At 48.5% G+C, this 574,036-nt stretch overlaps 6 protein-coding genes, 4 long non-coding RNA genes and 1 other non-coding gene across 47 annotated transcripts; 2 read left to right on the top strand and 9 right to left on the bottom strand.

The window, feature by feature from the left end:
• Positions 1 to 88,586: 88,586 nt before the first annotated feature.
• Positions 88,587 to 88,692, bottom strand: LOC111774851 (U6 spliceosomal RNA). Its single transcript, XR_002810153.2, has one exon. It is a non-coding gene; the product is annotated as a U6 spliceosomal RNA (small nuclear RNA).
• Positions 88,693 to 102,847: 14,155 nt separating this feature from the next.
• Positions 102,848 to 118,236, bottom strand: LOC138925339 (uncharacterized). Of its 4 annotated transcripts, XR_011441352.1 has the most exons (6): positions 118,112 to 118,236; positions 113,878 to 113,969; positions 106,019 to 106,091; positions 105,083 to 105,180; positions 103,229 to 104,209; positions 102,848 to 103,114 (listed from the first exon to the last, which is right to left on the bottom strand). It is a non-coding gene; the product is annotated as an uncharacterized lncRNA (long non-coding RNA). The 4 variants fall into 4 exon arrangements; XR_011441351.1 differs by lacking the exon at positions 102,848 to 103,114 and having other exon boundaries at positions 103,198 to 104,209; XR_011441354.1 differs by lacking the exon at positions 102,848 to 103,114 and having other exon boundaries at positions 103,447 to 103,580.
• A 16,701-nt stretch (positions 118,237 to 134,937) lies between these two features.
• SPRING1 (SREBF pathway regulator in golgi 1) lies at positions 134,938 to 230,905 on the bottom strand. Of its 5 annotated transcripts, XM_070275116.1 has the most exons (6): positions 230,637 to 230,884; positions 222,594 to 222,750; positions 218,930 to 219,081; positions 218,434 to 218,547; positions 138,967 to 139,179; positions 134,938 to 136,219 (listed from the first exon to the last, which is right to left on the bottom strand). In XM_070275116.1, the coding sequence occupies exons 1-6, from the start codon at positions 230,745 to 230,747 to the stop codon at positions 136,208 to 136,210; spliced, it is 759 nt and encodes a 252-aa protein (XP_070131217.1). In that variant the 5' UTR covers positions 230,748 to 230,884; the 3' UTR covers positions 134,938 to 136,207.
• Positions 188,826 to 191,805, bottom strand: LOC138925340 (uncharacterized). The gene is made up of 2 exons (XR_011441355.1): positions 191,717 to 191,805; positions 188,826 to 190,805 (listed from the first exon to the last, which is right to left on the bottom strand). It is a non-coding gene; the product is annotated as an uncharacterized lncRNA (long non-coding RNA).
• A 131-nt stretch (positions 230,906 to 231,036) lies between the features above and the next one.
• Positions 231,037 to 302,884, top strand: RNFT2 (ring finger protein, transmembrane 2). Of its 9 annotated transcripts, XM_070275407.1 has the most exons (13): positions 231,129 to 231,216; positions 232,101 to 232,139; positions 232,855 to 233,032; positions 233,550 to 233,608; positions 238,085 to 238,563; positions 240,528 to 240,604; positions 243,664 to 243,764; positions 247,377 to 247,530; positions 285,566 to 285,715; positions 287,003 to 287,068; positions 287,188 to 287,289; positions 302,116 to 302,173; positions 302,656 to 302,884. In XM_070275407.1, exons 3-13 carry the CDS (start codon positions 233,009 to 233,011, stop codon positions 302,838 to 302,840), a joined length of 1,455 nt encoding a protein of 484 aa, XP_070131508.1. In that variant the 5' UTR covers positions 231,129 to 231,216; positions 232,101 to 232,139; positions 232,855 to 233,008; the 3' UTR covers positions 302,841 to 302,884. The 9 variants fall into 9 exon arrangements, with proteins under 9 accessions (XP_070131512.1, XP_070131513.1, XP_070131507.1 ...); XM_070275412.1 differs by lacking the exons at positions 302,116 to 302,173; positions 302,656 to 302,884 and adding an exon at positions 293,465 to 296,396 and having other exon boundaries at positions 231,041 to 231,216; XM_070275406.1 differs by lacking the exon at positions 232,101 to 232,139 and having other exon boundaries at positions 231,055 to 231,216.
• Positions 269,396 to 272,932, bottom strand: LOC111774639 (uncharacterized). Its single transcript, XR_002809709.2, has 3 exons — positions 272,259 to 272,932; positions 271,403 to 271,572; positions 269,396 to 271,137 (listed from the first exon to the last, which is right to left on the bottom strand). It is a non-coding gene; the product is annotated as an uncharacterized lncRNA (long non-coding RNA).
• On the bottom strand, positions 297,986 to 317,924 carry HRK (harakiri, BCL2 interacting protein). 2 transcript variants are annotated; one of them, XM_023647085.2, is made up of 2 exons: positions 317,454 to 317,924; positions 297,986 to 302,828 (listed from the first exon to the last, which is right to left on the bottom strand). In XM_023647085.2, exon 1 carries the CDS (start codon positions 317,783 to 317,785, stop codon positions 317,510 to 317,512), a length of 276 nt encoding a protein of 91 aa, XP_023502853.1. In that variant the 5' UTR covers positions 317,786 to 317,924; the 3' UTR covers positions 297,986 to 302,828; positions 317,454 to 317,509. The 2 variants fall into 2 exon arrangements, 1 of the variants encoding a protein (XP_023502853.1); XR_011441337.1 differs by lacking the exon at positions 317,454 to 317,924 and adding an exon at positions 316,787 to 316,942 and having other exon boundaries at positions 302,585 to 302,828.
• A 19,950-nt stretch (positions 317,925 to 337,874) lies between these two features.
• Positions 337,875 to 451,072, top strand: FBXW8 (F-box and WD repeat domain containing 8). Its single transcript, XM_023647074.2, has 11 exons — positions 337,875 to 338,275; positions 352,512 to 352,616; positions 367,355 to 367,519; positions 371,380 to 371,468; positions 384,548 to 384,705; positions 407,809 to 408,005; positions 410,873 to 411,079; positions 429,701 to 429,828; positions 444,358 to 444,531; positions 447,221 to 447,331; positions 447,977 to 451,072. The coding sequence occupies exons 1-11, from the start codon at positions 337,967 to 337,969 to the stop codon at positions 448,119 to 448,121; spliced, it is 1,788 nt and encodes a 595-aa protein (XP_023502842.1). The 5' UTR covers positions 337,875 to 337,966; the 3' UTR covers positions 448,122 to 451,072.
• Positions 443,511 to 447,305, bottom strand: LOC111774638 (uncharacterized). The gene is made up of 3 exons (XR_011441350.1): positions 447,188 to 447,305; positions 446,493 to 446,589; positions 443,511 to 446,119 (listed from the first exon to the last, which is right to left on the bottom strand). It is a non-coding gene; the product is annotated as an uncharacterized lncRNA (long non-coding RNA).
• A 4,770-nt stretch (positions 451,073 to 455,842) lies between the features above and the next one.
• On the bottom strand, positions 455,843 to 501,893 carry TESC (tescalcin). 7 transcript variants are annotated; one of them, XR_011441349.1, is made up of 8 exons: positions 501,293 to 501,695; positions 482,361 to 482,430; positions 469,066 to 469,146; positions 464,016 to 464,155; positions 462,571 to 462,637; positions 462,368 to 462,475; positions 458,340 to 458,461; positions 455,843 to 456,122 (listed from the first exon to the last, which is right to left on the bottom strand). XR_011441349.1 is itself a non-coding variant. In XM_023647077.2 (8 exons), exons 1-8 carry the CDS (start codon positions 501,678 to 501,680, stop codon positions 456,045 to 456,047), a joined length of 975 nt encoding a protein of 324 aa, XP_023502845.2. In that variant the 5' UTR covers positions 501,681 to 501,893; the 3' UTR covers positions 455,843 to 456,044. The 7 variants fall into 7 exon arrangements, 5 of the variants coding, with proteins under 5 accessions (XP_023502845.2, XP_023502846.2, XP_023502848.2 ...); XR_002809705.2 differs by having other exon boundaries at positions 458,340 to 458,387; XM_023647077.2 differs by having other exon boundaries at positions 458,340 to 458,387; positions 462,576 to 462,637; positions 501,293 to 501,893.
• Positions 501,894 to 533,246: 31,353 nt separating this feature from the next.
• On the bottom strand, positions 533,247 to 573,789 carry FBXO21 (F-box protein 21). Of its 15 annotated transcripts, none has more exons than XM_070275427.1 (13): positions 573,453 to 573,784; positions 572,487 to 572,622; positions 570,516 to 570,610; positions 563,609 to 563,730; positions 560,954 to 561,100; positions 560,540 to 560,676; positions 559,440 to 559,576; positions 558,438 to 558,518; positions 555,424 to 555,603; positions 554,184 to 554,316; positions 547,924 to 548,114; positions 545,507 to 545,664; positions 533,247 to 537,439 (listed from the first exon to the last, which is right to left on the bottom strand). In XM_070275427.1, exons 1-13 carry the CDS (start codon positions 573,689 to 573,691, stop codon positions 537,252 to 537,254), a joined length of 1,944 nt encoding a protein of 647 aa, XP_070131528.1. In that variant the 5' UTR covers positions 573,692 to 573,784; the 3' UTR covers positions 533,247 to 537,251. The 15 variants fall into 15 exon arrangements, with proteins under 15 accessions (XP_070131528.1, XP_023502833.1, XP_023502836.1 ...); XM_023647065.2 differs by having other exon boundaries at positions 533,247 to 537,537; positions 547,924 to 548,135; positions 573,453 to 573,758; XM_023647068.2 differs by having other exon boundaries at positions 547,924 to 548,135; positions 573,453 to 573,758.
• Between the last annotated feature and the right edge of the window lie 247 nt (positions 573,790 to 574,036).

Here is a 574,036-nt window from a genome sequence, read left to right as displayed (position 1 = left end):
ATTGAAGACCTAGTTGATGCCACAGCTCGAGTCCAAAGGCCACCTCTTGGCAGAAATCCTTCTTCCTCAGGGGAAGTCAGTCTTTTTCCATTAATGCCTTCAACTGATTGGACGAGGCCCATCCATCTTATGAAGAGTAATCTGCCTTACCCAAAGTCTATTGATTTAAATTTTAATCTCACCTAAAAAATACCTTCACAGAAACATCCAGAATAACGTTTGACCAAATATCTGGGTACCATGGCCCAGCCAAGTTGATATAACCACTTATCAGAGGATCACAGGCTTACAGAAGAAATAGATGATCGTGGGAATGTTGACACAGTCTCCACTTAAAAGGCTCTGGATCTGCCACTGGAGGAAGACAGATTTACTGACAGAAATGAGGGAAGTCATTGTGATGAAAAGGATGATGACTGTCCAGAGTAAGTGAGGCCAGCAGGAACTCTCGGAGATAGATTTCATGACACTGAGAGCACAAAGGAGAAAATACTGGACACAGATCCAGTCTTCGAAAGGAGTATGACAATTTGCCAAGGCTTATAAAAGATGCTCCCTCTGTAATATCAGTTAAACAGTGAGAAGAAGGCGGCAGGCACTGTTCAAACTACACTTGATGATTTTATGCAAAGAAATACGACACTTCAATTCTCAAGGTTGCTAATGTTCTAAATTAAGCCATACTAAATACATGTTAGTTTTACTATTTTTAAAATTTCTTTAAACATTCATAACCAACAGTAAGAGAGTTTTCAGTGTTTTGATGGAAAATTTTAAAGGTCACAAAATAATCTTATTTTATTCCATTGATTGTTAAGATGGGTTTGCACAATTCCAGCCCTCAAGGTCATTCTTACAGTCCACAGAGCAAGGACTGGCTGCCTTATTGGTATCGTCAGCCTTATTCTCATCATTATCATCATCACCATCATCACCTCCACCAGGCAGGTCTGGTAAACGCCCGGGATGCCAGGCCAGGGGTCAAACTCAGGATGCCAGGTCAGGCGCCAAGCTCATTTTGACACCTTTTTCTGACTCTGGACGCGGGGCTCCTTGCAAAATCCAATGCCGAGGCCCTGCCCTGCTCTGGCCAGCCCTGTCATCCCTCTGCAGGGGCTGCAGAGCTCCCTACAGCCCCAGGAAGTTCCTAAGTTGGAGAGCTCGGTTAACAGACCAATAAAAATAACTCAGGGGTGATAAACAGCCGCCTGTCTCCAGGGCGAGCCACTCTTGTGCAACCTGCCTTGATTTTGCAAGCCCCACATGGCACTGGGAAGTTATGTGGACGTGGACCGAGATGGACGCTCCGGCTGACACCTCAGGTTGGGGTCCCCTCTGGCCACAATGTCTGGGGATGAGTGACTGTGGCTGTGACATGGGGTGGTTCATTCACAACAGAAGACATGCTGAAATAGCACAGCCAATTGACTGATTGATTGATTTCTCTTTACTTTTTATTTTGGGCAGGGTCTGTAAGTAATCGATGGTCTTAGAAACTCAGAGTAAACATGGGCCAAACGAAAAAATCAAACCCACCTGTAATCCAGCAAACAGAGTCCTGCTGTTGCCTACATCCTTTCAGAGTTTCCTAGAAGCTTGTCCTAAGAGTGTATGGTGCAGAGCTTCAGGCCACAGACTCTGGAGCCAGCCCACCAGCTTGCTTCTCTTGCACAATTTCCCCATCAGTAAGTTGGAGCTCACAACAGTAGCCGCTTTGTAAGTTTTTGCACGGATAAAGGTTTCCCTTCTTCTCCCCTGTGAAAGAGGTCAAGAGGAAGACCTTTGTGGTTGAGCCTTTGCGCGTATTCTTAAGTGTCCCTTTAGGATAAATTCTTGGGAGTGCAACAATAGCATCAAAGAAGATGCACATTTTTGATGGTTTCGTTCATCCCTTTCCAAGTCGGAAAACCGATTAAAATGGGCTACCTGGGACCTCCGTTGAAGTAGGAATTGGCATCATGGCCAATGGTGTCTCTCCTCTCAGAAAGGAGAGGTCCAGAAGGGTTATGCCTCCCTCCCCAGGCTCACAATAATTGTCATAATTAGAAGGTCAGCCCCCACGAGGGCAGGGATGGTGTCTGTCTGTTCAATGCTGTGTCCTTGCTGCCTCCCCCAATGACTGAATCAACTTAGAAGAAGAACCAGAACTTTCTGGAACCAACTGGAGTCCTAAGGTCTGTCTACACAGTTATGTTAACCAGTGTATTGTCGACACCAACCCAGATTCTTTTCCCTTGCAGGCTTCATTAAATTCCGTAATGAATAAAATATCAGCCAACCCAGTTCAAAGAGAAAAGGAGGATTCAAGAAACCCCCCAGAAGGAGAAAGTTGGAACAAAGCAAGCCAGCTCGGAGAGGCGAAAACAAATAAATGCATCATTTGTATTGTCGTTTGACCGACGCGTCTTGAATCATTTATGGCGAGCCCTGCCTCCCTCTCGTAATATGGAAATCAGGAACATGTTGCTTTCAGTCCTGATTATGGATGATTCCAAGGAATGCTCGCAGGTGAGGGAGACAGTTGGTGGTGGTGGCACAGCCACTAAGGTGCGTGGTGATTTCTGGGTTTCAGTGGGTGACCACTGTGGGCTTCCTGTGGTGTGGTGGCCTCTGACACGTGGTCAGAGAAGGAAGCGTCACTTGTCCTTATAGAAATGATCACCTAGTCATCAAATATTTATGGAGCACCCACCATGCACCAGGCACTATGTTAAATGCCAGGGCTGTAAAGGATTGGTCATTCCCCTCGCTGGGATAAAATGCTGCATGAACACCTGCTGTGCGCTGGGCACTGTGTTGGATGCCATGTCAACAGAAAATCAACAGAAGAGTCTGGAGAGGGAGACAGGTGCAGAAGCAAGTAGCCACCTCTTCCATCGGGAGAGGACTTACTGTTTTTAAATAACGTTCCTGAGCATCAACTACTCCAGTTCTCCCAGAAGCCTTAGAGGCCACAGGGTTAAGGAATCTTCTAGACTCAGACTGACCCACCTTCGGCTTCTGGCTATACCACTTACTGGGGAAAGTGATTCACCCTTCCCAGCCTCCTTTTCTTCATCTTTAAAAGGGAGATGAAGATAAAACATAAGACGCCTTGTTAGTATAAGTACATCCCAACTATCGAATGGGATATACTTATACTAAACATTATTGTTCATTGTTCCTCTGAAATTCCAAATAACAAAAGACACTCTTTCCACCTTCATCACTCTGGAGCTATTTCAGGAACTGGGGACAGAAACCAAATATTCTAATAAAAGATACTCTTATGGCTCTTACCACTTAGGAAATTACAAGAGTTTTAGGAGCTTTGTGCCAGGAATAGGACGCAGGACAAAGACCAAATATAGATTTCTTATTATTTCACAATATCACAACTTCCCTTTGCTGAGTCGTGGTGTTCTCTCTTGGGATCATATTAAGCCACTTCCTAGGGAGGGTTGTCATAGGATTAGCAATAATGTGTGAACAGGGCCGGGCACAGTGTCTGATACTCATCATAAAGATGTTAGTAGTAGTAATTAATTATTCATAGTAACTCAGAGGGAGATGTTTTCACACACACACAGAGTCTTCATTCAGCTCACTGCAACAAGCATTTCTCTGGTGCTTAAGGTGCGTCAGGCCCTGTGCAAGGTGCTAGGAATGAATGAGACACAATTCTTGCCCTTAAGAAGCTCACAGTTTCGGGGGAGCCCCAGGAGAAAGGCTCATTGTCACAGGAAGAGTTACGTGCAGTGGTAGAGATAGACTCAGGTTGTCATGGGAGCCTGGGGTGAGGGGCATCGATTCAGGCTAGGCACGTGCCTCCCAGTGATTAAGGACCAGCTCTCACACACGGGATTCGGGCACACGTCATTTATGGGGGATGTGGGTTTTGAGGGACACGCTCTCATGGGAAGGGAGTGAGGGAGGCAGGACAGAGCCTCAGAGGGCACGGAGTAAGATGGTGATGTTGGAGCCTTGGCCTGGTCCCTTGGGGGCTCTGGAGCGTGAGCTGCACCACCCTCCACTGAGGCAAGCTGGCAGGTCCTTTACATCCTTGTCTGTCCGTCACTGGCTGAGGGCTGCTCTGGGAGTGAGGACAGACCAGGCGAGGCAGCCCCCACGTGGCTGAGGACGCTTCTCCAGAGCAGGCTGCAGCCGTGAGCTGTAAGCAGTCAATGCTCCCAAAGCAAATGCTCCCGCATGGGCCCCATAAAAGGGTTCTAGGTGAGGCATGGACAGTATTCTCGAACAACTTCTCAATCTCTATCCCAAAACCTTCACATCAGGTGGATTCCCAGGCCCACCAATGTTGCAGGTAGAGAAATCAAGTTTGCAGCCAAAAATCACAAACTGTCAGCCGAAAACGAAAAGACCCTTCAAGATCGCCAGTCCACCTCTCTGATTTTGCTGACAACACCTGGAGAGATTCAGTCATTTGCCTAAGGCTGAGGTCACGAACTCGAATGCTGCAGGAGCCAGCCAGGAGAAACAGATGCCATCTAAGACTATAAGGATTGGTGGGGACTGTGGCAAACTAGAGAAAAGGGACTCCTCTAATGGGGCAGCAGCAGCCGCCTGTATCTCACAGCCATGAGGGAATGAGGACAGAGTGTGGTCCGTGCCTCTGAAATTCTCCAGGGAAGCTGGAAATCAGGGTGTGTGTTTCATGTGAAATCTATCCGTTTTGAAATGTTGGCAACTAACTGGAAATTCTTAAGAACGCTGTATGGGCCAAGGAAAATATGTCAGCAGGCCAGCCTGGGCCCTGGGGTCACTAGTGCGCAATCTCTGGCCCAGGGCCCTGCAGCACGTCGGAAGCGTAGCCAGGGTCCTGGGCCAAGGGGCCTTCTATCAGGCCAGTAACAGGACAGAGGAGGACGGAGGCGAGGGCCCTGGAGGAGGGAAATGGGAGTGGAAAGTGCGGCGGACCACCAGTGGTTCCCACCCGGAGTCTCCAGTGTGTGCTGGATAGGGAAAGCCACGGCTCACGGTTATTTTAATTGAGGTGAAATTCACATAATGTAAAATTAACCATTTTCAAGTGTACAACTGGGTGGCATTTAGCACATTCATAATGCTGTGCAACCACCACCTCTGTCTAATTCCAAAACATTTTCATCACCCCAAAAGGAAACTGTTCAGCAGTGACTCCCCATTGCCCCTGCCTCCAGCCCCTGGCCCCTGCTAATCTGCTTCCTGTCTCTATGGATTTGCCTATTCTGCACACTTCATATAAATGGAACGGTACAGCAGGTGACTTTTTGTGTCTGGCTTCTTTCAGCATCGTGCCTTCAAGTTTCATCCATGTTGTAGCATGAGTCAGTAGTTCATTCCTTTTCATGGCTGAATAATATTCCACTGTCTGGATAGACCACATTTTGTTTATGTGTCTGTTGATGGATAGCTGAGGGTTTCCACCTGTCCGTGACGGTGAATAGTCTCCAGGCTCACTCTTTAAGAGGAAGTAAATCCACCCTGGTGTTTGGGGACATGGGGCCGACTGACCCATTATGTACAGCAGGCACAGTGCCTACGGCCCGTGAAAATGTTTTATTTTTCTTTTAAATAGGAAGAAAAACGACTTTTAGGGTCAAAGATAATGTTTGAATTTTTCATTTGGCCTGGATTCTATTTGCCTTTATACCAGGGCCGCCCTAAAGTATAACTACGGAGGAAGTGGCCCACGAAGGACAAAGGGCCCAGGGCACACACAATGGCTCTGTAGGGGCACAGAAAAAGTCCTGGGGCTCCTGGCTCCCCCACTTACTGGCCTCATGAACGTAAGCGCAGGGCCAGGTCTTTGCCCTGCTCAGTGTTGCCTGCCCCGCTGCCAGAACAGGGCCTGGCACATACTAGGCGCTCAGTAAATAGTTTTTGAAAGAATTAACTGTCTGAGAGGAGTCACTGAGCTGCTCTGGGCCTCGATGTCCTCATCTGAGACGTGGGAAAAATAGTCTTTATCTCTCAGGGTGGTCGGGAGCCTCAGAAAGCTTTGCCCAGTGCCCAGAACGGAACGGAGAAGTCTTCAAGAAGCTACTTCCTCCTCTTTGTTTTTCGACAGGGTGGGGGCAGGGCGAAGCTGGTGGCCGACTTACCAGAAGCAAATTTCCTACAAACCCAAGATGCATTTAGAGACTCAGCACCTCAGGGATTTCAACATCTTGGCTGAGGATCCCAGGGTCTGGAGAGAGGGACTGACAAGCAGGCAAACCCACCAAGAATATGACAAGGAAAACGACACCAGAGAGAAACAAGGACCACCAGGGAAGGGCCAGTGGGCGAGAGGGGGTGTGTGTCTGTGAGAGTGTGTGAGCATTGTGTGTACCTGTGTCTGAGTTTGCACGAGTGTCCATGTGCAGATGTGCATGTCTATGTGTGTGTGGGTATGTGAATGTCTGTAAATGTGTTGTGTGTGTGTGTGAGAATTGTATGTGAGGGTGTGTGAGCACACGTGTGTGAGTGTCTGTGCAAGGGAGCGGAGAGGGTAGAGGCCGTGGAAGGGCGTGGGGGAGGGGGTGGAGGCAGAGCAGCCCCGTGGCCTCAGATCCTCAGATCTGAGATTCCACTCTATCTTGAGTTGGCCGCACATTCCAGCTGGATGCTAGGGCCGGGCGGCGGGGTGGGGTCTGAAAGGGGGGAAATGACCGTATCTGGGTTTTGTCTGGATGAGAGGAAATTCTTTGCCCAAAGCAACAGTCCCCCTGGGGTGTGCCCTCCTCTGTGGGTGACTGGGAACTCTAGCGAGCCCAGCCATCCTCTTCAAACCCAATTTGCATTAGAAATCAATGTGGGTTTCTCTTTTTTTTTTCTTCTTGAGGCCCTGAGATGCCAAGACCCTCGAGCAAGTAATAATGATGCTTTTCAGACCAGGACTTCAAACCGCTTAGATGTGATTAGTCTCCTTTTAAACACAAGAAAACTGGGGTGACTTGAAGGAATTCCACTGACAGGTCAAAGAGAGGCTGGTGCCTCCCCGCCAAGGTGACCCCAGGGGTCACGGAAACCACGGCCCCACGCTGGGTCCCACTTACCTGGGGGCCACCACACAAGGAGGCCCTGCTGGTTTCTGGACAGAAGTAAATTGAGTCTCTTGTTGATGTCTGGAGGACACACCCCTGCAGGCCAAGGAGGCAGGCTACTGCTAGAACATTCCGGAAGACCCTTCTGAAGTCAGCTCTGTCTGCAAGCAGCAGAGTGTCAGGGAACAAGAGGCAGCTTATTGGTCAGGAATGGACTGAGTCCTGCAAGAGTGACTTCAGTTTCCTTGTCATTAAATGGGGCTAGTGTCCTTCTGCACAGGGGCACTGTCTGAGGACTAAATAGATGTGGAAACATTTAGCACTGTGTATGGCACAGACCCAGGAAGCGGCAGTCGCTGGAGCTGTAACAGCGTCTTCATTGTCATCTCCCCACGAAAAGCCTATCTCCCCAGCTGTGGAGATCCTGAGGCTCCCAAATCTCACAGAGCTGAGAGGACTAGGGAGACTCATGCCACACTCCCGGACCCTCCAGGCCAGCGCTGCCGAGGAGTCACATCAACTCTGCAAAAGCAGCGACAAGATTTCCTGGTAGGAGGTCGCTGTCCTCTGGCTTCCTGGGGAACTTTGGTGCCAGGGGCTGAAGAGATTCTAAGAAACCCAGTCTCAAGAATGTTTGGCTTCAAGATGGAACTTTTTTCGATGTACGCTCTGCAAGATCTGGACTAAGGCTGTGTGTCCACAGTCCCAAAATAGATGACTGGCTTGGAGCGAGTAGGTTTCCTGAAAAGAGACTAGTTTTGGAGGGAATTCCAGAGTTCCACAGACCCATATTCAAATCCCACCTCCACTACGTCTCAGCTATGTGGATCTGTAGGAATACACTCTCTTGGACAGACAAATATCGGACCAGAGGCACACAGTAAGAGGTCCAAAATGGCGGCTCAGTTGGTCAAATCAATTCAACCAACGAATGGGCTTGTTTGAGACAATCAAAATAATTCTCCATAGTGAGTTGGGGGTTTCTTCAGTCCACAAACGTTTACAAAGACCCTGTTAAGTGACAGATCCTGGGAACTCCAAGGGAAATGAAACAGGGCCACTCTGTCATGAGGAAAGAAGGATACAACCCAGGAGGGTAACAAAGTCTGATCGCCACGCCTCTCCTGAGAGACACTCTCTCAAGCAGAGGGTGACACGCTCCTCTCAGGTGCTTCCCTGGCAGATGGGCCTCCTGGGAGGGTGGACCCAACCACAGAGTCTTGAGGGAACTGCTGTGGTGGTCCCCAGAGACACAGGGTGACAGCAGTGAGCTTTCCGATGCTAAACAGAAAAAACAGAAGAAAAACGTTGCTGGGAGGCTGTCCCCAGACACAGAACTGTGTTTTGGACTCCTGAAGTACGGCCCAGTCCCTCAGGAGCCCCAAGAACACATGGTGTGGCCTGGCCTCTCTGAGGTAGAGTGACTCTCCCAGCATCCCACAAAATTGACCTCACGGCCACCGGGCCTCCTGCTACCAGTCAAGAAGCCCTCCGAGTGTCAATGACTGACAGAAAGGGGTCATTTTTTTCCCATTTTTTCCATGACCCCTGTCAGTCAGTAACACTCTGAGGCCCACAATCTTGGTTGAGGACAAGTTCCTGAGGAAAAGGAAGAGGGAAGAGAAGGACTGGTCCTTTTGGCCTTGGGTCTTTGGGCCAACTGAGAGCTCAGTTTGGTTTCTCTCTGGTCCCACAGCTTTCCCGGCTTGGTCCTGGCAGAGAGGAGATGAGCATGGATGAAGTCAGGACAATGGAGGACGGGGTGTGTGGAAGCATCCTCCCCTTCCTCTCCCAGGCCCCCCGGCGTGATAGTCCGTCTTCCCAAAGCACCTGTATTTGGTACTTCCGGGGGCTGCTGTAACAAAGGCCTGCCATTTGGGTGCTTTATAACAACATAGATTTGTTATTTCACAGTTGTGAAAGCCGGAAGTCTGAAATCGAGGTGTCGCTAGGGCGGCGCTCCCCCACAGTCTCTGGGGGAGGACCTTGCTTGTCTCTTCCAGCTTCTGGCGGTTGCCTGCAGCCCTCGGTGCTCCTCCGCCTGGAGCCGCTCCTCCGCCTGGAGCCGCACCACTCCCACCTTGGCGCCCCTTCCCATCACCATCCTCCCTGTGGTCCCTGCGTCCAGATCTCCCTCTCATAAGGACACCAGATTAGAGGAGAACACGTCCTACCCCAGTACGAGCTCATCTTAACTAATTACAAATGCAAAAGCCTGTTTCCAATTGAGGGCACGTTCCTAGGCGCAGGGTGGACATGAACTTAGGGGACACCGTTCAGTCCTGTTCCATACCCACGCACAGGAATCATCACGTCCTGGGTTCAGATCCTGGCATTGTCACTTCCAGGTTGTGGAGTTCGGGTTTACTTAATCCAGCCGGGCATCTGTTTCCTAATCAAAAAATGGGGGTATAGTGCACGCCCAGCAGGGCTGTTCTAAGGATCTGAACTAATGTATGTAGAACACGTAGTAGGTCTCACAAAACGGAAGAGGTCTGATCTTTACTCCTGTAGGAATCTGTCTCGGATCTGCCCACCCCCCGTAGCTGCTGTAAAGCTCTGGCTCCAGGTGTTTCCACCTCGATACACCCCAGTGCCCCCTGCACCTCCCGGGTGCCATAGCCGCCAGCTTCCCTCGTGCACCTGCCTGTCTTCTTGGCAGTGGCCAGAGAGGGAATTCCTCACAAGAGGCGAGCACGTGTCCGGGGAAGCCAAGGGGACAGAGTGGTGTGATTCCAGCAGGGGGACATCCACAGGATTCCTTCCACGGTCCCCAAGGTCCGGGCTCCCAGGCCGGGCGGGCAGGAGTGAGGACGTGTCTTCAGACAGGAAGCCTCGCTCCCAGAACGTGGTATCTGGCTGGAGCGGCACTCAAACAGCTGTGGAGGCATTATAAATCTCTCTCCCGGAGCCGAGGCCCAGAGGCTCTCCACGTGTCCCGCTAACGGTAAATCTGTCAGCGCCCACAGCGCGGGCCCTGGACTCGGCGAGCAGCAAGGGGCGACTGTCTGCCTCCCTCAAGCCTGGTAATTGCACCTGCAATCTCTCCCCTCCCATCCTGGAAGGCTGCCTCTTGCTTCCTCGAGAACATCAACGGGCTTTAACTGCAGAGCAGACCGTGCTTCAAATGCAGTCTGATTGCCTCCGAACCCAAGGTCCGACCTGCAGACTTTCAGCCCGGGGGTCCTCTCTCTTGCAGGACACGCGGCGATACGGTCGAATCCAGGCCGGGCAGTGCCCCTTGGGTGTGGCGGAGGTTTACGTGGTTTTCTTATGATTTGTTTTTTGGTGCAGTCTGTCCTTAAATCTTCACCTTCAAAAAAGTGATCATTAGTCTTCTTTTGATTTAGGGGATGTGAAATCAGAAGTTCAGGCCCCCGATTTATCACCTTGTAGATGTGTGACATTGAACAATCCCTTCATCTCTTTTAGATTCCTCAGTGTAGACAGATGATTGTAAACCCTTATCTGCTGGATACGAGGATGAAAGAGATGTTCTATGGCTATTAATCAGAAGTTGAGATGGAAACAACCAGTGGTGTTGCCGATAAATCAACTCTTCAAAAACGAAAAGCTCTGATTTGTAGCACTCGCCATTTTCCGTGGTGTAAACGCTCACATCACGGTTGATTTGGAGCTATTGACATGACGTCCCTGAAGGAGGAGGCAGGTAGAGGGGTGAACAATGCGTTCTCCTGAGCCAAGATGAGCCAGCTCCAGCACAGGCCGGATGACAACAGACGCCAACTCTGGCTAATTTTACCGGGAAAGAAATGTACCCAAAGGACATGGGGGAGCTTGCAGAATTTCCAGCTGGCAAATGAGACTTGGAGTTCATGCAGCCAGGAGTTACACCCCAGAAATCATCGAGCATTGAAGAGGCTGCTGCTGTCCCCTCTGGCACAGACAGTAACGTGCTCCATCATCACCAGCAATTCTGGACACTGGTCGATGCCTACAAGCTGCAGCCACTGGTATCTCTGAAAACACCATGGCGCTGCTGTTGCTACGTCCTCACCTGCGCGCAGAAGGCTCGCAAAAGGCGTGGTTTTGCTCCCTCCCACCATTAGCTTTCCTTTAATCTAGGAAGGTACATCTGATGGGCAGACCTGAGTCACTTATCTGTGCCCTCGCTACAAGAGAAGCCGGGGAAGTGAGGGTATTCGTTTCTTGTGCTGCTGTAACAAACTACACCAACCGGGTGGTTCAAAACAACAAAGATGGATTCTCTCACGGTTCTGGAGGCTGGAAGTCCAAAATCAAGGTGTCGGCAGGGCTGGACTTCCTCTGGAGCCTCTGGGGAAGAATGCTTCCTTGCGTCTTCTGGCTTCTGGTGGCTGTCAGCATTCCTTGTGGCTGCATCCTCTCACTCTGGGCCTGTGTCTTCGCATGGCCTCCCCGTCTCCTCTCTGTGTGTCTCTTCTCAGTCTGTCTCATATAAGGACACTGGCTATTGGATTTAGGACCCACTTGGATAATCCAGGAAGATCTCATCTGAGATTCTTAAGTTAATTACGTGTGCAAAGACCCTTTTACCAAATAAGGTCATGTTTACGGGTTCTGGGGTTTTGGACATAGACATACATTTTGGGGCCACCATTCAACCCACTGTAGGAAGTATCTGCATGTTTAGGTTCTGGAGTAGACAGTGAGCTCCACCCCATTAGATCGGAGATTCCTCAATTATAAGAAGGGGGTTTGGAGACCGAGCAGTCACAAAAATGTCCAATGTCTTCTAGAACCGGGGCCATAGATTTTTTCTGTAGAATCAGAGGGTAAATATTTGTGGCTTTGAGAGTCATATGGTCACACCCGCTCAACTCTGCCCATTGTCACCAGAAATAGCCGTAGGCATCCCGTAAACAAGGAGGGGTGTGTTCCAATGAAACTTTATTTACAAAAACAGCTATCAGTCCAGATTTGGCCCAAGAGCCATAGCCCACTGACCCCGGTTCCAGAGCGTGAAGAAGGCCAGCAGGAGGTGAGGCGCCCCGTATGCGCCGGTTGAATCTTTACTCCTCAGCATCTTTGAAATGTATTGAACACGGAAGACCAAGCCAGGGCGGGAATTAATAAAAAATGAAAACATCACTGATGCTCTGTGATCCATGCTCTTGAATAAACTACATAAGGGTGGAAAATTGTGGTGTTTAACCGAAAAAACAAATTGAGTTTGTGAGATGCGTTTTACCTATTTTAGAGCCAGAGTTTTGCTCCCCGGCTTCATGCCTAGTGACAGTGCCCTTGAGCCAGCAGAGACCCGGGCGCCCACGGTCACCAGGGGACCAGAGAGGCGTGTGGAGGGATGTCCACTAATTAATTCCTCGGAGGAGAGACGCAGGCAGAAGCCCAGCGGGTCCCACTGGTAATGGGGAGGAACAGTCACCTGCCTCCATGGGGGGCGGATCACTCGAAACCCAGATTTCTGCTCCCCGGATTGTGGAACAGCACAGGGAACAGCATCCAACAGGCAAAAAGGCAACGCCGTGTTTGTAGTAAAAAACACATTGGCTTTGGAGGCTGACAGATCCGGGGCCGAGTCTCAGCTCCCCAAGGACCCGATAAAGTAGCAGCCTCGATTTCCCCCGCGGTGAAGTGGGGAGAGTCAGCTCCACCCCACCGCACGGTGACGAGGGCTAAAAACCAGCCACGGCCCAGCACGCACTGCGGGAGCCGGCATCTGCCGAGTCCTCGGCCCCAGGGCAGCTTCTCCTGACTTTCCTCGGGTTGGCAGGTCCTGCTCCTGGGAGAGGGGCCTTGATTTCTGGACGGAGCCCAGAGTTAGATGGAGCCAGGTCTGAGGAAAGAGGTAGGAGACAAAGCTGGCTGGGCTCACTTCTGGTGAGAAAAGACCCGTGATTGCAAAACGATGGGCAGGGCTTCTTGGCGTGACCTGGCACCTGGCTCTGATGGAAATCCCTGGAGACGAACTCCAGAAGGGCTTTGAGCCTTCGTGGCTTCACTGGAGTAAGTGACTGAGCCCTCGAGGGGCGGCCACGGCGGGGGAAACACTTGTTTGGAAGGGCAACTTCTGTGGTGTTTGCAGTGTCTGGATGTTATAGTCATATCTTGCAGGATATCCTCGTCCATTCATTCATTCAACATTTATTGAGCATTAGGCACTGGCTGTGGAGCTGATCTTGACTTTATCTCTACCCTCAGGTTTGTAGCCATAAACAGATATTATTGCAATTCTAATGCAGGAACAACTAGACCTTGCCACCGTGGTCTATGCAAATGGTGCCTCTAGTGTTGTGCAGTGCGCAGCCTGTACAATGGTCTGTGGCAGCCTTGCTTTATGGGAGAAAACATAAGGATGTGAGTTATCCTTGTAGGGTCAGGAAGAGATTTGATCTGAATCATTAAGGAAGTGAAGGAGTTTTCAAGGCAAAGGGGGTGGGGAAAGGGAATACGAGACTCAGAAACAGTATGCATCAAAGCACGGAGGAGAAGTGCAAGGTACGTTCCGTGAATGCCGAGACATCTGGCGGATTTGGGGAGGAGGCATGCAGGCTGGGGGCAACGAGGCTGAGGGGACTGATTTCCTGAGCATGAGTCAAGATCTCCCACGGGCTCCTCCGGGAGTCAGAGAGGCCCCTGAATGTCAGGCATTCCATTCCTCTGAGTTGGCCTCACAGCCTCCGCCTGAGAGAAAGATGTGAGAAAGAACACCGGTCTCGGCACTGCACAGGATCCTGGCTCTGCAGCCCGCAGGATGCATGTTCTCCAGCTAATCACTTAACCTCTCTGAGCAGGAGTTTCCTAATCTGCATAATGGAGGTCACAGTAATGCCTACTGCTGGGGGTTGGAAGATTTGGCAGGACGCAAAGTCAGAGACACAGGAGGTCTGGTAAAGGTTCTTTTCTTTCCTCTCCAAGCTCTGGTCTCGGTCAACCTTTGTGCAGGGGACACAGACCAACAGTTAGGGTGTGACAGCCCCAGCCCTCTGTAGGTTGGGCAAGCAGACGATTATTCTCATTTCTGAAAGTCTCTCTGGGTAGTTGGTCCAAGTCTCCACCTTTCTCTGTTGCATTAGCATCAGTGAGAACTTTCTGTGTTTGGTGTCGCCCTTGCTCCTCAGGGGTCTTTAAAATGCAAACCTGGCCATTGGAGTCCCCAATGCCGAGAGGTAAACGGCTTTATCAGCGTGTTCCATCTGCCCTGGGCAGAAGCGGGGCACACGGGGGCTGCAGGTGTGCTGGGAGGGAGGGGCTGGGGGCTCACCCCCGCCCCCCGGAGAGACGGGGAAGCTCCCGGGATTGGAACGAGGAGGAGGAAGGAAAGCTCCCCGAGGGCCGATTGCACGGGGTGTCGTGTGGGGTCCAGCGAGGACATCCCACACTCACTGGGTCTGCTCTGTGCGAGGGGCTGGACTCGGAGACACAGGCCCTGCCCGGGGACTCGGATCCAATGTAAACAGATGAGCCAGGCCCAGAGGGGCGCGGCGGTGCTGTCTGTCATCGCAACCTCCTAGGGAGCGTTTCCCTGTGCCAAGAGCCTTCTTACCTGCAAGCTCCAGCTTGAGGTGGCTGTTAGAAACGACTTTTTGCAGATGAAGAAACTGAGGCTCAGAGGGGGAAAGCGTGCCTTCCCCAGCGTCTGAAAGTGGCAGAGACTCCCAAACCCTCAGCTGCTACATTCTTGGTCAGAACGGGCAGGTCAGCCCGCGTGTCTGAGCCCAAACGAAGGGCTGTTCCCTCGGTCGCCTTTCACTGCAGCGTGTGGGACACACCTGCAACCTCGGGCCCTGCAGGACCTGTTCAACGGACTCCGTCTTATCAACAGATCACGAAGAGTGGCTTTCAGGAACTGAGACCCCTTGTCCAGTTCAGGCCAGCTGAGACCACCAACCAGTCAACTGGGCCTGCGCAAATGCCCGGTAAGGGACCTATTTGACGTCAAGGAGAGAAAAACTCCACCCTCAGATCACGGGAAAGCTGCCGTTTTGTGAACATGCATCCTTTGCAGAGCCCCGAGGCTTGACCAGGCTCGCACAGCTCAGCTAGCTCACCTCTCCCACCTCCACTCATCCGTCTCCACCCTCCACATCCCCCGCCCTTCATCCCGTAAGTTGTGCCCCGAGCCCTGGGTCAGGGAGACAGATCTGAGGGCACATGCCCCCGTCTCCTTGCTGATGGATAAATAAACTACATTTCTTTTCCCCAAAGCGGATGCCGTAATGAATTGACTTGCGTCGGACAAGAGAACCCCAATTTCGTGTGGTGACAGAGCCGAGTGCCTCTGAGCCCCTGTTGTCTCATTCACGAAGATGGCTGCGCCAGAGACCTCTGGGGCCCCATCGCAACCACAGAATTCAGGACGCCCGACCTACGGCAGTGTCTCTTTTTCTATGCGCGTGTGGGTCTAAGATGGGAGAGGGGCAAGGTGAAATGAGGGAATTGCAAATTCGAAAAATAGCGCGATATAAAAACATGTGCGAAATAAAGCTTTCCTTTCCGTGCAGAAAGTGGAATAATGCGAATGTCCTCAGTTTCAAAAAAGACATCGAGAACTGCATCATTTCAGCGCCAAGTGGTCCGAGGAAAATGCAAACCGAAGTGCGCTAATGATACGTGTTAGTGACGTGCTAATAGACAAAGAGTCACGCTCAGCGCCCCTTTCAGAGGTACGCTTGGATTATTCGAGATTTTAATTATGTAAAGATCTTCAAGAATACATTCCCTTTAAAACCATGACCTCCCTTATGACTGTGCACGGGTATAAAAATATGTAACCCATATACATTATGGGTGTCCATATGGCTGCTTCTGCGGACTCAGTTGCGTGCAAAGGACTATGGTCTAGCTTCAAATAGTAATTAAGTTCTTACTGCCTGTGGTGAATGCATCCGTGCCCTCCTTCCTGGTCTCTCCCCCCGGTTCCAAACTCCGAAACTCCCAGACTGCATTTCCTCTCTCTTTATCCCAGCTCCTAGCCACACAGATGAAATAAGTTCCTCTGCGAGGTCCTCCCCGCCTTTCTCACCTGTCTCATGGCTTGTCTGTGCTGAGTGGGGATTCTGCTGAATCTGTTGGATCTCCTGGGGCTGGGGATTGAGACCGGGCCTGGCAAACACTCTTGGAGGAGAAAGGGAAGGAGATCAGAAACACCAGCATTAGCAGACTGTAGAGTTTCAGTCCATGATTACCCCTGGATCTTAGCTCTTTGCCCCTCTTCCCTGGGCCCTGCCAGACCTTGTTGATAGCCACTCCCAGCTAGGGTAGTTCCCAACACACCCACTGCCCACCCTAGGCTGCCCCCTCTGCCTGGCCTGCCCATTTCCTGCTTTAGGAGTCAGCTCCTCCATTCTCCCTTCTCTGTCCCTCCCCTGGAGCCCCCAGGCACCCTAGCCACTCCTTCCTCTGGATTCCACCCTCCGCACACCTGTGTCCTTGACAATGACCCACAACAGTTTGTATACAAGTCAGTTTTATCTCTAGACAGTGAGCTCCCAGAGAGCAAGGACCAACTCATTTTCATCCCTCTACCCTCAGCTCTGAGCCCCGTGTAGACAGCGGGTGCTCAGTAAATCTCACTACATAGTAGACGCCTAAGAAAGGCTCTTGGAATCAATCGCACAGAATTGAAAAGGAGAGGGAAAATGAAACACTCCAGGCATGGGGACTGATAGTCACGGGGAAAGGCGCAGCAAAGGCTGACGGCCCAGTTCCTCCTTTGTAGCTGTCTTATACGTTCCGGGTGAGCATGCAGGCCCCTGTGGGGGCTACTGTCCCCAGCTGGTGCAGATTGTTCCCAAAGGTGGCTCAGAAAATCACTCCCGTCTCACATGCTCTTTTGCAATGGATGTTGCCCCTGCTGCCATCCAGGGGAGGGTTACTCACCCTGTGCTTGAATCTGGGCTGGCCCTGCACCTTGCTTTGAAAACAGAACGAGTGAAAGTGAGGCTGGTCAACTTCGAGGCTTCAGCCCTAAGAGCTCTGGCAGCTTCTGTTTTCATAATGTAGGTAACCCCAAGCCAGCCTGCTGGAAAGGCCACACGGATGAAAACCAAGCGCCTCGGCTGACAGCCAACACCCACTACCAGTCCTGTGAACGAGGGCATCTGGGATCCAGCCACAGTCAGGCTCCCGGCAGAAGGCAGCCACGTAAAGAATCCGGCTGACACCGCGAGGAGCTGAAGAACCCTCCAGCCGGGCCCTGCCTGAATTCCTGACCCGCAGAATCAGGAGCAATGAAATAGTCGTTATCTGAAGCCACTGTGTTTTGGAGTGGTTTGTTACGCAGCTGAAGATAACCGATACGTCAACATTTTTCTGTATGAACAAAAAAATGGGGGAAGGAATGTGTGTGGCTTCTGAGCTGGGAGTGAGAGAGGATGTGACTAGGATTCTAGCTTGTTTGTTTTTCTGTTTGTTTTTAACTTAAAGTATCGCAGCTTCCCTTCACCGAGTGATCAAAGTTAGCATCACCAGAGTGGAGCAAATCGATAGCATGTCCCATCTGACAAGATGCCTTGAGAAGAAGGCAGCACCTTTCCGCGATGATCCAGCTGAAAAGGTAGGATCTGAATATAATCACGAAGAAACGTCTGACAAAGCCAGACTGCGAGACATTCTGGGAAATAACTGACCTGTTCTCTCAAAAAATGTTGATGTCATGAAAGACAGAGAAAGTCTGAGGAACTCTTCTAGATTAAAGGAAGCCATGGAGACAGACAACTGAATGCCGCGTGTGATCCAGATTTTCCTTTAGTCATGGAGGACACTGTAGGGACAAAAAATGGCGAGATCTGAATAAAGTTTGTAGATTGCATGGTAATGCTGCATCGGTGTTAATCCCCCGATTCTGATAATTATATTGTAAGATAGTCTATTGCAAAAGAATGCCACTTGTTTTTAGGAAATATGCGCTGAAGTATTTAGAGGTAAAGAGGTGTTATGCCTGCGACTTACTGTGAAATGGTTCTGAAAAAAACATACACATCTTTCTCTTCTTTATATCTATGTATAGAGAGAGAAAAAGACAGGAATAAAGCAGATGTGGCGAGGTGTTAACATTTGGGGAAGCTGGGGGAGGGGTAGCTGGGAATTCTTGGTACTACTCTTGCAAATTTGCTGTTAAGTCTGAAATTATATTAAAACAAATGTAATTCTTTTTTTTTTTACAGAAAGAAGCACATGGCGGTGTGTGCCTGGTCGCCCCCAGAGAGGAGAGAGCCACCCGCTGCCGGGCAGGACTTCCCCCGGACATGCCTGACTCAGAGCTGATTTTGCCCCTTTCTCATCTCCCTCTGGCCGCATGCATGCGACCGGGAGCCACTGGCCGGTCTGGGCTGCCTGTCCCGTGTCCCACAGGCAGCCTGGCATCTGGAAAGGATCCACGGCCACGGCTGGACTCACCCCCTCCACCCTCGCTCGCTCCCAGCCTTCGGGGTTTTTCACAGCGAGAATCCGTGGACTCCAGGCAGGAGACTGTCGGGAAAAGGCCCCCTCGGGAGAGCTCTGGAGCACTTTGCCAAGGCCTAGTGACAACGCCGTCTTCCTCATTCATCTGAATTTGGGAGATTCCTGTTCAGAGGCCACAAAGCACAGGGCACCGGAGGGGAGGGGCTGGCGTAGCCCCCTTAGGAAGCGTTGCTGGGAGCACAGACCTGGGGGGTTTTGCTGTTCTATCTGCCTGGACCAGCGGCGAGGGTGAGAGAGGAGAGGGCGTCCACGTCCACGGAGCCAGCCACCCGAGGCTTCCAGGCTGAGCAGCGCCAACCGTGCATGTTTCTGGGTAGAGCTGCAGGAGGGGAGCAGGCTGGGTGGGAAAGAGTCAAGACTTTGGAATCCGAGAGACCCAGCAGAGTGGTCTCTGACTTGCCACTTCCTGGCTGTGTGACACTGGCCTGGAGACCTCGCCGAGCTCTGAGCTTAAGGCCCCCATGCACAGTGGAAATGGTCAACCATCCCTGAGAGGTGAACGGAGCGTTGTGGAAGGGCTGGCATGAAGCAGGTTCGCCCACAAAATCAATGCTTCAATTCCACGTTTCCTGGGCACTGACCGGGAGCCGGGCACAGGGGGTTCCTAGGGGGTGGCCCCAGAGAGTGGACACGAAGCCTTCCGCTCGGTGCTCCTTCTCTCTGGTCTTCTCCCTCTCCTGTGACATCGTGACCGAAGCCCAGGTGTGAGCATCTGGGTTTGAATCTGCGCCTCACTTCCGAGTCACTAAGCTTAAGTTACCCAATCTGTGTGTGCCTCAGTTTCCCCACCTGGAAAAGGGTCTAGTAAGAGCATCCACCTCTTAGATTGCTGTGGAGATCAGCTGAATCCATCCACGCAAATTAAATAACAACAATGAGTGCTTATGTAGCAGTTACTATGTGCCAGACACGGCCAACACTCTTCGTTAGTACTACCCCCATTGCACAGATGGGAACTCTGAGGCTCAGAGAGACTGCATAATTTGCCCAAGGTCACAGAGAGAAGACCCAGGAGTCTGTGTTCCCAACCCCGGAGCTCTGCGGCCACTGGCATGCAGGGGGTGCTCCATTCATGTTTGTTGTTACTGACGCTCACAGCCACGGCCAGCTTCACAGGTGTTTGACTTGTGTGGTTGCGCAGGGCCTGGCGCTTAGAAGGGTAACGCTTTGAACGATCTGCTGTCCCTGTCTTTAAATTCTCAATTCTACCGAGGGGACCCATATTCTCATTCTGTTCTGGGCCCTGAAATTTCATAGCTGGTCTTGCTCAGAATCTTAAAGGGGCCAATCACCTGCTTGTCTTCCTCCCTCCCTCCCTGGGCTGCGAGCTCCTTGGGATTTCAGATAACAGCTCCCTTATCTCTCCATCCGCCCCCTAGTCCCTGCCCAGCAGGTAGCCGGTGTTCACATTCTGGCCGGAAAGGACAGAGGTGGCCAGAGCCACAGCTGTTGTCCCAGCCTCCACTTTCCCTTGACACCCCAAGAATACCTTCCAGCCCAGGGAGCCTCAGAAAGCGCCGGAGAAGGAACCTCTCCAGAAGTGTGCAGAGACTCTGGCCAATGGCCACCCAAACCAGGTCTTTCCAGAACGGCAGGGAGAGAGAGGGGTGGCAGGGAGAGAGAGGGGTAGCCCGGAGACACTGCGTCTTGGGGAATCCCAGCCAGGCCCCAAAGACCCTCCTAAGCAGTTAATTAGGACACTGGCTCTGTAAATGGTGGCAGGGAGACCCGGCGTAACGTGTAATTATGCTGGTTGGAGCTGGAGCAGGGCGGATTCTCTCTAGCCTGCGATGCTGGAGGTAATGCGGATCCCAAAGTGTGGCTGTGGTCAGGGCTCAAAGGCAAACAAGAGCCTCCCTAAGGACAGGCATCATTCAATCTAAAGGTTCAAGGCGGCAGGTATGATGGTTGGAAGAGTTTTCTCCCCTTTGCACAGGGAGCAGGTAGTTCGGGGGAGGGGGAGGAGGAAGAAACATTCGTCAGCACCCACAGTGCGTCACAGTCTGCAAGACGATGTTATCAGAAGGGGCTCGGGCAGGCGGGAGGTGGGCGCCGCATTTCTGAGACTGCAGTCGGATGCTGAGGTAAGCCCCTGTCTGCCACTGGGGCTTAGACACAGAGCTGGGTCTTCTGGACTGACAGGAAAGCCCCTTAAAGCCAGAGAGCAGAAGTGGCAACGTGGGGCCCCCCCAGAAATAATTCTAGAAAGATCAGCTCCAGGCTGCACCAGGTCTAAAGGGCCTGGTGATGGTTTCAGCATTGCAAGCTGCCTCCGGGTGGCATGTGGGTGCGTTGGGGGGAAATGGGTGTGTATGGGTCCCTTGGAGCCCACGCAGCTTGCCATGGACACCTCTGCCTGAGTGTCACCAAGGGGGACAGCGTTTTGCCAGCTCTGCCAGAGTGAGCTGGCAGAGGGCAACAGCAACAAAATGAGGGGCCACTGAGTCACCGGGAGGGGGGAGCGGGGAGGAGCAGGGCCAGCTTGGGAGAAAGGTCACATGGCTTCTCCCACCCACAAAGGGACTGAGAAGTACAATGATATTATGCTTGGAAGGCGAGAGACCCAGAAATATTTGGCAGACAGCGCTGATGACTACCACATATAACTGACTGTAAATAATATATTTAATTTCTAATGATGCTCATCTGTTATTTAGGCTGCAAGTTACAGACAACACAACTTAGACAGGTTCCAGTGGCCTGAAACAACAAAAAAGTCATTATTTCACGTAATAAGAAATCTGAAGAAGGGCTCCCTCCAGGCCTATAGGCCATGGCTACATCGTATCATCAACGTCGCTGGTTCTTCCCATATCAGGTCTGACATCCTCGGTTGACTTTGTCTCAGGCTCAGGATTCCCAGCGTCACATTCAGACAGAACGATGACCATCCAGCATCTTCTTAGGAGCAAGGAGGGCTTTCCCAGAAGCCCCAGCAGACTTTCTCCCATGTCTCCTCGGCTGTCACTGGCTCACGGGACCTCCAGTGAACCAATCCCGGGCAAGGGAAATGGAGGTCCCATCCCTGGCGTCATCATTTGGGTAGAATAGATAGGCACTGGGGACATGGGAGGGGTGGGGTCAGCCACAGTGATCCCAGAGCTCCCTGCCTTCTTCTTCACCTCCCGCATGTTCAGGAAAGTAGGCCCCGGCAAGGGATCTCCCCCCAAACCTCCAGGCCAGTCCGCCCTACTCCCGACTTCCTCTCTAATCGTGGCTTCCAGCACCTGAGCATCATCGCCTTCGATTTGCCCTTGGCCTCCCCAGCATCTACCCGACCAGTGACCCTGCACGTCCATTCCAGTCAGCCAGCCCAGCTCAGAGCCGGGCCAGAGAACTTTCCATTCTGCTCCTGATCATGTGTCCACCCGCATCAGCCTTTCCCAGCTGCCCGCAGGGCCGAGGCCTCTCAGAACAGCTCCTGTTCAGTCAGACATATCCGACTGATCAGCAGTTCTGGGCCTGGGGCTGGCCGGGCAAGGGCCTTTCGGATCCCCTGTCTGCCCAGGCGCGTCAGCTGTTCCCAGCCTGCCACCCCCCACCCCCACCCGGCAACGTGGCCGGGCCTGGCCCCATGAGCGGAGAAAGCCAGAGGGGGCCGTGCCAGGAGCACGCGGGCTCTCCTGCTCAGGAGGCTGACGCCTGAGATGGGACATGGGCGGGAGAAATGGACGATGGTGGTGAGGGTTTGAGAGGAGCAAGAGGGAGGAATGACAGAGAAGGAAGAAAAGAAAAAAGAGAGAGAGAGAGAGAGTGTACACAAGGACACTCTGAGACAGCAAAGGGCCCTCCTCTCCTTCCTGTCTGCATCCCCAGCACCTGATATAGTGCCTGGTACAAACGGGGAGAGGCGGTTGAACTGGCCTGAAAAATTGGGGAGATAGAGGAGATCCCAAGAGGGAGCAGGAAGATGAAGGGAGGAGGGGAAGGAAGAAGAAAGAGAGACAGAGAAGAGAGCAAAATGACAGGGCAGGAGGGGTGCATGTGACTCCATCTTGTCTGTCTTGACATCTCGTCATTAGCACAGCCCCTGATACACTGCAGTGGCTCCGTAAGTGTTTGTCTTTCTGACCTAAAGGAAGAGGAGGAAAGGAGACAGACATGGAGAGGAGAGAAGACAGAAGGAAGAGAAAGAGAGAGATCAGGGATGATGAGACAGAGAAAGAGAGAGAAGTGAAAGGGAGGGGAGGGGAGAAAAGGCATGGGGTGGGGGCAGAGAAGAGGCAGGACCGACCCGCAAAGGAAGTGGGAGCAAAGAAGTTAGCCAAGCGATGGGAGCTGGAGCGGCTCATCCTTTGATGAAAATGCACATTAGCAAACGTGCTGGGATCTGACAAGTGCCAACAGGCCCATCGCAGAGTTAAAAAGTGCTACATCTGTCAGGGTTTCAATTTTTAAGTCAGCACTTTCTTTCTCCTCCTCATGCTGGGGTTCTGCAACTGTGGATTTCCCCTCGTGTCTCCCACAAGCACTCGGGCTTGTCATGGAGCCGTCAGACCTCCAGGGAGCCTGGGAGGGCAGGGCGGGCATGTCAGGAGCGTCCATGGGGCCGGGGGGAGCGGGCGCGTAACTGCCTCCCAGACAGCAGCTGTGACAGGGGTATCCTGTGGAGGCGACACGGGAATGCAGGTGAGGTTTTCAGTCGATGCTGGGAGGCCCCAAGGCAGCGAGCCTCCGGACTGGGATGAATAGCGTCCCCCCCAAATTCATGTCCATCTGGAACCTCAGAGTGTGGCCTTATTTGGCAGTAGGGTCTTTGGAGATGTAACTAGTTAAGGATCTCGAGATGAAATCATCCTGGATTTAGGGTGGGTGCTAAATTCAATGGCTGGTGTCTTATAAGAGGAGAGAACACAGAGATGAACAGAGAGAGGGCCAGGTGACCATGGAGGCAGAGAGCACAGTGATGTAGCTACAAGCCAAGGGACAAGGATTGTCTGGAGCCACCAGAAGCCAGGAGGGACGCCTGGAACAGATTCTCCCCTAAGGTCTCTAGAAGGAGCCAACCCTACAGGCACACTGATCTTAGACTTCTGGCCTCCAAAACTTGGAGAGAATCATTTCTGTTGTTTTAAACCAACCGGTTCGTGGTAATTTGTTACGGCAGCCGCAGGTTAATATGAGCTCCTGGCCTTGGGGGACCCATTTTGGCTGTTCTTGGGTCTGATGCGAAGACGGCAGGGCTGGCAATAAGGGAGGGTTCCACGCCCTCGACCCTGATCCTGTCGAATCTCCAGAGCCAGAGTGGCTGGTTCTCTTGCCACCTGGCAGTCGTGTTATTCTATTCTCTCCAGAACGCGGGTCCCTGGACCAGCCTGGAGGATAGGGCCGTGGGGGGGCTTTCATCCAGCCTCGCACTCAGGGGCTAAAGGCAAGGCGGGGGCTCAGGAGACCGCCAGACCCCACAGGACCTGGACCCCGGGGTTGGATAGGGGCTACCCCTGGGGGCTCCTTCAGTGTAGTCTATGACCCCTGACAGTCCCGGGTTCAAATCCTGTGACTTCCCAGGTGTGCAAGCTTCCCTTGGTCTGGCCCGTCCCTCTGGTCTTTGACAGCCTCAACCGTAAAATGAGAAAGGAAATCCCTCCCTCGTGAAGTCATCGGAGAATTAAAGAAAAAATGTACGTGGAGAACTTAGACAAGGCGTCAGTGAATGACGATGATGGAGACGAACATCCTTCCAAGCCCGTTTCCGTCCAGCCCTGGATGGTCATGACAGGCCGTAAAGAAAGATGGTGTCTGCCCTCTAGCAAAATGGGAAGACCGGATGCAAATGTGTGAAATTATTAGGAAGCCATAAAATCCACAACAATAGTGAGTGACTAGGATTAGCGCTGCCCGACTAGTAGGGTGTCACGGAGGGCATACGTAGGGTAGGTGACCAGCTCGTCCCCATTTGCCTGGGACTTGCCTGGGTTAAGCATTGGAAGTCTCGATTCCTGGGTGAAGTGGGCCAGTTGGCCAGCCTACATGGAAGAGGCAACTTCAGCTAGGCCTCAAAGGAATCATTTATTCATCCATCCAATCATCCATCTACTCATTCATTCATTCATTCGCCAAACATTTATTGAGAGCTCACCACAGGCCAGGGTCTTAGGCACTGGAGACACAGGACACAGCCCCTGCCTGCATAGCGCTCGCATGCATGCTTGCATGCATTCATCCGCTCATTCAGGAAAGCATCTATTGAGCACCCACTGTGTGCCAGGCGCTCGGAGGTGCAGTGAAGGCAGACAGATGACATCGTTTCTGGTCTCAAGATGCCCACATCCAGTAGGGGAGAGAAGATGGCGGGAAATTCCCTCCGGTGCAGGAAGGGCTGCTGTAGCATCCAGTAGGCAGAGAGACCTCAGGGAGGGAGAAGGACTCCCAATCCCACCTTAGGGAGGGGGAATCTTCTGGAAAGAGGTGGCACTGAGCTGACTCTGAAGGGAGAGCTGGGAGGAGTCAGTCAGAGAAACAAGGAAGGGTTTTGAGGCAAAAGCGTCGGCCTGAACGCAGGCAGCCCGGGAAGGTGCCCATGGGAAATGCAAGTCTGGCGCTTTGGTGCAGAGAACACAGCCGCAGCAGGGGGCAGTCCAGAGGAAGCGAGGTGGGACAGGGCGGGGGAGGGAGGGAGGGAGGAGCCGGTGGGACCTGTGGAAGGGACAGGACTGAAGGGACGGCCCAGTATGGACCCTGGCTGGCGGTCAGGACCGAGGGCCTGCGGAAGGAGTGGAGGACGGAGGGACATGCTCGGCTTCAGGACCGACAGGAGAAGAAAGAAAAGTCAGGACACACCGGACCCCATCCTGAGCTTGGGCCCTGGCTTTGGGGACTGCATGGTGGCACTGAGTCTTCCTCGGTGTTTGGGTCAAAGATGCACATCGTCCCTGCTTGTCCTATGATTGTTTCTGTCCAACGAATAAACACTTAGGGAGCATCTTGGAACCGGGCCCCTTTGCTGAGAAAACAAAACTGAATATTGTGAGGGAGAGAGACCTGGGGGTCTCACCTAAGGGCTGCAGGGGGTGTGAGTGGCCAGGGAAGGTCTCCCTGAGCCGACTCCCAGTGATCTGGAAGGGCTAGACCTGGGAAGATGCAAGGAGAGGAAGAGTGTTCCAGGCAGAGGGAACAGCCTGTGTAAATGCTCAGAGGCAGGATCAAGCAGCTTATATGTAAGGACCGGAAAAGCCAGGTAGGATGGGGTGGCAGATCGGGGGACCTGGGAGGCGCTGCAGGTACAGAAGTGAGCCGGGGTCGGATCAAGCCTGGCAGAGGTGAGAGGTGAGCAGAAATGGGCTCATTCTCGTTTGACACCAGCCCCAGAGAAACAAGCTGCCCATGGCGACACAGCTTGTTAGCCTCAGAGCTGGGGTGAGGACTCAAGTCCCCGCCTGTCTGATTTCCTCTCCATCAGACCCTGCTTCCCCTTCTGGGGAGGTGAAGACAGAGACTCTGCAGGCGTCGGAGACTTTTCAAGGTTCTGCTGCCGCCTCGAGAGGCTTGGCTTGTCTGGGCTGTGGGGCACTGCCCCCAGAGCTCGGAGCCAGCCCGCGCCCTGTTCCAGTCTTTACGTCTGCCCCTTAATTTCCAGGCCCTTCAATTTCCTGATCTCAGAGAATTTTACAGACATAGCGTGCGTGGCTGGCTGTAATCACCGTCTGTTGAATAAATGACCCCTTCTGTCTTGACTTGCAGGTAGTTAAACCTCATGCGGAGAGAAAAGGTGAAATACTCAGGGCAGGAGGGGGGTTGCTCTGCCGGTGACCTGCAGGCTGTCTTCGCTCTTGGGGGCTTCAATTTGTCATCGACAGAACATGACTAACAATGTTTATTTAACTCCTTCAGTGTTTGGAACCGCTTGAGCAAAAATAGTTGGTGTAAGAAATGCTTCTGGAGTTCTGTTGTTGGGTCCCCCTGGTCCAGCATCCCGATTTTCCTCCAGGGAGCCACCTCTCCCCCTGCCACTCCCATGCACAGTCTCCAGGGGCATCCTTCAGCTCCAGCGACCATGTGACTCCAGACTGGCCAATCCGAACACTGCATTCCCCTGGCGACAGGGATTGGCTCAGAGATGGGCATGTGGCCCAGGCAGAACCAATGGAACACGATAATTTTTGCAACAGCCTTCAGAAAAGGCGACTCACTATTTTCTGCTGGTTTCAAACCTGGGACAACGTGACAGGAGCTGCTGGTAGCCATTTTGTGGAGACTGAGAATTTAAGCAATAGAGAGTTCTGGTGATGCTTGCACCCCTAGATCCAACAGTGCCTGAAGCCCACATATCCCCTAGACTTTTCAGTCATGTGTGCCAATGAATTCCCCATTTTGCCTAAACCACCTTGAGTTGGGTTACTGCCTACTTGGAATCTAAAGTTCCTGATATGTTCATCAATCAGACTAGGGGTCAGCAAACCAGGGCTTGTGGACCAGATCCAATCTACCACCTGTTGCTTCCCGTTTCTTTAAGAACTTTATTGAGATGTAATTAATATACATTAAGTCACTCATTTATGCTTTTGCGAATGTATATAGTCATGCAACCAGCGCCAAAATCAAATTTTGGAACACTTCTATCCACACCCCAAATTTCCCTCATACCCTTTTTTTTTTTTTGCTTTATCAGTAAACAAATTTTTAAAATAACAGCTTTATTGGATATGATTGATATACCCTAAAATTCACTCACTTAAAGTGTACAATTCAAAGGTTTTTAGTGTAGTCACAGATATGTGCAACCATCACCACAGTCAGTTTTAGAATATTTCCATCACTTCAATAAAAGCCCATATCCTTTAGCCATCACTGCCCCATCCCTTCATTCTCCCCACTCCCGTCCTAAGCAACCGCCAGTCTACTTTCCGTCTCTGTGGATTTGCCTGTTCTGGACACACCAAATAGAGGGGATCACGCAGTGTGCAATCTTCGTGTCTGGTATCTTTCACTTAGCATAATTTCAAGGTTCATCCGTGTAGAAGCATGTTTCAGCACTACATGCCTTTTGACAGCCAAATAATATGCCACTGGATGGACAAACCACATTTTGTTCATCAGTCGACGGACATTTGGGTTGTTAGCACTTTTTTTTTTAATAAGTTTTTTTCTTTGCTGGGAAAGATTCACCCCGAGCTAACATCTGTTGCCAGTCTTCCTCTTTTTTTTTTCTTCTCCCCAAAGCCCCAGGGCATGGCTGTGTATCCTACTTGTAAGTCCTTCTAGTAATCTTCTGTGTGAGCCACCGCCACAGCCCGGCCACCGCTGAGAGACGGGTGGTGTGGATCCGTGACTGGGAACAGAACCTGGGCCGCCAAAGTGGTAAGAGCATCGACCTTTGACCACGAGGCCGTCAGGCTGCCTCTGCTTCCACTTTTTGACTATTGTGAACAATGCTGTTATGAACATCCATGTACACGTTTTTGTGTGGAGGTGTGTTTTCAGTTCTCTTGGGTGCATACCTAGTTATCGTCTGACCTTTCAACGATAGCCATCCTAGTGGTGCTGCCTAGAGATGCCGCCACCCGTTGTTGTCAATAAAGTTTTATTGGAACACAGTCATGAACATTTGTCACTTACAGATTGTGTGGCTGTTTTTATGCTACAATGGCAGAGTTGAGACAAAGATGACACACCTTGCAAAGCCTAAAATACATACTCTCTTGCCCTTAATGGAAAAAGTTTACCAACCCGGATTAAGAGGGATCCTCTCAATTCTCATAAAAGGAAACTAAGACCCAGAGACATTATATCTCTACCTAGGAGCACACAGCCAGGACTGGAATCTTTGTGGGCCTAGTTGCTACATCTATAAAATGGGATACGATAGCACAAGAGGTAGGGAGAATTAGATAAAGTGAGGTCAGTAAAGTGCTTAGCCCAGGGGTAGCTGTTCATTCAGTGTGACACTGTCACAGAATCTGGATGCCTGATGCCCAGTCTGCTGGTCCACCCACCCCCTAACTCCCAAGACGGATGGTTTCCTATCAGCCAGCTAGACCCAGCTGAGTTCCTCATGTGTGAACCGAGCCTTCCGTACCCTGACCAGAGAAGCCTGAGATGTGCACTGTCCATAAACATCAGGTTCACGTGTCTGGTGACATCCCTCAGCACATAGGATGGAGTCCTCTCTTCCCTTCCACGTCCTCTCCTCTCTCCGGGTCCTGGGGGTCCCTGGCGTGCCATCACTCTTGCCAGCCGGTAAGCCGGCTCTGGCAGCAGTGCGGGCTTCATTCCTTCCCAGCTCCGAGTCAGAGGGCCAGTACGATTTGGGCAGCCCTCCTCTGTCCTTGTCACCACTCCTTCCTCCTCCCCTGCCTGCAGCCAGGCTCCACAGGACCGGCCAGGCCTCGTTGGTTGAGAACACGAGTTTGGTTTGAAGTCAGGCAGGCCAGGTCGAGGTCTGGCCCTAGGACCTGGGCACATTAACCTCTCTGGGCCTCCATTTCCTCGTCTGCAAGTGGGGACAGCTGTGTCTACCTCTCAGAGCTGCCCTGAGCGTTAAGTGAGCTAAACATATGAGCGGTCCGAAGCACATGCCTGGCAGGGTTTAATAAACGTGTTCTTGGAAAAGGAAGGGTAGAAAAGAGGGACTATGTTGCAGCCGTGCAAAGTGCTTTATGAGTACTCTTCCCATTTTACAACGGGGATGGCAGCTCAGAGATGTGAAGTGAGCTCCCCAAGGTCGCCCAGCAGTGAGGGGCAAAGCCCTGCACCTAACTTCCTGTGTCATCTCAGGCCAGGCCCTTCCCCTCTCCAGGCCTCTGCGTCCCCATCTGTCCCCATTGTTGGGTGGATGATCTAGAAGGTCTCATCCTGTTCTTTGTCCGTGTCCCCGCTCCCTTGAGGTCCACCTCCTGGGAGGGGTAGGGATAGCTTACCCCCTGCCCCTCATCTGGGCTCCTGACAGGCTGGCAATGCCCAAGTCTGTCCCACAGGCTTCCTTGTCTCATTTCTGCAGCTTCAGAGCATCATCTGCTTCCTGCACGACTGACTCAGCCACGGCGAGCGGGCCTGGGGTCCCCCAGGTGTCTCTACTTCTGGCTAATTTGCTTCGCAAGCATCCCCCCGACAGTCTGCAGAGCTCCCCGTGAGCTGGAAGTGGGGGTGTGCTGGCATTGCTGCGGCAGCATCCAGAAAGCAGCTTTACTCATCCTGGACTCACGGAAGTGACTCGTCTTTACCAGCCCTCTCATTTGAGTCAGCTGTCCAGAACCCCATAAAACACGTGGGAAGAGACCCCCCGTGGGAACTTAGATCTCCACAGTCACTCTGCCTGGATCGGTTTCCCTGCTCACTTCCTGCCCTTCACTTCCTGTTCCCACCCTTCATGGCCAACGCTTCCGTCAGGTCTAGTCTAAGATGTCACCTCCTCAGAGAGGCGCTCCTGGATTGCTCATCTAAGTCACCTCCTCCCTCCACTCTTCTCATCTCCATTTCCTGTCTGCCTCCTTCAGCACACTTAGCCCCAATTACGATTTTACACATTCCTGTGGATGCATTTGGGTCTTTGTGGAGCATTGCAGGTTCGGGGGTGGGGGGTGGCGGGGGAGAGACTGCGTCTGTGCTTCTCATCGATCTGTAGCCCAGCTCTGTGAGTGCCTAGCACATAGTATGTGCTCAGCACACTTTTGGTGAATGAATGAGAAGCTTGTTTGGACCCGTGTGGGAAGCCTGGGGAAGCTGCTCTTGGCAGTGAGAAGGCACCGAGCCGGAGGGTCCTCCTGTAGGGAGCTGACTTCATTCCTCTTGTTCCTGTCCCCAACCTTGTCCCCAGGCTCGGGGGCTACACAGAGCAAACTCTGTGTATAACTATTTTCGCAGCTTTTCAGACTTCCGAACAAGCTGCCTTCCGAAGAAGACACATTACACAGAGCCTTTCTTCCCCTCCTGCTCAGCCAGCCAGTGTCCCAAGGAACAGCCCTTTGTTTATGATAATAAAGCAGCCACCATGGCAACGCATTGTGATGTCATGGGAGTGTGAGGTCATAAATCCTTCCCGAGGAAGAAGGGGACAGAGTGGACACAACGGATTCCGGCCTGCAGGGGACCGTCGCTGGATATGTTTTTCTTATCCCAGGTGGCTCGTTTCTTTTCCTTTTTTCCCTTTTTTCCCCTCTCACTCTCTCTTTTCGTCCCTGAAAAGAGGAAAATGAAAATAAATAAATAAAAGTTTTAAAAGACTCCGAGTGGAAAGATTTGCCCCAGGAATTTCCTGTTGGCCGATGTCCAGTTAGCAGGGAATGCCAGCAATAATGTGAACAATGCTCGCTCGGCCCAGACCTGCAAGGAGAAAACTTGCCCAATTCGCCAGTTTCGTGGCGAAAATATGGCAAAGCCTTGGAGAGTTAGGGCTCTGGACCACGGGGTTCGTGAGGAAATATTTCTCTTGCTCACTCTCTCTGTCCTCCCTTCTGCTGAGTCCTTCTCCCTGTTGCTCTCTCTCAATCCGTTTCTCTCTTTGCTAATCTCAATCTGTCTGGCCTCTTACTCTGGTTTTCTCTTTCTGTTTCTCCACTGCTCTCAATTTGTCTCCTTCCATTCAGGTTTCAATCTTTCTTTCTTGGTCTGAACTCTCTCTCTCTGTTTTTCTTTCTCGGTGGTTCTTTCTCCTGCTGAGTCTGTCTCTCCCAGTCTCTGTCTTGCTGGCTTCACTGTTTTTGACTCACTGTCTCTCTCTCACTTTCCTCTCTTCCTTCCCCTGTGCTCATGTTACTGAAACAAATCCACATTTCTGACTCGGAGGACTGCAGGGCAGGCCTGCCCCCTGGACTTTGTGATCTGCCAGCTGAGAGGCGAGGAGTCCCCGTTTCCAGGCTGGGGGTCCAAGTGGCAAGGGGCTCATGGATGCAGGACATCCGCACCCACTCCAGGAACACGTTGGGCCTATGATTCGGGAGCTGTCATGCAGCTGCAGAGAGGCCTGCAAACCTTTTGGCAACATAAACCGAGCTGGCCCATTCTGTGCCACGCCCCTCCCTCCAATGCAGATCAGGAAGGGAGGATGTCCACTTGGGGGGAGCGCGAGGGGGGGACGGGGGGGGGGGCAGGGAGGGTCTTTGGCCACCCCAGGCCCATTGTCCTGCCCAGAGCCTCCTTCTGACATCCCATATTGTGTTCTGCATCAGCCCCCATATTGAGCCTAAAAACGCAGGTTATTGCACCTCAGATCTATTGACACGTGGGCCGGGTAACTCTGTGTGGGGGCTGTCCTATGGATGTTTAACAGCATCCCTGGCCTCTACCCACTAGATGCCAGTAGCACCCCCCACATTGTGACAACCAAAAATGTGTCCAGACATGACCAAATGGCCCCTGGGGGGACATCACCCCTGGTTGAGAACAACTGCTCTAAATTCTCTCCGCTCGTTTTTGCTCTATCCAAATTCCTCACTCTCATTTGCCCCCTTGCCGATATCCATGGCTCCCTAGTATTAATATTATTACTATTAATATCATAGCAACATTTCTATGGGCCTTTCGATGTGCCAGGCACGGGGCTGGGGGCTCTGTCTGTAGATGAACTAGGTTCCTGGCACCTTCTCGTAGGGCTGCGGGAGGTCCATCAGGATAAAGCCACGCCCACTTAGCCCGGCGCTCAGCCGGCTGTTACTGCTCCTGTTGCTATTGCCGTGGGTCTTGGTCTGCACACCCCGTCCAGTCTCTGGGCTTTTGCACCTGCCCTGCACCCTGCTTGCACCGACCTCACCCGTTCTCCACTCCCCAGCCTCCATCTCCAGGACCTGTTCCCATCTGACTGGGTCTCCGCAGACTCCTTAGGGCCGGGCGCGCCCTCGGGCTGCCCCCCTGGAGGCCCCTCTCTCTACTTGAGCAGATCCTGCGGTGACCCCCCGGGCTGTCTGGGAGCTGGGCGGTGGGGCAGGGGGACGGCCGCCTCATCTCTGTGTTCCGGCGACTGATAGGGTTGGGGCTTGGTGACCGCTCAAGGTTCTGATGAGAGCAGGGCAAGGACCTTGGGTGGGAAGCCTACGACCCGGGCAGAAAGAAGCGGAGGGGCCCGCCCTGGAGAGCTGGGATCTGCCTGCCCACCTCCAATTCCCCTCACCCCATCTTGGTCCAAAGGGTCCGGCCATCCTCTCTTAAGGCGCCAGGGTTGGCCACGTGACCTAGGTCTGACCAATCAGAGGAAACCACACCGCTAGCCACAGTAATTGGTTCATGGATGGACGCTTGACTCCACTTGGTCCGACGACACTTTTTGGAACCAAGTGGATTTAAAGGAAAACCCAAGGCTCCTGGCAGCCTTGATGGCTCCAGGAAGAGAATCAAAATTAAGAGAGGCGGGACTGAGAGGCCGGATGTCACCATTTGAGGCCCGCGGGCAGGCGGTGCCTGAAGTTTCCACCTTGAGCTCCCCACTTCTGGGGCCAATAATTTGCCTATTTCATTGAAGCTATCTGTCCCTTTCTGCTATGCCCCCTGACTCCCAAACCATGCCCTCTGCCCCGCAGTGGCTCCTACCTTGCTCCTCCCAGTCCATCTGGCTAGCGAGCCCTCCATCCTTCTGCTCTCAGACACAAGAGCTCCAGAGCCCACACGGAACACCCGGAGGTCCCCTCAGCTCTGCTCGCTCTTTGCCGCGCTCCCTCAGCAAACTCAAGGTGAGAGCTAGAGAGGGAACTGAAAACACATCCACGGGGCCCCGGGGAGGAAGCGGGGCTGCTGAGTGGCTCTCACCTTGGGGTCCGTGGGCTCAGCGTCAGATGGAGACACGTCAGCCTCCCACAGAACAACGGAAGGCCCAGCCCGGGGCCAGCTCGTGGAGCCACACCTGCAACGGGTTGCACAGGGGCCGGACTGCCACCACAGCCCCCCTGTCTCTGTGCACAGCTCTGCCCCCACTCCACCCCGGAGCTCCGTCAAAGGCAACTCACTGAAGAGTGAGCTGTGGAGGATGGGGGCATGGCCCCAAAATCACTAATGGGACCCAAGTGCACCTTCTAGAATGAGGTACAGATGGGCAAATAAGTGCATGCATGTGCATGCAAACGCTGTGTGCGCACCCACGTGCGGCGCATGCTGCATGTCGCATTTTCATACTAACAGCATGGTTTGGGTGCATTAAGCACATGCACACGTACACACGCACACACACACACACCCCTTGTGTTAAACACTTTCAAGCCCCGCTCCACACAGGATTCTGAAATCCTAAATCGGGGACGAACGTGGGGCATGGCGCTGTTAGGCAGTACGTGTTGGCAAAAGCCAAGACAGAGACAGGTCTTCGCGGTCCCCACGGTGTCCTCCATGGCGTCCATATGTAACGGTCCCCCAGTCTCTGGGGTTCTGGGAAGCACCCCACAAGCCAGCTACTTCTCCACCATTTTCCACCCTCATGCCCAGATGGTACTCGCCTATACTCGCCGTATAACCCCCCTCGAGGCTACGAGCCGTGGAATAAATTTCAAGCCATGCTATAAACTGTGCTTTTGGATGTCATTGAGCGCGCCCGTGCCAATGACATCACTGTTTCCATAGCAACTAATATAATTAACATGAGAGAAAGTGCAAGGAGAAAGAGAAGGGAAAGAGGGAAAGCACCGAGTCCAACCCCAGACAGAGGGAATTACCCGGGGTGGGGCGGGGGACGGGGGGCCTATAAAACGTTTTACTGCCACTTGTTAGAAAGGCCGGACAGAACTCTGCTCACGGCTGCGGGGCGAATGAGATCATTTGCAAACTGTATCTTTTGCAAAATACAGAAAGGGCTTTGTCGCCTTCACAGTTTATGGAGTTGAAACAGAGGCGCGTGCTCCAGGTGAGGCAGGACGCCTCCACCTCCCTCTCTGTTCAAGGTTCTTGTTAAGCTGGGGTCGACTGGACCCGGGAGCCAGAGAGACCTAAGCACACGTGGGTTTGGCCCTCCGGGCGTTCACATCCCCTAACAGGCGGGGTGGACACACTGAAACATACACAGGCTTGAAGCCCAGATGGGCAGATCGATGGGGCAAACCCTCAGACTTGGCGGCTGTGCATGGTGACGACACCTCACATCCAGGTTGGGCAGCGCAGCACTGAGGAGGCCCATGAGCGTCATCTTGATTAAGCTTCATCCAAGGTACCACGTGTTTTGCTCCCATTAAATAGATGAGCACACTGAGGCTCAGAGAGGAAAGAGAACTTACCCGAGTTAGTGAGCTGAGCCATGCACCCAGCTCTGTCCAACTCCTCGCACGGCGTTCTCTCCACCATCTCAGGAGTGTCTTGCCCATTCCACCGTGGTTGGCCAACTTTGGGATGAACTGGAAGAAATCCCTAGTCCAACCCCGGCTTTCATGCTGTGTGTGGAGTAAGTTAAGTCATTCTTCCTCACGATGCCTCAGTTTCTCCAGGTTTCCACTACTTGATGACGTCGAGTTGGAATGACCTAGAAGAGCTGTGCCATCCGGGTCCATGGCGGGCTTCAGGTCAGAGTCAGCTGGGCCTGCGAGAGCGCCTCACTCAAGGCCCTCACTCTCGGTCCCGGGGAGACGTGGGGTTCCTCAGAGAGACTCAGGGCGCAGTGTGGGGTGGGGACAGTAGGAGCAGTGAGGGCGGCCTGGCTATATAATTGGTGGTTCCCAGGGCAAAGTGAAAATGTGGGGCTCTTATTCAAAGAGAGGAACATGCTGTTAAAGTCCCGAAATATAAGAAGCTTTTCCCTTTCTTCTGCTCTTTCTCTCTCTCGCCCTGTCCAAGTGTTTTTATTTGCTATGTAATATTGCTCTCTCTCAGGCACGGTGATACTTGAGGGCCAAGTACAGACCCTCACAGGTGCCCCAGGCCCTGCCCATGACTTGGCATGCATGCACGCATGGCTCCCTGCCTGCTGGTTCCCTGTCCCGCCAGCCCCTGGACCAAGATACCGTGCCCTGGGCGAGGGTGGGGAAATGGAGCCAGACATCTTCCCTTCCCACAGGCCTGCCACCCCGATTCACGGTGGATGGGTGACCCCCAAGAGTATTGCAAACTCTGTGCCAGAGCGTGCTTGGTTCCTGGATTGGGGTGGGCAAGAGGCTGGCCCCCTCTGAGTTGCCTGCTGAATGTACCATGGCACTGCCCGTCTGGGGTGTAGATGGCCACCACCATGCCCCTGAGATGCTGCAGGACTTGCACACCAGCCCCAATGCTCCCTGCACCTCCTGAGGCCCCTGCCAGGGACAGAAGGCGGCAGCAGTCACCGGGCCGGGTGGGGATCAGATAGAGAGAATCCATCCTGGGGATGTGGGAGGCAGCAGGAGCAAGACCCCCTGTGAGCCGAGGCTCTGAGCCCCCTGAGCATGCTGCATCGTCCCACCAACTTGCATTTACAAAACAAACCCGAGGATAACATTGTTAAGAATTTCAGGATGGGGACGTCTGACTTCATCTCTCTGAGCCTTAGTTTCCTCGGATGGGGCGAGAGTAACAGTTCCACCATCACAGGATTGAAGTAGCCATCAAAGCGGGAACTTCAAGTGAAAAGTCGAGGCGTGGAGCCCGGCCAAGCTAGTGATGCTACCACCCGGGTGGGGACCCATCCGTGGACATGAGCTGGCCCAGCCTTTCCATCCACGTCGGGGCAACCCTGGGAAAGAGCGTCATTTCTGAACATATCCACATCCAGAAACGGCTTGATTTACACGATTACCTATTGAGTAAAGGCGACTCTTACTTGGAAATGCCAGAGTTTACACCCGGTTACACTGGGTGTAAATTGCACCGCTGTATCATTGGACATCAAAAAAGACAATGGGGTTGCAATCTGTCTATGATGGAGCCACAATCAAAGAGAAATGTGGGTGAATCCAGTCCCAGGAGATCCAGAATTGAAATAAATGCTTTCACTAGATTTCGTAAAAGTTTCTCAAAAGGGGGTTCCTCCCCTCCCCTCCCCATCTATGAGCTATCGGTAGGACTGTTGCTCACCGCCCACGGCTGCTGTGAGGACTATATGAGACAGCGCGTGGAGAGAGCAGAGGCCAGTGGCCTGGCACAAGGCAGGCCCTCGGCAGATGTGGACCATTATTTACTGGGCTGCACCTAGCAGCGAGGCCAGGACTTGCCGTTTATTAAATCTCAGACTGTGCAACCATCCTCTAAGCCAGATCTTATCATCTCCTCTTCACAGGAGAGGAAACAGAGGCTCAGAGAGTCCAAGAAGCTTGCCCAAGGTCACACAGGGTGTGCTAAGAGCATGCACACAAGCCCGTGGCCGGGGACCGGGTACAGCTGAGGTGCAGCGAGGGACGGACTCAGTTCAGCCATTCTTTATGGAGAGCCTCGTATGTTCCAAGAACAGACCTAGTCCCTGCTCTTGGAGAGGCCCCGCCCCCAGGAAGAGTGTTAATACGCACCCAGGACCCCTCTCAGGCACCTGTGGGGCTAAGAGCCGAATGCAGGAAGTGGAGCCCTAGCCCAACAACTGAGCCCTTCGGAGCTGGTACACGAGAGTGTGCCCTGAGCCAGGGTGGCCCCTGCGAGTCTCCTCAGTCACAGGGTCAGCAGTGAGGTGACCAACTTGGCCCATTTGCCTGGGACTTTCCCAGTTTTAGCGCTGAATTCCCTGAGTCCCGGGAAATTCCTTAGTCTCGGCCAAACCAGGACGGTTGGTGACCCTACAGGCAGGCAGGATACGATGATTACAGTGGCATGATTGTCACCAGCATTTAGTAAGTGCTCGCTGCACGCTGGGCATATATAGGCCATTTCATCCTCACAACCAGCCAAGGAGGTAAGTTCTGTTATTACCCCCATTTTACAGGTGAAGAGACTGAGGCTCAAAGAGGAGAGATGACTGTCAAGGTCAAATAGGGGGCAGGTGGAGGCTGGACTCTGCCGTGTCCTTCCAGAGGCCGGGCATCCTTCCCGAATTTCCGCAGTGGCGCTGTACCGGCTAGCAGCAGCTCAGTGAGCAGAAAGGGGACTCACACGCAGATTTATCTTTCTCCAGAGACTGAACTCTTAACCACAGCCCTCTAACTAACCGGATTATTCTGCAATAGGGAGCAACTCTACCTTCGGCATTTTCGATATGCTTGGAGCAATGGGTTGAAACACTTACTAAATCACATGCTTGGAGCTGCCCAGGGAAGGGGAGCAATTCAAATCCAGGCAATCATTTTCCTTTGCATGCACAGTACAAGGTCTGCTGTTTGGGGCATTTTGTGCGAGGTGTGCAAACACTGCCAACCGTGAATATTAATGTGGAGAATCATGGCTGGGCCCATTATCGGCAGGGCTGGGCTCAGGCTGACTCACAGGTGGCCTTCTGAAGGATGCATCTGAAGGATGCAAAAGGCACAGCTCACCCTTGGCCGTCCCTCCCGCTGGCCTGCCGTGGCCTGAACTTCCCATGTTTGACCTTAATGGGCTCAAAGGCAGCGTGGGGCCGTCTTCTGCAGGCTGCTGTGAAAATGCTTGTTTCCCAGGAAAGACTCCGGCACCGACCTGGCGGGCAGCTGGGATTGTTTTAAAAAGCAGTCCCGCCCACATTCCAAATTCAGAACCAGAGGCTGGCAAGCTCGGCTCGCTCGGCCAGAGCATCGTACTTCCCTTGCCCTCCGCCGGAAAGCACTTTGTGCAATTATAGAGCCCCAGAGGACCAGACGGGGCCGTTACTCCATTTATGTCTGTTGGTGCTGCATTCCTTGATCACGTGTCTCAACTTCCCTGCCCCCCTCCCCAGACGGTAAGGTTGGGGAGGTTCTGACACAGAGCATCTGCTTCGTGAACATTCAAGTCAACGAGAAGAGTAATGCCCGTCCATTTCTGCAGCAGCTCTTCTTATCCCTTTCATTACCTTTCCCCGCTGCCCTGGGTCAGATCGCTGGCCCCTGGGAGACCTGGGTGACAAGGTGGGAGCACACTTCACTAGGGCCCACGGGGGAGGGGCCAGGGAGGGATCTTTAGGGGAGGGGCGCAGAAAGTGGGGGTGGGGGGATCCCCATTCAATCCTGGCCAGGCCCACGATTTCTCCCAGGGCTGCCTTGATGGACCACCGTAACATGGTCACAGTATGTAACATACCTTCCTTAATTAAATGAGGGGATTAAAAAATGCTGCATGGAAAGTGTTAGCATAGTTAGTAACTCCTTGTTATTGTTGTTTTCTCTAATAATTTATGCCCGAGTGTGTCCCTTCCTCTCCAGTGCTCACCAGCACGCACAAACACTTACCAAGCCCCCACCCCTATTAGGTACCAGATGCAGTGGGTGACACCCAGCTGTGGAAGGGAACTTACTGACAGCTCACCTGGTACCAGGCACTTTACTCGTGTTGTTTTGCTTAATCTCCCCAAGAACTCTAACAGGAAGACAGGGTTACCCTTATTTTATAAATTCAGAGACTGAGGTGCAGAGGTGTTAAGTTTCTTCTCGAAAGGGCAGAGCTGTGAGACCAGAGCCCATGGGCGTTCCTCTGTGGCATGAAGCCCCTCGTGCAGAAACGCAGCCCCTGCCTTCGAGAAGCTATGGGCTATGGTGGAGGGAATAAATGAATGCATGGAAGAAAAGAAACACAAGTCGGAGTCAATGGCCCCCAACGAGCATCTGTGTGGGCAGTGTGAGCCCAGGGAGGCAGGCTTCACTGTGGGCAGGAAGCGTCCAGGAGGAACCTCCAAGGGGACGTGGGAGGATCTGGGTGGGAGCGAGTGGACAGAGCACAAGGAAAAAGCTGGGAGAATGCAGGTGCCAGTTAAGCTTGAGAGCAAGAGGTGAGAGGGGGGGAGATTTTTTTTTAAAGATTGGCACCTGAGCTAACAACCGTTGCCAATATTTTTTTTTTTTCTGCTGTATCTCCCCAAATTCCCCCGGTGCATAGCCGTATATCTCAGTTGCAGGTCCTTCAGTTGTGGCATGTGGGACGCCGCCTCAACGTGGCCTGATGAGCGGTGCCATGTTCGCGCCCAGGATCCGAACCGGCGAAACCCTGGGCCACTGCAGCGGAGCCTGAACTTAACCACTTGGCCATGGGGCCAGCCCCTGAGAGGGGAGATTTTGAGGGAGGACTGATTGCAAAGCACTTACTAACTGACCGAGCCAGCTCAGGCTTTGTTCTGCAGGCAATGGGAAATCCTTGCTGGTTTTCAAAGAAGAAAGTGATAAGAAAGTAGTGTCTTGGGAAAGTGCATCCAGTTGTACATCATCATAATAATTACAAATATTTCTACTCCTGCCCTTCATTCATGCATTTCTTTCTTTGTCAGCCAGGCACTGTGCTAAGCCCGTTAATGCCTGATTTTATTGTCCAAATGACACTTTGTAGGAGGGTTTATAATCGCTTTCATTTCCCAGTGTCCATTCCTCCATTTCCAGATGTTGGCAGAGGGCGAATGTGTTTTGCAGGTGGGATGGATGTGAATTTCGGAGGGCCAGAGGATGGACGGTGGCGGGTTGAATAGCGTCCTCCCAAAATTCATGTCCACTCGCAACCTCAGAATGTGACCTTATTGGAAATAGGATCTTTGCAGGTGTAGTTTGTTAAGGATCTCAAGATGAAATTACCCTGTGTTTAGGAGGGGTCCTAAGTCCCATGACTGATGTTCTTATAAGAAGAGGAGAAGACATAGAGATGGAAAGACAGGCAGGCAATGTGACCGTGGAGGCAGAGATTGGAGCCATGTGACTACCAGCCAAGGAACACCAAAGATTGCTGGGAACCTGAAGCTAGGAGAGAGGGGTGGAACAGGTTCTCCCTTGGAGCCTCTGTAAGGAGCTCGTCCTCCGGACGCCTTGATCTTGGGTTTCTGGCCTCCAGAACTACGAGAGAACACATTTCTGTTGCTTTAAGCCCCCTGATTTGTGGCAATTTGTTACAGCAGCCCCAGGAAACTAATACATATTTTGGACACTGAGAGAAGTGGCAGAGTTGGGACTCTGACGCCAGGGGCCCATCTTTTCTCTGCTTTGGTCTGACAGAGCCAAATAGGGGACAGGGGACTGGATCTCAGTTAGAAAGCCTGCTGTGTTTGAGAGCTGCAAACAAGACTCGATCCCCAGGAACCTGTGCTCAGGGCTCAACGCACAGTAGGAGCGCTCGATGTGCCTGCAGGCATGGGAGCTGTCCGCCCTACTAGGTGCTGATCTATGAATGGGGGTGGGAACACCATGCAGATGGATTGAGTGCCAGCAGGGAAGTGAGAGATAGCAAAGGGATCTGGGTCAAGGTTTTGCGGCCAGGAGAAAAATAGAGACTACCCCTCTTCTCTCTCCTTCAGCCATCAGATGGATCGGCTAATTTGGAGGTGATGACCTCTATCACATGTTTCGGAAGAATTTAAACATGCCTCTTTCCCAGCCCGGAGAACCAAGATAACTCTAAGTGCCAGCCTATTAAAATCGGATTCCCATATCCTCATCACTCGCCAAAAAATCCACACAACTCTCACAGCAAAACATCCTCAATAGTGCCTGTAACTCTGAGGGCCAGAAAGCATATTTGTCTTGTCTTTTTTTTTTAAATTTTCATCCCTCTCAGCATAGAGGAGAGATAGCAGATATTTTTCAGATAGGCTGATTTTTTTTTAATCAAAAGGAAATTAAAGAACAGGGAACGATGTACATTTCTTATGGGGAGAGCGGGAGTCTTATGCCTTTGCCTGTCTTAAAATAGCCTGATGGAACGCAATATTTGCATTCTGTTCGGGGTCAGCTGCTCTGGGGACTGCGGACCAGCCCTGCCTGGATAAGGAGCGAGGGGCTGAGTTCTGAGATTTACTGCATTAATGCTTCTCCAGTTTCTGTGGAGTAGCCACTGGAGAGAGGCTTGGCTGCGGATGTAGTGGAAGAAACACATGCAGAAATGCAGTATCAATAACTAAATATAACTCACATCTGAAATGTCTTTCACTGCACCCAGAGTGCCTTCCAAATATATTATCTCATTAAATCCATACAGAAGTGGAGGGAAGTGGGGTCCTCTCTCCCTCCTCTTATGAGAGAATGGAAATTCAAAGGCCAGGTCTCGTGATGGTATGTGGCATATCATTTCATCTGCACTGCAGTCTTCCACACGGGCATCACAGAGGACCAAGATTCCATGGAGGTGCCCTGGGGGCAAACAGCAAAATGGGCTTAGGCAATGCCCGCTGGTATAACAAACTGACCCCCAAATATCTATGACTTAACACAACAGACATTTATTTCTCACTATGTGAAATCCCAAATGGGTGTGCTGATTGGCAGATGGGTTTTTACATGATCAACTGGGGACCCCAGTCCCTTCCGGCTTTTGACTCAGCTCACCTTTCTATCTCAGCATCTGCTGCATTCAGCCCACAGATGGGGCAAGGTCTTATGGGTCAGGCCTGGATACGCCCCCTGTCACTTTCACCCACATTCATTGGATAGAGCTCGGTCACATGGCTACACCGATTTGCAAAGGAGTCTGGGAATTGTAGTCTAGCTCTGTTGCAGGAGGAAGAGGAATGGGTGTGGTGAAGAGCCAGCCAGTCTGTTTCATGGGATCCTCCACTCCCACTTCCTGCGCCAAGCAGGGCATCTCCGATTTTATCTATTTCAGGTATTGTATTGTATGTAAGATTTAGTTTGAAAAAAAGACCTCAGGACTTAAAAAATATGTCAAAGCTCTACATCAGAGGTCCTCACATGGGGCTGGTTATCTGAACCATGAGAGTAGGTTGTGAAAAACATAATTCCCGGGCTGCTCCTTTGGTGATTCTGATTCTGTAACTATGGAGTCCGCTGTATCGTACGTATGGCCAGTGTGCACGCTGAGCTCCTTCACTTGCCTTTGCAAATTTATGAAGAGACTGGTGAAGGATGGAGATGGCAGATGATCACAGTGAATGAAAGACAAGGATAGCAAAAAATGCTGGACGGGACCTGGAGGAACAGGAGCTCTTCCACAACAGCTATCTGGGAAAGTTGAAGACAGACACAGTCTGCAACCCAGCAATTCCGCTCCAAATTTATGTCCCAGGGAAACTCTTACTCCATGTGCACACATAGACACGTGTGACAATGCATCATTGTTATGATCGCCAAAACCTGGAAAAGACCCAAATGTCCACTGACAGTAGAAGGGCTGGGCTGCTGCACATTCATACAATGGAGGACAACCCAGCAGTGGAAACAAATGAACTACAGCTGTAGACAAGAGTGTGTGTGAATCTCCCGAACACTTTGTTGGCACAAAGAAGCAAGAGAAAACAGAATTTATGAGCACGAGTCCATTTATATAAAGTTCTAAGTCAGGCAAAGAAAAAGAAATCGTTTAGGAATGTAAACATATGTGGCAAAACAATTAAAAATACTAAGTTAAAGAGTCAGAACGGTGGTTCCCTCTGGGAGAGACGCCAGGAGCCCCTGAGACACTAGCTGTGTTCTATTTCTTTGCCTAGGTGGTTGATATCTGAGTGTTTATAATGCATAATTATTTTTATACTGACATATATGTTTCATGCCCTTTTCTATATGTAGGTGGTCTCTCTCAGTAAAAGAACGTGGTGGGACGGAAGGGGGCACCTGTCCACATGGCTCAGGCAGTATAGCACAGGATCAAGAGAACACCCGTTGGAATCAGATGGTCTCAAGTTGAAACCCCAGCTCAGTCCCTACCAGCTATGTGTGCTTGGACCAATGGTCTAGCCTTTGAGTCTTTTGGTTTCCTCGTCTCTATAATGGAGATGAAAAGCCCACCTCGCAGGAGAAAATACACTAAGCGTTTAGTCTTCTCATTGGAAAAAATGTAAAATCTGTTTAGCACAGGAACCAACACATAGTAGGTGCTCAATAAACTGTAGCCTGTCTAGGCAAACAAACACCTAATACGTGTGCGCCAACAGATGGCTGGATCCGAGGCAGCAAATGCCAAAGACGCTATGATCATATCATTGCACCAGCCTCACGTCTGTCTCCATCTGTTTGTCCCGCCTTCCCCCATTCACTTCCTTCTGGTTAAGGCCACTTGACTGTATTTTTCAGAGCCCAGTGAGCTGCCATAGATGATTGTGGAAGGAGGTGTGTAGACACACAGACGCTAGACATCCATGTCGCCATGTTGCCTTGATGTGGGTGACATTTGGCTCCTTTCACACCAGCAACGCCAGCCTGGCGTGATCTCAAGGAGCATCTCAGGGACTCCTCACAACCTTAGTCCTGGCCTGCTTGCCGCTCCTGGGCATCAGCACTCCTTGTTTTCCTGGCTCCATCTTCATTCCTTCCTTAGGATCCTTCTTAGTTCAACCCAACACTGTCCCCAAGGTCACACTCCCACCGACTCCAGTGCCAGACAAAATCCTACGCCACTTTGAGAGTGGTTGGAAAATACTGACATCCAGAATAACGAACCTGTCTGACCTGACATGGGCTGGGGTGTCCTTAAGGTCTGTGGGCCTTCAAGTTCATAGACACGGGGCATTTGTTGAAAGGGGAGAGGAATCCCCAGTAGCTGTCTTGCTCTCCTGATCACCACACCACTCTCTAGTGATGGCCTCTATGTCCTTTGAGACAGCAGAGATCACTTAAATATCTCAAACACAGAATTTTCAGAAGGGCCTCAGTGGATGTTCAGGGCTATTACATGAAAGCAGGATTCTGTGGTCAAACAAGTTTTGGCGATATCTGGTTAATCACAATAGAAAAAAAAAATGCCTTTACTGCAGGACTTCTCAGGGCCTGTAACATGCTAATGTACCTAAGAAACTCCAGTGGAGGACCAGAAATGAAGTATTTCCCAAACTTACCATAGAGTTTCTTATGAGACTAGTGTTCCCCCAGCACACATTTTGGGAAATTTCCACTGTAGCTGGAATTTCAAATTGACAGCATAGGAAAAAGAACTCCTGCTTTCAGTGAGCCCACTGGACAAGTCCGTGCTGAGGGAAGGTGAGTCAGGCCCTGGTCTTTCTTTGCCTCATTCTACCCAGCAGCAAAATGGGTACAGAGCCATTAACACTGAGGCTGTCAAGAGAGTGATTACATTTTGTTGTGTGACCCTGGAAGGAGACATTGTTATTATCATCAAGGGTACATAATAGTGGGCAGCTTCACAGCATCATATAATTTCTGGATGACAAAAAAGTTGCCCAATAAATCATCTAATTGGTTCCTTTGGTTGGAACAGGAAGGTCACGGCTGATCTAATCGCACCCTTGGCTCTGCAGGCGCATCTTGCTCCAAGGAAATCAAAGGGCCTCGCTCTTATTAGGGCCAAGAGTCTTTCTGGGGGTGAGGGAAGAGGCCAACGGGTGGCTTCCTCAACTCTAAAAGAAAATTCTTTCTTTTGGGTTACAAGAGAAGCATCATTCCCAGATGTTAAATAGCAACCCTACCAGCAGAGACAGTTAACCCGACTGGAAATTACTCCGGTCCTCAGGATCTTGGGTCCGGATGGCTCTTTAAGAAGCCATCAGCTCGGCGCCCTGCCTCAAGGCCCTGCTGCTTCCACGCCAGCAAAGACCGACCCCTCCACGCCGCCCGTGGCCCCATAGCCCGACCTCTGCCCCCGGCAGACGCACAGAGCAGGAGCCGGAGGCTGCACTTGGTTTACTTTTCACCTACTTGATTTGGAATCACGAAGGCAGAAATGTCAATCAATAAACAAGAGCTGATTCCAGACATTTTCTTTGACCGCTGGTGCACACTTTCTATCGAAAAGCGCTACAGTTTGGGGTCAAATGGGTTCCACCACTTACTAGCCGTGTCACGTGGGGCAAGTTATTTAAACCTGTGTGAGCCTCAGGGTCTCCTCTGTGAAACGGGGCAGTCACAGTACCTACCTCACAGTGTCATGGTGACAATGTAGGGAGACGGCCCGAGGCCATGGGAAGCATTCAAAAATGGCGGTTGTCACTCTTGGCCTCACAAAGTCTGGGCAGGAGGGAGATTCCGTGATGGAAAGACCTTTGTGACCACTGCAGGGCTCTTCAGGGGACAGTGGTGTTCAGTTTAAGAGAGAGGTTAGGTTCTCACGCCAGCCTGTAAGGCAAAAATGGATGGAGTCCAATTACCCTTGAAAATCTCCTGCCCATCAAGTAGGGTCTACATGGTATCATGTAGAGACCGCTCAGGTTTGAGAGCCACTGACTCAGACCATAGCGGGGAATAAAAGGAATGTTTGTCTACAGCTGCCCAAGGGCTCAAACTATCCTGTCTCTAAGGGAGAGGGTCTCAACTGGGGGCAATTTTCCCCTCCCAGGGGACATTGGCAATGTCTGGTTATGGACACTGTCATGAACTGCTGGTGGGAATGTAGACCTGCCAGCCAACTGTCCTTTGGCAACAAGGAGCAACAGCCTTAAAATAAGCACATCTGTTGACCAGCAATTCCACTGCTCAGAATTCATCCCAAGGAAACAAGAAAGTGTTCAATGTGTCACTTAGTTATAATGATATTCACCATTGCGTTGGCAAAAACAGCAAAAGATAGGACTGACTTGAAAGCCCAAGAATAAGGAATTAATTGAAAAGTGTGGTACTGACATAGGATAGAGCCATTAAGAGCGATGCACAAGTGTGTATGCTGACATAGAAAGAGGTCCTTGATGCTCTGTGGAGAAGAAAGGCAGATCACAACCAAGCAGTGTAATACACTTGAAAAGTGTATATGTCTGCACATGTGTAGAAAGAAAGTGATGCCAATAAACACATGAAAAGATGCCTCCCTTCACAGTAATCAGGGAAACGCAGATTAAGATGACATGCCGTGTTTACCCATAAAATTGACCAAAAAGAAAAAATTAAAGACTGATCGTTTCCAGTGTTGGCAAGCCCAGGGGGATCAGATTTTCTCGCGCACTAGAAAGAAAAGTCTAATTTGGTACAGCCTTTTTGGGGAGGAATTTGACAACGTCTATCAAACTTGCAATCACGTGACTCGGCAGTTGCATTTCTATGAATCTTTCCCACAAAAATACTTACACGAGCGGGGCAAAGATGTACACTTTGTATTAGTGATAAATTGGAAGCAACCTAAGTGCTGTTGGGAGGGGAGTGGGTCCATAAATTGCAGTTGGTTGATGCAATGGAATGTTATCCAGTTGTCAAAGAGAATAAGGCAAGTCGAAATGAGTGGGTACAGAAAGCTTTCCAAGACATATTGTGAGGTGAAAAAAAGAAAATCAAAGGAACATACACATTGCATGATCCTCTCTCTGTTTTTTTTAAAATGTGACATACGCATCTGTCCATAGCTTCGTGTCTACAAATGCACGGACAGAGGTTGACCAGGCTCACACGGAACAGTCCACAGCAGTGGAGACAGATGGGGGAGAAGGACAAAAAGGGATTTCCTCTTTTATATTCCGCCTCGTTTTGAATAATTTGCATGCATTCGTATAATACTTGGCTGAATTTTGAAAAACAAACAAAGAAGAACTATAGAAAGATGTTAACACTGGGTCTTTCTGGGTAGAGGGGTTATGGGTGATTTTGTTGGTTTCTTGTGGTTAGTCAAGATTTTTCTACAACGAACGCGCGTTGCCTGTGCAATTTTAAATGTTTTTTTATTGTAAGAAGAGTGATACTGATCGAATGTCTTACAAATGCGTTTTAATAGAAAGAGCTACAGCAAAGTATAGGACGCAGCTTCCTACCCTCAGGGATTCTGCGATCTGGTTGGGATTCTCTCTCTGACACACACGCATACACACACACACACACACACACACACACACACACACGACAAGACTGGGCACAGGCAGTAAGTGCTTCTAGAGGTCAAAAGATGATGGGAACTGCATGCGGTGAGGTGGCAGGGAAGGCGTCCTGGGGCCTCTGGCAGTTAAATACCGCCTTGTAGAAACAGGAGGTTTTTAACAGACAAGAAACCCTTCAGTAATTGAAATTCTATTATCTGTGCTGGTGGCATCCTGCTCCGGAGATTAACGATCCTTGTTATCAGTTAATTCTTCCTGGGTTCCAGCTAGACATGGGCTACTACAACTTAAATGGCTTTCTTTTGCTACCATCCTTCGTAGACCCGGAGACCTTTCTGAGCATCTCAACAGGAAGAATAAGTCGTGTATCCCATCCATCTCCTCGGTTAAGACCACAAACAAAGGAAACTCTCCCAGATGTAAAAACACAGTCCCATCCACCACCACCACCACTGGCTGGTCCTCGATGGTTAGTAAAGAAATGAGCTCCCTGAATCCTTTACCTCCTCCTGCTGTCCGAAGTGTGTTTCATCATGAGCAAACTGCTCTCGCATCACCTCCATCCTCCAGATAACCCTGGACAGGTACCATTATACAGACGGGAAAACTGAGACTTTCAGAGTCAGCCAAGTCTGCGGGCCGCAGAGATGCAGTCTGAGGCCAGAAGACAGGGCGTTTTATTTGCATCCTCACTGCCTTGAACCGATGAGGCTCAAGGATGTGTGTGAGGGTCTCTGAGCTAATGAGCTTCCGCCCCGCCGAGTGGCGACTACAGGCCCCTACACCTCCCCAGGGCCAGACAAACGGGCTTTTAGTCTCTACCAATCAGATCAGAGTGTGTCTACACCGGCACACAATTTTCATCCCCAACAAAAGCTAAGAGCAAATGCAAGTACTGGGGTTAAAGGCTGCCCCTAAGGGCTCACAGATAGATTGGGGAGACGGACCCTGAAACACACAACTTCAGCACCACGTGGGAAGCCTGTGCTGGAGAAGGAGCTGCCAAAGTGGGAGAGGTCAAGAGAGGCTCCCTGAAGGAAGCAACGTGCAAGCTGAGGCTTGAAGAACACACAGAAGTTTGCTGGCCAAGGGAAGAGGAAGAAAGCGATGCCAGGAATATGGACCAAAACAGGACATAATAACACCAGCCAGCATTGATTACGTGCTAGCCATGTAGCTGTTTTTCACGGATCACCTCATTTGACGATCACCCAATCCTATAAGACAGGCACCATTTTATCTTCATTGGAAGTGACTTTCCCGGTGCTGTGCAGCTCCTGGGGGCAAAGGAGTGGCTCTAGGACTGTCTGACCTGAGAGCTGGTGGTCCTGACACTTCTGTCCACTCCCACAGAGAAGTGGTTTTCAACTGGGGGTGATTCGGCCCCCAGGGACATTTGGCAACGTCTGGAGACATCTTCGTTTGTTGCACCTGGGGGAGGGGTGCTAGTGGCATACAGGAGGAGGCCAGGGATGCTGCTCAACCTCCCACAGTGCCCAGGGAGCCCTCCATCACAAAGAAGGATCCAGCCCTGAGCGTCAACAGTGCCGAGGCTGAGAAGCTGCACAGGGCAGGCAGGCTGTCCGATGTCTGCTGGACGCATAGTGGGTAGCTGGGGAGGACAAGCAGATGAAGCCGCGGGGTGGGCTGGGCTGGGCAAGGTCAAAGTGTGCCCTGGGTTGTAGCTTGGGGCCGGTGGCCTGGAGGCAGGAAGGGTTTGAAGCAGGGGCAGATTTGTGCCTTAGGACAATCACCCTCGGACTGCAGGGGAGGACATCTCAGAGGAGAGAGGGAGAGCCGTGGGGCAGGTCAGCCACCAGCCAGGGTCCAGGTGAGACGGTGGGCAGAGACGGAGGGGAAGTGGCAGAGGAGACAGAAAACAGCTCCTCTGAGCAGCGGATGGGTTGACACGGCGTGTCCCACTATGAAGGACGGTACATTAAACCCTCTAAATGAGAGTAGCGACCTGATTAGAGATGGAGCCTGGGGCCTCCCCCTCGGGAGGCGCACAGATTAACGCGTTTATTGAAGCAGCCACAGCGGCAGCAGCACTGTGGGAGAAAGCGTCCTGCCCGGCGCTCACACCTGGCCCCTGGGTGCTGACGCTGTCACCTGCCCTTAGTCTCCTGAGAACCTTCCGAGGGTGGGCCCAAGCTCCCCCTACCCCACGGGCCCCCATTCACTTGTCCTGCTCTCCCCATCCCGTCCGCTTGGCCAACCTCCTCGGGAGGAGTGAGGCTGGAGCTGGCTGGCGCTGCTGTAAGCCTGCGCAGACCCAGGCCGCCCCTCCGAGTCAGGGGCTCTCTCTGGGGCCAGTTCTGGGGGAAGAAGTGGGATTTCTTTGTGCTGGGGTTCCAGATGGGGTTGTTTGGCTGAGCTTCATCTTTTGGCCGAATTCTGAAGACAGGACATCCTGGAAATGGATCCCCGAGGACTCCCCACCCTGAGTTAGGCCATTGGCTGCTTCCTTCAAAAAGGCTTGAGTATCTGAGCCCTGGAGCAGTGGATGGTGCTGCTGGGGTGTGTGTGTGTGTGTGTGTGTGTGTATAAGTATAAAGATTTCCAGGCATTATGACAGCCTCATTGTATCTGAAATCATGAGCTCATGTCAGCCCCCTGCTCAAAAGCCTTGGAAAGCTCCCAGACTTACAAGATGAAATCATGGCCCTCCCAGGCCCCCCTTGATCCCACCCTGTCCAGCACTCTGACCTCATCAATGAATTTTCTCCTAAAATGTACCAGAACAGTCACTTGAACAACCCCCAAATGCGCCCTGTTACTTCTCTACCCAAACCTTTCCTCAGGTGAGCCCTGGCGCTCCTCCCCCAGCCCCCACCCCTGCCCTCTTCCTTATAGTAAACATGCTACTTTTCATTTCCTTCCCACCCCCTCTCTAAGGCTTCCTCAATACCTTTGTTCCAACCCCTTCTTCGGTTACCTCCCGCAACAGACACAAGCTTTGGGACGTGCATTTCTACTCAATGGTTGTCGCTGGAGACAAGTGTCTCAATAGATGGGTGAGGGGTGAGGGACATCATAGGCAATGGTTTTTAAATTTTTTTTTTAATTCTCCCATCTCCAACATTCCCTCCTCCATCCCTAAGCAACCACTAATGCACTTTCTCCCTCCATAGATTGCCCTATTCTGGACTTTCATGTGAACAGATGATACAATACACTATCTTTTGTGACTGGTTTCTTTCACTGAGCATCATGTTTTCGAGCTTCATCTGTGTGGTCATATGAATTGGTACTTCATTCCTTTTTATGGCCAAATAATACGCCATCGTATGGATCAACCACATTTTGCTTATCCATCCATCCACTGATGGACGCTTGGGTTGTTTCCACCTTTTGGCTATTGAGAATAATGCAGCAATGAACAGTTGGGTGAAAATTTTTATGTGGACATATATTTTCATTTCTATTAGAGTTGTCACCGTCTTAATTGCTTTCTTTCGCTCCCGGCCATGTTTCATTTATTTGGAAATTTCAAATAACATTAGAACATGAAATACTTGAGCACATGCAGAGAAGGCACAGATTCAACCAAGCCTGAAGAAATATTGCTCTGGGTAATACAATGTCCTCCTGGCTGGACAGTCCCCCTCTCGAAAGGCAGTGATCATGTCTCGTATTTCTTTTGGATCCAAGGAATTGCTCAATGAGCTTTTGATGAGGGATGGGAATGACTCACTCCAGATTCTACAAACTTCACCACATCAAGCGCTTTCACATGCCTGGGTTCACTTATCCTGCAAGCTGTAGGAAACCGTAGAATGCAAATCCTCATGGCCACTTGACCGATGAGGAAGCGAAGTGACAGAATGACTGCCGCAGCTCTGCGCCTTGAAGGAGTGCTGGAAGAGCTGGAGGTGTGGCGATTCGCTTTTTATGCTGCTGGCCTCCCCTGTGGGGATTAGATGCTGGGGGCTCTGCTTGAAAGAGGAAAATCTGGATGGTCCCGACAGATACCCAACCAGGTGTTACTCATTTTACAGAAGCATCCTTTACCGTACAGAAGAACTGGAGATCCCGCTCCTCGCCAGGTCCCCGGGGGCCTTGCTCTGTGGTGCAGTGGGCTGCAGAGCGCGTCCTCTTACACGGCAGCTGGGCTTCTAAAGGAGTTGTAAGTCAAAGTTCTGTAAATTGGATCATATTTTAGAGGATAGATAAGAGAATACGACTGTGAAACCTTGGGAAGAATCTGTGCACGAGGTGATAATCAGACCCAGATTTATGATTTCTGTAAAGACAAAAATCAGAGATAAATGTCAACAGTGCCTGGGATCCTGTGATGATTAATTAAGAGCCTCCAAGCGTAATAGGCGCTGTCCTAGCTTTAAAGATGTTCTCTCATTTAAATCTTGCAAAAAAAAAAAAAAGCTTTTGAGTTAGGTGTTGTTTTTCTCCAGTTTAGGAGTTGGGGAAACTGAGGCTCCAGATATTAAGTAACCTGCCCAAGGGCACAGAGCTCAGAGCTGCGGCTGGGACTCCAACTGGGCTTCCTTTTCTGGAAGCTCCACTCTTTACAGGAGACAGGACGGTATTGACTCTGAGGTCAGACGGCCTGGCTGGAATGCTGCTTTATCCCTTCCTCATTGGGCATCTGTTTCCTAGGCAGCAAAACCCTCCCTCAACCGTTTGCTGTGGAGTTTACATGAGATCATTTACTTAAAGCACCTGGCACACGGCTAGGGCTCAACAGATGTTAGCAATCATCATGCTGAACCGCCCCTGCAATGGAATTGTCAATACCAAGAACAGCATTTATTAAGCACCTACGGTATACAGTGTAGCCCAATGCCCCCGTGAGCATTAGACACTAGTGTGGTAATCGGATGGGCTGAGTTCCATAGCTGTCCTGCCACTTGCTCATGTGTGACTTTGGAAAAACTGTTTCCTCTCTCTGAGCATCATTTTGGTAAAAAAAAAAAAGAGGAAGGGGGCATTACAGATAGTATCCACCCCCAAATGTAATCGTGAGGATTAAATGGGCTACGTAATGGCTTTAAACGAGGTCTCAAAAGGAAAAAATAAGAGCTAGGTAAAGTGCCTTAAGCTAGGACTCACTCAGATGGTAGCTATTCTTCTTATTCTGCGCTAGGAGCTTTACACAGGCTGTTTCAAGTGGTCCACGATCCTAGAACGAGGTGTTACAGAGGAGAAGGCTGGGACCAGGGAGGTTAATGACCCTCCAGGTCCTTGAGCATCCAGTTAGAGCTGGGATTGGCGCTCATCTGACATTGCGCATGCCCTGCAGGTCATCTCTCTAATAGCCTTTCCTCACAGCTCCCTCCTGACTCTGTTTGGGCGTACACCATTGCCTGTATGGGGAATGAAGCCCGTCCCTAGACCCAGGGCGGGTATGTGGCAATTTGGGTCTTCTGGGAAGCAGATGCCAAGACAACATGAGATGTACAAGAGATTTGTCAGGAAGACGCCTGTGGAGGATAAAGGAAGAGAGCAGGAGGAGGCTGGGAGAGCCTTCCGGTTGCAATGCTGGTCTGATGCCCAGGAAAGGAGAGGGGGACGGAAGGAGGATTGGATGGGAGGGGCCTCAGATTGCAACACAGCTCTGAGAAAGTCTCGGCCAGGCTGATGTGGAGTTAGAGTCCCACGTGGGGCAGAAATTGCCCGGCTCTAGGATCCGCCCCATACACAGTCTGGGAGCAGCCCAGGGAGAGCAGCGTGTCTGCGTGAACCTGGCAGTAGATCTGAAGGTACAGCACCTCTGGGTTGTCCGATAACTACCCTCACTGCAGTAGGTTCTCTTGAAGGGAGATCTGAGTGGCACAGCTCCATGGCCCCGCAGGTGCATGGCGTTAGTCCAGGTCCGTTGAAGAGGTTCCGCTCCCAGAGCCTGGCTTGGGCAGGACGATGTGGCGTGCCTGGACCAATAGGACATATGGGGAAGTCTACTGGTGCACTTGCCAGAAAAGTGTTTTTTTCCCTTCTATTCAGTGCAGTGATGTAGGGGCGATGTCTAGAACTGTGACAGACAGCCCCTTAGAGATCAGGAAGGGACAAACTTGAAGACAAAAGCCAATGGACTCAAGAAGGCAGAGCGGGGAGATGGAAAGAGCATGGGTCCTTGATGACCTCAGGGTGTCACTGAGTTAACCACCCTGGAATCTCCTCCCTCAAGAAACTTGTTATGTGAGATAATAAATCCTGTATCATTTAAGTTATCTCTTGCCATGTAACAAATTATCCCAACGTGTAGCAGCTTCAAACCACAAACCTTTATGATCCCACACAGTTTCGAGAGTCAGGAATCTACAGGCAGCCTGGCTGGGAGGTTCTGACGGAGGGTCTTTCACAAGGTTGCAGTCAAGACGCTGACCAGGACTGTGGCCATCTGAAGGTTTGACTGGGGCTGGAAGATCCTTCTCAAGATGCTTCGCTCACGTGGCTGTTGGCAGGAAGCCTCAGCTCCGCACCATGTGGGCATCTCCACAGGACAGCTTGAGTGTCCTTGCAACATGGCGGCCAGCTTTCTGCAGGATGAACAATCAAAAGAGAAAAAGGAAGAAGCCACAATGTTTTCTATGACCTACTCTCTAAAATCACACAGTCACTTCTGCCTTTTTCTATTCACTCATAACAAGCCACTTAGACCAGTTCACACCCAGTGGGAGAGAAATCAGCTCCACCTTTAAAGAGAAGACTACCAAAAAATTTTTGGATTTAAAACCACTACAGTTACTTGTAGTTGGGTCTTCTTTACTTATAAAGATCCCAAAGCCAATTTTCTCTACCACACAACACTGCCAGCTTAGGCAGGGGAAATTGTACCCTGGGGAGGTGAGCCTGATCCCAAACCCTAGGCAGAGTTTCCAACTCAGAAACTCTCGTCCCATAAGGTTGTCACAGAGTGGGCCTGCTTAAATGTTTATACTTTTTTATACCTGTATAAACATGTCCTAACTAAAAATAAATGGAAGCACGATAATTTATTAGGAAATATTTAAAATATGCAACAAAGGATAAAGAATAATTCAACAGCTCCCATGAACCACCACATGTTTAAGAAATAAAACAATACCCACGTGATGGAAGCTCCATATGCCCACATACTCTGATCACATTGTTTTCCTCACCCACAGTGGGAACCACTACCCATATTTTAGTGGTTTTCATTCCCATGACTTTCTTTATACTTTAACTGCACAAAGAGTAGACCTATGTAATCGAAGGGATTACTTTGCATATTTCTAAAGCTTATAGAAACGGCGTCATACTGAACAGATTCTCCCACAGCTTGCTTTTTGTTGTTGTTTGTTGTTGAGGAAGATTTGCCCTGAGCTAACATCTGTGCCAATCTTCCTCTATTTCATATGTGGGTCGCCACCACAGCACGGCTGACAAGTGGTGTAGGTCCACGCCCAGGAACCAAACCAGGGCTGCCGAAGCAGAGCACGCCGAACTTAACCACTAGGCCACGGGGCTGGCCCCTGCAACTTGCTTTTTTCTCTACCTTATGTCTGTAAGATTCAACCACGTGAGGGTGTGAAGAAATTGAAACCCTCACACACTGCTGGTAGGAATGTAAAATGGTGCAGCCACTTTGGAAGACGGTCTGGCAGTTTTTCAAAAAGTTTAACGTAGAATTGCCATATGACCCAGCAATTCCACTCCTAGCTCTATACTCAAGATTACTAAAACACACAAAAACTTGTACGTGAATGTGCATAGCAGCTTTCTTCATAATAGTCAAAAAGTGGAAATAACTCAAATGTCCATCAACTGATGAATGGAAAATAAAACATGGTCTCTCTGTACAATGAAATATTATTGAACCATAAAAAGGAATGAAGTGCTGATCCATGCTACAACATAGATCAACCTTGAACACATGACAGTCAGTGAAAGAAGCCAGACATAAAAGGCCACGTATTATATGATTCCATTTATATGAAACGTCCAGAATAGGAAAATCCAGAAAGACAGAAAGTAGATTAGAAGTTGCCTGGGGCTAGTAGCGGGGAGGAATGGGGAGTGACAGCTAATGGTTTCTTTTGGGATGAAGAAAATATTCTGGAATTAGATAGCGATGACGATTGCACAACTTTGTGAACATCCTGAAAACCACTGCATTGTTCACTTTAAAGGGTGGATTTTATGATGTGTGAATTATATCTCAATAACAAAAGAGTCACCCGTGTTAACACAGAGTCCTGGTCATTCTTTTTCTCTACTGTATAGTAATCCACTAGTATGAATACTCTATGGCCATCATTCTCCCGTTAATGAACATTGGTGTGGTTTCTCACTTTGTTGCTCTGACGAGCAGACCTGCCACAAGCATTCCCTGCATATTTCTTTGTGCACAAGTGAGGGTTTCTTGGAGGTATAGACCAAGGAGTGTGGTTGCTGGGGTGTAGCATGCACTCGTGTTCAACTTCACACTACCACGCTCTAAAACTCCTCTGTGAGTCTGGGGAAAGGAGGCGAGGAAGCCAGTTATGCCTCCACCCTTGGCCCCTGCAAACCACCAGAGGTCTCGGAAAATAGGGCAATCGAAATGGAAAACAAATAGCACAAAGCAGGTGGTAAGCGGCTTCCCCCGCCGCTGTTCGGAGACCTGCTGGATGGGCAGCAGGGCCTCCCCCCCCCAGAAAATATTAACAGCATTTAATGAATATTCACAAGGATTCATTAAACATTTCCCCGTGTGGCTGAACAAAACAGTGTTCAAACCCCCAAGCCATTAACAAAAGAGGAAGAAGAAATATTACAGTGACGATGTGGCAAGCTAAAACGCCACAGGCAAGAAACAGCTGCTTCTTTATTTTAAACTCAACTTCATCTCCTTTATCTTGCTGGTGTTTAAAATGGGCCCAGTATCCTCAGTCTCTCTGACTTCTCTGACTGGGACGGTCCTGATGAATATCACGATGATTACGTTTTTCTACTTCACGTGCACAGAAAGTAGCCTTCCTTGAAGCAATAATATTTAAATGAGACGTTTCGGTAGGAAAACGACTTGTCCACGAGGCGCCTCACTGAGTCCTCGCAGCTACCAGAAGGGCTGGGCCGAGAACCGCCATCATCCATCATTTGACAGACAGACGAACAGACCCAAGTTCCTTAGTGGACGCACCCGGGGTCATTACCGAGACAGACTATCATGTCCTCAGGGCTTCCGTTGTCTTCTGAGGAAAGTTGACCTTGTGACCTCATGCCCTCGCCACCCTGACCCCAGCCAAGCGGACCAGGCAGGAGTCTGACCCAAAAAGCAAGACTGAGAGGTGGTCTTGGGTGAGAGGCCTGCCCGACAGAGGTGCCCTCGGCTGCATGGGGACTAGACAGCCAGTCAGACCTTCTCTCGGGGGCAGTGCAAGGTCGAGAGCTGGAACGGTGGGAGCTTGAGCAGAGCCTGACAGCCCCACAACGCACTGCATGACCTGGTCTCGGAAGTCACACACTGTCACCTAGCCACATTCCATTCCTTAGAAGTGAGTCATTAAGCCTGGTCCACACTCAAAGGGCGAGGAGTCAAGGTCCACAGTTTGAAGGGCACGGGTGACGTCTTTGCTTTCCAATATGGCAGCCATTAGCCACATGGGCTACTGAGTGCTTGAAATACGGCGAGTGTGTCCGAGGGACTGTATTTTTAATTCTATGTAATTCTGCTTAATTTAAAGCTAAAAACTGTTCCTTCAACTCTTGGAAAACTTTTACGTATGTTTGGAACGACTTGAGTCCATGAATCGACTTTCCCCGTAAATTTGATGAAGTCTAAATAATTATCAAGCATTTCCAGTGAAACTTTAGCATCCTAATGGAGATGCTCTTTAATATAAAACACACACTGGATTTCGAAGACTTAGTGTGAGAAAAAAAGAATGTACACTGTCTCCTTAACAGTTTTTGTACTGATCACATGTTGAAAAGATAACATTTCGGATATATTGGGTTAAATAAAATATATTATTAAAATTCATCTGACCCGTTAGTTTTTGCTTTTTGAAAGTGGCTGTTGGGGAATTCTACCTGTGCCTCAGATTATTTCAGGGACTGTATTCCTTACGAGGTGCTATGGATTCTTAGTTCCTACCTTCCTGGAGTTTACAGTCAAAAAGATAGATGTTAAGTAATTAATCCCAAGAATAACGAGTGTTACAAAGCAGAAAACAGGGAGCTGTGCGTCACAGGGCACCTGACCCAGATCGGGCTGTCTCCAAAGCGACCCCACAGGTTCAGAGGGGAGGGGAGAGGGATAAGGCGCGGCCGGGAGCCTGGTGCCAGCTCCCTGGGTTCGGGGCCAGAGGAAGCGGATGTGCCAGGAGCGATCCCACTTTGATGTGCAGGTGGTGAGGCGGCAGGGAGGGGCTGGGCTGCCGTCAGCTGTCAGGTTGGCACTTGCTGGCTCTGCCCACGCACTAGCCAGACTCCAGAGGCCTCCGGGGCTCTCTGGGTGTGGCTGTGCTGGAAAGAACCTGGGCTCCTGGGAAAGCAGAGCAGCGAGCATCGGGTTGGCCCCAGCTCTGACCCAGGGCCTCCTCTGAGACCCGGCCCCCGGGCTCCTTCCTCAGCACAGGCCAAAAGGTAACTTTGACAACGATACTGGGAATGGACTGGAACATCTGGGACTCTAGTCCTTGTTCATGGCCAGTGTGTTGCTCATGGTAGCTTCAGATGACTCAAATTCTGTTGCCACCTACCTGGCCCCCCACCACATCTTTCCTTCCACGGATCTGTCCTTTGTATTATCACCCAAATTCTTAGTGTTCCTAAAACCTTCCAAGCACATTGCTGCCTCAGGGCCTTTGCACTTGCTGTATCCTCTTCCTAGAACACTTCCTCTTGGTATTTACACAGTTGGCGTCTTCTTCTCAAAGGTCACTGCGGTCCCTTACTATCCTTTCTAAAGGTACCTCCATGCCTTGACTTTTTACAGGGACTCTCTGTCTCATTTCCCTACTGGATATCTGTTCATGTCATACTTGTCACTCTCACAAAGTAACTTGTTCATTTATTGTTTTATTTGTCGTCTACCTTCCCAACCAGAAATGAAGCCCCAGGAGAACAGGGACCTTGTCCAGTGCCTCACATCGTTCCTGGCATGTGATAGGTGCTCAAAAAATAGTTGTTGAATGAATTCATTCATCTTCCTAAAACTCAGATCTGAAGACAATTATGGAGCCCTCCTGGGAATGTGGACAAACGTTAGTGATAAAACGCCGAGTTAAAAAACAAATAGAAAATGATACTCTGATATTGTACCTACAAAATGCTTAAGTGCAGAGACACAGAAGGACGTGCACAAGTGGACAATAGCTGTACGTGGGGGGTGTCAGACTCTAGGTGAACTCTATTTTTCAAACTTTTATCTAATATGGTTATATTGTTTTTTAAATAATGGCTTTCTTAAGATATAATTCATACATTATAAAGTTCACCATTTTAAAGCATAAAATTAGGTGATTTTCAGTATATTCTCAAAGTTGTGCATAGAACTAATCCCATAGCATTTGTGTCACCCCCAAAAAGAGACCCTCTACCCATTAACAGTCACTCCCATTTTCCTTTCCCCCCACTCAGCCCCAGCAATAAGTAATCTACTTTCTGTCTTTATGGATTTGCCTATTCTGAACATTTCTTATAAATGAGATGATATAATATGTGGTCTTTTGTGACTGGCTTCTTTCACTTGGCAGGACGTTTTCAAGTTTCCTCCATGTTGTAGCACGGGTCAGTACGTCACTCCTTTTTATGGCTGACTAATATTCCAGTGTGGAATAGCCAGTGTGGACACACCACATTTTGGTTATCTATTCATCAGCTTGTAGATGTTTGGGTTGTCTCCGTTATCTTGTGTTCACCACAGCCAAAATCATAATCGTAATCACAGTCGGGAAGTGGGACCTCCCTGTAGCTCTACAGACACGGGCTTGTCAGTCCCCGGCTCCACAGTCTCTGCGGCTTCCCAGTGCTTACGGGATACCACCCAGCCTCCTTTGCTGACACCCGCAGCCCCTAGGATACTCTTAAACTGCTTCCTCTGAGCCCCTGTGCACTTGGTTCCACACACTGGCCATGCACCTCAGCCACCATTCCTCTGCCAATGCCATGCCCTCCTCCACTCCCCGGGAAGTCAGCTCCCTCTGCAGAATTCAGCTCCGAGGTTACTTCCTTTGTGAAGACTTCCGTCCTCGTGGTCCCCTGCTTACAACTCGCTCCGCTCCCCAAGGACTCACTGTGTCGTTTATCCCTCTGCCCGTTTGCTGGCCCGGCCTGTGAGAGGAATGCGCTCGGGCTCTCGTTCGTCTTGGCCTCCCTGGTACCTACCACAGTCCCTGGCACCCACGGGGTCCTCACCCAGGTCTGACTGAACGTATGAATGGCGCTGTGATCCACTGAACAGGGAGCCCACAATCCCACTGTTTGACAAACAAGACATCAAAACGTCGAGGTGAAGAGACCGGCCTTTGGAGTCAGACGGACTTCGCTCCAATCCTGGCCCAGCTGCCTGCTGGCTCGGTGGCGGCTCAGAGATCATTTCTTCATCTTTAAAATGGGGATAATTTGTCCCACCTGATGGAGCTGTGCGGCTTACGTGCAGGTAAAAACACTTAGCATGGGGCAGTTCACCAATAAGTGCTGTTTCAAGTTGTGGCATCGTAGACATAATATAAAATTTATCACTTTAACCATTTTAAGTGTGCAGTTAGATGGCATTAAGTACATTCACATTATTGTGTCAATAACTGTTTTTATGATACTATTATTATTATTATTAAACCAGAAGCCTTAATGGTGTTTATTTTGCTAGAGACAGGTCATGCTATTCTGAACCAGTCCTGGACTTGAAGTGTCTGCGTCACCTAAATCGTTTCAGCGTCTCAAGAATGCCGGGCGCAGGGGGCGGGGGGGTTATTGTGCTCGTTTATACCGGAGGCTCCGAGAGTCCTAATGACGCGCCCAAGGGCACTCAGCAAGCAAGTGGCAGAGCTGGGCCAGCCCCCGGATCCTGGCCACCACCCCCAATGACCTATCGACAGCCGCCTGCTGGATGATGACGACCCCTCGTAACGAGCCACTCAAACGGCTTCTTTGAGGTTTCAACTTTGGCACTGGGAGGGCTGTAGCCAAGGATGGAAAGATGTGTGCCATTCTGGGACGTGCGAGTGAGGCCAGGGGCGTCGGCATCCTCAGCTGGGACAGCTGAGGCATCCCGTACAGGGCGACAGGGCAGGGGCCGGGCCCTGTCAGGGCCGCTGATGTCTCTATGCGTCAGGGACTGACTCCGCGGTGGCAGGCCCAGCGTGCATCGCCCTGTGACAAATGATGAAGATCTCATTCAGCCTATGAGCTCCACTCGAGGAGCCGAGCCGAGACAATTGGAAAGCCGCGCGCACCCGCCGCCGAAGCCGACCGCCAGCAGATTCTGCTGATTTAAGGCCTTCCGTGCGGATGTGCTGACCCTGGAGAATCTCGCTATTTGGGCTGTTTAATAGAGTCTCGGGCCCCCTCGCTGGGAACCAGAGAACTGGCGTGCGAGGAAGACTGCCTGGTTGCGTCCGCAGCGTCGAGACAGGACAAGTGTCTGACATGCGGTCCATTGCGTTTCGTCTTGAAGACTAATCCTGATTGCTGTCTAACTTCTCACCAGCTCCCCGGGAAACTCTTAAAGGGGCCCACTCGCTGTTCCCTTTGCCACAGGGACAATATTCGCCCTCCCAGTTGGGATCCCTCCTGCTGCCACTATTGCTATATTTTAGCAACTCCCGAGGGCCCGACTAATGCGAGTTAACTGGCTAATTGCAGCTACAACTGACCCCTTGAGTGTGTGAACGAACATGACAAGTGGCTGGTGACATGCCGAAGTCATTCATTTATGTCACCAACCTTACCATTTGACTGGGCACTTCTAAGGAAAAGAGCACACACCATGTGATTCCAGTTCCTGGTGGCTCTGGGAACTATCATGAAATTGGCTAATAGATTGAACAGTCGTGGCACACATGGGGAGAGGTTGCTGGGTAAAACCCTATAACCGTCTGACCCACTGTGCTCCAGGGGCTATGCTCTCGCCACACCAGACAAGCAACATCCCAGTTTCTCATATAAAAAGCATTTCAAAAGGAAAGGGATTGGACAAATATATTGTGGCACATGCATAGAATGGGATGGCACCTGGCACATGCCTTTGCATATGTCGTTCCCTCCATCTAAATGCTTTTCCATCTTTCCCAATCCTGCGGCACACATGTGCTCGGCAGACAGTAGATGTCCACCAGATGAGCGGACTTTTATGGCTTTTTCTTCCTCAGGGGCTCACAAAGTGAGCCAGTCATCCTTCACACCAGGGGTTGGTCTGTGCGGGCAGCTGGGAAGGAGCGGGGTCGATCTTTGTGTATTGGCAAAAAGAGGTCTACAGCACAGAGCCACATGAAGAAAAGTAGGTTACAGGCAGGGTGTCTTCTGACCCAATTTTCTGTAAAAAGAAAACCCCATATTTACATGTTTGTTTATGCATAGAAAAATCTGGAAAAGTACAGAATGCGTTAGCAGTGATGACTTCTAGAGAGTGGGAGGTGATGGAATAAAGAGCGTGAATAGGAATTTTTTGCTCTTTATTTCCTCCTTTCTAAAGTGTTTATTTTTTCTCCATTAGGCATTGTATTAATTTTATAATTAAAAATCTAATAAAGATTTTAAAATGTGCTTGGGGAATAGAATAGCTTGTGCTTCCGCAATCTTTGCCATCGGCCTGTGTCATGGATGTGGCAAGCTGTTGGCGACCATATCAGGTGTGTGCATGTTTTTTTTTTTTTTTTTTAAAGATTTTATTTTTTCCTTTTTCTCCCCAAAGCCCCCCAGTACATAGTTGTATATTTCTCGTTGTGGGTTCTTCCAGTTGTGGTATGTGGGACGCTGCCTCAGCGTGGTCTGACGAGCAGTGCCATGTCCGCGCCCAGGATTCGAACCAACGAAACACTGGGCCGCCTGCATCGGAGCGCGCGAACTTAACCACTCGGCCACGGGGCCAGCCCCAGGTGTGTGTATGTTATTTCTTCCACCACACTGTGCGCTCCGAGATGGCAGGGAGGGGCTCTCATAACAGCGCTGGGAGCAGAAGTCCCGATGCTAACTCACGCCACGGTTTGCTGAGTGCCAATCGTGCGACACGCGCATCTTCTCGTTCATTTCATTGGCTTACACATCTTCAGATTCCCCATAATGCTCTGTGCAGGCTTAAGGGCTCAGTTGGTATTTTTGATGAAAGAGAGCTTTGGGGAAATAGACAACTGGGGCGCCCATGTTCAAATGGGGACACGTTTCTAAGTGAGCAGGACTCTAAAACGCCTCTCCTAACAAACAGAGACAGTAGGTAGCAATGGAGAGGACAAGCTTTAACCGCCCCCCCCCCCCGCCCCCCCGCCCCTTGTCCAGGCCGGAATTCTAAAGGCATGAGTTCTGGAATGCATCAGGTAATTTTTCCCAGAGTGGGTTCTGTGGAACCCCAGGCCTGCACAATACTCTCGGAGAAAGAGTTCCAGGATTGGGAAAGTGCTTCTCATGACCGACCCTCTTGGAGATTCACGTTTGTGAGCACTTTAAAGGCTCTGAAAAGTCCCGCAGTAAAGAAGCACATTTAACTTTGTTCAACTCCAAATTTCCCCAAATCGTTTGATCTCAGAGCCTGTTGTCTCATGAACAATTCTGGACATGTTTCATGTAATACGCTTCCGGAAATGCTGGGCTAGAATGTTCTCAATCAGCTGCCAGCAAGAAATGTTTGATTCTATTTGGAGGGAGATCAAGGTACCACCCCAGGCTTGAAATGGTCAGTTCTGGGCGCTCCCAGTTTCCTCCAATCTGGTCATATCCAAAGACGGCAAAGGCTTCGTTCATGGATGTTAGCAAGCCATTCTACTTCCCAGCTGCTAAGAGGGCACACCTTGCTAACTCTGGCACTTTGTGGAACAGATGTGTGATCGCTGTCCAGCAAGGTGTTCCTAGCTCCATGAAAAGAACGTGAGCTCCGGGGTCAAAGAAACCCGGGTTTGAATACCAGTTCTACCATGGACTTGCTGTGTGGCTTGGGTAAATCACTGTACCTCTCTGAGCCTGTTTCCAAATTTAAAAATGGGGATATGCATGCCTCCCTTGAAGAATTGTTTGAGGAGCAGACATACTGCAGACAGGATGCTGGACAATAGAGAGTCACCGTTGATATTCTCCCGCCGTTACTCACTCCTACCGCCACTCTGCTCATCTGTGGAACTGCTGTCTTGGTTTCTATCCCACAAACACTAAGCCTGCTCTTTGGCACAGGACCTGCGTGGCCTGCAGAGGAAAAGATTTCCAAGGACGCTACAGGGAAACACGGCAGATGTAAGATTCATCGGATATTGTGCAAATCCCAACTGGAAAACCTTGGAAAAGAAATGTCATCTTATAACTTTTTGCATTGTTACAATAAAACCAATGCATCTTGTCTCAGGAGAGTCTTGTAAGTGCTTTTAAAATTGCCCAAACTATGTGCACTGTGGCAGAAACAGATCCAAGCATAACTTCTGGCGTCGCCCAGCCCTGGGTTGGAGCATCAGTGGCCAGGGTGTCCTTGCTGGGCAACTCTTAGTAAGCAGCTAAACCTCTCTGTGCTTCCCATTCTCGTGAGTAAAATGGAGAGAAAGAGGAGTAACAGACTTCACAGGGGTCAGGCCGTAAATCCGTGCAACGTGCCGGCACAGGACCTGGCCCAGCGTCCATGCCCAATATCACTATTATTACTTAAGACTACTATCAATTATGACGCCCTGGGTTCTCGGTTCCTTTTGCTGAGAACTCTTTTCCCTCTCCCTTCCTTCTTTCCCCTGACCCCCTCCCCTACACCCACTTTTCTTTTCCAGCAATACAAAAAAAAAAAAAAAAAAGCCGTGCACGCTGCTCAGCGGCTCCAGCGTTTGCATCGTCCGGGGCTGGAGCTGAGCGCGGCTTCCCAGCGCCCGAGCGATGCGCGTCCCCAGGCTGCGCCCGGGAGCTGCGGGGCGGCGGCGGCCGAGGGGTCCCCGGACGGCCGCGCTGTTCGGCCTCAGCGGGCCCGCCGCGACCGCCGCCTCGTGCGTGCCAATTAGGCCCTAATTTGATTTCTGTTCCATCTGTGCGAACCCCATTAAAACCCAATTCTGCTTATTACCAACAGCTCTCTTGCCACGCAACGCCTCCCTATCCCGGGGTGCCCCCCAACCCCGGGCTCCCCAGACCCCCTTCCCGGCCCGGCTCGGCTCCCCAGCCAAGTCACGGGGCCGTTTCTTAGAAATCATGCGATCCTAGAAAGCTGGAATGGGCGTTGTGGGGAACTCGAGGGGCGGCGAGTCCTGCCTCCCACGCCCTGCAGGAATTCCCTGGAAGATGGGAGATCCTCAGTCCTCGCCTGTGCCTGGGCTGCTCCCAGCACGGGGAGCTCCCTCCCTCCCTCCCTCGAGGAAGCTTGGCTGGGTTCAGGTTCCCCACCCTCGGCTGTGTGATCTTAACCAGCCCTCTTGACCTCTCTGGTCCACAGCATCTACATGTGTAAAACAGGGCAGATGATAACGCTCACCTCCTGGGACTGTTGGGAGGATGCGACAAGATGCCGGAAAAGTGAGCCATCAGTGACACAGAGGAGCCCTCGATTAGAGGCGGCTGTGAGAGGAAGCAGTGCAGGGCCCCATCCAGGGAGAGGGGAGCAAGCCTTTGCATCGGGACAAAATGTCAGGGGGAGCCCCAAATCTCAGCCGTCCCGATTAACAGTTTATGCAATATTTCTGAGAAGTGAAAAGTGATGCTGGAAAATCAGCGATGAACAAATGATGACAGATTTAAATGCAGACAGGACTGCGATTAGGGTGCGGCAGGTGATGTCTTGCAAGCATTAGTATTTTGATGTTTTGTGCATTGTGGCTTTTGGGGCATTAACTTTGAGTTTAATGAATACATTGCGTTAAATACTATTCAGCGTGATCGGTGAGTTTTGGTGCACCTTTAACTTCTGCAGCCCAGGGGAGGGTCCCCCGGCCTCACCCTCCACCCGGCCCCCAGGAACAGTCACAATGAGAACCTCTCGGAGCCTCAGGTTTCTTATCTGCAAAATGAGGCTCAGAATGACTACGCATAGGGATGTTTTGAGAATTAATAAGCAAACAGCATAATTCAAAGCATCTGTTCTAGAATCTGGGCAAGTTCAAGCCCCTCTTAGGCCACCTACTAGCTGAGGGGTCACAGTGTCTCTGTGCCTCTGTGTCCTCATTTGCATGATGGGGGCACTAAGAGTGTTTAGCCCAGAGAGGCTGCTGGGGGTTTCATGTCAGCGATGCTCACAAAGCACCCAGCATGTGCTTGGCACGTGGTAAGAGATCGATTCATGTTGTTGCGATTATTAGATGAAAGAACATGGTTGAACTTGACTGCCCTCGGCACAGCATGAGCCCCCGATAAGTGCGGGTAGTGGGGATTATTTGACTTATGTTTGTAAGGGTCCTGGCACACAGTAGGTACTCAGTTGACTGAAAGTGCCAGAAGGGCAGAGACCACTTCTGACTTGTTCTCCACCATAGCCCCTAAAGGTTCTGCACATAGTGGGTCTGCAAATATATTTACGGGATGAATCAGTGTTTAAGGGAAGCAAGACGGTCCATGCCATTTTTGGTTTCTGGAACCAGTGGGGAGCTTTGTCCTTTCCTGGACCCAACACTCTCACCCCCGTATAATAGGAACAACGCTGATGGCTCTTTCCTCCTGCTCACCCCCAGAGAAGGGGCCTGTCCAGCTGCAGTTCTCAAAAAACACACGACTCCAGAAGATTTCATGTTTGGTCCGTTGGCCTCGTAAAGCTAAAGTAAGAGAATAGACACTCACTCCTTCTGTGGCACCTGCAGCCAATTTCCTGACATATTCTGTGGGCCAGAAGCCCTCCCACCACAAAAATACTCTCGGCGCTGCAGGAACTGTGGAAGCAGCTTTTGGAAGCGTGTTAAGGGTGTCCCAGTGTTAGGCTTGGGGCAGCTGCTTCATGCACTGAGGTGCCTGGCCCCTGTGGGCATTTGAGTTGACAACCTCTGGTCCATCGGGACCCTCCCCTAGCCAGACCCCCAGATCTGGCCCTGCCTGCTCGCCTGCTGGCCCCAGACCCTTGACTTTTGGCAGGGCGCACACACAGTGGGGTTCACAGCCTGGTCTTGGCTTTTGACCTTTCTTTGACCTTCGCAACTTATAGGGGTGGACCTGACCATTCTGTTTACTGGTCTGGGTCCCAGAGCTCTCCCTAGCCCCTTTCCAGTGCCCTTGTGGGAACCAGTGACATCTTTGAGCCAATTTGCAGGCATGACATGAGTGAACTGGTCCATCCTCGCTCATCTTCCTTGTGCTTAAGGCATGCAATTTCAAGATGACTAACCGGCGTTAAATAGCTAGGATGCTCAGGTTCAAAGCCAGCCTCTCACACTCTTGGCACTGAAGTCTAGTCAGTGATGATACACAAAATCTGTGACACTCAGGACAGCAGGGGCATTGACCAATCAGGACAGATCCTGGCTGTAGCGCAGTAGTAGGATGCTGGAGGCCCCCTCTGCTGTACCAGGGCACCATTATCCCTCTAGTTACTGGATCATGGAGAGGTCTCTGGGGTCCTGGGAGGGGAGAGGCTGGCAGAGCCAAGGTGGCAGGTGGTACTTAGGAGTTCGAGTCAGCAGCTACTTACAACAGCAGACTTCCACCATTTTCACAGTGTCGCTGTATCAGGGCATCCCAGTGAACGTCAGCACTGCCTGGAAGCATGGGGCTGGCATTACTGCTCCCCTACTGGATTCTGAGTCCCCCGGAGATGGGGCTGCGTCGTACCCCTCTTCAGAGCCCGGCACAGGGGCGCCCCCAGAGCACACACACGGTCCGTGTTTGTGGAAGAAGGAAGGATCGAGGAGTTCGTGGACATTAAGGAATAAACCTGGGGCCGATGACACCCTTCCCATGAAGGCACCTGGAGCCACTTGACTGCCTGTCGCCTGCTGACTTATCGATTGTCTTTGTTAACAGCTGGAAGTTTGCGGTCAGAGGATCCCACTGCATTTGTTCCAGCGTTTCCCACAAAGAGCTGGCTTGTGTCCTCCTGACTGGGCCTGGGAGGGTCTGCTCTGGCGAATCGTAATACCTGCTACCTGGGTCATCTCGCAACCAACACTTTTCTTCCTTCTCAAAATGATCCCTTTACAGGATATATTCGTTTCCTGGGGCAGTCGTAACAAATGACCACAAACTATGTGGCTTTCAACAATAGAAATGGATTTTCTCACGGTTCTGAAAGTGGAAGTCCAAAATCAAGACGTCGGCAAGGCCACACTCCCTCCGAAGGTTCCGGGGGAGGGTCCCTCCCGGCCTCTCCAGCGGCCCAGGCTCCAGGTGTCTTTGGCTGGTGGCTGCATCACTCCAGTCTCTGCCTCCGTCTTCACATGGGTGTCTCAAATCCTCCTCTGCCTTTCTCTTATAAGGACACTTGGCGTTGGGGTTAGGGATCCAGGATGATCTCGTCTTGAGATTCTCAATTATATCTGCAAAGACCTTATTTCTAGAAAAGGTCACATTCACAGGTTCTGGGGTGACAATAACCCCCACAGGACTGCCATTCAAGTGAAACGAGGTAACATTGGTAGAGCCTATACTGAGAAATATCTGATACAGTGAGGGGTGGCCTGCGAGAGGGGCCGAGATCAACAAGGATGCTTTTTCTGTCCAGGAAGCCCCTGCAGTTGACCAGCTCTGGCCGCTGTCACCTCCCAGCAGCTCCCAGCAGCCCTGGAAAGGAGCCGCTGTCTCCAGGAAGGTCTGGGTGGTGCAAGACACCTTCGCATGCGGCACCTCACATTAAACATGCAGAACGCATACAGGCACCCAGCAGTCCATGTGCGGTGTTCATTTCTGGCTCCAAGAGGATTGCCGTGGAAAAGCAGAGCCTCCTATTTTAGCTTCTCTGCCTCACATTAGCAGCCAGAATCCCTGAAGGGACATTTGCATCTTCAGCCCCTCTCTTGAAAGTTCCTGTCCAGATGCAGCCTGGCAGAGTAGGGAAAGTTGGAATTCCGTGGCAGGAGACCGGGGTGCAAGTCCTAGGGATGTCTTTTAGGCACCATGTAATCTTGGGCAAGCCTCAGATTCCTCATCTGAAAAATGAGGATGATAATAGTAATATTACCGGCTGTCTCAGGACCAATGGTATAAATGACAATTTAAAAAAAATTCCCATGCATGTTCCAAATGTTACATATTGCTGAAGTTGTAGTGTGGAACAGAGTTTGGCTGCCTGAGTTTGAATCCTGACTCTGTTCCTTAAAGCTGTGTGACCTTGACCAAGTTCCCCGACTTTCTCTGCCTCAGTCTCCTCATCTCATAACACATTACTCCTGATTACTCATAACGCATTACAATGGGGTAATTTTATAGAGCTGCTAACAAAGATTTAAATGAGGCGATCAATTTAAAATAAGCATGCAATAAGTCGTCATTGTTATGATTATTTTTACTCCCCATGCATAGAGGAGAAACAGCCCTGATGTTAAAGGGCAGCGAACTCTGAGATATTATGGGGGTGACGGTGCACAGAGAAAGATTCTCTCACCTGGAAAAAGGGAAACCAGGTGTGCATAGGCCAGTGGGTCTCAAATGGGGGTGATGTGGCCTTTCAAGGACATGTGGGCAATATCTGGAGACAGTTTTGGGTGTCACAACGGGGTGGAGGGTGCTACTGGCCAAGGATGCTGTTAAACACCCGAGGATGCACAGGACAGACCCCCATAACAAAGAATGACCTGGTCCTAGTGGTCACTTATGCCTAGGTTGAGGACCCCTGGGATAGACAGACCCCTCTTGCTTCCGTGTGTCCCCCAGGATGGCGCACAGTGGGCACACCCTGCAGAAAGCCCAGGACTGACGGGTGTTCCCATCGGCAGAAGGAAGCCCGCAGGGCAGGCCCGACAATATGAGGTGTTGTCAGCACTCAGCGAAGCCTCCTGGAGGGAAAGACCCCCACCCAGAGGCCCTTCTGCTCCCTGGTCCTGCTGTGGCCAAGCGCAGCCGCTCCGTGGGCTACTCCTCTATGAAACCCTGGAATCTGGACCCAGAAGATGCCCGACTTGGGTAGGAATCTCCCTCATCAGCAACCAGCTGTCTGGGGAACCAGAACTCAGGAGGCACTCGTCTCTGAGAGCACTGTGAAAATCTGCTCTAGGTCACAAATTAATTCCTGGAGTTCCCCAAGCGTGCAACTATTCTCGTACGCCCTTTGGAGAAGAATCACCCGGCAGCAGGGCCTTCCTTGCCGGACGGCAGGCAGGAGCTGAACGCAAACCATTGTCTCTGTGGCACACGGAAGATCAGCTCCAAGTATCCATCCTCCACAGACATGGGTCCAAGCAGCTCGTGCGCTGGAGATCTGCGTGGCCCCGGGGCCCCAGGAGCATGGGGACCACGTGTGGCATGGAGGAAACAGAGTTTTGCATCTCTAGGCATCTGGTTTGTAGCTAAGACCTATTAGTCTTTCGGCAGAGGACACTGCTAGTTGGCTGTGTGGTCTCTGGGATACGTTGTGAGCTCCAGCATCAGCTGGTCCGTGAGAGGTGTTTTCTGCAGATGCAGTGACTCCTGTCTCCCCTCCTCTGTGCTACCCAAATTCGCTGGTTTTGATGGCTGCTGCTGTCTTCCCTCGTCCCTAAGCTTCGGAGATGGCTCTCTGGGTAGCATAAGGCTCCATTTCCTCACCTCTCGAAGAGGCCAGGGGGGACGTGTCATGACACACGCTGGACGTGGAGCCAGGACCCCTGGCTCTACCATCAATATGGTGGGAGCTCACACCTCGCGTCTTAGTTTTATAATGCTGCTGGAACAAACTTCCACAGACTTGGGGGGGCTTAAAACAACAGGAATGGATTCTCTCACAGTTCTGGAGGCGAGAAGTCTGGAATCCAGATGTCAGCAGGGCCACACTCCCACCGAAGGCTCTAGGGGAGGGTCCTTCTCTGACTCTCCCAGCTGCTGGTGGCCGGTGTCCTTGGCTTGTGGCCGCATCTCTCCAACGTCTGCCTCTGCGGTTGCAGGGCCTCCTCCTCTAGTCTGAGTCTCTGATCCTGCACGTCATAAACATACGTGTGCTCGCATTTGGCTATCCAGGACGATCTCCTCCTCTCAAGACCATGAACTGAATCACACCTGCAGAGACCCTTTCCCCAAACCGGACCACACACACAAGTTCCAGCGACTTGATGGAGCTATCTTTGGGACGTACTTTTCAGTCTACCACACTCAATTCTTCTGGTCTTTTCTGGAAATGACAGGTTGAGGAGCCCCGCGTCCCCCTCTGGCCTCCGAAAAGCTGCAGGGGATCCTCAGAGAACAGACTCCATCAGTCCTGAACCGCCAGGTTTACCGCAGCAGCCTCTCCATGGAGCATCTAATTTTCTTCAAAGCCCTTTCGCATCTGCTGTTTTCCTTTGTGCTGCCGACCTCCTAATGAGGCCCAGAGGGGGGCTAACATTAAACCCATTTAATTGATGAAGCAACTGAGGTCTGGAAACTCCCAGATCCCTCTCTCGTTGGGTTATTCAGCTCATTAGAGCCTGGGGAAGGCCTCGGGGTTTCCTGGGTCCCGCTTCTTCCCCCTGTATAGCCTCTCACCACCGTGGGCTTTGTTCTGGAAGCGGAGCAAAGTGGACAAGTCAAAGCCTGCCATGCAGCTCCAAGCCCCCCCAGAATCCCTAACTCATGCTCCTGGGGCGGGGTGTTGGAGGGAACTTCATTTGAACTTGCTGTGGTCCAGGCGGCAGCAGGTCGCAGTGTCTGGCTGCATGCACAGTGCCGGAAACCTCTTCTTCCCTGTGGGGGTCTTCCTGAGCAAGGGAATTGTCTCAAACCGTGGGAAGTGAGGGGCAATTAGGGACATTAGCAGCATTAGAAAGATGTGCTTTCGGGGCTGGCCCCGTGGCCGAGCGGTTGAGTTCGCGCGCTCCGCTGCAGGCGGCCCAGTGTTTCGTTGGTTCGAATCCTGGGTGCGGACATGGCACTGCTCGTCAGACCACGCTGAGGCAGCGTCCCACATGCCACAACTAGATGGACACACAACGAAGAATATACAACTATGTACCGGGGGGCTTTGGGGAGAAAAAGGAAAAAAAATAAAATCTTTAAAAAAAATAAAATAAATAAAAAAAAAAAAAAAAAGAAAGATGTGCTTTGCCTCCACACAAAAAAAGATTTCCCCAGTCTTAGGACGGATCAAATTCAGGGATGGGAGTCTGGGAGGAGTCCTTGTTCCCAGTCCCAACTGCCTGTGGCTTGCAGATCTAGGCAAAGAATTTCCTTTCCGAGACCTCACTCTCCTTGAAATCACATGGCTTTGGTGGGAGGGGGCAGGGGTGAGCAGAACACCCTACCTCTGCTTTTTTAATCTAACTCAGAAATGAGGAGGAAGAGAGAATTGCAGCCAAGTGTTTGGAATTTTTGAGAAGAAAGATGCAGGCTTGACACAAAGTATCATCAACTGTATTACTTGTCAGGAAGAGGTGGAAAACCGGCTAGGAATCGGCTGGATGAGAGGTGAGCGCGCTGCGTTCAGCTCCCTGGAGGGCGTGGTGGGTGGACGGGCTGGAAATGACCATGATTTATTTATTGCTTTTGTTAAGTGCCTGTAATGTGGTGGGTGCCATGCTGGATGTGTATGTAACACAGACACACAGAAACCACCCAGGGTCCACCTGCTACGGGGGGTGGAAGTTAAAAGCTCTCACATCTCTTCTTCCCACAAACAAGAACATCTTCTTTGTGGGCCTGCGTGGTGCCAGCAATCCCCACCATTAGCGGACGCTCCTTGGAGGTGGCCCACAGAAGCCGCGGAGCTGGGTTTAGGCATCTTATCCCCCAGGAGGTGTAAAGTGATCGCGGGCTCACGAACAGCACACACCAATTTAGCTCATTTCTCCCATTCTCGGCCATCGGTGCAGCAGGGACCTGGGGGCCTCCTGTGTGCACGGCGGGGAGCGCTCGTCCCTGGGCTGATGGATGCTGCTGGCAGGGTCTGAGGGAATCGGGGGTCAGCACGACTGGAAGGTGGGGAGGGAAGGGTCAACACAGATGGCCTCCTGTCACCAGTCGGCTAGCGGATTCAGGACAAAACATGACACAGGCAAGCAAACGTTTAACTAGATTTCATTGTGGGGAGCGTCACCAAGGGCCAATAGCAGTTCCAGCGGGCTGGTGCAGTGTCTTTTTACCTCTGGTGGATCACAGGTCTCTGAGAAACTGAGGAGAGGGTTTTGGATCCTCTCCTTTGACAAATGCACTTACCTGTGTATGTGAGCACACACACACACACCCCGCACACCTTGTCTGCAATTTCAGGGGGTCCACAGATCCCCGAAGCCCATCCTAGGACCCCAGTTCGGTACCCCTCCTTAGCAAGTTCAAATACTGTGCATTCACTTCCTTAGTTTGAAAGTTCTCCGCAACCCCGGGAGGAAGATGCGGCATCGCCATCTTCCGCACCCCGTGAAACGGAGACCCAGAGGAAGCACGCAGCTTGCCGCTGGTCACGCAGCTGCAGAGTGTCAGAGCTGGGACCAGGACCCCAGACTGCCCAACTCTAGGAGGCACCATTTCATCCAATTCTTTATTATGGTCCAAGGAATGCCATTGACAGAGAACACAATGAGAGTGGTACCCCCATGGAGTTAGGCAATGCAGCTGTCCTGGTCAACCCATGCCTGGGTCTTCTGAACACCATTTCTTTAGAGCTCATTGGTAGGCATATATGCAAAAAAGGCCAACTGAGTGATAGAGCTAATGAGTCCTGGGGGAGTTCAGATAGGAGTGAAACTGCCGAAGGCTTTGATGCCTAAGCTTCCAAATAGAAGAACATTTCTAAGTCATCCATTCATTCAACAAATTCACATTTGGAGTGCTTTCCATGTAAATTTCAGTCACCCGCCCCAACTCCCTTAAGTAAAATCCTTTCTCCCTCTCCTCACCTCTTGCCACACTCTCTTCCCTATTCATTACACCCCACTAACCTGACTGTCTGCCTTTTCCCACCCCCGGGCCTTTGCACTTGCTGTTCCTGCTGCCTTGGAATATTCTTGCCTTGGCTCTTCTCATGGCTGGCTCAGACTCATCCTTTAGGTCTCAGCTCGAATGTCACTTTCTCAGAGAGATCTTCTTTGACTTTATCTAAGAATATCCCTCCACTGTTCCCCAGCCATCTGTTTCTTTCTTCTTAGCACGTATAACAATCTGTGACGGCTTTATGTCTTTATTTGCTGACATATTTATTATCTCTCTCTCCCTTGACCACGGAAAGCTCCATGAAGGTGGGAGCCATGTTGTCTTCTTGACTATTATATCCCCAGCCCCAAGTACATAATAAGAACTCAGCTGTTGAAGAACGAATGACTGAAAAGGATGTTTGGAAGCAGGAATATGCCTCAGCCACCACTTTACCCTACTTAGTGCAGGAAAATAATCAACATTTGGCTCCAGAGGGTCACGCTAACTTAATCTTGAACTAGTGGAAGCATGCCTCTCCAAGATGGCGGCCTCCGGGGCCAAGCAAGAAACCAAGTTGAAAAGATAAAGGTCCTGTAACTTCAGCTTTGGGAAGCAAGAACAAATGTGGTGCAAGGGGAGGCTCAGGATGCTCCTAACTCAAGAAAGATGAGAGAGCGAGGCTGGCTTTAAAAAAATGTCCTGCCAACCGGATCCATCATCAAAGGAAAGCAGCCTATGGACAGTTTTATGACAGAGTCTGAAGCACAGGAAATGAGCTGCACGAGAGCGTCAGGGGACTTTTAGAAGTTGTATTGCTTTCTTAGGAAAATGCTGCTGGCTTCTGGAACTGCAGTTTAATTAAATTCAGTTGGCTGGATACCTTCAAAGGCTGTTCCAGGTCCGCACCAGCCCTCACAGACACAAGCATCTTCCCAGCAAATGTGTGAGCGGGAGAGGGGGAAGCAATCCCTGGCAGGATACAGCAGGCATGCTCCAATCGCGGGTCATACCATCCGGGGTGCGGTGGAGCAGGAGGCAGGGACAGGAGCATCCTGTCCTTCCTCCACCCACCTATCCTGCCTCCATGAGGGACAACGGAGATGAGACAGTGCTTTCTCGTGGAGCTGGTACTGGGCATCACGGCTATCAGAGAGGCACCCAAAGAGACAGACAGACCTCCATCACTTGATTTCTCAGCCATGAGCTCTGACAAGGACCTTCCCGGGGTGACTCACCTCCACCCCAGGGGCAGAGCCTGCATGGCAGCCTTCTCTGAGTTGATCTCCCAGAGGAGAGAAGTTTGGGGGCTACAGGGGCTGCTGTCAGATTGAACTGACCTCTGCTGCGCACTGACCACGCGCTTACGATGAGCCCAGCAGTGTGCTCAGCACGTGCACACCTTTCATTTCATTTTATTGTGTCGACAATGTCGAGACAAAGATTTCGTTACGCCCTTCTTCCAGAGGAGGAAATCGAGGCACAGAGAGATCCTCATGACTCGCCCAAGATCCCTCAGCCCGTGAGTGGCTGAAGGTATAAACTGAGATGGTTGAGTCCGTGCACTTGATACTCTCTGTGGATGACCTTTAACTATTGATTATCAGGCGCTGTTGATTATCAGGCAATGGATGTAAGAGTTAAAAAAAGAAACACAATCCTTGCCCTCCAAGAGGTCACGCTTCCGTTTACACTCAAGGGTGCATCTCACCTGTTGATGAGTGTATTTCTCGTTCTCTGTTAGGCTGCAAACTTTTCAAGAACAAGAGTGTCCCCTCAGCTCCCAGGGCGTGGGCCGTCTGGAGAGGCCCGGGGACTCCCCTTCAGAACCATGCTTTTCAATGCATAAAGTGAAGCACATAGGATTACGAAGAAAACCAGGGATCCTTGCTCCCGATCTCCAAGCAGGAAAAAGCCAGTTTGTGAGATAGGAACGTCCGAGCTTACTGACGACACCCTAAGTAACGGGATCTAGCCGCTGGTCTATTTACTCCTGTAATGTCCAGGTTGTGAGGGGCACAAATGATATTTTGATATAATCTGCAACAGCTCTTAGTGATATTGAAGTCTCCGTGATTTGTACAAGGGCTGAAGACACAGGAACTGCCGATACCACAGGGGTTTGTCACCTACATTCCTAACAGGAGAAAATGCTGCCTCTCTATTAGAGATTAGTGAAAGGAAAGACATAATTTTTTTCCCCCAGCTAAATTCATGGACCCCTGAATTCTACTTACGCCCCTGCAAGGGGTCTGAGGATGACAGGTTTGGGACCCATCTTAATCAGGCGGCATTTGTCCACAGCACCCAGGGCTGCTGAGGGCCCTAGTGACCCAGCAGGGAAGGACGCCTCCTGGGGTCGCTGTCGTGTCTTGTCTGTGATTGAGTGAAAGACTGTTCAGTTTTTCTACGTCATCAGGGAGGGTACAGTGATGACACGTGGAGATCAGCCAATAATAAAGGGGAGGGCAGAGTGGTCAAGAGCATGGCCCGGAGGGTGGGGGTCATAAGGGATCAGATTCACATTTGGATGGCCCCCACTCACTCACTGTGTGTCCTTGGGCAGGTCAGTAACGGAGCAGGACTCCACTCTCACCCCGGCACCATGGGGCTGAAGACCGCCCTGGCAGGTCGCTGTGAGCACCCAGTGAGACAGGGGATGGAAAGGGCTGGAACAATGCTGGCACATGGAAAAACGTCAAAGACAATAGTTTGAGGGCCATGTTGCACTGTTGTTGTTTCTCCAGTGCCTCCCTCCAAAGCCCGGGGAGGACAGCAGACAACATTGGAATCAGACCTTTCCAGAGACCCCCGCTTCTCCATCTCACTCGGGGTCCCACCAGGAAGCAGCTGTTCACAGCTGGAGAGGCTCCCCTTCTCCCCTCCTGCCCACCACCCGGCCCAGCCCAAGCTGATGAGTTCGGGGCGTGCACCTAACCATTGACTCAATGGCTTTTCTTTTCTTTTCTTTCTTTCTTCCTTCTCTTTTTTTTTTTTTTTTTTTTTTTAATTGTCCACCGAAGCTGCTGAGTGAATCGTTAAGGGAGCGAATTCCAAGAGCGTGATCTTCTCTTGTTTCCCAGGACGCGTTTGGGCCAAGACAAACCCCGGCGATGCCAAGAGCAGTTGCTTGAACAGCGGAGCTCAGCGCTGGCTCCCTGGCCGGCTCGCGGTGCCCCGTTTGAACTTTCTCCTCTCTCCTTCCACACGGTGATTAAAGGAACCACATGGAACTTTCACTTATACCTCCTGCCCCTTCCTTCCCCACGCACCCCCTCGGAAAGGCTCTGAGTCCCTCGGTGTTTCTCAAAGAGCCCAGAGCTCTGGCCTCCTGATTTATGTTCTCTTGGCAACATGAGGCTGAAACGGCCTGGGAAGCCTGAATAACTGGAAAGGGAAATGGAGAAGGGCGGGGCGGGGGGGAGGGTCTGAGTGTGGCTTATGCTTGGCCCTCCCCCCACCAGACAGAGCCACGGCCCCCAGAACCTGTGCGCCAAAGGAAAATCGAACAAAGAGGCTGGCGTTTGAAAGAGAAGTCAGAGTGTTCAGAGAAACTAACATCTGTCCTTTCTGAGAGCCTGACGACTCTTTGTGTTTTCACCCTCCACCGTCCCTTCTCCTGTCCATTTTGGGTTTAACGTGTAACCTGTGGGGAAATAGTGGAAACCCTAATCGCCCAGTCTGGCCCACTGTAGCGGCTCTATAAATGTTATCTGAATTAAGCACTTTTCTAAAGTTGGAAGTTGACTCTTTTTGGTTTGGTTCTGTTACGCGTCTTGCCTGGGCCTGTAGAACGTGAGGTCATATCTCTGTGAGAGCATGGCTTTCATCCCCTGTACAAGGTTGAATCTGTTTCCTGAATTAGGTCCTGAGCCATTTGAGGGCAGGAACTGTTCTTCCTTCCTTCTCTGCCGTCCTTCTTCCTTTCCACAAATATTTATTGAGTACCAACTGTGTGCCATCATCGCCTCCCCTCCACTCCTCCTCTTACACTTAATAAGTCTGTCTCCTAATAGGTGCTTAGTAAGTGTGTATGGATGGATGGGTGGGTGGGTGGATGGATGGATGGATGGTGGATGGATAGATGGATGGATAGATGGATGGCTGGATGGATGCATAGATTATAGATGGATGAATGGATGGATGGATGGATAGATTATAGATGGATGGATGGATAGATGGATAGATGGATGGATGGATGGATGGATGCATAGATTATAGATGGATGGATGGATAGATTATAGATGGATGGATGGATAGATGGATGGATGGATGGTTAGATGGATGGATAGATTATAGATGGACGGATGGATGAAAAGATGAAGTTTTAGGTGAGACTCCAAGAAACAGACCAGGGTCTTTGGTTCTTCTAGATGGTTGTACATCTGGTTAACATCCCAGAATTGAGATCCCAGGCAGCAGAGAGGTGGGTTGGGACCGGTACTAGGAATAGAGACTCCTGGTTGGCAGTCCCAACTTGGCCACCATCTTGCTGTGTGTCAGGGGACAAGTTGCTTAACTCTTTAAGCTGCACTTGTCCTCTCTATAAAATGAAAGCAATCTCCAAATTTCGTTCAGATCTAGAGTTCTGTGATTCTCCAAACTCCTTTACCCCCAAAGCCAATGAAATCAGATCCTTCCATGAAAGAGTTAGGAGACCACAAGATTCACTCCTAGCTCGTTCACTTCTTGGACTGCATCTTCCTGGTCTGACTTGGAACTGCCTGTGTCTTTTCTTGTTCAAGAATCAACAGTGGCTCCCAGTTGCCTGTTGCATTCAGTGTATTCCTCTCCTGGGCTTTCAAAAGACACAAGTCCACCCACAGCCCACAAATCCACCTTATCCTTAGCACTCAGCATTTGGAATCTACCCCTGCCGTCAGGCTGCCTTCCTCTTTCACTCTGATTTGCCTCCAGGCCTTTACTTTGGGGCCCTTCCTATTCCATTTATGACATCTAACTCTTAGGGATTTCAAAAAATTTCGGTTAGAGTCACATTTAAGTTGGTTTTGAATAGATCATCCAAAAACAAGAACTTACTACAGCAAACAAAAAAATTGCTCGTATTTCCACACCCAAAGGCAAAGTCTGTGAACATCTTGGTTTATTTCCCTCCAGTCTTTTTTCTTTTTAAATCTGAGCAGGGTCTTAGGGGAGGAACCACCTGATTTATTTTTCAGTCGCCTGTGGTTGGTTGGCTATGGAGGTTGTCTCTAACCTTACACCTGAGTCTACCCATTGTGAGGAACATCGTGTCCCTAAGTCGTTTTACACGACTTTAATTATTTCCTTGAGTTAAATTCCTAACAGTCGAATCACTGGGATTAAAGGCTTTGGGATAATGGGCGGAGGGGGTGGGGAAGAGGAAGTACGTTGAGATCCGGATCCTTCTATGAGTCCAGGGAGCTCACTGAGTGAGGAAGTGACAATCCTCATCTTTTCCTTTGGGAACTGGCCAGTTAACAGGCATCGCTCCCCATTGCTTCCCTGCCTACGAATGTTCTGGCCCAATCTCGAGCTTCTGAGACCTCTGGGAGGGTCTCTAAAGGCAGTGTGCTAAAGAAAACACTGCCAGTGTGTCTCTAGCTGGGACTGAGAGGTCCAGAGCGAAGTCCTGAGCCTCCCCCCGCTCCCCTCCTCGGCTGACAGAACTTGATGGAACTGTGCACGCGGACACGTATGATTGACTGTGGTATTAAGAAAATATGTATGACACAATGTTTTTTAGCTTTTTCCAGAGACATTTATATCACACAAATGGCATGTTGGTTTCTTTCCCCCTCTCAACCACGAAGAGTGAATAAATCAATTGCCCTAATCAAGCTAATGGAGAGGGCATGGGCTAGAAAGATGGGGGGGGGGGCTCTTTGCCGGAGCCTGCTGCTCCTTGTCGGGGGGCCCTGATGAAGACGCCTCGTATCTCTGGGCCACTGTTTCCCTGTCTTGGGATGGGCATGGTGATATCTGACCGCTAATGACTTCACAGGCTAAAGATCATCGGAAGCATCTGGAGTTCCTTGGAAGAAAGTAGCTGCATGAATTTTTAATCCTCTATTTTCAGCTCTTTGGAGCTGTGTGTAGGAGCAGAGCCATAAACCCAAAAGACTCACCACTACATTCTAGTTTATAAGGTTTTTGTCTCACACAATCCCACAGATCTGACCTTAAGGACGACTCAGAATGTGGGGGAAATGCAGTTTGTTGTGGCCGCTGTTATTACATAAAAATTAATGGCTTGGCAAACACAGGGATCACCCTGTCATGCCGGGGTCATGTTTACACCGAGCAAATATATTTCAAGTTCCTAAACCTTCAGCAGCTCTGCAGGGCAGAAGCGACACAATTCCCACGCAAGCCTGGGAATCCTGTGCCAGAATCACGATGGCTCTTAAGGGAGATATTAGTGAGCAGTAATTCTGCAACCAGAACCCACCAGTCTCCAAATTCCTTACGGACAAGGTAGGTTTTTCAGTTACTTACTAACTTACGGAGGTCTGCTGACTGCACTGAGCAGTGAAAGAAAGAAAAAGGAAATTCACAAGGACGTGGGACCCGAACTTGGATCTCCTTCATTGTTCATCCATCATTCACCAAATATTTGTTGGTAGATCTGAGAATCTACCAGGACTGAGATAAATGCTGGGGATACGGCGGACGACAAAAGCAGAATTGTCCCTTCCTGGGGGGAGCATGTAGTCAAGCAAGAAGATGGACAGAAATCAGTAATCGCACAAGGAAATGTAAATTTACAACTAAGTGGGGAGCTGGGAAAGCAAGACTAGGGGTCGGAGAGGCATCATCACTGGGGGATCTGAGCTAGCCTTGGAGGGAGGGGAGGCGGAAGTCACCGCATATGCAAAGGCCCCTTTTAAGAGGGAGTGGCATATTTGTGGACTTGAAAGCCCAGAGTGGTGAGAGCAAGGGGGAGAGAACTAAATGATGGAGCTAGGCATACCCACCGGGATGGCCGTAAAAAGAAAGAGTGGAAAATAACAAGTGTTGGCAAGGATGTGGAAAAATCAGAAGCCTGTGCTCTGCGATGGGAATGCAAAATGGGGCAGACACTGTGGAAAACAGTTTGTTGGTTCCTCAACAAGTTAGACATAGAACTGCCACACGACCCAGCAATTCCACTCCTAAGTGCGTACCCAAAAGGACTGAAAACACGTGTTCAAACAACGACAACAAAAAACCTGTACACAAACATTCACAGAGGCACTATTCACAAGAGCCAAAAGTGGGAAATAACCCAAATGCTCATCGGTGTATAAGCAAAAGGTATTCTATCATACAATTGAATATCATTCAGCCATAAAAAGGATTGAGGTACCCACACTGCCACAAATGAATGAACACTGAAAACATTATGTTAAGTGAAAGAAGTCATGAAAAACCACGTGTTGTGGGATTCCATTGATATGGAATATCCGGAATAAGCAAATCCGTAGAGACAGAAGGTAGATGGGTGGTTGCCAGAGGCTGGCGGTGGGGTGGAATGGGAAGTGACAGCTAACAGGTAAGGAGTTTCCACTTGGGGTGATGAAAAAGCTCTGGACGACACAGTAGATGGTTGCACGACAGTGTGAATCTACTTAAGTGTCACTGAGCTGCACACTTTAAAATGGTTAAAATGGTAAATTTTATGGTATGTGTATTTTACTATTAAAAAAAAAAAAAGGTGGAGCTAGGGAGGCAGGCGGGGCCAGCTGGTGAAGGGCCTGGACAGTGTTTTCATGCTGAGAGGAATGAACAGACCATCCGGGCTGCCGGTGGGGAATGGATCAGAGCAGGTGACAGTGTCAGGAGGGGCACCAATGCGAGCCACAGTCCAGGAGAGAAATGGCTTGGTCTGGGGGCACAGTGGTGGTGGAGAGAAGCAGGTAGATTTGAGCAATATGTAGGAGAAAAAGCAAGAGGGCTTGGTAAGCGATTGGCTACACCACCTTTCCAAACAGACTGAACTCTGTTTCCCCATAGATATTTGTGTATTTACCATTTATGGGGCTGGGAGAAGAAAGTGTGTGTCCTCAGAGGGCTGCTGGAAAGCACGAGGGAAGAAGACTCCTGGGTTCTATTTTTTATTCTTTTCATACCCAAGCCTCGAGCAAGCAACTTCATTTCTTGTGCCTCAGTTTCCTCCCCTGTCAAATTGGGACCCCAAGACCTACCTCCCAGGTTGTTGCGTGGAGATGGGAAGAGAGAAGCATTTTGGGACAACAGCTCCTGCCCTAGCTATCTCCCGGGATTCTCGGGAGCCCCAGATGAGCTGCTAATCTTCCAAAGACAGCACGCATCACCCGGGGAAGCAGCCCAGGCTGCTGGGCCTGCTGTCACAGCATTGAGAAGGTGGGTGCCTCGAACAGATCCTCCCAAAGCAGTGACTTTACAATAAACTCGAAGGTAATAGATCACAGTTGTTAACACTGTGATCAAAAGGCAGACTCTAGAAAGCAGTGAGGGGTGAAAAGCAAAGTCGCCCGTAACGTTACCGTCTTTCTTCGGTACTCGCCCCGCCCCCTCCAGCAGCGCCCCGCCCCCCACTAAGCCCCACCCCGGCCCCGCCCCCGATGTTAGCGCGGGCCACGCCCCCTCAGCTCCCGGCTCTGCGGGCTAGAGGCTCCCACCTGCGCAAAGCATTTGGTACCCGGGAGAGGATGAGAGGGCGTCGGATGGGTGGGCATGGGAGGGCTGGAAATTGGCAGGGCGAGAACTAGGGAGCCTCTTCTGAGCCGAATCCCTCCCTGTCTCCCTCTTCAGTCAGCCCCTTGTCGAGGGCCTTGGCTTTTGCATAATGTAAGTACTTGTTTAAGGCGCGCGCCGGCTCGAGGGCTCTTCATTTGTCTTTCCGTCCTTCATATGCCAATGTGCTTCCGCCTCGTGCCTGTCTAAGTTGAAGCGCCTGGAGGGGAGGGTGCTTCCCAGCAGCTCCTGTTCGACCCCCAGCCCCGGGCCAAGGGCAGAGAGAGGCGGAGGAGCGAGCGCACCATATGACACGCTTCTGGAACCAGATCTGATGCCAACTTGGATACTGTCCTTTTCTCCAATAAAAGGAACTTTCCCCTTGTTTTTTCAAACACCCTTTAAAATTTTTTATTTAAAGAGACTGGTTCCTAACCATCTGACTGGAGGTATCACAGTGCAGAAGCGAAGCGCAGCCCAGCACACATTCGCAGGAGCGCGCGCGCGCGCGCACACACACTCACACACACACACTCGCTCCTCCCGAGGTTTTCCTGATGTATCTACTCCGGTTACAACTAGACGCGGCCCCTCCCCCACCTCGCCTTTCCCCTTGCTCTCCTCAATCTTGGGAGGAGCATTCTCTGTGTCTTCCCAAGTCCCCGAGGGGGACCTCCTATGTTGGAGTGGGGTGGGGGAGGGTCATATAACGAAGACCAGAAAGAACAAATTAGATAATCAGAAGAATTATAGTAATTGCTTTCACTTTCCCCCAGCCCGCTCTGCAGCTCCTCTCCCCCGCCCCTTCCCTGGCTTTCTGTCTGTCGGGAACTCTAGGTCTTTCCAACCCCCTCCCCTCCCCCAGGCTCCACCTCTCCTCTCCCCTCGCTCGCGCGTTCCTTCTCTTCCTCCGTTTTCTGGTGTGCTGGAACGTTCAGCGAATATGATGAATGATCACCTGTCACGGCTTGTTTATTATAATGCAGGCAATCAATTACACATCCCCAACGCTGGCCGGCCCGCAGGAAATTTATATGCTCAGCACAAACCAATGTGAAAATGGAATCTCATTTGCCAAATGTTTTTCTCCCTGTACAGCACGATGATCACAGTCTGTGTTTGTTTCAACAGTCGTGTACAACTGACAGTGCCATCATTTACTGCCTGGCTCAGGTCACGTTACTCTAAGGCTTTATTTATTGTGTTACGAAGGCCAGCACAGGAAAAGGACAAGGGTGTCTGTCAGGGATGCCACTGTGTTAAGAAGTGGGCGGGCTGGGCTGCATTCCTGGGCAGCGCTGCAGGCTCAGCCCCTGGGCCTGGCCTCCTCAGGCCACCTCCCCCAGCATCCTGCTGCACGGACTTCTAGGCACCCCAGGGAGAGGCAGCTCTGGGGTAGAGAAACTCCACAGGTCCTGGAATCAGATGGACCAGAGTTGCAATTCTGGTTCTGCTACTGTCTAGTTGTTTGTGGCCAAGGCTTCAACCTCCTCATCTGCAAAATGGGAGTCTTCCTCCCCCGGCAGGGATATTGTGATGTCTGGGGTATCAGAGGTGCTGATAAATGTTAGTTCCGGTGACTTCAGATCAGCTCTGGCCAGGCTAAGGCCCACCTATTCAGAGACAGAAAAGAGAGAGTTTCCCCCCTTGGAAGAGATGTGAGTTGGGATTCATGCTCCCTGTGTTAACATCTCCCTCAGTCCTTACTTTCTGAGACTCGCCTGTTTCAAGATCTTTTGTTCCTTTTCCGGGTGAAATTTTGCACTTTTGTTCCCTCTGCACCGACACACGCTGTGACTTTGGGAAAATAAAATGGCCACCTCGCTCTGCTTCCGTTTCTGTCACTGTAAAAACAGGCATAACAATCTTGCTCTTTCTAGCTGGGTGACCTCCAGCAGGCCGGGCCCTTCACCTCTCTAAGACTGGGGTTCCTGCCTTGAGAAGCGAAGAGGATCACTCCTGTCTGCCTGGTCTTGCTGGCAGGATCCAGAATGTCCATGGTGTAAAAAGTGCCACGTACACTGGAAAGGGCAGTTGTCAAACTCCCCAACCTCTTTCCATCAGTTCTGGTTGATCCTCAGGGTTTTGCTGCACAAAACGTTGACCCAAATTTGCAGCCCCCACAGCGCTTGGCATAAGGTCAGTAAATGAGGCACAGGCAGGTTCTCATATGTGTATTCAAGGGTTCTTTATTGTATCGTATATTTATTATCTTACGGAGGTATTTGTTGAATGGCTCGGATGGAAACGGCCAGAGGAAAGGTACCAGGTTAATTTGGGTCACCTCTGTATCCTCAGCATATGGCCTCGCCTTGGCACACCCCAAGTGATCAGTAAATATTTGTGCCTTTAATGGATGAATGAATGAATGGCCACATGAATAAAGTCATTACGAGAACAACCCGGGTCGTGCAGAGCGCGAATGGATGTTTATAGGTATCTTCATTGTTTTTGATCCTCAGAGAATCAGCCTGTTCCACTGATGCCCAGCCTTGTCCGGTTGCCTGGGGTTACGCATCCCCTGTGTACTCAGGGCCAACAGGGAACAGATCACACACCTGTCCACCCCTACTCAGCCCTCGGAACGCATCCCCTGGACAACCCCCCAGGCACTCTCCCATCCGACACTGCCTTGACGTCTCTACATCTCCCTAGACCATGGGCTCCTTACAGACAGGCGGCGCCACCGTACTCATCTCTTCATCCCCAAAATGCCAAGCGCCGTGCCTGCCCCAAACAGATGCTTTTCAGTCAATCGCTAAAGGTTATATTTTCTAAACACAGATGTACAGAATACAACTTAGAATTCCATTCCAACATGCTGGGTCAGGAAAAAAATATGATCCGAGTTCATATTTTAAAAAAGTGAAAAATTCACAGCTGCCTCGTATATTTCAGTCAAGTGCTTTGGACGTGTGGCAGGGCTTTCTCTCCATAAATATAATTATTAGTCGCCATGGTTTTAATAATAACCAGGGGATGGCACCGAGTTGTGCCTCCCCAGCAAGGGGGCTGGGTAAAGCTGGGTATTCCCTCTGCGCACTCGCTTCACTAGTTGACTAACAGACCTTATTCCCCGGCCGAGCCGACCGTCTCCTGCCAACGCCAGCTTCCCAACACGGAGGGGTAGCGAATGCAAGCGCTGTGGGGTCCTGGGGGAGAAGCAGCCTGTGTTGGCTGCTGCTGTGACAGTTGAGGCTCCGAGAGGGGCTGGCAAACAATGAGAAATGAAACATTTGAGTGGTTGCAAAAAAATTCCGTGGGAAATCCCCCCTGGTGGTATTTATGTGCGACGGCTGTGACAAGGGGAGCTCGGGGCTTTCGATTTCAAGGGTTCCTGAGCAGATGACAATAGCGTTCTGAGACGGCAGTCTCCAGGAACAGCTCTTCCGGGCCCCCACAGGCCAGTCCGTCCGTCCAGGCAAGATTTGGCCACGCACTCGAAGTCAGCCGTGAACTGTAATGGCTCGTCGGGAGCGCACCCACAGTTGTAGAGGCCGGGCCTCGGACCTTCTGCTGGAAGACAAATTCATCTGGACGGTTCCCCTAGATTTTCCCTGGCCTCGAGGACCCGGGAGCTTATATGACTGGGGTTTCCCTGCACTCAGCCCCACCTGCAGAACTGGGGGAACCTTAGGCCCCTGCAGACTCTTCCCCCATCTCATTGAAAAATCCAAACTCAAAGCCCCGTATGCACTCCCCATGTTATTTTCCCATTAATGTGTGACCTCCTCCCGCTTTCTCCGTTCCTGTTTATAATGGACATTTGTCTGTTGCTCCCCCAACCCTCATTTATAGAATAAAGTGGACTGATATTACCTATTTTGATTTCCTGAGAACTAATAAATATTCAAAATCCTTAACCACTCTGGCTAATGTCTTGCTGCTGCTGCTGTAATAGAATATATGTGTTTATAGATCCACTTAAAGGTAAGGTTTATAGATTTTTAGAGACACTTAGTAGATGAGAAAAATGAAACTTAAAGGGGTTAAATAACTTGCCCACGTATATTAGTTATCAAGTTTCAGTTGCAAAGTGACAAACTCCTAACTTAAATGGACTCAATCAAAATGTATTGGAGTATTGACTGAGAAGCAAGGGCTGCATTAGCTTCAGGCATGGCTGGATCCAGGTGCTCGATGAAGTCTTCAGGAATTTGCCTCTCTCCATCTCTTTGACCCTGCTTTTCCCTGTATTGGTTTCATTTTCAGATTGGCTCTCTCCACCTCTTTTACATCTTCCTGGAATCAAATCTAGGCTTTCTCCTGGTTGCCGCTGTAAAAATCGCAGGGTTAGGTCTGGTGAGCTCTGATAGTTCAGTTTCCCATTGCTAAACCAATGACTCTGCAAGGGGGATGGCGCAGGCCCCAATCATGTGCTCACTGCCAAAGCCTAGCTAAACCACACGGAGGGAGACTGAGTGGTTCCCCCAAAGCACATCAGGATGCTCTTACCTGAAGGAGGAACGGATACTAGGTGGGCAGACAGACCTGATGCCCTGCACTTGCATGTCACGCTGCCAGTAAGGGGCAGCCAGACCTGAATGCAGGTCTGGCCTCTACCTTCTCCAGGCTGCTGGAGACCACCTTGGGGACCCCGTCCTGTTCTGTCCCACCCTGGGACTCTAGCCCTGCCGCCTGAATTCATTCGAGTCAGCAGTTTTCAACTGTGCATCCTGGGAGCCGCTGGAGGGAGGAAGACAGCGGAGGGGAGCAAGGAGGACGCGTGACAGAGCTCAGTGGCTGTCCCTACAGGACTCCCCACTCCTATGTCAATCACGCAGAAATTCTCGTGTCCGGGTGTATATTCAGTTCCCTTGTACGCTTTTATCTAAACAAACAGCTCCTCATATTTTTGGAGCTTAAAAATCAGTGATTTTCTGCAACCCTTGCCCTCTCACTCATTCATAAACGAGGAACAGTAGCTCAGAAAGAGGCAGGAACTTGGCCAAGGCCACGCAGCAACATGGTGCCGAGCGAGTCTGGGGAATCACACCTCGGATTCCCGCCTCCTTGAAGCTTTGTAGGTGGTTAGGGGTCCAAGGGCAGAGACCACCACGCAGCCCTGCCGTGCATCTCTGATTATTCGCCTAGGATGCAGACCTTAACACTCACGGAGCAGCTTCCCAGAGCAGAAAGAGCAAGACTTTATGCAGCTTTTTTTCTGGTCTGCGGGTGCAGGCGGCCGCTGGGGACTCCTGTAGGTAGAATCCTGCCGGAATGGAGAAGAACAGCCAGATTCCCCTCCTCCCTCCTTGTCCTCGAGCTTACATCACCATTCCAGAAGAACTGACACGAGTAAGCCACGTGCTTCCGTTTAGCATGTTTACAAACAACTGTTCTGCTCTGTCCTCCTGTGTCTGGAAAGCTGGGCTCCGTGCACCAGCCCCGCCGTGTATTTCAAACACACTTTCTGCAGCCCCGGCCACTGTTGATCACCATCGCTAACCTTTCTGAGCACTTACAAATTTCCCGGAACTATTCGCCAAGCGCTTGACAGGTGTTGTCTCACTGACTCTTCCCCAAGGACCCCATACCTACTATTATAATCCTCATTTTACAGGTGGGGGCGAAGTTGCAGAGAGGAATTAATTTCTCCAAGGTCCTCATCCAGTCTTAAACTCAGGCGATCAAACTCGAGACAAGGAGCTTAGTCCTATGGCTACGCTAGATGCTTGATGAGTGTTTTGGACAAGGAGACTGTTGATGGTCACCGCACCTGTACACAGACACACAGAAACTTCTCTGCTTCCTTCGGGCCCTTTCTCCCATCGCCCAGGGGTGGTGCTGAGCCTGAGGACTGTTCTCCTTTTTGCTTCTCTCCCACACTCTCTTGCCGGGTGTCTTCAGCAACCACACACAGGGGATTCCAGGGAAGGAACATCTCTTACGGAGCGGGCGCAGCTCAGAAGGTGCCAGCAGAACACGGGGGAGGTCAGGGGAGGAAAGACACACGGCCGGTTCCTTAGACTACCTCTCAGCCGCTGATTGAATTAGTGCGATTCTTAGCATCTTCAACTTGGAACTCCTCCAGGCTGGCCAGCTGGTGCGTTCGGCCGACTCAGCTCGCCTTAACTCAATTAGCTGAGCCGGCTGAGCCGGGCGGGGCTGCGCTCAACAAGTACTTTCTAAGCACCGAGCTGGCTGCAGGGGGAAAACACAAAGGAAGGCAAGATGCAGACTCAGCCAGCCTCGGCCCGAAGGAGAGGGCTTGCGCTCTGAATGGATCACAGGATGCTGTATTTTCTGCATCCCGCTGTCGCAATTCTTCCCAGATCTGCATTCCCTCTGGGCTATGATCTACTTCCTATTTTTCTTAAAATAAATTGACTTTTCTTGAAGTAAATTAATTTCCTTTGTTAAACTTAAATAAGTTAATTTTCTTATTATTGAGGTGAAATGGACCTAACAAAATCGACCATTTTAAAGTTAATAATTCAGTGGCGTTTAGTCCATTCACGGTGTACCATGTCTGTCTAGTTCCAGAACACTTCCATCACTCCAGCATGAGGACCCGTCCCCAGGCAGCAGTTTCCCCACCTCCCCAGAGACCCTCACAACCACTGACCTGCACCCTGTCTCTGTGGATTTGCCTATTCTGGACGTTTCACGTAAACGGAATCAGACAGGATGTGGCATCTGGCTTCTTTCGCTCAGCACAATGTTTTTAAGCTTCATCCCTGTCGTAGCATGTGTCAGCACTTCATTCCTTTTTATGGCTGAATAATATTCCATTATATGCATAGACCCCATTTTGTTTACCTATCATGCGTTGATGGACATCTGAGCTCTTTTACCTTTTGGCTGTTGTGAATAGTGCTTCTAAATAAGTTAATTTAATTAATGTATTTATTTATTGAGATATAATTGACGTATAACATTGTAAAAATACAGAACGCTTCACAAATTTGCATGTCACCCTTGCACAGGGGCCATTTAATCTTCTCGATATCGTTCCAATTTTCGTATGTGTGCTGCCAAAGCGAGCACTAAATAAGTTTATTTTAAAAGGAAAATTTACAACACTACCATAAATAGAAAACCTGCATTTTTCTAATAGACCATAAAATAGATATGTAACTATTAAGAGTGAAAATTTCACCTGCGTAGCACATAAAACCACCCCATATATTATCACGGACATTAGCAGAAAGCCTGGGCTCCGGATGCGGTCGCCTAGAGTTTGATCCTCACTTAGCCATCCGTGTGACTCTGGACGAAAGTCCTATCCCCTCCCAGCCTCGGTTTCCTCATTTTTAAAGTGATAATACTTAGAATTGCTCCCTCCTGTACCTGTGGTGAGAATTAAAACCACAAGTAACAGTGCTAGTGACTAACAAAGCAAGGATGTGCCCTGTGCCAGAAAGGGGGACCCCTCGAGGCCGTCATCTTGTGTAACCCCCACAACGTCCTATGAGGCAAATGTTATTACCCCCATTTTGCAGATCAGTAAATAGACTAAGAGAAGTGGAGCAGCAGTCGAAGGTCAGACAGCAAAGTCTTGAGCTCTGGGAAAGTGAAATGACAACATAAGAAGTAACCAAGGGTCCACTGGGATGTCAGGGCTGTCCCCGGGCAGAGGTGATTGATTGCAAGATGGCTACCCGGGCCCTTGAGGTCCAGACCCGGCAACTCCCAGCAAACCCGGCCTGGAGGCTCAGTCTTGGATTGCTCCCAGCAGCGTCTCTTTATCAAGTCGCTCTTTCTCAGCTCTGCCAAGACGAGGCTCCCTGAGGGACTGCTCGCGGCCTTCACATCTTTGGTTGACTCACCTCTCACGGTTAATGGGCTTCACCTCCCCTCCCTATACCCCATCATCCCCAAACCCGCCCCTTTGCTCTGCAGTCTCTCCCCTTCCACACTGCATCTGAGCCCTCAAGGCTGTGTTGCAGCCTCTTACTAACGATCGGCTGCTGGCGCAAAAATTAGTGCATCTCAGCTTCTCACGAATCCATTATATCTTCCTCCACTGCGATGGGTGGGATTCACGGTTTCAGTCCGCGTGGAGAGTCCTGTCCCACCCAAGGGTGACATAGCATCAGGGTTGCATGAGTGTCCTGGGGCTGCCACGATGAATCAACACAAATCTGGTGGCTCCAAACGACAGAAATTTATTCTCCCACAGATCTGGGGGCCAGAAGTCCAAAATCAAGGGATCAGCAAGGCCACTCTTCTCCCAAGGTCTCCGGGGGAGGGTCCTTCCTTGCTTCTTCCAGCTTTTGGTGGCTCCCAGTGTTCCTTGGCTTGTGGCTGCGTCACTCCAATCTCTGCTTCTGTCCTCATGTGGGCTTTTCCCTGTGTGCCTCTGTGTGCCTCTTCCATCTCTTATAAGGACACTTGTCGTTGGAATTAGGGCCCACCCTAATCCCGTATGATCATCTCCGTCTTTACCTTAATCACCTCTGCAAAGACTCCATCTCCTAATAAGGTCACATTCGGAGACTCCAAGTGGACATGAGTGTTGGGGAAGCTATCCAACCCCGTACAGAGGTCTTCAAATAGAAGTGCCCGATATGCTGTGTAGCAGGTTTATTGCGTATCTGTGCCCAGGGGGTACAAACATAAAAGGGCTTAATATTCCTACAAAATCCAAAAGTTATCCTCCCAAAGTTATCAGCCATATTCTTACAAATCTCCCTTTCCAGCCCTCGGTGGCACTGTAGACAGATCCTGTAGCTTTCTGGCCAGTTTCCAACATTAAAAGTCCGGTCCAGGTCAGGTCAGCTTAAAACATCACCTTAGTCCCCCCAACCCATCCTCCAACTCTGCTGTGCCCCAGGGCCTGAGCAGCCTGGCCTGGGCCTGGCCCCCATCTGCCCTGCTCCTGCCCTTACGCTTCCGGTTCCCAAAGGGCACCGAATAGGATGCTTCCATGGCCAACCAAATTTGGCCACTGCTGCAGGAAACCAGGTTTAGACTCACTTGATGCGTGGATGGACATGTAAGAGCAGGTGGTTTCCAACCTTTATTCAGCCCAGGAAACTATTTTCCCAGAGAACACCCCATCACCCAGGTGTTCCCCAGAGCACACTTTGGGAAATGCCACACTGTAGAAAATGCTGTAAAATGTAAACTATATCCACAACGATGACGTGTGCATTGCAACAGAAGATGAGTTTTTGAGTAAACACACCGACTCTGGAGCAATTTTGTGATTTATTCGGAAAATTGGCTTCCAGATCAACTGTGGACAAGACCCAACTTGGCGGGAAGATGGCGGTCCCTCAGCAGAGCCCCACGGACAGCTAAGCCAGCCAAGTTTTATTCTGAGAAAGGATCAGAGACTAAAATTGCTCTGATTTCCCTTCGCCCTGCTTCATCAGCAGGGAGGGTGTAACTCTCATATTGAAACGCAAGTACTTTCAAAAGAAATTTACATTCTAGGGCAGTCCTATAATGTACGCAATTATGTTATGTAAATTCAACTATGGGACCCAGCAGAAGAGTGATAATAACAATAATAGTACAATAACGCGAGAAAAGATAGAATAAACAGATGTGAGAGCCAGGCAAGTTTTCACCTGCCAGTCTTCTCCCACCGTGGATCTGGGGTCCACTCAGCTGTCTCTGCTTCCGAGCACCTCTCAGCCCCGAACACGAATCTAGTGCTTAAGGATCTGTTGTTATCATATATTATGGCCTCTAAAAGCTGGCCAACCTCTTCATCTCATGCTCAACTAAACAACTGACGACGTTCTCCAATGCCGTAGGAAACCTGGCTGCACAGGAATGAGCGGGAGAAAGCACACCAGGCTCCAATTTAATGTCTCTTCAAGGGTTTTCGTGGTTAGTTTCTGATCATCGTCCGTATTCTACTGACCGTAGAGTCGCCCTACCACGTCAGATGTGACTGTCCTGTAGTCTCAAAGCTAAATAGCACCTGGTTTTGTGCATATTGTCAAGGCAAATATTTTCTGAAAGCCAGGACCGGCCCCACGGTTGGATTTGGTAGAGGCCATCCAAGTGATCAGACGTGGAAAAAGTCAGTCAACATCGCTCCACGCCCTGTTTCCCATTCTCTCCCCACCCCACCTCTGAAAATCCTAGAGAAAACATTTTTTTAATCTGATTGTGTCACCTGAATGAGGTAACTCTTTAATCCTCAGTAGAGTAGCCAGGATCAGTTTATGCACTTAGCTATCAGTCCACTACGGGTCAGAGGGGGCAGGCGGGGATTCAGAAGGTTTGGCAGGCTGGAGAACATACAGCCCCCCTTGCTCTCTCTCAGCTTCATCCGTCTGTATCAAAACCTCCATAGCCCACGGATAACATCCGGACTCCAGGACCTTTGTCCGCTGGACCAGCCCATTTCACTAGCTGAGCCCCCCCATGGCAGGGTCTGGTTCTCATTCATCTGCAAGTCTGCCCAGCACTAAGCACAGATTTTTTGGGCAGATAAACTGGAGCTCCATGAATGAATGTCAAATGAGCGGAAAAGTAACCCATATAAAACTCAGGTGCCACGTGTGCAAGTCTCAGCACAGACTCGTCTTAAAATTAAAAATTTAGGGACCGGCCCTGTGGCCAAGTGGTTAAGTTTGTGCTCTCCACTTCGGCAGCCCAGGGTTTCGCTGGTTTGGATCCTGGGCGCAGAAATGGCACCGCTCATCAGGCATGCTGAGGCGGCATCCCACATGCCACAACTAGAAGGACCCACAACTAAAAATACACAACTATGTACTGGGGAGATTTGGGAGAAAAAGGAAAAATAAAATCTTTAAAAAAAATAAAATTAAAAAATTAAAAAATTTACCTGGAGAGCAATTTAAAACTTTATCATACTTCTCAAGGAACACACACACACACACACACACACACACACACACAAATCCTATTTACAATAGAAAGCAAGTCTTTTGAAATTTTATGTCTCCCCTCTAGGGCAGCCAGCTCCCAAATCTGTCTCAAATTTCCCCAAAGTCTCCTTCAGATCTATCTTGTCTCATTGCCCCCCAACTCCAGAAACAACTTCCACTCTTTCCTACAAGTTCAGAGCTAAAGGCTCGAGCTCTGGGGCTCCTCTTGCTGGATTCAAATTTAGTTCTGTCGCTCTAACTGGAGCGAGTACCTGGCATATGGTGCGTCCTCCATAAATTCATCTTGTTATTTAATCCTATTGGCTTCTCCAATATTTTTTTTACTTGGCCGACTTTTCCATTAATGCAGTAAGTAATGTGTCTTAGTTTCCCAGGGTTGCCAAAACAAACAGCCACAGCTTCGTGGCTTAAAACAACAGGAAGTTGTTCTCTCACAGTTCTGGAGGCCAGAGGTCCAAAATCAAGGTGCCCGCAGGGCCACGCTCCCTCCAGAGCTCTAAGGAAGATTCCATTTCTTGCCTCTTCCAGCTCCTGCTGGCTGTTAGCATTCCTGGGCTTGTGGCTGCATAACTCTAGTCCTGCCTCTGTCTCCGCGTGGACTTCCCCTGGGTGACCCTCCTTTGTGCGTCTCATAGGAACATTTGTCATTGGATTTAGGGCCCACCCGAATAATCCGGGATGATCTCATTTCAAGATCCTTAACTTAATTACTTACACATGCAAAGATCCTTTTTCTAAATAAGTACATGCATAGGTTCCCGGGATCAGGACATGGACATTCCTTTTTGGGGGGCCACCCTTCAACCCACTACAAAATGACACCAGGTGGCGGGCGGGGAGAAGGCCACACACTCCTATAATTCTTTCCTTTTTCTTTTATCCTTGTCATGATGAATAAATCAAGCCAGCAGCCAGCACCAGGTACTCAGGGACGTGGAAGGAAAGAGGCAGATGGCCGAAAAGCGCTGTCAACTTCTCCTTTTCACTGACGTTCATCAACTCTTGAAACGATGCAAGTTTGCAGCCATGGAATACCTAACCGCAAAAGATGTCGCATCCTGGGGGGTGGATGGGGTACAAGAACAGTGAGTTCGGCCAGAGGGTCCAACCTTCAGGCAGACACATCGTGGTGACGGCCTGGGGACAGCCTTGGGTTTCCCACTGAGAGTGGTCAGCGCCTGCGTCGCTGGCCGGGGGAGGTTCAGGTTAGCTATTTATTGACATCCTTCCTGTGTTAAGATTCCTGCCTCGGTGGCACAGGAGGGATCTGGGAGGCAGTGACTTCACCAGACTCAAATTGCAATCAGCCAGCCTCTTGGCTCGTGTGTTCATCTACCCAGAACTATTTTTGGTGTGTGCTCATAGACGGCACACACCAGAGTATTTGGTATCTGAGATGCAAGCGTTAAAGATGATTAAAGTTAGCTGCTAATGAGTATGCCTAGAATAGAGACACTGTGTGTGTGTGTATGTGTGTGTGTGTGTGATCCATGTGTGTGCTCTGCTGTGTGTCTGCCAAGCAGATGTCTACAAACCTGCCCTCAGGTGACCTCATCAATGTCCTGGATCAGCTAAGATATCCATAAACGGAAGGTGGAAATGGATGAAACTTGGCCTGTCTCAAAGATCTGCCTTACCAGACCCCCTAACTCCCCCATCTATATTCTGCTTGTCCTTCAGAGCTCAGCCCATCCACCCTATCAAGGAGCCCCACTTGACCAGCCTCTGACCTCCTAGACCAGGCATCACAAATCGGTTTCATCTCCAGGACCAACTCAGATCAAGTTGGCGGGGGTTAGCTGGAGCACCTGTTGAGGAGGATGCCGAGAACTGATCTGGGCTGGGATGAATGATGCAGTGTTCGTTTCCTAAACTGCTGTAACAAAGTACCACAATCTGGGTGACTTGAAACCACAGAAATTTATTCTCTCACGGTGCTAGAGGCTGGAAATCTGAAAGTAAGTTGTGGGCAGGACCACATTCCCTCTGAAGCTTCTAGGGGAGGATCCTTCTTTGCCTCTTCCAGCTTCTGATGGCCCTGTCATCCTTTGGCTTGGGGCTGCTCACTCTAATCTCCGCCTCTGTCTTCACTTGGCCATCTTCTGTCTGTGTCTGTGTCTTCATATGCTGTTCTGTGTGTGTGTGTCTGTGTCCAAACCTCCCTCTCCTTATAAGGGCACCAGTCATCAGATTAGGACCCACCTTAAGGAACTCTTCTTAACTTGATTCACAGGCACAGGGTTGGGGTTTCAACAGATGCTTTTGGGTGACACAGTTCAACCCATAACAGATTCCATGAGCAATGAGGGCTGTCTCCCAGGGGTGAACGAAGAGAAAGGGCCACCAATTTGCCAAATCGGCCATTGAGCACTTCCTTGGGGTATCATTTAGTTGGGAAGGAGCGCAAGCTGCCACAGCTACTGATTATCCATCCATCTACCTCTCCCGTCTGTCCCTCTGTGATCTTTCATCTGTTTCTACCCAGCCGTCTTCTTAAGTGGCTCAAAAGTTCCTTGAGAGCAGAGATTATAGCTCTCTGAGTCCCTTTGGGCTGCTGTAACAAAATACCACTGACTAAGTGGCCTAAGGAACTCATTTCTCACGGTTCTGGAGGCTGGAAGTCTGAGATCAGAGTCCCAGCACGGTTGGCTGAGGGCCCGCTTCCTGCTTCATCCGTGGCACCTTCTCACTGTGTCCTCACATGGTGGAAGGACAAGGGAGCTCTCTTAGGCCTCTGGTATAAGGGCACTAATCCCATTCATAAGGGCTCCTCCCTAATGACCTAATCACCCCCCAAAGGCCCCACCTCGTAATTCCTAATTGGGGATTAGAATTTCAACATCTGAATTCTGGGGAGACATGAACATTTAGACCATACTAATAGCTTAAATCTTTTATATTCCCCACTGTCTAACCCAGGACCCAGTTGGAGTAGGCACTTGATAAACACTTGTTCAGTAATCCATTTTGATTGTTTGGACTCTGGAATTAGGTCGGAACAAAGGTCTCTCTCTGCAGCACAACCCCCTAAGGGCCTCCGAGCGGAAACGTGGATGTTCACTAACGGGCTGGACGCCTGGGCTTGCTGGTCTACCCTCTGTCTTCCCCGCCCTTCCCCACATTCCACAGATGTCGTCTACCCAATCCTACGTGTGTATGGGGGTGCCCCCTCTAATAGGATGGCCCTGTAATTGTTCAATGAGATAATGTCAGGCTCATCCATCAAACCTTCCTCTAACAGTTGGGTTTTCCTAATGGAATGCAGTGTCCTAAAGAAGAGAAGCGTCATAATGCGAGGTTTTATGTAGGCTGGTTTCTAGCTGTGAGCTATGGGCCTGAAATGATAGTTAAATCGATGGAGAGGCACTAAGCTTCCTCCTCCGAAGCTGGGTGTCCGTAAAACCCAATTATTGACGCCCCTGAGTGGATGCTGCAGGCCGGCTCTTCCAGCCTTGACTGGGCTCTCTCTCTCTCTGCGGACAGGAGCGGCCCAAGAGGATGGAAATACGATGGCTAGCTGATTGTTTCCACAGTCTGCACGACAGACTGCCTCCCTAACAAGACTCTAGGTCAAGTGCTCTTCTCCACTCTGTGGATCTAGCAGGGAGAAATGAACTCTCGGCGGTATTCCCAATTACGGAGAGAAGCTATTCCTCCCAGGTCTGGCTGTAATGTGTCTGGCAGTGGGCCAAGAGGCCAGAAGTCTGTCTTCTTCCCCAGTCTCTTTCACGGTCTCGGGGCGTGACCTTGGGAGGACTTAACCTCTCAACTCCTTCGCTGCCTCACCTGTAACAATTCACCTTTTATCGCTTCATAGTCCTGCTCTGGGATAAATGAGACGAGCCTCTCCATCCTTTAGTCCCCCGGACAGACAGGAACCAGGTCAATGCAAAGGATAGCCATTTCCTTTGTGTTTGCTGCGTGCGTTACTAATTTGTGGGATTTCTGAATAATGGCAAAAATGCACGGATTTATACAGTTGTTTTGTTTTTTTCAAAGAGCCTTGAGGCATTTCAGGAGTATTGTATTCCTGCTCACCTCTTTTATGGAATGGATATTCTTGTGCCCATTTCTTAGTCAGCAAACTGAGGGAGGTTGGCCTTGAAGCAAGCCCCACTGCTGGGCTGGAACTAATTCCTATTAATCTGGTGTGGCGCTTCACTGCCAATACACAGATTCCCTAGGGGACACTCAGGGGCTATTGGCTCAGTCAATTACTAAGCTGCTTCTCAGTCTTTCTCCCATCCTCCCTCCACTCCAGCTCTGCTGACCTTTACTTCTTTACAAGAACCAAGTACTTTCCAACCTCAAACTATGCGCACCTGTTCCCCTCTGTGTGGGCGGCTCTTCCTGCACACGTTTCCTCTGGCCAATGCCTACCCATCCCTGAGGCCTCAGCTTCAATGTCATCCTTGCAGTGAAGTTGTCCACAACCCCCAGGCTTTGTTGAGTGACCCCTTTCTGTGCTCCCATAAGCACTGCATTTTCCTTTCCAGAGCTTATCACACTTCGATCTAAATGGGTATTCATTTACGTCTGTTTTCCCCTCTAATGATAAGTTCCACGAGGGCAAAGATTGTTTGTCTTGTTCAGTACTGTGACTCCAGAACTAAGCAGGCACCCAGGAAAAATCCATATAATGAGTGGGATGGGTAGAAGATGATGGATGGATGATGGATAGACGGATGAATGAGGAATGGGTGTATTGATAATGGATGGAGGGCGGGACAGATGGGCGGATGGATGGATAGATAGATGGGTGGATAATGGATAGATGGATAGATGATGGATGGATGTATACAAAATGGATGGATGGATGCATGGATGGATGGTTAGATAGATGGATGGATAGTGGATAAATGGATAGATGGATGAATGATGGATGGATGGATGGATGCATGGATGTAGTGTGTTTGTATATGAGAGTGATCCAAATTACCAGTATTTATCATTGAGAGAAAGTTCTAAGTTCCAAATGTTCAGAGAAGTTTATGGATGCAGACCTAGGATACACGTCAGCAGGGCTGTGCTCTCTCTGAGACTCTGGGTAGAATCCTTCTTCGCCTCTTCGTAGCGTCTAATGGTGGCCATCAATTCTTGGCATTCCTTAGAGTGAAGCTTCCTCACTCCATCCCGCCTCCATCATCACACGGCCTGCTCCCTGTGTGTCTCTGTCTTCACATTCTTCTCCCTCTTCTTATAAGGACACCAGTCGTATTGCATTAAGGGCCCACCCTACTCCAATATGACCTCATCTTAACTAATTACACCTGCAACAATCTTGTCCAAACAAGGGCACATTCTGAGGTCCTGCGGGTTAGGACGTCAACACATCTTTTGGGGCGATTCAATTCAGCCTATAACAATCTGTGAAACAGCAACGCCTCTTCCAGTGTGTGTCCCAGAGCCACTCCTGCACAGAGTGATAAGGAGACATGCATGAGGATGTTGGTGGTGGCCAGGTTTGTCACAGCAAGGAGCCAAAGTTGACCTACCTGCCCATGACCAGGGAAACAGATAGACCAAGTATGATGCATGCAGGTGAAGGGATAACACACAGCACACAGAAATAATACACTGGATTTGCATATATCATCATGGCTAGATCTTAAAAACATAACGTGAAATGAAAAAAGTGGGGACTAGACTCAGATTTACAACACAATACCATTGACATAAATTTAAAATACACACCTAAAGAACAACATTATATACGTTTCATAAGCATTGGAAAGTGGGTTGGAAAGATTTATTTTGAATTCACTGGAGTTGCTGCCTGTGGGAGGCAGTGAGAAGTGGTAACAGCGGATGAAGGCAAAAAATAACACAAGAAGGCACAAGACGGGCCTTGAACAGACAAATGCCGGATGCGTGGCATAAACCGGGAAGTGCGATTCTACGAGTGCGTGCACCTGGGGCCCAAATCTTACAAAGAGGGAAGAAATCGTGTAAGGGATTAATTGGTGGCGACTGTGCTGAGGCGGAGCCCGGGTCCTGCAGGTACACACGGCAGGAGCACTCGATCTGCTGGAGAGCATCAGGGAAGATGGTGGGGAAACAGCGCTCGTGCTAAGACCTGGAGAAGAACTGGAGTTGTGCCAGAAAGAGCAGGACAGAAAGTTCCAGGCAGAAGGACCGCGTGTGTCTGAGCCCGAGGAAAACGCAGGCTGGCCTGGGTGCGTCAGCTTGGGGCCAATGGCATAGTCCCCATGCGTTGTTCTGCCCTCCCCGTCACCCAAAAGGAAGGAAAGGGGACAGAGCTGGCTGCGGGGGCGTGTGCCACCCACTCAGATGCCCACAGGGACCAGGTGGCAGAAATGAGTAAATGACGCAGGTGCACTTGAAACAGTCCCACAAAGGATTATGGGGCTTCCTATATTTCAAAAACACAGACTCCCCAAATCTCTCTTTCTTTTCATCAGTTTTGATAGAGACATGGGCGCCGGTCTGATTTCTTCTTTAAGGAAAACAGCGACGGAGTGTGATAAGAAGCTGTAGCTGACTAAGAGTTGGGGGAACAATAGGGAGGGGTGGGGCCTGTGGAGAAGTGGGAAAGGGACAGCCCAGCTAAAGCAGGCAGCTGCCACTTAGCTTCAGACAATGTCTGTCCTTGCCCGAATGTGGTCCCAGAGTTGACAGGTTTTCCTTTTCTCAAGAGAATTTGTTAATCTGGATTTTTATGTGAAATCTTTTCCTGTTACATGTGACAATCTAATTTAACCGTAAGGAGGTCCTGCTGAGTGCCTACTAGGATGGCCGTCATAAAATCAACAGAACAGAAAATAAGCCATGTTGGGGAGGACGTGGAGAAATTGGAACCCTCGTACATTGCTGGTGGGAAAGTAAAATGGCTCAGGGACTGTAGAAAACAGTTTTGTGGTTCCTCAAAAAGTTAAACAGAACTGTCATGTGATCTAGCAATTCCACTCCCAGATACGTGTCCCAAAGGACTGAAGACAGGTGCCCAACACGCACATCTACACACGTGTGCACAGCAGCACTGGCCACAAACAGCCAGAAGGTGGAAACAACCCAAATGTCCATCAGTGGATGAACGGATAAACAGAATGTGGTCTATCCCCACAACGGAATATTATTCAGCCGTGAAAAGGAACGAAGGACTGACACACGCTACCACATGGATAAACCTCGAAAACATGATGCTCAGTGAAAGATGCCAGACACAAAAAGTCACATATAGCGTGATTCCGTTTATATGAAATGTCCATAACAGGCAAATCCATCTCTGTGGATGGAGAAAGCAGATAGAGGGCGCCAAGGGCTGGGGGAGGAGGGAATGGGGATGAGTGAATAATGGGTATGGAGCTTCCTTTTGGGGTGATAAAGATGTTTTGGAACTAGATAGAGATGGTTACACGCTATGAATGTACTGAATATCACTGCATTGTCCACTTTGAAATGGCTAAGTTTATATTATGTGAATTGCACCTCAATTAAAAAAAAGAAAATTAACTCAAATAGTTAAGAAAAAAAACTGTGGGCCAGATGGAACAAGCCCTCAGGCTGAATCTGAGGCCCGGGGTGCCCGTGTCTAAGTCGGTGTGGGGCTTGCACTTAAGATGAGCCCCACAGAGCATCTCGCACAGGGGGTGGGGTTACGATCGCCAGTTTACGGAAGGAAAGGAAGGCTCGAAGAGGTGAAGCGGTGGGGATAAGGGTCCAGTGCAGGAGCTGGGGCTGGGGGCCTGAGTGTGGTCTCCAGACAAACCGACGCCATGCTCCCTGCGCTTGGGGCCGACGACTGTGAAAAGCACAGGAAGGGTGACAGCTATTGAAGCGGGCGGTGGCAGGGGATCTCGTGTGAGCTGGAAGATCAGACAGGAACTGAGCATCGAGATTCCCTCCCTCCCGAGGCCCAGAGAACTCCCCGTGAATTCAAGGCAATTCAGCAAACCCGTGTTGAGCACCTACTATGCACAAGATTGTGCTGCGTGTGAACATAATAAAAGCAGCAAGTGCGAATGCCTAAGGGCGCGCTCTGTGCAAAGCCCTCCACGGGGCCTTCTCTGATGCTCCCGGGAGCTCGGAGGCAGAAGTGGAGCTGGCACACCCTGCACGCAGGTAACTTACACAAATTCAACCACACGCAGTCGGCCGAATCGAAGAGAAAGAAATGCTCGTTGAAAGGACAACGCCACCTGTCACATCCCTCTGTGGACTTGCCACACGGGAAGCACGGAAATGGAATGTGTGGATCCACTCTTCTGGCAGCCTCCAGCCCCAGGACCCTTCCCAGAAGCAGCTGGCTCTGTGCTAAGCATGATTCGAGGGCTGGGTGTCTCAACCTTGACCCCACCGACATTCCGGGCCAGGGAACTATTTGTTATGGGAGCTGTCCTGTGCAGCGGCATCCCGGCCTCCACCCACTGGATGCCAGTAACACCCCCTCCCATGTGTGACAACCAAAAATGTCTCCATTGCTGAATGTCCCCTGGGGGCAAAATCACCCCAGTTGAGAACCACTGCTCTAGAGTTTCAAATGCGTATTTTTGGGTTTCGAGACCCAAGTCAACCACCTCACCTGGTGCTCAACAGCAGAAGAAGTGATGGGTGCAAGGAGGGGGAAGCAGGGGCTGGGCCGTGGCGACTTGCTGAGACTTATGTGGTGCCCTTCCTCCTGGAGGGGGGCGAGTCTAAGGGATTCTCATGGGTACCTTTGCTTTCACGCTGACTTCAGAATCTAGCACCCATATCCGCTGCCCCTCAAAGGTGGCACTGTTATCCCCTTCCACAGGAGGGAAAACAGAGGGTCACAGAGAAGAAGTCATTGGCCCAAGGTCTCAGAGCTAATAAATGACCAAGAAGGGATTTGAGCCCAATCGGTTTCACTCTATAACCCCTTTCTTTTTTCTCCTCTCACTATTTTGCTTGCCTATCTGCAAGCGAGGCCTAAAGGAAATCAGCGTGCCAGAAAGTAGAGACTCCTTACAGACTCTCACTGCTGGAGGCGGCACTCAGCAGTCATCCGCCTGCCTCTTGGTTCTGGATGAGGCCACAGGTAGATTCAGATTCAAAAAGATATTTATTGAGCTGTGGGGATTCTTCTGATTGCAAGAGACCGAAACTGAACTCAGACTAGCTTAAAGCAAAAAGGGAATATATTGGCTCAGATAACTGGGAAGTTTAAGGAGTGATGGGTTCAGGTATGGCTGGATCAAGGGGTCAAATGGTCAGGACACAGTCACCTCATGTTTGTTTTTCTCTCTGTTGGCTTCCTTCTCCTGTTGGCAGATTCTTCCCTCCTTTATACAAAGACAGCCACCAGCAGCACCACATTTAAACCTTGACCTCTTAGAAACCCAGAAGAAAGATTTTCTCTGTCCTAATAGTTCCAATAACATTCCTAAAGTTGGCTCTGATTGTCCCAGCTTGGGTCCCATGCACATCCAGAAACTAATCACTATGGCCAGGGGTGTGTGGGACTGTCCATGATTTGGCCTGGGCTACGTGCTCATCTTCAGAGTTTGAGAGTAAGGTGATCCCCAAATCTTATGGAGAAGAGCAGGAGGAGAGACAGTGGGACGCCGTGGCCAGAAGGGAAGACAACAGGCCCGGGCAGGTGAAACAGTTACCACAGGCCCTCCTGGCACACCAAGAACTGGGCCAGGCATGCTCGGGACACGATGTCCTTTAATCCTCATGACAAGCTTAGAACACTATCTCTGCTTCCCAGGTAAGGAGCCAAGGCTCAGAAGGGCCCAGTGTCACGGCCAGCATCTCACTTCCAGGTGAGGAGCCAGCTCTCCCTCCCCAGAGGCACTCTGCCCTTAGGCGGTGGAGCTAGGACTTGAGCCAGACTCCGGTGACTGGAAGCACAGGGCCGGCCCTCCCTGTCCCACAGGAGCCCCTCCACACTGGCGAGCTGCCTGAAACCTCTTCAGCACTTCGTTCCAGTCTCTTAACTTGCGGACCCCCGTCAGCGAGTTCTTTATTCCCACGAATGGTGCTATTAAACTAATGGCTCAGGGAGCTATCGGCTGGCCTTGGAGCAGCCACACATCCCTCAAGCCTGCCCCATGCTCTGCCTCCCAAAGACGCGCATGAGAAGTTCCAGGAGCTGAGCAAGGCCCGGGTGGAAACGCTTCCCGGCCACCATTTTGTTTCAGGATGGCCAAAAGCACCACGCACCTTGAACCTGAGCTCTTGTGCAACGCCCAGCCCAGAGCTAAAGGTGGCCGGGGTCGGTTACCTCCCAGAAAAGCCCCTTGTGCGGGCCGTGGCAGACCTCCTTGGGCACAGAGCTGAGAAGCCAGGGTTGAAAGAGAGGCCCCTTTCTGTTTGGTCAATAAGCAGCTGTGAAGGATGCGTAGGTTGGAGCTAAATTTATTTGTTCCTTTCTTTCTCGGAACAGCAGCAAGGCGCTCCGGGTGCAGCTGTCTCCCTCTCCCGTGAGCCCTTTGCAGGCACCAGCATGCACAGAGGCCAGCTCTCCAGGACGCCAGGTCCTCTCTGGTTTGCTCCCTTCCCGCTGCGGGCAGGACTTCTAGCGCCCCCCTCGAGGTCAGGGCTGGAATCCAGGGCCAGTGGGTAGAAATTTGGAGCCGCCTCCCAGACCCAGGGCGAAATCATCACCTCTGAAAAACAGGCGAGCTGCAGAACCTAAGCCACCCCGGCCTGGGGAAGGCAACATGGGCCCCACCCTGGAAAACCACAGAAGTCCCGACCGCCTCTGCTTTCACTGCTCAGACCTGTGGGAAACTTGTAAGATACAAGCCGCGCGGGGAAGGGGGGGCCTCCTGGGAGGGGCCTTCCAAACAAAGCCGGTGGGTTTGGCACAGTCCTTTCCGGAATCCATCTGTTTTCGGAAAGCCTAGCTGCGGGCCCACCTCCAGCCAGGCCTCGAGCACGCGGGTCCAAGCGGTTTTTCAGAAGTGCTCTGTGAGACTTTCAAAAGGTGCCCACGGGTGGGGAAGTGAAAGGACGGGGACTGAGGGGGAAACTGCTTCTTGATTTCTAGCCTCGCTTGAGCGGCTTCTTGACGGTTACTGCTCCAGTTCTGCTGAGTCAGAAGCATCTCCCAGCTGCTCACCGGAAACACAGCTGTTAGGCGAAAATAACCACAGAGCCGAGCATTGTGCACCTTCCAGAAAAGAGGGCAGAAAACCTCAAAACAAAAGAGAAAAACACAAAACAATAGAAGAGGCGCTGTTAGAAACCCAGAAGGCGGCTTGCTCCCTTCGCCAAGCCCTGGCTCCCTCCTTGTCATCCACAGCTTGGAGATGGAGCAAATCTGGCAGCTTTTCCACTGTAGCGGAACTGGCACTCCCCACCCCTCAACCCCAATAAACCGTTATGACCGTGTCCTAACCCCGAACCTGTGAATGTGACCTTATTTGGAAAAAGGGTCTTTGCAGATGTAATTAACAGAAGGATCCCAAGAGGAGATCATCCTGGATGACCTGTGCGGGCCCTCAATCCAATGGCAGGTGTCCTTATAAGAGTGAGGGAGGAGGGGGCCGGCCCAGTGGCGCGGCCGTTAAGTTCGCACGTTCTGCTTTGGCGGCCCAGGGTTCACAGGCCCAGATCCCGGGTGCGGACATGGCACTGCTCGGCAAGCCATGCTGTAGGCGTCCCACATATAAAGTAGAGGAAGATGGGCACAGATGTTAGCTCAGGGCCAGTCTTCTTCAGAGAAGAGGATTAGCAGCAGATGTTAGCTCAGGGCTAATCTTCCTCAAAAAAAAAAAAAAGGGAAGGAGGAGATTAGACACAGAAGAGAACATGCAGAGACATACAGAGGCGAAGGCCAGGTGGAGACAGAGATAGAGGTTGAAGATACACAACTGCAAGCAAGGAACACCCAGGATTTGTCATGGCAGCTGCCAGAGACGAGTAGAGCCACCACGGCTTCCATTTGCCATGTCCTCCCCTGGCCACGCACTTCCCCTCGTCCAGAGTGGAAATATTCACAGCATCCTGGTTGCAAGGTGTCTTACTTGGACGTTGAGGTTCCCTTTCCCCCAGGGCTTCATTATTATCAGGAAGCAGGATGGTGCCTGAGGACCCCAGGGACCGGGGAGGAGCTGGGATCCCTCTTCTAGATAAGACTCTGCCACAGCCCAGGTGTGTGCCCTCATCCCCCAGTCACCGTCACTGAGGGAGCTGGGCATGGTGTGTTAGGAAACAGGCTCTGGGTTTGAAAACCAGCTCTGCCACTTACTAGCTTTCCAGATGTGGACTGGGGGGAGGTATTTAACCTCTCTGGGTCTCAGTTTCCTCATCTGTACAATGGGGAGATGACGGGAAAACTAAGTGCTATTACACATGTAGAGATGTTGAAAAGAACAATGATTGCTAATGCATAACAGAGTTTCTAAGGAAGTCAGGGAAGTTCCCAGAGGCCAAAAACAAAAAAAGGAAAGCAAGCCCAGAGCTGAGGGTGAGTATGGGAGTTCTCCACGAGGGGCCTGGGGACAGGAGGCACCTGGTCACACAGGCTGCGAGCTGGGACTGGACAACCGTCACAGAGCTGGAGCTTCTGTGAGTTTGGGGCTTCCAAGAGCTTCCCCCTGACACATTATAAGGAGGAAGTGAGTTCGTACCTGCAAAGCTGTACTTGGACGAGGCCGTACTTGGTTGCTCTTATTGTCCTGTGATTTACTCGAGTCCTAAATGTCCATGGGTTCTGGCAGTTCAGCATCTATGACAGTACAGCATCCAGTTTACCTTTAGGAAACCATCTTTCTTCCACCCCTGTGATCCAAGGAGGGTATACAAGGCAGGCCTGGCCAATCAGAGTCAGGGGTTGGTGCAGAGATGGGCGTGTGACCCAAAGCGGCCAAGCAGCGTGAATAGTCACTGAAACTATTGGGAAAGAGAAATTGCCTTTCTTTGGCTCTACTGTACGAGTGGGCTATGAGCTTGGCGCTGCTGGAGGCTGACTTGGTGCCTCTTCAGGCAAGCCTGCCGGAAGGAGATGCCCAAACCGAGGGAAACAGTCCTGCTCCATACAATATCTTCTGCGATAGTCTCAGGGACTGAAGGAGGTAGGCATCCTATTATTCTCATTTTATGAGAAAAAACTGAGGCTTAGAGACATTTAATCAAGTGCTCAAAATCACACTGCTAATAAGTGGCTGGGCTGTGGTTTGAACGCAGAGCTGGGATCTGACCCACTTAGGCCTGGGAAGGAAAATGGTGATGTGGTTAGCATACCTAGGCTCTGGGTCATACTTTGGGAGAGTCACATAAATTTCAAGGCCTTGAGTGGCTCATCTACAAAATAGAAGAGTAGGTATATTTTTAAACTTTTAAACATTTGTATATGAGTACAAAGGTTACTATGACAATTAACCATGTATTTGCTGTCCATAAATAACATTTTGTCATACTTGCTTCAGAGATGAGATGCTTTCTGAAAAGCCGTACAGTTCCTTGTTTCTACATCTCGATTCTAGATTCTGAAATGCCAAGGCAGTCTGACTCTGGATAACTCGCATTAAGAAACAAGAATACAAAAGTCTTTGATATTTACTCACATATTTATGATTTCCGGCATTCTTCATTCCTCGTGTAGATCTGAGCTTCCACCTGGTATCACGTTTATTCAACCTAAAAGAGAACTTCTTTTAATATTCCTTATAGTGCAAGTCTGCTCATAACAAATTCTACCTTCTTTTTTTTGTCTGAAAAACATTTTTATTTCACTTTCATGTTTTAAAGATATTTTCACTGGACATAGACTCTTGATTGACAGATTTTTTTTTCATTCAACACATTAAGGATGTTATTCCATTGTCTTTGGCTTACATTGGTTTTAAGGGGAAATCACTGGTAATTCTTATTAGTATTCATTTTACGTAACATATCTTTTCATCTTGGCTGCTTTTAAGATTTTTTTCTTTATTGCTCATTTTAGGTAAATTCATTATGATGTACCTTGAGGTTGCTTTCTTTGTGTTTATCCTGCCTGGAATTTGTTAAGTTTCTTGGATCTGTAGATTTACAGTTTTTATTAGTTTTGGAACATCTTCACCTGTCATCATTTCAGGTATTTTTTCCACCCTCCTTTCCTCCTGGGACTCCAATTAAATGTAGGCTGCATCTAATCCTATTGCAGGGGTCCTTGATGCTGGAGTCATGTTTTTTCCTAGTCTTTTTTCTCCTTGTGCTACAATTCGAATAGCTTCTTTTATAATGTTATCATGTGTACTAATTTTTTTCTTCTGCAATCTTTAATATACTGTTAAGCCTATCCAGTGAAATTTTTGTTTTAGATATTGTATTTTTCCTTTCTGGAAGTTTCATTTCATTTTTTTTTTTAATGTCTTCCACTGCTCACTATGTTCATGTTTTCCTTTAAATCTTTGAAAACATTTGCAATAGCTGTTTTAAAGTCCTTATCTGTTAGTTACATCATCTTTGTCATTTTGGGTCTGTTTTCATTGACTGATATTGCTCCTGGTAATGAGACTCATTTCCCTTCTTCTTTAGGTGTCTAGTAATTTTTTATTGGATGCTAGACATTGTTAATGCTATGCAGCTCAATGTCTGAATTTTGTTGCTTTCCTTTGAAGTTCACTTTTGGCAGGTAGTTAAGTTACTTACTGGTCAGTTTGATTTTTTGAGGCTTTTAAAAGTTTTCTTGGGCTGGATCTAGAGGAGCCTTTCTTCTAAGGCTAGTTTAGCCCTACCACTAGGATGTGACCTCACTGGGGACTCTAAGGAGACCCAGTCTACTTGCTAAAACTTGGGTGTCCCCAAGTCCCATGAGAGCTCTGGGAATTATTCAGCTTGTACCTCGCCAGGAGTTGTGCTTTGCCGTCTATGCAACATTTCATCCAATGCCTAGCAATTCAGTATGTAACCAGAAACTCAAGGGGCTCCCTATACAGATTTCTGGCACTGTTTATCCATGTAGCACCTTCTTCTCCGGAACTTTGGCTCACAATTTCCAGCCTCTTCACCCTCCACATATTGATAACCCATGTCTCCTCCACTCAGAGAGGCCACCATTCTCTGCCCAGGCTTCTCCTCCCTGTGCTGCAGCCTGGAAAGCACTTCCAGGAAGAAAGCCAAGGTGATTGTGGGGCACACTTCATTGCCTGCCTTCTTTTAAGGTTCACAGTTCTGACTGCCTGTTGCCCAATGTCTGAAAACAGTTGTTTCATCGATCTTGCCCAGCTCTCCAGTTGTGTGTGGCTGGAAAACAAGTCTGGTACCAGTTACTTTATTATGGCCAGAGGCAGAAGTTGATTCTAACTAATTTAACTGGAAAAAAAGAATGCACTGTAAGGGCTTAGGGGGAATCACAGAATAGAAATAATAGCCAAAGACAGTCCTCAGAAGGGACAGAGGCCAGAGCAGCCCTGGAGACCCAGGGGAACTAAGAGATAGTCTCTTCAGGGCACAGATACCTGGATGAATGAGCTCTTGAAAGAGTTATGGGGCCTTTCAAGACTCAAAGTGCTGGGAGGACGTGTGTGGCTTAGCCACAATTGTGGGCTTACCTCTTGGCCCCAAGAAGGCAAGACACTCTGATTAATGATACTACCACAATGCTATCCAATGGGGGTGTATAGATTGCCAAAACACAACTGGGTTGCTTTTCCCAGAAGAAAAGAGAATGGCTGCTAGGCAGGCAAAAACAACAGACACATTACACAACGTTTACAAGAGAACAAAATCTTTAAGTGGGGTTGGCTGTAAAACTCAGAGCCTTGCGATTTCTTTTGGCTGTTTAACCACTAGACCGCATAGCTGCCTTCTTTCCCCTAACATCCCTGCGTTCCCCTGCAACACAGAAAAAGTTACCTTGTGACAATTCCACTTTATGGGCAGCATACAGACAGTACAAACTTTGCATCAGGCCAGAAACACCGGCTTAGGGCTCACTCAGAACAGATTCTCTGAGTCTGCCAATGTTCTAGGAAGACTTCCAGTGAATAAAACTCACTTACGGGTGAAAGGCAAGCTTGAACCTGTCTCCTGGGAACAGAGCAAGAAACAGAACGTGTCCATTCCCTTTCCTCTGCTCCTAACCACCCAGAGCTGGAAGCGCCTTGCCTGGGAGAGAATGTTTTGTGTTTCAAGAGTGAGTATGAAGTGGCTGCAGGCTAGTTTATCAAGTAGCTTAATTCAACCAAACATATAGACAAATGCACCGACGGGTAAGGGAACTGGATGTTCTTTGCCTGGATTGTTCTGAGGAAATTCCACCGCCCCCACACTGCCTAGAGGCTAATCAGAGACTGTGTGTGTGTGTGTGTAACTTCTACAAGCTCATCACCTGAGGTCCTTAAAATTTCCCCGGACATTACTTTCTTGTATGATCACACCCATTTCAGAGATGGGAAATCTGTGGTCCAGCACGTGGAACTGTGAGTCAGCAATAAAACCAAGAATCCAGTTCACGACTGCAGAGCAAAGCTGTCCTGATGTGGCTGGAGGACAATTTTGAAGGCAAGAGGGAGGGAGGGGTGAGATGAGAGGAGAGAAAGAAAAATGGACAAGTCTTCAAAGGTGCCCAGGGTTTTGGAGATTTAAGGTGTTGAGAGATGCTATTTGTACACAATCAAGATTTAAATCGAAATCACAGTCAAATAAAAGCACTTCACATCCCATAGCCAAGTTTCTCTCCAGCCTTGGTTTTTAGCTGTGTCCATCCTCTGGTTCAACTTAGAAAGAAACCTTTTCACTGTTTGTGGGGCTTTTTCTCTCCCAAGAAAGAAATCTTGGTACTTTCATGCTCATTGAGAAAAGGCCAAAATAAGGTTATAAAATTATTTCCTGGGAGGGTTTTAGTGACGTGTGTCTTGTTGTCTGCTCCATACGGCTCCAAAAAAAGATTACAGGGAGAGAAGATGGAAGCCAAAATACCCAGAGGAAGGATGTCTCCCAGGCCAGCGGGAAAGAGATTTCAGGATTAGAGCAGCCTTCGGGGAAGTGTCTAGAGCCTGCGAGGTCTGTGAAGGGACAAATGATCGTGTTCGCCATTATATTTTGGACACCAAGCACAGTGTCTGATTCACAGCAGGTGTGCAGTAAGTGATTTGTTGAAGGAAAGAATGACCGAGTGAGTGAATGTGAATCTCCAGTCATTTCTACCCCACACATTCGCCAAAACAGACTCTCAGGCTTTTGCACATTTTTTCCATCCTTTGTTTTCCTGGCAATTGTCTTCTCACTCTTGAAGGCAATGGATCCTAACCTTTCGTGGGTCGTGAACCCTTCTGAGAATCTGAGGAGAGCAAGGGACCCTCTTCTCAAAAAGTGCACAGACGTGTACACACAATTTTGCACGTGCTTGCGAGTTGGGGGCGGATGTCCTGAACCTCGCCCGCAGGCCCAGGCTGACAATCTCTCTTCCCCTTTCTTCTTCCCAACGTCCCTCTCACTCTTCCTCACAGAGCGAGTTGCTTCTTCACTGGGTTCCCACAGCAATTTCTTTTTAGTTCAAAACAACATTTATTTTGCTCACACGTCTGTCATTTGGGAGGGCTCGGAGGGGCCCTCCCTGCTCCGCTGGGTGTCAGCTGGGCTGGCGTGAGGCTGGGGCTGGAAAGACCTAGAGAGCTGGGAGATGAAGTAGCTGAGGGACCTCGGGCAGCTGGGCCCGTCTCTGTGTGGTCTCTCCACTCCCTCTCTCTGGCATGTCCAGAGCACTTGAAACATACTTCTCCTGTTACTTAACAGGCAACATTGTAGCGATTACTTATGCCCATCCCCGGGGATTGTGGTAATTGACTTGGTCTGCTTCACCTGCAACCCTGTAAACCCTTCAAGGGACGAGGACCGTGACCTGTTCGTAGTTATTTCCCTAGGGCCCTAGCAGGTACTTCGCACGTAGTAAGCATTTACTATATGCTAGTTGGAATAGGTATGTGGGTTTCTCTTTATTTTATTATTATGCTCTGCTACATTTAAACAAAAAGGATTGGAAGATGGCGCATTTACATACATCAATACAACAAAGTAAACATTTTAAAACAAGGAAATGGGGGCTAAGTGAATATAAAGGTAGGAAAATATGTTGAAATAAAAGATAAGATTGGTACCCAAAATATACACTACAGATTTCTATAGCATTGCTGGCAGTGGCCCACAAACCTGTTTGAGCATCCTGGTAGTAACGGCAAAGAGGGAAATATAATAGGTTGTAAAATTCATGGCGTTAGATATAAGCAAACCAATTGCTTAGGAAAACACAGCTTTTACTTGTAACAGGCTGTATAAAATTACAACTTCCCTGAAATAAAAATGATAGCAAGGTGATACAACGAGTTCTCTATAATGTCCCTCAATGCAGGTTAAAGGAAGGTCAATCCAAGCCAATCCGTAAGTGGCCAAATCAAAGGGATTAAAGGTTGCAATTCTCTGAGAGCCTGGTTTTATCCCAGGAACAATGTAAGACTATTTGGTCCAGCTTTTTCTAAAGGGCGTGTGAGGGAACACCATTCCTGGGGAAGCTCTGACCACAAAGGGCTCTGTGGTCAAGGGAAGGTGAGAAACCCACCCACGTCTTCCTCCTGGAACTTCACAGTGAACACTCGCATTTTAAAGGCTCTGAGAAGTCCTGCAGTAAAGAAACTCAGCATTTCCCAAGCTCCTTTGACTACTGTTGTGCAAGAACCCAGGAACAGTCTCCAAATGGGACGTAGGTTCCACTGCTCCTTCTGTGTAAGAGCTTTTCCTTCTCGTAAGAACAGAAGGGATTAACAGACTATTATTCTTAAGCAAGGTATGCCAATCCTCTTTCCTTTGTCCTTTCTTTAAAGGGCTTAGAAAGGAGACAAAATAATATCTGCAAATCTCCTGCCTAAAGTACCTTTGTTTAAAATCCTTTTTGCTTGCTCTTTTTTATAGATATGACTCCAGAAAAAGAAAAAAAAAAAGATTAGGGAGAAACTTGTCCTTCCAAATTCCAAATAAAGCAGAAGAAAGATGTGGTTGAACGTCCTGGAGAGCCCACAATTTCTGCCCCCGGGAAAATCAAAAGGGGTCAGCCCGAGCCTTTCCCTTGCTGGCCGCCTGTGTCGATGTCAGACACGTCCCCTCGGTTATCCATAACGCTGATCGCTAAATGAGCAATATTTGTTCAGACTAGCAGAAAACTAAAGAGTGGCACCTTCAGCAGATGGCCGGGAGCAGCAAGGGCAATAACTGTCTATTTGTTTTGGCATCGCGGAGGAAAAGAAAGAGAGGGTGTGTGTTACCCTTTGTCCAGTTCCTGTCCCTTGGTAGACTAGCATTTCCATCTCAAAAGAATCAAAGTGTGATCTAGTTCAGAACGGGAAAGCACGCCTCGTTTTGGCAGGCCACAGAACAACCCTAGAGTCTTTTCTTCACAAAGCACTCGTTAACATCCTGCTTAATATTCTATGGAATGCACCGCAGAAAACTGATTAAATGAACGAAGGGATGGCAGAGTCTTAGGTCAGTGATTCTCAAACGAGGTTCCATGGAGAACCAGTGGTTCCCACAGTGTCTCAGGAGCTGTTGAGAGAGGGGAAGAAGCCCTTTGCAGGCAGAGAGCTGAGCCCCTGGACCCAATTCAACCACAGCAGTTTCTCTTTTATCTACCTAAGATTGTGTTTGGGGGGAAAAAAAATCTGTTACTTAAAATTAGAAAATGTTTGAGAACCACTGCTTTAAACAGAGCTCCACCACATTATTTCTCACAGTTGAAATTCTGATAAGAATTGAAAAGCAGACAGTTTTAGTTATATTCATAGCAAGAACCTGGGTGGCAGAAATTTAATTTTTTTTTTATGAAAAGTAGAGCCATGGCAAAACATACAATAAACAAAGAACATATTTGCAGCCACATAATGAATAAAGAGTTAATATTCTTCAGTTATAAAACGGTCCTACAAATTAAGAAGAAAAAGACCCATAACCCAGGAGAAACATGGGCCAAGGCTACAGAATTCACAGAAGCAGAAATGCAAATGGCCAATAAACATATGAAAAGATGCTCAGGCTGGCTTGTCAGGGAAATGCAAATGAGAACAATGAGATACTATTTTTTACCCATCAGATTGGCAAAAATGGAAAATATGTGTAACATCCAGAGCTGGCGAGGGTGTAAAGACTCCATTTCTCTCGAACACCATCGGGGGAGGACCGTACATTATTATAACACTGTGGAAAATCAACTGTTGGTATTTTTGAAAATTAAAACTGTGGCCTGGCACTCCCACTTCTGGGAATATATCCACGAGAAAAGAAAATGCCAGTCTATAAAGACAGAAATACATCAAGAAGTTTACTGCAGCATCAGTTGTAATCGTTAAAAAAAAGGACCTGGAAACAATGTAAATGTACATTAACAGGGAAATGGTTGAACAAATCAAGATATGTTTATATTAAGGAATACAGTGCAGCGATTAAAAATTTTAAAATCAATCTGTGCATATTGACTGGGAGATATGCCCACAACACCTTGTTAAATGGAATAAAAGCAAGCGTGATCCTATTTTTATTGAAAAAAATTAAAAGACCAAAAAAAAAGTCACACCCTGTAAATGGGTTTCTACATGTTTTTATAAATAAAGAAAACAGTAGGGAAACATTTAGACCAATTGTTAACAGCGACTGTATCTGGAGCTGGACTGGAAAGGAGTGGAGAGACTATTAATTTTATTTGAGACATTCCTTTATTATTTGAATTGTTACAAAGGATATGTACTACTTTCGTAATTCAAATGATCAGAATTTTTAAAAGCAGAATTAGGAAAGGAAATGCAAAGCAAATGAAATTACTTTGACAATCAGCAGAAGGCAGGGTGGGGCTGGCCTCCTCGTATGGAATCTTAAAGCACTGAACCCAAGGGGTATCCACCTAATAGAAGGCACCCCAACTACATGTGGGGGCGGGTTGAAGAAGAGCCCTGCGATAGGGCCTACCTTTTCCTTGAAAACCAATTCGGACTCTCCTCTAATACATGACATAGGATGGATTGATGCCCCAAGGTAATATGCTATAGAACAGGGGTCAGCAAATTCTTTCTATTAAGGCTAAATAGTACATATATTAGGATTTATGGGCCATCCGGTTTGTCACAACTACTCAACTCTGTGTTGTTGCACTCCAGCAGTCATAGACGATATGTAAATGAATGAGCATGGCAGTGTCTCAATAAAACTTTATTTATAAAACAGGTAGTGGGCTGGATTTGACCCAGGGACTACTGTGGTATTCTGTTATGTCAGCCTGAGCAGACTAAGACAGGACTATTACAAATAATGCCCCTGTGAACCTTCCTGGCTGTGTCCTTTGGTGCACATATTTATGCATTGCTATGGAGCATATTCCCAGAGTATGTGTGTTACATTCGGCTTTAGTAAATACTGCTAAATAATCTTCCAAAGTAGTTCAACTAATTTCCACTCCTACCTTCAGTGTAGGAGAGTTCCAGCTGCTCCAAGCATTGCCACGTTTGGTATTGACGGGTTTCTTTTCTTGCAATTTTAGCCATTCTTGTATGTCTGTGAAAAAGTTCAAAAATCTTAGTTGTTCAGCTAAAAGTTTTCACATGTATAAAAATTCTCATTGTGGTTTGAATTGCATTTCCTTAATTACTAATGATGTTGACCCTTTTGATAGATTTATTTGTCATTTGGATTTCTCTCCTGTGAAAAGCTTTTTCATATGTTTTCCCCATTTTTCAAAAAATTGGGTCATTGGTCTTTTCCTTATTGACTTACATAAGTTCTTTAAATATTCGGAATATGAGTCTTCTGTTGATACTTTTATTCCAACTATCTTCTCTCACTCTGTGGTTTGCATTTTCATTCTCTTGGTGGAGTTTTTGATGAACGAAAGTTTTTGATTTTAATGAAGTCCAACTAATCAATTGTTTTCTTTAAGGTTCATTGTGTGTGTGTGCATCTTGTTTCAGAAATATTTGCTAAAGAAAAACTGTTTTCTACTCCCAACAGTTCTGACACCAGAAGTGTGGGGTTTTTCCCCCTGCACAAACCAACTTTCCAACTTTCTGGACGCCAACTGAGTGTCCTATAATTTACTTCATTTCTGACACTAACTGCTCGCAGTTAACATCAGACTCCACAGGTTAAGGGCTCAGCCCCACAAGACTGCCCCCACTCAGATGCCTGTTGCAAATAACGGGTCTCCAGGGTCCCCACATTTCTTCTGACTTGGCTAAAGGTCAGGAGTTCCCACACCGTCGGGGAAACATTTACTTCTATTTACCAGTTTATTATAAAAGATACAGATGAACAACCAGATGAAGAGGTCCATAGGGCGAAGTCCGGAAGGGTCCCCAGCACAAGAGCTTCCGTCCTCGTGGAGCCAGGGTGCACCATCCTCCAGAACGTGGATGCATTCACCAACCCAGAAGCTCCCCAAAACCCACAGTTTAGGGATTTTTATGGAGGCTTCATCATGTGGGCATGATGGGTCATTAACTCAGTCTCCAGCCTCTCTCCTCTCCCTAGAGGATGGGAGGTGGGGCTGAAAGTTCCAAGCTTCTAATCATGGCTTGATCTTCCTGGAGACCAGCTCCCATCCTACAGCTGTCCAGGAGCACACCCAGAGTCACCTCATTAGAAAAAAGGATGCTCCCAGGATCCCCTGGGAAATTCTGTGGGATTTAGGAGCTCTGTGTCAGACACTCCCGTCACCCTTGCCACTCAGGAAATTCTAAGCATTGTAGTTCAGGAACTGGAGTCAAAGAGCAAGTATCAGGATAAAGATGTTGCTCACACCCTTCTCACTCAGGATGTTACAAGGGTTTTAGGAGTTCTGTGTCAGAAACCAGGGGGGGAGACCAAATATATCTTTCTTATTGGGCCACTTTGCTATCCTACAGTCATGAAGATGTTCTCTTCTGTTATCTCCTAGCAGCTTTTTGTCTCACTTTGCATATTTGAGTCTCCAACCATCGTAATAATCTCAACCAGGAAGGTTTAAGAGTAGGCATTACCCATCGCAGTATTTTCAGTTCCGCGTGGTCTTCCAGAACCGTGCCAATGGCCATCGAGAAGTGGGGTCTATTTCCCCTTCCCTTCAACCCGGGCTGGCCTCTGTGATTGCTTCAAGAGAATGCAACAGAACTGACAACAAGACTTCCCAGGAGAGGTCAGAGAAAGTGAGGCGGCTTCCACCCGGCTTTCTCCCTTTCTCTCGGGACACCTGCCTTGACCACCACGTGAGAAGTCCAGCTCCCCTGGAGCCACCATGCTGGAGAGACCATGTGGGGAGACCACACTGAGATATACTGTGCACCCAGGGGGTCCAGCGGTTCCTGCCCCCAGCTGTACAAGTTTTCTCAGTCCAGGTGCCAGACGTGAGCATGAAGACACCTTCCAGATTGCCTCTGCCTTAGCCACGTGAGATACCCTGAACCAGGACTGCCCAGCCGAGCTGCTTCTAACTCCCTAGCCTGCAGAAACCATGAAAGATAATCGACGCCTGTTGTGTTAAGCCACTTTGGTTAAGGCTCATTTGTTACGCAGCAATAGATGACTGGAACGGCAAGAAAGCAGGGACCCATCTTCCCAGGCTCTAGTCTGGCACTAGTTTCACTGGCAGAACCAACCCGTGGACTGGGCTGGGCGGGTTTCCACCCCCGTCTTATTTCAGGGCTGTGTTTTCAACCCCCAAAGGCAAAGGAAGCTTTGATTCTCCTTGTCCAAGTCTCGTCTTAATCTGCTTAGTGTCTATGCAAATAGCAGAGCACATTGAGGAAAAGGGAGAGACTCCTGGAGATTAAACAGATGGGAAAAATGAGGTAAGAGAGAGAAGCCCCCTTGGAAGGTCTGGAAGGGCAGTGAAGTCTTGGTGTCCATCCAGGGAGACTAGCTGAGGATCACTTCACGAGCTTGGTCAGAAAGATAAGACCCCAGGGGGGCCTGGAGACCCCTTACCCCATTCAAAGAGGAGCAAGGCCAATTTCACAAAGAGCTGTCCGTGCTCTCGAGTCCCTGTCACTCAGCTTCTGGCTGCGGCCACCTAGCATGTCAAGTTGGAGAAGAAGCCTTCCAGCGGGGCCCAGGGTGGAACCAGGGATCTCTGATCCACACCCAGGGAAACGGCCGGCTCTACTTCCGGGAGGATTAAATGGTCTAGCAAATCAGGGGGCCGATTAATTAAGAGGACTGAACTTTTCACTCTTTCAACGCATGCTTGACATACTAATAACGGCAATAATGCTGACCTCTATCCACAGTCATATTATTTACCTATTTATTCCCTGTCTCTACTTCCACCCCACAGTACAAGCTAGAGGATCTCAGAGATCTGGGTCATGTGGTTCTCACCACCTCCCCTGCACTTAGCCCAGTGGCCAGCACAGAGCAGGGCTCCAGAATTATTTCCTGAATGCATGGATGAATGAATGAATGAATGAATAAACGATAATAGCAACCCTTTATGAGTGCCCACCTGGTGCAGGCTCTGTCCATTATTTCACGTCGTCCTCCAGCTTCCCTTGAAGAAGCAGTGGTTCTCTTGGTTGGACAGGGGTTAGGACATTTGCTCAGAACCCCAGTCACTAGGGGCAGAATCCGATTTCAAACCCAGCGCCTCTGACTCACACACCCGCGCTCTTCGATACCAAGCGTGTTCTTGGCCACCAAGGGGCCTGGGGAGGGACCGCACACTCTTTCTCCTTTCTTGAGATAAGAGCGTTTTCACAAGGGCCTTGGAGACCCGAGACTGGAGCTCCAGGCTGCTATCCTGGCCTGGACCTGGCCCCGGAGCCCTGCGAGGAGCCTCGGGCTCAGGCCCGGGTTCCCATCCCACGTCTGTGGCCTGGGAACTCAGGGGAAAGGGCAATTAAATTAACGGGGTCACGCAAGGAGGAGGAGGGTGGGAAGGGGATGGCCAAATCCAGAAAGGCCAGATTTCCATTTGCATAATAATTTTGTTAGCAACAATGGGCATCTAGGATATCTATTTAAAGGCTGTAATGTTAATTTAATGGGAAAAAAGCTAATACAATTCCCCCAGAATTTTTCAATTAAATTAATGTGATGGGCTTTAATGGATAGGCTAAGTAGAAAGCGTGAATAGGACAAATATTGCATAAATTATACATACATTTATATAGATGCTGCCCGGATATATAATCTCTCTGCTCCAAGGGTCTGACATATGAGAGGGCCTATGCTTAAATCTGGCAACCAGTTATAACTCTATTTCAATTAAAGTGACCCTTTTATCATCCGAAGGAGGGGAGGGCTCCTCACTCTGGAGCTTCCACTCACCCTTTCCCTTCAACAACACGCCAGAAGATTCGGGTCTTAAAGAAACAGAAGACTCACTGAATAGTCGGCCACCGTCACACACACGTGGCCAAGAAGTCAGTGATAGGAGAAATCCACCAAAGCAAAATCCTGTTCCTCTCTCTGCTCCCTAAAGACGTCTCATAGAACAGTAAACAAATGGACTGAGGTTCAAGAATCACTCTCTTTTCTCGAGCAAGCACCCATTGACACGTCTCATCCATCAAGTGTTGGTTGAACGCCTGCTAGATGCCGGACTCTGTCATAAATGCTTCTAGGAATGTTCTCGTGTTCTAGTGTAGAATGTTCTAGAGCGATCCCTGCCTCACAAAAAATCCTAAATACATTCAGTTCAGCTCTTTGTGCTTCCACTTTGTCACCTGTAAAATAAAGATGATGCTTGTGGTAGCCATAAGTCAGCGTCCAAGATGGCTCCCACCAATCTCCACCTGGTGTTCACACCTTCGTGTAGGACCTGCCCACACTGAAGAGGGTAGCCAGCAGGACACTGCAGAAATGGAGGAGTGTGACTGCTAAGGTGAGGTCACAAAAGGCGCTGCAGCCTCCTCTTTGCTCCTGCCGGCTCTCTCTCTCTTAATCCCTCTCAGCTCATTTGCTCTGAAGGAAGCTGACCAGCATGTTGTGAGGACACGCAAGCAGCCCCATGGGGAGGTCCATGTGGGGAGGGACTGAGGCCTCCTGCTATTGGCCAGCATCATCTTGCTGATAGCCAGGTGAGTGAGTCACCTTGGAGCAGATCCTTCTGCCCCAGCCAAGCCTTCAGATGAAACTGTGGCCCCAGCCCACTCTCACCTGCACCCTCACGAGACATCTGGAGTCAGAACCACCTAACTAAGCCATTCTCAGATTCTTGACCCACAGAAACTGGGTGAGATGATAAATGTTTATTGTTGCTTTAAGCTTCTAAGTGTCAGAGTAATTTGTAATACACCCATAAACAGCAGACACAATATTCTCCCTTTCCCGCTGGCCTTAGGTGAAATCACCATGGAGTCAAAGTGGGTTCCCGCTTCAGAGTCCACACTTGCTTCTTGCCCACCTTTGTGCGTCCTGTGCCCTTTTCCTAAGGCCTCACTCTCTGCTCCTTCGCTTAAGCTTTTAGCTGATGCGTAGGCTCAAAGTTTCATGTGACCACTCTCAGAGGTATTGTCATTTTAACTAGAGTATTTTGGAAAATCAAAAAGGATTTCAGACCCAAAGAAATGAAGGTCTCCAGGTGAAATCTCGGGGAAGCAGAGAGGCTGTTAAGTGACCGGAGCTCTCAGGGATCCTCCGGCCACACCTCCTGGGGGCCCATGCTATTTACGGAATTCCAGCAGCCCTAACAGAAAGGGCACACAAGTGCTAACACTGACTCATTTCCAGTTTTTAACATCAATCTTTGTTGCTACGGGCTATTTTCATAGGCTATGATGGCTCACGAATTGCTGATAGAGAAAATAGAAAGCTAAGTAAAGTTTCCACGATTAAGCTCCAAAATGGACCAGCAGTAAGCACCAGTGAAGTCCTGGCCATGCCAGTCCACGGAGGTGGCTGTGAACTCGCAGGGAGCCCCGGGTTTCAGTCCTGGCTCTGCCGCTTACTGGCTGCATGAGCACGAGCGAGACCTCTCTGAGCCTCATTTCTCTTTCATAAAGTGAGGATATTCATGGCTGTCTCACTCAGGTAGGAGGGAGCCTGGCACGTAGGAGGAGCTGAAAGCGTGCTCGCAGCCACTCTTGTAAGGCGCCCCATGGAGACTGTGGCAGAGGCAGCAGGAAATAGACTCTGCTCAGTATCCAGCAAACTATTTAATTGAACCTCACAAGAGCTGATGCCTAAGGGAGGCGGTGGGTCTGCAGCGCTTGGTGCTGAGCGCCCTCTCTAGCAAGTTGGACTCCAGAGGGCCACCCAGCGACCAATAACCCCACTGCCCACCAGCACAGGTGGTCCCTCTGGAGTGTTTCCCAAGAAGGTTTCCCTCTGAGACTGACTGCTGAGTTGGCCCCTTTCCCGGGAGGCGTGAGGGCAACAGCAAGGGGAGCAGGAAGCCAGAGCTCCTTAGGGTCAGGGTGCGATGTTCTCCCAGGTGGAATCAACTCCCATGTGAAGTGGAGGCAGGCTAAGAGCTCAAGTCTCCAACGGAAGCACATTTAGGAAAGTCACAGTGGGGCTGCCTCCAGAGCATTGTACGAAGGATGCTTGGGGTCGTGTCCTGGTTTGTACAAGCCAGGGTGAGAGCTGCCTCTCTCCACAGAGCCGGAAGGATGTGACTTGAGGGTTACCCCAGCCGTCTTCACCACGATGCGGATAAAGTCTGTCTGCAGGAGGAGGGGGGGGCACACAGCTTCTACTTCTTAACCGTTTCCTTCTCTTTCTGAGCAGACACCTGCACCCTTGTCCTCTGCAGTATGGTTCATCACTGTCCTTGATGATAAACAGCAGAATCAGAATGGAATTTACTAGGCAAATGAGGGTTAACACCCCTGTATTGTAAAAGAAAGTGAGGAGGTCTTGTTACAGGAATCAGATAGCCAGACAATGAGAGAATCCGTGAGCTGTGTTTGCCCTTGATAGGAGCTGCTCTTTGTATAGGAGGCTGTGACTAGACGATGATCTTGATAGCATCTGTCAACCCACCGCTCCACCCATGCATCCGTACATCAACTCATCCACTCATCCATTCACCCACCCATGCATCTACCCATCCGTCAATCCATCAATCTATTGATCCATCTATCCATACATCCACACATCCATTGGTCTATCCACCCACCTATCCATGCATCTCTCCATCCATTCATCCATGCATCCATCCACACATGTATGTATCCATCCACCCATCCATGCATCTATCCACCCACCTATCCGTGCATCTCTCCATCCATTCATCCATGCATCCATGCATCCATCCACATATGCATGTATCCATCCACCCATCCATCATCTATCCACCCACCTATCCATGCATCTCTCCATCCATTCATCCATCCACCCATCTACGCATGCATGCATGCATGCATGCATCCATTTATCCATCCATGCATCCAAGCATCCATTCATCCAATCATTCACTCAGCATAATTTTATGGAGTACTCATCCTGGGCCCTATGAGAGATTCCCAATTCAATGGACACTTATAGACAGCCTACTTCTATGCCTGATGTGCTAGATGCTCATTTGCAAAGGGGAATAAGCCAGAGTCCCTCAAGGAGTTTACAGTCTGGTTGGGAGTGGAGGATAGAAAAGTAAACGTTCAGTAGAGTAAGGGGAGTCGTCGAGAAACACAGAGAAGACCAAACCATCCATGGTTGAAAGCAGCCCGCCGCAGTGGAAGTGGGGCTGCCCAGAGCCTTTCAGGCTCCTTGCCCAAGCACCGCCATAAGTGACTGTGTATTTGGTGAGGAGTCAGTGAACGGGGAGGAGAGCTAACTCACCACGGTGGATAACTGTGTTTCATTTGACCAGCACGACTTGGGGGAACCAGTGCTCTCCCCTTCTCAGCCATCATGGTCCAGGTGGGGCTGACTCCACTCACCTGCGCCAGGTCTGGCCAAGCAGAGAATCAAACACTCTTGGCTATAAGAATGAGTTCTGGGATGTGGCCATCAAGCCCTCCTTGGGATGTTGGTGGGACCCTGGGCAGACTCTCCTTCGAATGCTGATGGGCCTGGAGCGGCTAGGACCTAAGCTTCCCACCTCGAAGCTAGTGTGTCTGAGAACGATGCCAACACAAGGGAAGCAGGACCGAGACAGGGAGAGAGGGATGACAGCACTGCTGGAGCTTCAGAACCCAGCTGTGCCTCCCCTGATCCATGAGCCAGGAAATCCCTGGTTTATCTTCCACCGTCTGTGGTGGTTTCTATCACATACAACCTGGAGTCCCCAAGAACACACTTGAGAACACTCAGAAGTAAGACCCACATCCGTAGGAGTAGGAATTGCTTTGCCAGGTAGCTCCTCTTGCATGTTGGGAGAGAAAGTGGTAGAACGGTGGGTGGGGGATGGGTAGATGAGTTCATGGCTGCTGTCTTGATCACCAGTCGGTCGCAGCCTCATATACGAAGAGGGGCTCCTATCAAGGAGAGATGGGGCTCACCGACTCTCTCCTCCAGGAGAGAGGTGACCTAGATTTTAGTTTCAGCCCTGCCTCTAATCTGCTGTGTGCTCTTGGGCTAGTGACTGTCTCCCTCTGGGCCTCAGACCCCTCAAATGCAAAGTGAAGGAACTATATGAGATCCGCATTTCCTGAAACATAACCAGTAGAACAGTAGTCTTCTGAAATGAAATGGAAAAAGTATTTGTAGGTGCGTGTGCTTAGGAGTTGTTAGGAATTGAATTGTGTCCCCCCCCCCGCCCCCCCGCCCGAAAAAAGATATGTTGAAGTCTTAACTCCCAGTACCTCAGAATGTTTCCTTATTTGGAAATAGAGTAATTGAAATGAGCTAAGTTGAGATGAGGTCATACTCGAGGAGGGTGGGCCCCTCATCCCACATGACTGGTGTTCTTATAAGAAGAGGCCACGTGAAGACAGACGCGCAGCCAGAAGACCTTACGGTGATGAAGCAGAGATCAGAGAGGTGCAGCTAAAAGCCACGGACTTCCAGAAGCCAGGAGGAAGCAAGGATGCGCTCTTCCCTAGAGACTTCGGAGTGCGTATAGTCCTGCTGACGCTTAGAGTTCAAGCTCCTGGCCTCTAGAACCGTGAGACGATCGGCGTCTGCTGTTTCAAGCCCCCAGCACATGGTACTTTGTCACGGTAGCCCTAGGAAGCTAATGAAGGAGTCGAGGACATTTGCTAATTCTGGATGCCACATCCCTCAGAGATCCACCGTGCACACTCTTGCATTAGTCTCTAAAAACTCGTCCAGTAAAGACCCATTTAAATGCGTCTAATCCAGCATTTCCACAACCTCTTTGATGGCTCCTACGATCTGATGATCTCTAAGATCGGTTCCAACCGTGACTTCGTGGGCTGCTCTCAACCTAACCATCTCAGAGGAAGAAGCCGCGGCTAGGAAGGGGCCAGGCGGGGCATGTGTACAGGTCTGGTCAAACTTTCGTACTTTTTATATTTTAATTTTTTAAAGAATACAGGCATACAGTTTAAAAATATTCCAACGGTAAAAAAGCTGTATCGTGAAAATGAATCTGACTTCCACACCTCTCCCCCAGGCCTGCACGAGGCACAGCTCGGCACTCTCTGATTTATTCTTCCAGAGACAATTCTATGCATGGAGAAGCACATCCAGAGAGATGCTCCTTGTTTGCACAAATGGTAGTCTACCGTATTCACTGTCCACGGTGCTTTTTCTTTAACCTGAACTTGTCTTAAAGATTTCTGTATCAGCAGATGCAGATCACGGTTCCTCCATCTTGGCTCTATTGACATCCTAGGCTGCAAAATTCTTTGCTGGGTGGGGACCTGTGCTGTGCATTGTAAGGCGTTTAGCAGCATCCCTGGCCTCTACCCACTAGAGGCCATGAGTATTGCCCCTCCCCCCTCAATCGTGACAACCAAAAATGTCTCCAGACATTGCCGAATGCCCTCTAGGGCGTAAAGTTGCCCTGAGTGTGGATTACTGATATAGATCGAGCTAACTCTTCCGCAGGGCTGTCCAGCGTCCCATTGCATAATTTACTTAACCAAGGCCTTATTGGTGGCCACTTAAGTTGTTTCCAGTCTTTGGTTAGTATAAACAATGTTATAATGAATATCCTTGTACATGTGTCTTTGGCACATATACATATTTATCTGTAGGATAAATCTGTAGGACATTGTCTTGTTCACTACTCAGTAAATATGGCTTAAGTAAACATACAAGTGGCAGGAAAAGAACAAGAACTGGGAGCTTCCAATTCCTATCTTTTCCACCAAGCGGGGGAAATTCTGCCTTTGGCTGGAGGAAATGAGGCCAATACAGAGACAGCAACAACACCAAGAGGTGGAGTTCTCCCTGAAGCCCCTTGATTCAGTAGTGCCTGAAGTCAGCCTTTCCTGGATTTGCCCATTCTGTGAGGCAATGTATTCTCTTTGTGGCTTCAGCCTGTTGCAGCTGTGGTTTTGTAACCTACAACGTAAAGAAAACTGGGTATCAACAGCATTTCTCCTCCAAGAAGCCTGTCCTGGCCAAACCCTCTTCAGGGCTCCCACAGACCCTGTGCTGTGTGCTCAGCCAAGTCCTTCCTCTGTGAGAGTCATTGTCCCCTCATCGGTCTCCTCACCCCTGTGTCCACAGCACTTGGCCCAGACTGGATGCTCAAAAGGGTCTGTTGAATGAATGAGTGTGAGTACCATACACCTCGTGGCCTCAACGCCTCTGCTAAGTGGGGGCTCAACAAACCCATGCAAGGAGCCTTCTGGCAGCAAGAGGATCTTCTTAACTTGACTCCAGGAAGCTCTGCCAAAGGAGCAAAACAACATGCGTTCCAGGGCACGGGGCTGCGAGGGGAGGGCGGGGTTCCTGGTGGGGAGGGGCGGTCTTCCAGGAATCTCGCGCGTCCTGAGCCGCCCGCCAGACGTCACTGGGCAAAGGGCCCAACGGCCCCTGAGGTCTCTGACTTGCTTAAACTTTCCACTCACTTCCAGAACAGGTTTGGCTTCACTGGGAACCATCTTGCTTCAGCCAATTACGCCCCACCTGCCACAAACAAAGCAGGCCATTTACGTCGTTAACGTTTATAATGCACTCCCAGCGTCTTGGACAAGAGCCTTGGGGAAAGCACAAACCTTTACAGGACAAGACACTCCTGGAATGGCTTCCAGTCTGTCAAGTGGCCCAAATCCACACCAGTTCACGCAGGAGGAGCCCAAAAGGCCCAGGAGGGAGGAAAGCAATAAGCACGTGTGCACATCTACGTGCCAGGCATGTTCACACTCATCCTATAGTGTTCAGTGAGCACCGACTATGTGCCAGGCACGTTCACATTTATTTCACAGTGTTCCATGAACACCTACTATGTGGCGGGCACCGCTCTAGGCCCAGGGTGTTCAGCAGCGAACAAAGGCTTTCATTCTAGCAGGGGGACACAGGCAGAGACAGAAATGAGTCATTTCAAATAGAAATAAATGTGACTGAGGAAAGAGAACAATGAAGGTAGGATAAAGAGGGACTTGGAGAGCAGCTGCTTGAGGTTGGGAATCACTTACTGGGTCCCACAGCCAGCCGATGTCACTGTCCCCACTCAATGGAAGAGGAGGCTGCAGGTGGGAGAGGACCAGGACATGTCTCAGTCACACAGATGGACAGAGCAAACGATTTTAGGGCGCCTGAGATTTGTTTTAATCAGGTATGGGAAGACAATCGGACCAGAAGTGACCATCATGAAGGAAGAAGGTCGTTATCCTCACAGACGCCTAGAAACAGGCGGCCCGGCCCACCAGGCAGGGCCACATGAGGGACCACTGGGGTCGGGGGCGGGGGGCAGAGGGAGGAGGAGGAAATGTGGGCCAGAGTTTTGTCTGTGGTTCCACAAGAGGGACCGGGTGAGGCAGGGCAAGCAGGCCTAGAATGGGCTGGTTCGAGTAACGTCAGTGAGCTCTTGGCATAGGGACTGTCCCCAGTTGTGTGCCCTGGGGTGTCAGGGCAGGCAGAGAGTGGCCCAGAGTGTGAGAGCTTAGTAAGCTGGAGTATGAGCTCTGGGTGAGTTCGTTTGCCTGTGAGAAGTACACTTCCTGGTGAGTTGTTTACTGCATCTAGGAAATGTCTAACCCCAGGAGGGGCAGTCCCTACAGGAGAGCAAGACTCCAAGACATCAGAGCATCAGAATACAGTCCTGCACCACGTGATGGGGATACGCGTTGAGAAATGTGTCCTTCAGCGAGGTCGTCATTGTGCGAACCTCACAGAGTGTACTTACACACCTAGATGGTACAGCCTACATACACCTAGGCTCTATGATACTAATCTTAGGGGACCACTGTCATGCATATGGTTCGTCGTTGACCGAAACGTCGTTACATGGTGCATGGTTATATAGAAAACAGAAGACATGGTTAATACACAGACTCAGCCTGGGGCTCAAGCCGCCCCCTTGGCTGCCCACATTCACCATAAAGACCAAGATCCTGGCTAAAAAGGACTCTACCCCTGCGGGGAGAAGGCAACAGGTTGGCTTCAGCTACAAATGGAAAGAGCAGCATTACTTTTGTGTCACTTCAGACACTTTCTTGGCATGGGGTCATTAATCCTCATAAGCCTGTGGACAGAAGGGTAAAATGAGGTATAGAGAGGCACTTAAATTGTGAAGTTGATGGGAAGGAAAATGAGTTTGTGTCGGAATCCCCTAGAATTGTTTTATTTTCTTATAAATTCTGCCCCATTTCAATTCAGAGCTTGTTGTCAAGGGCAGGGGGTAGGGAGGTGGTGTCCTTGATTAAAACAACAAAAATACTGTTTTGAAAAATGTAGCTGGCTGGTGCCCATGTTGTTTTAATTTGCTGGGACCAGATTGCCCAGCCCTCGTGGATTTGATCCCAGACAGGCTCGTTTGACTTATTCAGAGAAAAACTCTGTTTTTCCTCTGTTTGTGGCTACAAACCGTACCCCTAACCCTGGCCAAATATGTTGCAATCCTCGCTAATGGTCCCAACAGTTGTTGTCCAGGAATCCCAAGCTCACCTTCTAAATCTCGTCTCCAGATGCTACTCGCACGCCTTCCATGTGCCACTGGCCCCAGGAGGAGACCACAGAGGTGGTCTAGGCTTAGCCTCAGAACAAAACGAGACAAGATACAAGCATGTGGCGGGTACTCCATAATTGTTTGCTGAATGAATGAGTGAACAATTGGATGAATGGATGGATGGATGGATGGATGGATAGATGGATGGATGGATGGATGGATGGATGGATGGACAGATGGTTGGATGGATAGATGGATGGATGGATGGATGGATAGATGGGTGGATGGATGGATGGATAGATGGGTGGATGGATGGATGGATAGATGGATGGATGGATGGATGGATGGATGGATAGATGGGTGGATGGATGGATGGATAGATGGGTGGATGGATGGATGGATAGATGGGTGGATGGATGGATGGACAGATGGTTGGATGGATAGATGGGTGGATGGATGGATGGATAGATGGGTGGATGGATGGATGGATAGATGGATGGATGGATGGATGGATGGATGGATGGATGGATGGACAGATGGTTGGATGGATAGATGGATGGATGGATGGATGGATAGATGGATGGATGGATGGATGGATAGATGGGTGGGTGGATGGATGGATAGATGGATGGATGGATGGATGGATGGATGGATGGACAGATGGTTGGATGGATAGATGGATGGATGGATGGATGGATAGATGGATGGATGGATGGATGGATAGATGGGTGGGTGGATGGATGGATAGATGGATGGATGGATGGATGGATGGATGGATGGACAGATGGTTGGATGGATAGATGGATGGATGGATGGATGGATAGATGGGTGGGTGGATGGACGGATGGGTGGATGAATAGATAAATAGATAGGTCATTTTTTTTAGCCATTCATCCATTGAAAGCTTGAGCTTTGGGCTTGGTTTGAGTTCTACCAGGCTGGTAAAGAGTTTTCTCTGTCTTTCCAAAGAAATGTTCCCCTGCCCATGTTGACTAGAACAGCTCTCTTCTTTTTAAAAGGGTCACCTCTTTCCTCAAGAAACTAAAAATAGAACTACTATAGGACCCAGGAATCCCACTTCTGGATATATATCAAAAAAAAAAAAAAAAGAAATCAGGATCTTGAAGAAATATCTGCACTCCCATGATCATTGCAGCATTATTCACAATAGCCAAGATATGGAAACATCCTAAGTGTCCGGCGACAGATAAATGGCTAAAGAAAATGCAGTACACACACACAATGGAACTTTATTCGGCCACAAGAAAGAAGGAAATCCTGCCGCTTGCAACAACATGAACCCAGAGGACATTGTGCTAAGTGAAATAAGCCAGACACAAAAACACAATACGGTATGATCTCACTTATACGTGGAATCTAGAAATGTCGATCTTGCAGAAGCAGAGAGTGGAATGGTGGTTGCCAGGAGCTGGGGGGTACGAGAAACGGGAAGATGTTTGTCAGAGGGTACAAACTTTGAGCAGAAGGCAAATAAGCTCTGGGAATCTCATGGACAGCTTGGTGACCATAGTTAACAATACTGTATTGTATACTTGAAATTTGCTAAGAGTGTAGATCTTGTGTTCTCACCAGACACACAAAAAAACTGTAACTATGAAAAATAAAAAGATCCACCTCACCTCTTCCATTTTATTCTTTTCTCTTACTTTGTGCCTCAAAACAAGCCCGGCAGCACAGAGCTCACGGGGAGATCACGAAGACAGCCTCTCCTTTAAAAATGGCCATGATCTCACTCCTCCTCCCATCCCAGTGGAAACTGGAGCACGGCTCAGGGAGATCTGCTGTCACAGGATCCTGCTTACGGGCACAAAAGCTGGGAAATTTCGGAGCCAATCTGGGCCAGGGGAGGCCAGGGCTCAGGAGCCGGCCTGAGGCGATTCTTCCAGGCTGCAGAGGAGAGGGCGGCCTGCCCGCCCGCCGGCCTGCCCAGCGGCAAACAGGAAATCCCAGAATTTATAGATGACCCCGTTACAAGGCAAATGTTTTGGAACAAATTGTTCTTCTTTTAAATCCTTGTTTTCCACTAGTTTTTCTTGCTGGGTCCCCCCTCCTTTCCACCTTCCCGCTGTCCTTGTTAAACCGGGGCCACAGCGCCACCTGCCGCCCGGCACTGGCAGTGGGACTCAGCCGGGACCCGGCCCTGGTCCTCTCGCCACCTCCCTGGCCTTACAATGAGTGAGAGAGTGGCTTTCTGGCTCTTGTCCCGAGGGTTTGTGCTTAAGATCACGTACCAACCGCAAGAGAACTGCTCCTGTGGTTATCCTGTGACCTGAAGGCTCATGGCAAACCCTCTCCCTCCCACCCATCCCCTGGGCGAGCCACGGCTGTCTGGCGGAAAAAACAAGTCACTGGGTATCGCCGTCCAGGGCCGGGTCTCTGCTCCTGGCAAACGAGCTGTGCCAGCTTTGGCCAACGATGTCCGGCCAACGATGTCCAGCCAACGAGCCTCAGTTTCTTCTGGAGCCAGCTACAGCTGCTTCGCCCGGCGGTATGGAAAATGTTATTTGCACGTGCCTGGCCGTAGAAGATGCTCCTTTCTCTCCTCTTTGGAGTGCTGCTCATTGGGAAGGAGCAGCTTGGAGAGTCTCAGAGGCGAAGGCAGGACCTCAATAAACGGCATGTTTCTCTCCTTACGAGAGTGAGAGGTCCACGGGGGCCAGCCCGTGGCCAAGTGGTTAAACTTCCACATGCTCCACTTACGCGGTCCAGGTTCGCAGGATCGGATCCTGGGTGCAGACCTACTCCGCTCACCAGCCATGCTGCGAAGGCACCCTCCATACAAAAAATAGAAGAAGATTGGCACAGATGTTAGCTCAGGGCGAATCTTCCTCAGGTAAAGAAAGAGGAGGATTGCCAACGCGTGTTAGCTCAGGGCAAACCATCTTCATCAAAAAAAAAAAAAAAAAAAAAAGAGTGAGAGGTCCAGGAGGGCAGACCACACCAGTGCAGGCGACAGGCCTCTGCCAAGCCCCCATTTAGGAGCTGAGCAACCCTGGGCGGGTTGCTTGTCCCTCTTCAGGCTCAGCTTCCTCGCCTGTCTCTGGGGACAGTCAGCAACCAGACCACAAAGGGCTGCTGTGAGCCCTAAACTGAGGGCACACACAGAACTCAGCAGGGCGTCTCGCAGGTAGAGCAGACCTCTCCAATCCCAGCTACAATCATTATGAGACAAACACGGTGCCTGGCACGTACTAAGTTGAATAAATAGCTGAGGAATGAATGAATGAAAACATCATAGAACAGAGGTCAGAAGCCTCTCATTAGTTACTGTCCAGCTGCCGATGTGCTCTGAGTCATGAAACATCACTGTGCCTGCGCCTCCCCATCCAGAAACCTTTCTTTATTGAATATCAGGCCCTCTGCCCTGGACCTCAGGTTTTCCACCTGTCGGGTGGGCATGCCCTCCGCCTTAGCTGCTGCTCAGACACACGGAGGGGATCCTTCGAGCGAGGTTTGCGAAATGGCTTTGAAAAGTTTGAAGAATCTAGAAAGGAAGGAAGTCTTGATTTTCATTTGGGGTAGTTTCCATGTGGCTGGTGGCTTTGCCCTTATCCCTGGGGCTCTCTGGGACAAATGGGGTGCCTCCTGACTCGAAGTGTTTGCCACATGCTGAGCCCTCACTCACCAGGGGTGTCAGATGAGTTTTATGATACAAAGGCTGGGCTGATGAACTCTTCTGCTACTGACACAAGTTGAACACACTCCAGGAGTGGGTCTGCCGTCTAGGAAAGCTCCTTCTCTAAGCCAGGGAGAGAGAAGAATTCACGGCAGGTCTCCAGTCTGGTGACTGGTTGGAGAGACTCCTGGCAGGAGAGCGGTGGATCAGGCGATCTTGGGAAGCAAGGCTGGGGCCACCTTGAACACCAAGAGAGGAGTTCCAGCCTCGTTCGGTGAGCCCTCGGGAGCCACAGAAGATTTATAAGCAAGAGAGGAACATGCCCAGGAAGAGAATTCAGGCAGCTACACGAGGAATAAATTACTGCAAGGACTACACAGTTCCTTCCATGCCACGTGGCCTAGAATTAAGTGACCAACCGTCCTGGTTTGTGTGGGACGGAGGGAGGTCCTGGAACATGGGACCTTCAGTTATAAAACTGGGGAGGTCCCAGGATGAGTTGGTGACCCTGATTCCGTATGAGTGCCTCCCGGAGCCATGCAATACAGTGATTCTGACTCCTGCCCTGTAAGCCACGCTTTCCTGAACCCCCTCCCCACTCATCTAAGTGAGCTCTCTCCTGTCTCATTCCCTCTCCGTTCTGTTCTGCCAGCAACAACTAGTTTAACAGATTAACACATGGGCATGGACTGCATGCTTATCCCCTCTAGGCGATATTTGTGCATTTAAACAAACGCCTCCTGGAGACAATGTTTTAATCCAATGGAGTGACTAATAGTAAAAAGTTTTCATACAGGCAAGCTGGGAAAGATTTTGGGGGGTAAGTGGGGAATTGCCACCCCCTACACACATCACATCCTGTCGGCAGCTCTCTATTTTACCTTACTCAGAGCCGGCTCGGTCTTTCTGGCTCTCAGCTCACCAGCCTGCCCTGCCAAGCAAGCCTGCAGGAGCCTGGGCTGCTTAAATATTCTGTAAATAATGCTGACTACAGAACTTTATAGATAGACTCACAGAATCACGGCAGTGGAATCACAGAGTGTCAGAGTAGAAACAGATGCTAGACATCACAGAGCCCAGGGTCAGAAAATACACTGCACTCCTCTTGATACCTCCCCCAGCCCTGCCTGTGGCAGACATCACTAATCAATCATGACACTGTCTAGCTGAGTCGTTCCTAGCCTTAGAATCCTTCGAGGCATTCCAGGAAGCAGCTACCAATTATCTTGGATCTACTAATAATAGCTAAGGTTTATTGAATACACTTACTGTATTCCTTTTCCCACATCCTTTTTTTTATTGTTACCACTTTAATCAGCGACTGTTGGCCAGGCTCTTTATATCAGGGTTTCGCAACCTCAGCAGCACTGACATTTGAGCAGGCATTCTTGGTCATGGGGGGACCGTCCTATGCATTGTAGGATGTTGAGTAGCATCCCCGGCCCCTCCCTACTAGATGCCAGTAGCACTGCTCCCCCTCAAGTCGTGACAAACAAAAATGTCGCCAGACATTGTCAAATATCCCCTGGGGTAGGGGAGTGGCTCCGGGGTGAGAACTACTTGTTTACATATTTTCTCTAATCTTTACCACAGTCCTCTAAAGCAGACTCTCGGGATTTTTATTTCACAGATGAAGAGACGGAGGCTGAGAAAGAGCCCAGGACAAGGTGGTGACAAAAGCAGGATGCAGGGCCCAAATTCCCCTTCGAGAGCTCTTCCTCCTCCAGCCGGGAAATTCCATTTGGCTCATTGTCTTTGGCCTCAAACTCCCGGGGGAAGGGACGGAACCTGGGAGGCTGAGGAAAACCAGATGCCTAATCGATGCTCCTGCATTTGACAAGGGCACTGGGGGTGGACGGGCCTGGAGCTGCGCGGCAAACATTTCAGACTCTTTTGCATCCTGAAAATGGCTCTGGGTGTGGAGACAGCCCGGGGAGGAGGCCGTCTGGGACCATATGACGCTTGCCAGTGGCACGAAGGCTGTTAGAGCCATGGTAGCAACATTACTTACCCTCCTCCCTTCTCTCGAACATTGACGAGGCTCCCCCCACTTCACGGGAAGCACACGAAATCTGGCCCCCAGAGAGGTGGGATTGAAAACCTGACAGTTTGGACATACAGCCCGTGGGCAATGTTTCCCTTCTCCGGGGCTTGTGTCTGTGCCAAGAATTCCTAACAAAGGGGGAACAAAATTAATTAATTTAAAAAACCCATAAAAAAGGCTCATGAAACTGACTGGTAAGAAACTGTCCATTTTTCTCCTTGGTGGCGATCAAGATGTCGTGAGTTTCTACACACATATTTTACAGACCTTCCATAAATCTTCTCGTTGTGCTTCTTCCCCCGTAAGTGAGGTCCCCTGGGAAGTCATTGAGTTTCCTCACTCCACGTATTCAAGAGAAAATTGGATGTAACACTTAGAGGAGGCGGCGGTCAGGGAGGGGGCGTCTGAGGAGAGAAGCTAGACTGGGAGTTCAGTGCCAAGGACAGGGACACCCCTTGTCTTGGAAATTCCTGAAATTTCCAAACCGTCTCTCGCTCCGAGCACACAAATAATCTCTTTGTGCTATCTTTTTACTCTATTTCTGTATTTATTTCCGACCGCGAAAGTGATACTCTTTCTGCACAAAATCTGAAAGGATGGAGGAGAGTAGAAAGGAACAAAACAGAAGCAAAAAAAAACCCCACCTTGAAGCCCAAGCTTTCTTGCTTTGTTCTGCAGATTTTCCTGGGCAGTTTGGTGGCACTATGTCTGCAAGGGGGGGGATCCAACCTCAGCATGCGTGACAGTCACCCAGGGAGCTTGTGAAGACTGCAGAATCCCCTGGCTTGCACCCCTGAGAGTGGGAGTTGGCAGGTCGGGGGTGGGTCCCATGAATCTGCGTTTTTAATAGAGCCCTTGGGTGACTCTGATGTGGGCGGTCATTGGACCACACTTGGAGAAATAATGAGTTTCAGGTTTTTCAGACCCTTGGCAAATCAGAGACGTGAAAATCCAGATTTAAAACAAAAATCGGGGAGTAAGGATTTGTTTTCTGGAAGGGCTCAGCTTAAATAGGCATTTCCCTCAGTGCCGTTAACATATGATTCCGTTCACACTCGGTGAATCAGCGACGCAGCCAGGACTTCATCTGCAACTCTCTGGGCCAAGACGGCATACCGCCACCTTTTTACAGAGCAGCGTTGACACCCATCTGCTCAAATAAATTAACGTTTCCATCTCAAATAACTCATTTGGCTGGATCATCAAGGTTACACGCCAACTCAAAGAGAGGGGGGGAGGCAGTGCAGGGGCTGGGGAGGGGGAGGAGAGGGTTTTGCAATGTATAAGTTGCAACATTGTGGCATTTTTATAGCCAAAAAGGGGGGAGAGTGGCTGAACACAGCTACAGTGTAATTCACATGCTCTCCGTTACTATCTCCTTTCATAATTCCTGCCGATGCCTAGGGGGAGGGCAGAGCCAGAGCTAGTTAGCTGGGGGGTGCCTCAATCTGGGGCAGTATTCCCTGTGCAAAGACACTGTGTGGAGTTTGTGTGGGCATGCGCACGCATGTGTGTGCGTGCATGTGTGTGTGTGTGTGTGTGTGTTTGGGCAGACAGTAGCGAGAAGTAGAGATTGTTCTGTAAGATCAAGAAGTTCAAGGGCACAGAGAGTATACAGCGGAAAGGGCAGGCACTTCCTTTTTTTCACTTTTCATTTTCAAATAATTTTAGAGTTAAAGAAAAGGTGAGAAAATATGTGCTTCGCCCAGCTTTCTCTAATGCTCACAGCTTACATAACTATGGTACAAGGACCAAAACCAGGAAAGGAACGTTGGTTCACGATGGTGAACTAAACACAGATCCTATTCCAATTCACTCCTTTTTCCATTAATGTCCTCTTCCTGGAGAACAGCTACTTTCAAGACAGAGAGGTTTGGGGGCTGGCCCTGTGGCCGAGTGGTTAAGTTCGCGCGCTCCGCTGCAGGCGGCCCAGTGTTTCGTTGGTTCGAATCCTGGGCGCGGACATGGCACTGCTCATCAAACCACGCTGAGGCAGCGTCCCACATGCCACAACTAGAAGGACCCACAACGAAGAATATACAACTATGTACCGGGGGGCTTTGGGGAGAAAAAGGAAATAATAAAAATCTTTAAAAAAAAAAAAGACAGAGAGGTTTGGGTGGGAGGCCCACCTCTGTCACTGTGAAGTTGACCATCCATCCCACCTCTTTGAGCCTTGGTTTTTTTCTCTGTAAGATGGGAGACAACCATTCTACCAACAGGGACCTTGTGATGATTACACGCAAAAATGTGTGTCCAGAGCCTGGCACGCAACTAGGCACTGATGCTGGTTTTCTTTTCCCACCCTCTTTCAAAGCAGCGTGCTCCATCTTCAAGGACAAATGAGCATTTGCTAAATTCCTGTTGGACCAGCTTGACTTAATCTCAGCTGCTGGATCAAGTGGCTCTATTTTGGACAAAAAGAAAAGACAGGAGGCAAGGAGATTAATTAGGGAGCTATTGCAACAACCCATGTTGGAGAAATCTGCGTGGTGGCAGCAGAGGGCTGGGGAGACAAACGGTTTAATAAACATTTCAAATGCAGCCTAAAGAGGAGCTGATGACAGATTGGCTGTGCAGAGTGGAAATGGGAGGAGCCAACAATTAGCAGATTACACTTTTGAGTGACGGGTGATCCCTTTAAACTGAGATGAGCAAGAGGGAACCAGCTCAAGGGAGGAGAGAGAAACAATAATAACCCTGACCAGCACTTGTTGAGTGCCTGCTGCCTGCCCGCCAGGCACTGTGCCTAGCACTTTCCAAGCACGATGTCATTGCATTCACCTAATAACCTGAGAAAACTGTGACACAGAGAAATCAAGTCACTTGCCCGCGTAATTTTTTTGGAAGCACTACCGTCCTTCTGGAAGTACTGAAGTTATGGAGTCCAGGACCGGCTACGTAATTTGCAGGGCTCACTGAAAAGATGAGAATGAGAGCCCCTAGGTCAAAGTTTATTAAGAATTTTAAGGCGGTGACAGCAGAAGAGTAAAACAGGAAAGGCCTTCTGAAAACAGGGCCCTGGGTGACGGCACAGGTCTCAGGCCTATGAAGCTGGCCCTCCTGCCCGAAATCTGGGTGAAGACAGGACCACAGAGGGACGTTGAGAAGAGAAGTGAGTTCAGGAAGAGCACTGAGGACAGCCTGCACTGAGAGCCACACCCATTGCAACTAGCAAAAGAAACTCACAAGGAAGGAGTAACCAACAAGTAAGAGAAGAAATAGGGAGACGCTGTCAGAGCCACCGAGAGGGAACAAGTCACAGGCGAGAGGACGAGGAGCAGGAGGAGGAAGGCGCCCTCCGTTTGCAGACTCGGACATCGCTGTCGGCCTTGGGGGCCCCGTCCCTGGAAGTGGAGGAGGCAGAGGGCAGGCTGCACTATGCAGTGGACTTAATGGACGTGAGGGAGCCGCAGAGATGTCCTGGCGTTCTTGTCTCAAGAAGTTCTTCCACTGCCGGGATCAAGTTTGTGTCACGGCGAAAGTGACTTTTAAAAACCCAGACTGCTTAAACACTGCTTCTCCTTTGGGCCCCACGGGCACTAAGAAAGGCTTTCCTCCTTCTGCCTCCCCTCCTCCCACTCCGCCTCACAAATGGTTGGCTGACGCTATTCTTAAATTGTGGCCGAGCACTGGAGCTGAGGGCGCCTCTGAGGATGCTTGTGCAGTGACCACTAAAATCTGCTTCTGGAGACGCAAATGCTGCCGAGGCTTCAGAGTGGTCAGCGGGGCTTGGATCCGGGAACAGGCCACTTTCCTCTGTTTGGACAGTTGCAACAAGGAGGCACAAATCATCATGGACTGTTTATTTATAGATGTTGGCTGGGCTGTTGGTCTCACTCCGAATAAAGATACTAAGAGGAAAAGAGGCAGCTTCGGGCTCATACGGACCCGCCTCACAAAAGCCAACTTGCCTTTGGTTTCACAGCCTTCTGTTTCCAGTGTTATCCTCGCGAATGTTTTTATTCCTCTTTTCCTTCCTCAGCCGTAGAGTCCCAGAGCCCCCAAAGTGTTAGAAGCCCCCCAAACTATTGGCTTTATACCCAAGTATGCAAACCGCCATCGACATTGACACTGAACACCCAGACTCTCCATGGCTGGTTACTTCTTGAGTCTAATGATCTGTGTCTTCAGGAATTTTTATATTTCTAAAGTCGTAGGAGTGGTCCATTCTACAGCAAAAGCTGAATTAAAAAAAAAATTTTAGAGCAATTTTAGGTTCACAGCAAAACTGAGTGGAAACTACAGAGTCCCCATATACCCTTGCCCCCAACACACAGCCTCCCCTACCATCAGCATCCCCCATCGGAGCGGGACTTGTTACAGCTGATGAAGCGACACCAACACGTCACTATCACCCAAGTCCACTGCGCACATTGGGGTTCACTCTTGACATTGTACCTTCATTTTTTTTTTTTTAAAGATTGGCCCTGAGCTAACATCTATTGCCAATCTTCCTCTTTTTTTTTTTCTCTTCTCTCCAAAGCCCCCCAGTATGTAGTTGTCTATTCTAGTTGTAGGTCCTTCTGACTGTGCTATGTGGGATGCCACCTCAGCATGGCTTGATGAGCAGTGTTAGGCCCACGCCCAGGATCCGAACCTGTGAAACCCTGGGCTGCCAAAGCGGAGTGCATGAACTGAACCACTCGGCCACGGGGCCGGCCCCCAGGTGTTATACATCCTATGGGCTTTGACGAATGTATAATGGCATGTATTCACCATTATAGTATCCAACAGGATAGTTTCACTGCCCTAAAAATCCTCGGTGCTCGGCTGATCCCTTCCCATCCTCCTAGCCCCTGGCAACCACTGATTTTTTTCTGTCTCCATAGTTTTGCCTTTTCCAGAATGTCATATAGTTGGAATCATACAGTATGTAGCATTTTCAGAGAAAAGCTTAATTTTTAGTAAACTTTCTATCTAAAAAAAGAAAAAAATGCATGCTTGATGTAGAAACATCCAAGTGCACCAAAGTATATGCGGTTTCCAGTGTGAACGAGTCTGGACAGCGACGCTAGGCTGCAGTAACAAAAAAGCCCTGAAATCTCAGTCGCTCGTAACACATTCATTTCTCACGGACCACGGGGACTCCGCCCACCCCAGCACACGGGCTGCAGAGTCCCTGCAGCCAGGGAAGAGCAAGAGAGTAGAAAACTCTCCTGCTTTTAAATACCTCTGCCCAGAAGGGGCACAGAGACACATGCATCCTATGGCCGGACTAGTCGCTCAGCCCTAATCCAACCATGTGGAGACGAGGAAATGGAAGTGAGCATGACCTGCTCTGCCACAAACTGAAAGTTATCTCTGTGCCCGTCCCACTCTGCAGAGGTGACGGACTCCTGTTAACAGCCGGGCCAGTGTCCTTCTAGGCTGTCCTCTAATATATGCATATTTATGTGCAGTACTCATACCTACTCTATTATACATTCACATGTCAGACATAAAACTTCTTTCACAAAAACGGGCCCATGATCTGCATGCAGTCTCGCAGTACGCTTTTTCACGTGACAGTTTATCTTGGACATCCATTCCAGTAGGGATGAGCTCAAACGTGATTTAACAACAAAACAGTGACATTAAATTACATTCTCTTTGGTGCTCCGAGCTCCTGGGTCACAGGGATGGCATTGCATTGCTGGCACCATTAATTGGGACTCTCCTGTTTACTAGGTGTTAAGCGACTCACCCCTCTTCCACCAACCCCGTGAGGTCAATGTCTTTATTATCTGGCTCCAGTATTCAGATGATGTACCTGTCGCTCAGAGAGGTGAAGAGACATACCGTCTAAGGTCACACAGCTGGGAAGTGGCAGGAGGAGATCTGGGGGACTCCAAAATTTGGGTTTTCTCCTTCTTCTTGCCTATGGTGCATTTTCAAAGCCTCAGTGTCTAGCCCAGGCTTGGTCCATCGTGGGCGCTAAGTAGTTTATTGAATACACAGCTGAGAGGTGCCCGAAGACGGAATGGAACCCCCAAAACTCTATGGGAGTGGCTGGAGGCATCTACAACACTTGCTGCCAATGCCGGTCATTAGACTCTTAACTGCAACTGGTACTTGTATTCGGCTTCTGATGATGCTGCAAGTTCCCGAGGACCTAAACCGGGTGTCTCCTCCTGAGCACATCCCACTCCCAACACACAAAAACTAGCAGAGTGTCGGAGGCACAGCAGGCATGCAATATCAGCTCTCCAAGTCAGGCCTTCCCACGTCTCCTGTCTAGATGATGCCAGCAGCCTCCCAACTGGTCCCCCTGATCCCCTTTGCTCCCCATAGGCTGTTCTCCACGCAGCAGCCAGAGGGACCCTTTGGAAGGTAGGTGAGAGCATCTCACTGTCCCGCTGGGAATCACCAGGCTCCATCTCACTTCCGCTGAAATGCCCAATTCTACCTGGTGCTGTACCCTGAGTCCACCTCCCCTGGCCTCTGCACCTGTCCTCTTGCCCACAGGCATCCTTCACTGCCCCAGGTCTCTGCTCAAAGGTCCCTTCCAGAGGCCTTCCCTGACCCTACCTCTGTCTTCTCTGGCCCAGGGATCCTCAGCCTTGCACCAACTCCTTGTGATGGGAGCTCTCCTCTGCAGGGGAGGAGGTTGAGCGGCATCCCTGGCCCCTCCCTACCAGATGACAGTGGCACCCCCCACACCCAACAGCCACAACCAGAAATGTCTCCAGACATCCCCAAAGGTCCCCTGGGGGCAAAAGCACCCCCCCATTGAGAACTTGTGCCCTAAGCGATTAGCATGTTCAGAGTGAGCTCTCAAGAAAGGTCCCTCAAATCTTTTCCAAGAGGCTAGTATAACCTCTAAAGAGGCATTTCTCTGTGCCTTTCTGGAAGCACCCAGACCACCGACCATGGCAGCCCTAGGAGAGACCACAGCCTGGTCTTCTGTTACACAGACTAGACTTTCTGAGCAGAGATCTGTGAGACTGACTTTCGGGGATGGAGGGGAAGCCCAGGTACTCTCCGTGCTTCCTAACTGGCCGTGGAAGGGGAGGTGGAGACGGGAAGCGGCGGTCGGTTTCACTGCAGCGTCTGGGATTCCTGCCCCGAGTTCTTCCTCAGAAACCGGCGGCGGCTGCGGACAGGGGCGGCTGGGCTGAGGGGCGGGAAGCCGCTGGCCAACTTCACCCTCTCTCTGGGGCTCCTGCAGGGCAAGGGGAGAGGATGTGAAGTTGTCCTTGTAGATATAATTAACAGCATTGTGGACAAGACCACAAGTTCAGAAGGAGCTTACAAAGGAGAAATTCATGCTGCAAATGGTGACACTTAAGCCAAAAGCAATAAAATGCATTCATCTGGGACACTGTCGCCCTGGGGTTTATGGCTTCCACAGGACAATCCAGGCCTGGGCTTCAGACCTCGTCATTCTGCCACACTGTGACCCCGAGGCAGGGCGCGCCATAAACAGACCGGGAGGCTGCTCTGCGTGCCCTTGCTGCGGGCTGGCTGCTCTGGGAAGAACACGCAGCCCTCAACAAGGAAATGCAATAACTATTCTGCTTCTTGGAATGATTTGCAGATTCATGCATTCAAACATTCTTCAGATGCTGACTGGTGGTATATGTCACCACATTCCCGGTGGGATGCGACCTGGTGGTGGAAAACAGACAGCTCACTTAAACGCCAGTTCGGCCACTTACTCACTGTGTGACCTTGGGAAACTTACTTAACTTCTCTGAGCCGAAGTTTACTCACAGGTAAACCAGAGGTAAAAATACGTACCCCTGGGGCAGTGATGATTAAATGAGAGAATACATGTGAAGTGCTTAGCAGGGTAGCATCAGATGGGAAGTAGATACTGGCATTATTATTATTCTACATCCAGAAAAATGTAAATAGCTCTATAATCCTTGGACACAGCGTGCAAAGGGACAGTGGTGGACAATAAGGCTGGTTGGTGGCTAGAGCAGCATCATTTCTGGCTAAGAGTATGTAGAAGTGTAACATTTTAGAGCACAAAGGAGTATTGGTGATTATTCTATTCAATGCTCACTTGACAAGCAAGGAAGCAACTCTGAAGTGGGCGGATATGGGGTGAAGTGACTTGTCCAAGGTCACAGGGAAAGTGAAGGGCAGGCCTGGGCGGCAGCTCCGGCTTCCTGACTCCCGGAGGCGCTTTTCCGTGGCCTTATCTACCACTGATGGGTGGAGGGAAGGGAGGGACCTCCTCCCTCCACGTAAACCAAGTGCGCGGTCACAGAGAGATGTCCCAAAGGTGTGGCTGGTGGAAAACTCAAGTTGACGTATAGCATTTTTAAGGAATGTTTCCATAGAGATGCATAGCAATCCCTTATGCAGACAGAAAACAATGATTCATTCAAACAGGACATGGGGAGCGAGTAGGGGTGGTGGCCTCCTCCCTTGGAGGGATGGACAGCAAGGCCAGGCGGGGCTCCCAGAGACCGGGGTTTAAAAGCCCACGTTCCAGAAGGGGCCTGAAATCTTCTGACAGTCATGTCCGTGGATACCACCCAGCCAGTGCGTAGTCACTGAACACACACTGGGGCCTTCTGGCACGGCCCTGGCTAAGGTGCTGACAGCATGACAGTCCCTCTCTTGAACAGCATTTCTGCCTGTATCAGTTTCCTCTCGCTGCTGTAAGGACCACAAACCTAGTGGCTTAAAATAACACAAGTTTATTATCTTACGTTCTGGAGGTCAGAAGTCTCAAACCAAGGTGTCAGCAGGACTGGTTCCTTCTGGAAGCTTCGGTGGGGGTATGGGAGAGTATTGGTTTCCTTGTCTTTTTTTTTTCTTTAGGAAGATTAGCCCTGAGCTAACATCTGCTGCACAGCATGGCTTGCCAAGCAGTGCCATGTCCGCACCTGGGATCCGAACAGGAGAACCCCGGGCTGCCGAAGTGGAATGTGTACACTTAACCGTTGCGCCACCAGGCCGGCCCCTCCTTGCCTTTTTTGACTTCTGGCGGCCGTCTGCATTCCTTGGCCTGTGCCACCTTCCTTGTGTCCCTCCGACCTCTTGTTTCCATCAGCACATCTCTTACGATGCCCACAGCACAGGCTCAGGCAGTCCTGGTCCTTAACTTCTCTGAGCCCCTATTTCCTCATCAGAAAGATGGAGAGGGGGTGACAGGGAGAGGTCAGATGAAATATATGTAAATTCCGAGCATTGCGCCCGGCACACAGGAAGGACTCGAGAAAGGCTGCAGCTTTTAGAAAAGCAGTGATTACTGTTACCGCCATCGCCATCATCTGACACCCTCCTTTCCATAACAGAGCTTGGGAGACACGAATAGAGAACAGCGACGTCTGCCTGGGGTGTCAGGAGAGACTCTGCAGAAGAGCCTGACCCCTGATCAGATGCCTGTGAAGGAACCTGACCAACAGACAAGGGGAGAAGGGCCGTTCTGGACTGAGGCATCTGCACAGCGAAAGGTCTGGGTGTCAGAAAGCATAAGGGGCGTTTGTAGCATGGCGAGTGCTCAAGTGGCCAGAGCAGTGGCTCAGGGGTCATTGCCAGCAGGTAGGACAGATGGGGATGGGCTGAAAAGTCTTTGGAGTCAGAGGGCTGGGTTCAGGTCTCGCGGCTCCACCAAAGAGCTCAGCCCCTGGGGTGCCTTCTTGATCCTCTCCGCTTCCTCCTTCATGAGGAGTGGGTGGTCAGAGCCCCTCCCTCCCAGGGTGCAGCAGTCAAAGGCCGTTACGACTTGGGAGAGGCTGAAGAGGCCACTTGGAAGGGGCTCCACATCCCTGGCAAAGGACTTTGGATGCCGAAGAACCACTTTCTCCTCTCTTCCATCCTTTCCTCGCTCGACGCGCCCTGTTCTTTTCCCGCGGCCAACAGGAAGTCTGAGCGCTGACCTTCCTAATCTTATGTTCTGTCACCATCCTCCTGCACTTAAAAATAATAGATTTTTTTCACAGGTGGAAAAGATGTTACGAGACCTTTGCTCGTCTATAAAACGTGGGTAATGATAGCATCGACCTCATGTGCTCTGAGGAGTCACGGAGAGAACGGGCAGAAGGTGTTTGCTATCATGTTGTGGGAGGTTAACAGCTTACGCTCCGGAGTCGGCCGGACGGAGCCCGAATACTGGCTGTGTCAGTTACCAGCTCTGTGATTATGGACAAAAGACTTCACCTCTCTCAGCCGCAATTCCTCATCTACCAAATGAGGATGATAATGCCAACCGCAGACGTTCTTTGGGGGAGGTACTAAGAGAATATCTAGGATGTGCTCATTAACTACTATTATTATAATTATTATATTATTATTAGTTATTATGCCCTTTCTACTTACATATGGGGAAGTTAGGCTCAGAGATGGGAGTGCCTTACCCAAGGTCACACAGCAGGTCGGTGGCGATCTAGCACACAGGCTTCTTCCTGCAGGATCAGAGGTCCAGGCGAATTCCTGGCATGAGCTCCAGGGACTGGAACCTGAGGCGGGGCAAACACTTCCCCTTCGTAAGCTGTTTTCCTGTGTGAAGGGCAAGGTGGCACCCCCCCACCGCCGCCTACGAATCCGCCTTGGTGGCCGCCACCTCCCAGGACTGCCCAGCTCTGCCTGCTGAGGAATCAGATGGCACCAGCAGACGGTCTCGCCATGCGACTGGAGCCTGCTTCGCTCCCATCATTTATTTTGGACAGGACACAAGATGGGATATCAAAGGAATCAGCTGCTGGTCAGAGGAAACGGCTAAGGGGCCAGAACTCCTCCTGGGGCTTCCAGGAGCAGAGGAAACAGCCCACGTGGATGGGAACTTGGCTCCCCCATTAATCCAACTTTATTAATTGAGACTTCATTCAAAGAGATACGAGGCAAACTAGTTTCTTGGTATAAAGCTTTTTACTAAAAAAAAAAAAACTTGGTTACATATACTTTTTTTTAACTGAAGGTATTTATAGAATTAAAGTTAAGATTGGACAGTTTCGGGCAACAGTTGAGGCCACTGAAAGGAAAAGATAAGGACTCCTGGCTCCCCACATTCGAATGAGCCCACGGATGACCGTAAACGCATCTACTCAGGGTTTTACTTTTCCATGACGCTCTGGTGAATAATTGAGCTTTTCAGACCTCTCCAGAGCAGATGCTGGTGTGAATAAAGGCTGCCTTCGCTCAAGAGAACATAAACACCCCCAAATGCCCAGCCGACGGGCCCGCAAGATGTCAGCTATTCTTCAGGCCAACAGACACTATTGCAATTAGGACATGATTGTCCCCGATCTGCTTTGACAGCAAGAAAGCTTGAAGAGGAGGTTCCAGGGAGGGTGGCTCTTAGGCTCCACAGACGTGAGCGTTAGCCAGCTTCCATCCTGGGTGTGAGCGGCCAGGTCCCGACACTGACACTTTCCTTGGCAGGGAGGGCACAGTGGAAAGAACGACAACCTCAGTCAGGCTCAGGGGACCTAAGGTCAGGTCTCAGCTGCAGGCCCAAGTCCACCCTCAGTTTCCCCCTCTGTAAAATGGGCATCTCCAGGAGCCTGCTCTCCACGTTTGGGTTTGATTTGGTTTTTATTAGACTCTAATTTTTAGAGCAGTTTGCGTTCACAGCAATATTGAACAGAAAGCACACAGAGTTCCCATTGACCCCCTGCCCCCACACATGCAGCCTCCCCATCCCCCACCAGAGTGGTACCTTTGTTGTAGTTGCTGAACCTGCACTGATGCGTCATTGTCACCCAAAGTCCATAGTTTACCTCAGGGCTCACTCTTGGTGGTGTACATTCTACAGGTTTGGACAAATGTATAATGACATGTATCCATCATCATAGTATCACACAGAATAGTTTCACTGCCTGAAAAATCCTCTGTGCTCCACCTATGCACCCCGCAGCCCAGCCCCTGGCAACCCCTGATCTTTTCACTGTCTCCATAGTGTTGCCTTTTCCAGAATGTCATAGAGGTGGAACCTACCAGAATGTAGTTTCAGATCGGTTTCTTTCACTTAGCAATAGGCATTGAAATTTCCTCCATGCCTTTTCATGGCTTGATCGCTCAGTTCTTTTTAGCACTGGATAATATCCCATTGTCCGGATGTCCACAGTTTATTTATCCATTCTCCTACTGAAGGACATCTTGCTTGCTTCCAGTTTTGGCCATTATGAAGAAAGCTGCTGTAAACAGCTGTGTGCAGGTTTTTGTGTAGAGATAAGTTTTTAACTCTCCAAGTTTTAAAACCAAACCAGCTATGGCTCAGATGAACAGCATCCTTTTAACAGCTTGCCATGTACGGTAAGCCTGGAGGAATCGACTCTGGCATGTAAGTCGTATTGGTCACTAGAACCTGAAAACACGTAGCTGAGAATATCAGGGCAATGGCTGAAGTGGAGACCAGAGGGGCTGGATTGTCTTTCTACCTATGGGAAACAGCAAGCTTTCGTTCAATCAGTTTTTCATAGCAAAATCAAAAGGTTATCGAGGAACCCCCCAACATCAATTACCATTGTTAGGATGACTAACAATAGAATTGCCCTCCGCTTCCACCTGTCTAGGATTCAAAAGTGCCTTTCAAATGCCAGTCCATCCATCATCGCAGTAACCCTGGAAGCGTTCCATTAGGCAAAATCTGTATTATTTTCACCACTACAAAATATGGAGTGCCCTTCTCTTGGTGGAAAAAATAACCGAGCTATGGAGTGAAAAGAATGATGGGGAGAAAATGCTGGGGCGGTGTGAGCTCACGTGGAGTGTGGAGAAGTCCCAGGCGCTGAGCGCTGCTCCCAGGCCTCAGCTGGGGCAGGAAGTGCTGCTTTTGAAAGGGTCGGGGCCGGGAAACACCTTCTGGCGACCTGAGTACCACGGGGCCCCAGGAAACTCTTAGGTTCACTGAGTTTGAGTCTCCTGAAATAATATTATTTATTATTCTTGGCTGAACGGCTCACTTACTGGGCCGCTTGAGGGAGTCATGTAATCTCTCCACTTTTCTCGCTTGTAAAGGGGTTCATTGTATTTGCCCACCTTGTGGACTTGTGGGGTCGCTACAACAATTGATGGTGGAAGGGAAAGGCCCTTTAATCATTTGGTGGGCTGCCTCAGAAACCCTAACTGCATGCAGTGGACAGCTAAATGCCTTATGTGCATGCTTACGGTCCTGGCCAGCCATCACCAACTGATGATCGACTTCACAATCAGCACACTAGTGCCCAGGCTGGGGGCACCTGGGGCAGTGCAAGTCTGGGGTAAACGCATGGGCTTAGGAGTCAAAAAGACCTGGGCTCAAATCCCAGCTCTGCCCCTTGCTGGCTGTGTGACCTTGGGGAGGTAGCCTAACCTCTCTGAGCCTCCATTTCCCACTCCATGAACTGGGAAAACCCGGTCTCTTGGGGTTGCTGTAAGGATTAAATGAAGCACATTGCATAAAGTAGATGCTTGACAAAGGGCAGCAGTTATGAAGGCCTGTCATTTTCCATCAGGTCTTATGAATTTTATGCAGTTCCAAAATGTGTGGCACTTGTATCACTCACGGGAAACCAGAAGAGCGTTATCAGCGGTACACAGAAATGCTTAGATATGTGGAATTAGGAACCAATAGAAGGGGCACATCAAACTTGTGACTTTATGGCTGCTATTGATTAGAATGGGGCTAAGTTTTTAGAAAATGAGTGAACTTAAAAATTATAGTAAGTAGGGGGCTGGCCCAGTGGCGGAGCAGTTAAGTTCACAAGTTCTACTTCAGCAGCCCAGGGTTTGGCAGTTCGGATCCCGGGTACAAACATGGCACTGCTTGGCACGCCATGCTGTAGCAGGTGTCCCACATATAAAGTAGAGGAAGATGGGCACGGATGTTAGCTCAGGGCCAGTCTTCCTCAGCAAAAAGAGGAGGATTGGTGGCAGATGTTAGCTCAGGCTAATCTTCCTCAAAAAACAAAACAAAACAAAAATTATAGTAAGTAAATAATTGTACAGGTGGACATAGAGAGGGGAAAAATTTTTAAGGTGGTGCCTGAAAGACTTAAACCACAAATGGCTGACAGCATAGGAAGAAAAGGGCTGGGCTGGCAGCTGGATCTGATCTTAGGTTTACACCTGTCAGTCATGTGGCTGCCACCAGGCTCCTACATCCCTCTGAGCCTCAGTTTCCCCATGTGTGAAATGGGATAATAATACCTAGGAAGGCGACCATTAACTAAAAAAAATGAGAGCTCCTGGAAAACTGCAAAAGCACTATCCCACACAAGAGGTTTGTTTGTTACCCCTAATGTGTGTTTGACGGGGAAGTAATCTTCACTTAGCTGCCAGCTGATGAGACCATAACAAGGGTGAAGTTCAAAATCAAGGATGGTTCAACCCCCACCCTGCCGTTTGCTGTCCTGCAGCCTTGAGTGAGTTACTGAGAGTCTCTGGGCTTCAGTCTCTGCATCTGTATAAACGGGTTGATAATAACAATACTGTTTGCAGTTCAACTCAAAGGGCCAAAAAGTCCAACAATCTCCCCCAAAACAGACAAAGGATGGGATGAGACAGTGTGGCAGAAGCTCTTCAACATAGAAACATAATCTCAGTCTCACTCATAAGAGAAATGCTAATTAAAACCACACTAAGTATGATTTTTTTCTCATCAAATTTGCAAAGATCAGGAGCCGGCCCAGCGACACAGCGGTTAAGTTCATGTGCTCCACTTCAGAGGCCCAGGGTTCACAGGTTCGGATCCCAGGTGTAGACCTACGCTGTGGCAGGTGCCCCAGATATAGAGTAGAGGACGATGGGCACGGATGTTAGCTCAGGGACAGTCTTCCTCAGCAAAAAGAGGAGGATTGGAGGTGGATGTTAGCTCAGGGCTAATCTTCCCACCAAAAATCTGCAAAGATCAGTTTGATAAAGCTGTACGGGAAGGTAAGGGGAGTAAATATGCCTTTATATTGATGATGGGGAGGAAAATTGCTACAAACTCTCTGGAGGGCAATTTACAGTTTCTCCCGAGTATAAAAGTACATATCCTTTGAGGTAGGTCTGATGTGATCACGGGGGTCCTTGTAAGAGGGCGGCAGGAGATCAGAGAGGAGAAGGCACTGTGCTGACAGAGCAGAGATTAGAGTAATGTTCTTTGAAATGGAGGAAGGGACCATAAGCCAAGGAATACAGGTGGCCACCGGAAGCTGAAAAGGACGAGAACCCACCTTCTTCTAGAGCCTGCAGAAGGAGCCTGGCCTGCCAACACCTTGCTTTTAGCCCAGTGAGATTGATTTCGGACTTCTGGTCTCCAGAACCATGAGAGAACAAATCTGTGTCATCTTAAGGCTCTTAGTTTGTGTCTAAGTGGCCACGGGAAACTAACACACACCCTTCCACTCGGCAATTCCGCTGCTAGGACTTCATCCTGCAGACACACTTGAACGGGCACAAAATGATGACGTACGAGGTTCTTCCTTGACATCCGCAGCTTGGTTATCCTGTCGATGAGCAGGCTCAGGCTGTGACTCCATGTGTCTGTGGGGCTCACGTCAAACCAAGACCTGCCTCACCTTTCCTGTTCCCCCCGAACGAGCAGGATGGTACCTCTCCAGCGCGCCCTCCCTCTGCCGACCCCATATTCAGCATTTAAATTACAGGGAGGTCTCCATCACCGCAGATTTCCAGCTGACACCCCCAGAGTCCAGCGCTGAGGGACTCCCTACTTATCTAATCCTGGGAGGGCCACGGGTGAGCCCAGATGGGGCTCCTCTCCATCAACAAACACGGGACAGACACGGTTCTTTGTCTCCGGCGCTGAGCTAGTCTTTTTCCTGCCGTGTGAGAAATACGCCTGCGTGATGTATTAACGTCTCTCAAAAAGGGAGAAAGAGGAAGGTAAAATGAATGTATTTCCATGACCTCACGGGCGAGGCCCCATGCGGTCCTCAGCACTGCACAGGAGCTATTTTCAAACTAATGTGCATGAGATAAACCTACTCGATTGAAAAATCATCTGTTACGGGAGAGCGATGGGCAAGAAATCAGTGCTGGAGCTCTCGGCGTGCTTGATTGTGGTTATAAACATCCCCGGCTGCATCAGCAGAGATGCTGAGCGTCGACCGTAAACCTTTTGCAGGGACTCAGGAGGCAGGGCTGAGAAGGCAGGCTCACAACCTGGGCCCATTTCGCTTGGAGTGCTCCCAGGCTGCTAAACGCACCCAGCGATCTGCCAGGAGCAGGGGCAAGCAAGAGAAACCTTTCTCCATGCTGCCTCTCTGGCCCCTGCGAGAAAAGGGACGGGATAAGGAGGTGGGGATGGTGGAGCAGGAGCTGAATTCAACAAATGAAAGGGGCAGTAACTCTTGCCAGACCTGACGCTGTGCACCAGGCACACAGAAGTGTCTTCCTATGCTGAAGGAGCTTAGATGGACGTGGGGGCGCATCACGGACTTTAGAGTGAGAGACCTGCGTTCGAATCCTAGCTCTGCCATTTACACTCCTTTGTAGGGCTCTGTGCCAAACTGCGTGGCTTTGTAATCCTCAGTTTCCTCATCTATAAAATGGAGCTAATAATACCAATGCGTGGACTGCACGCTTTAGTGATAATGTATGGCAAGTGCCTGGCATGGAGTGGGCCCTGTGCAAATGGTAGCTGCTATTATTGCTGTAACAGTCTAGCGGAGAAAGAATGCAATGCGAAATCAAACAAGGAGGAAAATCACATCCAATCCCTGGGTTACATGGTTTGGACAGCGAGCGTCAGAAAATTCTCAGGAAGGAAAGTTTCCTGCTAAGACCTCTCACATTCCCTGGTCCATAAAAATCTCTCCCGTGCTTCCAAAGCCAGACAAGTGCTAGATTTCTTCAAGCCTGCCAGATGTGACAGCGATTTGCCCTTCCTTTGCAGCTCCATTGCAATATCCACTCATTTGATGTTTGTAGAAATGAACAGCATCATTCCTTCTCTGACACCCAGGTAACTCGAAAACAGCAGGTGTGTAATAAACGATCAGAGAGTTTGAGCAGAGAGTGAAGGATGCCCCGGGTAGAGAAGCCAAGGAGGTGCTGGTGGACGTGGTGTGTATGTCTGTCAGAGAGGCTGGGCCATTATACATACCTGCCTCCTCTTCAGACACCAGCCACAAGTGGGGTCCCCATGCCACCTGCCCATCTAACCAACTGGCTACAAAACCAAGGGGGTTCCTGTGACCCACTTAGGTTTGGTAATTCCCTAGGACGACTCACAGAACTCAGAAACACTATACTTACGATTATCGTTTTATTGTAAAGGACACACATCAGGACCAGCCAGAGGAAAAGACACACAGGGTGAGGTCTGGGAGGTTTCTGAACATGGAGCTTCTGTGCCCTCTCCCCAGAGACTCTGGATGGGTCACCTCCCAGCACGTTGGTGTGTTCACCAACCAGGAAGCTCCACTGAGCCTCAGTGTGCAGGGTTTTTATTGGGATTTCATTACGTAAGCATGACTGATTGATCATTGGCCATGTCATTGAACTCAGTCTCCAGCCCCCATCCACTCCCCAGAGGTCAGATTGGCTCAAAGTTCCAAAGCTCTCATCGTGTCTCTGGTCTTCCTGATAGACTGGCCCCATCCTAGTCAGATCCTCTCTTAGCATAAACTCAGGTGTGATCCAAGAGGCCCATAAATTAACGAAGACACTCCTATTACACGTGAAATTCCAAGGATTTAGGGTCTCATTTCCAGGAACCAGAGGTAAAGGCCAAATTCTTTATTATGCAACAGATGTAAAGTAGGGGAGGTCAAGAATGTGCTGGAACACCATAAAGATGGACTGAAACCTGTGACCATTCTTATTGCCTCTGGTATTTGTGTCCTGAAGAAGCTGGACCCTTCGTCACAGAGCTGAACACACACACCTGGCCCAGGAGCTGGTGTCGCTGAAGGAGGATCCAGGAGAAGGTGGGACAGCTGCAGGCCTGGCCCCAGCCCCAAGCCAACAAGGTGAGCCAGCAAATAAGCAACACTAAGTGTGAGCTGCCAAGAGCTGCTAATTCACTCCCACCCTCCACATCTCCCACAGGGATCTCTCTTTGGCACCCTCATCAGACGCATACGAGGGAGGGAATTCTGGGAAATGCAGGTGACCCCATCCAAGGTGACACATGACAAAGCCACCGTGTACATGGGCATAGTAGAAGCCCAGACCAAAGCAAGGCCGACCCTAACGATAGTGGAGAAGGAGAGAATTAAGCAGCAGCAGGAAACATGCTTCCAGAACAACCGTACAGCCCATCGCTCTGGGATAACACTGACCACTCCTTTGGTCTTTTTAGAGAACATAGACACCCTGGGAGGAGAAGGCATCAAGACACAGACCACAGGGTCTTGGGGGTTTCCAGCCCTTTCTCTGCTTCTAACTTGTTTTCTCTTCCTTGACTGACTCAAACTCTCAATGCGGCAAAGCAGACTGGCTGCCTATGGTTGGCAGAATCCAGTTGTTTTTTGGACTGTGTTTCTATAGGAGCCAAAGGCAGACCCAGAAGCCATCCAGTTGATGGCTTTGCACCTCCCTCACTGAACCCACCTACCGTGCCCATGAAGGGCTTCGTGGTACCATGGGCTGGAGGCAGCCCGGGAGCCTTGCTTCCTGCAGGCAGCCAGGAATGATGGGGCCTCTCCTGCCACCTCCTTCAGCCTGCCCCTCAGCATCTCACAGCCTGTTATCACTTCTGTCAGAGAGGAGTTGAAACTCAAAGTAGCCCCCTGAACCACCTGGAAGCCCATTTAGAGAAAAGGATGGAAGGGAGCTGGGAGATTGGAGTTAAAATGATGACTCGCGTTATCAGTTCCTTTCAGTTATTCATTCACAACATATATGGGGATTAATAAGATATTCAAGGGAAGTAGATGCAGAAGAATATTCTGGATAACTGGTAAGCTACTAAGGAGCAGGTCGTTAGATCCTATATGTCCTCAGTTTCCCAGGAATTGTTTAATTTCAAAACTCCATCCCATTGCTGGGTGAAATATCTTTATTTTTGCTTTGAGAAACATGGTCAAAACACCTACAGACCAGAAGCCAGCACCTCAGCAGTCATCTTGATTCTTCTCTCCCTCTCCCCCGACATCCCAGTCATTAACAAGGCCTACAGGTGCCACCTCTGTATCGCATCTCAAGCCCACTTGCGGTTCCTTCTCCGCGTCCACAGCACCATGTTGGTCCAAACTCCATCCGCTCCTCCTGCATCATTGTGATGGCTTCCCAATGGCTCCAGGTAGCCTTCCCCTGGTGACATGTTCTTGGATTATGACATATTCTTGGCTGCCTTCTTGGAATAAGGAATTCCTGTCATGGGAGTCCCACCTCGATGTTTTAGAAATTGGAATGCAAACTCCCAGGCCCCTCTGTGGACATGTGACCCAGAACGCACACACTGGCCACCCCCCATGTAGCGAGCCTCCAGGTCTCTGAGAGGTGACATTGGCGCTGGGGCAGGAGCATCGTGGCAGGCTGCACTGCTGGCCTCTGGTGCTCAGCAGCAGCACTGGCCCTGGGGGTTTAAGCATCGGGCCCCTTGACAGGCACTGTTCTGAAGACTGCCCTTGGAAGCTTCATTTCAAGTCTGGTTCTCTTCAGTCCTCCTAGTAACTTTGGAGTGACCTCATATCATTTGATAAATAAATCTCTTTTCAGCTTAAAGCAGCCAGAGTGGATGCTGTTGTTTTCCCTCAGAACTGACTAACATACCTCTCTTCAGTCTGTTCTCCAGTCAGCAGTCAAAATGAGCTTTTAAAAACTGAAATCGAGTCGCACCGCTCGCCTCCTGGGAAGGCCGCCTACCACAGGGATCTCGCCGGACTCTCCCCCCTCCTCCCATCTCACGCTGCCTCTCGCTCTCTCCGCTCCAGTCCCGCTCGCTCTCACACAGCAGGTTCTTCCCCAGCGCCACACTCTGCACCAGCCCTTCCCTCCGCCTGGCGGGTTTTCCCATCAGCCCTTCCCGTACTTGACCCCTGGATGGCACCTTCAATGCCACCTCTTCAAAAAGGCACGCTTGGACCACCCGGGAGCCAAAGAGCATGCCTCCCTCATTACGCTCCATCTTCCCACACTGTTTATTTCCTTCAGACGATGCACCCACGCTGCTTGTTTACTTGTTTATTGCTGTATTGTGTTATTGTTTCCTGTATTACTTGTTGTCTTGTTTAGTGACCATCTCCTGCACTAGAGTATAGACTCTCTGAGGGCAGAGATGGTGTTTTCTCATAAACACAGGGTCCCCAGACCTAATACAACCCCTGCTCCATTGTAAGAAGTCCACCGATCTTAGTTGAATGAATGAATTACCATGACGGTTAGCATTTATCCGGCATCTATGTGCTAGGACTATTTTAAGCACCTCACAACACCCCTATGAGGTGGGTACTAGTATCCTTCCTGTTTTACAGATGAGAAAAATTGAGCACAGAAAGGTTAAGTAATTTGCCCAAAGGCACACAGCTAGTAAATGAGAGAGTGGAGTTTGTACCTAGACAGTCTAACTTGAGAATCGATGGTTTTCAACTAGAGCTGCCCCAAAGGAAGGAAGGAAGCAAGGGAGGGAGGGAGGAAATAAAATAATGAGTGAAAAGTACTATACAAGTCCAGTATTTCTAGAAGCAGGGCCATCTCTAGAGATCCCTTCGGTCCTAGGACTCCATGACTTAATTGCGTAGACGCCGACTGGGGCTGCTGCACACAGGAGCGTGTGCACTCCGGAGCTCTTGGATATTTACAATCCCCCTGCCAGATACGGGTAAATATTATTGCAGCCACATCTCACAAGGGAATTGGGGTTTCAAACGCAGAGTCACCGATCTCTTACTGTGTGCTGAACCACAAGACCTCCTGCGAAACTCAGAGATCCCCAGGGGGAGAAAAGTTCGAGCTTACCCACGTAAACCCTGCAGGAGCAACTGGGCTGGTCAATATGTCTAGACTGGGGCCTGGGAGCCCTCCGAGACATCTCGTGCCACGTCCTGAGCACAGTCAAATTCAGCCTTCCGCCACTGACCCTCTCAGCCACCCCTCAGACCTTTTATGGACTGAATTCTGAACGAGCCAAAGTGCAACAGTAGAAAACAGCAACATGTCATCAGATTGTGTTATGAAGAGTAGAATCTCCATGCCTGGGTCTCTTCTGAGTATCTAGAATGATCACGATGGAGAGAGGGTGGAGACCACAATTACACTCTGCCCAGGCACCTACAGAGAGAACGGATGAGAGATGACATCGACTAGAAGATTTCTGACTTGATGGTTTTAAAGATGAATAAAGGGGTGTGCGTAAAAATATTGAGTGTTTTCCCTGAGAGCTGAGATTCTGAGTGACCTCTGTTTTGCTCCTTATATTTATATTCTCTGTCTATTTACATTGTCTTTATATTCTTCTTCATTTTCTGAGTTTGTTGGTATTCTTTGTTGGTGAGCATGTTCTAATTGTTTTTATAGTCAGAAAAAATAATAACAAACTTGATTTTTGAACAAGTAACCCAAGGCGGGGGGGGGGGGGGGGGGGCGGCGATAGCTAATTCTGGACATCTAGCCATGTGGCAATCTTGCCATTCAGTGAGCTCTATAGAGCCCTGAGGCGAAAAGGCAGGGTGGGGGGATGCAGAGCATTGCCAAAGAGAGTGGAGGGGAGACTGAGGCACATGCCTGGAGATCAAAGGACCCAGGGAACGGAAGGAATTAATCTGGAGGGTTTAGGGCCCAAGTAGGGCACGAGGCTCACCCATTTTTAGCAGCGACAATCCCGTGTCCCGGGACACCCTCAGTCCCAGGCACACGAGGACAGTCAGTCACCCCACCAGGGAGCGGGGGTGGTGATGTCAAGAGACAGCAAAGTTAGAAGCAGCTGTTATGCCCTGTGACTTTGATCTGTCACCTTCGCGAACATTCAGAATCCTTTAATAAAATGGCTTGTCCGAGAGGCCTGGTCTTTCTCATTCCCGAGAGGCCCCGTTCATTTCCTGAGAGATGACTTTATTCTCCATTTGTTTTCACAGTGGTCTCTTTAAAGTCTCAGCTGTTCCAGGGAGAGTAAATAGGTTTTAAAATTAATTATCAATTAAAGGGAGGTTAATTGGCACCAGGCTAGCCATCTATTTCGTCTGTAACTGAGTCCACCCCACCCTCTCTCCAGAACCCAAAGACCCACGCCAGGGCCAGTAAACTCCCACAGTGGAAGCTGCTCATGCGTGACCCAGGGACTAACGAAAATAATTCTCAGTATTTACGCTGTATCTTTCCCCTGTTGGAAGGTGAATTCTGTGGTTATTTTGATTTTCCAGTTCATCAGTATGGGAGCCAGCCTTCCAGGTGGGCTTACCAAATTAAAAAAAAAGTGGCTTGCAAATATTTTATTGGCATAAAGATTTTTCACCAGTCCCCATGCACTTAGGGAAATTGCCATGACAGAGTAAATGAGAGAAGCAAGCCGGTAAAGGAATAGCCCATTTGTCACGGGCGTGTATTTCCCCCCTGAAATTAACATCTCGCACACCTCCTCCTGTCCTGATTTCCTTTAAGCTTGGTCTGATTTCTTCTAAGCTCTTGAAATGTGTTCCTGTGCCTTCCTGGCTCCTATTGGAAGGCACAGGATCCCTTCAGGTGGGGAGAAGGCTGTGGTTTGGGTTAATAATGATCCTTTGCTGAATTCCACGGCTTCATCTGACCTCATCATTAATGAATATTTATAGAAAGCCAATAGGGAGCACTTGCAAATTGAGTTCAGACCAGACAGGTGAGCATTTGCAACAAGACGATTACGTCATCTGGGGTTATGATGGGCATGCACAGGAAAACATGCCAGATTACAACCAGGACCCAAGAGAACGGGGGCCAGCTCTTCTCTGCATTCTGTCGCTGACCCGGAGCGCCTTAAAAATGCAGAAAACAGGACTTGCAAAAGCTGCGCGTCATTTGGGTGTTCCGGGAATATCAACTGATGACTTGAAACAGGGCAAATCTCTTGGGAGTCGGTGTAGTGCGAGATTTGTTAGCGTTTGGCGAAAATGCACTTGGGCACTGCCCTATAAACACAGCCATGCTCCCCGCCACCCTCTTACCTCCCACCCTTCTGGGTTAGGCTCAGAAGGGTCGGACCCACTCACCAGTGCTGCTGGGTGACACGGGGGCTGTCACCGGCCACATAGGCCAAGCATGTTCAACTTCTCGAAGCACCTGAGTGCCTCTCAGCCACCACGTCAGGCACAGGGGGCTGGGATTAGCCCCACTGAGCAGAGGACGATGCTGAGACAGAGGGGAGAGGGACTAAGGGATTGGGGACGGGGACCAGGCACACTGGAGAGGTGGGAGGAAAAGCCAAGGTCATTTCCTGACCCCCGGCTGCAGTTCTGTCTGTGGCTCCCGAAGGGGGGCATCCACTCCACTCTTGTTACTTTCTCTCCCTCCTCCCTTCTGCGTGTCAAGGTCCATTTCTTTTCCTTCCTCTTTTCTTCCTTGTGTCTCTCAGACTGGGATTTCTCAACCACAGCACTGCCGATATTTGGGTATTCTTTGTCGTAGGGGGCTGTGCTGTGCAATCTAGGGTGGCCTCTACCCACTAGATGCTAGTGGCAGCCCCCAACTAAGCTGTAACAAGCAAACATGTCTCCAGACGCTGCCACGTGCTCCCTGGGGGGCAGAAGTTCCCTCGTTGGGAACCACTATCTTAGACTGAAGGCTGTTAGTGCAGCATGCTGGGGACACTGAAGCCTAAGTCCTGCTCCTCATCCTTGACGCCCCTCATCCCTTGACGCCCCTCATCCTTGACGCTCCTCATCCTTGACGCCCCTCATCCTTGACGCCCCTCATCCTTGACGCTCCTCATCCTTGACGCCTCTCATCCTTGACGCCTCTCATCCTTGACGCCCCTCATCCTTGACGCCCCTCATCCTTGACGCCCCTCATCCTTGACGCTCCTCATCCTTGACGCTCCTCATCCTTGATGCTCCTCATCCTTTGATGCTCCTCGTCCTTGACGCCCCTCATCCCTTGATGCTCCTCAAGCCCCGAAGGCTACACATCTGGCTGTCATTTCTAGATCCCACACCATCCTCCGAAGTCTCTCCAGGATGTACCACCTCGTTTCTTCAGTTTCCTCTTCTCCTCAGATGACACCAGTTTATAACTTTCTCCATAAACACAGTGACCATAAAATTTCTCATCCAAACCCAGATCCTTCCGAGAGTGGAAAGGTGCACCATTACTAATTTCACTGGGACAATAGGTGTAAACCGAGACTGTCCTGGGCAAACGGGGACAATGGTCACCATAACACAAGCCTCTTCTTTAAGGGAAGGATGCACTGGTTGTGTGGTTAACGTCTGACAGAGGGACTTCCCAACGTCATGCACACCTTTCCAAGTCTCCAGCTTTGCACACCTGGGTTGTGTTCTCCAGATTATTCTTCAGAGGAACCGCCCCCTGAGGGAGGTACAGGAAATAGACGAGGACTAGAATTTTAATAAAGGAGCTAGGCTAACCCATGTCCACAGCAGCCCTGTTCACAATTGCCCAAAGGTGGAAGCACCCCAGCGTCCATCCACAGGCGAAGGGATAAACAAAACGTGGTCTCTCCATCCAATGGAATATTCTCCAGTCATTAAAAAGGAGAGGAATTCTGACACATGTTGTAACATGGTTGAACCTTGAGGATATTATGCTAAGTGAAACAAGCCCGTCACAAAAGGACGAACACTACACGATTCCACTTTCATGAGGCTCCCAGAGCAGTTAAATTCCTAGTGATGGAAAGTAGAATGGTGGCTAGCAGGGGCTGGGGGAGGGGGAACAGGGAGTCAGAGTTTCGTGGGTATGGGGTTTCAGCTTTGCAAAATGAAAAGAGATCTGTGGAGGGCTGGTGGTGATGGTTGTAGAACAATGAGAAGGTACTTAGTGTCATTAAACCGTACACTGAAAAGTGGTTAAGATGGTAAATTTTATGTATGTATATTTACCACAACTAAAAATAACACTATAAAGTGATTTAAAGAAAAAAGGAACTAGAGCTGTGTTCAACAGGGAAATGCCATGGATGTGGCAAAAGCGCCGGGTTGGGTATCTGGATCCTTGTCTGTGTTATCGTTTTTATTCCCGTCCAGCACAGAGGGAGGAGAGCGCATGGACATAGCTTCGCTTATCCTAAGAGAGAAGTTCTGCTGCCCTAGGCTTGAGGAGCCCCACTTATCAGCAAGAGCCTTGGAGAGCGCTCCCTATTTCTCAATCCTCCTGCTCTCACCCCGGCCCCGGCCCCCATTTTTCTAAACCCCTCGTTGTCATAACCCAAGCAGCTAATAGAAATAGCAACGTCCTGGGGCTGGCCCCGTGGCCGAGTGGTTAAGTTTGCCCGCTCCGCTGCAGGCGGCCCAGTGTTTCGTTGGTTCGAATCCTGGGCGCGGACACGGCACGGCTCATCAAACCACGCTGAGGCAGTGTCCCACATGCCACAACTAGAAGGACCCACAACAAAGAATATACAACTATGTACCGGGGGGCTTTGGGGAGAAAAAGGAAAAAAATAAAATCTTTAAAAAAAAAAAGAAAAAGAAATAGAAACGTCCTCCTTGCGTGTCTCTGTTTAGCGTCCCTGCGGTCTCTTGCTTGCAACGATTTTCTTGAGACACTATTTTTAATTCCCCCATTAGCAGAAAGAGAGACCACAGCTTCCACCACCGGCAACCTCCCAGCTCCGCCCAGCCCAGCCCATTGACTCCTCCAAATGAGAAGAACCAGACCCATGTGTTCGGATCTGCCACTGTGAGTCGTCAGCAGAGGCTCAGCTGTCACCTTCTCAATGGGCTCCATGCAAACCGCCCGCCCCAGCCTGTGCAGGTCAGTGGCCAGACCAGTTCCCCCAGGGCTTTGAGAGGAATTCGCCATAAATGGAGTTAATCTGCACGATCCAGAAGATGAACACAAAAGGGCTCATAGAAGCAGCAGGGTGCAGCACTGGGAAACCTTGTGCTCCAGGATGCTCGCAAGGAAGGGGCCCCGGTCAGTGATTGGAAGTGGCTCTGAAGTGGCCATGAGGCGCAGAGTGCAATGGGTCATGAAGTGTATACACAACGGGTACAGGCTCAGTTAACAGGGTGGAAAGATGGCGGGTTGTCCAGATTTCTTAAGTGCTCTCTACTTACCCTACAGAAGGAGGAATGAGTGAACTGGACAGCTGATGATTCTGAACGAGGCATCTATTGGGGGGGGGGGGGGGGGCGGGGTGCATGTGCTGGTGCGTATGGAAGGGTCTAGAGTCATCTTAAGATTTCGGGCTGGAGCGAGACGGCCCGCTGCTCTCTCTGCTGAGCCCTGAGTCTGTCTCCAACAGCTGGTCAGAGCTGGTGAGTCTGGGGAACAAATATTGGCATAGCTTTTATTTTGAGCAAAGTCAGGCTATTTCATCTTCCCCCAGGCTCCTTGGGAAAATATTTTCCAGGAGCCGAACTATTTCCAGACACAAAACAAAACCTGTTCATCTCGCTGGGAGTTAAACATGGAGGGAGTTTAGCACGTTCCCGTAAATATTCATTAATTCAACAAAATGATCTGACCGCGGACGAGGCACTGTGCTAGATAGCTCTGTGGATATCAAGATAAGAGCGTTTTAAAATAACACGCTTTTAGATAAAAAATACCTTGTATTTAAACACCACTGTATCTTCCCCGATTTAAGACAGAGTGTAGCTAACGGCCCGGGGCAGCAAGCGGGAATAGGACTTTCTTCCCCTGGATGTCAGGAACGGCCTTTCTGTTGCATGTCACTTCTGCTCACTATGTTTCTTGGAGCGGAGGTAAACATGAAGGCCGACGGAGTTTTACAAATATTTGTTCTTTGGTTAATATTAATGTATGTTCGTGTTTACTCGAATTTTCAAGTCGACTCTGAATTGGTACTCGTGGCTGCAAATGAACGAGCAGCCAAACTGGCAAGAGAATGAGCAGTAGGTGCGAGGTTCCCCGTAACTATTGTCAGAGCCCTGAAATGCTGTCCTGGGGTTTCTTTTTGCCGTTTTTCATCTTGACCTCCATTTATAAGCCCCGATATTAAGGATGGAGAGAAGCTGGCCTTTACTAAGCTCTCTTATGTAACTGCTTGCGATTCAGGCCCCGTTTCACGACCTGCCTTAGCCCTGGAGCCGCCTTCGATAGAGGGAATTCTCGTCCCCATTTTACAGGCTGGGGAAACGGGCTCAGAAAGGAAGTCATGCGCCACAGTCAAATGATTTGAGCCCCAGTCTGTCTGGCTCTGAAGCTTTCCATAACTGTGCAAATAAACGAAAAGACACTCTTCCCTTCATGAAGCACGGAAATGGGGAAAATAAATGAAATCAGAGTGAGTTTTCCCCAGTGCCTTATAAAAGTTTCTTTTTCAGATCGTTAATCACTTGATAGAGAATGGGGAAGGGACAGGGAAATTGAGGGCTCAAGTACCCAAAGCCACTGCGGGTGAAGATGAAGCGTCACTTAAATCATAATGCTGACCAGTGAGAAAATACAGCTCCATTTGAAATGTTTGATCAACGCCCAACTTTTAGTAAACTCACTTGTAGCATAAGTTAAAACAGACCAACAACAAGGGCAGAGAAGCAGGGGGTGTGTTGGGAAGAGGAGGGCCTTTGGAATCAGACGATCAGAGATCCGAATGCCTTCTGCTACTTATAAGCTGTGTGACCTTAGGCAAACTGCTTAACCTCTCTGAGTTTCAGTGTCCTCATTTATGAATTGAAGGGACTAACACTCACTTCAGCAGGATTACTGTGAACTTCAAAGAGGATAAAATACACAAAGCATCCATCCCATTGGGGATAATCAATAAATAGTCATTTAATTCTCTTCTTTTTCACTAGATATAAAATTGTTAGAAAAGTGTCTGAGGCTACTTCCAAGGCTAGATTGAGAGTGGTATGATAGACTACGAAGGGATCAGGAAACAGTCCCGCTGGGAAATTTATTTGAGGCAGAAAAAGTGGCTATCTATCTTTATGACCCAAATACATGCATCTATGACCCATCCATATGTACTTGTGACTGAATGTGGAGAAGAGTCCATGTCTGGATTGGTGCCACAAATACGCCAATAGGCATATGTTTACCTTCTCAAGTTAGAGAATTATTCAACACAGTCCTTCCACCCTGTGTTCCTTAGAGCTCTAATCTCATAAATATTTCCTACATGGAAAACCAAATGAGCGTTCAACTTCTATGCCTGAAAATCACAACACGCTCTGGCTCTCCCTAGGAAATTTATAATACACTTTAATGGCAAACCTATTTAATCCTTTTCCACTTAACACTTATTATTCATCTGATAAAACTAATGTCCCACTAATACACACTGGAAAATGCTGTTTTTAGACCACTCAAAACTCACTGCATGTCAAGAGTATTAAAAGAGGGAAATATAGATTTCTTGTCACTTCTGGTTTGACCTCCACCATGGGAACTAGTTCCCACTGGTTTTCTCCTTCAGAATCATTTCAGCTCTCATATGTGCTCACTCTTGAGTCTATCCTACTTAATATAACAAGGGGCAGTTTATTCCCGTTTCAGAACGCGAGAGCCAGACTGTTATACAGGGGAGGGAAATGACACCGCCAAGAAGAAGGAGCGCTTCCTAAATCCTACATCCACCCTAAGGAATAAACCTAAAGACTGTGCTTGCATCAATGTGGCCAGATGCTAATTTTCTGTGCTTAAAATTCCTTAAAAGTTCAACCGTCCATATTTGGCAGATCAAAGTGGGTTTTACTGGTCATCTCAGAAGGGTATTCCTTCCTAAAGAGCCACAAAATCAAACGAGGACAGAAAAGTGCAATTTATCACGTTGTCAGGGTTCAGCAAGGTCCCGGTCCACGTGCTAAAAGCCCTGAAGCCGAGAGGAGCCATCAATTCCACGTTCAACGACAAGCATCAGTATGACAATATCAACGAATTCGCAGAATATCGTTCATACTTTAAACAGTTGTTGGCCACTGTCGGCCGGGAAGCTGAAACTTCTCGCAAGGCTGGTGTATTAACACATTTTGAAGCCACGGTCAGCAAAAGACTCATTTTAGCGTTTGTGTCAAAAGCCTCGTGGGCAGCAGAGTTCTGCGATGGGCCCCCCAAGACTCCCAGCTACTGCTGTGCATACGCCTTTTCCCAGTTATTCAATCAAATAGTAATCGAGGTACTGCTGAGAAGGGATTCTGCAGAAGTGATGAAGGTCCCAAATCAGTTGACCTTAAGAAACAGAGATTTATCCGGGTGGGCCAAACCTAATCACGTGAGCCCTGTAAAGCTCGATCTAAACGTCAGAGACAGAGAAGTCAGAGATTTGGAGGATGAGGCTTTGATATGCCATTGCTGGCTTGCAGAATGGAGGGGGCCATGTGGCAGGGGAGGTGAGCAGCTTCTAGGAGCTGAGACTGGCTCCCAGCTGACAGTCAGCAAGGCAGCAAGGACTACAGTTCTGTAGCCTCTGAAGAAACTGAATTCCACCACCCACAAGAATGATCTTGGAAACAGAATCTCCCCCAGGGCCTGCAGGCAGGAACTCAGCCCAGACGACGCCTTGATTTCAGCCTGGTGATACGCTGAGCAGAGAACCCAGTTCCGTCATGCTGGACCTCCAGCCTACAGAACTGTGAGCTAACACGTGGGTGTTGTTTTAAGCCCCTAAGCTTGGGGTATCTTGTTACAGAGCAATAGAAAACCAATACAAGACCCAACCAACAACTCGAGGGTAGTCTGGAGAGCACACGAGCCAATCCTTAAGTAAGGGCAGAATGCAACTGCTTTTATCTTTCCCTATTGCTTTTCTAGGTTCACCCTCTCTGCTGGCTGTTGGCCATCAGAATTAAAATAAAAAACAGAAATGGCGGAAATGCAAGTCAAAACCACAATGAGATATCACTTCCCACCCCTTAGGAAGACTATGAGAAAAAGAACAATAATAAGTGTTGGTGAGGATGTGGGGAAACGGAAACCCTCGCATGTTGCTGGTGGAATATAAACTGGCGCAGTCACTTTGGAACACAGTCTGGCAGGTCCTCAAAGGGTTAGACACAAAGTTCTCTCTTACCTAGCAATTCCCTCCTAGGTATACAGCCGAGAGAGTTAGAAACATAGGGCCACACAAAACTTGTACAAGAATGTTCACAGCAGCATTATTCGTAATAGCCAAAAAGTAGAAACAACCCAAATATCCATCAATGGATGAATGGGTAAATAAAATGTGACGTATCATTACAATGGAATAGCATTCACCATAAAAAGGTATGAACTGACACATGCTACAATGTGGATGAACCATGAAAACACGCTAAGTGAAAGAAATCAGCCACAGAAGGCCACGTATTGTATGAATCCTTTTATATGAAATGTCCTGAAATAAGTAAATCCATTGAGACAGAAAGTAGATTAGTGATTATCTGTGGATGGGGCAGGGGGAAATAGAGACTAATTGCCAATGGGTATGGGGTTCCTTTTTGGGGTGATGGAAATGTTCTGGAATTAGATAGTGGTAATAAACTGAAATGTACGCTTTATCCCTTTTTTTTTTTTTTTTGGTGAGGCAGATTGGCCCTGAGCTAACATTTGTTGCTAATCCTCCTCTTTTTGTTTGAGGAAGATTGCCACTGAGCTAACATCTGTGCCAATCCTCCTCTATTTTATGTGGGATGCCACCACAGTATGGCTTGACAAGCAGCACTGGGTCTGCGGCCAGGATCCAAACCTGTGAACCCCAGGCCACTGAAGCAGAGGGCACGAAGTTAACCACTTGGCCACCGGTCTGGCCCCTGAAATGTACACTTTAAAAGAGTGAATTTTACGTAATGTGAATTATATTTCAATAAAAATTTAAAAATAAAACCAGAAGTGACAAATAGCTCATAAGTGAAGTTTTTTTCAAATACACCCATTCTCTGTGTTTTATTCCACCCCCAGTTCCAGCTTTTTATTGTGAAAAGTTTCAAATATGGTAAAGTTGAAAGAATGAGTTCCTGAACATCCACCCACATTCAACTATTGCTAACATTTTGTTACACTTCTTTTAATGCCCCTCACTCCCTTCCCATGCATGTACACACATGGTTTGGGGTTTTTTTCCTCAACTGGACCATATGTGCTCATCTTGCCCACACCACATGTGTAAGTTTCTTGAGGGTCAATAACTTCTTTTGCATTTCCCAAGCCATTGAACAATAAACACGGTGGACGGATATACTGTAACCCCTCGCTCGTCTCCAGAAATGCTACTCTCAAGAGAAATAGCCTTCAAACACCTTGTAAGCAAGAGAACTCTCCCTCTGATTGGCATCGTGTCCTGATGAGCTGTGGTTACCCAGAAAACTACCACTTGTGAGGATGTAATGTTGATGCCTGGCGCACAGTGAGTGATCAGTGACTGGTAACATTGGGTCACAAAGAAACCAGGTTATACTACAATAGTAAACAAGTAGCTTAAGCTTGGGTCTCAACAGCAGATCAAAAAGTCTTCTGAATTCAGTAAGTTGATTAATGCAGTAAAATTTATGTCCCAGGCTTATCATCTGATGCAGAGGCAATAGATGGGGTTCCTTGACGGGCAGGGGCTGCCTGGAGGGCCGGGTTGCTGTGATTGATTAGTGATGTCTGCCAGGGCACTGGATGTGGTCTCTTCTGAGCGGACGTGTCTTCCACATCTGATCGAGATTCATGAATCCAGCATGACTGCAAAGTAGGGGCCTCTCCCATCAAAAAACAATTTGATAAAGACGTCTAGGTTCTTACCAAATGCTCCTCGTTGTGCCTGACTTCCTCTTCCTGGTGTCATTTTACCGCTGACCTATGCAACCTCCCACCCACTATTCTCTCCCACCATCCTGTCTCTATTACCAGATGACAGGAACCGCAGAAAGTTAACAGACTAAAACAGCACACGGTGTGACCGCCATCAAATTCTAATGTACCAGTTACGAAGGCTTAGAAGCACGAAGACAGGAATAAGCATCATAAAGAGTAAAACTTCCCTCTGCTTCCTCTCTCAACTTGGAATAATTCAGCATTTCTTGCCATCCTTCCTTAGAAAGTGGCTTCCAGGTACAACTCCTCAAACGGGAGATTTTTCTAAATGTATCTACACCGTAACTTTATTCACTATTTTAAGGGAAGACTCAGCATTTGAAGCCAGGGCGATGATTTCTATAAATATTTTGGCATTTCATTCCTGATGCTCAGCCAACTCTTCTCTTTTCTCTTAGATGCAGACTTTCTTACAAACCCGCTCTAGATAATAATAACCCGTCGCATCTATATAACATAATATTTTTCAAAGAATTTTCAGAAAAATTGTCTAAAGTCATCTGACCTAAATCAGGAAGAGTATATTATGGTGCTCATTTTACAGATGAAAACGCAGATACTGAAGTAGCTGAGAGACTAGCGAACTAGTGATGTCACAGAGGATGGGATGGCCCGGCCAGTATTTCTCCCGTGAACATTGTTTGGGGGCAGCGGGGAGATCCTGGCCCACTTATCAGCTGCATGAGAAATACAGGCAAGATAGCTAACCAGTCTGAGCTTCAATTTTCTCATCTATAAAATCGCAAAAGTAATAGCTACCTTTCAGGCTTGATACGAGAGGTAAAGGTGTGTAGAGGTACACTGAAAAACGGCCCTCCAAAGAGAGATATTTACTCCCTAATTCCCAGGACCTGTGCATATCACCTTCCATGGCAAGAAGTGACTCAGTTAAGGATCTTGAGATGGGAAGATCATCCTGGATTGTCCAGGCAGGCCCTAAATACAACCATGTGTATCTACAACAGGGGGGCAGAGGGACACTCGATACGGAGACACAGAAGAGAGAAAGCGACATTGAGACAGAGGCAGAGAAGGGAGTGATGCAGACGCAAGCCAAGGAATGCCGGCAGCCACTAGAAGCTGGAAGAGGCAAGCAATGCACTTCCCCCTAGAACCTCCAGAGGGAGAGGGGCCCTGCCAACGGCTTCATTTTGAACGCACACATATGCAGCACATATGCAAGCACTCATACCATACAAACACACACCCCCACACAATAAAGGTAATGATGGTGCCTATCTTGTAGGGTCACTGGGAGAATTAAACAAGATGCTGCCTGTCCCGGGTCTGGTACGGTTCCTGGCACATCGTTAGCGCCCAGTAATTGGGAGCTATTATTACAATCGGGAGAAGTCACGGTCTCAAAGTAAGATTCACACTTAAGGGAGCAATCTGGATGCGTTTCCCAGGGCTGCTGTAGCAAAGTGCCACAAACTGAGTGGCTGAAAACAACACAAACTTATGACCTCACAGTCCTGGAGGTCAAAAGTCCAACAGGGGTCAGCAGGGCTGCATTCCCTCACGCACGCCCTTGGCTCGCGGCCCTGCGTCGCTCCCACCTCCTCTCCTGTGGGCACATCTCTGACCTCCCTCTTACAAGGAGCCTCGTGAGGACTTGAGCCCACCTGGACAATCCGTGCTAATCCCGTCTCAAGGTCCTTCACTGAATCCATCTGCAAAGTCCCTTTTGCCGCGTAAGGGAGCCTATTCCCAGGCTCCAGGGGTTTGGACATGCATATTTTGGGGGCCATTATTCTGCCTCCCACAGAAACCCCTCAGTGCTCTGCTTCACCCATCAGAGGGAGGAAAAGTCCTCCAGACGGACTTGCTTTTTCTTAAAAATAATGAAGATAGTGGAAAAAGATGGAAATTTGCATTTAAATACAACAGTTACGCCCAGCAGACACTTTTGACATGTTCAGGAGCCTATGAAATTAGCAGACGTGGAATCCAACAGGCAGATCACCTGCCTCATACGCAGAACACCGGGGGACAGGAAGGGAGGCCTTGGATGATGTTTGTCACTTTCTCTTTTTTTTTTTAAAGATTTTATTTTTTTCCTTTTTCTCCCCAAAGCTCCCCAGTACATAGTTGTATATTCTTCATTGTGGGTCCTTCTAGTTGTGGCATGTGGGACGCTGCCTCAGCGTGGTTTGATGAGCAGTGCCATGTCCGCACCCAGGATTTGAACCAACGAAACACTGGGCCGCCTGCAGTGGAGTGAGCAAACTTAACCCCTCGGCCACGGGGCCAGCCCCTCATTACTTTCTTTTTAAACGTCGGGAGGAGAATGGAGACCCATCACCCAGCAACATTTCTCCTGCTGCCTGTCAGTGGCTCATGTCATCAGTGGGAACATTCAACCCAACACTGTTCTCAACCGTCTGATTTCCATGATGTCACTGTTTCTTTTGATAGGAAAGAGCCCTGCAAACGTTCCCAACAGGATGCGTTTTGGCCCGCTCCCCACTTATTCCTCTGCATCTTCCACTTTCTTTTTTTCTAAGAACCTTCTAAGCCAAACAGTCCCCACTTCCTATACATCTGCAGCCTCTCTGCCCCACAGTGTCTGTCCTTCCTTCCTCTTTCCTACACCCCTTCCTCTCTCATCCTCTGCCTGGAAAAATCTTCTCACTAACACAGATGTTCAAATCTGACATCTGAAGGGGAGGGACAGTGTCTAATGCTCAGAGTATTTACGACTCAGTCTAAGAAAGGAAAGAAGCGGCTGCCGAGGGCGGGACTGAGCTGGGGACGAGAATGGGAAGTGACTACTAATGGCAATGTGGTTCTTGGTGATGGTTGCACAACTTTGTGAATACACTAAAAACCACAGAACTGTACACTTTAAATGGGTAAATTATATCTCAATAAAGCTATTTTTTTTTAAAGATTCAGTCTAATAGGCTCAATAAATAAGAATAGGCATGGTTTCCTTAGTAAGTGTACCTGTTTTCAGGAATTTCCTTTCTTGGTAATTCAAAAGTCTCTATCTTTATTTTAATATAAATAAATCCTAGTGATTTAATACATAATATTAATAAGAATTGTGTTTCACTTCACACCTCCTAGAAATTGAATCCAGCCTCTTTGCTCCCTCCTTTCGGGTCCCATCTCACTGGGAGTGAGCAGCAATGAGTTCCAGGCCCTCGGCTGGGTGCTGGGGATGCAAAGATGATGGTACAGGGTACCCCTCTCAAGGAGTGCTGTGTCTACTAGAGGAGACAGTCGTATTAACACGCTGTGACACTGTGACTTGATAAGAGCTGTGATAGAGATAAGCATAAAGAGCTTCAGGAACACAATAGGGACCAACAGACCTGGAATGCACTTACCTGCCTGTCCCATTGAAGCCAGAAAGCAACCCCTAGTAAAACTGTCCCTGACACCCCACTGCTCCTCACGACGCCCCTGGCCTCACCTGATGGTCACAGCACTGTCCTACGTATCCACTGGTGTCAGCTCCTGGTCCACCCCTTGTCTCTGCCTTGCTGCTCTGCCGAAGCCAGCCTGGGTTGGGTTGGAAAGTGACATACGCTGTGCTAGGGAAGTCTGCCCAGCAAAGGCGACACTTTGGCCCCATCTTGAAGGACGCATAAGAGGTAGCCAGGTGAAGAAGGGGTGGAAGAGAGCGTTCCAAGCTCAGGGCACACCTGTGCAGAGACACGGGGGCTGGAAGCATCTTTAGTCCAATTCCAGGAATTATAAGTAGTTGTGTGTGGCCAGGCCACAAGGAGGTGAGATGCCATGGACAGGGGAACAGAAGGGGCCTCCTAATAAGTGTCATGCTGAGGAGTGAGGACATTATGCTGGGGGTATGCACACTCTTCAGACGTCTATGAGAGACACGAATGTGCACAGTAGCACTACTCACAATGACCAAAAGGTGGAAGCAACTCAAACATCCATGAACAGATAAACAGATAAACAAAATGCGGTGTGTCCCTACAACGGCATATTATGCAGCCACAAAAAGGAAAGAAGTGCTGACACACTGCAGCATGGATGAACCTCGAATATATTACGCTAAGTGAAAGATGCCGCACACAACGGACAAATATTGTATGCTTCCACTTGTAGGAATTATCTTGACTAGGCAAATTCACAGAGATAGAAGGGCATTGGAGAGACCCAGAGGCTGGGGTGGGGGTGACGGGGAGTAATTGCTTACTGGGTACCACGTTTCCTTTGGGGGCGATGAAGATTTGGAAGCAGATTGCCGTGATGGTTGCACAACATCGTGAATGTAATTAGTGCCACTGAATTGTAAAATGGTTAAAATGGCATATTTTATGTATGTATATTTTAGCACAGTTTTTTAAAAAAAATGTTCTTAAGTATGAGAAACACAAATGTTCATAGCAGCATTATTCACAGTCGCCAAAAGATGGAAGCAACCGAAATGTCCATCAACTGATGAACAGATAAACCAATTGTGGTATTTCCATACAATGGAATATTATTCAGTCATAAAAAAGGAATGAAGTTCTGATACACGCGACAATGTGGGTGAGCCTCCAAAACATATGCCACGTGTAAGAAGCCAGACACATACTGGATGATTCCATTTACACGAAACGTCCAGAAGAGGGAAATCCAGAGATAGAACACAAACTGGTGATTGTCAGGGCCTGGGGGAGGGAGGGGGGGAGACGGACTTCTTAACAGGTACAGGGTTTCATTTTGGGACAATGAAAATATTTTGGAATTAGATAGAGGTGATGGTTGCACAATATTGTGAATGTACTAAATACCACTGAATTATATACCTTAAAATAGTTAACTTTAGGTCACGTGAATTTTACCTCAAGTAAAAAAAAAGTATGAGACGAATAGCTTCCTGGTTCCATTAATATCTGTCGCACAATTTGAAGGATTTACATCACAGAGAAGACCCAAAAACCCAAGGTAGGATGTCCATTCCAATGCAATGTGCTCCCAGTTCCTGGGGAGCACCTGGCAGCCACTCTAAAGAGGGCGAGTGTCACACCCCGCCCAGCAACACTGCAGCTGTCAAACTGAAACCAAAGACAAGAGTCGTGAAAAGTAGGCGGGTTCACAGCCATTTCCAAACAGTGGGCCCTGCCTTCCCCCTTGTTCCAGCCACAAAACAGAGCTGACACTTAGAAAGTGTCACCCACGGGGCCAGCCCAGCGGTGCAGCGGTTAAGTTCCCATGTTCCACTTCGGCGGCCCAGGGTTCACCAGTTCGAATCCCAGGTGCAGACACGGCATCGCTTGGCAAGCTATTCTGTGGTAGGCGTCCCAGATATATGGTAGAGGAAGATGGGCACAGATGTTAGCTCAGGGCCAGTCTTTCTCAGCAAAAAGAGGAGGATTGGCAGTAGATGTTAGCTCAGGGCTAATCTTTCTCAAATAAAAAAAAAAAAGAAAGAAACGGTCACCCTCTGATCTGCGTATGAATGAGCGGCTTCCCCTCCCACGGGGCCTGCCAGTTCCCTGTTTATTTTTTATTTATTATTTTTTTGGTGAGGAAGATTGTCCCTAAGCTAACATCTGTGCCAATCTTCCTCTGGTTTTTTTTTTTTTGTTTTTTTTTTTTTTTGGTATGTGGGACGCCACCATGGTGTGTCTTGATGAGCGGTGTGCAGGTCCACACTTAGGATCCAAACCCGGGAACCCCAGGCCGCCAAACAAGAATGCATGAACCCAACCACAATGCCACCAGGCTGGCCCCTGCCGGCTCTCTGTTTAGAAACCGCTACAGGAAGTGCCTCTGGTCCTGGAGAGCTCTGGGCAACCGCCGGAAGCCCTTCTGCAGGACTCCCTTCCACACACTGTTTGTAAATTTCCTCCGGATGATTTCCACCCCTGGTTTTTGGTCTTTCTTCTGAAACCACAATCTTCTTCCTTCTAGTTCAATGAGTTGAAGAGAAACTCAGCAAGAGCTTTAGAAGGTTCTGGGGTGAGAGGGAAGTTAACGTGGCTCTGCCTGCAGGAGAGCTGGCTTGGTTTCTCCCGTTCGTCAAGTCCTTGAGTTTTTATGATAAGCAGGGGCATTAATTTTTCCCTCTGCATGAAAGAGGCCACCCACGGGTCCCAGATGTACAGAAGCAGGAGCAAGGAGAAGCTGGGTCGTGCAGTCTACTCACAAGGCCAGTGGTCTCGGTGCAGAGCAGCCTTTTGAGACGAGGACAATATTAAAAAGAAAGCAAAATAAAGAGAAATTTGGATGACTTTTACATTAAGATTTCCAACTGCCTTATGATAATCGACAGTGACTCTCAGCTGGGGGTGATTCTGCCCCCCAGGGCATTCTTGGCAGTGTGACATTTTTGGTTGTCACACTTGGGGAGGGGGATGCTACTGCCATCTATTAGATAGAGGTCAGGACGCTGTTCAACACCCTACAGGGCACAGGACAGCCCCCCGCACAAAGAATCATGCAGCCGGAATAGCAATAGTGCCAAGGTTGAGAAGCTCAGTTATACTGTATTTATATTAAAAGATCATTTTTATTTTATATTTTGAACTTATGGTGGTCAATCAGAAAAGGGAATTTTACCCAGGAAAACATTTAGATAGGACCTCAAATGTTTATCTAGAGTATTTCCTAATGATAAAATTCCTAAAATAGAAAATTAAATAGCACAGAATCCCAAAAGCTTCCTCATTCTTTTCATTAATCTACAGATTTGTAGGGATTTACAGGGGTTGTTTGAATATGTGCCTCAAATACCCACAGTGGGAACAGCTACTCCAAAGAGGAAGTCCAAACGGAACTCTGGGACTCTGAGCTCTATCCCCAGATGAATAAGGTGGCTTCTGCCCTCAGGCTGCGCACAATGTGATACATTGTCTAATAGTAATGCAAAAACATCATAGGGACAGGCAAAGAGGTGACGTACTTCTCCTGGGGTATTCAGGAGAAATACCCAAGAAGGTGAATTTTGAACTGAGTCCTCCAGCAATTCTTCAAGACAACAAAACGAGGAAGAACGCTTGGGACAAAACAGAGCTTCAACATTACGTGTTGAGTTGCGTCACCCCAAAAAGATATACCGAAGTTGTAATCCCCAGTACCTGAGAATGGCACCTTATTTGGAAATACGATCATTGCAGATGTAATCAGTTGAGACGAGGTCATGCTGCAGTATGTGGGCCTTTAAGCAATATGACTAGTGTCTTTATAAAAAGAGAAGAGACACAGACACACAGGGAGAAGGCCATGTGAAGATGGAAGCAGAAATTGAGGTATGCAGTTGTAAACTAAGAAATGCCAAGGATTGCTGAGGACCACCAGAAGCTGGAAGACGCAAGGAAGGAGGCTCCCCAACAGGTGTCAGAGGGAACCTGGCCCTACCAACACCTTGATTTCAGACTGCTAGCCTCCAGAACTGTGAGAAAATAAATTTCTGTTGTTTGCAGCCGCCCAGTTTGGGTATTTGTTACAGTAGCCCTGGGAATCTAATAAGGCGTACAAGAGGTAAGTAACATAAGATTCCTTTATTTGAACAAACAATTGGATAATTGTTTCAATCAAGGTGGTGGTGAGTAAAGGAAGATTCGATGTTGAAAAGATACCAGAGAACCTGTCACATCTTTCTGAAGGCTCTGGAGGAGATGTGACTTTGGGAGCTGTGAAAAAGGAGGTAAATGATAGAAGTAAGATGACTTGATGAGCTGAGAATTATGCCAAGAATCGCTGTAAATTTTGAGATGAGAAGCAAAATGTCAGGTAACATCAATGCCAATTCTTGACTAAACCATCAACTGAGATCTTTTCAAACCTTGGATATGAGTACTGTGAAGGATAAGAAGAAGTATTTAAGGTATTAAAGTCAGGTTACAATCAGGAAGGAAGAGAGAACTAAAAACGAAGAAAGAGGAGGAGGAGGAGGCAAGGAACAATTAAAAGCAAATAAAAAATACAATTCAATTTACAGTACCAAAAAACATGAAATAAATTTAACGAATGTGTACAAAAGCTGTACAATGGAAACTACAAAACATTGCAGAAATAAATTTTAAAAGACTGAAATAAATGAGATGATATACCATGTTCATAGATGGAAAGAATCAAATTGTTAAGATGTCGGTTTCCCCCCAATAGATCAATAGATTCAACATGACCCTAACCAAAATTCCAGCAGTGTTTAATAGAAACAAGCTGATCCTAAAATTTATGTGGAAATGCAAATGACCTAGAATAGACAAAGCAATTTTTAAAAAAGAAAAAGTTGGAAGACTTACTGACCATGTGGTATTGGTTGAAAAGATAGACGTAGATCAATGGAAAAGAATAGCGAGTTCAGAAATATACTCACAAGTATATGGCCAATTGAGTTTTGATAAAGGCATCAAGGTAATTCAATGAAGAAACAAAAGTTTTACAACAAATGGTGATGGAACAACTGAACATCTACATGGAAAAAATAAACATCAAACCTTACTCCATAACATACACAGAAATGAACTAGAAATGGATCGTAGATATAAATGTGAAAGCCAAAATTATAAAACTTTTCGAAGGAAACATAGAGAAACTCTTTGTGATCTTGGGATAGGCAAAGATTTCTAAGATAGGACACAGGGGTCAGCCCCGTGGCTGAGTGGTTAAGTTCACGCGCTCCGCTGCAGCGGCCCAGGGTTTCGCTGGTTCGGATCCTGGGTGCGGACATGGTACCGCTCATCAGGCCACGTTGAGGCGGCGTCCCACATGCCACAACTAGAAGGACCTGCAACTAAGATATACAACTATGTACCAGTGGGGATTTGGGAAGATAAAGCAGAAAAAAAAAAAAAAGATTGGCAACAGTTGTTAGCTCAGGTGCCAATCTTAAAAAAAAAAAAAAAGATAGGACATAAAAGAAAAAAATTGATGTTACACTCCATCAAAATTTAAAACTTTCCTCTGTGAAAGACAGTTAAGAAAACGAAAACGAAACAACAAGCAACAGATGAGAGAAAATATACATATTTGACAAAGGACTTGTAGCCAGAATCTAAAAAGAACTCTTGTAACTTAATCATAAGACGAACAACCTTATTTTTTTAATGGGCCAAAGATTAGAAAAGACACTCCTGAAAGAAGTTATACAATGACCAATAAACACGTGGCAAAGTGCTCAACACTAGTCATGAGGGAAATGCAAATAATAACCATAATGAGATACCACCACACACTCATTAGAATGGCTAAAATTAAAAAGACTGACAATACCAAGTGTTGGCTAGGTTGTGGAGCAACTCGAACTCATACATTGCTGGTGGGGATGCAAAAATGGTACATCAACTTTGGAAAACGGCCTGGTGGTTTCTTAAAAAGTAAATATATACCTACCATATAACCCAGCTACTCTTAGATATTTACCCAAGAGAAATGAAAACATATGTCCACACAAAGACTTGTACACAGATGTTTATAACAGGTTTATTTATAATATCCAAAAACTGGGAAACAGCCCAAACGTCCATCAACGGGTGAATGGATAAACAAACTATGGAATGCTACTCAGCAGTAACTGATGTATGCAATAATGTGACTGATCTTCAAAAACCAATAAAAGAAGCAAGATACAAGTGTCCATACCGTCTGATTCCATCCTATGAAATTATAAAAATTGTAAAACTAGAGTGACAGAAAGCACATCAGTGGTTGCTTGAGGCCAGAGGTGAAATGGAGACTGAGTTTAAAGAGGCTGGAAGGAATTTTGGGGTGGTGATAGAAATATTCTGTACTTTGATTGAGGTGATGGTTACCTGGGTGTATACATCTGTGAGAACACCGACCTGTACACTTAAAATGGGTGCTGTTCATTGCATGTAAATTATACCTCAATGAAGTTGATTAAAAGAACAATGAAGACAGAGGCAAAGATGTCCTAGATTTTTTTTTTTTTTTTTTTTTGCTTGAGGAAGATTGCCCCTGAGCTAACATCTGTGCCAATCTTCCTCTATTTTTTGTACGTGGGATGCTGCCCCAGCATGGCCTGAAGAGCGGCGTGTAGGTTAGTGTCCAGGATCCAAACCCATGAACCAGGGCTGCTAAAGCAGAGTGTGCGAATCCAACCACTGTGCCACCGGGCTGGCCCCAAGATGTCCTTGATGTTTTTGAAGCCTAAGGAGGCTCGGCTGGGTGGTGGTTTGATTCTGCTCTCCGTCTCAGCGGGTGACAATATCCTAGCGTTTCGTTGACATGCAGCTAGAGACCGGGATTCAGAGTTTTTCTCTGCTGACTTATGCTCGTGTCTTTCCAGCTATCAGTAAATGATGACAGTAAAAGGTTTGAGATCAATTCTCATCTCGTGTGCTCTGCGGCAGGGAACTCTGATTGGGATTCGCAACGTTCTCTCTCTGTCAGCATCTCTTTGAAAACGCAGAGAGAGTGAAAAATTTGTCATTTACTTGAAAGATGGAGGCCAGTTTGGTTAAGCACCAGCCTGAATCCAGAGCCACTTAGCACAGCCTCTGATTGGGAAAAGTTGAGACACTCGGCTCCTCCTTGCCCATCTGCACGGGGTCCAGGTGACCCAGTGTGAGGAATCTGACCTATTAGGAGGTGAAAGTCTCATTCATGTCACAGACTCTTAGGGCCGGACTGAACCATGAGAATCACTGTGTGGTTCACCCCATCCTCAGGCCTAATGCCATCTAAACCATCCTGGACAGGTGGGATGATGGTTCGCCCTACACTTTTGGGGAGGACAAATCTGTGGACAACCAGCTGCTGTGCTGACAGTGGGCGACTGTGTGAGATGCTAAAGGAGTAATGGACAACTAAGGCCCAAGACGTGGACAATCCAAGGGCAGAACAATGTCCTTAAAATGGACTGCATCATTTCTCTTCTCCAAACCCATCAAGGGCCTCCCTTTGCATTTAGGATAAAATCCAGAAAGCCTTAATGCAGATACGGAAACCCCAGGCATAAAGTAATCCCCTAGGGCACTTGCTCATACAGCAGATTCCAGGCTCCTTGTCCAAAGATGCCCATCCTGGAAGTCTGAGATGGACCACAGCACCTGCATTTTCAGCAAGCCCCTGAGATAATCCTGATGCAGGAGACCCACAAATCCCGCTTCAGAAAGTCTGCTCTCCTGCTGGGGGCTCCAGCGCCTCCTGTCATCGTGAGCTGCTTGCTCTCCCCTGGCCCATGATCCAAGGGCACAAGGCTGCCTCCTTTCCTTTGAAGGCACCCAGGCCTTTCCCAATGGCGGGGTCCAGGGGGGCCCCGGTATAGGGTTTAGCCACCCATCTCCATCAGCTCCTCCTGCGTGCATTCTTTGATTTAGACAATTCTCATTTCCTCAAAGTCATGGAAGCTTCAAGACAAGTTATCAATGTGTGTCTTTGAGAGAGAAAATTCTGGAGCCACCAGTGTTCTTTCCTGTTTCAAGATGTTCTGATGGCCTGTGTTTCTCCACCTGGAACATCAGTCTCTGTCCCAGTTCCACCTTGTCCCATCTTTGAGTTCAATGTCTGGCTCCCTCCTAAACTGAAGCCCTCTGAGGGCAGGAGCCTGTCCTTTTTCTTCCTTGCCGTCTGCCATGAGAAGAGCATACTGCATGGCATGTAATTAATACTCAATAAGGATTTGTAGCTTGAACACGACAAAGCAGGTGATTCCAGCAGGACCTCAGAGTAAACAAAGTCTAAGATCTGGGAGGCTACCAGGCTGGCGGGAAGAGGTAGGCTAAGAAAAGTGAGTGGATGAAGAGGGCTTAGGCCAGAAGGGAGCAGTGGCCTGCCCTGATGTTCCCTGGGGGCCAGCGCAAAGGCTTCCCCGTGTGACTTGGGGGGGAAGCCCCTCCTGTACCAGCAGCAGAGAGGGGCTCAGTCTCAATACCAATTAACACTTGCAAATGGCCCCAGGGCTCTTCCCAACCTTTTAAATCCTATGCCAGCTGTCATAGCTCAGTTCTGCTTCTGGGACCATCTACAAAAGTGGGGCCCTGGGCTCCCTTGCTCACCCCACTCCCCAGGGGCAGCAGTAATACCACTGTGAAGTCCCAGGGCCCTTGACCACCTTCACCCCACCTCCCACCCCTCGGAGACCAGATTCAACTCACCTGGAAATCAAAGTCTATGTATCTTTTTTGGGGGGAAAAAAAATTCCTGAAGGAGATGCTCTAAAGAACTTATTTTCCTTGGTTTCGGGGTGGGGGGGTTCTGGGTCATTTTAAGGATTCCTTCTCCATTTTACTAAAAGCCTCATTTGTTTGTTTTCCCAGCAGGTACACTGTGATAACGAACTGGGACCCCTGGACCCCTCCTAGGACTCCTCCTACGGAAGCCTGGCTTCAGGAGGTCATGAACCCCTTGTGTATATTCATGGTCTTTCATCCTGTTTCAAAAGACGGAAAATTGCTGGTGGTCTAGAAGCAGCAGCATCTTTGTAATAACACATTTGTGCTCAAATCCCAGTGCGACACCTAACAAACAAAGTAACTCTGGGCAGACCATTTGCATCATGTGCAAGTTCTGCATAGGGCCATGGAGGGGTCTCACTAGATGGTCCACACGAGAGCCCCTCCCAGCTACAGAGGTCAGAGGGCACAAGCATCCCCTGAGAACCCGGCCGGGGCCCCTAGACAATTACATTCACTATCTCTTTTCACCCTCCTAATCATGGCATGCAGCTCCCATCCTACGGATGAGGAAACTGAGGCCAAGTAGGTTATTGAACATCCCCAATCAATCACTGCAAGAGGCTGAATCGTGGAAGTAGAAAGGAAGAGAAAAAAAAAGAAAAAACCAAAACTCAAATCATGCTTCTTTGTTCGCCTTCTGGAACTCAGACTCCCAACTCTCCGCAGCAAGCATTACGTCGAGTTCTGGAATGTTTTTCAAGACGAAGATAGCTTTTCCATCCTGTCGTGTTTTTCACTCCTCTCTGATTCCCACCTGCTTGTTGCTGTCTGCTGGTGTCACACCTTCTGCACACTCGGAGCTCAGAGTAGAGTCGGGCTGGGTGAAACGGGGGCTCCATCTGCCCGCCTGCTTCTGGGGACTGTCTGAAGGTAACTTTGTGCTGGCACCCTCTGCCAGGAGGCTGAGGAGCCTTCTGCAGTGCCACCCGGCACCCATCCACTCTCGGCAGAATAAGCGGGTACCAAATCCAGCCCCTGGTGCCACTCAGCCAGATGGCAAGGCAAGCCAAACAGAAGTGACCTTGTTAGCAGACTGTGTCTTCCCCGGGAGAAGCTATTTCTGTTGTGGTTGTGAACTGAAGTTGTCTCGGCTGAATTCTCCTTCTCTGCGAGTGCTGTGGAATGTTAATTTGTTCCAAAGTTCAGTATTTTGATTAGAACCAGGAGTGCCAGATTTTGTCAGAAACATTTTGGAATGGGGAAGGCTCGTGCGTGCTCGCTCGCGCTCGCTCCCTCGCACTCTCTCTTGGCCGTTGTACAAAGTAAATGTTGTTGCAGCAGCTGCTCTGGGGGAACAGCCCATCACACATCGGCTCCTCCCTGGATGTGGCCATGACCTCACTGCCACAGAGGCACCTAGTCTGGGGACAGAAGTGGAGCAGTCCTGGTAGGACACACCCTGGGTGTGCACGGAAAGAGCAAAGAGCCCGACACAGCGCCTGGAACATAAAGGTCTTCAGTAAATGAATGGGTGTTGGAAAAAAGCATCAGCTTCTCCAAGGCTTGAGGCCGGCAGAGTGTCTGCAGCCAAGAGGTCATGTTCAAAGGCCGTTCTGGATTCCGAGAACCCTCCATCTCTCTTTATCTTCGGTTCTCTTCCCCGACCCTCTTCACTTCTCTCTTTAACGAGTGATGAGTCCACGTAATGCACAGCTATTTCTGCATTACAAAATCGACACAGCGCAGGTGAAGTGCCCCCGCCTTCCAGCCCCAATGCTAGCCCTCCAGGCCTTCCCGGAGGTCATTGGGAGCAGAGCCCTCGCCACAGCCTCGCCGGTGCCCGACTGTATCAACCCCGCTATTTGTCAGTCTGGTGGGTGAACGACGGTTTGTTTGTTTGTTCTGTAGCAGAGTACAGAGATTAGAAGCATGCACTTTGAACCCAGCTTGGCTGCAATCTGATCCTGGCCCTCTAGTAGGAGGAGGAGGAGTGGCAGCTGTGTGCACGAGTTGCTCAACCCGGCTGAGAGTCAGTCTCGTCGTGTGTTGAACAGGAAGGATTCCGGTGGTGACGTGACGGGGCGCTTGGGAGGTTGAGTGAACTCACACGTGCAGGGCGCCCACATCAGTCTGGCCCAGAAAAGCCTTCCGAGGGTGGGCTGCTGTCGTCACTGCCGCGTTCCCCAGTCACTCGTGATGTCGGACGCACACACACCCGCCCTGCACCCTCCCTTTCAGTTCAGTGGAGACGATTTCCCAGGTTCCACAGGAAGGCTGGGAAAGACCTCGGGAGCAGCGACTTCTGGGCCTCTGTTCCAGCCACGGCGCAGCCCTGCAGCTTCTCATCGGCCTCTTCAGAGTTCCGCCCGAGAGGAAGAGAACTAACGCTCAGAGTGGTGTGGCTTCTCTGCTTTTTGCAGCTGGGACAGCTAAGATCCCAAGGGGGGAGGGACTCCTCCAGAGGCACAGAGGCCACTGAGGCAGAGCAGGACCAGCAGCCTACAAGGCAGCTCTCCCCCTCCCTCTCCAGGGCCAGCCGCAACAGGCTGGTGGTAGTTTCCTAAAGAGCTGGGTTGAGGAGGATTCTGAAGTACAGTAGAGATGCTGATGCGGAAGCGATGCTCAGCCATGAACACACAGGAGTGGTGGTGCCTGCTGTCTCTCCCTCCTCGCTATGCACCTCCCACCCCCTCGACCGACCCCCCACCCACTGCTGGTTTGCCTGCTAGGGAATAATACCTTCACTGAGAGTAAGGGATAGCTGTACCCAGGATGCTCAGGCTTCATTTCTGGGCCTCTTTCTTCCTCCACCTGATCTGAAGGGGCCTTGGTTTGGGGTTCCAAAGGGCCGAGCAACCTGTGAACAGTCTTCTCCAGCAGGAAAAGCTGCATGCCTGGGCCACTCACTCATCCACTTAGTGGCCAGTGTGGAAGCTTGGTGGGCCTCTTGGGTGGGCATTCAGAAATGCAGCAGGTGGGGGCCGACGAGTGGTGTAGTGGTTAAGTTCGCGTGTTTCACTTCAGTGGCCCCACAATTTGAGGGTTTGGATCCTGGGTGTGGACCTACACATCACTCATCAAGCCATGCTGTGGTGGCATCCCACATAGAAGAACTAGAAGGACTTATAACTAGGATATACAACTGTGTACTGGGGCTTTAGGGAGAGAGAAAGAAAAAGAGGAAGATTACCAACAGATGTTAGCTCAGGGCCAATCTTCTTCAGCAAAAAAAAAAAAAAGGAAGAAGAAGAAGACGAAGAAGAAATGCAGCAGCACAGCCCCTGGGCAATAATTGTTTAGGAGCACTAGTGAGCCTGCAGTTAGACTTGGCTCTCCAAGATGCCTATATTTTCTAGGTCTTGGATCAATACTTGGGAGGGGAGGAGCAGAAGTGCATACTACATACACAGAGGCACAGACTGCTGCTGGAGGCTGTGGCTCCTGGCCGGCCTCCCCTTCCCTCTCACTTCCCCTTGCAAAACCAAGGGGACTGTGGGGGGCTCTGCTGTAGTCTGCCATCTGCTGCTGCAAACCTCTGCGTTTGCTGCCTTGCACGTGGATGAGCTGTCTGTCTTTCCATCCTCCCCCTCCCTCCAGCTGCTCCTCCTCCCCTCTGCCCCCAGAAGGCCCTTCAAATGGGCATGCAGACTGCAGGCGGATGTTCAGGACGCTTCCCGGCCTGTCCAGGTATGGGGCAGCCGGCACTTTCTCATCGGTACCCGGGCAGCCAGAGCTGCAAGGCCCTGGATAGCTCACAGGTCTGCCTTGCTTTGAGAAAACCCAAGAGGAACAAGGTCTACATTTGCAAAGCAGATGCCTCTGGGCAAGTCTACACTGCACAGTGACCATTCAACCAACTGAATGATTTCTTTCCTCCGTTGGTTCCAGGTTCTTAACTGGAAGAAAAGGGCGTGTAGAGGATCACCTAGGAGCTTTTTCAACATTCCCCTGGCCAGTCCCCATGTTTCCCACAGACAAACCAGATCCGGGGAGGGGAGTTAGCTGAAAGATGTCCCCAGGGCCCAAGTAATGCTAATGGATCCCCTCGTCCACACTACTGCTGTTAGCCTTGTGCATTTGAGCTTTGGTTTAAAAATCGGTAATTACCTACACAGTGAGGAAAGGACAGTGTCTTCAACAAACAGTGCTGGGAAAACCGGATATCCACATGCAAAAGAAGGAAGTTGGACCCTCACCTTACACCATACACAAAAATTAACTCAAATTAGGTTACAGACTTAAATGTAAGCCCTAAAACTATAAAACTCCTAGAAGAAAACACAGGGGGAAAGCTTTGGGACACTGGGTTTGACAATGATTTCATGGCTGTGACACCAAAAGCACAGGCAACAAGAGCAATCATAGACAAATGGGACCACATCAAACTTAAAAACTTCTGCACATCAAGGGAAATAATAAACAGAGTGAAAAAGCAACCTACAGAGTGGGAGAAAGTATTTGCAAATCATATACTGATAGGGGTCAATGCCTAGAATATCGAAGGAACTCCTACAACTCAACAACCACAGAAAACAAATAACCCAGGTACAAAATGGGCAAAAGACTTGAATAGACAGTTCTCCAAAGAAGATATACAAATGGCCAACAAGCACATGAAAAGATGCTCGACATCGCTAATCACAAGAGAAATGCAAATCAAGACCACAACGAGATATCACCTCACATCCATCCACATACTATCAAAAGATCAGAAAATAGCAAGTATTGGCCAGGATGCGGAGGGGCTGGAACCCTTGTGCGCTGTTGGTGGGAAAGTAAAATAATGCAGTCATTATGGAAAGCAGTAGGGAGGTTCCTCAAAGAATTAAAAATAAAATGACCATATGATCCAGCAGTCCCACTTCTGGGTATATATCCAAGGAAATGCCGTCAGGATCTCGAAGACATACCCAATTCTGTGCATGCCCACCTGACCAAGGCAGGTTTTTGTGGACTGACCTTTTATTCTTGGAGATGACCTAACTAGACATACAGGGGCTGGGATCATTCTATTGAGGCACCAGGCACCATGTCATTATAGTTTATAAATAAGGATACAAGGTGTGCATATTAAGCTCTAAGTCCTGGAAGACTAGCGCTGGGAGATGCTCTGAGAAACAAGGTCAAATGAGTTTGAGAAATTCGGGAATTAAAGAGAACTAAAGAAGTTTTTAAATGTGGGGTATCTCAGAGTCTTCAAATGCCAAAGTGCACGGTCACTCTTGAAATGTGGAGACAATACAGTGGTCCCCCCTTAACCATGGGGGATACGTTCCAAGACCCCCAGCGGATGCCTGAAGCTGAGGATAGTACCAAACCCTATATATACTGTGTTTTTTCCTAGACATACATACCTATGATAAAGTCTAATTTATAAATTAGGCATAGTAAGAGATTAACAAGAATAATTAATAATAAAATAGAACAATTATAACAATATACTGTAACAAAAGTTACTGTAATCTTAGCAACCTCAACATACAATTTTTTCCCTTCCTTATTAGGTCGAGAACTTCCACCTTTTCACTTTACGGAATTACTTTATGGCTCCTCTTTGGCGTATCCAAATTGCCAGCATCACTACTCTTGCACTTTGGGGCCATTATTAAGTAAAATAAGGATGGCTTGAAGGCAAGTACTGCAACATCACAATAGTCAATCTGATTACTGACACGGCTACTCTGTGACCACCAGGTCGGTAGTGTATACAGCATGGATACACTGGACAAAGGGATCATGCACACCCCAGGTGGGACGGAGGGGGTGGCATGAGATTTCATCACACTACTTAGAATGGCACGCAATTTAAAACTTATGAATTGTTTATTTCTGGAATTTTCCATTTAATATTTTCAGACTGCAGTTGACCGTGGGTAACTGAAACCACAGAAAGCAAAACTGTGGATAAGGGGGCACCACTGTAGGTAGCATTCCTACACTCATTTGATGTTGAGACCCTTCTGGATCCCTCCTTTGAGGAGGATTTTGCAGTAAATGCTGACCTTGAAGAACTGTGCTTGGCATAAAAAGAATTCGTCCTGGCTGGTATTGGAGAGAGGTGGAGGCAGGCAGAGGCGCACAGGTACAGAAGTTCCTCCTTTTCATCCATTCCTCCATTTGTTCACTCAGCACACATTGTGAAATGTGCATTAAGAGCCAGAACTTGTGAAAGAAGCTGAAGATATGAAGATGGATGAGGAATGGGCTGCCATCCTAACCTTCACACAGTCCAGGAAAATCTGAATATCGGGGACCCCTGCTCCGATGTCAGAAGCCCTGCTAAACTGACTTAAGTCAAAAAGTGGAAGCTATAGGCTCAGATATTTGAGAAGTCCAGGGAATGGATGAGAAGGTGGAATAAGAAATAATTATAAAGGCCCAAGAAACAGGTGACAAGGGCAGCAGAGGGAGGGTGGAATCCAAGAAATATTTCACCAGTGGAATTACTGGATTTGTCCAATCAACCAATATGAGACCCTAGGATGCTCCCAGGCCCTGCAGGAATCCAGAGGAAATAAACTCAAGACACGGTCCTGAGCCTGCCGGAGTTTATATCTAAATGATCCACCAACTGTCTACCATCTTCTCAACAAGGCGAGTCAACTTTGTCGGAAGCAAATACATCCCAGAATTGAAGGTACCAAAATGAAAATGGTACAGGAACCAGGCACATAGAATGCAGAAAGGGAACAGAAAAGACTGGCCAGCTCCTTCTGAGCCACTGTCACCAGGCGTGCTGCCTTTGGGGCCCACTGAGTGACAGATTAAAACGCTGCACCTTTTTTCTCCCAAGATAACTGGCATAATTCCAGTGTAACAGAGGAAGGAAATGGAACAGAACAAGAACAAGGGTGGGCTGGGAGTAAACAAGCTAAACAGGACATCAATTATGAGATGCAGTAGCCGTCGCCAAGTTGCCTTGTGCCAGAAGGACGAACCGGCACCAAGAGTCAGGTGTGTACGCAGACGTTCAGAAGGATCGAGGACCTCCGCAACGCGCTCTGGGAGCTGTGGCCCTCTAACACGGCCTTCTGCCCCTCTCCCACTCACTTCCTCACCCCTCAAACTAAACAGCCGCCAACACTGATGTGAGCCATGAGCGCAGATGGGGGACTCACATTGTAGAGAGGTCAGAGTCAGGGGTGAAATTCAAGGCTGATGTGTTATTAGTTTCGTACTGGATTGGTGGCTCTTAGGGTCACAAACCCAGACAGACGTCCCCTTTCAGCAGTCTGAGCTGTGCAATTATTATTTGCATTTGTGACAGGGCTGAGGAGATGGAGGATGGCTAGAGAGTGTGTCCTTTCATTTGCAAGCACTAGAAGACTTCTTCCAGGCGGCTCTGGAAACCCAGTCAGGTGAAATGCAACCTAGCATTAGGACACGTTGCAAGAGAGAACTGGGCATGGTTGCTTCCTATACGCACAAGAAGAAAGGAAAGAAGCGAAGGCAGGGGAGGTGGGGAGGAGGGGAGAGGGGGCTGCTGATCCTTCCATAAAGAAAAACAGGAAAGGAAATGATTGGTTTGGATGCCAAACGACTTCCACACTGGGGAAAACTCCCAAAGATCCTGACCCAACCCTGACTCCATCTCCCCCTGGGGCATTTTCAGGATGTCGCCAGGTTCCTTATCAGACATGCTCATCTTTAGACCCGTGCCTGGCTGCGGCCTGAGGGATGGTACTGATGGCGAAAGGCATCCATGATACTTAATATTCTGAAATGTGATTCATGATGGCTTTAACAGAACCTGCGCCTCCCAACCCCACTCAACCCAGACGGGAGCTTGGTTTTTCAAATGATTCCCACCTTCGTGACAAGGAAGCTGACGGTAGAAGGAAAACGTTCCTCATCAACTAGCCAACGGCTGACAAGTCGAAGACCAAAGGTTCCAATTTCTGTACCTCCTGAATCCTTCAAGGCCAGGGGTTGTCAGACTACAGCCCGAGGGCTAAACTCGGCCAATACCTGCAAGCTAAGAATAGTTTTTACATTTTTAAATTGTTTGGGGGAAAAAAAAATCAAAAGAAGAAGAATATTTTGTGACACATGAAAATGATATGAAATTTAAATTCCTGTGTCCATAAATAGTTTTACTGGCCAGCAGCCATGCCAACTCATTACATATCATCTGCGGCTGCTTGTGCGCCTCAATGGTGGAGTGGAGCAGTCGCAACGGAGACCGTATGGTCCCCAAAGCTGAAAATATTTACTATATGGCCTTTCGTAGAAAAAAAATGCATTCCCCAGTGGCCTGCGGGGTTGGCGGCTGGAGTTGAGGTCCTCCACGGGAACTGCTCTCAAAGAGAGCTGCTCACCCTCCCTGCAGCGACCCTTGTCAAGGAGGTGCAAAGGCCCGGCTCCCTGGCCTGCCTTGTGATGTTTCTGAGAGAACATCCCAGGTCCAGGGAGCCCCGGGGACCGCCTGCCATAGCTCCTGCCTCTACCCCAGCCTTCCTGATGGGGGAGGTTCCCAAGAGCACCCCACACAGCGACATGCAGACTCTGTCTCAGAATCTATTTCTTCATCTAGGAGGGGGGCATAATGAACTTTGGAGGCAAATATTGTCTTTTCTTCTCCACCAACCACAGACCAGCAGCCATGTCTCAATTTGTTCTTAACGTGGGTATCACTGATGCCTGGTCAATTCCAAACTTGTTCTCATTCTGTCAATCACATTTGATGGGGGAAATGTGGGGACATTCTGGTCTTCTGGCAGTTTTCCTACTGATATCTTCAGAAGTCATTAAATATCCCTTTTAAAAATGTGTTGATGATTTCCCACTGCTCCAGGATAAAGGTCACAATGATTTTCATGGCCCATGTGGTCTTGCTTTCTCTCCAGCTTTACTTCATCCATGCATCCCTTATTCTCTGAATTACACCTCACTGAGGCTCCTTAACTCTTAGTTCCCCCTACCACAGGGCCTTTGCAGATGCTGTTACCATTGCCTAGACCCCACTTCACACCTGATTCACTGAATTGCCTCCAGTTTATTCTTCAGATTTCAACTCAGTTGTCTCTTCCTCAGGCAGCCCTTTCCAGGGCTGATGTCTCCAGGAGACACAGCAGGCACAATGCCCAGGGCCCACAATACCTTTAGGGGCCCATGGAAAACATTTTTAATTCCTTTTAAAATCAGAAGAAGAATAAAGTGACGATAAGCGCTATTCACAGTTGTCATTTGACATCTATCCCCTAAACTGCAGGCTCGATGAGAGCAGCGACCACGCCAGACTTACTCTGCAAGCACCCTCCCATCTAACACGGAGGATGGCTCGTAGTAGGTGCTCAATAAATATTACTGCAGGCGTGAGTAAGCAGGGCCAAGCCACTGGCACAAGTTATCCTGCTTTTAAAAAGAACATTCACTCAGTCTACTTTTAACCGCTGGCCTCCCCTGCAGGTCCGAGGGGAGCGGGCAGGACGGAAACCAAGAGGAAAGACTCACAATGGACCTGGGGGAATGGACGGTGCCAAACTTCTCCCCTCGGGGAGCAGGGGGAGGCCGGCAGCGAGGGAGCGTAAACAAACATTTCCTTGTCTGGTAGGTCACTCTGTAATTATGTGCAGGTCAAGCACTTGAAGCTCCGGAAGTCAGACGGTATCTGCTTCCAGAGGCCATTAATGCTCAAGGGCCCCGGAGAGAAGAGGGACTTTCATTGAAAGGTCCTGTCCTCTTTGGGCAGGAAGCGTGCATGGCGACAGTGCGGAGGGAACGACCCAGGAAGCAGTAAGCAACAGGCAGGGGCACTGGGCCCAGGGTTCGGAGTGGGGTGGGGGGTGGGGGAGGCACAGAACAAATGTGTAGACTCGGAGAACCGGCCGAGCACAGTGGGAAGCCCTGGGCAGGGTGCTCTGGGCACAGCGCCTGAGAAGGACCTTGACTTTCCGCTCTGGGAGGGAGGCAGCAGGAGGATTGGAGAGCCGTGCCTTTCTCCCCGGACTTTCTGCACCACCACGTGCGCTCTCCGAGGCTGGAGAGTGGGTGGAGCTGGTTAGAGAGGAGAACTGGAGACCAGGACCGGAAAGCAGACGAGGCTGGCGCCGGAGGTGGGACTTGCTCTTGCCACCTGGCTGCCCTCATTCATTTTCACTCCGCAAAGCTGGCGGGGACTTTCGGTTCCCGCTCGTCACTGGGGTGGCAGCGTCCTGGGAGGCATGGGGTTGGAGGGTGAGGAGAGTATAAAGGGGCAGCCTAACTGACAGCCGGAAAGAAAACTTCACCACACACATACACAAAACCCCCAACTGGTAGCAAACAGGATGGACGCGTGGCTGCGTGCCAAGATCCTTTGGGTTCACATCTGACTCGGTGGCACAGCGGCCGGGGCTTCCCTTGGCCAGAACTAGGCAGATTATGGGAAGAGGCACCAGCATTCCTAAAATTCCCGTCCTCGCAGACCTAAAATTAACACGACAGTTTACAGCGCTGGATACAGATCTGGAATACCATATTCGTAAACAATATAATAGAGATATAGTAATCCAGCATCCGAACTGTGGTTATTTTTGCCTGTGGCTACCAACTGCTAATGCATTTAATAGGTCATAATTATCAGTAATTATGTCACTGTCCTATGTATTCAAGGATGATGATGACTGATAACTGTCTCTGTATGTGGCAAAGATCACCAATGAACCATATAATCTTTTTCTTTAAACAGCTTTTTGAGATATCATTCACATACCATACAATTCAATGGTTTTTGGTATATTCATAGCGTTGTGCAACCATCACCACAATCTAATTATAGAATATTTTTGTCTTCCCTAAAAGAAACTCGGTACCAATAGCAGTTAGTCCAAGTTCCCCTTCCCTTTGTCCCCTGGAAACCACTAATCTCCTGTCTGTCTCTATGGCTTTGCTTGTTCTTTATATTTCATATAAATAGAATTATACGATGGGTCTTTGGGACTGGCTGCTTTCACGTGGCATAATGTTTTCACGGTTCACCCATGTTGTAGCTCTTATCAGTACCACACCAATCATCTTCATTGCCAAATATTATTCCTTTGTATGGATATGCCACATTTTATTTATCCACTCATCACTTGATGGACACTTGGATTATTTCCACTTTTTGGCTATTGTGAATAGTGCTGCTGTGAACATTTTTGTATACATTTTTGTGTGGACAGATGTTACAATCACTCTGAAATATACCCAGGAGTAGAATTGCTGGAGCCAGCCCTGACGGTCTCGTGGTTAAGATTTGGTGTTCTCAGCACCGTGGCCCAGATTCATTTCCCAGTCAGGGAACCACACCATCCGTCTGCCAGTTGTCATACTGTGGTGGCTGCGTGTTGCTGTGATGCTGAAAGCTTAGCCACTCTATTTCAAATACCAGCCGGTCCCCCAGGGTGGACAGGTTGCAGCACAGCTTCCAGACTAAGACAGGCTAGGAAGAAGGACCTGGCCTGCTGAGTTATGTGGTAACTCTATGTTTAACTTTTTGAGGAAATGCTAGACTTTTCCACAATGGCTGCCTTATCGTTTTACATTAACACCAGCAATGTAGGAGTGTTCCAATTTCCCCACATCCTCATCAACACTTGTTACTGTCTACCTTTATTATAGCCATCCCAGTGGGTGTGTTCCCATTGTGGATTTCATTTGCATTTCCCTAATGGTTAATATGTTGAGCATCTTTTCATATACGTATTGGCCATTTGCATATCTTCTTTGGAAAACATCTACTCAAATATTTTGCTAATTTTTAAATTGGGTTGTCTTTTGATTAGTGGGTTGTAAACATTTTTTTATACGTTCTGGATACAAATCCCTTATCATATATATGACTCACAAGTATTTCCTCCCATTCCATGTGTTGTCTTCCACTTTCTTGATGGTATCACTTGCAACACAAAGGTTTTTTATTTTGATGAAGTCCAATTTGTTTTTTGTTTTGTCATTTGTGCTTTTAGTGTCATATCTAAGAAACCATTGCCTAATTCAAGGTCACAAAGATTTACTTTTATATTTTCTTCTAAGTATTTTTATGGTTTTAGCTCTTACATTTAGGTCTTTGATCCATTCTGAGTTAATTTTTATGTATGGTGTGAGATGGGAGCCCAAATTCATTTTTTCGCATGTAGCTTTCCCGTTGTCCCAGCGCCATTTGTTGAAAAGACTTTTTTACCCAATTAAATTGTTTTGGCACTCTTGTCAAAAATCAATTGACATAAATTTAAGGGTTTACTTCTGGACCCTCCACTCTATTGCATTGATCCATATGTGTATCCTTATGCCAGTACCACACTGTTGATTACTGTAGCTTTCTGGTAAGTTTCGAAATCAGGAGTCCTCTAACTTTGCTCTTCTTTTGCAAGATTGTTTCAGCTATCTGGGTCCTAGCATTTCCATGTGCATTTTAGGATCAGCTTATCAATTTCTGCAAAAAAAATTATCCAGCTGAGATTTGATAGAGATCAGTTGGACCCCTATGCCACTCCTTACACCAAAATAAATTCCAAGTGGACTAGCGTTCAATTTAAAAATTAAAGCCATAAAAAGACTAAGGAGAGGAAAAAATTAGTCATTGAAAATATATATAATCGTGAAGAGGAAAAGGCAACTAGAAAACCAAAAAGCCATCAAGAAAAGATTAATCTATGCAACTACATAAAAATTAAAATCTTCTAGATGGTGACAAAAATTACTAATGCAAACAATAACCTGGAAAAATATTTGCAACACGTTTCTTTAGTATTCAGAGAGCTCTTACATATCTCTACGGGAAAGACAAAGCCAAAACACAAAATGTACAAAGGACACAGTTCATAAAGAAATATAAATGGCCAAAAAACACATGAAAAAATGTGCTCATAATCATGCAAATTAAAATGAGTCAGTTTTTCAGTGTCTGAAGGGCAAAGATCAAACAGGTTGGTGATGCCCAGGATGGGTGAGGATGGGGGGCCAGCACTCCCATACGTTCTTGAGGGAGGGCAAGCTGGTACAGCTGTCTGGAGTATAATTTAGCAGTATCTACTGAAATTTGAAATATGCATACCCCGGGACAAGTGAGTCCACTTCTAGGAATTTATTGTATAGATACGTTTGCTCAAGCACTCCAAGATGTCCATACAGGATGTTTCAACAGCAGAACCATTTGTACGAGGACATTACACATAACCCAAATAGCCATCAACAGGCAAACGATGAAGCAGCTAAAATTAAGTATCAGCCATGTAAAAGAATTACGAAGTCTATATGTGCTGATCTGGAAAGATCTCCAAGGTATGCTGATATGCAAAAGAAACCAAAAAGCAAGACCCAAACACCCTCACATCATCAGACTCGCTCTGACTAGCATTGGCATTGCCTTTCCTGCCTTATTTCAGTTCCAGCCCAAGGTCAGGGTTAACTTACTAACTGAAGGACCTTAGGTATGTCATTCAATCTCTCTGTGTCTCAGTTTCCTCTCGATGAATGGGGACCACAACAGTGCCCAGTCATAGGATTAAATGCACAGGAAACATTTAGAAGGGTTCGTGGTACCTGGTAAACACTCTCTAAATATTGGAGTTCTAAAAATTATCATCACCCAGCGAACGAGTGGGAAGTAAAACGGTGGACATAGTGTGCTCCATGGCTGTTGTACTTGAAGCCAAAGAGAAATGACATGCGAAAGTATTAGTCTGCATATGCATAAACTATCTTTGCATAAACACAAGAAAATGGTGACATTGGGAGAAAACAGAGAGACTGCGGTCAGCAGCGGGAGAGATTTTTCATTGTAAAACCCTTTTGAATGTTGAACCATGTACATATATTAATCTATCAAAAATAGGTAAAATTAAAAGTTAAAAAAGAGAGTTATACATATATATATATATATCGTCATATGTGAATAGGAAATTTCTGGAAAGCCATTCAAGAAACCGTTAACAGTGGTTACATCTGGGTAGTGGGATGAGTTGGGAGGAGACTTTTACTTTCATTTTTCTTTTTGCATCATTTCATTTTTTTGAACTTATATGCCTATGTGAGCTTTATAGTAAAAAACAAAAAAGTAGATCGAAGCCAAAAAAGACAAAGAAAAGCAAAAGGCTTCCTGTCCACCTCCCTGGCGAGACTGGTCCTCCCTAATAATCTGGTTCTTTCAGCCGAGCAGCTGGTCCTGTGAGGAAGCTGGGTGGGCAGAACTGAATCTGATGGGCAGTCGTGGTTCCGGGCTGCAGTCTGACACAGGGTATTTCTCCCATCCATCTCCCATCGGTCACGGAATCGATATCCACTTAAAAACCTCTGCTGGCTTCCCACTGCCTACAGGAAAAGTCCAAACTCCATCTAACACAGCATGAAAAGTCCTTTGCAGTCTCTCCCCCTCCAGCTCTCCACCTCCATCCTTCTATGCTCGAGTCATACCAAGCAGCATGCCGCTAGGGGAAAGCATGGAGTGGGGCACAGCCCTGGGGGAATATCTCAGTTCTCCACTCGTTAGCTTTCACACTGGCCAAGCAATTCAGTCTCTCCTAGTATCATCTGGCAAACAGGGATCATATCACCTATTCTTTACAGGAGGTCGGCGGATTCAATGAAATGTAAGTTAAAGCAGTCAGCATCCTGTTCAGCACATAATACGGCATATAATTATCAAATGATGCTATTGGATGGCTCTAGCACTTTTTTTGTTTCTTCTTTCGGTCTTGATAGAGGCTCTTCCTTCTGCCCCCTAATCTTCTTCCTCCTGTTCTGCAAACTTCTCATGGAGCCATTCCCATAGCATTGATTCCCTAGTTTCTGGTGACACTCACCACTCTGCTTTATAATTACGTTACCTAAGGGTACAGGCAGTCTCTTATTTGTCACAGTGCAGATCAGGGCAGAGTAGGCGCTCAGTAAATGTTTTTTTGAACAAATACACTTGCTCACCTACCCTAGGTGAGCACAAGCTTTATCATGTCCATCTTCAGAAGGGGATGAGCTGAGAAAAAGAGAATATGCTTCCAATTCAAGGAAGCAGGAGAGGGCTGCAGTTGATTCCCAGAGGCTGGTCTTTTGTCTAAAGGAAAGTCACACAGAACTTTGGCATAGGTTTCATAAAGCTTCGCCATTTCTCACATAGGTGGTTTCCCTGTAATGCGTACCTGTTTGCATACCAGGTAAGCCCTGGGCACAATAACACTGCCTTCTCTTTCAAGTGAAACGTTTATGAAGAATTGGAGAGGCAAGGCGAACCGTTTTGCTTTCCAATTACAGATGCACTGAGGCATCAGCACCTGAGAAATACCAGCCTTGTTCTCTTCCTGTCTGCGACCCCGGGAAAATGTCAGAACAGATGTTTCTAAGTTGTTTATAAAAATAAACAAACCAACAATAAAGGTCTCCCCCACGCCCAAAGTCAGCCTGGAGTGCGGCTTAATGGCTGCAGTGAAAGCCCTTGAAATGAGCTGTCCACGCGGGAAGGGTGCGTCACTGTGTCTGTAACAGCCCACTGGGTGGGGACAGAGGTCCCAGCGCCCCGAGCGGGCACCCTCCACAGCCCTCCACAGAGGGAGGGACACATGGCAGGACTGGGGTCTTTGCAATGACTCTGGGATCTGGGTCCCCGCTGTCAAATCGAGCACTTTGTAGCACCGATTATAAGGCTGGAGAAGGGAGTGAAAGATGGAGGAGCGAAGAAAGGAAGGAGAGGGCGGTGAAGGACAAGAAGGAAGCTGCATTTATTTAGCAGCTCCTACGTGCCTAGTCCTGTGCTGGGGGGATATATGTACATATGATCTCATTTCATCCCGATGTCCATTCTGGGAGATGGGTATTCCCATTTTGCAGATAAGGAAACTGAGTCGGGAGAGGGACGCTCACAGACACGCAGTCAGGAGCACAGCCAGAATTCCACCAGTTCTCTGGGGCTCCAATCCCTGCCCTTTTTGCACTACCCCCAGCAGCAGCCCGGGACAGGGCTGCATCTACCTGTGGGTGCCTGCGAGCTTCAGTCCGGGGTCTTAGTCGTCCCCACCTCTCCTCTCCGAGGAAGGGCCGGTAGTCCTTCAGGCGAGAGCAAAGCTGCTCTAGAGCAGCGGGGAAGGAGGTGGTGCTGCCCCCTAGCGTTGGCGGACCACACGCACCTCCGCGTCTTGCTCAGGACAGCTCTCTCCCCTTAAGCCTGCCCAGATACCCATCTTACCCGGATTTCGACTTCCATTAATAATAACGGAGAGACACTCTGTCATTCACCCTGTGGCCCATGCAGAATTCTAGTGGTGGCACTGGCCCAGCGGTCATAACGCACATAAAGAGGCCTTTGTGGAGGTGTGGGGGGAAGTCCTTGCATGTCCTGGGCGCTCGAAGTTAGTGGAATTAGATTCCAGGGCAGTCTTTCCTTTAAAACACACGTCCATCAATTTTAGTACAGGGGAGGCTCGGATCCGCAACACATCTGTGCTGAAACACGGTGCTCTGGGCAGGCGAATGCTGCCCCCACCACATCTTGAAGGACAGAATAACTCACCCACATAAGCCAGGTGGGAACTCGTTTGCTTGGGGTGGGGTGGGGTGGGGTGGGGTGGGGACTTCCTCTGGCGGGGGCTGGGGGGTTGGGGGGGGGGGGAAGAAAAGCAAAGTTTATGTATAATTGATGCAAGATGTCATTTTTTGGATCAGAGAAAAGATTTTCTGGTCTTTATCCTGCTAAAGAGACTTTCTATAAGTTTCTTTTTACAGTATAAGTGCTCAGTAATCAGAAAAGAATCCAATTCCAGATAAGCCCATGCTTTAAAACAGAATCTTGGCCACCCCCTTTTCTCCCAATAAGGGATGGATCCCAGTTCCGAACACACATTTTGGCTCTGCAAGTTTCTGGAAATTCCCCTGACCCTTGTTCGCCTCAGTTTCTCCTATCTGTAAAATGGAGCCATGGTAGCTAACATTCATAAAGAGATTCAAGGACATTTAAGGCTCTTAAAGAAGCTATCAAATATCCTGGCCTTGGAATTCTCATTACAATAGCTTATTTCACCTTCAAAACCTATAGCATTAATGAGATCTGTCTAATTACATCGCAGAGAAATGGCTTGCATTTATTTCACCTGAATGTGACAGAAACTGGGGTGGTCATCTGTTAAAAATGTTCCTGTGCCCAAGAGATAGACACATAAACTCTCAGTCTTATTGGATTATCAATGAAGGTTTTGTGCATTTTTTTTTAAGGTCTAAATACCACGTGGATGATAAAAGAACAGTTCCTTTTTTGCAATATGCCCGCTGTCATGGGTTTCCAGGCAAGATATTATTTCTGATAAATAGATATGGACAATAGATAATGTCTATATTAATATCACTAAAACGTGGTCCTCTCCTGCAGCTCATCCGAGACGGGATGACTGTGTGTAGAGGCAGATGCCAGACAAGAGTCTTTCTTCTTGTGACAGTTTGAGCTCCCCTGCTGCAATTAACTTTTTCTCCCCCCCCCCCCCCCCCCGCTCCTCCTTCATTTCATGCAGTGTGGTGCAGAGAAAGGGGGCCTGTATTTTCCTCCTGCTGATGGAAGTTGATTAGCAGTCAGGTGGAGTGATGCTCAGGGGACAACACAGCGGATTAATTAAATCACTTCTACTGGCTAAGTGGTGACACTTTGATTTATAGCAGGGCTCACTCAACCAGACAGCGGCTTTTCTTGCATGCCGAAGGAAGACGGGCCAAACCGGCCACTGGTTGGAGGCCGAGGGCTCTGCAAACTTTAAAGATAAGCATCCTAGTCATTAAAGCAGAGGCCCTGCTGGGTTCTTCTCTCCGGGGCAGGGGGACCTGCAGGCTCCAGAGAGGATCGAGCGAGAGAGAGAGAGAGAGAGAGAGAGAGAGAGAGAGAGAGAGAGAGAGAGAGGAGCGGCTAAGGCAGGCTAGCCATCTAGCAAGCAGCCAGGGGATCTGCTTCAGAACATGAAGAACTCCATTACACCCCTGCAGAAAAGCAAGCTTGACACGGTTCAGCACACTTTTCTCCAGGTCTGTTTTTACCACACTGTTCGCTCGCATTGCACCTTGGCTTGCCCTAAAGACATAGCCCTGGGATGGTCCTGTCATATTGACTCAGGGGCATCTGCGACTATTTTCCTTTACAGCATGGGGTCTTCTCCACGAGGAGCCTTCAGACCAAAATGCACGCAATAGTTGTGCTTCTGGTGGTATGGGTTTATGTCATGAGCTGGATGCATCTTGGGGCTGATCCTATTTCAGTCTTTGCTTAGGCTGCTAAGAAGCTCAGAGCCGACCATACAGCCCAAACTGCAGGCCCTCACACACGCTCCTGTGTATGAACTCTTTATGGATTCATGCATAAGTCTCTCCCAACTCTCCTTTACCAGGAAAACTGCCATTTATCTTATCTTGAAATGTTTTTTGGGAAGCTGCCTCCAATTCCCTTAGATACAGTCATATAGGATTGTTGTCAAAACCCTAGACTTTACAGCATATTAAGCCAGCTCTGGTTCTCTGATAACCTTTAGCAGAGTTGGGTGCTTGGTGAGATACAAATCCCTGGGTCCTACTCTAGACTTTCTGAATCAGAATAGCTCAAGACAGGGCCCAGGAATCTTCATTTTTAACAGATTCCCCTAGGTAATCCTGGAACTCAGCAACATTCAATAATTATAGTTTCAGAGTCAGACAGCCCTAAAACCAAATCTCAGTTCCACCTAATAGCAGGTTACCTCAAGCAAGCTCCTTCATCTCCCCAGACGTCCTTTCCTCAACCATAAAATGGCCCTGGTGAGAAATGAATGAGATGCCTGCAAGTAGGTAAACAGCGAACATGGCTGCTGGGCAACCTGTAAGATTCCACAAATGGCAGACAACCCAGATGTCCATCGATGGATGAATGGATAAACAAAACGTGGTGTGTACACGCAAAGGAATATTATTCAGCTCTAAAAAGGAAGTTCTGACTCGCTACGATGTGGACGAAACTTGAGACATTATGCTAAATGACAAAAATCAGACACAAAAGGCTAAATACTGTATGATTCCACTTATATGAGGTCCCTAGAGGAGTCAAATTCATCGAGACAGAAGGTAGAACGGTGGTACCAGGGGCTGGGGTAAAGGGGATTGGGAGTTGGTATTTAATGGGGACAGAGTTTCCGTTTGGGAAGATGGAAAAGGTGTCAAGACGGATGGTGGTGATGGTTGCACAACAATGTGAATGTCCTTAACGCCACCGAACCGCACACTTAAAAACGGTTAAGATGGCAAATTCTATGTTATGTATATTTTACTACAATAAAATAAAATAAAAAATAAAAGCATACCAATACCACCATCACCAACGAACCAAATTTATTTTTGGACTCCCTCAATTTCCCACCTTGCTCCCTCAAATCCTCTACAATCAATTTAGCAACCAAGCATCTGGATGAGGTGCCGGAGGAAGGCGGACAGAGGAGGACTGGGGAAGAAGTGACAGTTTCTTGCCCTCTCATTGTTTTTTCTTAACCCAGGAGTCCAAAAAGTCCCCCAGAAGCCACAGAACGCTTATCCCAACTGCGAAGGAAGCTGAAGCAACATCAAATATTAAAAGGGGAGAGGAACCAGCATAGCTTTCCATATAAATGACTCCGCTAACATATATGAAGATCGCTTTTAGAATTCAAATATAATTATTTTTTAAAAGGCATCCTGTGTGCTGTCTCTCTCCCAACACTGACACTTCTGGGCCCTTGTCATGCTCCAGTGAGGTGCCTGTTGGCAGCCAGCCCAAAGCACTTTGTAACATGCCCTCCACATCCTAAGTGAAAACTGATCAAAGAATTGGCACCGGCAAAGACAAGACTGAAATCAGCTCTCGAAGGGGTGGGGCTGGGCTATTGTCCCACTTTGTGGGAACAGCTGCTTAGCGGGGAATTGGAGCAGCGTGATTATAATATGCATACGGACCGCTCTGTTAACAGAAGCCGGCTCAGAGGACTCCAGGGGCCTCCACCTTGCATTTTGGCAGAGGGCTCTGCGAGGATGCTGTGTCAAACCTTTTTGAAAATGTCTCCTTGACACGGAGGGTGAGTCAGGGTGCCTGTGAATCTCATTACAGCCCCACGCCTCCCTCTGCTGCTCTCTGGCTCCCTTTCCTCAGCTGCTGCCCGGGGGTCATCCTGCCCCCAGTTTTAATCAGGACAGGGGAAATGCACAAAAGGAGCGCTGAGGTCACCTGAGTGGACCTGGGAGGCCAGCTCCTCAAGTCAGATGGGGGAGGAGCATCTGCAGATTCCCCGGGGGGCCAGTGGAGTGAGTTTCACCCAAGTTGTTATGAACGCTAATAGCCATTGAGCAATTAGTCTTCACTGCTCTTGGTGGGGGATGCATTGCAGCTCTTGTGTGGAGAAGGAAACAGGCCGTCCGGGCACTCGAAGCCCCGTGGACACACCTGACCTCTGGATCCCCGGGCCAGGGGAGGGGAGCAAACCCCACACTGGACTTTTCCACGTTTCTCCTTTGACATAACCCTCCCCATGCTAGCATCCTCCTTCAACAGAGGAGGAAACTGCGCATCAGGAAGGCTGAAGCCATTTCGCCAAGGTCTCATGGTTAGCAAGTGGCACGGCCAGGACACACCCCCCGTCTGTCTCCCTCCAAGGCCTTTGTTTTATGGGTTGGTTTTGTTTCTAATTGCACCCGCCCAAAGGAAACGGATATGTTTCTTTCTCTAGGGGGAAAAGTTGCCCTGGCCCAGTTCAGAACACTTCACTGTCCCCTCCTCCTCTGCCTGGTGGCAGCTAAAAGGCCCCCTGGCCTCCGTCACTGCAGTGACTGTGGGTAGAAGCGTGTGAGCCGGGGGAGGAGGGGAGCAGTTTTAAAATGAATATATGCATGTGTCTCTCCTGCTAATCACCGGAATGCATTTTCAGGAGAGGCGAGCAGAGGGATTAGCTGCAGGACTCCCATTAATGTGAACTTTATTTCAGTAATGAGGTGCCAAGGCATGGAACAATCACGGTGGCTAATACGGTGTAATCACAGTGATGAGATCCACATGCTGGGAAGGGAGGGCGAGGGGGTGAGAGTCAGGAGGGGGAGGCCGCGCGCTGGTGGGGACGGGTGACACAGAAGAGGCAGCAGGAGCGAAACTCCTCGACAGGAGAAGGGAGGAGGCAGGTGAAGCCCGCCGCGGGCTGAGCCGGTGACATGAGCGCCAGGTATGGAGGCAACAATAACAGCGGCTCCTCTGTGAGCACTCGCCTTGGCCAGGTCAAGCGAGGAGCACTGCTCATTTCACTGAATCCTCATGACGAAACGGGGAGCTAGGTATCATCCCCATCGGACAGGTCAGTAAACTGAGTTTTAGAAACGGTAAGTAATTTGCCCAAAGTCACACAGCCGGTGGAAAAACCGCAGTTTAAGTCAGATTTGTCCTAATGGCCACACTTTACAGGACTCCACCCCCCCCCCATGAAGAGGGTGGAGAAATGCGCAAACAGCAGGAGCTAAAACAGTTGCGTGGGATGGAGAGAGCAGTGGCTGGGCGGGGTGAGCGCCCCCAGGACACGCCTGTGTGCCTGAGGCTCCCCACGCCAAACCACCCCGGCCATCTGTCCATCTGCATGTCTCAGTGATGCCCGCAGAGGGAGAGGGGACGAAGGAGAGGGAGATGGCGGCCCTCATCCACCAGGTTCTAGGAAGCACCTTAGCCAGAAAGGAACTCCTCAATGCACCCACGGACGAAAGTTAGAATGTCCTCCGAACCTGCAGACCACCCCAATCCCTCAGTCTGCAAGTGCTTGCAGGCCAGGGGCAGTTCCCTCTTAACAGAGTCCCTCCTGGTGTGGTCTGCGGGCTCATCTGGCTCTGCCCCACCCCTCAGCACTTCCGGGGAGGGGCCCCGGAGTGTCCTTTAACAAGACCCCTGGCCTCGGTTTCTGCAAGTCCCTCTATACTTTAAGAACTTGCAGGAGTCCAAGACACAGCGTTTCAACATCCATAACCAGTAAAACACGCTCCGCAGGCCAGTCCTGCCCCAAATCCACAAGCCCACCGCCCCACTGGTTGTTGAGAAATTGAAAGTCATAACGTTCAACACGTTTATTGAGTGCCTACTATGCACCAAGCTCTCCTCTATGCCCTGGAAATACAGGCAGGGGTTACAACTAAGTCTATGCTTTCATAAAGCTTGCATTCATTCCAGTGAAAAGACGGACAGACCAACAGACAGGAAGTCCTATCAGAGGAAAACAAAGCCGGAGGAGGAGAGCAGTGGTTCTCAGACAGGGCGATGCTGCCCCCCAGGGGACCTTTGGGGATGTCTGGAGACATTTTTGGTTGTGGCAATTGGGTGTGGGAGGTGCCACTGTCATCTGGTGGGGAGGGGCCAGGGATGCTGCCCAACTTCCTACAATGCACAGGAGATCTCCCTTCACAAGGAGTTGTCTGGCTCCAAATGTCACTAGTGCGAGGCTGAGGACCCCTGGGCCAGAGAAGACAGAGGTGGGTTCTTCATGGTAGGGTCAAGGGGAGCCTCTGGAGAGGGATATTTGAGCAGAGACTAGAGGAGTGAAGGATGCCTGTGGGCAAGGAGACAGGTGCAGAGGCCAGGGGAGGTGGACTCAGGGCATAGCACCAGGTAGAATTGGGCATTTCAGCGGAAGTGAGATGGAGCCTGGCGATTCCCAGCAGGACAGTGAGATGCTCTCACTCACCTTCCAAAGGGTCCCTCTGGCTGCTGCATGGAGAACAGCCTGTGGGGAGCAAGGAGGATCCGGGGACCAGTTGGGAGGCTGCTGGCATCACCTAGACAGGAGATGTGGGGGCTTGGATGAGAGCAGGAAAGGCGGGATGGCAAGAAGTGGTCTGGTTCAGAACATCCTGTCAAGGTAGAGCCTTTGGGATTTGCTAATGTGTGAGACACAGAGAGGAGTCAAGAGTGAGTCTTGGAGCCCAGTTTCCCTTAGGTCCCTGCTCCAAGTGTGTCCCTGAGAAATGGGACTCCTAGTCCTACCCCTCCCCTCCACCCACTGGTTCTCGACTAGGGGCAACCGTCCCCCCAGTGGACACTTGGCAATGTCTGGGGGCATTTTTGGTTGTCACCACTGGGGTGACACCTGCTACTGGCATCTAGTCGGTAGAGGCCAGGGGGGCTGCTCAACATCCCACAGTGCACAGGACAGTGCCCCGCTTCCCACCACAAACAATGACCCGGACCCCAATGTCAGCAGTGCTGAGCCGAAGAATCCTGCCCTCCCCCTCCCCCCTGCTGCCTCCCCTCACACAGGCGTCTCCCCCACCCCTGGATAATTTAGCGGGGGCTTCATCAGAGCCTGGAGATTCCAAATCAAGGCACGTCGGTGGCTAAGGTCCATATTAACTACATCTCACTTGCTTCTGGCGGTGACACAGATCAGATGCTGCTCCTGTCGCCGCTGCCACCACATGAAACAAGAATGTTGGAGAGCAAATTCATTATCCAGCTGTTAAGAGCGACAGAGCATGCACACGTCTCTCCCGGACTGGCGTACCTGAGAGCCAGCCCGGCTGCATGATTGAGTGGCTGCCAGCCGCCTCCTCTCTGTAACCTTGACATGCCAGGGCAGGGCCTCTGGTGCACGAGCTAAAAATCCAAAAGGCAACATCGGCGGCAACAAATGGATGGGTTAATGTGTTTCGTGGCCCCGTCGCCACCAGGCTCTCATGGAAAAAACCCTCCATTTGTGGGGTTTTAATATCCCAGCTGCTAGGAATCAGATTAGGCAGAAGGAAGAAAATGTGACATCAATGCTGAGATTCGTTCACATTCAATTATGTTTGCTTAAAAACCGGTTTTTGGTCTGCAGGTTATTCTTGCTGGCTTGGACCTCGAGCAACAAATATCACACTTCCAGGTGGTATCTTTAAGGAAAGCTAATTAGGATTCTTGGCACTGGTAGCACGAAACATTTTACAATTTTCTTGAAAGCAATTTGCCAACATTAGCTAATTAAAACACCCAGCCTTCCGTTGAGGGACAATGGGAAGAGAGCAGAATCCTCATTTCTCAGCATCTGCTGTAGGGTTAAAACTCCAAATTCCTGTTGCTTCCACCTGGTTGAGGTCCTTCGCTGAAGGTGGCCTTTCATTGTGTTTAGCAACCTTCCCGGGAGCATTGAGGAAGATTCCAGCTTTTCTAAGCACTCAGTCTCTAAAAAAAGGGACAATCTAAGAAAGGAGTCTGAGCAATTAAGGCTGGTCCACTAAGCCAGAGGTCAGTAAACTACAGCCCAAAGGCTCAATCCAGCCCTCGACCCATCTGTATAAATAAAGTTTTATTGTAACACAGCCATGTCCATTTGTATACACACTGTCTACGGCTGCGCTTGAGCTACAGCAGTAGAGTTAAGCAGTTAAAACAGAGCCCATACAACATGCGAAGCTAAAAATACTTACCATCTGGCCATTTACAGAAAAAGGTTCAACCCCTGCACTAAGTCATCTCTTTCGGCATCTGCCTTAACCATGATCTTCCCCCCAGCCCTGACCCAGAGTTGTTTCATCCATCCATCTCCACGTGTCTCATGTCATCAACGGTGCTTCCAGGATTCATCACGTTAAGCCGATCACAAGAACCAGCAAACCCAGAGAGGAAAGAAAACCTTCTCCAGACTCTGACAGGGGACTCAAGGGGAGTGTTCAGCCATGAGACGTGCACATTGTCAGCAGAAGGTAGGAGAGAGCCGGAGAGACAGACTGCTTTCATCGTAAGCCAGTTCATGCCTGACGCCATGGGACCTGGTTTGAGAGGCCATGCTGAAGAGCAGGGGCGCAGGGCTGCGGCTGGATCCTGCTCCTCCACTTCCCAGCTCCTCGGTCCTGGGTAAGTCACATCACCTCTTGTGGCCGGCTTCCTTGCACGTACAGTGGGAAACATCACCCCCTTTGTAGGGTGGCTGTGTTGTATTTCATTAAGTCTTTCGAGACCCCGTTGTCAACATTGTCACACAACACTCCGTCCATCAAGAGCCAGAGAGGAGGACAGACCCTGTTTCCCAGGGTCCCCCACTCAAACCCCCATTCCCTGTTCCTAGCTCAACAGCTCTCCTCTCCCCATAGTCTCATTACGGTTACTAGCCCTAGACTTTGAATAAGCATCCCTCCACAGCACACAGGTTATTTTAAGAAAGGGAATTTGAGGGCCTGCCCCGTGGCGCAGCAGTTAAGAGCACACGTTCCGGTTCGGCGGCCTGGGGTTCATTGGTTCAGATCCCGGGTGTGGACATGGCACCGCTTGGCAAGCCATGCTGTGGCAGGTGTCCCACGTATAAAGTGGAGGAAGATGGACACGGATGTTAGCTCAGGGCCAGCCTTCCTCAGTGAAAAGAGGAGGATTGGCAGCAGATGTTAGTTCAGGGCTAATCTTCCTCAAAAAAAAAATGGGGGAATTTGAATTTACTCCCCCATGTAAAAGTGAGAATTTGGAAATGTCAAAACCCAATAAAATTTTTCTCCTTATTTCCTTTCCATGAGAATCAGAGGATCATCCCTCCCCTGCCAGTTATCCTGCACATTCCTCTCTCCCCAACCCCACCACCCAATCTGAAAATCCCATGTTCAGGAACTCATTCCCCTCTTTTGAGCGCTGCCCGCTGGGTGAGGCCTCTTCTAAATGCAGGTGGCTCAAGGAAGAGCACAGGGAGGGAGCTCACCAGGTCACCCGATGCCCAGGATTGGGAGGAGGGGTCAGGGGTCATTGATGAAGTCAATTTCACAGGGCTCCTGAGGTGTCTGATGGCAGAACCCGTGTGTCTTGGTTTGGGGATGGCAGACGTTTCCAGATACCCCCTTACATTTTCTCCCAGCCTCAGTGGCACATCCTTATCTGCCTTTAATACATTGTTTACGTGGAGTAGCTTGAAGGGTCCTTATTCATCCAGGACAAAACTGCTTTAAGACAATGTAGGAAAAACTCTGCTGTTGCCACACTCCCAGCGTCACCCTTATAATAAGGTTACCCTGCAAATCCACCCCTTAAAGTATGAGGTGGTGAAGGCAGGGCTGGGGGTAACCAGCAGACAGGAGAAATGCACCTGCCTAGAGATGCTGCCCAGGCTTGTCAGAATACATGAGAGGATGATGCGTGCATCCCACAGACTCACAAATGGCCATGTGCAGGACCAAGACCTTGCAGTGTGGAACAGAATGGGCCAAGTGGACACCTAGCTTAGAGAGGGCATGCAAACAAGGAAACCACAGACTCCCGCAACCAGCCAGGCTCTCAGCTCAGGACAAACCCTTCATTTCACATTCTGGATCCACTCAGCAACACTGCCCCCAGAAGCTTCTGAAGGCAAAAAGGTTTAATAGAAAGTCCCTTCACTAGCCTGAAAGTCAGAGTCATAGTACCTCAGGGCTGGAAGGGAGATGGAAACGGATATTTATTGAACATGGTGTGTGCAAGAAACTTATCTATTTAATCCAAAAAAAGCCTGAGCTATTTTACGAATAAGGAAACCAAGCTTCAGAGCGGTTAAGTATTAGTGTAAAACGATGCCACTAGTCAGGGGCAGAACTGGGCTTTAAGCCTGGGTCTGTCTGGCTGAGCCCAGCTCTCTGTACCAGGTTCCACTTCCTCCACAAGCATCCTAAGTACAATCCCCATCACCCACACACACCAGCCCGTTGCAAAGCTTTACTGTGCACGTTTTAAAAACAGCTTTATCAGGATTTAATTAATGTAAGATGCAAACCCATTTAAAGTATATTCTTAGTATCTTTCTTAGTATAGTCCCAATTGCACAACCATCCCCACAATCAATTTTAGAACATTTTTATCACCCCAAAAGAAACCCCATATCCATTAGCAGTCACTCCTTATGTTTACCCATTCCCTCCAGCTGTAGCAACCACCAATCTTTCTGTCTCTGTAGATTTGCTTATTCTGGACATTTCATGTAAATGGAATCATATAATATGTAGCCTTTTGTGACTGGCTTCTTTCACTTAGCGTAACATTTTCAAGGTTCATCCACATCATAGCACATGTCAGAACTTCATTCCTTTTTACGGCTGAGAAATATTCCATCGTATGGCCAGACTACACTTCGTTTGTCCATTCATCATTTGATGGGCATTTGGGTAGTTTTCCCTTTTGGCTATTGTGAATAATGCCGCTGTGAACATTCGTACACGTTTTTCTGTACAATTTTTAAAATCATACTTTTACTTGTGTTATTAAAGTCTGAAAGAAAAGTTATAAACATGTGCTCTCTCACTGAACAACATTACAAATATTTATTGACATGACTGAGGCATTTAGGACAAAGAAGCAGCTGGGTGTGGTGAAAAGAAAGTGGGTCAGGAGTCAAGACACAGAAGTTATTTATTTTTTTCAATATTCAATAAACACCTATTAAAACAGAGTGTAAGACATTAGGGACTAATGATTTCACACCCTGACTGTCCTAACTTTCATTAAAGAAAATAAAGTTGTTGCCCACGCCGTTCTAGAAAACAAAGGGCAGCCATTTATCTTTCCAGGACCTCATTCTCCTCGTCAGCAAAGTGGGGACAATACATATTCCCGGGAGGGCGGGGAGAAGCAGGTATAACGGTGCAGCCCGGAGAGTTCTGGAGTATCAGGGACTCAACAGATACAATAATATGACACAGGAAATGACTTGTACTCGATTTCCTTTCCTCACCTGGAGTAAAGTACTGGTTCCCACTCAGCGATGACATTTTTCGTCTATCAGGAGCTGCCTGTGGAACAGGAACCACTTAAGCTTCTTTGCCTTGTAGAAAACAGATTCCGTTTTAGTAAGAGATTTAATATTTAAACACCACCTCCAAAGGTGGGGAGAACTTTCAAAACAACAGGAGTAGGCCAGAATGAAAAGAATCTGCCGTGGAGAAGCGAAAGAAGGAAAAGAATGAGCAGAATCTTCAAGTTCCTGGCACTGCACTTTCCCATCTTTGCCAGAAGATGGCGACGTGGTCCCGCAAGGTTGCGTTAGTGCAACCCTTGGCTTCGAAACGACAGGGAGAGGAGGCACTGAAGCCGCGCTCCCTGGAGACCTGCGCATCTTGCCAATTGCCTTGCAGAGGTCTGAGCACCACCAAACACATTCGTGGGGGAGAAAAAGAGGCACGTGCAACAACGATGTGTTTCTAGAGGCTACAGGGATCTGACGAGATTTGCAAATGGCTTGAGGTCTAATACCAGATGCTCCCAGAATAAAGATGGGGGGAGGGGTGGCATTTAAAACAAAGAACTTCATGCAAGTCAGAATCAAACAATGACCCCTTTATGTTACATCCATTCCAAAGAATATTATCATTCATTAAAAATCAAGTGGTTAGATACAACACCAAATGGACAAGCAACGAAAGAAAAGTGAGGTAAATTGACCTTCATCAAAATCAAGCTTTTATTTAAAGCTTCAAAGAACACCATCAAGAAAGTGAAATGACAACCCACAGGATGGGAGAAAGTATTTGCAAATCATATACCTGATAAGGGACTTGTGTCCAAAATATATTAAAAATTCTAACAATTCAACAATAAAAAGACAACCCAATTTAAAAATGGGCAAAGGATTAGGATGCACATCTCTCCAAAGAAGATATACAAACGGCCCCTAAGTACAGGAAGAGATGTCCAACACCATTAGCTGTGAGGGATACGCAGATCAAAACCACAGTGACATACCACTTCATAATCACTAGGATGGCTGGAATTAAAAGACAGACAATGACAAGTGTTGACGAAGACTGGAATCTCCATGCATTGCTGGTGGGAAAGCAGAATGGTACAATTGCTTTGCAAAACAGTCTGAAGTTCCTCAAAAGGTGAAACAGAGTTAACATGTGACCCAGCAATTCCACTCCTAGGTTTATACTCAAGAGAACTGAAAACATCAAAACCTGTGTACAGATGTTCACAGCAGCATTATTCACCACAGCCGAAGAGTGGAAACAACCCAAATGTCCACAAGCTGATGCACGGACAAGCAGGCATGGTCCCTCCATACAATGGAGTATCATCCAGCCGTAAAAAGGAAGCAAGCGCTGACACATGCTGCAACATGAGTGAACTTTGAAAACTGCTACGTGAAAGCAGCCTGACACAGGAGACCACAGAGTATATGATTCTATTTACATGAAAAGTCCAGACTAGGTCCATCCATAGAGACAGAGAGTAGATTAATTGTTGCCAGGGGCTGGGGGGAGGAAGAGCAGGGCGTGACTGCCCATGGGTATGGGTTTCTTTTGGGGTGATGAGAATGTTCTGGAATTAGCGGTTGTGGCTGCAGAACTTTGTGAATATACTAAAAACCACTGAGCTGTACACTTAAAAAAGGGTGAATTGTATGGTATATGAATTACCTTTCAGCTACAAAATAAATTTTTAAAAAAGAACGAAGTACTGATGCATGTTACAACTTTGGATAAACCTTGAAAACACGATCAGTGAAAGAAGCCAGTTACAAAAGACCACATAGTATACGATTCTGTTTAGGTGAAACGTTCAGAATAGGCGAATCCAGACAACAGAAAGTAGCTCCATGGTCCTCTAGGGCTGGAAGGATTGGGGGAAATGGGGGTGACTGCTAATTGGCATAGCTTCTTTCTGGGGTGATGAAAACGTTCTAAAATTGACTGTGGGGATGGTTACACAACTCTGTGAATATACTAAAACATGAATGTACACTCTAAACGGGTGAGTTGTATGGTATATGAATTATATCTCAGTAAAGCTGTTACAAAAAGAAAATGAAGTGGGAGACTATTTAACATGGAAAATCATTCTCATGACATTGCTAAGGGGGCAGGGCAGGGAACAGACCATCCCTCTGCTACCATGTGAATGGAGCCCCCTGGAGTTGTGAAGCCAAATGTGGGACTTCACCCACCTCCATGGATCTGCATTCCCGGGGGGCAGGGACCCGGCTACCCAGCTCCACGGCCAGCCTGGCACGCATTCCACTTTCTCAGCCCGGTGATCTCCAAGCCATACTTCAAAGGCCCATTCAAGGGCCTTCATTTGGTTACAAAATGGTAAAAATATAATAGGACTGCGATTTTCTTTTTCATTAAATATATTAATATACGTGTGTGTGTATGAAAGTAGATGCACACCAAAGAATAGTGGTTATCTACAGATGGAAGGATTAAGAAAGCTTGTCTGGTCTTCTTTCTATTGTCTAATTTTCTATAATGCAGTGTAGTGTATCACTCTGTAATTAGAAAATGATTACAAAAATTAGAAAAAATGCATACATGTGTATTTAAAACATGTCATTTTACTCTGTAAGTCTCCCCTGCCTGCCTCACACACAAACACTCCTCTATCCTCACATTCATAGTCCTGTGTGACAAGTAGTGACGTAATTGCCTGTGTCCCCAACAGACTTTGTATTATCTGAAAGCAGAGACCACTTCTAACTCACCATTCTATCCAACACCCAAAAATGCCTGCTCTTGGCATGGTCCATACACACACAGTATACATCACTAAGTATGAGTCAGTGTCCTCTGTCCTAAAGCCCATATGAAAATTTTATTCTAGACTTTGCATCCTTTCAGGAAAGAGCAGTATAATGCCATGAATGCTTTGCATTAACATGACGGATTATTTCCCTTTTTGCCCTTGCTGCCAAGAAACTCAATCGCATCAACTGTATTGCTGTCTTACAACTGCATGTCTGCATTCTATTTTAAATTGGTTCTAATTTAATTTCCGTTTTACTAATCAGTATTGTACATAAATATGTGGAGTTTTCTCAAATCCTTTTGAAAACAAACAAGCTATCCTAGTGTGGGCCTGTGAACAAGGTGGGAATAAATGAATGGTGTCTGCACAGCTCAAGCATAAAAGGTTTTCTTTGGAAACTCAAAGTGACAGCTTATCCTAAGGGGATGGCAGCATCAATACCTAAGGACGCTCAGGTTCCACATTCCCAAAACCAGAGGCCCAGGGTCAGCTTGACCTTAAACTCCAGAGGGCCACCTTGCAGTTCCGCAGGCTCCCAGCCACCAGCACAGAGCCGGGCACGCAGCAGCGCTTAGTGAATACCGGCGGGCGAGGGCCTGGGGCTGGTCAGTCAGCCACCCCCACCCAAGGGGGAACAGGGTTTAACCCAGAGTTTCTCCACCCGGCGCTGCTGACACTGGGGCCGATAACCCATTGCGGGGGGGCTGTCCTTGCGCTACGGATGTTGAGCCGCATGCCCAGCCCCTACGGGAGGCCAGCAGCTCCTCTACAGACACACTTCGTGACAATCAAAAATGTCTTCCGACATCAGCAAGTGTTCCCTGGGGGCATGGTCTCCCTCCAGTTAAATACAGCTGGTCTAAACCAGCGCTCCCAGGTCCTAGGAGCCACCCACTGGCACCCTGGCACGCCACAGCGGGAAGGGCCATTACGAATGGCCGCGCGTGCACTTGCACAGACGGGCGACCAGGAGGGGATAAGAGACACGGGAACTGGAAGGAGCGCCCCACGTGCAGCTCAGCCCCAAGGTTCTCCCCACCCGTACTTTCCTTTGGCTTTGCCTATCAGCTCCGCACTCACTTCCTTCGAGTGCTGCGTTAGTCAGCACGGCTGCCGTAACAAATACCACAGGCGGGGGCTTAAACGAGAGGATGTATTTGCCCAGCGTTCTGGGCGCCAGGCGTCGGCAGGGTTGGTTTCTCCCCAGGCCTCTCCCTGGCTTGCAGAGAGCCACCTTCTTGAGCCCTGGTGTCTTTCCCCCTTCCTTTTTTTCCTTTTTTGAGGAAGATTAGCCCTGAGCTAACATCTGCTGCCAATCCTCCTCTTTTTGCTGAGGAAGACTGGCCCTGAGCTAACATCTGTGCCCATCTTCCTCTACTTTATACGTGGGACACCTACCACAGCATGGCTTGATAAGTGGTGCCATGTCCACACCTAGGATCCAAACTGGTGAACCCCGGGCCGCCGAAGCAGAACATGCGCACTAACCACTGCACCTCCAGGCCGGCCCCTCTGCCCCTTCTCCTAAGAACACAGTCTTATTGGATTAGAACCCACCCTGAGGGCCAGGACCAGCAGTGAGAAGGTGAAACATGTTGCTTAAATCAAGGATGACCCAAACCCAAGGCCAAACAGCAAACCGCAGAGCAAATGCAACCCAGGGCCCGCGCAGGGGCCTCCTCCTCAGCGCTCAGAGCCTGGCGCAGCACTTACGACATCCTCAGGGCTCAAAGGCCATGTCCAAGAGCAAGAAGGATCTGGTTCAGTCACTACCCTGGTTTCAACTAAGATGGCACGTCCCCAGGCAAAGTACTCATCTCTGAGTTTGTTTCTTTAAAACGAGGATAAAAAGACCTACCTACCTCGTAAGGGTGGTTGTTAGGATTAGATAAGCGTCGGAAATGATTGGAAGACCATCGCTGTTATCACTATGTACGGAAGCCACGCGCTGCCCACCCGGCCTGCCTGCACCTTTGCAGGTCTGAAGTTTGCGTGCAGCTCCACCATCTAATGGTATAACCTGGAGCAAAACCTAACGTGAGCATCAGACCTTCCTCCATAAGATGAGAGGGAAAGATCATCTGCCTCAGAAGGCAGAGCAGCTGGCGCATACACAGAACGGTGCATTGGAAGCACTTTGCGAGTGTTTTCCTCGTCTGAGTAAGAATGGTCAAGAGACCTGTCCTGCTTCTTGTCTTGGCGGACGGGAGAGGAAGAAAGGGGTGGCCACGGCACTCCCTTCAGCAGCAGCAGCAGACCAAAGGCTACTTTCCTGAGTCCCTGTGCACACAAAATCGACAAGACGCGGGACAGAGTCCTGATTGGTCCTCACCAGCAGGTGGTTGTTTCCCCATCCACAGAACAGCTTCATTGTTTTAGGAGAGGGAGTCCACGCAGGCACGGGGCCCACTCTCTTAACAAGGATTGTGCTAAAGACAGAAAACCTATGCAATTGGTGCCACCAAGTGGCACGGAAAGCAATTGTTGGTGTTTGTACCACCAGCACCTCATTCTTCTCTCCTCTCCCATTCCTCTCCTCTCCACCTCTCCATCTTCTCGTCTCCTTCTTGGAAATAGCGCCCACGAGCATCGCTTAACTAGGCGGCTGTCCTTGGAGGTCTGAAAAGGCTGAAGTGGGAAGACAGGGCTTTGAGAGCACATCTGCCTGCCTCCACAGTTCTCCCTGTGCTAAATCAGGTCAATGAGCTCATCTGTGTCAAATGAACGAGCCCAGCCGACGGCTAAGCTGCTGCGAGACTATTTATCTCCGGCTTCCAAGTTGGTACTTGGCGGGCTGCAGACAAAGCTCGGGAAGGGTAGAGATGTCAGGGACTGAGCCCCAGGACGCGCCCTGAATTGCTGCCAGGATCCAAACCTCCCCGGACAAACTGAATCCAGCACATGAGGGGGACTCCAGGGCTGTGAGACTCTGGGGGAGGCGCACAGAAGATTCCAGCTCCAAAACAGTGCCCACCAGAGGGCCCTGTTATAAAAGAGCTTCCACCCTAACCTGGCTTTACCTTAGAAACTGGAGGATACAAGTAAAAAGCACTTTAAATTAATTAATTAGCTATAATTGGATTAAATCAATCTAACAGGAACTATTTATTTTAAAATAACATGTACACCAAGATTCTACCTTTATTTACATACTAACACAAAATACATGTTTATGTACAAAAAACAGGCAAAACTTTACATCAAAACTTTAATTAGTGGTCACCTTTGGGGGATGGGAATCTAATTTGGCACAATTTAATTTCTTTGTAATTTCCTACATTTTAAGGTTTCTGCCTTGTAATCACACAAGAATTTAAAGGAAAACCTTTTACTGAGCCATGACTACAGAAGCCCTTATTAGGAATTCCAAGACGCTCAGGGTATCTCAGGTTAAGCACACCTAAATAATTCAGCATTGTATCAAGGTACAGCTACATAGCACGGGTCTGTGCTTCCTGCCAAAAGGCAACTGTTTGTATGATGGAAAACACAGCAGCTGTTTTCACAGGTGCAGAGCAGCAATACAAGATGAGTTGGTCCCAGCAGAGAACATGGCGTCTATGTAACACTTGAGGAGGAAGAGGCAGAAAACGGTTAGCCCCGGTTGAAATCTTCCTGAGAGAACGGGGAAGCCCGAGTTTGAAGACAACGGGCTCCAGATGGCTGCACCCCACTCACCTGTGAGGCTCACAGGCCAGGACCACGCGGCTGGGAGACACCGGCTCTGGTCTTGCTTCCACACGTGGCAGGATCTTAGCCACAAAAATCAGAGTTTGAGATCTGCAAGATGCCTTAGGGATCACTCTCATCTCACAAATGAGGAAACCAAAACCACAGGTTAATTAACTCAAGGTCATTAGTGCCTGTGCTCTTGTCAATAAAATTAGAATGCTACTCACATACTTCATACCACTGCTGTTACACACACACACGCACACACACACACACGCCCCTCCTCAGTAATAGCGAGGCGTGGCCAACATGGTCTGAAATCTTGAATTTCACTGATAATGGTGATTTCTTATCTAGTCAACACTTTTGATTTTGTGATAACCTGGATGCAAGCTGACCAGAGCTTGCCTACTTGACACAAAACACTTATGAATTAATAAAGTCCCAAGACGGAGGGCACTACTCTACCCTATCACGAACCCCGAAACCGCCCACTTACAAACCACGCGTTTCTAGCAGCGACATTTTGCTCCCTCTGGGTCCACAGAATGTGCAGCCCCGAGACACAAAAACACTGGACCCTGGTTCAAATATTTGACTAATTCACTGCTTTGCCCGTTGGTTGCAACCGGCCAGCTGTTTCGTTTCTTTTTTATAACACTAAAGGCTGTCCTTTCACTTTAGAGAGTCCAGCAGTTCCGCTCTAACGTCACACAGGAATCAGGTCGCCCGCACAAAGATAAGGACGAGGTTCTCCTGGGGCAGGAAGCTGGCCCCCCGAACCTGGCCCACACTGTCCTCCCTGCTCGCAGCCCACCGCTAGAGCCAACCGCTCCCCTGCCCGTCCGAGAAAGCAGACCAGACAAGGGACGTTGCAGACACGTGACTAAACGAAAACAGGGATGCCAGTCCCCAAAACTGTACTCACACCACGACAGCAAACTGTGCAAGAGAAACCCAGCCGGGGAAAGGCCCTGGAAGGCAGGGCAGTGCTATGCTGCAGCCAGGGAGAGCACCGCGTGGGAAAGGCGTCTCGACCCGCCGGCTCCTCTCTTTAATTACTCCTATTTATTTACGTGGCAGCTCTTCAGAGCAGAATGACCAGTTTCCAAATGGAATCTGTGGTGATACCTTACTGCCACCCCCCCAAGTCCCTCCATGCAGAGCTGCTGTGGGGGACTGAGAGAGCAGAGCCGCCTGGAGGGGGGGCTGTTTCTAAGCCTGCAGGTCCTCCTGTAGCCGGAGGGTGTGTGCACCCGGGTCACGTTAGTGCCCGAAGGACGCGCGGCCGGGTAATAATGTTCCTGGAGCAGCACTGCGCTGCCGGAGCCCTGCGAGGAAGCAGCAGGTCCCAGGGATCCCAGGGTAATTGAATCAGCAGCACTTCGGCACGGCAGAGAGCGAGGGCAGGCAAATAATGAAGTCAGCTCGCAGCTCCTGGAGCTCTTCTGTGCAACCTTCGGGGGAATGTGACCCAGAGCAGGCTCTCTCTGCCTCTGCCCTGCTGACCTGGGGAGCGGGTAGCTGTGGGGGGCCTGTCCCGGGCACCGCAGGATGCTCAGCAGCATCCTGGCCTCCACCCGCTAGATGCACAGCCTTCCTCCAGTTGAGAAAAAACTGTCACCAGACACCGCCAAATGTCCCCTGCGGGCAAAACTGCCCCCATTGGCTGCCCCAGATCAACTGGAAAAGTCAAGTTTGTTAAGAAGCACTACTTGCTTCTGAGTAGTACAGGCGTGAGAAAGAAACGGGGTTTAAGGCTTCCTTCATTTAAAAATGCTCTGTAAGAAAAAGACAACAGTCTAGAGGTTAAGATTCGGTGCTCTCACTGCTGCAGCCTGGGTTCGTTTCCCAGTCAGGGAACCACACCACACATCGGGTGGTCGTCATACTGTGGCGGCCACACGTTGCTGTGATGCTGAAAGCTGTGCCACCAGTATTTCACATAGCAGCAGGGTCGCCCATGGTGGACAGGTCTCAGTGGAGCTTCCAGACTAAGAGAGACTAGGAAGAAGGACCTGGCCACTCACTTCCGAAAAAACTGGCCATGACAACCCTGTGAATGGCAGTGAAGCAGTGATATTGTACCAGAAGGTGAGAGGATGGCACAAAAAGACTAGGGTTCTGCTCTGCTGTCCACGGGGTGGCCAGGAGTTGGAATCCACTTGATGGCACCAGCAAGAAAAAGACAGAAAAATTGGCCAAGGTCACAAAGAGGCAGTTTACCACATTTGAACAATAAATGGCCAACCAAAATATGGAAAAGGGTTCACCTCACTAGAAATTAAATAAATACAAACTAGAACATTCAGATCCACTAGCAAATAGTTAAAAAATGCTAACACAGGGTTCTCAGGGATAGGACAAGAAAGACATTCCCACACACTGTAGGTGAGAGTATAAATTGATGAGTACAGTTATCAGATATACAAACGTGTATGTAAAAGCATAGCATCAATATATTATTTGTAGTATTAAAAAAGGTAATGAACTAAATGTCCTCAGCAGGGGCTGAGTAACATTCCTGCATATCCATGAAATTGATACCACCTCTCACAAAAAATTATTCTATAGGCCTATGTGTAACCCAGAAGGAAATCCACTAGAGAGCTGTTTTCAAGAGGAAATAATGCCCTCACTTCTGCCCAGAAGTCACGAGGGAAGAGCAGAAATACTGGGGCTGACCTCTAGGTTGTGTGACTTTAGGTTATTATTTCTTTCACCTTTACATATTTCTGAATTATCTAAAATTTGTTATCTTTAGCAAGAGTTCTTTTAAAATTGGTAATAAAAATAGCAGGAGCTCTGTAACTGCCACCCTTCCCACCCAAGGGGCCCACAGATCCCCACGTGCCGATGACCTGCCACCACTGCCCCACTGGGCTGCAGACCGGACCTGGCTCCCACTGACACCTCATGACCACGCTCTCAGAGGCAGACAGGATCCCAGTTTACAGACCGAGGGCCTGAGACTCAGGAGAGGAGGGTGCCCAGGCCACACCGTGAGTAAGCAGTAGTTACTGACCACAACTGTGAGGCAGAATTCTCTCCTGCACGTTTACAACTTCTCTGTAAATCCCAACGATGGGAAAAGCTTTGCCTGGAATCTTGCAAACTGTGCAAGTCTTCCCCACCTCCCTCTGTAGCCACACCAACCGAGGCTTCCCCGGAGGCCCTCCAGGGATCTCTCAGGAGCAGGCTGAACGCGGCCACCCCTGTCCTCAGACCCTACCTTCCGCTTCCCAAGAGCTGCTGCCCTCACCCTTCAGTGCCAGCTGCAGCACCCCGGGTCTAGGGCCACCCCGAGTCCCGGGCGGGCAGAGGCAGGCCGCCCCCTGTGCACACGTCTGTCTTCACGTCCTTTCCCCTACTCTACTGTATGTTTCTTTCCCTGTGAGGATGTGACTTATTTTCATTGCCAGCAACAAGCATGGCAAGTAAGATTCAGAACTGGCGGAAATGCTGAAAACTATCCAATTACCTTTAGCCCCAAACACTTGGTATTTAGTAAGTTCTTTCCAACCTAAAGGTGTGTTTGTCTCTTCTTCGATCTTTACCTAAAATCCAACACATATCATGCACTTTGCTAGGCTCCAGGCATACAAAACTAAGACAAGGTCCCTAATTCTAGAAACTCTCGGTGGAAGGAACCAGAAACAAACCAGAGGGTTGGGGGAGCAGGGAGGGGTCCTGGGCTGGAAGGCTGGGGCGGACGGACGCTGTTCCAGGTCCTTCAGTGTCTTCATCATGTATCGACAGCCTTATGAGTTTCCATAACAGTGGGCATGCCCCTAACGGATTCAGTACAAAAAAATATTCCAGGGCCAAATGAAAATGACCTTTCGATCATTGACCCAATTTGGCTATTTATGCCACCTCTCCCCTCCTCTGGCCTGGACAACTGAAATCTGTATGCTCTCAGGGGGATGTTTATGGATGAGCCAGCGCTGGAGCTGGCGAGGCAGTGGGACAGACAGTGGGCCCGGAGCCCTGGAGGCACGCATGGAGCTCTTGTTTCAGTTCTGTCGTGAAATCGCAGCGGACACTCTGCGAAGTCACTTCACCTCTCACTATTTCCTCATCTATGAGGTGGGAACACAAGCGAGCTTACTTCTCTCTCACTTGGTTGTAGATTCTGTTTGTGAAGGTGTTGAAAACGCAAAGTGTGCTAGTCAATAGTCACACACAAAGAGGCACAGGCTGACCGTGGCCATAAACTGTTTTCACATTAAAACTATGTTATATTGCTCAAGAGTTCAAATAAGCTCAAGGAGAAGCTGATAGCGGTGACGACCAACAGAAGGCAGATTCACGTACCAGACTGAGTTGCCAAAAAGATGGTAAATCAGCCAGACGTGTGTATGTCTTCCTCATACAAAGGCTGATTGAGCACCAGCAAACATGTAGAATCTGCAAAGTCCAATGCAATCTGAACAGATTTCTTGGGATCTGACATTAAAAAGCAATTGCCAGGGGCCTGCCCAGTGGCGTAGCGGTTAAGTTCGCGCACTCCGCTTTGGCAGCCCGGGGTTTGCAGGTTCAGATCCCAGGCGCAGACCTATGCACTGCTCATCAGCCATGCTGTGGTGACATCCCACATACAAAAAATAAAGGAAGATGGGCACAGATGTTAGCTCAGGGCCAATCTTCCTCACTGAAAAAAAAAACAATTGCCAGGTAGTTTACCCTCTGACAAAGCTTGTTTAGGGGGACACCTACTCTGGGAAGTACAAGAAGTAATAGGAGGAAGTTAAGGGAAATTACTGCCACATGCTGCAGAGGCACACTGGAAGGCAAACACAGCCCAAAGAAAGGGCTCCACTGGAAAAAACGTTGAAAGCAGACTGTACAACTAGTGCCATGCTCCAAGATCAATAAAACTTGAACAATGAAAAAAATGAAAAAGACCTTGCCCGACCCCAGGGTTAGTGAGGGATGCCAGGAAAGAGCTGTGCATTAACACGACTCCTGAGAGCAGAGAGCAGTACTACTCAAGGGGCATGATGTCTTGATGTGAGGACCAAGGACCCTCGGCCTTGAGCAGAAATGGAGTGTTATACTAGAGACATGGGAGTGGCTCGAGCATGAGCACAGCCTCCTGTGCGTCCAGCGCTCACAGACTCATCCCGCTGATGGGAGATGAAGTCTCTCACAGAACCCTGATTTCTTTTTTTTTTTAGATTTTTTTCTTAAAGATTGGCACCTGAGCTAACATCTGTTGTCAATCTTTTTTTTTTCTTCTCCCCAAAGCCCCCTAGTACCTAGTTGTATTTTCTAGTTGTAAGTCCTAGTTCTTCTATGTGGTACGCCACCTCAGCATGGCCTGATGAGCAGTGCTGGGTCTGCGCCCAGGATGTGAACTAGCGAAACCCTGGGCCGCCAATGCAGAGCACGGGGCCAGCCCCTGGGTTTCCTCTTTCTTTTTCTTCGCAAATCACAGGGAAACGGAACTCTGTACCTGCTACATCTCCCACAGCTGGAAGCTCTAAGAACGACTGCTGACAGCCAGCCGCCGTTTCCATTTAGGAATCGCTGTAACACCTGGCTTCCACAGCAGGACAGGAGAGGAGGCCGCGGAGACTCCCGAGCCGCACCGCAGCAAGGCTGCGCACACCACAGTCATCTCCACGCCGCACAGGAGACAAGAACAGACTCCTCTGGGACACAAGCCAGAATTTCCGGTTAAAACGGTGCTCGCACATTGATATACAATATACAAAATACCACTAGGAAAAACCTGAGGGCATGTGGTGCCAGCTGCTGGGAAGTGGGCACAGGATTAGAGTAGAATAATATCTCTGAGTTTTTAGACAATTTTAGACGTCAAGATATGGTGTTCAGGGCCTACTCCTGAAGATGCTGCTAAACAAAGCCAAAAATAAGTACCCTGAGAGACAAAGCACGTTCTAAGAGGCCAAACATTCTATCTGGGTGAGGGGATGACTTCACTCAGGAAGCTCATGAACACAGAAAACAGCGACAGCAACAGTAATTTCCTTGAATATATTCAACGTTCAAGGCCAGGCCTTTTCCTGTACAAAACATCGTAATTCTGCCACTACTCCAGAGAAATCCAATAAATAATTTTACAGCGAGGGCCGACGAGACCTGATGCCCCCAGGTCCCAGGCAGCTGCAGCAGCCAAGGCCTGGAGCGCCGACACCTCCGCCGCCCGCCTGCAGTTCTGTCTTCTTCAGCCGGCGTTTCCAACTGCTTCGGCGGACAGCCCCGTCTGGAGACGCCCGCGGTGAAGGAAGCCAAGAGGACAACACAAGAAGAGGGCAGAGCCAAAGGCTCCACGCGGCACCGCTCTCCTCTTCCCACCGACGGTGACCGCCGGGGCCAGCTCAGGCTCCAGGTCCCTCAGCGGCGACTCCTGGCCCACGAGGCAGGTCTTCTGCACCCCTCAGGCGGGCAAGAGCTCGGGGGGGCTCTCCCCGTAGCAATACTTCGCTATGGGATCCCTATAGGTGTTCTCGTGCTGCACGCTCTGTGGGCAAAGGGAAGAGAAGAGCCCGTGAGCGAGCGGTCCCACGCCCCCCTCTAGAACAGCCCGAGCCAAAGCAGGCTGCTGTCAGACACCTCCCGCAGGAGCCTGGCGAGCCCAGCTCCAAACGGCGCTCAAGGCTCCAAGGCACTTTCTGGAACAAAGGCGGGTGCACAGAATGCCAATGAACAAGAAACGGACATAACACCATGCGTGACTGTTTCTTTTTGTGGACACCAGTGAGTTTTTTTTTAACAACCTAGCTGTGACCTGGGCAACTGAAAACAATTAATTTTTCTCAAATGATTTTAAGTTGGATTAAGATCCAATGGGCGTTTATGCCCCGACCCTGTGCTTCAGAGAAATTCCGTTCCTGCTACCGAACCCTGCAGAGATGAAGGAGAGCCACCTCAAGTCACCTTCATCAAGTTGTCTGTACCTACAGGTTTGGCACACGAGCCAAGGCCCACACCACCACACAAGCCTCACTTGGATCAGCAAATTGGAAGTCCGATTTAAAACAGACAACCCTCTGATGGCTAATTTTTCAGCAATTTGTTTTCATACAAGCAACTTGAGTTTTTGGCTAGTCTAGAGTTCATTAACTGGCCCAAGAGCAATGCTCAACATCTAAATTGTAAGTATTATCCAATTTATAAACAGCCCAATCTTCTCTTTCTTGGGATACTGCTATCAAAACAAGCAGACAACTGGGAAATCTCTCTTTACAATAAAAAGCCCAAGTCAGAAAGTTCAGCATCTTCATTGAAAACTGGCAATAACTCCTGGTATTACCAGTTAAGGAGAGAAAATACTTCGCCCTTCCTAGCATTTCTGAGAACAGAGTGCATCTGATCAGCACGAGTCGCGTGCACAGCCTTCCTCCACGTTCCCTCTAAAGCCCATGCAAGTGGGAAGCTCTTCCAGCAAAACAAGACCACCAGGAATTTCCTCATCATCTCAAGTGCTCACTGTAATCCCTGAAACATCTACCCCGTGATGCTGAGCGCTCTGAGAGCAGACCAGAGACATAAAAACCAGCACGAATCCAAAGGTGGACTACAGAAACCCGGCAAGGGTCCGAGAGTGCCAGAGAAGGCGAGTGAGTCCATTATCTCAGATGAAGTCAGTACCGTCCTGGAGGCCCCGTGGCTAGAAGCCAGAAGAAGCGTGCTTGTATAGTCAGTGCGCCTGGGGATTTCGGAGAGCTCCGCCAACTGCCGACCACCGACGCCGAGGGCCGAGGGCACGGGCGATGGGAAGGCCGAAGGCTCTCGGGTGCTCTCAGAGCAGGGGCAGCGCCGAGCACCCAAGAGCAAAGCACTCAATGACAGCACGCCAGTAAGTACTGAGTATTGACGACCTAGTTATTCATGTTTTTTGTTTTTTGTTTTAAGATTTTCTTTTTCCTTTTTCTCCCCAAAGCCCCCCGGTACATAGTTGTGTATTCTTCGTTGTGGGTCCTTCTAGTTGTGGCATGGGGGACGCTGCCTCAGCGTGGCTTAATGAGCAGTGCCATGTCCGCACCCAGGATTCGAACCAACAAAACACTGGGCCGCCTACAGCGGAGCGCGCGAACTTAACCACTCGGCCACAGGGCCAGCCCCAGGTTATTCATGTTTTTAAACACCCACGGCCCCATCCCCTTGAATCCTAAAATAAACCATGACTCTGTCCCAGAGCAAATGACTCCATACTCTAACTGAGCGGTTGCTGGAAAGCCTGAGTCAAATTTCAGTCAAAGAGAGCAGGAGAGAATTTCTCTCAGGAACTGGACTATCAGGACTCCACCCAGACTTAAGAATAATTTTAAGCTTCCACTTAAAGTGCAGACATGCCGAACAGAGAGGAGAGATGCAAGCTGAGGAGACCCTGATTTGATACAAATATTCTACTTCCCTAACTCGTATAAATCTCCCAGTGGCAGTCTAACTCTATCACTGCACCAAAGCAAGCTCTCCACGACTTCACGGACTCTCCTCGCCACCAGCACCCCACCAAAAGGCCCCCAGGGCATGTTTTCGAGTTTGCTTCTAGCCCCAGACTCCCACCCGCCACCCTCCAGTTAGAGCCACCACAGCTTCTGACCTGGGATGAGGTCCTGCACTTAGCCAAACACAATTCAAAGTGGTCTTCGACTGCCATGAAGAGGTTCTGGAACGCCACAGCTGCCCGGTTGAGGAAGCGCTCCAGGAGAAGTTGCTATGGAAATAAAAGTTAATACCTGTCATAAATTCCAGACTCAGCAGCACAAGGTAACCTTGGATAGTTCTCCTAAACTAAGACCCTGCTGATGCCGGGCAGGGAGGGGAGAGGTCAGGCGAGCACGCGCTGGTATGCTACTCATCAATATCTGCTTCGCAAGACAAAGGTGCATTCTGCAAAAGAACCATTCAAGCAACCGGGACCCACCTCCTTTCCCCACAGACAAACACTACTTCCCAGGAGCAATTTCTGACATCTACAACATTCCCTTCTAAGTTCCCTTCTAAGTTCTATTTTCAAAGGAATCTCACATGAAAAATCCAAAGCTCATCATAAAATAAAGGCAGAAAGGAGACGCAGAGCACGGAGCCCGCCCTACCTTGCTGGGCTGCAGGCAGCAGGAGACACAGTGCTCGTAGGCGCTGCAGCAGCCGCTGGACAGGCAGCCGTCGCAGCTGTACTGCCTGGTGCTGGGGACGCGGACATCACAGCAGCCGTTCACCAGCAAGTCCCTCCTTTCACACACGTATCCTGAAAGGCAGAGACTGACCTGAGTATAAAACCAGCAGGCTTCCCGACCAGGTGACCACAAAGAGCAAGGAAAGTAGCAGGCAAAGACATGGAGACAGAGTCTGCAGCCCGGGGCCTCCTAAGCTCCAGAGAGCCGGAAGTCAGACACAGTGTGATGAGGGCTGCTTCCCACGTGCGGGAGTTCACAGGCAACATGGACTCCCATATTACAAGGGGGCCGCACATCCCAATCCATCTAAAACTGGCTGTCAGTCTGCCGTCCTGTACTTGATTCCATCAGCACACAAAGTCCCGCCGATGTTCTCCTGTGCTAACCGAAGGAGGCCATGCTTTCATCGATGCCTGAAGAAAAATGCCATTCTTTTTCAAACAAAAATCTGAAAACAGGGAAAACCAAGGTATTCGTTCCAGAAAGTGAGATCCTTCTAGATAAAAAACAAACAAAAAATTCCCCACTCTTTACAAATATCTTTTAATGCTTGCCATTTATTAGTAGTTTGGAGGATTTTTTTAAACAGTAGTCACACTTAATCTCTATAAATTGATTTAGCCTGTTTCTAAGTTCACACGCCAGGGATTCAGTTACCCCTCAGCATCAGGGAATGTGAGTTCTCTGCTAGCCAAGGGAAAAAAGTCCTCCTAATTCCCTCCACTCCTCATAAATCCCATCGTCTATACACACACTCCCTCCAGCCCAGGCAATCCAGGCTCAACTTTAAGGAAAGAATTTCCTTGCAAAAGCTAATTTATTGCTCAGAGTTGCTAAACAGACATTGCTCTACATTCTTCTGGGAGTGGAACAGAAAAATGTAAGAATAAGTGCATGAGGGACACCACTTGGCCCTTGGGAAACTCCCAGGTGCACGCACAAGCTCACAGGTGCACACACGGGCCCACAGGTCTATGCCTGGGCCCACAGGTGTGGAGCAGCTGTTCCAGCCTCATTCCAGTCCAAATGCCCCAGCTCCTTAATCCTAATCCCCAGAGAAGGAGACCTGGTGAGGTTGTTTTCAGAAGCTACTCTGGAAAACAAAGTCTGTGCACAAGCAGGAGGCACCAGTAAAATAACAATGGGAGACTGAAGGCGTCTCACTTAACTCTTGGAAAACTGAGGCCTCGAAAAGAACCAGGTGCCAGTTACCTGGGAACTGGTGTTTGTTGTTGTTTTAACTATGCCAACATTGTCTTCCAAATTAAGAGAAGATGGTTCTGATGCCGCAGGAAATGTTTCTGGAATTCTTCCTAATGATTCTTACTCATTTTCTTCATAGGGATTACAAACACACACACACACATACAAAAATCCAAATAAGCCAGTACGTTTCTCAAGATGCCACCCAAATATAAAGCAATCTTATCACCTCTGAGTCAGGAAGATGTAAAATGCAATGTGACCTCAACTCCACTTGCTGAAATGATCTTTCTGCCCTTTTCTCTTTCCATTTTCTAAGAGCCAGCATCTCAGGCCGCCTTTTCCTCCAGGTGCTAACTGCCAGTATCTGGCTGTGGAACCACAGGTCTTCCTAACTTCCGGTGAAAGAAAGCTCATCAGTTCTCCTTTTGCACCATAAATCTGCTCATGCAAACATCACCTCCACCAAGGAGTCCTGTAAGAGCCCAACCTCCGAGTGTGTTGCTATGGGCTGGGAAATTAACTTCTAACCTTTGAAAAGTTTGTGATTCTAATTGGTTGTCTTACCTAATCACGTGTTACCCTGGCAATATTTGTGGTGGCAGCTGCTTGCTAAAAGGCATAAATTCCTGCCAGTTTTCTTTATTAAACTGCTTCTCTCCTCTCCCACATCCATGGAGGTCAAATAAAACCTATGGCTCTGGGATTTTTATTGATTCCTGGAACTTTTTACTTAAGAAGTCTGGGACTCTTTGTCTCACTTGAACTAATCAGAGGAAAATTATTCTTTTGCTCACTATGACAAATTATCATTCACAACCTAACATTTCATATTAAAGTCAAGGCATAGACTACGGGATTTCTCACGGCGTATCACACAAACACAACAGTCTATAAGAAAAAAACACTGGAGCCCAAGCGCAGCCCTAGTCCTGGGTGTACCTGCTGACTAGCTGAGCCATCTTGTGGAAGCAACTCCCCTTCGCCAAACCTTTCTCTGCGAAGACAAACCAACAGGTGCTCTGCAATATTAGTCACTTTTCCAATGTGATCTTAAAGACAGAATCTGGCACTGGCACCACTGCCGAGTTGTCAGCACGTCTTTGTGCAAAAGTTTCCAGCTCTTCTACCCTTGGTGGGGGGTCCTCTGATTCCTTCCTTCAATCCCAAATAATCTCATTTGGTCTGATGCCTTTGAGATCTTTTGGGGAAAGTTTTGGTTTTTTATTTTGACGGGAATGTAAACTGTTTTTAAAAAAACAATAAGGCACCATAGTTTTCATTTTAAAGACAGCTCGTGTCTTCATTATGTTCAGCTTCCTCAGGTATTCGTGAAGATTCTAATTCAAGGTTACCTGTGTCAACGTCAGTGTTGTCATGTCCATAATCCATTTTTTCTGAGACTCTTTGAAATAGGGTAAAACTTCCTCTTGCAAACCAACCAGCCAACCAGATTATTTGCAAACTATTAGTTGAAAAAGAAAAACTAATGTGTAAAACAATCAGGGAACTCCGAACACTGTTTAGGTTGCTGACATTAAGGAGAAGTGTTACTTTTTTGGTGTGACATGGCATCCTGTTCATGGTTTATAAGAGTCCTTGCCACCCTGGGCAAGTGCCTTCACCTCTTGGTGCTGTGTCTTCACCTAAAGTGACAACAGCAATACCTACAGCCCAGAGGATGGCTGCAAAAATCAAGTGAGCTACTCCAGGAGAGCCGCAGCCCAGCGCCCCGCACAGAGGAAGAGCTCCGTCAGCACAAACTGAGTACGCAGGGGCCCTCTGCGGACAGCCTGGGCCAGCCGTGGCGTGGCAAAGCCCCCGGAGTTTTCTACTCCACCACCGCCCAGCACAGGGCTGCCTTTCTTACAGACTGGAAGGAAGCGAGAAAACTCTGGGAGAAAGCGCCAGAACAGACCGGTGTTTGAAGGGTAAGAGCAACACATTTTAATGTGTTCACAATTCATTTGAGATGATCCAGTCAGTGGACAAACGCATTTCCTAGGTGCCAATACTATGTGGACAGTAGTCAGGTCACCAAAGAGGAAACTGTTCTCCTAGAGTTCAACATCCAGATGAGAAGAAAAGACTGGCAACCCCTGCAAATACTACGGCTGGGAAGAGAACGGCAGGAAGTGGCCCAGGGGCTGGCACACGAGACAATGCTGAAACCATACGTTACAGGCACAGGGCCTCCGGAGTTAGAGTCATCAAAGAAGGGAGCGGAATGACAGCGAGGTCTGAAAGGCAGACACGACGTGAGAAAGGCTGGCAGCGAGCAAGGAGGAGAGGGGCAGGCAGAAAACCCCTACTACAAAACCCTCCGAGTGGCCAGAGCCGAGGGTCTCCCCGAGCGGGACAGGGAGGGAGGCGGCCTCACCCAGTTCGTCGGTGATGAGGTGCTTCCCTTGAATGGAGTTCCGGCACTGGTTGCTGGGCCGGCTGCTGTTGCCCAAGTTGAACTGCACCTTCCACGGGATGGGCTGATCGTGGTCACGCACCTGCAGCAGATTCCGGTCCCTCACGGCCCTCTCCTCCTACAAAGAGACCGTACATGAGAAGGTGAAGGTAGCTTCTTGCTTTTTCACCAATTTTTCACAAAAACAGGACAGAAAAAATAAAAAAAGCTTGTACAACGGGAATCTGCACTCCCCTGGTATGAGCAAAGTCCGAGCCAAAGTCATAAAATAAAATGCAAAATAAAGCTGCAGGAGAAGGTGATAAATTAGGGAAATGCTCCAAAACTGGTACACAAATGGCCCCCGGATGACATGCACAGTAGAAATGTGTACCAAAGTGTTAATTTTGTGGAAACATTTGTAGGGAAAAAGTTTTGACCTTTTTCTTTCTGATGGCAAATCATTTAAAACTTTTTTTATATTAAAACAAATACATTATGGAATAGAATGTAAAATTTGAATATGCTTTTAAAATAGAAGAGGAAACTTCAAAGAAATTTTGGAACTGTCACTTCAGACAACACCTGGACAGATCGAGAGCAGAAGGTGACTTTCATTTCCAGTTACGAGTACTTTGGTGGTAGACTTAGGGGAACACTGAATTGGGGCTGATTTCAGGGAAAAGCGGCAGCATGTCATCTTGAAAATTTCCTCTATGAAAATATACTGAGTGTGTAACCCGTACAACCTACCCTTCTTTACAAAACACACCCTTGCCAGCCAGCTCTTCCCCTGGACATGCAAAGTAGAAGAGTCACTCTAGAGGCAAGAGTTTAGAGCCCTTCTCCTCACCTCCAAACTCCTCCAGGTCAAGCTTTCAAAATCGCCTTTCCTACACTATTAAAGAAACTAAGGAGGAAGGTGTCTGAGCGCCAGGAAACCAGCCAAGCATGAGACAGTCACCTTCCAAACTCAACCTATGGCTGGAAAAGACAACAGTTACCAAAGCCTCCCTCCTAAAGGCTTTGCATACGCTGTAAACACTCAGCCGTTTCAATCGAGTTGTGTGGCTTTTACCATTAAGAACAATCTGCCACATGTCACTGCTTGAGCAAAAGGACTAACACTGAAAGTTTGATGGCAAAGGTTATATACTTTAAAACAATGGAAAAGATCTTTATATTTACTAAGATTTCCTTACGAAAGTAATCGGGGAAGAGCTGCTAAGATTTAAAACATACAGACCTGCATGCACTTTGGCACAGCAAGCACATTTTTGAGGCCTATCCCATAGAAAGTACCTGGCATAAGGATGCACCAGGATGTTCCACTGTTTCTATGGTAGAAAAGCCCTGGAAACCCCCCAACGGAGAAATGACGGCATCAACACTGGTGCAGCTCTGGCTCTCACAGCTGTGCTCTAACAGGAAGACCTCGATGCGACTGTTGCGCACTTCTCCAGAGTAGGGGCTCTTGAACCGGACTTGCACATTAGACTATGCAGGGACTTTAAAACAAATTCCCATTCCCGAGCCCAACTCCAGACTGAGTGAAAATCTCTGTGCAGGGGACCTAGGAATCAAAATTTTTAAAGCACTCAGATGGTTTTTACCCAGACAGGATTGTGGACCACTGGATGTCCACAGTATATTAAGTGAAAAAAGCAAGTTACAAAATAACAAGCATACTATCACACATAGTAATAATTACAGTAAATACAAGTTCAGGTTTGTGAGAGCTGAGATAAAGGTATGGAAACATACTACAGACTATTACATGGAAGGGACATAGGTGATCATAAACATCTTATCATCTTTGGAATATTTTCATTTTTAATCTAAAATAAAATTATAAAAACATGATTATCATTAACAGTAAGAGACGCTAAGTGAGGGATCTATGGGAACTCTATACTATCCTTGAAACCTTTCTGTAAATCTATAATTACGCCAAAATAAAAAGTTTATTTAAAAAAAAAATGATTACTAACATTAAAGACGAAAATTGCCCACAATCCCATCACTTAAATAAAGCCATCTCTATTTTTGCATATGAACTCCTAGCCTCTGACCCTGGCATTTATACAACAAATTAGGATGCTTTGCATTCAGCTCTTCTTGACACTAATTGGATGGGAAACCATTCAAGTACCTATATTATCTTGATAATCCCATTTTCAAGGCTGTATAACAATCCATCATGTTGATGCACCACAATTTAGTAAACGCATCCTCTACACATCAGCATTGAAGGCATCCCAGGTTTTTGTTGTCATACATAGCACTACAATAAAGATGTAGAGCATTTGTTTATTCTCTTGAATAATCTGTAGTAGTAATTATTATTAGAATTAGAGTCAGAGCTATAGTGTCAAATAACTTCCCCAAAGCTCTATCTACTAGTTGTAATACCAGCATTTACATAACAGTGCTCACAATGTTGCCACCACCACACCAGTACTGGATTTTGTTCTTTGATTTACTAAGTGTGAAACAGTCCTCCAAGGGGGCTTTAATTTCTATTCTGCCCCTCCCTTTTGTGTCTCTTAAAGGAAAGAAGTGGCACTAGCAAGAACAGGATGGGTTATACAAAAACAACATCTGTATCCCTCGGGCGGTGCAGGCCTTGGGAATACAGGACAAATCACTTAGGTGCACACGGCCTAACTAGCTGTAAATCCACACTCTGCTCTGCTGGGGCTGGGTCGGTTAACTGCATAATCGAGCTGCGTGCAATCTAAACTGAGCTTCAAATGTACCCCAGATGAATCGACAGCCATAAAGACTACTAACTAAGAGGCTGGTCCAAGGTACAGTAAACTGGATCTCACGACTAAGTTAAAAGTATCTTACCATCTCTCTCAAACCAGTCTGTCATTCTTCCTGAAAGAAAACAAGCGTTCAGGGACAAGTGCATCCTGGAAGGACCTCTTCCACATACCTATGTTCCTGGGAAGCAGCACGGCCATTCTCCTGGCCAGAACTTGCCTTCAAACATGAATACTCAAGACCTTCCCAAAAGGAATGCGTCAGAGTTGGACAATCAAAAAAGACTGTACAAGAGATCGTGTTAAGACGTGACGGCCACTGGAATGAACAAGCACACACTCGCTTTTCTGAGGGGCCAGTCTTGAAACGGTGTGGTGCGGGGCCACTGAGGGGGCCCTTCACTGGACAGGCGGTTTTCAACCTTTCCCAAACTGTTCCACCTACCCTACCAGGTTGTCTCAATTTTAAGCTTCACATATATATACTTCATTCAAGATTCATTCAAAGGTATCAAGTTCTTACAAGGTGTTAAGGAAACAGAACAAAGGTAGTCAGGACCTCTACTCTCAGAGCCTCCAGAGCAGCTGATAAAGAGGTCAGCACAGAAATCAGAGCAATCAACCACGGCCAATGTCCACACGGGGTACGCTGGGGCACAAAGATGGGAGCGGGAACAAAAAGATGAAAAGAACACACCAGAACTTTCTTCATGAACTGTAAGGGGCTACAGAAATGTTTTTCTTGCCTAACGTATGTTACTTAACCTCTGATTTAAAAACGAGTATTTTAATAACTGTCCTGTCTATTTTTCAGGGGTTATCATAGGGCTCAAACGAAACAAATGTCCCAAGTAAGCAGTAAAGTACTGAAACACAAGGCATCGTCATTAAAAGATTTGCTTATGATTCTCAAAAAGGAAAAGAAAACAAAAAGAGATAAAGGCCAGAGGGCATCCCAAATGTCTAACATTTGGGAAATGGCTAAATTCAGCCTGATTATGGAAAATTTTAGTTATAAAAAACTATACTTACAAAGAGCTTTTAAAGATGGGGAAAATGCGTCTATGTTAAGCGAATAAACTGTATGCCCCAATTATACTGTTAAAAAGTGAAAAAGGAAGAAAATATGCCCACATATCCTCAGCAAATCCCTCTGGCTGGTGAGATGACAGGTAATTCTTTTCTTCCCCTACCCTGTGCAGCACTTTCCAAACTTTCTGGAAAATATATGGACCTTGGTGATCAGTGAAAAACGAAACAACAGATCAGCAACTCTTACAATTTATTACACTTTACTTTAGACAGTATCTAACTTGGCACCAATTTACATACTTAGTTACTTTAAAGCTGAAGATGTTATGCTTTCAAGGGGTTATGCAAACAGCCCTGAGATTTCAGAACCCCTCCTCTTGAACAAGGACATTTATTTACGCGAGAGGACCTCTAAGGACCTTCCGACTCCAGGACTGGGATTTCTTTCACCTCAGCTCAAACGCCCCCCACGGTTAGACCCACCCTGCAGCGCCAGCACGGCATCTTGTTTCGTTTTCTTTATATCACACATCATTATCTGAAGTAATTTTGCTCATTTGCCATCTCTCCCCTTTACCCTCTAGCAGAATATAGGCTCTTGGAGATAGCTGTTTGCCCCCACGGTATCTCCACCATCAAGCAGACAGTGCCTAGTGCAATTGGTGTTCACTGAACGTTTGTTAAATAAATGTGCCCAAGTCACCTGGCACCCAATCCTCTCCCCCAATGGCATCCCCACCACTGTCACTAATTTCTCCTGCGCTCCCATCTCCACAATTTTAACTATCCCCCAAAGCATTAATTAACATGAAAACCAAAGAAAAGAGGCCTTCAAAGCAGTGCAGGATAATCAGCTATTCTCTAGGCAAAAAGTGGCCGCATCTGCTCCCTGAGTTCCTCACGGAGTGCCCGAGCTCGAAGTTTCTCACAGCCTCTTCTCAATCCAGCCCAGCGCCCCAGCCCAACAGAGTCCATGTCACACCTCCATTTTACACACGAAGACCCTGAGGCTAGCCAAAGTGAAGCACACTTGCCTCAGGTCCCACAGCTCTGAGTGGCAGAGAGCAAAGCAGGACAGCACGTTCAGATGCATCTAGGAGAGCACCCAGCAGAATGGGTCCCCAGGTTCTGGTTCTAAGGACTCTGTATACTCTTAAAAATTACTGAGGGCCTCAATATGTGGGTCTACGAGGGTTATGGCTGTTGATATTCATCATATTGGAAATTAAAAATTCTTAAAACACTTTAAATAAAGCATTCACTTAAAAATAACAATAATGAACCCATTAGATGTCAACAGTTTGTGAAAAAAATGTTTTTCAAAACAAAAGAAGAAATTTAGTGAGAAGAGAAAATGTTTTTACACTTCTGCAAATCTTTTTAAAGCCTGGCTTAGTGGAAGACAGCTGGACGCTCACGTCTCCCTCCGCCTTCAGACCACTACAATGTGCTGTCTGGGTTGAAGCATATGAAGAAAACCTACTCAGAGGGACGTCTAGTTGGAAATAGGAGGAGTATTTTAACGGCTTTTCCAGATAATTATGGATAACCTTCTTTGAGACTCCATCAAGACTTGACAAGTGCAGTTTCTTAAAAGTTCATTGCAAATGGTACAGCCACCTTGGAAAACAGTCTGGTAGTTCCACAAAAAGTTAAACACTGAGTACCATATACCCCATCAATTCCACTCCTAGGACCGTACCCAAGAGAACTGAAAATGTATTTCCAAACAAAACCTTATACACCAATGTCCGTGGCAGCATTATTCATAATAGCCAAAGGGTGAAAACAAGCCAAGTGTCCACCAAGTGCTGAATGGGTAAACGAAACGTGGGAGACACACACGATGGACGATTACATATTCGGACATAAAATGCTACAACATGGATGAAACTTGAAAATACTGGCTTCTCACTGAAAGAAGTCAGACAAAGAAGAATTGTACAATTCCACTGTACAACAAAGTGTACAATTCGATTTACATGAAATGTCCAGAATAGGCAAATCCACAGCGACAGAAAGCTGCCTGGCACTTGTGAGGGGCTGAGGGGCCGAGGGGCAGGGATAGAGAGCTTATAGCTACAGGGTTTCTCAGCATTTCCACAGCCAGAGAAATCTGCAAAACAAAAATTCAGTCAACAGTTTTAGGGAACTCACAATCATCTCCCCTCTCCAAAAAACCCTGATTATAGTCACAGATCACAGGTTTTTAAAAAGACACTAAAAGAAAAAACTGGACAAGGTGCACTGGAGTACTCAAAAGGCGGCCGTAGGGAAGGTCACAGAGTAAATAGCAGCTGAGTCAAGACATGGAAAATCAGCAGGAGTGTGCCAGATGGAGAAGAAAGCAAAAGTCATCCCAATTAAAAAGATTCCCATCCAAGACTCGCTTGTTTGTTCGACCATACCTGAGTGCCCATGACGAGCCTGGCATATCCTAGCGGCTGGGATACGAACGACACAGACAAGCTCCCTCTTCTCATGAAAATTACATTCCAGGAGGGAGAGGGAGGGGATAGATAACAAGGAAACGGACAAGAAATGCTTAGTGATTCCTACGATAAAGAAAATAAAGCTAGTCTATGGACAAGAAACTAAAGTAATTTAGATTGTGTCACCCGGTGTGACCTGAGGCAGTAACAGCCTGACCTGAACTGACAAAAAAGACTCACCATGCAGAGATCCTGGCACAGAGCCTGGAGTTTTATCCGAGTGCAACAGGAACCCAAAGAATTACACAAGGGGGAGTGCCGAGATGACTTTTCAAAGATTATCACCCTACCGCCTGGTAGAGAATTGACTGTAGGACAAGAAAGGAAGCAGAGACCTGTTGGTGAGCTACTGCAGGGGTCCAGACAAGAGATGAAGGCAGCCTGACTGAGGGTGCCGGCAATGACAATCAAGAGAAATGAACAACTTTGGGATACATCGTGGAGGCAGAGGCAGTGCTTTGCATGCGAGGAGTGAGAAAGAAAAGCAGGAAGTATCTGTGGCTTAACTACCTGGTGAACAGCAACGCCACTCCTTACTCTGGGAAGACTGGGGAGGAAGTGTTGGTGGCGGTAAAGAAACAAGAGCTCCATTGTGGGCAAGCCTGAGAAGCCTACAACACATTCAATAAGGGCCGTCAAGTGGGCACCTGGATACAAGAACTTAGGGTTTTCTGGACAGGTCTAGGCTGGAGTTATAAATTGGGATCGCAAGAGTATACAGCTGGTATTTAAACAATGGTGCCAGAGATCACCTGGGTCAGGTAGGGAGGGAGGCAGAAGTCTGAGTCTTGGCTCACTACAACACTCAGAGGTCCACCAGACAGAGAAGGGACAACATGTGATCATGAGACGGTGCCTGTGAGGTGGCGGAAAACACAAGTCACAGAGGCACTCAGTTCACACAAACGCCAAGCACACATCCTGGTCAACAAAGGAGGCTTCCAACCCTCAGCCTGTTGCCTAAGGTGAGAGGACGAATGCAGTTCCCTATCAGCCCTTTGCACAGCTCCGCCCATCCGTCCGATAAAACCAGGGTGACCATATAGTTTATTTATTTTCTATGCATTTACGTATTTCACTTACGAACTTGGCCCTTGAGAGCAAACGGGGAGCTTTTAATAACCACGTCAGACCAACAGCAAAAACCAGGCTGTCCCGGCTGCTCCCCGGGGCATGCCCACCCTTTCCAAAAACCCAACGCTGCAAGTGGACTCCCAAACAAACTCACTAAGGCTCCGGGTAACAGGTCCCACCAACGCACCCTGCCTTTTCTCCCAGAAATTCTCACCTGGAAGAAAAGCGAAGGGCGCGGGGAGGCGAAAATTCCACCCACCCAAGTTATGCAGAGAAAGGGCACCTCGTGGGTCCTGCTGAGTCTCTCTAGAGGACCACGGAGCCCCTCAAGGAAAGCCACGCACACCAACGCTGGCCTGAGTGTCCGTTTCCCACGCTGAAATAGGTGGACACCACCCCCCAGGGCTGCGGCGAGGATCAAGCGAGCCATGCATGTCCCCTCTCGGCGCTGGACCCGGCGTGGGAAGCAGGGGGCGGCTCCAGATGTAACAAGAAGCGCAGCGACAGGGCCCACAGCCCCGGGTTCGAGTCCCAGCTCTGCCCCGGACGAGCAGTGCCTTCCCGCCCGGGTCCCCTCGCCCGGCCTCGGTCCCGGGACACCGCGCCCACCTCTGGGGCCCCGCGGACGGCGGAGGCTCCCCGACCCGGGCGGCACTGACCTGCTTGAAGGTGCTGGTGAGGAAGTAGACGAGCGAGAGCCCGAAGACCAGGGCGAGCACCCACCTCTTCCGCAGCAGCCGGCGCCACACCATGGCCGCCAGGTTCACCATGCCGGCGCGGACGCGGGGCGCGGCGGCCGGGGCGCGGAGCGGGGCAGGCCCGGGGCCCGGGCGGCATGGCCGCTAGGCGGGCGGCGGCCCCATAGCTCGCGGCGGCCGCCGGCCCCGCGGCCCCGGCGCAGCCAACTCCCGACAGCCCCCCGCGCCGCCCCACGTGACCCCGCGCCGCGCCCCGCCTCCACGCCTCCCGCGTCCCGGGCCGGCCTCGCTCCGCCTCCTCGCCGTTGGGCCCTGCGGAGCGGCGGCTTCCTATTGGCTGAAGGCCGGGAAGGGGGCGGGCAATCGTGTGCGTGCGGTCGGAGTCGGGGTGCCCGGGTCCTAACGCCGGGCCGGGCAACCTGAGAAAGAAGCCAGGGAGAGGCCGGAAGCGCTCGGAAGTCAGGTGCTCGCCCGGCCGCGCGAGCGATTGGCTTGGAGGGACGTGAATGATGCCGCTGTGATTGCTGAATTGTCTGGGCAGGTAAAAAGAGAAGGCGATTTTTTCCCCTCCAGGATGGTCAGCTTAGTCTCCTGCCCTTGCAGTCGTAGGGCGTTTTGCGCTGAGTGTTGGTTGCAGGAATGAAAACCGCTCGCGGCGTCGTACCCGAAGTGCACCTGCCTGCTTCCAGGGCGAGGAATGCAGGAGATGCTCTCTTGCATGCATCTCGGCGCAGTCGTGTAACGGCCCGGGGGCGCAACTTAAAACATCGCCTACATTGAAAAGTCCAGGTGTGATCCTTCATTGGGATGTAGCGCGTGTGGAGCAGAAGGTTAAAAGGCGTTTCATTCAGTCATTCAGATGCATCCCACGTGCGAACATTTATTCCAGAATTCGATATTGGAATAATTATATACGGCCTGCTGCCAGCAGAGAATCGGAAGCCCCTTTGGAAGCAAGCATCTGAAAGTAGAATCTTGGACGTTTGATTCGGGAGGCTGTGTCAAGTTTGCGGATGGAAACTTAGGATACTGTATCTTTATTTTCCTCCACGATTTGCAGGGGATGGAGGATCATTGGGGGGGGGGGGGGGGGGAATTAAGCTGAGATTGCAAGTTCTTGCAAAAATATTTACATAACGCGCTTTCCTTATATATAAAGGTGGTGTTGCTGACCCATTTCTTAGCTGATTTTCCAAAATGAAAGGAGGGTTAGCTGGTGGGTTGTCTCTCTGATCAGCGGCCCTAGTAACACCAGTGCTGTCCCCTGAAGAAGGCAGGTCAAGATTAAGAGGTCATTCAACATTCAAAGCCAATTCTGGTGCCCTGAACTAAGAGGCAGATACCATCTTTGGTCCTGGTACAAAAACATATTCAAGGAGGCTAAACCTCTTTGTGGAAAGTCTGTGACCTTTATTTCTTCTCTAGGGCGAAAGGTCAGGAAGGGAGCAAAGGATGTAGAAAAAGGTAACTGAGAGATCTATGTTTTACTCATGGAATAAATACTGTTGAGTGCCACTCTGTGCCAGGCAGTGTTCTAGATGCTGCGGTGCAGGGGCAAACCAGGCAGACAGCATCTCTGCCTTTGCAGCATTAACATTCTGATGGGGGCAGATCATAAATCAATAAGCAAACATATAAATGATAAGTGCTATGAAGAAAATAAAACAGGGCAATGTTATGGTAGATTAGAAGAGTGAGAGAAGGCCTCTAGGAGGAGGACCTGAGGGAGCTAGCCAGAAGGAAAAGCATGCCAGGGAGAGGGAACAGCAAGTTCAAAGGCCCTGAGGCAGGTCTGAGGAACAGAAAGGCCAGTGTGACTAAAGGGGAGTGGTTGAAGGGAGAGTGGAGGGAAATGAGGTTGGGAGCAGGTGAGCTACATCAGGCAGAACCTGTAGACCGTGATCAGAGCTTGGATTTTATTCTGATTGCATAGGAAGCTATTGGAGAGTCTAAAATACGTTTTCTATATTTCTCAATCTGGTCTCATAGTTTGACAATACAACAAAATATATTAAGATGATCACCATCCTCAGGAGTCCTAAAGAGGCATCAATGAGAGGCTAACCAGAGAAATGGAGTGGACAGAATCATATGCTTGTAGCTCCCATGATGCCCCAAGACTTATTCTCAGGCTCAGGGTATCCATGGACTCTTCACTTAACTGTCTTGTTCCATGCAGGGTTGGAGTCTCTGGTAAGCTCCTCTGACCCGGGCATCCTTCTAGAGAGGAAGAGGAGGAAGAGGCCTGCTTTGTCTGGAACCGAGTGGTCCCATCTCCATCCGGAGCCCTGAATGCCCACCTCCGGTGTCGTCAACATGGAGTTCTGAAGTCCATGTGGCTCCTCACAGTGAACCAGGTGATGTGTCTCCATGAGGATTCACCTCTTCATGACCGCTTTATTAAATGGCGGGGCTGGAAGGAAGCTCTGGGTTCAGCCACTCCACCCCTTCCCACTTGACAGATGGGGAATCTGAGGCCACAGAGAGGTTGCTGATTTGTCCAGGGCCACACAGAAAGTTTGAGGTGACATCCATCCAGAATCCATGTCTCCTAACCGCCAGTCCGCTGCCCACTTCACCTCATCCAGCACTTCTTTGCTGCACAGTCCACTGCTTTCTCCTCTCACACGAGGACTGCCTCCACCTCTGGGTCTCAACATCCTCATCTGTGAAGTGGGGTGATAACTCTTTTCCTCGGGGGACTGAATGTGGAATTGAGGGTTGAATGGCATGAGATGCAAACATGGTTTGCAAAATGTCAGCGGGCTCTGGGGAGGGGAGATCTGAGTAGTGCTTGTTTGCGGTTACCATGGCAATCTGACAGGCCATGGGAATGCCGGGCGACTCTGGCTCATGCCATGTGTTGGCTTTCAGGTCTTAAGGAAAATGCAGAGACGCCACAGCAGCAACACAGATAACATTCCACCTGAAAGGTAGGCCTCCCCTTGCTTCCCTCCATCTGAGGGCTCTGGGCTTCGGGTGGTCGGGACCCCCGAAACTGGACTCAGTAACACCTGCCTCCCAGGGCTTCTTGTTAGAAGAGCAAAAGAGATCTGACTAGAAACTGCTTTGCGCAGTGACAGTATATCCCATTCAACTCATAACAGCTTGCTATTGTTCTTGTAATTCTTAAAGCCTGTGTGACCGGTGGTCCACTTGACTCATTCTATCAATGATTGTACCCACGGGATTTTGATTTATAGAGGTGACTGAGTGACAACATGGAGAGGCTAATGCCATTGAAAGAAGATTTTTATTACTTAAATTTCCCGAGAGAAGGGGGCATGCCACACCCTGCAGGGCCACATGGGGAAGCACCAGATAAGTCGGGAGGCAGAAAGAGGCAAAGAGAACGCGTAGGTCACAGCTTTTATTGTGTTTTCTGCACAAAGCAAGGCAGGGCAGGCGAACCAGCTTAGGATGAGCTAGTTTGAATAACGTGTGGACTCTGAGGTATAGGGGTGGTCTCGAACAGTCTGATACCTGGCCCTAGTGATTTGGGGCAGGGGAAATATTGGCTGGGTGGGTGAGAGTTAGATAAAGGAGGTGGTTGGAGATATTGACTGTGGATTGGAGGGGAGATCTAAACAACTTTGGCCATTACTTTGGCCCTATAATTAGTAGATGTTAAACGGACAGATACAGAATCTCAGAAAACACTGTTAAAACACTCATGAGCTAGAATTTCTATCTAGTTAAGCCCAAGAGAGTATACACCTTGGAGACCTGTTCTCAGGTCTTGACAATCTCCCAGCCCCAGCCCCCCACCATGCTGGCACTTACATCCAAGGAGCAGGCAGCCAGGCTTTTCCTCCTGCACAGCTTATTTCCAGGTCCCCTGCAACTCCGAGGTTGGCTGCAAAATTACCAAGGGAGTCCACCAGTCCCAGCCTCGGGACGGAGTTTTGCGTCAAGCCTGCCTGTTCTGCAGGGAAGAACACTGGCCTTAAGTCAGATGACCCATGGCCGAGCTCAGCCACTTCCCACCTATGGTACCTCCCCCCCGGCCTCAGTTTCCCCATCCATAAATGGCAGACAATAAAACTCGGGGTTACTTGTGAATGAGTGAATAGGTGGGAAAATGCACAAGTACAGCATCCGGCATATAATAAGTGTGCCTGTTGGAGCTTTCCAGCCTCTGAAGACAGAATTGCTGTTCACTCTCAAATGAACCATGGGATCTTTGGGGGCAGAAAACACGCCAGAAAAACCATAGCTGCTGTGTGTTGTATGCTTACTCTGTGTCACCCTCACATTAGCCTGCTGAGGTCAGGACTTATTTTTATCACTATTTTACAGATGAGAAAACTGAGGCTCAGAGAGGGAAGCAAATTACCGAAAGTCACACAGCCAGGAAGTAACAGGGCTGAGATTCAAGCCCCAGGCCATGTGTGCCCGCTCCAAAGCCACCACATTCCTGCTGCCTCCTGTCCGTGTGGATCCACTCCTCCTCCTGGGCAGCCTCATTCTCGTGCTTAAGAGGTTAAGTTGGAAGCACAGCCTCTACCCCCACCCCCCAAGGAATATTCTTTCCCGTTTAGGCTGAAATCTCGGCTGGATGCTGGGGAGAGGCCCAGGGAAGGGAGGCCAGCTATAAAAAGCTCTTTGGTGGCTTGAGTCTTCCCTGATTATGCCAGAGGCCCCCTGGGCCAGTGAACTCCGAGCGCTGGCAAGCTCAAGGGGGCCAGGAAGGCTTTCGAGAGCCCCATGGGGCCGGCAGGGAGAGAGGGTGGCCCCCATGTGGGCCAGCGTGAGCACCTGCCAGGACTCCTGCTTTCTGCGCTCAGCTTCTTGAAGTCTAGAAAAAGCTCAAGGCCCCTGGAGGATCATAGCCATGGCGTCAGTTGTTGTTGTCATTATTAATATTATCTTTGTTATTATCCTGAACCCCAGGGAGTAGGACCACGCATTTCCCGGGCTTTTGGAGCCGCAGGGAGGAGCTGTGGGGGGTGGGGGAGGGGAGGCCATCTTCGAGTTCCCTGCCTTGCGCCAGGTTTATAACCTACCCCAGGTCAAGCGTGTGAAGCCAGAGAAGCCAAACCTGAGATTTCTCCAGACCAGCATTTCCCCTGCTGGCTTTCACAGGGGGTCTGCAAGATCTTAATAGGTTTTCCATGAAAAAAAGTAATTCTGTGGTCAAGTAAGTTTGGGAAACGCTAAGTTTAAACGAAGTTAATTTTTTTCACTTGCAGGCCTTCTCAGAGTCTTTAGTAGGCTCATTCATTTATTCTTTCAAATAATATTTATTGAGCATGTTCAATGTGCCAGGTGCGTTGTGTCGGGTACTCGACATACAATGGGGAGCAAAGAATCCTGGTCTTCGACCCCATGGGGTGGGGCCCAGTCTAAAGTGCTGTCCTTGGTGCTGACTGCATGTTGGCCTCACCTGGAAGGCTCTGAAGAAATAGAGATGCCAGGGCCCACCCCTAAAGGTTTAGATTCAGTTGGTCAACACTGGGTCCAGGGCACCTGTATTTTTCAAAAGCCCCTCTAATGACTGTCCCATGCAGCCAGGGTTGAGAGCCACAGGGAAGCAGTAAAATGATGACAAGGATCTGTCCCATACAGGGGAAGTTAGGGTGCAGTGGGAACAAGGAGTGAGGAGCCCGTCAGTGTCTGCGAGGTAAGGAAGGCCCCACCCAGCAAGAGAGATTGTCGCTGAAATCTGATGGATGAGCACAGGTTACCCCGGTGGGATGACACATCCGGTGAAGGGGACAGCCTGTGCAAAGGCCCTACAGGAGGAAGCCCTGGGGAAGTGAGAAGCGGGGACATAATGAGGTTGGAGCTCAGGGCCACATAATCCAGGGCGTCCAGCAAGTTCCTCTCTCTGAGCCTCAGTTTCCTTATCTGTAAAATGGGGATGATATTAGTACCGATCTGTAGAGTTTATCTGAGACTGGGGGAGGAGTTTAGAATTGGAAGCCCTTGGAAAGCTTTTAGGGGGATAGTGAAATAACTGAATTTTGTTTTTCTAAATGCACCCTGGGCTCTGAGTGGAGAATAGATTCTACGGGGTCAAGGGTGAAAGTGGTATAGAACTCCCCGGCAGCCTCTCTCCTGCTGCCATTTTTGTGCCTGGATGGTAGCTACAGTACATTTATTAAGCACCTACTGTGTGCCCTGGGTTATGGGGTCCAGGGGTGAATGAAACTCAGCTCCCCCTTTCAGTAAGCTCATGATTTATTTGGAGTGCCTAGGGGTCTGTGGAGGGCCTTGGGGGCCCTACTGCAGTGAGAGAAGGGACGGGGGCTCTTTGCCCCTCCCGGCGGTGCATGCATATCAGCTGCACTCCTCTCTGTCCTGTGGATTGAGTTTCCATGTCATGATGCCATTTGAAAAGAGGACAAGCCCAAGAGAAGAGAGATGGCTTCCAGGACTCTGGGACATGGTGCGCGTGGGAAAGTGCACCCAGCTCGGGGCTCTCCATTCCCTCTATGGCGCTCCCCCCCCGAGATTCCTCTGAAAGAGCCGCGGAATCCTCTGCCTGATTCCCACACAAGAAGCCCGTGCTTGGAACTAGAAGAAGCAATTGGCCCTGGAGGTCTTACTTTAGGGACTAAAGATAATGGTTCCCATTCATTAAGCACCTACTATGTGCCTGTATAAAAAGAGTATTTTAAATTTGATCCCAGGAATTCTATCCATGAGCGATGTTTATGCCCATTTTTCAGGTGAGAAAACTGAGTGCTGGGTTGGTAAGGCCCCTAGGAAGGGGGGAGCTGGGGTCTGAATGTGGGCCTATCAAGTCTTCCTTCCATCACTGTCTGCTGCCCTTCAAACACTGGCTGTGACCAAGGCTGGACCCTCTTGGGAACTGGGAGTCCCTGAACTTGAAGATCCCAGAGCCAAGGCTCCCTGGGTTCCTGAGATTATTCTAGAATCGTAGAGCTCTGTGCTTCCTTTTCTGTAAAGTATCATGGTTAAGAAAGCAGTTAAGACTAATTCTCATATCTAGAGTAAGCCTGCCTGAGTCTGAATCCCCCTTGCTCCTCCCTTACCAGCTGCGTGACTCTGGACGGGTTACTTTCTCTCTGTGTGCCTCAGTTTCTTGATCTGTAACATGGGGGTATTTTAATACCTAATTCACAGGGTTGATGGGAGGGTTTAATGAGTTAATCCATATAAAGCACTTAGAAAAGTGTGTGGCACATAGTAAGTTTTCAGTAAAGATTATGACCCCAGTGCTAAGATGATTTGTGTCAGTCTTGTGGGGCTGCCAGGACAAGGTGCGGCAGACTGAGTCGCTTAAACAACAGAAATTAATTTTCTTACTTCTGGAGGCTGGAAGTCCAAGCTGAAGGTGGCGGGGGGTGGGGGGGGGGGGACACATAACGTTACTGATACTCTTACTTGCCCCCAGCCTCCACTCCCTGACTTGGTGGCCTTTCTCCTCCCTTCTGGCGCAGGAACCGCAGCCAGGCGCTCAGCCCCGAGGCGAGTGTGGATGAAGGGGGCGTCTTTGAGAGTCTGAAGGCAGAGGCGGCCTCCCCGCCGGCGCTCTTCTCGGGCTTGTCCGGCCTCCCGCCCGCCAGCCTGCCCGCCACCCCGTTCCCCTCCGGCCTGGTGCTCGGGGCCTCGGCCGGCGGCGGGGACGTCTTCATCCAGATGCCCGCGTCCCGGGAGGAGGCGGGGGGCCGCGGCGAGGGGGGCGCCTACCACCACCGCCAGCCCCACCACCACTTCCACCACGCGGGCCACCGTGGCGGTTCGCTGCTGCAGCACGTGGGCGCGGACCCCCGCGCGCACGCGGACGAGGGGGGCGACGAGCAGCCGGGCACGCCCGCCCCCGCCCTGTCCGAGCTCAAGGCCGTGGTCTGCTGGCTTCAGAAAGGGCTGCCCTTCATCCTGATCCTCCTGGCCAAAGTGTGCTTCCAGCATAAGCTCGGTGAGTCCAGCGCGGGCACCGGGGTCGCAGCCCCGGGCTTCACCCGCAGGCTCGGGGATCCCAAGTGCCAGGGAAAGGCAGTAGAGACTCTCTCCTGATGGTTCAAAGTGCTTAAGAGCACTGGGTTCTGAGTCAGACCTGGGTTCAAATCCTGCCCCACTAGCTGCGTGACTTTGGACAAGTCACCCACCTTCTCTGAGCCTCAGTTTCCTTATCTGTCCACTGGGGGTTATGATAGAAACTTTCTAAGCTGGTTGGTTGGTGTGAAGGAGTAGAACCATAACCCAGAGTTCAGACTGCTTGAGTCTAAAACCCCACTCTGCCCTTTCCTAGCTGTGTGACGCTGGGTACATTACTTAACCTCTCTGTGCCTCACTCCCGTCATCCATAAAATGAGGTTATAATAGTACATGCTTCATGAGATTGCAGTGAGGTTAAATGAGTTAATATGCATGACAAACTTTAGGACTGTGCCTGGAAGAGAGTAAGTGCTATACAAGTGTAGATTATTATCTTCATTATATTCGTTATGAATACATGTAAAATACTTAAAACAGAACCCAGCACAGAGCAAGTGCTCCATAAATACTGCTTATTGTTACTAATTTGGGGAAGTAAGACAGTGATTCCTGAAGTGCTTAGCCCTGTACCTGACACACAGTTAACGCTCAGTAAATGGCCTCTGGTCCACTGTTATGGTTGTTATTTATTGATATTAGATCACGCTGTGGCTGTGCCCTGGAGAGTTTTAGGCCATTGTCTGAGTCCTACAGCAGGAAGTATGGCAGGAATTGTCTCACCGTCTGCGACATTCCAGAAAATCTCTGTAGGAGGTTGTCTTATTTGCCCCTTTCTGGTGAGTTCCGCTGCCTCCCATCACCCCACCTTCCATTTGGGGGTGCTCGCATGTCACGCCCTCCCTTTCTATTCCCAGAAACCGAGGCCGGCGTGAGCCCCCTCACCCTGAGTTCTGGCAAACTCACAACTCAGTTTTATTCTCAAGTGTGGTCATTTTCTTTTTCAGTTGGCAGGTTGGTGGTTTGGTTTTTTAATCAGAGGAGAGTAGAAGAGAGGATGGTGGGGTTGCTAGTTCTTACGTTCTGTGTTTTCATTGAAGAAATACATCTTTGACAAAGTGGATCTGGAAAAATCGCTGGAGTGCGTGTAGCATCGACAAAGCAAAAGTGAGCTCCGAGCGTGGGGCGCTCACACGTCGTGTGAACACGGAGTCCTGGTCATGAAAAGGAGGATTTGAAAATCCCTGTTCAGGGAGAATTCCCAGACTGTAGCTTGGCAAACAGTGGCAACTGAATGAATTGTGGAATAAAATTCAGTCCTGTTCCCCCATCTGCCGGGGTCATGTTTTCCTGTCAGCCAGAAATTTTTTCTTCCTTTAACATTAAACTTTAATTCCTTATGGCATTGGGATCTTTTTCTACATATATTTTTATTACAAATTACATACCTCAGATTCTTTTTGAAAGTAGAAATAATAATAGGCACCGTTTAGTAACTGCTAGAAATTGTGCTCTGTGAGCGTTATCCTTGCACTAGGCAAGGACTATTATTATTCTGTCCCTTTTACCAGTGAGGGAGCTGGAGCCCAGAGAGGTACAGTGAGTAGCCCAAGCTCACACAGAGCAGGTGGCAGAGCCAGAATTTGAACCCAGGTCTTCCCAGACTGCACAGCCCGTGTCCCTAAGCTGGTTCTATGAAACAGCCCCACAGTGCTCTCCATCCCATCCCTAAGTCAGAGGCCTATAGTCAGAGTGGCTCCGGGTTCCCAGCGATCTCCGCGGCGGCCCAAACGCCCCAGCAGTGGGATTTTCCCTCTCTGCTGTTGTTAGTCTGTAAACTCCAAGGGACCGGGATGGGACTTCCTCACATCGCGCCCAGTCCCTCGTCAGCCGGGGCCAGGCCTACTGAGTCTCAGGGGGCGGTTTGCACCCTCCTCTGTCCCGCAGGCATCGCCGTGTGCATCGGGATGGCCAGCACCTTCGCCTACGCCAACTCCACGCTCCGAGAACAGGTCTCTCTGAAGGTGAGTCCCCTGGCGAGGTGGTCCGCTGTGGCTGCTGTCACAAAGGACTGCGAACTTTGTGGCTTAGAACAACACGAATTTAGCGTCTCACATTCTGTAGATCAGAAGTCTGAAGTGGGTCCCTCTAGCCTAAGGTCCAGGTGTCCACAGGCCTGCGTTCCTTCTGGAGGACTTAGAGGAGAAGCTTTCCTTGCCTTTTCCAGGCTCCAGCGGTCATCCACATTCTTTGGCTCATGGCCCCTTCCTCCTCCTTTGAGCCAGCAACGTTGCGTCTCTGTGAGCATCCCCCCACAGTCACATCTCCCTCTGACTCTGCCATTCTGTCTCCCTGTTCCACTTTTAAGGACCCTTGTGATCGCACTGGGCCCACCTGGACAATCCGGGAGACTCGCCCCGTCTCAGGGTCTGCTGATTACAACCTTCCCTCCACCTGCAGCCTGAATGCCCCTTTGCGCTGTAACCTAACACATTCCCAGTGTGCAGGGATGAGGACGGGGCCGTCTTTGGGAGGCCCTTCTTCTGCCTGCCGCCCCTGGGCAGATCCTGGATTACCATCCTTCTCCCACACCCTTCCAACAGCAGCATCTGTCACCCACATGCCCCCGGCCCAGACCCTTACCCTCCTCGCATTCAACCAGTTCACTTTCTTCCAACCCACCCTCACGGTGAAGGCCATCCCACTGGCGCTGCTGAGTGGACACCCCATCGTCTCGAATGCCCTCTAACATCCGCCGAGCATCAACTGTGCCCTGCACAGGGCTGGCCCATCGCACAGCTCGTCTTGCACATCCGTCCCAGCAGCCTGGGAGGGAGGCAAAATTACTCTGATCTCGTTTTCCCAGTGAAGAAACAGCGGCTTAGAGACACTCAGTGTCTTGCCTAAGGTCACACTGCCTGTGCAAGTGATGGCATCAGGAAATGAAGCCAGGCATTGCACCCACAGGCTGTGCTCGCTCCAGGCTCAAATCCCAGCTCCTCCATCCACCAGCCAGCCCTTGGACAGGTTCCCTTGGTGATCTCAGCCTCAGGTGCCGCCTCTGGAAAAGGAACTGCTCACTCCAGCTTCCTACACTGTTGAGAGGATTAAAGGAGACAGCGCCTAGAGATGTGCCACACAGTGCCTGGCGTATAGAAACGTCTAAGTGAGCTATTTTAATAAACCTGTGCTTTCTCCTGCACACGTGATCCCGTAACAGCCACCACCCTCTTACCCTTCTTTGGGGTCATGTTTCCCAAAAGCACCTGGGCCTCCACAAGGCACGAAAGGCAGCTCAGTCTCCATTTGACATAAGAGCACGTTGAGGTCCAGAGTTGGGCATGGAGCCAGAGGTTCTTCTTGACCCTCAGTCTCCTCTTCTTCACGCAAACCCCTTTCTGCTGCTATTAGAACAGTAGGTTGGTCAACACCATAGTGGGTGGCTTTGGGGGCTGGCTGTTTCCCAAATGTGGTTGCATCCAAATGGTGCCTTGACTTGAATTTTAGGGGGCAAGAGGATGCCCATACCCCTGGACAGGCTTCCTGGGGTCCTTGGACCCTATGAAGTCACCAGTGACGTTTTGCTTCTCTGTGCATATTTTCTGTGAAGGAGAGTCTGTGTGATGCTTAGCAGGTTTAGAAATCTCAACTTACTACTAGAGAACTACCCCTGTGTCCCCCAGAGTCTGGCTTCTCAGGGCGTTGCTAATTCCCCCTTTAGTTTGGATTTATGGAGTATTAAACTGGAATCCATTATTTATTGGGGTAACAAGTGCTGCCAAGTGGATTAATCACACTGATAAGAGCAGTTGGTTGGCTGGAGGTGGTTGCCAGGGTCGTTAACCTTGACCGCTCCTGAAATAATGGGTGGATGGAGATGCATTTATTCTGTCTGCTCTGTGGAAACATACATCGTAACAGTGCGTGGGGCACTGAGCCGCGTCTGGAGACGGTGGAGCATTTACCGAAACCGCAGGGAAAGTTACACTGGGAAAGTTATGACCTCATCTCTTCCAGCAATGCAGCCGCCCTGGTCCAGGAAAAGACGAGCCGTTGAGAATCAGCAGCTCGGGGGTCTGTGTGTGTCTCCCTGGGTCCACAGGCGGGAACACGCCTGCTCCGCGTCTCCTCCAGAAATTTCCCAGGATTGCTCTCAGGCCGAGAAGCTACTGGGAAACAGCAAACGGAGAAGGTTTTCCAGCTTGTCTTCCTGGGGACTAAACAGAAATGAGGCTGAACAAAGAGAAAAGAGGCCGGATGGTGGATGGCTTTGATGGCCTTGCAGACGACTTTGAATTTAATCCTGTAAATGTGGCCTTCCATTGAGCGATCAGTCCAGGGCAGTTGCCCAGAGGGCTGTGCTAGAAAAAGGAAGAACAGAAGTTTCCCACCTGTAGATCCTGAATCTACTGCCGGGTTGTAAAGTCTTGAATAATAGGTCCTACCATTTAGCAAACGTGAAATACGAGCCTGTCCCAGACCGAATGTTTTACATTTATAGATTTTACTTAATCCTTAACAAAATCCCCCTTTTCAAATGAGGGCACTGAGACTTAAAACATGTGCCCTTGAGGAAGAGTTACTTCTCTGTGCCTCAGTTCCTAACAGTAAATGTGGACTGACGTTGAATACATGCCAGGCTCTATTCTAAGCGTTTCATGCACAGTAATGCTCATGACTCCATAAGACAGATATAATATATACCCATTTTACTGATGAAGAAAAGGAAATGCAAAGAGTTTATTCACTTGCCCGGGGTTGGACAGCCCCCAGGTTGCAGACCAAGTACTTGAACCCAGGCCGTCCAGCTCCAGAATCTATACGGCAAACCACAGTGCTCTCCTGCCTTTCTGGATAGTTCTCCAAGCGAGTTTCGACATTTCTGTCACCTTCTCTGTGACCACCCCTTGGATTCCAGTGGGATGGAAAGATGCCAACGTGCTTCCTTTCACCATTAGCCCTGCTTCTTCCAAATCTTTGAAAAAGGGAAAAGTTGCCACTTGTCAGAGAACATTCTGGAATGTTCTCCCATGTGCACCTTTGGCATTGCAGCAGCCCCACAGATCTCTTGCTTTGTCTCCAGGAGAAGAGGTCGGTGCTGGTCATCTTGTGGATCTTGGCCTTCCTGGCGGGGAACACCCTCTATGTGCTGTACACATTCAGTTCCCAGCAGCTGTACAACAGGTGAGCTGGGGAGTCTGCCCCCAATGGGCAAGTGGGGGGTGTGTTTTTGGGTTTTGGACACAACCCCTTCACGTGACAGCAATGCAGCAGTTCTATGTCACATTGTAACTTTCAGATTCCACCCTGTTGTTATAGACACACATGGTAGAGCAGAGCTTTCTAGTAGAAATATAAGGCAAGGCCGCATGTGTAATTTTACATTTTCTAGTAGCCACCTAGTGGATGGTGGGGGAGGGCTGGCCGGGGAAGACCTCTAGGACAGAGGTGAAACTGGAGCCAAGCTTTCAGATCATGCATATCTGTTTTGACAATGGACTCTGAGGAGTGAGCAGATGCACCACTTTCTGCGGCACCCCGTAAAAGCACTTTGGGGAGTTAGTTTTAAGGCATCAACGTGTATTTCACACACCACATTAGTTGTCTGACCCAGAATGTCAAGGTCCTGGTGGAGGATCTAGGAGGTGGGGTTTCCCAGAACCCTGGATGAATTTCCAGCTTGTGTCATCCTCTGGGCGTGATCGCACTTATAGGCTCAGACCTCTGCGCCCCCATCAAACTAGGGCTCAGTCAAACTGGCAGCACAGAAAGAGAGAGAGTGGCTTAGGGGAAAAGCAACAGAGCTGAGCCTCCTTCCTTACTGATGTCGATCGTCTGGAGTGTGTTTGTAAGTGATACCAACAGCCATTATCTTTTTTTGTCCTCCCAGTGCCCCAGCAGGGTATTGCTGTCCCCATTTCACAGGTGCGGACACTGAGGCTAAATGAAGCCCTTTCTAATGAGTCTTGGTCCCAGGAGGTAACTCTTAACAGCGAGCTTGGCTCTCCCCAGGATTTGAAGTCTGATGACAACATCAGAGTGTTTCTTAGTCCTGCCACTTGCCAGCTTTGTGCCCTTTGGCAAATAATGGAGCTGCCTTTAGCCTCCTCTAGTTTCCATCTCCCTGAAACTGGGACCAAATTAGTTCTTGGTTTATCCACCTGGACAGGCTAGTTATTAGGAAGGCCAAATGTTATCATACATGCAAAGTGCCAGGTAAACTCTGAGACGTTGGATATATCATAATCGTATCATAACTAATACTATTCTTTTATGGTGAATTACTGTATCTATTGGTGGCTGTGCCTAATGAGTAAAACTGACAATAAAATATATCAGTTCGTTAAACTTCACAGCATCCAGTAGAAATAAGTTGACTTAGTGATCAAACGGTGGAAAACCACTTTGGCACCACCTCATCTCCAAAAGCAAAAACAGGAAGAAACACCAGGATGTGAACTAAAACCCAGACAGGTGAATATAATACCACCTGGTATCTCTGAGATAAAACTGGAAGGCAGGGGCCGGCCCAGTGGCATAGTGGTTAAGTTCTTGTGCTCTGCTTCAGTAGCCTGGGGTTTGCAGGTTCACATCCTGGGCTCAGACCTACATACTATTCATCAAGCCACACTGTGGCGGCATCCCACATAAAATAGAGGAAGATTGGCACAGATGTTAGCTCAGGGCCAATCTTCCTCACCAAAAAAGAAAAGAAGAAGGTGGCAGCTCTTCATTTTATTGCGATCAGAGAGGCGTAATAGAGGAGCAAAGTGTGGAAGTCAACGAACTAGCCTGGAATATCCCCAGAGAAGGACAAGAGCAGAACCAAGGAAGGGAGCTCAGAGTTGCCAGCCTCTCCTTGTATTAAAACATGAATGGCCACTCAAGCTTGGAGGCGAGGAATCCTGTGGAGACGGGGCTGGGATGTGGAAGGACAGTGAAGGTATTGTGAGAGATTGCCAAAATAGATTGTTCTCATTGATTTGCCCTACTCTAGCTCTTTAGAGATTTTTATTATAAATAGAAATAGATTTTTAAAAATACAAGTTACAAAGTAGACCAGTTCATCCCTAGGATGCTACAATCAGGGTCCCCCACTGGCACGTTCTCTGCCAGCCCAGCAGAGTGTGTCGGAAGCATTCAGAAGCATCCGCTCTGGGCTGTGACTGTTTCCTGCTTTCCAGGGGACAGATAGGACTCCACCTGGCCTTTGCTCAGAGCCTCTGATCCGGGGGGAGGAAAGAGAGGGGCCCAGCACAGATCAGGTGCTGGTTGCAATCCTGGCGCCCCGTTCTAGCTGAGACTCCATGGCCCGGTGACTCCCGCCTTAGCGCCCCAGTTTCCCCAGCTCAAAAGGGGATGGACCATGGTACCTATTTCGTAGAGTCTTTGGGAAGACAGAATGAGTCAACAGCTGGAAAGCCTGTAGAGTAGGGCCAGCACGATGTAAAGAGCCAGGAGATTTTAACTGCCGTCATTGCGTCGCTGAACGACCAGCATATGTTCTGAGAGATGTGTTGTTAGGCGATTTCTTCACTGTGCGAACATGATAGAGTAGTTGCACAAACCTAGATGGCACAGCCTACTACACACCAAGGCCGTGTGGTACTAATCTCATGGGACCACCGTCATACATGTGGCCCGTCATTGACCAAAATGTTATGTGGTGCCTGACTGTACTGTTATTATTACAAATAACATCACCAACCTCAGAGGTGGTGGACGGCAGTGCTACTCAAAGTGTGGTCCACAGACGGGTGCCAGTTTGAGAACTGCTTGTTGTGTGTCTCCCGCGAGGTAAGTACAGAAGTTGAGCATGAGGTTGACTCACCTGGTCAGGGGAGAGTAGAATGGGTCGACGCACTCCGAGTCATGAGCACAGATACAGCTCGGATGGCTGGGTGCGAATCCAGCACTGCCCCTTATATTTGGAGGAGCTCGTGCTGGTTACTTGACCTTTCTGTGCTGCAGTTTCCTCATCTGCAGAATGGGGCGATAACAGTGCCTGCCTCATCGAGTCACTGTTGTCATTGTCCCTGCCACGTGGCAGAGTCTGTAGTGTGTCTATTGTCAAATCCCACCAGTAGCACTACGAGGGAGGGAACGATGCCCATTTTATTGATGAGAACACTGAGGCTTACAGAGATAGCGTTATTTGCCCAGCGTCCAGTAAACGGAGAAACCTGGATTCAAATTCAAGTGTGTCTGATACTAATCCCCATATGTTTATCATGCAGTGTGACCTTGACCCACTTACTTCATGTCTCCAGCCTCAGCGCCCCATTTATAAAGTGGGGATAAGCAGCACTCTCTGTGCAGGGCAATGAGATACAGCAAGCTTAGCACAGTGTCTGGCATGTCAATATGCCTCCTCCCTTCTCTCCCTCCCTCCTTTGTAGTATTGCCCACCCTTCCTTCCTTCCTTCTTTCCTTCCTCCCTCCCTCCCTCCCTCCTTCCCTCCCTTCTTCCCTCCCTTCCTTCTTTCCTTCCTTCCTTCCTTCTGCTTCCTCTTGTGAAGCCTGTTGTAAACCCATAAAACTGGAGGGGACCTTAATGATGCTCCAGGCCAATCTAGTCTTTTAATCCTCAGGGGAACTGAGGCTCAGAGAGGTTAAGATACCCACCTGAGGTCACACAGCAAGTTAGTAGCAGATTCAGGAACAGGACACAGATGTCTGACTCCCAGTTCAGTGCTCTTTCTGCAGGTAATTCTTACAAGGCTCCCCGAGTGAGTAGGTCGCTGCCAGGGGCCAGTGATCCTAAGACAGCATCCTGACTCTGAGCCCTCCCCGCAGCCTCATATTCCTGAAGCCCAACCTGGACACGCTGGACTTCTTCGACCTGCTGTGGATCGTGGGGATTGCAGACTTCGTCCTGAAGTACATCACCATTGCCCTCAAGTGCCTCATCGTGGCCCTGCCCAAGATCATCCTGGCCGTCAAGTCCAAGGTAGGCGTGGGCCGCAGCCGCCCGGTCACCCCCATCATGCCGATCGTGCAGGGGATTCTGGGAGCGCCTTCTGGAGCAGGAGAGTGGGCGCGGGCAGAGCTGAGGTCAGCGTGTCACGTAGACAGAGCCCGAGCTAGTAGATGCTGTTGCCCACCTCTTCTAGTTCCATGAAGCTGAGCACGGTTCTCTGCTGTCACCACCTCCTGTCACCTCTCTGCTCTTTAAGTGCATTTCCTGAGTGCCATTGTTGAGAGCTGCCCTTGAGGCAGTTTTCATCCAAACGTCTCCTGAGAGAGGGAAAAAGCATGTTGGCTTGGCCTGAGTCCTGCTTCTCCCAGGGAGGATGGCTCTCGTAGGTTTTGACTCTTTGTGGCTCCGGGAGCACATTTTGGAAAGGGTGCTGAGGCGCAGGAAGAAAGAGTTCCGTGATCACTTAGTGATGTCTGCCGTGGACGCAGGAAGGGAGTAGTGGCCGTCGTGCTTCGCGTGAACTGTGGGGAAGGCCTGCAGGCAGGTGTTGGGATGAGGAGGTCTTGGGGGATGCCCACTGTCATGCAGAGGCCTAAGCAGGGCTAGGCCCAGACAGCACCTTTAGTGCATAATTATTGCCACTGCCTCTGCAGGAAGACCCAGAGCAGGGAATCCAGACAGAGGCAGGCAGCCTGCAGAACCTCGGAAGACTCCTGCTTTGCATTCTATGAAAACAGCCGTCTTTTCAACTTCACAAGCCCAGCATTTGTCCCAGGCAGTGGCTGACAGAAGAACAGGTCGGAATTGTCCCTCTATCTGGAGTGACAGCTGACTAAACCCGTTGGCCAGGCATGCAGGAAAAACACACTCCTGGGTTTCTTTTTCACTCACACACTCAATACTTCTGACACACCTGACCCCGATGTGTGCGTTTTCCTGCACACCATCAAGCAATGCTGACACCAACCGGGTGTCCTGCAGTGGAACTCAGTTCCGACTACGGGAGGCAGTGTCGGATCCCACAGGTTAAGGGCTCCGTCCTGCGAGACTGCCCCCTCCTCACTAAAGACACCAGTCACAAGTCCGGGTTGTCCCCTGTGCTTCTGAGTGACTGGTTATGATGAGGGTTCCAATGACCCCCTCCTTGGGCTCAGTCATTTGCTAGAACAGCTCACAGAACTCAGGAAAACACTCTCATTGACCAGTTTATTATATAATGAAAGCTATGACAAAGGACACAGAGGAAGAGCCAGAGGAAGAGGTACACAGGGCGAGTCTGGAAGAGTCCTGAGCACAGGAGCTTCTGCCCCATTGAGTTGGCGTGCGCCACCCTCCCAGCATGTGGATATTCGTCAACCCACAAGCTCTCTGAACCCCATGCTGTTAGGACTTTCATGGAGGCTTCATCACGTAGGCCTGATCAAGCATTAACTCCACTGACAGCCCCGCTCCCCTCTCAGGAGTGAAGGAGGTGGGGCTGATCCTGGCTTGGTCTGTCTGGTGACCGGTCCCCATCCGGGAGCCACCTCATTAGAACAAAAGATGCTCCAGGAAATTCCAAGGGATTTAGGAGTTGGGTGTCAGATGCTCCCATCACCCAGGAAATTACAAAGGTCTTAGGAGCACGGTGTCAGGAACTGGGATCAGAGACTCCCGTTAGAACGAAAGATGCCCCCAGCACCCCTGTTTACAAGGGGAGCTAGGAGCCCATGTCACGAACTGGGGGCAGACACCAACGTAGGCCTTTCTTCTTATTTCACACCAGGGTCACCTGAGTCCAACTCTGTCCCCCCATACCTCACCTTCGCTCCCTGCCACACCATGTGATTTATCTAATGAGCCAAAATCCTAGGCTGTTGAGGTTTTCTTAGAGGAAACCACAGCTCTAGAGCCCAGAGGCGATGGCAGGAAATCTAAAATGGCATGAAGACAAAAAAAGAGACAGAAGAAAAGCAAGAGAGGAAACAATAGGTTTAAAAAAGTCTTGAGAGGGCCTGGCCCACTGGTGTAGTGGTTAAGTTCATGTGCTCCACTTTGGTGGCCTGGGGTTTGCGGGTTTGGATCCTGGGTGCAGGCCTGCACACTGCTCGTCAAGCCATGCTGCTGCAGCATCCTACATAAAATAGAGGAAGATTGGCACAGATGTTAGCTCAGGGCCAATCTTCCTCACCAAAAGAAAAGCATAAGTCCTGAGATACCCTCACTTTCCCTCCCCTACCCAAGACCATAATAACCATTACCATTTGCCCGTGGAACTCATGCCACGTACCAGGTAGACACCAGGTGGGCACCAGGGACTTGACACTGGGAAGGCACATGGCCCAATAGTTACACACATGGACTTTGGCATCAGACCTGTCTATGTTCAGGTCTCAGCTGTACCCCTAGCTGTGTGACTTTGGGCAGATGACAAACCCTCTCTGAGTCTCAGTTTCCTCATCTGTCAACTGATGACAATAAGTACTAACCTCATAAGAACTGTTGCTGGTGGGAAATAGAAAATGCTTTGCTCCGTGCCCAGCACATAGTAAGTGCTCCAGGTATGATTCGAAATACTTCTAAGTATTACTTAGTCTTATGGCTGCCAGCTCCATACCGACCAGCTGTGTGACCTTGGATAAGTTACTTAGCCTCTCTCTGCCTCAGTTTGCTTGTCTGTAAAATGGGGATAATTGTTGTGCTGGATGTCTTCCTCTTGCCCCTCCAGATACGCTCTCCCCCTTTCTCAGTCTGCTCTCTGCCCTGGAGGCTGACCTGGGTGACCTGTGGCCCCTGGCTTCCAGTTGGGTTCAGCCAATGAGAGGCCTGAAAGGAGAGAGGGGCAGAGGTATTTATTCCCCTGGTAAATTAGTCTCCTGTGGCGGCTATAACAAATTGCCACATTTAAGCCACATTAGCGGCTTAAAGCAACATAAGTTTATCATCTTCCAGTTCTGGAGGTCAGAAGTCCAGAATGGGTTTCACTGGGCTCCGGTCAAGGTGTCGGCAGGACCGCGTCCCTTCCTTCATCTTCCAAGACAGCCACGGCAGGCCGAGGCCTTCTCTCCTTGCCCTCCCTGACCGTGCTGCGTCCTCATGTCTCCTTCTCTGACTCTGACCCGCCTGCCTCCATCTTCTCAGGACCCTGTGATGACACTGACCTCGCCCTGATAATCCAGGACATTGTCCCCGTCTCCAGACCCTTCACGTAATCACCTGTCTAGGCCCTCTGCCATGGCAGGTAACAAATTCACAACATTTGGGGATGAGGATGTGGACATCTTGGGGGTTATTCTACCAGCCACACCTGGTCTCCTCCCTCCTGGGTACCACGAGTCGGCATTAACTCGGTGAACCCACGCCACAACGCCAGGAAGCTGGTGCAGTTGTTCCTGCCGTCCCCTTTCACAGACGCGGAAAATAAATCTGAAGGCACAGATCCCATCACGGGCAGCCCTCTGCAGACAGCTTTCTGTCTGGTAACTGCCCCCGCCCCACCTTCCGGGCCGGGGTGACAACAGCGTCTGCCCATGGGGAGTTTTACCGCCCCTCGTTGCTTTCCCTGGACCCTCCCTGACCTTTGTGAAGAGCAGGCATATTAGACTCTTTCCAACCCAATTAATACATGGTTGAAAGATTTAAACAGACATTTCACCAAAGAAGTTATACTAATGGCCACTGAGTACGTGGAAAGATGCTCAACATCATTTAGAGAAATGAAAATTATCACCATAATTAGACACCACCACACCTCAATTCCAACGGCTAAAATTAAAAAGCCTGACCATACCAAGGGTTGGCAAAGACGTGGAAGAACTGAAGCTCTCGTATGCTGCTGGTGGGCATGTAAGACGGTACCTCCACTTGGGAAGACACTTTGGTGATTTCTTAAAAGGTGAAGCATACACTCACCAGACAGTCCAACCGTCCTACCCCTAGCTGTTTACCTGAGAGGAATGATGGCGTATGTGCATATAAAGACTTTTGCATGAATGTCCGTACAGCTTTATTTGTAATAGCCATAAACCAGAGTCAGCCAAATTCAGTGATGGGTGAATTGATAAATTGCAGTATATCCAACAATGAAATAGGACCCAACAATATAAAGGAATGAACTGTTGACACAAACAACTTAAATGAATCTCAAAGTAATTAATAATTATGCACAGAGAAGGAGACCGTAACCAAAAGGAGTATACTGTATGCTTCCATTTATACAAAGCTCTAGAAAATGCAAACTAGCCTGTGGTGCCAGAAAGCAGATCAGCGGTTGCCTGAAGGGGACCAGACGGAGGGACTCCCAAGGGGCACGAGGACGCTTGGGGGTAAGCAGTGCCTTGGCTGTCTTGCCTCTGCGATGGTTTCACAGGTGTAGACATAGAAGAGACTTCTCAAATGGCACGCTTTACGAGGAGTCCCTCTGCCACGTCTGCGCAGGCTTCAGCCCGGGCTGCTGTGGTCAGGACGTGACTCCAGCTGCTCGCTCTTGGGGCCTCCGCTCCAAAGTCCCTTCTAGATCCGCAGAACCTTCTCCTTCATAGCAGTTGTGACATTTTATGATTACCTAGTGTGTGATTATTAGATTCACTTCTGTCTCCCCACCCTACTGGAAGTCTGTTTTGTCCACCAGTGTGTCTGCAAGACCTAGCAGTGTCGGGCACAGAGTAGGGCTCTGGAATCAGGTGAGTGAGTGCCATGGCAGAGAAACTGGAGTGAGAATCCATCCCCGCCCTGTGCCTTCTGGTTGATTATCTACAGACAGAACTAAGACAGGAAATCTTTCAGTATCCACTGAGGGCAGGAGACGTGATTGCAGGCCTCTGAGGAAACTAGTTCAGCATTGAATGCCTGGAATAATAATAGCTTGCAATTATTGAGCACCAACTGTGTACCTGAGACTCTGGACTTCGTGTCTGACTTGCCTGACTTGGCTCGTGCTGTTCATCTGAGGGAGGTGCTGTTTCTCTGATTGACAGATGAGCACATGGAAGGTTCAGAGGGCTGGCAGCATCTCAGAGTCGCGTGGCTGTTACCTGGTAGCACTGGGACTCCAGCCCCGGGCTTCACAGCTTCAGGGCCCAAGTTCTGCCCCCAAGTGGGTGTGGGAGAAAGATATGGGAAGCAGGCAGTCAAGGGTTACGCATCACCTAGAACATTCTGCTTTCTGCTAGATTCTTTCCCACATCCTGACTCCTTTAAGGCTCTCAACACCCCTGCGAGATAGAATTTATCATCACCTCTTTCTAGATGAAAAAATGAGTTTTAGTTTCCGGTGGCTGCTGTAACAAGTTACCCCAAACTGGGTAGATTCACACAGAAATTTATCCTCTCACAGTTCTGGAGGCCAGAAGTCTGAAATCAGTATCACTGGGCTGAAACCAGGGTGCCAGCCGGGCAGCACTGCCTCCGGATGTTAGGGGAGGACCCGCTCCCTGCCTCCTGTGGCCCTGGCTTGCGGCCGCATCACTCTGGTCTCTGCCTCCGTGGTCACACAGCCTTCCCTTCTGTGTGTGAAGTCTCCCTCTGCTTCTGTCCTGTAAGGACCCGTGTGATTGCATTTAAGGCCCAGCTGAACAATCCAGGGTACTCTGCCCACGCGAGAGCCTTAACTCAATCCGGTCTTCAAACACCCTTTTTCCAGAAAGGCCACATTCACAGCTTCCAGGGGTTAAGACCTGGTACCTTTGGGTGGCCGTCATTTCACTTGTTATACTGAGGCTGAGAGAAGGGTGAGAAAATGTGTCCATAATCACCCAGCGGGTCAGTTGTGGAACCAGAATAAGAATCCACATCTTCCAGCTCCCAAGGCCATGGCCACTTCAAGAGGGCGTCTGCCAGGCGCTGAAGGGACCAGGTGCTGGACCTCCTGGGCCATTCCTGACCCTGCCACTTTCCAGCCACAGGGCCTTGAGTAGGTCACTTAATGTCCCTGAACAGGTTTCTTCCTGTAGACGATCGAGATGTTACCAAAACCCGGGTTGAGATGCTGCAAAGATAAACAGATGTGGTGGAGCTGGCTGAAATGAGGGCCAGGTCGGCCGTGGCCTGGAGAGGAGGCAGCTGAGGCTTTGCTGCCCTTCACCACTGCTCGCACCTGCCTGTGCAGCATCCTTACTCTTTCCTCTCCCTCCGTCCCGTTCACCCCCCACTCTGTTCTCAGTGCTTCAGCCACACCCCACTTCTTTACACACATTGACGAGTTCCATGCTGACGTGTGGGAGATGCTCTTCCTATCCCATTTTCCAGATGAGAAAACTGAGGCCCTGAGACACTGAGTAACTAACCCAGAGAGGGCTGTGTGCTGCCCTGTCTCCTACCACTGCTACCACCCCTGCTCCTTCGGCAGATCACAGCCCCTTAGAAACCTTTCCAGCCCCTTTAAGATGGGGATGGGGCCCCTCCTAAGGGCTCTCCCAGCACCCTGTACTCCCCTCGCTCCAGCACTCACTGCCCTGACTGTAATTGCTTGTTTAATTGTCTGCCTTCTCTGCTCAAGTCTAACCTCTGTGACAGCAGGAAATGAATGCGTCTAGCTTGTTTGTTGATGGATCACCAGAATCTCATATGCACCCAGAAGTGTTCGTTGTATGTATGTATATATGTTTGAATGGATATATAGGTAGATGGGTGAATTGGATGACTGGATGGGAAGGTTAGTGGATATGTGGATACGTGGGTAGGCAAATGATTGGGCAGGTGGGTGGATGGGTGAATATTTCGATGGATGGGTGGATATTTCAATGGAGGGATGGACAGACAGATAGGTGGGTAGATGGGTGGGTGAGTGGATGAGTCAATAGTCTAACCAGCTATACGAACTCTCACCATCTCCTCTTGTAGCAGCAATGGGAGCTTAGACTCCATTCTCAGTTCAGCTCAGTCCTCTTGTATTTGGTAGGTGTCCAAACATCTCTATCACGAAGACACAGAAATCTGCCAGGCAAAGTAGTACTCACTTCTCTGTGCTAGAAAGGACCAAGTACAGAGCCTCAAAGAGGCAGCCAAACTAATAAATATAGCCAGACATTGATGAGCAAGTACCAGGAGCCAGGCAGTGTGTTAAGCAATGCCATTTGTTCAGAAATAGTTGCTGAATGCCAGCTCTGTGCCAGGCACTGTGCTAGGCACTGGGGATCTGCCAGTGAACAAGGGAGACGAGAATGCACGTACTCGTGGAGTTTGGTTTGTAGTCTGCTGAAGACATGGTCTGGTTTCATCTTAACAATCCTGGGAGGGTGGATGCTGGTGATGTCTCTTTTCACAGAGTGGAAACTCAGTTAAGTAACTTGCCAAAGATTGCAAACCTTGTGGTAACAACCCTGATGGCAAGAGGAGCCGCTGATGTGGACTCAGCCGTTCCCGTGGGCCAGGCGCTGCTCTAACTCATTTCCTTCTGACAAGGGCAAGTGCTGTGGTTTTTTTTTGTTAAGGTAAAATTCACGTAACATAAAATTAACCAGTAATCATTTTAAGGTATACAATTCAGTGGCGTTTAGTACATTCACAGGGTTGTGCAACCATCACCTCTGTCTAGTTCCAAGATATTTTCATCACCCCAAAGGGAAACCCCATACCTCTTCGCAGTCCCCCTCCCCCAGCCTCTGGCAACCACTGACCTGCTTTCTGTCTCTGTGGATTTGCCTATTCTGGACATTTCATTTAAATGGACTCAGACAATAGTAACCTTTTGTGTCTGGCTTCTTTCACTGAGCATAATGTTTCTAAGGTTCGTCCACATTGTAGCATGAGTCAGTGCTTCACTCCTTTTTCTGGGTGAGTAATATTCCATTGTGTGGATAGACCACCATTTGTTTATCCATCTAGCCATGGATGAACATTTGGGTTGTTTCCACTTTTTGGCTGTTGTGAATAGTGCTGCTGTGAACATCTCTGTACAAGTATCTGTTGGAACACAGTTATTCTGGGTAAATACCTAGAGTGGAATTGCTGGGTTATTCTGTGTTTAACTTTTTGAGGAACTGCCCGCCTGTTTTCTACAGCAGCCACAGCATTCTACATTCCAAGCAGGTGCTGTTTTCTCTCTGATTTCCAGAGGAGAAAGCAAAGGCAGTGAGAGGTTAATGAAGTAGCCTAAGACCCCACAGCTTGTAAGTGGCTGAGCGGGGATTCGAACTCAGGCACTCCAACTCCAGAACCCCTGCTCTGAGTTCCTAGACCACACTCCTTCCCATGTAAGTTCCCTGCCGACTCGATTGAGGAGCAAAGTCCCCATACACCTTCTGTATAAAATTCCCCAAGTTCAGGCCACCACGGCTGCCTCACTTCCCGCCCCTTCAGATGGGCACTGCTGGGCAAGGGGGCGGGGATGGGACCCGGCACCCCTTCCCCACACCGCCAAGGCATGGGCGACAGTTATTAATGCCTCCCTGGCAACTGTCCAGCTCCCTTTTTCTGATTATTATTATTTTATTCGGCGAGATTAATGTGCCAGGTCAGAGCGTAATCCAGCCTGTAAGAAGTGATGTGAATAGTCTCCTCAAGATAAATTGCAGGCCTGGAAGAGGTTCACAGCCTTTCCTTGCCTGTCGGGGTGTTCTCCGAGTCCTCATCAATCCTTGTCTGGGCAGAAGAAAAGGACGGGTCTTCATTTGCAGCTGGGGGGGAGGGGGGAAAAGAGCACATCTGTCAGGGACCCCTAATGGTACACAGCACAGATGCTCTTTCCTGCGCCTCCACGCCGTCCGCTGAGAGGGTGGGTGGCTTTTTAATATTATAGTCATTACACTGGAAGGGCTTTTGGTATTGGGGTTTGCTTGAGGGACCTGCAGTCCCTGATGTGTGAGGCTGGGGGAGCCACCAGTTCCCACATGCCTTCCGACACCAGAGGGTCTATCGGGAATCCTCTCACACCTGGGCTTCCCGGGAGTGCCCTGCTCATGGGCCAGCCAAGATGGGGATGGGGTGAAAAATGGCAGCCACTGATCTGCCACCTCAGCCCCAAACCATCATGCTGGCCAGGTGTCTAGAGCAGCCACTTGTCATTATAAACCCAGATAACTTATATAACCTGTATGTCTTGGCCCTCCCTGGTCTGGCTCCTCCCACCTTCTCCAACCTCATCACCCAAGATTCTCGCCCTTGTTCCCTCGTGGTCCCCCTGGTGCCTTCCTCCTCGGGCCCTTTGCACTTACTGTTCCCTCCTCCTGGGACAGTTTCCCCCCTATGTTGTTATCCCTGTCTCCTTCCATCATTCAACTCTTGCTCCAGTGTCACTCCTCTGAGACCCTGTCACCTCCCTGACCACCCTGTTGACCATGGCTGCCCCCAACCTGCATTATCACGCTGCCACTTTATTTCCTTCCTAGCGTGCACTAGGATCAGAAATGATCAGAGGGTTCTGTGTTTACTTTCTATCTCCCACGTTTCAAGCCACGTTTCAAGTGCTCCATAGCCACACATGGCTGGTGGCTAGCGTGTTGGGCAGCACAGATATAGAACATTTCTATCATTGGAGAACGTTCTCTTGGACAGCATTGTTCTAGAACATTCTTAGGACAGGGTTTATTCATCCTCCCAATAGTCTGGGTCGCAGGCAGCTGCCATTCTGCCCATTTCTCAGATGGATAAACATAAAAGCAGGCACTTTGAAGAACTCTCCCTTGGATCCCTAGTAAATAGACACAGCACCACAGAGTAGAAAGAACACTGGCCTTGAGTCAGCAAACCCGGGTTCAAATCCTGGCTCTTGGACTTACGACCTATGCAACCTTGGACACATGACCTCCCGTGACCTCCTGCTTTGGAGCCATCAGCTTCCTCATCTCTAAAATGGTCGTTTTTACCCTCTTAAGAAGGTTGAAGGCCAGGCGTCTAGTGGCTGGGTATTGCTAGGACCAGCTGTATCGGAGACAAGGACAGACTTAGCTGAGCTGTTCTCTCCAGAGCACGCGGCATTTGACCAACCTTCTGTCTTTTCCCTAAGAATAGGAAGGAGGAGACCTTTCTAGTCCAGAATCGTCTTAACCAACTTCCGGCTCAGCCTGCCCAGCCACAGCCCTGCACAGGAGGTTTCAGCAGGGCAAGGGTCCGTGAGCTCTCAGCCCCAGTGCAGGGGATGGGGGGAGGGCAGACAAAAGAAAGAAAGGTGGGTTTCCTTGACCTGAGAGCCAGGAGGATTCATGAGGCTTTTTGTGCCATTAAAATCCCTCTCTTTTCTGGGCCCTGAAGCCAGCACTCTTGCTCTCAGAGTGGTTTCCCATTGATTAGGTCGTCTTCCTTCCTGGAGGTCTCGCGGCCCCCCTCGCTCCCTCCACTCCGAGCAGGCATCTGTCTAGGCCAGGGCAGGTCTGGGTATCCCAGGCCTCAGCTGCGGCCCCCGCAGCACACCACTCTGTGTACAAGGTGCTGAACTCCTTGAAGAGCAGCTTCCCGCACAGCGGGGCTGGGAGCAGGTCAAGCAGTGGTTCCCAGCGAGGGGGACGTTTGGCAATTTCTGGAGACATTTCTGTTTCTCACAACTAAGAGCGGTTGCTACTGGTATTTAGCAGACTGAGGCCAGGGATGCTGTTCAACATCCTACAACACCCAGGACAGCCTCCGAAACCAAGAGTTATCCGGCCCCAAATGTCAATAGTGCCAGGGGTGAGAGACCTTGGCGGAGGTTTGTTTTAGGGTCAGCTCCCCTACTGTGTTGGGCTGAATTGTGCCCCTCCCAAAAGTTATATGTATATACCTATATTTTCAATTGCCCCCTAACAAATTACCACCAACTTACAGCTTGAAGAACACCCAGTTATTAGTTCCCGTTCTGTGGGTCAGAAGCCAGGCGGGCTTGACTATGTCCTCTGTGTAGGGTCTCACAGGGTCAAAATCAAAGCGTCAGCCAGAGTGGGCTCCTGTCTGGAGGTTCTGGAGAAGAAACTCCTTCCAGGCTCACGCAGGTTGTTGGCAGAGTTCAGTTCCATGTGGTTGTAGGACTGAGGCCCCCATCGTCTTGCCGGCTGTGGACGGAGGATCATGTCCAGCTTCCAGAGACCACGCTCTGCTCCTTTCACGTGGCCTCCTCCATCTTCAAGGCGGAAATGGCGTGCGGAACCCCCCTCCTGCCTCACATCTGTCTGACTTCTCCTTCTGCTTTTAAAGGGCTCGGGCTTAGACCCACTCAGATAATCTCTCTGTTGATGAACTCAAAATCAACTGATTAGTAACCTTAATTACATCTGCAGAGTCCCTTTTGTCATGTCACATAACACAATCCAGGTGAGCTCTCTCATCATATCGCGGTCTTGGGGATTCCGGTGGGAAATCTTGGGGTGCACAGCACACTGCCTCAGAAGGTGTTTTGAGGATTCAATTGCACGCCTCATAATACGTAATATATAAAAGTTAGCCTTTTTTTCCAACAGCTGGATTTTTGTATCGTGGGAACTGTTTAAATTTATTAAGGATTTTTTTAAGGGATTCTTCTAAGGATCTTTGGGACAGCTGTGACTTGTTTAGCCCCTTTTGACACATTGATTCTGTGTTTCTCCAGGACTCAGCTTAGATGCCCCCCCATCCCCTTAAGGCAATGTTAGATCCGCTTGTTTATTTTCCTATGGCCCCTCCTCCCAGCGCTTCCCACATTGCTCCGTAATTAACCGGAACATTGTCTCCTCCACTGTTCCCACGGCAGATGCATATCAGTCTCATTCACTGATGCAGCCCACCTCTTAAAAAAGTCCTTACAGTGACCCTGTGAGGGGGATGGCCAGGTTTGCCTAATAAACCCATTTTACAGATAAACCTGAGGCTCAGGGAGGCTAAACAGCTTGTCAGAGGGTCACTGGGCTTGTAGGTGGTAAAGCTAGGACCCAAACCCAGCTCTTGTGCCTTAAGACGTAACCATCAGACCATCAGCTAATATTTCTCAGGTTTCCTTCCTGTTTATGTGTCCACTGTGCAGAGTACTTTATTTGCATCATTTCCTTTGGTCCTGTCAACAATACTGTGAGATAGGTACTGTCATGATTCCCATTTTACAGGTGAGGAAACTAAGAGTCAGAGTCACCCAAGAAAGTCCCCCCGCTGGTGAGCAGGAAGCCAGGGTGGGAGCCGAGCGGGTGCTCTGTCCGCAGCTGGGACTGAAGATGTTGGTCCTTGTCTCATCGTCAGGTTTTGCTGGAACAGAACAGAAAGCCTGCAACAAATATGCTGAGCGTTAGCGATATTAATATTACCTAATGTTGGTGTGCTGTGTGCTCTTAAAACAACTCACCTCCCTGTCTGTCATTGCCAGGAAGACTCTAGAGCACATAAGCAAGAGAGACGAGCAAGAAATTGTCTTGTCCTGGAGGCACCGTGGGGTCACGGAAAGAGCACACGTTCTGAAATGAAACTTAGGTTCAGATTCCGAGGCCGCCCCCTTCTGCCTCTGAGGGTTAACCTCACGGAGCCTCAGTGTCCTCATCTTTCAAATGGGCTCGTCAGGACTTAGCTCATAACCCTGCTGTGAGGATTAATTAAGATAACACAGGTCAAGTGCTGCCTCGTTACGTATTGTTATTCTAAAGAAGAGAGAGAGCATTCACAGTTATCTGTTTATAGTTTAAAGTGAGCAAGAAAGTCAGAATCTAACCAAACTCCAATGGAACACAAAACCATTGACTAAGCTTTGATTCTGGGGCCTTAGGGAGATGTTAATAGGCCTTTTATGCAAAGGTGTGCCATGGTCAGATAACTTTGGGAAATGCTTTAAACATTATCCCCACTTGCTCATTAACATGGTAAAGGCTCTGAGGAGTCCTGCAGCCAAGAAACTCATTTCACTTTGTTTTCCCTGACATTTTCCCCCACTTATTAACCGTGGAACACCTTTATTGAGGAGCACAGTGTACTGCAGAATCTAGCTCAGGGGTGGTAAACTACTGCCTGTGGACCCAGTGCTTGTTTTTGTAAATAAAGTTTTATCGGAACATAGCCATGCTCCTTCATTTATGTATTGTCTGTGGCTGCTTTCAGGCTGTAATGGCAGAGTTGAGTAGTGGCAACAGAGTCTCTATGATGCACAAAACCTAAAATATTTACTGTCTGGCCCTTTAAGAAAAATTTTGCTAACCTTGGTCAGGAGTTTGAATCCATTCACATTCGTAAATCCTTCTCATCTGGCCTTTGCAGGAAAGCTTTGTCTGAGGAGGGACTCAGTATTCTGAGCAGACAGACACTTTGGGAAATAGAAAACCTCAAGGGGTGAAATATGGCCAGTGTCTCTGCTGGAAACCAACAGAAGTGAGTGTGGCCAAGCGTCAGTTTTGAGGACTTGACCATTTGAAATCACCAGGCTAATTTGAGTTTTACCCCAAGACAACAGGTGATCACACTCAACCCTAGGGTTTGTTCTCTCATCTCTGCTTGAAGTTTGTAGCCCAGGTGCCCACTAATCCCTAGAGAAGTGCTGAAGCCAGTGATGGCAAACAGCACAGGAGCTGCCATTTACCAGCCTGTGCCCGTGTCAGGCATCACTAATCAATCATGGCTCTGCTTCACCCAGATTCAGCTTTCTCCGTGCGCCATCCAGACAGCCTCTGCCAGTCGATGTCGGCACGTAAGATGAAGCCTAAGCCTTTGCCTTCAGTTCTTACTTGTAAAGAAAATGGAACATTCTGGCCTCTGCAGAGCTCTATGGCTCTCAGCTGATTGGATGAGGCTCACCCAGATTATCAAGGATAATCTCCCTTATTTAAAGTCAACTGAGTGGGGTTATGACTCACACCTAGATTGGCGTTTGATTGCATAACTGGATACTGTAACCTCAACTGAAACATAACACTAACCATCGCAATCCCCCAGTAAACAAGATGCCCACGGTGGGGCTAAGGCTGATGCTGTATTGTGTCTGGGGAGCATCCATGAGCTCCAGTTTATTGGAATTTTTTAAATAAAAGATGGTTGTTGAGTGTGATCAAAAGTCATTCTATATTTCTCCTTAGAACTGTCAGTATGAAGAACGGCCTTATTAGATTTCCTGTTGCACCTTGCATTCTCAGAACGAAACCCTCCTGATGGTGATGGAGCATCCTTTTGACTGGCTTCTGGGTTCTGTGTGCTCCTGTTTTACTTAGGATTTTTGCATCCGCTGTCGTCAGTGTTCCTCTCCCTTTGTAGGTGACTTCCCAGAAATTGCTCCTGTCACTTTCACTTCCATCTCCTTGCCCACCACTCAGTCACAGTCACTGCATGGGGAGCTGGGGAGCATCTTCATATAGCTGGGTGCCAGTGGACTTAAGCCAAAGTCAGGACTTTATTTTGAAGGAAGAAGGGGAGAATGGACCAGCAGGCCCCGTCCCAGCTTATAGATGACTATAGACTATATACAGACTATAGCTTATAGTACCTGGCTTATAGAGGAAAGATTCGAGGCCCAGCAAGGTGTGTTCATTCACCCAAGGTCACACAGCAAGTCTGTGACACAGATATAACTCGATGATTGGTCTTCCAGATGCCAAGTGAGATGCCCTGAGGACCAACCATAATAATATTAAAAATATTATATGGTAGTATAATAGAGTCGTAACAAATAGCTAATGTGCCCATTACTGTTCTAAATGCTTCACAGACATGAACTAATCCTTACACAGCCCTCTGAGGTAGATACTCTTATTATCCCCACTTTGCAGATAAGGAAACTGAGGCACAGAGAGGGTAAGTGACTTGCCAAGGGCACACAGCTGGGAAGTGGCAGGGCTGGGATTTGAACTCGGGCAGTCTAGTTCCAGAACCTCCTGCTCTGAACCATTACGGAGTCCTCTCTGCCCATCTCTCTCCACCCCCGCCCTCCTGACTCCGTTACCCCAACTCAGATGGCAGCAGCAGCTACTCTCTGTGCTAGGAACAGTGGGAGCGTCTCCCCACCAATCCAGGCACCGCACGCCCTCACCTCCCAGCCCCTCTGGTCCACAACCTCCTCCCTCTGTCCCAGGGGCCCCGCACATCATTTTTTGTTGTTGTTTTGTTTTGTTTTTTTCCCTTCACTCTGTTCCCTGGGAGACATTCAAAGGCTACATTCTGCCCCCAAGGGACGCAGCAGGGCCAGAGCCAGGGCCTGAGCAGAGAGGCCCCCTGGGACGTCCGGAACCCCAGCCTCCACTGGGGGGGGGGGGGGTTGGGGGAGAGGCCTTTGCGTTATTTATTTATTTATCCAGTCAGTCCTGCTCGCCTCCACACCCCTCAAGCTGTTGTTCCCCACTGGGGAAGATGAAAAACGGCTTCAGACAATGGAGGACAAGGCTCGCCACATGGCCCCCGCAGTTTAATTTCCTTTAATTCATTTTATATTGAACCGAATGATACTGTTTGTTTTTAATGGCAAACCCTCAGCACGGAGGAGGGGCGGCCGGGCCTCCTCCTGGGGAAATTAGGAACACAGCTGCTATTTAAACTCTCCCTCTGGCCCCCTCCCCCAGCCCTGGGCCTTTGGAAATCACTTTTCACGTTGAAAGATGATACCTTTCACGGCTCAGATGCTGGCAGTGGATAGCCCTGGCCTGCCTCCACCCCGGCTGCAGCCAGCCCCTCTTAGGGTGGCTGCCCCATCCCAAGGCCCACCCTCCTCTGGGAATAGCTGGATACACAGGAACGTGCCTGTTGTGGGTGCCCCTGCTCCACTGCCCATCGCTGGTCAGCCTGGGCAGGCACCTGGCTCCAGCAGGAGCCATCCCCTGCCCTCTCCCAGGAGCCGAGGGACGGACACAGAGCTGGGGTGCATTCCTTCGGTCCGCACCTGGGAGCAGCATCGAGGGCCAGTCTACATTTTAGTCAGGTCCCCAGGTGATTCACCCGTACGGAGAAGCGCACGTCAGGAGGAGAGGTCCTTCTGGACCCGCTGTGATGTGGCCTGGTGGTACCGCACTCCTTTGTGATGTGGCCTGGTGGTCCAGTGCTCTTTTGAAGCCTGAGATAACCCAGAATCCTTCCAAAGCAAGGTCCCTCGGGGCTTAGGTGGGCCAGTGTCAGTTTCAGTTCCTTGCAAGCCAAGAGAACTTGAATGCACACACCGGCCCCCTGACAGAGGCTGGAGGGATTGGCAAAGCTTTGGCCTGCTTATGGCTTTGGGAGGGGCCAAACCCCAATAATTAATGTGCAGTTTGAACATTCCAGAGGCCCCTGCAATCCCTCACAGTCTGGGCTACACCCCTGCCCTCTCGTTCACAGACTGATAGACCCAGAAAGATCTTACTCTGTAGATGAGAAAACCAAGGCCCAGAAGTTACTGGTTCCAGGTCACGTGATTTATCCCGTCATATAGTCATTCTGAACGTATTTCTTGGACATCGACAGAGTGCCAGACCCCATGCTATGCATGGGCGCGACCCAGACCCAGAACTTTCAAGCTCAAAGCTCACAGTCCGATGGGGCGGCAGACAGGGAAGCAGTAAGCCCAAGGCCCTCTTGGGAAAAGGGAGAAAGAGCACCTAACCCAGCCCCCAGCAGTCTTCCCAGATAAGGGGGCCTCGGGACTGCGTTTAAAGGATGGGTGGGAGTTAGCCAGGCAAAGCCAAGCCCAAAAGGCATGCCAGGGAGAGGAGACAGCCAGAGCCATAGCACAGAGGTGGGAAACAGTTTGGCATGCGCATTTTTCCAGAGAACTGTTGAGCATCTCCTCCCACTGGACTCTAAGCTCCAGGAGGGCAAGGATGACAGCAGCCAAGCCCGTGCTTAGGCATGGGGACACACAGAAGGTATGCAGTGACTCTGGAAGGAACAGAGGAGTGCGTGTACATGGCTGGTGTGAATTTGCATACAGGGCAAGGCAGGGAGGTGCCCCCACGCCCCGCCCCGCGCTGCCCATCCCCCCCAGTCCTTGGTTCTCAGGCCCCCCCTGCCCTGCCTCTCCAAGCCCCATCATGGGTATGTGGCGGCCACCCCTTCTCTGGGTTGTGCGGGCCCTCATTAGCCAGCTAAGTGGGGATTATTTTGCTCTTCTCCAGCTAAATGGTTAGGGAGGCAGCCAGGCTCCCTGAGGTGGCCTCCGAGGCATCCACATCGCCTCCTCCCTTCCAGGGGGCCCTGGAGTGGCGCAGGGTTTTCTGTAGTTGGCTTACACTGCTGCGGGCGGGGCTGTCCTGCTCTCGTATTTTCCCCAGAAGTTCCCTAGGGGGAAGAAGGGGGCTTGGAACTGAGATTTGGCTCAAGGGAGCCCTGCAGCTTAGACTTCTCAACTTTCAGCCTGTCAAAGGGTTCCAGAGTCACCTGGAAAGAGTTTGCTCTGGGGGGCAGGCGGATCCCAGTTGGAACCCTCCTCCTGCCATTTCCGTCCATGTCGCCTCTGCCCAGTCACCTTCCCGCTCCGCTCCGGGCCTCAGTTTCCTCATCTGTAAAAAAGGAGGTGACGCTGTTTACTTCTAAGGGTTTTAGGGGAGATTTGAGGTGAGCTAGAAAAGACATTGAGACAACACAGTAGAAGTGCCTTCAGCAGTTCCTGACACGTCCTCCCTCATGACCCTCACGGGGCAGGACTCTGCTGGAGGTCGGAGGTAAAGCCTGGCCCTGCTGCTCCGCGGCTGAGAGCCCTCCAAGCCTCGGCAGATTTCTGGCTCTTCCTCAAGACCCAGAAGGGCCAAGGTCAGACCTCAAATGGGCCAGAGAAGGATAGAGATGTCCCACTTCCTAATTACCTACGCGTGCCCAGCCCTGGCCGGGTCTGAGCGGCTGGGTTTGAAGCTGGCTTTGCCACCAGCTGTGTATCCTCGGGTAAGCGAGTTCACAGCTTCGGGCTCCCATGGCCACATCTGTGTCTGAGACTCACAGATCGTATTACCCAGCTCAAGGAGGAGCAAATGAGGTCCTGGATCTGGAAGGCCTAGCAGAGTTTTCCGTGCCTGCTGACTCTTTGCTGTGAGGATAAGACCTTGCCTGCCTTCAAGGGGCTGATGGAAAGGTCGAGGAGAGACACACAAAAGAACAAGGAGAGGACCCCTGGAACAGAGACGTATCCTGCGGTCCCTGGCCCATCGCAGCCCCATGACACTCCGTGCTGAGGGACAGCAGAAAGAAGGCGCAGGGCAGCCCCATGGCAGAGGCGAGGAGGGGCGCGTCTCTGTTCCCTCGTGGGCCAGACCAGTTGCTGCAGGCCCCTGGGCTTGGTATCACCTAGAGCAGCCTTGTCCCCACACTAGGGAAGGGGCGGGGTTCCTGCAGCCTGACTTCTGTGTCCAGGGCGCTGCCTATTGGGAGAGGAGCAGCCATCATCCCCTGGTTTCCACGCAGTGCTGTAATCTTGAAGCCACTAGAGGTGAAGGAGTCTTTGAGCACCTGCCTGGCCCTCGCCTCTCTTTCCTGCATGACATCCATCCGTCCCTTGCCAGATGTTTTGAACTTCTCTCGGTCACCAACCCCCCCGCCGCCAGTCATGCTCGTGTTCCGTCACCTCCAGGCCTTTGCAGTGGCTGTTCTCTCTTCTGGGAACACTCTCCCTGGCCCCCAGCCCCATGTGGCTGACCCCTAATCGCCCCCAGGTCTCTGTTTACACTTCAGCTCCCCTGGGAAAGCCTGGACCTAACCCTGGCCCCAGTTGGGGCTGAACGACTTGCCTTTGCGCTGCCTGCCACGGCCCCAGGGTCATTTCTGTTTTGCTTGCCTAGTGTGATGGGGTGGTTGCTGGCTCGTCTCCCTCGCTAGACTTCAAGCTTGGCAAGCGCTGAACCAGGTCTCTCGTGTGTTTCCTTTTATCCTGAGCACAGTACAGAGCACACTGTAGGTACTCAAAACACATCGGCTGAACTAGGGAACTCCTTGAGAGTGTTGCAAAGGCCTGTTTTCTCCGGAGCAGGCTGTGGGCAGTCAGTGAGAGGGCCTACACACAGGCAGGTTCCATTGCAGCTGCTCCCCTTGTTCGCCATGGGACCTTGGGTGGGTCCATAGGCTTCTCTAAGCCTCAGTTTCCTCATCTGTAGAACGGGGATAGTAATCATACCGATGTGGAAGTTAATCAGGATCGTGCCTGTGTGTGAAGGCTTCCAGTCACTGCGGCTCCGTAAGTGGTTGCCGTGATGATTTATTCTCCAGTGAAAAAGCGAAGTCAGCAGAGGAGAGGCGGCCCTGGAAGGCAGGACACTAGCCCTCGCTCTCGTCCTTCCCTAGGAGTAAATGATGATAATATTGTCATTGCAGCATTGCAGAGCGATCACAGCGCACAGACTGCATGCCAAGAACTGGCCTAGACTCTTTACATTCATCTATCCACCCATTTGTTCTTTCAACTAGTAGTTTTTGTTTTTGTTTTTGTTTTTTTATTGAGTTAATGTTAGGTTACAATCTTGTGTGATTTCAGTTGTACATTAATGTTTGTCATTCATATTGTAGGTGCACCACTTCACCCTTTGTGCCCACCCCCCACCCCACCTTTCCCCTGGTAGCCACTAATCTGTTTTCTTTGTCCACATTTTTAAATTCCTCATATGAGTGGAGTCATACAGAGATTATCCTTCTCTAACTGGCTTATTTCATTTAACATAATTCCCTCAAGGTCCATCCATGTTATTGCAAATGGAATGATTTTGTTCTGTTTTGCAGCTGAGTAGTATTCCATTGTGTATATGTACCACATCTTCTTTATCCATTCGTCTGTTGATGGGCACTTAGGTTGCTTCCATGTCTTGGCTATTGTAAACAGTGCTGCAATGAACATTGGGGTACATAGGACTTTTGGGATTGCTGACTTCAGGCTCTTTGGATAAATACCCAGTAGTGGGATGGCTGGATCGTATGGTAGTTCTATTTTTAATTTTTTGAGGAATCTCCATACTGTTTTCCATAGTGGCTACACCAGTTTGCATTCCCACCAGCAGTGTATGAGGGTTCCTTTTTCTCCACAACCTCTCCAACATTTGTTACTATTAGAGTTAGATATTTTTGTCATTCTAATGGGTGTAAGGTAATATCTTAGTGTAGTTTTGATTTGCATTTCCCTGATTATCAGCAATGATGAGCATCTTTTCATGTGCCTATTGGCCACCCGTATATCTTCTTTGGAGAAATGTCCGTTCATGTCTCCAGCCCATTTTTTGATCGGGTTGTTTGATTTTTTGTTGTTGAGTTGTGAGAGTTCTTTATATATTATGGATATTAAGCCTTTGTCAGATATATGACTTGCAAATATTTTTTCCCAGTTAGTGGGTTGTTTTTTTGTTTCAATCCCGTTTTCATTTGCCTTGAAGAAGCTCTTTAGTCTGATGAAGTCCCATTTGTTTATTCTTTCTATTGTTTCCCTTCTCTGAGAAGATATGGTGTCCAAAAAGGTCCTTTTAATACTGATGTCCGAGTGTACTGCCTACATTTTCTTCCAGAAGCCTTATGGTTTCAGGTCTCACCTTTAGGTCTTTGATCCATTTTGAGTTTATTTTGGTGAATGGTGAAAAAGAATGGTTGATTTTCATTCTTTTACATGTGGCTTTCCAGTTTTCCCAGCACCATTTGTTGAAAAGACTTTCTTTTCTCCATTGTATGCCCTCAGCTCCTTTGTCGAAGATAAGCCACAGATGTGTGGTTTTATTTCTGGGCTTTCAATTCTGTTCCATTGATCTGTGCACCTGTTTTTGTACCAGTACCATGCTGTTTTGATGACTGTAGCTTTGTAGTATGTTTTGAAGTCAGGGATTGTGATGCTTCCTGTTTTGTTCTTTTTTCTCAGGATTGCTTTAGCAATTCGGGGTCTTTTGTTGCCCCATATAAATTTTAGGATTCTTTGTTCTAATTCTGTAAAGAATGTCATTGGGATTCTGATTGGGATGGCGTTGAATCTGTAGATTGCTTTAGGTAGAACGGACATTTTATTCTTCCAATCCATGTGCATGGAATGTCTTTCCATCTCCTTATGTCGTCATCCAATTCTCTCAGAAAGGCCTCGTAATTTTCATTATATAGGTGCTTCACTTCCTTAACAACTAGTAGTTTGTTTTGTTTTTTTTTTTTGAGGAAGATTAGCCCTGACATAACTACTGCCAATCCTCCTCTTTTTGCTGAGGAAGACTGGCTCTGAGCTAACATCTGTGCCCATCTTCTTCTACTTTATACGTGGGACGTCTACCACAGCATGGTTTTTGCCAAGCGGTGCCACGTCCGCACCCGGGATCCGAACTGGCGAACCCTGGGCTGCCGAGAAGCGGAATGGGCGCACTTAACTGCTGCACCACTAGGCCGGCCCCCTCAACTAGTATTTTTTTTGACCACCCACTCTGTGCTAGGTCTACCTACCCTGTACTAGGTCCTAGGGATACAGCAGTGAATAAGACACAGTATCCGCTTTCAAGAGACTTACATAAATAAGATAGTGAAATAAATAAGCAGTAAGTCAGGTAGAGAAAAATAAAACAAAATGTGTGGTGGGCGCTGCTCTCTTAAACAGGGTGATCAGGGAAGGCCTCACTGAGAAGGTGCAAAGACTTGAAAGAAGCAAGCGAGTGCACCATGTAGATATCTGGGGAAGAGTATTCCAGGCAAGGGAGATAGCATGTGCAAAGGCCCTGGGGTGGAAGTGTGCTTGGCAAATTCAAGGAGCAGCAAGTCAGTATGACTGGAGAAGAATGGGGGCAGGGCCAGCTTCATGGGTGTGCAAGCTGGTGTGCAGAAGGACCCTACACTTGGTTTAATGGTCTACTGCTGCTGTCTTGAAATTCTCAATTTTTTAACAAGAGGCCTCGCATTATCATTTTCCACTGGGCATCATAAATTATGTAGCTGGCCCTGCTGGTAGGAGATACAGCCAGAGAGGCGGCAGAGGACCACAGCACCAGCGACCGCTCCCAGCCCCAGGCATGCTTTCTGGCCTTCTCCCATCCTGCCATAGAGCCAGCCCTTCAGAGAGAGGCTTTAGACTAAGATTCTCTGACCGTTGGATGCTGACGCTGTGCTTGTGGCAGTGGGAACTATCTTCCCTAGATTCGTTTCCTATTGCTGCTGGAACAAATGACCACAAACTTAGTGGTTTAAAACAACACGAATTTATTATCTTATCGTTCTAGAGGTTAGAAGTCCAAAATTAGCATCAGGGAGCAAAAGTCCAAGTGTCTGCGGGGCAGGTTCTTCTGGAGGCTGTCGGGAGGATCTGTTCACTTGCTTCTAGAAGCTTCCCGTGTTCTGTGGCTTGCGGCCCCTTCCTCCATCTTCAAAGCACGTCTCTCCAACCTCTGCCTCCTTCACTCTGACCCTCCAGCATCCCTCTGATAAAGGCCTTTGTGATTACATTGCCCCCCAATAATCCAGGATAATCCCCCCATCACAGAATTCGTGATCATACCTGCACAGGCACAAAGTTCCCTTTGCCGCGTAAGGTACCACATTCACAGCTTCCCGGCATTAGGACTGGACATCGTCGGGGGGCCATTATTCAGCCTGCCACATCCCCCCTTTGCAGATGAGGAAACTGAGGCCCAGAGAGGCGATGTGACTTGGGCAAAGTCACCCTCCCAGCAGAAGGACAGACCTGCAATTGGGGCCCATGTCTGTCTAGTTCCTGTCATGGACTCTAGACCCCCCAGAAGGAGGCACGTTCTGCCCGTCTGTGTTCCTGCCTCCGTTGCAGCTAACCGTCAGCGCTCCAGGAGGTGGACAGGCCTGACAGTTGCACCCCAGAGTGTTTGCGCCTAAGAGGTGGCTGGCGTGAGGACAGATGAGCGCATTCATCCACCTGGGACTGGGACAGAGGGCAGAGGCCACTTTTCTGCAGCTAACAGGGCCCCAGGCCACTTTGGGCTTAATCATCAACACCTTGTAATTAGGCGTCTCCTGGGTCCTGAGGAGCAGGGCTCTGTTTGTAAGGAAGCTCCTCGTGTGCGTGTTGCTGGGCCACGTGGCCTGGGCCCTTCCTGTTCATGGGGCCGAGGCTCTTAAATCAAGGGAACCACAGCCCATGAAACTGGGCACCTGGCTGCTGCTGTTGAGGGCAGGTCTCTCCTCGCAGCCTGGTCACTCCTGTGGGGCCTCAGCCCGGCCCCAAGGACACTGTCACCTGGCCCCTTGGGCCACAGTACTAGAGGCTGACCCCAGCTGTCAGCATGCTTTGTGGCCTCCTCCTCATCCTGGGCCTGGAACCCAGAAGAGCACAGAGAGGAGCTTTGTAGGAAATGGGGGGCGGGGGGGGGGGGGGGCAGGGAGAAGGTGACAGGTGTCTTCACTGCCTCTGGTCTTTAATACTGAGTGTCGAGTTAGCAGAGGCAGGATGTCGTGGTGGGTAAGAGCATCTGTGCTGACGTCAGACTTGAATTCAAATTCTCCGCCTCTTATGAGCATTGTGATCTTAGGCAAAATGATTAACTTCTCTGAAACCGAGCCTCAGTTTCCTCCATCTATAAATTGGGGGTACTAATTTGCCCTCTGCCTTATAGGGTTGTTTTAGTCGATTTAAAATGTGGGCAAATTTTCTGCTTGTGGCTTTTTTTTAGTAACACCTGTAAGGTATTAAAAAATAATAATAACAAATACTCATACACCCAGCTTAAAAAGTAGGAAATTAGGGGCTGGTCCAATGGCATAGTGGTTAAGTTCACACACTCCACTCCAGGCTTCGCAGGTTCAGATCCCAGGTATGGACCTACACAGTGTTCATCAAGCCATGCTGTTGGAGCATCCCCCATACAAAATAGAGGAGGATTGGCACAGATGTTAGGACAATCTTACTCAAGCCAAAAGAGGAGGATTGGCAGCAGATGTTAGATCAGGGCCAGTCTTCCTCACCAAAAGAAAAAAAAAAGAAAGAAAAGAAAAGAAAATTAGTAGTGTCTTAGAAGCTCCCTGTGCACGTTTCCTGCGTTCCATCCATCTTCCTCCCTCTTTGCCCATAAGAAACTGTGGGATTTTTGTGGTTACCATCCCCTCATTTTCCTTGTGTCTGCTTTTTTGTAGTTTTATATCTCCTTCCCTGCAGAGCTATTAGTAAAGACCAGAGCAGGCATAAGCACTCATAACCTCCCTTCCATAGTTACTTTCTTACCAACAAGCACCTCCTCCCCTCTCCTCTCTGGTACCAAGGACACTGCTAGTCGGGAAACCACAACGTCGAGCTTGTCAGTACTGTAGTAAACGTAGAAATAATAGGCTCTGAGTGAGCACCAGAGGGACTTCACGGCGAGTCAAGTAGTTGGACCAAGAGGCTCGGACTTCCTAGAAAGTACGGAATAAGCCCAAGCTTTATACTCAAACAAACCTGGGCTTGGACATCAGCACTGCCCACCAGCCTGAGCCAACAATTCTTTGCATTCACCCCAAAAATATTTATTGAGTGTCTACTGTATGATAGGTACTGCATAGGTGTGGGGATGCGACAGATAGGGTCCCTGCTTTCATTTAGCTGGGGAGATCACCATTAAACAAACATACAAACATAAAACTGTAAATTATGATAAGCACTGGGCAGAAAAGAGAACAGAAATACATGGAAGACTCATTTAGGGAAATGGGAAGGGTTTTCTCTGTGGAAATGGTATTTGAGCTGAAACTTGTACTTCCTTGCCATCTGACTTTGGCTAAAATAAAGTCATTTTTCTCATCGGCAAAATGGAGCTGGAACTTACCCCCTCGCACCTTTGCCCTTGGTAATAGGCCCTGACTCACTGCTTGGCTCAGCTCATCGCAGCCACTCAGTAAATGTCACTCTCCTCCCTCCCTGTGGGCCCGGCAGTGTCTGTCGCTGGAGATCTGCTGAGGAGCTGTGTGAGCAGTTAGTAAGTGATGGAGAACCTGTTGCCGGCAGTGAGCTGTGGAGCCCTCTACCTCTAAGAGTCTCACTGGCCCCTCTCTGACTGTCTGATGGCTGACCCTGGGGGAGGGAGGGAGGGGATATTGTTCACCATCTTCGGGAAGGCTTCATCTTTTTCTGGAGAAGGTGCTGTGGAGTCATAGAAAGGCTGTGCAGTGGAATCGAATCCCAGCTCTGCAGGAAGTCACTTCCCCTCTCGGAGCCCCCTGTTCTCATCCGCAGACGAGTCCCGATAATACCTCTCCGGTGGGTTTGTCATGTGGAACAGAGACTTTTAATATAAAGTGCTCAACACATCGCGGGCACCGGCCAAGCGTGGCCCTGATCACTGTTCCCATCAGAGCAGAGAGGAGCTGTGACAAATGGGCAGAGGTGTTGGGGACAGCTAGGGGACGAAGGGGAGAGTCAGAGGGCTAACGTGGGAAGGAGGCAGACGGTAGCTCTGCCCTTCGCCTCAGGGACCTCCTTTGTCCGCGGAGGCCGAGGAGGCGCGGGCTCGGGGTCGGGACCCGCGCGGGGCGCCCGGAGGCGGCGGCGCGCAGCCCGGGGCGGCCCGGGACGCGGGGCTGTGACCTCATCGGCCGGCGCCGTCCCGCGGGGCCATGAGATCATGAGATGCCGGCGCTCGCCGCGGAGTCGATTTGTTGGGAGCGCGGGGACAGCCGGCAGCCCGCCGCGGTGATCTCATCGGGGCCCGGGGGAGGAGGAGGCAGGCGGCCCCACCCGCCCGCGCCGCCCAAAGGAGGGGGGGCATGGCCGCTGCCGGCCGGTGACGTCACCGGCAGCGCCTGTTGCCAGGTTACGCGCAGCCGCGGGCTCTGGCCCCGCCCCCGCCAGGCTCTGGCCCCGCCCCCCACCTGCCGCGCGCTCGGCCTGGCTCCATCCTGACTCGCTCTTAACTTTATTTTTGTATTGAGACATAGCTTATATACTGTAGAGTGCTCTAATTATAAGTATATAAGCTCGATGAATTTTTACATATGTATGTATCCATATGCAAAATATGTATATGTATGGCAATCTGTTTCAAGATATCATGAGCGCTTCCCAGTAGAAACAGAACCCGAGCCCACAAGGCAATGGAAAAGTTGCTAGCAGCCACATTAAACAAGTAAAAAGGGACAGGTGACATTAATTCTAATAATATGTTTCATTTATCCCAGTATGCCCAAAGTATTTTCATTTCAACATGTAATTAATTTAAAAATTTTAATGAGATATTTTACCTTTTTGCTGTTATTTTCCTCAGACTGAAATTCTCTGTGTCTTTTATACTTTCAGTGCATCTCAATTCTGATTTAGCTCCATTTCAAGCGCTCAAGAGCCACATGCGATGAGCAGCTGCTGTACTGGGCAGTGTAGATATAAGACATTTCCAGCCCCCATAAGATTCCTTCATTCCCTCTTCTGGTTGGCACCCCTGCCAAGGGTACCTTATTCTGAATTCTATCATCCCCCTTTGGTTCTCTCACCCCAGCACACTTGTATCTTTTCTTTCTCTCTCCCCACATCTGACTTTATCTCCTAAGATCTCTCTTTCTCTGTTCCTCACGGCTGCTCAAAGCAAGAGATGGGAAGTCAGACTGGCTTTAAATCCTGGCTCTACCCCTGTCTAGCACCTGGACAACCTGCTTCGCCTCTTTGAGCCTCTGTTCCCTCACCTGTTAACTGGGGCTCATAATATCGGTGTCCGTTTCCTTGGGCTGTCAGAGTTTGGGGGTAGCACGCAGCTACTGTGTTCCCCAGAGAAAATTTCATCACCGAACTGAGCCATGCCTATTTCTCTTTTTCTGCTAGTTTCTTTTCTCTTCCCTCTTGTAATTCTCTCACTCGCTTATTCACCCACACTCTATTCCTCCCTCCTGTGCCTCTGTGTTTGAGCTTTCTCATCTGAGAAGTGGGAATAGATCATTTGATGTGCAATTCCTACCCAGGGTAAATGCCTAATGATAAAGATAATACTTTCTCCTCCTTGGCGCCCTCTTTGCCTGGTCTGTCACTCCAGCTACCCTTCTTCCTCGGGCCTCTGTCACTTCTCTTCTCTTCCTCTGCACACATTCCCTTTTTCCTCTCCTGTGTCTATCTCCTTTTCCCTCCCTCCCTGCATTCCTCTCTAGCCTTCCTTCTATTCCCAGGCCCCGCAACACCCGTTTCTCCCACCACTCCTGGCCCCGCTGTTCTGAAGGCAGTGGTCAGGGTCTCCCCGACCCTCGGCCTTCTCAAGATGGAGAAGACCCAGCTCGGCCGCCCGCCGCCTGCATCCGTGATGCGCAGCGCTTCAGAGGTTGCTGTTGTGGCTGTGTTGTTCTGAAGGGCCCTGTCAGCTGCGTCCCCAGGTCGCCTGCAATCATGACAGACCCGCAGGCTGCCTTCCCAGGAAAACAAGTCTTTGTTTTCAGCCTCCTTGTGCCTGCCCGGCCCGCCCATCTCAGAGCAGGAAGTGTGGCCCTATCCCCTGTCCCCTGTGGTGATCCGAGGCTAATGAGCAGTCCAGGGCAAGAAAAGCAAACGAGAGAAAGCCGCTCAGAGGCTGGGGGCCCTCGCACTTCCGAGGGGCCCCTCCGGCCCTGGAGGCTGGGTGCAATTCCTGCTTGTTTTCACGCACGTTGAAGGAGGGCTTTGCCGGGAGGACTGCGTTTGGCCCTGTGCTAGCGTTAGTTCAGGGGCCTTTCACAGCCTCCTGTTTCTGGTAACCCCTTTCTAGTGGGGGGACCGCCTCTCCCTCTCCCTGTGGTTCTGATGAGGCTGTCACTCATGGCGCCCCACTCTGGCCGTGTGACCAGACCCGACCAATCATAGAACCCCCTGACCTCCTCTGGCCTCCAAGGCTGGTTCCAAGGGTGAAGATTTGACTCCAGACAAGGCTTGCCATTCAGCTTGGTAAATGGGCCCAGGGAGAAACAGGATCCCTGTTTATATTGGAGTTGAAGCTGTAGGAGTATGAGCTTGGGGCTGCCAGTGGTCATCATTCCTACCTGGTATGGACAAATTCAGCACTTTCTAGCTGGGGGGTGGGGGGTGGGGGTTAGGTTACCTAGCCTCTCTGTGCCTCAGTTTACTCATCTGTAAAATGGGAGCATTAATAGCACCTACCTCAAAGTTTTATACTGCAGGATGGTGCCTAGCACATAGTAAGAGCTGAGTACGTGATAACCATCATCATCATCATCACCACTTTGAGGGAGCCTGTGCTTGGCAGGAGAGAATGAAGCTTACACAGGAAGAGGAGCAAAGACCACTTGAGCTGAGAGATGGGGAAGAGGAGGAGAGATAGAAAGCCAAAACTATAGAAGTCTAGAGAGATCTTTGACTACATTGTCTGAGCTCCTGGATCCAACTGTACTTGAAGCCAGAGTCACCCCTGCCTTCCCCGTTTTGTGACCCAGTACATCTCGTTCTTTGTGTAACCTACCTCAAGTTAGCTTTCTGTCACTTACAACCAAAAGAGACTCTATAACACTGGCTCTTATACCAGTAGTTCTTGTAATAGTGCTTAGAGGCCCGGAATGTTAGAACTGATTAATATTCCCATCACACAGAACAGTGAGGCCCAGAGAGAGATAGCACCTTGCCCAAGACCACACAGCTAGGAAGGATGCACGCCTAGCTATCTGCCTTCAAACTCTACACCTTTAACTGTTTCACATTACAAATTATTACATATAAAAATCACTTCTTTTCCATTCCGCCTTCTGGTCCACTGCCATCCTATTTAATCCGTCTTAATTCATTGTGTCTGTAAGATGTTTCATACTTGCCAGACTGCAAGCAGCAGCTACAACTAACACTTACTGAGTTCTTACCATGTGCTGGGCACTGAAGTCAACTCTTTACGTGCATTAGCTCCTCTCTCCTCCTGGGAAGCCTAGCAAGTAGGTCCTAGCATTGGCCCGATTTTACCAGTGAGCAAACTGAGGCATAGATGGACGAAGTGACCTGCCCCAGGTCACTCAGTAAGAGACAGAGTCAGAATTCAAACCCGGGTCACCTGACTCCAAAGTCCATGCTCTTCCCCATTGTATGAGCGCAGACTCCCGGGCCTTACCAGCTTGGAAGAGGGAGAGCAGGGACTTGAACCCAGGGCCACATTCCTTGCTTCCTTCCTCCTAGATTGCATGTCTTCCCGTGGTGCTCTTGGGCCCAACCCAGGAGTCACTGGACAGACCCCTTTCCTCTCTCCTAGCCTTGTCATTTTATAAGCACTTCCTTGTATGCAGACCCTCAGTTCTTAGCAGCTTTGGCATCAGGGTTCTCTGTGAGCCACACCTGTGGAAAACCTAGCTGTTTGAGCCACAAGGTCATTTAGCCCAGCCAGTCATTCATTCATTCATTCATTCATTCAACAAACACTTGTTAGTCACCCACTGAGTGCCAAACCCTTTGTATTAGTTAGAACTGGAATAAGCTAATAACAGCAAAGAACCCAAAAGAATAGTAGCTTAAATTTAAGAAGTTTCTTTCTTTCTATGTAAAGCCCAAAGGTAAGGAATCCAAACCTCCTGGCTCACTGCTTCACCAATCCTAGGGTGTGAGACTCCTCTTCATGGTCCAAAATGGCGTCTAGAGCACCAGCCATCACATCCAAGTTCCAGACAGCAGGATGGAGGAAGGGAGAAGAATAAGGTGAAAGATTCTCTGAAGTTGACACATGACACTTATGCTATATCTTAATGCCACTAAAATGGCACCTAGATGCACAGGAAGCTGGGAGATGTAGTCTTTGTTCAAGATAGCTCTGCATTTAGCTAAAAAATAGAGGACCCTAGTACTAAGGAGGAAGGGGAGAAAGGATGGGGGTGAGAGCCAGCAACTGGGGACACACCTTGACTAAGCACAGGGGAAAGATGGTGAACAAGATGTGGCTCTCTGCCCTCACGAAGCTCACAGACTAATCAAAGAAACAGATAAGAAGAAGAAGAATAGTCAAGGTTATTGAGCACGTACTCTGTGCCAGGTACTTCTCAAGGGGTCTCAAAGGTTTTAGACTCAGGACCTTTTTTTAAAAGTATTGAAGACCCTAGGGGCTGGCCCTGTGGCCTAGTGGCTACGTTTGGCGCACTCTGCTTCAGCAGCCCGGGTTTGGATCCCAGGCACAGACCTTCACCACTCGTTGGCAGCCATGCTGTGGTAGCGACCCACATACATACTAGAGAAAGACTGACACAGATGTTAGCTCAGGGCCACTCTTCCTCAGCAAAAAGAAAAGAAAGTATTGAAGACCCTAAGGAACTTCTGTTTACATGGATTATAGGACAATGGCATTTAATGTTGTGGTGTGTCACATCTTGTTTTAAACTCTTTACTTATGTTGCTTATTTTGCTGACAAGAGAGGACTTCTAAAGTGGCCTCTGGGGCCAGCCTGCCTGGGTTCAAATTCTGTCTCTGCCACCTCCTAGCTGTGTGACCTAACCTCTCTGTGCCTGAATTTACTCCTCTGTGAAATGGAGATAGTGATAGCTCCTATCTCATAGGTTGTTGTAAGGATTAAATGAATTAATACCAAGTGCTGAGAACGGCACCTGGCAAGTAAGAAGCCCTCGGTGTGTATATTTGCTGTGAGTGACATCACAACACTCTGAGGGACATATGACTATCTCCAGTTTGTAGATGAGGACACCGAGGCCCACTTACCCATTCAGCAGATGTGTCTGGAGCACCCTCTTTGGTGCCAAGCGCTATCCTAGATTCCACAGACAGAAGCAGTGTCAGAAAGATGCAGAGCCCCTGCCTTCCAGGAGCTTAGATTCTCTTAACAAAGAAATATAGACCCTGTTGGGGAGTGAGTGCAATAAAGGAAATGAAGGCAGGATACAGAGGGTGGGGAGGTCAGGGAGGAGTGGGGGCCCCAGGGGTGCCATTTTATCTACATTGTTCAGCGTTCCTTCCCGACAAGGTGCCGTTTGTCCCAATACCCAAGGGAAGTGAGGGGGCCAGCCTGGTGGATATCAGGAAGGAGGGTGTTCCAGGGAGAGGGAAGGGCAAGTGCAAAGGCCCTGAGGCAGAACTGTGCTTGGCTTGATTGAGAAATAGGCCCCATCAGACTTGTGGGCAGGATCTTATAGGATCTGGAGGACAGGGCAAGGGTTTCAGATGTCACTATGAACGGGATGGATGGAAGACATTGGCAGGTTTGAGCCTGGGGCTGATTTGATCTGCCTTGTGTTTTGAAAAGCTCGTTTTGGATATGGTGTGAAGATACATCACAGGGACAGAAGCAGGGGTCAGTTGGGAAGCGGTTTCCAGTGGTTTCCTAACTGTAGGCGGGTCGGATGTTGGCTAGAGAAAGAGGAGAATCAGGGATGCTGAGGACTCTTTTCCTGGCTTGCAGACGGCCGTCTTCCTGCCATGTCCTCTCATGGCGGAGAGAGGGAGAAAGAACGCTCTGTGTCTCTCCTTGTAAGGGCATGAATCCCATTCGTGAGTGCTCTGCCCTCATGACCTGATCGCCTCCCAAAGGCCCCACCATCACTCTGGGGTGGGGCTTCAGCATGTGGATTTTGTGGAGACACAGTTCCATCCGTATGAGCAGCTGAGCAACCTTAGATGAGTACTTTAGTTCTTTTTCTTTCTTTCTCTTTTTTTGGCTTAAAACAACCGTTTTCTTATTCCCCATGATTCCATGGGCCAAGAGTTCAGTCAGGGCACACGGGACAGCTGGTCTCCAGGTGATGTCTGACGGCTCGCACGTCTGACGCCTCGGCTGACTTGGCTGGAATGACTTGCCTGGGGTGCTTCGGGGGGGTGCTTTGCGTTGGCTGGGTGCTTTGCTCCTTCTCTGTGTGGTCTCAGAGCCTCTCCTTGTCCACATGGCGTCTTCACGTGGCCTCTCCTTGTCGCTCGGGCTTCGTGAAACGTGGCAGCTGGAGGAGGAAGCACAAGCGCAAGGAAGGCGGTGACAGCTGCCCGCTCTCCGAAGGCCTGGGCTCAGAGGTCCCAGGTGGCACCTCTGCCTCATTCTCGTGTTCCTTACTTCTGAACCTGCGGCTTCTCGTCTCTAGAAGGCAGCGACAGTAACGATGCCCACATCCCTGGATTATCATAAGCTTCATTGCCAGCTCTTATCACTACCAGGCCGTTCCTGGGTACCCTTATTTTAGGTTCATTCGCTCGTTTAATCCTCATGGTCACCTTGGGGAGTTGGAGCCTGTTGCGCTGGCTTCTGAGAGCCGATGGTTCAATTTCAGGAAATTTGCGAGCAGTTTTTAAACCCTAGGTAGCTTGAAATTGGCATATTGGGAGTATTTACACCATGGACATTGGTGAACACACAATCAGGACCTCTTTTTTGTTTTCAGAAAGCTGATTTGCCAGCACACCACTGTACGTGTGTGGTGTGTGTATGTATGTGTGTGTGTATATGTGAATATTATGTATCTTTGTGTTCAACCCCACTTACAGATGAGGAAACTGAGGCTCAGAGAGGTTAAATTATTGTCCAAAATCAACCAGTTTAACAGGTGGCAGATCTGACCTTGGAGCCTCAAATTCCATGCCCTTGACTGCTGAGCTGTCTTGCTTCTGTAGCTAAGAAAAGGAGTATAAAAGAAATTCGTGAACAGGCAAAGCTGTATAAATATTCATTCTTAACCTTGATGCAGAAAAAATCTTTCATCCCTGCCTGTCCATTCTTTAGACATTTACACTGCTAACAACTGATTACGTCTCGCCTGCCTTCCTCCTCACCCCCGTAATTCTTCAAATCACCTTTCCCCTGTAGGCACATTCTCAAAAATTCTCCTTCTCTATTCATTTCTTCGACTTCCCAGCATCCTGCTCTCCTTGATTTACCAGCCCTTTCCAGACTCAGCTCTCTGTTGTTTCCTTGTTTCCCATCTTGTCCCGCCCCCGTCCTAGCAGTAAGGAAGTCAGAACGGAATCCGCCCTCCCGCCCCCTTTATCAAAATCCCAGCAGAGAACCATCCGCACCCAAGTCCTGTAGCAGTTGCTACTGTTCCCCCTTCACGGGTGGCAGGGAGGCCAGACGGCTCACAATCTGATGGCTTTCCTTGTTCTCTGCCACCCCAGAGAAACCACACATTCCATTTAGTGGTCATCAGAAATTACACGCTTAAGAAACCTGGAATTATAAAACTGCTTAATTAGAGAGAGATGGTTTCACTGGGATATGCCCAGTTTTCCCTGGTGATTTATCTCCAAGTGGCCCGCCCCCCCAGCAGCTAATTGCTGCCTTAGCATGCTGCCACACAGGCACTCACTCCCTTTGTTTTATTTTTTGTGACCTTGATACTTGCTTATCAAGTTGTCTCTTCGATCTTCCAGCTCTCCTTATCCATCAGCCAACTCTAGGATGTCGACGTGAGTGATGAGGGTGGAATCTTTAGCTTCAGAGGTCCCCCGTTATTAAATGAGTACCTACTATGTTCTAGATGCTGGAGATGTGACCAGGAGCCAGATTATCTTTGCACTTATGGGGTTCGCAGTCCAGTGGGGGAGACAGATACAAAAATAACTTTTTAAATATTATGAGAAATGCTCTGAAGGACTGATTTAGAGGATGTAACAGGAGCACCTAATTTAATTAAGGAGTTGAGAAAGGCTTCTCATAGGAGGTGACAGTTAGCTGAGACCCAAAAGATAAACAGGTGTTAGCTTGGCAAAGAGTAGGGGACCAGAATTCTGTCTGCAGAAGAAGAGCTTGGTGTATGTAGGGAAGCAACTGAAAGAAGGACCAAGAAGCTAGTGCCTGAGCCTGCTCTGAAATTCTGGAGACGTCTTGGAGTCCCCATCATGACTTGACTCATGTAGGTTCTGATGTTCTAGACCAGGGCTTGACAAACCATGGGCCACAGATCGAATGTGTCCAAAACCTCTTTTTATAAATAAAGTTCTATTGGAACACAGCATGCCCATTCGTTTACTTGTTGTCTGTAGCTGATTTTGTGCTACAGAAGCAGAGGGAAATGGTTGTGACGGACACTGTATGGCCTCAAAGCCAATTCTTCACTCTCTGGCCCCTTGCAGGGAGATTGCCGGCCCCTGTTCTAGACGCACTCGGCAGGCAAGTGGGAAGCCTGGGGTCTGGACCAGGGAGCCAACCCACAGCTAACGGAGCCTGAGAATTGGGGGATCCAAAGACAGTGACCAAGGCTAGATAATAGCAGTAATAATAAGATGGTAGGTGACAGGATTTGAGCCCAGGCTGTCTGGCTCCCTAGGCTGCACCCTTAACCACCAAGCCAAGCTGGTTGTGCAAGGTTAGCCTGAGAGGAGACAGCAGGGACTGTCCCCAGAGTCAGCGGGATGCCAGCCTGCAGGGGTTCCCAGAGACACAGGGACATGAGACCTTTCATGAGGGGGCTGTGTCCTCGCCTGCCATGAGGCCAGGCAGGCTGAGCAGGAGGCTGCCCACCAAGACGGCATGGGGCCGTTCACCATCCTTTCCATCACCTCTGGGCTTCTCGAACACCCTTTCCTACCTCGTCCTCCCCTCATTTTCTACACCAGCCTGGTTCCTACTTATCCATTAAAATAGTGCTTCTCAAGCTTGAATGTGTGCAAAAAACATTGTTCAGTTGCAGCTTCTGATTCAGCAGATCTCGGGTGAGGCCTAAGATTTTGAATTTCTTACAAGCTCCCAGGTGATGCTGATGCTGTTGGTCCACGGACCACACTTTGAGTAGCAAGTCTTTTAAGATCAGCCTAGATGACACCTTCTCTTAGAAGACTTACCTAATTAGTCCTCCACCCCGACTAGTACCCCGTGCCTCAATTCTGGGGCCTGTCGCGCTTACCTCTAGCAGAGTTCTACCACACTGGATTGTAATAATTTGCTTAGTGTCTATCTTCCTCCTTGGGTAGTGAGCTCCCTGAGGACAAGGGTGAGGTCTTTGTTATCTTTTTTTTTTTTTTTTTTTAAAGATTTTATTTTTTCCTTTTTCTCCCCAAAGCCCCCCGGTACATAGTTGTGTATTCTTCGTTGTGGGTTCCTCTAGTTGTGGCATGTGGGACGCTGCCTCAGCGTGGTCTGACGAGCAGTGCCATGTCCGCGCCCAGGATTCGAACCGACGAAACACTGGGCCGCCTGCAGCAGAGCGCGCGAACTTAACCACTCGGCCACGGGGCCAGCCCCGAGGTCTTTGTTATCTTAGTATCACCATAGCCTAGCATTGTGTCTGGTACATAGTAGGTGTCCAGTAATGGAAGAAAGAGAGAGAGGGAAGGAGGGGAGGGAGGGAGCATCAATGGATGGGAGAAAAAGAGGGAGGGAGGGGAGGAAGAAAGGAAAGATGGATGCACGGATGGATGTAGGATGGGAGAGAAGGAGGAAAGGAAAGTTCTTTGGAGGTGCACTGAATTCAAGGAGGAGCGACAAAAGCAAGTTAAAGTTGGAAGTTGGGAGAGACTGGACTGTTGGTCTAGAATGGAATGGAACATGCAATAGTTGAGAGACCCTGGCTGAGAGCAGTTGAGAGCAATGAGGGAAGCATGGAGCAGCTGAGGTTGGGTAGTTCAGGAAAACAAAGCTCACAACATGGAGCCTGGGGCCTGCTGTGACGACGTGGACAGAGTTGGGCAGCCCCAGCCACCCACTGAGGTGCCGCACCATTGCTCCAGCATCCATCACACCATTGGGATGTAAAACAAACATGGTGGCCAGCCCCTACATCTCTGCTCCCCACTCACCTCCACCTTCCCACAGGCTCCAGAGGGAAATTCGTATTTCCCCCCAGGGAATATTTCTGGGGGTCAGAGACTGCTAGGAGTCTGGAGGGGTCCCTTGGAAAATGATGACGTCACAACGGGGGGACAGCCAAACTGTCACAAAGGTCAGGCTTTGGGGTGAGTGGAGGACCGGATGCCCTTCCTTGGTCCTTAACAGATAGAAGGTGTCCCCTTCTGAGTGACCCATGCCCAGCCCATAAAGACAGAATATTAGATTATTATGTAAATATAAAGGCTCCATCTATATCCCACACGTGATCCTTTTGATGGATATACAACGTATTTTTAAAACCATTTTTTCCCCTCTAATTTAAACATATGCTCAGTACAAAAAACTTGGAAAAGGCAGAAAAACACAAAGAAAATGAGTATTTCTGCATTCTGCATCTTTTCCACTTGAAATTATGGTATGAGCATTTCCCTGGGTCAATCGATATTCTTCGCCAGGATGACTTCTTTGTTAGCTTTTTATTTTGAAATAATTTTAGACTTAAAAGAAAAGTTGCAAAAATAGTACAGAGAGTTCCCATCGACTCTTCACCCAGCTTCCCCTCACGTTACCATCTGATACAACCGTTTTACAATTAGCAAAGCCAGGAAGTTAGCATGGATACTGTTAGTATTAACTAAACTGTAGACCGTGTTCAGATTTTGCCAATCGTCCCATTAACCAGCATTGAACCCGAGATCCCAGGTTGCATTTATTTGTCTTATCGCCTTAATCCTCTCCCATCTGACAATTCCTTGGTCTTTTCCTTGTCTTTCGTGACCTTGACACTTTCGAAGAGTGCTGGACGGTTATCTGGTAGAATGGCCCTCAATTTGGATTTGTCTCTGTTTTCATGATTCAGTTGAGGTTATGAGGTTTTGACCAGAAAACCACAGAGGTGGTACTGTGTTCTTCTCAGTGCATAATATCACGGCGTTCTGGCTGTCGGTGTGACCTGTTGCTGGGGACGTTAACCTTGATCACTTGGTTAACGTGGGATGTGCTGGGTTTCATCAAAGTGAAGCCGCTATTTTTCAGGATAATATTTGAATGGCTGTGTGGCTTTCCATTATGGATCGCTACCACAAAAGTCAGATGCTCTCTTTGTACATTTAGTTTGTTCCTTTTGTTTGTTATGTTACGAAGAAGGCTACAGTGACTATTCCTGTCGGCCATCTTGGCGCACATCCCTTACTATTTTGTTAGGATAAATTCCTAAAAGTGGAATTGCTGGTGCAAAGATTATTTACATTTTTTAGGCAATGCATGCCTGGGGCGGGGCTGTTTGTTTCTATGTTGGATGGTTTCTTTGTTCTAATCATCTTTATTGAGGTCTAATTTAAATTCAATAAAATGCACAGATTTGAAGCATATATTTCAATGAGTTTTGGCAAATGTATCCATTCATGTAACCATCTTCCCAATTATGATATAAAATATTTCTATCACTCCCCGAAATTCCTTGATGTCCCCTTGCGGTTGGTCTTCCCTCCTCACTCCAGGCAACCCCTCATCTGATTTCTATCGCTCCAGGTGAGTGTTACCCCTTCCAGGACTTCATATAAATCAGAATTATACAGCATTTAGTCTTTTATGACTGTCCCCTTTGATTCGACATCACATCGGTGAGATTCATCCGTCTTGTTGTGCATATTGGCCATTTGTCCATGTTTATTGCTGAGTAGTATCCTGTTATGTAAATATACCACCGTTTGTTTATTCATTCCTCCACTGATGGACGTTGGGGCGGTTCCCAGTTCGGGGATGTTATGAATAAAGCTGCTGTGAACATGCGCCTCCGAGTGGACATATGTTTTCACTTCTCTCGGGTACTTCCTAGGAGTGGAATTGCTTGGTCATAAGTAAGTGTGTGTTTAACTTTATTAGACATGACGGGGTGGGGTTATTTCATCTCCATTTTATAGCACAGGCCACAGAAAGCTTGAGGGACTCGCCCAAGGGCGAACGGGAGGAAGGGAAATAGAATTCGTTGAGCTCTGCTCTGTGCCAGCCACGATGCTGGGGGCTTTCCTGTTTAACTCGCGTAGTCAGTGCAATCCTGAAAGGTAGGAATTGTGATTGCTATTCTGTAGATGGGGAAACTGAGGCTCACGAAATGCGGCAAGATAAGCTTCAAACCTGGCCCCATCTGAGTCCCCAGGTCTCTGTTCTTTCACCGGATATCATCCGGTCTCCTTGGAGACGGTAGACAATGGAGCTGGGAAGGAGAGCGCAGATGCCCCTCCCCACCTCTTGACTTGCCCTCACCCGCATCCTCTGGTCCATCCTGCTGTGCCCGAGGGCGGTCGCCTGTGATGCCTGCAGGGGTCGGTCCTCCAGAGACGAGGGTGACCTGTGTGCAGGGGCAGGGACTGTGCCCCACATTTGGCTTTTAGCCCTCAAAGCCACAGCAGGCACCGGGAGTGACCCGTACTCCAACCGTCAACCGGAGGGGTAGAGTTTCGCCCTGCCGGAAACCTGATCCTCGGAGCTCGGATCTCCTGGGCTGGTGGGCAGCGGGTGAGGGCAGCGGGCAGGGGCTGCGTCTCCCCGGCCATCTCGCCGGCGCATTAGGAGCCTGGCTGAGTGCTTTCCAAGCTGATTAATGGCCTGCCTGTGACCTGGAATGTCATTACTGCTCGGGCTGGGGACCCCCCCCCCCCCACAGCTGGGTCCTTTGGGTCTTTATCACTAATAATAATTGATGCCTTCTGTGTGGTTGCAGGCAAAGTTCTATCTGGTCATCGAGGAGTTGAGCCAGCTGTTCCGATCGCTTGTCCCCATCCAGCTGTGGTATAAGTACATCATGGGTGATGACTCCTCCAACAGCTACTTCCTAGGAGGGGTCCTGATCATTCTCTACAGCCTCTGCAAGGTGAGGTGGCTGTGAGGCTGGAGGGTCGGCCTGAGGAAGACCACATCCACTAGCCGGGCCCGGGGGCAACTGGAGAGCCTGGAATAACCACCCTAAGCTCTCTTTTTAATTGAAGTAAAATTCACACAACACAAATTACTAACCATCTTATGGTGGACAGTTCAGCAGCACTGAGCAGACTCACAATGTTGTTCAACCACTGTCTCTATCTCTGTCCAAGACATTTTCATCACCACCAAAAGCAACCCTGTACCCATTTAGCGGATTCTCCCCATTCCTCGCCTCCTCTCTCCCCAGCCCCTGGCAATCACCAGTTTTTCTGTCTCTCTGGATTTTCCTACTCTGGACATTTCATATAATTGGGATCAGACAGTATGTGACCTTTGGAAGCTGGCTTCTTTCACTTTGCATAATATTTCCAAGGTTCATCCACATTGTAGCATTGTAACTCCTTATTATGGTTAAATCCACCCTAATTTCTTGCCTATGAAGCTCACCATATGCTATCCTTTCACATCTTCATAGCAACCCCTCAAGCTACATACCTCAGAAACTGAGGCTCAGAGAGAAGTAACTTGCCCAGTGTCACTCAGTAAACACAGAACGAGCATCCAACCCAGACAGGCTGCCTGCAAAGCCTGGAGCTCTTAACCCAGAGACCACACTGCCATGAATTTCTTTGCTATTCCTCTTAAATTGCACATCTCCTGAACTGCACAGATCAGTGTGGAGCACTTCTCTTTTCATCATTAGTGCAAATCAGTTTTCCACCCTAACAATAAATACATCCTCCTCTTTCTTTTTCCTTCTCTAATTCTGACCTTAGAGAATCCTGGGGAAATGCACGTCTTCTCTTTCGTTCCTTCCAGCAGGACTAGCCAGGCCATCCATGCAATGTCATCCACTGGGGCTTGGCTGGCCTGCTCATTCTGATCTACTGGCCATGGCTGACTGGAGTGCTGGATGGAGGAGGATTATCAGGCCCTGACTGGGCTCAGAAGAAGAGTGCTGTGATCGATTAGCAATGCCTGCCTTGGGCTTGGGAGGGGGAAAATGCAGTATGCATGCCGTGTATTTTCTCTCCTGGCCCAGATAGCAGGGAGACTGTTGATGTAAGGCAGCAAGACAAAAGCTGAGCACTGATGGGATGAGGCGTCTCACATGGGAGGAAGTGCTCTGAAAATATTCAGTTAAAGACGAGGGGGTCAGTGGGGTTGTTCAGGAGTGGTGAGAGTGATCCTGAGCAAGCCTCGGATACTTCTCAGCCGTCCTCCGCTCTCCTTGCAGTCCTTCGACATCTGTGGCCGTGTGGGCGGGGTTAGGAAAGCCCTGAAGCTTCTCTGCTCCTCTCAGGTGAGTTGGCTTCGGAGGCTCCCGGCTGAGTTCCCGGGAACCAGATCTCGCGGTGTTTCTAAGGGTGTCGCCCCAGCGAGGGTCCACAGCTGCGTTTCGCTCTCCCCTCTCTCAAGCAGAATTACGGCGTCCGCGCCACCGGGCAGCAGTGCACAGAAGCTGGCGAGATCTGTGCCATCTGCCAGGCTGAGTTCCGGGAGCCTCTGATCCTCATGTGCCAGGTGAGCAGGACTGGGCGGGGCCGTCGACACAGGCTGGGGGCCCGCGGGGCCCGCGCCACACGGGAGCCCCACGTGCATGTCCCATGATCTAACTTCGAGGCTCTGGATGGGTCTTCGCGAGCAGTGTCGACAAGACTAGAATCAGTCAGACCCGGGTTCCGGTCTCAGCTCTGCCTCCTAGCTGGCCGGCCTTGGGCAGGTTACTTCACCTCTCTGAGCCTCGGTTTCATCGGTAAAATGTAGAAAAGGAAAAATTCAGTGTGGCATAGTGTCGCAATATCCCAAGTGTGACTCTCCAACAGCACTCTGCACCCTGGGTGCCTTGGTCCCTCTCCCTGAGCCTAGGTTTTTCTCATTTCTAGAATGGGGATCGTAAAGAATGCCTACTTCGCAGGGCTGTTCTTGTGATGAAATGAGATCGTCTCCGGAAAGAGCTGAATTTGAATTATTCAGCCATAAAATGTTGCTATGATTTAATTATTATTATCAGCATATTATTACCATTTGTATTCATTATTAGTGGTGGGTCACCAACCCACGGTGATAAGTACTAGTCAGTCCCTTTTAACGCCCTAAATGTGTCCCTTCTCCATGCGACATCAGGGCTAAGATGTCAGTTCAGCAAATGCGCATGAGTCAAAGCATCCTATTAGACACCCAGGAGGGGAGGCAGAGGGCACGCGGACCCTGTCCGCTCCCCTGGAAGCTCACGGTCTCCCTGGGGAGCCAGGCACATACATAAAGAACTGTGAAACAGGCAGGCGGTGAGAAGTGCTGTGTAAGAGAGAGTCATGCAGTGTCCCCGGGGACCGGGACAGAGAGCAGGGCGTTGCAGCTGGGAAGGCTTTCTGGAAGAGGCAGAGCCCGCAGACGAGAAGGTGTGAGAGAGCATGTGGCTCCCCCCACCCCAGTCACCTTCCGGGGGTGAGAGGACAGGAGGTGGGGTCCTTTTTTGGCATCAGCCAATTTCTTGGTTTTTGACTGTTTAGGGATTTTAGGAGGTTTATTTTTCATTTTATTTACTTTTAAATTGAGAACATATTTGCACAACTCAAAATTCACCAAAGAGGTTAAGGAGTCATGATGGCTAAATGCAGTGTGGGACCTGGGTTGGGTCCTGGAGCAGAGAAAGGACATGAGGAGAAAAACTAGTTGGATGAAATCTGAATAAAGTCTCGAGTTTAGTTGATAGTAACATATCAGTGTGGGTTTCTTAGCTTTGACAAACGTCCCACGGCCATGCGAGAGGATAGCATTAGCGGGAACTGAAACTGGGTGAGGGGTATACAAGGACCTCCTTACTCTCTTTGCAACTTTTCTGTCAGTCTCAAATTATTCCAAAATACAAAGTTCGCTTTTAAAAATGTTGTAAAGATACAAAAAGGAAAGAGTGACAGGTCTCCTGTCCCCAGCCCCCTAAGTACCCACGCACGCAACCATTGTCAGTTTCCGTTATATCTTCCCAGAAATATTTATAGAATTTAAATATATATGTATGCACACGTGAACGTGTCTTTTTCAAAAAGACATAAGTTGTAGCATACTCTACCCAAACTGCATTCTGCATCTTTCCTTTTTGACTTGAAACGCTGTCTTAAAAGATTTCTCCTTATTTGCATATCACCCCATTTTGTGGATAGACCACAATTTATTTAACCATTCTCCTATTGATGGGCGTTTAGGAGCTTCTGATCTTTTGTTATGACCAATGTGACTGTCGTGAGAGATCAGATGTGGGGAGATCTGTAGCACCTACCTGGGCCCGTGGTGTTAATTAAATGAGTTAATTCAAGCGGAGCCTTTAGAACCACACCTGGCACACGGTTAGGATTCAATTAATATCAGGTCTTATTGGCACGCATTCCGTTTCACACACGTGCTAGCTCTTGGTAGGATAAATTCCTAGCAGTGAAATTACCAGGTCAGAGGGTGTACAGATTTGACAGATATTGCTAAATTGCCCTCCATAAAGAGTGTATCCATTTACGCTCCCAGTACGGAGCGCGACACGGCCTCTGGCTCCCCTCCCTCGCCAACACTCTGCGTTATCAAGCCTTTTTTGAGCTTTGCCAATCTGGCAGGTGACAAGTGCTATCTCCGTGCAGTTTTAATTTGCTTTTCCCTAATTATGAGCGGGGTTGCGCATCTTCTCACATATGCTTCAGAGCCATCTGCATTTCCTGCTCAGGAGCACTGATTATTTGAACGTGGCCTCAAAAAAGTCTTTCTCCTCCCTTCCTGACAATCTCTCCAAGCCTCAGTCTGTCTGTCTCTCTCCCATCCTTCTCCTGGTACTGGACTAGAACTCGGGAGGGGTTGGACAAGACGCTGTTGTCCCTGATCTAGAAGCAAGGGCCACAGCCACTGGTGGTTGAAGCCCACAGGCATGGCCAGGCCTCACGCGTGGCTCAGTCCTGCTCTGCTCCTGTGAGCCAGGCCTGGAACGGCAGCGATGACTTCCCCAGGTGAAAGGGCCTCGAGACTCCTAAATGCAGTGAATGAAGAACAAATGGATGAGTGAGTCAGATGTCACTTCCTCAGCAGAGGCTTCCCTGATGCTGCTTCCCCAGGCTAGCTTGCTCCCAGCCACACAGCCACACAGATTCCTGTGTTCTTCCATCCGAGCACTTAGCACAGTGGTTGGCTGGATAGTTGATTGGGCATCTGGTTGTGTAAGGTCTGTCTCCTGTTTGCCAAATTGTAAGCAGCTTGAGACTGGTGACCATGTCTGTCTTGTTTAGCTTGTCACAGTACTGACTCAGTAAATATTGGATGGATGGATGGATGAAAGGAATAGGATGGATGGAAGGAATAGGATGGACGGATGGATGGATGGGAGGAATAGGATGGATGGATGGATGGATGGAGAAGGATGGAGGGAGGGAGAGAGGGAAGGATGGAGGGAGAAATGGATAGACGGAAGGAAGGATTAGGATGGATGGATGGATGGAATAGGATGGGTGGGTGGATGGAATGGGATAGATAGAGGGAGGGAGGGAGGGATGGACAGAAGGAATGGATAGATGGAAGGAATGGAGTGAGATGGATGGCTGGTTGGTTGGGATGGAGATGGATGGTGGCCAGGTGGAGGGGTGGGTGGATGAGTGCTGAGGTGGGTGGATAGAGGTATAAGTGTGTGGGTGACTGGGGTGGATGGGCAAATGGATGGACAGATGGGTGGGTGAATAGGTGAGCAGATGGGGGAATGGATGGGTGGATGAATGAATGAGTGGGTGGATGGATAGATGGATGGATGGATCAATGGATAGATGAACAGAAGGACAGATGGATGAGTGGAGGGATGAGGAGCCCACTAGGCTAAAGGAACATCCCACCTGCCCTTCAAGGGGTCATCTAATGAGGCTCAGTGTGTCACTCATACCCACCCCCACCATCACCCCCCAGATTGAAGCTCGTCAGGCAGACGCTGAGCATGCCCAGAGGTTGGACCTCTCCGCTCAGACAGTCATTGCCCAGTTAGTCGCTCTGGGGTGTTTATGGCGTGCCTCCTGCAGGCCACAGAAGGTCAGAGAAAAGTCATTTTGGACACAAAGTCAGAAACTTGGCTTCTTTAAAGGACTCCTTGCGAAAGAGGAGAGCCGGAGCGTGTCAGAGAACAAACCGTCCTCCCGTTCTGGGTCACTCCGCGGGTGCTTGTTTGAGCGGTGACGATGGAAAGGAAAGAGGACAAGAGAATGGGGACTCCAGTTGGTCTTGTGCTTCCGGTGCCCCATGGTGAGGCTTTGTGACAGGCTTTCCCCATTTCCATCCGTACAGACACCTCGTGCGGGAGATCGTAACCTGATTTTACAGAGAAGGAGTTGGGCTCAGAAAGCCTGCTGGGTCTTTGAGCAAGACCTGGAGAGTCTGCTTGGAACTTGGGGTGGGGAATGGCCCATCCCACCCCAGGGGTTCCATGCCCCATTCCGTGCCCCACACACAGCCAGGGAACAGTTAACAACCCTGTGTCTCCTCCATGGCCATGTCCATAAATCCTCCTGACCCTACACTCCGCAGCCCGAAGGGCCCCTCCTTCACCTCCCTCTGGGGGGATCCTCCTTTTCCAGGGCCTGGAGGCAGTCCAGGGTCATGGGCTCCTCCACCCGGGCCCCTGGGTGGAAACTCTGTTCTTCAAGTCCCTTAATTTGGCACCAGAGTCTGTCCTGCCTGATTCTCTGAGGAGGAGACTGAGCTGCTGAAGGCCGGGGACCAGGCCTTAATCAGCCCTGTCTCTCCTGCATCCTCCACCTGCCTCCCCCCCCAGAAGGCATCCATTTGTCAGCCGCATTGACAGAGTCCTGACCCTGCAGGCTCGGGGCGGGTCGGTGGGAATGCGCAGCCGCAGTCCCTGCCCTCCTGGACGCTGCTGGGCCTGCTAAACCCTGGGCCCTGCCCTTCAGACCATGGTGAGAATCAGGCATGGCCTTCAAGGCTCTGGTGGCCTGCTCACCTCCTCTCCCCACTCCCCTACGCCCACCTCACTGTGGCCACATTGGCCGTCCTCGAGTGCCTCAAACACTTTCCCGTCTCAGCTCTGCACTGCTGTCCCCTCCAGCCTAGAATGCTCTATGCCCTCCCCTCTTTTCACCCAGTTAACTCCTACACATGCTTCAGGCCTCAACACAAGTGTTGCTGCCTCCAGGAAGCCTTCCTTAACCACCCCTAGATCAGACTAGTCCCTCTGTTACATACCCCTGTAGCATCACGGAGTTCTCTTTTAGAACACTGTCCACCATTAGGCACCTACTGCATACCATGCTAGGAATGGGTTCACAAGGAGCTTACAAGTCTGGCATGGAGAGACAGATAATAAACAATAAACAGACATCATGTAATAATAACTATTACTGTAATAATAGCCCACACTTATGGAACACTTACTATTTGCCAGGCATTGTCCTAAGTGTTTTTTTATTTTTTTTACTTTTTTAAAAAACATTGTTTAGATTCTTATATTATCATTTTCCCCAAACTTTTCATTTTGAAAAATTTCAAAGCTACAGAAAAGCTGAAGGATAGTAGAAAGAACACCCTTTTATCCTTTACCTGGATTCACCAATTGTTAATGTTTTACCAAATCTGCCTTTTCTTGATGTGAATTCTTCCCCCTGAACCTGCTGAGAATGTTGCTGACATTTTGATTCTTTCATCCCTAAATATTTCAGCATACATCTCCCAAAACAAAGACAGTCTCTCCCACAATTCCACTCTCACACCCAGGAAATTCAAAGTTGATGTAAAATGCCAATATTCAAATATATATTCAGATTTCTCCAATTGTCTTAAAAATGTCCTCCTTATAGGGTCTTTGCCCCCATCCAGGATCCAGTCAAGAATCATGTAGTGTGTTTGATTGTCATGTCTAAGTGCTTTTAATGTTAGTTAATCTTCCTTTGAGGGGAGTACTCTTATCTCTATTTTACAGATGAGGAAACTGAGGCACAGGGAGGTTAAATGGCTTGTCCAAGTTATGTAGCCAGAAAGCTGTGGAACCTATTAATGTTTCCAATCTCCCTGCATTTCTCCTGACCCCTGTGGTCTGTTCTCAACCCAGCCACCAAAGGGATCTTTTAAAAATGCAAATCGTATCAAGTCACTCCTCTGCTCAAAACCCTGCCATGGCTCCCTCCTTCTCTCGCAATAAAAGCCAGAGTCCTCATAATGGCCCATAAGGCCCTACACAATTTGCACCCCCACATCACCTCTCTGACCTCATCTCCCTCTCCTCCCCCCACCCCCAGTCTCAGCCATACTCTCCTTGCTGTTCCTCCAGCACACCAGGCACACTCCTGCCTCAGGGCCTTTGCACATGCTGTTCCCACTCCCTGCCGTACTCTTTTCCCAGATAATATCAAGCCTCATTCCTTGGCCTCCTGCGAGTTTTACCCAAATGCCAGCATCTCAGTGAAGTACTCCAGGCCTCCTGTTTAAGATCACAGCCCTCCTAGGCCCTTGCTACCCCCTTCCCTGCTTTTCCCTCTTACTCCTTACCACTGACATCCTCTACATTTTAGAGATTCGTTTTGCAAGGTGTCTCCCCGACTAGACTGCAGCCTCCCTGAGGGCAGGAATTGTCTGTTTTGCTTGCTGCTGTGTCCCCAGCGCCTGGGGCGGAGGTGGGCATGTACCGGACTCTCGGTAAAGCGTCCGGCCGTCTCGATTGCTGTTCCCGCAGCACGTGTTCTGTGAGGAGTGTCTCTGCCTCTGGCTGGACCGGGAGCGCACCTGCCCGCTCTGCCGCTCGGTGGCCGTGGATACGCTGCGCTGCTGGAAGGACGGGGCCACTTCGGCCCACTTCCAGGTGTATTAGGGCTGACGACTGAGGCGTCAGAGCTCCCAGCCCCCCTGGGAGAGGACGGGGTTCCAGCTCTGGGGCCTCCCTGGAAGACAGCCTCGAGCACTTACTCTCCTGCCTCCACCTTTCTCCGCCTCTTTCCCTAAAGCCAGGCCCCGCCCTCCCCACCTGCCCTTCCTCCCTTGCCCTCTGGCATAGTGCGGGCATCCTTCCCCTACAGATGGGGAAGCCTCCAGCTCAGACTTGATCTCCGCCCAGACAGGTCTCCCATCTCCCCTCCAAGGCAAGGAACCAGAATAGACAAGTCCCGCCTGTTGGTTATTTTAACTCCTGGCGGCCTTAATGAGGATGCCGCAAACTGGGGAGGGGCCTAGAGATCACGGCCTCCCCACAGTGGTCCAGGGCTGCAGAGTAGAATCACTGTGAAGTATTTTCCCAATACAAATGCTGGGCTCCACCTTATGCCTGCAATAACTAGTGTACCACACACTTAGTGTGAGCCAGGCACGGCCTCGAGCATCCTGCTCGGATGACCTCCTGGAATCCTACAGCAGCCCTATGGTGCAGATACTGTTTCCTCTATTTTACAGATGAGGGAGCTGAGGCACAGAGCTCCATGTGGTACCTTTCCCAGGGTCTTCCAGCTAGCAATGGTGGACCAAATTTCCCCCCAGGCTTGGCTGACCTCAGAGCCCGCACTCTTAACCACTGTGCTGACCCGCCACTCAGCCCCTGCAGGCATGGCACCCAGCAGGATGTGGTTTTTTTAACAGCACAAGAGGTGATTTTGATGCCCCTTAGTGGCCCAGGTGCACAGCGTGTTCTTTTGGACTGCACTGAGAATGCTAACGGTGAACGCGAGCTCCTGAAATCTCGGTGTGGCTGGGCCATGGAAAGGCTGAGTCCTTAAGATTGCTGTTTTGCTGGGCTCTGCCTGGGATGCTCCATCACGTTTGGGTATCAAGAAAGGCCAGCTTTGGTCCAACCACAGATATCCCTGGGTCTCCACACCCATCTTTATTTCTCTCCTCCTCCTCCTGTTCTTGTCCTCTCCCTCACTTAAGCCTTAGGCTTGTCAGCAGCTCCCATGGCCATCACCTCCCCTGGTAACCTTCAGAGCAAAAGGGACGATCCATGTTATGGATTTTTCCACAAGCCGGGGTGGTAGCATAGAGCACAGTAGCCATCAGTGTGTCTGTAATCTCTATACCAGAGCTACTAATATCTACGACAGAACAACTTCTCCACCCATGAGACCCTCCCTGCTTTTAAAATCTGGGAGGAGATGGCACAGGTGGTCATTTAGAAGCCACTGGAATCTTGCCTGTCCTACCCCTCTCACAACTCTGTTCTCTCATTGTCACCCTCAGCACAATGGGCTAGCGCCAATGGCATTACAGAGAAAGCAGTCTGTGTGGCTAGTGAGCAGATTGGTGAGAACGCCCCAGGAGAAACGGTGGGAGCCTTGCTGCCACCTCGCTCTCAGCCACGCCCACCCCATCCGCAATAAGATTCAGGACATTTGCCCTTATGTGCTATCCAGCCAGGACCTTTTCCTTTGTCTGACATCCCTGGCTCTTTCCTGGTACCCAGCAAGACGTCCCTTCCAGGGCAGCATGGCGTCTTTCAAGCTCTGTTACTATGGCAATGGCCGTGCTGTTACAATCCCACTTGCCTGGATAATCAAGTCAAAAGGGGATGCGGAGGGACACAGGGACAGGTGGATGTGGCTGCTCTGTTCTCCCTGCCTTGGGGAACAACCGAAGGGAAGCAACAGGAGCTTCTGCAACTGGTTTTTATCAGAAAGATCTCCCTGCCTGCAGATGCCATCAAAGAGGCAGGAGAAATTGGAGCCGGAGAAGACTTATTACGGTGCCAGCGTGCGACAGAGCAGACAGAGCAGTCTGTTGGGAGTCAGGACTGGAATTCTGATTCCAAACTCTGCATGACTTTGGGAAGTTACTTCACCTCCTGTAGCCATCTCCAGGGTGACCAAACCTAGTGTATTATCTGTTAGAACCAGGGAAACTAACAATGTAGATTACTGGTGAAAACACCAGTGGTTTCGTCAATTACACTCAAGCCACAAAAAAAAAAAAATATATATATATATATATATATTCTAACATTCTGCAAATAACGAGCCATGCCCTTGATGCTATAAAGAGTGTCTCATGTAGGGGACACTCGGGGACAAGTGAGAAAGTGAGATAGTTTATTTAGGGTTTTATTTAGTCATTCCCAACTCTCTGGGGGGATGTCCCATCTGAAGGCTTTCTTTTGGGTGGAACGATTGAACTTCTGCTCTAAAGAGGAACAGCAGCCAGTGCAGAGTTTCCCAGACGTCAGGCTGCGTGTATTCCCCAACACGAGTGTAAAAGCAGCCAAGAGCCACCGTTCAAAGGAAGAACGAAGCCACTCTCCTTCGCCCATCTTGGCTCGCAGCTCACGTATTAGAAGCAGGATTAATCGAGTTTCAGATCAGACTCTCCTGCTCTGATTCACTGACTCACGTTCCGCGAAGTCCTTGCAAATGGCCCCTAATGTAAGAAATCTCAAGCATAATAAATGGGAGAGAATAAAAGGGCACGCTTTGGACCTGGATGAAACAGGTTCCTCACCTTCCTAAGAGGAGAGTGCACGAAGCATTGGGACATGTCCCGGCCACCAAGACTGGGGGCTGGAAAAGGGAAATGGAAAGCGAGTCCTGGAATCTCTTAGTACTTTTGCTCTGGGCTACACCGAGCCACCTTTGGTGTTTTTAATGTCCCCTAAGTTCCCTTCTGCCAATAAATATCATCTGTCAATGAAACTTATGGTCGTGGTCTTGAGTCTCCCCTCTCCTCTTGAAGCCAGGCAGAACTGTGTCAGGACAAAGGCCAAGAAGCACTTCCTGCGGTGGGTGGTCCTCTGAGGTGAGTTTCTCCCCAAAGCTGATCCCGTTGCGTTGCACGCGATTTATTAAGGAAGCGCTCCCAGGAGAAACCAGTAAGGGAAGGAGGGAAGCAGGAGAGGGAAGGGGAAGAAGCCAAATAAGAGGGCGACTTTTGGAGGAGTCCCAGCTTGGCTTGTCCCTTCGGGAGCTCTGAAGCATCAGCTGCATCTCAGAGTTTGTCCTGACCCTGAGGTTTTTGTACTCCCACTCCCACCGTCAATCCTTGGCTATGGGGTGAGGGGGAGGGAATCTCAGATACGCAGGGTCTCCATTGAGGAGGCCCTAAACCTCTGGAGGTGGCAGGTGCCAGCAGAGCGCACAAAGGTGCAGGATGAGACACAGCACTGGGAGAAGGGATCAGAAGGGATCTCCGTGTGGCATCTCCAGTGCCCACTACAGTGGCTAACTATAGGTTGTATGGACCCAGAATGTATAGACTCGAGAAGGATTTGCCCAGGTGCCAGATTATGATGGATATTTAACATGTAAATTAATAGCCTTCACTGACAATTAGTCTCTCAGGGCAACATTATGAAGCCAGCCACAAAAATATCATCAAGCAGAACTTTTTGGTTGCAGTTATTTGAAAACCAACTCAGATAGGCTTAAATAAAAGAACTTTATCTGGTTCAGGTAACAGCATGGGCTTCAGGTACGGCTGGATTCAGGGGCTCCAGTGATGCTATGAGAATCGTGTTTTTCCATCCCTCAATACTGTTTTCCTTTGAGATGGTTTTTCAGGCAGGCAGATCCCATGTGGTGGTAAGATGGCCTCCAGAAGCTCTGCTTATGTTCTGCCAGCTTCACAGCTCCAGCAAAGAGAGCTTCTGCTTTGCCAAAGCTCCGGCAGGGGTCCTGAGGTTGACGCTTGTTCGTTTGTCCTCACACCAATCACTTTAGCCTTTGGGACTCAGAGAGCTGGCCAGGCCTGGGTCAGGTGTTGAGCCCTGATGGTGGGGAAGAGGTGGGTGGGAGGGTGGAGTCCACCCCTTTAAGTCACACGGTCTCAGAATGGGAAGGGGATGGGTCCCCAAGGAAAAAGAGAGGCTCTGTTATCTAGAAACCTGTCCTCCACCTACTATTCTTAGGAAGAGACTAGAACTGGGCCTCTTGGTACATCTCAGACCAGGTCAGTGCAGGAGAAAGCATCCCACCAAGAGTGGCCCGTTGGCCCATAGTTGGAGACCTCAGTCTGCCGACTCATTAGCTTATCCACACGGTGCCGTGCAGAAGTGGTGCTTTTGTGCACTGACCTTGAACTGTTGGCAAATTCCCCCAACCTGTTCCCCGACCCAAGGGTACCGTTTAGGCCAACCCACCCTTGGGGAGTTCTCAGGAATACGACAGAGGAGGGAGGTGAGTGTGTGCCCCCCACCCAGGGAAATTTAGGGTGTGCAGCCAGATCCCCCAGAGTCTTTGGGGACCAACCCTCCAAGAGGAAATGAAAACACAAAGAGGCCTTTGGCTGGAAGCACACACCAGTTTTTTAATAAAGTCATTACAAACATGTACGAAGCATCTCCAAGGTATGAAATTCCTCTTACAAAAGAGCACAAGGGACCGGCAAGGCGAGAACCCAGAACGGGACGTCCCCATGCTTATTGCCTCTCGGGCTGAGCCAGAGGCTCACCCCACAGCCATCCCTTTCACACACACGGGCTCCTGGGCGCTTACAGTGCAAAAGACCTTGGGGGTTCAGGTGGAGGAGGGGACAGGAAGGAGGTGAGAAAAGCTTCCCACGTCCTTGGAAGTAAGTGAACTGGCCCTGTCTGCAAATTAGATGCTCCTCCTAGGGACATTACAGAGACCAGGAACACAGACAGCAGGGAACGAATCTATCAAATCCCCAACCAAACAATCCAGCCTGCACTGGAGAATCCTCAGGTGCCACGCTCCTTACAGTGGACCCAAGTCGGGCTCCCCTGCTCCCTGCCGGGCCCCAGGCGTGTGCCTGCCCTTGAACTAGCAACGCCACGGGACCAGCTCAGGAAGGAACCTGATGCAGCCGAGCAGTCAACTCATGGGCTTGGGGGTCACGCAGACCTGGGTCCAAATCTTGGCTCAGCCTCTTCACTGTTGTGTGGCCTCTGGCTAAGTTGCATAACCTCTCTGAGCCTCAGCTTCCTCAACTGTGAAGGGGAAGTAACAGCACTGACTGTCGGAGTGGGCGTGAGGAATAACTGAGGGGAAAACCCAGCAAGCACCTAACACAGTGCTCCAGAGTGGCGAGCGCCCCCATCACTGGTAGCTGTCATTCCTGCGAAGCAGCAAGAACCAGTCTTGGCATGCTGGGAATGAGTTGAGATCACAGGCTTTTTAATCGCCTTCATGAAAGTGGGGTGCTCAGTAAATATAAATACTACAGAATAATCTGCCAGCAAGGTTTGGGGTCATAGCGATGACCTGAGAAACCTGTTGAAGACTGAGAACCAGACTGGAAAGGGACGTTTAGCATCATCTGGTTCCAAGCAGGCCTTCCCCTCCACGATCGATCGGTAAGACTCTGCCCAGGTGGGATTCTTCAACCTGGCACATTGTAAGTGCTCAGTAAATAAGTGCTGAATGAGCGAAGTAAAATTTTAAAAATAAACTTTCTGTTTAAGCTTTAAAATCCCACTTGAGCCATCAACTTCCTCCATCCGCTCCCATGGGACTAGGCCAGGGTGTCCAGCCTGTCCCCCCAACCAGCTTCGGACCCTCTGATTGGCCCAGGTGGGACTTACAGGGACATTCAGAAAAGGAACTGGTATCAAAATAGAACAAAACCTATATTCTGGTCACTGCAGCTTCTAATACCAGGTGGACACTCAGAAAGTCCACAGTGGCAAGCCAGTGTCCCTAAAAGATACTTGTGTAGGATTAGAGGAGGACTTCCCCCCAATTTCCCAGCGAGGGGAAGTGATATTTTGTCGCTATGAGAAACGTGATGATAGAGCTAGGAGTACATGAGATCAGCAACATGAACTGTGGAACCAAAGTCACAGCTCCATTGTCCTGTGACAGGATTGTTTAAATCACCATTTTTTCATCAAAAGAAAAGAATTAAGAAATGAGACCCCTGGAAGAAGTGGAAAAGAAGTCTCCAGTATCCCACTGAAAGAGTGAAGAAAGGAGAATTGGGTTCTAGGAGACGCTCCTGACTCAGGACCATGGATAGCAGCCGGAGAGGCGAATGGGCTCCACCCACCCCCCCCACCCCCCCCCACCCCCGCAAAGAAACCTGTTACTCAAGCTACATCCATGGCAAAGGGAACAGGAAATGGAACCCCGAATTTGAAAAGGGGAAAAGAGATCTTATTTTCTTGTGGGGGATGGGGTAGGGGAGAGAAGCTTCCAGAAGGGAATGGATCTAATTTGGAATGTCGAAATCCCAAGAGGCTCCAATCCCTGTGGCTCCTGGATCAATCCCCCACCACCACCACCCCCTCTGAGAGCAAGGAGCACCATCAGGAAAGAGGCGTTCCCCTTGCTCCTTGCCTCATTATGCAGCGCTACCTAAACAATGATCTCAGAGGCCTCCCCCTGCTTTGCGTGGACACACACACACACACACACACACACACACTCACTCTCACACTGCTGTCTACTGAAACCCGAGATGAAGTCTTTTTTAAAATTTATTTCAAAGCCTCCCTCCCTCCCTCTCTCTCTTCACAGACGCTCTGCAGTGAGGCTAATCAAAATCAATGACTCCTTGGCAGCCAGAGAAAAGGGGGGAAGGCAGGGAGGGAGGGTGCCAGCACTTTGCACACGGTGGAAACAGTCTTTAAAAAACACCACCCCACTATCTCATGCAATCCCAGTAATGCAACAGGAGAGACGGTGGAGACAATATATACATATATCATGCTTCAATTTCCTAATACAAATGTCCATCAAGAAGTCAAATCTCATATAAAAACAAGCATTAGAAACAACCCCTTGTCAAAAATCGGGGCAGTCGAGAAATGCACTCAAATTAATGATGTGCAAGAAAAAGCCAGGATTAGATAAATACACGGTTTCTAGTAATACAAGAGAATATGTACAAGGACTTGGCTGTAAATCTCCGTGAGGAGGTCGGGGTGCCCAGTTCTCTCAGCGATGTGGCTTCATTGAAATCAAAATTGCCCAAAACACTAACCCCAGCACGTGGAGTTTGGGTCCTCCAGTGGAAATGTCCTAAGCTAGTGAGGGTTGACAAAGGGATGCTCTGACCTTTTACCTTTCCCCTGTGTCTAGGTGGTCAGCACGTCCTTACTGCAGTCTTGAAGGTACAGCCGTAAAGCAGCAGAGAGCTGGGGTTGCATACCCCTATAGGAATGAAAATCCCCTCCCCCAAAATGGGCCGAGCGGGGAAGACTCTAGTGTCTGGCTAGGAAAGTCACTAAACATAAGCAGAGACTGTATTTCATATCATTCTAATTAATGTGCCTTCTCTAAGTTCGCGGCTGGGCAGGGATGTCACCTGCTGCTCTCTGCAGACCCTGCCTACACACCCGTCCGCCGTCCTCCGTAAACATAACTGTGGGGAGGGCTCCAGTGATGAAAGGGAACATTCTCCATAAATAAGCTTTCCTTTTCGCTTTGCTGAGTTCCAAGCTGTCTGCTGGGGTGCTGCCCTCAACTGTGGTTCTGGGTTGCATTTTTCTTTAAAGGGCTATTTAAGAAAACATAAGGCATGAGTTTAAAAAAAGAGAGAGAAAGAAAGAAAGCTCCCAGCTTGCAGCAGCAGTGAAAGGTCCTGCATTCTAGAGGATCTGGTAATTTTCAGCAAGGCCTAGGAGGAATAATTCCCATTTCAGCCACATGTCAACCTCAGCAACGGCTGATCCCTCTGCTGGCTTCTTAGAACCGGAAGGCTGTCTGCTCACCAGCCCAGCGGACCCCGAGTCCATCGGTACTGGGTGGGGACCAGCAGATCCAGCCTTGTCGAATGACATCTGAACCGGCAGCCCAGCGCCTCACCATCTCAGCTTTGAAAACGGCAGTGTGATACCCTGCACAGAGGAATAATACCTGTTTTTGTTGGATCTTTTAAAATGAAAGCAAAAATTAATCATTGTTCCCTGAAGAGTCTTTGCAGCCAAGCCTCAGTCCAGCACACATCTTTTTTTAGCCCTTCTAGAAACTTCTGAAAATAGTAGCTTATCCTGGGTTGGGGGCGGGATCAGACCCTCTGTCAGTTAGTGAGATGCTGGTGCATTTCATATAAATGACCCACTCCCTCCCCCAACATCCCTAGCTTATAAATCACCCTTGTCCAGAACGTAGCTATTTCTTGGCTCTTTAATCCATAAAACCTAAACCCTGAAATCCTCTTGGGGAGCAGGGGAGGCTGTGGGCTGACTCCCAGGATACTTTTGTGGGGGTGGAGGAGACAGCAAACAAGTCCCATATGAGGTCAGCTTTCCACCTCGCCACCAGCAAGCCACTCACTGCTGGCCCCTCCCTTTCTCCCTCCCAGATCCCAAGGTCTGCTCCCAAACACCTCTGGATATTCGCCCCCACAGAGAAAGAGAAGAGACTCCCAAGTGGCACTTTTGCGACTCATCCTTTTAAAAAAAAGCATCCGAAACAGCAAAATAGAAATCTTTCTTGTCCCCTGGCCTTGCAGGTCTGGCAACAAAACACCACGGCAGCACCAGCAAGGACACACTTAGCACCAGCAAAATGTAAGTAAAGCACCAAAGACACCGGATTGGTAGAAAAAAAAATCCCACTTGTCTGGATGTGACAGTGGGACTAGCCATCTATCTAGGAAGGCATAGAGAGAGAGGCTAGGGCTTGTGAAGACTTGGAAATGGAAGTATCCCAGACTGCCCCCACAACATCGGCCCCAGTCCTTCTCGCTTTTTTTTCCTCTTTCTATTTTGCCTTTGGCAATTTCACCTCTTCCTCCATCAGCATCCCTCCCCAGGCAGCTGGTCGGCTCTGAGGCTAATTCCCACCAGTCTTGGCCAATTTTCTAGGTACACAGTAGGCATCTCTCTTCCGGTGCCCCAGACATGAAAGAATATCAAAGTTCACATGGGAAGGTGCAAAAAAGGGAGGGGCCACGTCCTCGACAAGGCATGCACTGAGTAGTAATATTCATATTTTCTTTTTTTATACATAGAGCTGTATGTAAATAGCATTGGGGTGTCTGTTTCTGCAGCTGCATATGCAAAGGGCTTCCCCAGTCCCATTCCTCGATGCTACTATTGCTCCAGGCGACATCTTGATTCTCCGCTTTCTTCTCGAAGTGCCAACTGCGGCCTTTCAAGCTCTGGGCTCCCCGTCAGGAAAACGGGATCCAGCTTTCTCCAAGGACACAGGGTTTTCACCAACCTGCAGAAATAAAGATTTGTATGTCGGTCAGTAGGCACGTGCAGACAGCCACTGGGGATGACGTCAGTGCCTTGGGCCTCTGCACAGCCAGCCCCGTATTTGGGGAGGCGGAGGGGGAGGGGTAGAGCTGCTAGATACGAAGCTCTGATTTTAAAGGAAAGGGTCCTCAAAAGCTAGTCTTAGTGCCCCCGCCCCGAAGCTCTGTCCATATAGCAGGCTTCCCTCGACGTCATTTGCACACACACACACACACCCATCTCTGTTTTCAGACCTAGATGTTTACATGGGCATCTTCTGTGATTAAAAAAGAGAATGTGGAGCTATACTACCTTTTTCCTCCTCCAAATCAGGAAGAGGACCTCCGTCTATTCATTTCGTAGATCCATATTCAAGGCAGACTTGTGGGACAGTCTCTGCTCTCATTCATTCATTCATTCATTCATTCATTGCCAAACACGCCAAGCACCGCTCTAGGTGTTACAGATCCAGTGACATGGTTCTTACCCTTGAGGGGCCCAGAGGCCAAAAGAGGGAGATGGGTAGAGCATGCAATCTGGGTAAACAGAGGCTATGGGAGCCCAGAGGAGAGCAGCTCATGACAGAGAGGGGGAGTCAGAGAAAGCTCCTCAGAGAGAGAGGCAGACGCCTGTGGAGTAATGAAGGATGTCAGAGAACTAGCCAGGATAAGATGAGGCCTCCCAGCAGGGCAGAAGAAAGAGCACATTCCCAAGAAAATAGAAAATACATGTCCACACAAAAACTTGTACCCAAATGTTCAGAGCAGCATTAGCCATAATAGCCAAAAAGTGGAAACAACCCAAGTGTCCATCAACTGACGAAGGGATGAATAAAATGGAGTATTTCCACACAGCAGACTATTATTCAGCCATGAAAAGGAATGAAGTACTGATACACGCTATAGCATGGATGAACCTTAAAGACGTTAGCTAAATGAAAGAAATCAGACACAAACAGACAAATACTGTGTGATCCCATGCAAATGAAACGTCCACAGGAGACAAATATTTCGAGATAGTAAGTACATTAGTGGTTGCTTAGGGCTGGGGGGAATTGAGGAACTGGGGAGTGACTGCTAACGGGTACAGGGCTTCTGTCGAGGAAATGAAAATGCTCTACAATTGATTGTGGGGAGAGTTGCACAACTTGGACTATAGTACAAACCATTGACTTGTGCACTTTAAAAGGATGGATTTAGGGGCTGGCCCCATGGCCGAGTGGTTAAGTTCGCGCACTCCGCTGTAGGCGGCCCAGTGTTTCGTTGGTTCGAATCCTGGGCGCGGACATGGCACTGCTCATCAAACCACGCTGAGGCGGTGTCCCACCTGCCACAGCTAGAAGGACCCACAACGAAGAATACACAACTATGTACTGGGGGGCTTTGGGGAGAAAAAGGAAAAAGAAAATCTTTAAAAGGATGGATTTAATGGTAGGTGAACTATCAGGAGGAGGAAAAGAGAGCGGAGAGGGAGGGGAGGGGAGGAAGGAAGAAGAAAAAGGCAAGCGATGGAACAGAGGAAAGAAAGAGCATGACTAAGTCAGGAAGCCTAATGAGGCTCCAGCAGAGACCGGGCAACGGCGCCTGGGGAGATGAAGCTGGGGAGTTAGCAGGGGCTGCAGGTTAGCAGAGGCGATGAAAAACATTTCACAAATCACCCTACAGCAGGTGGAATGAGAACTGCCATGTGAGTAACACAAACCCAGTGGTGTAGGAGAGAAGTGGGAGGGAGGTCTCTTCATGACGCCCAAGTTGGAAAAAGTCCGGGAGATTGACCTGGATGAAGGGCACCAGCAGGCCCCTTGGCCTCTGCCTTCCTGCCAGGCACAGTCAACAGAAGGCACTAATGGGACAGTGAGGTCGGGGGATCTGCTCCCCAGCTCCCATCCTGCCTGGCCATAGGTGGCCCCAGTGCCTGCCAGACAGCTCTCAGGCCCCTCTCCAGGCTTCAGGCCCTATTCCCTTGCCTCGCCCCTTCAGGCCAAGGTGGTCACAGCTCCCCTCTTTTGCCAGCCCTGGGGTACTGAATTATCCCTCTTTGGTTTCCTAAACCCTCCCCACACCTTTGTCATCTTCACTACACTCTTCTCCAATGACTCAGCGGGGGGATACTTTCAGCCTCTTACTTGCATCCTGACCGATACATATGACAGCACAAAAGAGATGAGTCATAATCACACGGACCCCACCATCTGCATTAGCTGAGTCACAGAGATCTGAGTCCGCAACTTCAAACCTTCTGCCCTGAACTGCTTAGGTGGAGGCAAAAGACCTCTGCAGCCCGCCAGCCCCCAACTCCCCTTCCGTCCCGTGACGGCACAAGCACAGTAGGGCTTCTGCATCCTTGCACAGCCACCCGATGTTTCCATGGGATCCTAAGTCAGAGTCATCCCTCACCTGAACCGATAAACACACTCAACTTAGTTTATGAAAACCAGCTTCTGTACCCTCCACAAATCTTCCTTTGTGGGTTTTGAGCTGTACGGATCTACAGAATGAAGCAGAACCCTGCAGCATTACCTAAGGTGATTAGGAGTACAAAACAGAAGGATGGAGGGAGAGAAAGGAACCACGTTTATTAAGCACCTGCTATGTGCCAGCGAGTGTGTTGACTTTGTGCTAAGCATTGCTCTCTGCTCCAGCCAGGGCCCGGTGCCTGCCCTCCAGGGGCCTCCAGTCTCACTAGAGAAGACCTGAATGCCAGGGGCCGGTGCTGCAGCCGACCACTGTCCGTGGTGTATTTACAGCCCAGCAGTGAGGATGCAGTTTTGCTCACCGGGAAAGCCTCAGAGAGGAAGCAGGACTGGAACTGGAACTGGAAGATACGCATTCATATTTTTTCAATATTTGGAAGAAGGAAGGAAGGATCATTTAGGTGGGAAAGGGCCTGGGCACAGCGCAAGGGCAGTGACAAGTATGGCTCAAACCGGGGACCATGATGAGCAGGGAACTGCATCCGAAAGTTGTGGGAATGGAGGTTGTGTCGATACAGGAGTTGAAAGCAGATGACGGAAAATAACAATGGCATCAGGAGAGGCCGGAGAAGCTGTATTATTTTATTTTAAGATCTTATTTTTCCTTTTTCTCCCGAAAGCCCCCCAGTACATAGTTGTATATTTTTAGTTGTGGGTCCTTCTAGTTGTGGCATGTGGGACGCTGCCTCAGCATGGCTTGACGAGCGGTGCCACGTCTGCGCCCAGGATCCGAACCAGCGAAACCTGGGCCGCCGAAGCGGAGCGCAGGAACTTAACCACTTGGCCATGGAGCCGGCCCCAGAAGCTGTATTTTTAAAGCTGGGATCAGCTGCATCCGTGAAAGGCATGGCATTGTCTTACAAAACTCAGTAGGACCAGCAGTTGATCTTCACTGTTCCTCCCCGTAAATCATCGAGCCTATAATGAGTCTTTCTAAGACCTTCCCAGGGCTGCTAGATGAATGAATTCCTGTGCCTGTTTACGTTACAGGGCGGTGTCCGTAGTGAAAGGTGACCATCAGAAGCGCCCCCTGCACAGCCAGGGGACACCACGTCACCACCTCCCACAATCAGAGAGCGGATATGTACATACACTCTGGGGGGAGGGGATCTTAAATTGGACACCCTAGGCTTGGGGATCTAGCTCACAGAAGTAGTCACATAAATGTGTTCCAGCTTTATCTGGAATAGTAGCCGTTTGGAAACAACCCATGTGTCCATCGACAGAAGGCTGGGTTAACAAATTAAGCTCTACGCACATTAGAAAGAGGGACGTCCAAAATGTGCTGAGACAGAAAGATGGCTATGATTCTTAACTGAAAAGAGCAAACGGCCAAATAGCACGATCCTAGATCTTTCTTCCTTTAATGAGTGTGTATACGTATATATATATCTATATATTTGTAAATATATCTATATATTCGTATCCATCTCTATGTCCATATAAAAAGGTATGGCAGAGAGGCAAAATAGTGTGATGGTTAAGAGCACAGACTCTGGAGCCTGACACCTGAGTTGGAATCCTGACTTAGACACTTAAAAGCTGTGTGACCTTGGGCCAGTTATTAATCTCTCTGGGCCCCAGCTTCCTTATATGGAAAAGAGGGGAGTAATAAGGAATCTCATTGTGTTGGTGTGAGGACTAATAGTATTAACATAATGGAGGTGCTTAGAAGTGTCACACATAGTAAGGTGTGCGTTTGTGGTTATTATTATGGCCATTGTTGTTATATTTTCCAGACTGACAGATACCCCAGGGGAGTGGCTTTGAGGACAGAGTAAAAAGAACGCTTACAGGGTTTTACTTTATATACTTCGCTTGTGTATCATTTATGTTTTTTATCTCTTTTTTTTTGCAAGGAGCAAGTAGTTATTGTACAATTTAAAACTACTGTAAAAACAGAAAGTCTGCAGCCCCGCCGTGAGCCACTGTCCTGCCCCTGGGATGTTTTGCCTCAAACTTGGCTCATAAAGAACTTTCTCGAATGCTGACTCACAGCCAAAGCCCACAGCTGAAGAATTCAAGAAACGCCCTTAAAAATGTCCCCGTGTCCCCTCTTCGCCCACAGTGAGGAGGGGGCAGGCTGGCAGAGGCGGAGAACAGGAGACCTCACGTCCTGCCCTCAGGCCGCAGGGCTGTCAGCCTGTTTTGGGCACTGAAAGTGGAAAGCTGTGAACTGTGAGCCCCACTACAGCATTAGAGAAAGCAGGAGCTCGTGGCCATTTTCCTCTATCTGAGTTAGGGCTCTGGGGTTCCCTCCTAAGAGGTCCCAATTTTTTTTTAATTCCATGTACTCTGATTTCCCAAATGTTAACTTTTTTTTTTTTTTTTGCAGGGGAAGATTCGCGCAACGCTAACATCTGTGCCAATCTTCTTCCTTTTTCCTTCCCCCCAAAGCCCCAGTAGATAGTTGTGTATAGTTATAAGTCCTGCTAGTTCTTCTATGTGAGCTGCCACCACAGCATGGCAACTGACAGATGGGTGGTGTGGTTGTGCACCTGGGAACTGAACCTGGTCTGGCAAAGCAGCGTGCACTGAACTTTAACCACTGGGCCATCAGGGCTGGCTCAAGAGGTCCCTTTTTTTTTTTTTTTTTTCCTGAGGAAGATTCACCCTGAGCTAACATTCATTGCCAGTCTTCCTCTACTTCGTATGTGAGATGCCCCCACAGCATGGCTGATGAATGGAGCAGGTCTGCGCCCAGCATCCAAACCTGCAAACCCAGGCTGCCAAAGCAGAGCACATGGAACTCTAACCATTCAGCCACGGGGCCGACTCCCTTCTCTACTTCATATGTGGGTCACCACCATAGGGCGGCTGACGAATGTTGTAGGTCCGCGCCCAGGATCCGAACCCATGAACCCAGGCCACCGAAGCAGAGCACGCTGAACTTCACCACCACACCACGGGGCCAGCCCCAATACATCCCAATTTTTAATTAAAAAAAAAAATACCTCTCTTGCTCTTGCTATTTGCGCAAGTGATAAGTTATAAATTCAAACAGCAGAGAATATAGAAATAAAAGGAAGGCCCCCTTCACTCCCCCCTCAGCCTCCCAGAATATTTGCTGTGCATTTACAGACACTGTATTCCCCATCATTACATCCCCAGAGCCTAGCACAAAGCCTGGCACACAGCAGGTGCTCAGTTCAACCTGTTTAATGACAGTGAATAATGGTGGCAACTTCCCAGCTCTTGCATTTTTTGTTTCAGTGGGTTGATTTTGACCATGGAGTTTGGATGGTGCCAGTCTTCAGTCCCAGTGCCTAAGACTTCTGGGGACAAAGCTCTCCACGCAGAATCTTCCCAGAGAGAAGACGACTGCTCTGGTCTGTGTCATGGCTTAAATCTCCCTCCGGGGAGCTCAGGCTGCCCAGTTAGGAAGCTGGGCACCGAGGAGACTGAGCAGAGGGGACTGAAAGAGCAGAAGGCTAGGTTTGGGGTGTGTGAGAAAGGACGAGGCCATTTGGCAGCTCCTGGAAGAAGCATTTGCTCCCCTCTGTCCAGCCCCCTCCCACCCGTGAATAGTTATCAGTGTGATCGGCAAACAGTTGATAATGTAAAGACTATGGAGAGAGACCAGAGAGCTCATAGCTCCCGCCCACTATGAAGTTATAGCAGGTGGGCCTTGAATGCCAAGCTAACTTGACTTCCAGAAGGATAAGCTCTGAGAGTCGGGCGGCAGCAGTGCAGCACAGAATCAACACCGAATCCAACGGGCAGACCCTCCTGAAAGTAATCTCGCCATGCGCATCCTATGTTACAACATGTACATTCTTTGACCCAACAATTTCACCCCTAGGAACTTCACTTTTTTCCCCAAAATTGACCAAACAAGAATGTTCACTACAGCCTCATCTACACGATCAGAAAATGGGAAACAGGGGCCGGCCCCGTGGCTGAGTGGTTGGGTTCATGCGCTCCACTTCAGTGACCCAGGGTTTCACCAGTTCAGATCCTGGGCGTGGACCTAGCACCACTCGCTCATCAAGCCATGCTGAGGTGGCGTCCCCTATAGCAGAACTAGAAGGACCTACAACTAGAATACACAACTATGTGCTGGGGGTCTTTGGGAAGAAGAAGAAAAAGAAGAAGAAGAAAAAAAGGAAGATTGGTAACAGATGTTAGCTCAGGGTCAATCTTAAAAAAAAAAAAAAAGAAAGAAAAGAAAATGTGAAACAGTGTAAACGTCCCTGGGGAGATGGCCAAATAAGTAAATCATGGTCCACCCAACAGTGGAACACCATGCAGCCATGAAAAAGGATGCTGACAACCTTTCTTTGTTGACACAGGAAGACCTCAGCAAACTTTATTTTTTTTTGAGGAAGACTGGCCCTGAGCTAACATCTGCTGCCCATCTTCCTCTACTTATATGTGGGACGCCTACCACAGCAGGGCTTGATAAGCCATGCATAGGTCCGCACCTGGGATCTGAACCAGCAAACCCCAGGCTGCCAAAGCGCAGTGCATGAACTTAATCACTACACCACGAGGCCAGCCCCTCAGCAGCCTATTTTTAATGGGGAAAAAGCAGATTACAAAACAGCATGAACAGTATGACCTCATTTATTTAAAATAGGACATGTGCGTGGGTGTGTGGGTGCATCGAGGGAGGTCTGGTATGGTGGTCCTCCAAACCAGGGGGTGCGAATTTAAATGCGTTGGGCCCAGTAGAGTGTGCCCAGGAGGGGCGAGGTCCCCAGAGAATTTGTATCCCATCTAAAGGGGTTTCCGATCCTCATCTCCAGGCTTTTGCTGCCACATGGGAAGTCAGACTCGGTGTTGTCAGATCTTTCCATTTTTTCAAGAGAAACTGGAAATACAGGCTTCTACGTGAAAGAGCTTGATTTTTAAGTGTTGGGAGAAAAAAAAGCATGCAAGTCAAATAAAACTCATCTGCAGACCAGATTCAGCTGAGAGACACCAGGTTTCAACCCTCGACAGACACTCAGACATGAGACAGAGTCGGCTGGCATTGAAGCCCGCCTCGTCTTAACCCTCAGAAGCTATCTCTGTGCCTCGGTTTCCCTGTCTGTAAGGTGAGGGAGTTGGGGCAGCTGGTCTGTAACATCCCGTCTAGTCTGGCTATGTTTCTAGAATGGGGACCTTTTTGGGTCATAGATCTTTTGAGAATCAGATCAAAGCTACGGCTTCTCTCTCAAGTGGGAGGAAACAGAGGAGTATGAAATTAGACATAATATTGGCTGAAGCTGGGATGGGCATGCAAGGAGTCATCCTCCCTCTTAAGCGCTCCAACAGCGACCAGAGGTGTGGTCCATAAGAATATTCCACAAACAGACAAAACAGATCAGGTGAGGATGGTCAGAGTCAGCTCAAGAGCTAAGCTGAGAACCGCATTATGTATCGAGGCCAGAGAAATGAATGAGAAAGGGGGACAAATGGCAGTGTTTGTCTAGAAAGCCCTCTGGACCTTTAGCACAAGATTTTATACTCCTTGGACAACTTTTATAATAAAAGAAAGTTACATACGCTTTGATATCAGAGTTCCATTGGTGGGCATTTTTAAGAAAATCGTCTGTGATATCCCAAAGAGTTATACATGAGGATGTTCGTCATCATGCTGGAAATAATCTAAATGTCCGACGATAGCGGACTGCGAAGGTAAATGATGGAACAGCCGGATAATGAAATACCGGGCAACCTCTAAGAAGCGTGTCACAGAAAATATTATAAGGCATGGAGAAATATCCATGATATAATGAAAAAATCAGATCACAGAGTGATTTCACTTGTTAGGGTACCTATCAATGCATTTTTTAATGGAAAGAAATCTCTCAAAATGTTAAGAATAGTTGGGGAGATAAAAACAATCAATGAAAATTTTCTTTTATTCAGCATTTTTCAAGCATGTGATAATGAATTTGCAATATTTTTTGTAATCAAGAAAAAAGTTTGTTTTTTTTTTTTAAAAAAGGAATATTACATAAAGTTTCCCAAAGCAATTTAATTCCATCTTGCCCAAGTCTATGGCCTGGGGAGCAAAGATTCAGTGATGGCAACCTTCTGTGGGGCAGCCAATTTTCTCTCCACAGGAGGGTAGAGGAGCTTTCTCTTTTCCTGGGTGTCTGGCAGTAATAAAAGAACAAATCTCATTGATGTGAGCTAAAACAGACATTCCCCCACCCCATAGCAGGGCACGAGTTTAGGGCAGGAAGGAGAGAGGGGAGACAATGCTGAGTTGAATGGCGAAATTTCTTAGGCAATGGAAATCCAGCCAGTATCCACAACATTCCTAGGGCAGAGAGGGTTGGACATCGTGAGCTGATACAAGATCAGGACCACCCAGACCTTGGCTGGAGATGAACTAGTTCACTTCCACTGAGAGGCTGGGGTGGGGGCTGGAGCCAGGCTCTCCTGCCCATGAAATCTAGGAGCATGGGAGGCCAGGGGCTGGCATTTGTTAATTTCTGCATCCCTGCATCCTGGTGCCTCACTCTAAGCTGGGGCTCGATTGATGTTTGCAAATACATGAGGATGCAGTGTAGCCCCTTCATTGCATCACACCTGATTTCCCCTCCTGTAACACCTCTGCATGCACCTGTGTCAGTACCTGTGCATCCCAGTAGTTATGAAAGCCTCTCTCAGCTTGGTTTTCTCCCCGCTTCTTCCAATTGCACTAGAACAAAAGAGCATCCCTGCCACGGCCTGATCTAGCCCCTGCCTACCTCTCTGACTTCTTCTCCCCAAAGTTCATATGGCATTAGCCACGCTGCTCTTTTTTTCTCTTCCTCAAACACACCATGCACAATCACACCTCCAGGCCACAGGACATGCCCTTCTCTCCTCCCAGAACACCTTTCTTGCAGGTCTTCACGTGGCTGGCTCCCTCTTGTCGTTCATGTCATCAGTCCCCTGGCTCCTCCTCAAAGTGGCCATCCCTAACCACTGCAGGTAAGGAGTCCCCTGGGCTCTCTCCACTCCATCACCTTCGTGTATTACCTTCAGAGCCCTTGGCACTTTCTGAAATTATCTCTGTGTTAGATTGCATAATCCAAAGATGGCCACAGCAATACCTCCTGTCTCACACGCTAGTCTAGAACTTTGCCACTCCCCCATGGGGTGGCGTCTAATTCCACTCCCCGTGAATCTGGGCCAGCTTGTGACTTGCTTCTAATCAAGGTGACTTCTGAAGCTGGGTCAGAAAAGACAAAGCAGCTTCCACCTGGTCCCCCTGATGCTTGCTTTTGGAGCTCTGAGTCGCTGGATTCTGATCCGTGAGGCTGCCATGCTGTGAGGAAGCCCAGGCCACAAGAGGAAGCTGAGAATCGATGCTCTTGATTGGCAGTCCCAGCTGGCAGCCCGCATCCAGAGCCAGACCTGTAACTGACGAACTCCCCCACCATGATTCCAGCCCATAACCAGCCTGGAGCAGAGACAAGTCATCCCTTCTATGCCCTGTCCCAATTCTGAAGCCACAGAATGTATGAGCATCTTCAAATAGGTGTTTTAAGCCACTGAGTTTGGGCGTAATGGGTTACCCAGCATCAGTATCCAGAAAAATCTTTATTGACTTATCATCTGTCTCTTCCCACTAAAATAGGCTCCATGAGAGCAGCAGCTTCTATGTCTTGTTCTTCCTGTGTCCATAGTGCCCAGCACACAGTAGGGACTCAACAGTTAATAGCTGCATAAGTGAAAGAAGCTGCATTCAGGAAACAGTAATACTTATCTTGCATAGTTTCTGATTGATTCTTTTATTCATTACATAGTTATTGTGCACCTACTATGTGACAAGCAAGTCACCAGGGGCTAGGGATGTGGCACGGCAGCCCACTGTTCCAGTGAAACCCCCTCACACATAGACTGGTGATGACCAGAGGGGAAACAGAAGCCCCCACTCCATCCCTCCCTACCCCCAATGTAATCTGAAAAGCTGACTTTTCAAAAACCAGAGGTTGCCAAATCCACCCGGCCCACATCTGGGGGTGTCTTTAATTATCCCCAGGTGTGGCTGTTTTTACATCCACAGCTCAGCTACCTCGGGCCTGGCCTCTCAGTAGGCAAGCGGGTGACTCCAGACAGGGACCATGTGGCAGGAAGGTCCTGCACAGCTGGCCCCTTCCTGGGGCTCCTCCCCAACAGCTGTCTCCTTCGGTTCAGACTGCTCCCTCCCCTCGCCTAGGCTTTCAAGCTCTAAAAGTAATCCTGGCAGGGGTGCAGCTGGCTAGGAGGGAGGCCTGAGGGATGCGCTTCCAGGTTTAACCACTTAATCCCCAAAGTACCTGCCAAGAACCAGTTAGCACGTCTGGCTGGCGGGGCCGGGCCTTCATTAATTCATTACAGCAGGCTCCTGCTGGCCCATTATCTTCTTTACCGCTGACCACGTCTCCTCTTGGGCCTGCAGACTCCCCCTTTCTCCCCTTCTCCTTAGTTCCAAGGCAAGATTCTGCCCACCCGGCCCCCTCTCCCAGCCAGATTCCTGGGCTCCATTCTCTCTCCCCCCCTGTCCCCTCCCAAGGCAACTTCTCCCTCCCTCCCTCCCACGCCTCCGCCAGCCAACCTCACCATAAAGCATCTTTTGTTCCCTCTCTCCTGCATCTTCCAGCAGTGACTGGTTAAATCACATCCATCCTCTTCCCGGCCTCCCCAGCCTCCAAGGAGCCTCCCCTGAGGCTATCTCGGAGAGGGAATCTCACCAGTGCAGGAATTCTCAGCTCACCACCTCCTCTGCCTGCCACCCAGTATCTTCTGCCCTGCATCTCCCAAGTCAGCCAGCCAGCCTTCAAAGTCAGAAACTCCAGTTCCACTTCTGACTTTGCCACTGATCCTTTGGGATGACTCAGGTGAACTCTCTGCCTCAGTTTCCCCTTTGAAATAATAAGAATGGCATTATCCATGTCATACCATCCTCTGATGAGTGAACTAAGTGCCAGGCACTGCAAATGGATGCTGTCCTATCATCCTCCCAACCACTCTGAAAGAGTGCAGCTCCAGCTTACAGATAACGGCTCAGAGAGGTTATGGTTCTTACCCAGGGTCACACTGCCACTAAGTTCCTGGGCTGGGACTTGAATCTCTCTGTCTGATCCCTAAACCCATGCTCTTAACTGCCATACATGTCCCAGCTGTCTGGCCCTGATTCCCCAAGAGAGCAAGGAGGAATGGTGTGGAAGTGCCACCAATGACGATGGCAAAATGTCGTCTACTGTGGGAAAGAAAGATCCTAAAGGCATAATCATAATCATGATAGCTCACATTTATACCCACTTCTTATGTGCCTGGCACTGTTCTAGAATTTTCTGTATATGAATTCATTTTACCCTCTTGACAGCACCTAGGCATTAAGTACTATTTTACCCCCATGTTACATATGGGAAAACAGTCTCAGCTGTGTGTGTGTGTGTGTGTGTGTGTGTGTGTGTGTGTGTGAATGATGACTTCTGAGAAAACTATTGCTGGCTCACAGCAGAGGCTCAAACAAGTTTGTTGAAACTGTTGTCCTGCAGATAGCTAAACTCACACTTCAGCCTAAGAGAACTCTCAGCCCTAAATGGCCGACTCAGGCCTCCATCAAACACTTAACGCACCCTGTGAGCATTCCCATCTCTCCTCTAAGGTAGCAAAAGCCAGGAGGACCCCACACACAACTCAACAAATTGTCTTCCGCCGGTGGATTTCTTTTCAATTCTTCCTAACTTACCAGAGGCCGGGAAAAGCCAGGTATGTCCCCAATTAGGCCAAAAGCGCAAGAAAGGCCAGAACTGCAGGTGGTGGGTGGCGGGGAGAGAACTCCAGTTCCTGAGATAGGGGCGGAGGCTGGGAGCCCGAGCATGGCGAACCCAGGATGGGAGCGCAGCAGGAGGGTGGTACCCAGTTCTACCGGCGTCCCGAGGGACTGAGGGGCGGCGCTGGAGGAAGGTCGTGCCGGGCTTCCTGGGGTCAGGGCCCCGAGGCGGGAGAACCCTGGAGGGTGTGGCTGCTGGGGACGCCCCGGCGGGATAGAGCAGGCGGAAGGAGAATCCAGGGGTGTGGGGAGGAGGTGGCGGGTGCAGCGCGGAACTCGGGCAGAAGCAGAGTGAAGGCGGGGAAATAAACTCTTCGGCGACAACTGGCGACAATTATCTGCCGACGTCGTACCAGCGAAACTCCTCTCCGCCCCCCTCCCCTGTTGCGTGGGCCCGAGTCTCTCAACTCCTCGCCCGCGCGGAGGTCTCCCGCCACCTCCTGGCCCGCAGCCCCCTCCTCCGGGCCCCGCGGCACGCCCAGCCCCGACGCGCACACACAGCTGGGCTCCCGCCTGGCGTTCTCCGCCCCGTGGGTGGGGCGCCCAGCACCCAGCGCCGCCTTGTCCGCTTTCCCAGTCTCACCCGCACCCAAGGAGGAAGAGGTGTCCTAGCCGCGCTCTCCATTTCTGCTGGATTCCTCTCGCTTCCCATCTTTCCTTCTGATTCACTTTCCCACCGTCTTGCAACTTGTCCTCCTGGCAGTCTCTTTTTCTCCAGCTCCCGCATCTTCCTTTCTCTCCCTGTCTCGCCGCCTGTTTTCTCTTTCCCTCTCTTCCCACCTTCTTTCTGCCTTTCCCTAAATTCCACGCTTTGGGATTCGCGTCTCTCGCTCGACTCCCTTTTTCTGCCCCCCGGCGCCCCGTTTAAAATGTCGTTCCTGTCCCTGGGAATCGGCAGCCCCAGCCTGGTCCCTTCTGGCCGAGGGCAACCCCGGGCCTCTCTTCCGGGAGGGGGGAAGCGGATGGGACCTCCGGGAGCCGGGCGGAGGGCGCCCCGAAGCGCGCACCCCTCTTCTCCGGCGCCTGGGCTGCGCCGACCCACGCGACATCTGTCGCCCGCGCTCCCGGCTCACACCCCGCGCACCCCCCCAGCTCCCTCGGAGCTACCACCCCCCACGCTCCGGCTGCCGCCTCTCCCCGCCGGCACAGACGCTCGGGCCTCGCCTGCGGGCGCCGCGCCAGCTTCCCAGGGTATCGGCGCGCTGGGGGTCTCGGCAGGACCAGAGCGCACGGCACCCGTGGGCCGCGGCATCCCAGGGTCACTGACTTTCGCACCTCCGACCTTCACCTTCAGCTCTAGAGTCACCCGTGGTGGGCTCAGCCTGATTCTCTCCACCTCCATTCTCTGCAGCTCTCCTCTCTATTCCAGATTCTGAAAAGACGATCCTTATACGTTTGCTCCCCGACAGCGCCTAGCGCAGTGCCAGGCGCACAGTTCGTGCTCAATAATTCCCCAACCCCAAGGGCCTAGAACACAGTAGATGCTCAGTACCTTTCTCCCACTGGTACCAAACACACTAGGCGCTCAATATGCACTCCCCATCCTCACCACCGCGTAGAGCCTAGCACACAGCGAGCTCGCAAACACTGCCTCCTTAAACAGGGCCTAGCATCCAGAAGGCGCTCAATAAATGCTCTTTCATTAAGGCTTCCCCTTGGAGTTTCCCTAAGAGCCTCAGATCCCAGCCCACTTCGGAGGCATCTCCTTCATCTCAGCTCCAACCTTCTGGTGAAGAAGAGTCCAACTCCTTAAACGGGACACCTTGCTGGAGAAGGAGCGAAGTTGGCAGCGCGGAGGAAAACTGCAAAGTGCGGAGGCCTTAGACGGAAAGACAGCCATCTGGGAACCTGGAGGGGAAGGAAGTCGCGAGTTGCGCTCGGGGCGCCGGAGAATAGGGGAACAGAAAATGGAGAAGTGACACCTAGGGAGAAGAGGGTGTGGAGCGGAGGTGACGGAGACGGCGGCGACTTAGCACTGGCAGGCGGCTCAGAAAAGGACGAGGACTTGTCGAGAAAGCGCGATAGATAATCATTTGGCGTGGCTTCTAACTACGTTCTCACTGCAAGCACACTTTTTACTTGTGTGTCTACTTAAGGAGCTGGTGGGGGTTATGGAGGTTAAAGTCCTCCCAAAGCCACCCCACTGGAGGGAGTGGCACGATGCGCTTAAGGATTCGGAGAGAAGGGGACAGAAACGGTGGACGTGACACTTGGAAGGAGAGAGGGGACTGGAGAGGAGGGGGACGGAGATCCTCGCGAGAGAAGGGAGCAGAGGAAGAAGGAGATGGGAAGAGAAGCAAGCCAAACTTGCCGCTCGCCCCTCCCAGGCCAGCCCAGCGTCTCCAGTCCCCAGCCACCGCGCCCTGGCGCGCGCTCTCTCGCTCGCGTACCTGTTGCTCGCTCCGGCTGGGTCTCGGCTCCGGCCCCACCAAGAAGCCCCGCGTTCCTACAAGTTCCGCCTGCCGAGCAGCCAGGCCGCCAGCGCCGCCACCTGCGCGGCCGCGCACAGCCAGGGCCAGTAGGTGGGGAGCGCGCCGGGCGCCGGCGCCCTCCGGCTCCGCGCGCGGCGCCGCCACATGGTGCGCTGGTGCAGCTCGTCGCCGAGCGCCTTGAGCCGGGCGGCCGTGAGCTGCGCGGCTGACGAGCGCAGACCCAGGCGGCCCGCGCTGCAGGCACACACGGCCGGGGGGCCGCGGCCGCGGTGCAGGGGGCACGGGCACATGACCGCTCGCCTCGCTCCCTCCCCGCGCTCGGGCCGCCCCTCGCCTCCTCTGCCTCCGGCCTCCGCGCCTGCCTCCGCCGCGCTCCAGCCGCCGGGGGCCTCCCCTGGACACCAAGTTTCTCCTTGTGTTGTGCGTTTGTTGTGCTGACGGCGCTATTATTAATTAAAGTGTCACATGGTGGAGGGGGGCGGGGAGGGCTCGAGGAGGGGGGTTACATCATCCGGCCCCGGGGGGGGGGAGGGGGGGCTGCAGGCAGAAGAAACCGAGAGGTAACTTTTAACCCTCGCGGCGCCGAAAGCGAGGGGGCGCGCGGTCTGGGCGAGGAGCAGCGCGGTGGGCTGGGACGCGAGAAGGCGCCCCGCCGCCGAGGTCCCGGGCTTGGGGGGTCGCGGGGGACCCCCGCGGAGGCGTGGAGCGCCGGGGCAGGTTTCTTCCTTCCCTTTTTCCTGAATTCAGCTCCAGTTCCGATTTGGAGACGGAAGCAGGCTTGTTTGCCGTTTTGGATGAAGCCGCTATCGAATTCGGCTGCGTTATTCAAAAATATTCTGAGGCTATTGTTTTGTTTTGGGAAGGTGGGTTGATTCAAAATCTTATGAGAGGGCCAGATTCAGACCAACTTGCCTACTTTCAGGTCTGACTCGGCACCTGTAGGCTTTGGATTTGAACACGCCCGAGACACCCCCCCCCCCCCCCCCGCCTCCCCCGAGGTCTGGGCTTTGCGGCCAGACCCTAACGCACCCCTGGCGCGGCTGGAAACCTTGCTGGAGGTTGGGGGGGGGGGGTGTGGTTAGAGGGGTCGGTCCTTGGCCCCGGCCAGGCGCAGAGGCAGGCGTTCGCTGCGCCCCGCACTCGCATCCGAAAGACGCTCACAAGGGGTTTTCTAAAAGGAAACGTGTTTTTGTCTGCTCCCTTTGTGAATGTTCTTTTCCTGCCTGGGTTATAGTTGCTAGCGGCGACCCCGATTTAATGTGCAGTGGAGACCCTAAGGGGTCGGTTGGGGGAGGGGTGCGGGACACGTGAGTTCCTCTCTGTCCCTCCAGCCTGGAGGGTCTGGAGTGGTCCCTACTAGCGAAGGTACAGATGGGCGAGGGGCCCTCAGGATTCTTTGGGTGAGAAAGAGACCATCTCCGATCTTAAATGCTTTGGGATTCCGATAACTTCGGGATTCAGAGAACTGGAAGAGCCCGGAGGTGGCTCCAAGCCGGTGGTCTGGGACCTGATGAGGAACCTTCGATTCTGTCCTTCCCAAGGCAGAGTGTTGCCAAGGCCCAGAGAGTCTTGTGGTCACTTGGAAAAGACTCTTCAAGACTATGAACTTAGTTTGGATCTGGATTTATAAGGAGGAGGAATTTCCCGCGGCCTGCTGCCTGGTCAAGGCTCAGGTGCCAGCTCTGCTGTGTGATCTCGGGGCTCCTTACCTCCTTCTTCTACCTTTAACCATGGTCACCACTTCCCTTACGTGGCCTTCTTTGCAGTTTCTGGGCGAAGGTCCCTGCCTAGCTATGTAAAGTCTATCTCCCAACAATTCTAGAGGCGGAGATGGTGCTGTTACTATCCTACATTATAGTTGGGGAAACTGAGGCACAGGGCGGTAAGGCCTCTTGCCCAAGCTCACAGAGTTAGCGCAGAGTGAACCTGTATCTAACCTAGGGCCATCTGTGGCCGGCTCTAAACTCTTAACCACGGGTTTATACTGCCCCCTGTAATCTGGGAACAATAATACCTCCTCCCAGGACTGGGGCAGAGATTAAATGAGAGAAATGCATGCCAAGCACCTGGCACGCAGTGGGCCCTGGATAAACCTTGGTTCCCTTTGCCTCTGGCGAGAACCACTTCCCCATCCTCCTGGGACTCACCTCCTTAATCCCCCCTAGTCTTTGCAGAGGGGAGCTGATCCATTGCCCGGTGTAGCGTTCCAAGAATGAAGATACAGTGTCTATTTAAAAAGCCCTTTGGATTTAAATTGAACAATTCCCTCCCTCCCCTTTTTAATCTGCACGCTTTTAACGGCTCACTTCATGGACATTAATTTTAATGGGACGATTATTACCCTGTTTGGAAGCCTGCCCCTCGAAATGCTGGGCTCGCAAGGTGGCGCTGGGTCGGGTCCCAGCCGCTTGGATGTTTTCTGTAGCAGAAAGTGCAGCCTTGGCGGTGGGGACCTGTCGTTCAGCGGAGGGTGAAGAGAAGGGGGTGCTGGAAAAGTGGGGGGAAAGAGAAGACCTCTTTCTCCCGACTCTGCAGCTGACGGTCCCTCACACTGAAGTTGTTCTGGCCTATCCCGCCATTTACCAACTGGGGAACTTGGCCTTGAGATGGGGCTTTCTGGGGTCTCCATTTCCTCAAGCATTAAGTGGGAATGATGGCACCTATCTCACAGAGTTAAATAAGACCGTACCCATAAAGGCCTCTGCATGGTGTCCAGCACGCTGTTAACATTTAACAAAGGCTGGCTACTGTTAGTATTTTAAAGTAGACCATACATTCGCTAAGCAGTGTGCTGTGAAGAATGTTGGAGGGGCCGCACCCTCAAATATACAGGGTTCCCCTGCTGTGAATTGACGATCCTGTCCCTGATGTTAAGTATTGTCCAGAAAAAGCAGATTCTTTGGGAGAGTAACATAAGGCTCTCCTAACACTTTAGTAAAAATGAGTTTTTGATTTTACTGTTTAATTTGGTAAACACTTATCCAGGGCTTACTCTGTGCCAGCCACTGTTCTCAGTGCCTTAGACATATTAACTTGTATAACCTTCCTCATAGCTCTATGTGATAGGACAGGTACTATTGTTGGTCCTATTTATGGATGAACAAACTGAGGCAGGGCGTCTAAATAACGTATCCAAGGTGACACAGCTGTCTGGCCCCAGAGTTTGTGCTCTTTAGCGATATGTCACCCCTGAGGACTTGGGAAGACAGAGAGAGGCTGTTACGGGCTGAGTTGTGTCCCCACCGCAGATTCCCATGTGGAGGTCCTAAGCCCCCAGACCTCGGAATGTGACTGTATTTGGAGACAAGGTCTTTAACGAGTAGTTAAGTTAAAATGAGGTCATTAGAATGGGGCCCTAGCCCAAGGTGACTAGTGTCCTTATAAGAAGGGGCTCAAGAAAGTGGCCATGTACACACCAAGGCCTCAGGGGACACCAACCCCGCCGACTCCTCGATCCCTTGGCCGCTTTTACCTCCGGGCGTGTTCTTGGACATTCTTCTGGGTTCTTGAGAAGGGCTGAGTTCCAAGACTGCTCACATGGTCCCCTTCTTCCTCTTCCATGTCCTCCTGGAGACTTTTGAGGGAAGAGGCATTTTAGGGGATGATTCTGAGAAACCGTTCATGAAATCCAGTTGATACTTTTATTCAGAGAAAACTTTTCCTGCCAGTTGCCGGGATGTGCAACCTCTCCCTCACAGAGGGAAGAAATAAGACAGATTTTTCTAGTCCACGCAGGTTTCCTGCAGAATCCCAGTGCTTAAAACTGGGTTTAGCACATAGCAGGTGCTTGTAGCAGATAAATATTTGTTGAAAGATTGATTGAATGAATGGTAAGCATCCTGATTTGTCTTTCTCTCCTTCAAACATACATGGTGATGTACATAGAACTGTTGTCATCAATAACAAAAAACTTCTTACCCCAAATCATTCCCTTACCTCCTACCAAAATCAATACTCAAGTGTTCAGAACAGGAACCGGTGTTGGGGGGGAGAGGCCTTTCTTTTCTTTAGTTAAGACAATAATTACCTATCCTGGTGTTTGAGACGGAGTGAGCCTTACTTACGGTGTTTTCATCCGTGTGGCTTGGTGAAGTGGTAAGTGTTGCCCCTCCAGACACCTGTGTTTCCTGAAGCTGTGTATTGATGCCAGGGCCAGAGCTGATGCCAGGAGTTGGCCTGGTGAACAACACAGTTCTTGAATCAAAGTCAGAGATACAGAGGAGCGGTTTGATGCTCTGAGCCAGAGAGACCCGGGTTTGAACCCTAGCCCGACCGTGCCATAGCTCAGTATTTTGGGCATCCTTTTCACCTCTCTGAGCCTCCACTTTCCCATCTGTAGAATGGAAGTAATAATTATAGTGCTTCATTGGGTTGTTGGGAGGATTAAAAGAGAGAAGGTATCAAGTGTTTAGCCAAGTGCCTGGCACTCAATAAATGTTAGTTATGGTCCTCGTTGATATATAGGGATTATTAAGCATCCACTTAAGCAACAGAACAGGGACCCTGACCCAAACCCACTGGGAAAAGAAGAGGATTCAGATTTCAGTGAGTCCAATATTCAATTACATTACGTTTACTCCCAGGAAAGTCCCCTCTGTTCAATAGACCAGGAGCAGGGCAGCTCTCCTCTCTCGCATGTATCCTGTTTAACCCTCTGATACCTGAAAAGAGGGGGTAACTCCTCGGGGGATCTCCTAATTATTCATCTGATACTTCTCCCTTAAGGATTTTTTGTTGCAAGTAAAGAGGGAACAGCAGACGAATGTCCACAGCAGGAGAGAAAAAATTAACCAGCCCATAATTATAGTCTCATGAATACTTTAAGTGAGAAGGGTGAACCTCACTTAAATCAGACCTAGTGCCTTGATTACTGGAGTCACAAGAGGGAGGGTTGGTCACACAGGCACCCCTGCTGTGACGATTCAGACATATTGTCCTTCGCTCCAGCGATAATCACTTTATTGAAGGCAACCAAGCTTAGTGTAAACAAGAGAATCTCTAGACTTGAAATTATACTGGTGAGAGGGTAACCGAGGATAAATGCTACAGAACAATTTGGCAGACCTAGAAAAATTGAAAATGCACATGCCCTGTGACCCGGTGATTCCATTTCTAGCTATTTACTCTAGACCGGTGGTTCTCACCTAGGGACATTTTGCTCCCCAGGAGACATTTGGCAATGCCTGGGGGCATTTTTTGGTTGTCACAACTGAAGGGTGCTACTAGCATCTGACGGGCAAGGCTTGGAATACAGCTTAACATCCTACGGCGCACAGACAATGAAGAACTATCTGGCCCCAAATGTCAGTAGTGCTGAGCGTGAGAAACTCTGCCTCAGATGGATCAGTTGGTATGCATTTGGTGCAAGTAACAGAAAATCCAACTGGTATAAGGATTTTTATTATTTACTGGACCATGAGTCCAGAGCAGCAATTGGCAAACTATGGCATGTGGACCATTCTGGTTCGCTGCCTGTTTTTGTAATAATTTAATTGGAATACAGTCATGCTCATTCATTTATGTATTATCTCTGGCTGCTTTTGTGCTGCAACAGCAGAGTTGGATAGTTGCGACAGAAATTGTATGGCCTGCAGAGCGTAAAATGTTACTATCTGGTCCTTTACGGAAGAAGTGTTTCACCCCTGGCCCAAGGGAACGCAAGCTCAGGGTTGGGTTCGTGATGCAAATATTTCATTAAGAATCAGGCTGTCTTTGCTTCCACTCCACCATCCTTAGTGTTTTGGTTTTAGTCCTCAGGCTTATTGCCTCATGGCAGCAAAATGGCTGCTGTAGCTCCATGTGTACTGGATTGAATAGCATCCCCAAAAGTTCATCTCCATCTGGAACCTGTGAATGTGACCTTACTTGAAGATAGAGTTTTTGCAAATGTAAACAAGTTAAGATGAGGTCATATGGGACTGGGTCCTAATCCAATGAATGGTTATAAATCAGTTATAAAATAGAACTTTGTTCAAATGAAACTCCTGACACCTAAATCAGAACACAACTATGTATCCACAGATGAACGGATAAAGAAAATATGGGCTATCTGTACAATGGAATATTATTCAGCCTTAAAAAGGAAGGAAATTCTGAAAAATGCTACGACATGGATGAACCTTGAGAACATTATACTAAGTGAAAGAAGCCAGGCACAAAAGGACAAAGGCTGTATGATTCCACTTATATGAGGTTCCTGGAGTCATTGAATCCACAGAGACAGACAGACAGTGAATGGTGGTGGCTAGTGGCTGGGGGGAGGGGAGCTGGAGAATTAATGTTTAATGGGGACGGACTTTGAGTTTGGAATTGTGAAAAAGTTCTCGGAATGGATGGTGGTGATGGTTGCAGATGAGAATGTACTTCATGCCATTAAACTGTACACTTAAAATAATTAAAACAGAAAATTTTAAGTAATATATATTTTAGCACAGTTTTAAAAAGTGCCACGCCACCCCCACGTAATCATGATTCCAAATGTACAAACCTTTCCTGGTTCATAATCTTTTTCTTTACTTCTTCCCGCAACTTTTAGATTCATAGAATTCGTGGAAATTCATAGCGAAGTCCCTAGAAAATCGTCTCAAGGTGTAGGTCTCTGGAACAGCAGCATCTGGATCATCTGAGAATTTGTTGGCCGTGCCCGTCCTCAGGCTTCACCCAGCCCCACTCAGACACCCTGGAGTGGGGCCCAGCTCCCGGGGCTTCTTCCACTCATTAAGGGGTGAAAAATGTGAATCTAGCTAGTCTTTTCGATTTTGCCCATGAGGAAAGCAGGGGTCATAGAGGTCAGGTGGCTTGCCCAAGATCACAGAGCTAGTTCAGTTTCTGCCTGAGTTGGAACACCAGCCAAGGTCTTTTGACTTCCTCTTTTCTCACCCCTATGCCCACCAGCCGCTCCCAAACTCCATCCCAAATCTGACCGTGGAGTGTAGCACACATGTTAAATGAATTTAATTCGCTTTCCTTTATGCCACCTAATGCTACAGCAATGCTTTCCCCCAACTGCAGTAGAAGAAAGTGAGGCCAACAGAGAAAAAAAGGGAGAGAGAGAAGGCAGGAGGGAGAGAGAGAGGGGGAGAGAGAAAGGGGAAGAGAGAGAGAGAGAGAGAGAGCGAAGGAGGAGGAGAAAGAGAGAGAGGGAGAGAGAGGAATAGAGAGAGAGAGGAAGAGAACAAAGCAGCAGGAGAGATCTGAAGACTTGTCTGAGAGCCCGAGTTTACGTCTGTTCATGAACGTCCCCGAACAAAAATACATTCTTTTTCCCTAAAGTCATTTTAAGTCGGGTTTCTGTTTTTTCAACCTAAGAATCTTCTAGTATGATGTTGAAAAGGAATGATGACAGGGGACATCTTTGCCTTGTTTCTGATCTTAGTGGGAAAGCTTCTAGTTTCTCGCCATATGGTGTGATGTTAACAGTAGGTTTTTTGTAGATATTCTTTATCGAGTTGAGGAAGCTCCCCTCTGTTTCTAGTTTACTGAGAGTTTTTGTCATGAATGGGTGTTGGATTTTGCCAAATGGTTTTTCTGCATCTGTTGATATGATCATGTGGTTTTGCTTTTTTAGTCTGTTGATGTGATGGGTTACATTTGCAGATGTTGAACCAGCCTTGCATACCTGGGATAAAGCCCACTTGGTCATGGAGTACAATTCTTTTTATACATTGTTTTTTACATCGTTGCATTTGATTTGCTAATATTTTATTGAGGATTTTTGCATCTACGTTCCTGAGAGAGATTAGTCTGTAGTTTTCTTGTAATGTCTTTTCTGGTTTTGGTATTAGGGTGATGCTGGCCTCATAGAATGAGTTAGAAAGTATTCCCTCTGCTTCTATTCTCTGAAAGAGATTGTACAGAATTGGTGTAATTTCTTCCTTAAATGTTTGGTAGAACTCCCCAGTGAACCCATCTGGGCCTCGTACTTTTTGTTTTGGAAGGTTATCAGTCATTGATTCAATTTGTTTAGTAGATACAGGCCTATTCAGATTGTCTATTGCTTCTTGTATGAAATTTGACAGACTGTATCTTTCAAAGAATTAGTCCATCTCATCTAGGTTATCAAATTTGTGGGCACAGAGTTGTTCATAGTATTTCTTGATTATTCTTTTGATGTCCATAGGACCTGTAGTGGTGTCCTCTCTTCATTTCTTTTCTTTTTTAAAAAAACATATTTTATTGTAGGTTGGTTTTTTTTTTTTTAGAAAGATTAGGTCTGAGCTAACATCTGCCACCAATCCTCCTTTTTCTGCTGAGGAAGACTGGCCCTGAGCTAACATCCATGCCCATCTTCCTCTACTTTATATGTGGGACGCCTGCCACAGCATGGCTTGCCAAGCAGTGCCATGCCCATACCCGGGATCCGAACCGGTGAACCCTGGGCCACCAAACCAGAACGTGCGCACTTAACCGCTGTGCCACTGGGCCAGCCCCTCTTCATTTCTGATATTAACAATTTATGTCCTCTCTTTTTTTTCTTAGGCTAGCTAGAGGCTTATCAATTTTATTGATCTTTTCAAAGAACCAGCTTTTGATTTTCTCTATTAATTTCCTGTTTTCAATTTCATTGGTTTCTGTTCTAATTCTTATTATTTCTTTTCTTCTGCTTACTTTGGATTTAATTTGCTCTTCTTTTCTCTAGTTTCCTAAGGTGGAAACTTAGATTATGGATTTTAGAGCTTTCTTCTTTCCTAATAAATGCATTCGGTGCTATAAATTGCCCTCTATGCACTGTTTTCCCTGTATCCCATAAATTTTGATAAGTTGTGTTTTCATTTTCATTTAGTTTGAAATATTTAAAAATTTCTCTTGAGATTTCTTCTTCGTGTGTTATTTGGAAGCGTGTTGCTTAATCTCCATGTATTTTGGGATTTTCCAGTTATCTTTCTGTTATTGACTTCTCATTTAATTCCATTGTGGTCTGAGAGAGACATTGTGTGACTTGTATTCTTTTAAATTTGTTAAGTGCATTTTATGGCCCAGACTGTGCTCCATCTTGGTGAATGTTCCGTGTGAGCTTGAGAAGACTGTGTATTCTGCTATTGTTGGATGAAGTAGTCTATAGATGTCAATTATATCCAGTTGATTGATGGTGTTATTGAGTTCAACTATGTCCTTACTGATTTTCTGCCTGCTGGATCTGTCCATTTCTGAGAGAGGGGTGTTGAAGTTTTTAACTATGATAGTGGATTCATCTCTGTCTCCTTGCAGTTCTGTCAGTTTTTACCTCACATAATTTTGTGCTCTCTTGTTAGGCACATACACATTAAGGATTGTTCTGTCTTCTTGGAGAATTGACCCCTTTATCGTTATGTAATGCCCCTCTTTATCCTTGATAACTTTCCTTGCTTTGAAGTCTGCTCTGTCTGAAATTAATAAAGCTAATCCTGTTTTCTTTTGATTAATGTTAGCATGGTCTATTTTTCTTTATCCATTTACTTCTAATTATATGTGTCTTTATATTTAAAGTGAGTTTCTTGCAGACAACATATAGCGGCTCTTGTTTTTTCATCCACTCTGACAATCTGTCATTTAATTGGCGCATTTAGACCATTGATGTTCAAAGTGATTATTGATATAGGTGGATTAATAGCTACCATATATGTTACTATTTTCTATTTGTTGCCCTCGTTCTTTGTTCCTATTTTTGTCTTCCATTCTTCTTTCTGCCTTTTGTGGTTTTAATTGATTGATGTGTATGTTTCTATTTTATCTCCTTTCTTAGTAGATCAGTTATACTTTTTTTTTTTTTTTTTTTTTACTTTTTTTAGCTCTTGGCTTACAGTTTGCAATATACATTTACAAATAATCCGGGTCCACTTTCAAATAACACTATACCACTTCATGGGTAGTGTTGGTACCTTATGATGACAGAATAATTCTAATTCCTCTCCCTTGTCCCTTATATCATTGCTGTCATTCATTCACTTGTATATAAGCATACATCAGCATATATATACATAGTAAGATCTATACATAACCACACATAGTTGAATACATTTGTTACTATTATTATTTTGAACAAACTGTTATCTGTTGGATCAATTAAGAATAAGAAAAACAAAAGTTTTTATTTTCCTTTCACTTACTCCTTCAATGCTCTTCCTTTCTTTATGTTGATCTGACTTTCTGATCGATGTTATTTTCCTTCTCTCTGAAGAACTTTTAATATTTCCTGCAATGTGGGTCTACTGACAAAATTCTCTCAATTTTTGTTTGTCTGAGAAAGTCTTTATTTCTCCTTCACTTTTGAAGGATAATTTCGTAGTGTACAGAATTCTGGGTTGGTGGTTTTTTCTCTCAACTCTTTAGATATTCCACTCCACTCTCTTCTTGCTTACATGATTTCTGAGATGTTGGATGCAGTTCTTATCTTTGTTCCTCCAAAGGTAAGGTGTTTTTTCCTCTCTAGTTTCTTTCAGGACTTTTTTCTTTATTTTTGATTTTCTGTAGTTTGGAAATAATATGCCTAGGTATAGATTTTTGACATTTTTCTTGCTTGGAGTTCCCTAAGCTTCCTGGATCTGTGGTTTGGTGTCTGACATTAATTTAGGGGAAATTCTCAGTCATTATTGTTTCAAATATTTTATCTGTTCCTTTCTCTCTCTTTTCTCCTTCTGGTTTTCCCATTATGTATATGTTATGCCATTTGTAGGTGTCCCACAGTCTTTGGATATTCTTTTCTGGTTTTGGGGTTTTGTTCCAGTCCTTGTTCTCTTTCCTTTTCAGTTTTGGTGGTTTCTACTGAGATATCCTCAAACTCAGAGATTCGTTCCTGAGCTGTGTCCAGTGCACTAATAAGCCCATTGAAAGCACTCTTCATTTCTGTTACTGTTTGATCTCTAGCGTTTCTTTTTGGTTCTTTCTGAGGATTTCCATCTCTCTGCTTACATTGTCCATCTTTTCTTGCATGCTGTCTACCTTATAGAAGAGAACCCTTAGCATATTAATCGCAGTCGTTTTAAATTTCTGGTCTGATAATTCCAGCATCTCTGCCTTGTTTGTTTCAGATGCTTGCTCCATCTCTTCAAATTGTGTTTTTCTTTCGCCTTTTAGCATGCCTTGTAATTTTTCCTTGATGGCTGGATGTCATGTTCCAGGTAAAAGGAATGGCTGTAGATAAGCCTTTAGTAAGATGGTGGTGAGTGTGGGGAGGAGGGAAGCATCTACAGTCCTGTGATTAGGTCTGTCTTTAAGTGAGACTTTACCTCTGAACTGTGAACTTCACGAGCGTTTCTCAGTTTTTTTCTCCCCTTAGGTGAGCCTGAGGGGCTGGTATTGGGTATTTCCCTCCCCCCAGGTCAGTTAAGTTCTGATGGTACTCCAGCAGGTTAGGCTCTGTTAACTAGTTTCCGCTGAGGGCAGGCCTTGTTAAGAAAAATGGAGTGCTCTGGTGTATTTCAAAAATGGTTCCTTTCCCTTCTCCCTGCAGGAAGTCCGAGGGGATTTTTCTCTGATATTTACTGTGAGAACTTGGTTAACTTCCTGGAGGTAAGATTCACGAAAGCGTGGGGCTCCCCCTGTGACTGGATTCCCTGGAACTCTGAACTCAGGCTTGTCCACACTGAGCCTCCAGGCGGTCGTCAGTTCCAGTGCAGGTCTCCCTATCCTGGGATTGGCTCCTGCAGCGGTTTCCACTTGTGAGTTTCTGCTCCAATAAGCCGAGACTCTGCATGCGCCTGTCTGTCCCTTCAATCCTGGGGGCAGTGGTTGTTCGGTGTCCTTGCTTCTCTTACAGATCCAAGAAGAGTTGTTGATTTTTCAGCCTCTTCAGCTTTTTACTTGTTAGGATGGAGTGGAGACTTCCAAGCTCCTTGCATGTGGAACCAGGAGTCAACCTAAGAATCAATCCAGTCTGGAGAAGGAAGAAGGCAGGAAGGCGTCTTGGAGGAGGTGACCTCTAAAATGAAACCTGGTAGGAGTTAGGCAGGTGCAAGAAAGAGGGGATGAGAGTTCCACGCAAGAGAGAGTATGATGGGGTGGATGGTTATAAGGAGCAGAGATAATTAGAGCTTAGAGACTGAGGAGGGAACGCACTGAGAGATCGGGCTACAGAGGTGGGCTAGAATCAGCCCTCTACATGGCATTGACCTTGGAGAAATCTTGTGAAAATGGACATTAACCTTCCCGACACTGACACGTCTCCAAAGAGCTCGGGCGCGTTGTAGACATTCCTGACTCCGTCCTCACAGCAGCTCCTGTGCCGCGCGTCTGCAAAGTGCTTGGAGGGAATCCTGAGCGGCGTAGGGCACTTTGAGGCTGTTAAGTGCCCATATAAATTGCAACTTATTGGCTCAAATGTTTGACTTCCTATTTTTCTTTCCATTTGTGTGTCACCTGTAATTAGAGTCCCAAAGTGCTCAGAGTGATTTTTCTATTAAAACAGAAAGGAGAGGAGACTCATCTCCCCAGCAGATTGTGAAGTGCAATGGACCAAGCGACTCTCTCTCCTGTGTGGGCACTTGTGCAGAGATTTATGGACTTACAGTGACATCCCTCTCTTCATTCTTAAAGGACTGAATTCATCTTTCTCTCTGCTGCTGTGTGGGTGTGTGTGCAGCTGTGCATATCTTTATTACTTGCAGCCATATCAGTAACATAAATATTTACTGAGCATCTACTATGTGTGGTCACAAACCTCAGAAATGCCTTCTCTTAGCTCCATCATTCATGGACTCATTTTTTTCATTCATTTATTTATTCATTCATTCAACCAACCGACAATTACTGAGCACATCCTAGGAACCTGGCTCTGTGCCAGGGGCTGAGAACACAGGATAAACAAGATAGACATGGTTCCCACCCTCAGGGAGCCTACATTCTAATAGGGGAGACACACAAAGAAGAAAGTAAGAAAGAAGAAATTTACCCATTGAGGGAGGGTCAATTTCAGTGATAGAGAGAATGGCATGTGGACGTGTTACTTAGGAGAGGTGCTTATGGACGGCTTGTCTGAGGAGCTCACATTTAAGCTGAGGGCAGAGGGCTGAAGAGGGGGCGGCCACACTGAAGAGTGATGGAGGAAGAATGTTCTAGGAGGGGGGAAGTGAGTGCAGAGGCCCCTGTGATGGAAAAGGATTTAGCTTCTTCATACCACAGATCCCTTTGAACGAGAAGATGTAAAATACGCACCGAGCCCCGAGACACTGCTGGTGGGGGTGTAAGCTGGTGCCGCCAGTTTCAAAAAAACATTGTGGCGGTTCCTCAAGTGATTTTAAATATAACTAAAAATGATTTAATCCAGCAATTCCACTCCTAAGTATATACCCAAGAGAAATAAAACATCTGTCTACACAAAAACCTGTACATGAATGTTCACAGCAGCATTATTCATAATAGCCAAAAGGTGGAAACAACCCACATGGCCATCAATGGATGAATGGGTAATCAAAATGTGGTACAGTCTTGCATGGCTTGATAACCGGGATATGTTCTAAGAAATGTATCGTGGGCTGGCCGGGTGGCACAGTGGTTAAGTTTGCACGTTCCACTTCAGCAGCCCAAGGTTCACTGGTTCAGATCCCGGGTGCGGACATGGCATCGCTTGGCACACCACGCTGTGGTAGTTGTCCCACACATAAAGGAGAGGAAGATGGGCATGGATGTTAGCTCAGGGCCAGTCTTCCTCAGCAAAAAGAGGGGGATTGGCAGCCATTAGCTCAGGGCTAATCTTCCTCAAAAAAAAAAAAAGAAAGAAATGCATCGTTAGGTGATTTTGTCATTGTGCAAACATCATAGGTCCACTTACACAAACCTAGATGGTGTAGCCTACTACACACCTTGGCTTTATGGTACTAAGCTTAGGGGACTACCATCATATATGTGGTCTGTCATTGGCTGAAGTGTCATTATGTGGCACATAACTGTAAATCCATACAATGGAATATTATTCAGCCATACAAAGGAATGAAATACCGATATATTATACAACATGCATGAACCTTGAAAACACTATGCTAGGTGAAAGAAGCCAGTCACAAAGGACCACATACTATGTGATTCCATTTATATGAAATCTTCAGAACAGAGAAATCTACAGAGACAGAAAGTAGAATTGTGGTTGCCTAGGGGAGGGCTGGGGTGATGGCTAAAGGGAATTGGGTTTCTTTTTGGGCGATGACAATGTTCTAAAATGTGATGGTTACACATATCTGGGAATATCCTAAAAGCCATTGAATTGTACACCTTAAATGGATGAATTGTACAGGATGTGAATTATATCTCAATAAAACTTTTAAAAAATGATTTTGTTTGTTATTTCAAGAACCGTGGAGGCACCTTGAGGTGTTTTAAACGGAGGAGTGTCCTGATCTGATTCGCTTTTTCAAAAGCTCTCTGGCTGTCTGATTCATTGCCAGGAGCAACAGTGGAGGTGGGAGACCAGTGAGCAGACACTCCAGGTGTGATGATGCTGCCTTTGACCTCGGCCTGCCGGATTTAGCAAATAACGATTCAGGACACCTAGTTAAATTTGAATTTCAGATATGCAAATAATTTTTTTTAGTATTTCTCACATATTACACAGGACATACTTATACTAAAAAGTTACTCTTTGCTTATCTTAAATTCTAATTTTGCAGGGGCATACTTACACTCAAGTTGTCTGTCTGAAATTCCAATTTAACTGAGCATCTGTATTTTAGCTGGCAACCCTACCTTGACTAGGATGGTGGTGGAGGAGACGGAGAGAAGGGGACAGATTCAAGATATATGGTGGTGGTAGAATTGTCAGGACTTGCTAGTGTGAGAGGAAAGGGAGAGAGAGAACCAGGCTCCTGTCTGAAACATCAGGGTAGTGGTCTCATTTGCTGAGATAGGAAAAACTTGGTTGGGTTTGCAAAGACAAAGATACTGTTGGGGTTCTTGTTGCAACCGAATCAGGGTCAAAGTCATGCTAACAACAAGAATATCTTTACTTCACGTGAGCCCCAGCTGGGATGGCTCCAGGAAAGACTCAGGCTTGCCAGGGTGTGTTGCTTCTTAAGTAGGCAGGTAAGGAATCCAGCTCTGGGAGTCTCAGAGTCCGAGCTGGAGTGAGAGCACTCGTTCTATGGACCAAAGCCACCACCTCTTCCTTCTGAGCCAGAGGTGGCTGAACCGGGCATCTCTGATAGCATCAGGCTGGAGCTGAATTTTCAATACAAATAAAAGGGACCCAAGGATAGAACCCATTTCTTCCTGGAGGAAGGAAACTCTTTTAGAGGGAGGGGCTTTGGAACCAGGCTGGGGAGATTAAAGGGGGCGCTCCATAAAAGCTGGAGGGGATTGAGGAGAGAGAAAGAGGTCGGGAGTGGTATCCATATGGGACAACCTCCTTTGGAATGACTAAGTCTGTAACTGGCAGCTGGCACCGAATTCTGTCTGTGCAGCTTTTTAAAAAAATGAAATTATTGATGGGAAAGTTCTCAAGAACAAACAAATTGTTTCTTGCTATAGTTTTTTTAAGACCAAATTTGTTTCCCCCAGAGAATTTTATATTTTGCTGATATGAAGGCATAAAACAGCAGCAAAGGGCAATAATGCATATATGATGAACATCAAGGTCATGCTGACGTTCAAAATGGCGACTTACCTCATTCTGATGTTTTTGTTAATTTTGTAAACAATATCCTTTGAAATGATACTCATTTCCTCTGATTAGTTTTCACATTAATCTTCTGGTGTTCTTCCCACATTAGTGATCCCAAATGAGGTGTGATTCTCCACTCCTGGTCAAAAGAGCTAAGGAGGTATCTTAATGTAAGTTGAAGGGAGTTTTGTCCTAACTCATGGATTGTTCAAGAATGAATTTTGGGGTTTGAAGTCTGCTGAATGCAACTTATATTTTTAATAAAAATCACTTTTTCTTTAAAAAATGGAATTTGTTGCTAATAATTAAAAACCAAGATATTGATTTTTAGAAGATCTGGACTAAGATCCAACAGGTGGGTAGAGCAGAGTATCGGTTTCCCATTCTAGATGGGCATCCACTCTTCAGTTTGCCGTAGTCCACACCTGGCCCACTTGCCTCGTTTTTGTTTCCTGGAGCCACCTGTAGGCATTGGAGTCTGTGGTCACTGACGCCCTTCTGTAGTAGGCTGAATTATGGCCCCCAAAGACATCCAGGTCCTAATCCCTGGAATCTGTGAATGTTACCTTAGGTGATAGAAAGGTTTTTGCAGATGTGACTAAATTAAGAGTCTTGAGATGGGGAGAATATCCTGGATTATCTAGGTGAGCCCTAGGTAACCACAATCATCCTTAGATAAGAGGGAGGCAGAGGGAGAGTTGACCAAGAGACAGAGGGCAATGGGATGAGTGAAGCAAGATGCTACGCTGCTGGCTTTGAAGATGGAGGCAGGAGCCATAGACCAGCAATGCAATATAGGAGCTGAAGAAAACGAGGAAAGAGGTTCTCCTCTGGAGCCTCTGGAGGAGGCACAGCCCTGCCAACACCTTGATTTGAGCCCAGTGAAATGGAGTTTGGACCTCTGGCTTCTAGAATGTAAGAGAATAATCGTGTGTTGTTTTAAGCCACTTAATTTGTTATAGCAGCAACGGGAAACTGATAAACCTTCTGACCTTGTACGTGAGAACAAATAAATTAATAATCTCTGCTCCTGTCCCCCACCCTCACTAGTTTTTTGAGACCCACCTGACCCTGCAGGAAAGAAGTTCTTGCACGTCGGTGGTCCAGTGCGTGGCTGGTCTGAGGAGGATGAGACCATTTTTGGGGGTCCCACTGAGACCATTGTGGGGAGGATGATGGCTATTTTTCAGCCAGCTTTCAGGGGCTCCGGCAGACCTGAGCTGGGATCCCGAGGAGAATCACCACATAGCTACAACAGGCAGAGGAGACTAGTAGCATGAGAGACACTAAGACTGAATTCCCGGAGTCTCCCTCTTATGAGAGGCTTGAAGATGTCTTAATTTGGCTCAGTATCCCTCCCCGCTTCTTCTGTCTTGGGGAACTCTGCCTCCTCACTTCACAGGGTCCTGGAAATCCATTGTAACCCTGCTCCCCCCAATCAAGGGCTGGGAAGGTGACCCAAAATAGGCCGTTCAGATGATCCTCTGGGACAGTGGTTCTCAAACTGGATCTTGTAGCAGAATCACCCAGAGGGATTGCTAAAACATAGATTGGGGTTGCACCCCCTGAGTCTTTGGGCTGAGAATTTTCCTTCTTAAAAGTTCCAAGGTGATGCTAGCCCAGGGGCCACACTCTGAGAACCCCTGCTCTGGGAATGTGGATCCCAGAAGATGGAAGACAGGTAGCGAGCTCAACCAAAGCAGATAGTTCATGACTATGAAATCCCTGAATCTGATCTGATTCTGGGCATTCTGAGGGTCTGGTTCTTCCTCTTTTCTTTTAACTTGATGAGTCATCCCAAGTTCAATTCGTTTTTGCTTAAGGAAGCAAGACTTGTTGCTTGCAACCAAAGACTTTTAATGGATTGAACTTTCAAGGAACACTCTTGATATGAAAAAAGTGGGGTTCGTGGAACACCAGCCTTACAGAGCATAGGTTAGACGTAATTTCTGTCTGCCAAGACCGTATTAATGGGGATCATAGCCATCATTTATTGAAGGCCTGCTATGTGTCTGATGGATGCTAGGAGTTTTACAGACGTTTTATGAGCCTTATAGTCTCTCTGAAGGGAAGATATTTTTATCTTTATTTTTTGTTTGAGGACATGGAGGCCTAGGAATTTATTATTGGGAAGATATAAAATCAACATAAATATTGTCGGTGAACGGTAGACAATACTGAGAAAAGGACAGTATTTTTCTCCTTCTTAGTATATTTCTCTTTTTTGTTTACTTTTTCTGGGTGTCTAATCGCCCCGTTAGCCTGCCTGCACTGCCCCTGTAGAAATTCTTTTAAAGGGGCAAGAGGAAACATTGATTTTGACCTTCATAATTAAGTATTTAAAAAATTTCCAGTTTGCTTTTAAATATTAGATGTTCCATATATTTTAGAGATAACAAGAAGAGCCACATTTGGCTTTTGATCTATAAGTAGACCATCAAAACCAGTTTGACTGACCCTTGGAATTCATATGGAAAGCATCTAGAATGAAGCAGGATGTTAGCTGAATGTTTGGGGAAAAATAGCTCATTGTTTTTATTTTTACTATAAAAAGAATACTTATCGGACATTTCTTATGCCCCACATCACATCCTCTTGACTCATCTTTTACTTCAGTCATTGCTGTAGCAACTGGCTTTGTGCACAGGTAACCTGCCAGTCCCTCTTATTAGCTGCACTGAGTGTCTCTTGCTTTTTGCCCCAGGGCATCTCTGCTGCCTTAGTGTGGGATATCCATGGGAACTCACTCACTTATGCCCAACCTGGAAGTGAGAGATTATGAAAAACTCCTGACTTAAACTTTCTCTAAGGAAGGATAAGCCAGTGGATAAGTGCTCCCTTCTTCCAGTTCTTATCTCTTGGGAGGACAATCCTGAGGTGTGTTCTTCAAGACTCCTTAGAAGTTCTCAGTGGGGTGGAGTATAAGTTGCTTACAGTGGGGCCAACTCAAGAATGCTCTTTATTTTATTTTTTTGTGTGAGGAAGTTTGTCATGGAGCTAACATCTGTGCCCATCTTCCTCTACTTTGTGTGGGATGCCGCCACAGCATGGCTTGACAAACGGTGCTGTGTCCACCTGGGATCCGAACCCGCAAACCCCAGGCTGTAGAAAATTAGAATATACAGATAAAGAAGAAAAAACACTAAAATCACCCATAATCCTGCCCTCTCTAGAGATCTCGTCTGTTAAGATTTGGGTGTATTTTCTTTTGAAAATGCATACACACTTTTTAAAAGACACTACCGGGATCATACTGTATCTATGGTTATGTATCCTGACTATTTTCACTTACCATATTGTGACAATCTTCATGTGACTAAATTTCCTCCAATGAAATATTTAATAGCTGCACAGCATTTCATTTATTCATTCATTATTTATAGAGCAGCTACCATGTCCCAGGCACTGTTTTGAGCACTGAAGGCACAGCAATAAACAAATAGATCCAGTCTCCACCCTCAAGGAGTGGACTTCTAGTTAGGATTTTTCTTCCATTCTAATGGGGCATAACTTATTTAACCAGTGCCCTGTTGTTAACTGTTTAGATTCCTTCTGATCTTCAGGACTAGAAACAATGCTTCCGTGAAGATCCTTGAGGGTATTCTTTGATCTCCTCCATGTTCCTCTCTTGGATAAGTTCCTAGAGGTGGAATTGCTGGAAGAAAGGGGATGTGAGTAAAGGAGGGTGCTGCTATTCTCACCTAGATCCGTCTCTCTGACTTCGGAGCCTGGGCTGATAACCATGCCGGTAATATCACTGAGCTGAAAAAGATCGTGGTAACTAGAGGCTGTCAAATGGTTCCTAGCTGGCTTAGGCATGTGGGCTGTATGATTCTAATAATTAACAGGTCAAGTGCAGAGTGTTTAAAAAAAATAAAGAATTAGAATCCCGGGTTTGCAAATTACCAGCTGTGTAATTTTGGGCTCAGTTTCTTCATCTGTAAAGTGGGGACAATAGTTATCTATTCAGCAAATATTTATTGAGCACCTACCAATTGCTAGCCTTCAAGCTAAGAATTGACAGTCCAGCAGGGAAGGGAGATATGAATAAATAATGGCAGAAATATAAAATTACAAACTGTGTTCTGGGCTACGATGAGAAGTATAGGATGCTGTAAAAATGAGTAACAGGGAGACTCGATCTTTTGGGGCACGGGGTTTGGGAGATTAAGTGAGGCACGAGCTGAGATATGAAAGATGTGTGAGTTAACCAGGGCCAGGTGGGGAGAAAAATTCCCTGCGGAGGGAACGGCAGGTACAAAGCATTTTGAAGACGAAATGTGATTGAAAGCCACTTTCTTTCCCACCTCACAGCTCCTGCACTTATACTTGCTTCTGGCAATATCTCCTCTGAGATCTGATCTTCCCATCGCTGGTCCATCTCATTCAGCTCTTAGTTCAAATGACGTCTCAAAGATGCGTTCCCTGAACATCCTTCTGAAGTTAATATGTTCTGTTTTCTTCCTAACACCTACCTCTGATTCAAGCGTTCATATTCCTTTGTTGAACATCTCCCCCACCGGTTGAATGCAAACCCCAAGAAGGGAGAGATTTGGGGGGCGGGCGGGGGCAGATTTAAATGCTGAATTCTCAGCGCCGGGCATACAGCAGTTGCTCAATGCATGCTTGCTGAGCGAAGGAACAGTGCTTGGCGCCAAGTCTGCGCTTGGCAAAAGCCACAAACATGCAAGAGCAGAAGCGGAGCACGCGCTGGGGGCACAGACCCGGGCCTGCTGCGCCCGGGACCGCGCGAGGGGCGCGCCGGGGGCGGGGCCGCCCAGCCGGAACCCTTGGGCCGCGGCGGCGGCGGCTTCCGGTCGCGGCGGACACTTCCCGCGGAGGGACCCTGCCGTGGCGGCGCGGACCCCAGGCTGACGCGCACGGCGGCCGAGGAGGGGCGGCGGCCATGGACGACCACAGCCTGGACGAGTTCCGCCGGCGCTGGCAGGAGGAGCTGGCGCAGGCCCAGGCGCAGAGGAAGCGGCGGCGGCCCGAGGCTGCCGAGCGGCGGCCGCGGCGGCCGGAGGTGGTCCCCGGGCGCGGCGAGCAGGCCTCGGGGTACCTGGCGCTGGCCCAGGGCCTCCTGGAGGGCGCGGGGCGGCCCCCGGCGGCGCGGGCCGCTAGGCAGGACGCGGCGAGCCGTTCCCGCTCCCCTCCGGCCCGCGAGGGCGCCGGGGGCGGCGAGCAGCTGGTGGACCAGCTCATCCGCGACCTGGTGAGTGGCCGTCGCCTCCTGCCGAGGCCCGGGCCGGCCCCCGCGCCCGGTCCAGACCCGCGAGTGAGTTGGAAAGTGACTCTGTGCCACCAGTGTAGGGGAGCAGTGAGTAGAGGTACCCACACCTACGTTTGTGCGTGCATAGAGTTTGTGCATCTCTGGAAGCCGTGGTTCCCAACTGGGGGCGGGTTTGTCCCCGATTTGGCACTGTCTGCAGACAGTTTTGGATGCCACAGCTGGGAGCGGGGGTGGTTTCTGCTAGTATCTAGTAGGTAGAGGCCAGGCATGCTTATGAACGTCCTACAACGCACAGGACAGCACCCACCAAAAATTATCTGGCCCGAAATGTCAGTAAGTATGAGACGGAGAAATCCTGCTCCAGGAAGATCCCTGAACTTTTAACGAGGTTGCCTTTGGGGTGGAGAACCCAGAGCATGGGTAAGAAGGAATTTTAACTTTTCTCTATATACTGTTGGGACTATTCAGGTTTTTCTAACTGTCCCATGTGTTGCTTCAAAAACAAAGCAGAAAAAAAGGGAATCTTTTGGGTGCTGTCATTAGCATGGAGGGTCTTAGCGTTTTCTTGGGCATGGGTCCCTTCCAGAATCTGGAGGAAGACAGGGACCCTCTGTCAAAAAAAAAAAAGCTCCCGTGACAAAGTTAGGACAATCAAGATCCCCCAAAACATGTCCATGGTTAAAGAGTTAGGACAAGACAGCAGGTTTTTTTTTTTTTTTTTTTGAGGAAGATTAGCCCTGAGCTAACATCTGCTGCCAATCCTCCTCTTTTTGCTGAGGAAGAGTGGCCCTGAGCTAACATCCATGCCCATCTTCCTCCACTTTACGTGTGGGATGCCTACCACAGCATGGCTTGACAAGCGGTGCCATGTCTGCACCTGGGATTTGAACCAGCGAACCATGGGGCCACCGAAGCAGAAGGTGCGAACTTAACCACTAGCCACTGGCCAGCCCAAGACAGCGGGTTTTAGGGGTTTGATTTAAATTAGGCTCATAGGAGGCTACTACAGCTTCCCGATTGGGAGTAATTTTATAATCTGTATTCTGTATCAAAAGTTGTTTCAATAGGTGATGGCTTAATATTTAAAGTAATATGTAGTTATATTCAAATAACAATAGCTATATGAGTTTTCACCAAGTGTCTGGTCCTGTGCTCTGCCTTATCTTTAAGGTTAGAGATAACTTTTTTGTGTGTGTATCATAAACATTGTCTCTCTCTTTTTTTTTTTAAGGATTGGCACCTGAGCTAACATCTCTTGCCAATCTTTTTTTTCCTTCTTCTTCTTATCCTCCCCAAAGCCCCCCAGTACATAGTTGTATATTCTAGTTGTAGGTCCTTCTGGCTCTGCGTTATGGGACGCCGCCTCAGTATGGCCCGATGAGTGGTGCCTTGTCAGCGCCCAGGATCTGAACCATGAAACCCGGGGCTGCCGAAACAAAGCACGCGAACTTAACCACTTGGCCATGGGGCCGGCCCCATAAACATTCTCATTTAATGTGGCAATTCTTATACATATGAAAATTCATGCTGGCATCACGCCTACTTCTGTAAAAAGTGGGTCATCACTGAAGAAGTCTGACACATGTAAAAATCTTTCAGTGCCTTGGCAAGGTGGCTTAGCACCTGATAAGTTGCTCAGGCCGCTTCAGATCCATGCAGAAATTACTCCCATGGAAGTAGATTTATAGGCTAAGGCAAGAGCAGCTTATGGGGTAGAGACAAACAGGAAAGTGGATTATTAGGACAAAGGCACATTTGGGGCCTCACAGCAGAAATCCTCCCCACTGAGTGTAGCAATGTCCCCAGGCTTCACAACAATCCTGGGAGGTATTGTTAGTTTCCTTTTACAAGTGGAGAAGCTCAGAGGTTTTGTGTAATTGGCCCAGGGATACCCAACTGATAAATTCTGGGGATTGGGTTTGGATCCAGGTCTATGGGACTCGAAATTTCACCAGATAGGAGTTTTGCACACTTGACCTGATGTAAGAATCTCCTTAGGGCTTGTTAAAATACTGGTTCTGGCCCCTTCCCCAGGCCTGCTGAATCTCTCCAGAGGAGAGGCCCAGAAACCTGGTGAGTGGGGTGATCAGGCAAGTTTGAGAGGTTGCTCTGCCGTAGAGCTTCCTTTGGTTTGAGTTCCTGGTTCTCAAGGCTTTCCAGCGCTAACACTCGTGAGGGGTAGCCACTGATACCAAAAATAGTGGATCCCTAAATGAAGTATTGTAAAAATGGGAGGGGCCTGCCTACTGCAGGATCCAGAGGTTCATATGCTTCATGTGTCCTTGGAATCTAAGCTTCCTACGTCATTAGAAAAAGCCGGCCCTAGATGTGTGCCCGTGATCTCTCTGCCCCCGTCAGAATGACCACATCAGCTCCTGCCCGGCTCTGCGCTGCTGTGAGCGGCGTCCCACCTTTGGGGCTCCTCTAATTCTCTTTTGCACTTTGCAGTCATCAGTAACACTGCTGTAAGTAGAGTAGTAATTCAGTGCATGCTTGCTTTCTCCTTGGTACTGTCTTAAAGGTTTAGAGCTGTTGTCTTCGTCAGTTCTCCCAACAGCCCTCTCCGGTGGCCATGATTAGCTCCCTTTGGCAGATGAGAATTAGGAAAGTAATTGATGTGTAAGGGGCAGTAAACCCACCCAGTATCTTAAGTTTAAGATAAGTATCTTAAGTCATCTTAAGAGAAACGATGGTAACTTTTGTAGAAACGGCTTGGATTCCTGTCAGTGGTTGTAAGCCCCAAAGGCCACAGGCGGGTCGTGTAAATGAGTGAAGTAGGCTAGGTGTTGCTCACTCAGTCCTTTTTTTCCCAGTTCATCAGGTGTTTTGTTATGCAGCTTTTGCAAATTCCAACCATACTTCTGTAATAATTTCTTTCATAATGGCTATCATTCTTCCTGTCACATTAAATATTAGACATGACAGAGATTGTCTTGATGATAACCCTAAAGAAAAATACTTAACCATTTTTCTTGAAATATGGCCATCCTCTTGGTCTTGTTTTTCCACTCTTTAAAATCAAACTCTGTATTGAGGTGTACAAATCATAAATATACAGTTCAAAGAATTTTCAAGAGTGTACATGTCCGTGTACACAGCACCCAGATTACAGAAGAGCATTACCGGCTTGTCAGAATCCCCATGCGTTCTCTTTCACCCAGGGGTAACCACTCACCTGACTTCTGACAACTATTTTAGTTTTGTCTGTTTTTTTTTTTTGTTTTTTGTTTTTGAGGAAGATTAGCCCTGAGCTAACTACTGCCAAACCTCCTCTTTTTTTTTTTTGCGGAGGAAGACTGGCCCTGAGCTAACATCCATGCCCATCTTCCTCTATTTTATATGTGGGATACCTACCACAGCATGGCGTGCCAAGCGGTGCCATATCTGCACCCAGGTCCGAACCAGCAAACCCTGGCCACTGAAGCAGAACATGCGCACTTAACCACTGCGCCACCAGGACGGCCCCTAGTTTTGTCTGTTTTTGAACTGTGTCAGTAGAATCATACAGTATGTACTCTTTTGTGTCTGGGTTCTTGTGCATAGCATTATGCATGAGATTGATCCCTATGAATAGGCCACATTTTATTTATTCTACTGTTGATGGGTATTATTGATAACTAGTTTGTTAATAGCCGGTTTGGGACTATCAGGAACAGTGCTGCTGTGAACATTTTGTATCTGTTTTGGAACAGGTATACTCATTTTTCTTGGGTGTACACCTAGTTGTGGAATTGCTGGGTTATAAGGTATGCGTATGTTCAGCCTTACAGGTCTTGACAAATAGTTTTCCAAAGTGGTTGTACTGGTTTTCTCATTTATGATAGTAACTAGAGTATGTGGAATACAGAATTTCACTTTCTTCTTTGCCATAAATATAATAACACCCAACTAAGATGACATTTGGCAACTGAACTTGACCCCAGCATGGGTGAGATGATAGTGACAAACTGGGAAATTCATGCTGTGCTGGACTAAAAGTGGGAGCTACCATCTAAGTCAACTGGTTCTTGTTGGAATGTTGTCCTAGTGTTGCAGAGACTTTAGATTTTTGTTTTTAAACTGGGACTATGTATTTTCATATGGACTCTGTCAGTTCTTGCTGCATAAAAAACACCCAAAACTTTGGCTTAAAACAACTCTATTGGGGCCAGCCTGGTGGCATAGTGGTTAAGTTTGCACACTCTGCTTTGGCAGCCTGGAGTTCACCGATTTGGATCCTGGGCTCGGGCCTAAGCACCACTTGTCGAGCCATGCTGCGGCAGGCGTCCCACATAGAAAGTAGAGGAAGATGGGCGTGGATGTCAGCTCAGGGTCAGTCTTCCTCAGCAAAAAGAGGAGGATTGGTGGCAGATGTTAGCTCAGAGCCAATCTTCCTCAAAAAAACTCCCAACACTTTATTTAGCTCACCGTTTTGCAGAGTGGCGGCTTGGACTGCGCATATGTGGGCTTACTCGTGTCTGAGGTTAGCTGCTGGTCAGAAGCTCTGTTCCTGGGGACTGGCTCGTTGTGTTTGTGTGCATCTGGCTTATGTGTCTCTCATCATCCAGCGGGTTAGCCCTGGCTGAGCCTTCCCAGAGTTATGAGAGGAGCAAGAGGGCAAGCCCCAATACTTTTGAAGTCTCTGTCTGGGTCATGTTGGTTATTGTCACATTGGCCAAAGCAAGCCATGTGGCCAAGCCCAGATTCGGTGTGGAGTTAGCTGAATGCCTGGATATGGGAAGGCATGAACGAAATTGGGGCCTTTTATACAGTAAACTACTACACAAACTCTTCCCATTTTTAATTGTTGGTAACTGATACAAAAAAGTTACATTTTAACTAACACTGCAGGTTAAAGAAAAACTGCCTGGGGGTGGATCTGCCTTGGGTCGTGAGTTTGTGATCTTTGTCTTATGTCCAAGAGGATCCAAGACTCCTTGCTTGATCCTTGGATAACTCCTGAAAAAGAAGATTTAGTTCCCTTTGGGACGCCCCAGAAATTGACAGGCTGATCCAGTTGATATGAAAGGGAAAATAAAAATGTGGTACGACCTCCCAACATCCCCACCCTTTTTTTCCGACCTTTGGTGTGCTCTGGTAGACCAGTGCATCCTGTTGTGGTTTTGGGGTGGTGTCTCTCACTTCAGAGTCTTCAGTGTCATCACTAGAGTGAGAACAACTCGTAAGTCAGCAGTCAAGAGTTAGGTGCCTTTTGATGGGTAGGTGCGCAGCACTGCATCGGAGTGTCGTGTGGCTGGGTACTACAGGCCAGGCCTTTGATGGACACGCACAGCTGAAATGGAAGCTTAGAAATGACTCCTCTTGAGCCTCGTCTTCTTATGAAGCTTTTATAATGGCACTTAGAAGCCATTTGTTTTTAGGTGGTAAGTTGGGAATGCCTACTGTCTTCCGGGTATACGGTTAAGCTAGTGAAAGAAATGATACATCCCTGGTCAGAATTTCATAGGCAGAGGCATTTTCTCTTTCTTTCTTCTGTCTTCCATGTCCCTCTCTCCATAAACTCAGGCCTCTCAGAGGTAGTGGAGACACTTAGGTATAAGCACAAGTATGCTCGTTTCTTTCTTTCTTCACTGTGGTGGTTGTGATGTCCAGTTGCTTGGTCCCATTTTTATGTAGGTGATGTATCAGGACTTTGGGTTGCAAGCACCCAACTCAAATTGGCCTAAAACCCCAAACTGGAATCTCTTGATTCATATAACAGCATTCCAGGAGGTAGTGTTTGTTCCGGGGGCTTAGATGATGTAACAAGAAATCTCTCTATCTCTTGGTCCTGCTTTCCTTTTGCTGGCTTTATTCACAGGCAGGCTCACTCTCTCTGGGGTAAAATGGCTACCAGCAACTCCAGTCTTCCATTCGATTAGCTTAGCAACCCAGGGGAAAGAAAGCATCTGTTTTCTATAGCAAAAGTCATGAACGTAAATTCCCATTGGTCCACTCTGGGTCATGTGTCCATCCTTGAGCCAAGCCCTGACTCAAACTGGCCAGGCTTGTATCGTGGGGTCAGCCCCACTAAACCATGTTGACAGGGTGGGCGTGGGGTGGTTTCCTAAAAGAAAATAAGAGGTGAGGCTGGCCCAGTGGCGCAGAGGTTAAGTGTGCACGTTCTGCTTCGGGGTTCACCAGTTCGGATCCCGGGTACGGACATGGCACTGCTTGGCACGCCATGCTGTGGTAGGCGTCCCACATATAAAGTAGAGGAAGATGGGGCATGGATGTTAGCTCAGGGCCACTCTTCCTCAGAAAAAGAGGAGGATTGGCAGCAGATGTTAGCTCAGGGCTGATCTTTCTCAAAAAAAAAAAAAAAAGAAAGAAAAAGAAAAAAAGAAAAGAACTGGCAGTGGATGTTGGGCAAGAAACAAGAGGAATGGCAGATGTCCACTTTAGGTGGTGAGTGTTTGAAGCAGCACTGACGATGGGAATGTGTGTGTTTTGTATCCCTCCAACATGTATTTATTGATCAGCTGAGTGCTAGGGAATCAGCAGTAAACAGAATAGATACTTCCTGACCTCAGAAGCCTACAGTCTTGCTTCTTTTAATTAAAAGAATGACATTAATGGGACCAGAATAGCCCTGGAATGAGTCCAGGCTCTGGAGTCAGGCAGACTGGAGTTCAGATTCAGGCTCTGCTGCTGACTAGCTGTTTGTCCTTGGGCAAGTTAACTTAGTCTGCCTTCCTTGTTGATGAGCATGATGCTGGTACCTATCTTGTGAGGGGGCAATGAAATAAGGCATGGAACATTCTTAGCACCGAGCCTGGTGTACAGTAAGCAGCCAGTGAATTTAAAGTAGTGCTAGTATGATCATTAGTATCACAGAAGATTCATTCTACTATCTCACTTGCTCTTTGCTGAGACTTACTGCTGAAAAGCCCCTTGCCTCCCCACCTCTTGGATCGGGCATCCCTGGAGGGCAGAATGTTGGCTTACTCCTGTGCCCGCTCGTGCAGGACTCAGTGCAGTACCGAGTCTCTGTTTGTTGAGTTGGAATAACATGGGCACAATTGCTCCTTCCAACAACAGCCTTATGAAGAACCCTTGTGAATATTCAAAGCATTCTTCACATTAAGATTTGGGTTTTCAGGCCTGATAAAAGTCTTAATACTGCTGGCCAATATCTGTTGCTCCCTGTGTCAGTATTTAATTTGTCAGAGCCTACATCTTTGTTGTCAACAGGATCAATTTGATGGCTTAACTTCTGTTTTTAAGTTAGAAAAACGTAAGAAAACTTGCTGACATGAAATGAGAAGACGGACAAGTCAGATGTGAGCTCATGAATTGGCTTACCTGGAAAACCTTCCCTTCCTCTTTGCCTTCCTTTTAGGGCTCAACGTGAATTCTGTCTCCTGTGTTAACTCTTCCCTGATCCCTCCAGCCCAGAGTTCTCTTAGACTTAGATTCTGGGCAAGAGGGAGATAAACAGTGACCAAATAGTTGTCAGGTCGTAAATGCTCTGGAGAAAAATTAAGCAGGTGGGAGGGATAGAGTGTGTGCATGCTGGGGGAAGGGCTGTCGTCTTAAATAGTGCTGTTCAAGAAGGCCTTCCTGGGAGGGTCACACTTCATGGAAGGAGGTGAGGGAGCAAGCAAGCCGAGATCTGGGGAGGGGATTCTAGGCAGACAGCAGTGGGTGTGGAGGTTCTGTGGTGGCCAGGGCCAGCTGGCCTCATGGGCCTGTGTGACCTGTGTGGTCACACAGGGCCCCAGGCTCAGAAGGGCCGTGTGCTTGGTTTCGTGCTCTGTTGTTGCTGTCTTGAAATTCTTAATCATTTTTGAACAAGGGGCCCCACGTTTTTGTTTTACACTGGACTCCACAAATTATATAGTTGATCCTGATTGTAGGAATGTGCTTGGAGCGGTTGAGGCCCTTGATGTGAAACCCTTTATATACTCTTTCCACAAAGGAGTCCATAGCCACACAGACCCCTCTGGGGCGCAAGCTTCTGACAAGGGAGCTCCCCTCCCCCTGACTTCTTTCTGGGTCCTAAAGTTCTGGTCCCTGTTTAGATGAAAAGGCAGCTTTGGAAGCAGAGGTCCAGTGTCTTCCTCATACTGACTCCCTTCGCTGCGTCACCACCCTCCTGGGATTGCCCCAGTGCTCGCTCCCACAGTCCTTAGCTTGGCTTTTTCTGTCTCCATGCCTTGCTAGAGTGCCCAGGGTCCTGAGTAAGAATGGTTCTTGAAGTTGGAAAGCGCATAAAAAAAGATAAATCCCATGGACATTTATTGTGCATCTGCTGTGTACAAGACACCGTGCTGGTTAGATATTGTAGTGTTCTGGTTGGGTTATATCATCCACACATGCAATCCGCAAAAATTTATTGAATACCTTTTGCTCTTCCTCATAGCCAGGCTTGGGGATTAGGTCCAATGGTAGGAGAGACATTGGCTTTGTGTGGACTGCTTGGGAGCTTAACCACTCTTCTAGCGTGGTTGCTTTGGAGACGTGGCTTTCCAGTTCTAATAGCTCACTTACTAATGAACTTTGGAATGCCTTAAGGGACTATCCAGACTGCCTTTTGTAGTCTCCGCTTTTCATTCCGTTTTACGTGTTGATGACTTATCTCTATAAAAGATTTGATCTCTCATACACTTGTTACCAGCACCTCTCCTGCCTCCAGCACCTGGCATGGCCCTGAAGTCAGATAGTGTTTTGAGCATAAAATACCTTATTTTAAAAATGTATGCTTTTCTTTGTGAAAATGTCATATGCTCATTGTAAAATATTTAGGAAATTCAGAAGAAGAGAATGAAGAAAACAAAAATCTCTCGTAATGTTATTCCTCAGAGGCTACTGTTAACATTTTAGTGTACTTCTGTTTTTTCTTTGTGTAAATAAGAACATGTATTTTGAGACAAATTTGGGATTATAAATGGATGCCTATATATCTTGTCAGTGTTTCTGGTTTTTTTCCCCAGTCAACCAGTTTTTTTCCTAAAGAAAACGCAGGTGAAACGGGAACTCCTCCGTCCCTCCTGATTGAGATTGTGTGGGTCTACCCTACTCTGCTGCAGTACGTGGAAAGTTGAGATAAAGGCCTTTAGAAAACAGTCTCCTTTCAGTCACAGGTTTAGCAGAAATGTTATTACATATTTATTGTTTGAACTCGGGGGCTTGTCTCAGTTTCTTAAAACACCACCTAGAGAGATCTTCACTGTTTGGTTTGCCCTGGAGATATACGTTGGGAACAAACCTCAAGTCAGATTCTTCACTTTTCGCTGCTTTGGCTCTTAGTAATTACCCCTTCTTCTACTAAACAAGAGAAGAAAGATTAAATTTCTAACAGTTAGGCACAAAACCAGTCCATTTACAGAATTAGTCTTACATTAGCACATAGGAGTACCAATCAGCCTCCCTGGGGTGGATCTGTTTGCAATTTCTCTTAGCATTTTTGGAGGAAGTCCAGTAGACTTTGGGAAAATCTAGTATTCACTGACTTTGAATTAACAAAGTAACATGACTCCTTTGTGGTTGGGTTTTTTTTGGCTTGATTGAGAAAGGATTGATTTTTGTATCTGTGTAATTTACGGTTGTGGCTCTCAACTTTTAGTGTGCGTGAGGATCCCTGAGGGAGAGGCGCTTGAGCCCTGCCCCCCAGAAATTTGGGGTGACAGGTCTGAGTGAGACCCTGGATGTTTGGGTTAAAAAAAAAAAACTACACAGATGATTTTGATGTGTAACACAGGACGAGAGTCATCAACAGGGGTAGAGAATCAATATCTGAGCCATTGAAGAATTAAAAGCCAGGTTGTATGTTATCAAAAAGATGTTTTTCCATCAATTTAAAGGAATGTTAATATTTTGAATTTATTGGTCTTCTGTATGGTCTTCTGTAGCATAAATTTGGCCATTCTCACATTGCCTTGGCTATTAAATTGATGCAAAATTATTCTCTCTAAACATTGTAGTCGTATTGACATTTTTATAGTGTGACCGCATTTCCCTGTATTAATATTTCCAGTGTCTTTAATCTCTTTCTTCCTTCCTTCAGAATCCCTTTGTTTCTGAAATGCTGACTTGTCCACGTCCATGTGTTTAAGTCAGTACAGATAGAGAGTTGGTTAATGGGGCCTGTAACTTTTTGGATGGCTCTGTGCTTCAAAAGAGCCTAGGTGGAAGTCTGATCATACCTTTTACGTTACAAGGTATTTTTCTGCACACTAGTGGCTAGCAGTATTTTTTACTTATATTTATGAACTGTGGGAAGTATTAAGTGAGAGTGTTTAAGACATTCTGGTGCTATTAGGGTATATAGCTTCTATCTAAGGTGTGGCTCCATGTTATCCTTGTTGAATCATGCACACCTAGGAAAGAATTGCGTTTTTACCCACAGGGTCAAACGTGCTCATAACTCTTCAATCTTTTATAAGGTGATATGTCACAAGTGATGGCTTACTAATAATAACAAAGTGAAGTTTATGAATGATTTACTTAATGTTGAAGCTGCTCCAGTGTTTGTCTGTCTGTCTTGGGTATAATAACATCACTCTAACTTCCTGCACTCCATTTTGCCTCCTTGAGTAGAAGAACGGGAGTAGGTTACCTAGACTGATGCCTCTGGGGTTGTATATAAGAACCCTTGGGAATGTGTTGAAAATGGGGCTATCATGGATCGTGTCTGTTGCTTTGGAAAAATTGAATTTTCCGTGAAGCGGACTCTGAGATGGAGATTTGCATGCAGGTGGTTTAGCGGGTTAGCCTTTCCGAGAGGTCCCGAATTGAGGCAAGGAAGCCAGGCCCTTACACTCAGCTGTTGACTAGTTGTTGAATGGACACCGTCCTCCAGGAGGGGATGTAACCTTGGATGAGGCAGCTCGTTTGGTCAAGGGCAGTGCCTAGGAAGGGACTCAGCTGTGAGCCAACGCCAGGCAGCATTCTGGGCATCTGGAGGAATGAGTGTGGTGGACCCGGAGGGCGAATCTGAGTGACCCACTGCAGCATCCACTGCAGGAGCCAGTGACTGAATGTCTTGCCAAAAAGATTCCAAGTGTGCACACGAAACTTCAGCATTTGGTCTCCTCACCTGTGGGGTCTATATATTCCTTAAGATGTGGGCCTTCCTTTAGTATGTTGGTTGTGCAACAGAGAGGATTGTTCACGTGGAAGTCTAGGACTTGATCTGTTTGGGATTGATCATCATTTTGGAGTTTAGATGTAATTGTTTTTTTTTTGTTTGTTTTTTGAGGAAGATTAGCCCTGAGCTAACATCTGCCGCCAATCCTCCTCTTTGTACTGAGGAAGATTGGCCCTGAGCTAACATCCGTGCCCCCTTCCTCTACTTTATATGTGGGACGCCGGCTACAGCGTGGCTTGACAGGCAGTGTGTAGGTCCGCATCTGGGATCTGAATGGCGAACCCTGAGCCGCTGAAGCAGAATGTGTAAACTTAACTGCTGTACCACCGGGCTGGCCCCTAGATGTAATTCTGAGAGAACAGTGATTTTGAAAAATGTTTGGCTTTGTAATGTTGGTGTTTACATAGTTATAATTCAGTGCTTTGAAACAGTTGTTGCCCTCCAGAACTTATAAATGACTAAGAACCATCACAACTGATGGATCAATAGTGAGACCTGATTGTTGTTGGTATGGGGGCCGCTACACCCTTGACAGGTCATTTGCACCCTGGTGGCTGCTCCTTTTCATCCACTGTGCATTAGAGCAAATCCTTCTTTAGTTATTACTGTGGTATAACTTAAAATTGACGATTCTGTTTTACAAGTCCTCTGGGAAAAGACCTGTTGTGTGGAAACTGTCAGTGTTCAGACTCCTGAATGCTTAGCCTTTGCTGGACCATCCTTTTTCGCTGTCATCGAGTATCATCTGTGTGTGGTATGAAACGGGGAGATGACCTTCTGTGTAAACAACAAGCTGGTATAGGAGTAACATGGAATGTGGACCTCGTCACCAAGTATTTATTGAAGGAAAAAGGAGCTGGAGTGCCACTCAAGGAAAGAAAATAGCAGTATTAACAATTGATTCTTGCATACCTCCCCCTTTCCGTGTATTATTTCATGTTATTTTTAATAACCTACCTATTTATAGGCTAGTTGTATCTGTTTTACAGATGAGGAAGCCGGGGCTCAGGTGCATGTAGCCTGGTCTCGTGGCTAGTCAAGTGGCAGAACCAGGGGCTTCAGTTTAAGCTTTGCTCTGAACCTGGATGCTGTGCTGCATCCCAGAGACCATGGCGTTGGGATCAAGGAGGCTGGTGGCAGGTCGGGAGATGCTGAGGTAGAGGCACTGTTCTTGAGGATGAGGGTGGAGGATTGGCCAGCTGAGTAGGCAAAGGGGCGAAGGCTCCTGCCGCTGGGAGTGTGACTTTTCCACACCAGAATAACTAAAAGCAAAGCTGATTTCTCTTGCCTCATCACTCTAGTGTCAAGTCCAGGCACCAGGGTGTAGAGAGTCCTGAAGGGACCGATTGAAGACAGCAGTGCCTGGCCCGCCTCTAACGGTGAAGCTCAGTGAGAGTCCACCATGTGTGCGTGCAGGCTTTGCTCTGCCTTTATTCTGCTCACGTGAGGATAAGGAGCATTTCTCTCTTGTTCCTTTACCTTGTAGGTAAAGTAGCTTCTCCACCTCACCAGTCAAATAATCCAAAAGAGAAAACAGAAGTCCGGGGTTGCAAAGGATAGTCTGTGTTGTGTGTGGCTTTCCTCCACGGCGGGCGACTCCCTACTGGCTTGTGTTGAGAAGTCTCGAGTTGTATCTGGGCCGAGAGAGAAACCGATGCCTCTTTTTCTTGATGAGTGAAGCCAGTTAGTTCTAGGAGGGGGCCTAACCTGGGATTAGCCTAGTGACTTTCCATTGTTTTTTTAGGCGAGGACCCATTTGTTTTCCAATTACACTTGCAGATTTTTTCCTGTTTTTTTCTGTATAGCCAACATTTCGCTTTTGATTTAACATTCTGTTCCCTCTTTGCCCGCGGAGAGCTGTCAACTCTTACTCTTTTGTTCCTCTAGAGATCCTTTTTGGCCCTCTTACTTTAGCCTTGCACTCTTTTTGCAGTTGAATACATTTCCTTCTTATGCCCTGGATTATCTTTTAGCCCTGAGACTCCTAGATGAATGGAAACATGATTCCAGAAAAATCTTTACCCTGAATCTTGGTAGGGTTTCAGTCAGTGCTCACACTCCCTTAAAAATTCTGATGCTATTTTCGATTTTGAGACTGCAGCCTTGCAGTATATGACTGTTGTATTTGAGTGGTGAATTAATAATTTGCTTGCAACCACTAAGTCACTGATGTCAGCCAAAGCTTATAAATGAATTTTTTAAGCAAGTTCTGTTGGGACAAAGAGCGCCGCCTTCCCCAGCTTTGCAGAAGCACACACCAAAGTGAACCTGGCAGGTGGATTTGGGAACAGGCAGAGGGGTCCATATGCACGCTTGGCTTTTTTTCTGTTTCACACTCGTATTTCTTTGTGCTACCCGGATCGTCATGACAGCCTTATCTCTCAAGTAAAGCCTGTTACCTCATCCCTAATTGCTTCTCCAAAGGCAGGCAAGCTCTGATTTCTCTGCGTTAATAAATGACACCGAAGAAGAGCTGCTTTGTCTGCATTGGCTCGCTCAGGTTAACCGATGTAAGCCCTGAGTGCATTAGGAAACCTGTGCTACTCCAGCGGCCAAGGGGAGATGTCTTCACCTCACTCACGAGCAGCATTTTATTTGTTTACTTTTTGCTCATGGTCACAGCCCTATTCTCCTTTTTCTGATGAAAACACTTTAGTGACCTCGGTCAGCATTTCTCTGGCTGTGGGTACTCACTTCCCACCAGGTTGGGGGGTAGGAGCAGTTGTCCTGGGGGGACCAGTGGCCTCCCTGATTTCAAGGCTTACTTTCTTGGCTACCTGCTGCTCAGCTTTCCTTAGAAGCCAAGAGACTTCCCACAAGCCTTTGCACTGAATCCTGTGGGCGTACCCCAGGTTGTCACATGACACCCTTGCTTCTCCTTTTTCATGCCTTATGAGAAGTGGTCTTGTTTATTTTATAAGTGGATGTGAGGAGGGTAGAGGATGTGGGGTTGGAGAATTGAGAGTGGCTGTCAAGTTCTGAGTTCTGACTGTGCTCCGCAAAAAGTGAGAATGCTTTGCTCCTCCTGGGAAAAAGCGTCATCCCTCTTGTCATCACCTAAGGATATCTCTGGTAATTTAAAAGGCCTGTAAATAAGAGCATTTTCATATTTCAGAATCGTAAGCTTATTTCCTTTTTTCTCCTCAGAATGAAATGGATGATGTGCCCTTCTTCGATATCCAACTGCCTTACGAATTGGCAATCAATATATTTCAGTATCTGGACAGGAAAGACCTAGGAAGGTGTGCACAGGTAAGCTGTCATTAACTGGCGTTCAAGACTTACCTACATGTGTAATTAAAGTATAGGAAGCTCCTGGGTAACAGAAATTTACTTAGGATTACAGATTTTCAAGAACTTATGAATTGTGTAGCAACTTTACTTGAGGGAATGCAACCTTGAACTTAAAGGACTGTGTTCCCCCTCACCACGCGGTGTTTATCTTTTTGTGACCATCTGCTCCAGAGCTCTGTTCTCCTTGCAGTCTGAGTTATGGCTGACCTGTGGCAGTGTGCTCAAGGCTGACAACGCTGTGCTGGGCCTTTATTGAGCTATCCTGAGCTGTTAATGTCCTTACCCTTTTTAATGCAAAGATGTGAGCCCTTGGTTAAATCAAGCCAGTCATTAGGTTGGGAGCTGAGGGTCAGCCTGAGGACAAAACAGTGAAGTCATGTTTTAGGCCTATAATCCAAATTACCCTTTAAACACCCGACTCCCTCTCAGTGAGGTGCGAGGTGTGAGGCGGAGGAGAGTGGCTCCCACCGAGGGAATTGCAGATCAGTGTCCCCCATCTCAGGCGGACTTTGGGGGCTATGCCCACAGAGTGGATGGTGGGAGATGGCATCTGGGCCAGACTTGACTGTGTACATGAATCACAGGAGACCTCGATAAAATGCAAGTTCAGACTCAGGAGGCCTGGGGTGGGCCCGATACTCTGCATTTCTAACCAGATGATGCCAGTGTGGCTTTGGCCACTCTATGAGAGGCAAGGGTTTATGCCATTCAAATTGGTCCCCTGTTCTCTTCTATTTGGCAAAGAGTGTGTAATTTTTGGTAAGTTCAATGTGTATATGATTGCTGACCATTTGGCTTTTCATGGACAACTGTTCCCAGAAGACACTGGAGTATCCATTGTCTATAACTGCCAAAGAATTAATTTGTATAGTGGTGACCGTTTCCCATGCCTGGATTCAATAATGCATTTTACACAAGTGCCTGTGCCTTCGAGAGAACGGTGGTAAAATGAAGTGGTAGGAGAACTGTGTGTAGAAGTCGAAAGCACCTTCGAGAATGTGAAGTCAAAAGGATTAAGGTAGTTTGAGTGGTGAAAACTGCAGCCAGATGTAGGCTCTAGAGCTCGTACCTCTGTGGCGGTTCAACGGGATCACACAAAGTACAGGACGGGTTATGGTTTCTGGTTTTACGCTGTTTCCTTATGAAGCATTTTGCTTAATCAAAATTATTTTTCTACTTAAATGTGAATTTAAAATGTTTCCAGTATTCTTGATTGCCACAATGTTACTTAATTTGGGGGTGTTGGCAAATATTTTTTGATGCAGAGTCTGGAAATCTTTAGGAAATGACGGAAGAAATCATTCAAAGGCTGAAATTCACTAAAGAAAAATGTGTTGAAGTGTAAACTCTGCTCAGAGCCTTTCGATTGCGTCAAGAAAGAGTACGTACGTTGTCTTCTTTCCCTTGGAAATTGGATTGGTTATGGTCTAACTTTACACATTGGCCCTGTGCCCAAGAGTTGAAAACAAGGGTGTAGCTAAATGAGTCGAACTCCTGGATTTCAGCCTGATGCTGTTAGCCGAAGTCTTGGAGCAGGGTCTAATAGCTAGCTGCTTTCCACGAAGTCAGCATTAGCTGATAAAATCTTCCTTCTTGATAGGGAGCTGCTGTTTAAGGAACCATTTCTTTTAACGTTGCTTTTTGCTCTCCTGCTTTGTAGAGGGCCATGTGGCTTTCACATCTGCTGCTGGTTTTCTCATCCAAAGAGTTTATCAGTGAAAGATAGGATCTAGTGGAAGAAGAGATCCCCTTTTGGTACAGCGGGGCTGCATTTCAGGGTAGATTGGTTATGCTGGTGAGATTATTCTGCAGGTGTGAACACTTTAATTTGCAACACAGTAGTCCAATTGTCCACTAGAATTCTTCCCTCTTTGGCCTGTTGGATTTAGGGTGTTTTTTTGTTTGTTTTTTGTTCAACCTAATTTTTAGAGTGCATGTATAAGAATAGAAAATATTCTTAAACAGAACCCCTAAGGTAGCTCTGATCCTGAAGCCAGGATTTTTTCAGAGTTTTTGCATGAAGATGACAATGGATGGCCAGGAGTGTGTAGATAGAATTGGCTTTGTTTTTTTCAAGCATTAAAATAAAAATACGAGGTAATAAAAATAAGGAGCATTTTCATTTGCTTCTTGTGGTGTTTTTATTTTTAAACAGAGGAACAGAGTGCTGTTGAATGGAATGTCCTGCTACTTTATGATTTCGCTTTAGAAGGGCTTGCTCTGTCTGTCTGTCTCTTTTCTCTTTTAATCCAGCCGCCTTGGGATTTTAGTGAACTTGGGCCAGTTATGTGGAATTGGCACCATGAGTTACATGTGTGCCCTTGGAGAAAACCTGTTTGCTTAGATCTTTATGCCAAGTTGGTAACTAACAGTAAAGAACCCTGATTGGGGAGGACTTTTGTGCTTTAATTATGCTGCAGACTACACTGGAGAACTGCTTTTGCTCTGACTTGGTCTCCTTTCTGCATCCTTGCTCTTTGCCTGCTTTGTGAGGGTTTATGCTGTCAGAGCCAAAGTCCCGCTCCATTAGTGTGTGATCCTTACATCAGTGTGTGTGAGGTTGTTTTTGTGAGGAAGATCGGCCCTGAGCTAACATCTGCTGCCAATCTTCCTCTTTTTGCTTGAGGAAGATTGTCCCTGAGCTAATGTCTTTGCCCATCTTCCTCTGTTTTATATATGAGATGCCGCCACAGCACAGCTTGAGAGTGGTGCATAGGTCTGCACGTGGGATCCGAACCTGCAAACCTTGGACCCCTGAAGCGGAGCACAGGAACTTAACCACTCCGCCACCGGTCTGGCCCCAGATCCTTGTGTACTTTTGATGTGACCTCTCTAGCTTCTTGCTAGTTGTGGGAGTGTTTCATGCTGAAATGTCTCAAACAGGGTGACTTTCAGTAAGCAAAGTTATGTGTTGGGCAGTTCATTGAACGGCTTTATCATTTTGCTTTTTATAGTTTTATGTTCATTTTTGTGTGTGGGTGCACAGGATTTCTGGCACTTTAAAGGATAATATTTTTAAATGGATAACAATTACAAAATTGCTGATTTTCAAAAGTAAAGAATTGGTTTTTAAGGGGAGGGTAAGTCTTGTGTTATATGAATCACAACATGAATAATTCTGAGGAGTAAAGGTTTTTAAGTATTTATCAACAGTTGCTTTTAAAACTTTAAAAATAATTATAAATTCAGAGGCAGTTGTAAAAAATAGTACAGAGAGGTCCTGTGTATCCTCCCCAGTTTCCTCTGTTGGAAATGTCTTTGTAACTGTAGAGCAACACCAGACTGGGACATTGGCACTGTGCGGGCCGCAGAGCTTATTCAGGTGTCTCTAGTTTACACGCACCTTTCTGTGCGCGTGTGTTTAGTTCTGTGCAGTTTTATTACAGGGGTAGATTTGTGTGACCACACAATCAAGATGCGGCACATTCATCACAAGGGTCTCTGTGCTACCCGCACCCACCTCTACCTCCCTCCCCGTCCCTAACCCCTGGCAGCCACCAATCTGTTCTTCATCTCTCTAATTTTGTCTTGTTTTATTTTTGTATATTTTAGTTATGTGTATTTCCTAATGTGTAGCTTTAGAAATTTAGCTGCATAGACAACAGTGTTATGTTTTTTGAGTAAAAGATAGAAAAATGTGCATAAAGAAAGCAATAAAGGAAAAGAAGGAAGATGCAGAGGTTAAAACTTGAGATTTCTTATAAAATTGGTGAGCGAGAAAGGTGTTACCAAACTATGTAATTCTGGAAGTAAAAGGTTAGATTATCATATTTCAAGTTTCAAGGAAAATGTGATCTTAGGATCTTCCCAGATGTCCAAATAGGAGAAACTAGAATCTGGGGTTTTATAGCTAAAGATCTTCATGAGCTCTTCAGAAGTCGGGAATCCGTAGCTCAGCATGGCCCAATTGATTTTCCCGGCAGATGTGATTCTGAAGACCTGTGGTCGCTGCCGGGTTCCTTTGGTTCTCTTTCTCCTTTGCCACCAGACTTCTCTCAGGGAGATACGTGCGTTCCCGAGACCCAAACGCCCTCGGGGGTTTCCTTTTAATTCATCAGGTTGTGGCGGCTGCCTCCTTTACACAGGGATAGGGAAAAGCAAAGCAGAACTAAAGAAAAGATGAGGCGATAGATGAAACGAGAAGGGCAAACTGGTGATAATCGTTTCTGCCGAGTGATGAGGACTTGGGAGTTCCTTATACCGTTCACTTTACTTTTGTGTTTGAAATTTTCCATAATTAAAAAGTTTAAAAGAAAAAAACCAGAGAGCAAGAGGGTATTTACTGAGAAGTTGGAGCCTCTTGAGGGCAACACGTGCCAGAAGCTGACCTTTGAAAGTAAAAGCAATCTAGTTTTGTGAAGTGTTGAATTTTTAAGAAACTGGACATATTCTTTTGTCTCATTCAGTTATTTACAGAGGGCCTACTATGTGCTATGTCCCTTTCTAGACAGGGAGTACAGCAGTGAACAAAGCATAAATCCCCTGCCTCTCAGATCTTACATTATGTGCAATAAACACATAATTAACTAGAGGGTTTCAGATGGTGATAAGTGCTGTGGATAAAAATAAGACAGCAGAGGTGATGTTGGGGGTGCACTTTTAAGTGGCCAGTGGCTACTTCACAGAGAAGGTGACCCTTGGGCAAAGACCTGAAGGAAGGAGGAAGGAAACTGGGTCTCTGGCAGAGGCATATAGCAAGTGCAAAGGTCCTGAGGCGGGGCACACCTTATGTGTTTGAGGAAAGCAAAAAGGTCACACTGGCCATGTTGGGGTAAGCTGAATAATGGCCCCCCAAAAGATGTTCACATCCTAATCCTCAGAACCTGTGAATATGTGACCTTTGTGGTAAAAGGGCCTTTGCAGATATGAGGAAGTTGAGCATCTTGAGCTGGGGTAATTGTCTTGGCTTATCCAGGTGGGCTCAGTGTAATTATGAGGCTCTTTATAAAAGGGAGGCAGGAGGTCAGAAAGGAGAGTAGATGCTATGTTGCTGGCTTTGAAGATGGAGGAAGGTGCCACAGACCAAGGAATGTGGGTGGCCCCAGAAGCTGGAAAAGATAAGGAAACAGATTTTCCCCGAAGCCTCCAGAAGGAATGCAGCCCTGCTGCCGACCCTTGACTTGAGACTTCTGGCCTCCAGAACTGTCAGAGAATAAATTGGTGTTGTTTTAAGACACTACGTTTGTGGTAATTTATTAGAGCATCAATAGGAAATTAATACGGGTGGGGGTGTAGTGAGCAGACAGTGCTAAAAGAAGAAATACTCAAAATGTGAAAGGCGTTTAATCCATTAAAAGAACTTGAACTTTATTTATTTATTTGTTTTCATTCTTTTTGTTGAGGAAAGTTAGCTCTGAGCTAACATCTGCCACCAATCCTCCTCTTTTTGCTGAGGAAGACTGGCCCTGAGCTAACGTCCATGCCCATCTTCCTCTACTTTATATGTGGGACGCCTACCACAGCATGGCTTGATAAGCGGTGCATAGGTCTAAGCCCGAGATCTGAACTGGCAAACCCCGGGCTGCTGGAGCGAGCGTGAGAACTCAACTGCTGCACCACTGGGCTGGCCCCCAAAAGAACTTGAACTTTTATTGTGATTGTGATGGGAAGCTGCTGGAGCGTTTTGAGCAGAGGGTAACAAAGTCCGACTTACATTTTAAAAGAGGTCATTTTGGCTGCTGTTTGGAGAACAGGCTGCAGGGGGACCAGTTAGACTACTAGCTACTGCAATAATCCAGACAGGAGGAGGTGGTGGACCAGGACTGTACCAGTAGAAGTGGGTGGAGTCAGGATTGCTGATGGGTTGGGTGTGGGGAGAGAAAGAAGAGTCAGCAAGGACTCTAAGATGTTTGGCCTGAGCACCTGGAAGGATGAGGCTGCCGTTAGCAACAAGGGGAAGAAGGTAGGAGGAGCGGTGTGGGAGAAGATCAGCAGTTGGGTGTGAGGCTGGAGGTGAGTTCTGGGCTGAGCTCAGGGCTGAAGATGTAAATTTGGGAGCTGTCAGCAGCACATCAGTCGTATTTAAAGCTGGGAAGCTGGACGAGATCATCAGGGAGGTGAGTGTAGCTAGAGGAGGGGATTCAGGGATTGGGCCCTGGCACACCACGATGATGATTAGACGTGGAGGAGACTGAGAAGGCGGGCCCATGAGGTAGGAGGAAGACCCAGAGTGCATGGTCCCCGGGAACCAAGCGGTAAAAGTTTTCAAGGAGGAGAAAGTGATCAAAGGTTTTAAGTGCTGCTGTTAGCCAAGTAAGAGGAGGGAGGAGAAGTGATCATTGGATGGAGCAACTTGGAGGTCACTGGTGACCTTGACCAGAATGGGTGCTGTGGTGGGGGCAAAAGTGAGTGAGTTCAAGAGCGAATGGCAAGAAAGGAAACTGAGATGAGTCTGTGTACAGCTGTCTTTCTATAGTGCGTTCTCCCTGAGTAGACTTGGTATATAAACGTGTGACTGGAACAATGACACTTTTCCCCTTTCGTGGGCCTCACTGGTAACCCTAATCCAGGCAGAGTTAATAAAGCTAATTTTGAAGCCAAGGCCTTTTTTTTACATAGCAATTCACAGTGGTGCTATAAAGCAAGATGCTGGAGACGCTTTTATTAGCACATTGTTGCAGCTGAGGCTCACTCAGTGGGTTTTTACTGCGCAGGGCCATTCCAATCCTGGTGTAGTAAAGACAGACCATTAGGCCGGTGGAAAAATCAGGCTTGTGAACTTGCTAGATTTAATATAAGTTAAGAAATCAAAACAATTAGATTTCCTTTTGGTGAGACTCTTTAAAATTTACTTGTTAAAGTTTAACTAGGTCTTTTCTTGTTGATTTTTCTTTTCCTTCAGGATTAAAAGAAATTCTTAAAGCCTGTCATTTTTCTCCTTTAAAGAAGAAAAAAAGGCCACCCTCCCTTTAAAGTTGGCTAGAGAAATCGTTGGCACATTTCTGTGTTTAATACCTAATTGTGGGTACAATCCTGATCCCTTTTTGGAAGTAATTCTCACCTCTAGTTTTTATAAATCCCCCGAAGAGATTTATTGTCTGTTATCCAGGATTTAAACTTTATTCTGAGCATTATTTTCTACGAAATAAGCCCTGTGATCTGGGGTTAGCTGTGGAGACGATGCCCTGAAACATCAATGTTTTGTTCTCAGTCTTTTAGCCCATAACCCTGTTGTACAAATTTCAAACTGTATTAGTTACAACAGCGTAGCGTTTTCTTTGAAGCTGATATCAAAATCTGTTTTCAGCTTCCAAAGTTTTTTAAGGTCTGATATATTTGAGGGTTTTTGAAAGTCTCCCTGAAAAGTTTCTCCACTTTAAAGTGGCCGAAATTTGTACAGTTTACTCTCATGAAAACTCATCCAGAATGTTTAATTTAATTGATATCTTCTAGTTTCTAATCACTGAGTACTGGATTCTCCTAAAATGCTGATGATTCAGTGGCTCCATCTAACAAAAAGCAGTCTTATAGCTAATTTCTGGACTAGAGAATCTTTTAATCTTTTGAGATTGCCCCCTATGTGGGATCAGTCTGGTAATCCAAACTGACTGTAAGGGCAGAGACCAAGACTTTCTTGTCGTGTCCCCGACTGTGGAGAAGGAGCCCCCAGTCTGGGCACATGCATGGGATGTCACTCATACGCAAGAGGAGAGAGTTTGGCAGGTGAAGGTGGGCAGTGGATGAGAATTGCTGGCCTCAGTGCCCAGCACATGGTTAGTGCCCCAGGCATATCTCAATTGATTGACCCATAACCGTATCGTGTTTTCTCAGGTGCCGTCTGCGGAGCACTAGGCTTTTCAGACATTCCTGGCAGGAAGAGTTCAAGAAGCAACTCAGTCTAGGGAATGTGGCTTCTTACATCTCTGTACAGATATGCAACACATGTGAGTCTATTAAAAGCTCTGCAGTGCAGGACCCTGCTTACTTTTGTCTAACTCGGTATTCCCAAACTCGTTTGGCCCTGGGATCTTTCCTTTAGGTAACTTCTTAAAACCCTGAAGCTGCTGTTCTACTGAACATGCTTTGGGAAGTGCTGGTCTACGTAACGAAATAATGACTACATTTCTATGATCTCTTAGCTGTTCTGAGTCTTTTGTCCAGTAGTTACGTTTCATAATTTATACAAAATTTTACATTTTTTACAAAAAAGCCTCATGTATCCCAAGATCAGAATAAGCTGCCCTGTGTTTAGTTAGCACTTTCTGCCTTCGAGAACCCAAGAGGGTCTCTGTGTGTTAGCGTAAGCCCTTACCTTCCACATTCCCCCTGAATTCAGGGGCCTGGTAGGGAATTACTCTCGGAACTGTTTGAGTGGTAGCCATGCTCCATCACAGCTGACGTGGGTCTGTCTCTGTCTGTGCTTCATGACTGCCTAGTGCTCAGACTCACTCTGGCACAGACAGATGGACAGACACCACCCAGTGTCATGGGCAGGCTCAGCTGTGGACCAGACATGCCAAAACTAAAAACCATGGTGTTCTAGTCAAAACTGGAGCTCTGGTGTTATTGATTCGTTATCCCGCTCTTTATTGCCTGATAGCTCGTGGTCAGATGAAGGTTTGTCTCCCTGACGCCCTTATGGCTAAGATGGAGAAGTGTGGGGTGACAGTGTGGCTAAGTGGATGTGTAACTGAGGCTGCGGCCATGCCCTGGCTGGGCTGCTTAATGGACCCACGTCAGCCTGGGGGAGGGCTCGCGCCGTTGGCCATGGCTTCTGTCCTCAGCCCCATTCTGGGGAACTTTTTTTTTGTTTTTTAATAATTAAGACACGAAGGCCCACACACCGTATACTGTAGATGACTTATGTATGGGTGGAGTAGCTAGTGTGCTGGCTAACAGCGTTGGGATTCAAGGTGATCTGAAATGAGGAGGGGTGTGCAATGGGCTGCGATTTAAAATGGACAGAAAGTTTAGAAAGTTAAGAATTTAGGTTTGAAAAATACTATTGTGGAAGGAAGAAATGGGGACTTTCTTTTGTTTGTTTTACTTGCAGTTTGTGTTTTAAAAGACTCTGAAGAATGATGAACACCAAATTGAGATTACCCTTGGGGGGAAGAGGATGTGGACATGGACACACAGAAGCTTTAAGCTTATTAGTAATATTTTATTTCTTAAGTGGGATAGTAAGTCCTTGGGTGTTTATAATATTCTTTATAGCTTTGCGTTTGCCTTCAATATTTAATAAATTAGACAGACTCCAGAAGCTTTGGTGGACCGTTAGTTCAGTACCACGATGATGTATCTACAATGAGTGAAGCAGCAGATTAGTGTCTGATAAAAGCTTTCTGTTGACAGCACTGACAGCCCGTGTTTCGGGTATCGGTCCGTCCTGAGTACCGCATTTGAAGAAGACACTGTAGATGCACAAACGTTAGGGTACGTTCAGAGAGAATGGGTAGGGGAGCTAGTCCTGTGACAGTTAGTTGAAGGAAATGGGTAACATTTAGACCAATGAAGAAATGACTAAGGGGTAATGTCATGGCTGTCTTCAGCCATTTCAGGAGCTGTCAGGGAGAAGAAGGAATAGACTTTTCCTTCAAAAGGGCAAAATCAGGACCACAGGTGGCATCTGTTTTCTAAATAATGGAAGGAAGCACTTTTTTTTTTGTAAGGAAAACTGGCCGTGAGCTAACATCTGTTGCCAGTCTTCCTCTTTTCTTACTTGAGGAAGATTGTCCATGAGCTAACATCCGTGCCAGTCTTTGTCTGTTTTGTATGTGGAACGCCATCACAGCGTGGCTTGGTGAGTGGTGTGTAGGTTCGCACCCAGGATCCGAACCCGTGAACGCTGGGCCACTGAAGTGGAGCGGCAAACTTAACCACTATGCCACTGGGCCTGCCCCAGGAAGCACTTTCTTTGTCTTCCACATATGGGTGAAATCATATGGTGTTTGTCCTTCTCTATCTGGCTTATCTTGCTTAACATCATACCTTAAGTTCATCCATGTTGTGACAAATGGGACAATTTTGTCTGTTCTGTGGCTGAGTAGTATTCTATTGTGTATATATGCCGCATATTTATCCATTCATCAGTTGATGAGCACTTGGGTTGCTTCCATATCTTGGCCATTGTGAACATTGTGAACATAGGGGTGCGTAAGTCTCTTTGAATTGTTGATTTCAAGTTCTTTGGATAAATACCCAGTAGTGGGATAGCTGGGTCGTGTGGTATTTCGATTTTTAACTTTTTGAGAAATCCTCATACTGTTTTCCATGGTGGCTGCACCAGTTTGCATTCCCATCAGGAATGTATGAGGGTTCCCTTTTCTCCACATCTTCTCCAACGTTTATCTTTTGTTTTGGTGATTGTAGCCATTCTTACGGGTGTAAGGTGATATCTCAGTGTAGTTTTGATTTGCATTTCTCTGATGATTAGTGATGTTGAACATGTGTTCACGTGCCTGTTGACCATCTGTATATCTTCTTTGGAAAAATGTCTGTTCACATCCTCTGCCCATTTTTTGTTCTTGAGTTGTATGAGTTCTTTATATATTTTGGAGATTAACCCCTTGTCCAATATAGGACTTGCAAATATTTTCTCCCACTTGGGGGGCTGTCTTTTCATTTTGTTCCTGGTTTCCTTTGCCTTGTAGAAGCTCTTCAGTCTGATGAAGTCCCACGTGTTTATATTTTCTTTTGTTTCCCTTGGCCGAGTAGACATAATATTCGAAAAGATCCTTCTAAGACACATCAGAGAGCATACTGCGTATGTGTTCTTCTAGAAGTTTTATGGTTTCAGGTCTTACCTTTAAGTCCTTGATCCATTTTGAGTTTATTTTTGTATATGGCAAAAGATAATGGTCTACTTAAATTCTTCTGCATGTGGCTGTCCAATTTTCCCAGCACCTTTTATTGAAGAGACTTTCCTTTCTCCATTGTATGTTCTTAGCTCCTTTGTTGAAGATTAGCTGTCCATAGATATGTGGTTTTATTTCTGCGCTCTCAATTCTGTTCCATTGATCTTGTATCTGTTTTTGTACCAGTACCATGCTGTTTTGATCACTATAGCTTTGTAGTATGCTTTGAAGTCAGGGATTGTGATGCCTCCAGCTTTGTTCCTTTTTTCTCAAAATTGCTTTAGCTATTTGGGGTCTTTCGTTGCCCCATATGAATTTTAGGATTCTTTGTTCTATTTCCCTGAAGAATGTCATTGGGATTCTGATTGGGATTGCATTGAATCTGTAGATTGCTTTAGGTAGTATGGACATTTTAACTGTGTTTATTTTTCTACTCCATGTGCATGGAATCTCTTTCCATCTCTTTATGTCATTGTTGATTTCTTTCAATAATGACTTATAGTTTTCAGTGTATAGGTCTTTCACCTTCTTGGTTAAATTTATTCCTAGATATTTTATTCTTTTTGTTGCAGTTGTAAATGGGATTGTATTCTTGAGTTCTCTTTCTGTTAGTTTGTTATTAGAGTATAGAAATGCAACTGACTTTTGTAAGTTGATTTTGTACCCTACAACTTGGCTGTAGTTGTTGATTATTGCTAGTAGTTTTCTGATGCATTCTTTAGGGTTTTCTGTATATAAAGTCATATGGTCTGCAAGTAGCGAGAGTTTCACTTCTTCAGTTTGGATACCTTTTATTTCTTTTTCTTGCCTAATTGCTCTGGCCAAAACCTCCAGTACTATGTTGAATAAGAATGGTGATAGTGGGCACCCTTGTCTTGTTCCTGTTCTCAGAGGGATGGCTTTCAGTTTAGGAAGCACTTTCTAAAAGACTGCTTTGCAGTAGGTCAGACTGATTTGGGAGGTCAGCTCTTCACCAGAAGCCTGCTACCAACCAAGCATGCTGTGAGGAGCTTTCCTGTGACAGGAAGTTGTGCCTAATTGATCTCCAGGACCCCTCTTAATTCTTCAGTTTCTAAACCATTGAAGCCTTGAGCCAGTGTGACACCTTTAGCATGATAGTGTGACACTTTGGTTCAGAAAAGTGACAGAAGACTTGCCACTTTTTTTTTTTTTTTTTTTGGTGAGAAAGATTGGCCCTGAGCTAACATCTGTGGCTAGTCTTCCTCTTTTTGCTTGAGGAAGATTGTCCCTGAGCTAACACCTGTGCCAATCTTCCTTTTTTTTTTTTCACCCCAAAGCTCCCCAGTACTACATAGCTGTATATCCTAGTTGTAGCTTCTTCTAGTTCTTCTGTGTGGGATGCCACCACAGCATGGTTTGATGAGTGGTGCTAGGTCTGTGCCCAGGATCCAAACTGGTGAAGCCCAGGCTGCCAAAACAGAGCACACGAACTTAACCACTTGGCCACGGGGCCGGCCCCAGACTAGATAACTTTAATTGACCTTAAATTTGCTGATTCTTCTGCTAGCTTAAATTTCTTGTTGAGCCTCTCTAGTAAATTTTTTGTTGCAGTTACTGTACTTTTCAACTCTGAAACTTCTATTTGGTTCTTTTTGTAAAAATTTCTCTCTCTTCCTCAATATTCTATACTTGAAACATTGTGCTCACACCTTCATTTCTTTAGACTTGCTTTTCTTTAGTATTTTGAATATATTTATAATAGCTGATTTAAACTCTTTGTTTAGTAAGCCCAACGTCTGGACTTCCTAAGGGTCATTGACTGCTTTTTCTTTCTGTCTGTGGGTCATACTTTACTGTTTCTTTGCATGTCTCATAATTTTTTTGTTAAAAAATGGACTTTTAAAATAATGTGACAACTCTCGAAATCAGATTCTCTCCCATATGGAGGGTTTGTTGTTGCTGCTGTTTGTTTGTTTGGTGATTTTTCTGAACTAACTCTCTAGTTTGTTTTCTTTGTCATGTGCAACCACTGAAATCTCTGCTCAGTTAGTTTAGTGGTAGCTAGTGATCAGATGGAGATTTCCTTAAGTACATGAACCATTAAATCTCCCTGCCTTTGCTGAGGTGCTCTCTGTATGTTGGGGGCCACCTTCAATGTGTCACCAGTTTACAGCTGTGCCTTAGCCTTCGCATCCTGCTTGTTTAGAGCCTCAAGGTTGGCCAGAGTTGAAAGATCAGGGCCTTCTCAGGTCTTTCCTGGGCTCACACATAGTCCTCCACGTGCTCATGGCATTCTTGAGTCCCAGGAATATATTGGAGCCTTTCAAAGTCCCCTATGGACATCCCATTCCCCAGGTTTTCCTTTTAAACCTTTTGGTCAACCTATTTTTAGCCCCAGCTGGTAATGAGGCATTGGGCAGCTGCAGGGTTAAGCAGTTGTCCCTTATGGTTTCTGAGAAATACTCTGGAGATAGGACAGAGCAAGATCCAAGGCAGGTCTGACAAAGACAAGCTTTCAGAATAGAGCTTTCCAGCAAGCTGCCAGGCAGGTCAAATGGTGGCAGTTCTCTGGGGACGGCACTTTTGGGGAGCTGTACACCGATCTGGCCTCCCCAGTGGCTGCTAGGCGGCTGGTTTTTACAGCTACCATAGTTGTAAGGATGTTGGTTTTCAAGGCTACTGTAGGGCTGGAGGAGGAGGATGGGATTAGTGCAAGTTAAAACAACACACCATTCTTATCAAAATTCAGCCGTTTTTCTTGAATAAATGTTCCTCAGAATGTTTCAGGCCTTTAATTAATTTCCAGAGTTCTGAAAAAGTTGACTTTGACGCTTTTTGGCAGTATTCTTGTTGCTTTTATGGAGGAGCAGATTTTTCGGAGATCTTTACTCTGCAGTCCTGAAAGTTAGCTCCCTATCAGTAAGTACTTCGTTAAACAAGGCACCCTGTGCGACGAGAGTCTGTCATGCACATGCTGTGTGCTCTCTCCCTTACTTTGTCTCATATTCCGTCTTCTTGTCTGTGTATTTGATGTCTCGAAGTGGTCCCAAAGGACTGTTAAGGAGCACAGCTTATTGTAAACCACGGGTCGCGACTCTTCTTTTTAGAAGGGGTTTGCACGCATTGGATGGGCAGCGAACACAATGTGTGGCAGACCAAGAGCATGTTGATCTGCTGGCTCAGTTTCTCATCTTGCCGGCAGAGTCCAACCTTTTCAGTCTGCCCAACTTTGTACATTATCCTCTGGTGAAGTAAATCCATCCTTCCCCCAAGTTAGAGTTGGAAGAGAAGGCACTGATAGCAAAAACGGCCGTTTCCTCTTGATACTGTTGGGATTTGAAATTCAGTCCAGATGTAGCGTTAATTTCTCTATAACAGATCTTAGAGACCTGGTTAACAGCTCGGGTTTTCTGTTAAATATTTTTTTAATCTACGCATTTAAAATCTAAGTTTTCACACATAATATAAATTTGAATTTCTCATAGGACCAGAAGTTTTGAGTTATGAATATTTATTTTATTACAGCTTTTTATTTCAGAGGCCATCAGTCTCCAGCTCTATAAGATGGAAATACAAGTGCCTATTGGTAAAAAGTAAAGAGATTCTTTTCTGAAAAGCTGTGTATGATTGTGTGTGTATTAACGTGTTACAGTGTGTATTTTTTGCCTTTTGTGTATTTGTGTTTTTTTCTTATGTTATATAATAATTTAACCAAATAGTCTAAAATGTGATATCAGATGGTGGTACAATTTTGAAATCTTGAAAGATAAAACTGGAAACATTTGCTTGTATTTTTTTTCACCTCGGAGTGTTTTGTTAATGAGACATTTTATACTGCCATAAACCCAGGGCAACAATAAAGGTGTTGATTGATTTTTGGATGACAAAGGGCTTCTCTAATTGCAGAATTTGACACTTGTGTCACTTGCGCTGTTTTAGGTGAGCAAGACGTGGAAGGTGATTGCGGAAGATGAAGTGCTCTGGTACAGGCTGTGCCAGCAGGAAGGGCACCTTCCTGAGAGCAGCATCTCGGATTATTCTTGCTGGAAGCTCATCTTGCAAGAGTGCCGAGCCAAGGAACACATGTTGCGAACCAACTGGAAGGTAGGCAGTGGCCAGTATCATTACCTGTAGAGGAATAGCCTATGAGGACACGGGAATCCAAGCCCGGGATTCAACACCGAGTCCCGTTACAGCCCGAGGTTAACTGCCAAAATCAGAGAGAGGGGGATGGTGAGCGCACCTTCCACTGTTGGTCATCTCTTGTCTATGTTGTTCGCCATGAGGCTATCTGCCCCCATTTTCAGCCACAGTATTGGGAGCATCCTGTTGTCCTCCAGGAGAGGAAGAGGGAGACTGCGGTGCCAGTCCCCTCCCCTCTGGTGGTTGGGGTCTTTGGAGGTGTGCTCAGTGCAGCCCCCTTTCACTTTCACCATCCTAGATGGATCAAGAAGGCAGAAGCACCCCCTGAATACAAAAGAGGAGCTGAAAATGCTCTTTCCAGGAAACGTATTAAACGTCTCTACGTACTGTCTTCTCTTCCCTCACATAACCTATTGGCTTGCTTCCATAACATTTATCACTTCAAAGTCTCTGCAGAAATGTTAGATCACAGCCCCGAATTTTCCCAGTGAGGTGTTTCTTAGGAAGCGGCTGTCAGGAAGAGTGTTACATAAAGCTGTCGGAGGCATGACGAGACAGTAGTGGGGGAGTGCCTCTCCGCCTGGGTAGCTGGGTATCCAGTTGTTTGGAAGGGATAGAACCACGCTCTTTCCACTCCTGTAAAGGTCAATCCTAATAGACTTTGAGATTAACAAGCTTTTGCTCATTACTGATGGTGACATATTGCCTATGTGCATGTCTGTCCCCAGTCACCTCATAACCTGATTAGAGACCGATACTCTTGATCTGGGCAACCTCACAGTTTTTTTCTAGTGAAGTTAATAGGAGCAGTGTTTCTCTAATTCAGGATTTCTCAGCCCCAGCACTAGTGACATTTGGGGCCAGATAATCCTTTTTGCTTAGGGCTGTCCTGTGTATTACAGGATGTTGAGCAGCATCTGTAGCCTCTCCCCGGGAGAGGCCAGTAGCACTCTCTTCCTCCCTGCAGTCATGACAACCAAAAATGTCTTCAGATGTCAGCAAAGGTCACCTGGGGGGCAAAGTCACCGCTGGTTGAAAACTACCTTTCTAAGGAGAATTTGCATAGCTGTCCTTTCTTGGGCCGTCAAGACAGCACCCTAAGTCGCAATCACGCTGGCCCCACAGCTGCATCCACACCAGGTAATGACCTCGTGTGGAGGTGCCCAGCCCTCCTGACTGTGTGTTTGCTCGGGTGCGTGTGAGGACGCAGCAAGAGGCAGGCCCGAGGCTTTGACAGAGCTGCTTCAGCAGGCTGGGGGCCGGAAAGCAGAGGCTCTACCCCTGGTAGGAGTGGCTGTAATTTCAGGAAAGCTCGAGAGCTGGGCGTGAACTAGGGCCTTTCTGCCTGGAAAGGAGGGATACTTTGAGATTTGTAGGCGTGAGAGCTGGAGATATTCAGGTCACCCTGGCTTGAATTCAGAGATGTCAGACCCAGAGAGAGAAATCAGCAGCTGAGTTCTTTGTTTCCCCTTTGGTAATAGCGAAAGGCTGGGAGGGAGGCAGGGACCTCCTCATCTGGACTGGAGGTGGCAGAAGTGAAGGCGGGTAAAGACCCACCTCTTAGCATCTGGCCCTTAATGTCACAGTATACAAGTGCCATACAGTTTCACTGGATGTCTGTTTAGTGTTTTTTCTCTAACAAGCACCAGGCCATTTGTTTGGTAAGTGCTCAACAAATGGTTGTTGATGGAATGAGCTGGAGTAAACTGCAGGCAGAATGCGAGGGAGGCTTCTCTCTGGGGTGTCACAGGTCCATTTCCTGACACAGCTGAGAATGTACTTGACTGAAATGTTAAATGACGAATCTTGCATTAACTGTAATGATGGGACTCTTATGTGATTCTAGAAAGAAAGCCCTATCGAAACGTGGAAGGTAGTCTTAGAGCAAGTTCCTTTACCTTTGTTTGCCTCCATCTTCTCAGCTCTAAGGTTGGGCTCAGAGGAGCCCCACTCACGGGGTTGCGGCCCTCGCCTGTCTCAGGACGTGTCTACGGCCTTCCTGCAGAGCTCGGCCCATGTCGGCCGCTCAGTCAGTGCTGGCCGTGGAGCTCGGAGGCCTTTGCACACACGTACTGTGGTTCAGTGCTGTGCGTGGTCGACTTCAGGCTGGGCTGGGCAGGTGATTTGGTTTAGTGTCTCCTAGTCAGTGTCTGGAGAAACCCCAGAAGGGACCCCAGAGTTCTCAGGTACCTCCACGGAGAGCATGACCTGTAAATGTGTGAACGTACTTGGACCTGCATTTCAGAGCCAACATGGAAACGGTTTGATAAGCCGGTTCTGGTGGCTGTATATTCCTTTTCCTGGTGTTTGCATAAACTCTTCTTCACTTTGGCATTCTAGGATCTCTCTAAGACCAGAATACCATTGTGGGGTTGGAGCCCATGATGGGGGTGGGGGAAGCCATATGACAGAAATTAGTAGATGCTGTAAGCACACAGGTTTTCATCTCAGGCCCTCTTCTTTCTTTCAGTACCTTTTGCTATTGTCATTTTGGCTGTGGCCCTCACAACAATGACTCCTGAGTCCTTCCCTTCCATCACCATATCTTCACTAGCAGGACAGATCCACTTGGATGTGTCCACTTTTGTCCCTCAGCCTTGGACTTGGCCCTCGAATTAAGTGAGGTCATCATGCAGATTATCATGCACAATGCCTTGAATATAGCTGCTTAATAAATGTTGATTTTAATGGAATGCATGTCATCTTCTAATAATATAAATAATAATAGGAGCTACCATTTATTGAACACTTGCCGTATGCTAAGAACTATGCTTAGAACTTACACAGACTATTTGTAATCCTTGTGCCAGTCCAGCAAAATTGAAATTTAGTCTTGGTATTCCTAACTACCTATTATTCAGTTATTCCTGAATAACTATCCCACTGTTCCCAACATCACACATGTAAATACTTTATATTCCTTCAGATTCCCTTTATTTTTATTTTAAAAATAATTATTTTAGGGCCAGCCCCAGTGGCCTAGTGGTTAAGTTCAGCATGCTCCACTTTGGCAGCTCAGGTGAGGTTCCCAGGTGTGGACCTACGCCACTCGTCTGTTAGTGGCCATGCTGTGACAGTGACTCACATACCAAAAGAGGAAGATTGGCAGTGAATGTTAGCTCAGAGCAAATCTTCCTCAGCAAAAAAAATATACATATATATATATATTTTAATAGATAATGTTCTTGCTACAAATAATTCAAAAGTCACCAAAAGGCATATAGGGGAAATACATCTCCCCCTTGCCTGTCTCCACCTACCACCTAGTTCCCCCCTGAGGAGCAACCCATGTTATGGGTTTTAGGGTTTCCTTTAAATACTATTTCCATGAATCAGAAATAATGTCTTCTTCTGTTTCCCAATCCTGATTTTTATCTCTTTGTATATACTTTTTGGTTTTATTCTGAGAGTACTTATAAGGGTTAACAGGTAAACTATCATTAAATGCTTCCTCGTCTCTGAACTGAATTTCTTTATGTACTTTATGCCTTTCTTCACACACTTGCCACTGCCAGCCTACTGTGGAGTGTCGTTATTTGTGCTCTCATGTTTCCTTCATATCCTGTAATCCCCTTGAGGACCAGGGCAGTGTCTTATACATCCCGTGCCTTCTAATTCAGTGTTTTTCCTGTGTGTGGTAACTCGTAAATGCTGATAGCTTAACATATTAGTTGTCATCTTTGTCCTTTCGAATGCCCAGATTACTTTGAACACAGTATACGCCGTGAAAAATCGCTGTGGAATGTAGGTGAAAGTGAGATGCTTTGTCTTCCAGCTATCCCAAGGATAGTATAAACTGCTTCCCCCTTTTCCTTACACAGAATCGCAAGGGTGCCGTGAGTGAGCTGGAACACATTCCTGATGCAGTTTTATGTGATGTGCATTCTCATGATGGCGTTGTCATTGCTGGGTAAGCAAAAACAATTTTTCACTTAATAGTCTTCATCTTAGGGTCTTTCGTTTTTCATGGACCAAACTCTGAGTCACAGTGACCTTATTTTCCCTTGAGAGGATGTACCTGCCTGCTTACAGCCCACGTGTGAGATGGAAAATCTGCAAACTTCTGTTCCCAGTACTTGAGAGCTCTGGAGTCACTGGAGAGATGGGAATGGTGAGGGTAGATCTGTAATCCCTTTGTCTCAATATCTTTCCTAGCTTTGAGATCACTCTTGTGGCGTGTTATGTTAGATTTTCATTAAGGCAAACAGTTTGTGTTTTATGAAGACATGAAAAAGTCAAGCAAGAATAATAAGTGTTGGCGCGAACAGGTCCTGTTCTTGTTCTCTTGTCCGAAGCCTTTGTTATGCGGAAGGGCTGTGGCCACACGTAATCTTCCTTCCCCACAGTATGTATTCACTATTTAATTTGCCCTGAAATAGGCTGTTTATTTGTCTTCATGGCCAAGAAGATTAATTTTAGCTTCTGTAAATTTCTTTGGCTTCTGTTCCAAAAACCACTTGCATGAATTCTTCATATTTTACTACAGAGATGCTGGTATGTATTCTTTAATGCACAATGAGAAGATCAATTTTCTTTTTGGATTAAGAAGATGTCTTGAACGGTGGTCTCAAGTTGTATACGTAATACCATAAAGTGAGACCAGGATTCTTCAACTTCTGGATTGGCTTTGGAGGGGCCACCTAAGAGAGGGTCCTTCCTGGAGGGAAAAAAAAGCAAAAACAAACCTCGAACTTAGTAGTAGGGGAGTCTTTTTCTTTAAAGAAAAGTCTTGGGGTTGGCCCGGTGGCACAGCGGTTAAGTGCTCACATTCCTCTTCAGTAGCCCTGGGTTCTCCGGTTCGGATCCCGGGTGCAGACATGGCACCACTTGGCAAGCCATGCTGTGGCAGGCATCCTACATGGAAAGTGGAGGAAGATGGGCACGGATGTTAGCTCAGGGCCAGTCTTCCTCAGCAAAAAGAGGAGGATTGGCAGCAGATGTTAAGCTCAGGGCTAATCTTCCTCAAGAAAAGAAAAGAAAAATCTTTCCTTAAAGAGTACTATTTGACTGAAATTCCAAGCAATGAAATTATTGTAATATTTTGTGGTATGTAATGCCTATGAAGAAAATAATTTTACTTTAAACAGGATCTGCCCAGGAGGAATGCTTTTCTTTAGCTTTTGTTTTACCGGCCACAGTTTAGGGGTTAATGCTCTTCTTGGGAGTGCTGTGGAACTATTAGTTTTAGAAAGATTAATGGGCAGAAATCTAGAATTGTGTCCATCCCGTTGTCACTTTGGCTTTCGGCTTCTGCCTCTTGTTCCTCTCGTGTGGGCCTAAGCCTTGCTCATGATACATAAGGGCCTTTCCTCCACTAATTCTGAGATTCCTTGGTGACTGCAGAAGGCACTTATCATTCCAGCTTAGAGGGGTCTCCTAGTATGTTGGAAGACACTTGAGGACAGAACGTTGAGATTGGACTGAAAGATTTATAAAAGAAATTAGAAATAAAGGAGACTTCAGTCTCAAAAGCCAATGATAGATTTCTGATCTGGACACGGACCTTACAAAAGGCAGGCTGGCCAGCAATCCAGATGCCAGGCCTCCTTCGTCTGCCTCTCTGCTCCCTCGAGGTCTGCTCGAGGTTGCTTTGTGCTGGCATAATCTGTAAAGCGATGGCAGAGTTTCGTGGATCGATAAGATGAAACTTGATCTGTGGGTCAGAGAGGCTCCTCACAACTCCTCTTTCTAAGAGAACCTTACGCTTATGGGCTAGCATCAGATACTTCAATCTTGCTTGTATGGAGAGCATCTTGTGTTTATCATTAAAATTTTATCTCGTGGTTACGATGCTTGTTTTCTGGGTCAGATCTTGAATCCCTTTTCATTTGAGACAGCGGTGTTTGTGGTTACCTCATTCCCAATCAATGTTGTATTCACCAGGCTTTCTGCAGTTATGTATCTCCAAGGAGCGTCTTAAAGGGACAGTGGCCACCTCACCGTTTCTTTCTGTCCTACTTACCTTGCATTTCTCGTTTTTCTTCTCCCCTTCTTTTTTCTCTTATTTTTTATGCAAGTGTAATCTGTTCAGAGGCTTAGTTTTATGTATCAATAGCTAAAGTATGTAACATTTTTGTGTTTAAACCTATTAAATATATTTCATGTAGTTGATGGAGAGGAAAGACAGTTGGAAAATCTCTTGCTTCCTCCCAGCTTTTCAGTCCTCTGCATTGTGCTGGTTTGGAGTCAGGTTGCTTAGGCCCAGACTAATTTGTATTACAGTTAGCCTTACAGTGACCTAGTCTTGGTTTTGCCTTATGCTTTCACACAGAACCAGGTAACCTGCCAAAGCTCATCACTCATAAACTCACCTGAGACACTGGAGTCTCAAGTGAACGGGACTGGCCCCTGCTTACCTGAGGCCTGTTTTTCCCAGCAGAGGAAACAGACATCCTTCTTAAAGCTGCTCTGATCTTTCACTCTTTGTCCGTGAATCTTTGCTTCCCTTACTGTCTCATGGATTACCATTTACAATCACCTTTTCCTGATTTTCTGAGCCCTTTGAAATTTGTTTCCAACCTACCTTTCCCCTCAATACTTACCTTGGTGTACCTTTGGTTATTTCCCACACTGTTCTACTTAGTTACCCTCTGGCCACATCCTTTTTTTTTTTTTTTTTTTTTTGCTGAGGAAGATTCACCCTGAGCTAACAGTGCAGTATTCCTCTACTTTTTAGTATGTGGGCCGCCAGCACAACATGGCTGCTAACAGAGCAGTGTAGGTCCATGCCCAGAAACCCAAGCTGGGCTGCCAAGACAAGTGTGCTGAACGTAACCGCTAGGCCACCAGGGATGGCCCATATCTTTTCTTAAAATTGTAATTCATACCTCATATGAATTCATATGTAGATGTAATTCATATCTCATAAAATTCACCCTTTTAAACTATAAAAGTCGGTAATTTTGTGTATTCACAGGGCTGTGTAACTCTTTACCACTGTCTAATTCTAGAACATTTTCATCACCCCAAAAAGAAATCCAGTCTCCATTCTTTAAGGGCCGACTCAAGTCTGTCTCCTCCCACAAGTGTCGATAGCACTGTGGCCTGTCACCCCCACTCCACGCCCCACAGTCTGCCCTTCTCATGACCTCTGCAGAAGTGCTTCTCTGCAGCTCATAAGGCCAGCTAGTCATGTGGCCTCACGGCTGCACGGAAACATTTTTGTTTTATGTTGTTATTTTATTTTGAAATGATTTTTAACTTTACAGCCAGCTATTTTTCCCCAGTTAATTTGTAAGCATCTTTTAAAACTAAAAGTGGTATGGATATTTTATTAAATGCCCTATAGTACTTGTACATTTTTGTCTGAAATTTAATGCACAGATTCCCCGCCCCCCCCCAATGCCTGTATACTGTATTATGTGAGAAACTGGAGAAATTCCTAATTTCTCTTGTCTGTTCTCTGATTTCTTAGTTTTTTCAACTTAGAGTCATACAATTTTAAGCCTGGAAGGGACTTTAGAGATTATCTATTCCAAAACAGTCATTCTGTGTGAGGTGCCTGAGGCTCAGAGGGGTCCGACAAGCGAGGATGGGCACGCGTGCTCTGCTCTGCTCGTTCCTGCACTGCCGTGTCTGTGCGTGGAGCTGGGCGGCGGGGCTGCTGCCCAAGCCCTCGCGTGCTCCTCTGGCAGCTTGTCCATTACAGCCTCACTTGGATTTTTCTTCTTGGTGTGCACCTTTCTTTTCTGTTAAAAATGAAAGCAGTAGTAAAACCATGCTGTTTTTGCAGAACTGTTAGAAAGTGGAGAAGAGAAAGCCACCTAAATCTCAGCATGCTAACACAACTTCTGTTATGGTTTTTGGTGTGTATGGTTTATTTTTCAGTCAGTTTTCCTGTGCGTATTTTTATATTATATAATCATAGTCTACATTACGTTTTTGGCCTTTTTTTAATCACAAAAAAAGAGGGGTTTTTTTTGATGTTATTACATAGTTTTTGTTACTTTGATTTGTTGCAAAGGCTCCTAGGATATAATTATATCCTGATTTTCTTATTAATTCTCCTAGTATTGGACATTGTAGTCATTTCCTGTGTTTTGTTATTATATAGCGATATAACTACTTTATGTATAGAGGTTTGCAGATCTTTTCCTTTTTTGCTACTACAAGTCTTTATTTTAAAATTATAAAACACATGCTTATTGTGGGAACTTTAAATTCCATGTTAGTGTGTAGAATAAAGAGTCAAAGTTCTTCCATTATCCTCCCCTAGTCTGGTTACCTTCCTAGGCTACAGTCTGTAATTACTGGATTTAGGGAATGAATTTATTTTCCAGATTAAGAAATTATTGTAAAATGCCTTCATAACTCTCAATTTAACTTTTTGGTTTGAGGTCTCTAAACCATCCCTCTAGCCTATTCTCCTGAATATGCCTTCCTTCTTCCTATCAGTGCCGTAAATAACCAGAGAGCACGCCTCCCTTCTGTACTATCCACGACTTAACCTCCTGCAATCTGGCTTCTATCTCAGCCCTTCCACTGAGCTACACTCTCACAGGTTGCCTGTGGTCACGAACCAATGGCCTTTTCTTGGCGCATCCCTTTCAGCCTCTTGGTGGTGTTTGATCTTGTTGACTGTACCCCTCTTAAAATGCTGGAGGCTGTGTATTAAGTGTCTTTGTGCCCTCAGAACCTAACACCAGTCCCAGCACCCAGGAAACTGAGGAAAGTGTGTATGGGCTGAGAACTCCTGGCTCTTCTGAGGCCTTGCCCTCTCTGAGCTTCCTTACCTTTGACCTGTCCAAGCTCCTTCTCTGGCCCTTATTCTTGCCTTTCTGTGCTCTCATTTGGCCACTCAGCAGTGATATGCAGCAGCCCAGAACACAGCTGAACTAGTTGTTTTCTTTGCTGGTCAGATAAGTGGAAGGTCCTCTATCTGAGAAAAGCAATTCAAACACAGCCTTTACTTTGATTTTCTAGCTAAAATTTCTCATTTCTTTAACTTGAAAGAAATTCGTCTTCAGAATCTGGTATATGTATGTATTCTGTACCAATTCAGAGTGGTATAGAAACCAATCTCTATACAACAAGCCACCTCTCTCTTTCCAAGTTCAGCTCTAGCTGCATTCCTCTGTGATATGATAGCACTTCTGAAGTGTAGTGAGGTTTAGTGTGGGCTTTCCTTGTATTTTAGAAGAAGAGATGTTATCTGGAAAATTTGTTGATAATAAGTGATTAGGAAGCATGGTTTTTCTTTGTTTTGTTTTTCGATAGTGACAGCTCTGAGAATTTTCGAATGTTTTTCAAATTGTATGTTTATCATTGAGGAAAAAGAATAGAAGAGGCGAGGATGTGGCCGCACCCCTGACTTATTCTGTGACGCTGAGACGGTTCTCTTTCTTCCCACTGCACTCTGGAAATTAAGTGTTGAAAAGAGATGACATCATAGTTCAGAAAGGTCACATTAAAAACCTGAGACCTAGGTGTAGGTATAACTTGCCAGAGGTCTGTTTGCTTTACTGCCACCTAGTGAAGGAGAGCATCTCAGGTAGAACTTGCAGGAGAAACTCAAGCCTGGGGCTCAGTGGAGGCCTCGTGCCAGCTCTGCTAACCATTAAGCTATTAGCTCACCAGAAGCTTTTATCAGATGCCCAGGAGTATGGTGGTGTTTTTGCAATAAACTCGCTCCTCACTGTTACTGAAGATTCATAAGCTGAAAGCATTTCAGTTTGCATGAGAAAGCACACTTTTCTATTCACATTAGAGGACCATTTCCCCCCATTTAGGTTTAAAAAAATATCAAGCACCCTCTTTGTTTTGAGGTTTTTCTCAACACTCCTAAATTGTTTTTCTCCCCCCATTCTGCTGGTGTGATCTGCCTTTTTAGGGTACAGTTCCTGCCTTTACTGGAAGGAATAGTGGCTATGTATCCATGTTCTCCTCTGCCAAGTGTGGTTGGAGGGAATGCTGTATCATTTAACATCGCAAACTGTTAGCTATCTTCTTTCCCTAAAAATATCCAGTTGTCCCGTTTGGTCTAATGCATTTTCATCCATCTCCATTCTCTTTGAGACGACACAACAAAACTGTGACACCTCTCTAGCTGCCCAGTGGCCTCTGGCTGTTGTTGTAGCTTTCTCTTTATTAGCTCGGTCTGTCCACACAGCCTGGACATCAGAGGCAAGAGAGTTTCCAGTCTTCTGTAGACATGAAGCAAAATTTTGAGCTTCCAGTTTATATATGTAGAATTTGATGTCTGAATCTCTGGTTGGTTCAGTTTGCCCATTGGCACTTCTGTTGGAATATTATCATTGTTTATAACTGAGAACTGTTTGAAAATATCAGCTCAAACATAGGTGTGCATCTAAGGTAACTTGAAATACCTTGCTTTTAGCCATTTTTTTACTCCACTTTTCCCAGTAATTAAAAATATGCCTTTGTATTGACCGTGTTCCATGCCAAAATATGACTTTTGATCTGAAATAGTGTGTATTTCTCCTGAATTTTAAAATATTTTCTATTCAGGAGCTGAAGACCTCAAGGATTATGTTTCTCATACTCTGCTAGTTTCATGTGCGTGTATAAGAAATAGATAATACCTAGGATTACTTTGAGGTTCATGAGATAACAGATGCTTTGTAAATATAGATTGGTGATAAAAGTTGCATTACATTAATGTCACCCCATATTAATACTTACTTAGGACATGCTTTCTATCTTTCTCCTTTTTAAAAAACTTTTTCTCTTGACCGTTTTCCTTTCAACCTTGTTTTATATAGATTTTGTGCTGCTGCTTGTTATGACATTGGGCTGTTTCCCATAAGGAATTTGATCATTACCCATTAGGGACCTCCTTTTAAAAATACTTACATTTATTTATTTATTTTCTGCTGTGAGGTATACCTGCTCTTCTGGTAAATAAGTCTGAGGTAAGATATTGATAAGAGACTAGAGGAGAGCATTGCATTTGTTATATCCTTAATGAAGGAGCTCCAGAATATACTTAATAAATACTGGTGAACTCATGACTGCATTTATGCATCTCTGGTTCTCCAAGGAATAATGGAAAGGGCCCCAGCTACAATAACTCTGCATAATCATCATTGACTCTGACTCTATTGATTGTGATTAACCAAGATGTATCGAAAACAGTTTTAAGTGTGTAGTGCATGTATCTCGTAAGGTCCATTAAGATGTTCATTATTTTTCAATTGATGCGTCTTAAGCTGCACTTGATGTCTGTAGTGGTGCATTCCACAGAAAGACTGCACTGCGGATGGAGTTCATTTTGTTAATTGCATCATACGACACAATTATGTTTCATAGAAAACAGTAAATACTCTTGATTTCATTGATTTGTAATCTTTAGTATTACAAAAGAAGTATGGAGCACATGAATAGTTCTTAAAACCTCTACATGTTAAGGACATAAATGTTTCTGGAACTGGGCTTTGCACTTTTAGGAGCCTCTGCCTCATTGCTTTGCAGGCCTTAAACCGCTACAGTCTTCTAAGTTTGAGTCAGTAGGTTCATTCGTTCAACGTTGACTAAGCGCAGATGAATACTGCAGACACATCCCTTGTTTGCAGGCCTATGAGGGATACAATTACAGGTGGTTATGGAATGGCATGGGAAATGTTAGGGTAGGGGAAGAGCAGGACACATAGCACACTGGGGAGAGGCACCTCGTACAGGCACAGAGGCAGGCCGGATTCCTCCTGGGAAGTGACTTCTCATCTGAGGCTGGAAGGATGAGTAGGAGTTGACCAGGGAGAGTTGTGTTTGGGGCAGGTATGCAACTACCTTATACATATGCAGTCCCTCGTCACTCCCAAACCAACAGTGGGCATTAATAATCCATTACAGCACTTACTTTTCTGGTGAACTGGATGGAATACAGCTTCAGAATCCTCCTCAACGCAGGGCTGTGGGCAGCCACTACCAGTTTATTGGATTTGACACACAAATGAAACCGTTTGCTGTTCCTAGCCTGAGGTCTCATATCAAGGCTCCTTTTGGCTGCTGTGAGTACCTGCTCAGAATAGAGTTGTGACTTTGTTTGGGGGTGAGTGTGGCCCTGTAGAGGGTGAGGTTTAACCAGTCATTCCATGTGTGCTCCCACATCACCGTGAAGCTAGTGTGGGAAGCACTGTTGCATCTGCCCAGCCACATACTCCTTGCCAGCATGTTGAGCTTTTTTTGGCTTCTTGCCTTCCAGTTGAGGTGTAGTGGTAGAATTGATGAGTTAGGGTCAGGGGCTATGTCCTGCAAGCCTGAGTCACAGTGTTGAAAACAGTAAATTTCTCATATTGCACTTAAATGGAGATGGTTTTTAAAAGCTGTATTTGTTTAAAGATACTGTCATTGGAGGAGGCGGCAGTTTGAGAAAAGCCTGGGGACCTGTTGTGATCCTAGCTGTGCCACTAAAATGTTTCTTGCGACCTTGGATAAGTCACTTAACCTTACTTCCAGGATTCTTAAAACGACCCTCCAGGTTCTTGTGAAGAGCCTTGAAAAAAATTGTTTTTAGCAAATAAGCACTGGCATCTGGAAATAAAATGGAAATATCCCCCACTCCTCCCACCCCATTGGATATTTATACAAGAAGAAAGGTTAAAGGTGGTTTTTAGCTGTACATGTCTTCTTTTTTCTTTGGATCTCTTAGTCTAAATAAGTAGTCTGCTATTGGAAACTTACTAGTTAATGAAAGCTCTTTGGTGGTAAATCATTTTAAAGTGGCAATTGCTCTGGCGTGCCAAGCCTGAGAGAGGCTCTATTCCCATTCTTTCAACAAAAAATCAGCTGCGGTCTCTGACCTATTTATTTGGAGGTAAACTCAACCTTGCCAAGTGTGAAAAAGATTGGGAAAGCCTCGAGTTGCGCTGGTCCGTGCTGTGGGCTGGGGCATCCTTACTCATTTGGAAAAGGCTCCTTTCTTCTTCGGTTTTTCTTTAGTGTTCTTACATCAGCTAATATATTAGTTGCAGTTGTACTTTGCACGACACTAATTAGAGAGCCATCAACGTTGGGTCCAAAGGCTTACTGACAATGCAACTGTCATAGTGGTGTCTTAATTGGTTGAGTGTAATTGTCATTAGGCAGCGATAAAGACATCTGGAGCTCTGGAGAAAAATCAGCCTTTTTTCCTACCTCGCTTCCGTATCTTTTCTTGCTTCTCCTGGCCAGTGTTGTTGAGTGCTTTTAGATCACGTTTAGGGTTTGGTCCAGGTCCCTCTGCCCCAGCCAGTGTTTTACCCTCATGTCTGTTTCTTTAGCACAAATTCATTAGCCCTGAGCCTGATCCCCACTGCTGTGGTTGCTCTCACCTGTGCGAGATTTTAGAGCCTACTGCTGAGTTATCACACAATACCTGCTGAAATAGGATATTTATTCTCTATTGCCATCATAAAGGGGACTTAGAGTCTTTTATATTTTGCCTCCTCAGTCATTTTGCAGCAAAACATTTATGCTGTTATCATGCTCTCTGGCTATGAAGAATGGAGTTAATTTAAATGGATATCTATGGAAAATTTCATGTTCACTGAAATAATTTAGCTTATCCTTTGTTTAAAAGATTTTTAATCAGCTTGGAGATAAATGCAAGAAGTCTAATGCGTATCCATGTGTGCATTCTGGGTGTTTCCCTGATCAGTAGTGCGAAAAGGTGGGCAGTCAAAATAAAAGGTGCCACTCAAACCAGTCGGGTTGTTGCTTATGGACACCCCCTTTCAATCACCATTTATTTATCAGCTGTGTGTAAGACCCTGCGGTGGAGGCTACGGCAGTGAGGGACTGCCTTCTCGAGGACTTTACTGTCAAGTTGAGGGACATCGTTTCTCAGATACAGGGCATAGTAGTTGAGTCAGAGAGGGCTGCATGGAAGAAGAGGGCCTGTGCTAGACCTTGAGGAGTTGCTAGGCTTGGGCTTGGTCAGTGTTCTCAATCTTGGCTGCACGTTAGGAACATGCCTGGTTCCACCTCCAGAGAGTCAAATTTAATTGATCTGGGGTGTGCTTGGGTATCAGGAGTTTTGAAAGCATCCCAGGTGATTCTAATGTGCAACCAACATTGAGACCCACTGGGCTGGGTCGTGAGGAGGGAGGGCACTCCAGAAAGGTGGGTAACATGAGCCAAGGTTCAGAGACAAGAGTATTTGGGAGCCAGGGAATGGCAGGCTTTTCTGGAGGCCAGCTCATGCTAAAGAAGAGAGACAATGAGACTGGGGACAGGGGGAACATGTTTTGGAGGAGGGGGGGTTTTCAGTGCTAGGCCCGGTGGTTAAAACTTCACTCAGTAAGGTGTTAAGGCCTAAGTATTTACGGGGTGCTTCCGAAGTATCAAGTGCTATTGTGGTCTGACTGTTCTAGTCGTTGGATTCATAGCTGTGAGCAGGACCTAGCCCCTGACCTTAGAGGCTTGTAGGTTCTCAGGGGAGATGAACCGTCAGATAATCACCTCACACAATTGCCACAAGAGAAAAGTCCAGGCTGCTGTCACGGGAGATCATAGGGCACATGGTCTAGTGGAGGATAGGGGAGAACGATTCGTGAAGTCAAGTTTTTTTGAGGGCTTGGCGTGTGCGGGGTTGACTGGAGGTGGCAGAGGCTCTGAAGTAGGCTGTCATGGTGCGGCTGTGAGCTGTGGAGGGACTTAGACCAGGTGGCATCCCTGGAAGTGAGAAGAAGAGACAGGCCTGGCGACCTGGTGGCTCTAGCGGTGTGGGTAGTGGGCAGAGAGGTTGAGGAGCCCTTCGGGTTTGCACCAGTGACCTGGGACTGATGCTGTCGCTGACAAAAATAAGGAATTGAGCAACAGTCTAGGTTGGCAGTGAGCTGCAGCTTTTTGAGGAGAACATGTGTTTCATTTTAGACACGTGGAGTCATAGTGTGGGTGGGACAAGTTCATAGGAGAAAAGACTCGTCAGGAACCTTGTAGATGTGAGCAGAATGCTCATCTCTGTGCGATCTCTGCCCTCCCGCTCTTCTTCCCTCAAATGGAGAGGTCACGTAGTTGTATCACACTGTCGTGTGCTTCAGCAGTTTTTCAGGTTTTGGTTTGTTGTTGCTTTGCCTTGGAACTCATTGTATAAAGGCGCCTTGGGAGGCTGGAGCTCAGGACACTAAAGTCCCCTCTTCTGTACCCCTCTGCTCCCCACTGTGGCCCCTAAGGGGCGCCACAGAGAACCACGTGAAGACGCCTGGTGTGGTTCGATCCACAGGCAATAAAAAACAGAATGACCAAGACTGAGAGAGAGGAAATACATTTTCCTTCTTTGTGCACTTCTTTTTCTCAAAGTTTCTTTGTTCTCTGATCTGCTAAATTCCTTCTGTCTGTCTCTCTCTTACCTTCTCTGTATTTCTGAAAGACGATGCCATCCTCTTCACCTTTCCTTTCTGAAGTGGCTGCTTCCTTTCACCTGGAATTTAAGCTTAAGAATCTAATCACACACAGAGTCTAGAAATGCAGACAGGTTACCTCTGTTTAGTGTCTCTGTGGCTAAGCTAGAGGCCTTACGCCAGGGAACACCCAAGTTGTTTTCGGGGTGTCAAGGTGAGCCTGCTGGTTTTGCTGCAGCGGGGTGTGTGTTCCTGTGTAGGCTCCTCGTTAAGAAGGGTGATCTGGAATGCTGCCTGGAGAGTCTGGGAGCCAGCGGCCGTGCTTTGGCTGTGGTGATATCAATATCCGCCCTTGCTCGTGCATCGCCAGGCTTAATGACACTCGCGCAGTGAGCGTTTCTATTTACTGGAGGATCAGTGGTCAAACAGAGGCTGCCAGTCCAATTTTAGAAAGCATGTATCTCCTCTTTGGCTTTTTACACCACATACACACTCTCTGGTGTCATCTTGTGGGGAGAGAATTGAATCCTCCAACTTAGGGAATTTGTGTGACAGAGTGACCTTTGAATTGTGTAATTATGTCTTTACTGTCATTTAGTAATTTGAGGGAAATACAGCTACATTTAGTAAATGAATCACTCTTGAATTAGTGTTCTTAGTTTCTTTATTAAGAAATCTCACATGAGAAATTGATCTATAACTGCCTCAGAAATATGTCATGGATTTCAGCAATTAAATCTCAGCGGTTATCTTGTTACACTTTGTATTATAATGTGGGATCCAAGAAACCCTGAAAGAACAATGGCTTGGGCCTCAGGAAGACTGTGAACCCCTTAAAATTGTCTGCTGTCTTTGTGTCTGTGTGGGTGCATCAGGGGCCTCTTAAGGCATTTCTAACACACCTCCCACAGTTGCTGTATGTGTTGGATCAACCCTCTGTAGCAGATGTAAGGAACTTAGCGTAAATACCTCAATGGCAGGCAGTGCACCCCCTCGTCATCTGGCCATTCCATTATCCTAGGGGCCTCATGTCTGAGCGGTTCTGGCCCTGCCTGGGCTTTGATGGAGAGCATCGTTTGTTGGAGTGGCAGTAGTAATAAGAGAGAGTGAGTGCTCCTGTTTTCTAAGTGGGCAAAACCAGGGAGTGTCATGCATTTCGGCAGGAGCTTTTCATGAGAAGGGAGCATTGTCTGGCTGCTAAAGGCAAGATTTAATTGTTTCAGCAAATCAATTAGTCTTTGGGGACTTTAATCAGTCAAATCTGATGCATGGATGAGGCATTAGAAAGCTTGTGCCTGTAAGACCATTAGTCCTTAGCGTTTCTCTCTCTCTCTCATTCGTGTGTAAATAAATACTGTGGCTTCCATACATTCCTGTTAGTGATTCCTTTACTGGGAAAACTTAAGGTAGCAGATTGGTTATAATAGTGTAAAAGGAAAAACAAGGAGATCTTGATACCCAATTTTTTATTCAAATGTTCTCATTTGGAATTGTCACTATTGTGCTGTGAGAACATGAAACATGTTCACAGCCTTCTGCTGTCTAGTTGACATTTTCTCCTGTGGATGTTACTCATCTGAACGGTGTCGCAGGAGTGCTTCCACACCGACCAAGGCTTATTCCTCTGTTGTTTGAAGGCTCTGCCCATTTTCTCCACCATGGCCCTGCTCTACGTTCCCCGTTTGGAACCAGGTGTCTCTTTCTTTTCCAGATACACATCAGGGGATGTGAGGGTGTGGGACACCCGCACCTGGGACTACATAGCTCCCTTCCTGGAGTCGGAGTATGAGGAGGACGAGCCTGGAATGCAGCCATATGTCTCCTTTGTGAGGATAAACAGCTCGCTGGCGGTAGCGGCTTATGAGGATGGTAAGTAACCGCAACCCTCCTCCCTATTAAGGAAAAAAAAAGCATTACAAAAATTAAGCAGCTGTGGCCGGCTCCCCCCGTAATCCCTCCATACATACACGTGGGCACACACAAATGTTCACACACATACACTCACTCTTGCCTTTATGTGAAGAAGTTGGCCAATAACCCTCAATGCATTAGTAGGCATTGGAACACAGCACCCATTAAAACTGATGTTTAATTCCTACTGGAACTGTCGGGCTGGGTTTTAGTGCCAGACACGAGGCTGGCCAAGCCATCTTAAGCAAATAACTTGTTTGGTGTAAAATATTAAATATACTTGGCCTACATTTCCTTTGGTCTCTGCTCAATCCAAAGGGAACAGTGAAAAGGGGATAGACATAGATAATCTGTTGACAGATTTGGAGATAGAAAGATAAAAGTCAGTGCCTACATTTTCCTGGCGCTTAATTACCATGCAGGATAACCTTTGGGTCATATGTGGTCTCTCTGGGCAACTGTGGGTATACAGAACTAGGAAAGAATAGTCTAAAATTAGTTTTACGTAAGTAATGAAACATGTGACAGTTTACAGCTAGTCGGAATAATAATTTCGATGGGTATGATATCCTATACTCTCACCTCTCATGCCCCTAACTTCCATTATGTTGTAAAGTTTGAATCTCCAAAAGCCTTGTTTCCCCACTTGCCTAGAAGCTGAACCACAGACTGTTGCACAATGTTAAGTGTCCGTGTCGTGGCACTGTTGCAGGTCTTCAGAGTCACTGTAACATTATCGGCTGGCTCAGAGAGACCAAAGTATAGTAAAGGAGCTAATGGGCGTTTTATATCCATATGCCGTTTAAAAATGGGGCTGAAATCTTATATGTTTCCATTTTATTACTTTAACAACATGAAACCTGTTCTTTGGCTTTGACATTAGTAGATGCCATTGATGGGTTACTTTTTTTTCAGCCTTTAGAAATTCAGCTAAGCTGTGTCTGTGGTATGTAATATTTCATATGTGTTTCTTGAGATCCTGGATGGATAACAGATGAGCAGCTTAGTGTGTTTGCTACTTTCTGAATTATCAATGAGTTTTTTAAAAAACAACTATGCAAAGGTTGCCGTATTTTTAAGTTAGAATCACACAGTTTCAGAATCATATCATCATCTCCCCCTGCCGCACACACGTGCGTGTGCACACACACACGTTTTTCTTCAGATGGGGAAACTGAGGTCCAAGAGGTCAGCTAAGTGGTTTGCTTGAGGCTGGTTGTTAGTCAGTCGTGAATCCAGGTCTGTGATTGCGTCTCCTAGGCCATGCCGTGGTGGTAGTGCTGTTCATGTGCTACCGGACACAGACGCTGGGAGGAATGTGTGCTTGCTAGCTCACGTCTCAGGCTTTGTGAATTTGGGAATAGAGCTTGAGGCGATGCGCAGGTGTGCTGCTGGTTTTACCTTGTTGCTTAGAATTGTCTCTGTTGCCCTCGTCCCTGTTGTTGCCAGAAATATTGGAGAGCCGTGGAGAGAGGATAGAGAAACTTCTTCCTTCAGCAGCTAATTACCCAAATATGTTTTAAATACTTGGTTTTAAAACAAATTCCATAGTTAAAATTCGAACAGAGCAAAAAAATATAAAATGTATAAGAAAACGTATCCAAAAAGAAGTTGAAGTGTTCCTCACGCTCCCTTGCCTCTGGCCTGCCTCATTTGACGCGTGGTCCTACCTACGCTGTGTGTTTCTGCGCCTCGCTGCTTTCACCTCATGGCTCATCTTGGTCTCTTTCGTATTGGCACTGATAGGGAAACCTTATTCTTTTTCAGCCTGTATAGTATTGCATTATGTGGCTGTATTATAATTTATGTTTTAGGGCCCTTAGTGATGCACATTTGCACTGTTTATTTTTGTTATTAAAAACAATGCAGTAAGCAATATGCTTGAACAAACACCATGATGGACTCGTGCAAGTATATCCATGGGGTAAATTACTAGTAATTATTGGGTTGGAGGGTACAGATGCTTTATGTTTTGATAAACATTACCAAATTGCCCTTCAAAAAGGTTTCACTAGTTGATAGTCTCACCAAAACGTGTAAGAGTGACTGCTTCCTCCTGCTTGTCTGGTAGGTGGAAATGGTACTTCACTGTTTCTGTTTGCCCTTCTGTATAAGAATACATGAACGTCTTTTTGTTGTGTTATTATTTCTTTTTCTTTCTTTGCACGTTGTTCTTTCCCCATTTTTCTTTGGGTTGTTATATTTTCTGGTTGAAAAGAAATAGCTAAGGAAGTAACCCTAGTCATAACTATTTCGAGTATTTTTTGTTTGTCATTTATTCTTCAGTGGACTTTGTTTAGGGTTTATTTTTCTAGATGGTAGTTGTGTGTATATACACAGTGCGTGATTTTTGAATTCATAAAGGAATGGTTTTATTTTGTAATGTTTTTGACTAAATACATTTTTGGCGATGTAAGATCAAACTAATATAAGCAGTTATACATTGAGAAGTCTTGCTCCTCCCCATTTTTATCCACACCATTCTAATGGAATCATATATTTTAGTTTCTTCTCTATCCTTGCAGTATTTCTGTATTGCAAACAAGCAAGTATGAATAAGAAGCAAGTTCTTACTCACCCCCACTTTTAAAATTTTTAATTGTTATTTTTTTGGTGAGGAAGATTGGTCCTGAGCTAACATCCGTGCCAGTCTTCCTCTGTTTTGTATGTGGGATGCCACCACAGCATGGCTTGATGAGTGGTGCATAGGTCTGTGCCCGGGATCCGAACCTGCAAACCCTGGGCCACCGCAGTGGAATGTGTAAACTTAACCACTACACCAGTGGGCTGCCTCTCTCCACCCCTTTTTAAACAAAAATAGCATACTACTTTGTATTATTCCACACCTTGGCTTTTTTCCCTTAATGACATCTTGAGAGGTTGTCTATGTCAGTGTACAGAGAATGCCCTCCTTTTTCCTACCTGGATAGTATTCCTTTGTGTACATGTACCTTGGTTCATTTACACAGTCTCTGATTTAGGAACAGTTATGTTGTTTCTGATCTTTTGCTATTACAGTGTTGTAAAGAAAAATCTTAAACGTGATATTTCGTGTGAGTGCAGGAAGAATAGTTTCCTATAAAATGTCTGAGCTGAGGGTAAATGCAAATGGCGTTATGCTGGTTTGCACTCTTAACAGCAGGGTATGAAGGTGTGACCATTTCCTCACAATTTTATCAGCAAAATATGTTTCAAACTTTTATGTATTTGTCAATTTGATAGATAAGAAATGGTATCTATGTGTAGTTTCAATTTACATTTCTTAGTGTTAGAGAGTTTGAAGTTTTTTCATATTTGTACCTGCTACTTATAATTCTTTCTTTTTCATTTGTTACTGCTGTGGTTCATTTTTCATATTTGAATCTTGATCAATAGAGAGTTCATCCTTGGATAGTATAAGATATAAATCTGAGTCCAGTTGTATGTCACTTAACAACAGGAGTATGTTCTGAGAAATGCGTCGTTAGGCAATTTCATCCTTGTGGGAACGTTATAAAATATATTTACACAAACCTAGGTGGTACAGCCTACTACACACCTAGGCTGTATGGTTCTAATCTTATGGGATCACCGTCAGATACGCAGTCCGTCGTTGACCAAAATGGTCTTATATGGCATGTGACTGTGTATCTTTTCTCCAGCATCTCTTGTCGGAAAGCACATCTCTACCTCACTGGTTAGAGGTGCTGTCTTTGTAAGTTTTTAGATACGAAATTTTTTTAGTATTTGGATCTGTCCCCGGATGTTGCGTTCTGTCCCAGTTGGACTGTCTAGTTGTTTACATTTACATCATCGTGTTTGTCCTTTTGGGTTTCATGTTATGCTCAGGGGGATTTCCCCTACTCTGACATTAGTTAAATCTGTGCTGCTTCCATGGCTGCGTCATTTACATTGAAATCTTTGATTTGTCTCAAATTCCTTTTGGTATTGGGATTATTTCTTCGATAGGAGCTTTTGTGTTTTTTGCTCCCTTCTCACTCTGAGCTTGTTTTACCAGTCTGATTGGGGCTGTTACTATTTCTGAGATAAACAGCAACTTCTCGTTTTTCCCCCAGACCTCAGGTGGCGTTGGTTTTGGTCTCACTTCAGTTTAACAGATTGACACTGTGATATTTATACCAACATATTCATGAGTAGCTACTTCTGGGCAAAGACAGATTGAAATAATCAAACGCACATTTTTAGATTGCTCCTTTCCAGGAGCAGGAACAGGCACTTCTTAGGCACAACATGGCAAAAAGGAAATTTACCTTGTGTGGTCTGCTGTATAAAATTTGTGACTGCACCCCACAGAAGGGAAGAATAAGAGAATAAAATGAGTTAATGAACTTCAACTCCCTGGCTGTGCCAAAGGGAAGCTCTGTAGCCATTGAGACCCCCTTGATGGTCTCCACATCTCCCCAGAAGGAGGCAGATCCAGAGAGGGAAATGCAGACTGCTTTGGGAGACAGAAAGTCATCCCTACATCCTTTTTAGCCTCCTTGCCCTGTAGGAACACTGTCCACCCACCTGGGCTGTTGAGATTTGGCAAGGTGATCCACAGTAGTGATTTTTTGAATTCCAACCCCCTGGCCTCATATTTCTTCTGCCTTGTTTCCGATTGTCAGCACTGGCCGTCCTCCAGTTTGATTTTACCACTAATTGTGTTGCACGTTACCGTACCGAAATGAATCAAATCAAAATGCTTTTCCTGGAGCATTAGATAAAGCAGGCGAAGGTTCTGAGTAATGAGCAGATGCTGCTAATGCAGGGACAGCGGAGACCTTGCCAGGACTCCATCTGCTCCATGCTTGCCTGCCTTTGGCCTCGAGCCACAGCATTAGGGAATGGCAGTGTACTCAAAACCCGCTCCCTGTTTGCAGAGTTTGTCTTGAAAACTCACTCTTTGGTGAGAAATGAGATTACACACTTCTTGGGTGCAAAGAAGTTCTTATTTGTCTCCGTAAGTGGAGAGAGGAGAGACACGACCCTGCGCCTGTTAGCATGTGGAAACCTAGGTGCGACAGCCAACAGTTGTCTTCACGTGGTGCCATCAAGCAAGGCAAAGTGGCTTATCCACTTGTGCAGCACTCGCAGTGCAATTGTCTGAACACACACATGCTCCATTGTCCGGGACTCGCCTGCCCTGGGCCGAAGTACCGCTGATTTCTCATTTACTGACACACCGACAATGGACGGGAGCGTGTCTCTCCAAGCTTCTTTGGAGCAGTAAACAGTAGGACCATGTTTGAGTTAGATGGCTCTGGAGCCTTGGTGCTTCTAAAGTCTCCTTTATAATTTTGTGTTTAATAAGAAATCAGTTCTTCAGTAACTTTGCTAATGTCTCTTGTTTGTATGTTGATGACATTTGAATCTAATGACATAAGCTTTGAACGTAATACACAGTCTCCTCCCCTCCCCTGATCAAAATCAGAGTTTTAGAAGTGGATTATTAACATACTAAAACGTTGCCTGGGAGATGGCTAGGACAACTGGCTGTGAATTGTGGAGAATTTGGGGGCTTTTTCAAAGCCTTTCTTTTCTGGTCATTTTTCTCTTAAAAGTTTCAATAACCACTTCTCGCCTGAAACCTTTGCCTACCGTCAGGTCTAGGAGTCTCATTCAGACACTCAGCGAGCAAAGCAAAATGAAACAACTTTCTGACAAAAGCCAAAAAATACCATATGTCTCCTTTTAAAAGACAGGATACATTTATAAATTTAAATAATTTTCTTAACAGTAGGAATGCTCACATTTTAAAGATATTCAGAACGAAATTAGAATTTGAAATGCAGAATTGTGACCTGGTGGCTCTTTGGTGTTGAGGAGGCATTTCCTTGTGCGTTGAACTTAGTTGACTGCCACCTAGCATGGTCTAGGGTGTTAGATTTTGTTTCATAGACAAGACGGAGACTGTGTTTATGTGATGGAGGAAGTTGCTGAATAAAACTGCTTTTTAAAAGGTTTTTTTATTCTTTAGTGAGAGGAGTTTGAAGTTATACTTGCGTGACGCTTACGTATGCTTTGGACTGAGTATACATTACAACTAAACAATAGGGCAGTGTTCCTCAAATGGGAGTCCACCGATATAATCTTGGATGGGAGTCGTGAGATCTCTAGGAAATTTTTTAAATCTGTGTATTTTTGTTGTGATCTAAAGAAAAAAGAATCTGGATCTTTTAGCTTTTTAACTCAACCATGCTGTGGGATCTTAGACTTTGAACTTGCATTTTGTAGTCACAGGCTGTTGGTACCAAGTGGTCATCTACATGCCTTGTAATGTTTTGTTTTTCACACTGAGGAGTCCACAGATGTATTCTTAGAGGTCTGCAAGCTCTCAAATTTAAGAAATACTGGAGAGGGAAGTTCTCCTGCTGTAGGGGCAAACTAGCAGACAATTTGTAGGATAACTACGAATTTTTGAAGTTACTAGTGAAAATAATTTGAAATGATTTCTCATGCTGAAAAAAGTGCTACATTGAATTTATGATACAAGATTTGGTGTTAATCCTTTGGTTTATTGAGGTGGTTTTACTGAAAACTGATTTTTAATAGGACACAGTATGATGGATGAATTCAAAGTAGCTGTCCTGTCTCGTTACAGTTGAGGTTAAAGATGGAAAGGAGCGGTAAAGAGCACAGGGTGGCTTTGGAGAGATAGTTGAGACTAGAGAAATAAATTGTTCCAGTTCTTAAATATACCTAATGAAAACCTAGTGTGAGTTTGTTTTTTGGAGGAAAATAGAATTTTAAGTCAGAATTTAATTTCGTTTTCAATATTTGCAATTTTGGTTGTAGCATTTATTCCATTCTAAACCTTAGGGCTGTGTTAAAGCAGAAATAAATATATTTGTGGAATGTGGTCTTGTTTTAAAAGCAAAATGTACCTGCCTGCTTTTCAGTTAAAACGCCATTAGGCAAGCCCATGCAGTAGGAAGGGAGCCCAGTGGGGCCAGAGACAGGTGGAGGAGGGAGTCTGAGTGGAGCAGTGGGCCTGGTGGGTTTGGGAGGTTGGCTACATACAGGAGATTGAGTAGGTAAGTATACTGAAGATAATGGTAGGCAGTTTTCTCATTATTGGTGAAGGGAGGTGCACATATGGAAAAGGGATAGCCAGAATGAACTCTGTGGGGCCGGACTGGAAGAAGAGGCGTTGACATGGAATTCCTGGTTTTCAACATAGATAGAAAAGTAAATAGAGATGTATGTGTGTTGATATGCATATATGTTCATGTATGTCCTAGCTTTGTTTGCTGAGAAGGTGTAGAAGCAGGAACAGCATGGTAGCAATGAGCACCTAGTGCTCAGATCTTGGAAGTATCACTCTCCACTAAAAGGAGCCAGGCCTGCTTGGAGAAATGGCTGACTCCAGGGCTGGGGCAGGGAGAACCTCCAAATATGTGGAAATTAAACAACACACTTCTAAATAATCCATGAGTCAAAGAAGAAATCACAAAAGAAATTAGGAACTATTTGAACTAAATGAAAATGAAAAACAGTACAGTCATATGTCACTTAAAAACAGGGATACCTTCTGAGAAATGAGTTGTTAGGTGATTTTTTTTGTGCACACATCATAGAGTGTCACAAACCTGGATAGTATAGCCTACTGTACACCTAGGCTATATGATACTGATCTTACGGGACCACCGTTGTGTATGCCATCCGTCATTAACTGAAACGTCATTATGTGGTGCGTGAGTGTATCAGAATGTACGGGATGTAGCTAAAGCGGTGCTTGGAGGGAAACTTACAGCGTTAAGTGCTTATATTAGAAAAGAGAGAGTCTCAAGTCAACAATAGAACTTTTCATCTTAAGAAACTAGAAAAAGAAGAGAAAATTTTAAAAGATGGAACGAATAAGTAACCAAGTTAAGAGCAGAAATCAATGAAATAGAAGAGAGAAAAACAATACAGGAAAATCAGTGAAACAGAAAACTGGTTCCTTTACAAAAATCGTTGAGGAAAAAACCAGAAAAGAAATAAATTACCAACATCAGGAGTGTAAGAGGGGACATCATTACATATCTTACAGATGTTACAAAGACTATAATGAAATATATGAACAACTTTATTCCAGTAAATTCATCCAGTTAGATGAAATGGATAAATTGATTTTTTGAGAGGCACAAACTACCAAAGTTCACTTAAGAAGAACTAGAAAACAAGTAGCTCTATTTCCATTAGAGAGATTGAATTTGTATTTTAAAAGTTTCTCATAAAGAAAAGTGCCAGCCCAGTGGCTTTGCTGGTGAGTTCTACCAAACATTTAAGGAAGAAATAATCCTAATCCTATACACTTGCATAAAATAGACTAGGAGGAATACTTCTCAACTGATGAGGCCAGCATTACTCTGATGCCAAGACCACACACAGTAAAAAGAATAACTCGTACATGGAAAAAGTAAACTGCAGATTGACATTCCTGATGGACACAGATGTAAAAATCCTTGACAGAATATTGTAAAGTTGAATCCTGCCATACATGAAAAAGATAATGCATCATTACCAGTTAGGATTTGTCTCAGGAATTTAAGGTTGGTTTAACATTTGAAAATCAGTCAATATAATCCATCCTATTAACAGACTATAAAAGAAAAACCATATGTTCATCTCACTGCAACAGAAAAAAAAATTTGACAAAAACGAGTTTGTGTTTATGATAAAAACTCTTAGCTAGTGTCATAGAAGGGAGCTTTCTCCATCTGCTTAAAAGCATCTATGAAAAGCCTACAGCTGAGTTCATACTCAATGGTAAAAGACAATGCTTTCCTCTTAAAATGGGGAGCAAGGCAGGGATGTCCACTTTCACCGCTATTATTCACCACCGTACTGGAGGTCCTACTTAGTGCAGTAAGGCAAGAAAAAGAAATGAAAGACACAGATAGGAAAGCAAGAAGCAAGGTTGTCTATGGATCAATTATCTATGAATAAAATTCTAAGCACTCAATGAAAACGTTACTGGGAACTAATAAATATCTTTAGTAGTGTCACTGGATATGAGGTCAATATGCAAAAATCAACTGTATGTCTTCAAGTTAGCAGCAAACAATTGGAAATTCATGTTGCATCAAACATATAAGATAGTTGGAGATTAATTAGCGAAATATGTCTAAGACCTATATGCTGAAGACTATAAAAAATTGCTGTGAGAAATTAAGGAAAGCCCAAATAAGTGGAGAGAGTTATCATGTTCATGGACTGGAAGATTGAATGCTTTGAAGATGTCAGCTCTCCCCTGATTGGGCTGGAGATTCAATCTAATCCCAGTCAAAATCCCTGTAGTCTTTTTTGGGTAGAAATTGATAAGCTGATTCTAAAATTTAAAAATCTAAAAAAAATGCATGGGACCAAGAATAGTCAAGAACGATCTTGAAAAAGAAGTACAAAATTGGAGGACTTCCCTACCTGATTTCAAGATTTACTGTGAAACGACACTAGTCAAGAGTGTGATGCTGGTGTAAGTAAGGATAGACCTATAGATCAACAGAACAGGCTGCAGCCCAGGAAAAAGACCCACCTACTGGCTTTCTACAAAGGTGCCAAGGTAATTCAGGGAAGAAATGATAATCTTTTCAAGAAATCACGTTGAAACGTGGATATCTAGATGCCTTCTCCTCCTTGCTCATAAGCCTCTATTCTTACTTCGTGTCATGTACAAGTTAACTGAAAATGGATTATGGACCTAAATGTAAAACTTTTGGATGAAAACAAAGAAGAAAATCTTTGTGGTCTTGGGTTAGGCAAAGATTTCTTAGGCCACGAAAAATGCATATTATAAAAGACAAATGATGAGCTAGACTTCATCAAAATTAAAAACTTTTGCTCATTAAAGATTCCATTAAGAAAATGAGAAGGCAAGCCATAGACTGGCAGAAAATATTTGCAAAATGTATGTCTGATACATGACATGTGTCCGGAATATATAAAGAACTTTTACAATTCAAATATAAGAAGACAAGCAATTAAAAATGGCAAAAGGTTTGACTAAACCTTCACCAAAGAAGATATACAAGTGGACAGTGAACACATGAAAAGAGGCTGAACATCATAGTCATTAGGGAAGTGAATTAAAACCATTATGAGATACCATTACATACCTGCTAGAATGGCTTAAAAAGGCTGATATTACCAAGTGTTGGTGAGACTGTGAAGCAGTCTGTAATCCTGTCCCTTGCTGAGGGGAATGCAAATGGTACAGCCACTTTGGAAAACAGTTTGGCAGTTTGTTATGAAATTAAACACAAACTCACCAAATGACCCAGCAGTCCCACTCGTATGTATCTATCCAAGAGAATGAAAACATATGTTTGCATGAAAACTTGTACTGGAATATTTATAGTATTTTATTCATGATAGCTCCAAACTGGAAGCAACCCAGATATGTATCAGCTGATGAATGAATAAATATAGTGTTGTATATCTACGCAATGAGACATTGCACATCAGTAAAAATGAACAAACTGCCGACACACGCAACAACATAGATTGCAACAGCATGTGCTAAGTCAAAAGAACCCAGATGCAAAAAGGGTGCGTACTACGTAATTCCACTACCTAAGTCCTTCTAGAAGAAGCAAACTATAATGACAGAAAGCAGGTGAGCAGTTGGCAGGACCGGGGAAGGGGACTGACTGAAAGGGGTGTGAGGGAACTTTGTGGGGATGGTAATGTTTTGTATTTTGATTGTGGTGGTGGTTACAGGACTGTGTATATTTGTCTGTTTCCATCAAATTGTACACTTGAAGTTGATGAATTTTTTTTGCCTATAGATTGTACGTCAATAAAACTGATTTTTTGAAAAGGCAGAAAATACCTTTTTAATACTTTTTGCTGGGTAATCAGTGCTACTCTTGCAAAGTTAATTTCTTTTTACTTTTTATTTTTTGCTCAACAGGAAAGGACAGTGTCTCAGAGATGTTTTAGGTTAGAAGGACAAGAATGCTTTCTTGCTCAGTTCTATATTAGAATAGATAGTCAAGAGCAGAGAATTCTTCTGGAGGCTCATAGCCACCGAAACACATTTAGTGATATGTTTGCTTCTGAATTTTTAATTCTATAATAATCTTTCACGAATAAATCTGGACCTGTTTCCAAAGGGATCCAAAGAAGTGGTTATTGCATATATGGGATCATGGTGGCAGCAGGCTTGGCCAGAAATAGTGTCCATATATGCTCTGAATTGTTCCTCTTTCCTTGCTTTGAATTCTGCTCCCAAACAGGACTTAAAAACTAGGGTTGTGCAATGTTACGTAAAGGATTTCCTGCATGAGCACTCTCCTCGACCTTCTGCTCCAAGGCCATGGAAGGCTCTTCTGCAGATTTTTAATGTTACATAAAGGATTTCCTGCATGAGCGCTCTCCTCACACTTCTGCTCCAAGGCCGTGGAAGGCTCTTCTGCAGATTTGTAAGTGCTTCACTTATGACCGTTGAGACAAAGACCTGGACTTGCTTACTCTAATTTCTAAGAGTTACAAGAATATATTGTGCCACGCTAGTAACACTGAGTACAGCTAGTGCCCAGATTTTGGTTTCTAAATATCATTAATTCTTCAATAAAAGCAACAGTGCTAGGGCAGGTAAATGCTAGATGAGTCTGGAACATCTCATGGAGTCAGAAAGTAAGGATGTTCCAAAAAAAAAAAAGATACAGGTGAGCAGGGGGTTCTATTTATAGGACAATGGAAGCAACCTGGAGTTCCCAACAGCCAAATCAGGGACAATTTGAACAAGAAAATATGACAGTAATAGATTATAACCTATAGAATAAAGTAAATATCCATGAGTCCATACTGATGTAAATATATAGTTAAATAAATAAAGAAAGGAGAATGGGCAGCTCTTCCTTACAGTAGCATTTCAGTTAATATGTGGAGAAGGGATGATGAAGGTAGAAAATCAACATTTGGCAGGTACTGCAAGAACAATTGTTGCAGGCAAGAATCATCAGTGGATGCTAAAATTAGTATAATAAGAAACAAGATATTTGCATAGTCTCAAATTACCTTTGCACGAGAGGAAAATAGTAACTTTCTAGTGGAGAACCTGACGATGCCACCCTAACCAAGTCCTGAGAGTTGTCGCTACCAGTGATGTAGGCCTTCTCATGGGCCTCCTGGTGCCGTACCCTGGAAAGCTCAGCGTGATTTCCTGTGCTGTTGTTTGCCAAAAATGCATAACCTGATTTAAACATGAATAAACATCAGACAACCGAGAGACCTACAGGATAAATGTGCAGTATTGTTCAAGTGTCAAGGGCATGGAGGACAAAGAAAGACTGAGGAATTGTCTCAGATTGGAGTACAGGAAGAAGATATGACAATTGAACGCAGTGTGGAATTTTGGGTGGGACTCTGGACCAGGAAAGGGACGTGGGTGGGACAGTTGGTGAAATTCGACTAAGATCTATAGATTAAACATATTGTATCAATGTTAATTTCCTGGCTTTGATCATGCGGCTATGGTTATGTAATATATTAACATTCAGGGAAGCTGGGTGAAGGGTATACTGTAACTTTGTATAATTTTGGCAACTTTTTTGTAAGTCGGAAATATTTCAAAATAGAAAAAAGAATATGTTAGATTATTAAACAAGGTTAGATTTTTTTTCCTCACAGCAATTTAATGCCATGCTTTTGTATGTTAAATGTTTACTCGGAAAATAATGTGCCGGTCCCTTTTCTGCTTTCTGGCTGAATTCTGGGCCTGAGATTAGATGAGGTTAGAGCCTGTGTTCTTCTGGTGGCGGTTATACAATTAGGGATTCTCAGCACTGTTTCTCTATCTTGCCATTTATCTTTGAGTTATTCTCTGCCCCCTGCGCCCCTCCCCCCTTTTCAGCTCTCGATGGTATCTAATCTATGGTATTTTGTTCCCAAAGAATACTTTTTTTTTGGTGAGGAAGATTGGCGCTGAGCTAAGATCTGTTGCCAATCTTCCTCTTTTTTTTTTTTCTCCCCAAAGCCCCAGTACGTAGTTGTGTATCCTAGTTGTAAGTCCTTGTAGTTCTTCTATGTGGGATGCTGCCACAGTATGGCTTGATGAGTGGTATGTAGGTCCGCGCCCAGGATCTGAACTGGTGAACCCTGGGCCACTGAAGGAGAGCGTGTGAACTTAACCACTATACCACCGGGCTGGCCCCCCAAAGAATACTTTTTAAAGAATGAAAAGCCGTTTTCTTTTAGAAATATGCCAGAAGTTACGTTTTTTGCCACTACTTAAAACTTATGATAAACAGTTTTTGTCAGTTTTATATATAAAATGTGAAAGAGAGACCTAGTTTTTCTAAATTATTTTGGGGGTAAATAAAGTCTGAAGACCGTCGATCTTAAAGGCAGATGGGTCTGTGGGTCTGGAGTTCAGGGGAGAAATCTGTATTGGGCTGTTGTGCTCCTCCTCTGAGGGAACACGAGGGAGAGACAGGGGCCCCAGCCCAGCGTGCTGGGAGATGGCGTGTGAAGCTGAGTGCCAGAGAGAGATGTTAGACTGTCTGTGGTTTCCATTTTCCCCTTGTCATTTGCTATCAGGTGACTCACAACTGACAGCAGTTTTGCCATAATCTAAATCTTTATGTATGGTTCTTTTCCTGTTTTTGTTTGAGCCTTTTAATACTTTCATTGAAAGGGAATTAATTGATAGTATGGTTTCAAGCTCTTTTGAAGATTTGGAATGGGATTTCTAAAAGCTGCAAGATGTCATCACTGGAATTTTCCTTGTAAATCTGTTCTGAGAAGTCACTTTGCAGTGTAGCTACTGAAAACATTTGTAAAACACAAGTTAATGTCTTTACTTTTGTTGGTGATAGCCTTTCAAATTTTAAAAGATCATTCTATTATGGGAAATTCAAAATACACAAAATTGGAGAGAATAGTATGGTGAACCCCCATAAACCCATTACTCAGCTTCAGTAGTTACCACATTATTTTAAATTACGCATGTTTCTAAATATTATATAGTTATGTCACTGAACATATGAATGGAACTATTTTTGAAGATAGACATTTTCCTTTCAACAATAAACAGTATATTTAAAAAGAGGAAGAAAAAGAAAAGAAAAAGAAAAAGTCTAAGACTCACTGAATGCCAGCCCTGGCCCAGGCCCTGCACCCGTCTGTTCCCTACCGGTCTGATCCAGGGGAAGTGGTGGCGATGTGATGGACACCTTTGGAGTTTAATTCGAAGGGTCAGAAGTAGAGTTTGAGTTTTTAATTTAATTTTGTACATCAGAGTTAAATATTGATTGTAAAATCATGCAGATTATGATTGGAATAAATAATAAAAATATCCCATCACTAATATTTATAAAGATGTATATACAAATTATAATAAATTGTTTGAGAAAGTATTTCATGTAGAAAAAATAGTACCAAAGGATATATAGTAGAAAGTAAGTACTCTTGCTCTACCTACCACCACCTGGTTCCCTGATTCCCCAGTAACCCAGTCTCTTCTCTAGAGGCATCTCGTACTCCGGTGTCTGACAAACTCTTCCAAATAGATTTTATGTTGTGTTTATGTCACTCACTTATATTGTAGGAAAAAATTGGCTGGAGTCAGTGGCTGCCTGCACAGTGCCGTCTCTTTCGCATTATCTGCTTTCTTGGCACTTTCACTTGTGGAAGAGCTGAGCCGAGTTCTTTGGCTTCTGTTCTCCATCAGTCTGTTTTTCCTTTAACTTTGCTAACTGTAAATTCTTCTATTTAGTCACATTTTCATAGTCTACAATATATTATTTGCCTTCTTTTCAATTTACTGTCTCTTCATTTTTGATTCTTCTTTTTACAGTGTTCTTCTGCTTTGAACTTGAGGGCACTGAGCACGTTCATCTTTCCTTCTTGACTCAGTTTTTGCTTTGTGATCTCATGTCTGGTTGCTGCTTTGCTTGTACCCTGAGCAGTCACTTCATTGGTCCACAAGCCCATTCAGATTTTCTTACTTGTCAATCTAAAATGCTGCTTCTAGAGTGCTTTGTATTTATTGTTATTCTGCTGTAAGCAAGAGTTGGGCTTTAGAGCTGTGTTCAGCTGGAATGTTGAGGACGACATGCACAGTCAATGCAGCATCCAGGTGAAGAATGAATTTCATTCAGCTTCTTTCTTTTTCAAGACCCTCCATGATTTAGCCGATTTGTGACCTTTGTTTGCACTGATGCTAATCTTCCACTGGCCACTTCTGCCGTGAAAGCAAAACTTCTTTTGTCCTTTCAGACTTTATGCCGCCTTTACATCCTGGCCTGCATTTCACAGTGATAGTGTGTGCACTTGATGAATGAAGAGGTACGTGTGAATGCTATGGGTATATCTTAAATTTTTATTAAAATGCTTTTTCTCGTTGCAGAATTTCTTTTGACTCCTGCTTAATTTCTTATAGGCGAGTGTTTATTTACATGGTGGAAATTGAGATTTCCAGCTCTCTTTATAAATAGCTAGCTTCATTCAGCGTCTCTGAACTAAAGTTAATTGATCCTGTCTACTTAACTCTATGAAGCTGAGCCCAAGCCTCAGGTGTTCATGTGCAAGCTCCAGAGGATCGGAGCTCGTGGCTGAAAGAAGTTCTAGTCTAGAGAGCACGGAAGGCCACAAGGCACACCGTAGTTCAAGAGGCGACCAGTCTAGGACTTTCTAAACTCGTAACCTATTTGAAACTTTATGGTGCCTGAGAAAGATCAAAGGGGAGGGGCAATGCCAATTGTATTTTTTTCCAAAACCAGTTCAGCAGTTATTTACCTTTCAAGCAATTAACATAATTACCATTATGCTAAAAAGTAATTTTGGAAAGTTCAGCCCTGAGCTCTTATGACTCCACCGGGACAGTTTTAGTTGGGACTTATCTTTTTGATGGAAGCCTAATTGCAATTTTGGCTTTGTGCACACAAACAGAAGCAGCTAATTGTTTAGGCAAATAGCAGATTAATTTAAATATGCATCCCTAATAAAACAAAAGTGGTATCCATTATGGTCCTTGTTCCCATGACGAGGAATATAAATATTCTGTGCAAGTACCATTAGGCGGAGGTCTTAAGGATTGTCGACATTATTTCACAGTGGTAGCACTTTCCTGATATCAAGTAATCTTTACAAAAGCTAACATAAATCAGTTTAAACTCATTTAGATCCCATTTCCACTATGTGCAGTTTCATTACCACACTCTGGCTGGCCTCCTTTGGGAGGGGGAGGGGTGTGCTGCGAACTGGCATGGGTGCCCATCCACAGCTGCTGAGCGGCCTTTATGTCTCCTCGAAAGACTGGCCGTCGTTACTCATGTCATCATTCACGACTGTTCCTAGTCTAGGGTGAACTCGGAGTTCCTTCAGCCCTGCTGCTGCTTGTCAAGGTGGAGGGTCTTGAGCCCAGAGAGCAGGTGGGACTGCTAAGCCCTGCTCTTGTCTACTTTATTGGGCTGATGGCCCTCACTCATTGTATTCTTTCAGATTTTTCAAGAGACCCTTTTTCTTCTTTTGTCCGCATCCTTTTCATATTTCTCATGAATGAAGCAGTGTCGTTGTCATCCCAGCACTAGCTCAGAATTAAGCATCTTTTATCCAGCTCTTGAGATTTTAGCAGGTAGAAAGGCAGACACCTGTCCTTTCCGTTTTCTCCGTGTGGGGCGAATGGAAGTCCTGGAGCTCCGGCTCTCAGGGAGTAGACCTGGTTCGGGGGAGATGGCAACGAGCTGCTGTAGTCGCTGCTCAGAAACTGTACAGAACCCCCCTTCGCACTTGCTGAGAAGTTTTCTCTTGTTCTGCCTTGGCCTAACGTGCAGGATAAGTGCAGTAGAGACCTTTCGGGGTGTTTCCTTGCTCTGAGGTCCCTCCTCAGCACCTCTAGAGGTGGGCATGTTCATAGAATTTGAATAGTCTTTTGGCTTCTGCTAGTTAGACAAAGATGGGGGCCCCAGGCCCTGGGGCAGCTGATTGATGGACTGGGATGAGCCTGTTGGACCTCAGAATTTCAGTGTCAGTTGTGTGCTTGGAGTAGGAGCCCTCGTGGAATGGGGAAGGCAGAAAGCTGGTTTGTGGAGAGAGAAGCAGAGACAAAATCTGTGGTGCAAGAGGTACACTGTCTTGGTTCCGAATGTTTTTAGGTCCTAGTTCTGATCCCTTATAATCTCCAGCTATGTTTCCTGCCCTTGCGTTCTGTCAAATAGCTCTGTTCCTTTCCAGTCAGTTAACATTTGTATTTAGGCCAGTTTCAGTGGATGTCTGTTTCTTACACAAATGTTCCCTTGCTAAAACCTAAGACAAGCATTCAGCAAACCTTTATTGATGTTCAGCCACATTCAGTACTCTGAATTCACTACTGTAGGGAATGTAACAGAAAAAGGGCACAATTCTGCCACTTCCTAAGTCCACACAATATCAGGAGCCAAAGCCATGTTGTTGTGGCATCTGCAATATGATAAAACTTGGCCTTTCAAGTGAATGTACATCAGATTTTAAAAACCCTCCCCTTTGGAGAAGTGAATTTATTTGGCTCTGACAGGCACTGACTACTACTTCCTTAATGTTGTGCGTTGGGTGTGGACCCAGTTCAACTTGAAATGTCTGGAAAACTTGCTGCTCCTTTTTTGCCATCTTAAAATAGTGTGACAACATGACAAAAAGTTAAGCTCATCCATTGTCCCATTGCACTTGGTATATATATCTCTGTTATATTTTAGTTATTAGATGTCTATGTTTCTTTCCATTGTGAGTTTTGTGAGAATAAGGGTCATATCCTTACTATGTGCCCCCCAAATGAGATGCTTGGTAGATGCCACTAGAAAGTCAGCTCCATGCAGTCCGGGGCTTTTTTTATTTTGTCTTCTTGACTGCAGTTTCCCCAGTGCCTAGAATGGTGGCTGGCCCAAAGCAGGGGCTCAATAAATACTTGTTGATTGTATTGTTGCATTGATTCCTTTTTGGCTAAATATTGGTTAACATGGATGATAATCTGCTGCAGTATTATAAAACATTCTTATAATTCAAGCATTCACTGTTGGAGTCCCTGCAGTTTTGAGGTTGTGAAAGTAGCTGTGATATAACTGTATTAACTAATAAATTGATCGTGTGTAAAATTAGCTTTCACTCAAACATCCTTTCTGGTAGCTGGTTATCTGTTCCTGCTCACCTTACCCATGTGTTTTTGGGTCAAATATCCAAGAGGACAGTTGCAAAGTGAAATTGCAAATCTTGCAAAAACTGCACGATTTAGTAATGTTAAAAGTGATATTCGAAGAGCAGTAGAAGAGGTAATTACATGGATAAATAAAAATGGCTCTTTTTCTTATTATTTAAGTCTCTTTAAAAGATAATTGCCTGCTTATGCAAAAATACTAACAATGTATGTGGAATTTATAACATATGTGGAAACAATAAGTATGACAACAATAGTACAGAGGCTGAGAAGGGAGGAAGTGGAAGTGTGCTGCTGTGAAGTTCTTACTCTGTGTGTGAAGTGGTATATATTATTGCTCGGAGGCAGACTACAGTATCTTACAGGTGTGTGTTAAAATCCTAAAGCAACCATAAAATAACACAACAAAGAGTTTTGGCTAATAAGCCAACAAAGGAATTAAAATGGCATAAACACGTACTCAATCCAAAAGAAGGCAGAAAAAGAGGGAAAAAAGGAGCAAAGAACAAATGGGACAAATAGAAAACAAACAGCAAAAGGCTAGATTCAACCCATCCTCACCAGTAATCACGTTAAAGATAAATGGTCTAAACGCTCCACTTAAAGGCAAGACCAACTATACGCTGTCTACAAGAAGCCCACTTAGATATAAAGGCACGAGACAAAGTGAAAGGACAGAAACATGTCTATATGCCATGCGAAAACTAATCAAAAGAAAGCTGGAGTGGCTATATCAGTATCAAACAAAGCGGATTTCAGAGCAAAGAATGTAAACGGGTAAAGAGGGACATTTCGTCTAAGAACGGGTCAATTCATCAAGAGGACATAATCTTACATGTTTGTGCACCTAAAAATGATCTTGGAGGACTGTGGAAATGATAGTGGCACCACTGACAAGTGAGGATTTGACCAAGTTATATACTTAATAGTTGAAATGGAGACAATTGGCAAAGATCGGGACACAACAGGCATTCAGAAGAGCAGGATGTGGCCATTAAATTGATGGAACCCTGGAATACATTTTCCAGAAAGACCCTACTTAGGACAGCTCTGTGGAACTCAACCTTGTAGTGAAGGGTATTTTATTGCATACCATTCTGTTGGAAAAATGATGCCAACAAAACCAATACTTGATTAACAATGAAAAATGTGTTTATAGATAAACTCCATGTGTGCTTTGAGTGAGCTGTGGGTGAATAACTTCCACACTTGGCAGAGCACAGGCTGAGCCTACATCACTTACTCATCGAGCTCGTAGTTATTTTATGCACTTGTAAACGCAGCCACTCATCCTGCACTTTTCCAGCTCAATTCCAGCCCAGCTTCGGACCAGCTGTTTAACGACTTGGAGCTTCTGTTTCTTCCCTTTTGTGAAGTGAGGAGAGTGCTGCCCCTCCCAAGGTGGAAGTGAGCGCTCAAGGAGAGGAGACAAAGGATGAGTGTCTAGACACTTGAAAGCTCTATGCAAATAGCGATTTTTATTTTTCTTCACTGTCTATCATGATGCCTCCAAGCACATGCAGACAAATGCAATGCAGGACTCTGTAAAGGAGGCACATCTTGGAGTGTGCCTATCTGCTATTTAATGTGTGGAGCCGTTGGCGTTCTCTGCAGCATATCAGTGTCTTCTGAGTCAGAATGGAAAGAATTTGCCAAAGTAGCCGCCAGGGGAATGTGTTGTGAAGACTTCTCTGATCTGCTTATCCCCCAAGTTTATCATAATTCCTAGAAAAGTACACTGTGTTTTACATTTGAAGCAACATTTAGCTTGAAGAAGGCTCTGCTTTTGTTTGTAATCACCTACTTAGCCTACTGACAGTTTGAAAGTCTTGCAAAGCAGCCCAAATGTATTATTTTCTTCTGACTCTCTGTATTTATTTAGTGCTGAATGATACTTTATAGTAAGATCTTAAGTTCGAAGCATTTAATGTTTAAAGGCAAAGTACAAGGTAAGAGGAAAGAAAGATGGGAGGATGAATTGCAAAGAGAAGAGAAGTGAAAAGCTTTATCTGTTTTAGGTCATAGGAAGTTATAGGAAGTAGAACTGGATTTGCGGATGAGCAATAGAGAGGAAACTGGCATTGTTAATAGATTAAATATGCTTTATAAGACGGCAGGCACTATAGAATACATGTAAAAAAGGTAAGAATGATGGGTCTGTCTCCAGCATTTTGTAGGGTTTGTCTCCTTTCATCCTCCCAACAGGCCTGTGCAGGTGAGGGTATCTTCAGTTTTTCGGAGGAGGGCACAGGCTCACAGCTTTAACTGACCTGCCCGAGACCTTCATCTAGCGAGTGCTGGAGCTGGATTTGAACTCTTGTAGCCACAGACTGTGTTGTCTCCACAGAATTATTTCTCAGTGGATTTTGAAAAATAAAATCAGGTGGAAATTGGACTGGGACATTATCCAATGTGATGCAGAAAGTAACTATTTTCTTGGATGAATCTTTGAGGGGAAGGAAGTGGCTTAGTGGATGGGAACAATAGAAAGAAATTATTTGGTGAGAAGAGAATAAGGAGTATTGCAAATTCAGGAAAGTTTATATTTCTGATAGAAAAGTTTAAGCTCCCAAACTTAACTGTTCTCAAACTTGAGTGTACATCCCCAGAGTGTCTGTTGCCTGAGAATCTGCATTTCTAACAAGCCCCTCGTGATGCTGATGCTGCTGATCCAGAGGACTGCACTTGGAGATGAGTGCTGTAGACAATTCCAGAGAGGTTGAGACACGGCCAGTGTGTGTCAGAGGAATTCATCTGGGTAGCAGTATTCAAGGGGCTGGGGAGAAGAGTGTATGATAAAATCAGTTTTTAACAATCATTGGATGGTCTAGCTTGTGTTTTAGAGCTGTGCAAAATGAAGTGTCACTGCCAGTGGGGGCCAGAAGAGGGTGGTGGTGAGGAAGGTATAAAATACATGTAAGAACCAATTAGAGTTGGTTAATGGCTGTTTTCAGGTACTGCTAGTGTCTAGAACAGTGCCTGGCATGAGTGGACAAATAGAAGAATGAATTAAGAACTCCCTGTGTTTAAACCACTCAGCAACCACCCATTCTTCTTAGGTCTCTCACAAAAGCATTTTTAAAAAATTTATTTTTTTTGGTAAAATTTCAGAGAATACAAGGGGATATACAGTAAGTGTCCCTCTTTTTTTTTTTTTTTTTGAGGAAGATTAGCCCTGAGCTAACATCTGCCACCAATCCTCCTCTTTTTGCTGAGGAAGACTGGCCCTGAGCTAACATCCGTGCCCATCTTCCTCTACTTGATACGTGGGACACCTACCACAGCATGGCTTGCCAAGTGGTGCCATGTCCACACCCGGGATCCGAACCAGCGAGCCCTGGGCCGCCAAAGCAGAACGTGCGGCCTTAACTGCTGCGCCACTGGGCTGGCCCCTTTCCCTCCTACTTTTATTCCTTTTCCCTGGTTTCTTTCCTTAGGGGTCAGTCCTTGTTAACAGTGTCTTGTGTGTCCTTCTGCAGTAGTCTGTGTATATACATTTTTTTAAAACACAAAAGTAATATAGCATACTATACCACTCTTCTGTCCTTTACTTTTTTCATTTAACAGTATATTTTGTTGATCATTTCATATAGCTTGTGTGTAAGACTGACTCACTCTTTTTTTTTTAAAGATCGGCACCTGAGCTAACATCTGTTGCCAATCTTTATTTATTTTTTTTCTTCTTCTCCCCAAAGCCCCCAAGTACATAGTTGTCTTTTCTCGTTTTAAGTCCTTCTAGTTCCACTGTGTGGGACACCACCTCAGCGTGGCTGGATGAGCAGTGCTAGGTCTGTGCCCAGGATCCAAACCAGTGAAACCCTGGGCCGCTGAAGCGGAGCTTGCGAACTTAACCACTCGGCCACAGGGCTGGCCCCTGACTCACTCTTTTTTTTTTTTTAAAGATTTTATTTTTTTCCTTTTTCTCCCCAAAGCCCCCCAGTACATAGTTGTATATTCTTCATTGTGGGTCCTTCTAGTTGTGGCATGTGGGATGCCGCCTCAGCATGGCCTGATGAGCAGAGCCATGTCGAACCAACGAAACACTGGGCCGCCTGCAGCGGAGCGCACGAACTTAACCACGTGGCCACAGGGCCAGCCCCTGACTCACTCTTTTTTTAACTGCTCGCCTTATTTAAATTCTGAACTAAGGAGGTGCCATTATTTAAGTAATTCTCTATTGATGGACATCTAGATAGCTTCCAATCTTTTGACATAATTAAAAACATTACAATGACTATCTTATATACATTTGTAATTTGGTAATGTTATCAAATTGCCTCCAAAGTGGGTGAATTAGTTTACATTCCCACCAGCAATTTGAGAGAGAGCCTGTTTCCTTATATCTTCAACCACAAAATGCTTTCTGAGTTTTTTTAACTACTTTTTAAAAAATTATTATTTTTTTTGCAGAGAAAGTGTTGCCAGTCTTCCTCTTTTCCTTTTTCCCTTCCCAAAGCCCCAGGGCATGGTTGTATATCCTAGCTGTAAGTCCTTCTAGTTCTTTTGTGTGAGCTGCCACCACAGCATGGCCACTGACAGATGGGTGGTGTGGTTCTGCAACTGGGAAGGGAACCTAGGCCGCCTAAGCAGTGAGCACCAAACTTTAACCACTAGGCCATCAGGCTGGTTCTGAAATTTTTTTGTCTTTGTCAATTTGATTGATGAAAAATGGTATCATATTACAGTTTTTATATTTTTCTAATTGTGAGTAAATTTTAACTTTTTTCTCATTTACATGTCAGTTGTATTTCTGTGAACAGCATGCTTATGTCCTTTGCTCACTTTTCAATTGTTTTTCTTATTGAATCTTAGAAGCCCTTTATATATTAAGGAAATTGGTCCTCTGTTATATGTGATGCAAATATTTTTTGTAACTAATTTATCTTTCTTTATATTGCATGATATTTTATAATTGTGCATATTAAGTGAATTTAAAATTGTTGCTTGCATTTCTTTTTTCTACATAGGCTTTCTTAATATTTGGGATCTAAGAACTGGAAAGTACCCTATTCATCGTTTTGAGCATGATGCAAGAATACAGGCACTAGCCCTAAGCCAGGAAGATGCAACTGTTGCCACAGCTTCTGCTTTTGATGTTGTAATGTTATGCCCCAATGAGGAGGGATATTGGCAAATAGCTGCAGAATTTGAAGTTCAGAAACTGGTGAGCTTTTAGTCTGATCATTTTATCTTTCATTCTTGCAATCTCTGGTCTCATATAAACAAATAGTAATGATGTTGGCAGCTCGCATTCGTGGGCCTCCCATCCATAAATCTCACAATAGCTTTGTGAAATAGGTAGTAAATTTCTCCATTTACCAAGAATAGAAGCTTAGAGCAGTGAATTGACTTCCTCCTGGTGTCAGAGCTAAGGTTGTGATTCAGACCTCAGGGCTGGCTTCAGGGCCAGAGTTTCTCACTGTGGTCCTCAGCCTCCTTCGCATTAACGGGACAGTCACCCGTGGAAATCTGAGGTCAGTTTCTGGCCTAACATGTGAGTGAAAATGAGTTCAGTGCTGTCACCCCAGTCCTTATGGGAAGGAAGGTTTCCATCCTACACTTTCTTCATCCCAAGATTTTCTCACCTGGAATTAAGAGTAACTCTTGAGTGAAAATGGATTGAAGTCAGTGTTAACTGGGTAGCTGTGCTCCAGGATGTCGTGTGAGAAGCTGAGCCACCTGAAGAGTTCTTTACACAGAGCTTATTTCTGAGTTGAGTTGTACCTAAGTCTCTACATTTGTGTGGTAGGAGGTGGTTTGGTGGTAAGAAGGAAGGGCTCAAATCTCTCTGTGCTGAATTTGGATTTAATTTAGACAAACTTGATTTTGGCATTAGTAGGAGAGTGAAGACAAAAGCCAATACGGAATAATGAATTGATGGCCTGACCTGGAACAAATCCTGCTCCTCTCCCTTTTCCCCCTGGTGGAAATCCGGTTGGATTTGAATAACTAAAAAGCCATGGTGTCACCGCTTCTCCTCCGTAAGCTTCTTGTCCCTTTAACGATCAGTCTGCAGTTTGGGTGTAGTCTTCCCCCAAAGCTGCCTGATGCTGTCATCTCATCTTGGGTTTATTTATGAGAAACATGTGAAAGTACCATATTTCTCTTTGTTCTCAAATCTACCGTAGTGCTTGTTACTTGGTCTCTGACTAAAGAACACTGTAGACCAGCAATAATTACATGAACTCAGACAGTTACCTAAGATGTGAGTCCCTCTGTGAAGTGTAAATCCTGCCTTGGCAATAAGGTGGCATCCTGGCACACACTGGAACCTTTTTGAAGTAGTTTACAGCACCCAGCAAATGGCACAGCCACTGTCAATCTGAGCCTCTTGGTCTGTCCAAAATCCAACATTAAGGTGAAATTAAATGGCTAGACTGAGGATGTTGGTTTTTGGAAAATAAATGATTTTTAGAATAGGAGAGAGAGGAAGCAGGCAACCGTTGCTGGAGGCATGTGTTATAAAACTTGTTATGTATTGTTTTGCACCCTGGATGAGGGGTTGCCACAGAATGCGCTGTCACTGGAAAAGGCACCCCCTGGCTCATAGAGCTGGACCATTTTTGTCTTCCCTGCATAGGCTCCCTGAATCGCAGTGGCAGTGCTCCGGGTTTGTAATACAGCCTAGAACATCCTGCCTCTCTGCTGGCCCTTGGGGCCGGGTGCAGAGCTGCCCTCACCCCACTGGGCCTGTGATCAGCACTTGCCGGACGCTTACCCTCTCAGGCTTCTCCAGACAGTCCTTGGGACTCAGTCGTTTGAACTTTTTGAATTGTTGTCAGGGCTGCGCTGTCCTGTTTACACTGTGGGTTTTGTAACCACATGGCATGGCTCACCTTCTGCTTTGGTACTTTCGCAATTTACTCAGGGAGGTGAAAACCTGCTGTAAACTGCACTCAGGGGGAAATGTGCCACTTCTGGGTCTAGAAAAGCAAATTATTGAAGAGAGCTCCTCGTACCCACGCACGTTAGAGCAGGTGGCGGCAGCCATGCAGTCGAGAGTACTGTGATGGTGTAAAAGTGCTTGTAGTGGCCTTCCCACCCTCAGGTGGCATTGGAGCCAGGAGACAGCAGATAACTCAGACACTTTTAACCTTTTAGCAACACCTTTTTGGTATTTGCACAGATGTTAAAATGTGATTTTTACTAATTTGGAACTGAGTTTTATTTATTCAATTTCTTGTAAAAAAAAATAATAAAACCTTAGCTTTTTTTTGAATAGTTATTATACCTTCATGGTTCAGAGTTAAAAAGACTCAGGTTTACAGTGAGAAATCTCCCTTCCAACCCATCTCACAGCTCGTTTCCCCCCTTGGAGGCAGCCATTGTTAGAAGATTTACACTTGTGCACGCCAAGCACGTCATGTGCTTGCTCTGGCCCACCTTTTACACACCAAATCCTGTTGCTCACCTTGCTTCCTTGCTTTCCCCTCCCCAAGCTTACCTTGGAGATCCCATTTGTGTGAATTTATAAAGAATGTCTTTGTGCTTTTTTCTATGACTGCATGGTATTCCAATGCATAGATTTACTATTAAGTTAATTAGTCCCTTAGTAACCCATGTTTAGGTTTTTCTAGTTTTTAGCTATGACAAAATAGTGCCACAGCAAATAACAGTTGTTTTGCATAAATGTGAGTTTATTTGTAAGCAAATTCCTAGAAGTGACTTGCTGGGTCCGAGTGCATGTGCATTTGACGTTGTGGTAAGTGTTGCCAGATTTCCCTCCATGGCTGTTGGACCAAATTACATCCCACCAGCTGTAGCCCAGTGTCTTAGCAGACTAATTGATCTTTACTGATAGGACAGGTGGAAATGATATCTTCGTGAATTCTTACTTTGTATTTCTCTTATTTGGAGTGTATTGTGTTTCTTTTATGATGAGAATCTCTTCATTTATGTAAAAACTGTTTCATTTCCTGTAAACTGTCCCTTTGCCTGTCTTTTTCTGTTGGGTTGCTGGTCTTCTCATTCATATGTAGGAGGAATTGTGGGTGAGACCTGAAGGACTAAACAACTCTTCTCCTTTAACAGGTTGACTACCTTGAAATAGTTCCAGATACTGGAAGGTACCCTGTGGCAGTAGCCACTGCTGGAGATCTGGTATACCTGCTAAAAGCTGAAGACTCTGCCAGAACCCTCCATTATGTCTACGGCCAGCCTGTCACATGTCTGGATGTCTCATCCAACCAGGCTGCTTTTGGTGTGAAGAGTCTCGGATGGGTGTACGAAGGAAATAAGGTACAAAAAAATAGCAAGATGTACAACTAATGAAAAAGAACATCGATTTTATTTTTTGGAAGGCAATTAAAAAATTAATGCTCTATGATTTTTTTTTTTTTTTTTTTTTTTTTGGTGAGGAAGATTGGCCCTTAGCTAGCATCTGTTGCCAAGCTTCCTCTTTTTGTTTGGGGAAGATTGTTGCTGAGCTAATATCTGTGCCAGTCTTCTTCTCTTTTGTATGTGAGACGCTGCCACAGCGTCGCTTGATGAGCAGTGTGTAGGTCTGCACTAGGATCCAAACCAGCAAACCCCAGGCTACAGAAGCAGAGCACCTGAACTTAACCACTATGCCACTAGGCTGGCCCCCTGACATGTTTTTTAAAGATGTATTCAGGCAATATATCAGCATGGTAAAAAAAATTCACTTCAGAAGGGTATAAAATGAAAAGTAATTATTTCCTTTCTCCTCTTTTCTCCTAGCCCCACTCCACAGAAGAAACTACTAACAGTTTTTAGGTATCCATCTAGAAAAACTTAATGCATATATAGGAACATTTATACACTAAAAAACGTATCTTTGTAGAAATTAGATCCTAGTATACATACTGTATAGTAGACCTTGGAGAGCATTCCGTGTCAGCACAGACCAAGTTCCCTCTCTCTCGGACTCCAGCGTGTGCTGACAGTCCACAGTCTGCTCACTGGTGGGCATGTAGGGTGCTGTCTCTATTTTGGCTATTATGGACAAGGCTACAATACACGTAGTAATTTGCAAAAGTCCTTGTGTAGTGTATCTCCGGGATAAATTCCTAGCAATTACGTTGATGGTCAGAGGATATGTGCGCCTAAGATGTTGGTGGACGTTGCCAAATTGCCCTCTAAAAAGGTTGCATCAAAATTTTCCTTCTCACTAACAGTGCGTAAACATGCCTTTGATACTCTTTGAGCCAGAAGCAAGGAGACAAGTTTTTAATTGAAATTCTTTGCGCGATGACTAAATTTTATCACTACCTAGTATTTTACTATCCTGACCGTAGGCCAAGTACTTAGTCTTAAAGCTGATTTATAGAACTCTTTCTCTTCCAGTGAAGTCAGGGAAGGCAGGGACAGAGTTCTGTTTTGATTTTTTCTCTGGTGTGCCTGTGATTGACCCTGCTGGCAGTTGGTGTAGTCCCTGGGAGGGAGCTTCTCTGAGCCAGCAGCTCCTCTGACGACGGCCTTCTCTTGAGAGAGGTGATTTTTCCCTCTTGTTCCCCTAAGTGGCGTCACCTGTAAGGTGACATCTTTATCTGGGTGTGCACTGGTTTTGCAGCTTAAATAAGTGCTCAAAGAATTGAAGCACCCTGATCGCAGTTTTATCTTTGTCATCCAGGAAGGTAGATGAAGCAGTAGAAAATGCGTGTGGCTCATTGTCCTCTGTGAGAAGGGACTCCCTGTGTGCTCAGGTTGGCCTGTTTTGTCAGAGCACGTTGGGCACGTCTTAGCTGGAAAGTGTGTATTGACGTGACTCCTGTGTTTCGCCTTCCCGGGAAGCAGGGGAGGAGGACAGCAGTTGGTTTCCCAAGGCGCTTTCCTTCCGCTGCTTTTGAAGATGCTTTCTTTTCCGATCTCTGGTGAGCTCATTTGTTAAGAGAAGAGAGACTGCTTTCTAATTTTCCATCCATCATGCATTCAAGTTTTTGTTATCTCATTTATTTCTCGAGCTCTCAGTGGAGTGAAGTGATAGTTATATTTAGTACTAGCCTGGTTTAAGTTTGTCATATTTTTAGTAAAGTTTTCATTTGGCAGGTCTTACTTCTCTGTGACTCCTCTGAGTGGATTTATTTCTATGGTGATACAATCATGGTGGATGTATTTGAGAAGCAAGTTAAACGGATAGTTTAGCACAAAATTAGACTGGGGGCATCCTTGAGACATTGATGTAAGGAGGCACTTTTTTGGATGCCTCTCAAAATTTCCAACCCAATTTAAAGTATTAATTGTTAGAATCAGCTGATTAATACATTAATTTTGTGAAAATTCATTTTTAAAAGTTTATAGTCCCTCGAATAACTTGTTACCCAGTATTTTTCACTGGTGTTTTACAATTAAGAATGGAAGTCAGTTTGTTACAGGAATGTGTTTAAGTATCTCTTTGAAATCTGACAGTAGCGTTTAGTCATCCAAATATTTTGTGAGTACTCCACCACATCCTCAAACACTCGTGTGGGTGGGCGGCTGGTGGTTGTTAGTCACGCTGGGAATAACTTTGCATTGAGATGTTTCTCCAACAGAATGCCACCCCCTCGAACGTGAGGGAAGCCAAGCTTTATCTATGAAGCTTTCCTTATTTTGCAGAGGCAGAACTTCCCATCTGATTTTGTTTAATGGATTTTCCCCTTCCTCTGGAAAAACCTGTGTTCTTAAGAAGTGTAATTGTCAGGTAACATTTGCGTGAACTAAGTGATGTCACGGATGGCGCTGTGAGATTTTAGTCTCATCCTGCTATGCTCTAATGTAATGTCATAATTCTCAAATGGTCTCCTGTGCGGGCTCAGTGTCACTGTGCTTGTCAGGACCGTGTTTTGGCTTTATCTGTGATCGGCCTGGCCACATGTCTCCCAGCACTTTTTATTAGGTTGGTGTGAGACTATTAGCAGTGGAGTTTGCCTGGAGCTATATACACATGGGGCCTTGAGTCTGTGCCTCTGGCCTGTATATCTAGGATTCAGATAAAGGCTTTATGAGAACAGAGAGTTTGGTTTATTTTTGTTTGTACCTGATACAGAACTGGGGTTTAGCTATAGTCCATTATTAATCAACTGTGATAAAAGCAGACAGTGAAGTCCAAATGTTGATACAGAATTTTAGTCCCCAACCTGTAGAAGTATTCCAGAGGGGTTATTTTTGTTTAGTTGGAGAATACCCTTATACCATATGATGATCCCATTAGCATTTTATAGGCACCACAGCTGTCTGATCATCGAGTATTAATGGTTCAGATTCATCCATTCACATATCTACTAGCCAGCCCATCATGTGTTCATCACAGATAGTTAAGAGCACCAGTTTTGTTCCTGACATTGGAGTGTTAAAATAGTGTTATGCACAGATTTCAACACACTGGTACTTGTCAAGTAACCTATATCCACTAATAAATATAATTTTCTAAGGAAGTGAAGCCGAGTAACTTAGCAAAAATCTGTCTATTTAATCTTAAGAAAAGGCTTGTGACTACAGCTGGTTGACTCATTTCCAGCTCAGGCAGACAGGATCAGAGAGAGCATTAGTGTGCTGGTACATCTTGGTTTGTCTGTGGCACGGGGATTCCCAGACGTTTGGATTTCAGAGGCTAGAATTAAGAGCCACACTTGGGTTTGCCAACATTTTCTTTGGCCAAGTAAAGTCAGAGAAAAAAAAAGGCTCTCATCCATTTTCACTCTTTCTTAAAAGATCAGATCTTTAAACATCTTAAAAAAATATTTTTTGACTAGGTAATGCATTCACCTGATTCAGAAATCAAAGATAAGAAAGGGAGAGTGTGCCGTAGGATGACTCCTTCCCACTCTTTTCAACCTGCCGCCCACTTTCTTTCCCTGGAGCCAAATCAGTGTTCCCAGCTTCTCGTATGTCCTTCCGGAGATATTGTATGCATATATAGGCAGAGTGCCCATACATGCCCTCAATCCCCTCTTTTTAAAAAATATAAATGGTGAAATGCTGTATTATTCTGTACCTTGCTTTTTCCTGCAGCAAAATCTCTTGGAGATCGTTTCATCATTTCTTTTGACATAACGAAGAACTTGCTGGTGTGTTTTTGTTTGTGCTACTTTGATATTGCACCTTATGGATACACCCAAGTTAATTGGGCTAGCCCCCTACTGATGGATGTTAGTTAGATTGCTCTCAGTCTTTTGCTATTTCGGACAACACTTGGTCCACATAGATCTATTTGTAGGATCAGTTCCTCAAAGTAACTTGCTGGGTCAGAGGGGGCCGTGCCTTTAACACGTTGGTAGATTTTGCCCTCTCTGTAAGGTCTTCCTTGTGAAGTGGTGGATGGCCCTGCATCCCATTTTCCTAGCAGGTCCTTGACATCTTTTCTCTCATAGGCCTTAGAGACAGATGACAACAAGATGAGGCCAGAAGGAATAAACAGAGATCTATCTGGTCCTGCCCTTCATTTCAATTATTTTGTAACTCTCTGCTTTTAGGATAGATGACTTCATCTAGAATCACATGGCTTCACCTAGAATCGGTGCAGTGGGACTGACAGCCCTGTCAGACCACAGTTAGGGTGGAAAGAGCTGCTGCGCGCACTGATATGTGCCTCTTCTTGGTTTGGTACCCTTTGAGGGAGAATCCATGGTTCTTTGAAGACACTGAGCTGACCTGCCTCTTTTCTGGAAACTGAGAAGGGTTGGACGTGTGACTTTGGGGTGCCTGTCCAGCACCAACGTTCCTCTATTCTTTGATGATGTGATTGAACTCCTCCCTTTACCTGCAGAGTCCTGATGAGCTGATCCCCCTGGAGGCTGCTGGGTAGCCGAGGGCTTCCAAAATGGGTTGAAGAATCCCCTACTGTTACTGCTCTAACGGGTTCTCCTAAGGGCCCTGCTGATTGCTGACAGAAGTGATTGGACAGGAAATTGTTGAGTACTTTTTCATCAATCCCTGTGTCTCGCTGGACAAGGGGTATTTGATGAGAAGGGCTGCTTGAAGGTCCTTTACTTTTGGATGAAAATGGATTCTTGAGTTTTGATGTTGCATTCTGGGGTTTTCAGACTTCGTAAAGGTAGCCATTGCCAAGTGGCACATGATTGTAAAAGAAAACAAATGTAGTAGCAGTTACTCTGGCCTCGTCTCTTCATCGTGCTGCAGTGCAAAAATCAGTGGCAACTCTGTTCATGTAGCCCTCTGTGCCCAAACATCCCTTTACCATTTGTTGTTATGTCTCATATTTCCTGAATCTGTCAAAAATACTTCCATCCATGAAAATGTATTTATGATACCATATCATCTTTATTAATTCTTTTGCTGCCTGAATTACATTTTGCTCTCAGAGGTGGAGGGTTAGAAGATAGAATTGCCTCATTGAAGCGCATTATGAATTGCCTCATTGAAGCGCATTATGTTGACGATGAGTCTCACGCCTCATGAAGGGAGAGAGACCCACTTAGGGCTCTTAGTATCGTTCCATGTATTCGGACGTATTTCCTAATTTAGTTCTGAAGTACTTGGCATTCGATGGCAGGTTGTATTAGGGAGCACGTGGCGTGCATCCTAATCAGAGAGCTGTGAGTGAAGTAATCCAGAAGGCTGGAATGTGTGTGACAAGGACGCTTGCTTGGCACTGCTGCCTCAGCTTACATCACGCTGGAAAATGATTGCTAACGTCTCTTATGATAATCATTCCCTCTACACAGACGTGAAGAGACTCTGGATTGGTTGCTTGCACTCGTCCTGAGTTGAAATATCTGTCTGAGAGAGCCTTTGGAATGAAAAATGTAGTGCTCATGGATTCTGGCCACATTCTCCCATACCTGCACCAGAATAGGAGATCCATCTTCTCATTTGTTCAAGGTTCCGTTCCAGAGGAGAATCAGAAACAGTATTTTACAAGCAGGATGAACAATTTAAAATTGAAAGTTCCCCAAGTAAATGTCTCATTTCCTTTTCACTTTCACCTTAAACCTTGTTAATTTTTTATATTTACTTTCTTCTTGGAAAAGTTGAGGAAAATAGCTTCTGGAGACCAGTTTTCTGGGTTTCATTGAGTGATGTTGACTACCAAAAGGAACCGTTTTTGTTGCTAAGGTTCTGTCATTGTTAATGACTACATATTGAAAACAATACTATATGCTAGATTTCTGATTGCACTGGCAACAGAGGTGAACCAAACATGACACCTGCTTCGGGGTTTATAGCTGGTGGTCCTTAACAATAACTTAGCAACATAAAGGTGGTTTTCTCCATGTTGAGATGGACACAAGGTCATAGGGAGACCTTCACAGTGAATTCCAGAGTAGTGAAAAATTGTACAAATAAATAGATGAGGATTAAACATTCAAATGTGTTTTTACATATTTTAGTGTTAAGATGATATCAGTAATTGATATAATTGTTAGTGTATTGTTCATAGTGAATAATAATAAATGAAATTCTCCTCACATGTGAAAACCCTGAAGCACCTCCATAGAGCCCTAGGGTTTCTCAAGACGGAGCAGAAGACCTCTGACTTAGAGACCTTTGAGGACCCGAGCACCTCTGATGTTCTGTATAGCATGGTGGGTGATTCTGCGAAAAGTATTTTTTGGGATGCTGCTGCTGCTTATGGAAGCTAAGAATGCTTTAGGGTTTCTAGCCATCCTGAGCCACTCCTAGGAGGGAGTGAAGAAGTTAGAGAAGGTAAATACAGGGAAAAGTCAAGGTGGTGGTATAAGCACTGGGGACTGAGCACAGGTTTTGGAGTCAGATAAGCCTTAGACTAGTTACTCACATGCCTCAGGTGTCGCATTTGGAAAGGGACAGTACCTGGGAAAGGTAGGTAATGTGCTTTGCACGTGGCTGGCGCTCAGTCCTGTTGGGCCCCTCCTGCACTCGCCCGGCCCCTCCAGCATTGGGGTCAGTACCTGGGAAGGGTAGGTAATGTGCTTTGCACGTGGCTGGCGCCCAGTCCTGTTGGGCCCCTCCTGCACTCGCCCGGCCCCTCCAGCATTGGGGACAGTACCTGGGAAGGGTAGGTAATGTGCTTTGCACGTGGCTGGCGCCCAGTCCTGTCGGGCCCCTCCTGCACTCGCCCGGCCCCTCCAGCACTCGCCCGGCCCCTCCTGCACTCGCCCGGCCCCTCCAGCACTGGGGTCAGGTTGCAGCTCCTCAGGAGAGCCTGGGCAGGGGCAGTCCAGGCGGAGGTCCAGAGGAGGCGGTTTCCAGGGGGACCAGAAAGCAGCGCTGGGATGATCCAGGCTGGCTGGAGCACAGGGGCCGTGAGCTAGTGTGGGAGCTGTGCTAAAGCCACACTTGTAGTGATAGTAGTCTGGTTCTCCACAAAATTCATTTTCCTAAGAATTGTTTTGGAAGAATGCATTTCGAATAGAAAGGGGCGGGTCAGTGTAGCTTCTTGCAGAACTGATGCAGTAAATTGATGTGAGTGCTGAGTCACTTGGTATAAAAGCCTTTGAGATGTAAAGCCGTATTGGAGAGGGTTGGCACTGTCTTAAATACGTTTTGTCTTCACCCACACTTTTGCAGAGTTTTTGTCTGCCACTGACATTTGTATCATTTTCTAATTTTCAAATCATTGATTAGTAGTTTTGAATCTCTGAGCAAGTTTCCAAGACCATTACACTGAAGTCTATGATGATCATTGCCTTTTTTTTCTTTTTTTTCTCTTTTGTTTTATCTTTTGTTTATCTTTTGTATTAAGCTTAGAATTTTATTTAGGGCCTAATTTTTCTAATGGCTTTCCTGCTTATTTCTGTGGACTTTCCATGCAGTTCACCATTCCATATTGTTGGGAGTGTGTGAGCTTGGAGTTGATCTGATTTCACCTCATGGGTAAGGTATGGCGTTGGTTCCTTCGTGTCAGATGAGTCTCTGAGGAAATTCGGCCCAAGCAGCAGCTAGTTCTCTTAAGGTTAAAAATCAGCTTCTGTTTCAGTTAATGAAGGTTGGGGGACCCATTGAAAATGTTTGCCTTTGCTCTGCAAGTAGAAGCAGCAGCACTGTAGACTCGGCTGCACGCTCTTGGTGTGTGTCCACACATCCAGACCCTGGAGACTGCTGGTGTTGCTTTAGGGGAGGGCGGGAGAAAGAGGGCGCACAGAAAATGGTCTGTGTGAATTGGGATTTCAGAACATTTAAGACATTTTACTGTTTTCAGATACACATAGCAGTTTAGACTAACAAAATATTACAAATTAGAGAACTTTTGCTTTTTACTCAGTACATAGATGAATATGATTTATTAATTTTACTCAGCCCTGCAGTCTTCTATAAGGCACTGTGTTAGAGAGCGGATTTATGATTAACTTACCAACTATTGAGTTGCAGATGAGTTCTTCTAATGGATGCAAAGTTACGCTTTTAAGCTTCTCCCGCTGTGGTGTTAATTTCCAGGGTGAGTCTGGTTTTGTAGACAGGCAAAGGAGAGCTCCACCTCATTCTGCGTTTGAGCGCTCGCATTCCAAATCAGGGGACTCCGGGAGGAGTGATGAGGTTTGCAGTGTGTTAAATCGAGGCCAGGAACCCTCGGAAGAAAGCAGCTCTGCTGTGGCTGGGATTCCAGCCCCAGCTCACCTCTCCTGCTCCAGAGCGGTCCATTGACATGGGACCAACTGACTCGACCCAGACCAAATTCAATACCCAGATTTCTTTGGATCTGTCTAGTTTAGGACCTCTGGCCCAGGCTCCACCTGTTACCTTGGGTGACCTCTTTGCACTGTGGTGTTTCCTTAGGATGTGAACTCTTATCTCATGTTCATAATAAGTTTTAAAATGTATGATGGAAATAATTCCTCCCCAGCCCCCCTGCCTCACTTTCCCCTGCCCTTTCCCCACCTTTGTGCTGTTGTACCACCCATCGGCGCCTCTCCTCATGGTCTCTTTCAGGTTTTGTCAGAGCGATGGCTGCATGCTGCATGCTAAGGACTGTGGGTGAGGCCCTGGTGCCCGCCTTCTGCCTGGCCTTCAAGACCGGGGGCGTCAGGCTCCTGCTCTCCATCCTGCACTTCCAAAGTGAGCCCCTCGCTCCAGCCAAGCTGGCGCAGTCCCGAATGTGCCACGTTTATTCCTGACTAGCAAGAGCATTCGCTCTTCCCCTTCTGTCTCTCCCTGGCCTGTCAGGAAAGGTCTGTGCAGAGTCCTGGTCATCAGAAGGAGCCTTCCCAACTCTTCTGGCTCTCAGGGAACATGCTCCTTCTGTGATTCTTATAGTACACAGGGTCTGCATCTCCGTTTTTGATACTGTTACTGCCCAGCACTATTCTTAACCAGATTGGCATCAGTCGGAAGGCAGGAAATGAGCACTTATAGCTGAGTAACACTTCTTTACTGTTGAGATTCTTTTTTGGCTTGGGAGGCAGTGTAGGGTGTAGTGCAGGGTTCTCAAAAGCCAGGGGATAGCAGAAAAATATGGATCTCTGGACCCCACCCCCAAGGCTTCAGATTCAGTAAGTCTAGGGCAGGGCCTGAGGATCTGCCTGTCTTATGAGTGCCCAGGGCTGCTAGTCCACTGGGAGCACCCTGGGGGGAGGTTTACAGAGCATGGGCTTGGAAGTCCACCCGCGGGTTTGAATCCTTGTTCCAGACCTTTGTAACTGTCTAAGTGGTTTGACCTCTGCACCTTCCTTTCCTCATATGTAAAGTGAATAAAATCATGATACCCACCTTAGGGAATCATGGGGATCAGATGAGAGAATCATCACAGTGGTATTTTGCACATAAGAGAACACCATAAATATTAGCCACTATGAATAACCATTCTTGCCAGGAACCAGGAAAAGGCATTGTAATATAGAGGCAAACATCGACACAGGAATGATAATAGCCAGGCTCTGCCTAGTGCTTCTGCAGCTGCTGTTGGAATTTGGGGCAAGTTACTTAAAATTATTTAAGCCCTAGTTTCTTTGTGCATAAAATGTAGACAGTAGAATTTGTCTGTCTTCTTAGTGCTTGTGAAAATCAAATGGAATGATATCCTGAAGGGATTTGTGTGAAAGGCATATCATGATCATTAACAACAGCTCTCAACAGTATCTCTAGTGTTCTTTATGTGCAGACACGCTAAGCATCCCTGTGCTGGTACAGTTGTGTGCCAGAGAGTGTTGTTAAAGTTCCTTGTGCCCTCCAGGGTGTGAGGGGGGCAGCTGCGGGGGACGGTCTGCCCTACACCAAAGGCCCTGACTCTTCACTGCAATTTTCCACTCTCCTCCATCGGCTGTCGTTTGTTTCAGTCATCTGATTTTAGCAACGTTCTGCCTTGTCCAGTATAACTTGGGACCAGACTAGAAGTTGCCAGGCTAGTGAAGGGAAAATGGATAACCAAGCCAGTGTAATATCCTGAGTTATATGTACGGTGTTAAGGAAGTCTCTAGGCTTACAGAGATCTTCACGTTACCGTCGTCTCACTGGTAATCTTCCCACTTGAAAAATAGTGTCCAAGTTACCTTTAATTTTAAAGAGTTCATTTCATGGTTTGCAGCCTGTCTTCCTCCCTATATAAAATAGATTTAATAACAACTTTCTTTCTCATGGGGACTGTGATTAGTTACATGTGGTTAATATTTGTGAAGTGCTTTGAAACTGTCCATACTCTTCATTATGGTGAGGCCTGTTGGGAGCATAAAAGGAGGATGTGAGGATTTTCAGCTTTCAGTTGAACATTTGCATAATAATTATAACCTCTTCGTTGGAGTAAATGCTGTGACAGTGAACGTTTCCCATTCATTTCATGTCCCCCTTAACCAGTTCTTTGTAGTTGTATCTCTTTTCCTCATTCTAACACTAAGACAGAGATTGTCTAAAGAGATCCCCGAAGCAAAATGGAGAGCACATTCTGCGTCCTCCACAGAGCAGAGCTGCCCTCCTTATTCCTTGCAGCTCCATGGCTGTGCGGGGGAGAGATTTGGATGGTGTCTGCCTGCATTTGCACCCGAGCGTACTCCTGCTCTCTGGGTCTTTTCAGGCTTAGGTCACAATAGGTGTTGGTTTGGCCTCGCTCTGGTCCTTTGTAGACATCTGCCCACATCACAAAGCCCCACGTTTGGCACAGTCTCTGGTGATTGGCAGTGCCTTCCCGGGCAGAGTCCAGTCCTGGAACAGCGGGGGTTGCAGGTGCATTGGCACGTGATGGTGGGGAGCGCACACGGGCCTTGCCTACCCAGTGCCTGGCGACGCTCAGCAACACCGTCCCATCCCTGAAATATCTGGGCCTCGTGGGCTTGTCACTCCAATTAAAACTTAAACATGAAAGCAGCCCAGGCTGCTTCTCCCTTTGTTCTGCATTGGAGTGTGGACTGTGCCAGAAGCATGTCATGGAAACTGCTGAGGGGGTGCTACGTTTCAGGGATCTGTGCTTGTGTCAGGGGTCCATTTCTTCAAGCTTTACATCTTGCTGGTTGCTGCTGCTAAGTGCACCTGAGAGGCAAGTTTTTGTTTGCCAACAGAAAGTCACCTTTGGGATGGTGGTGAAAGTCATTTTCCACATGTTCGCAGTTACGCCTGTTACCAAGCCTCACGCTCTGACTTATCTCTGGCAAGGACTTACAAAATAGTCTCTCTGGCTGATTGTCAAAAATTACATCATATCGGAGTAAACTGCTTTTAAATCAGACATCCATTATTCATGTATATTAACTGCTTTTTTATTTTTTTATTGGCTATTTTGTGTATGATTTACTCTTTTCTCGCTAGCTCCCCCTCCCTCCCCAATTGTCTGTCTTTCTCCTCGTTTTTTTAAATCTTAGCTCATCTGTGAATTTATGGAGGCTGTTCGCTTAGCTTTGTATGTGAACATCGATATGCAGACCCTGCATTTTGTGTAGTGAAATTTTAGTTCACATTTTCATGGTCACATTTATGTTCGTCAGAATAGCAACTTGGGTCATTTCCACGAGTAAATCCTACCCCAAAGACTGAGAGGTCTTTTTCTTTTGTGTCTTTTATTTCTAAAAAATGAGCATGGCTAGTCTTGTACTTCAAGATCTGTACTGAATGAAACTGTACCTCCCACCTATGAAACAGCTAGCGAGGTTGCTGTTGGTGCAACACAAATTGACTTAATGTATTCATTTGTATGCGTGGAACATATCTATACTGTAAGGCCGGTGTGTCGTTCCCGTGTAATCGATAGATACAGGCAGAGATGTGTAGCATTTATTCATTCTTTCATCAAATACATACTGAGTCCCTCCTATGCCAGACTGGGTACAGGTAATCAAGGAAGCCTCTGTTCACTCCAGACCGTAATGCTGCGCATCTGGCATCTTTGTGGGCATGATACATTGCCCTGATTCAGGGCACTTGACTGTTTGGAACAAGAAGGACTAGATACCATTTTCTCTATGTATTTAACCCCAAATCAGCATCGTTGTTGCTGTGTATAGTCAATTTTGTGTCCTTTTGTGCACATTTACCTGCATCTTCCTCTCTTCCTTCCAGCATCTCAGGCTTTTTTTTCTGGAATGATTTTCCATCATGTAAAAGTATAATTTTTAGAAGTTCTGTTAGTGAGGATCTCTTAGCCACAAGTGTTCACTGTGTTTTTATCCAAAAACCATCTTTATTTCCCCCTCATTCTGAGGTAGTCTTGCTGGTCCTTTGTATTTCTAGGTTGACAGTTACTTTCTCTGTGCCCTTTGCAGAGATGATTGGTTTTGACTTCCATCCATGCCACTGAGAAGTTGGCTGTCACTCTGTCAGTCCCTCCTAGGACTCTCTCTTCTTTTCGGCTGCCTTTAAGATCTTCTCCTTGTCTTTGGTTTTCTGTGCTTCACTCTTATGTCTCTCGGTGTGGCTTTAGTTGTATTTTCCTGTTGGGATCTTGTGCTTCCTTCCTTTCAGTTGTAGAAAATTCTCAACCATTGTCAAATTTTCCTCTCCCTCATTCTCTCTGTTCTTTCTGTCTGGACCTTAGGTTAGGTGTGTGTTAAACCAACTTTTCTCTCCTCTGTGCTGTTCGTGGCTCATTCATATTTTCCGTTGCTGTCTATCTGTATTACATTCTGAATAATTTCTTCAAATCTGTCTTCCAGTTCACCAAATTCTCCCTTGGACTCAAATTACTTTAACTCATCTGTTGATGTTTTTAATTCCTAGAAATTCTCTGTTTTTCAAAGCTGCTTAATCAGTGTAGCTGCTTTTGACCCCTTACCCTCTTTTATTTCTGTCAACATTTTCAGCATGTGTATTTTATATTCTTTACCTGATAAATATCTGATGTCCTTGGAAGTCTAGTCTTCTGTTTGTTTTCTGCCTCTCACTTACGATGAGTTGTTTCCTTCTGTATTTGGGTTTTTTTTTCAATGTGAGCTCATATTTGGCTGATCTTGATTTGTAGATCACCTGAGGGGCCTGGCTTGAGAGCGTCTTCCTCCTGAGAAGATTCTGCCAGGTACCGGGAGGCGTGTTACCAACTTGAAAATGCTTTGATTACTAGGCGTGGGGTTTTTGGCCTCACAGGTGGTCTAAGTCCAAACTGGACCCTGTGCGAGGGCAGATGTGTGATTGCAGACCCTGGGGCAGACAGGTTTCATCCTGAGCTGAACCTGAGGCCAGCGAGTTTCTGGGTCGGCTCTCTTCACCAGTGGACAGACTTTTTTCCTAGCTTGCTTTTCTCTGAGTGTATATATAGCCATGTAAGGGCCCCAGCTTTATGCCAAGGTCTCAGTTCTGATGTTCCACTTGGTGCTGGCTGGAAACTTTGCCTCCTGTTTCCACAGTTCTCTGGGCCCCTGACCCTGGCAGAGCAGTGTCCCCAGAGCAGCCCCTGGCCTGAGGGCCACTTCCCTTCCTGGTTCTAGTGCTCTCTTCATTTTTGGCTCCTTGGAATTTCTCTGGTTTCTTAGGAGTTAGAACGTTTGAAGGAAGGTTTGTTCATAGACTGAATCTTCTCCAGCATTTTCAATGTTTGTGAACAGGAGGATTTTCCAGCCGTTCTGGGCTGCTGTGTTGTCAAAGGTGGAACCTTAGGCCTGGATACAGTTTGGGGGTTCTAGAATCTGGCTATTATGGAGAGAGATCTATGGGACCTCCTTCTGTTTTGAGTAGGATGAAGTGGTTCCCTTGTACAAGCCAGCAGCAAGATTAGACATCCAGAAATGGGGGAATGTGTTAAGCCAAAAAAGGGATATCTGAGTCTTTATTATGTGCCAGACTGGTAAGCTCTGGGTTTGCCAAATGTGTACCAGTCAGTCAGTCTACCTGCACTTTCTGAGCGCCCGGCACATACTGGGCCCTTAGTCACGGCTGCAGGAGTGAATGATAGCATTTCTGCCCCAAGGAACTTACAGTCTGAGGCTAGGACAGTGTTTTACAACATGGGGAGTGGCACTTGGTAACAGAGCCTCAGCTGACCTGCTGAAATCACAGTCTCTTGGTGACTCTCCTCCCCTCAGTGGTTGAGAACCACGGGTCTGGGAGAAAGTCAGAGGGAGCTACTGCACGGTTCACAGTTGTACCTTGGGAACACCAGATGAAGTGTGTAGACAGTGAACACCTTCAGCACTGAAAGGAGGGAGTGAACTCTCTGCTAAGAGCACAAAGAGAGCACAGTAAGCTTAATTGGGATGGAGGAGGAGAGAGCATAAGGATTATTTGCTTTATTCTCTAGAGTTCAGCTTCTTATCACGACTTTCCCCTGGCAGCAGGGCAAAATATATGTGTAGTGATAGAGGGTGAGTCATTAGGGATCAGAAAAGGAAGTAGATAGACTTTGTCGTCTCCAAGAATTTCAAGCAAATCTTCCTCCCATGCCTTTTATCTTTTACTCTGCCTCAGTCTACCACAGCATCTCCTAACTTTTGCTCTCTTTGTCACTTCTCTTTTTAAAATGGTGACAGATCATCTCTAATCCGCAGAGCCTCTTTCAATCCTATAGTCTTGTGGGGAAGCCTGCGGCCACTCCTCACCCCTTGGAGAGGCGGTGCTGGGGTTCTGAGGAGGTGAGCCAGCTGCTCGGGTTGACCTTGGTGGTGGTGTGATGCCTTTGGCAGAAATCGGAGCATGAAGACTCACTGTTTGGGTAAACTTAATCAAAGGACACACAAAGGGAGTTCCTCGCCTCGTCCGGCAGTACATGACCAAAAGCCCGGGTTGCAACGCTCTGTAATCTCTTCATAGTGAGTTCTGTATGCATGTGGTTCCTATTTACTTATGAGGGTAATATCGGTTCCAGGTTTAGAAAACGTTTGCAGTGCCAAATCCAGTTCTCCCTGAGTGAAGGAGGAAGTCGGCCTGCCTTGCACTCCCTCCATTGCAGGGACAGTAGCCTTTTCTCAGCTCTTTCCTTCGTGGTTTGGTTGGAAAGCCAGTCCTGGAAACACTAAATGGTCCAGCCACACCTGGGAGGTGCAGGGCCTGCCTGCACCAGGGCACTTGCTGATGCTTCCCAGATGTTGGGCTGTGCCACTGCCCGCTTCCTGACTACACTGCGGCCCCTGCCGTTACACCACTCGCTGCTGGGACGCGGCTCTAAGGTGGGTCTCCTCAGAGAGGCGAGTACCATGTACGGAGGAACAGGACAGCTGGTGGCTGTGCACCAGCTGGCGAAGAGGTGGAGTGTTTGAGCTGGCAGCAGGCTGCACTTCTGCACATCACCCGCCGTCCCTGTTCATCCCAGTGCCTGCTGCAGGCAAGATGAGGAATGCGTATTTGACTGACTGTTGAATGCATTATAGCATTATTTATTTTGTCTAAAAAATTAGAAACGACCCGAATATCCATCAATATGGAATTATATATCCATAGAAAAACTCTATGTAGCCATTACAAAAAACAAGATCTATCTATGGTGACTAACAAGGAAAGCACTCTCATGTTATTTCATAGAAAAAACAAGTTCTAGAACAATAATCCCATTCAGAGCAAAGGAAAATTTTATACACACGCACACATACAGAGAGAAACAGACCAAACAGACTTGTCTAGAAGTCGTCCAGCAGTATATGCCCCAGCTGTTCAAGTGGTCATTTCAGAGAGAGTTATACACAAGGCTACCACTTTTTGTTATGTAATTATGTTAGAATTTGTTGCAAGATGTATTATGTTTGAAATTAGAAAAAAGATTTTTTTAGAAATAGATTTCAGAGAAATCTGAATAATCAACCAAATTGAAAGTTAAAGTTCTAAGACTAGGATTTATGGAAATACTTTAAGATCTGTAAGAAGGAAAAACCGAGAACTTTCTGCAAAAGTTCTTTTTAAAGACAATGCTTGCTTCCACCTACTGCCCCTCTAGACCTACCTGGAAGCCAGAAAGAAAGGATAGCCACCCCGTGTACTGTGACTACATGCTGCGTCTCCTGTAGTGATCTTTGCAAAATATCCACCAGTCTTAACATGGTTTAGCCATTTTAGATGATTCTTAAGGAAACATCTGACTCCTATAAAAATTTTCCCTGTAGTCACTATTTAAGGTCTTTTGTAACATACATGTGGTATTTAAAAGAAAAAATCACAGCAACATCTATTGATTTGGCAGTCACATTAGTGCAGAACATTCTCTCCAAGATTTTAGCTATGGGTAGTTTTTTCCTTCTTTGCAGCCTATCCATACATCTCTGAGAGTGAGTCAAGTGGCCATGGGTTGAGACTCACCCAACTAGGGCAATAAAGAGAAAAATTAGTCTAATGCATGGTCTTAACAAGAGGGAGAGTGTGAGCATGAATAATTAATCTCACTAGTCTGTGGCAATCAGATAAAATGAAGTCCCATTTGCTCAACCTTATTAAAAGAGAGAGAGTGCGGGAGGGAGGGAGGAATGGTAAAGGTCGTTAAGGGACTTGTAACGTGGAAAGACTCGCCTTTGAGCTGGGTAATGTGTTTTCTAATCTCTGTGGTCTTTAACTAAACGTAACGGTAAAGGTGCTCTTCAGATGGTTCTGATTCGTTGAATTATTAAACATTTTAGAAAATACTTGACTCTCGACTACTAACTCGATGTCTTTATGATGAATTTGAGAGTCTTTTTGGAGAGGGATTAGATCTCACTATATCCCTCAGAGATGATCCATCTCCTTGTCAATAAAGAACTTCTAGAAAAAGTGAAGACCTACGAACTGACTCAGTATCAGAGTTGAATTCTTGTATTTACCTATGGACAGTTTACATTTTAAAGGCCTGCTCCTGCTATAGAAGTTGAAGTATTTTAAAAACGAGAAAATACTGAGTCCAAGAAACCTGTTGAAAGCTCTCTAGTGATACAGAAGTGCAAGATACTACTTTTATAATAGACCATGAGGTTGCTGTTATTACTTTTTTTTCTCCTTTCAGGAGCTGATTTTATGTACTTTTTAGGTTATTCACTGTAGATTGAAGACTTATTTCTATGCTCTTACTTGGAAGAGTAATCTTATTTTGGATATTTTAGAATGTTTGAAATTTTCTCAGTCAGAAACTTTAATTTTTAACTGCATGAAAGTAAAAATAAAATAGTGTTTATGGACTAAGAAGCCATTTTTAAGTTTGAAATTGCCCTCTTTCCTTTCAGATGCTGTTGGCAATAGTTAATATTATAGTGTTGTTTTGACTGTTAGGAATTAACAAAGATTCACTCGTTAGAAAGGTGTGTTGACAATGAGATGGATGGTTTTTATGGCGGAAAAAATTTACTAACTTCTCACTACTAAAATAAGAATCTGTAGGGGCCGTCCCCATGGCCCAGTGGTTGAGTTCATGCGCTTTGCTTCGGCGGCCCAGGTTTTCACCGGTTCGGATCCTGGACGCGGACATGGCACTGCTCATCAGGCCACACTGAGGCAGCGTCCCACGTGCCACAAATAGAAGGGCCTACAACTAAAATATGCAACTATGTACTGGGGGGATTTGGGGAGAAAAAGCAGAAAAAAGAAGATTGGCAACAGTTGTTAGCTCAGGTGCCAATCTTTAAGGAAAAAAAAAGAATCTGTATACTGATAAGTGATAAATGTATGGGTTAGCAAGAAAAAGAAAGCACACCATTTTCATGCATGTGCTAAGTAAGAAAGGAGAATTTCTCTACAAAATACTGATATTGAGATTTTTGAGTTCAGTGATTAATTTTAACCACATGATCAACAAAATAGAATGCATACTCAGAAGTGTGTATGTGTTAATGAGGAGGTTTTTGAACTGAGAATTTTGGGGCAAGGACTGTGTCCTCAGTACCTACAACAGTAACTGACCCATAGCAAGCATTTAATGTTAATCGAATTAAGTTAAATTCAATTACTGAGATTTTTTTAGTAAGAGCCTTTTTTTCTTTTTGCTGGAGGGAAGGCACGGAAGTGTTGAGATGTAACGAATGTGTCATCTGGAGATCAAGGGCACCTTGTTTGCCTCCACAGCGTATGTACAGAGCTTCCTAAAGTTAGCGAGTGGAGAGGACTCAAGAGAGAAATGTTTGGGACTAAGACAGGGTGTTTGGTTTGTAGTTTCATCTGAAGGAATTGTCTGGTGGTACCTTTGCAAGCTTCCTCTCCTTGGGTGCTCGTCCTGTTCTTTCTTTTACCTTCTATGGTCCAAATAACTAGGGGAATAAGAGAGAGAAGGCCTGCTGGCTCATCTGCTCGTTCCTGTCTCTCCTGAGCATCCCCATTCATTCTGGAGCAGAGCAGTCAGTGACCCTTCGGTAGTTGCCGTGCCTCTTTTCCTCTTAGAAAACTGGGATACCTAATTTCCCCATTCGGCATTTTTCTTTGTGCCCTATGAGTTTGTTTGCACCTTGACCTGAGAAACTCTTTGAATTTTTCTTTATGTTCTTTTGTACTTCCATTTGTCATTTTAATAGCCATATCCCTTTACTGTCATTACCTGGAGAAGGTCAGGGTGTTAAGCGGCAGAACACCTTCCTTAGCAGGAGCTGAGTTGTCGTGCTCAATGCCCTGGACGGTGCTGAAGTGAGAAGTGTTGCGTTAGGTCTGCTGTATGTACTGTGCACCCATGTCTTTTTCTTCCTCCACCAGATCCTGGTGTACAGCCTGGAAGCAGAACGCTGCCTTTCGAAGCTGGGCAATGCACTTGGTGACTTCACTTGCGTCAACCTGCGGGACAGCCCTCCCAATCTCATGGTCAGTGGCAACATGGACAGGAGGTATGTCTGAGTACAAAGCAGCATTTTGTAGCCACAGCAGCTTCCGTTGAGGCCTTGCCCCTCAGCCTCCGCTGCGCTCACTCATCTCCTCTACTGCTCACACTCCTCAGTTCTCACTCTCCAGCTTTGCCCACCTGAGTTCAGCCCTGATCCCGTAAATACCGTCTCTGTGAACTTGGAGAACAAAGTCTTGTATTAGGTAATAGTTGGATAGAGCTGTGTCTCTGCCTCGTTTCTGAAACACTATGGGAAGGTTGTCTTTTAAGCCATTTGGTGGACGCAGTTGGTGGAAGGTCCAGTGAGACCACTCAGAATATCTGTTGTCCCCCTGCTGCAAAATTTGTTTGGCATTTAAAAGCTCACTTTCTAATATTAAAAACAATAACCTAAGGGATGAATCATGTTCAACAAAATAGGGTTGCCTGCCAAATGATGTCAAGAGTGTATTTCAGAACACTATGGCATCCCTCTGGTGATGGGGGAAAAAAGAGACTTCACGTGAACAGATTCCAGTTTCTATTTAGCTGATTAGCAGTCTTCTCTTTAACGCACTGGCTTAGGGAGTCGGATTTTCCCCGTACAGGGTCCAGTGCCAGCCACGGACGCTCCAGGAGCCATCAGCGTGAAAGGATTAAAAGTGTTTGAAAAGACCCTCTGAGTCCAAATTTTAGGTTTTTTCCCTCCCTGCGCCCTCTCCCCCTGTTTTTTCCTTTTTCTTTCTTTCTTTCTTTTTTTGGCTGGTTATCTGCCGTGTCTGATCCAGTGCCCTGGAGAGAGGTAGCATGGCTGGAGGCCAGGGTCTGCGGCGCCCCCTCCCCCGGGCCCGGCCCTGGGCTGCAGGTGGCCGGCTGTTTGGTGGGGGGGTCAGATTGTGAGGCGGGTACTCCTTCATGCCAAATCCCAGACCTCCGTGGCATCAGGGCAGCAGCTTGCAAAAATAATGATTTTGTCAAATAAGATTTCCAGCTCCTGACCTTCACCCCTCTACTGCCTCCTTCCTTTAGTGAGTACGCTTTATTGAAAGGAAATACTCGATCATTTTTTCTCAAGGTCTCCTAAAATGGCTGATATTTCCAGTGCTTGAGAATTGAACTCCCCAGTGTATGTCCAGGCAGTTTTTCTCTTTAAAACAACTAGGCTGATAAGTAGCCCCACATGTGGCACAGCAAATGCAACAAATCGGTTTGTAGTTTTACTTGCACATTTTCGTTTCTAGACTGAGCTGTACAGAGCCTCCAAGCTTATGGGATAGGATCTCCCCACAGGGACCTAGCGGCTACTCGCTTTCCAGGAGAGCAAATGCAGAGGGCTTTTTGGGGCATCCAAATGGAAGAGTTTGGGATTGTAGGTTATGCTTCAGAGTTTGTTTACAGCATGAGAATTTACGTGTTCAGCTATAGCTCGGTTCACAGGAAACCATGGTGTTCAAGAGAAGAGACCTCAGTTTTCTGCCTAACTTAGTTCGGTTAGCTCTGGAAGCACAGTTAAAGCCAGATTGTCATGACCACTGTCAGCCGAACATCGTACCGTCAGTTAGAAGAGCTCTATAGCCAGTAAAGCTGACTTTTTCCTCTGGAGCAGGGCTGCCTGCTTCCATCCCCTTTGCTGGAAGAGGAGCTAAATTCTCAGTGTAAGAGGGCTCTCTGGTCATTTTGAAGTCTAGATTTAACCGTGTTAAGTCCATTTTATTAGTAAACTAATGTTATGTTTTTTTAAACCCTCTGTCTCAATGGATGAAAAGAAGAGACTAGTGACTTGGAGTTGGGGAGGGGCTATCCAAAGTGGCCTTTGATCAGGGCACTCCTCGATCTGTGTGCTGGCCGTTTGACCACTGCTGGTATGTCAGGGGCTCGCCGTCACATAGAAGATTGTTCCTTATGAATCAGAATAGCAGTGTTAGCAATATGAATTTGAAACACAGGGGTTAAATTGTATCTCTGGAAAAGGAAGGAATGAGGAATCTAGACTTTTAAATGTAGCAGAGGGGGAGTCTGGTGGTTTTTCCCCAAAGGCCTTAATAGCTCTGAGTAGGATCTTGTTCGAGATGCACACCCCAGCTCGTACAGCTTACGTTTTATTTCAAAAGTGGGAGTAAGGGGCCAAATACTATGAAGGGAATTATGTCCTTGGCTGTCACTTAATGGCTGATGCAATTAAGAAACCCTGGAACTTCCTTTTTTTATTTAAAAGCCTGGATTTCCACTACATTCTCTTAGTACTTTATAAATAATTTGAGAATTAAATGGACTCTAAAGATAAATAAAAATGTGCAAGGTTAAGACAAAAATAAAGTAAATTTTTATTGAAGTAAGGAAATCAGTTTGAGTTAGTTTGCAAACATGGGTGGAATTTTGCAAGGAATTTTGTTGGGGGGGAGTGGGGGAAAATAGGCTGGAATTAAAAATGAAAAAATAGCTCACCTAGCCTGTCGCCTTTTCCAGAAAAAACAGAGGATAAATAGAGTCTGATGAATATTAAGAGAATGATTAGGGTAGAGACCGAGTTATTGTTGGTTTGTGCTTTCCCTTGCTGGGTGGGAAGGGCTGTACAGTGCAGGGCGTGGGGTGGGGGTGGCGCTGCACAAGAGTTTAACACTAGATCAGTGAGTTTTTCTAAACGCGTGCTCTGTCTTTTCCCGTTGAACCAAGAAGAAATAGCAGCGAGTGGTGTCGGAGGGGGAGTGGTGTGCATCAGGGTAGGACTGGCTGTGTGCGTCTGCTCTCCTTGCCTCAGTACCTGCCCAGTGCTCGCTGAGTGCTCAGCACTATGCTCTGTCTTTATTTTAACATGCAGTTTTCTTTTCTTTCTTTCTTTTTACATTTTCATATATGTGAAATCAGGATGTGTCCTTTACAATGGCATCTTAAAATTAATTGGCAGCACTTTAAAATGTTACGTAAAGTAATGGTGCTTCTTACGATTAGTGGTGTTTTCAATTAAATGAAAGTATGTATTTGTTTAATGAAGGCAAAAACAAATAGCTTAGGAATTAGAACATTTAGCAGAAGCTTGAATGGGTTACGAAGAGAAAGTCTGCAGGAAATAGATCACTTTGTTTCTTCTTTAGTTTCACCTCTGTTTGGAGTTCACTGAGCATTTAGAATCTGTAAATTTATGTTTTCCACAAAATGTAGGAAGTTTTCGGCCATTATTTCTTCAAATATTTTTTCTGCACTAATCCCTTTCTCCTTTCCTTCTGGGACTCCGGTGATGTCAGTGTCAGACCCTTTGATATTGTTCCCCAGTCATTGAAGCTCTGATCATTTTCTTTCCTAATTGTTTCTATTCTTCAAATTGCATAATTTCTGTTGAGCCCATCCAGTGAATTCTTCATTTCAGATTTTGTAATTTTTGGTTCAAAATTTCCATTGAGTTCTTTTTCATAGTTTCTGTTTCTCTGCTTAGAGTGTCATTCTTTGCTTATCATTTTATCTTTACCTCTTGAAATACAGTTATAATCGCTGCTTTAAAGTCGTTGATAATTCCAAAAATCTGGGTTATTTTAGGGTTGATACCTGTTCATTGTTTTTTCCCTTGAGAATGGGTCAGATTTTCCTGTTTTTTGGGGGAGAGGGGGTAATGTCAAGTAATTTGGGGTCATATCCCACACATTTTGAATGTTATGGTGTGTCCACTTTGGGTCCCACTACACAATCGTCTGGAGAACGTTGAGATTTTCTTTAAGCTGGCCGTCACCTGGTCAGGTTCCGACTGCAGTGCTGTCTTGCCTTCTGTGGGTGGTGATTCCAGTGTCAGGTCAACTTCCAGAGCCTTCGTTTGCTTCTCCAGCCCTGTCCTGCACACGGGCCACTCACAGGTTGGTCTGAGGTGGCAGCGGTTTCTTCCGTTTCACCTGTCTTCTCAGAGCCTTCGCTGTACTGCTTGTATCTGTCCTGCGCAGCTGAGACATGAGCCTGGGATCTGTGTGCAGTCATACACTGTATGATGGGCTTGCCTTCTCCAGTTTCCTCTTCTCTTCATCCCTATGCTTTCCAGCCTTCAGAGGCTCCTTTCCCTGGGCCTCTGACCTGAACATGGGTTTCTCTCAGAGTTTTACCTGCCTGCATCACTTCCACCGTGTGGCTCTGTGACTAGGGACCTCCTTTGGGGCAAAGGCACAGAGAAAGAGGGGGAAACCCCACAGAGACCCCCTGCACACATTCTTTGGGCAGGGACCCTTTCCTTGGTTCTTGAGGAAGATGGAGTTTCTGCTGAAGGTTCGCCCCGTCAAGTCCTGTACCACCACACGGCTCTGCTGTTGGAGCTCGCACTCAGGGCAAGTCTTTGGGGGGAAATGGGAAGCCTTGCCCCATGTGGCCTCTTCCTCCACAGCCCACCATGTTGAGTAACTCTCCGGAGTCCTCAGGTATTTGCTGTTGGCGTTTTGTGCAGAGGTTTTGGTTGTTGGCAGCAGAAGACAGAGGCAGTAGTGGGCTGTCTCCATCTTGGTCAGAATCAGAACTCCCACTTTCTTTTAAATGATTTAAATAAATACCATAGCCAGCAGTAGAGGGCTGAATTAGTTGAGGTCCCTTCCCATTCTGTTGCTGTCAGTCTTCTCTGTGATCTGCTCATTCCTTTCCTGGGAAATCCAGGATCTGGAATGGAGAAGCGTATCAGTGCTCTGCTGGGGAGAGTCAGAGTAGGAGTTAGTGGTCAGGGCACGTCAGGCGGCTGGTGGGCTGCCAGGGCAACATTCACCAAACCAACAGAGCCCACTGCCTTTTTCTCCCTGTAATCTCAAGTGTATTTTTAAAAATTTTAGCAGCTTTATTGAGATAAAATTCACTGCCTACAATTCACCAATTTAAATTGTACAGTTCAGTGTAAAGTTCACAGGGTTGTGCACCCATCACCAAGTCAGTTTTAGGACATTTTCATCACCCCAGATAAGAAACTATTAGCAGTCACTCTCCATTACCCCCAACCTCTGCAGCTCTAGGCAACCAGTAATCGACTTTCTGTCCCTATGGATCTGTTTTGGACAGTTCATATAAATGGAATCATATAATATGTGACGTTTTGTGGCTGGCTTCTTCCACTTAGAATCATGTTTCCAAGATAAACATGTTGTAGCCTAAATCACTACTTAATTCTTTTTTTATGGCCAAATAATATTCCATTGTATGAATATACTACATTTATTTATTCATTTATTAGTCAATGAACATTGGGTTGTTCCTACTTTTTGACTATTATGAATAATGCTGCTTTGTTCAAGTAGAAATTTTCTGTGTATGTGTGAGGAAGATTGTCCCTGAGCTAATATCCTTGCCCGTCTTCCTCTACTTTGTATGTGAGATGCCGCCACAGCATGGCTTTGACGAGTGTTATATAAGTCTGCCCCTGGGATCCAAACCTTGGGCCACCAAAGTGGAGCACATGAACTTAACCACTATGCCACTGGGCCAGCCCCATCAAGTACAAATTTTTGTGTAGACGTATGTTTTCAGTTCTAAGTATGTATATACTTAAGAATGGAATTACTAGCTTATATGGTAACTCTATGTTTAACTACTTGAGGAACTGCCAGCCTCTTTTCTAAAATGGCTGTACCATTTTACGTTCCCACCAGCAGTGTATGAGGGCTCTAAATCTCCACATCCTCACCAGTACTAGCTGTTGTCTCTGCTTCTAGCTGTCCTAAACGGTATGAAATGATATCTTGCTGTGGTCTTGATTTTCATTCTCCTGATGGCTAATGATGTTGAACATCTTTTCCTGTGTTTTTTGGCCTCTTTGGATAAATGTTTATTCAGATCTTTGGCCCATTTTTTAATTGGGTTGTCTTTTTGTTTATTGACTTGTAAGAGTTCTTTATGTATTCTGGATACCAATCCCTTATCAGATATAATTTATAAATATTTTCTCCCATTCTCTCAGTTGTATTTTCGCTCTCTTGATGATGTCCTTTGAAGCAAAAGAGGTCTTAATTTTGATGAAGTTCAATTTATCTGTTTTTTCTTTGTTACTTGTGTTGTTGGTATTATATTGAAGAAGCCATTTCTAACCCAAGTCGCAAAGATTTACTCCTTGTTTTCTTTAAGGAATTTTTGTAGTTTTGGCTCTGACGTTGAGGTCTGTGATGCATTTGGAGTTAATCTTGGTCTGTGACGTGAGGTGGGAGTCCAACCTCGTTCCTTTGCCTGTGGATATCTAATTGTCCTAGCATCATCTGTTGAAAAGACTATTCTTTCCCCATTGAATTGTCTTGGCACCACTGTTGAAAATCAATTGACCATAAAATCGAGAGGTTATTCTAGGTATACTCATCTGATTAAAATTTAAAATGATATTAAGCTAAATGTTTCTGTGTTTCCAGTTTGGGATCATGTGCCTTATTATTTTGGTGTTATATGTACATCATCTTATTGTCTGCAGTTAGTATCATGGGCTGGCTCGTTATGGATCGCAGAATGTTCAGTCTAGCAGAGCCCTTCAAGACCATCTAACGCTGGCTCAGCTGAGGAAGCAGGTCCGGAAGGGTTAATTGATGAGTGTGAAGGCTTCTTACTCTTACGGGGCAGGACGCAGAGAACGCTCCACTTCAGACAGAGCGCTTTACAATACAGAGGGCTCTGAGCATAGCCTGTTTGATTAAACTGGGCAGTTCTACCTTGAAAATCTTGTCCTGGTTGCTGTTTAAATGAATTAAATAGTAAAATGAGTCATTCACCAAAGGCCATCATTTTGGCCTATAAGGTTATATTTAAAATCCTCTTTAATAGCCCAGGTTCAGTGAGACGAAATAGAATCATGTATTGATTTTTTTTAAAAAAATACTAATTTTCTTGATTAATGTGGTTGTTTAAAAAAAAAAAAGCCCACGTTTTAATGCTTTCTTGCTTGTTCCCTTTATTTTCTGCATAGAAATATAGCCTAAGGTCAGGTCCTTCTTAATGAAACTGCCAAGCCAGAGTCTGAAGAGGCTTCGTCTTTGCCCTCAAGTCCAGTTTGCCTTATTATTATATGGGACTGTTTCATCCAAACCAATGGGAAGCGAGCCCTGAGTTGTGACCCCCCAATTAAAGAGTCTCAGAGCTTACTTCTGGCCCTGACAAGTACGAAGTTGTGGTGTGCTGCTGGTACTGCTGCCTGCTGTTAGAGAGAGAGTGAGTGGGGCGTAAATGTTGTGCCTGCTCCATCTGCAAGAGTTGTTATAAGTCATTCAAAGCTCCTAGCAGAGGACCAACCAGAGCGTGCCTCCCTCTCAGTTCCAGCACGTTTTCCTGCCCATCAGATGGATGCTCCTCTGTTGGAGTCTTTGGAAGGTTCTGGTGTCTTTTGTTTTAATTGGCGGGCTAGAGCTGACTCCTATGGTGTGATTTTCATTAGAGAGGGACTGGAGAGAGGGAGTGTTGGAACAGCCCTCCAGACTGAACCATGAATATTAAACATAATACAATTACAGCTTTCGGACCAATTATTTTTCTTTTCAACGGGCAAAGTGGATGAAATACTCACTAGATAGAGATCACAGTGTCTACCATTGGCTTCTTTTTGTCCCTGGAATCAGTTGTCTTGGCATATTTTTGTGCCCATTTGCTGTGCTACCTGTTTCCCAGCGTCAAGTATTTGATTTGAGCGCTGAGGGTGCGGGCTTTGCCAAGGTGTGCTGTGGTTCAGGTTGGTGCTGCATGCTGTCAGATGTTCCAGGCAGACCCCGGTTTCTTCATGTGAGTCTGAATGCTCGTGTGGACTTCACACACTGACTGTGCTGTTTGCTTTCTGTCTGTAGACAGGAAACCAGAGTGATGCCTCTCAAAGGAGATGTCATATAAATGCTATTCCTTTTTCCTGTGGGGAGAAGTTCAAGTCTGCCTTGGCCCACTTTTGTTTTCCTTACAGATATAAAATACACGAGTGCTGTATCTTTTGGTGTGTTTATTTTGTTTGGAGCCATCCATGCTGGTATCTAAATACAATAGGAAAACAGATGGCAAACTTTGAACTTCTGGACCAGATTTGTGTTTGCCTTTGTCTCCTTAACAGCCAAACTGTAAATTACGGAGGCTAAATATTCAACAGAGGAGCTCTTTATGAAAATCAGCATTATTAACTAAATATGCACTGGAAAGTATTTGGGCTAGAAATTTCTTCCCCCCTCCTTTCCAAGTTCCCATTAGTAAGCAGGGCAGCTGTAGCCCAGAGGCAGAGCTTTCACAGCATCGAGACCGTTTCTTTATTCTCTGCCCAAGCCTCCTTAGCTCTTGCCCACAAGTGCCTGCACATAGGTGTCTGTAAATGCTGATGGAGGGAGGCCTTTGTTTGCAGTCTATTTCGGCTCTCTCTGCAGCTCTCCCTCCCAGACCCCTCACTGGGCAGTGGGGGTTGAATGGCATGCTGGAGTAATAGAGCTCTTCCTTAGTCTGCATCGTCTACTTGGTTCCATGTCCTAGCCAGGAAACATGAATGGCTCCCTCCTCTGGGTTCTAAGACTACATGTTTTTAAAATCCTGTTTTATGTGACATTGCCTAACTTATAGATGCATATATTATTTTAGAAATTATGAAACAGAGCATACATATGGGAGTGTGTATGACATGTGTACAATTTAGAGAATAATGGATCGCCTGTGCACCCACCACTCTGCTTAAGACACAGAGCATGACCTTGGAAGGCCTCCGGGTGCCCCTCCCAGCCATGAATGAGTTCTTGTTTCTTAAACAACATGGCAGCATCTAGAATAAAAAGCAAAAGCCACCTTATTCCCTCATTCTTCCATTACCGCTCTTCTCCAAAGTGACTGCTATCATGAACTCGAGTATGTCCTTTTAGAATTTTATCTTTAAAATTTTTCAGTTTTACTTAAACAGGTAACCTGCATATTCAAAATTGAAGTCAAAAGCACAGAGACATATGTAGGGAGAAGTTGGTCTTCTGGGAACTTCTCTTCCTGAGCAGCCTGAGCAGCCTCCTCAGCTGTGACTGCAGAACCAGTAGTGTTCTCCAGAGGGCGTCTGCACCCGCACAGCACGGACGCCTGTATCTTCACCCGCCCCCGCCTGTCAGCCCGCTGGGTCCGGTGCTCTTCACGGGGCCGTGGCTCCTCTCAGTATAGATCTGCCTCCTCTGAGGACTGTGCATGCCTCCGCTGTATGGATGTACCCGAAGTGCTTTAACTAGCACTCAGTGGGTAGAGCTAGTTACTTGTGCCGTCCACATTGACTCACTCAAATTCATGACAACTTAAATGTTATTTTTAATTTTTCCTGTCAGTCTAATTATTGTTTCTTAATAGGAATGTCTCTTTTCCTTACATTGCTTTTAAGACCTCTTTTGTTTTTCGCATTTTCCCATTTTATTATGATACTCTTAGATATGTATTCCTTTTTATTTATTCTGATTACTGCTCATTGAGTGTGAGTGTGCGTGATTCATTAATTCTGGAAAAGTATCAACTATTTGAATATCGCTTCTTTGCCGTACACTCTATTTTCTCCTTCTGGAACTTCTTTTGGACATATGCTGAACTGTCCCCTTCTATCTGTCATGTCTCTTAATCCCTCATTCACATTTTTCATCTGTTTATCTCTTTGTGCTCCATTCCATGTAATTGTTCAGATTTATCATCTAATTCACAAAATTGTCAAGTCTAATGAAATTGATTTCAGGGACTATGTTTTCATTTATAGAAGTTTTATTTTGCTTTTGTCTAAGGCAGGAGTCAATACTCCCACCCCCCACTGTGGGTGGGCCCATGTCTTACTGTCTCACCTCTGCGTTGCAGTGAGATCCAAACCTGTTGGTCCTGAGATGGGCACCTGCCAACAGCCTCAGCCCCACCACATATGCACACAGGCCAGGGACATTGCATCTCAAGCTCTCCAGGCTGGTTCTCAGCTTGGGCCCTGGGGAAGCCACTTACTGTGTAAGCTCAGCAGTGCGTTTAACAGGGCGTTTGTTCCTACTACTGTCGAGTTGAGTCCGACTCCTAGCGACCCTGTGGACAGCAGAGCAGAACTCTGTTTCGGTCTTTTTGTACCATTCTCTCACGTTCTGGCAGCTCTATCAGACAATGCTCCGCTGCTATTCACAGGGTTGTCATGGCCAGTTTTTTCGGAAGTGGGTGGCCAGGTCCTTCTTGCTAGTCTGCCTTAGTCTGGAAGCTCCGCTGAAACCTGTCCACCGTGGGTGACCCTGCTGGTATTTGAAATACTGGTGGGCATAGCTTTCAGGAGCACAGCACATGCAGCCACCACGTATGACAACTGCCTGACCGGGAAACACACCTGGGCCGCAGTGGTGAGAGTGCCGAATCTTAACCACTAGACCACCAAACAGGTATTAGTTATATTTTATCCAGCAGTATTAAGTGATTTTCAGTGGGAGGGTCAACAAGTTGTCTGAAACAGAAGCCCTATCTTTTGCAACGAAAAAACATTGCTGTGGGTTAATGACCTTGTGCATGTGTGTATTTGTACACATATATTAGACATATCCTAGATAAATTCCTAAAAGTGGAATTGCCAGGCCAAAAGTGAAGTATAGGGGCCCAGCCCCATGGCCTAGTGGTTAAGTTCAGCATGCTCTGCTTTGCCAGTCTGGTTCTCGGGTTTGGATGCCAGGTGTGGACCTACACCACTTGTCAGCTATGCTGTGGTGGTGACACACATATAAAATAGAGGACGATTGGCACAGATGTTAGCTCAGGACTAATCTTCCTCAGGAAAAAAAAAAAAGGGAAAAGAAAAAGTGACATATATTTTTCATTTTGTTGGATACTGCCAAATTACTCTCCAAGGAAAGATCTCTGCTCGCATCAGCTGTCTGTAAGGACCTCTCTCTCCAGGTCTGATCAGCATGGAGGGTCCCTTAGAGTGTATTTCCAAACTTTATCTTGGCTCAGTAGATAACTGACAAGTGGTATTGCACAGTAGTTTTATTTTGTAATTTCTCTCGTTACCAGTGAACTTGAACATCTTACGCATGTTTAAAAGTCGTTGGTATTTCTTTTTCTGTGAACTGTTTTTTTGTATCTTTTTTCTCATTTTAATATTGGGTTGTCATTCTTTACTATCAATTTTAAAGGAAGTCTTTTTTTTTTTTTCAAGAAATTAGCCAGTCCTCTCTGTTGCAGACATTTTCCCCAGTTTGTCATTTGCCTTGACTTTATTTTACCCCCATGTGGGAAAAACTTAAACACTTTTATGTACAGTTATATTTTCCTTTCTGGCTTCTGGGTTTTTAATGTTTAGCAAGGCCGTCCCTATTCTGAATATGTTTGTAGTTTAGTTATGTTTAACCCTTGGAGCCATGTATAATTTATTTTGGTGTAATGTAGATGGTAGAGCTCCAAGTTGAGATAGTTATAGGGAATTTTCCCTTTCATGGTTGTTATAAGTGGGATCTTTAGTTACATCTTTAAAACTAGTGGTTTTAAAACAACTAGTGCTTGTTTGTACATAAGATAGTTACTGATTTTGACATAGTAATTTACATTTATTAGTAGTGAATGATCTTGGATTGTCATCTCTGATGATAAATTTGTCCAACTCTCATTTTCTTCTTTTATCTAATTGTATCTAATTTTTTTAAACTATGTGAAATAATAATGGTAAAAGTGGATCACTATATTTCTTAAAGACTTTACCTTAGGAATCAGTGTTATATTTCATCAAGTTTCTTTTCAGCACCCGTGGTAGTGGCCATGTGGTTCTTATCTGTTAGAGCAGTAGGGTGAACTGTATTGAGAGCTCCGAGGTGGATGCCACCTGTTTGTAGCAGGTTGCTGTGGATTCTGGTGGTTAACATTTTATTGGGGTCCTAGCACTGATGCAGATCCACAGTTGTCTTTTGTCCAGCTCTCGTGGTTGGGTTTTGGTAGTAGTGGAATGCTGGCTTCCCCTAGAGAGCTGGGAAGCTCTCCTCCTGTGCTGTGCAACAGTGTGTAAGCCCTGGGGGCCGTTCCTTCCTGGTCGGGCCAGTGTCACTTGTTCTTTTCCTGCGGGGACTGTTGCTCCTGGACAGCTTTCCCAGCTTGCTCTTTGTTACTTTATCTATTTGGATTTTCTATCTCCTTATGGTCAGTTTTAGTAATTCTTATTTTCCTAGAAAGTCATTAATTCATCTAGGTTTTCAAATTTGGAGATTTAAAAAATTAACTCAAGAAATAGAAAACCTGAGGCTGGCCCCATGGCTGAGTGGTTAAGTTCGTGTGCTCCACTTCGGCAGCCCAGGGTTACACCGGTTCAGATCCTGGGCGCAGACATGGTACCGCTCATCAGGCCATGCTGAGGCAGTGTCCCACATGCCACAACTAGAAGGACCCACAGCTAAAAAGAATCTACAGCTATATACTTGGGGGATTTGGGGAGGAAAAGCAGAGAAAAAGAAAAAAGAAGATTGGCAACAGTTGTTAGCTCAGGTGCCAGTCTTTAAAAAAAAAAAAAGGAAAGAAAGAAATATAAAACCTAAATAGATGGCCATGGCTAAAGGAGCTGAATTACTAAAAAAAAGCCCAAAAAAACAAAAAAACCTGTCTACAAAAAAAATTAGGTCCATGTAATATTTTGGTTTTTAGGCAACTTTTACCAAACATTTAATAAACTGTACCCTTCGTCATTGTAAAGTACTCTCATCAAATGCTCTTTTCTGCTCTGAAATGTGCCTTTCCTGGTATGGAATCGTCACCTCTCTTCCTTGTCATTTGCATATGTACCTTTTGTGCGTAGCACAGACTGAGCTTTTCTTTGGCCCGTGTGCAGCCCTTCTTGTTAACAGGTGGGTCTGCTCCGACGGCATCTGTTGGCCCAGCAGACGTGTTCGGACCTCACGTAAGCCGTCGTCTTCTCGTGCTGCCTTGTCAGTGTTTGTTGTGTACGTCACCACGTGGCCTGTGTGTTGGCTCCTCACGGTCCTTCTGGTCTTTTGCAACATCACTTTCTTTCAGAGAGTATCCACAGGTAACTCACTTTGAGTCATTTTCTGTTTCAAACAAGGTCTTAATTATGCCTTCATCCTTGGTAGGTAAGCTAGGTATAGAATTTTCAGTTCAAAATAATTTCCTTTCACAGCTCTGAAAATAATTTGTGTGTGTCTGTGTGCACACACTCAGATAACTACGAGTTTAGGACATAGAATGTGTTTCACACAATCCCTTCTCACCACGTTTTTTGTGTTGAACACATGCTTACGATCACACTCAGCGTCTTAGCATCACGTCTGTCCAGCTCCCGGCTAGACGGCAGGGTCTTCCCAGGGCAGTGCGCCTTCTCCTTGTGGACTCGCAGCAGAGGGTCTGTCAGACTCAGCTGCACTGCGAGTCTGCCACCTGCAACTTTAGCTCTCGTGGCTTCTTTGAGGAACTAGCTATGTTGGTATTTCTAGTGGGTACGAGATTTCCATCTCATTAGCTAATTTATCTCAATGTGGAAATTCAGCATATACTTGCATAAAAAGTAGTTTTTAAAGAGGTTCTTAAATTCAGGTCATTACCAGGCAGGTAATTATTCCAAGACTTTAGGTAAGTGACTGCCCAGTGTCCACGCACTCTCACCGTGATTCAGTCATGCTCGCTCCCACTGCAGATCTCCCTCCACTTGGGGTGGGGTTTACGTCCCGATAAACCTATCCTAAGATGTAAATATTGAAAATGCATCGTTACAGTAAGAAGTTGAAAAAGAGCAACAGTTTTCAAGGATTTTTTTAAAGCAGTAGAAAAGTTTACACACACAAAGTGTTATTTCACAAGATGATTTATTTAAGTGTGTGTGTGTATTTTTCAAAAGTAAAAAAAAACAGAACAGTCTATTTAGACATATTCATCCTTCAGCAAATGTTTGAAGTGAGATGAATCCCAAAGTTGACCGCATCTCAGAGTTGTGCAGTTCAACAGTAGATTGAATTCCGGGCTGGAACCCACCGTCGTAAAGTCAAAAAATTGTAAGTCGAACCATCGGAAGTCAGGGACCATCTGTATAGACTCATTCTCTCTCCCAATTTCGACAAGATGGTGATGAACTTACAAAGTCATCAGAGTTAAATACTCGAAAAGTGTTGTTTTCCCAAGCAGGTGAGGGTTTGGGTTGCAGACAAGTATAGCTGACTTACCTTGTGTCCCTAACAGAATATTATTCTACCAGCAAAACTACTGTGCTGGGCGGTCAGCTTACCCTTTGGACAGTCTTCATAGGCTGACACCCGTGTGGAGGCATGGTGCCCGTCACATCTCAACTTCCTTGCACATGGACTTGCGCCCAGGGCAGGTGTCTTCCCTGTTGAGCAGATAAAGTTAGCGACAGGGCAGCTGATAGACTTGTCCTGGGTCGGTCTTGTTCTATGTGCTTTTAAATCATTCTGATTAAATAGTTGTGAACAGTTCATTTCTGTTGTGTCTTGGCCTCCTGGGATAGTGTACTCATAAGGACATAAAAGTTTGATATCAGTATTCAGATGTTTGCAACTGAAAGCATTTTATATGCTATTTTCGTAGCATCGTTGTGCACAGACCAGCACACCCGAGGAGGAGTGTGCATCCTGGGCTTTAATCCCATTTGCCTCCTCTGTGCTTGTCTTGGGCCTTCCAGGGTGAGGATCCACGATCTCCGCACTGACAAAATCACCCTGTCGCTCTCTGCCCACCAACTTGGGGTCTCCGCAGTCCAGATGGATGACTGGAAAATCGTCAGCGGAGGCGAGGAAGGCCTGGTCTCTGTGTGGGATTATCGGATGAACCAGAAGCTGTGGGAGGTGCATTCGAGGTAAGTAGTTCCTCAGGCATTTTCAGTAATAACAGCAACAGTAGTGATAACAGTAGTCAGCCTCTGAGCCAGGCAGGCGCTGGGCTAAGTGCTTCCATGTTGCTGTGTGATCCTCACCATAACCCTGTGAGCTGGCTGCTGCTCTTATGTCCATGTTTCAGAGGAGGAAACTGAGGCTCAGAAATGGAGCTGGTCAGTGGAGGGAAGTTCCTCTCCCGCTTCATTAAAGCTGCTGTAATCCATGCCCAGTGCAGGTGGAGGCCCTGACGTGATGCCTAGCTGAGGTGCAGCCACCATCCTCTATGCCAGTCTCCACACGCATGATGGTCACTTTCTGCCCGTTTCTGGGACTTTCTAAGACACTGTTTGGAAGGACACTTAGGACTGAAAGTATTCAGGCTTCAGCTAAGGAGGAATTTGTAATTTCAACTTTTAACTCTCACATTCAAGAGAAATAAATACCATCCCAAGCACAGGCCGCTGGCTTCCTGGATGTAGGTATGTTTGCATTAATGGGGCCTCACTGCTTCAACATGGTCGAGCCTGCTCCTGACCTTTAAAGCAGAGGCAGCCTCACCTGGAGCAGGGTCAACTGGAGCTGACCTGAGGCCATCCCCTCCCCCACATTCCCCCAGCCCTGCATGCCTGCTTTTGAGGCAGCTGGGAAGAAAGGCGACAAGCCTTCTCCCAGCTGTCCCTCAGTACTGCTGTAAAGAAACATTTGGGGGCAAGTGACCGTGAGGACAGAGGAGAGTGGCCACAGATGCCAAGGCCTGCAGCTACAAATGGAGGGTTTTCCCCTCTAACTGCAAGTCCTGATAAACCAGACCTATGAGAAGGCAGGGCAGTCTGCATTGTGAGTACAAGAGGCGGCCAGGTGGAAAGAAGAATTGGTGTCTTCCTTGGAGGGCAGTGGTAGTGGGGGCTTCCGCCAGCAGCTGTTCTCAGACTTGAGCCCGGGGGCGTGGGGCATGTCCGCCCGCCCAGCTCTGGCTCTGGACATCAGCTGTTTTTCTGATTTCTGTGGTGATGCACTGAGTTGCCACTAGGTGGTGCCAACAGGCAACTAAAACTCTCACATATTAGCATCATAGAAATATTTGCCTTTAAGGGAACCCTTTTATTTATTTTGAAGAGCTGGCTCAGCCTGGCCTCTAGGACGGTTCCCACTGCAGTCCGGGGCCCCAGGGACTGCCACCAGCCCCACTTAGTTCCCTAGGCCTGCACTCCAGCAGGTCTCGTTTTTCTCTCCCTGAAAAGCTGCACTCCCTCGGATGAGTCATTCAGGTGAAGCCAGGGTGAGTGAGGTCTTCTCCAGAATCGTCGTCCCGTCCCAGCATCTGCCTTCCTAACTCGTGTGTAAATGCACACAGTGGCCGCCACAGTTAATGGCTTGTCCCTCATGAGGGCACTGTTTTCACCTGCACAAGGCCGATGCCTCGCTCTTCAGTCTGCTGCGCAGAATTTGTATACTTGCTCAAGTCCTCGCTGCCCGTGCACACTGCTGATCCTGATTCTCTTCTGAGTTCTGGTCCAGCTCTCGCTTGGTCACTTTCCTGTCCTGCCTCACTGGGCCCCTAGTGAAGTCCTGTAACAATATTTTCCTCTGGTTGGTGCCCCAAACCCTGGACTGACAGGGCCAAGCTCAGACTCCTCCTAACCTGCATTGCTGTCCAGAGGATCTTCTGCTCTCGCCAGGAAGCCTGCCCCTGCCCTGGCCATCCCAGGAGCAGCCCTGACTCAGCCCGAATGGGCCTCTCCCTCGTCCCCTCCTTTGCTACCCTCTGCCTTTCTGAAAGGGCCTGGCTGATGGGCCAGCACCTCCCGGGGCCTGGTGGACCGTTTCATCAACATCAGGTGATGTTCCTCCTCCCAGGTGCTGAAGTCTGTGTCCTATCTTTGTGGCTTGTAACATCTCTCATGCTCTAGAAACACTGGCTCTGTGTGGGAGTGTATCTTACCTTCTTAGCTAGTTAGCATTAAAGAAGATGTCCAGTCCAAGCAGATGCCTACCCTCGGAATGATTCCTGTGTCCCTGGCTCAGTGCCGTGGCCAGTGCTGTAGGCAGTGGATAAGAGTTTTTAGAGCAAACAAAAGCCTTTGTTCCACATACTACACAGATTGTAGATCTACGTAGTTCTACAACTGCATAGATCTCAAGCCGTTTCCTTCCAGGATTTTCTGAATATGCTTTCACAACCCAGAGTACATGTGTCATTTGTAGTCCTCTGACTTAGGACTAGGGGACCTTTATGGGACACCACTAAATTCACTCCGTCACCCCCGTGCCCTGCAGAGAAGGAACCTGGCTTGGAGAGCTTGAGTGACTTGTCCAAGGCCAGCCGGCCAGGAGGCAGAAATGGGGCTGTTGTCCACGGCATGCTGAACTGTCTCAGGTTGAGTGTGTCCTGCATGTGTGAACACACCCAGTTGTTGGGGCCGTCAACTGGGATGCACGAGGGGCATTCAGACTTCTTTACAGAGAAGGGCGCAGAGTGTGGCCTTGCTCAACCCAGCTTTGGGAACCGAGGCAGACACAGCGTCCTCCTCCCTAAAAGAAAAGCTCGGCTCAGAGGGTTCTAGAGTTCCTCGCAGCTGTAAGCTTCCGAGACCACGGTAGCTAACGTGGGGCATGCTCAGTTTCCATGGGACTGACCTCGCAGGACTTCTCTCTCCCGCTGTGTTCCAGACACCCCGTTCGTCACCTCTCCTTCAACAGCCACAGCCTCATCACGGCCAACGTGCCCTACGAGAGGGTGGTACGCAGCGCCGACCTGGATGGCTTCAGCACTCACAGGAGGTCAGTGGGCTGGGCTGGATTTGTGGGTGTTCAGAAAAGCCCTTCTTAGTTTGATTTATCATTGAACGCCTCCCCCATGCCACATTGCTCCCTTCAGGATGTACCCTTGGGCATAGCCTTCTTTCCATAGGAATTGGGGAGTTACATGTAGATGCGATAGAGTGAATTAGCCTATAACACTTGCTGAGTGCCTGTTTTAAGCGCTTCCCCAACAGTAGCTCACTGCTTCTGTAGACAGCTGTGTGGGGTCGGGAACACAGAGAGGGAAGGCCAGCCATGTGTGCCGAGCACCCGAGACAGGAGGCTTAGGGACCTGTTGTGGTTAGAATCCTAGTGACAGTGGCAAAGCCCGGTCCTCTGAGTGGAGTCCCGTGCCTCAGCTGCCGAACAGGACTGACCCCCATGCAGGTGGTGCCGGTGCCTCCCTCCCAGCACTTAATTCCTGCCATCCAACTTGCCCGCTCACCAGTTTCTCTCCAGTCTCAGGGTCTTGAGTGTCCCACACACTGTGGGCCCAAAGGTCAGATCTGTTAAGTCGAATCGCTGTCCTGTCTCAAGCAAATGCCTGCTGCAGAGACAGCAGCCGGAGGGGCGAGGGCCAGTCACGCAGTGCTGATCCTGTTGCCCAATTTGTGCTTCCTCTAGACACCGGGGGCTGGTCCATGCCTACGAGTTTGCAGTGGACCAGCTGGCCTTCCAGAGTGCTCTTCCCATCTGCCGGTCATCCTGTGTCACCACAGCGGGTTACAACTACGACCTTGCGCTCGCGTTTCCCTATGACAGTATTTAGGGAGTAGCCTCACTTGGGGGCAGGGCGGAAATGGGAAGAACCAATGTTAGGAATTTGACAAGTAGGCAGAGCTCTGCCCCAGGTTGTAAGTGTTTGGGGAAGAACACCACCCCAGGGTCCACTTGTGTGACGCCGCACATTCCTGAGTTGCCTTCGCCTTTCTCCTTTGCCCGCTTCTTTTCCTCGAGCGCCTGTGAAAAGCGGGGTTTGTCAGGGCTTGTTTCACCTTACTCTGTTCCTTCTGTCTTACGGTTTTGAGTGCCTCACACTGATGACTCAAATTCATACCTCCTTGCCCTCGCACACCTCCTCCAGCTCAGCCCACACCTGCTCCCACCTGTCTCAGGAGTGGCCCCCCAGCCCGAGCTGGGATCCCCGCTCTCCTGGCCGCCTCGTGGATTTCCCCATATCGTTGTGTACACTCAGCACAGGGTCTTGCTGCAGCTCTCCAGATCAGGCCCGGCCTTATCACTGCTTCCCAAGGCCCCTCTGTGCCTGCTCCTGCCTGCTGGCCAGCCTTCCAGTCTCCAGACCTGTCCTCTCTGGGGGCCCTTCTGTGTGCTGGGCTCTGAGCCTGCAAGGCCCCAACACCCACCCATCCTTGGGATCTGAGAGCCAGTGTTGGGTCAGGGTGGTCTTCTCTGACACATCTGACCACCATCCTCCTCCATAAAGCTGGGGTGGCACTTCTTTCTCCTGGCTCTTATCGCCATTCATGATTATGTATTTATACAACTACTTCATTAATGACTGTTCTGCTTCCTGTTGTGTCTACCGCATGTGATACAAAGTAGGTATTTTCTACATGTTCATTGAATAAACAGCCATCCTCCCAGTGGGATGGAAGGTGATTCTAGGGCAGAGAATGAGAGGAAGAGCTGTCAGAGGAACCATGATCTTAAATCACTGAGATAAACAGGGCAACAGAAGAGAACGGTTGTCCCATTTGATCGATAGCCTCCATTTCCTAAGGATTAGGAGGGCAAGCTGTTGATTACTCTTGATCCAGGTTGTTCTCAGCAGCAGCCACCTGACAGACCTCAGCTTCTCAAAGCAAAGAACTGACAGAATTACAAGGGAAACAACGTCCTCACTCAGTGGGCAATCAACAGATCGAATCGTAAAAATATTTAAGGATTGGAGGATTTTTTTTTTTTTTTGGTAATTTACAAGCTCGATCCGATAGATTTAAACATAGTTTTGTACCTTTTCAAATACCCATAGACCATGCACAAAAAATGACCATGTATGAGACCACAGAGAACATCTCAGATTGCAAAAGACCATATAGGCCAAATTCGGTGATCACAATCCCCAAAGCAGTAATATTAGACATCCGCAAAAAGCAAAATAATGAAAACATAAACACACTCCTGGAAATTCCAAACACTCCTGAATTAACTCACTTTTAAAGAGGGAAATAAAAATGGAAAACGAGCTCTCTAGACCAGAGTGACAGTGAAGGCACTGAACATCAAAATCCCGGGATGTGGCCAGAGGGGACAGACAGGAGCTGTGACGTTATAACAGAAGATCAGACAGACTGAAAATAAGTGAACTCCACCATCACCTCAGAGAGCTTAAGAAAGATGACAGTGATCCCAAAGAAAGTAGAAGAGTTAAATAAGGATAAAAGCACACATTCATATTTAATTTCAGTAAATAGAAAACCAACCAATAGTAAAGTTTACCATAAAGCCAAAAGCAGTTTTTGAAAAGACAAAATAGACAATCTTGATTAAAAAGGCATAAAGGACCATCAGAAACAGAACCGGAGGAAGTGGGCACAGTGGGTATGTCCTCATGGGGACGGTTGGCCACACTCCTCTAGAGAGCAGATGCTCTCCCGCCGGCTGTGAGCGCATCACGCTGGCGACCGCGCGCCTTTCCTCAGCACCCTGGAGCCCTTGAGTCGGGAAGGCTTGGATGGTTTCCCAGCTTGCTTAAGATACTCGGTCATTACAGATCCACGTCCGGCCAGAGAGGACGGTGGAGCCGAGTGGGAGCTGCGGCTAGGAGGCCTCACTTACCCGTGCAGAGCACGCTGCTTCCTCGGGCCACCTTCCTGGGAGGCAGCTCTGTCAGGAGGGTTGTCTGCTTCCTTTCAACCAAATTCCGCCACCAAGGAGGCCAGTCTGCAGTCAGCACACGGAGTATTCTATTTACTGTCATTGGTGTGTGGTGGTCTGACCCCCTCATGACCTCGCTGAATAAGGTTTCCGTCCCTCCTAGTCTTCATGCAGCTGGACCCCTGGGTAGAACAAGGCGCAGTCCTTTCCAGGTGGCGTCACAGTTCATTTTGCATTCCTTCTCCCTGCCTAGCTTTGTAGGAATTAAAGAGAATTCAAAAGAAGTTAGGCCCAGAAAAGTTTATCAGGATTAAAGAGTTTTAAGCTGTTGTTGCTCCCTGCTAACAGCTGGTCCAGTGCACAATTTTACAAGCGCAGGGTTGGTTTGGGTTTTTTCCCAGCCTGTTTATAATATCTCCCATTCCTGAAAATTGCCTGGGTTTTGTGAAGGAGAGTTTATCAGACCCAAACTGTAATCTCCAGGTACACCCACCTGAGTCAGTGTTTTCTGCTGGAACAAATTGGCCTGGTAGGGAAAGGATCAGAGTTCCTTTATAAACCAACGTTTACCCAGTGACTTAAAAAAAAACCTTGGCCCCTATCCACCCCTTCTGCTCAGCCCGTCTTACCTCTGTCCCCGTTGTCTGTTTTGAGGGAGCTTCTGTGCAAGTTCTGAGTCTTTAGTGGATTTGTCATCTCCTTTTCTTCTGTAGCTCTTCTGCTTCTCAAACTCTTCCGCTCTGTCTCCCCTAACACAAGACGCTCAGATGCTGCTGGGGGAGCCAGAGGCCGGAGGCCAGAGCTCTCATGTCTCGTCTTCAAATGCTGTGGGCCTTTGCTTTGTACTTGGTCTGTTGGTCTAATATTAAATTTTTAAATGTATTCATTGCTCCCGTTTCTTTCACCCGGGCAAGGTGGACACGCGAACCCCCTGGCATACCTCTTTCCCGGCTCTCCCACCCCTTGCAGATCGCACCACCTTGCATGGTGGCCTCGTTTTCCAGTCCACGGTTAAGTAGTTTTTCCCAGAACCACCACTACAGGGGTTCCTAGCCTAGGATCCAAGAAACTCACAAGATTAAACATGAAATTGTGCATGAGTGCATTTTCTGGGAAGAAGTATGGCTCTGTCATCAGATGCTCAAAGGGGACCGCAGCCCCCTGAGAATTCCCTCTCTGCCACTAGACTGTGCTTTTCAGTCCAAGCCATGTGCTGCCGTTGCCCAGGCGAGAGCTGCTGTTTGAAAGACTCCAGGGAGGCCTCGCTTCCCCTGCGAGTCAGAGCCTCACCCTGGCTTACTGGGTTTCAGCCCACCAGAGGAAACACTGAATTTCACTGAGAGTCGAGTTTTGGTCCTTTCTGAAAGGGAAAGCTGACAGCCCCTTAGATGAAGCCCTCTGCCCCTGTATTTCTCTTCAGAACTAGAGGCCCCACATTTAAGGGGAGAGTGCTGCCCACTGTGCATTTAAATGACAAACACCAGCCACTGCAAACCCACCACTTATCCTTGTAGAGAAAGGGCTTCCCCTGGTGAGGACACGGCCTTCTACTGAAAACCATCTAGTGGCCTGCCACTATGGCAGGTCTGTGATAATGGGCTTAGACAGGAGCTGTCTCCTGCTTCCTCACTCGGGGCCTTTGCTTTGAGCAGCAGCTGCGGCAGCCGTGAGCTTCGGGTGCTGGCCAGCTCGGGCTGCAGCACACACAGACCTGCCCGCCTCACCCCGCGCGGCCAGGCCAGATGGCTCCCTGGCTGCTGCTGCGGGGGCCTGCAGCGATTTGGACGGGCTGCCTCTGCTGTGTGATGGCAGACTCCCTCTCGCTGGGCTCCAGCGGGCGCCATGTGAGCCCCAGCTCGTCTTCAGCCTCTGATGTTGAACATGGGCTTCCAGCAGCAGGCTTTCGATGGCTGTGCACCCGGGACCTTTTCTTTCCCTGGGAAGGGAGGGACACTCCTCCCTCCCCTGCTCCCACCCACTGAGCCCGTCATGTCACATCTTTTCTTCCCCTGCTCAGAGCTGGGACGAATACTGCCTTGTCACTTCTCCAAGATGGAGGTGGCAGCAAACCGCTTTTCTGCACATCCCTCACCCTTACTGCGCCCCATGAACCACTCTTAGGGTAAGGACCGGAACCTAGTCCCTTGCTGACCTGCTCAACAAGCAGATTAGAAGGGTGAGCAGCCACGGTGTGGCCATCAGTCTTCAGTCCTGGAGCAAGTTCCTCCACCACGGAACCCCTGCTGGCACTTGGTCGCTGAGTCTGGAAGAGCCCGGAGACAAAGGCAACGCTGGCACCTAGGAAGTTGTGTTTGAAACCCTGGCTCCTCCCACTCCACTCTCCAAGGCCTTCCCAAGGTCACAGTGTGGGAGGACAGCTTGCAAAGCAGGTGTGTGCAGAACCCTTGCCAAGGCAACTTGTATTTTTAACTCCCCATCAGCCTCTGTAAGTCGCTCCGCTGTTCACAGTGCCGCCGAGTGTAGCTTCAGCCTTGCTGACTGCAGGCGGGTGGGACAGGTTCAACAGCTCAGTGACAAGGACGGGATTCATACATAACCTGTCTCTCATTAGCAAAGCACAGAATGAACCTTCCAGGCCCTTGGACCAGAAAATAATGGAATTGTTTTGTTATAGTCTAGCAATAATTCCTTCCCTAAGAGGGTGCTTGGCCAAAATTGGAAGCTGTTGTCCTCTTACTCTGTTCCCTTATCCATAATTCATGTTTAACGTGGCTGCAGAATATTGCCCTGAGCTCATCCTATTAGATTTCCATTACATAGCCCTTTTGTAAGCCTACCAAACTGATGTGTTTGTGTCGAATTGTTGTGTTCATTTAACATCCAAAAGCTGAGTTCTGGTAACTTTTCCCCTTGGTAATATGGCAGTGTAGGACTAGATCCTGCTTTCCATCTGATTCCTGGCAAATGGGTGAAGCACATGGTGACCTCACCCCCATCCCGCAGGCTTGAGGACACTGTCCCTGCTCGTCTTCTCCACCCACAGCCTGAGGCCCTCCCAGCACAGACTTAGCTTCCTCCAAATATCTGACTTAGCATTGATTTCTGCCTATTTCCTTTTAGTCAGAGGTAAATTCCTGTGAGAAGGAAAGCTGTTAAGCACATTTATTGATTTCTCAGCTTGCCTGTTTCAGAACAAATTTCAGTACAAACTGAACTGATGAGCCAGCCCATCCAGGGAGGGGGGTGGGGGTGCACACCTGCCAGTTCGGCAGGTAACAGGAGCCGGTTCTGGGCCACCTGCCTCCGTCCTCCACACAGACGGCCCTGCCCAGATGGCCATCCTGAGACCTGTGCCTGGAGCAGTGAACTTGGCCTTTGTTAATCCAAGGCCTGCAGCCCGCAGCCTGTGGGGAATTAACTACCCTTTCCAGGAGCGGGTTTGCACCAACTGATAGGCAGCCTGCTCGCTCCCCGATGACCGAGTGCGCAGAAACAGTCTCATGCAGCTGGGTCCTGGGAGCCGGGCGGGCGAGCCCCAATGAGCCCTGCAGCCCATGCTCTGGAGGAAAGGAGCCCTAACCCACCAACTAGATGACACCCTCAGTGACTGAACAAACTGGTTGGCTTCTGAGCAGCATGGACTGGTTCATGGTGAACCAATCTCATCCTAATGAGCCGTTTAAGTAAGCCATGGCCCAAAGCTTCAGAGACATCAGGCTGGCCCTCAGTGGTCTGCCCAAGGGAAACGTTTGATGTGTGCCCACACCCTCGGACTAAAACTTGGAGCACTGGGGCTGATGAAGGATTATTATTTATAAAAACTGTGTTCATGAACTGCCTCTGTTGAGAAGAACAAAGTCAAAGCAAATTGGGAGAGTCCCAGAAAATCCAGGTCTCCGGTAGCCATGCCAGCCATCCTGAGCTCAGTGCTGCTGTGGGTCCATCTCAGTCACTTGGGGCAGGAAGGACAAGCGTGTGGGGAGGCGGGAGCGCATGCCTCTGCGAGGCTGCAGGGGTCCCTGGGGACGCTTCCTAGACAAGAACTAAGTGGCAGCAGATCCGTCCAGGGGACTTTCTAGAATCATCCTGCTGGCAGCCAGGAAACCCAAGACACTGCCCAGCTGCAGGGAAGGCCGGGGAGTGAGCAGGGAGGCCCGTCCACTGGCCCAGGAAACCACCCAGGGGTCTGCTTGCTGGTTGTCAGGGCTGCTCTCCCACTAGGCTGCCAGTGCCTTGAGGGGAGCCCTGTCTGCCCATGTGAATGCCAGCACGTTGGTGGAAGTGCAGAGCCCCACAGGGACTGCAGGCTGCCCTCTGCTCCCGCCCAGAGATGGGCTGCGAGGCCCTAACCGCCCGCCATACCCGCAGGGCAGCCCCAGCTGGCGTTCTGCAGGCACAGTGGGGTCAGAGGCGCTTGCTCACCTGTGACAAGACGCAGGCCAGAACCTCGGCAGCAGCCTGCCCTCTGAGGTCGTGTTTGCACCGAGCAACCAGGGCTTCCCAGGCTCCCCGCCGCCGAGGAGCGCCCCCTGCCTTGTGCTGTCCTCGCGGTCCTCCGTGCTGCGCAGCCATGCTTGCCTGAACGCGCCTTGCTGTGTGTCTGCTTTGGTTTTTAAAAAGATTTAAACACCAATGTTAGCCTCACCCCAAGCAACTTACTTGCTTCTATGTGCATGCAACAGCTCTGGAAGGATGGCGAGGAAAGGGGCTGATGGGGCCCAAACGTGCATGGGGTAAGGACTGCGGCATGCCTTTCTGTACCTTTTAAATTCTGAACCCCAACGTGTGTTTATGAGTAAGGTAAAGCACGCTTAATATCAGAACTATGAATCAGAGATTCAAGAATGCAAATGATAGGAGGCCTTTCTTGGAAGACTAGAAAGGCGCCTCCCAGTGAGTGTCGATGGAAGAAACCGAGCATGTCTTGAACGTGACTCCCAGGGGAGGCCTGGCATAAACAGTGATGAGTCGTCCACAGCAATGGCAGCCCCGGGCCCCAGGTGAGGCAGCAGGTCGCCCCGGCACCGCCAGCCCTCTGCTGACTCATGGCCAAGGCCACCAACCAAGACTTTTGTCTCCTTGCCCCCACCACAGCCCATCCCCAAATCGGAAGGTGACAGCTAGAGTTGGGGGAGATGCTTACCTGGGGCACTCACCTCCCTGTTGTGCCCAGTCTCCAACACTGCCACTGACTGCAGAGTGCCGGCCCCTGCAGCTGGCCCCATCCTGCCAGGAAGAACCATGGGCACCCCCAGTCTGACCACTCGTGGTCAGGAGCCGCGCCGAGTCAGCCGGCCAGACGTTGAATGTCGGTGCCCCCAGCTCCACCAGGACAAGTTCAGCGGACCACCCCAGCTGGCACAGGCCGAGGGCCCCAGACATCTTCCCTCCAGGCTCATATGAGGTCATGACACTGGGGAGGCCCACCACCCAGGTCCCAGCCCCCACGGAGCAAGGAGTTGCTCTTCCTTACTTTACTGCCCAGGATTGAGAAGGCAGATGAATCCTCAGCTCTTACCAGGGAAATGAGCAAACGCTTTACCCAAAATAAGCCAAAAAAGGAAAAAAAAATTCCATCTTCCAAACCAATCTTTGAAAATTAGTTAGCTGCTGCTTGCTTCTCATATTCGGCCTCCTGCCACCAAATGGCCAGGCCACCTCAGTGGACATGAGGAACAGACAGGAGCCACGTTCATTAACAAACCCTTTTTTTAATTAGAGATAAAAACAGCAAAGTCCCACATACCAGACCCTACAGGGAGAAGGAGATGGGCAGAGGAGTGCCAACTATTTACAAGAGCCGCAGCCGAAGGGCCCCACGCCTCATGCCTCCAGGCTGCAGGGAGGCCGCCTGCGCAGGGCAAAGAGTGCACTTTCCTGTGGGGCGCGGCCGTCAGTGGCAAAGGGCCATGGCTTCCACGTTAAGGAAGCGGACGTGCATCTTGGTCTCGATGTCAATCCCCTGCCAGATCTGGAAAGGATGGAGGAGTGTGAGAGGGTGACCCCGGCTGCCTCGCACCGAGCAGCCCAGTTCCTCAACCATCTCCCTGCCCACCCTCCCCCGCCACCCACTGCCCCCACCACCCACTGCAAGGTTCGGGGGGGGGGGGCAGGTGAGCAGCAGAGGCCTGTGTTTCAAGACGATGAGCTAAGCGAGGAAGCAAAACTTCCATCTGCCTTTTTGCTGGTTAATTTGGCTCTGACATTTGGATTCTCTCTGAGATTGTCACCGCAAGTTATTATTAAGTACAGAACCCAGGCTCTTAGTTGAATCCCACCCACCACTTCAGGCTCTGTGATTTTCATGCAAATTCCTTAACCCCATTAAACCTCCTTTTCATCAGTAAAATGCCAGGACCACCACCTGTGCTGCCCACATCCCAGAATGTTGCAGGGGCTCCAAGGGCATCATCCACAGAAGTATTCTGTGAACTGTTAGGGGCTGTGCAGTTGGAAGCTTTCACGAAGCCATCATCGTTAATTAAAAGGTCACAACGGTTTGGCCTTTATGACCTCCCTGGGATGGGAGCTCACGCCCAGGAAAGGTAGTGCTGCTCAAAGACCACGTCCATCGCCACATACCTGGTACTGGTAGTGCCGTCACAGCCCATTCTGGCCAGGGCCCAGGGGACATTTGGGCTACCAGACCCTATCTGCCACCCGACAAAGCCCCACCTCTCCAAGGACTGTGCACTCGCCAGCTCCTTGGCCACTCCAGGTCCAAGAGGGCCTCAGACAGAGAGATGGTGGGAAGGAGGCAAACAGAGAGACGTGGTGGGCGGTGACTTCTCACTGTCTCCCTGCTTATATAAGAACTTCAAACTTTCAAGCTGCCACCCTCAGCATCTCCAGGGACAGCCCTGAGGCTGCAAACAGGGAGAAATCATTTTTTGCTCGCCCGTGGTCTCCCAGGTGCTTCTGGTCTCCGGCACCTGTTCTGGGTATTGTGAGGATGCAGAGAAGGCAGATCTGGTTCCAGGTGAGCGGCCCTGACCTTTGTTGGGTGGACCAAATGTCCCCAGGGAAAGACACCTGGATACTCAGGGTGGTTTCTGCTAAATGCCAGGTGGAACAGGGTTGCTGGTAGGGCTCAGGAGAGGGAAAGAGAGGGACCAGCTGGGCAAGAAAGGCCCCCAGGTGCAGGGACGGGCTTGGGGAGCACTAGAGGCATGGCAGGGGCAGCCTTTTGGGGAAGAAGTTGGTTTCTCAAGCAAAAAAAAAAATCCTCCTCCTTCACCCTGCCCAGCTCTGGGGTAGGGCCTGTGTGCGGGAGTGAGAGCTGCCAACCTCCAGCCCAGAAATCCCCTCCAGTCTTCCCAACATGGCCCTGTTTGTGCTGCCAGCCCCCGCTCTCACCACTCCTGCCTCCTTGGCATTTGTTGACGACTGGCTGGGTTAGTGGGCAGGTCAGAGGAGACCACCTGGCCACGCTGCCCCTCGGCTCCATGGGGCTGTGGGCACCCGAGTCCCTGGCCTGGCTCCAGGCACAGGCCCATCAAGCTCTCTGGGTGCCCCTGGGCAGGCTGGACCCAGAGCCTCTGGGCCCCGTTCCCCCGACTTCCTGTTGTCTTCAGCTCCCGGAAGGTGTGGGGCGCTGCTGCTGGGGTGCTCAGACCCAGAGTGCTCAGAGCAGGGTGGGCTTATCCCCTGCCACGGGGTGTCTGCCAGTCAGAGCGGCGAGGGGGCCTAGTTCCCAGCCAGGGAGCACGTTTGTAACAGCGAAGGCCCAGCGATGCCTGAATGTCGAGTGGGGGCTGGAGAGTCCCCTGCCTGAGGCTGGAAGAACGGGCAGCCATGTAAAAAGTGCCATCTACAGGGCACAGTAAAAGAAAAGCTAGGGGCAGAACCTCCAGTTGGCTCCAGTGTGTGCTTCTGAAGAAAGCTGGTACCCATAGAGGCATAGAACATTCCAGAACCCCAGTTCTGACTGTCAAGGGGGATGCTTCTGAGAAGGGGGACCAGGGCCTCGTGCAGGAGAGAAATAGAGTTTTCCTTGTATGCCCTTCTGCACTGCTTAAATTGTTCAGCCCATGTGTGAATATTATCCTTTCAATAAAAAGTAAGTGAAACCAGTTTACATTGTTTTAAAGGCTGTGCCCTTTCCACAGAGACGCCTGTCTCCTCCTGACCAGGGTCCCCTTGAGCCCCCACCCCGGCCCACGGCCCTCCCTCTCCACCTGACACCCACCTTCAGGAAGTCGTCAAAGGTGATCCCCTCGTACACCTGGTCAGGCTCCTGGGGACAGAGCGCACGGCAGTGAGGGGTCCAGCAGGAGACTGCACCCCAGCCCAGAACACACATGGTGGGGCCTGTTTAGGTAGAGTCACGAGAACTGGATAGTTCCCCTCTGCTCAAGGCCAGTCACCCTGAACTCCAAGGTCCCCTTCACTGGCTGGAGGGGGATGGGAGGAGGGTGTGGGCCCCCGGGGAAGACCGAGTAGATGAGGATGGAAATGCAGGGGGTGGGCCCAAAAGCAGGGGGCTCGCCCTCCCACAGAGCCCCCCCTCCGCAAGGTCCCAGCAGTACAGCCACCTTTTGACGCTCCTGCCATTTCCTGGCCCCGCCTCCTCACAGCAGCCTTGATAGGAGCCAGTTCTAGGCTAATCTGAGCTCACAGACCACTGGGGAAAGGGGCAAGGGACGAAGGGCTGGCCTGTGCGGCCCACCCCTGGCGCCCAGTGAGTCACTGATAACGTCGGCCTGCCGAGCCATGGGCAGCGCCAGCCTGTCTGCGTCTTCCCTGCTCTGGGCACATGGGGACCTCAGGGGATGAGAGTGGGGCCCCTGCCCCTGTGGCTGCCGTCTCAGGCTCTGTCACAACCAAGTCTCCAGGACCTTCACCCCCGCCTGCAGCAGCCTTTGTGACTGAACGTCTGGCTGACGTCCCAGTGCCCATCGAGAGACCTGCTAACAAGCTCTCGGTCGTCCATGCTATTGTCACCACACAGCCACCAAGAAGGGGGCGATCTATACGTGCCAACACAGAAAAGGCTCCCAGACAGGTAGACAGTGGAAAAACCAAAACCAACAAGGGGCAGAAAGATGTCTGCAGATCCCCTGCGTGCAGGTTTCTCCCTGCGCCACTAAGCAGACCAGCACGCCCTGCCCTGTGCGTCTGCGAGGTCAGGACAGGGCAGAGGAAGAGCCAGGCCGTTCAAGCCCACATCTGCACATCAGACGTAAACGACACGCGTGTACACACTGGTAGAACAGCCCACCAAGCCGGCTCCCCTTGGGGTCGATATGAAGCAGGGCGAGGGCAGACCCTTCTCTTCTGTACCCCTCGGAAACTCGTTCCTCCGTGTATTTCAGAACAGTGGGCTCTCTGCTGCACCAGGCACCGTCTCGAGAGCTTTACGGGTGGTGTTACTAACATTAACGGTGACTCCACAGCCCCCAGGTGGGTTCGGTTCTTCCTCCCATTTTACAGATAAGGCCACTGAGGACCGGAGGCAAGGCCACCTGTCCCGCTGGGAGCCGCAGCCTCCGTGTGTGTGATAGGGTCCTCCCCCTGCCCCTGGCCCTGCAGTTTCCTCTTTGTACTTCTTTTAATACAGAAAGCAAATCAATGTATATATTTTTAATTTTATCAAAGCCACCCGTTCTCAGACACCTGGGCCAGCCCTGTCCCTGGGGCTCCCTGCTCTTTGTGCCCTGGGCACGGGGAGAGGTGGCTGCCCTCTCCCTGCAGGCAACCCCAGGGCCCCAGGGCGGCCAAGGAGAGCTAATTAGACAAGGCCCTGCTGGCCCGAGACCAGGGCTGGAGGGTGGGCGCCCAGTGGCAGGGGGTGAGGGGAAGCACCCCAGGCTGAGACCCCAGCCAAGCAGCCCTACCCTCGGGCCGCGGAAGCCACAGAGAAAGCACTTTGGAAAGATCGTTGCCCCAGTCAGTAAGCAACTCTGCAAGGCCATTAACGTGGGGGTGATGGATCGTGTGTCTGGCTGCGGCGCGGGCAGAAATGTTAACGTCCTCAGGGGCCAGATGGTATTGAACGGCTGCGGCTGCCCCTTGCTCACAAGGGCACACAGCTCGTCTGTGTTTATCTGGCTGACAATCACACGAGAAAGTATTTTAAGATTACACAGAGGATCCACAAGTAAAGAAAGACGCCTGGGACACACACCGGGAAGCCAGCCTCAGCTCCGAAATGCCTCAGCTTCCGAGGCTGTGCGGATTTTATGCAGATCAGCAGCTGCCAGCTGCCAACAATTTTACTACAGCAAATTAAAAAAACTGTTGCCAATTGAAACTGGAGTGGGACAGGGAGTAATTTAAAGAAAGAGAGTGTAATTAAATCAAATGGGAATTTGGCTCGACAACCCAGCGGGGGATCCCTGTGCTCCCTATGGAGGTCACCAGCCCTTTCTGCGGCGGTTAACTGGCTGAGAGGGGTGGCCTCACCAAAGCCAGAAGCCTCCCCCTGGGCCCCAGAAGCAAAGTACAGGCCAATAAAATGGTCACAGCCCGCCGGGCCCCGTAGCCCCTGATGACAGGCTGGGGCACAGACAGCAGGTCCCAGCAGGAACCCGCCCCCCTCGGGCTGTGGTGATCTCAAAGCCAAAAGGTGTCTGGAGCGACAGCCACTTTAAATACACAGGAGCGAAGAGGGGGTGGCCTCAGTGGGACCACCGAAACCCTCGGGGGAACACTGAGATGGTCCCTAGGGGCTCAGGGCCACTGTGTCAGGATGACCAGGCTGTACTGGTCCTACAGGGGTGACTACTGAGCACAATAAAGATCGCTGCCCCTGAACTCCAGAAAATTCTTTTATGTCCCTGAGCCTCAGTTTCCCCCCCAGTAAAATGAGGCGCTGTATGTGGAGTACACAGCATGGCGTCTGCACATGCCGTGTGGTCTCCCTACGGGAGCCGAGTGTATGGGGCCCCCGGCCTGCCTGGAGCCCCCTGGGGAGTCCCTCCAGGAGCCCCCACACGCCCACTGCTCACACGGGCAAAGGACCAGTTACCACTCCACTTACCATTTACGGGCACAGCTTGCTTTATTGCAGTTCGCAGATACTGCCTTTTTTACAAAACCCTCCACCAGCAAAAAGATTACAACTCGCCAAAGGCTGAGACGATGTTAGCATTTTTTAGCAATAAAGTGTTTTTAAATTAAGGTAAGTACATTGTTTTTTAGAGATAATGCTATTGCACACTGTCGTCTGCAGTGTAAACCTAACTCTTATAAGCACTGGGAAAGCAAAAAATTTGCGTCTCTCACTTGATTGCGATATTTGTTTCATTGCGATATTCGCTTCCTTGCAACAGTCTGGAACGGAACCTGCAATGTCTCCGAGCTGTGCCTATTCCTGTGGCCCCTAGTGCAATGGTTCTTCCTCGGGGGCGATTTTGCCCCCCACTGCTCCCTGGGACATTTGGCAACGTCCAGAGGCATTTTTGGTGGTCACAATTTGGAGGGTGTGGCTGGCATCTAGTGGCTAGAGGCCGGAGATGCTGCTCGACACCCTACAACGCCCAGGACGGCCCCCACACAGAGAGCTGCCAGCCCCCGTGTCAACGGTGCAGGTGAGGACACCCTGCTCTGACTTGCCTGAGTCCGTCACAGGCATGACCACGCCAGTTCTGAGAAATGACCCGGCCATTTCTACACCAGGGTGACCCTGACGAGCCTCAAGGAGTGGCCGGCATTTGTGTTCATGCTCCCGTGGTGGCCCTGCCTGCCTTCCCACCCCATCACAGCTCCACCTGCAGCCCCGGCCTGGAGCACCGGTGGCGGCCTCAGAAACACCTCTGGTCCAATCCTCTCGCGCTCTCCTTGGACCAGCGAGGGACTTCCACCCTCTGCAGCACACACCCTCCACTCCCGGCTCCTCCTGGACCCCAGACCACATGACCCCACACACCCCCTCCCCGCCACTTGTGAATAAATTAAAGCGAGCCTGTGCTGTGCGCTCACCGGGCCTGGCAGTGTGCCAGGTGCTCTCCTAGAGCCCAGAGAAGCTGCTTGGCTGGGCCCACAGGACCCCAGAGCCAGGCTTCCCTGCCTGGCCCTGCTCTCCAGGTTGGGACCTGTGGTCAGTCTCCTGGGAACAGGAAAGCAGGGAGGGGTTTCTGAGCTCTGCTCTGTGCCAGGCTGGGTAGAGTGGCGAGCAGGACAAGTATGGTCTGGCCTTCGAGAAACAGGCTAACTAGGGCAGGGTGGTGGCGGTCAGCAGGGGTGGGGTGCTCCCCTCCACCCCAGAGCGCTCACCATCTGCCCCACACAGACGCTGGCCGCCTCCATCATGGCCCCGTCGGCGATGGAGCGAGCCGACTCCTTCTCGATGTGGGGGTTCCCTGAGAGCAGCTCCTCCACCACCTGCCAGGCGGGGCAGAGACAAGCGTGACCTTGGGCCGCTATCTATGCCCGGGACGGGGGAAGGCGCCAGGAGTCCTGGCGGGCGAGAAGCATACTTTACATTTCGATATTCTTCCAGGGTGATGCGGCCGTCGCTGTCTGAGTCATACATGTGGAACAGAACTGGGGTGGTGGGGAGAGAGAGGGGGCTCAGTCAGGCAAGACAGGGCCCAGGTCCCCTGCTTCCCCAGCCTTCCCCACTCAGAAATCTACCTCGAACTGAGCAAAAGACACTGAGAACGAAACCTAAATGCCAAAGCCATAGGGGTCAAGGGCAAAGGCCATGGGGCCAGCCTGACCACTTCCTGGCGGGTGACCATAGGCAAGTGACCTCACTTCTCTATGCCTCAGTTTCCCCATCTGTCGACCTCATGGTGGTGCAAGGGCTGGTGAGCTATGATGGTGGATCAGGACCAGCAGCCGCCTGGCACACTGAGCGTGGATAACTTGACAGTATCACTGACATAAAGCCACATCAGTGTTATTTCAAAGTATCATGCCTGACAGACCCAAGAGGACGGCCATCATCATGGCCCTGTGGCAGGTCACAGGCCCCCTGGCTGATCTGAGCCAGCCCAGGACGCCACGAGGGACATTAGCACCTCCTCTGCTTATACCACTCTTAGTGATGTCCCCTTTGTTCCTTTACTGACATCACTCAGCATCCTGCAGCCCAAGAGGCCAGAAGCTGAAGGGGAGGGGACCTCCCGGCCCGGCTGAGCCTCGGGCTCACGAAGTCCCCTGCACGGGCATTATCCGGCACTGACCAGACACCCAGCACTGTGCAAAGCGCTTCACAAACCACTTTAGTCCTCACATGACCCCGGGAGGCCAGGGCTGCCCCGGGCCCAGCTCACAGACTGGGCTGTGAAGGTCATATAAGTTAAGGTGCTTGCGCACAGCCACCCTGGTAAGGGAGGGGAAACCTGGGGTTTGGACCTGCATCTGTCCCATTCCACAGTCCCCATGGCCCCCGTGACCTGGTCTTTGGAGCAAACAGTAAGCTGGGCCAACACCAGGTGCCCCCTGGTCCGGAGCGCCACAGGAGGGCTGTGGGACGCCCAGCCGGGCAGTTCCCAGCAGCCCTCATGTGCACGATCCAGATCTAAATACAGCCCGGCCGCCACGCTTACAGTCTCCTCGGCCCAGGCTGCCTCGGGGTGGGGCAGAAGGATGTCAGGAGTCATGGGAAAGTCCATGGGGGAAGGAACACGTGATGCAGGCCACTGGGGACACTGTGCTGCCAGCCAGCCCAGATCACAACCAGGCACGCTCTGGAGCCCAGGGCCCAGCGAGGCTCCTCCAGGACAGAGCAGCCTGAGGCCCCGCGGAGGCCAGTCTTGGGAATTCTGCACACTCCAGCAGCTTGTGCAAGAGCGAGGGGGAGGAACTTCCAGGGAGCACCTCCCATGCGCACCCCCATGCAGGGCCGTGGCAGGACCTGGGGGACGCAGCCCATCCAGGTGTAGGCGGGGAAGGGTACCAGGGTTGGGGCACGCACATCTCAGCTTCTCTTTCCGGCACAGCTGCACCTGCTCCTCGTCCATGGTGATGTCGATGGGCCGGAAGTAGGACATGATGGTCAGGAAGTCCTCAAAGTTGATCTCGTCGGCCACGCCACTGGGCCCCTTGCGCAGGTTCCTGTGGCGGCAACAAGGGCAGGGTGGAAATGAATTAAAGCCACGTCTTGTCCTTTCACTACCAACAGCTCACGAGAACTCGGCCCTTCTGGGCACACATGTGCCCAGATGGTTGTCTGGCCTCGGGGTCTGTTTCCCAAAAAGCTGCTCGTGGGACACCGGGGGCCCCAGAGCCCCCATCATGGGACTGCAGGGAGACAGACAAGAGCACAACTGCTGCTGGGATGGAGGGCTGCCTGGGCGTGCTGCTCCTACGTGGGGAGACTGAGGCACCGAGCAATCCATAACTCACCCAGGGTGCCTCTCCTGACCCTTTCCTTAGATCAGAGGTTAGCAAACTGCAGCCTGTGGGCCACATCCTGCCTACCAGCTACTTTGGTATGGCTCATAAACTAAGAAGGGTTTTTATGTTTTTAAATGGCTGCAAAATGTTTTGGAAAAAACCCCGAAGAATAACAGTATTTCATGACAAGTGAAAAAGAACATGAAATTCAAATTTCAGTGTCCACACATAAAGTTTTATTGGCGCACAGCCACACCTATTCATTTGCTCACTGTTGGGGGCTGCACGAGGCTGGCTGCGGAGCAGCAGAGCTGAGAGGTTGTGACAGAGACCATGTGGCCCACAAAGCATAAAATATTTGCTCTCAGCCTTTTACAGAAAGTGTGCTGACTCCTGCTCCCCGTCAGTGTTTGCAGTTCGAGTACAGTGATGGGCCGCGGGCAGCACTGAGGGGCCTGTGTGTGACCACAGAGCAGGTCTCCCCAAGGACTGCAAGTTTTTAATAAATAGGGCAGGTCGAGGGTGTCCCTATCGAAGTGCTTTTTTGAAGGGACAAGAAAGGGCTCGTGCTCCAGGCGGGGCTCAGGGAGGGGGCACGGGGTGCTCAGCCAACGTGCCTTAGCGTGTCGGAAAGCCACCAGCACGGGTCCTGGCACAGAACAGCTGTTGAGTAAACAGCTCAGAGATGACCCCAGCCCACCAGGGGCCCCTGACCCATTGCTGCCAGACCCTCAGCACTAACCGACCCCAGTCGCGACAGCCGACAGCTGCTGACGCACGTTGCCACTGGGCTGACAGCTGAGGGGTCCCCCACCCTCACTGTGCATCCTTGCAAAGGAGAAGCTCCGAGCTGGCTCAGAATGACTGACAGGTAAGGCCTGGTGCTTGTAAGTTACCTGGGTCCCCCTGGGTCACGACTGCACCTCCATTTAGTGGAATATGTTTGCGCTTCTCTCCTGAGGGGCCCGTCTACTCCCTTTCAGATCCTGACTGCCCCTGAAGTGTCCATCGCACTTCACAGTTTACAGATCTCGCTATTCCTAATTTTCCATTCCAGGAGATTTTCCAGAAACAGGTGGATCCCAAGCCTGGAATAGGGAAGGTAGATTGTGGAACTAGAAATCTGAGAGATGAGACGAGGCGCTCTTCCCCACGCTCGGGGAGCCAGGCTTTGAGTGTTTTCCACAGTCTCCCCTTAAATCTTCTGTCTTATAAAGTTCCCACTGCTCCTCCTGACAGATTGTTAATCACCTCAAAGTCCTTGCTGTCAGGGACACAGGCCAAATTTACAGGGCAGGAAAACAGCCCCGGATTTACGGGCTCCTCAGAGGTACTTCTCACTGCACTTGGTCACCCGTCCTTCCCAAGAGGTTCCGGCTGCAGCAAGAGGGATTAAGATTAGCTCCTGGGAAAATGTGACAGGGCTGGGGGAGAGCAGGCCACGTGTCCTTCTCCAACAAGGTCGAGCCCCAGGCTGCTTCGGCATCAGGACCCGATTTAGGAGAAAGGGGTTCCTTCCCCTCCTAGTGTCCCTGAGAGGTCCATCCACACGGCCAACATCATGGGCTCTAAAAGCAACAAGAGTGCAAGGGCTGAGGAAACCCAGACACAGCACCTGGAGCCAGCGCCACCTGCTCCCCACTCCGTTTCCAAAGTGGGGAACCCAAGGTCAGGGTTGGTGGATGAAAGAATGGGGGCTGCAGTCACATTGGCAACCCAGCACGAGAACGTTCTTTTTGCAAGGATGCCTGATTTAGAGCAGAATTTTCACTTCCTTATCTTTCTGATGATTGCATAAGGAATGGAGGCCCTGGAGGTGGGGACGAACCCCACTCGAACTGCCCTCCAGGACTGCCTTCTCTGCATACTGTCCTGTTCCCAAAGGGTCTTGGGAACCAAGGATGATGCTGCTGGTCTTGAAAAGGAAATCCGTCTCCAGCAGCCCCTCCAAAGTCCTCCCTTGCCTCCTTCAGGACGAGCTGTGAAGGATGCACAGGACACGCTGGGGCTTCGCTGCAGCCCCCAGCTGTCCCAGGTGCAGACTCTGGGAGCCTTTCCTTAGCCTCCCCTCCTCCGTGACTTGCAGGCTGACCCCCAACTCACCCGGCACAACCCTTTCTCCACATCCAGTTTTCTAAGCAGCTGCCGAGCCTGAGACCCCACGACCTGCGGGGGAGGCGAAAGCCGGCCCCTCCCCAGCACTGCCCCCGCCTCCTGCTACCTGCGTCATCGTCGGGGGTGGTGGGGGGGGAAATTCCCTAGAGCAGGTGCAGCGTCACGAGCTGCCCTCGCTGCAGACCCATGAGTCCCCCGACTCCCTCCCGCCAGGACCGCCTGTGCAGTCGGTCACCAGCTTCACACCTCCCGTCTCTGGGATCCTGCCTGTCCTCTCCCGGCCCCTGTCCCGCCTCCACCCTCCCCCGTGGGATCCTCCAGCCCTGCCCTCCACATGCAGCCAGAAGGGGCTTTGCAAAACACAAAGCGGATCCTGTGGCCCCCCTGCCCGATGCCCTGCAGGGGCTCCCCCAGCTCTCGGGGAACCTCCACCGCCCTGCTTGGTGCCCCAGGAGGGGCAGTCTCAGCCATTCACCCCACGCCTCGCCACCCCTCCCTGCCACACTCCCCTCCCTACTTCCCCGCAGGCTTGTTTCGATGTCCGTCCACTTTGGGACGCTCAGTGACGCCTCCAACTCCACACCCCAACAGCCTGTGTCCACTCCACATCAGGGGCCGCATCTCCCACGCCGGCACCTCCCTCCCCCCGATCCTGCTCTCGCTCACTCGGGCCCTGGCTTCCGGGTATACCCCCCTCACATGCCCCTGGCAGAACCAGGATTAGAAAGGAGGTGGGGACACTAAACCCCACTCCCACCATCCCCATTGACTGTGACCTTGGACCTTCCCTCTCTGGCAAACGTGGCAATTTCCTGTGGAGGTTTCTCCGGTGTCGGCTCCCTCACCTCCACCCCCAGATGCAGCCTTCCCACCCTTCTCCCTTCCCGGGTGTCTCAAAGCCACCCACAGCTCTCCATCCCGCTCAGCAGCCCTGGCTCCAGCCTGGGGGGCCGCAATACGTCCCCCTCCCTGGGCTCTGTCCCCTACAATCCACGGGCAGCCAGAGTGACCTCTACGAAATGCAAACCTGGTCCACACCCCACCCTAAACCCATCAGTGCCCCCCATCGCTGCTCCAAGGTCGAAGTCAAGACCCCTCCTGCTGGTCTAGGAGCCACCTCTCACCACGCTCAGCCTCTCTGCACTCCAGCCAGGCCGCCTCTCTGCCACTCATGCTCCTGGACTCCCTGTGCCACCAGGCCTTTGCACATGCAGTTCTGTTCTCCCAGAGCACCTTCTCTCCCTGCTTGGCCTGGTTAACTCTTAGTCATTCTCTCCTCAGGCCTCATCCCACAGGCCCTGGAGGAAGCCCTCTGCATCTTCCAGGGCAGCCCAAGGACCCCCCACCCCATCCTGTCAAGAGGTGAGGCTCAGAGAGGCTCAGTGTCCTGCTCAGGGTCCCACAGCCCTGGCAGAAGCAGAGCTGAGCGGCTCAGGCTCATACAACTTAAAACCGATCAGGGAGCCACCTCCCGTCTTCCTTCCTTCCCTTCCTTCCTCTTTCTGCCAGTTCCCCTGCTTCTCAGCCATCTTGGCAGACACAGGGTGCCAGGCCTGGGGCCCTGGCAGCCGGGGAGGATGCAGCCACCCAACCTCCTCCACGGAGCTTCAGACATGGTGTCTTTCAACCTCAACAACAATGGACACCTGGGGGCACGAGCTTCGGTCTGAGCCCCAGCTCTGGGATGCTGGCCAAGGTGCACCACCCTCTGTGCCTCAGTTTCTCCGTCTGTAAGCCAGGGCAATGGGCACAACAACAGCTAACCCAGTGCTGGGCACACATCATCTCAGCCCACCCTCACCGCCACCCTGTGAGGCAGGTGCTATCACCACCTCCATTTTATAGACGAGGAAACCAAGGCGGCTCCAAGATGGCCCCCAAGGAGCCCTGTCTCCTGGTATTCACGCCCCTCCAAGTGTGGGGTGACCTAGGGACCTACTTCTACGGAAGAGAACACAGCGGCAGTGATGGGATGTCCCTGGTGAGGTCAGGCTACCGAAAGATGGCGGCCCTGTCTCCCCCTCTCTCACCTGGCCGTCTCGCTCTGCAGGAAGCCTGTGGCTGCCGTGTGGGAGCAGCCCTGTGGGTGAGTCCCAGAGAGGCCTCCAGCCAAAGGCCAGAGAGGACCCCGAGGCCTGCCGCTGACAGCCAGGGCAGTGAGCTTGGAGGCAGGGCTCCCCAGGTGGGGCCTTCAGAGGCCCAGCTGACGGGAGCCCACAAGCCCCACTAGGGTGCACCCAGATCCTGATCCCCAGAATTGGTGCCATAATAAACACTTGTGGCTTCAAACTGCTAGGTCTCGGGATAATTTGTTACGCGGCCAGAGCTAACTAATACAGGGGCCGAGAGAGACCGATGAGCTGCCCAGAGTCACCCAGCTGTGAATCCAGACTGTGACCCCAAAGCTGTGCTCAGAGTCCCTACCCAACACAGCCCCCCTTCTCTGCGCCAGTTTAACTGTGAGAAGTGACTCCCCAGGGACAAAGTCACCTGCCATCGGGAAAGGAACGCACCTGTTGTCGAAGAAGGCACGGATGATTTTGGATCGGATAGGGTTGAGGTCCAGGTCCGGGACGTTGTTGAAGTTCTCCTTGCTGGGAGCCAACGCAGACAGCACCGGGAAGAGAGCGAGCAAAGGAAGCGGGCGTGAGACCAACGTTCATCACTCATCAGGCTACGGTTCCATCCTGAGCAGGCCCCCCAAGAACAGTCCCGAGGCAGGGCTGGGGTCCGCAGCACGGATGCGCCTCCTCCCCTACCTTTGGACTGGCAGGAGCAGGGAAGGGCTGGGGGCATAAGATGCCTCCGTGAATCCAACAAATGCCCTGGACATCCACCTCCAGAAAAGTGCAAGGACACAGACATGCCCCTCATTCTGAGGGCAGGCCCCCAGGCAGGCCCACCACAGGCCCCTGCTTTCGCTGTTCTGGAATCAGAGCAGCAGGGTGCCGGCTTGGAGACCTGGAAAACAGCCTGACAGGTTCTCAAGAGGTTAAAGGCAGGGTTACCATGTGGCCCAGTGACTCCACTCCCAGGCATACACCCCAGAGAAATGAAAACATACATCCACATAAGAACCTGGACACGAACCTTCGTGGCAGCGTTATTCCTAACAGCCATAAAGGAGAAACACATGAAATGTTTGACAGCTGGTAATTGGATAAATAAAATGTGGTCTATCCACACAATGGAATATTATGCAGCCATAAAAAGGAATGAAAGACAGCTGCATTCTACAACACAGACGAAACTTGAAAACATGCTACTAAGAAACCAGACACAAAAGTCCACATGGTGTATGATTCCATTTATATGAAATGTCCAGAATAGGTACATCCACGGAAACAGAAAGTAGGTTAGTGGCTGCCAGGGGCTGACGGACTGGGGGCGATGGGGAGTGACAGCTAAGGGTACAAGGTTTCTTCCTGGGGTAAGGAACATGTTTAAAATTGACTGTGGGGATGGACCCCAACTCTAAGTATCCTAAAACCACGGAACTGTGCATTTTAATGGGTGAGTTGTAGGGTATGTGAATTGTATTTCAGTAAAATTGTTCCAAAAAAAAAAAAAAAAGATGCTGGCTGGGGGCAGGAGGGGCGAATTTCGAACACAGCGCTGCGTCCTAGAGGCGGTGGGTCTGCGGCCCGGAGGCGGTAGGTCCCTCGCAGCCTGACCTCCCACATGGGCCGTCCTGTGTTCTAGAATCTGCTTCCTGCTCACCTTCTTCTGTTCCATGGACTTCAACGGGCAACGGCTTTGGAAGGGCCCCAGGACACCCGGGCGGGCGAGGTGGAAGGAGAGCAGCGACTTAAAAGGACAACGCCCAGGGGTGAGAGATGCATCGGGTTTGGGACTCAAAACGAGGGCCGACCCCACCGGCAGCGGGGCAGGCGGCCGTCCACAGAATCAGGCAGGGTCTGGTGAAGATGCTGTGAATGCACGGCTGGCCCGTCCTGCCTCCACCTCACAGACGGGAGGCCGACGCTCGGGTCGCGGGGAGAAGGGGGACCTGGCCCAGGGCCGCATCCCGCACTGCTCGCTCCTCGCGGCGCTGCCTCCCGTCTCTCCCCCAGCGCTCCTTGTGGCATCCGGGCAAACTGAGGAGCGGGCGGCAGCAGACACCAACCCTGAGACTCGTGAGAGCCCAGTTCTGAAGGAGGGGGACGCTCAGAACAGTTGGCCCCGGGGGCTGGCATGTTATTTTGCTATTAAAGGGGATGCCGTACTGATGTGTGTTACAGTGTTGACGAACCTCGAAACCATGATGCTGAGGGAAAGAAGCTCGACACAAAAGGCCACATATTATACGGCTCCATTTATAGGCAAAGTCCCGAACAGACAAATCCACAGGGACGGAAAGGAGACGGGTGGCTGCCAAGGCGATAGGGGGTGATGGCTGACAAGCACAGGGTTTCTTGGGGGTGAAGAAAATGTCCTAAAACTGATCGTACACTTTAAAAGGGTGAATTGTACAATATGTAAATTATATCTCAACAAAGCTGTTTTGAAATTTCCCTAAAATATTTTTAAAAGCCAAAAAGCAAACAAACCCCGCACTAGGACTCCGTTTATATAAAGAAGCAAAGCGCCGACACTGACCCACGCCATGGGAAGTCAGGATAACGGCCAGCTATCTTCAGGGATGTGACCGGGACGGAGCCCGAGGAAGCTTCTGGAGGCTGGGAATGTCCCGCTCTTGATCTGGGTGTGGGGTCCTGGCATGTTCAGTCTGTGAAAGCTCGTCTCGCGATGACCAGTCACTTTTCTCCGTGCGTGTTATAGTCCCCACTGCCCTGGCACGCCCAGCTGTCCTCCCCTTTCTCCTCAGTAGTGGGAGGCGACCATGGGAGGAAATACATCGAAAGCCCAGGGGCCCTGGGCGGGAACAAGTCAGAGCAAAGGGGCCACGTGGAGCTTGAGGGAATTCTGAGAGACAGACAGGACGCAGCCAGCTGCTTGTGTTTTATCAGTGCATGAGCCCTCAGCCCCTCTGGCTTTCATCGGCCAGGGCGTCTTGGCTACTGCTAACCCCTCCTCAGCCTTGGTTTCCTCATCTGTGAAGCAGGCGCCTCTGGAATCAGACTTGGGTTCTCCCCGGCTCTGCTACCTGGGCCAAGTGGTTTAGCCTCTCTGAGCCTCAGTTTGCTCCTCTGGAAACAGAAGCCTCAAAGGGTTGTCATGTGTTCATGTGAGACAAAGTCTGGAGCACACTTAGCATGGTGCCCGGGGAGGAGGGAGTGCTCCCCAGATGGAAGCTCCAGACATGGCCCCCAAGCTCATGGGGACTGGGACCCCACAATTTCCACAGCAGCATGCCTCCATGCCGTGCACCATCGGGGCAGCATAGGTGAATGAGCAGCTGAGTGGAAGGGATGGTGGGTGCGGGTGGGGCTTGACCCCTCGGTTCCGTCTGTCCTGAGCACCCAGGCTGCACCCAGCTCAGCTCCCTCCCCAGGCGTCCAGACCCTTTGGCCACCCCCAGGAGTTCTCCATCCACAGAGTCCTGGGGCTGCTGGAAGGATCAGATCCGGGGACACACCGGGAAGCGGACGTGAGTCTGGTTAACTCCCAGGAGGGAAGAGAGGCCTCAAAGGAGGAAGCTGCAGGTTCCAGGCAGCTAGGAGAAACCGGGTCCCCATGCTGTGAAGGTGGCAAGAAGGACCCACCACCGTGAGACCCCACAAAAGGCCAGAGGGACGTAGGGCTGACCCGGGAGGGAGAGCAGGCAGCAGTGCCCTGGGAGAGAGGGCGGAGGGCAGAACCACCTCGCAGACCAACCAAGTGTCCGAGAAGAAAATTGACAACAAAGAGGCCTGACTCTCCAGTGGCAGCAGGAGGGGAGGCAGACCTAGGAAACCCCTGGGGGCAGGTGGCCGGGTCCTGGCTCACAGCCCTGGCAGGTCCGTGCTGACGTCTGACATCCAGCTGTCCTTGCTCCATCTCCCCTAGGCACCTGCTAGACCCACACTAGAATCTCCCCTCTCCCTCCCCACGGGCAGCTTACTGACTCTCAGTTTCTTACAGAAGCCTCAGTTGCCTCATCTGTGAGTTGGGTGCACACCCAGCACCTCCCGTATCACAGGGATGTGAAGTCTCGCACACCCAGGGGCCAATCTGGGCTCTGCCCCCGACCGAGCCACGGCACATCCCGGAGCCTTGGGACTTCTCATGTGTCAAATGGGGATCGTGGGAATATCCAGGGAGTATCACGAGGTTAACGAGATGGATGCATATAAGGTGTGCAGCATCCTGCCTGACACCCGGTGAGCTCTTAATTTAAAACTAATTTTACTAATAAGAGTAACCTCAGCCACCCTTCTGTGTACTCCCAAAGTGTCGGGGACTGTTGTAAGAGCTTTATATTATCATCCTGTAAGGTAGGAACTTATCCCCATCTTAAAGATGAGAAAACTGAGGTAGAGGTGAGAAGCGTCTTATTGCTAAGAGTGACTGACAGGTGGCACGGGGAGGCCTGGCTGGGGACAGCAGCTCACGAGAGTCAGGGCTGGCTGGCAGTCCCCGGGGACACTCCAGGGACCTGCCCACCTCCTTTTTCAACAAGTTGACTTGGGCTTTGAGCCCAGAGCCTGAGACCAGCTAACTAGAGCTTAATGGCAGCTTAATGCGCCATCAGGGCTAGTTTCAGTCTTATTTCCCTTCCTCCCACCTGCCCCGAGGTGCCCACTGGGCAGGTTGAGCCGGCTCAGTGGAAGGTGCCTCAGCTGTGGGAACAGCTCGGCTTCACCTGAGCCGCCCGTAGGCTGGGGGCAGGTCCCTGCTCTCGGGCCACAGCTGACGCAAGGTGGCCAGTGAGTGGTCCAGGAGGGAGGGGCTCACCCACGAGGGCTCCAGGGCACGTAACTTCCGCCCTTCTCCAAGGGTTTTAAATTTCCCCCCGGCATCTGAGGGCTTTCACCGTGAGAGGTGGTGCTCACACAGCACTTAGCTTTAATCACCCCCACGCACCCACTTTACAGGCACGAAAGTGAGGCCCAGAGAGGTGACATGACTAAGCCACAGTCGTGCAGCGAGGAGAGGAGCTTCGAATCCGGTTCTAACCACCCTGGGGACTTCCTCACACTGGCTACTGCCTTCGAGTCGCATGTTGTTTTTACTTTAAAGAGAGAATGAGAGATCTCTGTTGGACATCTGTTCCCACCCAGCCCAGAGAGGCCCCATCCGGGACTCAGAACAAGGGCACGATAAGCGTCTGGCCCACGAGGGAAGGAAAAGCCTGAAAAACCACCGAGGGTGGGCCGGCGGGCTCGTCCTCAGCCCCGAGGTGTGGGTTGGTTTCCGGCAGCGTGTGAGGCTCAGCTCCACTGTAGACTTCTCTCTGCAGGTTCTGGGCTTGGGGCTGCCCTCAGCCACGCCAGGGCGCACCGACCTCCGAGCTGAGGAGGCAGCAAGGCCCCAACCCAGCCTGGGACGCCAGCCTCCCTGCTCCCTGCTGGTCCAGGGCCCCCTGCAGCATCGAGGAAGGCCACTGGGGTCTTTCCTCCGCAGGGCGCCTGCCGGACTCTCCCGACCCCACCTCCCCGTACTGTTCAGCATCTGACGTTTCCCACATGGGGCCGTGAGAGAGTAGACACTCAGGAAGCTGGGGCCCCAGGGGACTCGTGAAGGAGGGACCACATCTCTTTCAGCGTGCATCTTCCCAGGCAGAGCCGAGCTGCTCCAAGTGCGGTCCCTGGACCAGCAGCGTGAGCATCACCTGGGAGCTCGTGAGAAACACAGAGTCTCAGCCGCCCCAGAGCTGCTGAATCAGAACTTGTGTCTTAACACGCTCCCCAGGGCATTTGTGTGTAAGTTAATGTTGGAGAAGCACTAAGGATGGCCTAAAGGCACCAGGTGGCTCTCCCATCCCCATGCCTTTGCTAAAAGGTTCTGACAAGAAAGGCCTGGTCTTCTTGTCCACAGGCAAATGCCTCATTCAAAAGCTGGGGCAGCATCACCGACATCATTCCTCCTCGTCACACACAGGCTTTCTCCCCCTCCCATAACTGCTCCCAGGACCCAGCTGCCCTCCCAACACCTGTGGTTTCCTTAACACGTGGGGAGCAACCAGCATTCTAGCCCCTTTGACGTGCCAGGCACTGTTCCAGTGCTGGCAGCAGCAGTGAATGGGGTGGCCACGACCCCTCCCGGGATTCTGGCGGAACAGAGAAGGAAAACAGTCTCCCAGGCAGTGACGAGCACTTTGCAGACGAACCAGCAAAGTACAAAGACCGCAGTGGGGTGGTCAGGAAAGGTCACGGCAAAGGTGACACACGAGCAGGGACCTGAAGGAGGCAAGTTCTCATCTCCAGGGAGCACGTGGGGCTGTCTGGAGACATTCTGGCCGTGACACTGGGAAAGAATTACTGGCATTGTGTGGGCAAAGGTCAGGGATGCTGCGTAACATCCTACAGGACGTGACCCCCCTCCCCCCCCCCCAGAATTCTCCAGCCCCAAGAGCCAACAGAAACCCTGCTCCAGGGAAAAGCATCCTAGAAAGAAGGAACAGTGCATTCTAGAGCTCTGAGGGAGGAAGAGCAAGAATGTCCACGTGGCTGGAGCAGAAAGAGCAAGACGGTCAGGAGGTCAGAGGGGCAGAGGGCCATCACATGGGGTCTGTGGGACACGGAGCGGCCTCGGCGGCTCTCACTATATTTCGCTTGGCAAGATGGACTGTTTTGAGCAGAGACGTGCCATTTTAGATCCCCCATCCACTACTGCAGGTCTATACGGTGTGGGGCGGGGGCAGTGAGAACAGAAGCAGGGGTCCAGGAAGGAGGCTGCTGCGGTAAGGCAGCTGAGAGACCACGCAGCCCGGATGGGACGTCTGGGAGGACAGCTCCCTGGGGGACACGTTAAGCGTGACATGCCTTCTGGACATCAAGTGGATGGGCAGTTGCTACCTGAGTCTGGAGTTCGGAGGAGACGTCCTGGCCCGAGGTACAAACTTGGGAGTCAGCCTCCGGGTGGAGCCACGAATGTGTATTTTATTTCAAAGACAATGGAAGGTCTCTGTGGTCTACCCCCCAGCTCTCCTCTCATCACTCCCCACACAGGCTGACGATGGCCCGTCTCCCAGCCTCTGCACTGGCGGCTCCCTCTGCCTACGGCTCCCTTCCCTCCTCTCTTCACACACCGGCTCCTTCTCCCCATCCTGCTCCCAGCGCCTACGGGGCCACCTCGGAGGCACCTTCACTGACCACCCATCCCGAACTGGCCCTCTCTGCCCTGCCTCCTTCTTTCACCACGACATGTAATGAACTACTGATAGGCTAGTTACCTCCCTGGCACTCACACGCGCGCACACACACAGACAGACACACAGACAGACAGACACACACACACACACACCCTGGAACAAAAGCCCCCCACAAGGCAGAGGGAGCCTGACTTCTCATTCAGCATCCTCGCGGAAGGCCCTTAACAACCTGCTTTTGAACACAAGGACTGAGTTGGTATTAAACATCCTAGGAACGAATCTCTAAAACGTCTTTATGTGAGCACCCGCTAATAAATCGAGGACCACTTAGCTTCTCCCTGCTTTGGGGGATCCCTTGGCATCCTTTCACACCAAACCGACCCCTTCCAGGCCCTCCTTCCCACAGCTGCCCTCACGCTCGCATCTCACCGGAGGGAGCAGAGGCAAGAGCCCCTGTGGCTCCCAGGGGGGCGTACAAGCCTGTGGGTCTCCCTTTTCAAATACATGTGATCATCCCAGCAAGGCTGTCCAGGGGGCACTTGTCAGCTCTGGGACACATTAGGTACAGCCAGCGGAACTGCCCGACACCCTGGGCAGGCCGCGGCTCACTGCCGTGAGGACTTCTTAAAAAAAACCCTGTAAATTTTTAGCTCTTTGACAGGTTAAAAGCAAAGTGAATGGATGAGAAAGCGACTTAATTTGGAGAAAAGCCACAGGGTCACAGACGTGTGGTGCTCCGGCTCTTCTGTCAGCCAGCTCCGTTTCAGAACCCCAGCCCCGCTGTGTGACCCTTAACCTCTTTGGCCTCAGCCTCTTACTCGGTGAAATGGGGTAATGGTGTGAACTTCACAGGGCTCCTGAGACCCTCAGAACATGCAGGTGAGCAGTCAGCCCGGAGCCTGGCACACGTCAGCATCCGGCGGATGGCAGCCGCCGCTCCCATCGATGCACACGGTGGGGGTAACCTCCAGCTCCCTAAGCAAGGGAAACGCGGCCGCGGGTCACAGGACAGGACCTAGAGCTACGACTTCTGCGGGGTCGCTGGTGTCTGGCCCATCGGAATGGTGCTCTGCGCCCTGGTGGCCTTCAACAACGACCCCTGCCTCCTTTTTTTCCTCGTGTACGTCTGTGGTTGCCTTCCTCCCAGGCATCGCTCCACCCTGGGTGGTCTGAGGAATCTAGAAATGTCTTCGCCGCATGGCTCTGTCCCACCAGGCCCCCCGGGGGCCTGCACCACTAGGTTTGGAGTATCCCATGGCGTCTGTTTCCGGGCGTTGCTGAGCCCGTCACAGTGCCAACAGGAAGTTAAATGTTGCCGTTTGACACACTCACCAGTTAAGTTTCCCAACTAAAGAAAGAAAAAGTGCGAGAAGCCTGACTGTATTTTCTTCACTGTCTGAACTTAGTGTGTTTTAATGGGTTTCCTCATGGAGGGTCTTCCCCAGTAGAAGAAAAGCTTTGGGGACAAGACAGAAGACTCTGCAGCATGGGTCCACAGTGAACACGTCAGAGGAACGCTCCTATTCAAGCGTGCCACCAAGAGGCCTCAGAACTCAGGGTTCCCTGGTCCGGGTGCACTCAGGTTTTTGGGGTCCTGAAACATATATAATTGGGGGACCCTCTTCAAGAAAAAGGATGCAGCATTAGGAATTTTTTTTAAAAATCAGGCGCTGGGCCTTGTAGGAAACCCCTCCAGTGAGGGGCCCTGAGGCATGGTTTTCAAGGCCTCAGGGTAACCCCCCCGGACGTCCCAGATGATTTTCAAAAAGACGAGGAACCTGATCCAATGTTGGCCAGAAATGGTGGGTTGAGATTAAAATCAACTTTGGCACTTTCTACCTTGTGAGATTATTTTTTTAAGCTATATTCAATTTATCAAAGTCACAAGTTCAGCAAGTCAGAGCTTCGCTCAGCAGCTTACAAATCTTCCCAGACCGGGGATGAAGCGGCAGGTCTGAACAGCCACTTTGCTTCTAAGGGGTCTGTGCCCTCGAGGGATTCCGAAGCCCCCTGGGGGATCTAAGCAGCTCCCAGGCACCTCGGCTCTCTGAGCAGGAGGGGCAAAGGGAGCTGCACCCCTCACCCTGCACAGACTGGGGTGCTGGGGGCCTTGCTCAGGGAACCCTGGTCAACACCTTTCTCATGGGGAACGTCCCCACAACCTGGCCAGCTCCCACCAACAGGCCTCTCAATGCTCAAGAGATGAACCCTTTCTGTGATCTGAAAGCCCAGCCTGCTCAGGGCCCCCTGGACAGCCCCTGGATGGCCCCAGGGATCAGAGGGGTTGAAGACCCAGCCTGGGGCCACCCAGGAAATCATTGGCAGGTGGGGATGGCGCCGGGGACCAATCACAGCCCAGGGCCCCTTCCCCCGCCCGCCCTGGGAGGATGGGCAGGAAAGCCCAGGGGCCCTTCTCCAGGCCCTGCAGTTCCCGGAGAAGGAGGCACTTCCTGCACGCCCGTTTGCATAAGAGCTACTGCGGTCTGTCACCTCCCTCCTGCAGGCCAGGCCTGGCTGTCACCGTGTGCAGCCGACCCTAACCTCCCAGCAGAGACTGAGACACTGGAACAGGGGTGGCTGTGATGGAAATTATGCCCCACCACCCCAGGACGTTAGGGTAGAGGGTCCTCAGATGGCAGAGTGGGGAGACAGGTCCTCAGAGGTCACCTACAAGTCAGGGCAATGCCCCCAGCTTCCTCACAGAGGGATCTCAGCACAGGGTTCAAATCCCAGCTCCGCCACGTCTGAGCTGTGTGACCCGGGGCCAGGGACATGGCCTCTCTGAGCCTTACTTTCCCATCTGTAAAATGGAGAGAACAGGTGTTCCTAGCACTACTTCCAGTGGGGTTTATAAGACTGAAGTAACATGCTCGAATCATAATAGCTTATCTTTGTGAACGGTTCCTATGAATTCCTTCACCGGAACTACGTAAACCGTACGAGGGAAGTCCCATTAACAACAATGGGTCTCGTGTACACCATGCATGGCGGGTTATAAAGAACTTTTCTAGTCATTATACTCACTCACTTGTTCCTCACTTCTTTGCTCACTCATGCGCTCGTTCATTCATTCATTCAACCAACTATTCCAGAGCGTTTGCTATGTTACAAGCCCCAGGCTCAGCACTAGAGCTGGAGAAAAAGACCCAGTTCCTGCCCCCCCCCACAGTCTGTTAGGAGAGGTTGGGGGGGGGGGGCAGTTAAGATTCTGTGCGGTAAATGTTGGGATGGGGCACCCCCGGGAGGAGGCTGTGGGGGTGCAGGGGCCGGAGGGGAACATTGGAGGAAGTGGTGTCCACACGGAGACTCTGCAAAGCAGAGACCAGCATCTGAAGACCCTGGTGGGCTCCGGTTACAGAGCGTGGACACGACCTGGAGGGCGCTGGGGAGCCCCCGAGGGCTGGGGAGCGGGGCCGCTGGCTGGTCCGGGCAGGCGCACTCGGGGCTTGTGTGAGGGCGGGTGTGGAAGGGCCATGTATATGGCGGTCCTGGGGTGGGCGTGCAGGAGAGGGGCTGATGGGGTCCCAGGTTGGGGGGCAGAGCCCTCACTTCCCAAGCCCTGGCCTGGCCTCTGAGGGTGGGCGTGGGAGCCGCTCAGTGCCCGCGGGGAGCAGCCCCCCAAGCCTGGAGGGCCCCCTGGGCGCTGTCCTTGGTGCTGGGCGAGGCCCACCTGACCACGACCACCCCCGCTTGTCAAAAATGCAGAGTCCCAGGACCCGTGCCAAACATGTGACTCAAAACCTGTGTTTTAATCAGGTTCCCAGATGACTCAGGCACACGCTGCACCCACCATCCGCGGGGGAGGCAGAAACAGGTGTTTACGTTACCCGATGTGACGACAAATGCTCTGAGGGCCACAGGGAAAAAGAAATGGGGCCTGGAGAGCCTGTCGGGGAGCCGGCCGGGTCTGGAGGGAGGGCCAGACGGACTGTCCTGCAGAAGTGCTGTTTCCCTGAGACCCAAGAGAGCTGCTGGATTTTGTCAGAGACAGGTGGGCAAGAGGAGGCTCCAGGCTCCAGGAGAGCGGGGTGGGGGCTCTGAACTCTGTCACAGACATCTGAGGCCTGGCGGCTGGGGGACCGGGTGGGGGCTTCAGGCTGGTTGGTGGAGGACAGAGACCAGCAGCATGTGCTGGGCACTTAGTATGACTCAGGCACTGTGCTCGCCACCCCAGGACCGGAGGCTCAGTGTGGTCCAGGGACCCACAGCACCACCACTTGTCAGAAATGCAGAGTCTCAGGCCCCGCCCCACTGGAGCCAAAGCTGCATTTTAGGAAGACTGCTGGGTGATTCGCGCACACACTTAAGCTGCAGAACCCAAGTCTCAGGACATCCTTGCAAAGGCCGGAGAGGAGGCGCTGGGTAACACAGGGGCTCAGAGGCTGGAAGCTCAGAGGGGAGGGGTCTTCAAGGGCATGGTAGCCTCCTTGTCACACGGCGCCTGCGCTCCCCACCTCCACTCCCAGCCCAGGAACAGACGGCCACCGCCTGGGCATCTCAAGGCGGGTTTCACAACCTCACGGACAGGTGGAAGGAGGAGAGTCCTGTCTGCCAAATGCCAAGGAACTCAGCTCAGAGCAGAGTCGTCCTGCACGCATCTGTTCATCTGTCATGCTCAAATCAAACCCCAACGACCATGCTCACTCTACAGACGGGGAGAGAGGCTCAGAGAAACAAAGCAACTGGCCCAAAGTCACACAGCCAGTGACACGGAGGATTCAAATACAAGCTGTCTCCCAAGTCTGGGTTTTTGCCTCTGCTTCCTTCCAGTCTGAAAATTAAACGCATGTGGAATTTGAACCTAAAGCCTTGCCCCAGCCGAGACCCACAGACCCCAGACCCATAACAACAAGAAGCCCAAGGCAGCTTGTTAAAGGGCTGGGGGCGTAGCTTAAACACACACACCCACCGTGAGCTGCATATGGTCGTGTCCACTAGTGCAAGTGTCGAGCCACTGGCACAGAACACGTGCGAAGGAAGGAAGGAAGGATGCCCTGGCACCTCCACGTTCCAACATCCAGCATGCACGGGTGTCACCTCCTGTTCCACCTCGAGGTCTTCCCACCTGCACTCACCCCTTGGCCCATGGCCCCAGGAGAGCCCACCTTGCCCTGGGAGACCACTCCACCCGCCACCCCTGCCAAGTTGGGCAGATGCCCCAGCCCCACTCGCTCACAGCCCTGGGAAAAGACACTTTGCATCTCTGGCCCCTGGCCATGGTGATTGGCTCAGATCTGGGCACGTGACCCCATCTGAGTCAACGAGAAGCAGGTGGCTTTTTGCTGAGATGAGTAGAATTAAAAGGTGTAAATCCTGATTGTCTTTAATTCTGCCGTGGATACAATCAAATTGAGACCAGAGGCCACAAGCACCTTGAGACCGCCAGGATCTGAAATGGATGCTTTGAGAATACAGTGCACTGGACCAACAATGCGCCTTTGTCCAGACAAGAGAAAGTGGCTCTCGACATGTCAGGGTCCACAAAACCCAGCTGAAACTTAAGTCTGTTTACTAAAGAGAAGGAAGTTATCCTGGATGATGAGAGGGTTTGTTTTAAAGTTCCAAGACCGTAACCTTGAGACTCTAAATGTTTACTTTAGGCAACTACATCTGTTAGAAAGTTTGTGGTAGAGAACTATTCACTTGTGTGGGAAACTCTTTGCTATAATTCAGCCTGAAGCTTCCTCATCAATTCTGTGATGATCAACTTGCTGCCCAGGACGCGGCACTCACCTCGATCTAAATAACTCCACCACCATCTAAGACTGAACACACTCTCCTGGGGTAAGGGACACAGTTCAAGGCATTCTTCCCCAGAAAAAAGTAACCTACATAGCTTCTTAAAAATTAAGGTTAAAAACACAATGTAGGGGCCGTGGCGTGGTGGCTAAGTTCGGCACTCCATTTTGGTGGTCTGGGTTCGCAGGTTCAGATCCTGGGTGCAGACCTAATGACTCGTCAGCCATTTTGTGGCAGTGTCCCACATATAAAGTGGAGGACGACTGGCACAGTTGTTAGCTCAGGGCTAATCTTCCTCAGCAAAACAAAAAACAAAAAACAAAAAACCCTGCAATGTAGCATTTTCCTTGACAGAAATCTGAGGCTGCTGCCCACCGTCTTGCCTGAGGCTGGAACTACTAGCACAGAGGAAGCAGAGTCGAGAGTGGGGCCTCATGTCAACATGGGAGCCCCCAAATCCAGCTGCCCCACAACTGACTCATCTTTGGGTGCCCAGCAGTGGGCATGATGGTGGCATTTAACAGGTCCTCAGTGTGTGTCTGGGGTTCCAAGCACAGAGGCCAGCAGCATGCTCCATGTGAGGAGTCAGAGCAAGGCAGGGGGGGCCCACGAGCTCTTCACTCCCACCCTTGTCCTCGCTCTGGTTCTAATCTCCCGATCCTAGTAGGAGCAGATGTGGCTCCCTCCCTCCTAGGTGAGAACATCTTGTCCAGAAGGGACCAGAAGAGCTAAAACAAGTACAGGTTTGCCTCAGGCAAGGGGGCAACCCAGGGGCCCTTCCAGAGCCACCTGCACTCAGAGAAAGGGGTGAATGGGCAGAGAAATCCCAAGGGCCACCACCCACCCAACACCAAACCCCGCTCCAGATCTTACCGAATGGTGGGCTGGTCTCCGCTCAGCTGCTTAAACCGTCGGTGGAGCTGCTCGATCTGGTCTGATGAGACTGAGGAGGCGAAAGACAACAGAGAGAAGGGCATCACGGACCACCGAACTCAGAGCCACAGGAGGGAGGTGGAGACCCCTCTGCCTCATCCCCGCCCCCCGTCTGTTCACTCTCTGGCCGTCTCTCCCCACCGCAAAACCGAGCGCAGGAGGACGGAGCAGAGGGTCTCCCGTTCCTCCTGGTAACGCGGCTCTGGGGCCACTAGCGCTGTCTCCCTCAGCAAGGATGCACCTGCTCCCAGCATCCACAGCCCCCGGGACAGGACGCACACGAACCAGGCGATTTTCTCCTTCCCCAGCCCACTAAGGAGACCAAATCCACTTGTCTGCCCTTCTCCTCTCCATCCGTGAAGATGCTGTTTCCCCAGCTGAGAGAGGGGATTTGTAGAGTCTGTATGAAGAGGCGGAGGAATGTAGAGGGGAGAGGCTGGTTTAGGCGGGAGCTGGAGGAGACGTGAGGGCCCTGTAGTGAGAAACGTGTGGGGGATCTGGTGCAGCAGAGAAGTGAAGGAAAAGAAATGGGATTTTGAGAACTTCTGCCGTCGACAAGGCATTTTGATTCCCCCAATAGTTTCAGAAAACCAAAGCACACGAGGGGTTGTTTAATGATCATTTTTGGCTGGTGGCCTTGTTTCTGCCACAGCTAAGACTGGACCTTGTGGGCTCCAGGTTTTCTAAGGGTTCCAGCCACACGTGAGTGCTGATTTTACGAAATGCACAATATTAACGCTTACAGGCACCTTCTCACTCCATCATCAAACAACCCTATGACTGAGCAGTCATGTCTTTGTTTTATAATTTGAAAACTGCAGCTCTGAGTGCTTACGATCACACAGAGGCTGGCGCTGGCTGGCAAGTACTCATTAGGACTGCCGACCGGTACTGAGGGCTCGCTGTGTGCCAGGAGCACACCTCCACACATCAGCTCATGTCTTCCTCACCCCCTGGGGGGTGCTGTATCCCCATGTTACAGATGTCGAAGCTGACACTCGGAAAGGCTGGGTAACCCCTGAGGGCAGCTTTCTAGAGGGAAATATGGTCATTTGTATGACATGGATGTCAGCAAGGACATTCACATACTTGATGGCCCAGCAATTCCACTCCCAGGTACGTACCCAACAGAAATGCATACTTGTGCTCAGCAGACGATATGTAGAAGGATGTTCACAGGGTGATGTGAATCGCCCTAAACAGGAAACTGTCCAAATGCCCAGCAATGGCAGAACAGATGAAGTGTTCAGGTGTGGGCTATCCAAACAATGGAATAGTACACAGCAACGAAAAGGAACAAACACTATGTGCAATAACTTGAGTGAGTATAAAAAACATAACAACAAGCAAAAGAAAGCAGACCTGAAAGAGCACACACTTCATGATTCCATTTACGTCATGTCCAAAAACAGGCACAACTCACCCACAGTGTGAGAGGTCAGGACAGACCACATACTGTACAATTTCAACCATATGACATTGTGGAAAAGGCAAAACTACGGCGACAGTAACAAGATCAGGGGTTTCCAGGGGTGGGGGTGGGGGGCGAGGGATGAGCAGGCAGAGCACAGAAGATTTTGGGGCACTGAAACTACTCTGTGTGACACTATAATGGGGGGCACATGCCATTATACATTTGTCCGCACCCACAGAATGTAAACACCAAGAGTGAGCCCTAAGGTAAGACAGGGGCTCTGGGTGGTAATGACGTGTCAGTGCTGGTTCACTGATTGTATCAAATGTCCCACTCTGAGAGGGAGGCCGCGCATGCGTGGGGGCAGAAAGTATATGGGAACTCTCTATGCCTTCTGCTGAATTTTGCTGTGACCCAAAACTACTCTAATAATAATAATGATGATGATGATGATAATAAAGTCTTAATTAAAAATTTAAAAAGTCAGGATAGTGGTGACCCTTGAGGAGGGGATAATAATGTGAATGGAGCACAGGGGAGGGGGGTGGAGGGAGGCAGCCTCTGGGTACCAGCAAAGTTCTTTCCGGATTCAGGAGTGAATTACACAGTTGTGTTCTCAGAACCTTCATGGAACCGTATGCTGATAACGGATCCACTTTTCTGTTTGTGCTACTGCAATAAAAAGTTTACTTAAAAAACTCAGTAATTCCACTTGGCAAGAATTTATCCTGAAAAAATAAACCAAGCAGGTACAAAAAGATGAATACACAAATGTGTTTCCCTCTGCATTCTTTATAAGAGCTTAAAAACCGGACTTAACCCAAGTGCCCAGCAACCACCAACGGGCCACCTCATGGTATGTTCAGGCAACTAAAAAAGAGGCACGCTGTCTTTAAAAGTGACCCTTGTGTATTTGACATGAAAATACATCCTACACAGAACGTTGTCTACAAACAGCTTCCTAGAAAAACAGCATGACCACATGTTGGGGAAAATATACAAATACAGACAAATGTATATAAGTTATGAAAGAAAATTTGGACTTGATTTTCCCCAAAACAGCAATTACCTCCAATAAATGGATTAAGGATTTTGTTTTGCTTCGATTCATCTATATTTTCCAAATTTTCTCTAATATACAAAGTATATGTATATTTTTAAGATTGGCACCTGAGCTAACATCTGTTGCTAACCTTTTTTTTTTTCCCCTTCTTCTTTTTCTCCCCAAAGCCCCCGGTACATAGTTGTATATTTTAGTTGTGGGTCCTTCTAGTTGTGGCATGTGGGACACAGCCTCAGCGTGGCCTGATGAGCAGTGCCATGTCCGCACCCAGGATCCGAACCAGCGAAACCCTGGGCCGCTAAAATGGAGTGTGCAAACTTAGCCACTCGGCCACGGGGCCAGCCTCCTATACAAAGTATATCTACTAGTCATGTAATGAATATGTTAAGCACACAATCGGGTCCCCTTTGGGACAGCTGAGGGATCTCAGAAACACCGGCACTGGAGAGCCATTCACTGGCTAAGGCCTGTCCCAGGCTCACGCATTCTTATTTGATCCTTTCCACGACCCTATGAGGGACGGGCTACCTCCATCTTACAGAAGAATAAACTGAGGCTCTGTGGGGCTAGGTCACCTGCTCAAGGTCACTAAACCTGAGAGAGGCAGACCCAGGCCTTAAACCCAATTCGTCTGGCAGAACACGTGTGGGGTTTCTTTGGTTCTTAGCTAGTTTGTCAAGTGGTTATTTTTTTCCTGACACCCCGCACCGCCTCCCTTCGGGTGATCACAGGCAGCTCCCAGCTCTGACCTGAAGGTCAAAAAAATACACTGATCTGATGAGAAATAATGAGCAGTAATCACAGCCAAACACGGGCGCTCCTAAACCACCCCTACGACGACGAGCTCCCTGAAAACGCCATGCCAAGTGAGGGGGCCAGGCACAAAGGCCACGCGTGGCATGAGTCCACTTGTGTGAACTGCTCAGAGAGGCACATCCATAGAGATGGAGAGCAGGGCAGCGGTTCCCTGGGGCCGAGGGAGGAGAATGGGGGTCTCTGCAAAAGGTACCAAATTTCTTTCGGCGGGGAGGAAAATGTTCTAAAATTAGATAGTGGTGATGGCTGCACAACCCTGTGATTATAGGAAAAACTTCTGAGTATGGTACACTTCAAATGGGTGAGATGTGTGTGAGTTACATCTTAGTAAAGCCACTAAAAAATAAATTACATGCATAATCATGACAACCACAAGAGGTGACATTAATTGAGCATTTACTGTGTCCTGGGCACTGTGCTCAACTCTACTTTTTTTTTTTTTTTGGTGAAGAAGATGGTTGCTGAGCTAACATCTGTGCCCATGTTCTTCTATTTTGTATGTGGGACACAGCCACAGCATGGCTTGATGAGCGGTGTTGCAGGTCCACGCCTAGGATCCAAACCCATGAACCCCAGGCCACTGAAGCAGAGCGTGTGAATTTAACCACTGCACCACCAGGCCAGCCCCTCAGCCCTACTCTTAATAAGCCCTGGCTCCCATAACCTTCTCATCAATCCTATCACGTGGGGACGGTTTTATCCCCCTTTTAAAGATGGGGACACTGACACTTGCCCAAGGTCACAGACAGGAAGAGGAGGAATCATCATAGACCAGGGTCTCTAAGGAGGAGTTCCCAGCTGATTGAATCAGAAGTGCATGCGCATTCACTCAGGTGCACACGCACCTTCCCATCACACCCGATTAAAGCAGAGGGCTGGGGAGACAACCTCCACCTCTGTGCCCCTTTTCCACACCCAGACCCCAGAGCCAAGACCTCCATGCTCAGCTTAGGGAGCACGGCCTCAGGCACTGACTTTCAAGACACCACCCGCACCCCCGGCTCCAGCCCCCAACTGACCCTGGGCCCCGGGCGGGTCTGTCCCATGGGCAGCTGATAACACCTGCGCCTGTGTCCTCACCCAGGACTGTGCAAGGCCCCGTCTGCGGCTCCCAGGATGGAAGCTTCTCCACTCTCCCTGCTGCCTACTCTGAGCCCTTCCTCCGGCCCCCGTGAGGTCACAGTTGCCATGGGGACGAGGGCAGACTGGCTGCTTTGGTGTCCGACATCTCGACCTCGTTCTCTTTGGTTTTAGATTTCAACCTGAGAGAAATGCACACCCTTCCCCTGGGCTGGTGGGAGTTTAATTGGCCCAGCCTTTGCGGGGGTGACTGTCACTTTGTATCAAAAGTTTTTTAAAAAAGTGTATGCCTGTGCCACTCAATAGATACCAGCCACACGTGGCATGAAGCCCTTGAAAGTCCCAGCTGAGATGAGCCGAAGGGTAAAATACATGCCGACTTCTGAAGACTCGATACAAAAAAGAACCTGTCTCTGTAAACAGTCTCAATAAGCTTTATATTGATTACATGTTGAAATAATATTTTAGATATAATGGGCTACACACAATATATTATTAAAATTAATTTTCCCTGTTTCTTTTTTCTTAAACGTGGCTACTGAAAGACTCAGAATTACATTACATATATGGCTTCTAGAAAATTTCGAATTATTCCACCTCGCAGGGTGTTTGTAGTGGACAGTGCTGGTATATGAGCTTTGAACCAGCCACTTGATCCTTAGGAACCAATCCTGAGGAACTGAGATAAGTATACCGAGATAAACAGAGGGAATCATTATTGCCTATTGAGAACAGTAAAAAATGGGGGAAATGCTAAACCACAGGAAACGGGTTAAATAAATCCTAGCACATCCTGAAGACAGAATACGATGCAGCCTTAAAAAATATTTTTAAGGGGCCAGCCAGGTGGTGTAGTGGCTGAGTTCACGTGCTCTGCTTCAGCGACCCAGGGTTAACAGGTTCGGATCCCGGGTGCAGACCTACACATCGCTCATCAACCATGCTGTGGTGGCATCCCACATACAAAACAGAGGAAGGTGGGCATGGACGTTAGCTCAGGGCCAATCTTCCTCACCAAAAAATAGATATATTTTAAAAATATTTAGAACATAGAAAAATGTTCATGATGTGGAAAACCAACAAGCTACAAGATCTCATTTACATGAAAGTTCACATTGATATACACATACATATTGATATACAAATACATACTGATATACACATACATATTGATATACACACATGTATTGATATACAGGAAACGAATTACAACAAAATAGTAAATTGCTTCCAGATAATATAAGTACAGGACATTTCTCTCCTCTCCGCCCCTCCCCCTCATTTTTGCTTAACTATCCTTTAACTTTTCTGCAATGACCAGAGATTACTTGTGTAATCATATTTAAATCAAATAATTTTTAACTGTGATGGCTATCATGAAAAATAAAACAGAAAATGACAAGTTTGGGTGAGGCCTTAGAGGAAGTGGAACCCTCATGCGTCGCTGGTGGGAACGTAAAAGGTGCAGCCGCTGTGGAAAACAGTTTGGGGGTTCCTCAAAAAATTAAACATAGATTTACCATACAATCCAGAAATGCCCCTCCTAAGTATATACTCCAGATAAATGAAGACACACTTCCACACAAAACCTGCAAATGAATGTTTGTGGCAGCTTTATAAAGATGGAAACAACCCAAATGCCCATCAACAGGTGAAAGGATAAACAAATGTGGCCCATCCGTACAATGGAATAGTATTCAGCCATAAAAAAGAATGAAGCACTGACACGCGCTACAACATGAGTGAACCTTGAATACATGACGCAAAGTGAAAGAAGCCAGACACAAAAGGCCACACGGTGTATGATTCCATTTATATGAACCATCCAGAGTAGGCAAATCTACAGACACAGAAGGCAGATCCGTGGCTTCCAGGAGCCGGGATGGGGAGGAGTGATTGCTAACGAATAGGGGTCTCTGCCTGGTCCTGACCTCACCCGTCAGGCTGGGGGCCAGCTTGCAGCTCCGCCGTGTCTAAGCAAGGGGTGGCTTGCGGGAAGAGACTCACACAGATGGGGGGGGGGGGGTCAGAGAAAACCCTCAGGAAGGAGGCAGGAAGACACTGGGGGCAGAGAAATGGGCCTGGAATGCCCCTCGAGGTCCAGCCTCCATCCCCTGACTCAGGCGGAAATGGAGCATCAGCAGTCGCTTCCATCCATTATGGGGTGGTCAGGACTACGCAAGCCTGTATTCCCAGGGGTCCCAGCCTGATGGCGGGGGGCACACAAAAGATCACTTGATCCTTCCAGAATCCATACTGGCTCTCAGGGCTATAGGGGGCCTGAGGGACTTCCCCATGGCCCACCTGTGTCTGCTCAACCCTCTGACAGATGCCTGCGCCATTCATTAAGAGACATTTACTGAGTACCACTGGTTTGCTAGGCACCTGCTAGATGCTGGGGATGCAGATGCAAAAGGCAGAGTCCTCCTCTATTGGAGATGCATGTCACCTCGCTGGGATCCAGGGTGATAAATGCGGTGTCAGCCTGCCAAGGGGCACCGAGGTTAAAGTTGGGCTTCCAGTCCATGGGACGGGGTGGGAGGTGATGCCTGATAGGATCCTGGAGGCTGAAGGCCGGGTGGGGGAGGGCGGGGCTGGCAGAGTGGGAAGAGCTCAGGGAGCCCCAAGTTCTCCAGCAGGGGTGGAAGGCAGACAAGGAACAGGGTTGCACACGCCCAGCTAAGGCATTTAGACTTCACTCTGAGTTTACAGAGGATGCTAAGGAAGGAACATGATCCCGTGCGCCCAGAGACAGAATGGAGGGCGGATGTGGATGATGGGGCTGTCAACCTGCTGAGAGGCTGCAGGTGAGCAGTCCAGGTGAGGGTGGAGAGAGGAAGGGAGGGGAGGGACTCAAGACCCACTTGAAGAAACAAGGGCAGCATGTTGCTCCTCTCTGCGGGGGATCCCCAGGACGCCAGTGGTACCAGCCTGGATGCAGGCCCCAGGACACCAAGTGGCATCACTGGGAAGGTCTCGGTGGCTTCCAGGGCTCCCCCAAAGCTCTCCTGCTTGCCATGGGCTGACAGATTGGCCAGGACCCAACCCAAGCATCAGCTGAAGTCCCGGGATACAGAGGTGAGCCAGGCCAGGGAGAAAGGCGAGCTAACAACACTGATGCCAGGAGATGCTCATTCAACCCCGGCATCACGTCCTACTAAGCCATCTCCCTGAGGCTGCTGCCTCCTCCTCGCGATGCACAGATAATAATAGCACCACCCTCACGAGGCTGTTCACACGAGGAAAAAAACGATCAAAGTCACAGACACACTGTGCACAATCGCCAGAAGGGGGGAACAGAAAAATGTCCATCAACTGATGAATGGATGAACAAAATGTGGTCTATCCACACAATGGAACATTGTTCCGCCACAAAAAGCCATGACGCACTGACCTGCTCCAACACGGATGGACCTTGAAAACATGATGCTTGGTGAAAGAGGCCAGTCACACAAGGCCACTATTGTGCGCTTCCATTTACATGAAACTTCCAGAACAGGCAAATCCATAGAGACAGAAGGTAGATCAGTGGTTGCCAAGGACTGTGGGTTCAGGGATAAGAGGACTGACAATGGGCGTGAAGTTTCTTTTTGGGGTGATGAAGATGTCCTGGAAATATACTGGTGATGTTTGCACGACATTATGAATGCCCTTAACGCCACTGAATTGTACGATTTAAAATGGTTACCGTGGTAAATTTCATGTTATGTGACTTTTGTCCCAATTTTAAAAAGTCACACGCTCCTTTGGCGCTGGACCTGGTGGAGGGGCAGGACCGTGGAGTTGCCACGATTGTCAGGATGCTCCTAAAGCAACAATCCCCATGGTACCTCCTCGGCTCTTCCGCTGTCTCCAGGCTGGGGAGGGAAGAGGCAACTTGTGGCGTGCCACCTGGGGCTCCAGCCAAAGCAATGAGTAATCCTGGGCCTGATTAGGAGGGAGAGCGGAGGGCCAGGCCCCCGCAGCCTGGAAGGGACCCCCACCTTTGCACGCCTGGTGCACACAAGATGCTCCGTGGTGCTGGAGGCCTGCTTCCCTCCATCGTCTGCCTTCCCCTGGGAGGCCACATGCCTAACATGGACACATTATAGACCAGGCCTCGCTGCCAGGTGTTCAAAGATGCCCCTGGGCGCACTTGACCTTGAGAAAGGAGGCATCAAATCCAATTCTATTCTCCGAAGCAGCAACAAGAAGATGAATTGCCAGCTTGTATCCAGGGGTTCCAAACGCTTTTCACGCAAACTTCAAGCCACTTCGTAAGTATAAGAGCCGAGGAGGTCCTGGGAGGAGCCGTGCCGGGTCCACACAGCATGGGGATGGCATTTATCTCCATCTCAGGGACGGAGGGCCCCATTAGCATCTCTGTGGGTTGTTCCTACACAGAATACACCCTCTGATTCTCAAGACTCAAGGGAAGCTGGGGCAGAGTGAAGTGACTTGACTTTAGAAATCGCCTCCTCTCATGTGCAATGAGACAACTTGGAAAGCTGTCCGAGTGGGCGAGCATGGCTCTCAAAATCACACGGTCTGTGCTTTGCACATCCATGCTTGCCTCCCCCTAGCTCTGCTCGGTTCTTTCCATTTGCCTTATAGCAGGAACGATAACTGCCATGTGTGGCCTTCACTCAGGCAGGAGCTAAGCCAAATGCCTGGCATGCGTTACCTTATTTAGTCCTCCCAACACTGCCTGCCCCTAGGGTGCTTATCACACCCATTTTACAGATAAGGAAACTGAGTCTCAGAGAGGTCCAGTCACTCGCTAAAGGTCACACAGCAATGAGTGGCAGAACTGGGATTTGAATCCGGGTCTGTGACTCCAGGATCTATTCTCATAACCATTTTCTATGCTGTATGCCAAAACTGAGAAGTGACTGGGATGACGAATATATACCATTTATGTAACGAAAGAGACAACGATGTCTCCATTTTAATAAAAAGACTAAAGATGGGGAAGGGGAAAAGCAACAGTTAATCAGGAAAGCTCTGGAGAGTGGGTGTCTTTCAGAGCATCTAAGGAACTGGTTTTCACATCCTTCCAGAACTATCTTCAGCTCCTAATTTATGCTGAGGCCAAACCAAGTGGAGATGGGCCTCCGAAAGTAGCAGGGCTTACTATGGTAGGACATTTAGATAAAGAGCTCCAGTTCCTTTCCTTGGAGCCAACACAGACTCCCCACCCTGCTACAGATACATGGAGCCCTGGATAAGATAGGAAAAAATTAAGTAGACCACTCAGCTTGAAAGAAAGGGAAACCCCCAGGGGCCAGAGCGAGGAGGGGACCCCAATCCAGGAGGGCAAGAGTGCCAGGTTCTGCTGGGGTGGCTCAGGGGAGTCAGAATGGTTACAGGCTCTGACAGCCGAGGGCGGGGTCTTCCAACACACCGAGTGACAGAAGCGCCCTTGGGTCTGTCTGAGCTAGAAGTGAGACTCCTGTCAAAAGATGGAGCACAAAAGGCTGCTTCTCCACGTAAGGTGGGCCAGAAAAAGTGGTTCCCACTGGCCTGAAGAATCAAAAGGACACTGACTTTGCTAGGAGGTGGCAGGGCACAGGGGAGGGGGCCCTCCATGATGAACCAAAACTCCAAGCCTGTACTGTACCAGGCATGGCTGGAAAACCCAAGCCTCTGGGGTACAGGAAAGCCAAATTGAGAATTAATGTAAAAAGCGTTTCCAGACCAGGGAAAGCCTTAAGGCACCCAGCACAATGGATGCAGAGCACTGCGTGAGGCACCTCCATAACCCAGGGCATACGGGACTCTCATGGGTGAGGTCCCTTAGGCAAGCCCATCTCCACTTGGCTGGGCCTCGACATAAATCTGGAGCTGAAGATTGTTCTGGAAGGATGTGAAAACCACGGAGAGACAGCTCAGTCAAAGATGAGCTCATAATCAAAAACCAAACCATACAAGCAAACGAACCACCGCATGGGAGAATCAGCAGACAAATAAAAAAAGCAATCGCACCCCAAGAAGGTGGAACAGAAGACACTCTATGTTAAGCTTTAAATTATCACAAATAACAAAAGAACAGTGCTTTATGACAACAGCGATGAATCTGAAAACTCTATAGAACTTATGCAATGTTTTAAAAAAGTCATTGGAATTAAAAAACTGAATGCTCAGCTTAAGGCAGCAAAGATGTATCAGCTAAAGAGAGAATTCATGAACTGGAAGAAAGACCTAAGGAAATGACTCAGAATACAGCACAGAGCAATAAAAAGATAGAAAATCTGGAAGAAAGGTTCAGAGGCATTCAGGACAGATATACAGCCCAACATATTTTTAACAGGAATTACTGAGGAAGAAGAGAAAGAGAAAGATAATATTTTCATGATGGAAGACACGAGCTGTCTGTAGACAGAAATACCATTAACACATTCACAGGCAGGATAAATAAAATAAATCCACACTGAGATACAGCATGGTAAAAAAACACTAACTATGAAAATTCAAAAACAGAGGGGAAAAAAGCAGATTTATACAAAGAGATATCAATTAGGCAAAAGAGCTGACTTCTCGACAAGAGACCAAAAACAAAGAGAAAATATGCAACAACCTCGAATTTTATACCCAGCCAAATCGTCACCCATGTACGCTGGCAAAATACAGACATTTTCAGACAAAGCTGACAACTCACAGACTCACTCAAAAATCTAAGGAAAAGTGTATTATTAAGAAGAAACCTAAATCTGTAAGGAACACAGTTGCAAGAATTAATGGTATCTGCATAAAACAACAATAATAACCAATAGGTAGGTTTTAAAAGGAAAGAAAAAATACAACAGAGCTACAAATTAAAGCACTTTAACGTCCCTGACCATCAGCACAAGGACAAGATAATGAACTTTAGGCACATGAAAGATAGCAGACGTATCAAAAATAGAAAGAACTACTAAAGAAGTTCTAGAATGCCCTTAAAGAGGAGAAATGTAGCCAGCTTCTCAAAGGTTGATAAGCAAAATGATTAGTACCTGCCAACAACCACTGACACTTACAACATGTCAGGGGCTTTACTCAAATTCTCATTTAATTCTCACAGCAGCCCTGTGACACATTTGCATTTTACCGAGGGGGAAACTGAGTCTCAGGGAGGCAAAGTTACTTGCCTGGACACTAAAAGGCAGTGCCGTGATCCGAGCCCACATCCACCTGCTGGTAAAGGCCCAGGTGATGGGAGGCCAGGGTGTGCCCATGTGGGGTTCCACCTGAGGTCTCGGGGGATGCAGGTGAGGACAAGACAAGAGAATGCCTGAGAACTAGCAGGTGGGTGAGCCCTGCGAAGTGCTGGGCGCTCTCTCGGGGTTCTTTGATCACTGGGACCCTGGCATGAAGTCCCTTCCAACCTTGACACACCAGGAAAGTCATTCACTGCAGCCGCCTTCTCTTTCCATCGCTGTCGGTGACTCAGCCACACCAACAGTGCTGATGTCGCCTGCCTGGCCACCTGCCCGCCCTCCCGGAGGCACCTGGGCCCTGAGATCTGACCGCTCCTTCTCACCTCCTAGGGCACTGAGCCGAGAACGGAAGACCCACTTCTGACAGCCTGCCTGTCCAGAAAGGTCATACTGCTGGGACAACAAAGGGCCTCTTTGTCCTAGCGCTTAAGGTGGCTGCCACCACCGGCGGAAATCCCCAACTCGACCTCTGGCTTTATGAATTAATAATAAAGTTGGAGCAGGCGACAGGATGGCTGGCAGGACCTTGGGGCCGGGCTCCTCCAGGTCATCTTGTCCAGTCTCACCAGCAGGGGCAGAAGGGGCCCCGTCCTGTCTTCCCAAAGCAGCGAGTGGGCACTTCTGAGCTGAAAACGCCTCGTGCCCTCGGCTTGAGATCATAGAGACGGAAGTGCTTTGCAAAAGTAAAAGCATCTTATCAACATGCGAGGTATTCTGTCTGTCTGACTGGGCCGTGTGGCGTATCTGAGCGTTGATTAAATTCCCTGCTGCATTCTGGGGGCCATTAACTCACAAAAAATATCCTGCCAGTGTGGGGGTGGGGAGGCGAGAAAGAAAGATGCAGGAGGATCTAATTACTCCTAATCTGCGGAGCTGGGAGTCCTGGAGGGGACTGCCAATTGCTTTCACGCAGAGAAAACACGATTCTTGTTCTCAAACAGATGGGAGCCACCGGGTAAGACCCCAGGAAATGGGGAGCCCATCCTCCCCTTCCTCCCAGCGTTCCCCACCCCCTCACACTGCCCATCACTCAGCTTGCCCCCTCGCCAAGGTAGCTCACAATTCTAGAACTTTCCACATCACCCAGAGCCAATCCTATCTGCCTCCAGGTCTGAGTCTTCCCTTGCCAACTTAGTAAACAAGTAGGCGGAACATTATTAACGAGGTCATGGGGTAGCGGTGTCGTCTCTCCCACATATACAGACTATTCTGGTCTCAGTCTCCATCATGTGGGTTTATGTCACGTGGGAGAGGCCATCTCGTTCTTGGACTTGAAAAAGAGGCAACCACGGAAAGGTCTGGTTTTGAATTTGGGTTCCATGCTCAGCACCGAAGTGACCTCGAGCAGACACTCGGCACCTCTGAGCCTCAGTTTCCTCATCTGTAAACTGGTCACAAAAGTCCCATTGGGCTCCTAGGAGGATGGGAAGATGATTGACATAAAGTGCCCATGAGCAGCTGTTGCCTTGTGCACAGCTGGCCGAAGGGACCCAAGACCATCTGGTCAACCCCACATTTCCAAAGGGGTGGAACTGGCAGCTCAGAGAGGGCTGCAGCCTGGAGCAGGCAGCTCAGGGCAAGCCCGATGCACACTGCTCCCAGGCTATTGCTAATGGTGAGCTGACGGGGCCAGCGGAACAGAGTCCAAAAGATCAGCGTGGGCTGAGCAGCGGGTGCCCTGCTCCCCAGCTCCTTCTGCACGTTTCCACACAGAGCACCCAGGGAGGTGGGCAGCGGACGCCTGGATTTTCCCACCTTACCAAGGTGGGAGGGTTCCAGAAGCTGGGGTCCCTTGGGCCTCCCTCCCATGGTCTTGACCGCTGTGCTCAGGACACCAGCCCACTGTCCCCAGAGGCTGCCCCGAGAGCTCAGCCTGCGGGGACTACCCCCCCCCCGCCGCCCCAGCCCTCCCAGATGTGTTTGTTCCTTCCCTACCAGGGAGTCACTGTTTTTCATTTCCCTAAAAAAACATAAGTGCTTTTATGATTTTCTTATTGAAGTATGATTTACACACAATAGACCACATCTGATGAGCACTGGAGGTCCACTTCCCCACAGAGCCACACAGACACAACTCTGTCGCCTGTTTCATGGGGTTCACAGACTCCCCAAGGACCCCAGGTTAAAAGCCACAGTCCGCCCCAGAGGAAGTGGGGAGGGAGCCGGGCAGGTCTGATATGCTTAGCTTAATATGCCTCGGCAGACGACAGGAAGAGCGCAGCCGCCCCCCTGGCCCCTGGAGCCCCTGAGCTGCTGATGGCAGGGGAGGTGACTGGGCACCTGGGCATCCCGTGCCTGGAACAGTGGGAACACGGCACACAGTGAGTGGGCCAAGGGCGTGGTCTGGGGCCACTTGAAGACTATAACCCAAGAGTAATGCGCAGAGCTGAGAATCCAGCGGAACACGCAGTGCCACCCCCACCAGCCGGCCTGGGCCACACACGCTTCCCCACATCTCTGCTCCCTCCCAAGTGATGAGAGCTAGGGGCCAGGAATGGGTACCCGACTCTACTTCTCAGTGGCCTGTGGCCTTCAGCAAGTCACGTCATCTTTTTTTTTTTTTTTTTGAGGAAGATTAGCCCTGAGCTAACATCCGCCCCCAATCCTCCTCTTTTCACTGAGGAAGCCTCGCCCTGAGCTAACATCCGTGCCCATCTTCCTCTACTTTATACGTGGGACGCCTGCCGCAGCATGGCTTGACAAGCAGTGTGTAGGTCCATGCCTGGGATCCGAACCGGTGAACCCTGGGCCACCAAAGCAGAATGTGCGAACTTAACCACTGCACCACCAGGCTGGCCCCAAAGTCACGTCATCTCTTGAGCCTCGATTTCCTCATCTGTAAAATGGGAAATCCAGAGTGTTCCCGGAGGATTTCATGAGCGGCTGCAGATAAACCACACGGCTCAGTGTGGCAGATGACAAGCTCTTGACAAACATTAGCTATTACCCTGATGAGGTCTGAACTGCAGATCTGGGAGATTGTTTTTTCGCCTTCCTTCTGGCAGCTTCTTGGCATCTACACAGTCATGCCTGCAGAGCTGTTTTGGAGGCTGAAGGAAAAAATAGACCCTGCACCTTTCCCAGAATCCTCCTCTTGTTTCCTTTCCAGCTCCAGGAGCAGGCACATACTGGAAGGGACAGGAAGTGGCCACGGCCAGGCCAGCGCCAGGTAGCAAATGGGAACTAACTCTGAAAAGTGATTCCTAAGGAGCCTTTCTTCCTGTCCAGGGCCCATTTCACACCTCGGGACACACAGTGGGCTTGGCTCCATTCCCACTGTGGGGGAGCCTCTGAAGGCCCCGCTCACCACTCACACACAGAGCCAGGATGCCTTCGCTCGGGTTTTGAATACGAATTTTAACAATCTAGGTAGTCAGCTTTCTGGGCTCAGAAAAGATGGTTGGAAATACTTGCTTATGTTTGAAATCAATCAGTGAGACTGACAGGTGAGGGGAGGTGGGTGTGCAGACCCGAGGAAGCCCTGCGTGGGCGAGTCTGTGCTCAGGCCTGTTTTTTGGGAGGGAGGGCTGGCTCAGCACTGAAGCCCAGGGAATGCATGGTGTGGGGAGGGAAGCAGAGGTGCCGGGCCCGCTGGCCAGACCAAGGCCAGCTGATGGGGTGGCACCAGGTTTTCTACTGGACACACGCTCCTGGGCAGGACTCCTCGGGTTATAAAGTCCCCAGGGTCTTTACCTCTTCACCGTGAACCTCTTGTGTTCTGGGTACCACGTGCCACACACAAAGGTGAACAGGACACATTCTCCCTGCTCTCAAGGAGTTCCAAGTCTCGAGAGGGTGGCAGACGCCAGCGCCAACAGTGATAACGCGGCGGGATGTGATGTGTGCTATTACAGCAGGGAATGCAGGGCTGCGGGTGTCCCGAGGACGGGCGCTGAGCCCACAAAGGCTGCATGGAGAGTAGGCAGGGAGGGCTTTCTGGAAGGGAGCAACAAGCGCTAAGCTGAGCCCCGAATGAGGAGGAGTCAGGGCTTCGTCAAGCAACAGGCTTAAGAGGAAATGTTTGCAGTCTTAATCTGGGTGGCAGTGACAGACGGATTCCCATATGCAAATGCTGAATTGTCCACAGTAAAATGAAGAGTGCTCCAGGCAGAGGGAACAGCCTATGCAAAGGCCTGGACATGAGAAAAATATTTGGGCAGGCTGTTGCTAGCCCTTCTGGGCCCCTAACAGTAGTGGCAGGACAGTCGCCTCGGGCATCCTGGGACCCCTACTGCTCCACTTAGGAGTCACGGGACCGCAGGCGAGTTGCTTTCTCCCGCTGAGCCTCAGTTTCCCTCATCTATAAAATGATCATATTACTACCTTCCCTGGAGGGTTCTTAGGAAGATTCCATGAGAATGCACGCGAGGTGCTCGGCACAGAGCCTGTGCTCAAGGAGTGACGTAGACCATCACCATGCTAGGCTCGCCTGGCTCATCGTTTCTGGATGGAGTCCTCAGGGGGAGACTAGGCTCATTCTTCAAATCGGGGACCATCCTGGTCCTCAGAGAGGCGAGGGGAGCCCAGCCACCCTGAGGGTGCAGCCTGCTCTCTGGCCGCCCAGGCCCTAGGCTCTTCCTGCTCCCCAGGAAGGCTTCCCAAGGGCTCTGTCCAGCCCGCAGGATCCTGGGAACCGACGCTTGCCTGCCAGGCCAAGCACTTCACATACATCAAACATACATGATCTTTGATAGGGGCACCGATGCTCAGAGAGGTAAAACAACCTGCTTAAGGTCATGCAGAAGGGCAGAAGTGAGACCAAGCTTTAACTCTTAGCCGTGGCTCAGAGTGACCAAAAATGCAAATGTATTTAAAGCGTGGCCAGTAACACTCAACATATATTCATTCACTTTTTCTTTCCCAACAACCCGGAGGAAGGTATGACTACTATCGCCATTTTACAGAGGATGAAACTGAGGCACACAGAGCATAAATGACTCACCCAAGGCCACAGACCTAGCAAAGCACCTTAAATCAGGCTCCTGCCACACCCTGAGCCCTGACTATGGCTCTGTCCTCATTGCATACAATTCTCACTTATCGTCCTCAACGCCTTCCTGCCCAGGGCCTTTGCACCTGCTGCACCCTCTGCCTGAGATGCACTTTCCACTGATCCTCACGTAGCTGGCTCCTTCTTATTTGGATTTCTGTTCCATTACCACCTCCTCAGAGAGGCCCTCCTGGTCCACCCTAAAGAAATGTTCCCCTGTCCCTCCCCCGACTCTCATGCCACTGTTTTATATCTTGTTCAGAGAGTCTGACACCTATAGGGTGATTTGTTTATGCTGTGTGTCTCCCCACAGGATCAGCAGCCTCTCTGGCTCACCCTGAAAGGGTAAAAGTGCCCAGACTGTGCCACCGTTTCAGAAGACTAGGCGGCACCTTCCACCTACTTAAGTTCAGAGAAGTGATGGCTTTCACCCTCCGCTCCAGTCTGACCTCAGAACCCCTTCCCTGCCAGCCCCCCCCCCCACCCCGTGGTCTCCCTCCCCCCTTTTAGGATGTGAAATCTGAGTTCTGGGCAGCAAAAAGGGGAAGCCACATCAGGCACCTCTAGGAAAGCGACGGAGCAGGATGCACAGCATCTACCATCCCCCGTGGGAGACTGGACCCAGGAAACTGACAAGATTCCCAGCATGCTCTGCGCCCATCACCTGTCAAACCCACTACGCAGCGGAATTCCCCGGCTGCCTGCTGTGGGCACTGCCAGGCCCCCTTCCTGGGAGATCCCAGCTACAAAGAACCCCCACTTCGGCAGGCCAGATACAAGGCAAGAGAGGACACCCAAGAAATCACCAAAACAGGGGAAACCCAAGAAAGTCTGGGCAAGCAGAGTCCTGCCGCCTGCTCTCTCACATTAACCCTGCGGTTGAACTAGACTTCACAACACTTTTTGAAGAAGTAAAATATTCGCACGGGTTCAAAACGAAAACATGAAGAAGTTTACAGGAAAAAGCTCGCACCCCCTTCGCCCCCTCCACCAATCCCCCAACAACTATGCATTATTCTTACTTCCGTTTGGATCTTTCCAAAGTCCCTGATGCAAATAAAGCGTTTCCAAATATATACTCTTATCTCTTCTCTTTTTTTAAACAAAAAGGGTTCCATATTATACACACTGCACCACACCCTTTTTTTCCTCCAGTTGGAAGCAGTTCTATATCTGGACATAGGAGGAGATATACATATATGGCTGTGTAGGTTTGCGTGTTAACACACCAGTCATTAAGGGCTTACTGTAATTTTCACCCAATTCTCCTGGAAAGGGATGTTTAGACTAGGGGTCAGGAGGGGTCGTCTTTTAGCCCACCGCAAATGGCTGGGCTCCCCACTCCTGGTGATCACCTAGGGCCGCTACTGCCTGCATAAACTCCAAGCAGGCGCCAGGAGCCAGCTCCCTCCTGGAAATCCTATCTGCAGCTCCCATTTCTTAGAGCATCTCCCAGGTACTTGCAGAACTCGCTTTCCAGAGAGAAGGAACCCGAGACCCAGAGAGGTAGAGTGACTAGCCCAAGGTGACACTGCCAGGAAGTGGTGCTGGCAGGGCTCACACCCGGTCGACCCCATCACCAAAGCCAGTCAACCGCCGAGCCCCGCCGGCCTCCTCGGGGCTGACAGGCGCTTCCGCTGTCACTTGCCTGCGGTCGGCTCGCCCAGGTCCGGCCTCCCCGTGCGCCCCGCCCCGGGGCGCGCAGCCTCTGCGGGGCCGGGAGTCCGGGCGAGCTCGAGGAAGGTCGCCGGACGCCGGCCAAGCGCTCGGCGGGCGCTGCCGCGCTTACACCTCCCAGCCACCCGGGGGGCGCGGGGCGCTGCCTGAACCCATTTTACAGACGGGAGGACGAAGGCAGGCGCAGAGAGACCGGCTCGCCGGCCTGAGGTCACACGCGGAGCAGCGCACGAGCCCGGCTCCCACCCACGTCCCGCCGACTTCAAAACTTTCCGCCCCTGCGCACCGGGACGCCAACGACTTTCAGGTGCGGGGCGCGCGCGCCAGCTGGGCATCCACGGGCGCGCGCTCTCCCGGGCCGGGCCGCCTGCCCTGCTCCCTCTCTCGTCCGCAGTCCCAGGGCCCGGGGGTGCCCAGCCAACTCCGCGAGCACCGGAGCTGAGCGGCCGTGCCACTTACTCAGCATCGCCGCGGGCTCCTCGTCGCAGCCTGCAAAGTGGCCGGCGGGGGCCCATTTGAAGGAGGGGGAGACTGAGGCGCAGAGAGGGCCAGCTACTCGCCCAAGGTCACACAGCGCGGCGGCGGGTTGGGAACCCCCGGGCCAGCCTGTGGGTGCTCCCGTCCCTGTCCCCCGCCCGTCCCCCGCGGGATACTCACAGCCGGTCTTGCCCACGAGCTCTCGCACCTCCTCGGAGGCGGAGTGGGCAGCGCCCATGGTGTCCGCAGTGGGGTCCCCGGGGCGCGAGTCCCTCGCAGGCCCCGGGCTGGCGTGGGCTGCGCAGCGGCCGGTCCGCCCTCGGGTCCAGCGCGGGCCGGGACGCGGGGACCGGTCGGAGCCGTGGGTCCGCGTGGGGCCCCAGCGCGGCCTCTTATAGCGGCGGAGGGCGGCGCGCCGCGGTCCTAGCGCGCGCCGGCTTCGCTCACTGCGGGGAGGAGGAGCGGCCCGCCCGGAGCCAAAAAGGCGGGGAGGGGACAGGGAGGGGTAGAGAGACCCAGGAGCCCACCGCCAAGGTGCCTCAGTCCCCAAAGCAGCGGCCGTACTCATCGCGCCTCGCCCCTCCGCACCCCTGCCGGCTCTGGAAGGAAGCAGGTGCGAGCAGAGTTGGGGTGTAGGTAGGAGGGATGGGACCCCTGAGAGGTCTCCATGCCCACCCCCACCCCGGTTCCACCACACGTCCTCCCAGCCTCAGAAGGTAATCTCTCCTGGGATAGTGAAGGAGTAGAGGGAGCATTAATTCGCTCTGTGCTGAACAGCAATAAAGGCGATATAAAAACAGTACTCCAACGTGAATGCGGGCTGGGCGCTCATTCCACGAAAGACCCTCCCCTTCCCAGCACCCTGATGGTGGACACACCCACGTGCCAGACCCGCCCTCTGAGCCGCACAGCCCAGGGGCTTGGGGTGGTGAGTGGTCAAACTTTAAAGAGCCGGGGGGGGGGGGGGCGGGGGGCGGCCCCCAGATTCTGACTCAGGCAGGGCCCAGGGGGCTGCCTTTCAGCCAAACAGCCCAAGAGAACGCCCTGCAGGTGGTCCTCAAGCCTGCTGGGAGAAGGTCTGTGGTGAGATGGTTTAAGGGGTTGGGCTCTGTAGCCAAGCTGGGTGGCCAGGGACAGTCCTGCCACCTGTCTCACTATGATTCCTTCTCCTAAAATGGGGATAAATTAGGTAATGAGATGGCCATGAGAAGGGCCTTCGGTGGGATATGGCACAAAGTGGTCTCTGTGGAATCAGACCTACGTTACCAGGGGGGAACAGATTCTCAGGGAGGTCCCACACTTTCTGGTTCCCAAGGCCAGGCCTTTGGGCTCCATAGTGCTTGGTGACTTGCCCATCAATGATTGGCATGTATTCCGTGTCTGTTCTGCACGCCAGGCTCTGTGATGGTGCTGGCCTGCAGGCACGGGTCCTTGGGTGCTCACAGACGGAGACTTGGGTGGGCCCACCTACATCAACTTCACAGGGTGCCCATACCTCCCCAGGCCCAAGCTGAGGGTCACAGCCCATTCCAGGGGCACGGGCGCCTTTCAAAGCCACCAGGGGCTTTGAAACCCGGTCCTGGTTGAACCCGCACTGCCCACTGCTCTCTGCGGATTCACAGAGCCAGCAGCACCTGGCGGCTGCATTCCAAAAGCACCCTTGGCGGCTGAGACCCAGTCACAAATCAGCTCCTGGAATTTTATTTTGTTACGTTACCCAAGGATTAAATGATGGGGGCCTTTCTGCTGGGGAGGCAGAAAACGGTACTCTCCTGGCCGCCTCCCCTCCCCCTTGGCATCATTGCTCCCAGGGCTAGAGACAGGGCAGTGGGTGGGGACGAAGCCCTGGGAGGGAGCTCCGGGCCAGTGAGGGGCACATGGCTTCACTCTGCCCCTCGGCTGCGGAGAGGCCCCCAGTGTGCGGGGTGAAGGGAGCGGGTCTGTACTCCATCACCTGTCTACACCATCCGCTTCATCTCAAGCCCCACCGGCCGCCCTTAGCTCCTAGACCAACACAGACACTTGTTCCTTCCGCCTGGAGCTCCCTCCCCCCTTCTTCTGGCCGGGCTTCCTCTTCAGATCGCAGTGTGATCCCCTCCTCCCAGAGGCCTCCTCGCCCCGTCAGCTCTCCTGGGGCTCCTGCCAAATGAGCCGCCTTCGCCAGCCAGCGGGGAGCTGGGCGAACGGGAAGCTGGGGTGTCCTGACCACGGAGAATTTACTCCTGATTGCAGAGCTTTGAGAATAAGCAGGGACACCTTGGGGCAGCGGGAAGGTGGGGACGCCAAGGCACAGTCTGTGGGTTTGTTCGTTCGTTGATTCATCGCACATTTATCGAGGCCCTGCTGCATTTAGCTCTCTGGCTCGATCCTGAGCCACAACCAGGGGCAACCAGGAGCCACACATTCGCTTCTGAGGAACTCCCGGAGGGGTGCGGAGACAGACATGGGAGGCCACACTGCAGGAGTAAACAAGGGTTGACTTGGGCTCTCACAGGGCCTACGGAGATCTGGAACGTTCAAGCCAGAATGGTCCCTGGAGAGACTCTGCTAGCCCTTAAGCTGATCTTCGGGGAGTCCATGATTGTCCCCAGCTGTGGTCCCAAAGCGACACGCCAAGGGCCAGTCCTGAGTGGAGAGATGACTCTGAGGTTGGAGGCCCTGCGCTGACACCCACACTCCACCCGGCTCTGCCCCCTTCTCTGGCAGCGATGCACAAACAGTCTGCTGCCGCCTATTCCGACGTCATGGCTTTAATTCAATCCTACCGACGGCTCTGGCTCTGCCGGCTGGCTCAGAGTGGGAGGGAGGGCTGCAGCTCTGCATGGGGTCTGGCCGTCTGATTGGATCTGCTGTCTGGAGCCCTGGCGGAGGGGCACGCTGTGTGGTGATCTTTATCCTCCCATCACACAGCGTGACCTTCTGCGGGCTGGGAAACACTTCAGTCACCAGGCAACTGGCTCTTCTCCCAGAGGAGCTGATTAAACACGTCGGCCGCGATTAGAATGGCTGGTACCTGTGGGGCCGCAAAGGGCAGCTGAGCCCGGAGATGGCGGGGATGGTCTTCATTCGGCTCTCCCACGTTCCTGTCGGGGAAGAAGACTCCCAAACCACACTTGGGCAAATGACTTCACCTCCCGGGGCCTCAGTTTCCCCATCTGTAAACTGGCAATAATAATGCTGCCTTCCTCAGGATGGTTGTGAGGGTGAAATGTGAATATTTGTAAAGTGCTTCAAATAGTGCCCGATCTAGTAAATGCTACCCAGCCGTGTGCAGCTGCACAGTCTCTGAAAAGGGGGCGGGGAAGCCCTGATTTGTAGCATTTGCCAATTTCCACTGTGTAAATACTGCCACTGTGGTCAATTTCAAGCTACCAATACTTTAACAAGGGGTTTGCAAAATGCCTGAATGTTTAACAATTTTCTCTCACAAGCTGGTCCAAGACAAGTCAGCACACCACTACCCAGTGGACTGTTCTTATGATCCATACGCTCGTTCGTTCATTCATTCATTCATTCATTCATTCACTATTGAGTGCCAGGAACTGGGACACTACAGTGAAGGACTCAGTGCCTGTGCTCAGGGATCCCAAGAAGGAAAGAGAGAAACAGCCCATCACTAATGGGTGGTAAACTGACGGATACGGGCTGCTGCGGGGGCCTGGAGGAGAGGCACCCACCGCAGACCCATTCGATTGATGGGAACACCAAGGTGCTCAGAATGGGCGGTAAACTAGAATCAGAGTGCAGATATGAAGTCGTGTAAATGGCAGTTCCTGTTAGTCACCCAGTTTGCTCTTCTGTCCCTCTAGTCACTTGGCCTGCGGGTACTCCCACGGCTTGGCAATGGTCTGGGAGCAACAAGACACTTTTCTGAATCTTTGGGCCACTGACCCCCAAGAAATTTACGAGGACTCCAAGTGCCACCTCGCTTGGCCTCTGACTTAGAGAAGACCACACCTAAACCACTTCAGAGAAGTAAGGATGGGTGACGCTCTTGTAAAATATATCGGGGTGAAGATGCCAGTTGCCTGTGTCTCGGCTCTGACACACACAGTTTTTCTCTTAAGCCCGTTCAGGCTCCTGACTCTGGCTTCGTATATCTTTGTCTCTCGGTTTTAGTGTCAATGGAATCAGAGAAGAATCATCCCCGAGTTGTACTTTGAATTAAAGTTGTCCTTTTGGTCATCCTTTAAACCATCCTTTCTCACCCAAGACTCCCTGATCTTTTAAGGTAACCTTGGGCAACAGCGTGCCGTAGGAGCTAGAATCAGACCTGAGTTGGACCCTGGCCCTGCCATTCCTGGTTGGGTGCCCTTGGGTTGGTTACTTTGCCACTCTGAACCTCGGTGTCCTCATCTGTATAATGGATCCACAATCCCATCGTTATTGAGAGGATTCAGCAAGAGTGAAACAGCTGGCGTGGTGCATCTCCTCCACAACTGTTCATTCCCTCCCCTGGAGGCAAATATCCAGGACTGTATACCCAGCCTGGCTCTCCTCTTTCTGCTAGCCCTGAGTCCCTCTCCTCCCCATGATCCTAGCGAGACAAACAAACAGAACTCACACTCGAATCTCTGTCCAGCCCCCACTTCTTATTAAATCATTTCCGGTCTTGGGGGAGTGGTCTCTACAAGGGGATTTTACAATACTTGTTCCTTCTCTTCATTTCCCGAGAACTTTACACTCAACCCTGAGTTGGAAACTCGTGTCCGCTTGATTGCCTGGGATGAGGGTCTTCCTGGGGGTCCAACTTCCCTGGATCCTTCAGCTCCCAGCGAAGCACCTCCCGCCCTCCCAGGCTGCACTGCGCCAGCATCTACATCTCAGCCCAGACCGCAGAGGGATGCAGCTGCACGGGAGGGAGGGCTGACCGCCTCAAAATAGGAGATGGGGGCTCCTTGGGGAGGGCGGCTTGAGCATGTTTTTCTATTATTTATATAATTATAAATAGTGACCTATTACTGGAACTTGCACGGGGCAGATGGAAGCTTGTCTCTGGATGGGCTTCAAACTCTCCATTGTTGTCCGAGAAACAAGCTGACCAGAGAAGCAGAAAGAGGTGGCAGGGGCCCAAAATCTATTTTAACTGCAGGCTCTGCAGGGGGGTGGGGGCTGTGGAAGGGGACAGCGATCATCAGTGTGTGGAAGGGTCTGCTAGGAGCTTTTCTCAGGCACAAATGCAGCAGCCGGGGGACGCAACTCCTGGTGGGTTACTTTTATTTATTCAGCATCTGTGATGTGGGCTGAGGCATTCTACACCAGTGAACAGCAGGGCTGTATAGAAGGCAGAAGAACGGTCCCCAAAGAGGTCCACATCCTCATCCCAGAAGTGGGGAATATGTTTATATTTCATGGTAAGAGGGAGTTAAGGTTGAAAATCAGCTGACCTTGAGATGGATTATTTAGGTGGGTCCCATGTAATCCACAAGGGTCCTTAGATGGGAAAGAGGAAGGTAGGAGGGTTGGTCAAGAGTGATGTGAGGCGATATGAGAAAGACTCTATGGGCCATTGCCGGCTTTGAACTGGAGGATGGGGCCACATGCCAAGGAATGCAGGCAGTCTCCACAAGCTGGAAAATGGAAGGGAACGGATTCCTCCCTGGAGCATGCAGAAGGAACCAGCCCCACTGACATCGTGATTTTAGCCCCGTGAGACCCACTTCAGACATCTGACCCCCAAAACTGTAAGAGAAGATGTTTGTGTTGTTTTCAGACACCACGTTTGTGGTCATTTGTTACAGCAGCCGAAAGAATTGATGCACACTGGGTGTGCACTTGCAAGACCCCGATTCCAAGGAAACAGCATGGCCCAGACTCTTTCTAGAGCGATGGTTCTTCAAGTTCTGTGCATGCAGACTGCCTGGGTGGTTCTTTAAATTCTGGTTCTGACTCAGGAGGCCAAGAAATGCACTTGAAATGAGAACTCCAGGGGATTCTGACCTAGACTGTCTTGGGTTTTTTTTTTTTTTCTGCTAATGGCTATATTGAGATATAATCCACATGCCATAAAACTCCCCTGTTTAGAGTGTACAATTCAATGGTTTTAGCATCGTCACAGAGTTGAGCATCCGTCACTACAGTCCATTTTAGAGCATTTTCATCATCCCCCAAAGAAACCCCACACCCTTTCCCTACCGCCCGTTAATCCCCTCATTCTCTCCAGCCCCTGGCAACCACTGATCTGCCTTCTGTCGCTATAGATTTGCCTGTTCTGGATATTTCATATAAGTGGAGTCACACAGCCTGTGAGTTTTTGCGTTTGGCTTCGTTCACATAGCATGATGACTTCAAGTTCATCCAGTTGTAGCATGACTCCCTCATTCCTTTTTATGGCCGAATAATATTCCACTGTATGGACAGACCACATTTGGGGTATCCATTCGTCCATTGATGGACACTTGGGTAACTATATGGCTTTCCTTAAAGCATCTCATTGAGCCATCACAGGCAATGACAGGTGACTGGGCACTTTAGCACTCCCATTTTGTAGATGTGGAAACTGAGGCTCATAGGGGCTCAAATCACATGCTCAAGTTCAGAGGGCTAGTAAGGGACAGAGCCTTGGAGGGTCCAAGCCCCCAACCCACAAACCAGGGACACTCTTGTAGGTGTCTGTCTCCATTGAAGGTGACAGGGCTGGCCTGGCAACAAAGGAAGAAATGGAAGGTCGGCTTCCATCTGCTGAACTGGTTTGCCACAATGTCGCTCTCCTGCTGAGCAACGACCCAGGAGCCGAGGGTCCTTAGCTGAGGGCTGAGCACTTTGTATATTGTACGACCTCAGTGCATCCGAAGACCACACATGGGAGGTGCCATCTTCACCCCTATTATAAGCACAAGGAACTGAGGGCCCAGAGAAGCGACACCAGAGTCACAACCTCTTGGCAGCCACATCGATGGTTCTCAAATTGTTTTGCGCCTCAGGATTCCTTGTGTAAAAGGTGGAGCCCAGGCATCCACATTTTTCTTTTTTTTTTTTTGAGGAAGACTAGCCCTGAGCTAACATCTGCTGCCAATCCCTCTCTTTTTGCTGAGGAAGACTGGCCCTGAGCTAACATCCGTGCCCATCTTCCTCCACTTTATATGTGGGATGCCTACCACAGCATGGCTTTGCCAAGCGGTGCCATGTCCGCACCCAGGATCCTAACTGGCAAACCACAGGCCCCCGAAGCAGAATGTGTGCACTTAACCCCTGCACTACCAGGCCAGCCCCTAGGCATACGCATTTTCAGCAGGGGCCCCACTTGTTTCTGATGCAGGTCATCTGAGGACCACACAGGAAGAAACCCTGCACCCCAAAAATCCAGGGGAAAATAGGAGCCGGTACGCTCACTGAGACCCCTGCAGGAGCACCCCAAAGTCCTCACATGAAAGCTGTGGCAGGCTGATGTCCAGGACTGTGAGGGGGTCAGAGGCCCTTTGGATGAGTCGCTGGCTTCTTGTGGCCTCACAGTCCTGGGCACCTGTGGGACAGACCCCACACTCCGGCACAGGGAGGGAGACCCCTCCCAAAGGGCCACAAATAGGCACAGGCCATGAGGAAAACCAGGTTCCGGCACCTTCTCCGCTATTACTGACTGGCCGTCAGGCAGGCCCCACCTCCAGTGTGCAAGGAGGTGACAGGGCTGGGATTGGACGCTGAGCCAGCCACCTTGGGTCCACCAGCCGCCCTGACGAGCTGAGCAGGGCAGTACCACCTGCTGTGATCTGGCCTCCTGGTCCATCTCTGCGGCCCCCCAGCAAAGGGTTGGGGTCGGGGGCAAGCACAGCCAGCTCCTCCCTCTTTCCCTTCCTCCCTCCACTCCTGGGCTGGCTGCAGGGACCAGAGAGACCCCGGCTGAGAGCCTGAGAGGCAGGATGATAAATACACGTTGGGGTTCAGAGTTGGCGCCGTCGGTAATTTGGGGCTTGCCCAGGGAAAGGAGGCAGCAGGCACCTACCATTTGGACCAGCTCAGGCAGGCAGTGGAGCGCCCAGGCAGGCCTGGGGCGGTGGAGGTGCGAGGCGGGCCGGAGCACCCCCCCATCCCCGACCCCCCGCAGGCCCCAGCTGCACGGACTCGGCAGTGTGCAGGCTGGTTCACTGACTGGGCCATCTTCCCAGCCGTCCCCGCTCAGCTGCCTCCCAGGGCTCTCCCGGGCCGGCTGCCGAGAGCAGAGATGGGAACCAGAGCTGGCTCTGCCCCTCCAGGAGGAGAGAAGGAAAGGACGTGAAGGAAAGCATTCCCCCTGCTCTCTTGAGGCCCATAACAGAGGGAACTCCCCCCGCCAGAGACTCTAGGGCGGGGCTGGGGAAGATGCTTTGGGGGCTGCTGGGTCCCTGACTGCACGCAGAGGGAGAGGAAGGTCCCAGCCGGGGCTCAGTGTTTCCACCCGGCACCTGGTTGGGGGGTGCTCACTGCAGGGAGAAGTCCCTCCCTCCCGTGGGGGCTGGGAGCTGAGTTGGGGGCTCCAGGCAGGGGCGAAGAGCCCCTCCGAGCTGGCCAGCTCAACCCTCTCATCTTCACAGGGGAGGAAGCTCAGAGCGGTCAAGGTCACGCAGCGAGGAGGGGCCTGGCTGGGCCTAAAACAGGTCCTGAGACTCAGAGCAGGGGTGGGGAGGGCAGTGACTCTCCGAGGCTGGTCCCTGGGCCATTTACGTCAGGGTCTCCCGCATTTTTGTATAGAGATGCAGGTTCCTGGGACTTACTGGGAGAGAATGGGGCAGGGGGGGCGGGGGGGGGGGGGGTTGATGGACTCTAATCTGAGCGGCTCCGCAGCAGAGGCCAGGGGTGGGTTGGAGGTCTGGGTTCAGATGCTGTCTGCGGCCTTAGGCAACGACTTTATCCCTCCAATCCTTGGTCTCCATCTGTAGAATGGGTACATGGGACTTCGCATGAAGGGCTCACATGGTGCTGGCACTCGGAGGGTGCTTAGTAGCCGGTGGGTGTGACTCTGGTCACCTGGCCAGTTCAGTGCCAGTTGCTAGTCCTGGTCACATCTCGGTGGGGCTGGGTGGAGGGCTATCTCCTACACCAGCTGACATGTGGGGGCAGGTCTGCTGTGCTCAGCTGGTGACGAGGACACCTGGTGGCCTGCCCCTCAGCTGTCCCCAGGGAGGGGGAATAGTCAGGGCTTTTGTGAAAGCTGGGCCTCAAGGCCAGCCCCCAGATGTCCTGGGTGACGGGAGGGCCTCTGGATCTCTGGGGAGAGGGAGGTGGGTGCAGACAGGAATGAACTCAGCAACGTGGGGCCCTGTGGGCTTGCAGGCCAGCAGGAGCAGGACAGTGCATGCCGGGGACAGCCCGGGAGCAGGGGTGTCCAGAGGGAGGCAGCCCTCCCTGGGGACCTCGGTCACCCAGGAGGCTCAGGCAGAAGGTAAGGACACAAGTGAGACAGTCAAGAACAGAGTGTTCTCAAGATGCCCAGATATATATATATATTCAGAAGCAGCAACACAGGGCTAAAGTCTCTTCCAGGACGACTTGGGCAGGGCAGCCTTGTCTGCTGGGGGAAGCCGTGAGTCTGGGTGCAGAATGCACCAGAGCAACTTTAAACCATGTGGGGAGCGCTGAAAACTCCTAGTGCTCAGGCCACACCCCAGACTCCAATTAAATCAGGCTGGGGGGAGGGGAGCCTCAGTATTTTAACCCCCCAGGTGATTCCAGTACACTGTCAAGGTTAGAGCCACTGTTTCCACTCTAGCTGCAAGTCAGACCCACCTGGGGAGCTCTTAGAGGACACGGGAGCAGGCTCCGCCCCGGGGCAGGGAACCTGAATGGGGGCCTGGGGAGGGGCAGGGGCTGGTGTTTTGGAAAAGGTGCCCCCAGGGTGGAGAACCACAAACCCCATCGACGTGGTGGTGGGAATCCTGTGCCCCTGGGAGCACGGGTGTACGGGTACGTGCGCACTACGGTGTTCTCTTGGCGAGCACCGGTAGTGTGACCTTGGGCTGAGAGCAGTGGCTTGGCAGCTGTGCTGAAAGACGCAGTTCATTAACCCTGTGTCCCAGACACGAGAGGGGCACGCAGCCATGCCAGTGCACCGAGGGAGGCTGCCCGTGGCCTCCCCTCCGCCTCTTTCGACTCAGGGAACATTTGGGAGAGCCGCTCTCTGTAGGGACGATCCTGGTAAAGGACGAGTTAGGAATCTGGGCAGAACGTCAGTGTGACCTTCGGCAAGTCACTTCTCTGGTCCAACACTGGTGTTCCCGTGACTCCCTTTGTCCGTCCTTGAAGACAAAGCGTGTAGTGAGCGCACTGGGCTGTCTGAAGTCAGGGGTGATGAGGTGTAGAAAGATTATCTGTCTAGCTCCTACTAGATCTCAGAAGGCAACAGCATGCTGCAGAAAGGGGGACACTGAGGCTTAGGGGCTAAGTTTTGTGGAGCCAGGTGCAAGGTCAACATCATGTACAGAACAGGGACCCTCAAAAACGCCCTAGTGACCGTCAGCTACGGAGCTCATGGCTTTATGCACACAGCCCTGTGTCTAATATGAACGTGTGTAATGCATACATGCGGACGTCCAGTAAGACACCACGCGTGAGCCCCTGCAGATGGCAAGGCAGAATTTGAAATAGAACTTCATTTTATGCTGTTTAAACTGTTCCCTTTTCCTGTTTCCTCTCCCCACCCTCCTCTCCATCCCTCTAATACTGCCTCTAAAAGCTCACAGCTCCTGGCAGGGAACCACAATTTAACCTCGGTTTGACTTCATCTTTGTACTCTATCGCCAGAATTTATTTTAATTTCAGAAAAAGTCAGCGGTCACCTGCTGGGGATTTGAGTGAGTTCTGAGCTGAAGTTCTCCTTCTCTTGGGTCGCAGGAGTTCCCCAACTCGGGTGTGCCTAAGACTCCCCCGGAGCGTCAGGTGCAGTGGGCAGGGGTGGAAGCCCCCCAGGTGACGGTGAGGCGCGCTGAGCCCCATGGAGGTGTTTGTGCCTAAACCTGCCCCGTGCCCTCCCCTGCTGACCGCTGCTCTCTGTCCCCATCCTACCGGTCAGGCCAGGTGGCCAGCGCTCACCGCTCAGTGAGATGGTGAGGCAGGGGAGAGGGGACAGGCTAGAAACCTCCAGACCCAAGGAAAGCCCACTCCCTCGGGGACCACCCGGCCCCTTCCCGACTCCTCCGTCACAGCCCTGAGGCTCAGGGCAGCCCCTCGCACGGCAGCTGTTGCTGAGCTGGGAGAAAACCAGCGTTGCCTGAGCCGCTGCTGCTCTGCTCTGATGCCACCAGACAGCGGCTCCCGTCAGGCCTCAGGAGCTATTCTTAGTCTCGAGCACACACCTCCGCCTGTTAGAAGACTCTAGACTTCAGCAGGCTTTTTATAAATAACTGAGAAACTTGCAGAGTGCCAGGCCGCTGGGGAAGTACTGTTTTCTTTTAGGCATGAGGTTCAGGGTCTCGGCAGTGGGCACACCCTCCCTCCCGGGTGGCCCTGTACATACTGTCCTGCTGTCAGGAATGGTCACTCCCATCAGCTGAACTTCCGCACGGCCCTTGAAGGCGGCCCCTTGAGGAACAACGGCTAACAGCGGTGGCGCTGTGTGTGTCGAGCTGCGCACTGAGCAAGCACCGGGTGAGTTCAGAGGCAGTTACTATGCGGTGGGGACAGCTGGATGACCTGGGTTCGAATCCTGGCTCTGCGGCTTACTGGTCATGTGACCCTGGGGAAGTCACTTGGCTTCTCTTTGCTTCTATGTCTTATCTGTGACAGCGGGACAGCAGAGTCAGCCCTCTGAGGCCCTTGCTTCTCCTGATGGAATGAAGGGGGAGCATCCTCTGAGGGGGGACCCCGCCTCCAGGTTCAATGGCTTGTCCACACCGGCTCCGTTAGTAGCAGACGTCAGATTTGAACCTGAGTCTGTTTCACCGCAGAGCTCACGGTCAGTTATAAAGCTCTGCTGCCCCCTAGGGCTTGGGGGGAATCAGACACCATCAAGACCAGCTTGCCTGCCCACCTCTGTGACCCCGGGACCAAGGGAAATCAGCCCTATCCACCGGGCTCCACCCCACTGGGGGAGCCGTCCTCCTCCGCCATCCATTTCTCCTTGAGATCTTGGGCAACTCAGTGGCCCCTCGCTGAGCCTCAGTTTCTTTTATAAAATGGGTTTATAATAACAGCATCCCTCTGCAGAGCAGCATGAGGATTAAATGCCAGAAGCTTTTTAAAGGCACTGCCCCCTGCCATCTTCTATGGGCCCCATCAGGGTGGGTGCCATCCTCAGCCTCCTGGATAAGGCGGCCCCCTCCAAGACCAACTGATCTCCAAGATGTGCCAAGGTGGAGAAGGAGCACGTCTCCCTCCAGACCTTCCAGAGCTTCACCTCTGGCACAGATCCTCAGGGATTCGCGTTGGTTGTCTGTGTGCGTGAATGTCTCTCCCGATGGACAACGAGGTTCCGCTGACGTCCTCGCGGGAGCAGGTGCCCAGGGAATCAGCATGACACCGCTGTTCCACCTGCTCCCCCCACCCCAGCCCCCGGGCATTATGGAGTAAGTCACTTGGAGTGAAGCACCATCTAGTGATGTTATCCAGGCATTTTCCCCATTTTTCACATGTGTGATGGAACGCCACACTTGTTTGAACTCACAGCTGGGCCAGTGCCTCTTGCCAGCCCACGAAGGAGTCAGGGACAGGGCTCAGGGACACGGCCCCCAGGGCACAGCGTCTTTCTCGGCCCCTCCGGTCTGGCCTCGCCTCGCCCTCCGCCCCTCAAGGGAAGATGTGTGTAAATGGTGCACTCCACAGGGGGCGCCGTCTGCTCGGAAGCTGCGGGAGAGGAAACAGCGCAGTGAATGTTTTTCTTATTGGACCGGAATGAATTCCCCTCATCTCACAAATTGTGTCTTCTCCTGTTGGCTCATCCTCCAAAGACCAGAAAGGAGGGTTTATCCTTTCTGGAAAATCCTTCTCTGCTATCCTCAACTCATACCACCCTCCTTCTCTGGAATGCTACGGAGTAACGAGGCCACAGAGGTGCAGAATCCGGGCGGGGGGATGCAGTGAAAGTTCTCTGGCGGGTGGGACAAACCCAGCGTAGAAGGAAGCAGTACAGACAGGTAACACAGCTCAGGGGGCGGCTCTGAAGGGGGCTGGAGACTCAAACTGGGGGTGAATTAGGATATCTGTCATCGGACAATGGACTCAGGCTTTGAGACCACTACCCCATGCCGAGGGTGGAGGGGACCTGGAATCTTCCATCAGCACAGTGACTATAATTAGGCTTCAGCTGAGGTCCTTGGAAAAATCAATTCCTCCTTCCTGGCCGAATAGCAATTTGCAGCCTTCTGCAGCTGGCGGGGAGCGTCGAGCGGTCTGGGGTGGCACAGCCCTTCTCTTAGTTGGGTCTTGAATCCCCAGAAGAGTTAGTATTTAGAACAGAGATGCTGAAGTAAAGCAAAAGCCACACTTTTTGTTTCTTTGCTTTGAGCCCGTATTGGAAAGTAATCTTATATATTTGGTATTTTAAGTGTTTGAAATATTTAAGAGAATTTGGCATCATCTACCAGAAGGGCTTTGCGATTCTGATTTTAAATGAACTGAGTAATCAGTTACAGCCAGATCTTTTTTCTAATTGTGGTAAAACACACATAACATAAAATTCACCATCTTAACCATTTTTAAGTTCACAATTTGGTAGCGCTAACTACCTTCACACTGTTGTATTGACAGATTTTCAACTTGAAAGTTATAAGAGAATTTTGCTAAGTTTGCAAATGATATGCTACTGTTTAAGAGAACTTATGATTTGTGTATTTAAACGTTCGACTTAGGGGCTGGCCCCGTGGCTGAGTGGTTAAGTTCGCGCGCTCCGCTGCAGGCGGCCCAGGGTTTTGCAGGTTCGGATCCTGGGCTTGGACACGGCGCCGCTCGTCAGGCCATGTTGAGGCGGTGTCCCACATGCCACAACTAGAAGGACCTGCGACTAAGATATACAACTATGTACCGAGGGGCTTTGGGGAGAATAAGGAAAAATAAAATCTTTAAAAAAAAAAAAAAAGTTCGACTTCGCAGATGTGTAAGAATTCATGAAGTACTTGGGAAGGTTTTGAAAAATGCTTCAGAGGAAATCAAACATATTAAATTCCTTGGTGCACTTAAGGTATTTAAAGGAATTTAATTAAGTGGCTTTTCCTTTTAAAAAACAAACTTTAAAAGCGATTGTAAAATATAGTTAATTTGTAAGCAAAATAGACTCATAAATTTAACACAAAATCCTAGGGAAGAAGCGATGTTTCAAATTTGCATTTGTAATAAATAGAGTATTCATTTAAAAACAATGAAGTTGTCCCTGAATAAGCTTTCACAAAAGCCTTTAAGGACAGGCACCAAAAAGCCATTGTTCACGAATAAGTACTTTATAGTCTTCAAACTGCTTAAAAGACCTCACTACTTGGTGGGTCCCCAACTTGAGCGTGCGACAGAAGCCCTTGGAGGGCTTGTTCAAATACCGACCGTGGGATCCACCCCAGAGTTCCCGAGTCAGCAGGTCTGGCCCAAGACTCTGCATTTCTAACAAGTTCCCACGTGATGCTGATGCGGCCAGTCCTGGGACCAGACTTTGAGACCCACTGCCCTGGATCCATACGACACCCACAGAGGCCAGTGTCACTGTTGTCAGCTGTGTGGCCTTCACTAGTTACTGCCATTCTTTAGGCCTTAATTCTCCTGGCTCTAGCATGAGAATCACCCAACAGTCTGTACCCTGCAGGGTTGCTGTGAGGGTCAGAGAGAGGTGTGTGCAGGGCAGACCCATGGTGGGCTCACAGTGTACGGTAGCGATGAATGTTTGATACTATTAGACACCCACGTGTCCTCCACACACCCAGCATAGTGCTGTGCATACAGTAGGTACTCAAGAAATACTGGGGCCAGCCCCGTGGTGTAGTGGTTAAGTTCATGCACTCTGCTTCAGCAGCCCAGGGTTCGCAGGTTCGGATCCTGGGTGCAGACCTATGCACTGCTCATCAAGCCATGCTGTGGCAGCATCCCACAAACAAAGTAGATAATATTGGCACAGATGTTAGCTCAGGGACAATCTTCCTCACCAAAATAAATAAATAAATACCGATGTCAAGGATGCTTCCCCACCTACTGTGAACAATGGAGGGTTGGCTATAGGGACAATACTTACATGTCACTCCAGGTGGCCTCACTAAGAGCACCTGGATCTCAGGGGTTGCTTTCTCCCTGAAGGTGGGAAACTGGAGATGCCCAGTGGCAGAAGGCAGCAAGGCTGCCTTGTCTGGACCGTTTCCCCGGCTGTGGCTTGTAGAGCGGGAGCTCACTCTCCCTTGAGTGTTGAGGGAACCGAAAGGCAATGTCGGATTCATAGAGCGGAGCGGCTGGCCCGGCTCCAAGCACCAGCCCCGGCTGCAGGACGGGAGAGCAGACCCACCGTGCAGGTGGCTGCGAGGAGTCAACGAGACGCGCCATGCACGCAGGCGACACGCGGAGTGCCTGCACAGAAGACACAACGGGAAGTGACAACCAGCCCATCATCTGGGGAGTAGTCCCTCTGAAGATGGTCTGGCGACTTTTCAAATGCGGGCTGTGGGATGAGGTTCTCCTGTTCTTGGGGTGTGGCTGTCACTCTGATGAGGCCGTGGTGGGTCCCCACACCTGTTCTGGGTCACTTGGAAGACAGCACGGCAGTGTCTCCCCTGACCGTTCCTGTGTGAGGACATTCTGTCATCCCACCCTTCGCCCGTGCCACGCTTGGTTCAGCTAGTTCTTGGATCTAAAGCGCAGAGGGGGTACACGAGTGGGGCTTCTCTAACAGCGACATGAGGAGACAGGTGGCTCCCCCAGCTGGGGCTCCTCAGGCCCCTGGTTCCCTGGGATCTAGGTTTTCACCACAAAACTTCTTGAGGATTCACGTTTGGTTGGAAAGTGAAGAGGGAAAGATTCAAGATTGGGAAGCCACAGCAGGAGGAAAGGTATTCAGCTGCCTTCTCTTTGGACTAATAAGCATGAATTTGTAATACAATAATAGAGCATCTTTTGGGTTATTTAGGACCTGGTAGACTTCCAGTGAAGAACACTTGGTGTAAACATCACTGATGGATGTTACCCTTCTTAGTGAGAAGTTGGAGATGGGCATTTCCTGTGTTGGCACAGAAACTCAGCAAAGTCGGGGCTCTGGGCTGGCAATTCTGTAATTCTTGGGGCCTTCCCCTCATGGCTGTAATGTGGCTGCAGCAGCACCATGCATTACATCCTCTCTCGATAGTATTCAGCATTCAGAGCCGAGTAGTTGCAACAGAGACTGTCCAGCCTGCAAAGCCTAAAATATTTACTACCTGGCTCTTTACAGAAAAACTTTGTCAACCTCTGCCTTATTGTGATAAGCCTCATTATTTAAAAGACAGAGCTGTGCCTGCCCTCAGGTCGGCAATACTCTGGCTAGGAAGATGACATGCAGAGAATAAGAAAACAGTAGACACACCTCATCACTAGAGTCTATATGTCTGGAACAGTTTTAGGGCAACTCTTGAGATGAATGGCTACTTCCCTTTTCCTTCTAAACTTATTTCTTCTATGCGATGCCAGCTGCAGTCAGAACATCACGAAGGCATTCTTCACTCAGTTTAGCAAATGCCAGGCACCCTGCTAGGTGCAGGAAATACACATATAACAGTGATCCAGCCCCTGTGCCTGCCCTGAAGGAGCTCAAAGCATTTGGGAGACACAGAGGCAGGAAATGAAAATTCAGAGTGGCAGGTGCTCCGACAGGGTTAAGCAGAGGATGCTAAGGGAGTGTGGGATGCCCTGCCCAGCCAGGGGGAGTGGTGGGATGGTAACAAGGAGCACAGGCAGCAGGAGAAAGAGAGAAGGTGAGGTCGAAGCTGCACTGGATGCAGGACAGCGATGTTGGAGGTGAGGTGTTCCCTGCAGAGGGAACAGCCTATGCAGCGGCCCAGAGGTAAGTGCGTGCAGAGAAGTCAGGGGGCCTGCAATGTACGGCTGACGCAGAGTCTGCGCGCTGGAGAGCAGTGAGCTGCCCTCAGGAGCGTCGACTTTCTCCAGAGGGCAATGGGGGAGCGATCAAGCAAGGCAGTGCCTGGAGGAAACACATATTTTAGAAAGACGGGGTTGGAGGCGGTTGAACTCCCAGTGGTGGTCTGGACCAGGGTGGTGGCAGCCGGGATGCACCCACGTCCATGCGGTCCCCTGGGCAGGACCTGGCGATGGATGAATGTGAGCAGTGAGAGGAGGGGCAGTGAGCCACGGATGGGACTCAGCAGGGCCCTCCCCAGAGGCAGGATCCTCATTTCCCTGAATGCACGTCCCAGCTCAGGCTGCGGGGCCGCATGACCGATTTCCCTCCCAAGACCACTCTGATTTACTCAGTGAGCCGCCTCCAAGTGCCCGACAGCCACCGATGCGGAAATGGCAGCAAGTTGTTTGCAACACCCAGATGCGCCTAAGTGAGAGATAGCCGGTCCTGGTCCATGGGGGACGTTGGGGGGAAGAACTGTGTCCTTTTTCTCTGAGTCACTCACTGGAGCCGAGGAAGTCCAGGTTGGGGCTGCAAACCACGTCGCCAAGACAGTAGTTCAGAAGGCATGGCCTCTCTCGTGTGACTTTCCCCAGCCTGCTGTGTTCTTGTGGGTTCGTGGGACACGCCACAGAGGCAGCGATGGGGACCAAAACCTCCCATCTGAGCCTCCCACACCTCACACGTCCCTGGCTACCAAGGGGCAGCGGTATTTTCATTTAATATAAAAAGGGGATACAGAGACAGCATCTCCAGGCGGATGGGCGGGCCCCTGGCAGATGCGAGGCTTCGGCGGGTGGAGAGGGAAGCAGATCGTGAAGAGGATTCACCATCAGGAGGCGGAGCGGGGGTAGACGAACCTCTCCCAGCATCAATCTGCGCGGCTCAGCAAGAGAAATGACACAAGGAGTAAAACAAGCTGGGAACAGATTTTGCTTTCTTCTGAGTCACCAGGGGAGGAAAATGGAAAATTACCACTCTCCCTCACTCTCGTTCCCAAATGGAACATGGGCTCCTCGGAGGGAACAGCACAGCCTGGGGTGTGTGACCAGCTGGCAGCATACCTGGGCCATCCTGTGCTGCGGCTCGCTCTTTCCTGGCTCTCTTGGTGTCCCTGTTCAGCAGAGTCTTCTCTTGGCAGGTCTCAGAGTGCTGGACCTTAATGAGCTTTTAAGGTTAGTGGCGCGGTTTGCTTTGGGCTACTGTGCAGCCTGGCGGGGGGTGACTCAGGCTGAAGGGACCTTGCCTAGATGGTGACACTTAGCAGAATCTATCACTATCAGATGAAACTACAAAACATTTGTTCCAGAGCCCCTCACTCCAGAACCATCTGTTTGTCTCTATTACCGAGTGCACAATGCTGCCAGGAGGGAGAAGTCTGCTCCCTTCGGGACTGCTGCTCCACGCATGAGACCCGTGAGCATCTCAGACCTGGAACCAGCCCTTCTGTTCAGCAGCCGCATGTCCGCCCCCAGCTCCAAGCAGAAGGTGAAACCACACTAAAGTGAGTAACAAACGGTAAATGGTGCTTGGACGATTTCTGATTAAGAGAGAAGGAGGGTAGAACATCTAACACACACAGAGGAGATCTCAGCTGTGGATAAATGACGTGCAGATAAACCTATGATGAGTCACCATCTTGAGAAAACGAGAAATCAGCAGGTGGTCCTCTGACATCGTTGGCTGGCAGCTTCTAGTCCCTGGAAAGGCAAGATGAGGACGAGCACACGAATGAATCATGCTTTGGCATCAGGTCGTAAAGCGGGCGCCCTGGGTCTACGCCTCTGAGTTCCACTAACCCGACCAGACTGTGATGGCTGAAACTCTGTCACAGGCAGGATCAGGCCACTGCAGACCGCTTCATAGGGAGGGCTGCCTAAGGCTACGTGTTTCCAGGAGGAGAGGAGTTAAACTCCCCCGGGAGAGTGGTAATCCTAGTCTGTTCGGGCTGCTATAGCAAAAATACCGTGGGCTGGCTTAAACAACAAGCATTTATTTCTCACAGCTCTGGAGGCTGGAAGTCCAAGATCAGGGTGCCGGCCGGCTCGGTGTCTGGTGAGGCCCGCTTCTTGGCTCGTAGATGGCCAGCTTCTTGCTGTGACCTCACATGACGGAAGGTGGGGGAGCTCTCTGGGGTTTTGTGAGAGCACTAATCCCATTCACAAGGGCTCCACCCTCAAGACCTAGTTACTTCCCAAAGGCCCCACCTCCTGCACCATCACCTTGGAGGGTGGGTTTCCATATGGATTCCCCGGGGGGGGACACACACTCAGTCCACAACAGTTGTAAAGAGCAGCTCGGGTTCTGGAGTCAGGCTGCGCTGGGTTGGGATCTGGGCCCCCTTGCTCAGTAGCTGTGTCATCTGAGCAAGGCAGTCAGCTTCTCTGAGCCTTAGTTTCCTTGGATGTGAAACCGGCACCATTCCAAGCCCACCCGGGGCTGGCCCAGAATAAGCGCCCAGAAGAGTGTGGAATGTCTGTGCTTTTTGACAAAGACTGTCCTGTCACAGGAAGGCAAAGTGACTTCATCTACCATTCTAGAAGCAGACATCTGCCTCTTATGTGTCCGCACCGTGGACCCAGAGACGAGTAAGTGTGAAGGCTGACCCCCGGACCTCAGACTCACCCTCCCACTGAAGTCTACAGGAAAGAAGAACAAGGTCTCCCCCAGGCAGAAGGGGGCGTCTGCCTCCTGGCACAAGGGAATGACAGATGCCACCAGACTGGGGGCATGGGCTCCTAGTCCCAGAGCCAGACGTGGTCTAAACAGCCACGACATCGCACCTGCAGCCACATGGAGTCTAAATGACCCCCCCACTGAACCGGATTATTCCAGGACGGAGAGGAGAGTCCCATTTGGTTCTGAGCCTCTGCTGACTGTGTTTTCCATGCGAGGAGCTCCAGGTCCTGAAGGCAGAGGAAGAAGGGACGCACCGCAATGGAGAAGCACCGTGGCTCCACGCCCAGCAACCCACGCCAAGCGCTACCCGACAACTGGCCCAACTGGCCTCACAGGCGCACGTGCAAAGCTGCGGTTTTCGGGAACGATATCAGCCAAGGCCGGGGGACAGGGCTGAGCCCCAGCACGCAGTATCTCCGGTCCTTACAAGACTTCGGCCTCTCTAGACAAAGGCTCTGAAGTCTCTAAGAACTGAAAGCGTTAAGGAGACTGACACATATATAAGAACGTGTCTATGATCCAGTGCTCAGAAAAACAAAGGTCCCATGAGTTTGGAAGTGGAGACACGTGTTAAACAGCATTGCAGACAGGGGATCGTGGAAGATGTGACTGGCTGGCTTGCTTCTAAGAAAGAAACAGCCAGCCGCATGGCCATACCACTCGCTGTGCATCCTGAGTGGGCCGAGAAGGGTGGAAGTGTAAGGCACAGGAGGGGTCCGAGGTGGGAGCATGAAAATTTCAGTGCGTCAGTACGTCACCGGCTCATTCGTAGGACGCCGAGGGCTCAGAAGAAGAGAGACCGTTACGTTCTCTGCAGACGCAAACAGCATTGCTAACCGCGCTGTCCTGCAGGAAGGAGGCACAGCCTGGCCTCACATGGGCTATTCTTATCCCTCAGCCCAAACCATTTGCTTAGCCAAGGCAGTAGATTGAATTGGGGTCTTAGATGTAACCAATTAAAAAATATGGGAGCCACAAGATCGTGCCTGGGCCATCATAAGTGAGCTCCACTACCTCTTAGTGTGCACAGCTTTCTAAGACACAGGCTAAGGGACCAATGCCCTGGCTCCCAGGTGATGGGGACACAGTACGAATTCTGTGGGCTCCCACTAAACTTCGATTGGAAAATGTAAACAACCCGTTCCTTTGAGGATGCTAAATTAGCAAATTTAGCAAAGTAGCAAATTTAGCATCCTCAAAGTTAAATGAGCAAACGCTTAAGAAAAAATTGGTTGCCTCTGAATTTTATAGCTGTAGTAAAAGGACATTTCTGAACTTACCTGAAACAGGAATTATTTTCTTAGTTCGAACAGCTACAGGGTTCACCTTGAGGGACACACAGACTTCACGGTGAGTGATTTTAAACCGTTTTTCTTTGACAGTTTTTACCCTACAGATTCAAGCCGTGGGCCAGGGTGGATGGAGCAAACTGAAGTGCCATACGATTCTAGGAGAAATCTGAGTTTTTGCTAAACACCCGATTTCATCATACTTAAGATGCACTTTTTGCATCACTATTGTTAATTTTCTTAGGAACGACTGGTATTGCAGTTATGTAGGAAAGTGTCCTTTTTCTTGGGAGACACACGCTGAAGCATTTAGGGAGAAGCCTCAGGCTGTTCGAGACACTTTCAAGTGGTTCACAAAAAAATGGTACATACATTGAGAGAGAGAGAAAAAAAAATATAGCAAATGTTGCATCTTAGTGCAGGGTATGGGTTTCCATTACACTATTCTTTCAACTTGTTGATGTTGCTTGTGCTTAGACTTCTGTTAAAAGAAAAACGTTCAAGTGAACTTTCCACTAGGGCTCAGCAAACTACAGCCTGGGGCCCGAGCCCAGCTCACAGGCTGCTTTTTAAATAAAGTTTTATTGGCACACAGGTGTGCTCACTCATTCCTGTACCGTCTATGGCTGCTTTCCTGCTACGATGGCAGAGCTGAGTAATCATATGGCCCTCAGAGCCAAAAACATTTAGTGTCTGGCCCTTTATAGGAAAATTCTGTCGACCCTTACTTTAGAAGAAATCATATTTAAAGTCACAGTTATACAAGATGAGTAAGTTCCAGAGGTCAGCTATAAAGAGTGTCAATAAGGTATTGTGTCCTTAAAAATGTGTTAAGAGGGTCGGTCTCATGTTAAAACGACAAAAAACCCCAAAGGGACACAAGGAAACTTTGGGAGGTGATGGATATGTTTAGTACCTGGATTATGGTGATGGTAATAGGAATATATATATGCCCAAACTCACCAAATTGTATACATTAATTATGTGCAGTTTTTTGTATACCAATTATACCTCAATAAAGCTGGGGGGGAAAGCCACTTCCTTTAAAAAGTCTTTGTAGGCTTTGAACAGGGGTTCCCCAAACTTCAAGAGGACAGTTGCTGAGATGGTGAGGGATAAACATTCCTCATTTTCCCTCAACAAAGTAAACGTGAGTGCAGGAACAGAGTGGCTGAAGCTGGCCAGGAGGTCGTCACAGCACAGTTAGCGAGGAAGAAATAAGTAAGTTTTGAATCCCCAACAATAAGGATGATATTATTAGCAAGACACTTTCCGCAGGGCAAGAAAACCCTGCAGAGGAAGAAACACGGCTGGGCTCAAGTCCAAGGCGCAGGCTCGAGATTGGCCAGATTGAGGCCCTTACCCTTCACGGGCCTCAGGACTGCTCTTTGTAAAAAGTGGGAGCAGTGGACCAGCAGCTGACGGTTAAGGGGCCCTGTGGCTTTCGAATTCTCTAATCTCACGGAGACAACTTAGCAAACAGTTTCGTCCAAAGGTAGCCGTTCCTCAGAAAGTCTTGCTACTGTACTTTCTTTTATCCCACTTTTATAAGAGGCGTATCACTCTCAAACTAATCAAGGTGGGTTTTTCTTTTACAAAATAGGTTCTAGAAGATCCTGGGGTCAAGCCAATATACTAAGTAAAAAAGATTACGCAATACACATCTAAATAGGTCTTTAGAATATAGATTCTAACATTTGGAGATGATAGAAATGCACTCCTGGCACAAAGCTGGGTGCACTAAAAGACACCCGAGGATAAGACGGCAGTGGTCCGCCAGAGAGAAGGACACACAGCTGCTCTTCCCAGTGCCTCCTCCCAGGCGGGGCTTGAATTCTCAAGGGGGCAATATCGCCCCAAAAGGGCAAAACCAGTTCTTGGAGGGAGTGAAAAACCCATTACTCTTTTAATGTATAAAGCACAGACATACACAATACCTAAGCAGATAGACAGTTGGCTGCGGTACTAACATTTCAAAAAAAAGAAAAAAAGGAATGAAGTGCCGACACACGCTACAAAGTGGACGAACCTTGAAAACACAACGCTCAGGGAGAGAAGCCAGACGCAAAAGGACACATATTATATGATTCCATTCATATGAAATGTCCACAACAGGCAAATCCATTGAGACACAAAGCAGATTGGGGCTGAGAGACAGAAATGGGGAGTGACTGCGTAACGGGTACAGAGCTTTATTTATTTATTTTCATTTTTTATTTTTTTGTGACGAAGATTAGCCCTAAGCTAACATCTGCTGCCAATTCTCTTTTTGCTGAGGAAGACTGGCGCTGAGCTAACACCTGTGCCCATCTTCCTCTATTTTGTTTGGGACGCCTACCACAGCATGGCTTGATGAGCGGTGCATAGGTCCATACCCAGGATCCAAACTGGCGAACCCCAGGATGCCAAAGCGGAATGTGTGAACTTAACCGCAGAACCGCTGGGCCGGCCCCTACAGAGCTTCATTTGGAGGTAATGAAAATGTCTTCAGCTAGACAGAGGTGATGGTTGCACAACATTGTGAGTGTGCTAAATGCCACTGATTCGTACACTTTAAAATGGTTAATTTTATATTACACGAATTTCACCTCAGGAAAAAAAGTGTCAAAACAATTTCATGGGAGGAAGATGATTAGGAAAAAAATATCTACAAAGGCTCTCAGAGGGGAGATTACTGAAAAAAAGGTTGAGAAAGACTAGGGTGGAGGATGGTAAGAGACAGCGTGGGAAAAGCCCTCTGCACAGTACCAGCCGTGACAAACAGAAATGGCAACAGGATATATTGGAGGACATGAAGGAGCCATTTGGTGTAAACCTAATTCAGCCTGACTTTGTTTTTCCAAAAGGGCCTGACATGACCATTGAGCATGCATTGTACATCTGCTTTAAACATTTCCTATGGCAAGAACAAATGCCCTTAAGATAAAGGTGCAACTTCCCCCGCATTTCCTTAAGGATAAGCATCTCTTCCTAGGCTAGGAACTGATTGCTGTGCTCACCTGTGACCATCCAGCTCGAGACGACAGACCTGCCACCCTGCTGTGTCCACCGAGACAGCAGACCTACCTGCTGCGTCCATCAATCGCTGTGCCGACAGAGCAGTCACGTGACTGTTATAAAAGGGACATTTCAATCCTATGTGAAACATTCTCTTTGGGGGTATATAACCAGTCTGTGCACCCCACTTCTTTGGTGCCCTTTTTTCCTTCGGGAAGAAAGGCCCTGGGCCATGGTCCTCACATTTTAGCTCAGAATAAACTCACCCAAATTTTCATTTATAGATTGGTTATGAATTATTTTCGTTGACATTTCTTGGTGTAGTCACAGCAGGATTTCAGAGAAACCCACCGGAGACCACCTGGAATCTACACTGAACTAGCATTTGGTACCAATAGGGGCCCACTGAGCACCCCTGGATCACTGCATTCTTCAGGTGACCCTGGTGAGTTCTTCTGAAACTCAGACCTCCTTAGTGTAAGTTGACAGTCCAAGAGTTTATATGAGCTGGTTAAGGTCTTAAGACTAGGTGTCTTAAGGGGTACGGGTACATACCCTCGGTAAGAGGAACCTAGGAGGAATTTCCTAGGCCAGAGGAGCCTAGAGGAACTTGGGAGTGAATGGGGAAGGCTGACCCTTTTTAATTTGGCTTTAAATTAGAAAGAATTGTGTTTATAAAGTCTGAACAAACTGCTTGATAGAGAAATGAGAGACTAAATGTGTTCAGCTCTGAAGAAAAGGGACACTAGCTCCTCCTGGCCTTTACCAAAAGGCGTCCTTAGGTGACTGAGGACCTCAGTGGGTGTGTCAGAGGACCAATCCTCTCGACGTGCAGTGGTCCCATAGGGAACTCCACTCTCATTCACGGTAATTAATTACAGCCTCATCCGGGGACACGCACATAAGGGCTGGTCACCCAGCGCTCCGAGCCCCTACAGCAGTGTTAGACTGCCAGAGGGAGAAACTGAGGCACGTAAGAGAGCGTTTATGACCTTTCTATAGGGAGTAACACTCATAAGCAGCACATTTTCTGACCCATTACACTGTCCTTAGAAGTTGTTCCGACTTTATAACAAAACAAAATTAAAAGAGAAGTGGGAAATCGAGCTTTTAAAACAGCTCAATCAGTTCCTGAATGGGCAGCCTCTCTGAACTCCAGTGGGTTTCATGCTGTGACTGCAATTGCTTAACAAAGGGGGATCCCAAGCCAGATTGCTAAGGCAAGGTGAAAGAAAAGAAAGAAAGAGAAAGAGAGAGAGAGAGAGAAAGAGAAAAGAAAGAAAGAGAGGAAGGAAAAAGCTGGGAAAACAAGTTTTTCCACCGCAATCTGCTATGAGAACACCTAACTCAGAAATCTAAGGAAAATCTTTGTTGCAGCTGTCTGTTGTATGTGTGTGTCTCTATGTATGTTACAAATGTGTGGTATTTTACCTCCGGATGGTACAATTTCTAAAGAGCTCTAGTCCATTGACTTAAAGTAAGTGCTTACAAAAAGTTTTTCTAAATAGACCTAACCCAAATGTCTTTCAAGTTAACATGATATAGATTAATCTTTGGTTAATGAAAGTTTCAGTTTGTTGGTTTGATGTTAAAAAAAACTCCTCAAGAGTTGTTGGTATTTGAATATGATGCAGACATGCAGCCTGGGTTTACGAGTCAAATAAGCTCACGTTGCCTGTTAGAAATTTCTCAGCAAAATAATAGCTTTAAATGATAACTAATTTTGTCTAATATCTCATAAAGTTTTTGCGGGTAATTTAAACATCACCAGTGGGAGCAAATGATTTGGATATAAATGAAATAAGAGTTTATAGATAAACTTTTAGCAATAATTATAGTTAATGGCATGTGTATTTAAAATAACTTCCAAAATCTTTTCGGTAACTTGAAATTTTGAAGTTTTTCTAGGTTAACTTAAGTGATAAAGATTCGTTAAGTATCTAGATCATCTTTAAATAACATAGAGAAATAGACATTAATTACTAAAGGTAAGTTTATCTACTTTTGGCTTCTTATTGCAGAGATGCTAAAAGTGTTTGGGTCTTTTACTGTAAAGTGGCGCGTTTCTAGAAATTATGAAGAGTGTTTAGAATGCTGGTATAAAAGACAATTAGTAATTGCTTACCTTTTTTAGTGTTTACTAGGGTCTACTAAAAGTTAAAGAGTTCTAATATATGTGATTAAAGCTACTAGAAATTAACAAGGAAAACATTTATATTTGAGGAAAGTAAGGTGTAAGTTTTCAGTAAAGAAGGTATAAAGAATGGAAATATTTTATTTGTTTGGTTAAGAAAGATAAATTTGTCCTAAAGTACTAGGAGGGAAAAAGAAAGACTAGACAAATTCTGAATGTAAAAGAAAGTTATAGAAGGTTTGTGAAAGAAATTCTGAAAAGAGTTTTGTACACGGTCAAACTGGCTAAGATTGAAATGAATCTAATTAAGTAAATGGGTTTTAATATGAAAAAGTAAACTGGTGCAAAAGTTAGAATTTGGCTTTTCCTCTTAAAGGGATAATTTTCTGAAACTATTAGTCTGCTCTTGATAAAGAGGCTATAAAAGGTTTTTCCTTCTAAGTTGACCTAAAGGACAGAAGAACTATGTTTTGTTGAGATAATTTCCTCTGTGCAAAAAGACAAAGGTGTCTCTATTAAGGTTTTTTTTGCTGTTTCTGTTGTCACTTTGGTTAAACATTACTATGAAACATTGTTTCAGTGACCCTTATTTCACGATGACAAGATCAGCAACCCCTTGATCTTGTTTAAATCAGTGTCTTAAAACTTTTTGATATTTTTGACAAGCTTCTCCCTCAAAAAAAAAAAAAAAATTCAAATCCTGCACAAAGGCTTGATCCGGATGAAGGAAGAGAACTTCTCTGAAGACTTTCAGAGGGCCCCTGGGACTTCTCAAAGAAATTTGTTCTCTCTTCCTATAAAGGAGGGGATACTAATTAGGCTTGTTTGGTATGCTAAATTGCATGGGAAGCATTGCCAAGTAAATGATAATAAACCTTAGGTTATATTGTGTAGGTAAATATTATTCACTATTTTAACCCTGTTGGCTTCCAACATCACAAGCGGAGAAGACCACGACTGCGTTCTATTGTGTAATTTTGTTTACAAATGGGTCTTACTTAAACAATAAGCAAGGACGTTATCAAGCTGGATATGGTGTCCAGCCTCAAATGCCTGCTACTTTCTGTTAACTCTGCTAACCCAGTAAAAGATTTCCTTCTACAGGCTCAAGAAATCGCTATGGAAGAAAAAATAATAATAATAATCAATATATATAGGTTGCAACAAAAGAGAAAACAATACTTTGGGAAACTTTTTCCCACAGTGGCTCATATGGCCTCTACTTGTGCTATATGCCCAAAGTATAATCCAGAGAAGCCACTCTATGAGTCACAAGGCCACTTTCCCTTCCTAAGGGACCGTTTGAGGTATGACAATTGGACTTTGTCCAAATGCCACCATCTCAAGGATAAATATATCTTGTAATGATCTGTATGTTCTCACATTGTGTTGAGGTTTTTCCTTGCAGAAGAGTGATGGCTTTAGGTAAATTATTATTGAAAAGGATAATTCCTGTTTGAGGCATTCCTACCGAGTTACACAGTGACTAGGGAACTCATTAAATCTATTAGTAATATTTGGCCAATAATGCAGCATTTCCACTGCTCTTACCATCCTCCATCCTCAGGATTGGTGGAAAGAACTAACAGACACAACCAAAACTTAATTGGCAAAGCTTTCAGAAGCATTTACTCTCTCACAGCCAAAAGCTCTTGTGCTCGTGCTCCTTAACCTTAGATCTACACTTTTTGTAAACATCACCTGTCTCCTTTTGAAATAATAAAACAGCCTATGCAATTAGATAAAAAAATATATGAACCAACTTTGCTTAAGGGATATATTAAATTGTTGTCATGGTCTTATTGAGACGCTTAAAAGAAATGAAAGATTGGTAGCTCATTCTTACACAGAGAACTCCCAGAACTCATGGATTATGGACTATAACCAGGAGAATTTATTTATTGAAAGAGACATCAAATAAAAGACTCTATACAGCCCAGTTGGAAAGGACCCACACCAGGAGGAGAAGAAGACAGCATCTGTTGTAGACAGCTGTCCCGAGACTCCGGACCAGGCCTGCATTCCCAACCTTCTATCTCCTCACTTAAACCTTTGTTATGCTTAAACTGTGTACCTATTTTACAATTTGTTTGGAATACTATCATACTTAAAGGGATTAATTTGGAACAGACTGGTGTTGAAAGCCAGGCATTTATCGAGTGACTCCTGATGGAACTCAATGGTTATGTGGAACAAATCCCTGGCCTTGGTACCACCTGGATGGCTAAGACACTGCACCCTGAGTTACCTTTAAAAGCAGGGAAGGAGTCAGGCTGCATTAAAACCTGTTGCCAATCTCCCTCTCTTTAAGGCCAGATGGACTTGTTCAGTGTTCACTGCTATGGCTATATTTGCAGCTATATTTGCTCCTTGTTTGGGGCTAAAAGATGTCAATATTACATATGGAAGCTCTGACTAAATTTCCTCAAGAAGCCCTTAATGATAGTCAAGGAGGAACAACCTTATTAAAGACTGAAATGTCTTTAATGAGAAGGGCTGTCCTTCAAAACAGAATGGCTTTAGATATTCTTACTGCATCCCACGGTGGTACACAATCATTCAGACTGGATGCTGTGCTTTTATGCGTGATGAGTCTTCCAATGTGTCATCTCTGCTAAAGCACGTGAAAGAACAGGTGAATGCCTTATGCGATCCTACACCCAATTTGATGTGTTTGGTTGGCTCTCTTTCAGTATCGGTTCTCTTTTTCCATCCCGATTGCAATTCCTATTTCTACTACTTCTTGGAATTCTTGTACTAGTCATAATGTTCAAACTAACTGTTGTTTTCTTTACTCAGTGTTGTAAGACTGGCATACAAACTAGAATAATGGTTGCGTGGTGACTCCAGATGGTTGATCTATCTTACAACCCTGGACAAATTTCCTTTTCTGATAAAGACTATGCCTAAGAACTCATTTTAAACTAATGTTTTCAAAGATGTTGAACTATTATCATCGTTACTATACTTGTTCTATGATCATATACAATGTAAATGTGAAGAGTCATAGAAAAGCACATAAACAAGGTTTGTGCAACAATCTAAAATTAATTAAAAATTACATAACCTACGAAATGCTTCCTCTGTGAATATATATACCTCTATGCTTGTCCACTATTTCCCCCCAGTGTGGACAACTGGGCAAATCAATGAGATAAAAGCCTGGCACCGAGGGACATGATGGACCCAGGGCAGGTAGCAACCACCCTGGCACCGAGGGACAATATTTTGATCATCAATGCTTTCTATCAAAAGCTTATAGATCAAAAGAGGAAAATGACAAATAGAAATGGCAAGCAATAGGACATATTGGAGTATATGAGGAAGCCATTTGGTGTAAACCTAATTCGGCCTGACTTTGTTTTTCCAAAAGGGCCTGACATGACCATTGAGCATGCATTGTACATCTGCTTTAAACATTTCCTATGGCAAGAACAAATGCCCTTAAGATAAAGGTGCAACTTCCCCCCACATTGCCATTTCCTTAAGGATAAGCATCTCTTCCTAGGCTAGGAACTGATTGCTGTGCTCACCTTTGACCACCCAGCTCACCTGTGACCACCCAGCTCGAGACAACAGACCTGCCACCCTGCTGTGTCCACCGAGACAGCAGACCTACCTGCTGTGTCCATCAATCGCTGTGCCGACAGAGCAGTCACGTGACTATTGTAAAAGGGACATTTCAACCCTATGTGAAACATCCTCTTTGGGCGTGTATAACCACTCTGTGCATCCGACTTCTTCGGTGCCCTTTCTTCCTTTGGGATGAAAGGCCCCAGGCCATGGTCCTCACATTTTAGCTCAGAATAAAGTCACCCAAATTTTCATTTATAGATTGGTTATGGATTATTTTCGTCAACAGCCGTGACTGGGAACATGACCATGTCATAAATGGGAGGTTACTAAAGAATTCTGAACCCTCGACATGATAGTGTTTGGAGATAGGAAAAGCAATCGTCATTCAAAGTGTTCTCTAATGTCCCCCAAATTCAACACCTAGATATGAAAATTTCCATTAAGAGTTCTGTTACTTTAAGAGAAGGAGCAGGAAATTCTGACACGCCAGGACTCTACAACGCAGACTGTCCAACTGCTGCCCGCTCCGGTTTTCCTTCACTCAGTGCAACCTCTTTTCCTAAGTTCACTAAAGCACTGGCTTTAGCCCCTTCCACTCCTCAGAAAACCTGCCATCACTGGTCTCAGTTTTTTTTGCACAGCCAAACAGGAAGTAAACTTCCTATGGAAACATGAGCCCACTTTAAACTTAAAAATAAAACAAAGAATCCTTGAAAGGAGAACCGCTGTGACAAAAACCTAAACTATATGGTGTCAGCTTAGCAGTCAGGCGGCAACGAAATGCCCCGGGGCAGGCTGGGAGGTTGGAGGCTGTGTTTGGGGGGTTACACTCAATTCAACTGCTGTGCGTAACTTGAAGGTGGAGTCACTGGCACTGTAGCTAGTCTAGGGGAGTAGCTGATAAGGGACAGAAGGTAGTGTGTGTTGGTCGCTCTTTGCTGCTGACAGCAGGGCATGATGAGAAAGAGATGTTCAGGCAAAAATGTGCTGGTTTGAGACCTGAAACCGAAGAGTCAGAAATCCTAGGCTTCCTATGCTAGAAAGGGCAATGGCTTCTGTGCATCCACAGCAAGAGATAAGGAGGGAATCACTTAGAGAAATGAAGGCCGGTGAAAATGTTCCACGCAACAGAGACTCAGCATTGCCTACTTACTGTCAGATTAAGGCAACCACCACTAAGTCGGGGGGAAGAGACAGGCATGGGGCAGAGAAGCAAGGAAGTAAGGCAGGCTGGAAAGTTCTGGAAAAGAACTTTGGGTGTGATTACTGGCACAGACAGGCTAGCAGGCTGCTAAGTTTTTGAGGGAATCATGGGCAGAGGAATCACAAGCTTGTTGTAAAAATCAATAGTCTTGCTCTGGCCCCCAAACCTGCACCAGGCCGGAAGGGGACTGACTGTGAGAGCCACACAGCTCCTGGGGAGGACGCACCCCCAACACCCACTTGTGACAGACCAGGAAGCAGTGGACCCAGAGCGCAGGATCCGGGAACAATGGAGGAGGGACTCCTCCCAGAGGGCAGAATCCCGCCATCTGCTCCGCTGGTGGCTTCTGCTGCGTCTCATTCTTTCGTTTTCCAGGTGGGAGTTTTTACTGCGGTGGTCCTGTCCCTGCTTCACCAGTGAATGGGAATCGGGGGGATGCGACAAGGGTGGGGGGTCGGATAACTCTTTTAGTTCATGGGGGCCTGTCCTCAAGGAGCCACGTGGACTGATGGAGAGGACAGCAGCCCTCGGAGAACAACTGAACTCTGGGCGGGACGGGGGAAGTGGGGCAGAGAGGCTCAGGGCACAGACAAGGCAGAGCTCCCAGACCTTTCCTTTTCCTCCTGGGCACCCTGGAGGCCATTTCCCAGCCTCCTCTGGAGTTAGGCTGTGAGTCGGTGACTTGAGATCTAGCTACCGAGGCGGACATAAGGGACTACAGTTTTTCCTGTGAGGTCTCCTCCTTCCCTCCCATGCCACCTGTGGAGAAGACTCTGGGTGTAAGACAGCAGCACGACCTGTAAGGAGTAAGCCCCCTGCCTGGTGGCCGTGCTGCGGCAGGAGCAAGCAGTACCTTTCTGGACTGAGCCACTGACACTGGCGACATCTGTCACCACAGCCAGCCTACTTCACACAGGCTGCCTCCCGGGGAAGGGGGCATGTCCCGCACAGGAAGAGCACCCCCTGAGCAGACTGAGACTGGACCGCAGCGCTAGCCACATTAGTGTCCTCCGCATTCCCACCCTCCCTCGAGGCACGAGTGCAAGGGCTAAGTGCCGCTCCCAGTCTCAGCTCCCGGAGCACCCCCAGCTGCCCCTCCACGCTCACTCCCCTCCAGGCTGGGTGGAGGGAGATAGCCCCAGGGTGCTCCTGGAAGCCACAGGCTGAAGACAGTGAGGCTGGGTCACCCCGCTGCCCGAGGGCCACCCCACCAACCCATTCCCCTCCCCAGTGTTACGTAAGCAAGAAAGTTCTTTTGTGATAGAGCCATCATATATTTTTGGGTCTATTTATTACAGAACTAGCATTACCCTAATACAATCATTGCTAAATGGCCATAATACATTTATTCTATAATTGCACATAATTTTATTCACCAAAGGAATGTCCTTTTCTCCTAAGGTTCTAAATTTCCAGAACTGAAATGTTAGAGGTTAGAGTCACCGCCAAGGCAAAGGGCAAGAACATCGCGAGGTAGTTGCTGAAGTGGTCGGTCGTGCGGGTGTCAAGGGCTGGGGGTCGGGGGTCGGACACCTGGTGCGCGGCTGGGTCCCCACCTCTGGGCGGTGTGCTCCTCCGTTGGCCGGCCGATCCCATAGCAGGGCTCAGCAAGCAAGGACCCACGGGCCAAATCCAGCCTGCGGCCTGTTTTCGTCCAGCCCTCCAGCTAAGAGTGTTTTGTGTGGAAGAATATGTGACAGAGACCGCATAAACATTATGTGGCCTGCGAAAATACTCACTGCCTGGCCCCGCCCTGTGGGGCTGCTGTGGGGGTTATGGACAGGTGAGGCCCGTGCGTGGCTCAGGGTTAAGCAGACAATACAAAGTCACACATGCAACACAGCTACAAACGTCTGCCAAAAATCAACTGTCACGTAGCCAAATCCTGCTTTTCGTCTAGGTGAGCACTCTCTCCTTCCTTCCAAAAATCAAATGAAAATCATGAAGAGGTACATTCTGATTCTTATGGCCACAAGACTTTTGAATTAAAAAGTTGCTGGTAGTCCAATTTCACTTACTTGGAATATGGACTAAGGAGAAGAAATATTTCTCCTTTATAGCAAAGGGCCCTAGTGTGGCAGAGGAAAGCCTCAAACATGAAAGCTGGACTCCGTTTAACATGTGAAGAAAGACCGAGACATTTTAAAATTAGAACAAGACTCGAAGGAGATATTAGAAAACATAAAATTGATTCAGCAACAGTATTGATGCTGGTTTTCGTGATAAAACAATTTTGCTGTGTAAATGCACTTCTAGTGGAGATCTGTTATGAGGTTCAGGCAGAGACAACATAAAGCTGGCCTTTCAAAATCCGATTAGATGGAGAATGTTCTCCAATGAGACGCTTGGCCAAACTGGTCAGATGATAATGTAGAGTCCGGGACATAAGTGATGTCTCACTGAGACAGCATTTCCCAGAGCTCATCTGCAAACCCTGGCGCTCGGGGATGCTGTGTGTGTGTGTGTGTGTGTGTGTGTGTGTGTGTGTGTGTGTGCGTGTGCGTGCGCACGCGCGCGCCAGGGGAGGGAGGTTCTAGGGCCTGAGAAGTTAGGAAGACACGGCACACTGCTCTCCTCCTGGAAGATCACAGCGCACAACTGCACATTAACAGTTCTGAGAAACGCCGCGGTGTGGGAAACTGGTGCCTAGTTTAGCCCAGAACATCTCCTCTCCACTGTCTGTGGTGGCATCACGGAGAACTGGCGCCCTGGAGGACCCGTGCAGCCGTCAGGCCATCGTCAGGACGCACTGCGACCCTGGGCTTCCCTCACAGCACTCACAGTTCCCGTTTCACAGCACGCATTTGAACAGAATGAAAGAGCTGCGGCCTCTGCGTCATAACCAGATACTCCCAAGGTTACCAGCAAGCTTAGAACATGAGCGCTTGGGGGAAATCCTAGTAGCAAGGTCCCTGTTCACTCACCAACGTTAAGAAAGATTCAGTAGCAGATTTGTGCCCATTTTGATGAGAAGAGGAGTGGGGACATCCCGCTGTTGCCAGGCTGGACTTTCTGTTCTGGAACGAAATCGGGCAGGCCATTTGTGTGGTTTCTCTGGGTAAGTTCCATTTATTAATCATTGTACAAAAAAATCTTGGCATTCATTTGAAGAGAAAAGAAGTTATTATATCCAAATATTTAATATTTTAACATTGTGAAAGTTCTTCTTTTATAACAGGGCTTTTTAAAATGGAGAAAACTTTTGGAAAAATTTTAAAAAGAAACATGATTTATTAGAGTACAGGATTCAAAACACGTTTTTAGAAAAATATAAAGTGCCCAAATACCAACTTACACAGGTGACACCGGCTTCCTGGAGCCAAATGAAGCATTCATGAAGAAACACACTTAAAAACAGTCTAGATACATATGTACACAGGGTCAGCAAAGGTCAACCATCTCTCTTGGCTGTGATGTTACTCTAAGGAAAAAGGAAACCAAACCAGAAAACCGACAGTTATAACTCTCAGCATGCTCCACGGTTTCCGAGCAATGCATCTCCCGAGCACGAGCCCCATGTGACCTAACTTCCACCTTCGCACGGGAGTAGTGTAAAGCCCCACCTCGGGTGGGCTGGGCGCCGGGAGGGGGCAAGTCCAGATCACCCGACTGTGGCTCTGACTGCCGAGGAACACGGACCCTGGGCCACAGCTAATTCAGGCTGGAAGGAGCCCCTGGCCAAATCCCCGTCTCTTTCTAATAACTTCTTAATAGCTGTCACTTGCTATTAAGTGGTCTCAGGTGGCTTCCCCAGACCTCAGTCATCCCAGGGTTTCCAAGGGCTCAACAAGAGGCAGTCAGCAAACATGGTGTGAAAATACTGCATGCAAATGAAGACAGGTGGCGAGGCGCGACTGGGCCACAGCCCTAAAGCCTTTCACTAGAGCACAGGGCTGCTTCTAGACTGAGAGAGCCGAGTAACTAGGTCCTGACTCCAGAAGGTCGTTCCTACTGGTTAACTACAAGATGAGCTCGCCAGAGAAGTGGCAGGTCTAGAAGGGTGCGTGTTCCAGAGCGGCACAGAGTCGGGCCCTTCACACCCAGTTACCAAGAACATGGCAGAGAAGCCAGCGAGTGTGAACCGGAAGTCAGCCCCAGGGGCTCAGGAACCGGCTTCCTCCTGCTCATGTTTCACGGCAATGGCTACTGAGGGGCAGGTCACACTCACGTCTCCTTTCCCACTGACCCAACACTCTCAAAATTAAAGATGTTTCATTGGTTCTACCGTGCCATATTCGAAAAGGTTTTGAAGTGATTCTAAGGAATGACAGGGGACATGAAACCTCCTCTTTTCTTTTCAAAATTTTAAGGTTCATTATTTCTTCTTTTTTCTGATTAGAAAAGTGAAACTCATTTTTAGGTCTTTGGAGACCATGGAGTATGGTTTCTAAAGGCAAACCTTTTAACATCAGATTGTACTTCTTCTTATAAAGAGAACCCATCACTAATTTAAGATCTACTCATGATACTGGATTTTAAAAAAGTACTTATTTTAAAGAGAACAGTAGATGAATGTGGGAAAATCCACTCACAAAAATCATTATTATGCATTTTCTCAAATAATGTTATGTAATAAAATAGAAGACTAATGATTCGTTAAGATACAAGCATAAATCCAGAGAGGAATATGGAAGGGAAACCGTGTCATTCTCCCAATTCAAATAAAGAAAAAGATAAACATGTGAAATCTGCTTTAAAAATTAGAAAAAAATAAATTCACATGATTTTGATTACCATTAGTTTGTTAATGTCTCCATCTGCAAGACACTGCCACATCTCCTACAGCGTCACCTTCGAATAAGCAACTCGATTCAGGGTAAAATGACACACAGTTCTGACTTAGGCCCACACATGTCCCACAGAGAAATCAGGAAGAAATTAATGCAAACAACCCCATCTGTCCAGCAAATGAAACGCTCTGAGACAAATGCAGACAGACACAATGGCAAGTGAATAAAAAGAATGATAAGAGTGTCGACAGTGAGACCTCATGAAGACAGAATGTCACAAACTGTCACCACAGGACAAGCATACAAGCCATGCCACTGAACACAGTGCCTTTCAAGTGAATTCACTAGTGTACGCGGAGAGCGACATCGTCTTTGCAGCTGGGGGAGGGCACGCGCCGTTTAAACTTGGGAGGAGGCAGCCAGCACTACTGGTCCAGTGGCTTTCCTGGTGGTGTGAGTCCAGAGGGGTCCGTAGAGACGTCTTCTTCCGGAACCTGTTCTCTTGGAAGATAGCAGCAGCAGCAAAGGTCCAAGGTCCCCGACCAGACTTTACTCCACATCCTCTTTCTTCGCACTGTAAATGTTCTGTACTGTTTCATAGACAGACTCCAGATCCTCTGGGTATCGAATTTCCAGCTCTGCGTTCGGGATGTAGTGGGTGCCAGTAAACTCTGAGAAATAGCGTCCGACATCGGGGTGCGAGATTTCTTGAGGCTCCACATTATATTCCAAGTTTTCTGTTGATAAAGAGGTACATGGACATTCTTGTTAAAACGGACATTTCTGCAGCATCTTTTATCCAGAGAACTTCCAATTACCCCTTTGAGTGGCATTTCTGAGGTGGGGACAAAAGGAAAGACAGAAGATGTTTATGGGAATTTGGAGGAGGCGACAGGAAAAAGGCAGCGAGTGGCAATCAGGGGCCGGAGGGATGGTGGCATGGGGTCCCCAACAGCTCCACACTGAACAGAAGTATTTTCCTATTCTCTGAGCAAGATGTTTTGGTTCCAGCAAAACTCCAGCAGTCTCTTGGGGATTGGCAAGCTGGAGACTCAGCGTGTTCCTGTGCGTGATCTGGCACACAGCCAAACGTATGGGACTAGGGTATCCTAGCCCGCTCATCTTTCGCCCATGCCTGAGCTTCTGGAGCCTCCACACATTTGGTTACAACTCTCACACCTGCATCCTTCTTGTCTACTGATGTGAGTCCCTCCTACACAGATCACTCTCTACCCGCCTTCCTTTGAGTGTGGCTGCGTACGTCCAGAGGTGAGCCAGCCATTCACAGGGCAGTTGTGGGATCCAGTGGGAGGAACGGAAAAGTGGCTCGCATCACTAGGCTCTAAATGGATATGGGTTACACGACATTTGTATAATCGCTTAGGAAAACCATACTACCTCCTCTCCTTGCTCTCTAACTTGCCACTAGAGAAAGAAATAAAAGATAAGATTCCTTTAAAGTGGAATGATAAAAAAAAAATGTGACAATACATATGAGGTATTTTAAAGGCTGAAATCCCTTTAGATGGCTTCTCTCTAAAAAACTATTTGAAAAATGGCTCCTTCATGGCCCCAATGAATGGATGACATCTTGTGTGCCCTTCCTTACTGGCCACAGAGGCCGGGCCCTAGACTGGGTGTGGGCCCTCGAACCAGGAGAAGCCAAGCCATGTACCCCAGGATCTGGCACGAGAAAGCAGCTGGGCCAGGCAGATGCTCCCCAGTCTGACTGTGTTCCAGTCTCAGTTCCCATCAATACGCAGCCATATGTTGCCCAGCCTATCACTTGAATCAGCCCACGGGAGTCTGCGCGAGCCTAGCCAGCAGGCTAACACCAACAGCGCAGGAGGTTCTCTCAAACAGCCTGGGTAAGCATCCTAAAATACAAATTCAGGACACTCGGTCCCCTCCACCCAGAGGCCCTGCATCCTCAGAGTACACAGGATAAACGCGAGCATCTTTCTGAATACGTTTTTAACTGATATTTGTCTTTCAGGAGACAGGGAAAGAGTTGCATAATTTAACCTGTAACTTTTTTTCCCCACAAGATAGGAGAATTTAAAGACATTTTGTGCTAGTAGTTGTTTTAGGCTGTTTCTTCAGACTGCGGTTAAGGGATATATCAATTTGAGAATCAGTACTTCTGAGGAAATCACATACAAATCACATGCAAAGATGAATGTTCAGAGATTATCTTAGCATCATTTATAATAGCAAAAATGTAGAAGCTAGTCTCAATATCCAGCTGCAGGTCACTGTGTAAAGGGCACTGTGTAAAGGGCACCGTCAAGGGCAAGGAACTGCCGCATCAGGAGGCTGAGGGAGGGCGGGCTCCTGCCGAAGGTGCTCTGCAGAAACGGGAGCTGCGGTCTCTCGAAAAGCACACTTGACAGTCTGCTCACTCCGATTCTCTCTACCGTCACCACTGCATCTCTGCAGGTGACTTTACTTTCTTCTTTATGTTTGACATTTTTCTAATGCTGTAATCAGAAACACCAATAAATGTAAAAAAAGAACACTTGAATGTTCCAAAATGCCACCCGCTGAGAAAAGGCCCCTCCTGCCCACATGCCCTGCCACCCGTCTCCATGGACCAAAGCAGCACGGGTGACCCTCCTCGGGGAGGCTGAGCGGGACGTAACCACGGCCTGTGCCTTGCCCAGGTCACTGCTGAGGGCCTCACACCTGGGTTTTCTCGCAGAGGTATGCAGAACTAGCGAAGGGGAAAGACTCTGGGAGTGCCACCAGGAGACTGAAGTCCCTTTGCTCGGAAGGGACCGCTGTCACCTGGCCTGGGCAGGCAGGAAAGAGAGAGTTCAGGGAAAATTCCAGTGGGTGAGTGAGAACAAGTGCTTTGCTCCCAGTGTGTCCAGAGCAGTGGTGCTCACCCGGGGGCTATTTTGCCTCTGCTGGGCCATTCGGCAACATCTGAAGACAGTTTTGGTTATCACAAGCGGGAGCTGCTACTGGTATGGAGTGGGCAGAAGCCAGGGGTGCTGTTACAGAATGCACAGGACAGCCCTCACCACAGAGAACTGTCTAGACCAAAATGCCGACTGTGCCTGCTCCACAGAAACTCACACACGTTTTAGCATTGTTCCCCCCCCGCCCCCATGTATTATCAAACAGCACACCTTGGTGTCGCCTAATACTTAGGTTCTGAGTGTTGGGAAGAGGACAGAAAGGTAGCAGTCGGGTTATTATCACGGATCTGGAAGGACAAGCTGACCCTCAGCTGCTGCACAGGATTCTGAACGTGGGCCCCACACACGCAGCCTGAAGAGTGCAATGTGCAGAATATCGGAAAGCACGTAAAGGGTAAGTAGTCCAGAGGCTGCTCACAGCCCTGCTCCTGGCTGTGAGAGAGCAACGCGGACCAGATTCAGTGCATTGACCTGCCTACGCTTCCAGCAAAACGGCAAATTTTTTTAAGGAGAAAACAAGATAATGAAGCTGGCGATACATACATTAGGAGGGGGAAATAAATACCAATCCACTAAATACGGCTTAAGAAAATTTACTTGAAGAAGAACAAAAAAATCTAAGTGAGACAAAACTTAATCATTCAACAGGACTACTTAAAAGTCCTGGAAAAATCTCGAGAAGTCTTTCTGGTTCCCTTGAAATTTTCAGAGAAATGTATCTGCTTATTTTAAAATTTCAGCTACCCCAAAATATATGCATAAATTCCCGAAAAACCATGGAAACTGCACGAGGAGTCCTCGTGGGCACCGGTCCTGTCCTGGTCCCTGCCCCGCCTCCCTCCCGAGAGGAAACCACCGTCAGCGGGAGTGGACCCTTCCAGTCCCTGTTCTACGAACACACACAGAGTAGCTAAACCCAACTACAGATACTTAAAGAAAATCGGCATTGTTTTATGTGTATCTACTTATACCAAATATACTATAAGCATTTACCTGCAACTGGTTTATTTCATTGCAGCTGAATATTCCATAGTTTGGATATACCCCAGTCTACCAGGCAAGCCCTTACGAATGACGCGGTGTGGCTATTATAACAAGGGGACCACAGGCCCTATGTGTGAGCGTGTCTCTAGTGGGGAGACCAAGGCGTGGAACAGCCAGGTCAGAGAAGGAGCACTTGAGATTTTTACAATTTAAAAGACAGAGCCAGACGGCCCTCTGAAATGGCTGAACATTTACACTCCACCCAACGTAGGAAATCTCACACACGTGCCAGCATGTGAAGACTGCCATGGACTGTGTGTGTGTGTGTGTGTGTGTGTGTGTGTGTCGGAAACCTTAGCTTGGAAGTGTATGACAAATTATGGGAGAGGAGACTAACATGTGGTGAGGGCACTGCATGCACCAAGCATTCTACAAGGTGCCCCATCACTACAGACAGAACATATGCAAGAATTAGATCTTCGCATTGCAGTTGAATTCCTGGCCTTCCGATGCGGGCAGCTGACCTGAATTCAGAGCATCTGTGAAATTCATTTTCCGTAGTAGCAAAGTAGGGAGGATGGGGAGACAGGAGTTGCTCCTCTCCTACCTGTGCCAAGAAAGCATAACAGCATGCCCCCTAGTGGGAAGAAAAATTATAAATACGCAAGATGCTGTATATCCCATTAGGATTTAGGTGAACTCTAACATACTGAAGGAAAAATTCTCTCTTAATTGTGCAGATTAAAATTACGTGAAGATGTCATGTATGTATGTGGCCTATAATTCACTCTTGAACTCTCTGTGGGGAGCTAATAATTAGAAAAGCATTCATTAATGGGTTCTACCCAGGTTACTAGGATCACCAGAGCTAAAAGTCAGAAATTTAGATCAAGAAAAAGTTTAAAAACAAATAACAATGCAAATAAACTAACCCAGAAATGCTCAAAAACATAGGTATTTTTAATATTTAGCCTCTCAAGGTCTCCTAGCAGCTAAATATGAGCTAGTTTGAGCATGAAATTGTCCCAAATTATCATAACACAGTGACTAAGTAAAAACCCAGGAGTCTATGGGAGAAGGGGGAAGGAGAGAGGGGGAGAGAGGAAGACAGCGGAGAGGGAGGGAGGAATGCTCTTGTTTGCAGAAGTAGAGGGAACAGAGCAGCAGTGGCAGTGGGACACAGCACACCATGGGCCTCTGGACGAGACGCAAGGTGAGGCGCACAGCAGCCGACAGTAAGTACTCCGTCAAAACATCAGCCCGAGCTAGTCAGGCCGCAGGCAGACCTGCCAGTTTACACACAACACACAGGTAAGGACACGGCAAGACAAACCCAGAATGTTCGACGATTTACAAGACAACTGGGCTGGACTCTTTAAAAAGTCAAAGACCTGTGAAAAAGAGAAAAAACAAGATGAAGAATGAGAAACTGCTCTTTAATAAGAGACTAGGGGACACAAGAACCAAATGCAAGGCACGCCTCCTGGTTAGACCAGGATCTAAAAGCAAACAAACAAACAGCTGTAAAAGTTATGCTTGAGACCACTGGGAAATTTGAATACTGACCGAATATCAGACATTACGAAATAATTTCTGTTTGTTAGCTGTGATGATGCAGCTGTGGTAATGCAAAGAAACGTCCTTACTCTTAGAAGAAGCATGATTAAGCACTTAGGTCATGACGTCTGCAATATTCTTTCAAATGGTTCAGCAAAAAACAAAAATCTCTTTTCACAGATGAAACAGATATGGTGAATGCTACCTGCTGAATGTAGTGGTGGGTATACAGGGTATTCACTGTCTGAAAGTGCTCTTAATCCAAAATTGCAAAACACCACACGTTACATGCACTCACCTCATGGTTCTGAACTTCTGTTTACAAGCATCTCTCTCTCTCAGACAGGGATTCCCTCCCCCCAGCCGAATGGGAGCACTTAGGTGTTGTCTGGAATGACCCATGGGGCTAGGGATCCCTCAGTGAACAGGGCAGACTCGGTTCTGCACTCAGGGAGCTCAGGATGGAGCGAGGCAGCCAGGCCGTCCGAGAGGAAGTCCTGGACGTGAGGGCGCAGGGACTCAGAGGGCAGGGTGCTCAGGGAGTGCGGGGCAGGGACAGACGGCCCAGTGTAGGGGTAGAGGGGGAAGGGTGGGGTGAGAACAGCGTCTTGAAGGAAGTGACGTTAAACGTGAAGCAGGACCTGAAGCATGCGAGGCAGGAGGAAACAGCCTGTTTGTGAGGGACAGCCACCTGTGAGAATGGCGATCTCAAGAAACATCGAGGCTTGATCCGGCTGGAGTATGACAGGGATGGGAACAGAGGAGTTGTGGGAGAGGGTCTAGATTACCTCTGGGCCACGCAAAGGAGTCTGGTCTGCTACTAAGACACTCCTGACAGGTAGTTTAAGCCACAAATGACCTGGTCCAAAGTGCACGCTGGAAAGATCCTTTAGCTGTTGCTGAGGAAAACGCCCTATGCAGGGGTTAGTCTGGAGGCAGGTACCAGTCAGGAAGCTGGCGCAACATAGGCAAGAGATAGTTATGGCACAGAGAGGAGGGCGACAGGAATGGAGATAAGTAGATGGAAACACGAGGGACGCGTTCAGGAGACAGAAACAGTGTGATGTGTCGACTGACTTGATATATGATGAGGGGCGGGACAGAGAAGTAAGAGATGGTGCCCAGGTGGCAATACTTGAGGAGATGGGAACAGGTTGGGGTGGGTACAAGGGAGGGGCAAGACGAGTTCAGCTGGCAACACTGCTGAGTGCCTCCAAGTGCAGATGCCCAGGGGGCTGCTGGAGAGGTGGGCGTGGGCCCAGAGAGGGGCAGGGGATGGAAACGAGGCTTTGAGATTATGGCACCAGCATATCAACAGTCACCGAGGCCACAAGACCTGAGAGGGCCCCGGGGAGCCCCACGTCACGTCAGGTCCTTCTGCAGGGAGCTACGAGGACGCGGCTCTCCATGTCCACACCCCTGCTGCCAAGCACCCGGCTGGCACCCAACAGACGCCCAGAAACACTGACTGAGGCCAACAGAACCGCTAGCGGACAAAGACGGACAGCTACCGTGTGGCATACCAGCTCTTCAGTTCCAAGAATTTTCTACGGGTCTCAGAATTTAAAATTAAAAAAGGTAATTTGCTAACATTACCCACAATCACTTAGTTCAATCTCAACTTTAAGAGCATAAAGCTGACAACAAGATAAAATTTTTTTACAAAGTCATTGCAATATTATGACTCTAAAACTTACATTGCACTTTTATGTAAGATACGATTAGAGACAAATTCCTGAATCTTCACCATAGACACTGGACAAATTCACAACACCTAAAACCAAATACCCAGTTCCACCTATTCTAAAAAGCCCATTTTTAAGTTAATATAAATGTTTCCAGGAACTCAAATACTAAATACAGAAAGTCTTAATATCAACCCTACATAATGGGCAATGGATGAATGCCCACGGTGAAGCCATCGACACCGGCCCACAGTGCTGACGACCGTCCCCTTCACTCCTGTGACACACGCTATGAGGTGGACTGTGAAACGTGCAGAGTGATGAGTGGGGGTGCAAATGGTCCATGAACCATTCTATAATTTCCAAACCATTTGTTGGTTTCTAGAAACCGTCAGTATGGTTTTTTATTTGACACAGCTTCAAAGTTAAGTGAAAGCACCGTCAGCGCCTTCGCTGGACGCGGCACCTATCACGCCCTCTTGTAACCTCTCACTGCAGTGCGACCTGTCGTCTCCAGGAGCAGAACTCCTGGCAATGTATACGATCCTCTCTCAGCTTCTGATAAGTTACCAATAGTTAACGTGAAACTTTTTCTAGTCTTTCTGATACTTCTGAGACTTTTACACACCCAGCATTTCTGTGATTGCATTTCTCCTGACACAACCTTGAGCAGGGTCAAACCTGAGGCTGTGGGTCAGACACAGAAAGGCGCAGCACGATGGTCAAGGACGCGGCTCTCTGCCAAGCCACCCGGGTTCCGATTCACCCTGAGGTGAGAATTGAAGCGCTCCATGTGCTGCAGACTGCTCGTGTATAAAATGAGGCGGACGACGGCGATCGTGTTCTCCAACGGAAGTCACGCACATCAGAACGCTGCCTGAGGCCAAGCAGCATACGCCAGTGTTCATGTTCATTTTTATCAATACAGTGCATGCTGTGAAAGCCCTGACAGGCAGGCCTGCAACAGATGCATCCCGCAGAATGGAGGGACTGAGAAAGGGGAGACCGCCCTCAGGGCATCTGTCTCTAACCTGCCCCCACAGGCTCCATCTGTCTCCGCCCCACGAGTGCCCTGGGCTAGCCCCAAACACCTACCAAGCACCAGCTGACCCTCCCAGGTGCTCCTGGAGCTGGTGCTGTGGACTGCAGTCCCCACAGTGGCCACTCGAGGGCGTCTCTGCCAGAGCACAGCTGGCTGCCAGTCTCAGGAGGCCAGTGGGTGCTAGGGTGGCTCCCCCAAGTGTCCATTCAATGCCCTCCAGTTCAGGCAGGCAGTACGGGCAGGGCACAAGCTGACCCTCCTTGCCTGGAGGGAGCCAATGGCAGGGCCTGGGAAGTAGGATTGATGGGAATTTGATTGGCAAAGGCAATGCCCAATCAGAAGAGAGGTCAGCAACAGCACTGGAATAGGGTCCTGGCTGTGGTGGTGACTGACAGGGAGATGCTGTGGCGGTGACTATTTAACTCATGGGATGCCCACACCAGAGCACACCCACCACGTTTAGCTGACTATCGGCCCTGAGGAGGTGAGTCACGGGACAAGTGTCACTTATGAAAAAACTGATGACCTGTGCCCACAGTATCTGAGTGCTCAAATGAGTTCTTAAAATACGCCCGGGTGTCATTAAAAGTACAGACAGCACTAGCTACTCACCTTGGGCTGCATATCTACAAGAACCATCCTCCACCAGGACATTATAGAAAGGCTGATGGTGGCCATGAGGCAGGCTGTGGACGTTCATGTTTCGAATCCATTCATGTCCCATCATGCAGGTGGGGTCCCAACCATAGATCACACAGTTGTAGCCATACCTAATTAACACAAGAACACGGCAAATCAACTCCTGGGACCCTGTCTCGGCAACTCTGAAAAGTATAGACAACGGGTTGGCCTCTCTTAAGTCCACAGTCCTACAAATTTACCTGCTTTTACCCTATGTTGAACCATTTTTCAGGACACTCCCGCCCCTCTTTATAAACTCGTCTTATCAGTACAGCACTTCTCTTGGAAAAGAATAAGCTTTCAACAAAGAGTGATGGGACAAAAATGGTTATCCAAGCGGAAAAAGCTATCAGGACCCAGGCCTGACAATACACAAATCAGTTCTTAGAACTAAGACCTAGATGTAAAATGCAGACCTTAAAAAATATCTTCATGACTTGAGATGAGGAAAGATTTCTTAAAGAAGACACTAAAAATACAGTCCGTAAAGGGAGAGACTGATCAATGACAGCATTGAGACCCTGACTCAGACAGACTATCAAAAAAATACAGGACAACTGGGGAAATGCAAACACTGACCAGATATTTGATGAGGTTAAGGAATTGTTTATTTTTTCTTAGCTATGACAACAGGATGATGAACGTATCTTTAAAAAGAGAGCACCCTTACCTTTTAGAGACAGACAGAAATAGCTGTGGATGAAATGACATCTGGCATTGCTTCCAGGGAGGAGGAGGAGGACATGGGGGTGGAGCTGAGACGAGGACTGCCCTCGTATGATGACTGTTGAAGCTGGTTATGGGAACATCGCCTGGTTCCTTACACTCATCTCTCTGCTCTTATATATGTTTGAAATTTCCATAACACAGTTAAAAAAAAAGAATGAAAAACACTAGCCAAAAACTGGGAAAAGAGGGGCTGGCCCAGTGGCACAGCAGTTAAGTTCGCATGTTCTGCTTGAGAGGCCTGGGGATCGCTGGTTCGGATCCCAGGTGCGGACATGGCACCACTTGGCACGCCATGCTGTGGTAGGTGTCCCACATATAAAGTAGGAGAAGATAGGTAGGGATGTTAGCTCAGGGCCAGTCTTCCTCAGCAAAAAGAGGAGGACTGGCAGTAGTTAGCTCAAGGCTAATCTTCCTCAAAAAAAAAAAAGTCAAAACAAAACAAAAACTGGGAAAAGAGAGTTGCAACTTATCTGCACATAGAGACTAGTATACAGAATAAAGAACTATTCACATCAATAAGAAAGCCTAATAACTCAATGGAAAAATAAGCAAAACACTTGACGAGGTGCTTAGTAAAAGAAAACTTGCATGGCTGGTAAACTCAATCTGTGTAGTAATCAGGGAAATGCAAATTAAAACCATGACAAGATACCATTTGCCATTTCCTACATCAGTGCATTTTTAAAGGTCTGGCAATGACACAAGTTGGCGAGAACAGGAGCTCTGGGCTCCGAGCCTGCTGGTGGGATGTGAGTCAGTGCATTCGCCTTTCAGGTGGTGTAGTTTTGCCCAGTAAAGCGACCGAGAGCATACCCTACAATCCAGGAAATCCCTACCCACATCTCACATTCAAGGAGGGCGAGGTTAAAAGAAGAGAGTAAGGACAAGGAAGGGTCAGGGTCAAAACTGCCTTTAGTGGAGCTGTTTGAAAATGGAGTCAGAGCTGCCTTTCCAGAAAAACTGGCTTGCTGTCTTGAGGCTTGGACTGGCCCACACCTTTGGACTGGTCCACAACGGCAACTGTTTTACAGGCAATTATCTGAGAAGTCAGCAGGAGAATGGATGTCCTGATCACACAGACTGAGGATGGTGGACTTTCCACAGACGGAATCAACGGGCAGTCAGTTTAGCCAGGACTAGCTCCACGCCTCCAACGCCAGTTAAAATTCTTTGTAACACAATCTTCCTTCCTTGCCTTTAAAAGCCCCTGACTTACTCTTCAGTGGGACACTACTGAATCTGTGTTCCCCAAACTGCAATACTTTGATCCCAAATAAATGCTCTGCCTCTTAAACTGGTTTCTGTCTGTCAACAGGTTGACAGAAGAAATGAGAGAAAACTCTTTGCTCATAGTTGCTCCATCTTCCCACACAGAGAAGGGTCAGACGTCTAAAGGTCACTAAAAACATCAGACCATCTCCCAGCTAGGAAAGCAAGTTCCTTCTTAGAAAACAGGAAGGGTAAAGGTACAGATGCTGGTCCTTCCTGCAGGGGCACCAGTCGCTGCATCCAGGAGGTCCCCTTCAGGCGTGTCACTGCCACTCCCGAGAATCGCTGCTCACAGGCACGTGTGTCCTCTGCGGCCACGTGTGGCTGGCCGGCCGCCGTGGGGCACTCACCTCTTATGCTTCATAATGAGCCCGATGGAGTAGCAGACGTCCCTGTGCTTCTCGTGGGAGCGGAGCTTCACCTCCACGCCCACCTCCTCCTTCTTGCGCTCAATGTGCTCTAACGTGTGCTGCACCAGATAGCCCACCGCCCCGTGCTGCCCGGGGTCTAGGGTTTGGATGTGCTGGAGGATGTCAAGCACCTTCAAGACAAGACAGAAAGACTAGGAGATAATATTTTCATTTAGGCCTTTTCTTTTTCCTTGCACAGGATTTAGACCTACATAACCTGACAAAGGACGGCAAGGCGGGCGTGCTGACAGCTGGGTCTCCGTGACCGGCGGGCTCTCCCAGTCAGCATGTATGGCACCCAGAGTTGGCTGGCGACTCACTTCTCATACTGGGAACTGGCCCCAGACAGCCAAGTGAAGCCGGCGTGAACGTAAGGAATGTTTAGAAACACAGTGGACTGGAAGAAGCATGAGGTCAGGAGGCAAGGGTCTGCCTTCTACGGGCACGTTAGATTGGGTGAACTCTAAAAGGTTCTAACATTCTTGGTCAGTGTGGGGACTCAATTTTTTATACACAGAAAGGAAAAATTTTAACCTGCCACTCACGAATTGGGAGGAAAAATAAACGCTAAGCTGCTTCAATCGAGATCAAGAGGACGTCTGATAGAACTGCCTCAGAGCTGCCGAGATGGAAGGGGTCACAGAGAGGCCACCGGAACAATGCAAATTAGCTCAGTTACGATGTGACACTTGAACAAAGACGTGCATCAGGGTTCTGAAATCCTACTGGTCATTTCAACGATTTTAACTCACGATGGAATCCAGCATTCCACTGGGCAGGGACAGACCACATCTCTGTGGAATTTAAAGGACTAGGTGGTAGAAGCAGGACTGCCTGGCTCCAAGGTTACATTCTTTCTACTGTGCCTGGTGCGTCTACAGGAAAGTACAAGTTCAAATAAAGTTAAGATGCGCACACACAATTATTTGGCACCCATTATATTACAGCGTTTAGCAGGGGGTCTCCGACAGGCTTCTCCTTGGGAAACAGGACTGCCTCCTATTTACTGAGTCCCAAGGCAGAGCAACCTGGATTCTAGTCCCAGATCCATCAAACTCACTGTTTTTACCTTTGAATCAGTTTATTCACTTATCCAATGATGATTAATAACTGCCCTATTTCCTGATATATTTTGACCCAGTAAAAGTGTTGTGAAAACCACAGTTTTATGCAATGTGAGATATTATTATTCCAGAACCCAGTCTTGTGTTCCAGGCTGAGCTGTGCAGGCTCTCAATATGTACTGAACACTTACTCTCCACTGGTCACTGTGCCAAGCCTGGCACATTTTAAATTTCCTTTAATCCTCCCGACTTGAAGGGCAGCAGTATAGTCACTCAGTTTCCAGAGGAGGAAGCAGGTTTTGTGAAGGTAATTCACTCGCCCAGCCACGGGGTTATGAAGACGTGGAGAGAGGACGCGGACCCAGGGCCGATAAACCCTAGGTCCCACTCACTGTCATACCAAAGCCAGAGGAGGAGAATTTTAATGAACTGTTATGAAGAATGTCAAACACATGAAGAGGGACAGAACGGTATAACCCCAAGTACCCCAAACCCAGCTTCATCCTGCATCAGCTGGGAGCCGATCCTCATCCGCTCCCACCCGCAGTAGTGTAACTTTAACTGGGGGACACTAACATTTATCCTCAGTAGCCAAAAGCATCAGACTTAGCAGCAAGCTTCTGTTTACCAGGCTGTGTAACAGCCTTCCTCCTGCCCCTCTGCAGTTCCAATTAGCTACTTTTCACCACACTTCTGCTACATCCTACAGACACAGCTTCCCTCCCTTCCTAGCAGCCCCTCCCCACCAGAGAAGTGAAACACACATAACCTGGAATCTTCAAAGCCCCAAGGAAGTCTCAGACTCAGAGCAGCAGAGGAGATAAGGTTGAGGGATAATTAGTCCCTCCTTCTCCTGATGTGTCGGGGGCAGTGAAGGCAGAGGGCAGAACGGCTATGGTATGGTCATATGGGGCCGAGCGTGCTCCCAAAGGACCGTGCTGACAGCTGGGCACCAGGTCTCCAACCCAATGTCCAAACCTAGAACCCCAAGAGTCCACAACTTTCGGGGCGGAGATCTTCGAACAGGGGGTCTATCACCTATGATTGGCAGTTTTTTCTCTAAAGGGCCAGCATATATATTTTAGGCTTTGTGGGCCCTAGGGTCTCTGACTCAACCGCTCACCTCTGCCGCTGTAGCTGGAAAGCAGCCAGGGACAATAAGTAGGCGAACAGGCATGGCTGTAGGCCAATGAAGCCTGCGTTGTCTGCGGCTCTTCCAGTTTCGGGGCTTCAGCTACGACATGCCGATGCCAGGAGCCCGTGCCAAATGTTCTAGGATGCGGCACTCGATGGCTCCAGGTCCTATCAAAGTCAGCATCCCCCAAACGGAACACTTTCTTTACCCCAAAACAGGTCTGTTCTCCAAATACCCACTGTTAACGTGGCCAGTCACCCTTTTGGGAAATCTGGATATCCTCTTTGAGCCTTCTCCCCCATTCATATCTAGTGAAGTTCTGTCATTTCTTAACCATTCATTCAAAAAGAGCTTGAAGCATCTACTGTGCGGCAGGAACTGTGCTGAGAGCAAGAGGACCAGCTACAGTGAAGCACAAAACAGATGTGGTCCTTGTCCTTACAGAGCACAGTCCAGTGAGACGGTTCAACGAGCAGCTACAACACACTTAAAAAAAGTTTTGTGAAAGGGCAAGCACAGGGCTGGCACGACGGAAGAAGCTGACCTCAGGCAGGGGTGCCAGGGAAGAGTTTCAGAGGCTCAGGTTTACGCTGACGACTCGGCAGAAGTCAGCCCAGAGACGGAGTCAAGGGACAGAGAGAGGGGTTCTAGGCAGAGATGCAGCACGTGCAAACGACTGACGCAAGAGAGCAGGGGCGAATGGAGGGTGTGGCTGTGGTGGCACAGAGTACAAGGAGGCTCAGGCCGGCAGGGCCAGACCACCAAGAACCTGGCAGGTCACACTGGAGAGAACACCTATCTTTAAGGCAATGGGGGAGCCACTCAGAGGGTTCTGAGCAGCGAAGACACACAACTGACATTGTATTACTCTGACTACAGTGTATAAGACGGTTCAAAGAGTCTAAGAGCAGAGGGAAGCAGGCCATGCAGGAGGCCTCCGCAATAATCTAGGAGACAGCCATGCCCAGATGTATGGTGGACACCTGGATAGGTCGGTCTGGAGCCCAGGGTCGACAGGAGATCAAGGACTCGGCAGCTATCAGCCTACAGACGATAACTGAACGAAGGGGATGAGGTGAGATTGCCTGGGGGAAAGGTGCAGATAAAGAGAAGTCCAGAAACTACCCTCCAGTGTGGAGCCTTTAAGGGAGAGACGGAGGACAGGAACTAGCACGATCCTGGGACCCAGGGGCCCAGAGTCAAAGGAACAGAGTGTGCTGAGTGGGGAGTGGCCCCCAGTGATCAAGACAAGGAAAGATAAGTATCTACTGGATCTGGCACAAGGAGAATGATTTAGCAAAAAGGGGTCACTGGCTTCCTTGGCAAGAGCAGCTCCCATGGAGGAGGGGTGGGAACGGATCCCTGTGTTCTGAGGAGTGCGTGGGCAGCGAGGCAGGTGGCCGTCGCAGTGTGGTCACACGCATGGCCAGCGAGTGGGGATCTTAGCTGTGCAGGGAGCAGAGAGATAAGGAGGGAGCCGCAGGGAAATGCCAGCAGGGCTGCCGTGGGAGGACTTTTTGTTTTTTTTTCCCAAAGATAGGAGAGACCTGCATATGTTTAATGCTGACAGCACACAGTAGAAAGAGAAAGCTGAAGACACAGGAGAAGAAATAAAGGAAAACAGTAGTCCGTGAAAAGGCAGGAGAGTGGGATCTAAGCACGGAGGAGTTTCTGCCTAGGAAACAGGAGGGACATCGTCTCCACCGAAATGTAGAGCTAGTGGGAAGGGATAACCACGGACCAGAATAAGGCTGCAGGCTTGGCAGCAGGAAGCAGAAAGTGCCTGTCTGCTGGCTTTTTCTGAAGCAATCCTGCCTTGGCCCACTGTCCCACGGAGTGCAGGGTGTGGCTGGGCTCGGGCACTAAACGGCCTGGGTTGAACTCCTGCGTAGGAGACCTCAACAAATTACTTAACTTCCTGGTGCCTCAGTTTCATTATCTGTAATAAGGCAAAAAACAGTGTCCACCCCAGAGGGCTGGAATGAGGTGTTCAGTAAGTGTTAGCGACTTTTTAAAGTTTGACCATCCTACACTATTTCCATCGCAGCCACAATAACCCTGGAGTATGAAAATAGTGACCAAGTGGACTAGTACTTCTTAGCTTTTTCTGATTTAATTCATCTGAAAACAACCTTTTGGTGTTCCCAGTTTAGGAATGCTTCCCTTTACCTAATAAACTCAAGAAGCTTCTAAGCCCTCCACACTCATCTCACACCCTGAAAAGGTAGACACACACTCACAGGCACACATGCGCACGTGTGTGTACAAAGACCCTTGCTAAGCTGACCCCCTCTGCAGACACCGAGCTCTGCCACTTTGTGCCATGCCCAGGCGGTAACTGCAGTGACCCACTTGTCTGCCCTCTGAGTGTTTCCCATCCTTCAAGGTCACCTCGAATGGTTCCTCTGGAGAGGAACCGTTTCTACGTGCTTCAGCACCCCCTGGATTCTCGCCTGTCGGGAGGCCCCAGTTTTCCTTCGCCGTCTGGGGTGTCGTCCCCCTTGCTGGAGTGCGTGTTTGTTGGGGGGAGTCTGATGCATGGCGGACGAGTCACTTTTCATTCCCGATCTCCAAATGAGGGGTGGCCGAGGTGCTTGACCCCAGCAGCAGACAAATGGCTGTCATGAGGAAAACTCTTCTGCATGTAACAAGTTGGGAACTTGTTCTAGTGACGGCTGCTTGGCAGAAAGGCAGTCTTGACCATCTGAGGGGGGTACCGAGGTAACTCCCCAGGAGGCAGCGTTACAGTGTGGGCACTAGACTAAGTCAGTGGTCGAAGGAAGGAAAGGACGCCAGAGCGCCTGCAGACCTCCCGTCAGCCGTAGCCTGTCAATGGCTGACGTGTAACTGAAGTACGGAACTCACTTATAAAGAACCGTGCTTTACAACCATCTCGCATTTTACAAGTTACCATGAAATTCCTTAAATAATGGAAAGTAAAAAGTATGTATATCCTAGTATTAAAAACAAATGAAGTGAAAAAATAGAAATAAACAGTGGGCTCCTGGACAGCAGGTTCTGGGAGGCGGTGGTGGCTTCGGCAGAGCCTCGTTTTCCCATGACTCCTCCCGGTCACAGGGTGTTCCGGGAGGACACCTGCCACCTGGGCCACAGACGGCATCCTAGGAGCCTAGGGGTTTTCCTACTCATGCGTCCTTTTGCAGAACTATTTTAGGTCTCTGAGCTGTGGATAAACGAGACTACCTAAATCTAAACAATGTTGTTTAGACTATTTACTCTCTCGAGGAAGGTTTTCCCACTCTCCAACGATACGGGCAGATGATTTTATGGCGATGTCCCTATGAGAGCTCAGGATCCAATTCTCTCATCAGGCCGTTCTAAACAAACAGAACGGATTAACAATGTATTCTTGCGGAAAAACAAGTGCGTGATGGAAACGTGCAGCCGCTCCTACACGTGCCACACGCACAGCTCGCTGAGGAGCAGCGCTGCCTCGAGCACAGTGGCCTTCTGAAAGCACCTGCTGCGGGCACACCGGCTGCTGAGAAATCCACTCGGACAGCATCCAAATCGAACAGTTCTCAGAGACTTCCCGTCTCTCAGACAGTCAGCAGGCGGACTGAACACACCTGAGATCTAATTTCCCCACGTCAAGCAGGGGTATTTATGTATGCTCAATTAAGTTTCTAACAGCACAGCTGGACGGTGAACATTTAAAATTTTGCTTCCCTGTTGCTGAGTCAGGGTGACACAGGGAAAACACACCTGTGGGGCACCAGTGGGTGAGTGGCAGGGCAGAGGCCTTACGGTTCCGGGAGTTTAAGGCACTGACCACAAAGAGAACTCTTTGGCAACAGAACCAGTTTTTTATTAGAATAAAGGAGACAAAAAAATTCAACTGATGGGTCAAGACTGGGAGACTGGGGATAGATTTGTGTTTATCTCCCTTCTTAGTACAAGGATAAACTTTTAAGAGCCGCCTTTCAAGCTGGGATTTCCCTCTCTAAGGCAAGTGCAAAGCATCAAGGTAAAATAATTACCTTCTCTGGCCAGATTCCCAGGTGGAAGTAGAGCCGGGCTTGAAGGAGGAGGAGCTGCACCTGGTCCGGGTACATCGCCAGATACAGATCCAACGAGTCTCTGAGGAGCTGGTACGACTGGTCGATGCCTTCCCTGGGGGGAAGAAATCTGTCTTACCCCGCCTGCTTGTGAGCCAAGACCCTCTTGTTCAAGGCCCAGGTTTGAAATGTAATTGACACAAGTCCATATGTTTTATCATTCTGATTCTTCCTTTCTGTTCAGCAAATAGTTACAATGCTCTTAATAAAAAAAAATACACAAGAAATATAAATTTTGGACCCCACTCTGGCAATGGGCACCAAATTAAAACCAGAAGCATGTTCATTGTGTAGTCACCTCAATCACACTGGACGTAATTGTAATGAATTCTGAGTATGTGGAGCACACAGGACTTTTCAGGCACGAGGCTGTTCTGTATGATACTCTAACGGTGGACGCGTGGCATATACATTTGTCAAAGCCCACAGAACGTACACCACCAAGAGTGAACCCTAACATGAACTGTGGACTCCGAGTGACAATGACGTCTCAATGGAGACCTGTCAACTGTAGCACATGAACCCTCTGGTGGGGGACGGTGACGGCAGGGAAGGCTGTGCATGTGTGGGGGCAGGGATGTATGGGAACTCTCTGCACCTTCTGCTCAGTTTTGCTGAACCTAAAACTGTTCTGAAAAATAAAGTCTATTTAAAAAAAAAAGAATTCTGCCAGTAGGCAGAAAACTATTACTACAAAGTACAACCTTCTATTTTCCCTGAAGACAAATTTCCTTTGACTCAGAAGCAAGACAGTGTCATACTTTTGATTGTTTTCTTATCAAAGTGATAAGAAAGTAAAAATTAAAAGATGACTAAGCAGTTGGACATGAGAACAGCCTGCCCCCCCAAAATAATCTGTGCCAGTCTCAGATATTCCTGTTTCAGAAGAATGCTTTCAGCATTTGTAAGGAGAACGTGCCCAGGTCCACTGCAGAGATCTCAGAGCAGTCACTTAGCACATCTTAAATCTGGATAGCACTGTGTCACGGGGACCAGTGTTTTCCCCAGTGGGCAGACGGTGCGGATATGCCGAGTGTGCCACCCAGCAGCCACTGCCCGGCCACATCATAGGCAGGCTCATTAAGTACAGTCCTCGGTAAGGCACTCTGAGCCTCCAGAGACACACACTCGCACAAGTACTGGCAAACCAGAAAAACCTTACCGCTTTCCCAGGCTTAAAAGGTTCCCCACCATTCGCTGCAACACCTTCTTTACATTGACCACCCCGTACAGCGCTGCGGTCACGTGCTGGCCGATCAAGTATTCACATTCTTTCACTGTGAGCTGCTTGCCTTTTCCGAAAGCATCTATGTAGATGTAGTCGAAGATGTCCAGGGTCGCCCTATCCAAGAGTGCGCGCAGTTAGCCAACCTCAGATTAGAGCCAGACAAGGCAAGATCTAAACCCCAACAAGCAGCTCAAGTCAGAGACTAAATGTTAACACAGCAGCATTGCTACTTAAAATATCAAGGTCTCAAGTTTAAACTCTGACCTTTTATACACCTACTACCGTGTTAACATTGCAATACGCTGATATTTAAGGAACAGTACTGATAAATGTCATCTAATACAGTTTTTTAGGGAGATTAATTTTAAAACTCGTTGCCAGGAATATCTATCACAAGTCTGGTTGAGAGAGTATTTACGGAATGCCTGAGGCGTTCCCTGGATTAATTCCACAGATTAGCACTAGCGAACGTCTGCGGATCCCGGGCCCCTGGAGGCTATGAGACAAGTCACAGCGCTCCGACCCACAGATATTCTGCAGACAAGTTCAGGTGGTCACAGGTCTGCCGAGCCCATCATGGCCTCAGGCTGGGAACATGCTCCAGGCCACGGAGAGCTGTGTCCCTGGACTAGATCACATTGCTCCTCCCGTGGAAGCGCTGTCCACAAACCACGCTCTCGTGTGAGTGGAGTGGTGGGAGGCGGTCACATGAGCACGTTCTCATGGCATTACCCAGTACACTCTAGGAGGACTCCTGAGCCGTTTGGGGACGTGGGGGTGTCTGCTTTAGGAGTAGTTCTGTTTTTTTCTCTTGAGCAACTGTTTCGCTTTGATCTTATGCCCACTACAAATCACGTAAGAGATTTTCTCTCGGGTGCTAAAAAAGCCCAGTTAGATTTCTTCCTTGAGTCATATTAATAGCCCACCTTTAGCAAGACATATATAAATGTTCCAGAAACAAGGAATGCTCTTCAATTCTTTTTATGAGTCTAGGAGAACCACACATATACACACAAATCTGCAGGCAAAAATCCTAAATAAAACATAAGCAAATCAAACATAGCAATGTATTTTTAAAAATCCATAAGATTAAGTAAGATGCACCCCAAGAATGAAAGGAGAGTTGGACATCAAGAAATCTATTTCAGCACATACAGACTAAAAGAGAAAAACCATATGATCTTATTAGTAGACACAGAAAAGAGATTTGGGGATAAAAAAAAATCTAATGGCTAGTTATTAATAAACTCTTAGCAAACCAGGAATTTAGAAGGCAGCTTTGATAATCCTAATGCAAGGTATTGCCCCCAAACATCGTGCTTGATGGTGAAATTTTAAAGGCCTTCCATTTGAAGTCATATCTAAGGCAAAGGTGCCTTCTATTCAACTTTGTACAGGAGGACCTAGCCAGCAGAGTGAGACAAGTGTAAGAAAGAAAAACACATGGGGCTGGCCCCGTGGCTGAGCGGTTAAGTTCGCGCACTCCGCTGCAGGCGGCCCAGTGTTTCGTTGGTTCGAATCCTGGGCGCGGACATGACACTGCTCATCAAACCACGCTGAGGCAGCGTCCCACATGCCACAACTAGAAGGACCCACAACAAAGAATATACAACTATGTACCGGGGGGCTTTGGGGAGAAAAAGGAAAAAATAAAATCTTTAAAAAAAAAAAAAAAAAAAAAAGAAAGAAAAACACATAAGGACTAGAAAGAATGAAGAAACAAAACTGATGCAATTCATAGACAATACGACTGTCCACACAGAAAAGGCAAGAGTTGACAAATTATTAGCACTAATAATTTATTCAGCAAATTATCAGATTAGCACCTGAGCTAACAACTGTTGCCAATCTTTTTTTCTTTCCTCTGCTTTTCCTCCCCAAATCCCCCTAGTACATAGTTGTATATTTTTAGTTGTGGGTCCTTCTAGTCGTGGCTGATTTCTGAATCTACAGAAGAGCAAAAGGCTAAGAAGAGCCAAGGCAGTTATGAAGAACCCCATGTGGGTCTCAGCGTACCAGAAACTAGGACTAATGGCAAAGCCACAGTAATTAAGACAACATGACCCTAGTGCAGGTACAGACAAGCGAGGACGCGAAGGCCTGCAGCCCAGCAGCTGGGTCACGAGTGTGCACTCTCCCACTATCTTCCCTGCCTGTCCCTGAGGGCAGAGCCCTTTATGGGTCTCAACGTTTGTTCTGCCAAGTGCCTGGGGTGTTAACAAATGATTTCATTGTTTGTTTGCCCTGTACTGTCTGTTCATTGTAGCCTAAAAAGGAAAAATGATCCTCTTACCACACACCAGTGTACTCAATAATAAGTCACTGTGGTAAATAATATGGTAATTGGTGTTTTAAATGCTTTCTATCAGGCAGAAATCCTCGGTGGATTATTATACAGGCATTTAAGAACATTTTAGAGAGATCTGGGGAAAGAGGAAGACCCAGTACGAGATGGACTGACTGATCAAGGAAGCCACCGAGAGGCATGAGTCTACAGAAGCTGAGCCGGGCTGCTGAGGACGGGACACTGTGGACATCACTCATTCACATGCATGAGTCTACAGAAGCTGAGCCGGGCTGCTGAGGACGGGACACTGTGGATATCACTCATTCACAGGCATGAGTCTACAGAAGCTGAGCCGGGCTGCTGAGGATGGGACACTGTGGACAGCACTCATTCACAGGGTCGCTAGGAGTCTGAGCCAACTTGACAGCACAGAAAAAATTTAGGGAGAGGGAATGAGCTGAAACAGCATTTTTCCCATTTAAAATAATGGAAAATGGGTGCCTGCTATCCAATAAAGAAAGCATCCAATTCATTTTAAGAACAGATCATATTTGGAAAACAAGGGAAGCCTGGACACAGTATTTAAAGAAATGTATAAAGGTAACGAACTGTAAAAATTTGCACAGAAATAATAAGTACTTGCAAACTAACTGGTGGTTACCTCTGGAGAGGAGAGGAGGGAGAAAGGGGCAAGGAAGAATCCCCAGGAGGCTCCAACTCCATATGGGTCTTCTTTCTTACACTAGGAGGCAGAAATACAGAGACCAGGTACCATTTTTTTATGTAGGCATCAGAAACTCTACTAGCTGTGCAAAGCACTGACATCATCTAATCCTGCAAAGCATATTATGGAAAACATTAGCCCCATTTTGCAGAGGAAGAAAGTGGGCTTCAGAGGCAGCCGAGGTTTACACCCAGTCAGGCTTCAAAGCTCAGGGACGTCTTTTCGACTGCTCATCACTTTACCACAGGCTATCACAGCTCGCCATTAGGAAGCAGTTTCAAAGAACAGGATATAATTAAATAACTTTGTTTCTTTTTCCTCTAAATGGCACATTTAAAGACAAGATTTTTCTACCTATTTGATGAACTATTTCTTTCAGAAAAGCTAGGCTACAGCTGAAAAGGAGCTTTATGCCCAATAGGACACCAGGTTTAAAAAAGAGAACAAAACAGAACTCATTAACCTGCTTTAGAAAATGTACATCAGTCACCAACCTGGCCTAAAACAAGCGTCACTGACGATGAGAACACGAATATTCGCTTTGTAGTTGAATGAAGCATCTGGCTACCCTGTTCTCTCCCCACCCTTGTGTGGGGCTGGGGGAGGAGATTTTATGGAAGACTGAAACTGAGAGTGTCTTTAAGAACTCTTTGATCTGATCTGCTATGGAACAAAGAGACTTTGAGATCCCCACAAGACCTCGAACTCCTAGTCCTATGGAAAATTAAACTTCTGACTTTGCGATAACAGTAGATTCACATGCAGCTGTGAGAAACAATACAGGAAGACCCAGAGTGCCCTTGTCCCACAACCAGAATACCGATGCTGACAGGCAAGAAACAAAACAGTTCCATCACCACCTGGTGCTCTCTTCAGCCTCAGCTGAGTTACACTTGCTCTCAACACAGTGGAGACCAGAACGAGTCAGAGATGGCTCACCCTTCTGCGCCCTGGCACCATCTTAATAAGAAGTGGCTTGGGAAGTTGACAGGCTCCAGTGGGACCCCCAACTGCCGGGCAATTGTCAAGTAGAGCAGGGACATGCTGATTGGGATTCCCGTTCTACGGATCAAAACCTAAAGGAGAGAACAATGCTTTAGCTTCACAGAAATGAACCATATCTTCTCATTCCTTCAATATACTTTCTTACGAGGTTCCTGTTGTGCATCAGGCATGATGTTAGGTTTTAAGGTTTAAGTGGATGACTATTTTCTTTATTTAGATCAGGGGTCCACAAACTACAGTTCGTAGGCCCAATCTCACCTACCACCTGTTTTTGTATGGCAGGCATAAAGAGTTTTAACATTTTTTTAATGTTTAAAAAAACAGTCAAAAAATACTGTTTTGTGACACATGAAAATTATATGAAATTCTAATTTCCATGTCCATATATAAAGCTTCACTGGAACGCAGCCATACTCATTTGTTTTGTACTGTCTGTGCCTCCTTTCACACTACAAGGGCAGAAGTGAGCAGCTAGGACAGAGAGCACACGGCCTACAGAGCCAAAATAATTTACTGTCTGGCCTTTTACAGGTGAAGTCTGCAGACTCATGATTTTTAGGCCCTCCTTCTTCCAGAAGGAATTGAAGGCCATTTCAAGGAAAGTGTGTAAGATATGACCAAAGAAAATACAAGTAGCATAGAGCAAAAGAACAGATATGAAAATGGAGCCAAGTAGGAAGCAAATAAAAACTAAGCATCAATGACATAGCTGGCCAGACTGTCTCCAGCTTTGCAGGAACTGGGCAAAAAGAAGACCTCATCAGTTTCACGCTGCTGTTCATACAATACAGCTGACAAGACAGAGTCAGAAAAACACCCATTTCCAGTCAGGAATTTCTCTCAGGGGTTTTCATATAGAGGACACTCGGTGACAAAACAGATAAAATCCACAGCAGTGTTCTTACAGGAGAGGCAAAAATGAGTTTCACTGGGCATTGAGAGATGAAAAGGACACAGTATTTGCTTTCAAGAAATATACAGTTTATCAGAGATGAGCTTAAAATATTATTATTTTTTAATATATCCACATTTACCTGGTGCATATATAAGTTCAGGGCATTATAGTAATCCATTCGGTTCCCCTTGAACTTCAGTTGGTCATAAAGAACATAGTTCATGGCATCCAGCACCTGGCTCTGGAGCTCTATTTCCATTATCATGGAGGATTCGCCTGAAACACAGAGATCTACTCTGAGGACATAAGCACAAATAAGGCTGTGACGAGTGTCCCAAACCCGTAATATGGTAACGTCCTAACAATACTCATCAGGTGTTGCCAATCCACGTGGAGAAAAGAATATGTATTTCAAGTCTTTTGCATTATTCAGGTGAACATGTGGTTGATTGCCTTTTTGTGACATGATGAGAACACACTGCAGAATTTCACAAATTAACCAATTACTCTAGGTTCTTTTACAAATACAGCTGGATCCAAAGCAATTCCACACCTGCCTTGAAGGCCAAGCTGGGGTGTCGACTGTTGATGCCCCGGAGAGTTTTGCAAACTAGCTCTACGATGCTGTCAATCTGGGCCTGGATGTCTTTGAGGCTGATGTCGGAGAGAGGATTGCAGTACTGGTCAATATAAATGGCACCTGAAAAGGAGCAAGAATTACAGGATAAATTCCTATTTTCATCCTGTTCTTATTAGTTTGTCACTTATCCTAGACACCCAGGCCACAGCCCTTTACGCCATCCCACCAGATGAGCTTCACATCCTGGAGGCCAGGCCTTGCTGCTAGGACACTCAGAAGGAGCAACAAACATTTTCATAACAAAGGAGCATAGATTATTTTTCTTTTAAATAAACCAACCTCTCTCAGAGGCCATGGACTCAACTGCACGATACATGGCATATTCCTATATTCTATTGCAAAGAGAGAGAAATGTTATCAAGGTGATCTTTTCAAGCTACTTCTCTTTCCCTAATTCTCTCGCAGTTCAAAATCCAACAACTCCAAAACCTTAATGGGATAAGACAGTTTCTTTACTTAAAAAAAACAAAACAGTTGACAGCCTCACTGACAGATACGCCTTCCCACACGTTATACCTCTCGGAGGGGAACCAGTCAGCGGAGTTGGGAGGTGACTGTACTTTCACACTAGACAGTTACGCTCAGGGGCCTGCAGCTACAGGCTGCACAAAGCACCCTGCAGACCCTGCCTCCTGGAGATCAGCACTCTTCACGGCCTTCGGTAATTCTGCAACCAGAGAAGGAAGGGCTAACTTGATTATGTGGTTACAGGACATCTTCACTTGGGAAGCCAGAGAGTCATTTTAAACTCAAGAGGTCTCAAACCAGCTCAGGATACTGACCCCCTACCCATACGCTACGGAGCTGAAAGCAGCTGAATGGGCGGCAATCAACCTAGACCCCAGTTCCAGTTTTGCCGCCAGCCAGGGACTGGCTCCTGGGCCTTCTGGGAACCAAGCTTCTGCAGCTGCAGGCTGAGGGAATTTGCACCGCCCTTCTCCGAAGCCTGTTCCACCCTACCGCTCTGACTCCTCGACTTCATCAGTGCCATCAGATTATTCTACTCAGTCACCAAGCATCAAAACCCGGAGCCAACTTCCATTCACGCAACTACTTAAAAACCTCAAAGGCTTCCCAACGCCCACAGCACTGATTTGGAAGGGTTATTTGAAAATTATAATATTACTTTATATTTAGAAGATGAAAAAGAAGTATTTGTTTTCATAAGTAAGCTACAGAATATAAAGCTTGTCAAATCACTCTCGACTGTGGAATACACAGAAGGATGACTCTCGACTCCAGTATGCATATTAGAAGATTCCAGGGTGGGGAGGATATTTTATTTTCGTGAACAGAAACAGATTTTTCATTTCCTTTTGGATAAGACTTTCATATACTCAACAAGAATCTGCACTAGGCACTGTCAAGAACACAGTGATGGCAACGTAAGGAGAAGGAACGCAAGAAACTTAGTGACTAGTCGGAGAAACAACCTGTCCACACGTGAGACAGAAATGATGTGGTAGTCTACCAGTCAGTGCTGCTTAGTTCTGAGGGGAGTAGATCCTGCAGGTCAGTGAAACTTAACGGAAGTGAGACCTGAACTGAACTTCCGGAGGGTGAGTAGGATTTAAGAGGGAGTTCTGAGGAAAAGGGGTACCACAATGTGGATGTGAAGCCAGGGCTATCTGTAGGGTGCCACTGAGGACAAGGGCCTGGCTGGAGCAAGTGGGACATTTTGTAGAGGAACGAGGAAAGGCTTGGAGTTGTGGGGAGGACCGAATTACGGAGGGCACTAAAAAGCAGGCAGAGATTTAATAAGAACGGCGATCAGCGACCACACTGCCGGTTCACATGGAGTGGTGAAAAGGCGGGGTTTCACAGTGGACCAGCAGTGGTATGTTGGCTGACTTGAGGACAGGAGGGCGTGATGCTCGTGAAAGCAACTATTACTCAGAAAGCTGTGGCTGAGAGAGGTGGTGACGGCCCTCCCAAGAACAGTAATAGAATGGAGACATGACTGAGAAACATTGGAAAGGAAAAAATCAACCAACTGGGTAAATCACTGGAACAGGGAACAAAAGTGAACGGTCGTATCTGTATTTCATAACCTTAAGTTATGGGAGTGTTTGTGTAATATGCTAGGAATTTTAAATAGTTTTTAAAAATAAAGTCACATTTTGTTCTTGTTCAATTTAGCAGGAACAACAAGTTATTCCCTTCATTTTGCCTGTCCACTTGACTTCTTTCTACTCACTTCTCATTACGGACAAGCAGACTCACTGACGCGCGAGAACATTTCGTCCTCATTAAACTCCAACCAGAGAGGTCAAGGGATTTGCTTGGGGTCACATGAAGGCAAAACTGGACAAATTTATTTCTGATTTGGAATGATGCTTTAAAGCTTTGAAACACATCTTTAGAAAACTGGCTCTTCAGCTGACAGGTAAAGATTCTGACAAAATCTTAGCTCTAAATTGAATAGTTTTGCCTAGCTAACCGATCAGACCTCCAGGAGCCTGTGGAGCGCAGTCCCCCTTCCCCCTGCTCCTGCATCAGGGACAGTTTCCACTACTGCTCTGAAGGACAACTTAGCTGCGTATCGAAACACTGCTGTTAAAGTCTCACCTTCAAGATACGATTCATAGTCATCAGGCTGCTGAAGAAAAGCCTTAAGATTATTTAAAATTTTCTGTTGTCGTAAGTAGTAAAGAATTTTTTTTGCGTAGTATTTCCAGGTCAAAGCTTTTCTGGAAAAACAAACAGGTCAGTAAGAATTAAGATACTAAAACTTTCAATTATCTGTTTTTCACTTCGCACTAATCATACCATGTAAAGAGTCTACTTCATGAGAAAAATACAATTCGTTCACAATTACAGAGCAGTTATTATCAGGGAGCAGAAAGCCCCATTTAGGACTTGCATTTGTGATATAACACTGAATGAGTCATGCTGAAATTCAAGAAACAGTTATCTGTTTGCCTTCAGATTGAGTGAATGGAAATAAAAGAGAAACCTGACAAGTCAGGGGACCGGCGGGGGGGTGTCTCGAAAGACAGGGCCGAGGGGTCTGGAAGCCTGTGCTGGCCCCTCGGCACCTGCAGCTTTTCTCCTGCTCCACTCACTGCCGTTTAATCTCATCCAGTCTCCTGGTTTCAAACAGGATCCACACTGACAACCCCCAGTTTATTTTCCAGAACAGAATTCTCCCCTAAACTCCAGACCCACATACCCAACTGCTACTCCTCCTCCCCACTCGAATACCTGGCGAGCACCTTAGCTTTCTTCCCCTCCCAGAGTCATCCCCTCTCGGATAACGGCAACTCCATCACTCCAGTCAGGCCAGAAACCTTGGAGTCATCCTTGACACCTTGCTTTCTCTCATAAGCCACCTTCAATCCATCCATCAATGCTGTTAGTTCTATCTTCAAAACAGTGAACACGTCTCACTAACTCATTAAGCCACCAGCATCTTTTGTCTGTGTCCCAGCATCCTCCTCCTCACTGAGCTTCCTGCTGCAAACCTCGTCCCTCACAGTCTATGCTCAACACAGCAGCTAGAAGGCTCCAGCCAACAGGTCAAATCACAGTACGAAAATTCCCTGCTCCAAATTCTCCAATGGTTTTCCACCTTGCTCAAAGTAAAAGCCCAAGTCCTACCCTTTAAACTCTTGCCCCATTACCTCTCTGACCTCAATTCCTACTGTTTCCCCCCTTAGTCCAGTCCCCAGCCATGCCAGCTCCCCTGCTGTTGCCTCATCACGCTAGGCCAGTGCTCCCCTTGGGCCTTAGTACTCTCAGTTCCTTCCGACTGGAACATTCTTTGCCTGGAGAGCTGCCACCTGTGCCCTCACCTCCTTTCAGGTTTTGACTTAAACGTCCCTTTGAGTAAGGCTTTCTCCTACCTCCCTATTTAAAACTGTACCCCCCAGCACTCCCCTCCCCTCCTCCCTGACTCATATTTCTCTATAGTGTTTCTCATTTTCCAATGCAATAAATATCTTATTTTGTTCAGTGCCTACTTCCCCACTAGAGCGTAAGTTCCATGAAGGCAGAGTTTTTTTGTGTTGTTCAGTGCTGTACCCCCGGTGCCTAGAACAGTGTCTGGCACATGGCAGATGCTCAACAAATACTTGGTGAGTCAACGAGATTCTTCACCAGATCTCCCAAATACACACAGCGTCATGGCAAGTAGGAGGGAGACAGCAATCAGCTTATCTGCCTGACTTCATAAAGAAACAAAGGACTCTCACTCCGCAGGGAGTAAATGAAAATCATCAGAGCTACATTTTACCAGCTCTTTAACTTTTGAGTTGCAAAATATGTCAATCTAGACAACTACATGAAACAAATGAGTAGCTTAGTGAATTTTTATAAGGCAAACATCCTTGTATCTACCACTCAGGCCAAGAAACAGAACTTTGTAGACACCCCAGAAGGCCTCCACGGGCCCTCCCCTCCCGCCTCCACAAGAATCACAATCCGCACCTCTCTGGTCATCGCCACCTTGCTTTTCTCTATAGCTCTCACCAAATGTGACTCCCCAAACACCCAGGACTAGTCTGCTCTGACGGCTTTTAAGTCTCCGAACCTACAGGATCCCTCTACATCTTTTTCTCCCCTTGCATTTTATTTGTTGAAGAAACCTGGTTGTTTGACCTGCAGTTTCCCAGAGTCTGGAATTTGTTCACTGCCTTCATATGGTGTAGTTTAACATGCTCTTCTGTCTTCTGAATTTCCTGTAAATTGGATGTAGAGGCTTGATCAGATTCGGACTCCATTCATTTGGCAAGACTACTTCACAGGTGGTAACCAGTTCTTCCATCAGGAGGCAACCACACTTGACTGCTTCCTTTTGTGATGTTAGCAGCCACTGCTACTCAATGCCCAAGTGTGTTCATTCATTAGCGGTTACAAAGGAGCGATATTCTAATTCGACCATCCGTTCTTCATTTATTAGTTGGCATACCCCTATAAAGAATAACTTTCCCTTATCTGTTGTTTGGTCCCCCAATGGCATAGTATATAAGAAAGGCAAGGTAAATGCTCATTTCTTTCCTTTTATTTATCATTTTTCAAAATAATAATTTAGGTTCTTATTATCCTCCAAAGGTGACCAATTAGTTGCTCTTAAGTATTATTATGAACTCATGGAGCTAAATATATTTGATGCATATCAATCCATTCTATTTATAATCCACACTGATGCTATTATCCAATGGAAGCCTCTTCATGTTGGCCCCTGAATGCTTCTGACATGAAGTATTGTTACTTTTCTTGCTATCTGGTCCAGGCTTCCAAGATGCTCCAAGGCTCATCTTTTACATTTCCTGCATTGGACCTAGAAGCAGCCATTTCCCCAAAAACCCTGGTGGCTTCTGATGGGGAAATGGTAGATCAAGACCACAATCTGGGTACTAGGGATAATCATTTCTACTAAGTTGCTGCTGTTGCTAGAACTTTTCAGTGGAGATAGTAAGCCTAGTGTGCATATGTGTGCACGCACACACACCCCCTACACATATTTAAATATAAGATACCTCACGAGTTCCTACTGATGTTTCTGATTCAAATTCAGAATTATACAGTTTTTACTTTCTTCTTTTTTTTTTTTTTTGCTGAGGAAGATTATGCCTGAGTTAACATCTGTGCCAATCTTCCTCTGCTTTTCTCTTTTATGTGGGACACCTCCACAGTGTGGCTGCTGAATAGAGTAGGTCCACACCCAGGATCTGAACCCACAAACCCAGGCCACTGAAGTGGAGAGCACAAGACTTTAACAGCTCAGCCGTGGCGCCAGGCTCTCCCTTTTTCTATTTTACATCTATATCTTTTTCCTTCCAGGAGAACCCTGCTTCTGCAGTAACATAATTACTCGTTTGCTTTATTCTACATCTCTTTCTCTTATACACAAACACATATGCACCAGCCTCAGAAAAATAAAACCAATATTTTCATCATCTTGATGATTATTGAAAACAGCTAAATATTTTGCTTATGTTTTCCCCTATTCTCTGCTTATTCTTTTAAACAGCTGTACTGTTTCTACATTGTCAGGGCTTAAGGCTACTACATACAAAACCTTCTACTCTATTAACTGGCATTTGGATTTAAACAAGTACTTAATGCTCACACTAGTCCTTATGTCAATGTCTGTCTGATTATTTCCGTTGTCTGAAGCTCGTTTTCTAGCACATTTCTCGGGAAGAGCTCAAAAGTCCCCGGAGTTCCGGTGAGGTGATTAGTTTGTCTGCAGCCTTTATACCTGGAAGTTAGTTTGGCTGGATCCAGAAATCCTCCGCTCACATTTTCATTCCCTGAGTATCTTACATACTCTTTTTTCCTCTGGCATAGAGAACTGCTGTTGAAAAATCTGATGATATTCTGATTTTCTTTCCCTTATAAGGGACTTCATCATTTTTGCTTGGATGCCTAAAGGACTCTTCTGTCTTGAAATCCAACAGTTTTACTGAAATACATGTCAGTGTTGGCCATTCTGGGTGAATTTTCTCAGGTACGGTGTATACCCTTTTAATATGCTGTTTCAAATCTTTACTGCAGAATGCACTCTTTTTAAAAAAAGAGCACAGAGAACACCATAAATGCAAATTGTTTTCAAATATCCAGGGATTGGAGCTTTAGCATTTGCAGAAACGACCCCTCTCCCTCCTCATGTTTTCCACATCCAAACAATAAGCTTTGCCAGGAATGAATACGAATATGGTCCTTCATGGAAACCAGTATCCAAACATATTTACAAATGTGACAGTATTCCCTGTCATTTAAAATCAACCCTATTTTAGGTTCAAAACACATATATCAGGTCGAGGGGTAACATATTTATGATAATTACTTCTAAAAAGACTAAAACAATGTATGTTCTTACTGGCTGTGCATAATCAGTCTTTTTTGCTAATCTGATAAGTGAAAAAGCAGTATTTCATTGTTATTCAACATTTCAGAGTGAACTTAAAGGTCTTTTTACATGATTGCCAGACACCTGGATTTGCTCTTCTCAGAATGTCATCCTGCTATTCTTTGTCCATTTTTCAATTTCTTCTTAGAAATTTTAGGCATTCTACTGACTTCATTTACGGTTTCTTAGGTCATACAGTTTATTTTTTTATTGAAAAATAATTTGTCTATATTCTCTTACTGCTTCTGCATTATCAGTCTTGGTTAAGGAGGTCTCCTTAGACTGTGCATGAAGTCTCCTATTTCCTTGAGGGATTTTCAATGTGATAATTTTTAAATTCAGGTTGTTTAATCTTTTGGAATTTAATTGCTTTACATGATGCAAGTTTTACTTTCTCCCAGATGGATATTCAGTTATGTTCAATACCATTCATTAACTAATCCATCTTTTCCCCTCCAAGTTTAAATATATTATTATCTTTTACAGCTGGGACATGAACTATCCTTTGCCACTGATGTGGCTATCTACTTTTATTAAACATTGTATGTTTTTTCTTTTTAAAGATTGGTCCTGAGCTAATATCTGCTGCCAATCATTTTCCTTTTCTTTCTTTCTTTTTTCTTCTCCCCAAAGCCCTCCAGTACATAGTTGTTTATTCTAGTTGTAGGTCCTTCTAGCTCTGCTACGTGGGACGCTGCCTCAGCATGGCCTGATGAGCGGGTGAGGTCCATGCCCAGGATCTGAACCGGCAAAACCCTAGACATCAAAACAGAGCATGCCAACTTAACCACTCGACCATCGGGCCAGCCCCTGTATTGTTTTCATTACAGTTAGCGTTATCATATGTTGCATTATCTAGTGATGCAAGTGTCCTGTCGCAATAATCAAAAAATTTTTTTCTGGCTCTTCTTTTGAATTTATTCTTCTGTATACATTTTATGACAATATTATCCAATTAAACATACCAAAAAACTCTCCTCTCCCAAAACTCTTTTTGGATTCTAAGTGGAATGGCACTAGGTTTACGTATTAATTTCAGAAGAACTGACACTTTGTGATGTTAAGCCTTCCCGTTCAAGAACATGCTATCTTTTATTTTAGGTTTTTCAAAAACATTCTATACCCTGACCTAGGAAACCCATTCCCAGGAATCTATTACTCAGAAATGAAACCACTAGAAACATCACCTTTCACAGTAACGCAAAATGGAGAAGAAAGCGGTCATCCATCAATATTGGGAAGATTAAAGAAATTATGCTATATACTACAAAACCGCATGCAGCCATTAACAAAAGTGAATTCGATTTTTACCAGTTGATTAGGATAGATTTCCATAAGGTAATTTTGAATGAGAAAAAAATGATACAGAAAAGTACCTATTTTATGATCACAATTTCGTGAAATAATGATTCCCCCCCACCCTTATATATATCAGTGTATATTAGTACAGAACAATACAACCTAGGTTGTCATCGTAATTACAACGGTGGGGGCAGGGAAGGCCAATACAAATGGAGTAGGGAGGAAGGGAAAAATAGCATAAATAAGAAAAAAACAAAGTCTGCACTAAACAGCAAATCAAAACTAAAACAACCAATAAACTCTATGTATGATATTACATTCACGGATTTAAAAGTATATGTGTATATATGTAAAAAAGACAGGTCAGCTTTTATTTTTAAGGCTTCACAACACTGACTCTTAGATCATACTTCAAATCATTTATAGATAAACCAAAATAGAAACGGAAAAATGACCTCTGCACTGAACTAACCCAAGGCCTAGAACAGTGACACATCTTACCTCTCCTACGGTTGTGTCACTGATAGGTGTTTCTCTCCTAAACCCCCTTAAAAACAAGGAAAACATCTTAGGCCTTATTGGTGAGATATTTCACAATGATCTCTCTTAAGGAAGATGCTAAACAAGCAGTTTTATCTTCCATCACTAGTAAACATTTCCAGAACTTTTAGATCAGAAAATCTTTTTCCTAGGTAAGTTAGGCTGGAAGCCAAGTCATTTTTCAGTTAACCTGGAAATTAACCTTTGTAGCAGAAAATATAAGGCATAAAAAATTTTAAGCAACAACCAAGAGAAAATGGATTCTTCTTGATTAGCAGAGATAAAAGAAAGGCTCAACCAAGTATGTATAAATGTTCATGGCCAAAGTAAGATTATTTCTTAGCAAAATTCAGAAATTGTAAGAAATCATCCATTAAATTAAGACATGCCTAAAAAATTATTTTTTAAAAAAAAAGATTCAATTCATGACAGGCAAATTTGGTGGTGGTAGGTGGAGAGCTGTTAAAAAAGAAAGTTTATATTACTCCAAAGACACAACAGACACAAGGGCTGGGAGCACAGAGCACATAGTAGGACTAAATGCTAATTTTCTTTTCTTTCCAAAAGGATTTCTGCACAGTTTCTTTAAACATCAATTGCCCCAGTGTATTTACCTAATTTACGGAGAATTTCTAAAAAAAATATAACTATAGTAACACATGAAATAGTTGGAAACAAAGTGCCATGGTTTAGCCACATACAAATTACAGCAATTAATTCTGGGGTTATTATTCAAACAAACAAACAAACAAAATGTCTGCTAAAACTATGGCTTACCTTCCTTCCATATTTAAGATACACACCAGTTCATCCTCAAAAAATATCTCTGGTCCCTCAAGATTCTCAATGTCACTAAAACCATTACAAGGGACCTACGAAGAAGACATATACAAACAGGCCTCAATAACAAGTAATAATGTTGCTGTCACTCTCATACACAAATCTGAGTTGCAAACAAAGATGCTTGTGTTCACGGAAGTGGTACCAGCTATCCCACACTAACTTGTACCACCCACCCTGGGTGGAAAGTAACATGCAAAGTAACAATTTGTTCAGATCTTCATGTTAGTTGCAAATTAATTATGTTTTCATAGCCTAGAATTTCTGCAACTGATAACTCAGAGTTCTAATGTGAAAAAAAAATAGCTCTGAAAAAAGAAGTAGAAATACAAAATCTCCTAATTCACAATACCTATTTTGTGCAGTCTACGCTATACTCAACTAGGAGAGGAGGACCAGAGAGAGAAGTCTAGTGCTTTCCGTAACTCAACCCACTGCACGTGTTTTCTCCTCTGTAAATTGAGGTGGTGGTACCAATGAGCTTTTGTCCCCTCAGTTCAATACTCTATCGCTTCTCTCATTTTTCTTTTTGATAGTAGCCAGGAAATTGCATGGCAACCTGTGTGCATGCAGAGAATGCAGGAATACAAGGGTCCTGAGCCAAAGTAATCACCCCCCGACAGATCAATCTTAAGTATACTCCTGCTATGTTCAAAGTCCTTGACAGGCTTCTAATTAAGCAGTGGTACAGGGAAAAAGGGAGCTAAGGAAAAAACACAATTCATCATTATTAGACAAAGGCACAGGGTATTCAAAATGCACACAAAACTAGCTTGACTAGAAGTAGAGGCTGCAAACTAGTGGCCCATGACCAAGGGCATGGAACACATGTAGCACCCAAATACATGCGTGTACAAACACATTTAAACCAGGATTTAAAATCAGTGATTATGAATGCTTTTAGGCAGTTTATCCAAAGTAGAACACAAATTTCATCCATTCCAACATTAACAAACATTTATTTACAGAAATGAAGTACTCTTGGGAATATCTAGCTTTATTCTCCATACAGGAATAAGGTCAAATTTGTCCCAAGTTCAAATTTTCCCTTTCAAAACCTGAAAAGCCTTGAAAACACTTTAAATATGTGAACTCCATTAAGTAACAGTAACTAAAATTAGAAAATAGGAATTCACCTTCAGTAAACCAGGATAGTAAAACAAATCAGATGGGCTCTATTTCTAGACCCCCAATGGGAAATAAATTTAAAATATTAGTGTGGAATATTTTCCAGAGTTACAAAAAGTTAAGAATCAGGACCTGATGCGGAAACATCTGTGAGATACTTTGTGGAACGAAAAAGACCCCCCAAACCCCATGCATTTCAGCAATATTCAAACAAACAAACAAACAAACTTATCAAGATAATGAATGCAAGACAACTTAAGTGAGGCAGTAATAGTTCTGATTTACAGATAGCTTTCAATCCTGTTACCTTAACAAATAATGCAGTTTACTACTGTAAAACCTGCAAAGCCAGAGACAAGAACCATATTAATTTTGGCAACCCTTCTGGGAAAACAACTGGGTGAAATTTATAGTGTTCAATCATTGATGATCGCCCAAATCATGCAGAGGTTGCAAAAAAATATGTTTAACCCACTTGCAGAGAAATAATGCTGATCTGGATTCCCTCCACACTGTGTTACAGGTCCCTCCCTCCCTCTCCACCCCCATTCTCTCTCTGGCTTTAGCAAAGTCAAGCTGGCAGGGACAAACGGCTTCATGTTGTTGGAGAGGAGGAAAAGGACACAAGGACTCTTGCAGCCGTTTAAGTGAGCAAGGGATCGCGAGAGCACTGAAAAGGGAGCTATCCAAAAGCGCTCTATGTATGAGCTAATGCCTCCAGACCCAGACGCAGACACCACAACCAGGCAGAAGCTTCGAGCGACAGCAACAGATCCTTACGTGCTCTGAAAAGAACCTCTTTGAGAAGGAGGCTACAATCTTCCGGGCTTCTAAGCCAGCTTTTTGCCGAACTTTATACTCCTCCAACCAATTGACGTAGTCGGTGGGGCTGTAGTGTTTCATAAGGGAAGGCCACCTACAAGGAGAGAAACACCCCCTCAGCTTCAGAGAGACTCAAAGGCAGGCGCGCAGGCAGACACGAGTCAAAGACAGCCCGGGAAAGCAGGAGGGTTTGGTGGTCGGGGGTGCCCCCGGCGACCACCCTAGTTCCCATCTCCACCCGGCACGCGCGCACCCGCTCACGGTGTGACCTTGGCGTCGCGAAACCAACGCCGCGTCTCCACTCCCCATCTATAAAATGGGGACAGGCGCAGCAACAATAATAGCGACGACAATGACAGTTAACATTTACTGCGCGCCTCCTAAGAGCCGGGCCCTGTGCAAACGCTCCCTACACATCTTCTCATCTCACAACCATACAGGTCGGTCTCAGGATCACCTCTCAAAGTCGATGAATGGGGCTCAGAAAGGGGAAGCCGCTACCCCCAAGGTCATCCGGCGAGTGTGCCAGGGCCAGATTCCATCCCGGGTCCCCCACGGAAATCTGCGCTCGCGGCCACCAACCCGGGGATGCTGCGCCCGCGGCTCCACGGCGGAGGATCGCCGCATCCCCGGATCCATGTAAACATCCTAGCACAGAGTCGGGCACAAAAGAAGCGCGCGGGCTGGACGCGCGGTGACACTACCGTCGTCACCCTTTGGGGAGGGCCGGCGGCCGGGCGCCCCCGAGGCGCAAGCTGGGCCCCGAGGGTCCGCGCGCCGGGGCCCCAGGGGCCGGCGGCCTGAGGCCTTTGTCTGTCTGTCCGCGGGAGGGGGCCGGGGGCGGCGGGGGCCGCGCGCGGGGCCGGGGCGGCGAGGCCGGGCCGGGGGCGCAGCGCGGGGGCGCGGGCGGCGGCGCTGGCTCACCTCACCCGGAACTGCTCCTTCCACACCTTCCCGCTGCTCTGGCACAGCTCGCGAAGCCGCCGGCAGGTGCTGGACACGCGGCCGATGTCGGCGGCCGTCAGCGCGCCGCTGCACAGGATGTACTCCAGCACCTCGCCCGGCAGGTTCACCAGGCAGCTCAGGCCCGCCGCCTCCGGCGCGGCCTCCTCCGCCAGCGCCGGTACCACCTCCATCGCGCTGTCGACCGCTGCCGCCGCCATCTTGTCCGCGTACCTGGGGCCGCCGCGCGCGCGCGCACGCCGGGGCGCCCCGCCTGGCCCCGCCCACCCGGCTCAAGGGGCGGGCACAACAGCGCCCCGCCCACGCCCGCGGCCACGCCCCCTCGGCCCGGGCCGCGCGCCGGGACTGCGCTGCAGCCAAGGAAAGGAAACGCGTTTTGGGAAACAGCTGCGCCGTGGGCCCGGGAGCCGGGAACCGACCGTCGTGGTAGCACGCATCTTTCTCCTGTGGGCTGAGCGCTTCCTGTGCATGAGCTCATCACACTGTCCCGATAACCCTAGGAGCTGTTATTCCGCCCAAGTCACAGATGGGGAAACTGAGGTTCT

Source organism: Equus caballus, chromosome 8 (genome assembly GCF_041296265.1).
Source record: "Equus caballus isolate H_3958 breed thoroughbred chromosome 8, TB-T2T, whole genome shotgun sequence".
NCBI lineage: Eukaryota > Metazoa > Chordata > Mammalia > Perissodactyla > Equidae > Equus > Equus caballus.
Note: the sequence above shows the minus strand (reverse complement) of the source record. Positions and strands in the feature narration are given on the sequence as shown.

What these genes read in the sequence shown, in the direction of transcription:
- SPRING1 (XM_070275116.1), bottom strand. Translation starts at nt 230,747, where the DNA reads ATGGTGAACCTGGCGGCCATGGTGTGGCGCCGGCTGCTGCGGAAGAGG. An exon ending in GCTGCCTGCAGCCCAGCAAG is followed by an intron (nt 218,548 to 218,929) that starts GTAGGGCGGGCT and finishes TTATTTCCATAG; the next exon opens with CAACTTCTCCTGGAGCGCTT. An exon ending in AGTGCAGGACCTCATCCCAG is followed by an intron (nt 139,180 to 218,433) that starts GTCAGAAGCTGT and finishes CTTGCCCTGCAG; the next exon opens with GAGCCCCAGAGAGAGGGTGA.
- RNFT2 (XM_070275405.1), top strand. Translation starts at nt 233,009, where the DNA reads ATGTGGCTCCTCACAGTGAACCAG. An exon ending in TCCCAGCAGCTGTACAACAG is followed by an intron (nt 243,765 to 247,376) that starts GTGAGCTGGGGA and finishes CCCTCCCCGCAG; the next exon opens with CCTCATATTCCTGAAGCCCA. An exon ending in CTCTGATCCTCATGTGCCAG is followed by an intron (nt 287,290 to 302,115) that starts GTGAGCAGGACT and finishes CTGGCCTTGCAG; the next exon opens with GTCTGGCAACAAAACACCAC.
- HRK (XM_023647085.2), bottom strand. Translation starts at nt 317,785, where the DNA reads ATGTGCCCGTGCCCCCTGCACCGCGGCCGCGGCCCCCCGGCCGTGTGT.
- FBXW8 (XM_023647074.2), top strand. Translation starts at nt 337,967, where the DNA reads ATGGACGACCACAGCCTGGACGAGTTCCGCCGGCGCTGGCAGGAGGAG. An exon ending in AGTGGCAACATGGACAGGAG is followed by an intron (nt 429,829 to 444,357) that starts GTATGTCTGAGT and finishes TGGGCCTTCCAG; the next exon opens with GGTGAGGATCCACGATCTCC. An exon ending in CTGTGGGAGGTGCATTCGAG is followed by an intron (nt 444,532 to 447,220) that starts GTAAGTAGTTCC and finishes GCTGTGTTCCAG; the next exon opens with ACACCCCGTTCGTCACCTCT.
- TESC (XM_023647076.2), bottom strand. Translation starts at nt 501,680, where the DNA reads ATGAGTACGGCCGCTGCTTTGGGGACTGAGGCACCTTGGCGGTGGGCT. An exon ending in GCTCGTGGGCAAGACCGGCT is followed by an intron (nt 482,431 to 501,292) that starts GTGAGTATCCCG and finishes TCGCCTCCTCAG; the next exon opens with TCTCATCAGACCAGATCGAG. An exon ending in GCGTCTGTGTGGGGCAGATG is followed by an intron (nt 458,462 to 462,367) that starts GTGAGCGCTCTG and finishes CTACCTAAACAG; the next exon opens with GCCCCACCATGTGTGTTCTG.
- FBXO21 (XM_023647065.2), bottom strand. Translation starts at nt 573,691, where the DNA reads ATGGCGGCGGCAGCGGTCGACAGCGCGATGGAGGTGGTACCGGCGCTG. An exon ending in AAGGAGCAGTTCCGGGTGAG is followed by an intron (nt 572,623 to 573,452) that starts GTGAGCCAGCGC and finishes CTCTCCTTGTAG; the next exon opens with GTGGCCTTCCCTTATGAAAC. An exon ending in CAGCTTGGCCTTCAAGGCAG is followed by an intron (nt 560,677 to 560,953) that starts GTGTGGAATTGC and finishes TCTGTGTTTCAG; the next exon opens with GCGAATCCTCCATGATAATG.